General features: G+C 43.3%; 1 protein-coding gene across 1 annotated transcript; it reads left to right on the top strand.

Moving 5' to 3' along the window:
- Nucleotides 1-212070: 212070 nt before the first annotated feature.
- On the top strand, nt 212071-568006 carry SLC17A6 (solute carrier family 17 member 6). Its single transcript, XM_078684218.1, has 12 exons — nt 212071-212849; nt 216557-216809; nt 218854-218972; nt 389575-389689; nt 430897-430984; nt 431099-431185; nt 453025-453167; nt 493740-493889; nt 528577-528709; nt 529914-530024; nt 558083-558210; nt 564981-568006. The coding sequence occupies exons 1-12, from the start codon at nt 212764-212766 to the stop codon at nt 565317-565319; spliced, it is 1752 nt and encodes a 583-aa protein (XP_078540344.1). The 5' UTR covers nt 212071-212763; the 3' UTR covers nt 565320-568006.
- The last annotated feature ends 8710 nt before the right edge of the window (nt 568007-576716 follow it).

Below are 576716 nucleotides of genomic sequence, written 5' to 3'. Positions count from 1 at the left end.
CCTTTGTAAATCGGGCCCTCAGTGTTTAAGCTTCTAGCTTGAAAACAACACAGCTCTAGCACCTACCTGAAGAAAATCACCCATTGCGACAGTGTATTGGTCAGTTTACCACATATCATTGCCATCCTCTGTACCAATCGAAAGACTGAGCAGGGGCTCCAACACCCTGGAACTATAAACTCTTATGTCACCGTAGGGTACGACTGTGCGATCTCATATGTAAGCCAATACCAACTGCAACAATAGATGTGATGTATGTACTCTTAATCAAATGCTAATAAAAATGTTTTACAAAAAAAAAATCATTGCTATCCTCTGCAGGCAGCAGCTCTCAGTCCTGCTGTCATGCTCAAGCCATTCCCAGTATGGCATGCCTAACATGTCTGATGCTCCATTTTCATCTCTTAAGGCAGATTCTTCTGCTGGGGAGTATATGCTTGTGTACCATACAAAAGGGCATGCTTGAACCCACTGTAGAATACTGACCACACTAACCCAAATAATCTCTGAGATTCACACATCCCTTGATAATTTAAAGAACTCATCTACTATAACCTCAGAATGACAGTCTGTCAGTGAAAGAACTAGGGGGCATATTATCAACGGCCAGCGATAATTATCGCTGGCCGTGCTTAGCGATAATTTTATTATCCCAGGTTTTCTCTGGAATTTATCGCCCTGGTAGCGCGTTATTCTCTAGGGCGATAAAAATACCAGAGATAGCGAGGTTATCACTGTTTTGCAGGGAACATCGCTGGTTTTCCAGCGATGTTCCCTGCAAAACGGCGATAACTTTGCTGATACGACCCACAGGGTCGTATCAGCATAATCCACCCCAATGTTAGGGATAGGTAAGTGTGCTTTTTAGCAGACGTTAGTTTTTGGAGAAAACAGCGGTTTTCTCCAAAAACTAACATGTGCTAAAATGCTGGGGCAGTCTTGTAAATATCGCGATGTGAACATCAGCGATATTTGCAAGGTTGTCCATCCGGGGTACGCCCAGTGATGCCCACTTTGCATCTCATTAGAGATGCAAAGGGAGGCATTGGGAAAAAGGGTGCTAACATGCGATTATGCATGTTAGCACCCTCTTGTAAATAGGGTTATAGTTTTATCTCAGCTTTTTTGGCTTTCAAGACAAAAAAGCAGAGATAAAGCCCTTGTAACTATGCCCCTAAGTAAGAGAAAGTGTGAAGCTAGGGGGCATATTTACAAGGGCTTTATCTCCGCTTTTTTGGCTTACAAAGCCAAAAAAGCGCCCTTATTACAAGAGGGTGCTAACTTGCATAATCGCATGTTAGCACTCTTTTTTCAAACGCCTACCTTTGCTGCTCCAATGAGATGCAATGTGAGCGTTACTTGGCGTACCCCAGATGGGCTACCTTGCAAATATCGCTGATGTTTACATCGCGATATTTACAAGGCAGCCCACATGATTTTGGGACACATTAGATTTTGGCAAATAACGTCCGTTTTCGCCAAAATCTAATGTCTGCTAAAATCCTGACTTAGCCATCGCTAACATTGGGATGGGTTGTGCTGATACGACCCTGTGGTTCGGATCAGCAAGATTATCTCCGTTTTGCAGGGAACATCGCTGGAAAACCAGTGATGTTCCCTGCAAAAGGGAGATAACCTCACTATCTCTGGGTTTTTATCGCGGATAATTACCAGAGATAGATGGCGAAAATATAATTATTGCTAAGCACGGCCAGCGACGATTATCGCTGGCCATTGTTAATATGCTGCAAAATCTTTAGGCTGTCGCACCTTTTTACTAGCATCTCAAAGTTTCCACATACTTGGAACTAAACGGAGGGGGGGTGAAAACGTAATCGATCCAGATTTCGGGGCATATTCTCAAGCACGGCGTTAACATTATCGCCGCTTTAGCGGCAGAAAAACTGCGCCGTAGAGAATGCCCATAGAAGCCCATGTTCGCACCAGAACATGGGCTTCTATGAGAATTCACAAGGGCGTATTATCAAGCGCATTATCGCCACTTCAGCTGCAGTTTTCTGCCGCTAAAGCGGCGATAATGTTAACGCTGTTTCTTGATAATATGCCCCTTGTTTTCTTATCCAAGCTCCAAAGAAAGGCAAGAAGGGGACTTGCTAGAAGATATGGTGAACTACAAAGCTTTCAAGGTCCACATAAACCTATCCCATAAATGTACAAATGTGAGTAGCTGGGTGAATGAAAAATGAACACATACATGTGCGCGCGCACACGTGCACCTGCAGAGCGGCATGCAGACACAACAAATACATGCGTGCACACCCAGGCGAGGGCATGCACACTCAACAACACACGCCCCCTGGCCACAAAGAAAAATGAGAAGGTTTGCAATTAGCAGAAACGCCTTAAAGAAGATTGATAAAGAAAATAGAAGGCTTGGCCTGACTTGAATGTAACCATGGGTAAGCCTACTGCATACCCTGCTGGCACCTGACCACATGCAGAAAGCAGTAGGCGTCCTGAGTTAAGCCAATAATCATAAACAGTGAAGGACAGCCGCTCGAGATGTCCGATTTACATAGCGTTATTGTGTAATAATGAGTGGAAATCACAAAAATAGAATTATTCGACCAGCCCTGTGCAGTTTTACAGGTACAGGTGTGTTTTATAATCTGTGCTTACACCTCCTTGAAACCAATCTAGAGACCGCATTTTAGTACTTTAGGCTTATTTTTCCAATGTTTGCAATATTGGCTGTATTATCTGTTGTTGAAAGCTAATGGCCTCTTTCGCGGTGCACGCACTGTGCCCTAGAGGACTTTTCCATTAGAGTAAACTAATATTACACGCCCTCCTTGTTACTGATTAGAGGAATACCTGCCATTTCCACCATCCACACAAAGGAAGGAATAGTTTCATTACTAAGAACAAGACTCCTTCAACCAAGTGCTCAACAGAGTTGCATTCACCGGTTGTTAAGAACATTTTTTCAGCAGAAACAACAAGGTTGTCAGGTTTTACACAGTCTCTTACACAAATCATTACAGATCGGGCAGTACCATTTCATTAGTAAAATGCATCCATTCCCTACAATTAAACAGAAATAATAAAATACTGAATTTTGAACAAACTTTATTTCATGGACAATATACCATATATAAGTGGACATGCGAATTACATCTATCAATTTTTTAAAACTGACGCTAGAATGTTCTCTGAAAGACGGTGACTGGCAGTGCTCACAAAAAAGGGGTCAACACGCCATGTAAATTGGAAATGATAATGTCATGGATGCATAACCATAATACTGTCACAAAATGTCGTTGCACACTTATATCATGTAAAAAATATCGTGATGTCAAAAATATTGTGAAACAAAATAACCCAGGCAAGAATATAATTTTTTAATGTGTAAAGTGTTTATTATCTTTTTTAGTAAATATGTATAAAATATAGTTTTTCAAATATTTTGTTACGTTTTATAACTTTTTGTGTAATACGTTATTATCAGATTTTATTTTCATGTATTTATTTAACTGCGGGTTGTTATGTTTGTATCCCTTTTATAATATTTTAGTTAGGCTATAAATTTAGATTTCTTAATTAATTTAATTGACATTTAATTATTAATTGGCCAAATAACATTTTTATAATTTATTCAATTTAATAGATAATGTTAGATAAAATAATCAATTGTTCTAAGTGTTAACTGATTAATTATATTAATTGTTTTGAATTATTTTATTTTCATTGAATTTATTTTGTTTTAGTATTTTTATAATTATGAATTTTAACATATATATGTATTTATGTATATATATTTATCTCTCACGCTCTACACACACACTCAGACACACACACACACATATATATATATACGTATATAAAACGCAAGGTAAAGTGGCACTAGAATTAGGTGAAAATGCCAAATGTTACATTGGCCGTGCTCAGCGCGTGGGATCCTACACCCAAACCCCCTATGGTGGCAAAGAAACCTTTGCTGGCTAACAGGTCTTGCAGTGAGCCAAGAACCTCCCTTTTTTGTGACAGTGAGGACCTAACCTGTAGTGTAGGGAAGAGGTTATCCTTCAGTACACAATTTGGCAGTATATTTCATTGTATATTTGGCTGCACTATTGTGCAGCAGCTTTTTCTCCTTGCTTCCTGAACTGCAATAGTAATGTCTGGGCGTTTGACAATGTTTGATCCCTGGTAATACAGAGGACCTTGCTTACTGACACGTTTCAGAATACTGTCTCTATCATGATAAGTGCATGAAAACAGTGCACACTGTTGAAAAGGAAAGCAAGAATAGAAAAATGAACCTTCAGCGCCATCCTCTGGCCCTTTTTTTATACATCTGCCAGATAAACAATTCTAAACCAAGTTAAACGTGATAGATAGAGCCTCCTTCTTGCCCCCTGCTCATAAATATAACAGAAAACATTTCTCAGTGAAGCTACATGAAGGCAATTGTGATAGAGAGAATGTATCCTATTTTAACTGAATTGTTCCTCAGAACTCCTTAATTACTGATCAGATCTCGATCAAGGATCCTCAGGTTAACCCCTGTATTGACAACGTCTCCTCGATGTGAAGACTTACCCTTTCTGAGATTTAGTGACCTGCTCCGACACTAAAGTTTCCCGACCTAGCCAGAATGTCAGGACCTGGCCTGACCGCAACTGAGGAAAACTCTTATTCCCTGGTTTATCCTCCCAACCTTTCCAAATCCGCCGCTAAATCCTTCAAACATTCCAACCGAAAAGTCACCCTGAGACCCTGATCTCTGACCTACGATATAACGCGGACAAGGGCACAGTAATTAATTACCTAATTTTCTACTCCAGAAGAACATCCCCAAGGCGCATAACCATATTGCACCTTTTTTATGTACACAGAACCAGGAACATTCCGAGACCCCAAGAACCTTGATCACGAGGAATTGGTGGCTCGCTGCAAGTCTGACATCCACCCCCCTTATTTCACTATGGTCAATGACATCAACAATCATTACTCCACAACTATAACTAACATAACTAACATTCTTGAGGATCTTGCCCCACTTAAATTAAAAAGAACCAAAATCAAAGACAGAAACCCCTGGTTTAATTGGTCCCTCAACAGCGAGAGGAGATCCCTCCGGAAGACAGAAAGAAATTGGAGACATCACCCTTCAGCCACTCATTAAACACTTTTCTTCCAGTCCAGAAATGCCTAGAATAGGCACGTCCTCAACTCAAAAAAAAAAATCTTCCGATCGGAACTGGGGAACGCCAAGAACAGACCTCGCAAGCTTTTCGAAATGGTCAAACACCAATCTTACAAACTGGCCAAAATCTCTAATGAAACCCCCAATCCCTAATATCATTGGAGGAATTCTCCTCCTTCTCCTCTGACAAAATCATAGCTCTTGGAAACAAACTTAGATCTGCCACCTACTCCCAAACCCTTCCGGATCTGCCTCCTCCCTCCGCACTGCACCCCCAGGCATCACCCAAAAACCAAGCGCACTGGAACCACTTCAAAGTGTGTGACAAACACTCCGTATCGAAAATTCTATCCTCCTTAAAACATTGAACAACCACTTTAATGACTCACTCCCCTCTAACTGCCTAGCTGCCACCGCTCAATCCATCATTCCTAGTTGGACGGCAATATTTAATGCCTCCCTTCTACAGGGGTCGATACCTGACTCTCTGAAAGCCGGCCAAGTCCTCCCCATCCTAAAAAAAAGTCACTAGATCCTGCTTCCCCTGACAACTTTAGACCTATAACTAATATCCCACTCTTAGGTAAAGTTCTGGAGAAATGTGTTCAACAACAGCTGAGTCAACTCATCACCAACTTCCACCTACTAGATGACTACCAATCCGGATTCAGGCCTGGGCACAGCACTGAAACCACAATTCTCCCCATCTAGGATGATGCCCTCCAAGCTCTTGACAAAGATCCTCCTAGATCCTCCTAGATCTATCCTCGGCTTTCGATACGGTCAACCATGAAAGACTACTTGAACGCCTCAAACTCAGGATATGACTGGATGGCCCTGTCCTTGATCGGTTTAGGTCGTTCCTCCAAAACCAGTCACAGAGATTCCTAGTCAACTGTAATCTGTCCGCTCCCTCTCCAATCATGGTTGGAGTCCACTAAGGATCAACCCTGTACTCCACCATCTTCAACCTTCACCTTGAACCTCTAGCCGAAGTACTATGCACTGCAAATATCTCCTACCACATGTATGCCGACGACACCCAGATCTACATCAAAATCTCGTCTCCTGAATGAGGCCTTGAAATTGAGGCCTGAATTTCTCCAAATCCCAGCCCCCCCCCCAAAACCAACCCTGACATTCAAGAATGGTTTAAGGCGATCACAGCTTTAAACTGCCCACCAACCATAGCGGACTCTGCGAAATACCTTGAAATAACCCTTGACTGTAGCCTGAACATGCGTGACCACATCAACACGATGGCCAAATCAGCCAGATTTCACCTGAGCTACCTTAGGAAACAGAAACCTTTCCTCGACACTCCAGACGTAAATTTGGCAGTCTAGGCACTACTCATCTCTAGACTGGAATATGGTTGCTCTACCCTCTCGGGTTTACCCAAGACCTCCCTGGCCCCATTAAAAGCCTGCTTCAACACGGCCGCTAGACTTCTGACAGGCTCAAGGAAATTCAACCACATTCACCGCACCTGAAAGCTCTGAACTGGCTTCCTCTTGAGGCCAGAATCCAACTTAAATTGCCATGTATTATGCACAAGGCTCTATACTCAAACTCCCCTGCATTTCTTGCCCAGAAACTCGTGGTATCCGCACGAGCCAGGAACTCCCATTCAGCCAGAGACCTCTTGCTCCGACCAGCACGCTTGCGAAAATAAAACATACAATCTGGCCTTCTCTGGGCCGCACCAAGAATATGGAACTCACTCCCGCCCGCTATTAGAAGAATGCCTTCTTTGGCACGCTTTAAAAGGATGCCAAAACCTACCTAATGGGCAAATTCCTCTCCTAAATGTTGCCCTGAAATTACCTCAGCGACCTTGTCCTACTAACGTTTACTGCTTCCGATTGGTCAATCCTGATGCTATTAACCCGGGACCTCTGGGCATCCCACCCTGGGATCTGGGACCTCCTGTTTCTCGTAAATGGTTTTACTTGTGTTTATCCCAAATGTATCCACCCCCGCTAAGTCTCTTGTATACAACTTGTGAATCCTGTAAAGCGCTCTGATACCCTAACGTGTCAAGTCTGCACTCTATAAAACACAAATAAATAAATAAAATAATTAAAAAATAAGTATGTAGGTGGCCAATAATTTGGTGCAGAGGTAACAGGGCACCAGTCTTAGGGCTGAGAAGTGGAGGGCCCACTCCACTGCAAATGTGCCTGTGGAATTGTCTTAGCCAAACATCTTCAAAACCATGTATTAATTCAAACAGTTCTTTTTTTTTCATGTGTGTAGCCTCTGCTAGACCCAAAATGTTAACATGAAAAAACCACTCCACAAGGTCTTCATTCTTAAAGCTACCACCACCAGAGTCCTTGTCACTGATGGCCTCTTGGCTATCAGTCCTTATACATTGTCTTCTAAGTACAATATACGGTGCTCCACTTAGTCTAATCACACTGTGTGTCTCTCCAGGCTTCTCTCAGTGAGAGATTATCAGTCAGGCAGACATGCTGTGTAGTTTGCCATCAATTGCTGCCAGACCTGCTTTGAAGTCATAAAGCAGTACTTTGGTATCGTTCCTCTCACTACAATTTTCATCATCCAAGTCCACATTGCCTACGCGCACACTCTAATGCTTTTACACTGTTTAAAAGACAGCTTGCTCTGCCTCTGATCAGTATTACTCATGTCAGCGAGGCTTATTGTATTGGTATTATATACAGCTTATATTTCCAACCCAGTATTGTCAAATACGAGTCAAAGAAAGTATATTCTAGTAGGGTAGGAATCGTAACGTTGAATCATAAATACACATACAGTCACCTAGTATATTCCTCTGGATTCCAGTACATCTCAGTTACAGGGGAGGCCAGACATTGTGACATTTAGGGCCTTATTACAAGTTTGTCTGCCCTCCTGCAGCATCACCACCGCTGATCTGGCAGTAGGACCGCCAAGCCTGTGGTGTTCCTGCCTGCTGGATTCTGAGTTGAATCCAGGGCGGGCAGGCAGGCAGGTTGTGCTTTGCGTTCTCACGTCTGTGGCTGTGTTAGGCTCACAGGAGAGCCTTAACAGCAGACCGCAGCCATGATAGTGCCTGCAGCATGTTCCTGCACCTTGTGGCATGCACCATGTCATGAATGCCACACTGTGTAGGAATAGGGGTGCAAGTCCAGGGGGGCGCACAACTGTACGCACCCCCAAGCCCAGAAACAGCAAGTGACCCTGTTTGGTGCCTCTTAGTTGCATCTCCACCACCATGCAATGGTCAGTGAAAATGCAACTCTGAATATGTTTGATGGGGATCACTGAAATAACCTCGACAGACAGAATATCGACTGCACAAAATATCGATGCCAAATTATCGAGCACAAAAATATCGATTGCCTATACTTAAACAACAAAACACCAAAATATCGAACCCACATTATCGATTAAAAAAAAACACGACTACAAAAATATCGACTAACAACATTATCGATGTTTAAAAAATCGAATATCACATCTTTACATGAAATACAGTCAAAATATCGAATACAAAAATATAGAATGCAAATATATCGTTTTTTTAAAATATCGAATTTACAACATACTTAAATAAATCACTTTATTTTTTTTAAAAGTTGTCATATTCATCACAAATAATCACAAAGTGTTTCTAAAAATAAATAAAACATACTATATTTTTAACAAACATTTAAAACACAAAATAACATCAAAAATATATTTTATAATACATAAACAACGTTACTAACAACTAAACATTTCTCACTTCAAATTATATATATTCCTCTACTTTAAAAACAGAAATATAATATTACCTATACAAAATAAGGCCTTACACATAAAAAAGCGTTAATTGGCGTCACCCATATAAGGAAAGCAATTAGCATAACATGTAAAAAAATTCAAATCCACAAATAAGATAAGACTATCAATTTAAACAACCAATCCTATTTCAGAAACTATTACACTAATGCTATATAAACAAGATTTAAACAAACTAAAAATGCAGACTAAATCTCCAAACTAAAGGAAGACGAAACTCTGCTGGATTTCTGAAAGAAAACTAATTGACTTCAACATAAAGAAAGCTACACCTATCTAAAGTAAGTACTACTACCTGAATATCCATCGAAAATATAACTCTCAAACCTCACACCTGTATTTAAAAGCCAAATACCTAAAACATATCTTTTATTTCTACTCTTTATCCTACAGACAAAAAGAATATACAGAAGACCTACACAACACCTGGACATCAAACTTCAAATATAAATAAGTAAGTATATAATTTAAATGTAACTTAGAAGTGTAATAGATAGGTAACTAAATAGAAACGAGCTAAAAACCCACTACCAAAAAATCATAAATACTTGTAAAATATTAGCTCACATTTTGTCTATTTCTACAGATACAAAAAGATATACACAGAAAATAACAGTTTCAAGAACATCAACACCTGACAAGAACAGCTTGAAATCATAAAAAGATACACAGGTAAATCAGAAATGTGTTAAACTGTGTGATTAGAATACAACTTTCATTCTTTAAACAATTTATTGATATTTTCTTTTAATTACCTCATAGCACTAAAATACAAGCATGACTGAAGAAGCTAAATTAATTTATTCTCAAAAAGGGAAAATGCTTCTTTGTTACATGGGATATGTCTACACTCAAGAGAAACAAAAGGATTTGAAAGTTTTTTGGAAGTGTACAAAATATTATGCCAACAAATGTTATGGTAGAGCTATAACTCAGGAAACCACTGTTACTTATACTAAGGAACATAATCACCCTCCCAATGTAACAGAAATAGAGATTAGACAAATGCTTGATTCCCTGAAAGAAGCTAGTACTAGTACTGATCAACCAACCACTGCTATTTTGAAATATCATTTAAGTGTACTTCCCCAACATGCTTCTAGCCAACTACCATCTATAGAATCCCTTACAAGAACTGTAGCTAGACAAAAAAGAGCAACATGCACTACTCCTCCCACACCTACAACTTTTGAAGAAGTGCAAATTCCCCCTGAACTCTCTGTAACTCACAGTAAAGATCAATTTATACTATATGACAACAAATCTAAAGATAAAAGAATTATACTGTTTGCCACAGCGCAAACAACATGACTAAACTTACCCAATGCCAAACTTGGATGATGGACGGTACTTTTTCTGTATGTCCAAAACCTTTTTATCAATTATACACTATCCACGGTCATTTCCAAAATGCTAATATTCCATTCCTATATGCCCTCCTACCAAACAAACAGCAAGCAACCTATCAAGAAATACTAACTGAAGTCAAACAACATACTAACGACTATTTCCCACAAAGAATAATCATTGACTTTGAGAAAGCAATGAAAAATAGCATCCTTAAAACATACCCACACACAGCAATACAAGGTTGCTATTACCATTTTAACCAATGTATATGGCGACATCTACAAAAATCTACCTTGAGTGTCCAATACGCCACAGATAGCACATTTGCTTATCAAATAAAAAAACTCATCGCCCTAGCCTATGTTCCATTGACAGATGTAACTGAACACTATAACTTGTTAATAGACAGCCCCTACTATAAAAGAAACGAAGAAAGACTAAGCCCTATGTGTGACTACTTCAAAGACACATGGGTAGGAAGGCTACACAGATCAGACCATAGAAGACAACCCAAATACCAAATAGCTTGGTGGAATGTCTACCTTAGCACACTCAATAAGGAAGCAAGAACCAACAATGCAGTTGAAGGATGGCACAATGCCTTCCAATCAACTACAGGCAGAGGAACGCCTACCCTTCACAAATTAATACAATCCTTACAAAAAGAACAGAGTTACCAGGAGCTCCGAATGGAGCAATCAGTAACCCTAATTGGACCTAAACTCACCAAAGAAACCAAAAAAATGTATAACACACTCCAAAGCCAAGTTACCCTCTATCCAACTAGCAAAGGACTAGAATATCTATCAATGATTGCAAAAACTATTCTATAAAACATTACGTAACTATACATGGTACATTAAGCATTTATTTTCTTCGCAATTCCTTCATTTTTATATGTAACAATTTGCAATTAAACTATCAAATACATATTAATAACACATTTTAAATGTATTTTGATAATGTATTTACAAAATGTTACATACAACGTAACTAAAGCAAACATTAAAGCAGTTTCCCCACCCACAAAATGTGTTGCAAATACTTACATTTCTGTTGCACCTTCAAACGTGATCCAATTGCAAGCAGTCCATACGAAACCGTGGCAAAAACCTATGCAATCCAAGGAAGCCAAAAAAAAAATGTAAAAATACAAGCAAATCCATCGCGACTCCTCTCCAATGTAATCCACACGATATACCATTCAAAACCCGAAAATAGTAATTTAAAAAAAGAAACGCTCCTGGAAAACCCGAAAACCAAAGTATGTGTGTAAAAATAAGAGTATATAATACTCGTCACACAACTCTGAGAAAAAAAAGGACCTCCTCCAAAACAGTAAAACGCGACGATAACCTGAAAAAGATAAAATACATACCCACCCACACAAATACACCCATACATACATAAAAACACATATTTATACAGCAAACATATTGATTTTGAAACATTTACACATATTAGCTAACCTCACAAACTTACAAGTAAAACGCGGTAAAAAGCAAATATTTTACACTCTACCTGACACCCAACGCACAATCTTCTCTCAATAACACTATCTAAATAAACCTAAACACGCCACACATACACTTACAATAACTTCATTAACTTATAAAATTCAATTCAAACAAACTTACCCTCTCCAACGCGAAGCAGCATCCAATCGCGATCTGTTGAAGCACCAAATAAGCCTAAATACCATTACGCGGTTAAAAAGTAGTCCCTGTATATCCCAAAAAGCTATTTAATTTCTATATTCCAACTCTTTAAAAATATAAACTCATTATTATATTATATGTAATTAATGTAAACAAATGTAGAAAATGATTTCTTAAATGTTCTTTACTTTCAAATAATTATTGAACTGTTATCTAAGTTACTTTACTAAATATATTACTATTTATATATACATTTTGAAAATAATTTATATGTTAAACAAATTTGCACGTATAACCTTGTACCAAATAATCTGTTTATAAAAATGCTAATATTATTTCCTTACTTATGTATGTATATAAAAATTTATTTGTGTGTTTATCTTTGTACAAATTAATATTATTAATATTTTCTATATTCATAATATTAATTTCCAAAACAAACTATTACTGCTTTGTAACCCACAAAAATGTTACTGTAATAAAAAATGTATACATATGTTTCTATAATTTGCCTGTAATTTACAAAATGTAAAAATGAATGTACAACAAATATAACAATATTTTTCAACATGTTTATTCTGACAATTTATTCAATGTCTATGTGATTAAAATAATTGTTATTAAATGAAAAGTACATATAATACATTTTTTGCTTTAACTATTTATGTTACAATATATGTGATTAAACCAAAAATGTATTTACAAGTCATGTTTTTTTTAAAAACATATATATACACTTAGTATATTTTTTGTGATAATAAAAACTATTTACTTACTAATTTACAATACAATACAAATGAAAAAAATAGCTCTACTTAAAAAAATTGTTTACATTTTAATAAATTGTTTTTGATTTGTTTCATTTAACCCTGTGTATGTTGCCTTCTTTAATATGCAATATAAATATTAACTAAATATTAAATGTTCTAATTAAAGATGCATTTTAGATTGTAATAATTATAAAAATGTATATATCTTTTTACTACTACAATAACAATAATTATAATTAGTACTAACGTTTTTATATTTTATTGTAAAACTTTATTATAGTAGCCTACCAATAATATTTAATATTTTTTAATTCTTTTTTTATTACCACTGCACCAATTATAAAGTCACAAAAACTACTACAAAGTAAACCCATACAAATTACAATTCCCACTCCACAAAGTATAAAGTCATGGAAGTTGCTGGACACTGAACTCATACATATTACTTTTCCCACTCCACCAAGTATAAAGTCAGAGAAGGTGCTGCACACTTAACCCATACAAATTACTATTCCCACTCCACCAAGTGTAAACTCAAGGAAGGTGCTGGACACTGAGCACATACAAATTACTATTCACACTCCACCAAGTGTAAACTCAAGGAAGGTGTTGGACACTGAACCCATACACATTACTATTCCCACTCCACCAAGTAAATAGTCATGGAAGGTGCTGGACACTAAACCCATTTAAATTACTATTCCCACTCCACCAAGTGTAAACTCAAGGAAGGTGCTGGACACTAAACCCATACAAATTACTATTCCCACTCCACCAAGTGTAAACTCAAGGAAGGTGCTGGACACTAAACCCATACAAATTACTATTCCCACTCCACCAAGTAAATACTCAGGGAAGGTGCTGGACACTAAACCCATATCAATTACTATTCCCACTCCACCAAGTATAAAATCAGGGAAGGTGCTGGACACTGAGCCCATCCAAATTACTATTCCCACTCCACCAAGTGTAAACTCAAGGAAGGTGTTGGACACTGAACCCATACAAATTACTATTCCCACTCCACCAAGTATTAAATCAGGGAAGGTGCTGGACACTGAGCCCATCCAAATTACTATTCCCACTCCACCAAGTGTAAACTCAAGGAAGGTGTTGGACACTGAGCCCATCCAAATTACCATTCCCACTCCACCAAGTGTAAACTCAAGGAAGGTGTTGGACACTGAACCCATGCAAATTACTATTCCCACTCCACCAAGTAGAAACTCAAGGAAGGTGCTGGACTCTAAACCCATACTAATTACTATTCCCACTCCACCAAGTGTAAACTCAAGGAAGGTGCTGGATACTAAACCCATACAAATTACTATTCCCACTCCACCAAGTATAAAATCAGGGAAGGTGTTGGACAGTAAACCCATCCAAATTAATATTCCCACTCCACCAAGTGTAAACTCAAAGAAGGTGTTGGACACTGAACACATACAAATTACTATTCCCACTCCACCAAGTGTAATCTCAAGGAAGGTGCTGGACACTAAAGCCATACAAATTACTATTCCCACTTCATTAAGTATTAAATCAGGGAAGGTGCTGGACACTGAGCACATACAAATTACTATTCTCACTCCACCAAGTGTAAACTCAAGGAAGGTGTTGGACACAGAACCCATACACATTACTATTCCCACTCCACCAAGTAAATAGTGTGGGAAGGGGCTGGACACTAAACCCATTTAAATTACTATTCCCACTTCACCAAGTGTAAACTCAAGGAAGGTGCTGGACACTAAACCCATACAAATTACTATTCCCACTCCACCAAGTGTAAACTCAAGGAAGGTGGTGGACACTAAACACATACAAATTACTATTCCCACTCCACCAAGTAAATACTCAGGGAAGGTGCTGGACACTAAACCCATATCAATTACTATTCCCACTTCACCAAGTATAAAATCAGGGAAGGTGCTGGACACTGAGCCCATCCAAATTACTATTCCCACTCCACCAAGTGTAAACTCAAGGAAGGTGTTGGACACTAAACCCATACTAATTACTATTCCCACTCCACCAAGTGTAAACTCAAGGAAGGTGCTGGACACTAAACCCATACAAATTACTATTCCCACTCCACCAAGTGTAAACTCAAGGAAGGTGCTGGACACTAAACCCATACAAATTACTATTCCCACTCCACCAAGTATAAAATCAGGGAAGGTGTTGGACACTGAACCCATCCAAATTAATATTCCCACTCCACCAAGTGTAAACTCAAGGAAGGTGTTGGACACTGAACACATACAAATTACTATTCCCACTCCACCAAGTGTAAACTCAAGGAAGGTGCTGGACACTAAACACATACTAATTACTATTCCCACTCCAGCAAGTAAATACTCAGGGAAGGTGCTGGACACTAAACCCATATCATTTACTATTCCCACTCCACCAAGTATAAAATCATGGTAGGTGCTGGAAACTGAGCCCATCCAAATTACTATTCCCACCCCACCAAGTAAATAGTCAGGGAAGGAGCTGGACACTAAACCCATGTTAATTACTATTCCCACTCCACCAAGTATAAACTCAGTCATAGTTTTGGACATTAAACCCATATAAAAACTATTTCTTAATCACAAAATATAAACTCTAAATAAACGCTGTACATAGAAACGATTTGATAATTAATTTCCAATGCACTATATATAAATATGTTATGGTAATAAACATTTTAATTTGAGAAAAATAATTAGTAATTAATAATAATAACTACATCTAAATTGTTATTTAATACTTAACTATTTATATCAATTTTTACATAAAACTCATAAAAATGTAGTTTACAAATCCTATAGAAATAACAAAATGTTAGAAAATAAATAATAATATAAAAAAAATATTTAATTAATAAACATTTGTTTATTCGTAAAAAATGTTATATCTTTAAACTATAAATCTTAAACTATCATACTAATAACAATAGATTATTTTTAATTCAAATTTACATGTTTTTAACAATATTATTTATAATTTTATCTAAAATGTTCTATATTGGAAAGAAAATTGTATAACAAACAATCACACACTAATCATTATTAGCACACAATACTACATTAATCTAATGATGCCATATTTTAATGTTTAAATCTTTATTAAATATTTAATTACATACATTTAAACACTTACTTTAATACACAATTAGAACAATTTTAAAAATAAAATGTTCTAATATTTGATTTTTTTAAAATTTCTTAAAAATTTTTCTAATTATTATTAAATTATAATGTAAAATTTTCGAAAATTTTTCAAATTTTAAAATCTAATTTCAAAATTAGAAATTTGATTTTATATAATTTCATAATATAAGATTTACATAATAAATTCATATTAGTTATAAAAATAATAATTTTATACCCTAAAATTACATAAATATATATTTTATTATTATACAATAATGTTAAATTTACTCCCATAAATTTTGTTATTTAATGTAAAATATAAATAATTTTTTATAAAATTATAATAATTTATTGAATATAAAGATAATTTTATATAATTTCTTTAAAATGTAATTTTGATTTTTACTTATATTTATAATAAATTTACATTATTTTTTTTTATTTATATTTTATACAGTTCAAACACTATTATTGAAAATAAAGAGAATTTTGTTTTCATTTTTTAAAATTTTAATTTTAATATTTAATTGTTTTTTTTTATTTAAAAATATTTTAATTTTATTTATATTTTGTACAGTTCAAACACTATTCCCATTAAAACAAACACTATTCCCATTTAAAAACACAACTCACTCATTTAAATTTTGATACATTTAATTTTTTTTTTTTCTTAAATTTAAATTTTTTTACAAAAGAGTACATTTTTTTAAAATATTGTACAACATTTTATTAAATATTTTAAAACACTTCCCACCCTATTCCCCTAAAAACCCACTACCCGCTCCTAGAAAATATGTTACATTTTAAAAAAAAATATTGATTTTTTTATACATATTTTTCATGTATTTGTCAATTTTGTATTATATTTTTAAGCTATTGAACATATATTTTAAAACACTTCCCACCCTATTCCCCTAAAAACCCACTACCCGCTCCTAGAAATTATTATACTATTTTAAATATATTTTATAAATATTTAATATTTTTTATTATTATTTCTAAATAAATAATGAACTAAAATACATATATATTTTAACAACAAAATTACTATTAATACATTAAATTCAGTGTACATTTAAATATTCGATATTATTAATATCGATATTATGACAGTCGATATTATGACAGTCGATATCATGACAGTCGATAACATGACTTTCGATATTCTTACAATCTATATTTTGACTTTCGATATTTTTCAATAACACGAACAAACGATATTTTACTATCGATATTACTTACTCGATATTTTTACATTCGATATTTTTTAACAGACATAAAAATCGATAATAAATACATCAATATTACTTACCTCGATATTACTGCCATCTCGATTATCTGGAGTCGATATTATGTCCATTCGAAAATAAAAACTCGATATTTAGACTGCATAACGTTTGATGGTGCCGCAGCAGCAGCACCAGCAAATACCTGCGAATAACCGCTGCACCACTGCATCGGGATCCTTGATCCTGGCCGAGGTGGCAGCAGTCCTGTGGCGGTCCAACCACCACATTCAAAATAAGTCGGACGGACCCCAGTGGTGGTTGTACCGCCACCACGAGTATGGAGCTACTCGTAACAAGGCCCTTAGACTCAGATGTCTCTTAAAACACTGAACAGAATCTCATAAGCAGGTCACAAATCAGGGGGGGGGGCACACGGGCAGATGATGTCCAGCCACTATTTTGACACAGTGACACCGTCCAGCCTGCCAAGAAGTTGGGCCCCACTCAAATGTGCTGAATTTGTCCCGGTGTAGGTTTCAGACGTCATGACACTTTGAGCAGCATCTGCACCAAGTCTGCTTTTGTTCCAAGCAGTAACATGCAAACGGTGAGGGGGCTTTCTAATTTTAAATTCCAACAGTCCCAAAAAAAAGGTAGAAATAAAGAGGCCAATGGACTTCCTTTGTTCGAGTACACTGGATTTGAGCAATGTGGAGCCTCACACCTAAATGCAATGGAGGGGAAACAAAGTCATACAGCTTTTCACTTCACAGGTATTTAAGAATTTGTTCAGCCCCTGTATATAAGAGATATCCATGCACTGTAAGAATGTCAGATGTGTTGGTCTGTCCCAGAATTGACACAAATAACAATTTAAATACCACTATTTATTTATTTTATAGTGCTGCTATCCCATTGCAGGGTGTCAGAGCCCTTCACATTACATGTAAACTTTATACATTAACAATAAATAACATGTGTATAGTTTAGTTCACAGGATGTGTGACATAAGACAGTGACAGTGAGAATTACAAAGTATAGGAATCACATATCTTTCATAACTTATTGTGCTATATTAGAAAGATTAAAATTTATGAACTACAAGTAACAAAATATTTTTGTGTTTAAAGCAATTACCCCCTTATCTAGCTACATAAAATAAATATCTGTCATCTGAATGTCACATGAAGTGCTTTGCAGGAGACATATTAACCCTCTATGCTACTTTGATTCAAAACTGAGATTAGACAAAGCACATACCTCTATCAGCAAATGCATTAACATCTAGAGTTGTCTTAACATTATTATTATTCCTTCAGATTTACTGGGCACACAAAGAGGCAGCAGGTTCCATACCTGTGAAGATATTTTGAAACGCAAACTTTGGAACCAATTAAGCAGGACAGAATTATTTACTAATTTCTCCTTGCTGCAAATTCTTTGTGGCAGGGTTTCCTCACATTTATGGCACAACCCAATGCAAAATCTTACTGTTAAATCTTGTAATGCACTCTGATATACTCATGATAGAACTGCTAAACATATGTCAGAGGTGTTAAAGATCTGATGTAATTTCTTGTCACTTCCTGTGAGGTTAGGGGTAGCGATGCCACTTCATGAGATGTCACTTCCTGTGATGCCACGTGTCATGTGCTGTGATTCTTGTGCTGTGATGTCATTTGCAAACTGCCAAACTTGGCAGGTCCCCCCACTTCTTTTTTTAAGTCTTATGCCCTGCTCATAAGTTGCAGATAACTTCATATTATAATACTTTTATTTCAAAGAAGTAAAATGAGGCAGTGCAGTAACATTTCTCAAAACATATTTTATGCATAAACATTATGAATAAAGTATGTCAAAATAAAGCTATTACTTAAATAAACATGTTTCCAAGTATCTCATTCCTGCAGTAGGTCTTGCTTTATTATAATCGCATGAGTGCAGCTTGTTCCAAATTGAAATGGCTGTCTTTGTATGTGAGGAAGGCGAATCAAAGTCATTTTTTACCAAGAGTCATAAAAATACATTCGGTAAAATTCAAACCCACGTTTAAAAATCCATTCCACGGTTGGACCGCCACCATCTTTCACGGCGGTCAGAAGATCGCACGATAAGCAGGTGGTGTTCCGACCACCCAATCACAATGGGACCGCTGTACTGGCATTCGGAAAGTGCACTTTAACACTGCAGCTTGTGCTGCGACCCAGGGAAAGGGCCGCATCACAAGCTGAAGTGTTAAAATGCTCTTTCTGCACATCCATGCACCGTGTGCCAGGCACCATGTGGTGCCTGGCACATGGTGCACCGATGTTGTGGGGGAACTACATGTGCCCTTGGGGGCCACTTTGTAATGGCCCATAGGTGAAGAGGGCCCTACTTGGGGCCCCCACCGTCCGTTTACGATAGCCTTCACATGGCAGTCAGACCATTATGAAAGACTGTCGGAAAGGTACTTTGTTAACCCTGCGGTGTTACCTGCTCAGGCACCGCCAACATGCAAGGAATGCAATTTTGGCTGCCGCTCCTATGGGATCTTAGATCCTGCCAGAAGCAGCGTTCTTTCGCCCCAACCTCTGCGGCCTGACCACCTGCATTGTAATGCGGCGGTCCGACTGATGGCCATCCACTATTTTGTCGTCAGTGATAGGCTGACTTTGAACATGGCCCCATGCTTCTGCGAGACTCGGTGAGCCACTACAATTAGCTGTTGAGAGACTGCCATCTATCAGTCCAAGTAAGTACATCATTTAAATAAAATGCCATTACTATTAACCAATTAAATGCTATAAAGATATATAAAAAAACATTGAATTCATTGACTAATACAGATTAAATCCCAAAACTATTTCTGGTCCATTTACTGGAATCCAATTAAGGTAAATCAGCATATAAAAAGAAATTGAGTATTTTAATTCATTTTTAGCAGAACTTTTTAATATTTACTTTTTTTTCCAATAAATAGCTAATTGGAATTTTTTTCTTAATTATATACTTTCCTCAGGGCAGGTGCTGGAAAGTGAGTTAAGGAGCAAAATTACTATTCTAACCCCGCTAGGGACATACCACAGGGCAGGTACTGGACAGTGACTTGATGACTTGAGGGGAAAAATTTCTCTTCTTACTTCAACAGGAGCATACCTCAGGGAAGGTGCTGGGCAGGGACTGGGGCTAAATTGCTATTCTAACTCCTAAAGGAACATACCTCAGGACAGGTGCTGGATAGCAACCGTGGGCAAAATTACTATTCTAACACTGCCAAGGGAATACCTCAGAGCATATCTGGAAAGTGACTGAGGACAAATTGCTATTCTCATTCCACTGGGGGCATTGTTCAGGGAAGATGCCTGACAGTGATTGAGGGAAAAACTAATATTCTAACCACACCGAGAGCATAACTCAGGGCAGATGCTGGACAGTGACTGGGGCAAAATTACAATTCTAACTCTGCCAATGGCATACCTCAAGGCAGGTGCTGGGCAGTGACAGGGGGCAAAATAAGTATTCTTACTCCATTAGTATATACCCCAGGAAAGGTGCTGTACAGTAACTAGGGGAAAAATTGTAATTTTAACTCCACAGGGGACATACCTCTGGGCAGGCGCTGGACAGTAACAGGGAGGGTGAATTAAATCCAGAAATCTAAGACCTTATCTACCTGTGTTTTTTACACAGTTAAACAGATACATCCACCAACGGAAACACTGGAAATTCATTGAATTACAGAACCCCAATCATCATAAGAATCACTTTTGTTTAAGAAAGTAAAATAAAAAAACATTGCAAAAACAAGTAAATCACAACAACTTCAAATAGTAATGAGATAAATCACATATTTCATCTTTTTCTCCATAAACAGATAACGTAACAGAATTCTACATCAACTAAGAAACACCAATTGCAGGGCCAAAAGTCCAAATGCTAGACTATTCCCTGCAAAAACACAACAGACCAATCTACTGATATAGAAATTAGACATTACATTACTCTTAACTTAACAATAATCATATTTTTATGTGAAATATGTAACAAACAAAAAAAAGGTTGCATTTCAATAGAGCATCTTAACCGTTTTCTTTCTCCACAGAGAACCAAAAATAAAAATACATATTTCCTTTCTCTTAGCAGGCAAAATATCAAAGGACAGAAAATTAAAACAATACTGTACATATACAATCATACTTTTTTTTAAGTTTCTTTTTCTTAACAGAACCAAAAAAAATTGCATCAGCTCAGCAAGCAAGTTTTGTCAAGTCCAGGAGACGCAATAGGTTCCTATAGTATGGTGGCTCCCTTTATTGTAAATATAGGTTAACTGAGCGCAGAAGTCAGGTAGGGTCACAGTAGGAATCCATTGACTGGTGGTACTGTTACGCGACTTGCTCAGAGGGAGTTGCACAGACACCATTGAGGGATGGCACAAAATCTTCAATAAATCTATTGGCAGGCCTCATACAAACCTTTATCATTTCTTTAACATTTTGAAGAAGAAGCAAGGTTTTCAAGGAATGATAATCGCACAGTCTTTGACAGGTAGTCTGATCCCCTGGGTAAAGAGATGTCAGAGAGACTATTGGCTACAAACAATGATTTTTCATTGATGGGTTCATTAGACTACCTGGACAACAATGCTTACATCCTACACTTCTATCGCACACTAGCAACCTCTAGTATTACTTGCCTGTTTTAAGTACACTCTAGTTAAAGTGGCTTTTGTTAAAATATTTTCTACAAATGAATATATTTACAGGGTTCCTACCTATAAATGTTTTCTTTCTTCAACTCTTCCTCACTTTTTCAATCCACCTGTCACCAAGAGTCTTCTGTACTCCAATAATCCAAACAGGATATCTGACAACCAAGTAAAAGCCAAATTCCCAAATATTTCTGTTAATTTTTTTTACATTTTATTGTAAAAAAAAAAAATACAATGCAAACTGCAAAAAGTTTAAGCCAAACTCCTGTTACGAAATTTATAGGAAAAAAGGTTGTCTCCATCCTCATTGAGAAATAATAGGTCCCAAAACAAACTTGATAAAATAAAACAATCTTTAGTACAACTCTCAAATATAAAAATGTTAACCTTCACTCACCTGAAATCCAGGTTGTTCAACTTGAGAGACGAGACGCTAATTCTCTTCCGCCCCTAAAAGCACATACTAGCCCAACTGGATGTACAACTCAGTTTGGCAAGAATTGTTTGCCAGGGGAAGGGGAAAAATGGGACAAAATAATAAACGAAAAAGAAACACTCCTCTGGTTACGGCTCACGTTGATAAGACGTCACTCCAGCTTAAAAGCCTTCAGAAAGTATTACTTCTGGGAGTTGACAAGTACATCTAAAACTTAAGCGAATATGTTATCACACTTCTCTCATAAAAACCATGTCTTGTATTTTTCTCTGTATGTTTATAACATTAGTCAAGAAGAAACCTTTGTATAAAACGTGATTCTGATTCACCATAAGGAGTTTTTATGACAAAATGCTATTATCGTTATCTATAAATCTGTGGTAATAAAATGAAAACAATCACTGACCTACACTGTTATTCCAGAACACTATATAGTATGACCTTCGCACTAACTTACTAAGTAATAACTTTCAAAAACATACAAATAGTATTCACAATGTTCACTAATATGCTCTCAATACAGTTATTTTTCTCCTCTTGTGATTTCTTTTTATGCTCAGATTTGTGATCGTGGTGACAGAAGAGTCCCGGATTATGCACAGGGATTCAAAGGTAAGTCATCGGAAGTTTCAATAAACACAAATATCTGTTCTTTCATTTTTGTAGCTCCTTCATTATTACCAAAGTCTTGTTTTCTGTAAACAATATTTTGAAAATCAAAGAATACACACTCACAAAAACAAATGGAGTTGGTAATTACCTTTTTTCCTTTATGCGTATTTCTCTCTATGCAAGCGTTTTTAAAGATCTTACTTGATTTATGATTTTTATTTCTTTTGTTGCAGATTAGACAGTTTTCCCCTCAGGACCGGAAAGGAAGATACGCCGCATTGGTGTCACCATGGAAACCCTGCTGAAGCTGGATCAGCGCCGAAACGCTTCTTGCGCTGGGAAGGTGCCTTGTAGCCTGCAGAGGAACACACAGAACTGGAGATGCTCTGGAAATCAGATGAGGAAGAGGATTCAATGAGCACAAGCGAGTTCTGTTGTAATGTGGGGCCTTTTATACTGTTTCTTTGGGTGAGGTTCTCCAGGTAGGGTGTGGTTTGAAAAACATGGGAAGCATGCTTCAACTGCCATTAAGGTAATGTGCTGGGTATGCAAATGAGCCCCTTAGCTCAAACTGAATATCCAGTTTATTCCTGCATCAGGTTGTACAAAAAAATTCACTTTGGCCTATCCTTGTGTAAAAGGAGCCAACTTGAAAACCCCTCATAGTAAAATATAAAACAAGGAACATTATTCATGACAAAGTAAAAACAAAAGACACACAGGGCCAATCCACATTACACAGTATGTTATATATTTCTTGTAACGCGCACTAATAGTCAAGACTGTCCTGGCGCGAGAGAAGATTCAAGTATCGGAAAAACAGAAAGCATGTGGTCTACATGACTTGCCTGAATAGGAAAGTTTTTAGATGTTTTTTAAAATATGCGAGGCTTGTCGTGTGTCTAAGATGGTCGGGGAGGTTGTTCCATAACTGGGCGGCTCTAACCACCAGGGATTTTCCCCCGAGACGAGCTCTCTTGAATCTGGGGGTGACCAAATGTCAGAGGGAGGCAGATCTCAATTGTAGCGGGGGATGGTAGAAAGCAAACCTATGACTTAGGTAGGGCGGGCATGGGCCGTGTAAGGCTTTAAAAGCCAGTGTCAAGATCTTAATGCGCACTCTGAGAGCTACTGGGAGCCAGTGAAGCTCAGAGATTTGCCTTCGTACGCTAAGACATCTGGGAATGTTAAACAGGAGCCTCACTGTCGCGTTCTGGACTACTTGCAGTTTGTGCAGCAGGAAGTCGGGAGCGCCCACATAAAGCGCGTTGGCGTAGTCCAGACGCGAAAGGATAAGTGCTCTGGCCACTGTTTCTTTAGCTTCCTGGGGGAGAAGGGGAAAGAACTTCCGGAGGGTGGTAAGGGTCCCATAGCAGGTCCCCGCCAATCGCATGATCTGATCTCGGAAGCATAGGTCAGCGCCGAACCAGATACCTAGGTTCTTTGCAGCCTCGCAATTCCCAGTGGGGCACGGCAGTCCTATGGGCCAAATGGATTCTTTGAATCCCGCTGGAAATTGGCCATACAGGAGAATCTCCGACTTGTCCTCATTGCATTTGAGAGCCGCCTTAGCCAGCCAGGCAAATACTGAGGACAAGCACTGTTGGACTCTCTCTGTATCGAGATTATTCTTGTCCCACGTGAAAAGGAGTTGGGTGTCGTCGGCATAAGCCATTATTTTCGCACCCAAACTCTCCGCAAGATATACAAGGGGAGTCAAATACACATTGAAAAGTAGGGGACTCAAAGTCGACCCTTGAGGGACTCCAGTATCTACCCTGCTAATCGATGAATGGTAAGGGGGGAGCCAAATTTGTTGTGATCGGTCAGTGAGAAAGGATTCGACCCATTTGAGAGCCGCGACAGTGATGCATATGTCCTCTAACCTAGAGAGCAACTGGGCATGTGGAACCGTGTCGAACTCGGCAGAGAGGTCCAATCAAATTAGGGCCGCTCTGCCGCCCCCGTCCAGGCAATCCCTGATGGCCTCGGTGACCTCCACTAGCGCGGTCTCAGTGCTGAAGGAGGAGCGGAATCCGGATTGGGCAGGATGTAGTGCCCCCGTAGATTCCACAAACTTCTCCAGTTGACGAAACACCACCTTCTCACAGACCTTGGCTAAGGCTGGGAGCAGGGAAATGGACCTATAATTAGAAGTAACCAGGGGGTCCGCTGAGGGTTTTTTAATCAGTGGGAGGAGTTTTGCTTGTTTCCACTGAGGTGGTACATTACTTGTTAGTAAAGACTCATTAACCAAGTCTGTAACTGTAGATGCAATAACCTCCGCCACACCGCTCAGGACTCTGGCTGGACAGGGATCCGCCGGGGATCCAGATTTCAGCGCTTTAAGGATAGCCAAGACGTCCTTCTCCTCAACCTTTATAAAAGAGCACATTGCCTCTTTAGGCTTCATGCCGATAGATGGAATAAAGAGTTGACGAGAGTCGTCTTGTTCTTGTCTTGCCTGAGCTGGCAGAGGGTGGTCAGAGCTAATGTATGGGGCTGGGCTATGTTCTTAGTACAAACCCTAACTAAAAAATAAAACATTTTCAAGAATCCCATAATAAAAATTCCGGTTGTAATTCATCCATGAATTTCATGTTTGTCCTCCAAATTAACCCTGTGCAAAGCACTACGCTATGCTCACGTAGTTTGCGAAGTTTGCGCTACTTCGCACTATGCGAATTGCACGTAGCACAGTGCAAACACGCATAGCGTAGCGTAGTGCATCAGTCATTTTTCGCTTGCTCGCGGTCTTCAACGTCAAGTTGGCGGCCGCGAGCAAACAAAATGACATTCCGGTGAGACTTTTTCCTTGTACGCGATCAGCAACAGCAGGTTTTCGATCGCGAGCGTGGAAAATAAACCCCCCAGCGAGATTCTCAATGCGGGGAGGTCAGGTTTCTCATTGCGATGAGAAACTATCAGTCCGCGTTGAGAAAGCTGCAGCTCGAGTAGAAATCTACTTGAGCGGCAGAAAACAACTGCTTGCACTGTGCAAGATGCAGTGTGCAGACAAGCATCTGCCACTGTGCAATCAGTGCAAACAGCATTTTGCACAGTGCACTACGCAGTTCGCGTAGCTAAGCGTAGTTCACATAGTGCGAAGTGCAATTCGCGTAGCTACGCGTAGCGCTACTTCGTGAACTACGCCCAGGGTTACTCAAAATATGTGTGGTATCTCCTGATTCAATTTCCAAAGTGGTTAAAAAACACAAAAACATTTTTGTTATAAAGGTTGGTTTAATTTCAAATAGGTTTAAAAATGTAAAACCTTCTTTTAAAAAACTTTTTTAAATCTACTATGAAAAAAAACAACTGTCCTGACGTGGGCATATGAACACAACCTGCATGGGTACTTAAAAGTGGTAAAAACAGCACAAATATACGATGCTGTACTGTCTAACATCTAACTACCTCCCACTCTCTCCTTACAGTAATATCAGTGACTTTTATGTTTAAAAATGTAAAGAAATATGTTCTTACCGGACTGCAGCTCTTCCTTGCTTCCAATCTTGACCTTGACACTCCACGGAGTGTAGAAACAGACGCACAACCATGAATGTCGTCGGCTGAAAATAAAAATGTTCTCCATTAAAGTCAGTGGGAAATCTTGGGGGATTTTTTTTTTTTAAATATGTAGAAAATACGTTAAGTTTCTTGTAAAAATGTTATTATATTTTCACATTTTTTATTGTATATTACAGTATTACTTTTATTTTTTCAGATTGTTAAATACTTTTTTTATAAAGTTTTTATTTAAAAATGCGTGGTTAATTATCAAACCTAATAAAATGATTAAAAATGTTGTTTTGTTTTTAAACTATTTTTTTGATGGTGTCTTAAATGTTTACAAATTTTACAAATTTCAGGAGTTAAATCTATCCATTAAATAATTTATTTAGTTATACAATTTGCAGTTCAATTAATTTAAAACATTAATGCTCAGGTATTAAAATCAATACCTGAGTGTTAATACACTTCCCCACCCAGTACCTCAATATCCCTTGCACACCATTACTAAAAGTTACAGTTCTATTTAAAAAAAAAATGTAATATAGTAATATTACTGTTTTGTACTGCTTAAATATTATTACTCCAGTTTTACAACTAATAACTGAGCATTATTTCACTTCCCCTCCCAATACCCCTCTAATCCGTGCCTCCCATGGCTAACAGTTTGTTTTACAATTATTTAAGAACTTTAAAAAATTATGTGAATGTATTATCATGTTAAAATATTAATACTCTGGCATTACCATTAATACCTGAGTATTAATACACTTCCCAACCAAATACCCCTGTATCCTTTACAACCTTCCATAATAAGTTAGCGTATCAACTTTAATTAATTTTATCTACACTATATACTTACCAATATACTTACACATATAATGCATGGTAATGGCATGCGTGGTAATGACATTTGTGGTTAAGGCATGTGTGCGGTAGTGACATGCTTGGTAAAGTTGCATGCTTTGTTAAGAATGCATGGTAAAGGCATATTGTGGTTGAGGCTTTGTTGTAAAGGATGTTTCCCCCATGTCCAGGCCACATGAACAACCCTGCTAGCTTCTGTGTTGTGGAAATCTACACAGGACCTTAACAGGCATAGCGAACATCAGCAAGATCCTCTGTGCACATAAATATCTTCAGTTTGATGGATGGTGTTACATCTGGGGGATTCAGTGGTTATTCAGCTCCCAACGTCGAGTTCTCTACTTAGGCGGCCATATTTCAGAACAGCAGGCCACATCCCCCAAAGATGTTATTTTACATCTATAGGTGGAAGTAATATGCTAGACTTTAGTATATCACTTTGTCTTTTTAACTCCTAGTGCATGCTCTCTTTTTATCAGTGCATACCAGTGCTGCGTCAATCGAGGGTACCTATCCAGGGCCGGACTGGCCGTTGCGGGCACCGGGCAATCTCCCGGTGCGCCGCAATGGTGGGGGACAGTTTTGGGCCCCTCTGGGCCGTTTTTGTTACAGGGCCGTTTTTGCAGCATAGCTGCAAAATCTGCCCTGAAACAAAATTGGCCAAAAACCCTCCCCGGCAAAGAGCTCGGTCACACCCCCAACCACCAACCGGGGGGCCGGACGAGCACTTTGCCAGGGCCTGTTTTAGTTCCCAGTACGGCCTTGTACCTATCGTTCACATAGATTCTGTTTGCTGTACTTGTGCAGCTCCTACAAATCAAGATAAGGATCTCATCTTAATTTTTAGTTTCCAATGTAAGCTCCTTCAAGTTTATATAGCATTTCAGAACTTTCAATTTTTAATTTCATTTTTTTACGTGTATGTACTTTATTAATCTATTCATATTATTTATTTTCAAATAGTCGCAGAACTCCTGAATAGGAATCACTGTGCTAGATCATTTTGACAAAACAGGCATACAAATGTACATTTGTTGCCAGGCAAAAACACAGAAAAGCCCAAGCTACCTAGGGGCAACAGCCGGCGATAATTATTGCTAAGCGCGCTTAGCGTGAGGATAATTATCGCCGGCTATCGCTGGATTTTATCTCTGAGATAGCATGCTATCAGCAACGCTTATCCTAAAAGTGATAACAATTCCAGAGTTAGCTGCAAATCGTGCGATTATCGCTGGAAATCCAGCGATAATGGCAAGGCGAAAGGGTGTTGATAGGGCAGGGCAGACTTAGCCAGAATATCCACCTTACATTGGATATAATGGATAAGTCAGATTGTAAGCAGGCATAAACGAATAGCGCTACTTTTATAATCGCTAAGCAGGTTAGCGATTACCTTGATAATTGGAGAAAAGTCGGTAAGCGACATTCTCCAGATTAGTTTGGCAAGGTACGCCCACTTTGCATCTCATTGGCAATGCAAAGGTGGGCGTTAGGGAAACCGGCGCTGAGGCATGGGAACAGGCGTTAGCGTGTCCATGCTGATAGTGCAATAAAATTATCGCCGCTTTTCGCCCGAAAGCGGATGCTAAAGCGGCGATAATTTTATTGCGGGACCGTAATGATATGCCCCATTGACTTTTCATAGGTAAGTATTCATGACACATACCCGGACTAAGTAAAACAAGTACCACACGGGAACTAAGGAGAGGATTTAATTTCTGCTTAAGTGCTATCAATAAACAGATACATACCCATTAAGCCCCTTAAGCCAAATTAGTTTCAGCTCATTATATCCCTAACATTGGCTTGCTCATATTCCTACATCTAGCCAGCTCATGCATGGGAGCCCTTCAAAGCAATTCAGCAACTCCAGTTCCTTAGTACTCACACCAAGATATAACCTATGATCTATTTTATACCTGACCGTCCAATCCGGTGAGCTTTCTGCTCTCCTATAATCTGTTCTCATAGAGTCAAAGTGCCTTAAAACTACCCAACATATCTCATTTTTGGACGCTCAAATGTGTTTACCACCTACAAATTGAAAAATAATCTTGAATAAGTTTCATCACTGTCCATGCTGTACTGTATTAGGTAGCTCAACAATGTTAAAGTTAATACATTTATATAGTATTATATAGCACCGCTACTTTCCATCACGAAACAGCTGCTGTGTCACTCTAACAACAAGCATCATTTATATCTCACCCCACTAGGTGGCAGCCATCGCATTAAAATGCACATTGCACCAATGGTGTGTAAGGCTCTTCGTAGTCCATTTTAAAATATATCCAGGTTACCATTTGTTCTTGAGCGACTCCATACAAATTACTGTACTGTTTTGTGAATTCAGCTGTATGTATTTTAAATAATTAATCAGTATACAAATGTTAACGTTTATTTTAAGTATTTTTATTATTTATGAAGCATTGATAAACCACTCATTGTGATCAAATTGGGCATGTAATCACTTTATCGCTACATAATGCATAATAACAGATATTTACAATTTTTAATATGGATTTGCATCTTAAATGTATCTCATATACCATCGATCATGTTTTTGAACAACAAAGTACAGAATATTATACTGTTTAATAGTATGGTATAATATGCTAAAAATAGACCAGACTAAAACATTTGTTAATAACTCGCAGAAATGATAATGGTGCCACAAAATGAATTGTTTCTCATGGTTCATGGCGTTTCATTTTTAACCATATTCCTTCTTAGATGTAAATGTTGTTTTCCATTTCGCACACATTGTAATTCAATTCTTTAATATATTACTTCTTCAATATTTGAAATACTTTCAGTTTACCTCATCTCCCCCAATAGCTTTTTAGTGGCAGGCTGTTGCATCTTTTGCCGCTTTTACTTTACAATCGGCAAGGCTCCGGTTTTTGTTCGTGGCTTGTAGACGTTTCAAATGCTTTCGCTTTACCAGCAGCAGCCATTGTAGCAAGTTCACTCATGCTACGGTCCTGGTTGGTGTTCAACTGTCTGTGGCTCTTACCTACTTATATGCAGCATTTTACAAACTATCAGCACAATTAGCATTTAAGTACATCTTGAAAAAATAATTTCATATTTCGCATACCTGGTATATGCTTCCTTTATCATTGACCCTACTTGTTATGTATTCTGGATCGGTGTTTCTCTTAAGTGAAATAAAGTACATTGGGCCTCATTTATGAGGCTGTGCGTCACTTCTACGCCGCTGGTGCGACACTTTTTGTGACGCACCAGTGGCGTAAAAAATGCGCCATGTTGCGCCATATTTACAAAGTGATGCATCTAGGTTGATGCGTCACTTTGTAAACCCCTGCGCCACATTATACCTGCGCCAGGTATAATGTATGCAAGGGGGGCGTATTGACACAAGAAAGGGTCATGGAAGTGATGTAGTGAAATCTATGAGATTTCACTGCGCCACTTCTTGGACTCAAATGCGTCAAAATCTTACGCCAGCCTCATAGGAGGCGTAAGACTGACGCAAGCCCTTTCAAATGGGGCTTGCCCCATGTGAAAGGACACATTGCTGGAGTTGCGTCACTTTTGTGACACACTCCAGCAATGCGTCACTTTTGCGCCGACAGATATGTCAGAAATACTGACGTATCTGTAACTCCTTGCACAATGATGCGTCATACTATAAATATGACGCATCATTGGTGTCGAAAGGAGGGCGCAATGAAAAGTGACGCATCGCTGTTTTCACGCAGCGATGCGTCACTTTTCATAAATGAGGCCCATTATGCGGCGTACGTTGCATCTCTCTACTGCATGTATGCGTCTATTCCGCTACAGCCTAACATAAAGTACCAGTCATATGGCTAAATACTAAAAATACATTTAGGGAGGTGGGGGAGCAGCGTGCACACTGAATCCTTACGCGGTAGCATTTACAAACAATGTTGCTACGGGCACATAAGATGCACTTACGAAGGGATATGCAAGTTTTTATGTATGCAGAAGTTGTAACACATCCTTAACGCATCCTCAGGAGGTTGTTAATATCAAAGCTAGCATCTGTTTACAGTGTCCAGACTAGATACTTCACACTGGTCAGACACATATGCCCTTTAGCACTTTGTTTGCTGTCTGGGAGGCAAGCCTCTGAATCTAATCTATAACACCATCTATTGTTCCTGATAAATTAGCCTGTGAAAGCAAAGTTCTTTCAGTTTGTAGACCATATGCTGCGACTTTTTTATGTTTCTGAAACCTTTACTTTAAGATTAGCAGACAAGGAAACCCCAGACTTAAAGGAGCCTCCAACGGCTAGTCACCTGTGGTTACAAACTATTGCATTGTGGAAACATAATAAAGGCATGCATTAAAATGTAATATGTTGTAACTGGTATTTGGCGCATTGCAAAGCAGACCCACGAGGAGTAGTGTTATACAAATGCAATGGCATTTGTTAGAAAACACTGTAAATATTAACTAATGCCCGTGTACAACCATTCCTTGGGTTGCCATGTCACCTCCTTCACACTTAGCATTTGGGCGATGGCTAAAGGAAGGAGGGAAAGCGGCACGCACCATCAGGAAAATGTAGTACGTCGGTGCCTTCCAAAAACACAGAAAGGGTCACCTAAAAGGTGTAGGTGACTTAAAAGACAGTGGGGCATATTATCAAGGGCTTTATCTCCGCTTTTTGGCTTTAAAAGCCAAACAAGTGGAGATACAAATATTGCCCTATCAACAACAGGGTGCTAACATGCAAAATCGCATGTTTGTGCCATTTTCCACTATGCTTCGCTTTGCATCTCTAATGAGATGCAAAGTGGGCGTTCCGAAGCAAAATAATAGGAGAAATGTCGATTATCAAGCTTCATGTTAACCCTGTTAGAGACAAAAAAAATCAGCGCTAACCACGGTTAGCGCTGCTTTTTTACATCTGCTAATTTTCAGATTTAGCCATGTAATCCAATGGGAGGTGGATTACATGGCTAAAATAACCCTGCCCTATCAGCAAGGTTTCGCTGGTTGCAGTGTGATTATTGCTGGATTTCCAGCGATAATCACACTGTTTACCAGCTAACGCATGGATTCCTATCGCTATCTCCGCGATGGAATCCAGCGTTAGCCTGGGATAATTATCCTCAAGCTAAAAGCGTTGAGCGATAATTATCGCATGACCTTGCTAATTGCCCCATTGTAATTTGCAACAACCTGCAAATAAAGTAAGGGGCAAAGAAACAGCAGCACGCAATCTACGCACTTTTCAATCTAGTGGGTGCTTTCGTACATTTTTATTGAAGTTCCATGTTACCACATGTGACATTCTTTTTTATTACTGCATGCATTTGCAGAACTTTTTGCTGCATTCAGTTTAACCTGTGGTACCTTTAGTTGTGTGAGTTTTACACCTATGGAATACTTTTGTAATACTGTTAATGTGTATGTGATTTCAGCACTATTTATGCTTCCAGTTTCCTGGACACTAACAGCTACGCTTTTTTACGGCGCTTTTGCTCACTAGGCGGCGGAGTCCATTATTGCCCCCTCACCCCGGTGCCGGCCGCAACTTGCCAACTTTGCTTCTGGCTGCGACCTGCTGGGTGCCCGAGGCAAGAGGACAAAGAGGGCTTCTCCCTCGTGTTCTGTGCTCTAATCCTTTCCCCTGGAGGGGTCGCCTGCGCACCTAGGTCTTTCCTACATATATACCACATTTTACAAAATATCAGTACAAGTAGCATTTAGTTAAAAAAAAGAGTCCAAACACCAAAAGTGCAGATGGGAAGGAGCCTTAACGTTTCACTAACCTGACGCTATACACCATTGGATCATAGTACCTCATTTTTTACCAACATGTAACACAATGCAATCTGTTGGTTTGTCCACAATTATGCTTTTTGCAGCACCCACCAGAAGAGTGCTATGCTCTTGTCTTCAGTGTCATGTGACATTAACATGTTTGACAAACCCCACCAATGAAAATGAGTGAATGGCTTGTGTAGCGCAGCGTGGCCTCTTTTAGTGGGGTGTGTGGCTTTAGTGAGGATTCTCTTTTTCTTCAAGCGAGGTGTGTTATCTCCCTGTGCAATTTCACACAGAGGTGCATTTTAAAGCAATAGTTTCAAACATATTAACAGATTAAACAGTCATGGTTTTTTTTAAGGCTCTTCCGAAGTGTGACATCATCTAGCAGTTCTTCAAAGTGTTTCCAGAGGTGTCATCACTTCCGCCTGCCACTTTCTATCATTTCCCCAGTTTGCACCTACCGAATGCTTCCCCCAGGCCATGACAGAGGATGTACTTCAGGTACAGCGTAGGAAAACAAAACGTTACACAGATCCCATAATCACAGTCAGTGGGAGTGGGTCTGTACATCAGGTTACAAAGCTCCCCTTGGCCCAGACACGAAGGTCCCCAAATTTATTACACCGTGCAAGAAGTTTGCATCACAAAAGTGACACAACCCGAGCAAAGTGTTTAATTGGTATTTACTTTTGCGCTGAATAGCAGTCATAAACTAACGGAAAGTAGTGTAACATTGCATCAAGGGAGACACTAAGGGTGGTGCATGGGTATTCCTATTCAACCACTTATACTTTTGATGCAGAGTTGTATCTTCTAAACTAGCATTTGCAATACAATAGGTGTCAGTTTTAGAAATGTTACCTATTGGTATTGTAAATGACAATGCCTTTTAATATTGCAGGTTTGTTTAAACAAATACATAAAATGCATTCTAATTTACAATGCCAGTAGGTCAAAATCTCACAAACGCGAGACCTATTGCACTGCAAATGCTTGTTACATGTGTCACTTGAGTGAGTCCTACAGTCTCACTCATTTAAAGTTATACTGCTGTGTACTGAACTCCCCTTGGCTTAAAACGGTTTGGTGTGTAGCGCTGCGCAGTGCAAGTGTGATGTATATGTGCTGGTTGTATGTCTGCCTGTGAATAGTACAATACAGGGATAATGCAGTACTGTACAGAGCATGTTTGGTTTTATTTTTTGATAAACAAATTTTTATTGCTTTTAAGCCGCGCAGAGTTAAAACAATTGGCAAAACCCAATTCCAATACAGGAGAAGAGTTAGCAGTATATCAATGGTTCTCAAGTCATATATCACATTTGAAAAAAAAACAAAGTAGATTACTCTGCACCAACAAATTAAAACAGATTGACTCAACCATTTACCCCACAGTCATCCATGTTTGTGGCGGCATCCCCTTGCCTCATAGACCACAAGCTCCTGTTGCATTTACCAGTCCACACCACGTCGCCAGGGAGGAGTGGGTGACATACAGTTGGCGGCAATATCACACTTAGCAACCAGGAGAGCTGTATCCAGAAATGAGCACTCAGCTCTTGTGCTTCCAGTGCCCTCAAACACCCCCCAACAAGATAATCAAAGGGTAAAGGTGAACTTCCCATCACAGGATATCTGATAAATCTCGGCTCAGCCTCAGCCAGAAGTTGGCAATAAATGAGCAGGGCCAAACCATATAGAAGAAATCCACCAGATATACCCCACAGCAGGGGCAGGAGGCCTGCTCAGTTCATTCAGTTCAGAGAGAGATACGTTTAGTAAATGGTAGGTATAAATTAACCGTAAATGGGTGGAAATAGTGAGCTCCCTGAGGGGTATTGGGGCATCTCGCCAATCCTCATCATCAATAGGGCACAACCAGCCATCCCACCAGAGCCTAAGATGTTGCAGCGATCCAGGGTAATTGATTATCAGGATGCCGTAGATTTGGGAAATTCCACCCCAGGCTAGGTTACTGTTAGATCTGGGTGTCTCTAGTTGGCAATGGTTATCACCTTTGTCCAGATAGGGACCCTTACTTCTAAGCCAGGACAAGGGGATTACTCTCCTTAATAACCACTGCTCACCCACTTGGGAGCTTGGCACGAGCAGACAGGCTTATCTCAGAGGCAGTGTGGCAGAGGGGCAGTCCAAACTCCTGCAGCTCCCTTGGTTCTTCTCCTTGGAAGAAAGGTTTCTTGTTCCAGAAGTGATCTAAAGTCTGGGTCCCAATATTTATACCAAAAAATCCTTTGTTCTCTGAAGGCAGAGAGGCCTCTGCCTAGTTTAAACCAGTTCCTGAGCACTGTGTTTACATGACTCTTCTCTTCCTTTCACTGTGCAGGGCAGAGACATCAGACGCCCCACAGGAGGTGGAGCCAGCACAGGGGAGGGAAGATGCAGCTCTGGAGTACTCTGTTGACAGGATTCTCCTTCTCCTTTCACTGTGCAGGGCAGAGACATCAGACAAGCCACAGGGGGTGGAGCCAGCATTGTGGAGGGAAGGCCCAGCCCTATTCAGGTCCCAGGTGCACTCTCCCCCTCCCATCTGGAGGTAAATCTCCCTATTCACCACTGGGCTGTCCCAGACTGTCTCCTGGAATTTCCCCAGCCCTGTCACACACAAACCCAGACAAGGAATACACAAGTCAGCAGAGGCGGGCTCAAATGGTTAGGCAAGCAAATACCTGCTTTCTAAAAGTGGTATTTGTAAACACAGAATATTAAAATAAACTTTACTAAAAGATGTATTTTATTATTCTGAGTTCAGGCATATTAAACTCGAATTTCTACCATCTTCCCTGAGTCAGTTAGGATTGTAGGGATGTAACAATCTTCACTGCCCAGTCTAATCTATGAGATCAGGTAGCCTTCAATAGTGAAAAACGAAAATGGCTGTAAGTCACTACTAGAACATGCTACACACATCAGAGCATGTTCTACCATATACTTACAATGCACCCTGCCCTCGGGCCTACCATAGGGGTGTCTAATATGAAGCAAAGGGAAGGTTTTGTGACTGGCAAGTGGGTGCACTTGGCCAAGTCGACATGGTAGTCACAGACTACACACAGGCCTTGCAATGGCAGGCCTGAGACACACTTTACAAGCTGCTTCTGTGGGTGGCACAACCAGTGCTGCACGCCCACCAGCAGCATTTGCTCTACAAGCCCTGGGCACACATGGTGCACTGTACTAGGGGCTGACAGTAGATCAAATAAGCCAATCATGGAATCCAATCAGTATATCAATTTAACATAGGGAGCACTTGCACTGTGTCACTGATTAGCAGTGGCACAGGGCCCAAAACATACAACCAGCAAAAATATGTCAAAACAGATGAGGCAATCCGTCAAAAAAATGGAAGGGAGACTCACGCCAATGATGTCAGGTCTAACAGTTACCCATTAGGAGTTTGGGCTCAAGAGGGTTGAATTCAGGTAAGTAATCAAAACCCAAGGTATGAACCTGTAGGGCGTGTCTGAGTGGAAATATTTGTAGAATTAGGTGTTTGCCAAGGTGTGTGTAGCCTGAAGTTCCTGAAAGGAACATATGCATTTCCCAGACCACACATCCCCCTATTGCGAGACCCAATGAGATCCCAAGTTTTAAAGCTCTGGAGTTTTTCCGCCTCCCGCAACATGTGCCATGCCAGAGAGGAGTCTGTTGCATAAGTTTGCCATCCCATTACACATGTCTAAGTGCAGCTCTCCAGGCTAGGAACACCACTTTAGTTACTCGAGGCATACTAGAAGGAAGTGGAGAGCCAAACAGCAGGTCCTACAGACTTGAAAAGCTCTACAGGGATAATTCTAACTCATAGGCAGGGTCAGACCATTCCCCATTAAACCAATTCTGAATAACAAGAAGGTGGGATGCTAAGTAATAAAGGTACAACTGAGTCATCCCTAGACCACCGTCATGGGGACCGCGCTGACAATGTGCAAAAGAGAGGTGAGGTTGAGACCCATGCCACAGAAACATTGTGGCCATTCCATCGAGAGGCCGGAACCACACCCATGATAAGTTGATTGGTACAATTTGAAAGAGGTACACATGAAGTCAACAGAGGCAACAGAGGCAATGCTGTGTTCCACGAGCAGGCATGAAGCCACACTGGTCCAGATGAAACAACGTAGCCAGAACACGCTTGAGCGGGTTAGCCAACAGGGAGGTGAAGATTGTAATGTCGCTGTTGAGGTGTTGGAAATGGCCCTTTTTGCAGGGTTATCCCTAAACCTTTTGCTTCTTCCTCCCTTATTATAGTGTTAAAGTGCATATGCTCTCTGTGTACATTTTAAGTGTAATTGGTTATCCATGATTGGCATATTTGTGTTACCAGGAAGTCCCTAGTAAAGTGCACTCAGAGTGCCAGGGCAGGTGATTCAAATGTTACAATGGGGCCTGCAGCACTGGTTGTGCCACCCGCACAAGTAACTCTTAAATGGTGTCTCAGGCCTGCCACAGCAGTGCCTGTGTGCAGTCTGTGAACTGCCATGTCAACCTGGCCAGTGTCCCCACTGACCAGGCCTAACCCTTTCCTTTCTGTGCACATTGGTCACCCCAATGGAAGGCCCAAGGTATCCCCTTGGGCAGGGTGCAGTGTATGTGAAAGGTAGAGCATGAACTGGTGCAGATGACATGCTCTGGTAGTGAATTACAGCCATTTTAGTTTTTTCACTATTGTAAGGCTATCTTGCCCATAGGCTATCATGGGGAATGCTGGCTGCAGTGGTTACCAGCATATCTTCCCATAGGAGGAAGACAGGACATAAATGTCTGGTATCCCTGAACTCGGAATTTAATAACACATCTTTTATGAAAGGTGGTTTTTAAATCCTGTGTTTAAGAACAGCACTTTTTAGAAAGTGGCTGTTCTCTTGTCTGACCTTTCTGTGTGCTTTGGCTCTTTGTGAATTAACTGTCTGGTTTGTGAGTGACAGGGCTCGGGGATTCCAGGAGACAGAATGAGTCCACCCAGTGGTGAATAGAGAGATCTGCATCTAGATGGGAGGGTGATGTTGCACCTGGAGCCTGAAAAGGTCTGTGCCCGCCCCCCACAGTGCTGGCTCCACCCACGTGGTGCATCTGATGTCTCTGCTCTTCACTGTGAAAAGAGAGAAGGAATCATGTCAACAATGTGCTCCAGGGTTGTGCTTTCCCTCCACAATGCTGGCTCCACCTCCTGCTGGGCGGCTGATGACCCTGCCCCTCTATCTGAAGGGAAAGGAGAGGCCAGGAAAACAAAGTGTTCAAGGAACACCCAGAACTGGTTCAGACCGGGCTCAGAGCCTTCCTGCACAAAGGGAACAAAGACTTTTAGGGGTATAAGTACAGGACCCCAGACTACAGAAAATTAGATCTTCCTGGAATCAAGAAGGAACCTTTGCCAAGGAGGAAGCTGGAAGACTGAAGAAGGAAGACTGTCCTGCTGTTGCTTTGCTGGACTTACCTACAGTTGCTTTGCTGCCAAGGAGAGGGGAAGGACTTTGCTTTGTGCTGTGTCCCCTTGCTTGAAGGAATCTTCAAGGGCCTGAAGAAGAGCTGGCTCCCTGTTAAGAAGTCCCAGGAACAAAAGGACTTCACCCTCAGCTTCCCTGATCTCTACTGAGAGAGTTCTGTCCTTCCTAGAGTGCTTGGCCCTGGTTTGGTGCCTCTGGTAGTTGTACCTGTGTTGGGAAGCTGGAAACCAAGATTTTAAAGACTTTCTGCAAAGTTTCACGCATCGCTCACTTCCGGAACGCATCCCCGACAGTGCGAGGAAATTCCTGCCACCGCGAAAGCCGAGATCATCGCAGCACCTGTTGTCGCTGCCAGAGTCGTCGCATCCTTCGCTTGCGGAACGCAACAGTCCGGTGTGGGAAGATTACCATCGCTGCGAGTATCGTCGCAGAGCCTATCATCGCTGGGTGAGATCGCTGCACCGCTTGTTTGCGGACCACATCACGACGCTGCGAGAGCCGTCGCAGAGCCATCGCATCAAGGGGCTGTCAGAGGAGAATTTTGACGCTGCACCGCACATCGTCGCCGCACCGGCGATTGTCCCCGTCCCGAAGAGTGTCGCATCGTACCTTTTGCGAGCCGCTTTCACCGAAACCTGCGCACCGGAATCCATGTAAAGTATCGCATCCCTCCCCATACATATGGGAGTCACAGCAACACGCCTGCTACGTCCAGTGGGGTCGTCGCATCTCCTCCCCATGGTCTCAAGAGTGACGCATCACTTGCTTTTCAATGCTGCAGCTTTCACTTGGTAATTTTGTCACATCTAAAGGTACTGTTGGCTAAAACGTGATGCAACTGTGGATTATTTTAACACAACCTTAAGAACACTTTTGAACTGGGTATGTTAGATTTTTGTTGTTTTGGTCTTGCTTAGTTTAGATTAAATATCTTTATTTTTCTAAATTGTTGTGGAGTCCGTTTGTGGTGTTTCCACTGTGTTACTGTGAATGTTGGTACAAATACTTTACACATTGCCTTTGATAAGCCTGACTGCTCGTGCCAAGCTACTAAGGGGGTGAGCAGGGGTAATCTAAAGAGTGTATCCTTCTTACCCTGACTAGAATCAAGGGTCCCATTTTGGACAGGGGTACCTACCTCTGCCAACTAGAGACCCCCAGTTCTAACATGAGGAGTGAAATTGGATGGTAGTCTTTTCATGATGTAGAAGGGGATGTACCTTAGGGATCAGCACTGTGGTGGGTTAGTCCAGTTCCTCATACAAAAACTGCAGGTGGAGGGATCAAGATATCATGAAATGCCGTGCAGTATTTTGTGGGTAAGCAGTGTGCTCCAGGGGTTTTTACTGATGCTAGCCCATATAAGGCCTCTACAATCTCCTTGTGCATAAAAGGTTCAGCCGGCATTTGTACTGAAGAAGAAGCAGAGAATGATCTGCCCCAGTATAGCCTGGGATACTATTTGAATTTGTGAGAGCGCCTGGCAATCAGTGGAAGGTAAAAAAGATGACGTCTATGCAGGAATGGGTGTGATGGGCTGTGTTGGTGTGCATAAATTGGCAAAGTCTTACCCCCCAGCCATTGGAGAGACCAAGGGCGGTGGTCCAACTCACAATTTCATGTGCCCCAGAACGCCTTAAGTCAGTAAGAGGTCCAGTAGTGTCACTATCTAGATTGGGCACTGCATTTAAGTCACCCCCTATCAGTGTAAGACCCTGCGGTAGGTCGAGGAGGAACCCGGAAAGGCCCCGGAGGCAACTATTAGGAACTGTGGGTGGTAAGTAGACATATATGTAGGTGATCACCTGACCCTCCAAGGCCCCTCACAGTGCAAGAAAGTGGCCCTGTGGGTCATGTATGGCATGGTTGACCACAAGGGGAAACAGGAGTCACAAAATGATAGTAACTCCACGAGACCCACAAGTACATCCTGCTTGGAAAACCCAGTCATATACCTTCCACCCTAAGAAGGGGCAGCAATCCCCCAGCAAATGATTTTCTTGAAGCAGGAGAACTTCAGGAAGGTGGTGGTGGGCAGAGGGGAGGACCGCTGCATGTTTCTCTCAGACCATGAAACCATTAACATTCCAAGACTATGTTCGAAACTTCACCATTATGGGGTGGAGGATAATCAGGTACGGTGGACATTATGGGGGGCCTGTCAGGGCCCAAAGGTGGAGCAGAAAGCAAGCCGACAGGGTGTCATGTGATGTCAAAATGAGAAACTCACCACTGGAAGTATTGTGGGAGTGTATACCAAAACCTAAAAAGTAATATAGAAAATAAACATACAAGCAATGCATATATATAAATTGTTAGAAACAGTAACATTTTGCATTGAATTACCCACCTCCCAACTCCCACCTCACCCCACACTTCTACCCCAGAAGTATCTGTTACCCTAGGAAAAACCCCTATCAAGAAAAACAATATACACAACATATTAGAATCATCAAAGGAGAGAACTCCATATTTAAAAGGAGAAAACTGTAACTGCCATTCTGCCCAGTGAAAGCAACAATGGACAGAGGAATGTGATTAGCTCGACAGTTGCTCAGGAACCTAAGCTACTGGACAAACAACAAGGAAGCCATTTTACCAATGGAACCCAAAACCAGTCAAATCGCAGGGCTGAGAGAGAGATCAGTACCTGAATGTGAGCCGCTGGTGCGAATGATGGCATGGTCAGAGGACCTAAGGATATGTGGGTCTCCATCCTCTCCCTCAGATGTGGGATGTGAGACAGGAAAAGATAGGATTGGCAGCTGCATCTGAGGGGACCGCCGAGGTGACTCCTCTTGGGCTGCTCTCCTTAGCCTCTGGGATTGAGTGTACTGCCTGTAGGGCATGGATAGCAGTGCCGGATCCCGCCGGTCAGCAAAGTGTGGACGGCACAACCTGGAGCAGCAGAGCCAACAATAAAGATGTCTTCTTTAAACCATTGCCAAGCTGACTCACAATCTTCCTAAAAGTATGACTGATTAGCATGGATGACATGGAGTCGGGCCGGAAATAACAAGTGATATTGGAGTCCCATGGCCCTGAGTTTCTGTTTCACTAATGTATAGGAATGGTGGTGCTGCTGTACCTCCCGTGTGTAGTCCACAAATAGGAGAACTTTGGTGTTGCCACATCAAAGTTCCGATTGTATCCGAGCCTCTCTAAGGATAGCATCTCTATCCCTATGCAGTGATCGGTCAGGGGGGCTCTAAGAGGAGCTGTAGGCGTAAGCACTTGACTTGCCCTCTCTATGATGAACCATGTGGATAGATGTGTGAATGGCATCCGGGATTTAATCCATTGCTCAAAGAAGTCTGCTATAATTTGGAGTGCACTGTCCTCTGTTACCTCTGGAACCCCGACTAGGAGCACATTATTCCACTGGGAGTGGTTTTCTGCATCTTCTACGCATCTATGGAAATCCACTGTTCAAAAGAGCAGGGTCAAGACCTGGTCCTTGAGAGCGGAGATGCCATCTTCTACTGTGGGGTTGCGTGCGTCAGCTTCTGTAATGCATGCAGTAGCATTCTGCAGATCCTGGTGTAGCAATGCCACGTCCATTTGCACTTCTCCAATTTTTGTCTTCATTGCGACCTGTGAAATTTGGATAGCTTGAATAATAATGGTAAGGTCACTTGGTGGAAAAGTGGATTTATCTCCGTCATACTCGCCTGACGGTACGTTGGCAGGGCTGATAGTTTATTGGTACATGAAAGTCTGTGATGTAGTAGATATAGTAGGTCTATCTTTGCCCATTGTGGCAGGATCGCAAATCACAGAGGGTCTGCATTGAAAAAGGATCGGCCCGCTGGCCACAGAAGCGCAGCAGGATGAGCAGCCATCCCCTGGGTGAAGAGTCCTCCCTCCTCCACGGCTGATGACGCTGTACATTGTCAGTGGTCAAGCGTCTCCTCGGTGCTTCTTGACCGGGGGCACCATCTCAGAACAGGACCCTAAGACCCAGTAAACAACAATGGCAAAAGAGTGCAGCTCACCAGGACAGTGATCTAGGAAGCGGCAGGCGGGTACAGCACAGCCAACAGATCTTCCCGGTTGTGAGAAGTTGGCCTGGTACATGAAGTTTCCAATTCTGGAACCACCCTGTATCAGTCCAAATATCCCCTTATGGTGTCAGGTTGTAAGTCAACCTTACAGACAAGCTATCTTAAGGGTAGCATAGACTAAGCAGCCTTAAAGGCTTAACTCAAGAGGTCGTGTTAAGCGAGCTGTTTTACCAATCACAATCCTGTAATATCAAATGAAAGGACCCCACACAAGTATATATTGTAAAAATATATGTATTTATTACTCACAATAATCCCCAGTACTCTTTATGAATAAAGGGGCACAAGCGTTAAATCAAAAGCACAGTATAACATACAAAGTTGCACAAATATGGATGAGGGCGAGGGACCACTCAGACCATATACTAAACAAGTGGTATAAGAGATACCAATCAAACAGTGGTTAGGCCTAGGGCCTAGGGAATCGCTGGGAGCAGTCGGGACAAGCAATGCTGAAGTCTGGAAAAGCCCGCGGGATTCGGGTGCAGCGCTGAAAGCGCACGCATGCACCAATGTTAGTCAATGGTGCGTAAAAGTTACACAAAGATAGTTTAAGGACACTTCCGCTGAACCTAGAGGGACAAAACTTAAGACACAGACCCTAGAGGTGTGTACCAGTGTGGGAACACCGGCGTTGCAATGTTACCTCACCCACAGGAAGCGGGTGCACAGGGTCGAAGTAGTGTCGGGTTTCGTCACGCTGATTCTTGGTGCTTGGAGCTGAAGAGGCTGCAGGCGCTGTGAAGGAGAAGTGTCTGGTGGGATCCAAGAGTGGATCGTAGTCGAAAAGTACCTGGAAGCAGAGGGGACAGAGTCTGGGTCACTCAGCAGTGACCAGGGTGGAACCAGGACGGAACCAGGCAATGTCGGGCGCAATCAGGTGGTTGTCGAGGAGCTTCTCTCCGCTGTCACGTGGGCTCTGGGGTATCTACGAAGTCCAGGAGCAGGTCACGATCTGTCCCACGCAGGCTCTCGCCGTCGGCGCTGTCGGCTTCAAGATTGGAGCAAACAACACTTGGCAAAAGCAATCCACGCGGAACCGGAAGATTGCTTCTCACTCGGACCAGGAGGTCAGAGTGGGGGCTCCTTTTCAGGGGAGCTGGTGCAAATCTAGAGCAACCAGAATCGCAAGTCGTATTTCAAGTTTCGTCGGCACAGGGGCCGCAAGCCGGCTGGCAAGTGACCGGGCCAACGCGTTGAGCCAAAAGAAGCAGAAGGGCCCCACGCAGCACTCGTCGAGTGTAGAGGGGTGAACTTCGGTGCAAGAGTGGCTCAGGGTTAGGGCTTCTCAAACCCCGGTGTACAGCTTCGAGGGTCACTCGTGGGCTGCACGGTCAGCGTCTCGTGGTCTTTCCAAGATGGCGTGCCCCACGCTTCCGGTCGCCTCCACGGGTCTCAGCTCTGCAGGGACTGTGGATCGGGCTGTTAGAAGGCAGGCAAGCTTGATCTCGTTGATCTCTGTCGCTCGAGTTCCGGCAGGAACTGCAACAAAGCAGACGTCGTGGTGCTGGATGGTGCCTGTTTGCACAGGGTGGTCACTCCTTGACCACAAGGGAGATTCTTCAGTCTTCTACGTTGAGTAGGATGACGAAGGGTCCAGAGTTTCGTTTCTTATGTTTCATCAGGATAATCTGAAGTGCATTGGCACTGCTCCCAGTCTTATACTAATTTAGGGGGCTGGATTACCTGCTAGGTCCCCTCCTATGGGTGGGACCCAGGAAGTGGGTGGATACACCCCCTTCCTTTGATCCAGGCCGCCCTGGCACGAGGGCTGGAGTGCCCCAGAATCGGTTTGGCCGGATTATGCAAGGGGCAGCCTTCTGCTCCCCATGCAGTGTCTGGTTTCTTTCAAAACTCCCTGCTACAATCCACTATCTCCTGTCTGGGGGGGTGTAATACCTCCCTGCGACAGGAAACCCTTTGTCCAGGCCCCTTTGGCTGAGTTTCGGTCAGCTTCAGGGGGTCAGACTTGTGTCTGTGGCAGAAGCATCCATTTTGTGGATCCAAGGTCATTTTAGAAATTAACCGCATTTAAGTAAAGTAACATGTCTTATCCCTCTAGAGGGGTGGAATGCTATCCCCGTCGCCAGAACTGGCGAGGGGATAGTATTCCAAATCGTATGACACCTTACACGACATGTTTTGATAAAGCCAAATCAAAGTTGCTATATAACCGCGAGGATTATGATGCACTTAAGAGTATTTGGTATGGCATTATCCTGAAACAGCTTAGGGATTTGTTCCCGACGGCTGCAGACAGGCTCAGCTCATGCTAGAGCTCCATCTCACATTAAACCACGCACTCTGCCTCCAGGATTGATAAGGCCTTCCATAGGAGTGGCTCACAGGTTTATATGTGTCGAGATATAGGTTTAGATATAGGTATACTATATCTAAGCAAGGGGTGATTACACCACCTTACCCCAGCTGAGTGATCAGCCAGTTTTGTCAATTTAAGAACCAGCCAGGGATGGCAAAAGATATGCTGCAGTCCCTGGTAGGCTTTGGTGGCACCTATGCCCTGGGCACCTATAGTGCATGGTACAGGGAATGTCTGACATAATATCGACAGACAGAATATCTACATACAAAAATATCGACACAAAAATATCGAAATCAAAAATATTGAAATTATATCTACATAATGGTAAGTACAAAAATATAGAAAAAATAATATCGTAGTACAAAAATATCGAAATTAAAAATATCGTTTTTTTAAATGTATTAATAATAATGTAAAAATAATTTTAAAATACATATAATTTAACAAATATTAAATAAAAACATTAAAACATAATTAAAAAATTACAAGTAATACATATACATTTAAAATAAATTAAAAACTTAATAATTTAATGTAATTTTTTTTTTTATTTCATTTAATTGATTTAAAATAAATTTAAATTTATTTTATTTTTACCCTGTACGCCTGTACCCCAAAAACCCAAAACTGACCCTGAACCCTAAAAATACCCCTATACCCCAAAAACCCAAAACTGACCCTGAACCCTAAAAATACCCCTTTACCCAAGAACTGAAAACTGACCCTGAACCCTAAAAATACCCCTTTACCCAAAAACTGAAAACTGACCCTGAACCCTAAAAATACCCCTTTACCCAAAAACTGAAAACTGACCCTGAACCCAAAAAATACCCCTTTACCCAAGACAGAGAACTGAAAATATCGACACATACAAAAATATCGACACGATATTCTGTCTGTCGATATTATGGCACATCGATATACTATTCCATCGATATTAAAACATCGATATTATTGTATTTCGATATATTATTTTCGATATTTTGTCTGCCTACCTGGTACAGGGGCTGACAAGGAGTCCATTTCCAATTGTGGTATGTACCTAGGGTACATGGAATCCATTTTACAGAGAGAGCAGATAGCCTGGGGCCCTGATTAGCAGGGAACCAGGCCAACTAAGTAAAAAACCAGCTAAACACAAGGCAAAAAATCTGGGGTAACCATAGTCAGGTAGCCACCTTCCTACACCGGTAGGTACAGGAGTGCAGTGGCGAATGGACGACTTGGGCATCTCTTCTCCATGGAACCACTTAACAACAGCTCCCAGTTGAGGATGAGAACGAGGCAGAGAATGCGGAAGCTCACTGAGGCTATGGAAAGGCCCCTGGCAACAGCAGCTGAAAGGGGCATGCAATAGGTGGTTAGCACATGAATGTCAAGAGTAAGTACCACTCTGAAGTAATCAGGAGCACCAGATTGTCTACCATTCACACTTGGAGATGGAGGAAATCAAGGCAGGGTAAATCACAATCTCCTGGTATCAGGCACAACATCGGACAAACAAGGCAAGATCCAGAGGCAAGGCCCAGTCCCCCCTCCACAGGCCACTCACCTCAGACACCAAGAGGAAGGGGGCCACTCTAGTGAGGCATCCCACACTGCCTTTATCTGCCAGAGAAGACCCACTATAAGTCTGATACATCACTTACCTCCAAGGCAGGACCCAGTCAGGCATCACGGGCCATGGCTGCAAGGCTCACTATGGAAACAGGCCGGCCCAAGTAGCAGGAGCCCTGGCACCATACGAGCACAGGGAGAGAGATAGTCATAGATTAATGGTGCAGGGATTCTGATGCTCTCTGTGGCACTCTAATAAAAGAGAGAGGGACCCCAGGACCAAATGTTTGATTTATTTTGTATATAATGTCTGTTTTGTGTATGTTTCCCATTTTTTAACTAATTATATTGTATGGTAATAAACTGTGCAGATCTACTTTTTATTGTGCTTTTCTTAAAATTTTTGAATATTTTGTACATTGCTTCCATGCTAAAAGTTCATGTTGTTTATTGTTGAATGTATGCATACTGGCAATAATTTGCTTGTTTGTGATAATTCGCCCAAAGGGAATTATATACTTTGACTTGTGCTCTCTGTGGCACACCTTGCACTGAGGGAAAGGAAGCAGGAGGTCCCACAGGATCATGGCCTCTCCGTACCTCTGGGGCCTAGCAGCCTCCGGGCTCACCATGCCAGTCCTCCATCCATCTGGTGCTATAGGCGCGGTGGCTCGGGTGGACGTCTGCTCATCGCCAATGGGCCCCAGGAGGAGGGGTATCACCAACAACTTGGCAGGAGTCAAGCCACTACAGGCATGTGGTCCCACAAGTCTAGTTAGGATTGGGGCAGTCTCTCCAAGACTTCAGGGGTAAGGACCATGCCCCCACCATCCACAAGGCCGAATTTGTAGCAGAGTGAAGCTCGAGGGCAGCCATCAATCCGGATTATAGGTCGAATTCCAATAAATTGCAGTCACCATGTTGGCCGTCCAAGCCATGCCCCCAGTGCATGTATGTTATATACATGTGCTGGATGTATGTGTACCTGTGAGTGGTACAGAAGGATGAAGTGATGTGCTTTGCATGCATGCTGTGTACATACGCTGGGTGTAAATGTGCCTGTCAATTGTTTATTACAGGAATAATGCAGCATTGTGTAGTGTGTGCATGTTATATGCCTGTGCATTTGTGCCTGTGAGTGGTACTATGCATGAAGGATGTAGTGCTGTGCAGTGCATGTATGCTACATGCCTGTGTGTATGTGTGCTTGAAGTAGGTACAATATATGGCTGACTCAGTGTTCGATTGTGGGCTGCATGGTGAAGCATTATGAGAGGAGTTTGAGGAAGCCCCAGACAGTTTTGTGTATTGCTGCATTACTATAAGCTGGGTGGTAGACATTGAAGAGAGGGAAGACCAGCCTCCCCTAGTACACTTCAAAGGGTGCTCTTTGATTCAGAGAGAGGTCACAAGGAAGGGGCCCGGTCACATCTCCAGGCAGAATAGAGAATCATTAAAAGTATGACTGAGATAACCTTTTGAAACACATATCACTGTGGCTGACATCCAGGTGTGAACTTCTCATCATTCTCATGGCCTATGTAGCCATGGAGCTATCAGTCATTACTGCTGTGAGAGACTGCTTTCTGGAGGAAGAGAGGGCAAAGTAGTGGGCACTTCAAAAGAAAGCAGCCCCACAACATAAACTTCATAGACTCAGGTTCTTATTACGACTGCCAAATCTGCAGTATTAGGACTACAGCGGTCAGACCGCCAAGAGACCAACGGCACTTCCAGGATCAAGAATCCTGCTGCCCCTGTGGTTTGCAATAGGCTGTAATATGCTGGTGGTGCTGCTTCCGGCACTGCTGGGCATATTACAAGTTGCATTTTCATCTCCCTTTTCATGGCTGTGATCCCGCCATTAAAAGAGTGGCAGAAAGTCAACAAAGGGTGCCCTAACAGCGCTCCTTGCTGGAGTTGGGACAGAGGTGCATGCGGTGGGAGGGCACATTTAGTGCCCCCCTTTATTTGCGCCCCCATTTTCTGCACGGTGTGGCATGTATGCATGATAAGGCATGGTGCAGTTGACGGTGTGACTGTAGCAGCCTGTATTATTGGCTCTTCTATGATCCCTTTAGAGTGCCACGGTCTGACCACCCTAACACCACCTGCCAGACCAGGATTTAACTCTTGATCTGGCGGGCGGTCGCACCACGGGTTTGGTGTTCCTACAGCGGATGGTGGAGGACTGCCGACGCCTTAGGAACACCAAACTTGTAATAAGGCCCTCAAACTCTAAATCACATTTCGTCCCTAGTATGGACTATTAGAAGTGAAGCTTGAGACCCCAATACTATGTCCTTAATTGATTGTTAAGAAAATGAGTAACAACATATAATTTTTTCTTTATGTTGTTCTGCACCTGTGAAAAGAATGAAAAATGTCTTTATGAAGAATAATTGATGTCTCAAATAGATGTCATATGTAATTGTGGTGTGCCGTGGTATGTTTTTATAAATATTTAGACACAAAGATTTTTTACTTTGTGCAATCACATCTTAGGTGGTAAGGCGTGGCATTACCCTGAGTGGCACCATTACGGACCTATTCTCTGTATACTTTGTGTTTCTATACTACGTGCCCACTAAATAGCTCATTTTACAAGGTGCGACATCTTGTTCCACTACCACCCTATGTTTTTTTTCTAAATTGTAGTGGCTGCTTCTCACTGACAGAAATAATACCACCTGCTAACTTGTCTTAAAGTGTCATAGTAGCTCTACTGCTATACTGGTGGAGGCCAGATAGGCAGGGGACAATTGCTGTACTCTCACCTCCAGCAGTCAGATAGCAGACACTCTTTCATTAAACACCTTGGGCCGCCCCCTTTCCTGCTACAGAAGTCTCTTTGGCACTGCTCTGGTACTCCCTGAGTACCCATCAATCTATTACTTATCATTCGAGCAAGTAGAAGAAGGTTGCAAATACAGATTCCCTCTTAAAGAGCACTATTTTTGTAATAGATGGTAAGCTTTCCATGTTTACAATGTAAAGGTACGTGCAACTTTATGGTGAATTTACAAGCGCCTAAAATAACAAATTACGTTAAATTTGCACCAGTACAGCCAGATCTATGTTTATATTTGCACAAAATCACCACTGTTGTACAAATAACATTTGCGGGTTTCATGCTGATGCAAATAATAATGTTTTTCTTGTTCGTCTGTGCAAATGCAATTCGCACAATTGCACCGCCTTATTGTACATGTATGTAATCTGACCATTGGGATCTCTCCTAGTTTACGGGAGACATTCACATAGGAATGCGTCTTAGAATGCGATAAACACCAACAATATTATAAACACATAAAAAACTAAAGTAAATAGTACCGTACTAACAGCCCCACCGGCACAGAAGGAAACAAAGGAATCATTGAGCAATATCTTCCACACCAAACTTCAAATAGCAAAATATGCCTTATTGTATTTTGGTCCAATAAACCACCATATCTTCCTCAGCAGGACTAGTATTTATTTGTAGGTTTTGAAAGGAGGCACAGGTGTCTGTGACTGCGGATTGTTTCATTTATTTTCCACCTCGGTCTTAGAGCCATTATCCTGTTGGTATCAGTCTCTATTTTAGTGGCATTGATTGTTAGGTTTTCTGCCACTGCTACAGCAAGACCTGAACGGCTCCTTCCTCCAGGGGATTTCATGACATTTACTTGAAGGACAATACATCTCAGGCGTCCAGTCTTGTTTTCCATTCACGTTCCTTGTAAATAAATAATACGATATGTTGCTTTGTAATTTATTCCTTATAAATCCCCCTGGCCCCGCGGCAGCCTGCCAATAAATATAGTATCTTTAAATGACAAATAATACTTTTTTCGAGAACTGATTCCTAGTACTTCTACCTCTCTCGAGCCTGTGTCTTGCAAAGCTGTAATAATACCTTTGGAAAATTCTTCGTTTCCCCCAAATGGGACTTTGTGAGAAAGCTCATTCATACTTTGCTCAAATGTTTACACGTATTCCTTCATTAGAAATTGTACAAATAAACCCATCATTTTACAGAAACAGTTGCTTAATGAATTGGAGTGTATGTAATTACACATCAGGAGCTGTAAACTATGAAAGGCTGCACTGCTATTACAAAATGTGATATAAGAACAGACATTTTGCTTCTTAGGCCCTCGGGCATCATTGAATGCCTGTTATTTTGACTGCACCCAGGAAATTCCTACCCTATAACGAGGAGTATGTACCAGGGCCCAGATTTACCGAGCCCTTACGCTGCCGATGCGTCACGCAAAGAGGCGCATTTCAACGCAAGGACTGCAGTGAGTATTTCTACACAAGGCCACCTTGCATGGCTCTGTGTGGATTAGTAAACCTGGAGTAACCCCAGGCAGCGCAAGTCCCCGCCTTGCATGGCTCTGTGTGGTTTAGTAAACCTGGAGTAACGCCAGGCAGCGCAAGTCGCCGCCTTGCATGGCTCTGTGTGGATTAGTAAACCTGGAGTAACGCCAGGCAGCGCAAGTCGCCGCCTTGCATGGCTCTGTGTGGCTTAGTAAATCTAGAGTAATGCAGGGCAGCGCAAGTCGCCGCCTTGCATGGCTCTGTGTGGATTAGTAAACCTGGAGTAACGGCAGGCAGCGCAAGTCGCCGCCTTGCATGGCTCTGTGTGGATTAGTAAACCTGGAGTAACCCCAGGCAGCGCAAGTCGCCGCCTTGCATGGCTCTGTGTGGCTTAGTAAATCTAGAGTAATGCAGGGTGCGCAAGTCGCCGCCTTGCATGGCTCTGTGTGGATTAGTAAACCTGGAGTAACGCCAGGCAGCGCAAGTCTCTGCCTTGCGTGGCTCTGTGTGGCTTAGTAAATCTAGAGTAATGAAGGGCAGCGCAAGTCGCCGCCTTGCATGGCTCTGTGTGGATTAGTAAACCTGGAGTAACGCCAGGCAGCGCAAGTCGCCGCCTTGCATGGCTCTGTGTGGCTTAGTTAATCTAGAGTAATGCAGGGCAGCGCAAGTCGCCGCCTTGCATGGCTCTGTGTGGATTAGTAAACCTGGAGTAACGCCAGGCAGCGCAAGTCTCCGCCTTGCATGGCTCTGTATGGCTTAGTAAATCTAGAGTAATGCAGGGCAGCACAAGTCGCCGCCTTGCATGGCTCTGTGTGGCTTAGTAAATCTAGAGTAATGCATGGCAGCACAAGTCACCGCCTTGCATGGCTCTGTGTGGCTTAGTAAATCTAGAGTAATGCAGGGCAGCGCAAGTCGCCGCCTTGCATGGCTCTGTGTGGCTTAGTAAATCTAGAGTAATGCAGGGCAGCACAAGTCGCTGCCTTGCATGGCTCTGTGTGGCTTAGTAAATCTAGAGTAATGCAGGGCAGCGCAAGTCGCCGCCTTGCATGGCTCTGTGTGGCTTAGTAAATCTAGAGTAATGCAGGGCAGCGCAAGTCGCCGCCTTGCATGGCTCTGTGTGGCTTAGTAAATCTAGAGTGATGCAGGGCAGCGCAAGTCGCCGCCTTGCACTGCTGTGCCCTGAGAAGGCGATCCACGGGTGGAGCGAGGGTGTTCTCACACATCCAGCCGTGGAATTTGGCACAGTCTAAGAGTTACTAAGACTAGTAAACCTGGGAATGCGTCAAAGTACTACACCCATCCTAGGTGAGGCGTGATGAGTAGAAATACGTTTATTGCTCTTTGTTTTTCCCCCCTCTTTCTATGTGTGCGGCATTCTGCAGCACACATAGAAAGAGGAACAAGTCTCGTAGCTCTCCCTTCTTGCAGAAACACAATCATGGCTGAAACCCATGCACGCTAGCACCATGGTGCAAAGGTGCTTGCACTGGTGCTAGGCGGCACTCAGTGCACCAGCAGGGGGATGGAAGGAATGTGCCATATCATAGATATGGCACATTCCTTCCATCTCCCTGTTATCTAACGCAGTGCAGCAAGTTATCTTGCTGCACTACAGTGCATGACATGTTAGTAAATTAGCAACAAACTCTACCAGGAATCACCACCCAAATCCTGAAAAGACTGCAGATTATTCAGATCTTAGCTGCCTAGCGCCAACGCAGGCCCCCCTGCACCGTAGTGCAAGGGTGCCTGTGTTGAGGAGAAGATTGTTCATGTGCAGGAAGGTCCCCCTTCCTGCACATAAACAATTTTCATATGCTATTGTGTAACTTCTATGTGTTCTGCTTAATGCAACACTCATAGAAGTTACAAAGCAGCATTTTTTTAAATGATTGCTTATGTGCAGGAAGAGACACATTCCTGCACATAAACAATCATTGGCATATTACTGTTTCTAAGTGTGCTGCCCAAGGCAGCACACATGGACAAACACAAAGACGAGGAGAAATAAAGTATTTCTTCTTGTTTCGATGGGGAAAGGCCACCTTGTCCTGATCTTTATTTTGGCACTGCCTCTTATTTACTTTGCTCTTGTAAATTGGGGGCAGTGTTAAAACTAATGGGTGTTGCGATGGAACGCCCACCACAACACCCAATGCCCACCCCTTTCACACTCAATGTAGCGTGAAACGGGGGCCTTATTGACAAAGCAGCGTTAAGCCACGTTAAGTAGCTTAATGCTTCCTTGTAAATAAGGCAAGATCCTATTGCCATCACAACACCACTAAAAGTGACATTGTAGTAGCGATAGGGGCTTGTAAATATGCCCCCAAGTTAAATTTTCTTCCGGATATTGTTCATTCTTCATTGGATAATCTCTCCCGTTCTAATGCAGTTCTCAAAACACCACTGGACAAGTCGTTAAATAATACAGTGTATCTCAAAAATTCAATTATATATAAATTGACGGGTTCATTGGGAACCACGAGCACTAAATTTAATATTGAACTATTGTGGGAAGCTGATTTTGTTTGTACTTTACTTGAAAGTGTTTGTAACAAAAATTGGTTAAAATTGCACTTTGTAGCTTGCTCCCAGCTCAGTTCAAACTTTGTTTTTCTTTTACAGTAGCATCTGTTTTACCCCAGACAAATTATCCAGTTATTTTCTGGATGAAGGACAGACATGCTGAAGATGTGATACTTCTGAAGGTTCAAATATATATATATATATTTTATTTATTTTTCTTGTCTTTCTTTGCAAGCACAATTTTTAGGTGGAATACATAATGTTTGGTCTTGTAATACTTTGCTTTGCAAAATTGGTTGATATGCTAATTGCTATTGCTTTACAGGTTATTGCCTTAAATTCTAAAACAAGACTCCAACTCTGGTGGAATCTAATGTGTCACAATCATAGATTAAATATTTATAATTTAAAGTAGCAATCCATAGCTATGAAACGTGAACAAATGTGGTTACAAGTTATTAATTATTTGTCAGATAAATCTATGAAATGTGCTTATTTCATTTCAGTTAAATTGTATGGACCGTATGTTTATCTGATTGTTTTTTTTTCTAGCTTATTTATTGCCTTAAAATCAATAAAATATGTTACTTTCATCTCTGTTATACCTATAACTCTATCTTTCTTTCTTCCTCTCTTTCTTTTTCTTTCCTTTTGCTTTCCTCCTTTCCACAGCGAAATGGACATCTAAAAATGATTAGATTATAATTATGCGCATTGTGCTGGAATATGTGACAGTTATGTCCTATGAAATGTATAATTACAGTTTGTATTGTAATTGTGATAGTAATAAGACAATGATATGTATAGCAATTCATTTGTTGACTTTTCTGCACTAAGAAAACTATTTAAACAAAATAAATTAATTCAGGATCTAAAAATCATTGATAGTAAGATAATGATCCATGTTTGCTGGTGGGGTGGGTTTGAAGCATAGACAGAGAGATATTTTGTGTGGGGTGAACAGGTTTCATGTTTTTGAGCTATTTAGAAACAGTAAATACAAATCACAAAATAAGTGCATTTCATGTCACAAATAAATAAAATCAACATATTGATTTGAGGTGCCCTGATCAGATGTTCCAAAGGCAACTCCAAGCTATCGGGCCGTAATTGTGTCAACAGAGCTCTTTTACATATGGTTCCTGTAAGAAACTGGGTTATTAGTTGAGGGATGGAAACCCAGCCCAAATAATAAACACATTCTTTGTCATGGTTAACAGCCTAAGTCAATTACCCTGTGCTTAACACTCTGGTAGCTTAGCAGAAAGCAGTCAGGTTTAACGAAGAGACAATGTGTATTTATGTAGCACTCAAACAGTAATAAAGTGAAAACACAACATAAGAAATATCCCACACCAATTTAGAGAATAGACCTAAATTAAATAAATAAAATGACACCAAAATGACGCAAATCCAATTAGTAGAATTGGATATATTCGTTTTTTAAGTTTTAGGTGAAATAACCCCAGGAGTACGTGGCGGCCTGCTAGGAAGTCCAGTCTGGAGCTCCGCCTAGTGAGGTTTGCAATGTGAGCGTAAAAGCCCAGGAATGTGGAGATATTGCTGAAAAAAAGGATTACAATTTTTAAACCACTGTGCATATACCCCGTATCTGGCATAACTTTCGAATTAAGCCTGTATGAGAAAAACGCCGGAGGAACGGCTTCCTCGTCGAGACTACGTCGGAGCAGAGGCGGATGTGAGACCCGGTGGAAAGCAGAGTATTTGCCTGCCGAAGGTGATTGGATGAAGGGGAGGCGTTTGGGCGGAAGCAGCAGCCGGATTGCAATCATGTCGGAGAGCCTCAGCAAAGTGATCTTCCGGGCCCACCCAGCGGCTGCCTTGCATGCTTTACACGCAATGCTGGTTTAGGGGAATGCGGTAAAGAGAAAAAAAAATGAAAAAGAAGAACGGAGGCACTTAGAGTGTGTGAATTCGGTAAGGAGGCGGGGAAGAGGAAATAGAGGGGGATTGACTGTTTTAGACCCTGCAACTAAGTCACTACTAGTAGATTCCCTACAAATAACACAAGCTGCAGTTCAAGCCCTGGGCTTCATAAAAGAGGGAGTAATAGACTCAAAAAACATCACCAGTAAAGATTCCACTAAACATTCCATACAAGATGTAAGCTACGCCCTAAGAAAGTGACTTCTGGTTCTGGACTCTTTAGATGAGATCTGTCAAACCACCACTGGGAAAATACATGCAACCACTCCAACCAATCCAAGAGGAGATATAGCAAAACACACTAATAAGAAGCAAAGGAGTCAGAAAACAAAGGGCGGAATTGCGGTTGTGGTGTCAACTAGAGCGGCTAAGGCTGCAAAAAAAGAACAATTTAAGAAAGGACCCAATTTAAACATAAAACGCTCCCTCTGCACTTTCTTTAAAGTACAAGAGAAACCTGTAACTAAACACATAAGACAAAAAAAAGGGAACGATAACAGAGGGGCTAAAAAATGTAAAAAATTAATACACCCCTTCTGTGACAGAACCGTGGAGTCCCCAAACCGCTTTCAAGTTCTCATGTTGAGAGACTGTATAGAGGAAAACCGTCTATATGCTGAGATAGGCTAGGAGTCAGAAGAAAATATACATATAAATATTTCTTCCAGCAACCAGGGAAGAGGCATGCAGCCACCTTTTCAGGGTGGTATAGGTGACTTGATGGGGGCATTAATGAAGGAAATGAAACTGAGCTTTGCCAAATCCGAAAAAAATCAGGAAAAAATACAAGCAACTTGTAAGGCATTAGAGTCTAAAGTTAACGCTTTAATGGATTGGGTATCGGCCATGGAAAACAAGGTAGAACAAACCAGGGAAGAGGTAAAACTTTGTCAGAGTGAAATCAACTAGTGAAAAAATTGCAAAAAAAGAGCTTAGAGAAAAGGTAGAGACTTTGGGGAATAAGTCAAGAAGTAGTAACATACGAATACTAAATATTCCGGAAGGTCTAGAAGGGCAGAATATAAAGAATTTTGCAGTAAACCTGTTAAAAAATTCTACCCAGAATTAGAAGAGAAGTAACTGGTCGAAGACATTCAACGAGTACATAGAGACCCATTTAGACTGAATAAACTAAGGAAAAATGCATGGAAAATACTTGTAAACTTTAAAACATACACTCTGAAAGAAGAGATTCTAAGCAAAGCTTTAAAAGTAGGTACTTTTTCCAGGGGGGACTATAACTGTAAAATCCGATCCGACATATCTAGAGTTACACTAGACAGACAGTGGGCGCTTGGGAACTATATGCAAAATCTGAGATCACTAGGAGCCACAGTCCAAATGAATTTCCTAGCTCAACTAAGGATTATGTTGAATAATCAAATATAAAACATCAGGGAACCAAAAGAAGTCGAGATTTTACTAGAACAGAATAAAGCAAAAAAGTAAGGGCCAGTTATGGTATAATATAAAGCCTCACGAAAACGGAGCGCAATTAGGGCAATTGGATTTGTCCAATGACAGCAGGGAGGGTTCTCCAGGGGAAGGTGAGAGGTGTAGGTTTATTTCTTCTCTTGAACACAACTTTACGTTTTTTTTCCGGTGGGTAGCATTAGGGGAAATACATTTTGTCAGATATGCAAGACTCAAGGTAGCCAGGGTCCTGATATAGAATATAACAGTGTTAACACCACTAAGCAAAGATGAGTGTACCTAAGGGTAAAAACAAAATGAAGATAATAACTTGGAATGTGAACAGGCTTAGAGTAAGGAGAAGACATCAAATAAATCTTTGAATACCTTAAATTAATAAAATGTGATGTTATAATTCTACAGGAAACCCACCTGTTAAAGTCTGAATGGCCCGAAATAATAAAACATAAAAAATGGGTGGAAAATTATGTTTGTACAAACCAGACGTGCTGCATCAAGGGAGTGGTAATAATTGTTAAAAAAGCATCCAAAATAACGAAGGGTAGATGAGCTGCTGCTAAGATTAATATAGAGGATAAGTCCTTTTTTGTAGTTGGGTGTTATGACCCAAATACAGACGACCCAGCCCCGCTTCAATCTCTATATGCTCAATTAATCAACATTTCAATTCCAATAATTCTGGGAGGAGATTTTAACCTAATATTGGACCCTAAAAACAACAGACACCTGCTAGGGAGGGCTTTGAATCTTCCTAAAATGACGAAATAGATGAACAGATTTAAAGAAGATCTGGGTCTAGTCAACATTTGGAAGAGCAAAGGCGATCAAAACAATAGATTTAATGATAAGAATCAAAAATACGGTCATTCATCAAGAATTGACTTTTTCCTGATAGATAAAATACTAAGTAAAAATGTAATTAAGGTAGAACACGTACCCACTCATTTATCCGATCAATCTTTAGTTCAAATAGAAATAATTCAAGGTCACCCCCAAGGTGAGGTAAGGTGGACGTTAGACCGCACACTTCTGTTGGAGGAACACGTTACTGAGAATTTCAAGGCTACAACAGAGGACTACTTTCAAATAAATGCCAATGATTAAGTTTCCATGCAAATAGTCTGGGACGCTTATAAAGCAGTACTTAGAGGAACTCTGATTGGCTTAGCAGCAAAAAGGAACAAGGAAACTAGACACAAAATAACTCAATTAGAGTTAGATATATTAGATCAACTCAGGATCCACGAGTTAGCAACCTCTAAAGCAAAGAGGAAATCCTTAAAAAGAAGTGTGACATATCAAACTATTTCGAAGGAAGAGTAAGGAAGAGATGGAAAGCTAGCAGCTTGTCAAATTACGAATATTGTGAAAATAGAAGGAAACTCTTGGCATGGAAAATTAAAACCGACTCCAACAGGCAATAGATGGTGGCGGAAAGGTAGAGAAAGGTAGAGAACAGGATTGAAATAGAAGTAGCTTTTGAAGGCTTTTTCCAATCCCTATACGAGGAGGACCAAGTATTTTTAGGCCACGTAGAAGACTCGTACTTAAGGTAATCCCAAATATCAAAGTTGGTGGTTTGAGTTTTCCGACATATTAAATGCAGGAATTACTATTGAAGAAGTATTGAGTGCCCTTAAAAGATTAACAAAAGGGAAAGCAGCAGGCCCAATGCCATTCCTAACGAGGTTTACGTAGTCTTAAAGGAAACATTGTCTCAGAGACTAATGGACCTTTTAAATACTATTTACCTAGAAGGTCTTGCACTACCTAAACCCTGGGATGATGCTACTATTAGCCTGATCTTGAAACCAGAAAATGATCCCCTAAAATGTGAGTTGTATAGACCCATATCCCTCTTAAATAGCGACTATAAAATGTTCACGCTACAAGACTGGGAAATATAATAGACAAACCTATACATATCGACCAAAAAGGATTTATTAGGGGGAGACAACTACATGATCTCACTCACCAATTTATTGGAGCAATTGATATTGCTACTAAAGAAAAGATTCCACTTGCAGTTCTGACCTTCGATGCTCTTACAGCATTAGACCAAGTGAATTGGTCATTTTTACAGAATGCAATATCACACTAAGGCTTAGGAGAGAATTTCTTGATAGCAATAAGGAATATGTGTACAGCCCCGGTAGCAAAAATACTAATAAACTGTAACTTATCAAAAGAAATTTAGATCAAAAGGGGGACGAGACAGGGCTTCCCTCTTTCTCCCCACCTTTTCAACTTATATATTGAACCTTTAGCCAATATGATAAGGAGATCTCAGGAAATGATTTCTTTTAAATTTAAAACTTATACCCTGATGATTTATTGGTGTATACAACTGACCTAAACAATTCTCTTTCCAGTATCACAATGCTGCTAACAGATTTTGGAAAAATATCAGGCTATCAAATTAATCTTCAGAAAACAGAAATAATGTACTGGAACTTAGAATCATCATTAGTGGGAACAAAAAAACAGGATCAAATACTCGGGGATAGAGGTCTTAAAAAACATCGATGATATCGCTCAAGTAAATTGGAACATAAAATATAAAGGAAAGGAGGAAGATATTAACATCATGGAGCTGTCTATCTCTCTCGTTTCTGGGGAGATCCAACATCATTAAAGTGTCCATCCTCCCAAAGTTTACTTTCCTATTTAATGCCATACCACTAGATTTCAAGATTCAATGGTTAAAAAAGATCCAAAGTGAAATCAATGGGTTCATATGGGCCTCTAAAGGCGTGAGAGTAGCATGGTACTCGCCCGAGGAAACATCGAGGTGGCATAGCAAGTCCAGAGCTTTCCAATTTCAGAACATAAGAATTATTTTCAGACCTCACACCTCCTATCCCTCTTATTGGAAAGCAGCTACAGAAGAAGATTATTCTCTAGACAAATTTGGACACGCAAAATACTTAAAAAAACTCAGATTAAAAGTATTGAGCTCAGCATACAAGCTTTGGTATGAAATAGGAAGAGCATGGTAGATTCCATACTACAGTCATCTAGCACCTATATGGAGGTCACCAGGAACCCGAGAATGTTTAAAGGATTCTATATCAGCTTCGTTGCAGGAAGCAGGAATAATAAAATGGGGACACTTGATTGAAGCTAGCACCTTACAAAGTAGGAACTCACTGCTGGAAGGAACAATGGGGAAAATATCCAGATTTAACTACTACCAGTTGCTGAGTTGGTCAAGCGATCAAGAGAAAAGCTTAGAAACCACTGAAAAATTGGAGAATGAAATACAATGTGATCAAGCAAGAAAGGAAGTATCAAAGTGGTATTGGCACTTGATACAGACAGGAGATGACGAATTTACAACTCCAGATGATGTATGGAAAAGATCTACCAAGCTCAAGACTTGCAACAGCATTGGCAAGTATCCTGCACTTTTTTATGGCATATTACAGTTTCTGCACCTCTTAGGAGAAATCATATTTTTACTTTACACAGGTCATATTGGACACTGGAAAATTTATCCAAAATGAATTACCAACTGGTGAAAAAATGTCCAAAATATGGGGAACCAAATGCGTACGACATTCATATGTTCCACCTGTGTTCTCAACTTGATATTTTCTGAGAAGAAGTGGGTAAGATTATCAATAAAGTTTTAGAAACAAACATCGAGGTAAGCACATTTATTATTATCTTTGGCATTTTGGACAGTAATGTTTCTACAATTGTTTTAAGTAAAAAAAAAAAATATTTGTTATTTACATTAATTTTATTAGCCAGACGCGAGATATGTGTAAATTGGATTTTCGCAATCCCTCCTAAGGTTGTAGAATGGTATTGCTCTGTAGAGAAAGTAGGGATTTTAGACAGATCGAGAGGGAAGAGCAATAGAACTAGATACTGGGAACTTTGGGATAAGAACACAAGGTAGGGTAGGGAGGAACATCAAATGATTTTATCCTATGCAACCTAACAAATTTAAAAAAGTCATCACGGTGGATCGGTGACCAATTAACTTAACAAATTTGAAGGTTCCTAAGAAATGATATGATTGTGACACAAAAGAGCGGTCTCCACTCACTCAGAATAACTCACTATAAGGCGATCTTGTCTACCATAACCTTAATTATCGCATAAATGAGGACAAAAAAAATAAAAAATAATATAGCCCCACAAATTGCTCCCTGTGGTATTTTATCGCATTTGACTGTGGGTAGTCACATGGTCAGACCAACCACAACGGAGTGCAGATCAGATACAAGGACCAGGTTAGTCCCTCTGAAGAGTTACCTTCTCAAGTCTAGCATGAAGGGTGCCATGCGCATTGGCTGGGGCTGAGAAGAAGGTATTGTTTGTTTGAAGAGTTGGTCATCACTGGAGCTTTGCCGTGGCAATTGCTCGGGCTGTCCCTATTGGAGCAAAGTGCGGTCTTGCATAGTTGGTCATCATGGATGACTACTGTCGGTGTTAAGAGCAGGTCTTGCTGCAGCTTTGTTTTGTGGGTTGATTTGTGGTACTAAGAGGTCACTTTGTGGTTGCAAAAAGCTGAAAACTTGTGTATCGTCACCTTTTATTCAGCATGAGTTCACTCTGATGTCAGCCAAGGGTCCAGTACCTGGGGGCACTTCTTGAGGATCAGCACTCACTCCAGCACAGTCTAGCAACAGGGCTCAGGCAGGTTAAGTTGGTGATGGTCAGCTAGACCGATGCGGTGAAGCCTCTGCAAGCATATTCTGTCTCTGCAGCTCAAACAGGTCAGGGAAGTGACCCTTAGAGCCACTCTGGAGACTTTGGGTTCAAGGCAAGTAGGTCTAATTTTCCTTCTTCAGGCAGCAAGGCAATCATTATTTTGAATCTTCCACAAGTCCAGGAGTGTTCTTATGTGGGGTTATGAGGTCCTACTTTTCTACCTGGTTCCAGGCTTTGTGTGGATAATTCCCTGCCCTACCTCCAAAATTGGCTTTGGTCAGTTCCTCCCCTTCCCCCTGGACTTGGCTTCAAATTGTCTAGGGTGATAATGGCAAGGGCAGGCCTGGTGACAAGTTCCTTTGTGTGTGCTGCATGCAGGGTTCTTTGAAGGATAATCAGGGCAGGGCCCAACTCCGCCTTATACATCCAGTCAGGAAGACCCTCTCCCTCAACAACTAGACCTCTTTGTTCCTAATAGCAATTAACAAAACACCACAGAATACAAAGAATACAAAAAAGGATGGATGGAATGCTTGAATTAATCTTAGCCATTGCTAATTACTTAGATTGCATCCCAGTCCAACATTATTTTGCACACAATACCACATCTGTTAGTACTGAGCCATATTCAAATCAGTCATGACCCTGCTCAAATGAAAACAGTTCTGCGTGAACTGCCAGGCCAGTTTATTTTATTTATTTTATTTATAGCATTTATAGAGCGTACTGTTACCCATGGGTGTCCTGGCGCTGTGTGAAATCTTTCCAGAGGGTCCAGCTGGTAACATGATACTTAGTAAACTATTCCTTAAACAGCCAAGTTTTTAAAAGAAAGAACACAAGCAACCTAGGACCAGGTTTGCCGTACTTAACAACCAGATATAGCTTGGTTTCAGTGATATGGTGTGCACAGGATAGTACCCACTTGTAGGCATACCCATTCCACTTAGGGTGACTCACTAAAGTATAAAAAAAAATATGATGGATAGAATGCTAGAATTAATCTCATGAATGGTAATCAGGACTGCATCCCAGTCCATAATTATTTTGCACATGATAAGTCGGTTTGGACCCAGCCTGATAGAAATTGGGTCTCTAGTTCACCCTGTCCAAGTAGGGACCAAAATCCTACTCAGGGTAAGTCAGATACACATCCTAAATTAACTTGCGCTCAGCCTCTGGTTACTTGGCACAAAGCAGTCATGCTTCACTTAAAAGGCAATGTGTAAAGTATTTGTGCAACACTTAAATTACAGTAACACAGTGTAAACTCCACAAAACTACTCCACACCAGTTTACAAAAAATTGAGAATAACTATCTGAGTAAAACAAGATCAAAACAACAAAAATCAAACTTTAGATATGAATTTTAAAGATTAAATCCTAAAACAGTGCTTAAAAGTCAATAGCACAAAAAGGTTATATGAGGTCATGCTAGAACAGGATAATCCAAAGTTCCAGGCTGACCGCGATGGAGGGCAGGCCGGCAACAGGACCCATACAGTGTCAACTAAACAAGTACCTTTGGATGGAGCAAGCGTGGGCGTGTCAAAAATTCAAGACATCTATTCCGATTCACACAATTGGGCCGATGCATTCAAGTCGAGCCTCACAGCAGTGTCTTTGGATCAGAACTGCATCGTCTTCGAGCCTAATATTTGGGACCTTGGGTCGGCACTGAGTTGTTATCAAACCTTGATGTCAGGTCAGTGTATCGTCCTTGAGCCACCCAGGGATGTCCTCTTAATGGCATTGCATTGGTGTTGGAGGGTACTGCGTCAGTTCCGATTGGAACAATGGTGACGATTTTCGTTTAAAAAAAAAAAGTTTTATAAAGCGCTAACAAGACCCATAGGGGTATCAGAGAGCTGTACAGAATTGTCAAAAACAGTGGTTACAAAACACAATGGGACAGTGGGAAAAATTACAACTAGGGGGAAACAGATCAGGTCGTGGGTTGGGGGTAACAGCGGTGCCCTAGAGCACATAAACAATTTAACATAAAAGCATACAATTAATCGCACCTGTGTAGTACAATAAGAATCAGCATATTGACAAAGCATGAGCATGCAAACAAGTTGATGCTGTTAAAGTTTGTTCAAGAGTAGCTGTATGACAAGTTTTTTGAAAGATGAAGTGGAAGGATTGGATCTGATCTTGGGAGGCAGGGCATTCAGATTGTTGGAGCAAGACCGGTGAAAGCCCGATTGTAAGATCTTTTCTTTTTGAATCTCTGCGGTTTCAAGGGAAGGGTGGACATACTTCTAAGGTTCCGGACAGAGCCCGAAATTTCAAGCTTATTTGCCAGATAGATCGGGGTGTTGTAATCTAAGGCTTTATGGATCAGGCAGGCTATCTTGAATTGGATTTTGACTTCGATAGATAGCCAAATTAGTTGCAGGAGGTCAGGGGAGATGTGGTCATGCTTTCTAGTGCCTGTGATGAGTCTAGCCGATGCATTCAGGGTGGCTCTGAGCGGGACCAAGCTAGCTATTGGAAGTCCAGCAAGGGTCACCAGACCATATTCCAGTCTAGAGATAACCAAGGATTTTTCAGCCGGCCTGATGTCTTCAGGGGGAAGGAAAGGCTTGATATTCCTAAGGGTGTTAAGTTAAAAGTTAGGGCCCCTAAGAGCTGCACTGAAGTGTTGCTTGCATGTCTTGATCCAAGGGGATGCTAAAGATTTTGCGGAGTCTACCACGAGGGGTGCAGTTCAGAGCAGTGAGTTGTTTAAGCTAGTCCAGGGTAGGAGCTGAGTGATTGGGGGGGGGGGATCAGAAGAAATTCCATTTTGAGAGTCTTTAACAGCAGATGGTTCTGAGCTAACCATTGTTGGGTTTCCGCAAGGTCAATATTTAGCGTTTTTATGGCCTCTTGAGAGGAGATCTTCAGGTACAGTTGCGTGTCATCTGCATACATGTGATACTGAATGTTAGCAAGGTTCAGAATAACAGAAAGTGGTTCCATAAAAAAGGTAAAAAGAGTGGGCAAGAGCGCCAATCCTTGAGGCACTCTGATCATGACAGGGGTACTGGATGCAAGTGAATGGTAAACTTTGATCCTTTTGTGTGGGTATGCAGGCCAGAGGCAAACCAGTTTAGGACCGGACCCAAGAGACCCATCCTTTTGTACAGAATATCAATCAGGTTTTCATGTTTGATCGTATCAAAGGCTGAGGACAAGTCCAGAAGGATCAGGAGACAAGGGACATTTTGGTCAAGGGATCTCAAGGTGTCATCTACATTGTGAGTTAGTGCAGTTTCTGTACTGTGCCCTGTTCTGAAACCTGACTGATGGGGGTCAAGGAGTTGATATTTCTGCAGGTGGTTGCATAACTGTGAGTGGACACATTTTGTTAGCAATATAGCTAGTGTCATAATGCTGGTGATAGGTCGGTAGTTGTTAGGGTCCGACAGATCCGCGCTGGGCTTCTTAGGAATGGGAGTCAATTGCCCCACCTTGAGGCAGTCAGGTATCTTTCCCTGTAAGAGGGATTTATGAATGATCCTGGACCAAAGAGGGAGAATGGCTGAATTGAGCTTTTTAGAAAACTTAGCAGGTAAAGGATCACTGAAATGGTTAGAAAGGTTTAAGGGACGCCATTTTGTGTAGAAGCTCCGTGACATCTGGGAGGAGAAAGCAGTTACAAGAGGCGTTATTTTTGAGAGAACTGTCAAAGGGCGAGGATATTCTCAAGGATTCAGCCAGCTCAACTGATAATGTGGACGGATAGTTTCAGAGGCCTCTGAGTTGGGGTGACAGGTAGTAGCTCCAGCTCACTTTGTCTTATTTTTTCAGAGAAGTGAACTGTGAAATCATCCCCACTAGGAAGCAAGGATACCGGAGTATAGATCCGGTTGGAAGAATGGTTAGCTTGTTCCTTGATGATTTCAAAGACTTTCCTTGGTCTATTTTTGGCTCAATCCAGCTGAGTCCTGAAGTGGTCATTTTAGCCAATTGGATGTGTTTGTTGTACTTACTTCTCACTTTCCTTAGTTGAGAGAGACTTGTGGTGGAGGGCGTGTTTCTCCAGAGCCTCTCTGGGAGTCTAAGATTTTGCCACTCATCATTTAGGGCACCATTAAACCAAGGTTTGGATTGTTTGACTGGCATTCTTTTGAGTTGCTTTGGTGCAATAGTATCAAGAATGTTAGACACCTTGTTAATGTAGTGATCAGAGAGATTGTTAAGGTTGGTCATGTTGGGAGGGGGCTGTTGTCTATTTTTGGTGATTGAAGTTAGCAAATTGATGTTCAGGTCTCTCATATTGCACGCCAGTTGTTTAGCTTTAAGGGGTTGGCTCTGTCTACCCAAGCCCTTTTCCAAGATGAGGAAGGGATTTTGATGATGATCCGACCAGTCACAGGGTAGGATGTTGCCTATTTGTATGCTATTGTCTTTAGCAATGATAAGATTGAGAGTGGCGCCCTTATTGTGGGTTGGACCCTTACAGAGCTGTGAGAGGTTAAGGTCAGAGAGGAAAGCCTAAAAGGCACAGGCTTAGGACCATATGTCTCAACATATCGATGGCTGCACCCAAACTGTGGAACTCCCTCCCAGAAGCACTTTCTAGTCAGGTGTCCCTCCAACTTTTTCCGTAAAGCCTTAAAGATCTGGCTTTTCTTGGATACGTCATTTTGAGCATGGTCTTTTTCTCACCGCAGCCTGATGCCTTGCAGGCAGCACATTGATGCCCTTGGGCTAAGTCAGCACTCTACAAATCATTATTCATTCATTCATTCACAGTTCCCCATTGACACAAAATGGACAAAACCCTTTGATACATCTGGCCCTATAGGATCATTTGAGTCATTCCAATGTAGGTTAAAGTCTCCGAGGAAGATGTAGCAGAGTTGCTCCGAGCTCGAGCTAATGACCTCCATGATTTGCTCTATGAAGACCAGATTGTCACCCAGTGGATGATAAATCGAGTGCAGCACACACACCTTCTTGACTTTATTCCAGATTTCAGTGACCAGCTGTTCACAGGAGGATAACACAGAACACAGTGATTGCTTTACAGTGAGGTGTGAGCGATGACTGCATGCAATGCCACCCTCCCCCCTGGTTTTAACAAGTCGGTCGCTACTGATAATGGCATAGTTAGGGGGGTTAACATGCCGAGGACAGGGGAGGGGTATCATTCAGCCAGGTTTCAGTAAGATGCGATGACATTTGCAGAAACAGCTGCAGAACCCACTTCTGAGGCCCATGAATGGAGGGGGCACCTCAGGCACATATGGTAGAGACCAGCTGCACCAGTAGTAGTGCAAGAAGGCTATTATGACCCAGAGACTTCGTAGACCAGGAATCAGCAAGCCGGTAGAAAACTTGAGTTCAAGAATGTAGAGAGCTGATCCAGTCCCTCTTACTCCCAGGCAAGAAGCAGCAGGCCAATGCAGCAGATCAGGTAGCAAAGTGGCAGTCCCTCCTGCAGCACTGCAGCTCATCTGCCAGGAAGAATGTCCTTTGTTCCAGCAAAGTTCAGATGTGGTGTCTAGAACTTATACACAGTTGTGTCTTTGAAGTGGGGGAGGCTTCAAAGAGGCTGTGGGAGAGAGCCTGACACTGAATCTCTCGGAGCCCACTACTTACCAGGTGTAGATCCATCATCCCACAGGAACCCTCTGAGGACCCAGAGAACGTTGTGAACCTTGCAAAAGGAGGACAAGGAAAGGGTTAAATCTTTTCTCCCAACCTTTCCAATGCAGGAAGTAGGAGCCCACCCGGAGAAAACCAATCCGAGAGCCTACAAGTAGGAGAAAAGGGCCTCACCCCAGAGCAGAAAGTGTTGGAGTCCGAGGTCGAGAGACCAGGAGGTGGCGGAGAACGCCAATGAGGAAAACCCTTGAGAGACGCCAATGAGCAGAGATGGTGAACCGGAAGGAGATTCCGGGGATGAAGAGAAGTCGCTCGAAGGAGGAGCGTGATGGCTACAGTGAGAGTTGCGGCACAGGCGGTGAGTGACTGGGGACATACTTCTGTTTAAAAATGGGACTCACATGGAGAGGAAAGGAGCAGGGCTGGGAAAGGGTACTGTGGGAGTGGGATCGGGATTGGGCAATGGGGGTTCTGGGTGGGATACCCTGTGATACTACACAAACCTTCCCATTTACCCAGATGGCCTAATAGAAAGGGGCAGATTATGTTTGGTAGTGCAAGCAGGCACATTACTTCATTACCTGGCACAATTTTCCTCCCTCACTGGACTCATCCAAAATAGAAACCCTCTGGCCAAAAGTCCAGGAAACGGGAGGATAATTAAAAGAAAGCAGACAGAAGGGCTTAGAGAAAGGCCTTAGAGAATCAGCTCAACTGGATTAATTAGGAAAAGTTTCTTTCATTTTCTTTTTATCTTTTGTGTTTTCCTGGGCCTGTGTTTGGAGACACTCACTGCTAACTATTTTAAGTACTACAGTGTGAGTGAGAGTGTGGAAAATGACCAGGATAAGACAAATCTCCCTTCAGTACTATTCACCTCTCACCCATCCCTAGAGAGTGTGTGCATTCACATTTGTGACACCTTTGGGCATGGTGAAGGGTACTAATTTAGTCCGAAACAGATCTTATAATCCCCAAGTTGCTCACTGCCCCTTTATTGTTTTCTTCCAAGCCTCCTGGGGTTTCCGCCTGGAAAAGTGGGACCAGGAAAAGAGAAGAAAATGGAAAAGAGTGATCAAGCTGAGGAAAACAGCTCCTTTTTTAAAATCGTCCTGTGAAGAAAGAATCAAAATTAAGAAACATATCAAGCCTCCTAACTTCTAATTCTCCTCATCCCTCCGACAGAGGCCTTTGAAGATCACAATGACCCTGCCTTACTGGCCCTGGCTCCAGACTCACTACAGGGGGGGTATGCAGCTGTTTTGGGGGCAGGCACGGTCCTGTTCAGGTGCAAATGTCAGCTCCTCCCTCCCAATCTAACTCAGGAAGGCCCATTAGCCTGGTGATGGGCCAACAGGATGCAAATATCATACACCAGCTACCTTTGTGTGACTGTCTAGAGGGAATGCACAAAGAGGAGGCACAGAATGGTTGAAGTAAGAAAATGCCACTTTATAAAATTGCCACTCTCAGACTTACAATTTAAAATTCAATTTCACCATAAGTTGTGATTTTAATTTGGAGTCCAGAGAAACCAAACTCCAAATTTCTATCTTTTCCCAATTGGAAATTACACTTACAAACAGTTTTAAGGCAATCCAAATATCAACCTATGGAAGAGATAGGCCTTGTAGTAGCCAAAAAGCGTATTTAACAGCTTTTCAATACCAAGACATGAAAAATTCAGAAGTACTTGCCTTACTTTGCAAATACACTGTACCGTCCCCATAATGCTGCCAAGTGTCTGCCATAGGGGTGACTTATTAGTAGTAAAATGGAAGATTTGGACCTGCCAAGTAAGTTAACTTAAAGATAATAAAGAAAGTGGTTGTGACCCTTGACCCCACCAGGTAGGTCTCTCCCCCTTCGCACAGCACCGCCTGTGTCTCCCTGACCCAGCTGCCGCTGCTGAGGAAATTCGAGGCCCTCTACTACCCGCAGGCTACTACCTGCACCTCATCTCTGGTGGCCAGTGGTACGCCATAGGTAGGTTTTTTCATCCTCCGCTTTATTGCTTTTATTGTATTGCCTGTATTTTCATTGTTGTGTCTGTGACTGCTGTTGTCTGTCTTCCCCCGCTGCCTGGACGTGGTCCGTGCCCCTTTTTCTTCCCTCTGATCTCCTCACTATCCCCGTGTCTCTGCCCGGTTTTCCCTTCTGTTCCCCTCGCTGCCACCGTGTCTCTGCCCGGTTTTCCCTTCTGTTCCCCTCACTGCCCCAGTGCCTCTCTGCCCGTTCTGCCCTCTGTTCCACTCATTTTTCCCACATTTTTTTGTGCCTTTCCGCCCTCTGTTCCATTCGTTTTTCCCTCGTTTATTGTGTCTTTCTGCCCTGTTCCACTCGTTTTTTCCTCGGTTTTTGTGCCTTTCTGCCCTCTGCTTTACTCTTTTTTCACTTGTTTTTTGTGCCTTTCTGCCCTCTGTTCCACTCGTTTTTCCGTAGTTTCTGTTCCACTAGTTTTTTGGGCCTTTCTGACCTCTGTTCCACTCATTTTTCCCTAGTTTTTTGTGCCTTTCTGCCCTCTGTTCCACTCTTTTTCCCCTCATTTTTTGTGCCCTACTGCCCTCTGTTCCACTGTTTTTTTTGCCCTTCTGCCCTCTTCGCCACTCGTTTTCCCTCATTTTTTTGTGCCTTTCTGCCCTGTTCCACTCATTTTTCCTTCGTTTTTTGTGCCTTTCTGCCCTCTGTTCCACTTGTTTTTCCCTCGTTTTTGTGCCTTTCTGCCCTCTGTTCCACTTGTTTTTCCCTCGTTTTTTGTGCCTTTCTGCCCTCTGTTCCACTCATTCTTCCCCCATTTTTTGTGCCCTTCTGCCCTCCATTCCACACTTTTCTTTGTGCCCTTCTGCCCTCTGTGCCACTCATTTTCCCCTCGTTTCTGTGCCCCTTTTGCCTTCTGTTCCACTCGTTTTTGTGCCCTTTTGCCTTCTGTGCCACTCGTTTTAATCTTGGTTTTTGTGCCCCTTTTCCTTCTGTTACCTTCGTTGTCCTTCACCGCCCTCGCCACTGCGTCCCCTGCGGCCCCGCCCCCCTGACTGCCCACTGCCCATTCGCTGCCCCCGCCTTCCACCTCCCAGCTACTCCTCCCTCCCACCTCCCCATATATGCCAGCCGCTGCGCGGCCACGCCTCTGGCGCGCAGAAGGCGTGCCTAAGGTGAGCCCATCTGCGCCTGTCCGTGCCCGGACTGCGACCAGTGCCAGAACCCCTGGTCCTGCACCCGCCACGACGACCACCGCCACGACGACGCCAGTACTCTACACGCTTTCAATTCTATACGGAGCCACACCTGCTACAAGGCTGCTCCTAAACGCACACACGGCCCCTTCACCTGCCGGAACTGCAGCTACACCAGCCTCAGAGCCAACGAACCACCCACCAAGAAAGACCCCAACCACCTCCGATGCATACTATTGAACACCCGCTCCGCATGCAAGCATGCTGTCGAGCTCTGGGACCTGCACAACACAACATCCCCAGACGTCGCCTTCCTAACAGAGAACTGGTTTAATGACTCCTCCGCACCCGACATTGCCATAGCCATCCCAGATGGCTACAAGATCATCCGCAGAGACCGCACCAACAGAGTCGGAGGAGGAATCGCCATCATCCACAAGAATAGCATCAGGGTCTCGACTAGCACTGACAACATACTCAGTACTGCCGAACACATGCATTTCCAGATCCAAACAGACCCTAATTCCACCCTCAGAGGCACCCTCGTCTACCGATCCTCCGGACCCTGCCTCCAGTTCAGCAACTCCATCGCCGAATTGATCAGCACGCACGCCCTGTCTTCCACAGACTACATCCTCCTCGAAGACCTGAACTTACACCTTGAGAACAATAACGACAGCAACTCCATAACCCTGAACGATAACCTCGCCAACCTTGGACTGAAGCAACTCGTTGCAACTCCCACCCACTCCGCCAGCCACACGCTCGACCCAGTCTTCTCCTCTAGCCCGTACATCTCCATCAGCCACACCACCAAACTTCTCTGGAACGACCACCGCTGCATCCACTTCACCTTCCAGAAACCCATCACACACCACTGCACCCAACAGATCCCCCATCTCTGCTGGAGCAAAATCACCGAAGACCAACTACACGCAAACCTTGCTCTCAGCCCACCCACCGAACCCTCCAACACTGATGATGCTGCCCACAGCCTCAGACGCTTGAAACGATGAGGGCCAGCTGGTTCACCCCAGAACTCCTAGCCTCCAAGCAAGCCTGCTGGAAACTAGAGAAGAAATGGCACAGTGAACAAACTCCGGGCAGCCACGCAGCACACAAGGATGCCATCCGCAACCTCCACCACCTCATTAGGGCTGCCAAGAGGACCTCCTCCAGAGACCGTCTCGACAACAACGCACACAATAGCAAGGAGCTCTTTAACATCGTGAAGGAACTCTCCAACCCAAGCACCAACACCAATGACATCCCGCCGTCGCAAGCCCTGTGCGACTCCCTCGCTATCTTCTTCCACCGAATGATAGCAGACATCACGACAACTTCAACACCCAGACAGCCCCACCAGACAGCAACACAACAGACCCTCCGTACACCATCGACCATGACCCCCTGCTAGCCTGGGCCAGCGTGAGCATCGATGACACCATCAAGTCCATGCACTCAATCCACTCCGGCTCTCTGTTGGACCCATTCCCGCACCGCATCTTCAACAGAGCAAGCAGCACCATCACACCCCACCTGCGCAATGTCATCAATCTCTCCCTCGAGACTGCGACCTTCCCAGATATCTGGAAACACGCTGAGATCAACGCCCTACTCAAAAAACTAAAGGCAGACCCAAGAGACCTCAAAAACTTCCGGCCCATCTCTCTGCTCCCCTTCCCGGCCAAGGTCATCGAGAAAACCGTCAACAGACATCTCACCTGATACCTCGAAGAAAACAGAATCCTGGACTCTTCCCAGTCAGGATTCCGCAGAAACCACAGCACCGAGACTGCCCTCATCGCCGCCACCGACGACATGAGGACCCTGCTAGACAACGGCGAGACCGCAGCACTCATCCTCCTAGACCTCTCTGCCACCGCACACTACGTGCACGCCTCAATGCCGCAGGGATCTGAGACAAGGCTCTGGACTGGACCACCTCCTCCCTTTTCAACAGAACCCTGAGCGTCCGCCTTCTCCCATTCTTTCCAAAGCTTCCGAGATCATCTGCTGCATACCACAGGGATCCTCCTTCCTGTTCAACATTTACATGGCCCCGCTCACACAAGTAGCCCGACAGCACGACCTCAACATAATCTCCTACGCCGACGACACTCAGCTGATACTCTCCCTCACCAAGGACCCCATCAAAGCCAAAGCCAACCTCCACGAAGGAATCAAGGCCGTCGCCGACTGGATGAAGACCAGCTGTCTGCAGCTGAACTCGGACAAGACGGAAGTCCTCATCCTTGACTCCAACCCTTCAGCCTGGGACAACTTCTGGTGGCTGATGGCACTGGGGACAGCCCCGACACTCATCGACCACCCACGCAACCTGGGAATCATCCTCGACTCAACACTCTCAATGAGCAAGCAAGTCATCGCCGTCTCCTTCTCCTGCTTCAACACCCTCCGTATGCTTCGTAAGATCTACAGATGGATACTGACAGATACAAGAAAGACAGTCACCCAGGCCCCCGTCAGCGGCAGACTCGACTACAGAAACACCCTCTACACGGTATCCCCGACCAATCTCATCAATTGACTATAACGCATCCAAAAGGCCTCGGCACAACTGATCCTTGACCTACCACGCCACCGCCACACCACCCCCCACCTGAGAAACCTGCACTTGCTCCCCGTCAACAAGAGGATATCCTGCATGCTCCTCACCCACGCACATAAGGCACTCGACAAGACTGGCCCAGCCTACCTCAACAGACGGCTCTCCTTCTACAGCCCCAACCCCCAGCTATGCTCCACCGACCTCTCACTCGCCACCCTCTTGGTCATCCAAAAAACAACCACCGGTGGAAGATGCTTCTCCCACCTCCCCGCCAAGAAATGGAACACTCTCCCACTAAGCCTACGATAGACCCAAGACCTGCCGACCTTCAGGAGGATACTCAAGACCTTCGACCTGTTCGATCATTAGCGCCCCCCCAGCGCCTTGAGACCCTTGCGGGTATGTAGTGCGTGTTACAAATGATTGATTGATTGATGTACTGTTTTATCTGAGTTCAAAACAATTATTGTTTAACGCTGTTGCAAGTAACAATCTAAATATCTTAAAATGAACTTTGTGTGTGAGCTGTGGAAAGGGCTCCACCCTACCCCAATGCCGTATGAATGTAGGTTAACTTACCAGGTTGAAAGGGTATTTCAAAACTGCACACAAATGCTCTGTAGCGTCAGACCTGAGACATGTTTAAAGGGTTACTGAAGTGGGTGGCACAATCAGTGCTACAGTTCCACTAGTGCAAAAGAAACAGTTGATGGAGGGAATGCTGGAAAATGCAAACAATCCCCCCCAGTCACAAGGATCTGGGTTTAATCCATCATTCTTTTGCTCATCACACTACCCCAGTTTGTACCCAGCCATATGAAAATCAGTGATGACCCTGTTCGTTGTGGGAACAGTACAGCCCGAACTGCCAAGCCAGGTCCTCTCTGGAACAGAAACAGAAACAAGCATCCTGGCACCGGTTACAGGGCATCACCCTTCATCAGCCAGGCTAGCTTGAATTCAGTGGTGTAGTGAGCACGGGACCCACATCTTGTCATACCCTTTTCACTTAGGCCCATATATGCAAAAGAAACTATTGATGGACAGAATGCTGGACAATGCAAACATTCACCCCCAGTCACAAGGATCTGGGACTGATCCATCATTCTTTTGCTCACTACACTACCCCAGTTTGGACCAAGCCATATGCAAATAAGTCTTGACCCTGTCCCTTGTGGGGACAGTCCTGCCCGAATTGCCAAGCCAAGTCCTCCCTGGTCCAGAAACATGCATCCTGGGACCGGTTTTAGGGCATCACCCTTCGTCAGCTGTGCTAACTTGAATCCAGTGGTGTAGTGAGCACTTAATGTACAAGCCCTGGACACATATAGTGCACTTTACTGTGCACTGTACTAATTGACACTCAATCTCACATAAGTTAATGTAATATGCCAAAACAAAGTGTAAACCAAGTATACAATTTTTTAGGGAGGGAGCACATGCGCTTTAGCACTGGTTAGCAGTTGTAAAGTGCCCAGAAGCCTAAAGCCAACAAACACAAACTCAGCAAAAAGGAAAGGAGGAAAGCAAAAAGTGTGGAGGGGAACCTGTAGTAAGGGCCATTTCTAACATAACCATATTCAAATCAGTCTTGATCTGGATTTAATTAAAATAACCCAGCCTGAACTGCCAGGCTAGGTTCTCCCTGAACCAGAACACAAGCAACCTAGGACCAGATTCACTCTAGTTATTGTTTGAAAGCCAGATATAGCCTGGTTCCTGAGACACAAGGTAGATGGGGCCCATGTCTGGGGATATTCATCCCACTTTTGTATATTGATGAGTCCAAACTGAAGTGGCATAGTTGGTGAAAAATGATGGATTGAGATGCTTCTTGAGTGATTGCCAGTGGCTGTGATTAATCTAAGCACTCCATCCATCACTCTGTTTGTGATGCCCTAAGCCTGACGGGTATGCCCAGACATGTGTCACTGATACCATGCTATAACTGGCTGATGAGCCCTAATAATGGTGAAACCGGTCCTGACTTGCTTGTGTAGTGGTTAAAGAAAAACCTGGCCTGGCAGTTAGGGCTTGGCTGTTCCCTTTGGTACAGGGTTAAGAATGATTTGCATATAGATGGGTCAAAACTGAGGTGGTGAGGTGGGTGAAAAATGATGGATTGGGATGCATCTTCAAGTGACTGCCAGTTGTTGAGAATAATTCACTTTGTTTTTTGATGCTCTAAATTAAAAGTGTCTCCTCTGTCCCATAGTTATGAAGGGTCAATCTCGGGTTAATTTAGTGATTTAAGTGAGTAACCCTAATTGAGATTGTGGTTATTACTTCTACCCCCTCAATATCCTAAAGTGAGTTTCCTACAAAGTACTAATTGACGCTCAATTTCACATAAATATCGAAGAACCTTGGATTGCTCGGCTCTCCCATGTATATTATTGAAGTAAATGATATCTGTTATGTTCTATGTTGTGATATGTCTGGCTACCAGGTGCTGTTCCTAGCAACAGAATGATTCCACTACTAGATTCCGGTATGTTATCGAAAGAAGCTGGAGACAGACGGGCCAGGGGTCATTGTCAGAAGCTCAATAAATCCTTTCCTATTCTACCACTACAGTGTTCTGTCTTTCCAAAATTGACAACAAGGATGGGATACTGTTCAAGAGGACACTGTTGTGGCAAGCACCTTGGTGAGATTCAGTGTCAATTGAGCCATCTGCTGTATGATAGAATGATACTACCTTTGGTTGGAGAGGGAAACGTCCCTGCCCTTTTAACACTGTCTGAGTGTACCTCTTCCATAATCAGGGCTGCTATGGGTGCAGTCAGCGCTCTACACCAAATGGGGTCAATTTGGGCCTGGCAAGAAGATTTCGCTTATTAACACGTAAGCAGTGAGTGTTGCATGCATAGCCATTTCGGCAAATGTGTCATACAGTGCAGCTACCATACTGTGGATTTTGGGAAAAGTGATTCAACTCTTCAGGAGCTACACAAAGCATTGGAGAGAGCCACGTACTGGTGTTGGTGTCTTTCAAAATGGTGAAAGCGTACTTCTCGTGACATCTTTTAAAGAGCTTGATCCATGCCCATGCTGTGGAAGAGGCTCATGGGGTAGCTAAGAAACCCAGCTGCTGTGATGTTGACATGTCTTCCTGGAGACAGTCTGCGCAGTGGAGAAGCTGTGCAGCGCTGTTCCATTGTTACTTTGGCCTACGTTTCCAGGGTAACTGCTTGCTAGAGGTGCACTACATCCTGATGACAGTCTGCACAGTGGTGAAGCTGTGGGGTGTTGTTCCATGGTGACGTTGGCCATCGTTTCCAGATTAATACCCGGGTTACTTACCTGTAATCTTCAGCTCCACGCCAGAATCGTCCAATACAATGCCTCCCATCCTTTCCCAATATGGCCGACCCATATCACCCTTGACCTCTATAAGAGGCGGGCCGGCCCAACCCTTAAGCCTGAAACTACCAAGCATAACCAGGGCCAGGGTTCTCCAATAACAGGTAAGACTTGCTCCGCCCCTCTTAGCAGCTGGATTAACTCGACCTGCCTCAGATTAGAAAGGGAAACTAAACTGTAACTACAACAGACAGAGGACTTCCATTCTTGTCTCCCCTTCTCCTTCTTGGAGGCCATCTTAGACTAGCTAGTCTTCCACTCTGCTGATACTATTATTACTAGTTTATTTTATCCCCACAGCACAGCACTACACCCACCCCCTACTTCCAACATGGAACCCATGGGAAAACACACTTATAAAATAAATTACCCCACCGGGCTCACCAAAAAAAACGCAAAACAGTTTAAGCACAACTTCTTGAAGTCCCACCCTGAAACCCCCTTTGTAGACACCTACTTCTCCCTCAACAATGGAACGAAGAGCACAGATATCATCCTATACACTACACGCAGAGCACAATGGAGAAAAGCACTCCTTACCCTACTCACCGTCTCGACCACTAGGAAAACTGCCTATGGTGTAACACTCTCAATCACACCATCACAACGCTATCCTGCTAGAGCAACCATCACCATCTACAACAAAGGCACCATCTTAATTCAATCCACAGACAGAAACCTAGACCTATTTCACATCCTGTTCCCCACCTTCAAAGAATACCTCTCTAAACCTCAGAGCCCACGCCCTCCAGCTTTCACTCCCAACACCCTGGACTCATCAGCACCTCCTAACACTAACACTCACCCACTCCCTCCCCCCATTACTCTTCTTTATCACCCTCCGTCTACAGACACCTCACACCCTTCAACCTTAGAAGCCGAACCCGCCACCTCTTGCGTCCCACACACCGCCACAGCCTCGTCCCCTCCCCCACATATCCCGCCAATCACACCTCCGACTAGCCTCTCAGAACACCCCCCTCCCCTAACTGCACCCAACGCAACATGAATCGCGCTCTTCCCATATCCCCCTACACTTTGCACTCCCGTCCCGCCCCGCACACCAATCTTCTCAGAACACCCCTCCTCCCCCAACTGCAACCCACACAACATGACGCTCTCTCCTACTATCTCCCCCCCACACTTGGCCCTCCCGCCACGCCTAGCCTTCACCCCTCCCTCAACCTCTCACCCCACATTCTCACTCCCCACTATCCCACCTCCACCCCCGCAACCCCCAGCCTCCACACCTCCCCCACTTACCCTTTCCCTCTTAGCACTGTTGCCCTGCCCAATAACACCAACACCCACCCTAACACCAACCCTCTCTCTAACTTTCCCAACCCCTTCCCCAGCACCGCCTCTCCACCCAGTCTCCCCCCCTCTCCAGTAACCTATACTCCTGTTCACCGCCAGTACCCTTCCCCAACTCCGTACCCAACACCAAGCTGGACATGATTATGTCCACCCTCCTCCAAATGAAAGAAGAACTACACACCGTCAAAGAGTTGCTCATCACACACCTCAGACACCCCCCCACCACCACCAGGATCATACCTAACAACACTCTCCCCTCACTTCCTACTCGCCTTACCACACAACAACTTACTAGCAACACTCTCCCCTCACTTCCTACTCGCCTTACCACACAACACGCCCCACTCTGGACCTCTATCCCCTCCCTCAATACCACCAATCGCCCCAGACGCACTACCAATACGCTCTCAGACCATGACATACACGCCCTTCACCACTCTTACGTCTCGGCTCCCCAAAATCGCCTAGCCTCCAACCACCTGTACATCCCAACGATTCTCTCTAACCCCCTCAGGCACCACACGCATAACACCAGAGGATCCGTCCCCAACAACCTCACAAATGTACCCCTCACTATAAAACCTTCCTCCACCCTCTGCGCCCCCAGACTCAAATGCATACTTCTCAATTGCAGATCGGCCCAAAGGCATTCCGCGGGGGTCGCCGATCTCATCATGTCTCTGGAACCGGATCTAGCCATTCTGACTGAAACATGGTTGTCTGATTCTTCTACACCTATCATGGATATCCTAGTCCCCCCCAACTACAGTATCAGTAGACTTGACAGGTCCAAAAAGACAGGCGGTGGAATTGCATGTATTTATAGAAGCAACCTCTCAGTTATTAAAGCGTCCGTACCCTCTCTTACCTCTTGTGAATACCTTTGCCTTGATGTCATCAGCGAAAGCAAACCGATATGCTCACTACACATCATATACCACCCACCTGGGGACAAGCTCTCCTTCTCCCAACAACTCATGGACTTAATCTCAACCAACTCAGGACGGCAAAACACCCAAATTTTCCTTGGCGACTACAATCTCCATTGGAATGATCGCTGTGACACAGTGGTGAATAGCCTCAAAAATTTCCTCAACGCTCTTGATCTCAACCCAAATATGCAATAGCCCGACCCATGAGAAAGGCTCTATCCTTAACCTCATCATTTCCAAAGAGGACTCTATTCAACTTGAGTCAATCCAACCCTGTGACTGGTCAGATCATCATATTGTCTCCTTCGTCATCAATGAAAAAGTTAAATTTAACCCAGCTCAACCCTCAAAGCCCAAAGTTTGGAAAAGAGACATGAAGAAACTCAACCCAAACTCCTTACAGCCTAACAGCTGTAATCTCTTACTTCCTCCGTCCGGTGTTACGGACGTTCAACTGCTGACTGACCATTATTTCAATGCTATGACCACAATAATCGATGAGGCTGCACCCATGCAACTGAAAAGAGTCGCGTCCAAGATCTCCAACCCATGGTATGACGGGAGCCTCAATGAAGATAGACGGGCCATGCGAATGGCAGAGCGCACCTGGAGATCAGCCCCCTCTGCACTGCACCTAAAAACTCTGAAAAAACTGAGAAACGCCTACTTCAGGAAAATAAAACGCTCAAAGAGAGATTTCTTCAGCCTCCAGCTCGCCCAAGCAAAAAACCGCCCAAGAAAACTGTTTGAGCTAATCAGAACACAATCCAAAGAACAACCCCAGACACTCAGCACCAGGGGCGCTACACCTTCCTGTGAAGACTTCTCTGCTTTCTTTAACCAAAAAACAGACAACATAAGAAGCGATCTCCTCAATGACGCTATCCTTTACTCCAACCCCCAACACACAGCACCGTCTGAACCAAAGAACAATGCTACATGGTCATCCTTTGGCACCTACTCCGAAGAAGAAATTGGCAGACTGCTCAGCACCCTGAAACCATCCAATCACCTCTCTGACCCCCTTCCTGCTAACGCTTTAAAAGTCTTTACCCCGTCGCTCCTCCCACTTTGGACTAAGATCATCAATAGCTCTCTTCAACAAGGATCCATCCCTAACGCCCTCAAAGTCGGACAAGTCACACCGTTACTAAAAAAAACAACAGCAGATCCCACTGATCTAAGCAATTACCGTCCTATTACAAATATTCCCACGCTCGCTAAACTGTTGGAAAAATGCGTACAGCTACAACTGGCTAATCACATAAATAATTTTGATCTCCTCAACCCTCATCAATCAGGCTTCCGAGCAGGGCACAGTACCGAAACTGCTATGACTCACATAGTTGACGACGCCCTCCAAATCCTAGACCAAAATGATACCTGCCTCCTCATCCTTCTTGATCTCTCTTCAGCATTCGACACAGTTAAACATGAGAACCTACTCGAACTATTAAAAACAAGAATGGGTATATCTGGGACTGTTCTCAAGTGGTTCACTTCCTTTCTACACAACCGGTCTCAGCGATTCAAAAGGAACAACCTGATGTCCTCCTCGGTACCTGTATCGTTAGGTGTCCCTCAAGGTTCCTCCCTCTCCCCTACACTGTTCAACTTAGTCATGGAACCTCTCACTACTCTGTTACAAGCATCCAATGTTCACTTTCACATGTATGCCGACTACACCCAACTTTATCTCAAAATACAATCCCCCAAGGACATCTTGCTTCTGAACTCCACGATCAGAAACACCCAATCCTGGCTGGCAGAGAATCACCTCAAACTCAATGCGATGAAGACTGAGTTCCTCCTGATCTCACCGCCCGCAAAAATCTCTACCGCTCAAACTTGGCTCAAGCACCTAACGACTCTCAATGTACAACCTACCATCGTTGACTCAGCAAAATCTTTAGGCATAACACTTGACGCCAATCTCAACATGCAACAGCACATCAGCAAGGCAACCAAAGGAGCGAACTTCCAAATCATTACCAAACCCTTCCTTCCAGCCAAAGACTTTCAAACTGCAGTACAATCTATAGTCATCCCGCACATAGAATACGGCAGCATCGCCCTCTGTGGGCTCCCCCTAACCACAACGGCACCCCTAAGAGCATCCCTTAACGCTGCAGCAAGACTCATCACTGGCTCAAAAAAACACTTGCATATCTCCCCTGACTTTAAATCCCTGAACTGGCTGCCTTTTGAAGCCAGAATACATCTGAAAATCGCCTGCATGACCGACAAGGCTATACACACAAACTCACCCGCCTACCTCTCTCAAAAGCTGACAATTTCGGGCGGCTCTAGAACTTCTAGAAGCACAAACAATCTTCTGCTGAAGCCTCGAAGATTTCGGAAGGTAAAAACCTATAAACGCTTCTTCTCAGGATTGGCGCCCAGGATCTGGAACTCACTCCCTCCTGAAACCAGGCTCATCTCCTCCAACAAACTTTTTAAGAAAGAAGTAAAAGCGATCTTCATGGCGAAATACACAAGAGCTATTATTCTGTACCTCCAGGACTCCGCGTTGTACTACCTTCCTGACCCCTTGGTCTATTTGTATTACTTGTATTATCAACTCACTTGACTGTATACGTTCCCTCTCTGCATATCTTATTTTATATTATTGACGTGCCTATCTGACTTTGCACCCTTTACCTACACCACCTCAAACATTACCTACTGTTATACTACTGATACTCCTGCGTGACTATGCACCCTGTACTCTCCTACCTCAAATATGCCTACCTCTATGCTATTTACAAAAGTAGTTTAAGCACACTTAAACAAGTTTATGCTCCCTCTTTATGTATTTTCATATTATTGGCGTACCTGTTTGACTATGCACCGTGTACCTCTAAGCTATTTACAAAAGTAGTTTAAGCACGCTTAAACAAGTATATGCTCCCTCTTTATGTACTTTCATATTATTGGCGTACCTGTTTGACTATGCACCGTGTACCTACACTACCTCAACTATGACCTACCTCTTATTTTGACCTACCTATGTAACTATGCATATCGTACCTAACTACCTCAACTATTACCTACTATTATGCTATCACCCCATGTCCTTGTAAAGCGCTCTGATATCTGCAAAGATCTTGTTCGCGCTATATAAAACTTTGAAATAAATAAATAAATAAATAACCATCAAGCTGATACCCAGACAGGGAGGGAGGGATGGGAATTCATGTGGCGAGGAAGACTATTCTCAGAGTAACGAAGATTCCCGGTAAGTAACCGGGACATTACCTCCTCTTTAATCTTCCTCGCCACTTGATTAACGAAGTGAGCACATACCAAGCCAAGTGGCTTCAAGGAAACTCACAAGAAACCAACCGAAAAGAAGGGGATGTCCAAGCAACAAGGCAAACCCACAAAAAGTAAAAGAAAACACAGATGAGTGGAAAAAACCACCCAAGCGACAGGCAACCACGAGCAGGAAGAACTAGGAGACAGCAAGACACAGGGAGGGCTGAAAACCCAGACCCCCGGATCAAGAAGCAAGCCAGAACCAACGACAGAAGGCGGACAGAGAAGGCACGGGAACAGACTGTATGGAGTCAATAACAACAACAAACAGGCCCCAGAACTGAAAATAGCAAGCCAGACTAAACACACCAAGACCACCCATCGGTCAGCCAAAAGTGAGAGGGAAGCCAAAAAAAAAAACTCGGAACCGAAGACAGAGAGGGCACCCCCACCACAGTGATGCAACAAGAAGCCATAGTAGTAAAGAGACGCAGTCCGATTGAAACACAGCAACACAGCACGGCGGACTACCAACAGTGAGAGATCCGAAACCATCCCATCTCCAATGACTGGAGGGAAAGAAGTAAACAAGACACGGCAGATCCGGAAGCAAATGAGGACTGAAGCAGTGTTACTAGACTCAATCGAGAGTGCAGAAAGGATTCCTGCACCCTAACCGAACAACAAAAAATGAAGGGCACCAAAACCCCACCAGAAAGTAGAAAAACAGGTGGGATACGGACCACAGCCCCACAAAGGACCCCCGGAAGGGAGAGTGACACCAATGAGAGAACCAAGGCAGGCAAAAGGCAAAACAGCCCCAGAACACAGCAGGGAACGACACTGAAGCGACCCGGCCACCATGCAAACTCCAACAATGAAAGGTAGAAAGCCCACAAGGCTGCCCACAGAGCCCTAAGAGTGGAAGGGACCAGGACCAAGGCCAAGCCACCAGAAAGGAAAGCGTACGCTCACCAGGGGCCATCAAGCACAAGAAAGCATATAGAACCCAGCAGAGAGGGGAATGCAGCACAAATGAACGAGACAGCCTTGTCTCATGTCCCACATGTAACAAACAAGCAGCCGAAGCGAGCACCCTTGGTGGCAATACAGCCAGCCAACAACCAGGCCCAACCCAGAAGAACAACAGAGAGCCATGAGGAAAGTGAGAGTACAGGGAGGGAAGGCCACAGGCAGAAACATACCAAAAGCGAGAAGTACTGTTGAGCCGGGCGAAACAAGCCACAGCAATACCAACGCCATCAGGGAAAAAACTCAAGCCAGCAGACCCCAGCACCCCAAAACCAGGGACAAAGAAAAAGAAGATGCAAAATCTCCAGAGGAAGCGCAGGGCCCCACCACGGGTATGGGGAACCGGGAAACCCAGCACACCCGGAAAAATAAAAGCAGTGCTCGAACATACACCACCACGGGGTATAACGGAAGCCGTGACAGCAGTCAAACCGATGTCCCGTGCGAGCCTGAGTGGAAGATAAACCACCCTGAGTGACAGCACAATCTCCCCTGACCCAGACAGATACACCTGCGGAAGGAGCCAATGGGAGCAAACCCAGCAACCCCCACAGAAAATGAGATAGCCCAACACCAAAAACCGACAGCACCAAGGAAACATAGGCCGAACCTAACCCAGGTGCCAACCAGATACGACACCACAGAATAGCAGAGAGCAGGTGCAGACAGGGTGGGATGGAAGGAGTCCCAGAATAACCGACCAGAACATGAAGAACCAGAAGAGCAGGGCAAAAAATCCTAGATGAGCCAAGCAATGGCACACAATACCTGAAAAAGCAGGTACCCATGTGCTGGTGACACCACCGACCCAGAACAGACCGTGGACTGGCAAAAAACAACCAATACATTGTATGAATAAAAACCACTGTGGGACACTCTGAAAAGAGTGGCAGGATAAGAACCCTTGAGGCACAAGACACACCATAGAGCTAAAGCTCTATGGCAGCACCCCCAACCACTCAAGGACTGGGCCAAGGAAAACATCCCCAGACAAAGCGCACCCATTGCCACAAAAAGTGCCCAGGGAATCACAACAAAAATCCACGGACCAGGAGCCCACGGGGACAAGGGAAGGATCACCAAAGGTGAAGAAAAGTACACCCGGCCGGCCCAGACAGAAACACCATCCAGGACGAAGGGTCCCTCATTCAACAGGGTCAAGGAGTCCATGAATATGCCATGCAGCCGAGAGTGACACCCCGATACAAGAAATGCCAATGAAACAGACGAGGAAATAAGGCAAAATCCCAGTCCGCCAGAGCACCCGAGCCACAGTCAGAATACCAACACCAAAGGAAGTAGGCATAGAAAGGAATGAGGCAGCATCCCAGAGGAGACACGCCCCCACAACCCAGTCTGAGAAGGCCAGAGCCAAACATAAGGCCACTGAAGCCAACAAAGCCAAGAAAAGCACATGCACGTTAGCCTCGGAATACACGAGACAATGTTCGGCTTAGAGGGAAATAACGCACTCGCCCACCCATTTAAGCTGAAAAATGAAGTAATCTAGGTCCTATCGACAGAACATGTAGGATACGAACCCTAGTCAGGCAAAAGCCCGTGGCACCAGAGGCCCAGGATACACCAATGAGCCACAGCTCCACAGGGTATACAACCTTTACAACAAAACTTTTACAACGAACTACCATTACAACGCAACTTTTACAACGCAAACTATTACAACGCATTGCTCTGGGGGGCGCTCTTGGATAGGGAATAGGTTAATTTACTATCCAATAACCTTCCCTAGTGTCCACGGGGACTGGAGTTGGAATAGTAACTTAAACTATTCACTATCCAACACCCAAAAGCGCTATGCGTTGTAATGGTATGCGATGTAAAAACCGCGTTGTAAAGGTATGCGTGGTAAAAGTATGCGTTGTAACGTCATACATCCCTCCAGAGACCAAATATCACTCACGGCCATGCCAAGGTAAAAGCAAACACAAAGGGCCTAAACCAAACCCGGACAACTTACCAGCCAGAAGAAAACCAATTCCCGCAAACGGGACGGTGGGCAAAAAAGACACGACAGGCACCCAAAACCCAAAAGCGACTAGGAGGAGGAATCAGAGGGAGGAGAAAAAGAAAAAAAGGCGGACAATCACAGCCGCAAAGGGCCGACACCATCCACTAGACATCTGAGAACACCTATCCCAACCGGTGCAACACCAGGAATAGAACCCAGATCCCCTGGCGGAAGCAACCGGGGCAAACACCACCACTAGGGACAGATCCACAACCCTCGACCAGAGGCACACCCGCATAAAAGGAAAGTAAAATAGCGTCTGCAGCCCAGCCCAAACAAAAGTAACCCCACATGAGGAGGAGGGGTTACCCCATAGGCCAGATGAAATAAAAATAAAAAAAGGGCACAGCAACCACAAGACCGACCCTGCACCTGGTAGCCAAGACTAGGTGGCACAATCGCCTAGAGAGACCCAGAAACGAGGAAACGTGCATCCATGCCTGACAACACCTCCTCACAATCTGCCACCAGAAGCACATAATGCGACGGGTGCCGATGGGCAGAACCGGATGCACCCACCAACACACACCAAGGATGGTGCAGGCATAGGGAGCAGTACATGCGGTCAGTGAGAGGAAAGGAGGGCAAGCCTGGCATCACCGACATGAGACTGGGAGAACAAATACCAGAAGGAAAGCCGCCAGGAACAGAGCCAACGAAAAACAATTGCACCCAAGTCCGACTGCCTACGCCACAGGGAAGCCACACCGCGTCTCCGCACCCGCCAACCTGAATCAGCCGCTCACCGGGGGCAAAAGGTCAAAAAGAACTTCCCCACGGAACCAGCACCCCAATGAGAAGTGGGAGGAGGGAGCGGGCGTGGAGGCTGCAGAAGCGGATCGGCACCTTAGCGGAAAGAGAAGGAACCAAGCTACTGTCGGCTGGGACAACATACGACCCGACCCAGCGCCGACCATTGCACATGCCTACGACACCCCCTGTGAAGCAGACACAGCTGCCAGGAGGCCGTCAGCGAGTCACCAGCGCCTGCACTCATAGAGGAGCCCCGCAGGCACAGGTACCTGCCGAGCGGCAGAGAGAAGCTTTTCGCAAAATCAAGTGCCAGTAGGGAGCAGGGAACAGCTGAAAGCCCCACATGCCTGGCAATCCTAACCAAGCGGGTACCCGGACACAAGCGGGAGCCGCCCACCAAGACTGGAGAACGAAACCTCTGAGCGCCACTGAAAAAAAGCAGCGTGGGAGAGTATACGTGCCCCGCTTCTAACACAATGCGGAGCAGAAAAAACAGCCGCCACCCGGGGCCCAACTTCGGGGGTGGAAAGAAAACAGGTGAGCCCACTAGTGCAGGGCCTAACTAACACCAAAGGGCCCGCAATCACCAAACAAAACAAATAGGCTGCCCCCACCGCAAAGCAGCTCCCCTCCACACAGCCAGAGACTGGGAGTAAAAAAAAGGGAACACAAATCCCAGATGAAAGGAGCAAACGCTTGACTGTAGCACGGTTATGCATTGCTACAGAATGGCTACAACCAGAGGCCCCAGCATTTGAATTTTGGAGAGCTAAGTTATATAATTTATATGAACTAAAATGGAGTTTGTATTCTTTAAAGGGGGCAAAAAAACGACGTGTGGGTATGTTAATTTGGGGGCAATTAAATTTCACCTAGAGATGTAATAACTGTGTAATTTTCTGATGTAAAATGTCAAGAACAATGTAAATATTAATAACTTTATATATGATTGGTGTTGTTCACTTGGACCAATTGTGGAAATTAAATTAAAAAAAGGAGCAAACGCCCGGGCAGAAGCAACGTCCCAGTGAATTGTTAACACAGCAGGGGGGTCAGAAAGTGCCGTCAGGCAGAGCCCCAGACCACCCCTGCTGCCCCCTGTAAACACTTGGCTCGCTAGGGCAGAGCCTAACCGGCCCTGACAAGAAACGGGGAAAGAAAAAGGGTAGGGTCCTATATCCCCAGAGCCCGCTAGAGCAGGACCACCAACCATGGACCCACACACCTGCTACAGCAGGAACCACTTACCTGAAAGCGCCTCTGGAGAGTCAGTGCAGAACCAAAAAAACAGGCTGAAGGGTTTGGCAGGCCCCGCCTCTTATAGAGGTCAAGGGTGATATGGGTCGGCCATATTGGGAAGGAATGGGAGGCATGGGTGGTTAACTTTTTGCTTTGGAGGATTCTGGTGTGGAGCTAAAGCTCACTTTGTAATCATGTGGCGAGGAAGACTGAGGGGGAGGTAATGGCTTGCTCAAGGTGAAAGGGCGAAGCTACATATTATTGGCTGAAGCACAGTCAACTGAAGCTTCACTGGGACGTTGCTGATGTGCACAGCTGTTTGCAGAGTTGACTTGGTATTTAAGCGGGCAATGACATGAGGGTGAGGAGCCTCGTGGGGTCCGTCTGGGTAATTTGAAAAGACGCCTCCAACAAGTGCACTGACAGGCATTAGGTGAAAGCAGCCTCGCTGATGCACACAACATCTTCAACAACATGGTCTTGCACGTGGTATGAGCATTATTTTCCTGTGTGAGTCTAAATGTATTAAGGTCCAGTTTTTGACAAATTTTAAAAGATGATGATAGCTCGTGCACAAGCGAAATTCCTCCAATAGTGAATGTAACTGCAGTGACTATGATGGTCTGGTTTGGGTAGACAGAAAAAACTTTTTGGGGGTGTGCACAATTTATTTACTACGGAGTAACTGCCAGTTATTCATGGTACTTATACATATAGATTTGTGTACCAACCAAGTCATCCCAATCTATAACTGTCCCCCAATATCTTTTATAGGATCCTGGTCTGCCCTGCATGATGTGGAAAGAATGGAAGGAGACTTTTCACACCTTTTTGAAAGCTATATGGAGAGATAAGTACATTGCCAAGAGGAAGTTGGCTATTCTCAAACGTAGTTTGGGTGTTGCAGGAAGAAAGGTCCTGAAAGTGTGGCTGTGGGGTCAGATGATGAGGAGGAAGATGAGTATGTGAATGCTCTCAAGCGCTAGAAGAAAAGGACGGGGAAAAATGTAGCACTGCTGTCGAAAGACGCACATTTTTTTCTTGTGCACAAGAGCTGTACAAACTACAGGTGGTACAGAATACAGCAGCCAGCCTGGTTTGCAATCTTCCATTTAGATCCTCTTCTGCTCTAATCCTGAACTCCTTGCACTGGTTTGTGTAGCACCTGAGCTTGGCTACTCAGAACACCTTGTATGTCATCAGGCTTCCTTCAAAAGGAACCCTGTGTGTGTCATTAGCTATGCCATGGAAGGGCTGAAGAAGGATTGTTGGGACTGCGACAGCTGCCTTCAGTATTTATGTGTGATGGGTGACAGCTTGTAAGTAGAATGAACTTAGATCTTCTAACCAAATATATGTATCCTGTGCAGTGCTTTTTATGAATACCTCACTGGGCTAGTCGGCAGGATGCAAACCTTAATAGGGAAACCCCAATGGATACCCTCTCACGACTTGCTCCTAAAGAGGACCCTACTATGATGGATGATGATCGGTTGGAGAATGAGTCTGAGTGGGGAGTTTATATGAAAGATTATGTGACAATGGTGTTCATTTTGTTTATAAGGAAATTGAAGAATTCCGGTGAAAAAGAGGCATATAGCATAAAAGATTTGCACTTACTAACTCAGAGACCAATGGCATGTTCGAAAGGTTTAATAAAGTGCTCAGAGAAACAATAGGCATGGGCAAGTCCAACTCACTGAACTGGAGAAAAGAGGTACTTAGAAAATTGACATGTACAGGTTTGACACCTCACAGCACAACTGGAAAAACTCATTTTTAGTTTTTATTTTGGGGCGGCTTTCCAACATTTCTGTTGAACCTTCATGGATAAGCAACTATGAAATGTTACGAGGAAAAATGCGTAGTGAGGGTGATTTACAAACTAGACATGCGTCATGGATAATAAGCATAAAAATATGTTAATTAAAAAAAAAAAGCAGTGAAAAATGCAGAAGTCATGGTTGGGGACTTAGTAATGACAAAATGTCCCGTAATGTGTGAGAGTCGTTTTAAGTTTTCCAAGCATACAGATGTGATTAAGATTTTTAATAATGCTGTTAAAACCAAAGTGTATCACATTTGGAATCTTAGCCGAGTTACAGTTTCATAAAGGAAAACAGACTTTCCTGATGTTTTAACCAAGTTGGGTCATTTATCTAGTGATTTGGAGAAATTTTTTGGCACAGAGATATCTGATTGAGATATAGGAAAAAATGTTGTAACAAGAAAATCTGAAAGGGCTATGAGACAACCATTTTATCTGAAAGATTCTGTTTAACCTTTCTTTCATGTTATGTAAATAGTTTACACTGTATTGCTTTGAAGGATGCGTAGTGAGTGGCATCTGAGATTGGCTTCTCAGAACACCTTGTATGTCCTCAGGCTTCCTTCAAATGGGACTCGATGTTTGTAATTAGCTATGTAGCAGGAGGACTGAAGAGGGATTGTTGGGACTGTGTCAGTGGTGGGTAAGATCATGTATGTAGAAGAAACTTGGATCTTCAAATAAACTATATGTATCATGTGAAGTGATTTTTGCTGGTGCCTCAGGTACCTACCAGGAAAAGGGTAATCTTTAAGTTATTATTGCCTTACACATGAGTCATTGAATGGGAATGCTCCATCCCACCTGTAAAACAGGCTCAGACAGCATGACCTGACCGGACTGCTGAGATCTAAAGTCAAAGCTTTTTTGCAAATTCAGCAAATTCTCTCAGCCAGATATGGCGGGAGATATTTCTTCTATCTCACTTCCCTACACTGGAATAAACTATCTTTGCATATCCGTTTATGCTCGGAACTTGGAAAGTTCAAAAAGCTGTTAAAACATCCCCATTCTAGTTGATTGGTCTAGCTCAAATATTGCTGCTTTTCTATATTTAGTCTAGAGCCAAGATACTCCTATGGGTGTGATTCATTTTGAACTATATCAAATGCAGTTAACATAACATATGTGGTCACACTAAGAACACTGGCAGTCACATGCAAATGTAGGGATCTCAGGGATGAGATTATAAGAAAACAATTAATAAACAGGATAATTAATTTGAAGATCTACATAATTGTTGGATCTGAAGGATACCACCTTGGACAAGACTATTGATGTAGCCAGATGCATGGAGAACAACACATGTTATGTGAAGGAGTTGGGTAGACCCGGGTCAAAGCGTATTGTAGTGTCTGAAAAAGTGTGCGAGGTGACTACAGAAAAGAAATATACACAAAGTGTAGATGATAAGAAAAATAGTGAAAGCCACGAGTTGAAAAGAAAACAATGTTTTTAGGTGTGGGTGCATGAGGCATACTGCTGAAACTAGATATTATCCAGCTACTAAGAGTAAACGCTCTAAACGTAAGGAAACAGGCCATTTTTTAAGTGGGTGTAGAATTGTAGACTCAGTGTTTACAAGAAATCAGTGAATTGGATAAAGGACTCAGAAACATGAAATGTGTAAGAGGAGTCTGACATGAGTGATGGAGACAATGTAGAGATGTTAGCTGTGAACAATGTGAATGCTCTCCCAAGCGATATCTCTGCAAAGGATTGTGATGTGTATCGTCCTCCACAGTGCACAACCCCTGTGAATAAGAAAGTAGTGGAAATTTTGGCAGAATCATATTCACCTTTAATCTCATTGACAAATCCATCTGGCATGTTTTAAATACAGGTGAATTGAGTGCCACGGACATGGAGCCAGAGGTAATCTGGCAACAAATTACCTATGTTGGGCTATTTTGTAGTGAGTTTAGAATTTCAGGAAATAAAGTCAAGAGGAAATGTTTATGTTGTAAAAAGAGAAAGGTCTCTCCCTGGTTTTAAGGAACAACATGCTTTAGAGATGATTCTCAAACCCAATCATCTGGAGCATGTATTAACAGAGAACCAGGATGTGGAAGATTGGGATGCTAGGTTTGCTAAGATGTTCATGAATGAATTAGGGTGTATAAAATTATTTGAGCACTGAATCATTTTCAAAAAGGAAGCTGAAACTAAGGTGCACAAAGTGCGGACTATACCGCTTGTTCTGAGGAATTCTCTGACGAATGAGCTATAAAGAATATGCAAAGAAGGGGTGCTAGAGCCCATAGAAGCTTTGAAATGGCTAAGTCCCATTGTTATCAGAAGGAAATCAAACGGCAACAACCACATGTGTGTTGACTTAAGGGACTTGAATGAATGCCTCTGGATAGACTGACATCCTCTTCTCTGTAGTAATGAGATGCCTGCAGTGTGTCTGTAGGAAAGTGATTTACCATTCTGGACCTGTAAAGTGCCTACCCCTTGGTGTGGGGAGTGGATAAGGTTCAGCATGATGTGATACCATTGGAAGTACTGAGTAGGTTGGAAAAAGCAGGACTCACCATGAGCCTGCAAAAATGCAAATCCTGTAGGTCAGAAGTAGAGTACCTGGGACACACCTGAACATTGAAGGTGTCAAGCCAAAACACAACTTAGCCATACAAAAGGATGAGGATGGTTGGGTATTAATTGTGCGAAGTTAAGGTGAAGTCAGTTCACAATATCTGTTTGCTCTAAGGATACAGTAATTGCCACCAACCAATTACCAAAGACGTAGACACTTCTACAGCACGATGCACAAAAAATGGGTTGTATCCTGAGCATGTTCCTCAAAGTACAGTTCATAATAAACTTTGACACCATTAATCTTCTTTTTTCCTCTTTATTTCTTTATGATTCTACACAAAAAAAGGGAAGGTCCTAGCCGCCAACACATGTGTCGTCTCTATGTCGTGTAAGCCACCGACTTCCTCAGGGCCAATATCACACAAAAGTCCAAGGTAAATATCAATATTCAAATTTAAAAAGAGTAATCATGTGTCGTTTTTCAAAGTACTATTAGCGTCCTAGTCCACGGGACAGTAGTAAAGTAAATCCAGCTTTTATGTCAATTCATCTAAAGACTGTATTATAAAGGCAGCGTGTTCCCTGTATAGGACGGCGTCTACATGCTGGGGGTGAGAAACCTCAATGTAGATTGCTTGTCTAGATTTTGGACAGTGAGGAGATGTGTGCAGAAGAATGGGCAGTGGCAGAGTTATCTGAGGTGTGCCAAGCAATAGGAGAATCTAATGGAAGGATGCCATTAGGTTGAAAAGGTTGTGGAAATGTTACCAAAAATTCAAGGTTAGAAATTGGATGAAGATGTGATGTCCTACTAAAATGAAGGGGGAGGAGCAGTCACTGGTGGATGGAATTGTGAGTAGGTGTAGAAAACTAGTTGTGCCAACCTCCATCGTGATAAGGTCCTTAGTACCAATCATGGCTATCTCGTTGCACTGTATCAGGACTAAGCCAAAACTGTTGGCTACCGCAATAGAGTGCTGGTCAAATAAAAGGACTAGGTTTGTCCTAGTGGAAACTTTACCATACAACTTAGTCCAGTTTTCATACAAGAAGCATCAGCAATGAGGTTGTCGATGGTCGAGTTGCAGGCTGAATCCAGAGGAGGGCTCGTAGACAGCGAGTTGCTAAAGTTGGTTGGAACCTTGCAATGCTGGTGCCGTAATCGGCAGCATGAAGAGCTGGTCGACAATTGGAACTTGGTGGAAGTTACATATAAATGCAGAATGTCAGTGTTCTTTAGTTTTTTTAAACAGTAGTATTTTCTCAGTAATCTTTTGGTGAATTTTTAAGGATTTTTAATGTAAGTTAAAATATTACCGCCTACCTCATGTATAACTCCTTTGATTTTTTTCAGTGACTTTCTATGCGTTTTTCATGCAAAGTAATATATATCTTATTATGATGTGTATGTGGCAGTAGCCACTCTGTAGTTATAGTTCCCATTGACATAGGTGTATGGGGTGCAAAGAAAAAAGAGGAACCCAAAGCAATTTTGGAAACAAATACATTTTCAAGTGACTTTGTACTCATGCATAACGTTACATTGCCTCAACAGATTGTAGTGAAATTTGCCATGAACATAGATTAGAAAGCGTAGATGATCCTATCTGGTGTTTGACTTGCATGCCTTCAGTAGTAACTAAGGGGCTTATTATGATGTCGGTCAGAGTTGCCTCAGACTGACACTGTCTCTGAGTCAGGACTGATTGCCTGATTAAGAAGCGAGCAAACACTGTTCGGTCGGATACTCCCATTTCTTCATTGGAGCTTGTATTATGGCAATAAACTAGCTGTAACACACAGGCTCCCATGAAGGAATGAGGGTGTGTGTAAACCCCTATACCCTCTGGCAGGCACTCCATGTTGCCTGCCACAGAGTGCATGGATTTACAGGAAGGGTACCCTAGGTACCCTCTAGTCTGCCAACCGTAGGCTGCGGAGGCAAGGGGGCACAGCTGGAGGTCCCCAGAGTTGTTTTTTTGACAGGCCGGTATGGAAAGGCTGTGGAAAACTGACATCATAATTCTGACTGCAGAAACTTCATCTATAGGGGAAAACAGTCCGGTTCCAACTGGCAGGTAGACTCAGCTAGCCAGTCGGAACTGTATCGGAATGACCAGACGTTTTTGTTCCGACTGCCGACATCATAATTGGGCGGTGGGAGCATTAACCGACCGTGTCGGTCAGAAATCCTCCAACTCCGGTTAGAAAGCTTCCAACTAGTGGTCAGAGGCTTTCTGACCAACATCAAAATTGGCCCCTAAGTTATAAGGCAAAGTAAGTTTTATTTATCTGTAGATGTGGTAGTAGCGCTGTAGTACGATGACAAAAGAAAATAAACCAAACTATTCAACAATAAAAGGAAAATCATGTTGATAACAGGACACTTTGTATGTGTTCTTTAAAAACTATTCAACATCTCTTATGGTGCACTCTACAGAAACACATGAGGTGATGTAATACACAGTGTAGTGATAGCTCTAATTCATTTTACATGTTAATGCCTTTTAAAAATATATTTAGAAGTACCACAGTACTATTGCAGTAGTATCTAGAAAAAACAGCTGTATCAAAAAAAATGAATACAATTTGACAGTAATTGAAAATATTTTATGTAATATAGGGTGGCTCTTAAAAGAGCCATTGTTTTTTTTTGGAAACATTACATTTCCTCAAATTTTTGGATAAGCCAACATTTAAGGTTTGAAAGAATAAATGTTTCATACTTGGTGAAATGTACTCCACCTGCCTGATGTAGTGCTGTGTAAGAAGAGCAAATATTTAATAAAAATAGAGGAAATTCTGTGATCTCACAGGAATAAAGACACTGTCTTGTTTGCACGTAGTAATAATTGTCCAAGTCAATCAGGATTCAACCTTTTACCTCCAGGTTAACATCAATAGTGGCTCAACACAAATAAACAACTTTAGTTTCATTCTAGCCTTATGATGAAGCACTTGGTAAACATTCTCTGTTAGTACCACAATGTTAGCCATCACATTTGTCAAAGTCAAAGTTAAAGACCAGCTTTATTCGGTTGTTGTACAACACAATCATAAAAGCATTACAAAAACATAATTACAATAGACATCTCATATTTACAAATGTAATTCATTATTAATGCCCATCATAATTAAAAACTTAGGTAAAAACAAAATAAAATTGCAGCACGTGAGACGGATTTAAAAAATGACAAGAAGATGCTGCGTAAGTCAGTAAATTAACAATAGATTTTCTGAAGCATACCACTTTTTTTTAAAAAACATTTTAACTCTCCATATCACATGCGAGTTAACCAAAGTCTGTAGAGCAATGTACGCTGGGTGGCACTGTCTGATGCCCATAGATTTCAAAATAGGGAGACTCCACACTTTCCTTATGTGACAACAAAATCTACAGAAAAAAATAACATAGTAGATTGTTTGGAGGAAATGTCACAGGGACATGAAGTCATTGTTCTTGACATTCATAGTGGGAAAGCTTACAATTCTATGCAATATTCCCAACCTGAATCTTGTTAATATAAATCTATCATAACCTCCAAGTAAAATTGTTAAATATGGTTGAATGCTAAAAACGCTTAAAATAAGTAGATTTTCTTGTACAGTGGGTTTCAGAATTAGGCCTTCCTTTTTTAGATCTTTCCTACGTACCTCGCGCATGCTAGTAGGTTCAGGAAAATAATCTGTGTGGCCTAGATTCTGCATAAAATCACAGACATATCTGTCCCAAGGAATCATTAAGACCTTTCCCATCTTCAAAATATCAGTTAAGATATCCCTATTTAATTTAGCCTCCTCCTTGGTCCACACCTGATGCCATAAGAGACCCGGCTTAAGTTTTATAAGATCTGACAAATGTGAATGGCCCAGTTCTGCATGGCAAACAAATGATGAGGTGCTTCTGGGTACTGATACATTATATCTAAAAAAAAAATTCAACGATCTGAAGTGGTTGAGTATTTGCCAGACCCCACACCCCTGCTCCATACATTGCTGTTGGGATACTTCTGGCTTGATAAATACGCAAAAGCTCTACAGGGGGTTTTCTCCCTAGTTTTTTCAAGAACTGGACAAGTGCAGTAGTGGTTCTTAGAAAGTCTAAATTTTTTGATAAGACAGCCTGAGTCCACAGGTCATCCTTATGGAATAATATTCCTAGATACGAAAATGTCTTGGTTACCTCTATTTTTTTGCCATCCATGAACAAATCCCGACAGTTTCGACTCCCTCTGCCACATCTCATTACGAACGTCTTAGAGGTATTCACCAAGTGTCCTAAATTACTCATAAAATCTGTAAAACCATTTAAAACCTTTTGTAAACCTGTTTGTGTCTGTGCCATCGGCATAGAGAAGGGCAGGTATCGGGCATCCATTTACCCGAGGGTAATCGTTCTGTTCCTTAATCAATGTCACTTCCAGACCATTTATGTAAAGATGAAAAAGAAAGGGGGCCAAGACACAACCTTGCCTGGCCCCCCCTTGAATTGGAATCAGAGCGGTACAACCACTGCTAATGCCAAATCGTACTCTCATCCTAGCATTACAATAAAAGTAGTAGTGTGGATCTACATCAATCTCATCTAAAATCTCCCAGAGTTTGGCGTGTCTACCTGAATCAAATGCAGAGGTGAGATCCACAAAAGCTAAAAACAATCTTCCTTCTTTTACCCGTGTGTATTTACCCCCCAATAGGGCTAAATTTAAGCCCTTTCAGTGGTTTCCACACCTTCTCTGAACCCAAATTGAAGATCTGAAAGAACATTGGTGTCCTGTGCCCTCACATTTAAATGTGCTAAAATTATGCGACCCACTACTTTGGTCAGTGAGTCCAACAGCGAAATTGGTCTAAAGCAGCCAGGATCCTGACGGTTATCCTTTTTAAAAATGGGGACTATAATTGCCTCTACCCAGGTAGGCAAAAAACATACAGAACAACTTGCATTAACTACCTGTGTCACCACTGGTCACCATACATCCATATTTGATTTGAATAGATCTGCTGGGACACCGTAAGGTCCTGGGACTTTTCCTCCTAGTGCAACCGAAATGGTCCTTATCACCTCCTCCAGTGTAAACTGGAGGTCGGGTATTGTTTTTTTTTTTTTTAAACATACTTTTATGGTTTTTTCCTACCATAGGTCTACATGTCATTCCGTTGTCTTACATTTGCACATATTTATCCGCATTGTAACAAATATTCATATCTTTCCTTACTCTGTTGGTCACATCACATTTCTATTACATTCTGTGCTATATTATTCACCCATTACCACCAGAACACAGCCGCTATATTCCAGGAAAGCGATACAAAAGAGGATGATGGACGGAGCGTTTGAACAAATCAAACACTCACCCCCAGTCAACTGATCTGGGTTTAATCCATCACCATTCTTTAGTTCACACAGCCACCCCAGTTCAGACATGGCTATATGCAAATCAGTCTGACCCTGTGCCTTATGGGAACAGTCCAGCCCGAACTGCCAAGCCATGTCTTCCCTGGACCGGAAACAAGCATCCTGGGTATCGCTATATTCCAGGAAAGACATAAAACCAAACTTCCCAACAATGCCCCCCTCCCCCACCCCAGGTCCTGTGCAAGTTTAGGTATACAGTAAAATTGTCACCTCCATTCTCCTCTGCTCCTATGAAGACTATACTCTTGTGAGTAAATACAGAAGTATTTGTGTAGTTGTCTTGCCCGATAGGTGCTCTGCGAGTTATGTGGTTCATTGTGTGCAGTCAGGGGTAGGATATTGCTCCACCTCCATCGCCTTAAGAGCCTCCAACATAACATCCCACTCCAGCGCTATTGGGACTCTACGTAGTCCTCTCAGTTCTTCTTGGTGCAGGGCAGCGCTCTCCGCTCTTCCCCATCTGAAGAAGTCAGAAGTCAGAAGATCCTGTATAGCGCAAACATATCACCGTTAGGTCTCAAGGCGCTTGCGGACACAGTCAGACTCACCAGATGGCTTTAATTGGGGAACAGCAAGGTCTTTAATTCCTTGTGGAAGGACAAATGGTCTGAGATGGACTGGATATGTGGGGCGAGCTTATTCCAGAGATGGGGGGCGAGATAAGAAATGGATCGACCGCCATACCTTGCGGTATATATCCTTCGCGGAGTTAAAAGAAATCTAGGACTAGATCTGAGAGTTCTAGTAGGCTGATATTTTCATCGCTATTTGCCAAAATACCCTGGACCGGTGTGATAGAGACTCTTGTGTGTTATGCAAAGAGTCTTAGATTTGCCTTTCAACCTAATTGGTAGCCATCTGAGTAGTTCAGAATGCAATGTGTGCCGTGGGTGGCCTACGTGACTTCCAGCGCATTGTGATGGTGCGTATCACTAAAATATGCACCAGATCTACAAAACGGAATTGTACTTTATGTTTCGATACATGTGCATGTGCACCGTAGGTTGTAATTCACGCCGTGAAGTCTCACAAACTATTTACCTAACCGTATCCCAGAACCCCGTTATTTTGGGACAAGCCCATACATATGCAAAAAACCAGCCTCTGTGGAAACATTTTATCCAGTTTATGGGGAGTAAGATATACCCTATGAAGGATCATGGTATGAATACATTTAAATATTACGTTCCGCGATATCTTCTTGGGGCGTTCCACAATGACCTCCCATTCCTTGTCTTTCAAGGCTCGCCCGATATCCTCTGCCCATGCCACTTGCAATGGGTTTATACTAACCTCTGTGTGGGAACAGATTCCTACATACAGCCATTTAACAAGGTGCGAAACCCCTGCTCATATAGTAGAGCATTTTAACCAGTTCGTGCGTGGGGTGCTACTGCCTCTGCGGGGTCTATTGTATTTTCACATATTGAAACAGCACAGCATGTAATAAATACAAATGCCCCGGCGCTCCCGTTTCATTCACAAAGGTATCATGGTCCAAGAGCATCCCATCCCCAAACAAATCAGCTACTGTACTGATCCCCAAATCCAGCCATGGCATTATCCTACGCTGAGTTACTTGGCCATCCATCAACGGAATTCCCAGTAATGGGATATTACCTGCATAGCAATATGGGTACTGGTATAGTGTAATGCCGCTTTCTCACATTGAAGTGTAGTGTGCAGTAGCGTAGGGAGACATCTCGGGAGCTTGCTATTGGGCAGCAGCAGAGTATGCATGGTGCTGCATTCTATATCATGGCCCGTAAACCCTATCTCGTGCAGGTTACACCCAGCAGTCCAATAGGACAACCATTGTAGTTGGCATGCGTAGTAATATGCTCTCAAGTCAGGGACACCCCGACCCCCCTACTCGTGCCCAGTTGTAGTTTCTTAAGGCTGATACGACATCTGCCCATTCCCCATATGAGGTCTGTGAGCAGGGTATTCAACGCTTTGAACATGGTATGTGGTATCAAAAGAGGTAAATGAGTAAAATAATAGATCAAACGGGGAGCACCACCATTTTCGCCAGGGCCGTCCTCCCCATAACCGACAATGGCAACGTAGTAAAAAATAGCCACACTAGAAAGCAAGGCCCTAATCGCCCTATTCAAGTTACCATCCAGCATATCTTTATGAGTCCGATATATCTGGATACGCAGATATTTGAAAGTGTGTTGTGCAACTTGCAGACTGCCATCTCTGAACTCACCAGTGCGGGTATCCTCATGTTTTGTGAAGTAAAAAACATGTGATTTTGTTGCATTTGTGGCAAGGCCTGAGATCGCCTCAAATTGTCTAAACACCTCGTATAGTGGGACCAGGGGGAGGTGAAGATCCCGGAGATACAGAATAATATCATCTGCATACACAGAAAAAAGGTATGCCGTACCCCTTATGTAATGCCCATATCGTGCAGTTCCTTACGTACGTTGATTACCAGGGGCTCTAGGGCCAATATAAATATAAGAGGCGACAATGGACATCCCAGCCTGGTCCCTCTGTTTATTAGATATTCATCCATGATTTTGTCACCAGTACGAGAACGCACAGTAGGTGCAGAATATAACAGACGTAGCCAGGCTATGTAATCCGCTGGGATCCCAAAGTGCTCCAGTACACAGAACATATAGTCCCAATGAAGAGAATCAAACGCCTGATGTAGGTTGAAGGATATACAGCCTGCATGTTCATAGTGGCTCGTGGCTTCTGTTAGGAGGTAGTGTAGCTTCCTGATTTTCAGGGACGTACTGCGGGCGGGGAGAAAACCAGTCTGATCTACATGAACTACTGTACTCAGAGGAGGGCAGCAATCTATTGGCCAATACCTTACTTGATATGTTATCCTCTGTGGTCAATAAGGATAGCGGGCGATAGCTGGTCATGTCTGCAGGGTCCCTGTCTGCCTTCGGGAGCGAAACCACTAACGATTTTGCCATTGTGTGGGGTAAAGCACCTTTCTCTAGTGCTGTATTGTATAATATTACCAATTGGGGCACCAGTGCATCGGCATATGTAAAATAAAATTCAACTGGAAGGCCATCCTTTTTGATTATGTCGAAGACCCTTCATAGCGGCTCTGATTTCGGACTGTGTAATAGTTCCCACCATGGCTCTCTGGGCCTCAGCCGTTAACTGGGGGTATGTGAGGGAGGAAAAAAAGTCCTCCATGTGGGCTGCCTTGCTGCTATTAGGCTTGCTATACAATGTTGCTTAGTATTGGCAAAATGCAACATTAATATCCCCCTGAGTAGTGACTCTGTCCCTTCCCACGGTAGCAACCTCATTTATAACAATCATAGGGGAAGTGTCCCTTATGAGTCTAGCAAGCAATGTCCCGGATTTATCTGCTTCAGTGTGATTCAGCTGTGAGTACCTGTGGTAGTCTATTACTCGGAGATCTTCTAGCAGTTCCGCATGTCTGATTCTTGCCTCTTGTAACGCAGCGCCCTTATCAGTGTTGGTTATAGCTTCCTGCTCCAATCTACCCATGTTGTGCTCTACCTCTGTAAGTGATTTATGGAGTTCCTGTCGGGCACCAACTGTTGTACTAATTGCCTGCCCCCTGACCACCGTCTTAAAGGCGTCCCATTCAATTAATTTATTCACTGCAGTGTTACTATTTTCAGCAAAATAATGTTCAATGGTGTCTGACATCGTTGCCTTGAATACCGAATCCTCCAACATCTGCGGCCACAGGCGACAGGTGGGTACCGGGGTAGGTATTCATCCCCAGTTGAGAACAATCTCCAGTGGATTGTGGTCCAAAAAGGTCTTTGCCAGATATGTTGCCTGGGACATCTGCATTGCTATCCGGTTGGAACAATATATCTTGTCTATTCTCATGTACGGTACATGAACATTGGAATAGAATGAGTACTGCCTATTTGTGGGGTGTCGCATCCTCCATACATCACACATCTCCAATCCCCCAGCCCATGTACCCAATGCTTCCGCCTGTTTAATCACCCCTGCCTCATTCAATCAATCTATCAATCAATCAAACAAATTTGTAGAGCGGCTTCCTCACGCAATAGGGTCTCAAGGCGCTGGGAGGAGGGGAAGACACTACTGCTCGAACAGTCTTGAGTTGTTTCCTGAAGGAGAGATGGTCCTGTGTCAGCCATAGGTGGGTGGGGAGGGAGTTCCATGTCTTGGCCGCCAGGTAGGAGAAGGATCTTCCTCCGGCGGTAGCTCTGCGAATTCGTGGGATGGTGGCGAGGGTGAGGCTGGCAGATCGGAGCTGGCGGGTGGGTGTGTAGAATGTGAGGCGTCCGTTGAGGTTTTGGGGCCCATGTCATGGAGAGCCTTGTGTGCGTGGGTGAGGAGTCTGAACGTGATCCTCTTGCTGACGGGTAGCCAGTGCAGGTCTCTCAGATGGGCAGAGATGTGGCTGTGACGGGGGATGTCCAGGATGAGTCATGCAGAAGCGTTCTATATGCGCTGGAGTCTTTTCTGGAATATAGCTGTGGTTCCCGCGTAGAGGGTGTTCCCGTAGTCCAGTCGGCTGGTGACGAGGGCCTGGGTGACCTTCTTCCTGGTTTCGGTGGGGATCCACCGGAAGATCTTTCGGAGCATGCGCAGGGTGTTGAAACAGGATGACGAGACGGCGTTGACTTGCTTGGTTATCGTGAGGGAGGAGTCCAGGATGAAGCCCAAGTTGTGTGCATGGTCCGTGGGCTTGGGGGTGGTGCCCAGTGCAGGGGGCCACCAGGAGTCACCAGGAGTCGTCCCAGTCAGAGGGGGATGGGCCCAGGATGTCAGAGGTGGATGGGCCCAGGATGAGGGCTTCTGTCTTGTCTGAGTTCAGTTTCAGACGGCTGAGCTTCATCCATTCCGCAACGTCTTTCATTCCTTCCTGGAGGCTGGCTCTGGCGGTGGCGGGGTCGTTGGTGAGGGAGAGGATCAGCTGGGTGTCGTCAGCGTAGGAGATGATGTTAAGGAAGTGTTGGCGTGCGATGGCTGCGAGGGGGCTCATGTGGATGTTGAAGAGGGTGGGGCTGAGCGAGGATCCTTGAGGAACGCCGCAGATGACTTCGGTGGCTGCGGATCGGAAGGGGGTGAGGCGGACTCTCTGGGTTCTTCCGTCGAGGAACGAGATGATCCACTCCAAGGCCGTCCCTAGGATTCCGGTGTTGCTGAGGCGCTGTATCAGTGTGCGGTGGCATACGGTGTCGAAGGCTGCTGAGAGGTCCAGGAGGATGAGGGCAGCTATTTCCCCGTTGTCAAGCAGGGACCTGATGTTGTCGGTAGCTGCGATGAGGGCGGTCTCGGTGCTGTGGTCTGCTCGGAAACCGGACTGCGAGGGGTTGAGGGATCGGTTTGTCTCGAGGAAGGCGGAGAGTTGTTTGTTGACGGTCTTCTCGATGATTTTGGCAGGGAAAGGGAGAAGCGAGATGGAGCGGATGTTCTTGAGATCCGTGGGGTCCGCGGTGGGTTTCTTCAGGAGGGCGCTGGGCTCGGCATGTTTCCAGCTCTCCGGGAATGTGGCGAATGCGAAGGAGCTGTTAATGTTGTCCCAGAGTTGGGGTGCGATGATGGAGTCGGCTTTGTTAAAGATGTGGTGTGGACAGGGGTCGATTGGAGAGCCGGAGTGGATGGTGGTCATCATGCGGGTGGTGTCTTCGGTGCTGACCGAGGTCCAGGTGCAGAGGGTGGTGGTGGGGGGGCTGGTTCGGTGGTTGGGTGCGTGGTCTGTGCGCTGAAGCTGTTGTGTATGTCGGCGATCTTGCGGTGGAAGAACGTGGCGAGTGAGTCACAGAGGTCTTGCGAGGGTGTGATGTCATTATTGCAGGCGCTGGGATTGGAGAGCTCTTTAACGATGCTGAAGAGTTCCTTGCTGTTGTGGGTGTTGTTGTCCAGTCGTTCTCTGAATGTTGTCCTTTTGGTGGTTCGGATCAGCTGGTGGTGTTCGCGGACAGCGTTCTTGAGGGCTGTCATGTTTTCTGTTGACTGGTCGTGGCGCCAGGCTATCTCGAGAGTGCGGCAGTTTTTCTTGGAGTCTTTGAGGTTGTTGGTGAACCACGAGGCTTTCTTCCTGCCGGGTCTGCTGGGAGGATTCTTCAGCGGTGCAAGGTCGTTGGCGCAGTTGGTGAGCCACTGTGTGAGGTTCCGTGCTGCTTCGTTGGGGTCCATCATGTTGGTGGGAGGGTTCTGTCTAAGGGAGGTGGTGAGCTGGTCGGCGGTGATCTTGCTCCAGCTTCTCCGGGGAACCTGTTGCGGGTGGTGGTGGGTCGTGGTTCTTGTGAGAAGTTGGCTTGGTATATGATGCTCACTAGTTCTAGTGATCACCTTGTACCCTGCCAAGCAACCCTTATGATGATTGGTTGTAAGTCAACCTTATAGACCAGCTATCCTAGTAGCGTGGACAAAGCAGTCTTAGGCTAAACTCTGTAAAGGCATGTGAAGCAAGCTGTTTTACCATACACAATCCCCTTGAATACCAAATGAAAGGACACCACACAGCTATATATTGAAAATATATATATATTTATTTACTACAAATATCCTCTATACTCTTTATGAGCACAGAAGCAAATGCGTTAAAACAAAACACAGTTTAAATATACAAAAGTTGCACAATATGGATGAGCCCTAGGGGCCACTAAAACCATATACTAAAATAGTGGTATAAGAACCACCAATTGGAAAGGAAATAGGCCTAGGGCCTGGGGAATCGCTGGAGCTATTCGGGACTAACAGTGAAGAAGTCTGGAAAGGCCCGCGGGACTCGGGTGCAGTGCTAAAAGTGCACGCATGCACCAATGCAATGTCAATGGTGCGTAAAAGTTATAAAGTTACTGTTTTAGGAACATCCGACTGACCTAGAAGGACAAAACTTTAGACCTAGGCACTAGAGGTGTGTACCAGTGTAGGAACACCGGCGTTGCTGAGTTACCTCACCCACAGGAAGCGGGTGCACAGGTGCCAAGTAGTGTCGGGTTTCGCTACGCAGGTCGATGGTGCCTGGAGATGAAGATGCTGCAGGCGGGTCGTCGAGGAGAGTTCCGGTGGATCCAAGAGTGGATCTGAAGATGTGAAGACCTGAAAGCAGAGGGGACAATGTTCAAAGTCACTAGCCAGTGACTACTGTGGAACCAGGATGGAACCAGGCGATGTCGGGTGCAAACAGGTGAAGAGGTGCAGCTTGTCTCCGCAGCTACGTGGACACGAAGAGGTCGAGGACGTCCAGGAGTCGATCACAAGCTGTCCTACAAAGGCTCTAGCTGATGGCGGTGTCGGCAACTTGATTGGAGCAAACATGCCTTGGCTAATGCAAGCCATGCAGGAAGTGAAGAAAGCTTAGTTCTCGGACCAGCAAGGTCAGAGGGGCTGCTCCTTTTCAGGGAAGCAAGGGCCAGTCTGGAGGAACCAGACCAGCGGTTTAGATTGTAGATTTCATCGCCAAGATGGCCGCTAGCCACGTGGCAAGTGGCCAGGATGGCGCGTCGAGTGGCAAAGTGCAAAAGGGCCCCACGCAGATCGTGGAGATGCTGGGGGGCTGATCTTCGGTGCCAATGCTGCGCGGTGGTGAGGCTTCTCAAACCCCAAAGCACAGCATTGAGGGAGCCTCGGGTGCTGCGCAGTCAGCATCTCGGGGGTCTTTTAAGATGGCCGGTTTCACGTCTCTCAATGCCTCCACGGGTCTCTTCTTTTCAGGGACTGTGGATCGGGCACTGAGATGTCTGGGAATCCAAGTCTTGTTGGGCTCTGGGCTCGGGCTCCGGCGGGAGGCGGCGGCAAAGCAGACGTTGAGTTGCTGGTTGGTGCCTGTATTCACAGGGTGGTCACTCCTTGGCCACAAGGGAGGTTCTCTTCAGTCTTCTGTGCAGCAGAATGTCGAAGTCCAGTTTTCTTCTTAATTTCAAGTCGAGTTCAGGATGATCTGAAGTCTTGGGACACAGCTCCTACTCTTATTCCAAATCTAGGGGCCGGATTATCTGCTAGGTCCCTCCTCTGGGTGTGACCAGGAAGGGGGGTGGCTACACCCCCCTTCCTTTGTCCATCTCCGTGCCTTGACTGGGGCTGTGAAGCCCCAGCACCGGTTTGGACTGGCTTATGCACAGGGACACCTTGTGTGCCCCAGGCATGTCTCATTCTATTCAGCCCTGTCCTACCCAATACACAAAATCCTGTCTGGGGTGGTACTAGCACCTCCCAAGGCAGGAAACCCTTTGTCCAAGCCTCCCTCGCTTGAAGGACTCCCAGCAGCAGGTGGTCAGACTTGTGTCTGTGGTGGCAGCATCCATTTTGTGATGCTGAGGCTTATGTTTAACTTTAACCGGGGTTCAGGTTATGTACATGTCGTGTCCCTCTAGAAGTGTGGAATGGTACCCCCGTCGCCAGAACTGGCGAGGGGGTAGTATTCCAATTCGTATGACACCTTATTCGACATGTTTTGATAAAGCCAAACCAAAGATAGCATTTAAACACAAGGTTCGTAATGCACTTAAGAGTATATGGTATGGCAGTATCATGGAACAGCTAAAGGACGTGGTTCCGAAAGCTGCAGACAGGCTCAACTCATGCTAGAGCACCATCTCACATATTTCTAAGCACTCTGCCTCCAGGATTGATGAGGCCTTCCATAGGAGTGGCTGATAGGAACATATGTGTCCATTTTAAGTTAGATATAGATATACTATACCTAATTAAGAGGTGATTACACCGACTTACCGCAGCTGATTAATCAGCCAGTTGTGTCAAATATGGAGGCCAGGCCAGGGGTGGCATAATACATGCTGCAGCCCCTGGTAGGCCTTGGAAACACCTATGCCCTGGGTACCTTGGGTACACTGTTAGAGGGGCCTATAAGGTGAACCAGTTCCAATTGTGTATGTACCTAAGGTACATGGAGTCCATTTTAAGGAGAGAGCAATTAGCCTGGGGCCCTGAATAGCAGGATCCCAGGCCAACTAAAGTCAAAAACCAGCTAAACACCAGGCAAAAAGTTTGGGGTTAACCATAGTCAGATATCCAAACTTCCTACACAACCCCCCCCCCCAAACGAAAGGAGATAAGGCTATCCTTGACCAGGTAAGCCTATATTGCCTAAGTGGCCATATAAGGAAGTACCAGATCTGGCTTGGTTACCCCCTGTTTCATGGTCCACTAAGCAATCCCTCACCCTAAGGGTATCTGAGGGTCTCCACCATAGGGAATCTCTACCTGTGGTGTGTTTTGGCAAAGTTAAAGGCTGGTGTTGAGATGGAGTACTGAAGTGAGATTCCCCTGTAGGACTCAGCTTCCTCCAATCACTCTCCACCATGTAGGCCTTTCTTTCCTTGACTGAGTTGCACTGTGCTCTCGGGGTCAACCTCTGGCTACCTAAAGCTGGAGGCTGGGTCCCTTCTGTTGGCTTACTGGAGGGACTGGTCAGGTTTGGGGCCTTGGGGTCCCAGGTTTGGCTGTGCCCAACAGTGTCCATTTGGGGGAGGTCCCTAACTAGTTGTAAGGGGGATCCCTCAGAAGTTTTTAAAGTTTTCACCTTGCTAGGGCTGCTAGCTTTGGTGCCCCTAATCTGCTGATGGGGGTGCTTTATTTGACAGGGGGCCCTTTGGGGCTCACTGACCTTCTTGTCCTCTGCAGTCCTGGGCTGGCTGAGGCAAGGTAGAGAGGGGCAGGTTACCTACTCCAGACTGGGTCCCACCTTGGAAGGGTCCACTGACATCAGGGGCTCTGCCAGGCTAGGCCTGACTACCTCTGGGGCAGTTTCTTCACAAGGGGTAAGATCGGTTCCCTGAGGAGGCTGATCCTTTCCTAATGTCTGGTGGGAGGGAGATTTCTCTTCCTCCTCAATGCTCTCTGTTTGTGTGGAGTGATCCATAGTTTCAGGCTTCACAACGCATGAATCAGGATGAGTTTGGGCTGTGGCCATCACAGCCCCACCAACCTTTTCAGGAAGGGACTCAGTTTGGGTATGGGCTGTTACCATAACAGCTCTGCTAACTTTCTCAGTAAGAATTTCTACTGAAGATGGGGATGAGATTTGCTCAGCCCTACCAACCTTTTCAGGAAGGACATCTTGTATTGGGGCGGTGGCCAGCACAGCCCCACTAACCTTTCCATGGAGATTTATCATTTTAGAATGGGTTTGTTGTTCAACCTCAGCCCAGGCTGAGACTTCCAAATCATTCCCCAGTAGACAATCTACAGGCAAGTTTGGGGACACTGCCACTCTCTTTGGGCCAGTGACTCCTCCCCAGCTGAGATTTACCACTGCTATGGGATGGTTTTTCTGAACTCCATCAATGTTTGTCACCTGGTATGTGGCACCAGGTAAAGGTTGCCTAGAGGGGACTAGATTCTCAGTCACCATGGTGATACTAGCCCCTGTGTCTCTGTAGGCCTCAACTTTCAAACCATTGATGAGGGGTTCCTGTCTATACTTGCTCAAAGTGTTTGGGCAAACCCCATGCCAGTTTCATAGGCAAGATCAGTTGGGGACCTGGTTAGGCCAGAGTCCACCTGTGTTCCAAAGGTAAACCCACCCAAAATCTTGGGGGTGCTCCCACCACCTGGGGGACCACTGCTAACAGTGACAGGAGGTGTTGGAACTTTACCTGGAGGTATGTTTTCCTTATTACTATTCTTTGGACAACAGCTGTCTGTTTTCCAATGGCCAACCTGTTTACAGGCATGGCAGTAAGGCTTTTTCTGTGTAGAGGAAGTGTCTTGGGACCCACCCCCATCCTTGGAGTTTTGGGGCCCTGGGGTAGTCTTCTCTTTGGTTTTATCCCCACCTTTCTCTTGAGGCTTGGTAGTCTCTTTCTTTTGGTCACCACCCTGGTTATTAGGCCTGATCCTGGTTCTGACCCATTTGTCTGCCCTCTTACCCAATTCTTGTGGAGAGGTCAGATCAGAGTCCACCAGGTGCTGATGTAGAAGCTGGTTTTGACAATTATTTAAGATTTCCTCTCTCATCATCAAATTATACAATCCTGTATAGTCTGTAACCTTAATTCCCAGCAACCAGCCCTCAAGAGCCTTAGTGGCACATTCAACAAATTCAGACCAGTCCTGAGTCCGTGTCTTCTGGGTTTCTCTGAACATTAACCTGTACTGTTCAGTGGTTAAGCCTAACCCATCTATCAGAGCACTCTTCAGGACCAGGTAGTTTCTAGAATCCCCATCACTAACTGTGAGGAGTCTGTCTCTGCCTCTACCTTCAAAGGAGAGCCACAGGATTGCTGCCCACTGCTCCTGAGGGATGATCTGCTGTACTCTGCAGGCCCTCTCAAGTGCAGTTATCCATTTGTGGATGTCATCCCCAGCTTTGTAGGGGGGCACAATCTTACTCAGGTTTCTATTGTCATAGGACCTGTCTTTATCCTTAGGGATAGTGCTGCCACCAGTGGATCCTAATACACTCTCTCTAGGCTGTCTTGCTTTAGCAAGCTTCTCTTGGATCAGGGCTACTTCCAGCTCTCTCTTCTGGATCCTAAGCTCAGCCTCTCTCATGTTGGCCTCATGTTCCCTTCTCTGAGGGCTTGTCATCCCCCTTCTGGAGTGACCATGAGAACCTCTAGAAGCATGGGAAGCATTGGATTCACCTGAGTGATTCCTTCTCCTCCTAGACTCCTGGTTAAGTCCACTTGGGGGTCTGAGTGGGTTGGACCCTGACTCAGTCCCAAATTGGCTTAAGTTAGCCTGGCTAAGTCTCCTGACTGGCACCTGACTAAGTCTCTCATCATCAGAATCACTTTCTTCCTCCTCCTCTTCCTCTTCCTCATCCTCAGGCTGAGTATCTCCAGTGTTCTGGTCTTCCTCATCTATCTGTACAACATGGACAGGTGTGTCAGTATTATCATCTTCAGTGGGAGAGCCTCCTTCAACATTCCCTGTGGGGTCTGTTTTAGAGGTCTTTAGAGCTTCAGACTGGTCTAAAAGCTCTCTGAGGTGTGCTGTGGTAGGGGCTGGACCCGTCGTGAGACCTCTTAAGTTACACAGCTGCCTCATTTCTTTAAAGTTTAACATAGCAAATTTGGATGGTGCCCTTGGAGGGTCACTCTCAACAGGGACAGGTCCAGTGGACCCCTCTGCTCCAGACATTGCTCTAGTGTGGGTGGATATGTTGCAATCTACCTACACTGGTAATTACCTACTAAACCTATCTAGTAGTTGTAGTCAGGGTGTGCTACTCCCTATCCTCTACAACAACTAAGTGCAGTAGAACTTAAGTATACTTGTCTTGTTTTATATGTACCTAACAGGTACCTGTCTGATCTTTCAAATGATACTCTCAAAGATTGTAATGGTAAAACAACAGCAAGCTCAAATCCCAACCGCTGCTCACCAATGTGAGAAGTTGGCCTGGTATATGATGCTCACTAGTTCTAGTGATCACCTTGTACCCTGCCAAGCAACACTTATGATGATTGGTTGTAAGTCAACCTTATAGACCAGCTATCCTAGTAGCGTGGACAAAGCAGTCTTAGGCTAAACTCTGTAAAGGCATGTGAAGCAAGCTGTTTTACCATACACAATCCCCTTGAATACCAAATGAAAGGACACCACACAGCTATATATTGAATATATATATTTTTTTTACTACAAATATCCCCTATACTCTTTATGAGCACAGAAGCAAATGCGTTAAAACAAAACACAGTTTAAATATACAAAAGTTGCACAATATGGATGAGCCCTAGGGGCCACTTAAACCATATACTAAAATAGTGGTATAAGAACCACCAATTGGAAAGGAAATAGGCCTAGGGCCTGGGGAATCGCTGGAGCTGTTCGGGACTAACAGTGAAGAAGTCGGGAAAGGCCCGCGGGACTTGGGTGCAGTGCTAAAAGTGCACGCATGCACCAATGCAATGTCAATGGTGCGTAAAAGTTATAAAGTTGTGAAGCCCCAGCACCGGTTTGGACTGGCTTATGCACAGGGACACCTTGTGTGCCCCAGGCATGTCTCATTCTATTCAGCCCTGTCCTACCCAATACACAAAATCCTGTCTGGGGTGGTGCTAGCACCTCCCAAGGCAGGAACCCCTTTGTCCAAGCCTCCCTCGCTGGAAGGACTCCCAGCAGCAGGGGGTCAGACTTGTGTCTGTGGTGGCAGCATCCATTTTGTGATGCTGAGGCTCATGTTTAACTTTAACCGGGGTTCAGGTTATGTACATGTCGTGTCCCTCTGGAAGGGTGGAATGCTACCCCCGTCACAAGAACTGGCGAAGGGGTAGTATTCCAATTCGTATGACACCTTACTCGACATGTTTTGATAAAGCCAAACCAAAGATAGCATTTAACCACGAGGTTCATAATGCACTTAAGAGTATATGGTATGGCAGTATCATGGAACAGCTAAAGGACGTGGTTCCGAAAGCTGCAGACAGGCTCAGCTCATGCTAGAGCACCATCTCACATATTTCCAAGCACTCTGCCTCCAGGATTGATGAGGCCTTCCATAGGAGTGGCTGATAGGAACATATGTGTCCATTTTAAGTTAGATATAGATATACTATACCTAAGTAAGAGGTGATTACACCGACTTACCCCAGCTGATTGATCAGCCGGTTGTGTCAAATATGGAGGCCAGACCAGGGGTTGCATAATACATGCTGCAGCCCATGGTAGGCCTTGGAAACACCTATGCTCTGGGTACCTTGGGCACACTGTTACAGGGGCCTATAACGTGAAGTTGAAGTGGATGCAGCTGTGATCTGTCCAGTGTAGTCCGGTGGAGTGGCTGAAGGAGATGTGCTTGCTGGAGGAGAAGACGGGGTCTAGCGTGTGGCCGGCGTAGTGGGTGGGGGTGTTCACCAGTTGCTTGAGTCCAAGGTTTGCGAGGTTGTCCAGCAAGGTGGTGGTGTTGTTGTCATTGATGTTCTCCAGGTGGAAGTTGAGGTCCCCAAGGAGGATGTAGTCTGAGGAGGTGAGGGCGTGCGGGCTGACGAAGTATGCGATGGCTTCGCTGAATTGTGTGCGTGGCCCCGGGGTTCTGTAGATGAGAATGCCTCTGAGGGTGGTCTTGGGTCGGTGTGTATCTGGAAGTGAAGTTGTATGCAAGAATTGTCGTTGTGAGTAAGTGTGGAGTGAAGTAAGCAATGTTTTAAATTATGTGAATCTTTTCTAAATATGTTCTGATAAAATATGAGATAAAAATAATTGATTTATTCTGGACTGAAAAATTTGTCTCGAGACTTACTGTTTAGATCAGTAGGTTGAGTGGTCATTCCAGGCCCCCGTAGAAATTAGGTGGCAATATTGGTGCTCGTTTTGGTTTTTGTTGATCCCAGGAAGGAGGCAGAGCTGGAAGAGCGGTCAGGGCAGGCAGAGCTGCAGCGGTGGGGGAGCGACCTACCCAAGGCATGTGGGACCTGTCCAGGGTAACATCCATCACTGTGTTACAATCACCCCATATGATCTATGGGTGGTGTTCCCAGCCTGTTAGCGCAATATTTAATATGCCCCAGTATTTGTCTTGTTCAATGTTGGGTGCATATATATTGCCCAAAACTACATGCTGTCCATCCAACGTCCCCTGTACAAAGATAAATCTCCCTTGCTTATCTATCCGCTGCTCCAGCACCGGAAATGGTACTTCATGCCTAACCCAAATGGTGACCCTCCTCGCAAAACTAGAATATGTGGTGGAGAAGAGCTGACCTCTCACTTTCCTACGTAACTTCATCACTTCACCATCCGCTATATGGGATTCTTGCAAACACACCATCTGCGATTCGTGGCGCTGTAGCTTCGTATATATTCTGTGGCGCTTCTGCACAGAGCCTAGTCCCCGAACGTTCCAAGTTAAGATAGTGTACCCACACAGTGTATGCATTGCAATGTAATTAGCGCCCGCCTACCTGCAGGCAGTGTCTTTAGACATTCAAACCTAACCAAGCCAATCTCCGCAATCGGACCGTTTACCCCCCAAAACTCCCCAATACTCGGTCCGATCGAAGATCTTTACCGGACTACATAACGTAAATGCATACAAAAGACTGTAGCTAAAATCATAACTTACAGAAACATTTTACATTTCAGAAATGCAATCAAGTATAGCGTTCAATTTAACCAAATAAACCGTTAGTTGTCTGCAGAGTCACAGTAGGGAACAGGGCAACCCTCCTCTCCGAGTCTGTGTACCGTCTCACAGCTCCTCTCTGTTTTCCCCGGCTCACCAATTGCAGCCAGTACCTGATTCTGCCCTCCGCCACGTTGCAACGTCCCAATGTGCAGGCCAGAGGAAGCAGGATACAGTTAGGCCTCACTCATGGCATCTTCCCTGGCCGGAATCCCGCCCTGTGGCGCGCAGCGCTTCACAGGCTCCTCAGCCGTGGTGCAGATATCCCACACGCCTCAGGAGTCTACCGCTGAGTCACACCCCATGCATGGACCATCTTCCAGCACCTCCGCTAGTTTTTCCAATGGGCCGCCAAGTCCGTCATTGAGGTAGGCCGCGTCGCATCCCCGGGCTCTCATAGCTGCAGTGCCCCAGTCCCACAGTCACCTCTGATCTCCTCCCTTGTTTCGGAAGACAGATCACTGCTGGCTTCACCTTCTGGGGTTCTTTGCAGTGGCAGGTCGTCTGCACCCCAGGCCAGGACAGGTTCCAAGCCGCCCGGTAGTCGTCTGGGTCCTCACACGCTGTCCACGCTTCCACACTACCTCGCGTCGCCTCGTCTGAGCGCATGGCAATCTGCTCTCTCCACCGAAAGATCACAGCTGAAAAGTGGTTCTGATTATCGGCCCAGCCTCAGGCAGTCTGCTCCCTCTTCCGCAGACTCCAAAATTCAGCGTGCCTCAGGATAATAGTAGGATAATGTAGCCCAGGTCTGGAGCTCATCTAAAAGACGACCGCCATGCTCGGCCTGAAGCCACGTCCCACAAAGGGTATTGGTAATTATAGGCTGACAAAGTTTCATCTAAGTTATTAGTTGCCCTTCCCATTAAAGATCATTGTAAAATGTTGGATCCACTGTTCCTCAGTAATAGTAATCTCTAATGACGGACCGCCTTCCGACTTTAGAAAAGGAGCTCGAACCGCTTTCCAGAAAGTACTGCTATCACGGTTTAAAGCCGCCATATGAAGCTAGTCCCACGCTTTGTTTCTCAGGGTTATTTTCCTTTCTATATTTGCTGATTTATACATCCCTCTAGCATGTCTTTTTTGGGATAGTGTGGAGAGTGTCTTTTAAGTTAGAATAAGCTTTGGGCACTTCGAGTTGAACCATCCAGATGAATTACCTTTACTTGATTTCTGTACATGCAATACCTCCCGCACCAAACTGGATACAAATGAAACAGAATCCAGGTTCTTCATAGGAATTGATGTCTCAATCAAACAGACTACAAGTGCATTTTTGCAGTTATCTACCACCTGTTTGATAACACATTTAGCATGAACCATAGACCATTTCAACGTTTAACCATTGTGCTTATCAAGGACAACCGAATATAAAATCTGGTCACATTTATTACTATTAGTTGGGTGATTCAACCACAAAGCGACTGTCAGACATAGTGGAAAATGGTCACTCAAGGAAATATCATCAATGGGAAAAGAACGGGTTATTGAAGCATAGTTATTTGACATAAGTATAAAATCTATAGTAGAGCACAAGCCCCTGTCATTAAAAGTATGGCCCATAGTAACAGAATTTGGGCACATGTCATTTAAAAAACCTTTAATCTAAAAGACATTACATCTTATTAAATATCTCCCCCTGATTAGAATGACAGAAATGGGTAGTGTTAAACTCCTCTTCAGCTTCACGGCCACAGATATTACTTTCAGAATGCGAACATAAAACACAATTAAAATTCCCACCCAAAATAACAACTGTTTCTTTGGCAGAGTTTCCCCATACGGATTGTACATCACTGCATACCTTTTTAATAACATGATCAATGCTAAGTGCTGGGATATTATTATAAAAGTTAATCAAAATCAAATGTTGCTTACAGTCTAGTACAATCTTGATTAGCTGATAGTAAGTGTCCTCAATATAAAGATCAGCCTGAACATTTAAACTATTGGATATATAAGTACGGAGCCCATCTTTAGGTCTTCCTCTGTGTCCTTCAATAGCCCTAGTATGTAAGGTTTTAAACCCATTAATGTGGTTTGCATCTCTAGCCCATGTCTCCTGGAGACAAAAGAAATCTTGATTTAATAGGAACTCACACCAAATGGGCTCACGCAACTTTGAGCGCAGGCCAGCAACGTTCCAAGACACCAAATTGCAAAGGACTTTCTTGTTAATGACGTTTGGACAGTTGTACTTTGTGAATGCCATTTCCGTGGTATCAGCAGTATCCGATACTTGTACTGAAATTATGTAAGGAGTTTTCACTCTAGAGTCTTCCTTGTTCTCGATAGTAAATCTCGTACATTCTTTCTACGGTGATGGCTTGGTATTAAGCATTTCTATGGTAGGGTAAACTGGAATAACATTATCAAATAAGGACAATTTTGGGTCAAGAAGTCAATCGATATCTTCCAAGGAATTAAGGAGTACATAACGATTGTCTGTTAGTACCGCATAGGAATTTCACCTATTCTTTAGGGGTAACCTTCCTCCCTGATCGCAATCTAAACCAATGTTGAGTTGATAAAAGATCCCCTGGGGTAAGATGTTAATACCATTTGGGTCAACCTGCCAGTTCCCTGCCCTGTCAAAAATAAGCAAAACCAGTCTAGGAGACCCAAAGGTTAAGATCACGCAGTCACCTTGTGAGCGCCTTATGGACCTGCCTATCCATGATACTCTGCGGACCATTTTAAACTCTGAGAAGAGCTCACTAAATTGACTGCTTTATTACGTAATGTTGACCAGTGTTCAGGGTCATTTGAAGCTAGGAGTGGAACATTCGCTAAAACAACAGTATATGGCATGGCTTCTGGAGGGAGATTTAAACTAAAATTATTAGAAAGATCGTTAGCCACCCTTTATTTTGCTACCTGCATGTGTGACTCTACAGTGTCCCTTATCGCAGCCCCATCCCTAGGACTCAGCCTATGATTTGTTAGAGATGGATACTGAATGTGTGATGTGGGACGAAGCCTCCCTTCTGAATGTAGGGAGCTGGTGTGCGCTAAATCAGTTGTCGTGGAAAGGACAGGTTGAATATTTGGGCAGGGCTCATTTATTATAAGATCGTCCCTTACTTTACTCAAAGTATTCATCAGCGAAGGCATGAGACGAGTAGTTACGCCCCCACAATTACATGTATTGGTATTCACTGCCCGTACTTCGGAGCCAATTTGCTCTAACTTATTCAACCTGTCTTCTATTTGGCACAATTTCTGCAGTAATGGGTCTAGTAGAGTAGATATCATTAACTGAAGTCTTTTACATATATCGGCCTCACACATCCTAGTGTGCTCGTATTAATATTAGCGGTAATAACCGTGGGTACTGATGTGCTTCTAGGTATGTCACTAATATCGGAAGTATTAACTTGTGCTTCAGGTTTACGACTTACCCATTTTGGTTTCTGAGCCAATGTTTTTTTCCTCCTGGTAACAGGGTCCTGCCCTTTAATTAAACTTGCCTTCTGCCCTCTCGTACTGACTCCATGCTTACATACTATAGGTAGATGTTCATTAGTAGGCTTCACTATGGGGTTTGTTTCATCAATTTGCAAATCATTAGGCGTAGAACCTGAAGAATTTGAGGACCACTTTTCTAAGTCAATGACTGGAGGAGCTGGAATTGAGGCTCCAGAGACAACCAGTGAGCTCTATCTCATGCATAAGGGCAGATTCTGCTCGAACAAGAAAAGCATCAAGGTGCATACTACCCCTGCACCCACCCCTGACTTACGCCTACTCATCTTCAACTGATTACAAGACAACAAATTAAAGAACAAATATCTAATCACACAGTACCTCCTAGCCCACACATACACGTATACAGGTTAAACTGTCCGATACCAGTCCACCGGTGTCCACAGCTGTCAATAACTTGGCCCAGCCCGGCCTCCTACGAGCTCTGATGGGTACAGACGAGTCTGCCCTTTGCCCATGCTGCGGGAGCCCAGTTGGCTATTTAAGCGCTGCCTGGCATGTCCTGATGTCCGGTACTCTGTGCGTGCCTCTAGGGCAGAGGTCTTCAAACTTTTGTAGGCTGAGCCCCCCAGCTGAATTTTTTTAGATGTTGGGGCCCCCCCACCACCTGATGGAAATGTCTGGAATCGATCCCCACACGCATATTCCGGGCATATCCAGCATATAATGTTCAATACAATGCAGGTTTGTGAGTGGGTGTGGTAAAATGACAGAGGCTTATTGCACAGCTCAAAACATCACTTTCCATGATAAAATGTGCTCAAATTGTTTTTACAAGAATGCTTTTTTTTACACAGAACATAGATTGATAATAACACCACCAACATAACTGTGACAGGTGTGCCTGTTTTCCAGAGACTGTCAATCTTTGGATGGATTTTTGCTACTGCCATCCTCAGGTTGTGCTCCACATCCAGTCTTGAACCGTACTTAGCCTTTAATATTGCAAGTGCTGAGAACCCAATCTCACATAAATAAGACGAGCTGAAAGGCAAGACAGTTTCGATAGCAGTTTCTCCCCAAGCTTAATATTCTGCAGACATTTTCAGCCAAGACAGGGACCATAAGGGAAACAGTGTTGTCAGACTTTTCAAGCACTCCCTTGCTCAGAGCTGATACACCAGAAACAAATCTTCTCTAGAAATCATTTACAAACGTCTTAGGCAGCATTATAATGGGATTATTGCCCACCAACCAGTTATGGATTCTAAGACAGTTGAAAGTCCGCAGAGAGGGCGCTGAACGAATACCTAATTGAGAATTCCTTAGTGGTACAATAAGTTGCTTGCCTGAAGTAATGGGGTTTCAGGACACGTCAGGCTTATGTTATGTGTGACTACAGGGTAAGCTACAGGGTGAACAGTACAAGTGCATTGTGAGTGCAGAGTGATCACTGTGAGTGGAGGGTAAGTGGGTAAATGGTGTGAGTATATCAGAATCAGTGTGAGTGCAGGGTGAGGGTGAAAGTGAAGGGCGAGAATGAGGAGCGAGTTATCTGAATGCAAGGTGCAATCCCAGACACTTGAAATAACTCAGCATGTTATTGACGGCATTGTAGGGTTTCAAATGAACTATTGCTATTATGGCAGTGATCAGGGTGGTGGAACGAAATAATGTGCTCATACCTCAACAAACTTCCAATCTTATGATTAGAGTTGCCAGCTTATTATTTTGATGTCACAGATGGTATAAAAATAAACAGTCACCTACAGATAAATTTTCAGCACTTGCCTGTGCATACTTTGAACAGCAAATATAAATAGAAAGAACTTTTAATTGTTGTCTAGAGCTGCCTGAAGGATCCATGACTGATAATAACAGGGAACAAAGACAGAAAAGTCACATTACAAATGAATACGTACAGGCCGGTTTAAGGGCAGCGCAACAGGTGCGGCCGCACTGGGCGCTGACCTATGGAGGGGGCGCCGACCTCATGGGGAGGCGCTGTGTTTAGCAATAAGTTATGAATGGCATATATGTCTGGTGGTAGTGAGAGGATCCGAGGAGGCAGTCATGGGGTGTGGGGGCACCAGAAACGATTCTCGCACCAGGCGCCACCAGCGCTAAAGCCAGCCATGAATACATACTTTTTAGTGTCAAGACAGGCAATTTGCAGGCTGTTTAAACAACACATGGCTGGTTGGTATTTTGCGAGCCTGCCTGTGTAATTTTCAAAGAAACTTTCAGGGACGTTTTAAGGATTTTGGGGGCCCTAGGCCAAATGTATTTTGGTGTGAAGGATTCTGGTCTCCTGCCTAGGCTGAAGCACAGAAGATAGGCAGAGGAAAAAGGCAAAAAGAGCATCACATTTGTAGTTTCCTCACTGTTAGTACATTCACAACTGTAGTTAATGAGCAACAGTAGTTATATCACTGTTAGTAATGTACATTGTTCGACAAATGGATTTATTTCAGTCTCTTTTTGCCTCTACAGGTTTGCACACAAGTAATATGGTGAGTCTACCAAATTCTACTGTGCAATTTACTGCGTGTGAAACCTGGCGTATTACCACCAAAGATAAGTTAGTCTTTCAGTTGTTGTAATAGGATTCATTTCTCATTTCCACATGTTGAAGACAGGTTGGAGAGGGAGCATGGAGTGGAGGAATGGAACAAGCTCCCTCTTCTGTGAGTTTCCACACCAGCAAGCGGTTTCTAGAAACAAGCATGGCCTTAAATAGCGGCAACCCCCTCATTGGCCACCAAATCTCATAAGACCTCCAGTCTTGTGAGTAGTTAAATAAGTTCTCTTTTGGCTGTATTTCCTTTATTTAAGCAGCTGGTTAGGCTTTTCACTGTGAGCAGGGGCAGTAGGGGAGCATCCAGGTTCTTAGCATTCCGGGCATGAGCCCTAGTCAAGTCAGTGGTGGGCTTGCTGCTCTGACAGCAATATCTTCGCTTGTCACATGAAAATTATCATCATTATGCACTTTTTTGCATTCTCTTTAGCCCAATAAAAAAAACTTATGTCCAACAACCCAAACACAAATTATCTTGCACATACATTCATATACAAGAATAACAAGTAGTCACCAACAGAAAGTAAAATATGCTGCTTAGCATCATTGGCTAATAATAAACAAGATTACTATTACGACTTCTGAAAGGGGGCTGCTGATTGGGTGACAAACCTGTTGGGTTGCATTTGAAGGACAATACTTCTAAATTGGACAGTTATTTGCTATGTAAACCATACTGCTAAGCTAGAAATATATATGTAGTACAATATCTAAAATTCTAACAAAACACATTTATAAACAAATTATACTAACAATGAATATTGCAGTACATTACAAGTGCAAATAATACATTACGCAATCTCCGTCTTATATTAAGATGCTTATTAAGCAGCCTAGTGATACTTACAACTCACTTCAGATCAAATGACTATGAAAATTAGAAAAAAATTAGACTGCATCTCATTGCTTCATATTTGTGATTGGGCTATCAACACAGCCCAATAATACCAAATTATACTAAAACCCATTGCCATATGCTGACTGCGCCAAAGCTATACATCTGACCTTATTCCTGATACATATTACTAGGATGTTTGATTACAAACTAGATTGATTACATCAGACATTTTGATGCATAATATAGGTAAGTGCATTGGTTTTATATTGTTTTTCAAATACATTAGTACAGTTACAGTAACGTTGCACTATACTGTTTTACTACTACGACTAAATGCATCAAATTTTCCATATGTTTTTCTGGCTGAAATACTACCTTCAACAAAATAGTGCCTGATAAAGAAAATAGGAACATAAAATAACATGTGTATTTGTAAAGCGCAAGTTCACCCGTAGATATCTTGGCCCTGAATAGCAATGTTTATTGTTACCCAACTCAATGGAATCTTGGACAACAGGGAGAGAAAGTTAAAAAACATTTTAAAAGGTAGAAGAAAGACACCAATTGAAACACAATACTAATTGTAAGAAAACTAATGTCTAATCTAATAATTGTTGAAATAGTGTTTGGAGTACAAAACAAACATGTGCTAGACAATTGCCACATAAACATGTAGTCTCTGGTAAGAATTTAAAACAATCTTCTGTAACATGGTCACGAATTTAAAACTATCTTCTGTAACATGGTCACTAAATAAAATTCACTTTTACAGGAAGAGACAACATTTGGAAAATAACATCAAAGCACTACAAAAACTGTGCTCAATAATCTCCTTCAAACACTTCCATTTTTAAGGAAAAAGAAGGAGAAATTAAAATACAAAGAACACATTTTGGGTTATTGTGGATTACAATTATTAATCAAATGAAAAGCCTACATTGTTTGATTGCAACTTATAAAATACATAAACTATGAAGAACTAAACTGAGTAAACTGAACTTATACAACATTTTTTAAAGCACAAGGAGACACTTATCAAGCACTGAATCATACTTTCAAGAGGAATGTTACCATCAACACACACTTTGTGTCCTCTCTGTCACATGAAGGACAATGTAATGAATTTCCATGTGGAAATGTTTTAAGAACAGAAAACAAATTAAAAAAGTAGAAAATGGGGGGCGTGGCTAACCACCAGCCAAGATGGCCGCACTCTGAGAGAGCTCTGTGACTGACGAGCCCTCCTCTCGAAATCCGACAATTCATCCGCACCTTTAGCAGTTGCTAAACTGCGGGATCGGAAGCCTCTCACCTTCCGGTGCACTTTGCTGTTACCCGCATCTCTGTCCGAGGTTCCCCGGTGACACTACGTCGTGCGGAAAACTGCGGCCTATTCTGGCGCCAAGAGCCGGGGACTCGCGTACGGACCGGACCCGAAGGGCCTCACACACAGCGGCACCTGCCGTCTCCTGCTTGTCGTCGGCCACCTGAGACGAACGGACGATCCCGCTCACACACTACCCGCAGGTATTGCCGAATTCCCAGACGGAGACTATCCTCCACGCAGGCTCCGAGGATAACGCAGCAGGCAAGTGTAATTACCGGCGTACCCGGGGGGCGGGGAGGACTGCTGAGGAGGGAAGACGCAGCCCGCTCCTGCTACTCAGCGCGAAGGACTGATTGATCTATTGCAACGAGCCCACGCCGGAAGCTCCTTCTCCGGCTTCTCGCTAGACATGCAGCGGCTCATGCCTGATCCTGCGGCCCCGATCCCGCCCTTGCTCACCCGGGCGCTATTTCACAGGACTGTTACCGATACACCCCGGAGGTGGAAGAGAACACAAGGAAGGGGACTGCCCTGACACTGCGCAGCCAGCCCACGCCAGCAGCTCATTCTCCAGATCCCCACTAGCCGCGGCGCGGCTCGGCCCCGACTGTGGGACCTCCGATCCAAACCTTGCTCACCCGGGTGTATTCGCAGCCACCACCCCACAGGCCTAGTTGGGAGATAGAAGCCACAGACTGGCATAGATTGCGACAGCATCACGCAACACCGCCGACAACAGTGAAGCTCACCTCTCGCCAGACCTAATTAAGAGGACACTGCACTAGACAACCCGAACACTTTCTTGCGCCCTACAAACGACGACTGCTGCGATGAGTGGAAGGGGGACAAGGGGCCAACAGGCCTTGAAACTGGAGAAGTACGCATATAATAGGGACCCACCGGACAATGCGAAGGGGGACCCTACTCGGACGCCACCCCAATCAGTGGGGGACGCGAACAAAACAGACAAGATCACTGTCCACGACATCATGGCGACCCTAAAGACAATGCAATCCTCGATGAGCACGATCTCAACAGACGTCTCCCTGATTAGAGCTGACCTCAAAAAAATGTCTGACCGCCTTGTGGAGGTCGAGAAGACAACTACCGACCTCGTGGGGGACACATCGGCTCTAAAGCGTAGAGTCCAAAGGTTGGAAGATGACAATCTCCTGCTGAAGGCAAAGCTGGATGACCAGGAAGGCCGCTCGAGGCGTAATAATGTGCGCCTGATTGGCGTACCAGAATCTGAACACGGCCCGGCCCTGGACCTCTACGTTGAGGACCTCGTCACTAAGCAGCTCAAACCCAAAGGACTGTCGAATTATTTCTCGGTGGGACGTGCCCATCGAGTACCTGGAGGACAGCCAAAGCCCGGGGCACCACCTCGGCCCATCCTGGCTCGAATTTTTTACTCAGGGACCGGGACGCCATTTTACAAGCAGCGCGCACTCGACCTCCGATCAAAATCGATAACTCAGAAATCCACTTCTATCCTGATTACACAGCGGCAGTGGCTCAACAATGCCGAGGCTTCACGGAGGTCAAGAAAGAACTGCGTGCTCGGGAGCTAAAATACTCGATGATCTTTCCGGCGAAGTTACTTGTGGAGTCCGAAGGAAAAACATGGTTCTTCGACACGCCGCAAGCGACTCAGGAGTGGCTGGAGGGATGGCGACCGGCGAGAGGTACGAAGAACCGCGATATGCAACGGAACCACGGAGATAGAAGCCCTCGGCTAACCAACGATGCAGACTGAACATGGATCGTCGCACTACAAACTCCGTCACTGTCACCGGTCCCTTTCAACCTTTTAGTTTTGAATAAGACATCCATCCACTCTTCAACAGGATGAAGGTTGCTGGATATCCAGAGAGAGGGTGAGACGGCGGGCCATTTACGGCTGCCCAATTATGGTGAGACTTTGGTCCTGCACGACGAGACCCATGCAGGTAGGACTAAATAGTTAAGACTGGCACTGCACGAGTACTCAGAGAGGGGAGGGAACGGCAACGGACACAGAAGTCTCACTCCCACCAACAATCTTCATGTGTTGGGACTGTCAGCACTCTGCTCAGTTGGGGAGGTGGAAGGTTTATTGTCCGCCGGGCAGGGAGGCGGGGGGGGGGGGTGTAGGGGTTTCTACGTTTTGACTTTGTTTAGTTTCTGTTTTAGTTGTAAGTTTCTAACATGGTTGGCTCTTTACATGCACACGCGACACACGCACCGATTCTTCTTTACGCACTCAGACACGATGACCCGGCCGCGGCGACCCTGTGGGAGCTGTCGGTCACGGTCTACACGACATGACACCCACCTTAAAGACACACTACTAGACGCACGGGAGCACACTCTGGGCTCTCGCGCACCCCGGACCTTGGTCCGCGTCTTAAATCCGATGACACTGATGCACTTGCTCACCAGTGACCATGGCTAGTCACGATGTTTCGACACTGGACCCCCAGTCCCAACCACTGGTCTCCCCCTCGCTAACAATTATTTCGTGGAATGTAAACGGACTAGGTCATAAAATTAAACGGGGGCTGGTCCTCCAATATCTCAAGAGAAAAGCACCCACACTGGCTCTGCTCCAAGAAACACATCTGGTGGGGACGGCCTGCAATGCTCTTAATCGCTGGGGTTTCAAGATGGTCACGCACGCAGAGTTCTCGGCTGGTTCCCGTGGGGTGGGAATCCTCGGCCAAAAAAACGCTCCACTGCTAATCAAACGCACTTGGACTGATGACCAAGGGCGCTTTGCTGCGCTCCATTGTCAATGGGAGGGTCGGCCATACAATGTACTATCAGTATACATCCCCCCCGACGCTACACCAAGGGGCTTTCCAAGACCTGGGTAAACTACTGCTTGAACTCCAGGAGGGTGAACTAATCATTGGAGGCGACTTCAACGCAGTATTGAACGCAGCAGTTGATCGGCAGCCTCCTCGTGAGACTACTAGATCTAACCAAATGTTTAACTACTTCCTGGAGGCAGTGGGACTGGTGGATATGTGGAGACTTACACATCCCCATGACCGTCACTACACATTTCACTTGGGGGCCCACAATAGTCTCTCCAGAACATGCTGACATTGGCGATCCCCCCGGAAAAAATCACGGCCCTGGATCTCCTCCCAAGACGGATATCAGATCATTCCCCGGTGCACCTCACCTACACAGCACAACCTACCAGACGACAAAGAATATTTCCGATTTATCCCGGCTATCTTAAAAATATATCTATTATGAAAGCACTGACGACCTCCATCACGCACTACTTTTACGAAAATCCAGACTCTGTAGATTCGCCCTCGGTTCTATGGGAGGCGTACAAGGTTGTACTTAGAGGACAGGCTATCTCCACCATTACCAGGCACAAAAAAGAGCAGCGGGCGACAGTTGACGCACTTGAAACAGCAGTGCAGACCGCAGAATTGGCCCACGCCTCAGATCATACGGAAGACACGGCCCACACACTAACACTGGCGTCACAGGAATACAAGGCGTATGTGGAGGACATAACTAAGACAAGACTGACTGACACACTGCATAGAGTCTACGAATTAGGTGACAAGACTGGGAAAATGCTCGCATGGATTGAACGGAAGGACAGGGCCAATAGATGGATTGCCACGTTAGCGCTCCCAGATGGTACACGCACGACTGCTCCCCCACAAATAGTGGAAGAATTGGCCACATATTATGAAACCGTATACACTGCATGGGGTGGGAGGTCGGAAGACGATAGCATCCAGTTCCTGAAAGACATACCCCTGCCCACGCTATCCCAGGAGGACGCACAAACGCTTGAGGACGACTGAACAGGAGAGGAGTTGGGAAAGGCCCTAGCAGCACTACATACTGGAAAAGCGGTGGGGCCGAACGGCCTACCCGTAGAACTTTATAAAACACTGGCACGACAGATAATCCCCTACATGCTTCCAATGTATAACGACTGCCTGTCAAGAGGCGAGCTCACGGCTGACCAAAGACTAGCCACCATTGTCGTAGTACACAAACCTGGTTAACCACCTGACCAAACGTCTTCATATAGGCCGATCTCCCTAATGAATGTGGATGCTAAAGTCCTGGCGAAACTCCTGGCGCTACGAGTACAGCCCCACCTTACAGACCTAATACACCAGGCCAATCGGGCTTTATGCCCGGTAGAAACACATCACTTAACCTATGACGCATTAATGGAGTCCTACATCGTGTTCCCATGCTGCGGGAAGACGCGGACGATGTATTGGTTTATCTGGTGTCACCTACCCCATCCCTGACAGCTTTGATGGACATACTTAAGACCTACGGCGAGGTGTCGGGATACACCATTAACTGAGCCAAAACGCTTCTCTATGTCCTACGGGGCCAAACACCCACGTTGCCCCCGGACTGCACCCTACAAACGGTCACCAGGGGCTTCAAATACCTGGGAATCTATGTCACACCACAGGAATCCCTATTCGTAGAAGAAAACTTGATGAAACCTCTAGAGAGGCTAAAATCAGATGTAACACATTGGCGCTCTTTACCGCTCGCGCTGCTGGGGAGGGCCGCACTATTTAAGATGCTATCACTTCCAAGATTCCTTTATGCATTGCACAACACACCCTTTCCGGTCCCTCTCACCTATTTTAAGTCAATAGACGCAGAAATCTCTGCACTCTTATGGGACGGAAAACCGGCCCGTATAGCACACTCCAAATTAATCCGATCCTGGTATGACGGTGGAATCGCCCTACCCAGTGTTAAATTGTATTACTGGGCAGCACAACTAATAGCAGTAAATCAATGGCTACATGCTCCACAACTAGACCCAGCCTTGACCGGACTGTCCTACCACCTGACCAACTCATGAGGGTGCTCTACACGAACAAACGACGCAACACCTTCACAGGCCCAACAGCTCACACCATTAAGATTTGGCACGCGACACAGAGAGCCCTGGGATGGGAAGGAGTGCTCACACTCGCTACGCCACTTTGGGACACGCGGCGTCTGGGTACCCTATCGAATACAAAGGGTTTCAGGCAGTGGGACCTAATTGGTATTTCCAAAGTCGGTGACCTATGGATAAGGGGTCAAGTTATCAAATTCCCAGCCCTGAAAGAAAAATACGGGATGGCAGATACCGAGCACTATCGCTATGCACAAATCAAACATGCTTTACAGGGGGCCATTCCGACAGGCACGCAGCTAGCTGCATCCTCCCCCCTGGAGGATAGACTCCTCACCGAATGCATAGATAAAAAAGCGATCTCACTCACATATCGCAAACTTCTCAACAATCTTCCAGACCCCACGGCTGTCCTCCGAAGCAAATGGGAAATAGAGCTAGGGGACATAGTGGATGAAGATTGGTTACATGCTCTAGCATCTGCTAGGGAAGCCTTCATACCATCACGACTTAAGCTAGTGCAATTAAAAATATTACACAGAATATACTATTCCCGCACACTCCTACACCGGCTGGGCTGCATCCCGGAGCCTACCTGCCTGCGAGGGTGCGGACTCCCGGGCACATTCTTTCACACAATATGGGACTGTCCCAGGATACAATCGTATTGGGTCCAAGTTCTCTCCGAAATATCAGAGGCAAGTGGTGTTGAATTGCTAAGAGAACCTAGATGTTGTTTGCTAAATATCTGGTTGCCCACTGACATGAATCGGGGATTACAGACATGGACAACGCTGGGTCTGGCCCTTGCAAAACGGAACATTGCCAGGAACTGGGGCTCTGGTCTGGCGCCCTCATGCACAAAAAAAGGGGAAAAGACATGGACGCAGCTATGTTGGCAGAAAAGGCGCTATATGTTCATCGGGGCTGCCCCAAGAAATGGACCCGGATATGGGGGAAATGGAATGAATACAGAGGACAACTGTGCGACCCACCACAAGAAATATCTGACCTTGAAAATAGTCTATGACGTAGGGAACGTGAAATGCTAATGCTACTATGACCATGTGGTTTGTTGGCTGGGGGGGGATGGAAATTCCTTGTAACTCTTACTGTCGGGACGGTGGGGGGGGGCCGGGTGCCGGCTGTACGAGGGTACCAGTATTCTCAGAGGGATAGAACTTTAGGAGTGCCCACGGCTCACTATTGTGAAGACAGCCTAGTTTTGCACAGAATATGACGAACATTGCTTGATGTATGAACCAGAAATGTATATCACGACGAACTAAGTGTATGTATCCAAGAATTGAACTTCGAATGACAAAGTATTGTGTGTAACATGTTAAAAAGCCAATAAAATATAAAATAAGAAAAAATAAAAAAGTAGAAAATATTACATAATGAAGATAAGACTTAAGGAAAAATGCAAAAACCCGTATATGAATGGAATTGCACTTCTATTTTCAACATACAAGAAAACTCCACAGAGAAGCTTAGAATATTTCGGATCACATTTAGAAAATCAAGACTACTTAATAAAATAAAAATGCTACAGAACATAGACGTTTTACCATTTAGACCAATTATTAACATACAAGGGCATTCCTTATCTTGTCTGAGAAATCACGCGTGGCACCATCATCACATTAAGATGCTTTCTACACATCATTTAGCAAATAGTAAAGTGTCATTATTAGATTATGTACAATTACTGTGTAGGAATAGACCATAAATGGATGCCTCCATGTGGGATTCAAAACAATATGGAAATCTATCCAATTCCATCAGAACTAAGTCAATGTAATTTATTTGAAAACATTCAAACTGTATATCCTTTCCTCACTATTCTTATATTGCAACCTAAATCAGGACTAATCCAGCCATTAGAATTAGTACATGCACTAAAAGGTAAAGTTACTTTTCTTCCAATAGATTTCCCAAAAAACATCAACACACTTGCATTCAACAGAAAACAGAGCAGCCTTCAGTGGTTTTGGATAATGGAGTTACTACAAAGGACAAATCAATTCGACAACAGTAAATTAGCATAGACTAAGTTCAGAAAGCTATAGTTGACCTTCTACATAACAACACACACTGCAAAGATTTGAATATCTGTAACCTGATCTTTTCCAAAACGTAACCCTTTCAGAAAGAACATGAAAGTGGACAATGTCAACAATTTGTTCTTGAAAAAGCAGAACAACTATATGAACATTATATTAAGCACCCGCTTCACTCAACAGGAAGGATGGGTGATGCTTTAGAGCTTTATCAGGAAAGACAAACTACAGGAGCAACTATTTAAGTGTGGGGAGAACAACTATAGAGGCAAGATGTTATCCTGAATTATTCTCTGATGGAAAAGTTGGTCAATATGAAGATTGTCCTGTAAGAAATTATGCATCGGAGTACACAGCAGCTCGATTATTTCTGAGGATGCGCATTTTGGTTAAGACATTCCTTATATTTTCACACTCCTGTGTGAAAGTGAATTTTCAGTCACTTTTTATGCCGTTGCACATGTTCTATGCACTGGAACTGGTTTTAACAAAATACCAGCACCAGATTTAATTTCAAAGTTGAACAAGAAAGATGAGAATGTGGAGTATAATTTTATTAATAATATGGCATGTCAGCCGAAAACTAATGAGCATTGGTTTAGAAGACTTGAAGAGTTAAAATGTATGCTGAGAAACTTAGAACCACCAACATGGGTTATTACTTTGAACTGTGCAGAATATGCATGGAACGACTTGTATCTATTTCTACTTTTGGCAAATACTAACATTGAAGATATTGACTCAAATATCCTGATGAGTTTTGTTCCTTGAATCCTGCTAATGTCTGTAGATATTTTAACCACATTTCACACAATGCATCAATTTTTGACCAACAAAAATAAAACTCCCCTTGGAGAAGTATTTTATTTCTTTTGTAGAAAAAAAGCATCAAGCAAGAGTAGCACCTCATATTCATATGTGTTTATGAAGAAAATATGCACCCAAGTTTGGTTACGACTCTGATGACTATACTTTACATTTCTTTGAATGTTATATCACTTGCGATATACCATGAGCACAATTAAATTCTCTTTAATAAACTGTTATGCTATCAATCTCACAAGTGTGGTAAATACTACATAAGGAAAAATTAGAAAATATCAAAAAATTACTTTAAGTGTCACTTTGGATTTTCTACACCAATTCTACAAAAAGGAACAGTTTACTATTTCGTGTCATTTGTCAGCAATGCAATTACTGGAAAAACACCAAAGAATGGTTACGATCTTAGCAGATCACAATGCATCAACTACTACAGCCCTTTAATACAACATATGTGGGATGCTAACATGAGTATACAATTTTTTGCAGATAACTCTACAGTTGTTGCACATTATGGTACTTCCTATATTACAAAAGTTGAAAAGACAGATATAAAGGAAGCATGGGGAGAAATATCAGCAGACCAATCTATAAATAAATAACTATATCAATCAATCAATCAAGTATGTATAAAGCCTAGTAAATTACCTGTAGAGTTTTAAGGTGCTGGAGATGTTGGCTGCTGTATTTAGCATTAAAATGTCATCTCACCAAGAGGTCAGTGGCTATGAGGCAACTGTTTGAGTTCTTCAAGCGTATACAGTAAATCCTGTGCTAATATGTTTCTTAGTCTAGGGTTATCTTCAGGATGTCACAGAGTTCTCAAAAGCCTACCTGAAACTGAGTACCTTGCAAGTTTTGATCCAGCGAACACAGACATTGTAGAAACAAATATATTGAACACATACTACCCAAACAGAAGTCCTTCGTTAAAAAAGTAATCACTATATGAAGTTTCTCAATTCTACACTGTGAGAAATTGGGTTGTCTTTTTGACGGGGGTATGAGTCTTGGTTAAGCAACAGCCACAATCTCTTGCAGGGTGTACCACAAAAAGTTGCCAAATTAACCTGTGCTTAACCCTGGCTAGGTTGGCACAAAAAGCAATCAGGCGTAACTTAGAGGCAATGTGTAAATTATTTATGCAGTACGCAAACAGTAATAAAGTGAAAACATTAAACACAAGAAAAATCCCACACCAATTCAGAAAAAGAAAGCAGTTTTTAATAAATTATTTGGCAGCTAAATGACAAAGGTCCAAACAGTAGAACCTTCCTCCCGGACCTTGAGACCCTCACGGGTAAGTAGTGCGCTATATAAACCCCCTGACTGATTGATTTAGTTATAATTTTTTTAGTTTTTAGTAAAAAATGAGCACCTAAAAGATTAAAGCATCCTCTGTGGACATCTAGCCGCGTGAGCCTGGGTAAAAGTTGAAAGATATGGCCAACTGTGATGGAGTGTGGTTTGAATACAAGAACTGGATTGGGCCCGGTCAGCCCTTACCTTTGGACGTAGAAGACATTTTGAGTCAAATTTTCTGAGAAGTTAAAGTTTATTTTGGCAAGGCTGCAGGTGGTGTCTGATGAGAGAACATCATCCTCTGTGAGCCTGGGGTCGAAGCCATTGTGAAAATTTTTACTTTTGGACTAAGTCTCTTTTTTGGCAGAACAAAATCTCCAGCAAGACCCTTTTGGTGAAGGAACCCAGAACAGGATTTGCTACTGTGAAGATGAAGATAGTGGAGGCAGCGGCAAAGTCAAATTGACTGGCGATGGACCTTGGGTGGATAGCTGAGCAGATTGGTCCTGGTCTCCTCCTGGTTCTCAAAGCAGTTTCTAGCCAAATATTTTAAGTATTACGTTTTTTTTTGGCTATCTGAGCACCTTCATCACCACAACCAAGGGTTCAGGACTGATGAAACACAACGTGGGGAGTCAGGGCTCACTCAGGCTAGGTCCAGGTGCTGGTTCAAGAGGTGGGAGCTTCTTGTGTCGCTGTGGCTCTGAACCTCCATTGGAGTCCCTCTAGTAGTACTGGATGCAGATGAAGATGCATGGCTTAGCAGCAGGGCTGGCTTTTGAGGGTTCATGGCAGACTGCAGGAAGCAAAGCAGGCCTTCCAGGTACAGCAAAGCAATATTTCAGAGTCACAGCAGCCAACAGCAGCATCAGTCCTCTGAGAGTCCTTCTATAGGTCCAGGAGTAAACTGAAGAATAGATCCTAAGCTACGATTTTTGTACCCGGTGTCCTTCCTCTGGAGGGTGGGGATGCTTCTCGAACGTTTCTTTGAAGTTCATGGAATTTCCTCAAATTCTTGCCCTGGCTGCAGCTGGCTGAAGTTACAATATGGAGGAGATATGTATCAAGGCAAAGCACAGCCTATTCAGTTGCAAGTGGGGCAGTGCTCTGCTCCACCCCCATCCTGCCAGCAGATGGCCCATTCAGGCACACCTAATCCCTGTATTGCGTGACTACCCAGGAGAAATTCACACATTCTAACTGTCAGTTACACCCAGTCATGTGACCCAAGACAGGCTGCAGGCACAAATGCTAAAGGAAGGAAAATGCCAAGTTCTGTGTGAATTGGGGGGTTTGGCCCTTACCTACAACCCCCTTGGGCCTTAGACAATTGTATACACAAAATAACATCAGGTGGTTGTGAGATTTAAATACATCTTTACTTATGCATGAGGTACATATTACTTAATAATCATGACCTCTTATTTGTTTTAGTAATGATTAGACACAAACGTTTTTTTAACTTTCACATTTGGTGCGATAAAAGAAAGGCAACCAAATGGTATCCTATGGGACATGTAAGCCTCACAGTCCAAACTTTTAATTATAATTCACCCTGCCATATGGGCTACTTACGGGCAGTTGTATTGCCAAATTGAATTGGCAATTTAAAACTATATTCATGCTGCAATGGCAGGCCCGAGACATGTTTTGAGGTGCTGCTTAAATAAGTAGAACAATAATAGCTACATGGCCAGTAGTAGCATTTCATTTAGACGCCTTGAGTATTTTGCGCACCTCTCTAAAAGAGGCTTATTAGTAAATTAAATATGCCAATCAGGTGTAAGCCAAGCAGACAATGTTTAGATAAGTGGGCACAGCCACTTTAGCAATGGTTAGTGGTGGTAAAATCTAAGGACCAACAAAAACAATTGTCAGCACAGAAATGGAGGTAAGTAGGCAAACTATTTGAGAGAAGACCACCCTAATGCTAACAGCTCTAACATACACATATAGAAATATGTACCTGAAGATACCAACACTGGTAATGTCTGAGTTCAAGGGACTAATGGATGTTTAATATGTCATAGCTCAGTTGTGACACAGCAGAAAAAAATAATTCTACTATTTAGCACTTCCATAACTATTTAAACCATGGCGCAAAGAAGAAAACATTGTCATTGGCAGTCTTACAGAAAAAGCAAACATAATACTAAACAAATGAAGACTAAGTATACTGTTTCCTAAACGTAATACTCCTGCTCAGATAATACGTTCTCCTATTCCACAATCAGAATCTGTGATTTGCTTAATGCCAATGGTTTTTGGATGTACTGAAATTAATAACGCTATGCTACTTCTGAAAAACCAAAATATTTTACATTTAGCTTGCAAGGATAAAGTTGAAAGTCACGGTCTAAATATGGAGTTCACCAAAAGATTTGCTTCTAAATTACAAAATATGGAAAAATAATTTTCACAAACAGCAGGATTGAAAAAAGATTTATATTTGTGTAAAACTTGCTGTGTTATTTTGCGCCACAATTTACATGTAAAAGAGGTACTTGTAAACAGAGCAATCGAAATTGCGGTGGACTTTACAACGGTGGGAACAATTGAAAAAATAGAATTTATTGTGGTAAAGTTTGATCATATTGAGGACCAAAATAAAATGGTTTAAAGTACAGCTAGATTCTTCCTTGTAAAAGATTTATATGTTGAACAGAGCAGTATCATCTTTATTTAGTTTACGCGGTTCAAATTCACAAATTACAAGAACTTAGCTTGGATTAGGCAATAGTTAACATTGGATCTACAGTATTCAAAGAGTGAATGAATTGCATATGTGGCTCAGTCTTGAAATAAAAAACTTGTCAGGAATGTATATTATTTATTTAGATGAAACAAGAACTAATGCAGACAGTAACTGCCTGAGCAAATACAACTGTTTATGAGAAATATAGTTTCTTCATCGTAGTGAATGTCCAATTTTTACAAACCCCAAATTTTCTTTTGAATGAAAAAATACATCAACATACAATCATGAAGAGGATGTGGAAGAATTAATAAAGAAAAAAATAAACCAGAAAATATAGACATTACGGGGCTTCCTTTTGAGAATCAAAATGGAAATCATTGCTATAGCAATGTTATTGTTAATGTGCTTCTCTACTCAACATTAATGAAAAAGTAATTAAGCAACATATGAATAAAGCAAATATTTAATGTCCCTTTATTAACTGATGCTCTCACTCAACTTCACACTTTTTATTTACCTTACAATTACCTTTTTGTTAGTATTTAGTCTTCTATTAGTACAAAATCTTCTATTGTATAATGTAGTAACCTGAAGAAAAAATTACTCAAATAAACAATAGCTCTTTATTTTTTGAAATACGTGGGTAGTTTATATAGGAAACGTTTTTTCCTTTTTTTGTTGTTTTGAATTTTTTTAACTTATTGTAATTCAAACAGAAAAACAGCTTCAATAACAAAATAAGAAATTTCAAACAGCACGATCCATGAAGAGAAAGAAAACATGGTTAAAAAAATACCTAAGGATGTTGGGGAGACATTGGTTTGACATCACCACTTGCGGGTGTATGTTAAAATAATTTTCAACAGCCACAACAACTATATGGCACAGAAGGCAATACACAAATGTATTAGAATACTGGTCACATATAAAGCGATCCTGGTGTAGATGCTGTGCAGGAACAATTCTACAAGGAGCTGGTATTGATGCTATACCCAAAGGAGTGGATGAGGCTGCAGAGGGAGTTGATACTCCTGAAGCTGACACTCTGTCTGATTCAGAAGTGGTAGCCACTACAGATGGTCCAGTAGCGGCCTCCTCCAACTACACCTCTTGCCTTCGCTCTGCAAGCGCAAACCTGCTGGAGTGCATTGACTGAAATTGCTTTCACATACCAGAGGTACCAAATGAGTACTGTTGTCTAGTACCCCTTGAAATTACCTTTGTGCAAAGGTGGCATGTTACAACGGGTGTGTTCCCCTTCTTCTCTCCTGCAGGTATACTAAAGCCTGTCACACAACAGATTCTTTTAATTTCTTGCACCACAAACCCTCTTCCTTTATCTACTGTAATGCCTGCACCTCCTATACGTTCTCCTGCTCCACATCAGGATGTTCCTGTTCAGCCACTGGAAAAACAAGAGCACAGTGGAAAGGTCCACAAAACACAAGCCTCCCTCTTCAATCTTTCACTAGAAATACTGAGAAAGAGGTGCCAACTTCCTGTTTGGTTGAATCACCACCCTCTACAATCTATCAGAATATGTTTTCAATAGCGGCAAGTACCACAGTACTTCTGTAACAGTATGTAGGAGGTACTGTGGTACTGACAAAATAAAAACAAATGAAAAAACCTACACCCTTCCATAAGACATATTATTACAAAAGTATTACAGATAAAACATACACTTTCATATACACTATGCACATAATACATATATGTTATTAAAATTAAAATGGAATAGCCTAAATATAGCACAAACACTACTACTGTAGCCAATTACCAAAATGACAGGGGAATGAAAAGCAATATGTAAAAAAACATCACATTAACAAAACCATTCAAATTTTCAGGAAAAACCTATATGACCTGGCGTCTCTCGTGGTCAGTGCTAAATTGCTTCTAGGTCCTGTACTATCAAAAGAATTGACTATTATTGGCACTTTTTACACCTTAGTGCTATTTTCACTTATCATAACTTTAGTTCCTCCTATTGGATTTTTGTCATATTCTTCATATTTTTATAATTTGCTTTGAAAATGTTATTGTTTTGCATTCTGAATTTATTTGTGTTTTTATGCTGCATAAATACTTTACACATTGCCTCTAAGTTAAGTCTATGCTATGTCTCAAGCTAACAGCGGGTAAGCACAAAAAAATTTAGAGACATTTGAGGTCCACCCTGACAAGTTTTGTGATTCGCATGTAGGTCGGTTAATACCCCCTCGCTCTCCATTCAATCCAAGTACTTTGCATGATTTAGAATGTGCATGTATGGTTACTGGATTAAGGGTGACTTGGAGGTATGTTTATGACAGGCAGACAGACCGATAGGCTGATAGGCTGATACAGACATGGATAACAGATCAATGTACTGATAAAAAAAATGCATTGAGAGTGTAAATTTCTCTTTTTGTATGGTCACTCCCAAGTTTCTGGACTAATTCTACTAGATTTTTGACTCATTGGGCCCGATTCACAAAAGTAATCTGAGACAAAATCCTAACTTTACGACTTTCGGTATACACAAAAGGCATTTAGGAGTAGAAAAGTTAAGATTTTGTCTTAAGTTTGTCTTAAGTTTGTCATAAATTTTGGTCTTTAGACAAAATCCTAACTTAAATTAAACTGTAATTTTAGAAGTTCTGATAGAAAATGCTAAACTGTTGCTTTTACTGTGTAAAAGCTTGGTCGCCCAATTGGCAAGTTCAAAGTTACGCGATGACCCCTTAGCTGTGCTAACTCTGGAACAATGTGACCAAAGTGGTTCATCCAAGGTATCAAATTACTCATTATATTTAGCCCGACTTGTATTAGGTCAAAATTATTGTAACAAATAGCAGTGTGCAACTTTAGCAAGGTTACCACTTTGTTGCCTTTTGTTCCCTGTGCCTACACTGGTTGCACACAGGGTCCTGTCACTGAGACAGCTTTCTGCCATCCTGTGAAGACATGCTAATGACTCCCAGGAAACAATAGCGGACTGCTCTGGAAGGCAGGAATCCATTTGGGAGTTGCCTCAAAAGGTGAGCTTCAAAGGAGAAGCACCCACTGAAGGGCAAATAGGTAACACTTGGCAGAGGGGGTGCTCTATTATTCAGGCACAGTGGCTGTCACTTGGGACAAGAGAGTGGAAGAGGCTAGTGCAGAAGGGTGGATTACATCTAGAGAAGCTCAGTTCCTTGTTACTGCACATCCCATAACACCATATTTTTATACTTTGCCGAAAATCCACAAACCTGTGAGACCACCCCCTGGACGACCTATAATTTCAGGTATTGGGTCCCTCCTGGAACCTTTGTCATCTTTCGTTGACTTCTTCCTGAGACCATTGGTGCGGACTATGCCCACCTATCTTCAGGATACGAAGGACGTATTACGCCTTTTGCCTGATACAGAGTTCAACACCGAGACTGACTTGCTTGTGAGTTTCGATGACGAATCTCTGTATACCTGCATTCCGCAGGAAGAAACCTTACAAACCATAAGGGACCTCCTTGAGGGACAAAATCATGAAAGTATCACACCGATCAGCTTTATCATGGAGTTGGCAAGGCTTGCGATGATGGAAAACTTTTTTCAGTTTGAGGACTCCCTGTACCTACAAACATCGGGTACTTCAATGGGGAGTATTTTTGCCCCAAGTTTGGCAAATCTGTACGTCCACCATTTTGAGACACGGTACGTCCTCGACCACAATAATCCATATTACCACCAAATGGTGTTGTGGAAGAGGTATATCGATGACGTACTAGTGGTGTGGCGTGGCGATAGTGCCTCTATAATTGCCTTAAACACTCGAAACCAATTTTTGAGATTCACGGTGGAGCACAGCGCCACTGAACTCCCTTTTCTTGATTTACTGATTTTTCCAAAAGATGGACATTTGGCCAGCAAACTGTACCGAAAGCCAATGTCGAGAAATTCTCTTCTCCGCTTCGACAGTTACCACCCACACTCTCTCCGAGAGAATTTGCCCTTTGGCCAATTCTTGAGGGTACAAAGGAACTGTTCAGAGAAATCTGATTTCAAAGAACAATCTGAAGAACTTTGTTCTAAATTTAACCAATGATTATATCCCAAAACGTTGGTAAGAAGATGCTGTAAAAGGGCTTCAAATAACCATTGAGAGGCCTTACTTGCTCCTCCTGTTGTTAAAGCTCCTTTGGAAAGGTTAACCTTTGTAACCACGTTCAGTACGGTGTCCACGCAGGTGCAAAAGATCATCAGGAAAAACTGGCGTATTCTCAACACTGCGGGCAATGAGATCGTGACACCTAGGTTCTCGTTCAAGAGAAGCTCTAATTTGAAAGATGAGTTGGTACACACCAGACCACGGTCTGAACCACAGGAGTCTCTGACAACGCTCTGGAACATGCCACCGGTTCAAGGCCACTATCCGTGTGTAGCGATTACAAGGGGTACTAGGTTCAGAAAGGGACACACAGTGTTGGTCAGACGATGTATTACCCGCATATCGCCACTGGAGGGAGCCTGGCGGTTGCGGAACTACAGTCCCCAGAGGCCCAGCAGACACGGAAGCGGAAGCGTTGTGTCGACAAAAGCCTTCCGAGGTAACGGCTCGGGGCTTGTCAATCAGGACCTTGAGTGAGAACGGGACGGAGCCCTTGCCTGCTCCTTTGAGTGGATTTCCAGGTACTTTGTTTGCCTTAAGCAGAATGATTTCTGCTTTTTTGTACATCTAGAGACTGCCTTCTGCATCCAGTTACGTGAGCGAGTCCCCCGCATCTATAAGACGGGCGGCCTCGCTATTCTTTGAGTGACGTTTGTGAGACCCGCGCAGGAGCGCGTTGTCGTCTCCGTCACTGGTGTTTTTTCATGGGACATTTCCTTTAGTGAATCCTGGCGTGCCGGTACCGGTACGTGCTGCACAACGAGACTCCTTGCTGATTTTATTTCTTCTTTGTTTTTCATTTCCTTGCTGATTTTGCCTACGTTGAGAAACCCTTGCTGATTTTGTACTGCCACCAATTGTCCAGCTGCTTCGGAGGAGGCTATTGTTTCCACTCGGATATTCTGCTGTTCGTGGTTTGCTTCCCTGAGGGTCTTACAGGCGCTCCAGTCCACCACATCATATACCACCGGGGGTTCTTAGAGACCGGCGAGAGAGTGGGTGGACGGCATACTGACGTACCTTCAGAAGCCCCTCTGGACAACCTTTATTATTTTATCCACTCCCCTTTTCCCCGGGAGGCATACATACATAGTTGTGTTCCCCTTACACTGTGTGTTGTGCATTCTGGAGAGGAGGGGGGATATTCATCTATCCATCGTTCCTGCTGACATCTCTCAGAGGTTAGTGGTATATCGCCATTGACGTCGTGACAGATTGACAAGCCCACGTATTTCTTCAGCCTGAGCGATGGATACGAATACTGTGTTGGCTTCCTTGTTGGAGAGCTTATCTGCTCTCCAGCAGGAAGTACATGCCACACGACAGGAGAACCATGACCTTAGAAATTAAGTGGGTTCACTTAGACGTGAGGTGGCTGGCATCGCTCGGAAAGGGAAGAGTTATATCAGAGAGGGAACGCTTCCCCCCCCCAACACAAAACCCGGATGGGGCGTCTATGGGGGGTGGGTTCTTTGCTTCTCAACCCACTATTCCCTCTCCTTTAGGTCCCGTTCCCACCGTCCATGTCATCCAAAATCCTGGTATACCATTAGCGCCTCCTGAGCGATTCTATGGGGACACCAAGAAGTTTGAAACATTTCTAAATCAGTGTAGGCTCCATTTCCTCTGTAAACCTACCGTTTTCGTGGACGATGCATCAAAAACATCGTTCATGATGTCATACATGGGGGGCAATGCTGCCAGTTGGACTATTCTGTTGATGGAAAGGAATGACCCAGTGCTACACAACTTCCAGGATTTTTGTGGTGAGATGAGGAAGCTGTTTGATAGGAAAACACACATGCTGTCTCTAGACCGTGAATTGATGACTCTTCGTCAAGGATCACAGGATTTGTTGACTTATATCACCACCTTTAATCGGCTAATAGTGGAAACGGAATGGCCTCCTGAGAAACGAACCTCTTTGTTTTATCAAGGATTACGTGGGGAGTTGAAAGACATGCTCTCCCAAGTTGTACAATTGCCCAAGACATGTGATGAGATGATAGACCTTGCTGTTCAGCTTGACCACAGAGTGCAAGACAGAAAAGGTGACAAGAATAGAGGGGAAATACGTTCTTATTTTCCGAAGTCTCGCCCTCCTCCAGAGGACTATTCCAAACCTGGGATTGGAGTAGAATCCATGCAAATCGGAGGGGTTAGGGGTCCTTTGACTCCTGAAGAAAGAGAGAAAAGACGCCTACAAAAGCTGTGTCACTATTGTGGGAAAAGCGGCCATTTCATCAGAGAATGTCGAGCTCGAGGAAAAACGTCAAACCCTAGTATGGGTCCCCGGAAACAAGTCGCCGTAACAAAGGAGTCGGAAAACTGAAGAGCCCAAGTACGGACGGGGTCTCCGTCTTGGGTTTGGAAGAAGAGGAAAAGATCCCATTATACCTTGCAAATACCATGCAAACTTCAGTGGCTCATATGAACATTACCGTTTCTCTGAGAATTACTGAGGATAATTCGCTTACAGTGTCTGCCTTATTGGATTCAGGGGCCACAGGGAATTTTATTGATCAACAGTATGCCTGGAGGATGGGCATTCCCTATGAGAAGAAAAAAATTCCTGAAATGGTGAAAGCCGTGGATGGAAAGGCACTGACCTCTGGGCCTGTTCGATATCACACAGTACCCCTTGTAATGTACGTGGGTACGAACCATCAGGAGATCATACAATTCGACATCATTGACGCTCCCCAGTTCCGCCTGATCCTCGGCATGCCCTGGTTAACCTTACATGATCCAGTTGTGAAATGGGCTGCACGTTCAGTGTCTTTGACATCCCAGTACTGTCGGGAACATTGCTGCCCTCTCGAGGTGTCCGATAAAACCAATGAAACACAGGCAACTCTTCTCGCCCAGGGATGCATAGAAGGAGGTACTGCTGTGCTACCTTTCTTCCTGGAGAGTACTCGAATTATCAAGATGTCTTCGACAAAAGGAAAGCAACTCAGCTACCGCCTCACAGACCTTATGATTGTCGGATAGATCTTGTTCCAGGGGCGGATATACCCTGCAGTCGAGTGTATGCCCTCACTGAGCCTGAAACACGTTACTTGAAGACTTATTTGGAGGAACACCTTGCTACGGGGTTTATTCGTCATTCCACCTCCCCGGCATCTTCTCCACTCTTCTTCATATCGAAAAAAGACTGTGATGAACTCCGAACGTGTATAGACTACAGGTCTATAAACAAAGTGACCATCAAGAATAGATACCCGTTGCCCCTCATACCCGTACTCTTGGACCAGCTTCGAGGGGCACAGGTGTTCACCAAATTGGATCTTCGTGGCGCCTATCACTTGGTACGAGAGAGGCCAGGTGATGAATGGAAAACCGCCTTTCGTACAAAGTTTGGTTTATTCGAGTACCAAGTGATGCCTTTTGAGCTATGCAACGCCCCTGCCGCTTTTCAGTACTTCATGGATGAAGTATTGAGAGGACTATTGGAAACAATTTGCATCGTTTATATCGATGATATTTTGGTCTATTCTCGTAACATCCCAGAACACATCTGCCATGTTAAGACAGTTCTGGATCGCCTTCGGGTCCATTCCCTGTTCGCCAAGCTGGACAAGTGCCTATTCCATGTCAGCGAGGTGGATTTTTTGGGATATGTCATCAACGCCCAGGGATTCCAAATGGACATGAGCAAAGTAGAAGCAATTACACAGTGGGCAGCCCCTACTCATGTTAAATCTGTACAGAGTTTCCTTGGGTTTGCTAATTATTACAGACGATTTATCAAAGATTTCTCTCGCATTATCACTCCAATATCCAGACTACTGAGAAAGAATGTACCCTTTGAGTGGACTCCAGAAGCAGATCAAGCATTTGAAACGTTAAAAAGGCGGTTCACTCAAGCTCCTATCCTGCGGCATCCAGATCCCAATCTGCCGTTTGTGGTGGAAACGGACGCCTCACAGTATGCATTGGGTGGGGTATTGTCCCAGCGACATCCAGATACGGGACAACTACATCCGGTGGCCTTTTATTCCAGCAAGCTTACACCATGTGAGGTGAACTATTCTATCACAGACAAAGAACTGCTGGCTATTAAACGGGCCTGTGAGGAATGGAGGCATCACTTGTTAGGGGCTCTGCATACTGTCGAGATGTATACGGATCATCGGAATCTGTTATTTCTGAAAACAGCAAGAGCACTGACGCCAAGGCAGTTAAGGTGGTCGCTCTTTTTCTCGGACTATGATTTTATCATTAAATACAGACCTGGACCCCAGAATGGTAAGGCAGACACTCTCTCCCGTAGGGTCGACCTCACAGGACCCCCTCAGGATGACGATACAGTACCTCCTACCATCCTTTCTCCCTCGGCTTTTCCAGAATCGACGCTGGCTTTTGTGATGTCACATGACTTCTTGGAAGATGTTAAAGTAGCGGTGTCTGGGATTGATGGCGCTTCATGGATACAGGAAGATCCGGTACATAGAAGCACCAAGGATGATCTGTTGTACCATTATCATGCATTATACATTCCATTGAGCACGCTCCAGGAAAAGATCATGCCTTGGTGTCATGATTCTACGTTGGGAGGTCATCTGGGAGAATACAAGACCATCGCCAGTATAGAACGATCCTTTTGGTGGCCCTCCCTGCGAAAAGATGTTAAAGACTATGTACAGAAATGTGCTGTTTGTGCTCAGAGTAAATCCAGCCATTCCAAACCTGTGGGGTTGCTACGTCCCATCCCAATTCCTCCTTCTCCTTGGCATACAGTATCGATGGATTTTATAGTGGAATTGCCCCCTTGTGAGACCTATACCACGATTCTAGTCTTGATTGATCATTTGACGAAAATTGGTCATTTCATTCCCCTGAAAAAACTGCCTACCTCTTCCGAATTGGCCTTGGTGTTTCTCCAGCATGTAGTGAGAGCTCATGGTATACCTAGAGTCCTAATCACTGACAGGGGATCCCAATTTACCTCTCGCTTTTGGAAAGCGCTCTGTCAGGCTTTACATATTGAAGCTCGGTTATCGACCAGTTTCCATCCCCAGACAGATGGTAAAACCGAGCGACTTAACCAGTCCCTGGAACAATACTTACATTGCTTCACACTGCAGAACTCGGATGACTGGTTCCCTCTGGTATGGATGGCGGAATTCGCCTACAATAACGCGGAACACTCCACATTAGGGTGCTCACCTTTCTTTTGTTTATACGGGTTCCATCCTGATATGCTCCCCTTTGAATGGCCAGTCACCTCCACTCATCCTTCCATTCAGGAGCATCATGCTCACCTCCGGGCTGTATTGATTGATGCTCGAAGCCAATTGGCTCTATCTCAGGCAGCCCAAAAGCGATGTGTGCGATGAGTCTGCCAAGAGTATGTTATGGTTCTAGTTATCAGTCCAGTCCTCCTTCCCTGCATTCCTAAGCTACTGAATCGCATCAATAGTTTTCGTCATTGTCTAGCCTTTACGTCTCCATGTAAGAGAAATACTGCATTTAATGGTCATTTAATATTCTTCATCACGCACTACATGTAGAATAATGCATGCACCAGTCTTAGAGTCTGTTAGCCCTTACCCCGATAACTTTTGGATTCTATCAACATGTTCTCTAAACATCAGATACTAGATATTGTTTAGGTACATGTCGCCCTGACTCTCCAGACTTCAGTCTCTGCTCCTAGCACAGAGTTCATAGCCCCCAGCTTCTCCTAGTAATACGTCATTGCCAGTTTACGCGCACCATTAGGTTAGAGGTCCCGGCTCCTTAGGTAGCCCCCTCCATGTTTCCGCCCCATTTGTGACATATTACGTTACGTTTGCATCACATGTCTATGTATACGCCTCCTGTTACACCTACTTTCATCCTTATCTTTCGCGACCGCTATTGATCACACCCACTGCTCCGCCTACTGTAATTCACTGTAATGCAACTGTTTTAGTATATATATGTTGTACATTGTTATTAAAGTTAGCGCGCTCATTCCCTGTCCCCCCTGCAGGGCCCTGCTATCCTGTTCCTGTGCAGGTTGTCCTGTTCCTGTCCTTTATGCTGTATTAAACCTGCAAACTCCTACTACCTCGAATCTTGACTCTTATTTATTGAGCTATCTGTTATTGCTATGTCCAGTAAAACCTAGATCCGGTATTATTTATTTATATACCACATAATGGCGCCCGAACAGGGACTTGCCCTTTCCCCACGCGCCGGTGAAGCCACGCGTGCCCCCTGACCCTCTGCAGCCGTGACGGAACCATACCGTGCACGTGCAGATATTTCTGCTTCAAGTATCCCTCAGGCCCACGGAGGAGACGGAGGTTGCGGTCCAGCATCCAGACGAGGCGGTGGAGGAACGCGGCGAGTCCCGACCAGAGCCCAAGCCGAGAGTACAAGGTCCGAGGTATCCGGAGGCCCACCCGTAACAGAAGTCCGAAGTTCGTCCGTCCGGCGTCGAAGCAGTCCAGTCCAGTCCGAGGCTTTCCGTTCTTGCTGCCCGGTGAGTACCGTTGCTGGGGTAGTATCTAGACAGGGTCAATCTAATTGTCTCTGGTCCGTGGGGTTTTGGTGGTACACAGATCCCAAAACGAAGTGTCCACCTCGGTGGATGCGGGTCCTGACGTGTCTCTTTATGAGACCGGTGAGTTTCGTACTGTTTCAGCAGTGCATCTAGTTTCTGTTCTAAGTCAGTTCTGTTCTCGAGAAAATTCATGTATTCTGTTTTCAGTATTCCAGGTAGTATTCTGTTCGAACTGTTATTCTAAATGTTCTTCATGTATTTTAATGTCGTGGTATGAATGTGGAGTAATTATCGTGTTCATTGTGTATTGTAATTACGTATTGTGTCTAAATTACAGTTCAGTCATGCCGTTATTTTCTAAACTACGTCAGCTAAATACCAGAAAAGGTCTGCTAGAAGCAGCAGTTCCTGTCCCGCCTAGGGACAGTCCAGGTCATTTTATGTATCAGAAGCATGGCATAAGCGCCATAGTGTATCTAGATTTATGGGTAGAGTATACCAAACAGTTAGAAGAAAAGTATAGATGGCCCGTATCAGGTACGTGGGATGCCGAGTGCATCATGCGAGTAGAAGAAGCATTATGGAAAAAGAAAGCAAGACAGTCACAGAAAGATGCCATCGAGTTATGGCGCAAAGAATCTCATAAAAGAACCGAAAAAGAAATCAGAAAGTCAGAATTAAGTAGAGAATCCTTAGAACGAGCCCAAGAAAGGGAATTAATCGAGATAGGTGAACGAGTTAAAACCGAACAGTCAGACAGACAGAGGAATGCCCTTATTAAGGGTATGTATCCTCTTCTTGCCGAGGGCTTGCCAAAAGCGACCCCGGAGGCATCCAGTAATTTTCCGCCACCATTAGTTCCGACCAAGCTACGTCACAAACCGACCGCAGCTGATATTTTCATCTCGTCCTATTTGGACGACACAGTCCCTGAATACGCAAATCCTGTTCTGCCAGTCCCTGTGAATCAGGCAATTCCTGCTCCTCCAGACACCGGAGTACCTGTTACGGTACCCCCGGTCCAGCCTACGTTTCAATTTCCCGCCGCGCCAGTACGAAGAGTATCAGTCGACGATTCCAGTTTAGGGGCCGCAGGAGGAGGTCCTCCTGGTACCCCGCCACCACACCAACGTAGAACGTTGGCCGAATTACATGAATGTGCGCTACAGCGTACGCCCAGATATCAGTCCGTTGCAGATATCCGACGAGCTCTCACTTAATGCCGCTATGATCCAGTTACAGGTGATGATAGTACGGTTATATATTCCGTACGTGTCAGACGGGTGACCGGGTATTTGGACACCCTACCAGATATGAAAGAAGATCTAGACAGAATATATCGTTTCATCCGTACAGGGAATGATCCAGAAAGTATTGGCGAAGCCATGTCTCAACGGAAAGCTGAGATCCAGCTCATGATATTAAAGTTTCTGATTAATTGTTTAATAAGAGAACAAGATTACCCGACTAAAGATCCAGCCGAAATGAGAATCCTGACAAGGTGGAGTGATAAAATAGCCGAGGGTAAGCACAAGACTATCAGTAGTATAGAGAGTATGTACAAGAAAATTCGTAAAGAAATACTAAAGTTACACGACCAACGTAAAGCAGCACAAGTAAGCGAGAAGGAAAATGACTCTACGGAAGAGGTAGAGGACGAGAATCCCGCCAGAATAGCGTATGTAGGAAAATCTAGATTTCCAGACAGTCATTCACGCCTAGAACACAAGTCAGTTTTTCATCATCCAGCACCAGAACAAGGTTCTCTAGAACAAGTGTTTCAAGCTACCGATCACATTCTGAAATCACGAATCGGTTATAGTGAATTAAGTACTATGCATGAACAAGAACTAGTCCGATCAGCAGTCCGATGGATTACTGATTCTACCACTTTTCCAGACGAAATAGTGGCACAAATGTTTCTGAAACTGCCCCCAGCCGAGCAACGACTGGTGGGTATGTATATGATCCAGCACCTCATTACTCTGTATGAGGGTCAACATTCTGATCCAGGTCCGTTACACGATGTCCTGAACGAGTTACTCCAGTATAGATGGAAAGGTTTAGGTACCGATTTAATTAGTGTCATTCTAGAACAGCGCCACAAATATAGTATGTTTTTGAACCCGCATTTTGTTCATGTCTCACCCCCAGAGAGTAAACCCTTTTACATAGACAGACAGAATCCGTTACGAGAAGTACACCCAGTTAGGACAACAACTGGTGAAATGCAACGAGTGTTTGTTTACACCCCGATTACAAAGATGGAACTCTTAGAGATGAAAAAGTTAATTCCTTGTCATGATAAAGATCCAGCAGGGTTCCACCGAGAATTAAAAGACATGCTCCGTATGGGAGAATACACGTATCCAGACATAATTAAAATGCTAAAAGTCCTATTGCCCGCAGGGGTATACGAGAAACTCAAGGAAAAAGAATGGGAGGTGGGAGAGAAAAAGATCGATTGGGCAGTCCTAGAAGCTGAAGATAAGGCACGAGTACCAGGTACCGGTCTTGGAGATAAATGTAAAGAATTACCAGAACTATTAATACAAGTTTTGCCCAGATTATTAGCAACTAAAAAGGAAGACTGGGATGCAATCTCAGCCTGTAAACAGAAACAAGACGAAGACACTAGTGATTTTTATTCTAGATTTGAGAAATGCTTTAGTATCAACAGTGGCCTCAAGACAAGTAGTGAGTCATACCCTCATCTTTTTGTTACTAAATTAGTCGAGAATTCAAGTCCACAAGTTAAAAATCGAGTTTTGAAAGTCGAAAGTACCTGGCAAGCTAATACCCCGTCCCAGATGTTACAGATGCTTCAGTACCACCAGAATAGAATCAGAGAAGAGCAAGAACATGAGAGAAAACGTATGAAAGACACGAAAATGAAAGTACTAGTTGCACAATCTGTTCCACAAGACAGTCAGAAGAGGGGTCCGAATCAAGCCAGTCATCCTGCAGCTCCCATTAAAGGGAACTGCAATTATTGTAAACAGCCAGGTCATTTTATAAACGAGTGTGCAGTTCTGAAACACAACATAGCTACTGGTAAGACTAAAGAAAGACCACGTCCGCCTAGACAAGAACAAGTTTCACAGACTCCTCAGCCACAGAATGCACAACAGACAGCTACAGCACCGCAGCCTATTGCTGCAACACAGCATGTTACACAGCAGATGTACCAGTATGCACAGTCCGAGTATCCAGAATATCAGCCATATTCATGAAACAGCCTAGAGAGGGAGGTAGGCTTGCCTCTCATCGAGATACCTGTAGATCAAGAGGGTCCCTATGTTCATAGTCAAGTATTAGGGAAAGACAGAAAGTTTCTGATTGATACAGGGGCAAGTATCATCAGTCACGCCGAAGTTCCAGGGGCTCCGCTCTCAGGCTCTAGAAATATTTCCCTTGGATTTTCAGGAAAGCCTATTGTAAACGAGATATCAAAGCCAGTTACCCTAGAAGTAGGTCCACTGTCCCGCACTACTGATCTGTTACTTACAAAGTCCTGCCCAGAAAATTTATTAGGCATTAAAACACTGAAAGAATTAGGTGCAGTTATTTGCTGCTCCCCAGAGGGAATACGATTGTTCCTACGTGACTTCAAGGGTCACTATGTATTACGAGATTTTGATCCGAGATTGTCTAATGTTCCGCAGCATCTATGGGCGCAAGGTCCAACTGATGTTGGCTATATGCAAATCACACCCCATCGTGTGACTCTCAAGCCAGGTGTAGTGTTACCACGAATCAGACAGTACAGATTGCCACCTGAGGCTGTAGCAGCCTTATCCAAAATTATTGACGAGCTCATCGCTCAAGGAGTAGTTGTAGAAACTGACTCCAATGTATGTAATTCTCCGATCATTCCAGTCATGAAACGTACTGATCCAAATGCACCCCCAGTATATCGATTAGTGATTGACCTTCGAGAACTCAATAAATGTATTATTCCCCAGTACCCAGTTGTCCCAGATATTTCATCCCTATTGACAGCCATTGATTCTGAAGCCTCATTTTTCACAGTCATAGACCTCAAGAACGCGTTTTTCAGTGTCCCCATTCATCCAGACAGCCAGTTTCTTTTCGGATTTTGTTTAAATGGAAGGAGCTATATGTTCACACGAGCTCCTCAAGGTTTCACAGAAAGTCCTAGTATTTATAGTCAAGCACTCAAGAGACAACTAGACAATATTCACATGCCAACTGACACTGCCCTGCTCCAATATGTCGATGATCTACTGATCACAGCCCGTTCTGAACGTGCTTGCGAGCGAGCATCCCTTACAGTCTTGTATTTCCTAGCCGAGATGGGGCACAAGGTGTCCCCTTCTAAGCTTCAATTCTGTGTCCAGCAAGTGATCTATTTAGGCCACTTACTGTCCAAGAGGGGTAGGCAGTTGACACCAGACCGTATCCAGTTAATAGCGAGTCTTCCTCAGCCCAAGACACAGAAGGAGGTACGTGCTTTTATCGGCCTTACTTCTTATTGCAGACAATGGATTCCTCAGTATGCATTTCTAGCCAAACCACTGATACAGTTAACGACACAGGAGGCAGACGTATCGACTGTCCTCCCTTGGACATCTGAACATACACTTAGTTTTAATGAGTTAAAGAAAGCTCTATGCCAAGATCCAGTTCTAGCAACACCGAACTACAGTAAGCCTTTTACACTTTTTGGCACTGAACGTGAAGGCACAGCATTATCTGTTCTCACACAAGATCAAGCAGGACAATACAAGCCCTGTGCTTATTTTTCAAGCACATTAGATCCTGTAGCCCAGGCTCTGCCTGCGTGCCTCAAGTCAGTTGCAGCCACAGCACTAGCTATCAGACAAAGTGATTCCATAGTGTTAGGACACTCCCTGACAGTACAAGTTCCACACTCCGTGGAAGTTCTTTTAAACCGAACCCAGACTCAGCACTTGACAATTGCACGTTTAACAGGTTATGAATTGACACTGTTCCAGCCACACATAGAAATCAGACGCTGCAACGTTCTAAATCCTGCTACACTGTTACCATCAGTTACTTTGAATCCTGCCACACACGACTGTGTGGAAGTAGTTAATACCATGACTAAGCCAAGACAAGACCTGACAGATATTCCATTACCAGATCCGGACCTGACACTTTATGTGGATGGTTCATGTATGAGAACAAGTACAGGAGAACTAGTAGCCGCGTATGCAGTGACTACTGACACTGAAGTTATAGAGACACACCGTATTGACACCCTGTCTGCTCAAGCAGCGGAGCTAGTTGCTCTGACTCAAGCCTGCATACACGCCAAGAACCTGAAAGTTAATGTTTACACAGATTCACGTTACGCATTTGGAGTCGTACACGACTTCGGAGTGCTCTGGCAGGAGAGAGGTTTCATGACTTCTCATGGAACCAAGATTCAGCATGGTCTCCTTATTCAGGCTCTGTTAGATGCCATACACTTACCGACATCCATTGCTATCATGAAATGCAAAGCACATACGAAAGTTACTGACACTATTTCCCAAGGTAATGATCTAGCAGATCGCACAGCCAAGCTTACAGCACAGACTCCAGACATTTCAGTTAACCCGACACAGACACTTACTCCAGATCAGACTACCTGTATGACAGTCAAGGACCCTACTCAAGATGTCATAGATATCCAGTTACATGCTACTCCTGATGAAATCAAGAAATTGTCCGAACAAGGAGGGGTCCAGACAGATCAGGGATGGGTAACGAAGGGTAGAGCCACATGGTTTCTCCCCGACTCTATGGTTCAAGTCATTATCAATACCGCACATAGTCCAGCACATTTAGGAGACAAAGCTATGTTAGACAGTATCCAGAACATTTGGTTCAATAAGCACTTACGAGCTGCAGCCAAGCAGAAAGTCCGTACCTGTATGATATGTTGTCAGTTTAATCCAGGTAAAAGTGTCCCGGTGGAACAAGGTGGATTCCAGCCCCCTGACCACCCTTTTGAAGTCCTCCAGATGGATTATATTCAGATGGAGCGATGTCGAGGTTTCAAGTATGTCCTTGTAGTTGTATGCGCTTTGTCCAGGTGGACAGAGGCATATCCAGTCCCAGATTACACAGCAGCGACCACTGCCAAGCAGTTGGTTCGTGAGTTCTTCCCCCGTTATGGACTCCCTAGAGTCGTATATTCTGATAACGGCCAGCCATTCTCATCTGAGTTGATGAAGCACGTTTCCCTGTTGTTAGGGTACCAGTGGAGGTTCCATTGTGTACGCCATCCAGAAGCAGCTGGTCTCGTAGAGAGACATAATCAGACCCTGAAAATCCGCGTTGAAAAAGTATGTCAAGAGAAAGGTGTAGACTGGATAGTAGCTCTGCCAGTTGCCTTGTTCTATATGCGCATGGTCACACATTCCAGATCAGGTCTGTCCCCGTACGAGGTCGTATTCGGCCGCCCCCCTAACATGTGGGGTACACCTAGACCCCGAAGTATTACCGATGTTTCAAGTAATATGCTGACAGATTACCTAGCTTCCTTGATGTCTGCCCTACACTCTTGTCGTTCACAGGTTGCCGCCGCATTTCCAGACAATACCGAGGTGGCACCGCATGAAATCGTTCCCGGATGCATGGTTCTTGTCCGGAATTTTGATCGTTCAAGTCCGCTGGAGCCTCGCTGGAAAGAACCCCGACAGGTCCTCCTCACCACCCGTACAGCCGTGAAGTTGGAGGGGAGAAAAGGCTGGGTGCATCTATCGCATATAAAGAAGTTTTATGGACTGAAACCTGTTTCAAAGAACATTTCCGAGGATTCTAAAAATTGCCAAAGTACTATTCTTAAGGACTGTCCCGCAAAAGACAATGTTACTGAACCCTCCCTGTTAGAGAACACTCCGCAACAGGAGTATAAGCAAAAATTAAGGTCTAGTAAAATAAGTCAGCCAGTTTGATTGTCTAAGTCCTCCCCTAGGTGAAACGGTTAGACCGGTTTCTGACATGTATAAAATAGACCCCCATAGTGAGAGAGTTAGTCAAAACTCAATCCGATGTATCGTTTTTCTAAGTTTCATATTGGTTTTCAGCCTTATGTTTACCTGCACCAGTTATGCATTTTATTTGTATTTTCCAGTTTCTCATGTAAATAAGTCTGCTAATGCTACAGTAGAGCACACGTTTAGTGATCTGCCTCCTCATGAACTTTCTTATCGTCTCGCTATGCGTAATAATTCCTTTATCCGCATGTTACATTATTCACACCAGACCAGCAATGCCACTAATTGTTGGGTGTGTGGTCGACTCCCCCCTTTCCAGACACCGAAGGGAGTTCTGCCACTTTTTCCTTATCCATTTTCACATAATGGTTCGTGTGGAGCATGGTCCACGTTAACGTCATCCTCAACAGATATGTCTTTTCTTAACAGTACATGTTTTCCAGACAAGCAAGGTCTTCCCCACAGAACAGGGTTAGATCTAGAAAATGAAGTTTATAATTTAGGTAATTATTCTTGGAATTTCATGGTCCTGAATGTTCAGTCTGATACTACTCCATACTTACCTGCTATTTCCGTATTACCAGTCAAAGGCGAATTATGTGTCAGAAATTATGGTTCCGTACATGTAGGACATAGTGATTGTACTACTATTATCAAGTATAGTGACAGTGGGAAATCTATTTTCAAAGCTTCACGTCATTCTTATTTTGTTTGTGGTCAGACCGCATATGTTCGTTTGCCCCTCGATTGGGAGGGTACCTGTTACATTGCCTTCCTACTGCCACCTGTTTTCCTAGCCCCATCCGATTATCATAGAAACACACATCTAGTACACTTTAGACATAAAAGGGAGATCGAGTCCCCAATTGTCGATTATACTGAAACTGCTCTAGAACAGTATACAGATTTCAATAGAGGTTTCTTCTTCTTTATAGGACCTATCCAGAATAGTAAGTTAATCCGTAGGTTAACAAGAACCCTCGAAGCAGTAGTGAATGAGACTGCCTCTGCCCTAGGTAACTTAACCGAAGAACAATCTGCTATGAGATTTGTCGTGCTCCAGAATCGTCTCGTCCTTGACGTCATACTGGCCGATAGGGGCGGGGCCTGTAGAGTCATCGGATCTAGTTGCTACATTTTCATTCCTAATAACGCGCCGTCTGTTTATTCAGCTATAACCAGACTCCATAAAATTGCCCATATGCTACACCAAGATCCAGGCACCTGGACATGGTCCGGTTGGTTCTGGAATATAATTTCCGCCTGGGGATGGAAAGTCTTGTCCTTTCTAGGTATTGCAGTAGCGATCATATTCAGTTGCTGCCTCTGTATACAATGTGGCCCCGCGATTTGCGGCATTTGTGCTACCTCTTGTATTCCTAGTCCCAAGTCCCGTTCTAAATCCCGTTCCAAGACAATTCGAGACGTATGAAATGATAGATGGTATCATGAATATTGATGTTTCCTGATGGAAACGTAGTGACAAGGAGGGAATGTGGAAAAGTAAATTTTGCCATGTTCTGTGTCCCTACGTGTCCTCCATCTTATGCTATGTGTGCATGATTAATATGCATATGTATTCCCCATGTTCGATTAAAGACGCACTTACAGTTGTGTCCACCTCTAGTATGCCAGTTCCCAGTCCTCGTGAATACTACGAATATCAGCCCTATGTAAAGCTACGTTGCCACGTTTCTCAGTGTGCACGTTATTTCATTGTAAAGTCCCCGTTTCTAGGCCTCAAAAGGGCCCGGACACCAGATTCAGCTTCTGTCTCCTGAGCCCTCGCTGAGGAGCGATACAGCCCCCACCTGTATTCCTGACCCTTCACTTACTTCCTGCCTCACAGTGCCCGGTTCAGCCTGGCTCTGCCTCTGAGTCTGCCAAGAGTATGTTATGGTTCTAGTTATCAGTCCAGTCCTCCTTCCCTGCATTCCTAAGCTACTGAATCGCATCAATAGTTTTCGTCATTGTCTAGCCTTTACGTCTCCATGTAAGAGAAATACTGCATTTAATGGTCATATAATATTCTTCATCACGCACTACATGTAGAATAATGCATGCACCAGTCTTAGAGTCTGTTAGCCCTTACCCCGATAACTTTTGGATTCTATCAACATGTTCTCTAAACATCAGATACTAGATATTGTTTAGGTACATGTCGCCCTGACTCTCCAGACTTCAGTCTCTGCTCCTAGCACAGAGTTCATAGCCCCCAGCTTCTCCTAGTAATACGTCATTGCCAGTTTACGCGCACCATTAGGTTAGAGGTCCCGGCTCCTTAGGTAGCCCCCTCCATGTTTCCGCCCCATTTGTGACATATTACGTTACGTTTGCATCACATGTCTATGTATACGCCTCCTGTTACACCTACTTTCATCCTTATCTTTCGCGACCGCTATTGATCACACCCACTGCTCCGCCTACTGTAATTCACTGTAATGCAACTGTTTTAGTATATATATGTTGTACATTGTTATTAAAGTTAGCGCGCTCATTCCCTGTCCCCCCTGCAGGGCCCTGCTATCCTGTTCCTGTGCAGGTTGTCCTGTTCCTGTCCTTTATGCTGTATTAAACCTGCAAACTCCTACTACCTCGAATCTTGACTCTTATTTATTGAGCTATCTGTTATTGCTATGTCCAGTAAAACCTAGATCCGGTATTATTTATTTATATACCACAGATGTGCAGATCGGAAGCGGGTCCCTGAACCCGAGTACAAGGTTGGGGATTAGGTTTGGTTATCAACTAAGAACCTGCGTCTGAAAGGGAGGGGTAAGTTGGCGCCTAAGTACATAGGGCCCTATGGTATTGAGGGGCTGGTTAACCCTGTGGCGGTCCGTTTGTCTCTCCCCCGTTCTTGGCGTATCCACCCGGTGTTTCACGTGTCTCTACTTCGTCCCTGTCGGGTGGGTATGCGTCTTCCCTCGCGTCCTGGCCCCGTTGAGGTGGACGGTGATGAGGAGTACGAGGTGGAGGAGATCCTTGATTCCCGTCTGACCCGTGGGAGGCTGCAGTACCTTGTAGCATGGAAAGGGTACGGGGTGGAGGATAGGACCTGGGAACCTTCCGCCAATGTGCATGGTCCCTTGTTGGTGGAACGGTTTCATGCAGCGAATCCTGGCAGGCCTGGTCGACCGCCGGGACGTCGGTCCTCGAGAGGGGGCTCTGTAGCGATTACAAGGGGTACTAGGTTCAGAAAGGGACACACAGTGTTGGTCAGACGATGTATTACCCGCATATCGCCACTGGAGGGAGCCTGGCGGTTGCGGAACTACAGTCCCCAGAGGCCCAGCAGACACGGAAGCGGAAGCGTTGTGTCGACAAAAGCCTTCCGAGGTAACGGCTCGGGGCTTGTCAATCAGGACCTTGAGTGAGAACGGGACGGAGCCCTTGCCTGCTCCTTTGAGTGGATTTCCAGGTACTTTGTTTGCCTTAAGCAGAATGATTTCTGCTTTTTTGTACATCTAGAAACTGCCTTCTGCATCCAGTTACGTGAGCGAGTCCCCCGCATCTATAAGACGGGCGGCCTCGCTATTCTTTGAGTGACGTTTGTGAGACCCGCGCAGGAGCGCGTTGTCGTCTCCGTCACTGGTGTTTTTTCATGGGACATTTCCTTTAGTGAATCCTGGCGTGCCGGTACCGGTACGTGCTGCACAACGAGACTCCTTGCTGATTTTGTTTCTTCTTTGTTTTTCATTTCCTTGCTGATTTTGCCTACGTTGAGAAACCCTTGCTGATTTTGTACTGCCACCAATTGTCCGGCTGCTTCGGAGGAGGCTATTGTTTCCACTCGGATATTCTGCTGTTCGTGGTTTGCTTCCCTGAGGGTCTTACAGGCGCTCCATTCCACCACATCATATACCACCGGGGGTTCTTAGAGACCGGCGAGAGAGTGGGTGGACGGCATACTGACGTACCTTCAGAAGCCCCTCTGGACAACCTTTATTATTTTATCCACTCCCCTTTTCCCCGGGAGGCATACATACATAGTTGTGTTCCCCTTACACTGTGTGTTGTGCGTTCTGGAGAGGAGGGGGGATATTCATCTATCCATCGTTCCTGCTGACATCTCTCAGAGGTTAGTGGTATATCGCCATTGACGTCGTGACACCGTGTGGCAATTGCTCAGTATGCCCACAAACTAAAAAGATTCTGACAGTAGATATTGGCACCTCACGTCCTTGGGTACTAAAACGGCATACAAATTGCAATAGTGAAAGGGTGATATATTTGATCACCTGCCCCTGTTCACTACGCTACATTGGTATGACATCCAGGAGAGTTAAACTCAGAATTCAGGAACATAAAAGCACCATTAGGTGCAACAAACAGGCAACACGACTCACAACCCACTTTCTAACTATGCGACACTCTGTTGAGGATATGCAATGGTTAGTTCTGGAACAACCTTTTATTCCGCCACATGTGAGGGATATTTCTAAATATCTTTTTGTGAGAGAGCAAAGATGGATTTTCAAACTTAAGTGTGACATAACCGGATTGAATGACGAAATTCCCTGGACTCAACTTTGATGTCCCTCACAGCATCACTGGCATCTGTGCCCTATTTGTATGACAACACATGAGATGTTTTCAATACTGATAGAGAAGCCACGGCTTCTTTGCAGTTTTTTATCGGCTGTATTTTTACCCACTATGTTCCACCAATATGTAGTGTCTGACCACGAGGGAATACCGTTATCTCTCTTGGTCTGATCTGTAGCTTTAAAATACATGGGTAACATGAAGCTGCTATCCCCTGTTTGGTTTATATACTAACTTCATGTGAACAACAGGGGTTGTTATAATCTACACGTAAGTGTGCGCTTTCTCTCCGTGACCGATAAACATTGACCACGGAGATAGGATTGCTACATTCTCGACTGAATTCTTTGGTCGCATTTCAACTTATCATTGATCTGAAGTGGGTTCGTGACAGTCAAACTCGTGCAAAACAATCTCTCACCGTGTAATGTTGTGCATTTTTCCCATGTCTGTTATAACTTGTCGTTGATTGGGATTAAGTTTGTCAAAGTTCTACGCGTGTGTGACAATCTATTACGGTGCATGATTGTGCATTTTCCTCAGGTCCGCCACAAACATTCTAACGTATCAGGCGTACCTATACGTAGAAGGCTCGACTCTTTTGATGTATTTCCGGTTGCATTCCCTTCCGGTTTTTCACAAACCAATCATAGTCCACCATGCCCCTCTACGACAACCTATCACGGTATATTCGTGTATGTCTCCTTCAGGTCCGCCACATTATTCCAACGCGTTAGGCGTGACTTATTAAAGAAGGCTCTATCTTTTCATTGCCGGGTGCTTTTTCTTGCTTTTTCTTACGGTTTCTGGTAGAGGTTAAAACCAATCATAGCCAAACATGCCTATCCATCACGGCACACTATTATTGGGTTCCCTTCAGGCCCGCGACAATACGGTGGGCGTGTAAGCTGAGTTAAGTTCATTTCCGGTTCCTTTCGACATAACAGCCAATCAAGGAACAATAATATGTGTTCCCCTCAGGTCCGCAACGCGGAAATAAAGCAAGTCGGAATAGAATGCCCCTCACCTTCCCCTCGGCTCAGATGATAGCCGGAGGTACCGACAGAGAGGTGGGTTTTCGTTTCTTTTCTTCCTCTACATGAGAACTCGAGGTTAATGGGCATTATGTCCACTAGACTGCTTGCAATTAATATAGACTGTGCTTCAATTAATATAGACTGTGCCACTGTTCCTTAAACTGAATCTTTGGTATTTTTATATATATATATTAAGATAAGTCAGCAGTCTTATTTTAATAGTTATAATGGTTTTAGAAGATTTTTTCATCACCATTTAGGCTCCTAGAGGTCTCCTCTCTCTTTTTTGTTTATCTAAAACCCCAGAGTGAGTTCATTCAGTTGAAAATAATAGGGAGAGATATAAGGATAGTAGATTACTGCCTTCAACCAACAATATTTATCTCCTCCTTTTCTTTCCTTCTCCCCCCCCCTTCTTTAGAGCGGGCCTCATTTAACCTGAGCGAGCGCCAGGCGAGGTGAGGTAATCTCCCTAGAATTTTTAGGTGAGTTTTTTCCAAATCTCATAATTGCAGATCTTTGGATTTGGATACACACAGACATCTTTGCAGTTAATGTCCAAATAATTGTTATAGTCTGTGTCATAATTGTTTTGTTTTTTAGGAGAGTTTCTTTAATCACAGAGATGCAAGACCACCTTATAGCAAACTACAAATGGTAGGTCATTTCTTATTTCTTCATGTTGCAGTAGTGTAATTAGACAGGTCCTGACGAAAGCCTTGGTAAGGCTGAAACATGTTGACCAGATAAATTCCAAAAATTGATAGTGATATTTGTTTTGTACACTATCTTCACGCTGCTTTTAACCTTGCCACTATGATGGTCTCCCCCAATAAAGTATTTTTTTGACATCATATTAGGCAATTTTAACACTTTCTCTTTCACTACTTTATACACATTTCCTCGCACTGCAACTTTCTTGTTCCCTCAGACCCTCAAAAAAACGTATCCTGTTGACTTTCTCGCACTGGTGGATCTAAGGCTAGTATTCCTCTACACATCAGAGAGGTACCTAGCAGATACCAGTCTCAAAACAACCCAGAGGATGAGATTCCGCCAATAGGTGGGCTGATGGGTATCTTTTTTCAAATCTTTTTGTCTCTCCTTAAAAACACTAGCTACTCACCTATATTATTGAGTATACACTATTGAGTGTACATAATTTTTAGACCCTTCGCATCCCCGTATGTTTGTAGACAAGAGAGTGGAAAGCAGTTGTTGAAGTGATTTTCCAGGGGCATGCAGCTCCGTTGGTAGCCACATTTCTGGGTAGGGCTAGGGAGCACCGTACACTGGGAGAGGGGTCCTACTATATTAGAAGTGGGCATCCTGGGATGGCCAGATGCCACACTTTAAAGGAAGTGGTCATCATGTTGGAGGGAACCTGGTAAGACTTGGACTACCAACCGCATCCTGTCCTGAGGGCATTTTCTGAGCATAAGGAGGGCACTCTTGGCACCTCAAACTTAGGTATTGACTATACTGGAAGATGGACCAACGAAGAGATGCCCTGCTCTTCTGTGGAACTGGCAAACAGACGCTGTACCGGCATGGACTGCACCTGCTGAACCTGGTGGCTAGCAAAGAGAGAGTCTTTGCACGCTGTGTCCTGCTATGGAACAGTTGTCTCCAGGACCCAGCTAAAGCCAAGTGACTCCAATGGTGAGTCAGATGGCCTCCTGTTCATTGCACGGAGGCACACCTGCTGAGGAGTCTGTGGGGTCAAGTTGGTAGCCAAAGTCTTCAAATCGGCGTAAACCACCGCCGTGAAAGACCAGGGACCAGGACACAAGGCACAAAGTTGCAACTGAATTAACTGAGCCCAGGACCGTTGTTGGAATGCCTCGATGACCTGCTGGGGATAGGTTATCAGCCCAGGAAGGATTGGCCTGTGACCACGATACTGGCAACCGGTAGCTCAGTGGCAGCTAGACTTCTGCCAACACCAAGATGACTTCGAGGAATACCAACTTTTGACCTGGAAAGCTTCACCTCTTTTTTTGACCAAAGAGTAGGCATTTGCCACACCCTGAATATACCTCTTAGGAGGGGTGGAGGTTTGGCAGTCATCTTTTACAACTCCCTTATGACTACCTTCACCACTGTTCCTGCTACCACTTAAGAAGCTCTTTCTTTTAGCTTTAAATATTCTAAACACTTCTTCTGTAAGGGAATTCTACTTTATAGACCTCTGGGCCCAAAAGCACCTTTGTTTTAAATTTGAGAACTTTAGTAGAAGATGGCCTTTGTACAAATAATTTCACCATGCTTTGTGATTTTAATTTCCTTTTAGAGTCTTCCATGGACTCGTAAATGGTAGGCCTCATGGATATCATGAACAGTACTGGGCTATCACTATTAGTGCAAGGCCCTACCCACAAAGCAGGTCATACATTGGAAGGCATTTTTTCTAACCATCCTCATCCTCATCCTCATCCTCATCAAGTACATACGCATTGGAAGATATCATAATTCCACGGGCCTTAAAATATTCTAGATATCTCCTTTTGGGGGATTTCAATATTCATGTTGACAACTCGGACCTCTCGGAGACGGCCCGCCTAAACGAAGCCCTTGCAATGGCTCAGTTAAAACAATGGGTTGAGACACCCACTCATTCAGGCGGACATGTCCTTGATTTGGTCTGTACTAATTTTAACATTGACATGGCCCGCCCTGAGATAGTGACATGGTCAGACCACAGGCTGATTAGGTTCGCCTGGACTCTGACCCGCTCAGCTGACAACAACCCCCAAGCCGTTCATGCACAAAAAATTAATGTAGATACTCTGTCTGATTGTTTATCCACTTCCCGCCCAGCTCTTTCCCATGAAATTGAGTCGGCTGTCAGCTCATTCAATTCATGGATTAAGCTGGGGACTGCTGCATCTATAAAAAAAAGCCGGGTCTGTAGACTTTGTTCTACTCCCTCTAAACCCTGGTTCTCCCATTCTCTTCGCGACCTTAAATCAGGCTGTAAAACACTTGAACGGACTTGGAGACAAGCATACCTTCCTGAGGCAAAGAAAGAACTGAGGGTGGCACAAAAAAAGTACTACGCGGCTATTAGATATGCAAAAAGCCACTACTTTGCAGGGCGAATCAACAAAGCCAATAATAACAGCAAGGAAATCTTTGCTGTTGTAAAAAGCTTTGTTTCACCCTGTGCAGCTCAACCTCTGTTGGCCTCTTCAGAGAAATGGTGTGAAGAACTCTCTGTGTTCTTTGTTGATAAAATCAAAAAAATTCAGAATGATCTGCTAACTGTCTGTAACAGTTTTCCATCTCAATTGGCCACTCCCTCCCCTATAATGCCTGATCCCATAGAGCAGTTTACTAACTTTGTCCCGGTAGAGAAACTGGACATTGTTAATGTCCTTGATACCTTAAAGTCAGGATCCCCCTCTGACCCTTGCCCAGCTAGAGTTTTTGCGGAACTGGCAGATTTAGTCGGAAATGAGGTGACTCATATTATTAACTGCTCTTTGCTTACCTCAACTGTCCCGGCCTGCTGGAAGCAGGCGAAACTGCTCCCACTTTTAAAAAAAAACGGGCTAGACCCCGCTGTCCCTTCTAACTTCCGGCCTATATCACTACTGCCAGCTCTTGCCAAAATATGTGAAAAGGTCGTATTCAATCAACTGGACACATTTGTTGAAACATTTGTTGAGCTCAATCAGGTTTCAGAGCGGCCTACAGCACTGAGACTGCACTAGTTGAAATATCAGAGGCTATTCGGGAATGTTCGGACGGAGGTGGCAGAGCGGCTCTGATTTTACTAGACCTCTCTGCCGCCTTCGATACGGTACCACATTCCCTCCTGCTCACCAGACTAGCTGCCATAGGCATTTCAGGCCCCGCACTCGACTGGCTGACATCTTTTCTAGAAAAAAAAACGCAACAAGTCTGGATGCCCCCCTTTGCCTCCTCTCCTAAGAAACTTACTACAGGTGTCCCTCAGGGCTCCACTCTTAGCCCCCTGCTTTTTAATATTTATCTTACTCCCCTTATCTACCTTGCTGAACAGTTGGGAGAAAAAATTATGGCTTACGCTGACGACACCCAACTCCTGTTCACATGGCCGAAAAACAACTTGGATACGTCGGCGGCCCAATCCTGCCTAACATCTGTGTTTCGTTGGCTAGCCCTCGCCCAGCTAAAATGCAACAAAGGTAAATCAGAGATTCTGTTATATGGTACCTTTCCAGATAATTTTAGCGACTCTCTCTGGCCTGCTGATCTGCCATGTCCCAAATCTATTGGCGGCCCTGCTAGAAATGTAGGAGTTTGGTTCAATAATGATCTGAAATTTGAAGATCATTTAAAAAAACTTACAGGGGTCTGTTTTTCTACCCTGAAGACACTACGTAGATTTTTTCCACTCCTTCCTAGAGAGGCTAAAGAGACCATCATCCGTGCTCTTATACTCTCTAGATTAGACTATGCAAACGGCCTATTCTGTGGTCTACCGACTTATCTTATACATCGCCTCCAGGTTATTCAAAATGCCGCTGTTCGACTTTTGTTTAACATACCCAGAAGCTCCAGTGTCCGCCACCATCTTCGTGCCCTTCACTGGCTTCCAGTCGCTCACAGGATTATGTTTAAACTCCTCGTTCGCTCCTACCGCGCTGTCCATCAGATTGGTCCAGTGTACTTGAGAAAAAGATTCTCCCTTTATGTTCCCAACCGGCACCTTAGGTCGGCCAATTTATGCCAAATGACAATCCCTAAATTTAAATACAGCAGACTAGGCGGCCAATCCATCACAGTTAGAGCTGCGAAAGCTTGGAATCTACTCCCTCTTCATCTAAAAACAGCTCCTACCATCACTGTTTTTAAGAAAGGACTGAAGACCTACCTTTTTAATATCAGTCTGTAGGGTCCCCCTTTCTCCCCATATTACCATCTCTGGATCCCTTCTACTCTGCCTTCTCTCTTTTCGCGCCAGGATACTATTTTCTTAGTAATTGAGCGCGCTACAAAAGCCTTTATAATAATAATAATATAATATAATACAGGCTCCTGTCCAATTACTTGGTTGGGTCATTCAGAGATCCTATTTGAACTATGTTTTCCATCTATGCATCAAGGCTGCTCTATTCCCAATAGTCCACTAACCACTTGTGCCAGGGATAAAATCGATCGGCCATACTAGAAAAAAAGCTTTCTACCTCCCTTTCACCATTACCCAATAACATTGAATTGGCCAGAATATTGTACACTGATTGGATTCACTCAGAGTGCAGCTTCTTGGCACCTGAAAAACCGCCCAACTCAAACGCCCATATACTACCGCACCTTGGTACTTGGAGGAACTCAAGGAGCAAAAACTCATCGGAATGCACCAGGAGTGCAGCTGGAGAAAGAGGTACAATAGCTCAGAGAAGGAGAAATACAAACATTTTCTCTCCTCAAATAAAGCACTGATAATTAAAACTAAGACAGATTATTCTAGTCAAATTACCGCTGCAAAACAGTCCACCAAAGAATTTTTTAGGACTGTATCTAAACTTGCCTCTCCCTGCACACTGAATCAGCCAAATTGTATGTAATGAGATTACCTCTTTTTTTTAAACAAAGTGGAACAATTCTCCATACTTTTAATTGCTCAAAGGGTTGTGATAAATAAGGCCCCCCTATGCTAGATGATGAAAGCACACAATCAATATCTTGCCCACTGGTGTTCCGAACTGCCTTTACCAAATTAGCCCCGCTCTCATCAAAACAAAGCATAGACTTATTCCAACTCATTAAATCAGGTTCCCCCTTGATCCTTGTCATGTAGCAGTGATCAAAGTGGCCCCAGAACCAATAGCTGAAAGACTTACTTCACTGTTCAACTTTATGTTCAAATCTGGGCTCTTTCCCAAAATGTGGAAGGATTCAACTATTAGATCCCACACCATATGGCTTCAGAGGAGGCCATAGTACAGAATCATTTTTTATCATGTCCTCCGAAGAAACCAGAGAGGCTGGGGACACTGCTGCTTTGATAATGTGAGACTTTGTGGCGGCTTTCAATATGGTCCGTCAGGATCTTTTGCTGGACCGTTTGACAGAAATAGGCGTGCAAGGTACTTCCTGGCTCCATCCTCTCTGAGAGGAAACAATCAGTGGGTCTGGACTCCTTTGTCTCAAAATCTTGCTCTCTTCCGTGCCTTGTCCCTCTGGGGTAATTGCTTATTAATGTGTATGTATCATCCTTGATGCAATTAATCAGATAGTTTGGTTTGCATCTGACGTCTTATGCTGATGACACAAAATAGTTGTGTCTTTGTAGTCAAATCAGGAAAGAGAAAGAGGTGACAAATGTCACGATTTCCTGCGGGCAGTAAGCAGGACCGTAGCCGGGAGTATTTGTTTGGGGGTGCTTGGCCTCCTATAATGACAAGAGGAGGTTCAGGAAGGTAAAGTAATAGTTTTCTATCTACAGAATTTGTTTGAAAAAAAATATTAAAATTTTGATGACAATTTAAAATAGGCAATATATATTATTGCATATTTTTTAATATGATATGATTCTCAAGTGTTGTGGAGAAAATGGGAGACAAATAATTAATTTTAAAACAAGCTATTCAATTTTTTTTAAAGTAAAGACACTCCAGCTGTCATGGAGTACCTATAAAACCTATACAGGAACTAAGCGTTTAGACAACATACACTGTAGGATTGGTACCAGACTTATTCTGAGCACCCCCACCGGTATGTTAGCCTGTGTACCAACTAGCTCACAGTGCCACTAGAAATTCTTCTTTACCAAGGAAAGAATGGTTATTGGCAAATATATAACATGACAACCCTGATCCCTCAGGACCGTGGAAATAGTGTACTACTTTTCGCTCAGTCACTCATGCTCACTTAGTCTCAGAGAGATACACGGAGTAAACAGTAGGGACGTTTTCAATAAGTATTTATGGAACAGTTGTTATTCTGGTGTAAAATATGTGTGCTGAAACAATCATTAGAGAGTAACAGATATAGATGATTAAAAGCACTATTTATTTGAAAAGTTTTATATAGCGCTTCAAGACGTAGCGGAGCGCTTTACATGAGCATTAAGATTCCAGTTGGTACAGTAGATTCAGCGGGATCAAAAAAAAATATTCAGACATTACACATTTAACAAAAAACATTTCTTAAATAAGCAAAATAGACTAACAGATATGGCCAGGAGTAGAACGAAAATACGGGACAAGACTTTCGTATATGCAGTTAAATAGGCTAGGTCTTATCAAATATACATTGTCCGAAACATGCAGCACAGCTCAAATTAGGAAAGAGGGAGAGGAAGAGATCGGGTCTGTTGTGAGGAAGCGAAGAAAAATCGAGTGATATAGGGTGGGAGGGAGCAATAGAGAGGAGAAGAGAGAAACGAGTTAGGGGGAGAATTGAGGAGGAGTTAGAGGTAAGTGTTAAAAGGAGGGAGGGTAGCATTAGAGTGGAGAAAAAAGTCAAGGAGGGAGAGAGAGGGGAGAAGAGTCGGACAAGAAAAAGAGTGTCAGAGGGCATAAATAACAGGGGATGAATAAAGGGTTGAATGCAGCGATTACAGACCCCTGTAATTGCTGAGAAGGTGGAATTTGAGGTCTTTTTGAAAGCTGTGGTATGAAGGGTTGCAGCGCAGGTCTCTGGGGATGGCATTCCAGATGATCCGGGTGTTTCCCGAGAAGGAGCGGGATTGTGTGGAGCTCTTATTTGATAGGGGGGACGAGAAGTAGAGCATTAGGGCTTCCCGTCTGCCGGGCACAGCCCGCTTTTTCAAGTTTGTCAGAGAGATATAGCGGGGTTTGTTGGTGGAGGGCTTTGTATGTAATGCAAGCAGTCTTGTATGCAGATCTTCTCTCAACGGGTAGCCAGTTTAGGGCCTTGATGGCTGGGAAGATGTGGTTGAAGCATTTGCAGTTGGTGATTAGCCTGGCGGCAGAGTTAAGTACAGATCTCAGGGGGGCAAGGTGTGTTTTGAGGATTCCAGTGAGGATAGCATTACCATAGTCTATTTTGGAGAGGACTAGGGATTAGACAACCCATTTAAAGTCATCAGAAGGAATTAATGGTTTGAGTTTTTTGAGATGCCGAGGGTGCAGATAGCTCCTTTTACCGCATCCTTAATGTGGTTGTTAAGAGTGAGTTTATTGTCGATATTGAAGCAAAGTGATTTTCTTGAGTTAGATATGGAGAGCGAGCAGTTCAGGGCATTGAGGTCAGAGAGCCAGCCTTGGATGGGGAGCTTGTTGTTTTTGGGTGAGAAGAGAATGATTTTGGTTTTATTAGGGTTAAGTTTGAGGTGATTGTAGAAGAACCAGGATTGGATCATACTCAGGGCATTGTTAAGGTGGAGAATATCAGAGTGAGATTTGATCTTGTAGTACAGTTGGGTGTCTTCCGCGTAGAGATTCCTGCTGGTTTCAGAATGAGGGTAAGGGATTCCATATAAATGTTGAAGAGGGTGGGAGAGAGAACAGAGCCCTGGGGTACGCCTAGGGAGACCGGCTTGGGGTTGTAGAGGCAGTCCTTGTTTTTAATTTGTTGTGTTCTGTGATGAGAACCATTTGATGGATGGTATAGTTCTACCATTTTGCTCTGACCATGAATGTGGGCAAGTATATAAAATACATGACAATAAAATGTGTACTCCTATGATGCAATCCTAACTAGATGTTCCTAAGTGTACCTAGCATATATGTAGGTGTTAAGCTAAGAAACCCTATAGGATAAAGTCAACCCTCATTACCTGAAGTGAGAAACTGTGGGACCCCGTCCTGGTCTTGGGTTGGATGTCCCACAAGGGATGTCAGACTGCTGCGAGCTGGAGTGCAGGGGCTTCAGCGTCTCACTGAAGTGTGTCGGCATGGAAGTTCTGATCCCCGCTCTCTAAGCAAGATGTGATGTTTATATACACGAAAGCATGCCTACACGAAAGCATGCCCTGCTATTCTATCTTGCTGGGCCGCTGTCGGACTTAGTATGACCTCTGGAATGAACCTTTTACATAGTTATTATGCAGGAGATGGTAGCCCTGCTGATTTTCCAAGAATCCAAGGATCCTCATTCATAATGTATGTGGCTAGTATTCATGGAAAACACCAGGTTCTGTGTGCAGTACTGTAACTAGGTAAAGGATCAGTCGTAGCAGCCCGTTATGTATGTAAAGTAGGGATGAATATAGGTGATAGGTTGGGATGTTACCCTAGCCTGTATTTGGGTACCTATATGGAATATAACACAGCTGGTTGAGACTATTAAGAATGATTTTTGAAATATTTGCACCCAGTGTTGCAACTTAAAGATATTATGCCAATTGCTGTGCACAAAACCGAAAAAGAGTTAAAGCCAGCTGTACAGGAGGATTGGGGATTACTCCTAAGGACTCTTTATGATAGTTTGTGTGCATATTGCATAATAAAACATACTGTAGCAAACACATTGATCAAAGTTACATATAATTTAGATATCACTTCACAATGGATTTGGGGTTTCTTGCCCAAACCTTTTCAGCAAAATGGTGGGCAAACAACACATGGTTCAATAATACACGTAAAAACAGGATTTTATTAAAGAAGGTTTCATAGGTGGGATGGCTGTTGGATCACAAAGAATAGGTAGAGTAAATATATGTCACTACTACATTTTAAAGCACATCTGGTCAAAAGAAGCAGTGCACTGTAGTTTAATTTTAAAATGAATGCAATAAAACAAATTAGCTCAATAAACATAAAGGTGTCTGCTCACCCCTGTGTGACCCAGAACATATGCTTGTCATATACTTGTACCCACTTGGTGTCTAAAAATAATGATGCGAACATCTGACCCTGACAAATTATTTCCAGTTCAGGATCAGCCCTACAAATTTTTGCCAATATGTACAAATGACCAAAACTATAAGTAGTGTCCCAGTTTTGTGGTGTTTATATTTTTGGCATTTCCATCTGTATTTATCCATATTTCTTTTTTGCTAATTTTACCTGTATTTATCCATATCTATTTTAGGTTTTGTGAAAAAATGAAGCTGAAATGTGTATATTTCTGCAGTTATTGAACCAGTTAATGTGCACTTGTGTCTGAACGCCTGTCAGACTTCAATGCTATATACACACTCAGATGGTAAAATATGCACTTGTAAGAAAAAATGCAAATTTTAGTATCAAGGTTCTGCAAACTACTGCTGTTTAAGGCTCTTTACTAAAATCCCTATATTTTTTTAGTCCCCTTGCCTGTTAATCTGCACAGCTATTCTCCTGGCAGTCAGGATTGACAGTATTTGGAATCAATCAATCAATCAATCAGTACACTTGTAGAGTGAGCTACATACCTGTGAGGGTCTCTGCGCGCTGGGTGGGGGAGGGCGCTGCTACTTATCGCAGAGCCAGGTCTTGAGGAGTCTTCTGAAGGTCAGTAGGTCTTGGTTCTGCCATAGGTTGGTAGGAAGGGTGTTCCAGGTCTTGGCTTCGTGGTGGGAGGATCTGCCACCGGTGGTCATTCTACGGAAGCGGGGGACTGTGGCGAAGGAGAGGCCGGTGGAGCGCAGCTGGCTGGTGGGGATGTAGAAGCTGTCGTCTTTTGAGGTATGCTGCGCTGGTGTTGTGGAGAGCTTTGTGTGCGTGGATGAGGAGCTTAAGGCTTATCCTCTTGTTGATGAGGTGCTAGTGCAGGTCTCTCAGGTGGGGGGAGAAGTGGCTGCGGCGGGGAATGTCGAGGATTAGACGTGCCGAGGCTTTCTGGATGCGTTGCAGTCATCTCAGGAGCTTGGCCGAAGTTCCTGCGTAGAGGGCGTTTGCGTAGTCCAGCCTGCTGGTGAGAAGGGCCTGTGTCACTGTTCTTCTTGTTTCAATGGGGATCCACTTGACGATCCTGCGGAGCATTCGGAGGGTGTTGAAGCAGGAAGAGGAGACGGCGTTGACCTGCTTGGTCATGGAGAGGGTGGAGTCGAGGATGACCCCCAGGTTGCGTGTGTGGTCGGTGGGTGTCGGGGCTGTTCCTAGAGTTGTCAGCCACCAGCAGTCGTCCCATGCTGAAGGGTTGGAGCCGAGGATGAGGACCTCCGTCTTGTCCGAGTTCAGCTTCAGTTGGCAGTTCCTCATCCATTCGGCGACAGCCTTTATTCCTTTGTGGAGGTTAGTTTTGGTAGTGTGAGGGTTTTTGTTGGGGGAGAGGATTAGTTGAGTGTTGTCGGTGTAGGAGATGTTGTTGAGGTCATGCTGTCGGGCGACGCGGGTGAGGGGTGCCATGTAGATATTGAACAGCTTCGGGCTGAGGGAAGAGCCCTGGGGTACGCCGCACATGATCTCAGTGGCTTGGAGCGGAAGGGGGGGAGGCGGACGCTCTGAGTTCTGCCAGAGAGGAAGGATGTGGTCCAGTCCAGGGCCTTCTCTTGGATCCCGCTGTCATGTAAGCGTGTTTGTAGTGTGCGATGGCAGACCGTGTCGTAGGCGGCTGACAGGTACAGGAGGATGAGGTCTGCTGTTTCTCTATTGTCAAGTAGGGTCCTGATGTCATCGGTGGCGGCAATGAGGGCGGTTTCGGTGCTGTGATTGCTGCAGAATCCGGACTGGGATGGGTCCATGATACTGTTTTCCTCGAGGTAGTGTGTCAGTTGTTTGTTGACGCTTTTCTCGGTGACCTTCGCCGGGAATGGAAGCAGGGAGATGGGAAGGAAGTTCTTGAGGTCCTTGGGGTCCGCTTTGGGCTTCTCTGCGTGCTTCCTGCTTTCCGGGAAGGTTGCTGTCTCAAAGGAGATGTTGATTATTTTCCGGAAATGGGGTGTGATGGATGTACAAGCTTTGTTGAAGAAGTGGTGAGGGCATGGGTCTAACGGAGATCCAGAGTGGATGGTGTACATGATCTCTCTGGTGTCCTCCCCATTGATGCTGGTCCAGGAGAGCAGGCAGTTGGTGCAGGTGGTGGTCGTGAGGGGTGGTGGGTGTCGAGGCGGGCGTGGCGTTGAAGCTGTTGTGGATGTCGGTGATCTTGCGTTGGAAGAAGGTGGCCAGCAATTCGCACAGATCTTGCAAGGGCTGGATGTCATTGGTGTTAGAGCTGGGGTTGGAGAGTTCCTACACGATGTTGAAGAGGTCTGTGCTGTTGTGTGCGTTGTTATCTAGGTGGTGTTTGAATGAGGCCCTCTTGGTGGCTCTGATGAGTTGGTGGTGTCTGTGGGTTGCGTTATTGTGGGCTGCGTAGCTGTTATTATTAATCGGGTTTTATAGAGCGCAAACAACCCGGAGGCCTCGTAGCGCTAAGTACCGTCATACTAAAAGGAAAGAGAGGTTAACTGAACAGGTGGGTTTTCAAATCCTTCCGGAATTTTAAAAGGTTAGGTTCACTGCGAAGGGAGGAGGGCAGGGAGTTCCATTCTTTTGCGGCGTTCCAGGAGAAGGAACGTCCGCCCCATCTGGTCCGTCTGATTTTGTTGACAGTGGCCAGGAAGGCAGTACTGGATCTTAGGGGCCTGTGAGGAAGGTAGGGTTTTGCCAGGGAACAGATCATAGTTGGGGCATTCTTCCACATGGCTTTGTGCATAAAGCAGAGAGATTTAAACAGCACTCTGGCCTTAACCGGAAGCCAGTGCAGCTTCCTTAAGGCAATGGTGGCTGAGTCTCGTTTATTGAGGCCTAACAGGAGGCGAGCTGCAGCATTTTGAGTCACCTGTAGCTTTTTGATTGTAAAAGCGGGGGCACCTAAGTATAAGGAGTTCCCGTAATCTAGGCGGGACAAAATGATGGCTTGAACCATTATTCTGCGGGCTTCAAAAGGGAGAAGAGGCAACACTTTTCTCAGCATACGCATTAGCCCAAAGCATGTGGCAGAAAGAGTGGTAGCTTGCTGCATGAAGCTGAGGTTGGAGTCCAGCCAAATGCCTAAGCTCTTTATATGGCATTTTGGTTGAGGCGTAGGGCCCATGCATGGTGGCCAATCTAACAAAGGAGTGGGAATGGTTGAGTTACCTAACACCATGAGCTCAGTTTTCTCGCCATTTAATTTTAAATGCGAGGTTGCCATCCACTGAGCCACTGCTACCAGGCAGTTACTTAGATTGGAAGGGGAAGAGTCTGCCTGATTCATAGATACGACTAATTGCGTATCATCGGCGTAGGTTATTATATCCAGACCGAAAGAGTGCACTATATCAGCTAACGGCTGCATATAAATGTTAAAAAGAGTAGGGCTCAATGAAGAGCCCTGAGGTACACCTTGATCCAGGGGCCAGACTTTTGAATAGGTAGTACCCTCAACTACCCTAAAGGAGCGATTCTCCAGGAATGACTGGAGCCAGAGCATGGCCTTCCCCGAGATTCCCATCTTGTTGAGGCGATGAAGGAGAATGCTGGTGTTGACGGTATCGAAGGCGGCACTAAGGTCAAGCAACATAATTGCTGTGGTGCCGCCTTGATCCATTTGCTTCCTGGCCAGCTCAGTTACCGCCAGGAGGGCTGCCTCGGTTCCCAATTTTGGACGAAAGCCAGCTTGGGAATCATGAAGAAGATAGTTGTTCTCTAAAAATTGAGTAATAGTCGAGTTGACATGTTTTTCTAGAAGTTTGCTGATCCACGGAAGGAGGGAAATAGGCTGGTAGTTGGCCATGTTTTCCGGGTCCAGTGTGGGTTTTTTCAGCAAAGCCTTAACCTGTGCACATTTCCATGCAGTGGGTACTGAGCTAGTGGAAATGGAAGTGTTTAGTATGTTGAGGATAACAGGTTTGACTGTATTCTCAATTTTTACTATCTGACAGGGAGGGGCAGGGTCTATAGGAGATCCTGATTTTATTTTCGTCATGATAGCCACAAGTGAGTTCTCATCCAGCAATGGAAACTCATCTAATTTTGGAGTTGTGACGTTAGGTGGACTGGTTCCCATGTCCTGGGATAAATTAGGTGATTGAAAGGCGGAGGCAATTTTTGGTATTTTCCTGAAAAAGTACTCAGCTTGACTCTCACATCGAGCCTGAGCTTTACTAGGGTCAGCGGGAACCAGGGGGATATCAATCAGGGATTTTACTATTTGAAAGATTTCTCTAGAGGAGTTGGAGGCAGTTAAAAAATTTTCCTCGAAGTATAAAGTTTTGGTTCGTCTAATTTCTAACTTATACTTTTTGATGGCTTCGAGATGTGTAGTTTTATCTACCTTACTACAAGAGATCCTCCAATTTCTTTCAAATTTTCTGCACGCCCTTTTTAGTTCTTTAAGATGAGGGGTGTACCAGGGGGAGTCCTTGGATTTAGTTTTCTCTTTAAGGGCCTTAATAGGTGCAATAGCGTCCAAGGCTGAACACAGCCATGTAATATAATTCTCATATTGCAGTGCTGGGTCTGTCGCCTTTTGGGGGGGGGCAGCCGAAAGCAGGTTAGCCCATTGGTCTGGGGAGACTTTGGACCACTCTCTGCCAATTAGGGTGATGCGAGGAAGGGGCTGCAATGGCGTCACTGGAGTCCACTGAATGGGTAATAAATAGTGGTCAGTCCAGGTAAGAGGTAATGGGGTCCCTACTTCCAGTCTGTTGTCGTTACTGAAAACACCATCGAGGAGATGTCCCTTTTCATGCGTGGGCTCAAAGCCTTTCTGTATAATCTGGAGAGCTGCCATACCATCCAAAAGTGCCTTGGCCGTGGCGTTGTTAGGGTCCTCTAGGTGGATGTTTATATCTCCTAGTGTAGAGAAATAGGATTTACTAACCACCAAGTTGGCTATTTTGGATTGGAGTGATTCAATGAAGTCTCCTATTTGATTGGGGGGACGGTAGATAAGTACGCCAGAAAATGAATCTATAGGTGAGAATTCAAGAGTAAATAGCATACTTTCACAGTTAGAGATATCAGCCGATGAAGTTCTACAGCGGTAGTGGTTTTTATGAAGGATGCCTAGGCCGCCTCCTCTACCTTCTGGTCTATCTAATCTCTGCAAGGTGTACCCTGTTTGCAGGATGGAAGTAATATCCGAGTCAGAGGCGTCTTTTAACCACGTCTCCGTCAAGAATACTACATCTGGCTCGTTTTCCTCCAGCAAGAGAGTCATTTGCGTGGCATGTTTGGTCAATGACCGGCAGTTTAAAAGGAACATTTTGTAGTATTTGCCAGAGGGAGACTTATCTTGATGGCTGGTCAATGAGAATGTACAATGAGAGCAGATCCCAGAGTGAGAGTCAGGGAGAATGGAGTGCCGACAGGTGTAAGTAATCGGAGGCATTAAGTTTTTTAGTGTGGTAAAATCATACCTCATCGGTCTACTACATTCTGGTCTGCTTTGCACAGGGGGTATGGCCCCTGGTCCCGTCCGGTCGTGGACGGGCGCAGACGGGCTCGCCTTTGGCGCGCCTTCGGCGCGCCGCCGGCGCGCCCGCTGCGCCCGCCCGCTGCGCCCGCCCGCTGCGCCCGCCCGCTGCGCGGACGGGGGACTTTGAAGTTTATATCCACTGTAGGGGGCGTGAGGAGGGTGGGATCGTCGATCATCTAGACCGCGATCCTACCCCTACCCAAGATGGCGCCCAAAATGAGTTAAGCGCCGAGCGCCTGAACTAGCGACGCTTGTCAGCTGGAGAGGGGGTAAGAGGCCGCCCTGGGCAACGTAAATCTTGCACCAGAGGTAGGACCAACAGGAAGATTAAAATCTATCCAATAAAATATTTTACAAGTTTTAAAAGTTCAGCTTGAGTTCGAAAATTCCTGTTCGTATTTTGTAAGTTCAAAGGAGCAAGAGTGCTCAAGGGCCCCCGGCTTCCGCCTCAGGGGTGAAAAGGAGTATAACAAATACCTCGTTGCAGTGAAGAGGGACTCCTTTTGTATCCTGGGAGGGCGGGATCGTCGATCATCTAGACCGCGATCCTACCCCTACCCAAGATGGCGCCCAAAATGAGTTAAGCGCCGAGCGCCTGAACTAGCGACGCTTGTCAGCTGGAGAGGGGGTAAGAGGCCGCCCTGGGCAACGTAAATCTTGCACCAGAGGTAGGACCAACAGGAAGATTAAAATCTATCCAATAAAATATTTTACAAGTTTTAAAAGTTCAGCTTGAGTTCGAAAATTCCTGTTCGTATTTTGTAAGTTCAAAGGAGCAAGAGTGCTCAAGGGCCCCCGGCTTCCGCCTCAGGGGTGAAAAGGAGTATAACAAATACCTCGTTGCAGTGAAGAGGGACTCCTTTTGTATCCTGGGAGGGCGGGATCGTCGATCATCTAGACCGCGATCCTACCCCTACCCAAGATGGCGCCCAAAATGAGTTAAGCGCCGAGCGCCTGAACTAGCGACGCTTGTCAGCTGGAGAGGGGGTAAGAGGCCGCCCTGGGCAACGTAAATCTTGCACCAGAGGTAGGACCAACAGGAAGATTAAAATCTATCCAATAAAATATTTTACAAGTTTTAAAAGTTCAGCTTGAGTTCGAAAATTCCTGTTCGTATTTTGTAAGTTCAAAGGAGCAAGAGTGCTCAAGGGCCCCCGGCTTCCGCCTCAGGGGTGAAAAGGAGTATAACAAATACCTCGTTGCAGTGAAGAGGGACTCCTTTTGTATCCTGGGAGGGCAGGATCGTCGATCATCTAGACCGCGATCCTACCCCTACCCAAGATGGCGCCCAAAATGAGTTAAGCGCCGAGCGCCTGAACTAGCGACGCTTGTCAGCTGGAGAGGGGGTAAGAGGCCGCCCTGGGCAACGTAAATCTTGCACCAGAGGTAGGACCAACAGGAAGATTAAAATCTATCCAATAAAATATTTTACAAGTTTTAAAAGTTCAGCTTGAGTTCGAAAATTCCTGTTCGTATTTTGTAAGTTCAAAGGAGCAAGAGTGCTCAAGGGCCCCCGGCTTCCGCCTCAGGGGTGAAAAGGAGTATAACAAATACCTCGTTGCAGTGAAGAGGGACTCCTTTTGTATCCTGGGAGGGCGGGATCGTCGATCATCTAGACCGCGATCCTACCCCTACCCAAGATGGCGCCCAAAATGAGTTAAGCGCCGAGCGCCTGAACTAGCGACGCTTGTCAGCTGGAGAGGGGGTAAGAGGCCGCCCTGGGCAACGTAAATCTTGCACCAGAGGTAGGACCAACAGGAAGATTAAAATCTATCCAATAAAATATTTTACAAGTTTTAAAAGTTCAGCTTGAGTTCGAAAATTCCTGTTCGTATTTTGTAAGTTCAAAGGAGCAAGAGTGCTCAAGGGCCCCCGGCTTCCGCCTCAGGGGTGAAAAGGAGTATAACAAATACCTCGTTGCAGTGAAGAGGAACTCCTTTTGTATCCTGGGAGGGCGGGATCGTCGATCATCTAGACCGCGATCCTACCCCTACCCAAGATGGCGCCCAAAATGAGTTAAGCGCTGAGCGCCTGAACTAGCGACGCTTGTCAGCTGGAGAGGGGGTAAGAGGCCGCCCTGGGCAACGTAAATCTTGCACCAGAGGTAGGACCAACTGGAAGATTAAAATCTATCCAATAAAATATTTTACAAGTTTTAAAAGTTCAGCTTGAGTTCGAAAATTCCTGTTCGTATTTTGTAAGTTCAAAGGAGCAAGAGTGCTCAAGGGCCCCCGGCTTCCGCCTCAGGGGTGAAAAGGAGTATAACAAATACCAGCTGTCTGGTGTTCGTTCATGGAGGCAGTTCTTCTCCAGTTTTTGGCATGTTCTTTTGGAGGCCTGGAGGTCTTTGGTGAACCAGGTGGCTTTCTTTCTGGTGTGGCTGTTGGAGGGTGACTTGAGTGAGGCGAGAGTGTTGGCGCAGTTGTCGATCCATTGTCTGAAGTTGCGGGCGGCGGTGTTTGGGTCGGTGGAATCGGCGGGTGGGCTCTGGGCGAGGATGGTGGTTAGCTGGTCTTCGGTGACTTTGCTCCAGCAGCGTTGAGGCATCTGTTGACTGTGGTGGTGCGTGGTGGGCTTCCTGAAGGTGAAGTGGATGCAGTGGTGGTCGGTTCAGTGGGGTTCTGTGATGTGGTTGAAGGAGATGTGGGGGGCTTGCAGTGAAGATGGGGTCGAGCGTGTGGCCGGTGGCATGGGTGGGTGTTGTCACGAGCTGTCTGAGCCCGAGGTTGGCGAGGTTGTCGATCAGGGTCTTGGTGTTGGTGTCGTTGTTGTTCTCGAGGTGGAAGATCAGGTCCCAAGGAGGATGTAGTCCATGGAGGCGAGGGCGTGTGCACTGATGAAGTTGTTGTTGGGGTCCGGGTGGTCTGTAGATGAGGGTTCCTCTGAGGGTGGTGTTAGGATCAGTGTGGATCTAGAAGTGTAGGTGTTCGGCGGTGCTGAGGGTGTCGTCGGTGTTGGTCGAGACTCTGAGGGTGTTCCTGTGGACGATGGTGATTCCTCCTCCTATGCCATTGGTACGGTCCCTGCGGGTGATTTTGTGGCCGTCCGGGATGGCTATGGCGATCTCGGACCTGAGGTGGGGTTCAACCTGGTCTCCGTCAGGAAGGCGACGTCTGGGGAGGTACAGTCGAGAAGGTCCCAGAGTTTGATGGCGTGTTTCCGGGTGTAGCCGGTGTTGAGGAGGATGCATCAGAGGTAGTGGGGTTCTTCGGATGGTGGCTTGGAGGGCCGTGTGCTGGTGAAGCTGCAGTTCCAGCAGGTGAAGTTTCCTTGGGTGCGCTTTGGGGTGGCTCTGTAGCAGGTGTGTTCTCGTCCGCAGTTGAGTGTGTGGGGGATGCTGGCTGCGTAGCGGATTCGGGTGTTGTGGTGTTAGTGGGGGCCTGGTACTCTGACACTGGTCACGGTCCAGTCGCGGACAGGCACAGACGGGCTTGCCATAGGCGCGCCATATATGGGAGGGAGGTGGGAGGGAGGTGCAGCTGGGAGGCAGGAGCGGGGAAGCCAAAGGGAGACGAGGGGTTAGGAGCCACAGGGGACGCAGCGGCGGGAACCGGGAATGTGCAGAAGCGGCGAGGTAATACTAGAAGGCAAAAGGGTAGACAAATGTAGAACGCTACAAGAGTAGGGCAGCAGAAACAAAAACCGGGCACAAGAGAAACATGGCAATTAACACAGGCACAATTATCGCAGGCACAATTATCACAGTTGACTAAAAATTTGCAGATCCTACGGCGGGCTAAGAACCCTGTTCACCGCGGCAGCAGCAGGGCTGGGGGCACTGGCACAGACAGGTGGAGCTGCGCGGTGTGAGGAGCGACCTGCCTGGAAGCAGGATTACGGGTCGCTCTCACTGCCGCACAGCGGCCGCCATATATGGGAGGTGGGAGGGAGGTGCAGCTGGGAGGCGCGAGTGGGTAGGCCAATAGGAGACGAAAGGGGCGGTGCCGCAGGGGACGCAGCGGCGGGAACAGGGAATGTGCAGCAGCGGCAAGGTGAAACTGGAAGGCAATAGGGGAGACAAAAGAAGAAAGCTACAAGAGTAGGGCAGCAGAAACAAAAACCAGGCACAAGAGAAACACAGCAATTAACACAGGCACAATTATCACAAGCACAATTATCACAGTTGACAAAAAATTAGCAGAGCCTATGGCGGGCTAAGAACCCTGGTCACCGCGGCAGCAGCAGGGCTGGGGGCACTGGCACAGACAGGTGGAGCAGCGCGGTGTGAGGAGCGAACTGCCTGGAGGCAGGGTTATGGGTTACTCAAAAACAACCCAATTTCCGCTTTTATGCACATTTAAAAGTAAATGCAGACAGGAAAATAAATGGCTTTCTGTCTGTATTTATCAGTAAAAATAAGTAAAAACGGAAAACAGGGAGCCTTAATTATAAGCCTGGCCCCTAAATAAATGACAACTTTGAGTGTACTTACACAAGTTTGTACTTAATTGCACACTCTTTATAGATTGAATATTTCTATGCATTCAGAGCTTTGTGTCCCTAATTTTGGCTCACATATGCCCTTGAGAATTTGAAGGACGTCAACAAAATGTACTGCCTCCCAAACACACACTCTATTTTCTCAGGATATAGCAGACATCAATGCATGATATACAAGATAGGGGACCAGCAAGGGACTTTGTTCTGTTATTATTTATCAGCGTAATAGGACTCTGTTGTAAAAAATCAGAATACCTAAGACTGTTCTTAGTCAGTAGCTGTAATGAGTCAATAACTTCAGGCAATTAGTCACATAGGATCTAATAAATACAGTGTTACCACACTAACACAGTAAATAATGCGAAGAAACCAGGGTTTTATGTTGTCTGAAGATTATTATTTTTTTCTTTTTCAAGACAGAAAGTATATTTTTATAAAAAAGAAGAAATCAAACTTTTACTAAATAGGGTACATACAAAAGTTGTCATTAGATATACAAGGTACAGGTTATTTCGTCCTTTGATATATCTAAAAAAAAGGTCCAGACTGCTAAACACAAGATAACACTATGATTCCAACAAAAAAACAGAAGAAAATCAAAGATGATACGATGAATTACATGCAGACTTGGACTGAATAGTCGACGTTTCGGTCTTGTAAGGAATTGTTCATAAGACCATCATCAGGACAAAGAATTTCTACATACAGTAGATGACCCTCTGTTGAAAAAACAAGATTATATTAACATATATTTAAACCTGGTTAAAAAAGTTTTAATAAAATTTCATTCCAAAACTGAACTTTTGTTTTAATTGGAAAAATATGTTACACTTTTATGCAGTCGGTGTGGCGGCTGCACAAAACATATTGTTTATCTATATTTAAATCAAAACCATCATTTATCATTCAATTTAAACAACAGTAAATAACTCACTTTGACACGAATAGAGATAGTTCTTTTCTCCATGCAAACAAAGCTAACCGCAATTCCAATTATTTTGACGGTGTGAGACACAGAAATTGATTCTTTTGTATCCGGATTACTGAAAAAATAAAGAAGGAGCTGCTAATTACAGTTTTCAAGGAAAGGCATTCCCATTATTAACCTCCAGGAAAGGGCCCAACTATATTTACCTCGTGTTCTAAACTGCAGTTATTTCAGTTATTCAACAAGCTGCTTTATGGTTGCTGATTGATGAGGGGACAACCATTCGGTTCTATTTAAAAGAATTGAAAGAAAAACCATAGTAACCATTCCTTGTATTAGGCTTAATTCAACATGCAGATTTTATGGGAATCATTTTGTTTTCAACTCCATTTCTATCGAGTTGGACCGCATATTTATAAGTATTTAATCAAAACTTGCAATATGACAAAGCGTAATCTAATCACGTAGCTTTTCAGTTTGAAACAGCATGTCTACACCCTGAAAGGTAAGGAATTACCAGACCTAAGGCGCTGTATGTTTAACATGAAATGGCTGCTACAGGATTTAGATGTATTCAGAGTTAAAAAATGCTTTGTGTAATTAAAACATTATCACCGCAGTTATATATCGAGTTTTACTACATGCTGAATTTAGTTTAGTTGACTTGCAGGCATTTATTTCAAACTAGGTGAAAAAATGGGATTGGCGCTAAGTTTTTTATATATTCAAAATTTAGTAAAGGAAAAAGGGGGGGGTTTCTTTTAAGAGACAACCCTCTCAAAGACAATCATACATGTTACTTACTTTGCGAAAGGTGAAAAAGCGGCAATCTCGCTCTTGCGCTCGTCGGACCACAAAGCAATTTCGGTTCCGGCTTGCAAACTAGGCGAAAAAAATGGGATTGGCGCTAAGTTTTTTATATTCAAAATTTAGTAAAGGAAAAAGGGGGTTTCTTTTAGGAGGCAACCCTCTCAAAGACAATCATACATGTTACTTACTTTATGAAAGATGAAAAAGCGGCAATCTCGCTCTTGCGCTCGTCGGACCACAAAGCAATATCGGTTCCGGCTTGCAACAATGTTACTGAACTAGAATTTGTTTTTAAATACGATATTACCCGCCACGTTACCACGTGGTGTTACGGGATTACGTGGTGACAAAGGCTCGCCACCGTGTTTGTTATTGCGTAATATCGCGGTATGTTACTGCGTGCTGTCAGAAGCTACTACAATGACATGAGCTCGCCGCAAAGACGGCGGCCATCTTAGCCCATGTTGCTTCTATATAGAAAATAGTCACGTTTTTAAAAAATAGATTACAAGACAGGCATCAGCAAAGCTTGTTCAAAAATTAAAACGATATCTAAACGTTGGAAATCAATTCCTGTATTCACAAAGTTCGACAAATATATTTTCTAGAAAAATTGGATTGTATTATTATTAGGCATAATGATGTTATTCTCAAGGTTAAAGGTGTATCTCAAGACGTAATACATTTAGAAACCTGTATTAATTTCAAAAGTGAAGGTCTTTGGGTCTATCTGTAAGCCAGTCTGCACTCATAACACAAAACCTGTCGCCTGAGCAAGGGCGCTCACAATCTACATAATACATATGAAAAACATGATAGATTTAGTAAAGAAGCACAAATCCACTTTACAGTCATATGGCATTGTCCAGTCACATTGGCTAATATAAATCACTTAATGGAATATGCATATATATATTTACCACTTCTGATACATCACTATCATAGCTTATTAGAAAAATTAGAGACATAGCCTATCCTCAAGACATAGAGCTTAGGGGACCCAGTGGGAAAGATGTTATGTTAAACATGCTAGGGTGTGCCATTCTGTGCAGGAGTTCATTCCATTCTTGACACTATCTGCGATTTCCATCCAGCGATTTTCTTTGATAGTTAGAATTTTATCACCATTTTTATGTCTGATAGAGGGTTTTTCAACATCAATAACCCACCAGATCATATCTCTGTCAGAGTGTTTAGCAAGAGAATAATGTTCAACCAATGGGGCATTTTCGATAGTGCGTCGAATGCGAGATTGATGTTGAAGGATTCTCTGCTTGATCATTTGGGTGGTTTTACCAATGTAAAGTTGTCCACATGGACATTTAATACAGTAAATTACATTGCTCGTTCTGCAGTTAGAAAAGTGCTTGATGGTAATTGTCCGGCCATTGATCTCGAAGCTTTTGATGTTTGTTGTGGTATTGCAAGCAATACAATTGTTACACTTATAGTGACCTTGTATTGGGGACAGTTGTTTCATATTGTCCACCATATTTAGATCCGGACGGTCATAGGCATGTACCAACCGGTCTCTAAGATTAGGGCCTCGTTTGAATGCAAACATTGGTCTTTCTTTTAGTTCAGGTAATTCTTTTAAAAGAGGCCAGCTCTTTGTTACAATTCTTTTAACTTGTTGGCTGTATGTTCCAAATGTCGTTACACATACCAATGGCACCTGGTTATTCCTTGATTTTGTTTGGAGTAGTGCTTCTCGGTTATTATACCATGCACGTTTCATGGAATTCTTGAGGAGCTTATTTGGGTATCCTCTGTCACGAAACTTTACTTGTAGAATTTTTGCTTCATGAAAATAATCAGTCCGTTTGAAACAATTTCTGCGCAGTCTCAGAAACTGTCCAAAGGGTAACCCATCGCGTAGAGATTTAGGGTGATGACTGTTGTATTTCAACAACGTATTGCGTGTGGTTGGTTTTGTATACAAAGTTGTATAAATAGTATTGTCATCATTAGCTTTAATGGTTAGATCTAAAAAGTTTATTTCATGTGCATTGTATTCAAGAGTGAATTGTAGATGCGGATTTCTTTTGTTCAACCAATCATGAAATTGTGCCAATAGGTCTTTATTTCCTTTCCATATGAGGAACACGTTATCTATATATCTCAGCCAACGTGATATGTTGGCTGAGAACGGATTTAGATTATCATAGATGAATTGTCTTTCGAAGTTGGTGACATAGATGTTCGCTAAATTGGGGGCATAAACTGCCCCCATTGCCACACCATTCAATTGCTGGTAAAAAGTCTTCTCAAAGAGGAAGAAATTTTGACACATAGAAATTTCAATACATTTCACTATGAATTCGCTAGGGACAGAGTGTGGTCTTTCACGGCTGTCTAAAAGATCTTTGAGTAAAAGAACCTCATCTTGCGGAATATTCGTGTACAGACTGGTAATGTCCATAGTTACTAAATATTCCTGATCTGGGTCGTAGTCATGATTCTCTAGTCTGGTTATCACAGAGGTGGTATCTCTGATATACGTGTCTGCCTCCGTTACAAATGGTCTAATAAAAAAGTCTGCGTATTGCGCCAACGGCTTTAGAATAGAATTACAGCCGGCAACAATTGGTCTCCCCGGTGGTTCAGTGGCATGTTTATGAATCTTGGGGAGGATGTATATGGCTGGTACTGTTGGGGATTTGTTGATAAGAAAGGCAGCCTCTTTAGTACTGAGCCAACCTTCCTTAAGTCCATGTTCACTTAAACTCTTAATTTCGGCTTCTAATTTGGGGGTGGGATCTGTTCTTAGCTGTTTATAGTTGTCAGCCACTGATAGTTGTTTCAGCATTTCGCTTTTGTAGGCTTCACGGTCCCATAGTACCAAACCACCGCCCTTATCGGCAGGTTTAATTACTGTTTCTGTCAACGATTCAAGATTTGTAAGTGCAACGTGTTCCTCTTTGTTCAAATTGTTCCTGCAAAAAATCTGTTGTTTAAACAATGTTTCAATTTCAATTAAGACCGCATTTTCAAAAGTTAAGATGTTCTTTGAGACCATATTATATGAAGGAAAGAATACTGAGGGTGGACGAAGACCCGTCAGATTTCTTTCTTGTGTGTCCACTTTGGATGCAAAAAAGTTTTTCAGCCTTATTGCTCGAAAAAATTTATATAATTCACATTTAGTTTGAAATGAGTTGTTCCTATATGTTGGAACAAATGATAAGCCGGAGGTCAAAACAGATATTTCAGTTTGGCTCAAGATGTGTTTCGATAAATTAAAGATCGGAATAGTTGACATGTTGTTTACCATTGGTAAAATTGGTTGCGGGTCTGACGTTGGCCGGGGGTGTATTGATTCCTGTACCAACCGCGTCTCCCTCCCCTCGATCTCCGTGGAGGGCCTCTTCCCCTCCTGTTGTCCTGACCTAAAAAAGCCTGCCGTGAAGTTGATGGCTGTTGGTCAAAGGCTGATGTAAACTGTCCTGTAGATAATTGTTCACCTTCTGATTCAGAACCTGTATCAGAAAATGTTGTACGTTTATATTGTTGATGATTAGAAGTTGGTCCTCTAGAATTATTATGGGCCTGATAGAAATCTTTCTGTAAATATGGATAAGTAATCTCTTTGTTATATTTTCGGATGTCTTTCTGAAGTTTGTCAGTTTTTTTTGAGGAATTGAAATCCTCGAAGTCTTTAATTGTTTGTGCAATTTTCTCCAACAGAGTTTTTGCGTTGGTAATACTTGAGTCACTGTTGATTTTATTTCGCAAGGGTATATTGGGTCGCTCACCATAATATTTTGTCTTGATCAATGCATGATGGCATAAAGATTCAACAAAGCGAGGCAGTCTTTGGAGAGCAGTGAAAATAGAAATTGTGTAAACCCAGAATGTCGGAGCAGTGGTGACTGGTCATGTTTTAAAGACCTGGGGCATAAATGCTCACCCCAAACTGCACTGAGCAATCAAGCACAGTTCGTAAACTTCACTGCCTCCAAACTATTTGGAGGGCTGAGTGGTTATACCCGATAATCTTTTCAAATAGTGGGAAAATAAAAATGTTAGGAAGCCTACAATCTTATGTACACACTGCAAAGCCACATATTTTTCATAGTGGTATTCCCTAGGTCATAGATCTCTTACAAGTTTGAAGAAAGCACTACCAACAAAATAAAGATCGACTGGGACAAGCTCTTGATCCAAAGGAAAGGGAAACTGTTTATTTCAGAAAGTGACTTTTATAACTGCTGTTCAAGCATTTGCATTGTTGCATCTCAATGGTGGAAACTCCCTGTATCATCGCCTAGCAGACTTCACACTGGAACTCCTTAAGGCTTCCTACATGCCACAGCCAGTATAATCCAGGGCCTGAAGAAATAAGCAGCAGTAGTCGCTGAAGGTAAGGGCCGAGGGTCCGGCTTGGGGGGATTTCGAGAAACGACCACAAGGGAAAAATAAATAAATAATTAGTTTTCCCTCATGGTCTTCTCTCAAAACCCCCCCTCCCCCAGCCAGCCCCACCGCCCTACCACTCTTACCTGCAGCAGACGCAGCTGGAAATAAGATCACATCACTCCCATCCTGAGGGCACTTCATTGCCTCCTCTTGAAGCTGGCCTCATCTCTAAAACTAGCAGCATCATGTACAAAGTCATCACGACCAACGCTCCACTTATCTTACAGACCTGTTCAAAATTTCTGATGGGTGTGTTGAGTCCCAGACATGACACCATCAGAATGCAGACTAGGAAGTGTAGAAAAGTAAAGACAAGGCAGCATGCATTTCCCCTCTATGCACCCAGGATCTGGAGTAGCATCCATTAGAACATCACCAACTCTGATCCAATTTAAGAAAGAGTTAAAGACTTTCCTTTTAAAAGAACACTGCATCACATTGTATTACCCATCCACAACCCTGCTACCTCCACTATAACTATGACTTTATGATTATCTTTGATCCTAGCCAGCGCACTACTAAAACTGTCTTGGTTTGTGCTATAGAAGTACAATGTACAGACATGCATACATACAGTTTACACCAATCATTCAACCTGCATTCTCAGACTACAGTAGTAATTGTCATTTAAATATCAACTTTAAATTGATTGTCAATATTTTTTTAAGTTTGTCCAAAATCCTCAGTTTTATAGTTTCTAATGAATATGCACTCTTTTGTTATTGAATGTATGCTTTTCATTGTATGCGAATATACGCAATCCCCTGAAACAAAAGCTTATCAGTGTTATGAAATGTCAGCCTTAAACAAAGTCATGCACACTCATATCCACCACAATCCTCACACATGCCCCCAACACACACACTGCCCCCGCACACACATTCCCACAAACAACACACACACACAGACATACACAGACCATTGAAGACATATATATATATATATATATTTACTGAAAAAACCATAGGTTTCAGCCACGTTAAGTTTGGAATTAGCATTTAAAAAAACTTAGAAATTTACTTAAAAAAACATAGGTTTCACACATGTTATAGTTAGCTGGACATTTCACTCATACAAAACCATTGAAATTCCCCCGTTATAGTCAGTTCAGCTAACTATAACTGGCGCGCCCGCAATCCACTGCTGATGACGTCACATATTACATCACTCATGACATGGTCAGTGACATCACTCATTACAACACTGACAACAACCCCCTGGCGCGTTTGCAGAGGGGGAAGTAATTCCCCTTGAATACTGCTTTCTTGTGCCTCGGTTCTACCGAGGCACAAGATGGCTGCCAACACTTCCTGGTTTGGAGAGTTGACAGCCAATTAGAATAAAGCTCGTGCTCGGGAGGGTACGCGTACAGGAGTTCGTCTATAGATATATCTATGATTTTCTCAGGAACTACTGAATGGATTTACACCATTTAACAAAAAGCATGTGCTGCTAACCGAACTCTACCTTTTTGCCAAATTTGGTGTAATTCCATTCAGCAGTGTGGGCTGTAGCCATGTCTGAAGGTCCCTATGGAAAATTGCATGGGGAAAACACGTTTTGGGACCCCCCTTTTTTCTCGGCCCCCGCTTCACGAATCACTCCGAAACTTTCAGGGTAGTAGCGGAGCGGAGCGTCCCATCTTCTTTGAGAATTTCGCGAAGATTTTTCAACTGGCGCCAAAGTTATTCCAAATCAAATGTTGCGGATTGTTTATGGAAACTAGGTCCTAATTATAACTACCTACTGGCGACCGCCAGTAGGTATAATATATATATATATATATATTGAAAATATTTTACAGTTCTCTGAGAAATATAGTTTTTAACATCATAATAACAGGCCCCAAACCAATGCAGAGCTTTAACATTGTCAGGACTACTAGGGTTAGGTGACAAAGTGGTGCATTCACGACACACCTGAAAAATAAGATTGATGCACCCTTAGTGGTTAGTGGCTTCATAAATCTTGAATAAATTAACGCAGTGCAAATCGCTGCAATTTCTAACTCTGCTCTAGGGATTTGTACCGTGGGCATTGTGTGGGTGTTCCCATGCAACTACCATTGTTTTTGGCACATTCACAGATTTATCGGAACTAGTAAATCTGGGAATGTGCTAAAAAGATACACCTTCCAAAGAGAGGTGTTACGAGGAGAAATGTCTGTTCCTGTGCTTCTGAAAGACTTGTTGAGAGTGCACTCTAAAAAGGCAACTTGTGAAACGGTATTAAAGACGGCCTGCCAGGTCGGGGAGAGCACCTTTGCAGGAATCTGTGCAAATCCTGTACAATAACTTTCCGTGACTGTGCAAGTAATGCTAAATAAAAGAAAAGTATGCTGTTTAAATATTTCATGTTCTGTGTTTCCGGACCCACGAGGGTTAAATAGGGACTCCAACTCCCGTGATTCATTTCATTCAGGCCCAGCTGGGCAGGATATAAATCAAAGGGGATATGTCAGTTGGAGTGATTACGGAAAAGAACAAGGTTTTGCATGCTGCCTCTGAAGAAAGGGTTGTTTACTCTGAAACGCGTCAGGCAAGGCATGCTACTATTATTTTATTTGTGCTTCACGAAGGCTGTTCCTGTGCTTCTGAAAGACTTGTTGAGAGTGCACTCTAAAAAGGCAACTTGTGAAACGGTATATATATATATATATATATATATATATATATATATTAAGTGATTGGAAAGCAAGGGGGTTAATAGAGAATGATGAATACAATTACCTCCATGTAAAATATCCGAAATTATCTGCACTTTATTTATTACCTAAGTTGCAAAAAACCTTCAGACACCCCCCGGCAGACCAATTGTTTCATCTGTGGGGAGCCTCTATGAAAACACGTCTAGATACATAGACCACTTTTTGCAGCCTTTTGTCGCTAGTTTGCCCTCATATGTGAGGGACTCACCAGATTTTCTGAGAATTATAAAAGATACCACATGGAATCCTGAGTACTGGTTGGTGAGTTTTGACGTCACTAGCTTGTATATCAGTATTCCCCAAGAGCTAGGTGTAGAAGCATGTAAATATTACTTAAAGGAGAGATCCATCTCTCATCTGTCACATACCAACATGCTTCTGGATATGATGTGGGAATGCCTGACTAATAATTTCTTCGTCTTCAACAAACAATTGTTTAAACAAACCAGGGGGGTGGCGATGGGTACTTGCTTCGCCCCCAGCCTGGCATATCTGTATCTGGGGTGGTGGGAGGAGTTGGTGGTGAACAAGATCTCCCACTTCAGTACCCACGTCATCCTCTGGAAAAGATATATCGATGACATTTTCTGTATTTGGAATGGCACCCTCCACCAGGTACATGAATTTGAATCCATCCTGAACCAAAATTCCCTTAACCTGAGGTTTACCAGTGTGATCAGTAATGAACAGTTGGAATTCCTGGCCATAAAACTTGAGGTCATTGAGGGAACTTTAAAAAGTTCCTTATTTCGGAAATCTACAGCTGGAAATAGTCTTCTTCATGCGGGTAGTTGTCATCCCCCCAGCCTAATACGCAGTATACCAGTAGGCGAGTTGATCAGAGCCAAAAGAAACTGTAGCTCGGCTGAAAGCTTTTCCAGAGAGAGCAAGATAATGGTGGAACGGTTCTCAGAGAGGGGCTACAGTCAAAAGGTGATCCACCAGGCCTTAGCAAGGGTCAATACCATGGACAGAAATGAGCTGCTAGTCCCCAAACAACAGAAAACAGACGAAAAAATATGTTATACATATAATAGCCAATCTTGGAAACTGCGTAAATGTTTAGGAAAATATTGGGATACACTTAAACTTGATAAGGACGTTAAAGAAGTTATTCATGACATTCCCTCATTGACCTTCAGGAAAGCTAAATCCTTAAAAGATGTATTGAGCACCGCATTGGTAAAAGAGAATCAAAGGACAAACACAATACAAGGATTTCATCCATGTCGCAGGTGCAAGGCGTGTAAATACAGTAATAATTGCAAAACAATACAACTGTCTAAAGAACGTTGTGCGCACAAGATCACTAAACATCTCAGTTGTACTACTGAATATGTAATCTACGCACTGGAATGTCCTGGCAATAAATTTTATATAGGGTGCACCACTAAACAGGCCAAGTTGAAAATTTTGGAACATCAGAGAGCCATCAGGAATGTGAATCAACAATATCCTGTAGCCAGGCATTTTGCCAAGGAACACAATAGGAACCCCAACTTGATGAAATTCTGTGTCCTGGACGGCGTAGAGAGCAATGAGAGGGGGGGGTAACAGGTGGTTGGAGTTGAGGAAATTGGAATCGAAGTACATTATAATGTACAACACAATGCAGCCTGTAGGACATAATTTGGGGGAAGAGTTAGCAATTCACCTCCAGAACTGAAATGAGTTATACTTGGTGTATTGAGAAGCTGCTGCCTCTTAGGTAACTGAATTCTGGTACTTTAATAATGTTTTTAATGGTACACGGATCTGTAAAGAAATAACTGGTATATATAGCATTGTCCTCTTCTCTTTTCTTGCAGGAAGTGGAACACTATTGTGATTTTGCCCACTCGGGCTGAATTTGGGAAGTCGCTGTAATGGTGAAATCGAGCCATGCGGCATAAGCCCACTGGGGCGGTATTGTTAATCAAGGACTATTTACATGCTCACTGTTTGTGTGCCTTAACACAAATATAGCAAACTGTTGCCGGGAAATAATTAACACGAGCAGGATTGCATTGTGAAATTTACATGGCTACAATATGAATCTTAGTTGAACACTTAATTTACCTTGAGGTTACTTGATGCCTTGAAAATACGGCTACCAAATGAAATGTGACTTCCATTGTATGTTTTTCCTTTCCTGGATAAAGACATGATATGAATATTTAAACGAAACGTTTATTTAAACAATTTTGGGGACACTGCATTAACTCAATGTTTTCTTTGTGTCTATGATCAAGTGGTGTAATTCAAAACAAAGTATGTTACTTTAAATGAAGGATGGTACTGGTAAGCTCCACCCGTGAGCAAGAGATCGGCTGATCTCAAAACGCGTTGGGTGTGTTTTTTTCTGCTGATTAAATCTGAAAGCACCGTACTACATTTGGGCTCCGACTCTGGTTTTTTCACGAAGGTAGGATTGTAAACCAGGAGTGTGTGCATATATATATATATATATATATATATATATATATATATACTAGCAGCCCGTCCCGACCTTGTCCGGGAGCAATCAGGCTTCCCGGACCCCCGCCCGCCCCGACATTGTGCAGCAGCCCGGCCCCCCGCCCGCCCCGACATTGTCAAGCAGCCCGGGCCCCGCCCGCCCAATCCCCCGCCTGCCCCGACCCCTGCCTGCCCTGATCCCCGCCTGACCGGAGCCTTACCTCAGCCGCCGCTCCTCCCCCGCGCTCCTCATTTCACCGCTCCGCCGCTCCTCGCCGCTTACCGCTCCTCCCGCCTGTCCGCTGGTCCTCACCGCCATTCCGCCGTTCGTCACCGCTCCTCCCCCGCGCCATGTCCGCCGCTCCTCTTCCGCTCCTGCACGCCGCTCCTCCCCACGCTCCTGATGTCACCACGCAGGTCGCGGCCGGCGCTGCTTGCAAGGGACCACTTTTTTTTATCGAGAATTTTTTAAATAACGTATTTTTTTTGTATTTATATAGCCTATGGCTATATGCACACCCTGACGATTACAATGATGTATCTGGTATGTGGATTGGCGCTGTGGTTCCCGAGTTTACCTGCCTCAAAGGTGCAAAGAAGTTCTTCCTTTATTATAGTAGTATATATATATATATATATATATATATATATATATATATATATATATATATATATATATATATATATGTATATATATATATCCTTGCCTCGAAATTATGCACCAGTTTATCTAAATTACGCTTCATAAAATCCAATTTTTGTAGCATGTTCTTTGACAGCATTTTCATTCAGCTGTGCTAGGAATGTTTTTTTAATCTATCTGTATATTAGGAACATTATAGGGCAAATTATATAGCAAGTACTGTAATTTCATATTTATGTTGTAAAATCTGTAGTCACAGAAGTGCTTAAATAACGAAAATAGAACTCAAGCAGCTGTTCTTTGTGTTTTTGACTTTTTTACTTATACACTCTTGCATTCAAAATGGACGCAGGGACTCATTCCATGCTCAATAAAGAGCAAAAAGCTTTAGATCTGCATTTTACATAATTTCCACAAAGTAAATTAAGCAAATTCCACACAGGCCTAATAAAAGTTTGAATTGAGCACCCACTTGGAGTTTAACCGCAGAGCTAAACAGAGGCAACTAAAGTGGCAACATTACTGCACTGAACTACCGCACTAGGACCCACTCCAAGATAATAACTTATCATTCTATTGGCCCTAATATCACTGCTTAGTAGTTTAGAAAGAGTGTGAAAAAGAAGCGTTACTATTAGCAACCCAGAAAACAGAAAGGTTGGAATGGCCTTCTTAAAGATTCAACACTATGACCAGAAAAACACAAAGCACTTGAGATGCTTGAGAAATACTGCTTTACAGAAAGGACAATAAAAACACAGAAAGCAAAAAGTAAACAAAACTCATAAAACTAAGCTAGTGACCCATCAGTCTCAGAAATGTATACTTATTCTAATTCTTCATAGATTTACAGGTTATTCAAGAGAGTGTAGTGCCTAAGATCAGGGTTCACCTGAACCACTGAAAATGAGTTAATTATTGGCACTGACTGGCCTATTCTCCCTCCAGCAGTGATTGAAATGCAGTGTTAAAAGCAGTTTGCTCTTAAATTATGTTGTTAAGTAGCTTCATTGCAGGCAGAGGCAGATTGCGGAAATCACTCCCAATTGGACTGAAGACAGAAAGCAAACTCCTGGCCTACCGTAAAACCTTAAAAACCTTGCTGTTTAACAACTAGCTGTCCGGTCTCCTCATACTCTCTGTGCAGACTCACACATCAGGATGAGCCCCTGTATTGTTTGTTATAAATTCAAATTTAATTTAATTCATTCATTCATTTCTAAATTCTGGTCTACAATGCCACACCAGCATTGTGTGGGAGGGAGTTTGGATGCCCCATGGATGCCTTATAATCAGTCCTGCTAAGATTCCAAGGTACATGCCTGGTGTACTTTTCCAATCCAGTTTTTGTCTTTGAATTCTGAGACTTATAGTTGTGTTTATTCCATTATAAAACAGTCCTACAAGTTCCAGAATTCAAAGAAAAAACTTTGGCTGGAGCAGGACATCACATATGGTCCCGGGAATCCTGCCAGCTGTGCATATTAATGGCAGACGATGCAAAATACCCATACCAGAAAGTGTGTAAGTGCCGAACTAATGGTTGATGATCATGTACACAAATATCTAGCAACATTACTGTTCAGACTTACTATGGGGAGGGCCCCTCTGTTCTTATTTACTAAACACAAGTGCTCAGATGTTTTCTAGTTTCTTGCATGAGGACCTCGTTCAGTAACTGTTTTCCCTTGTATTCTGGAACTTTTAGTCCCAATATTATGTTGAATTACACTTCACCTACAAAAATGCAAAGGCATCTCATGTATGGAACTTGTTAACTTGATATTTTTAAAACAGTGATCTGTTCTCTCCATACAACCTACATGCGATCTCCTGGGACAGGTTAAATTATATTTAGGACAGAGAAAGCAGCATATCTGTGGGGGACTCACCTAAAGCCGTGAGGTGAACGGCCAGCGTGACCAGGCTCTAGCACCGCCGTGAGGGAAACGGCCAGCGCTCCCGGGGAACTACAATACCCAGGTGCCCCGGCGGCGGGAGTGACGCCGCACAAGCGGCCGGAGGCGCCTTAAAGCACGGAGCGCCCAGAGCTCCTTGGGGGACTCACCTAAAGCCGTGAGGTGAACGGCCAGCGTGACCAGGCTCTAGCACCGCCGTGAGGGAAACGGCTAGCGCTCCCGGGGAACTACAATACCCAGGTGCCCCGGCGGCGGGAGTGACGCCGCACAGGCGCCCGGAGGCGCCTTAAAGAACGGAGCGCCCAGAGCTCCTTGGGGGACTCACCTAAAGCCGTGAGGTGAACGGCCAGCGTGACCAGGCTCTAGCACCGCCGTGAGGGAAACGGCCAGCGCTCCCGGGGAACTACAATACCGAGGTGCCCCGGCGGCGGGAGTGACGCCGCACGAGCGCCCGGAGGCGCCTTAAAGCACGGAACGCCCCTCGCACCCGCGAGTCGCGCGCGGGAGAAGCCCGGGACAAGGGCGGGGCCGTCTGTGGCCGTCAGGGGCTGACAGAGGCTGGGCTGGGCCAGGTCCCCAACACCTTCTATACCGGCCCTAAAAGGTACTGTGACACTGTTAGAGGGCAAAACACCAACCATGTCCACTCGCTCTGGGAAACCGCTCAGAGCTGTAGGAGAAGGGGTTGGGGGGAACCCAATGATAGGCACTATGGATAGGTTCATAACTAGAGTAGCGGCAGTCATAGAGAAGGAGATAGCGATGACGGAACGTCGCCTCTCCGGGGATCTCTTACCACCTAGACGATCCTCTCTTGGTCCTGCGGCTCAAGCCTTGTTACCCCCCACAGTTAGGGCTCCATCTCCACCTATTGTGGAAGTGCCTGAGCATCCCCGACTATCTGAAATAGGCGGAAGCATTGACAGGCTAGAGAACTTATTAGTACAGCTAACACCAGTGGTTGCTAGTGATGATATTGAGGGAGGGTGTGTCTTACCTCTACTTTCCCCTGTTACTAGCCAAAACTTCCCGTTGCCAGACCCTGTTCCTCCTGTGGGCACCTCATTGCCTTGCGTGTTTCAGGGTGCTTTTAAACGTGCCAAGAGGAAAAGAGTTGTGAGTACACGAAAAGGCAGTCACCCTATATTGTATAAGCGTTTTAGGAAACAAGGGGCAAGGGCCACGGGGGAAAAAACAGGTAATGGCCAGAGTGCAGAGCACTTGGATGTGTCGTTCCAGGCAAGGGGTCTTGATACTAATAACAAGCATTCCTCAATTCAAGTCCCAGTTTGCCTGGACCAATTCATTAACGTGCTCAATCGCTCTTTGATACCACTCATAGACCAAGTTAAGAGGGTGGAGGCCAGAGTAAATAGTCTCGAGCAGTCGACTCTTGACAACTTTTACTCACTCAAAACTCTGATCAAACAACAGATTAGAAATAGTCAGGACCCCACATGTGGCAAGTTGGGACATGGAGCAGCTGTTGCAGGTGCTCCGCTACAGGATCCAGTCAAGCCAAAGACGGTGTCTTTAATAGCATCAAGTGTAGCACCAACTTTAACTAATATTGCCCCACCTACGTCCAACCCAGGTCCCGCCCCGCAATCTAATCCACAGCAAGGGAACTCTACTAACGTCCCTAAAGCTCATAAGACAGCAACGAAACCAAAGGCCTCACTGGGTGTGCAATATCCTAATTCCAAACTTAAGCAATTACCCTCAAATAGTACTAAGACCAAGGGAGATGGGGCAGCTTTGTTAGCTAACTCTGCCGAAACCCACTCGGCAGCACATGCTCCAGCTGCACCCGCCCTGAAGAAATATCCCCGCACCCCATGTACTGACCTTCCTCCGGATTGCCACCCCTATGTAGTTGTACTGGTTAAAGCCCCACCCCTGAAAGATAATCAACCAGAGACCCACCAGGCCTTAAAAAATAATTGCCTCCACTGGCTAAAAACAAATAGACCACTCCCTGCGGGCGTCGATGGACTAATCCTCGGTGTCCGCAGGGTGAGCTGGGTTGGCAAGAGCAAGAAGCAGCTGGAAGGGGACTGCGTTATTATTAACTTCCAGGATAATAGAGTGGCCAGATTGATATGTAGTCAAGATCAAACGGTGGGGGGCACTGGAATTAGTGCAGTGGACCTGACCTACTTTTACCCGCGGCATTCAAATCCTACAATTCTAAGGCCTGTGTTGGGGGAAACAAGCAGGGGTGCCATTGGTGGAATGTATAGTATCCCTGTACCCCTTTTATATCCACAGACTAGGTGGCTCGGTCAAAACGGTGGCCCTACGAGCCACTGACTTGAAGTAATGGGAGATCTAGATAGGGGGAAATGGGCGAGTCCCTACATGATATAGCACTGTCACCTACCTCCTCCTCCCTTGATGAAACCAAAATTGTACCACTGGTAACTTTGGATCCTTCGGGGGACTCAGTTTCTAGTGATCATTGGGGAGCATTGCTAGGTAGAGATAGGCACGACTTCATGCCAAGAAATAGTTTCCCGTTGCGCTCCTGCTGTGACGGACCAAGTCTTTAAGGTCTTCAGCTGGAACGTTGCAGGAATAACTAGAAAACTGGCACTGCCGGACTGGAATGCATTAGTGGAAGAATATTCCATATGCATCTTCCAGGAGACGTGGAGTAGGGAGCCAGTACACAGGGTGGGGTACTCTGCTTGTGCCATTCCTGCTGTCTGCCCAGAATCGGGCAGAGGACGACCCTCGGGGGACTCCTTATCTGGGTAGCTTCATCCCTAAATTGTAGGGTAGTGGAAATTAAGACCAATAGCCCAGATCTACTTAATATCATATTGAAGGATGTCAGGGGCCGTGTTGTTTTGAATATATTTAATGTTTATGCCCGTGGCACTAAGGGAGGGAGGCAGTCTCCCACAATTGCTTTGCTGGAGGACTTGTTAGGGGCTACGCCACACAGAGCCTGCAGCTTTGTTGCAGGTGATGTAAATTGTACGTTCTAGCCTTTGGACTCGGAAGTTACTCAGGACCAGGATGAGGAGGATGGCAGGAGGGGGATACCTGTCTTAGAGCTGCCCCCGATCAAAAAATGGTCAGAGGTGGCACTGCAGCTAAACGCCCTTAGTACAGAGTACGGCCTGAGGGCCCTAAATGGAAGGACAAGCTCGGACAGGGGGGGTGCCCATACATATAATAGGCCCAACCACACATCAAGAATCGATTACATCTTGCTTGATGTGTGCTTGTGGAGCTCAGTGAGGGATATGGTAATATTACCTACAGTTGAAAGTGATCATAATCTGTTGTCCCTCACTCTGGCTTCGTGGTGGTCTGTCATTAGTGGGGGTCCCGTATCTAGCGCCATAGTTGACTTGGGTGAGGCGGAGGTATCCCTTTGCGGTAGACGCTTGAAGTGGTCAAAACTTCTCCTGTCTGCCGGAAAACTTGAGGCTGTGTCCCAATTATTGGCCTTAGCCCACCAGAATTTAGGCGTAGTTGAAGGGGGCTCGGGGGAGGCATGTGAAGTATTTTGTGGACTAACTGGGGCCTTGACAAATTTGTTTACTGTGCGTAAGAGGCATGGTGGGGCAAAAGAAAGGGCCAACAAAAGAGACGGCTGGTACAACCATAACTGTAGGGAGGCGAAAAAAAACCTAGTTGAGGCAGTCAAAGCAAAATCTCAAGTTAGGACAAAGGAGGCTAGGAAGGTCTACTCCAAATTGATCCAGTTAGCAAAGAAGGAATGGGAGGAGAAATTCTGGGCAGAGCTGTTGGTTGCTAGTAAGGATAAAGATGCTAGGGGGTTCTGGAAATTGATAGGCTCCCGTAATAGACCCGATGACACTCTGAGCACTTGTACCATCCCACCCCAGAACTGGTTCCGTCATTTCGGGGCCTTATATTCAGCGATAGAAGGGCCACTAAACGAGCCAGCTCTACTTTCCTTTTCAATGGAGGATAGCTCTTTTGGCTTGTTCACATCCCGGGAGGTTGAGAATGCCATCAAAACCGTGGTCCCACTGAAAGCTGCAGGCCTGGATGGGCTCCCAGGGGATTTACTGCGGGCCTACCCATCGGATTGGGGTCAAATAATTTCGGCCCTCTTGAATGCTATCTTGGAGGGCGGCCCGATCCCTGAGTCGTGGAGAGGGGCAGTGGTAGTCCCCATATACAAAAAGGGAAGTAGAAACATTCCAGGGAACTATAGGCCAATAAGCCTGATTGACTCTACACAAAAAGTAGCTGGAAAAGTCATTCTGGGGAGAATTCTTCAATGGGTGGATGAGAACCAAGTCCTATCGGACTTTCAAGCAGGCTTCTGCCCAGGAACTGGTACAATTGAGCAGGTCTTTAGGCCAACATTACTGCACTGGAAGGTGGTGGAACTGGGCAAGGGCAGTCTTTATTTGGCCTTCATTGACTTGAAGACTGCCTTTGACCTAGTTCCCAGGGAAGAACTCTGGAGGGTTCTCCAACACCTGGGCCTGCCCCCGTACATTCTTTTCCTTCTAATGAAACTCCACACGAGCAATTTTGCTCAGGTTCGCTGGGGGAGAAATGGCGAAACAACAGATAGGATTCCTGTCTGTAGGGGTGTCAGACAGGGTTGCGTATTAGCTCCCACACTTTTTTCCCTCTATGTAAATGGTGTGGTGGAGCATCTGCTACAGGAACCTGCGGACGCACCCTGTTTGGGGGTGTGCGGATCCCAACATTATTGTTCGCGGATGACACTCTGCTCATTTCAAAGACCCCTCAGGGGCTCCAGAAGTTGTTGACCCGCTTTCAGGACTTTTGTGAATCCAGAGGGCTGGTGATAAACGTAGAAAAAATGAAATATCTTATACTACGCCCACCAAGGAAATTAGGTCGCCCTCCTATTCTGAACTCAGTCCCTTTGGAGAAGGTGACCGAATTTGACTATTTGGGCTTACGCCTGAATGATAAAATGAGTTGGCCTTCACACATCGACAAGATGGTCCTCTGTCACAAAAGGGTAGGAGGTGCTTTACTCAAAGAATATCATGCATCTCCTAGATCATCAGTGGCGCCTGCAATTGAGATTTACAAGGCAAGGGGGGTCACATCTGCCCTGTACGGTGCGGAGTTATGGGGTCACTGCAATTTGGAACCCTTATCCAAGACTGAAAACAAGTTCCTGAAGGACCTCCTAGCTCTCCCCTTGAGCACCCCAACAGTTCCAGTGCTCTTGGACTTGGGCTGCAAAAGCATTAAAGACCAGGCCCGTCTTCGTCCATTGCTCCTATGGTCCCGCATATGGAGGGTCCCGGAATTAAAATCCTATGCCGACGGCCTATTGGAAATATTGAACATGGGGGGCTGGAACAAGATCAAGTGGCTGAGGGACACAAAAACTATTTTCGGGGAACTGGGCCTAGGAGATTGCTGGACTTCAAGATCTGCCCCTCCTAAGGCAGTCCTCAAAAAATTATATTGGGATTGGGTCTCGTGTCAACTAATTGGGAATCCACATCATTGTAATTCGACGGTAGCGTTTCTTAAAATAAAGGATGTGGTATTATACGAACCCTACATGGACCTAATTACTATGCCACTGGATAGGGCCCTTTACTTCAAATTTAGAGTTGGCACCCTTCCGCTAAAAGCAACTATATCAAAGTGGAAGTCCTATGCCCATTTATCCCCCTTTTGCGCTTGTTGTCCAACTAGGCCTGAGACGGTGGCACATGTGCTCTTCGAGTGCCCAGACTATATCCATCCAAGGAGATACTGGTTGAAACCCATTTTCAAACGCTTGGGAACACGTATGCATTCGGTGGCTCTTCGAATTTTATTGACTGATACCTCTCCACCTATAGTCTGTGGTGTCTCTAAATTTTTAAAACGTTCCTGGTTGATTCGTTGCAATAGATTGACTATATCGGTTTAATTCTTTTTTAGCTAATTTATCTTGGGGAGCTCCCTAAAATGTTTATATATTTTAAGAAATGTATGACATACTTGTATTTTTTTTTTTTAAATGTTGTTTTTAATGTATGTTATGCTTGTAAGATATCTTTTGCATATCGAATAAAGCTTTCAACCAGCATATCTGTGCATGTATTAAGTTTTTGACCAACATCAAGGGAGTAGCCCAAAATTTTAAATACCCCCATTTTGAACTAAAGCTCTTATGGCACCAAGGAAGTGAAGCAAGTCAAGTCAAGTCAAAAAATATGTTTATTTAGACCATTTGATCTATAAACCACAGTTCATCCTTTATCATTTAAAATCACATAACACAAATTCATATTCTGAACAGTAAAAATTATCCAAAAAACAACCTTTATACAATTTAAAGCCAGAGTTCATTTGGATTATAGGGCTATTGGCTATTTTGGGCCTCCAGTCAGATCGGGAACTTATATACCCCCTGCATAAATTTCCCGATGGCTATCGCAATGTCAAGATTTTCCATATCAACTAGAAGCTCCCGTGCTTTAGTGCGATCCTCAACCTCATATTTTAAAAATATCGGACGAAGAAACTGTTTACGTAAATTTAAAAACATATAACAATCCAGTAAGATGTGCAAAATATCACATTTCATTCCTAGTTTACACACACATTTACCATCAGGATACATTACGGCAGTTTGTATTGCACTATTTGTAAATAACGGATTAATACCTATTCGTAATTTAAGAACTTCTGCTCTTATCCAACGGTTTGGTAGCAAGTCTATATATGGGAAGTTTGAGTCTTTCTCCCAACCTGAGCTCATAAACTTTACAGAGTCTTTCTCTCTCAGATACATTTGGTCTGTCGCCCTAGAGATTTCTTTACCCTGCACTTTAAGAACATTCTTTATTACATTAGTTTGGAGTGTCATAGGGTCGATGTTCACATTCAGGTAATCGCAAATGGCCAGGAGTTTCCTTCTTGTTGCCTTCGCCTACTTTAACTCACTGGTCTGAATTTCTTTCATTCACCATTGTGATACCTTAGTGACTTCCCCTTGACCCAAGCGGTTCCAGAATCTAAGGAGACTCATCTGCACCTGGACATTCCATGCGGTTAGGCCCAATTCTACTCTAACTGCCTGGATCATGGCCGACCCCGGGAGGGACAGCAAGGCTTTTAAACATTTTCCCTCCTTTTTATCCCAGGTGCTTTTTCCATCAATGCAGAGAACTACAGCCCCATATTGGAATTGTGGCGGGACCATAGCTTTAAAGGCAGTCAGGAGAGGTTTATGTGACATATCGCCATAGCTATGGTTGAATCTTTTCAGCCTGCATACCGCTAAATGCGCTTTTAATTTCTGCGCTTCCAAATGGGTATCCCACTTCAGAGACCTTGTAAACCATATTCCGAGGTAATTATATTCACTTAGTGTTTCTAGCTTGGTTTGGCCCAAGTACCAGCTAAATTTCGTACTCTTCTTCCCAAGGCATAGAATTTTTGTCTTATCCATGTTTACTGTAAGTCGCTTTGCGATAGAATATTCATTGAATACATTTAACTTCCTCTGAAGCCCTACCTCTGTTTGATCCATTATTACAAGGTCATCTGCGTACAACAGACAGGACAGATGCTTACCATTTATTTTAGGGCTCGCTCCTCTGGCTGTACCCAGGAGAAGGGGCAAGTCTGCTAAAAATATGGCAAAAAGTAACGGGGCCAGAACACAGCCTTGCCTCAACCCATTATCTATCGGTATTTCCATTGTAAGGCCGCCAGAGGTATCTTTAATTACCCATGCCCAGTTATGGCTATGCAGTTCTTGGATAATCAGCAAAAGATCAGCAGGAACATCATACTTTCTCAATGTCTCCCACAAACAGTCCCTATCCGCCAAGTCAGAGGCTGCGCGAAAGTTCACGAAGCAACAAAACAATTTGCCCTGTTGCTCTATGGACTTCCTCGCTACAGCCCACAGTGCGAAGCAGTGATCAATAGTGGAGTGCCCCTCCTTGAAGCCACCTTGCTCTATTGGAACTATTGACCGCCGCTCCATCCATTCCTTCAATTTTCCAAGGACTATTTTAGAAAAGACCTTTTCCCCAATATCTAATAGGTTAATCAACTTATAGTTCTTAGGGTCTTTCTTTTCCCCTTTTTTATGCAAGGGTCTAATTATGGCACCTCTCCAGGATTTGGGGAAATGACCTGAAGCCAGGATTGCCACAAACATGTGGGATAAAAATCCAGCCCACCAATCTGTCTGGGTTTCAATTAGGACGGCGGGAAGATTATCTGGGCCTGCTGCACGTGATAGGTTTAATTTTTTAATAATTTCTTTCACTTTCTCTATAGAGAAGTCTGGTATTAAACCTTCTACACCCCTTATCCACGTTGATCTATTCTTCTCGCTTTCCGGGGACCTTTTAGTATTATAAAGGTTACTTAAGTAGTCTACCCATGCTGCCTCCTCCACAACGCAGCTCATAGTACCTGGTACCCTTCCTGCAGCATCCTGTATCAACTTCCAGAACCCTTTTATATTTTTATTTTCAATTGTTTCTATAAGGGTTGCCCAGCATTCCTCTTTAAAAATCCCTTACTGCTTCTTTACTAGGGATTTATACAACTTCTTCAACCCAAGCAAGAGCTCCACTTTCCCAAGGTCATAGCTGATCCTCTGGCGTCGCTCTAATTTTCGTATCACACTTTTTTTTCTCTGACATTCCTGATTAAACCACTTGGACTTTCCTTTCTTGGGTTGTGCAATTACCTTGACTTGTTTCTTATCATTTAGGTACACTCTTATGCACTGCACCGCCTGTACTATTATATCCTCGTACCATGCTACCTGGTGCCCTCCGATCCTTTCCTTTGATAAGTTTTGTTGAAAACGTGCCAGTTTCTCAACATACTCATCCGTCAGTCTTGTGGACATGCGTTTGGGATACTCCACATTTTGGGGGATTATCCCACCTACAATTTCACAAAACAAAGCATTATGATCGCTATACCTGCGCTTAACTACGTGGAATTTTTTTACCAATACATAGTTCCACGCCTGGATCAAGATATAGTCTATAGGGCAATGTTGGTTTCCCACTCTAAAGGTCTGTGTAGCTGGTCGATCGGTATCCTTCCTGCCATTAGGCATATTAAACCCTTTGAACCCAAGAACTTTCCAAGAGCTTCATCCTGGCTAGAGGTTGGACATAATGGGAAATTTGCTGGATCTATGTTATAGGCATCAGCATATCCTCGAACCAACGATCAAACCTTCCAAAATTTAATTTATGAATAAAATCGCCCATTATTACCAAGGTTTCCTTCTCATACTTTTCTGTCAAGTCAATTATTTCCTCTTTAAAGAGGCTTAATTCTCTCTCATATTCTTTTTGAGACCCCCATTGAATATATACGTTTATGATAATCAGATGGGCATCCTTCCCATTGGTCCCTAGATGACATACATTACAAACCAACAGCCATTTACATAGTGAGCCGATGAGTTTGGACTCTTTTACAAAACTGGTTGAAGCAAGTGTTACCATACCCCCTGAGGGACGTCCAAATTTTTTATTTTTGCTAGCTGGTTTGTGAAAATGAACGAAACCTTCCGCTACCTGGGTGTTGCCGCATAGCCATGTCTCCTGTAGACAAATGACATCAACATAATTTGCAAGCTGGTTTAAATTATCCGCCTTTGTTGTTCCTCCCAGCCTGTTTATGTTCCATGAAATTAATTTCAGGCTATGCGGCAACTCAGTAACCTAATCGATCTCGCTGAGACACCCTGACTCGTTCAGACCCCATGAACAAACACTACTATCCATGTCCCAGCTACCCCCAACTGTACTAGGCTTCAGATTTTCTACCGCTATGGTAATATTAGCCGTCTCCCCCCGTCCCCTGGTTACCCACCTCACCTGCCTTTCCCCTAGTCCTGCATGGAATCTCAAGAAGCCTCCCTTTCGCTGTTTCCCTGCATCCACTTCTTCTTCCGAGATCATCCTTATACCCACTTTTAAGATTTCTTTTTCGGCTTTCTGAATTGCCGCTTTAACAAGGCCTGAGTAGACTAACACCTTTGTGTATTCTGCGCCATTGTTATCACTGCAGAACCCTATCTGTCTCAGGTCCTTCGTCCCAATTTCTTTTAGGGATGGGCATTTTGCAAATGAAAATAGGAGCTGGAAACGATTCAGTGGGACTAACTTTCTTTGTATTTTCCCTCCAGACACTTTTTCATTGGGTTTAAAGTAAATCCACATTTTATTATCATTGCTTTTATCTGAGGTTTTTGCATCCCAGTCACCTCTTCTTGTGGGTACTTTCCCTCCTAACTTGTTATTAATGTTTTTTGGGCTCACCACCTCCATAAAGGGGTTATGCGTAGTTTTCCGTGGTGCCCTTTTCCTTTCAGCTTTCGACTACTGCTCCTACAAAGGCTGATTGCCTCCCTATATTGCTACTTTCTCTTATCTTATTTTTCCGCAAGGCATTTCCTTTAGATATTTCCCTATCATGCATTCGTTTGCCACTCACTTTATTTTGAGCCTTCAGCCTCCCCTGGACCTGACAAGGCCTTTTATGCGAGTACCTATTGTTCTGATGCCTTAAAGTCTCTCCTCGCCTCCTTACCAACATAGGCCATCTAGAAATGTAAACATTATTCTGTGGGCCGCCTTCCACTATTGATTCGATGTTCTCTTCAATCTGGTCATCTGTCTCTGGGGCTTGTACTGTTCTAACCATTGTTGGCATCAGTTCCCTTATCCCCTGCAGTTCTTCAATCATTTTCTTAAACTGTAATTCATGATTGTTTAACAGGGTATTATTTAACACAGAAACCTCTAATAAGCCTTGCAGCATTTTTTATAGCATCAGCATAATGTCCAACATCGAGGCAGAGGATGAAGTTGTAATATCATATCCAATGTACCATTCCGTAATATTTCATTTAGGGAGTCTAGGGGTTTCGGGCTTTGAAATTCGACTTGATCCAAAATTCTGTCAAAAATAGTTCTTGCCGAGGGATTTGACATATTGGAGCAGTCCCCCTTATCTATGGACCCGCGACCTGCCAAACCTTCCTCCTCTTCCCTTGGCGAAGAGAAAATCCGTGGCGAAGAAGAGAGTCTTGGTTCTATGGGTAACATCCTACGATTTAGGTCACTCTGTGTGTAAGGGAGGGGTCCACAATCTCCACAACCTCTTCTACGATTGGTAGCTCTTTATTAAACTCTTGGACTTCGACTTGGGCTTGAACTAGGGCTTGACCTTTGCCTGGAGTAAGTGTTCTCTTGAACCGAAGCTTACCCCAAAAATCTTTTATTGATTTAGACACTAGGCTACCATCTTTCTCGCTGCCTTGTAATGTATTCTCCACGGTGGGCTTCTTGGCAGTCTTTTTCCTCTCCTTTTTATCATTTATTTCGGGGGGTTTCATTATAGCAGCTTCAGGCCCTTCTGCGACTGTTGTAGCGTCGTACTCATCGGCTTTTACCAATGGCTCTAGGCATGTTTCCTTTTGTTTTACCCTTCTTGGTGCCATATTCGAGCTTCTCGTCTGTTCCGTGGATTTTACCTAAGCCACGTAGATCACACAGGGTAACCTTTCCTTGCCCCCCAACAAGTTCTACCGCCCTCGATTTTATAACACCCACTAATCCAAATACTTAAAACAAATTTAAAATATGATTTAAAAACACTTACCTTCCCTGTGAGCTAGTTTGCTGACCGTGGCAGACCTTGGATCCTCTTAGTTCCTCTTAATGCTATCTTGACCCTGCCTGGACCTCACGGGGGGCCCTAGTCGGGCGTCTCCCCGGGGCTTTAGGCCACAGGCTATAAGCGACTTTTGCCAATACCGGCAAATAGCAAACTTCTCCGTGAACTCCACAACTCCAAAACTCCTCCGCGCCATGTTCCGAGGGCTCTGTGCACACCAGCGACCCCGTCTGCACCTGCAAACAATGAAACGGGCTCAGGGCAGGCGGCGGAGCCCTCGGTCGTGGCAATTGCAGTGGCTGCGTTCTCAGCCGTTTTCAGCCGGGCAGCCCTCCGTCTTCAACACTCCCGGGCCAGCGCTTTCCTCCACAAACCCCCCGGGGGGGGGGATTATAGCCCGGTGTGATGGCGGTGTAAGTCGGGATTTCGCACCTCGATCCTCGATCTGGCTTGCGCTTTCTCTCCGTCTCCCCATCTCTCCAATGGGCGTAGCACGTCCCCACATCCGCTCGTCAGCACGACCTGGCCAGGTCAGCTCGCTACACAGGGAAGGTCGAGTAATCTAGCCAAGTCATCAAGACCCTCCCAGAAGGAATTGCTTGTCTCTTCCTTCCTAGCATCTGTCTATTCATCTTTTTATCTTTCCATCCAACTGCTGATAATCACCACTTCACCTTTACATTATGTCATCCATTCAGCCTTTCAACCAACATTAAGTTTGTCACCATTCCGTCCATCCATCTACACATCTATATCCAAACCTATGCATCTATCGTCAAACCTATCCATACAACATATCCATCCTTTCAGTCATTCATGCTTTCACTTATTCATCCCCTTTCCCTTTAATTCATTCATATATGCTTTTGCTCATCCATCCACCATTTTGTTCCTCCATCTATCCTTTCAATCAATCAACCATCCTCCCTTTCGTTCATCATCAATATTTTTACTTGATCCAACCATCCATCCTCCCTTTCACTTATCCATCCATCCTTTCACTCGGCCATTTATCCTTTCACACATCAACCCACAGTTTGACTCACCAATACTCTCATCCATCCATTCAGTTACCCTTTCACTTATTCATCCATCATTTCACTCATTCTTCCATCCTTTCATTCATCCATACATCCTCACTTTCACTCATCTATCCTTTGTTTATTCATCCATCCTTACATCCATCCTTACATTTATCCATCCTTTCACTCAGCCTTCCATCCACCCATCGATCCACCCAATTTCCCTATCAGTCATCTAGCCATTGTTTCACTCACTCATCCATCTTTTCTCTCACCAATCGAACCATCCTTTCACTCATCCATCCATTCACACTTTTACTCTTCTATATTTCCTCCCTTTCACTCATGCATCCTTACATCCATACTTTCACTCATTCATCCTTGCACCTGTCCACTCATCCTTTCATTCACCCATCCAGGATTTCACTCACTCACTCATCCATCCATTTACCTTTTCACTCATCCCCTCTTTCACTAATCCTTCCATCCATTCCCCCTTTCATTCAGCCAGCCATCTATCCTCCCTTTCACTCACCACTTGTCTGTCCTTCCATCCATCCTTTCACTTATCCATTTATCTGCTCACTCCGTCCCTCTATAAGCATTTCCTTCTACCATTCATTAATCAATTTGCCCTTTCACTCATCAGCCATTGTTTCACTCACTCACTCATCCATCCATCCATCCTTTCTCTCATCATCCTTCCATCCACTCTTTCACACATCCATCCATTCATACACCCTCCCTGCCTTTCACTCATCCACCCTTCCATTCATCCTTTCGCGGATGTATCCATGTAGCTATCCATCCACTTTCACTCACCCACCCAGCCTTCATTTTACTTGCATATCAACCCTTTCACTCACTCACCTTCCCACTCTTGTTGCAGACAGGTGAAGCCAATCAATACCCCCACTCTGCTTTAGCTGGAAAAGAGGGAGGGCTACTAGCTCTTTACTCCCCTTTAAGCCTTTGGCATGATAGTAAAATAATGCTATTCTTTGTAAGACACACAAAGAACGTTATGAATGAGCTGCTTTACAATAGTGCCTACTAGAAAGCAGCCATATTGAGCAAAATGAGTAGTAAGTTGTTTTTGGGTTAGAGAGTTAAAATAGACAGCACTTAAGAAACAAAAACACTCCATTTGTAGTGGGAAAGAAAAACAGGTCACGGTTGCTGTTCACCTCACAACGGCTGGATCATTTGCCGTCTGCCCACTTTCTGTGTAAGACAGGTCACATGGAGCAGCCACCGTCATGTGCTGGTGGTGTTGGTAGTTGTTAGAATTGGGGGTTTCTAGTTGGAACAGGTAGGTACTTGTGACAAATAGGGACCCTCTCCTCTAGTCAGAGTAAGGTGGATTACACTCCTAAAATAACCCCTGCTCACCCACTGGTAGCTTGGCACGAGCAGCAAAGCTTTATTTCAGAGGCGTTGTCAGTTAAGCATTTGTGACCACATACAGTAACCCAGTGACAACACTACAAATGGACAACACACAAGGTTTTATATCAAGTTCCAGAATTCAAAGAAAAAACTCTGGCTGGAGCAGCACATCACATATGGTCCCAGGAATCCTGCCAGCTGTGCATATTAATGGCAGACGATGCAAAATACCCATACCAGAAAGTGTGTGACTGCCGGACTAATGGTTGATGATCATGTATACAGATATCTATTTTATATAGAGTTACCACAAGACCAATAAACGACAAAAAGAATCCACAGTACTACTAGATTTCACGGGTTCTTGTAAAAAGGCTTAAATCAAGGTTCTGTGCGGGTCGGTAGCCCGGACGGGCTACAGCGTTGTTGAAAATAACACAGAGTCTAACAAATCCAGCGGACCGCGTTGGTACGGGCCCACTCAAATGTCGACAGACTCAGTCACAGTACCTTTTACTTGAGGCGGCCAGCACGGATGTGCGCGGGTTCTGGTGTTCATCGCGGTGCAGAAAGGAAGCGTTGCAAGACACGGTGTCCCTCGATGCGGTGCAGGCAGCGGCCCGTTGACAGTGTTGGTGGATCCAAGGCTTGCATTGCAGGACGAGGCGAGGCGGTGCTTCGATGCGGTGCTTGCAGCTTGCGGTTCGGCGATAGAGCCGGAGTTCGGGAGCTGGCGTTGATCAGTCCGGAAAAGCTGTGCGAGTCAGGCGGTGCATCTCAAAGCGTGCGAGGCGGTGCCCAACTCCGGTGCGGTCACAGGACTCGGGGTCAGCAGCAGGGACCTCTTTGTTCAGACCAGTACGAGTCGGTGTAGCGAGGCATTGCACCTCGCGGTGTCCACCAGTTGCGATGCAGGCAACGGCTCAGTGACGGCGTCAGGACAGAGTCGGGGAGCGCAGAGCCTGGTTGTTTGAGGTGGATGTTGCTTGATGCAGTGCCTACAGGACACTGGGCCAGTCGTGAGAGTCGGTCACGGCTCCCTGCCTCTGTCGCCACTGAAACAGCGTTTCCAGCAACAATTCACAAAGGCTGGTGAAATCCACTTGGCCTGGGACTTCAGTCAAGGGGCAAGCTCTCTTCCAAGCCCTTGGAGATCTTTTGCACAAGTTGAAAGAAAAGTACACAGAGTTCTTTCTCCTCTCTTTGGCAGTCAGGCAACCACTGCAGGCCAATCCCCCAAGCAGCACTTCAGCTTGGGAATAGTCTCTCCTCAGTTTGTTCAGGTTCCTTCTCCTCAGAGGAGGTTTCGTCCTGTAAGTACAGAAGTGATCTGATTTCATGGGATCAGGATCCCAATTCTTATACCCCAAAATCCTTTGTTCTCTGAGGGGAGAGGGGCCTGTGCCCAGTTCAAGCCAGTTCTGTTTACCAGACTTCTCCTTTCCTTTCACTGCGCAGGGCAGGCACATCAGACGCCCCACAGGAGGTGGAAGGCAAGTACAGTCCTGGAGCACTTTGTTGACAGTCTTCCTTCTCTTCTTTCAGTGTGCAGGGCAGAGACATCAGATGCACCACAGTAGGGGGAGCAAGCATTGTAGAGGAAAGGCCCAGCACTATTCAGGTCTCAGGTGCAACTCCTCCCTCTCATCTAGATGCAGATCTCGCAATTCACCACCGGGCTGCCCCAGCCTGTCTCTTGGGATCCCCCAGCCCTGTCACTCACAAAACCAGACAAAGGAATACACAACCTCGCAGAAGCAGGCTCAAATAGTTAGGCAAGCAAATACCTACTTTCTAAAAGTGGTATTTGCAAACACAGAATATTAAAATCAACTTCACTAAAAGATGTATTTTATTATTCTGAGTCCAGGCATGCTAAACTCGAATTTCTACCATGTTCTCTCAGTCTTCTAGGAATATAAACATGTAATAATCTAGTAGCCCATTCTGGCCTATGGAGAACAGGTAGCCTTGCAATAGTGAAAAACGAAAATGTCTGTAATTCACTATTAGGACATGCCACACTCATCAGGGCTTGTCCTACCTTATACTTACAACGCACCCTGCCCTTGGTCCTACCATAGGGGTGACTCATATGAAGACAAGGGAAGGTTTAGGGACTGGCAAGTGGGTGCACTTGCCCAGTCAGCATGACAGTACCAGACTGCACACAGGCTCTGCAATGGCAGACCTTAGACACGTTTTACAAGGCCGCTTCTGTGGGTGGCACAACCAGTGCTGCAAGCCCACTAGCAGCATTTGGATTTACACGCCCTGGGCACACTCAGTACACTGTACTAGGGCCTGACAAGTAACCCAAACACCCAATCATGGAACCAATAATCAATACCTCAATTTACAGTAGGGAGCACTCGCACTGTGACACTGGACAGCAGTGGCACAGTGCCCAAAGCATCTAACACCAGCAAAAACACCTGAGGCAACAGCAAAAATGGAAGGGAGACCCACGCCAATGGTGCCAGGTCTAACAGTAGTCAATTATACAAACGCAGAGCAAGATCAAAATGCTGCTGTACTGCGCACTGCTATGCCTACACATGCAGTGCAATACAGGCATCAAAATGTGTGCTAGGTAGAGGCCTAGCATTGCCAGCACTCACCTTGCATATGTTTCCTTGCAGATACTAGTTAAGTACTGGGCAGACAGGCTCTGAGACACAGGAGAAGTGTATTTATTCTGCATGTCACACTGCTGCAGTGCCCTCATTTGTGGATGTGAGACTTCAGCTATCAATAATAGTTGTATCAATCAGTACACCTGTGAAGAACTGCCTTGGGCCCATTTCCCGTGCCTCTGCCTCCCTCTCTCTCTCTCTGCCTGGTTGTCTTACTTTAGGTAGTCTGAGCTCCTTTCAGTTTCAGTATAAGTATGCTGTCAGGACAGAGGCCATGGTCCCTATGCACTGTCAAACTTAACTACATTTTAAAGCAACAGAAACTCTGTTTCTGGCCTTTCAAGTGGGGGAGGACTGGAAAAAGGAAGGCGCTCGCTGCCCCCCCCCCGTGGCTACAGCCCGGGCAGTTACCACTTGGATGAGAGAAATATGCTTAAAGTTACACTTGGGTAAGATCGAGGTGATCAATTTTGGTTTCCTAGAAGGTGGCCAGATGAATTGGTGTCCAATCCGATGATAGTCAAAAAACTTAGGAGTACTAATTGACAACAGACTCACTTTTGAGGATCAGGTGAATGCAGTGACATCATCCACTTTTTTGACACAAAGGATGATTAAAAATATATTACACCTACTACCCCACGAATGTTAAAAAATAGTATTAAACTCCCTCATCCTGTCAAAACCTGACTATTGTAATGGTTTATATGTCAATATGCAGCAACAACATCTGAATAAATTGCAACTCTTGCAAAATTCAGCAACCAGACTACTAACAGACATACCTAAGATTAAGTATGTACAAAATTTAATCAGAAAGCTCCACTGGCTTCCGATTAGTCAGTGCATTAGATTTAAAGCTCTTTGCACTGTCTTGAATGGCCCATGTCATCTCAGGCAGCGTTTCAGATGATATATTGTTGTGTGTCGATTTAGATACTGTATATAGATTTCCCGATGTATGCCCTTATATAGGTACAATTCACATTGCTCTTATTTAGGCCATAGAAATCCAGCCCTTATTTAGGCATTGCCCATGCCAACCAAAGACAGGCATGGTCAACTACATTCGTTCATCTACCTTCACTTGCCATGGCAAACAACGGTTCGGCTGCCTACTTGCACGACGCAGCTTGCCGCGGCAAGTTCGGAAGGAAGTCAAGTCCCCGCTTGATGCACTGTCATCATCCTCGCAGAGAATCCAGCGCCAGTGTTTCTGACTACCATTGCGGGGTGTTAGAGATCGAGACCCGGAAAGAGATTCCAACCTCACTCATTCTAAGGTATGGAGCTGACTAGATCCTAGAGAAACTTTTGCCAACTCTTGGCTACACTAGACTAGAGCTAAACAGCACCTACTTCTTCCCTCATACTACACTTAGGTTAGGTACACTGGGGTAGGATTCTTTTAGAAGCACCAGATGAGTATTTTAGCCTGTGTTATTTATGTATGTATTTTTATGCATATGTCATAGCTACACACCATGCTCTTGCAGTATTAATTTATCTTACTGCTAACACTGTACGTATTATACTTCGCATTCTGTCTTACGATTGTAGCAGTTCATATCTCTTGCATGAGAAATAAGACTGTTCAATAAACCCTTTTTTATTGAAACACCCATCTCTCTGTTTCTGTGCAACTCTGTAGAAACGAAGCATACACGATTGACTGAGTGAAACTGTTATCTATTGTTGCCTCGATTCTAAGATTGTTCCGATTCTAAGGGAAACAAAGTTTTCATGTTTATGCGGTTGTCAGAAAAGTATCCCTTCTTGTTTATTCGAAAAGTTTCTAGTGACCTCTTAGTTATCTGGCACACACAAGTAATTAAGTTTAATGTACTCGATACAGACATACTGACCTCAGTCCTATGTCAAATCTATAGTGTATATTTATTATTCCAATGTGCAGAGCCTAACAGGAATATAGGAACTACACTTCAATATTCCTAACAGAACTCTTTGCCCCTTATCAGCGAAGATGGTGGTTGGCCCTACATTTAAACCAGCTACCTGGGGCAGCAGAAGCATTGTCATCTGTATCGCCAAGGCTTGGAATCAACTTCCTCTTCACAGTCATTCCTCTCCAGATTTGATGTCTTTCAGGAAAGCATTGAAAACTTGGCTTTTTTACAACTAGAACAATCTTAGTCAAATCCTTCATTTTGTCATTAGATATTTTGACCTCACGCCAGGACAGCCTTCCGTAACTGTTGTGCTTAATAAGTTCATTTAACATAGCACACACACACATATCGAGGGTAACGTAGTAGGAAAAGTCACCAAAAGATTAACACAATTAAGTAACAAGACCAATGTTTCGATCGGCATAAAAATGGATGCAGTAACAAAGCAAAAAGAGAAATGCCAAAACAAGGCATAAATAAGGCGGCCAGAATGGGTCTGGGGTAGTGGGGCGAGGGGGTAAAGAGATATAATGGTAAAATAAAAAATCACTTACATCCTCGCCGATCTGTCCCACGTTGTCCCTCCTCCCCGAACAGGTAGAAACCAGGCTCTCCTGAGCCAGTTGTGATTGGCTCCTCTAAACCAATCACATCCTGCAATGCAGCGCTGTGATTGGTCGACGTCTCTCCTCCACAGAACAGGAAGCAGCCAGGCTCCCCTGAACGCCTCTTCCCTGAGCCATTCACAATGCTGCAATTCAATGTTGTGATTTGTTCCCCTAAACCAAACACAATGCTGCAATGCAGCACTGTAATTGGCCTAAGCGCCCTGGTTCAGCACTCTGATGGGAACTGGGGGCCTGGGCATGTGGTCAATGCAGGCTGTAATGCAGCCTGCATGGACAACATGCTTAAGTGTGCATGACTGTTTGGCCCCCTGAGAAGGCCGGTCAAAACATCATGTGCACTTAAGTGGGCCCACCACTCCTTCCAAGCCCGGTTCTAGGATTCTTGCTCAGGGAGGGCCATGAACATCGATGGGTGGACCACAAAGATGAATGGGGCATTGACAGTGGTACAAAGTATTGCATAGATTTGATATATTAGGTACTTACATTGTCTACTTTTGACCTTTCAACATCATAAGTCTCAACCAACGATGTGCTACTTCGCTTTCCCTGCTTTACTTATGGCTTTGTGAAAAGGAAGGGATGAGGCATACAGACAGGCTGGAGCCTGCTCCTAGCCATGTTCAGCAGCAAAACATTCCTGCTGCCACACATCTCTTTGAAGCTTTTCACGTTTTTTTTGTGTTAAATGTCCACTTGGTAGTTTGCAAAGCACTGAAGTTTAAAAGAGTGGTGCAGTAAGCCCTCTGACAACTTTGCACACCCCTGCCTAATAAAATAATTAAGACTTTACAATTATTTATCCTCCCTTTCTATGCACGTGGTCAATCAAAAAAAACAGTTAAAGACTGAGTTACGGTTTTGCTAAAAGTGCAAAACCAATGTAACTCACTAGTTATGTCAACCAACACACACATACCTCACATTCCCCGTCATGCTCAAAACCCTTTGTCAACTGGGCCTTCCTCCCATCTCTTTTGAGGGCATCCAAGTTTTGTGTTTCCGTTTTATGGTAGAAAATCACTATTTGTAAGACAACTGAGTAAGTGCATCTGGAATAATATGATCTTCAGAAGGTAGTGTTACATTTTTAATGAGATCTTAAAAAAATGTTTAAAGTGTGTACGCGCATGTACTGGTGTGTCCTTGTTGGGGTTTGAGTGCTCTTGTGTATGTGTGACCCCATCTGTGATTTTGCATATACGTGTCTCATTTAGTTCAGTGTGCGCATCTGAAGTATTGCACCGTTCTGAGTGTTTCCTTCCGCCAACCACAGGAAAGAGATTAATGTTAAGCTTCATACGTTGCAGTTCGCGAGGCAGCCACCTGCAGACTCCTTGGAATTTTCACTAGGTGGCACCCTTCACAAGATGTTATCTCTAAATGTCGGCTGTGCACTGTTAAGCGAGACAGAGTAGTCCATCCCACGGGTCAACCAAGCTTGCTTGCATTTGGTTTGTAGTGAATTCGAACGGGTTTTAGATTCATAGGTTAGCTCTGAGATTAATCCATATCTGTTTTCAGCATCATTGGAACAAGGTGATTTACGAATTTGTAGTAGAAGATGGCCTGCGCCTGTTTCCATTTCAATATCAATACCTCTTTCCTGTGTGTCCTGTGTGCTAGGCAGGGCTTTAAGAGGGCCGAAACGGGTATCTATCGGCTCTTCAATTTTGCTCGTTGAGGTAACTTCAAAGAGACTCGTTATAGTTCTTTTACAGTCTCATCTTTTCAGAATGGAAGTATTGTCAATATTATATGCAACAAAGCCATAGTTATTGCTTGTGTATCTTATGCAACTAACAGCCATTGGTAAAGCCAATAGCCCTAGCTTGGTTTAGGTAATCTTACTTATTGTATTATATATCTGGATGCAATTCCAGAAGCAGAAAAATGCCAGTCAGGCGGCACACTGTGCTAAGCACAGAATTTTAGCTTACGCATTTTAAGCCATGCCCCTTTGAGAGATCCCTAGGTGTTTTTCATCTCTCTGAAAGCCTTGGTGTTAGGTGACACTGGACGATGGAGGCCATCACGCCTCCGTTTTTGTGCGACTAGCCCAAAAGACTTGGGGGCATATTAGCAAGGGCGATATCGCCGCTTTAGCGGGACTTTTTTCTGCTAAAGCGGCTATATTTTCATTGCCCTATTAGCAAGCTGCCGCTTACAGCAGTTAGCAACAGCTTATAGGTGATAGCTACAGGTTTGGGGCCCGCTTTGCATGTCAGCGATATTTATCGCTAATGATATGCAAAGTGAGCGTACCCAACCTGTTATCGACTGAAAGCAGTTGCTAACACAGCTATCGCCTATTAGCAAGGCAGGCGTAGCGATAAAAAAATTCACGCTAAGAGCGAATATCGCCAGAACGACTGCTCGGGTCCAGGACTTAACCTGTATATCCAATGGGAGGTGGATATTCAGGTTAAGTCCCCACTAGCATTAATGCCTGAATATCGCTGGATTCACGTACTGAGCCGCTATCGCCGGATATTTTATCGCTTTAGAGATAAACGTTGCTCATAGCAGATTATCTCTGAGATAATATCTGGGGATAGGCGGCGATAAAAAAATGCGCTAAGCGCATTTAGCGATAATTATCGCTATTTGTTGCTAATATGCCCCTTGGTGTAGTTGAGAAGTGACCCTCAGAGATTTCACAGCTGGACAAAACATATGAGATGCTTAAGCCAAGCAGAGCTCGTTACGATGGGGCCCAAAGGTGGCCCGTAAAAGTTCTATTCGCAGGGGACCCTTGCACATATTGAATCGATTGGCTCCTTGCATAATGACATACCTTGTTTAAACAAACAATTGACGCAAACCTTGTTGAATGTCTTTTTGAGCAATGCCATAGGTGCACATGCCCAAATGCAGCAACACACTTAAGTTTAAATTGTACGTGACTGATTATTGCTGAACTGATAACAAAACAGCCGCTGCCTGCATTTGGTAGTTTGATTCCCCCGCATGTCTACCTTAAAATACTCTGAGGCTTATGTACAAGTCCCTTGCGCCACAGGTGCGTCGATTTTTGAATAGAAAAAAATGATTTACTGGCGGCGAAAGGGTTTTGTAAATAAGTACCATTATATAGTTATTTAATCTTCAGTGTTCCCATCCGACATTTCTGCTGTTCTGCACCTTTGCGGCAACGGGGAAGCTGTTTCCCCAATGCGGCAAAACGTGAGAGTAATGTACTCTGCACCCTCTTCTGTAAGAACAAGGTCAGTGCTTGCGTCAGAGCTGGAGGGGGGGATAGAAGGAGGCAGACCAAAACGTGTCAATTTTTAATAACTCCAGCGTTTGCCACTTTGCAAGCTCAGGGAAATCTGGGAGGGGCGATGCCTTCCTTCCTCTGGTTGCCATAGCACCCACGCGCGGGAGCTGATCAACCTTTTCCGTGCAAGGCGAACCGCCCAAATCCCAGAGAAAGTTGTGCGTGGAAACCAGGGCAGGTGAAGAACTCTCCAGGTGGTGGATGGCGCACGCTGCTTCGGCACAGGCTGGGAATTATCTGAGCTGTGAACAAGAAAGGGCACCAGGTCGCTGGTTTAGACAGGCTCCAGCGATGCAAACAGGCTCCTTTTCAGAGAACTTCTCTGTCCAAATAAAGGGAAAGCCCGATGAGGACCGCGCATTGAGCTACCAGTGGTTCTGATATATTTTTTCCAGTGACACGATGTTCTTTTAATGTACAGTCCTATGTGCACAGTTCAAACACTCAGCCTGTGGCATGTGGTTGAGCCCCAGCTTGTCGGTGCGCAGTCCACAGTGCCGAAACACAGCTTAGTGTCCAGCCCGTGACGCGCTGAAGAGCCCAACCCTATAGTACGCAGTCCATAGTGCCTTAACATGTCCCAGTGCCCTGTCTGAGATGCGCGAGGAGCGCAAGCCAACTAGTGCCTAGTATATAGTGGCGAAACACGGCCGAATGCCCACCCTGTAAGGCCATGAGGAACCTCAGCCTCAGCCTCTCAGTGCCCATACCATGGTGCCGAAACACGGCCCAAAGCCCAATCTGTGAAGCGCGGACAAGCCCAGCCCCTCAGTGCACAGTCCATGGTGTCGAACCGGGCCTCTGACGCGCTTAGGAGCAGCTTCTTCTCTCTGTGTGGTAGTGAAGCAACAGAGCCCGGTACCCTGCCTGTGACGCGCGGCGAAGTCCCAGTCTCTCGGTGCACAGTCCATAGTGAATAAATAGGGCCCTGTGCCTTGCCTGTGACGCGCGGAAGAGCCCCAGCCAACCAGTGCGAAGTAGACGGTTCCGGAGCACGGCCCATTAATCTCCCTGTAAAGCCCCGAGGCTCCCATGCCTCTCAGTGCGCAGTCCATATGGCCGAAACACAGCCTACTACCTAACCTGCAACGGGCTGAGGAGCGCAGACTTCCTGAGCTGTCCATAGTAAAGAAACACTGCCCAATACCCGACCTGTGACGCTGGAGGAGCCCCAGCGTCTCAGTGCAGAGTCCATAGAGCCGAAACATTACCCAGTGCCTTGCTGGGAAGCGCTGTGAAGCCCAAGCCTATAGTAGTTCGTGATGTAGTGTCAATATACACAGTCGAATGCCCTGCCAGTGAGGCGCTGAGGAGCCTCTCGCGGAGCGCTGTCCGTGGTGCTGAATGACCCGCTTCAATCCACTGCCCAGTAAGCGTAAAGGAATCTACGCCTGTCTCGAGGTGCGCTGTCCGTGGTGCTGAATGACCTGCTTCAATTCTCTGCCCAGCAAGCGCAACGGAATCTACGCCTGTCTCGAGGTGCGCTGTCCGTGGTGCTGAACTGCTGCGCGGCTGCCTTGCTAAGTAGTGTTTGCAGTGAGCTGCTGTTCATTACTCCTGGATTTCCCAAGCGTGCGACCCACCCACCCAAGGATTATTAAACTAATGAATTCATAACAGGCAGTGCCATTTCCGGTCTGCTGCAGCCTTTGCTTCTGTGAATGCATTTCTGTCTGGAAAGAACCGATTTACACGGAGCTCGAGTATACTTTTTTGGCAGTATTCTTTTCCAACCCTTACTTGTCTTTGCAGTCACGATTGACGCCATTTCCACGGAGAAATAAGGATCTCTCTAAACCGGATGTGTAAATGCGCAGCTGTCTGACAAGCAGTGGTCTGGCAGGGATGAGCCTACCTGCGCCTGCAGTGGGAGCCGCCTGCGCTGCGCGCACCTCTTTCTAACTGGCGCCTCTGAACTGCCTTTTGCGAGCAGGGAATCCGTGGGCTGCATGCAGACGGGCAGGTCTCTCTCGCCACACTCCCCCTGCCTGTCTGCCTCTGGAGGTGCTCGGCGGCGGACCCCTGCAAGGAGCTCACGCTTACAACCAACATGAGCACCTGTGCCTGTTTGTAGCGTCTCAAACCTGAATCATTTTTAAAAACACAAGCAGCTGCACAGACCGCAACAGACAGACCCGCCAGCCGCAAAGATGAAGGCTGTGACGCATCGGATTTTGGAAACCGGGAAGACTGAGATGAAGAATTTAGCAGGAAAATCGCTCGGCAAGCTCTACAGGTAAGGGGGCAGCCCACTTTCTTTATGCAGGGGACGGCGATGCTGCAAGCCTGTGTGTGTGGTGCATGCACGCGAATGTCTGGAGGCTTCGTGCACGGACTCTGTGCACACCTTGCTTTCCAAATCTAAGAAAAAAATACGGCATGCGCAGAGACGGGTTGCATTTCGCCCACCGCGCTCATTAGTATAAATATTCTAGCCACCAGATAGGTGCAAAAACACAGATTTATTGTGTAGCAATTCAAATATATCAGGGAACATTGGAAACAGTGTTTTTTTTATAACTGAGTACTAAAACACAAAGAGAGAGAGTTAATTTCAGAAAGATCGTCCTTTGTGGCGCTGTACGGTTTTAAAATATCCTGGCACACTTCGAGGTACTCACAGTAGCTCACTCGTGCACTCTCTAACTCGCTCAGTCAGAGTCACCCATTCTGCTTTTGTAAGACCGCAACGCATTCAGTCCTTGTGAATAATTAATCACTTTCCAAGAGGACGTTTTACATTCCCATAATGCCCCGGCGCACACGGGGGAGATGAATGTTAAACAGATGCTCTGGAACGTCTGAATCACGGACACACCTGTGTGGCACGGGCTCTATATGGGCGGCCATATTGCTTTTATTAATAAACCATGGCCTTCAATGTGCAGACTCGACTTAATTATAGCTCTTACAATATATATAGCCCCCTTGAGATGCCTGGGTGCTTGGATACTTGTGATACGTTTTGAAGCCTGGTAATCCGTTAAGTAGCATGTATTTAAGAGTAGTGTGACGTAGGTGAGTAGACATGGCGGACTCGTGCCATTTGCCCTAAGCAGCCGTACTACACCAGAACGAACCGTCTTGTGTGGACTTGAGGTGGATTGCACGGAGTAATGCGCAGTACAGGATTTTAGAGTTAAAATGACGTTTAAAAGTTACCGAAACATCATTTACTGCTGCCCCTGGCAGTATTTATTGCTCATTATGATATATCTTCATCATTATTCGGTAATGATGGGTCTTTATAGTGGCAAACTCTGCATTTATTGTTTGTTTTATTTTTTTAAGTGCTTGTAATATTTTTGAAGCATGCTGTCAGTTTATAAGAGTACTCATTTTGGGATAATACATGCAAGGGTTTGCAAACGTAAAGGCCCCATGTTCTATCTACCCTTGTCAATGAAACGTGAAGGCGCTAGTGGAGAGTGTGGGCTCTCATGGTGCGGTGACGCTGACGGCCTCATACGACATTTTACCGAACCTTACACTCGGTTTATATTTCGTGTTATCACACCTCACTGTACTAACAATACATCAAACCGTGTTCCATATCCACGTACATCCTCATTCGATTTATTTGAGTATTATAAACCTAAAAGCAGCATGGATGAATTCAGCGTCATAAAATTATATCTACAAATTGATTATTTTGGATCGAACTGTATACAACATAGGACCTTGTGTGTATACATTTTCGAAATCATGTATTATTGAATTATGGACCCAGAGTCATATGCAATATAAACGTGGATTGCAACATGTGACATATATGGGCATACATGTGTGTATAAGCGCGCGCACACACACACACACACACACACACACACATATATATATATATATATATATATATACACATATATGTATATATATATATATATATATATATATATATATATATATATATATATATATATATATATGTATAATCATGACCCCAAAAATTAATACTTATATTACACATGCCATATTCCTCTATGTCAACATTTTCGACGATTTATATATTCTGCATCTTCTTCCGCACATAAGACGACATTAAACAGTTGTTGGCAACTATTAGGCAGGAATCTTCTAATACTTAATTTGTTAGAAAGGCAAACGAATACTAGTAATAATAATAGGTTCTTAAGCACAGCCTGCCTTCCTTAATCATATTTAGTGTGTAAAATATTGTAGGTTTCTTGTAAAGTTAAGCTACATTGACTTAGTCTTTCATAAATATTTCCAAAATGCCAATAATTCTTTTATTTCACGAATCGACATGTAAAAGGGCTCAGAATGCAATACCCCTTTCCTGCATTACAGGTAATCGACGGATCACCTTATAATATAATATTGTTTTGAGGAGAGGCCGTTGCAGCTCACGTCGTTTGGTTTCTTTACAATCCATTTGCTGCTGTGTGCATCTATAAAGAAGACATTTAAATGGATATATATTCGAGAAGTGCCGACATATTATCTTCGGAAAGTACATTATAGTAATAATGCTATACAAGAACAGAACGCTAGTCTTCGAATTAATATTCGAATAATATCGACGGTAATTTTACTTATGAGAACTAACCAACATTAGGAATATGTTCTGTTGGTGGCAAAAAACACATTTCTAAAACATCAAATAAAAGTACATTATTGACACTAGTCAGTGAGCGCGAATAAAAGCTTTTCTTCCTCCGTGTATTTCGTTTGAGCCATATGAACCCTTTTTTAATGTGAATTTATTTGTAGAATCTGGTAAACATATGTAATGACACCTGCTGTAATGTGGGGCAGTCTGGGCTTTGGGATTAGCATATTAGCCAAGAATGCCACCCATCGTCTCAGGTGCGCTGAATCTCTGTCGGAATTAGAGGAACTCAAACATTATCTGTAGGCACACAAGGGTCCCGCCATACTATGCTATGGTATGTTGTGATATGTCGTGACATGGTAATAAAATATAAAGGAACTGGTACAAGCAGCGGTGCTTATGAGATCAGGACAGTTGGTGATGGGTGGTGATGCAAGGATTTCACATGGCTTAATTTCTGCTTAAACATTCCCACATGTCAGATACTGTCATGCCATATCACATGCCATTTAATGTTATAGCACGTGTGTGATGTTATAGAGATATGAACACAGTGGTAGACGCAACAGGGTGCAAAGGGTGGCAGGAAGGGTGGTAATGAGCAGGGGTGCCATGTTCTCATGTGGAGTGAATTTCTGCACCTGTAACTACATGTTATGTTGCCATGTCATGTAACATGTGGATATGTTGTGTGGAAGAGTCATGGACGTAGGGGCGGACACAGCAGATGACACAAGGTGACACGACAGGGTTTCTTGAGCATGGATGGCGTGAACACATGGTCCTGGGTGTTATGTTGGTTTGTTATAGCACCTTATCTTGTGTTATTTTATTTTATAGCTCTAAGAAAGAGCTATGAGGAAGTGACAGTTGCAGCAGGGGCACACGAAATATTGCGCAGGGGTGGCAGGATCTAATAGCCCTTTATGTTATGTTGTTAAGTTATGTTACGTCATTTGATGATGTTATGTCGCAGTATGTGGCGCAAGTAGGTGTTATACAGGGGGGAGGAAGTTGAGGAAGCAGGAAGGGGCACGTGGTGACAGGACTGGTGGCAGTGGGCAGGGATGCCATGCTTGCCACTGTGTGAAGACTATTTCACGAACGTGTTGCCCCATAAAGGAGTGAAGTGTTGTAATAAATGTGCCTGTTCGGCTTCGTAGAGGTACATGTGAATGAATGTGCTGGTTGTTCCTCCTGTGACGGCCTCGCGGCCTTCTGTTGGAATAACTCTGCCAAGATAGCGGCGCGCACAGGTGTCCGGGCCCGGGAGGCCTGACCTTGAGGTTAGCGCCAGGCTCGCGGGGGATCTCGCGCAGGGCCCCCCGGTTGCAGACGTTGATTTTGCCTTGTTGTCTTTTTGGTCACAGGGTGCTGGAGAAGAAGCCGAAGGCCGGGGAGACCATCGAGCTGACGGAGGATGGGAAGCCCCTGGAGGTGCCCGAGAAGAAGCCCCCCATGTGCGACTGCTCGTGCTTCGGGCTGCCCCGCAGGTACATCATCGCCATGATGAGCGGCCTGGGGTTCTGCATCTCCTTCGGCATCCGCTGCAACCTGGGCGTGGCCATTGTGGACATGGTGAACAACAGCACCAGACATGACGGGGACAGGATCATTAAAGAGGTGAGCGCCTCGAGGCTGTCCGTGGCGCTACAGAGAGTTCCGCTCCCCTCATACACGAGACCAGGCGCTCGCCCGGTCATAGCGTCGCGAATAAGATGACTGCGCGCTGTATGGGACCAGACAGACGACAGCTGTGAATCAATTTGTCCATTCATTCATTCATCCAGTTATCTACCCACATACTCATAAACACTCATCCACCGCGCCACCCATTAACCATATATCTATCATAATTCCCTGCACCACGGTGTGTAACTTCCTACCTCTCTCCGCAGCAATATATTTCCTTCTCTTAAAAGGCGGCCTCTTTCCGGCCCCTGCTCTGTCTGCCTCCCGTTCACATGCTACTGTTATTGCAGTCCCGCCTCTCACCTGTCTTCTTTTACCTGCTGCTCTCAATGTCGGTTCGTTGCTGCTTCTGATCTCCCACTACCCACACGTCCTTGTCTGTCTTTTTTTACGCTTCTCTTCTAGCCTCACTGTGCATTTCTGTACTGAGTGCCTGCTGTCTTGCACCCTGAAGGTTTACACCTTTCGTCTGTCTTACATCTCTCTTGATGGCAGATAGCGATCGGTCTACCTGACAGTCTCTATGTCGGTCTCTTTGCCTGGCTATCTGTACATCTATCTAGCTGTCTGTTTATCCAGCTCTCTATCCATCTATTGGTCTTTGTTAATCAATCAATCAATCTATCTATCTATCTATCTATCTATCTATCTATCTATCTATCTATCTATCTATCTATCTAACCTCAGACATATTATTGAGAGAGATTCACAGACAGCAAGACAAGACAAATAAATGGTGCAAGCGCATGGGTGGGTGAATGAGACAGACATGTTCTTTCAAGCTGGTGGTCACAGTTCTTTCTTCAATCGATTATCTCAATACGTAGGTTTCAAACTAAGTGACGGTTTACGATAAACATAATCATATAAGAATTGTGTGTTGGTGGAAGCAGCCCGTGTGTGTTCAGTTGATGAATGGTTGTGGTTGTGCTGCGGAGTTTGAGCTCACATCATCCCGAGAGGCTCCGGGGATAAGACTCTGCGCTGTCAGAGCTGGTGCCGCCAGGGGGCGTGTCTCGTCCAATGAGGTGACCGTGCCTCTCTCCGATTGGTCAGGGGCCTGGATTTCCCATCGAATACACCGAACCTCTGGAGACTGACTGCACGGGGAGCCCACACGTGCGCGTGTTAATTCACTCTGAATGGTCTTCCTGACCTGGGCCCGGGTTCAACGCGTCCTTCACGCGGGGCCGAGTCCGGGCTTCTCCTCTCACACACGCACACAGCTGTCTTTGAGTCAAGGGATCCGAGGTCGGGGTTATTTGAGAGTGAATTTTGTGTGCGGGCTGTTGCGATCTGATGTGCTTCAATGTATACTCGCGTCTCTGAGACATGGAGGGATGCCTCCATGTTCTTGAGCGTTGATCCAGCGGGTTGAAAGGTTTGGAGCGCTCGGTGAATCACACATCCTACATTGTTACCTCAATATTTGAAAAACGACCACAGACAAACACACAGTTAAAAACAAGACACCCGTCGCACCTTTGGTTATGACAGCAATGTATAAGTCAAGGAAAAACATACAGTCTTCACATCTCTGTCGCCATTGCCTCGTGTTTGTCGAGCACAACACAGGAGGCATGACTGCAGTCGTATAATTAAATAAATACGACGACGTTGTGTATTAATATGATGAGATATTTATAGTTTAAGTAGTGGAGTTTGTAAAACAAGCCTCTTTCAACTGGAAGGCACGTACATTATCGCATCCGTGAAGCGAGCCATAATTCTTATAAAATAAACGGGTGTTTGTGACTTAAAAACGTTGCATTTTTCCGTTGTATTTGATCTGGTTTATTTCTACCCCGCCCTCTAATGCTGTCCTGCATTCTATGCAACATTCTCTCCCACCCCCTCGTTACATTATCTGAGATTTAAAATACCAGTTGTTATTCGTTATTTGTTTATTTTTTCCTTCTCCATTCGTTATTTCTAACGTTGTTTTCTTGCTTGTCTCCCTTCCTCACACACAAAGAAAGCCAAGTTTAACTGGGACCCGGAGACGGTGGGGATGATTCACGGATCCTTCTTTTGGGGTTACATCGTCACCCAGATCCCCGGAGGGTACATTTCATCCCGGCTGGCGGCGAACAGGTAAGGGCGGCTTCCTCAAACGTGCCCTGAAGCCAACGAAGTGTCACCACGGAGCTATGAACAGAGTCCTCGGCTCAGAAGTGAGAGGAGGCCGCTCGTCAGGTGGGGCCGGGCCTGTGCATGTATGGGGTTTGTGTATAGCGCTGGGCCTCCTGCAAAGGCTGCGGAGCGCTGCACCGGGAGTCCTCTATAATTATCCATGACTTGTTAATGGCAGCACACGCTGCCCCACCCTTTGAATTATAGATGCGTCGAAAAAATGTAGAAACACGAAGGCGAATCCTGTAACAGACATCGGGCACAAAAAAAAAAACCTCATACACACCGACTGTTGTTTCTGAGCGCCTATCTACGGAAGTGGAATCAGGAAACAAGATTGACTGAGGCAAATGATGTGTGCTAGTCCAACTAAAGGCCTAAAATATTAATAACGTGTGTACAGTTTTAGGTTATTTTTTTTACATTTGAAATAGTGAAGTACTCTAGTGCATATTTCAAAATATGATTATATGACTATATAGATATTCGTATTTCCCGTTGCTATTTCGTGTGCGCTCTCTCTCTCTCTCTCTCTCTCTATATATATATATATATACACACACACACACACACATATAAATATATTTATCACGTTATCGTATATTACAATGATTTATCTATCTATCTATCTATCTATCTGTCTATCTATCTATCTATCTATCTATCTATCTATCTATCTATCTATCTATCTATCTATCTAATATAAATAGACCTACGTACGTTTATATTTATTTTTTATAGCAATATTGCATGTAATATTATTATTGTACTTCAGACACGCTTATGGGCCTATAAACATACAAGCGTTAATTAAACGTTTTAAACCGTGAGTTTCAGACAGTATAAATTGTACATATAAGAAGAGAGGTGTCATTTTAAGTCATGCACGTTTTAAAAGTGCAGTTCGCGTGTTTTCAATCCCGTGGTGTTCTTTCTGTGGCAGTCCGCCTTCCTCGCCGGGTCTCGGGGAGTGCACGAGCCGCAGTTGACACGGGGATGTTCCTTGAGGACTGGGCTCCATTTTGTTCCTCATTAGCGCTCTTTCAATGGAGCCCACGGATCGTAGGCCGTGACTCGCTCACCTACGGATGCGCCTGTGCGCGAGCCTCGCTTTAGTTCAGACGGAGCCTTCCTGGCACGCTCTTCCGCTAATGAGCGTCCGGGCGCAGATGGGGCCCAGACTCGGCACGCGCCTCCGTTTCTATGGTTTTGGGTGATATTTCCAGCGCCGGGGTGTGATTCCACCTGTTAATTAGATCCGCCGGGGATTGGGCACGGATAGAGCCCTCTGATCCTCCCTAGATGCTGGAAGCTGCGCGCGTGCAGGAGGAGGGGCGTCTTAGCGCCTCCTGCTGCGGGCTGCGGCTCGAGGCTCTGGGGCTGCAAGCACGATGACAAAGAGGCACAGGGAGGAGACTCTGTTTGGGGGACAATTTGTATGTATTTACGTGATTTTATACTGCTCGAGGTAAGTCAAAATGAGCCTCAGAGCGCCATGCAACGTTGAAACATACAACTATATAACACATACTAGCAGTCCCATTACTATCAATACAAAATCAACAAATTGTGTAATAACAAGTCCAATAATCAAATACAAAATTATCAAGAAATACTCTCAGTTACATCTAAGACGTATAGTTACCATGCTATATTAGCTGTCAGAAGGGCGCTGCTTTTAATGGAAACGGGAGTCCGGAAATATGCTAATTAACCGACAGTCACGGGTACGTCGCAGAAGGGTTTCTTATGAGCCACACTTATTTTAAGGAAAGTGGAGAGTATTGAGAGACGGAAGAGGCTGAGGGAGGGGCGGGATTCCCAGTGCCCCCCTCACCTTACCTCAGCTGCATAACGCAGCCCCAGGTTTGCCGAGCCAGAGTCTACAAAGGGGCCCAAGGAGGGGCGGGGGCCGCACTGCCCCCATGTACTGCAGAATGCAGCTTCAGGCGTTTAGAGACAGGCAAGTCCCATGAGTGTGGACTCGGGGCCCTCATTCCAGGACCAAGGTCCTGCATCTGTAGGCATTGGCAACAGGAACACACGTGGAACATTGGGAGGTCCTGGGGCCTCATTTATGAGAAATGACGCATCGCTGCGTGAAAGCAGCGATGCGTCACTTCTCAGTGCACACTCCTTGCGACATACCTGAGGCGTCATATTTAATGTATGACGCATCATGGCGCAAGGAGTTACAGATTTCTGACGTATCTGTGAGCGCAAAAGTGACACATTGCTAGAGTGTGTCGCAAAAGTGGCGCAACTCCAGCAATGCTTCCTTTCACATGGGGCAAGCCCCATGTAAAACGGCTTGCGTCAGTCTTACGCCTGCTGTGAGGCAGGCGCAAGATTTTGACGCAACGGTGTCCTAGAAGTGACGCAGTGAAATCTCATAGATTTCACTGCGTCACTTCTACGACTCTTTCTTGTGTCAATACGCCCCCTTTGCATACATTATACCTGGCGCAGGTATAATGTGGCGCAGGGGTATACAAAGTGACGCATCTACCTAGATGCGTCACTTTGTAAATATGGCGCAACAAGGCGCATTGTTTAAGCCACTGGTGCGTCACAAAAAGTGACGCACCGTCGGCGTTAAAGTGACGCAAGGGCTCATAAATGAGGCCCCTGGTGTCACCTACTGCACGATTCACGGCCACTCTTCTAGGGGTGGCAGAGCAAGATTACACGAGGGCAGAGTCCCAGTGCCCCCCGCCCCCCCCCACTTCAGACTGGAGCTCATGTTTGGAATTAGACAGCACACTAAGAAAGCTGCCCTGGTGCCACTAACTGGTGCTATTTGTAAAGGACCAATCTGTGTAGAGAAGGTTTCTAGGGGTGGGTGGAACTCGCTAAGTTTCATTCACGTAAACTCAATAGGAATCCGCAGAGTTCCATGAACAGTCAGAAATAGGCACCTATTGCTGCTCGCACTGATTTTGAGCTCCAGGAGAACATTCAGCACTGAAAAATCAGCACAAACAGCACTAGATGGCACTGCTTCTCGAGTTGGTTTTGCTAACAGTTGAGTAGATTTTCTACTCGAGCGGCAGCTTTCTGACCTCGAACGGTTGAGAACACCCGCGACTGCCTCTGCTGTAGAAATCTCACCGGGTGCTCTCCTAGCAACCGAAAATCGCCCAAATCCTGCTTGTGCTTATCAACATACTGTTGGTGAGCTGCAAGTGAGAAAAAACTCCACCATGTGGCAGTTGGCAGAATTTGGGTAGAATGTTGCGTTACAAACGTAACATTGAATGGCAAAAATTCCGCAAACTCTGCCAGCGGTTGATAAACCAACACAAAGGCAGCAGTACTCAAAAAGAGGCTGGGCTTTAAATCATATTAAAAAAACATGTTGTTCGTTTCTAACAATTCACTGTGCACTTAAATAAATAAAAGCACAATGGCAAAATACAGAACATGATAGAAGGTGGTCAGGGAAGAATTAACACCAGAACTTGTGCAGGGGGCCCCCGAAGTGAAGACCGCCTGCCAGGCATCTGTTACAGCCCATACTAATATGGCTGGCGGTGTCTGATAGATACCGCCACCATATTAAACCTTTTCCACCCCGGTGGCAAAGCAACCGGGTGGAAAAGCGGCAGACGGACGGCAGACGGTCTTTCCGTCTGCCGCGGACCCCCCAGCCATGCTAATATGGCGGGGGTCATTCTGGTTAGGATGGCGGGCGGATTGCCCCCGCCAGGCCGGCGGTGGCAATCCGCCTGCCATCCTAATGGGCCCCTAAGTATTTTTTAAATAATTTTTTTATGTTCTTCTCACTAGGTGTCCCTCACACTTTTTAGTCCTGATGAGACTCCATATTCCATAGTGGGTTGCAACATCATCGACAATACCAAACGAACTATAATATCTAGTCCTTTGGTTGGTAGGATTGCTGTGAGACTTCTATGTAAATTAATGTGAGGCCATTTGTTTTTTAGTGTTGGAAACCCTTGTTCTTCTGTTTGTATTGTATTATTGTACATCATGGAGGTTTTGTATGTAATTCTTGGGTTCTTTTTATGGATAATTCATATTGCTTGTTTTGTTATTGGATAATACAAATCTGAATATCATTACAACGGATTGTTTGTGTTTGAATCACCAATTGGGCAAGTTCTCAGTGTTAAGTCTTCCCTGACCACCTCCTACCATGTTCTGAATTTTGCCATTGTGCTCTTATTTATTGAAGTACACAGTGAATTTTTTATGAGATTTTGCATTCTTAAATAGTCCTTTGTTTGAAAATGTCTGGTTAGGGTATGGATTCATAAGTGACCTTTGATAGATAATAACTATTTAAGTTAGGGTTTAGAATGTCCTATGTTTCATGCTGTTTGGTTAGGTTTTGGATTTCAAAGTGAGCTTTTTAGATAAAGTTTGGATTTAGAATGTCCTATGTTTCATGATGTGTGGTTAGATTTTAGATTCCAAAGTGAGCTTTGTTAAATAATTATTATTTAGTTTGCGCTCCAGAGTATCTCGCGCTTAATGATATCTGGTTAGGTTTTGGATTCTTAGAATGACTTTTCTTTGATGACGATAACTGGCCTGGTTTTGGATTACAAAGTGATGTTTGCTAGATAATATCTGTTTAAGGTTTGGGATCCAAGATGTGCCTTTGTTTGACAATGCTTTTTGGGTTTTCTGTTCCAGAATGTCCTATGTTTCTTGATGTCTGGTTAAGTTCGGCTTCTTCAAATGTCCTTTCTTTGGTGATGCTTGGTTAGGTTTTAAAAATAACGAGGAGTACCACGGCTCTGGTACTCAAAATCTTGACAGATGTAACATTATTACTAATGGTCTATATTTTTAGCTCTATAGCTTCTTTGACAACTGACACAAGATAGTAAATAGGACACAAAGCCCCTTTCATAACCTAGTCAATTATATTAAACACAGACGTGTACCTGTCAGGATCCGCCTGAAGACCCTCGCTGGTAAGATTACTCTGTGCATGACTGAACACGAACATTCATTTATTCAGAGGAATACATTTCTACTTAAAAATAAGTTGAGAGAAAGAAGGCTCACATGCATCATTTGATGAATGATATATTGTATCGTATTGTAATTGCATTTATACAGCGCTTACTACCCCTGACGAGGCGTCAAAGCGCTTTTTTGGTGAGCAGCACCCTACTCCGGAACCCATAAAGGATTATTGTTGAATTAGAATAGTGAAATATGAAAGTAATTTAAGTGGTGGAAAGTTATTCAGTTATTTGGATAGGGAAGGATAGTGGAGGGATAGAAGAGGGAAAAAGGTTTGCATTCATATAGAGTTTGTTACCCCTGATGGGGTGTTGAGGCACTTTTTTTGGCAATTAGCACCCTACTCCGGAACCCATAAAGGATTGGTGGTAAATTAGTACAGTGAAATTTGAAAGTAGTTTGAGTGGTGGATATTAGTCCGTTATGTGGATTGAGAAGGATAGCAGAAGGATAAAGAGGGATAAAAGGTTTGCATTTAAGTAGTGCTTGTTACCCCCGATGGGGTGTTGAAGCATTTTTTTGGCGAGTAGCCCGCTAATCCAGAACCCATGGAGGATTAGTGTTGAATTAGTAAAGTGAAATATGAAAGTATTTTGAGAACTAGATATATTAATCAGGTATTTAGATTGAGAAGGGTAGCAGAGGGATAGAAGAGGGGGAACAAGTTTTGCCTTTATATAGCACTGGTTACCTCTGATGGGGTGTTGAAGCACTTTTTTGGTGAGTAACAGGCTACTCCGGCATCCATAAAGTATTAGTGGTGAATTAGTATAGTGAAATATGAACGTAATTTAAGTGGTGGATATTAGCCGGTTATTTGGATTGAGAAGGATAGCGGATGGATAAAAGTGGGAAAAAGGGTTGGATTTATATAGTACTTGTTGCCCCTGATGGGGTGTTGAAGTGCTTTTTTGGCAAGTAGCACACTACTCTGGGACCCCTAGAGGATTAGTGGGGAATTAGTATAGTAAAATATGAAATTTGAGAAGTGGACATTTTAGTCTGTTATTTTGATTGAAAGGATAAAGGAGGGATAGAAGAGTTAAATATTTTTTTATTTTTTTTGTTTTGGAGGTCATAGCAGTAGGAGGAGGCTTGGGATGAGTAAAAAGGGATGTGGAGGGGAAGAGTCAGAGGGAAGAGTTTAGAAAGGCATATTTTGGGGATCAGTATAGTAAAGAGGTGTCAGATGATGCAGGGTGGGTAGAGTAGGGGAGAGTCTAGAAAGGGTTATTTTGGGGATCATAGTAGTGGTATGGGGTTTGGGTTGAATGAGAGAGTGGATGTAGAGGATATATTGATAGAGGTTTAGGGTGAGAGATAGGGTAGTGCATTGGAAAGAGTTGTATATAGAGGTTTGAGATGAGTCAGAGAGTTGAGGTAGAGGCTACATTGAGAGAGGTATAGGGTGAGAAATAGGGTATTGCATTGTATGCTTTTTTAGGAGAAAAGTAATAAATATGTGGATCAAGTACATGGAATGTATATAGATGCATAAAGTAGGTAAGGATTACAAAAATCGAACTCTCACTGGCCGATTTCAACACGCAGCACGCAAAGAGCAATGCGGCTGGGTCACCAGACCTTTCACCTGTTCTCTCTCCTGGTCCCTCCCCCAATTCCTGGCTCAGTTTCCATCCTATCCAAGAAACTGAGATAATCACGCTGATCTCCACCTCCAAACCCTCAGCCCATGTCCTTGATCCCATTCCTCCCCTACTGACCAAAAAAATGAAGCACGCTCTAGCCCCGCTCTGGAGCACAATCATAAATAGCTCCCTGAAAAGCGGAGTGGTTCCTGACTGCCTCAAAATGGGCCAAGTCACACCCCTGCTGAAAAAACCCGGACTAGATGTGACAGATCTAAACAACTATAGACCTGTGTCGAACCTCCCCCTTCTCTCAAAAACACTTGAAAGATGCGTCCTACATCAACTGACCCAGCACCTGGACAACATCAGCCTCCTGGACCCCCACCAGTCTGGCTTCAGAAAAGGCTGCAGCACAGAAACCGCGATCCTCAATATCATCGACGATATACATGGATCTTTAGACTCTGACCAATGCTGCCTCCTCATTCTCCTTGACCTCTCGGCAGCATTTGATACTGTTGATCACAAACTCCTCTTAAGGACTCTCCAAGAAAGAGCCGGCCTTGGCGAGGTTGTCCTCAAATGGTTCTCCTCCTTCCTCCACAACCGCACACAAAAAATAAAAATAAAAAACTTTACCTCCGACCTCCAGCAAGTCAACAGGGGAGTCCCTCAAGGCTCGGTGCTTTCACTGCAACTCTTTAATATCTACATGGAACCTCTTTCCAAACTACTCAGAAAAGCCAACATTCACTTCCATCTCTATGCAGATGATACCCAGATCTATCTGGAAACAACCTCTCTCAAAGACATACAAAGACTCAATGATGTCTTGAAAGATGTCCAACGTTGGCTCACAAGCAATCACTTAAAACTTAACCCTGACAAGACAGAGACACTCCTCATCTCAAATAAGGAAGACAACCCACAAATTGCCGAGTGGTTAAAAGCCATTGATGCACTTAATGGAAATCTGATTCTAGCAGACTCTGCCAAATCCCTAGGCATTACTCTCGATCCAAAACTGAATATGACGAGGCACATCAAGAATTCGGCCAAAAACGCGTTCCTTAGCCTAAGACTACTGAACAAATTAAAACCCTACATTCCGGCCAATGACCTCAAACAGGCCACCCAATCTCTGGTTCTGTCAAGACTGGACTATGGGAACGCAGTCCTCTCAGGAATTCCAAAATCACACTTGGCTCCCATCAAAACAACGCTACATGCGGCGGCTAGAATGATCACCGGTATCAAGAAATATGATCATATCTACCCCGCACTCAAGGAACTGAAATGACTCCCAGCAGAAATGCGGATTAGCTTCAGAACAGCTTGCCTCACCCATAAAGCCCTTCACACCGGCAAACCAGATTACCTGGCAAAAAAACTCATAAAAGCAGGTCAGTCCAGGAACCTAAGAAGCTCAAACTCCCTTCTACTCATCCCAGCTAAGACCAGAAAGAAAAAAACTGCTGACCGATCTTTCACTGGAAGCGCTCCCAGAATCTGGAATGCCATCCCCCCGCATATCAGAATCATTCCCTCTTATGTAGAATTCAAACGCCAACTCAAAGACCTGTTCCTCAACCGCTCCTTTGGAAATGGATAGTGGGGAGCAATTAACAATGATCGAGCTCCGCTCCAGCTCTAAGACTCTGAAGTTCCCTGAAAATGTAATTTACCTCAATGTGTTGCTCTTTCACTACTTTTTTCGCTGCTCTGTGGATATGTCTCCCCTCTATTCTTTATCTGTTGATAATCTGTGCTGTACCGACTGTAAAGCGCTCTGATACCCTGGGGTCTGGCTAGCGCTATAGAAAACTTCTTAAATTAAATTAAATTAAATTAAATTAGATTAAAGATGCATTATATAAACTGGTTTTTAAATGTACTTAAAAAATATTTATTTATTAAAAAAAACAATTATTTTTCATGTTTATTCAAAGCAATACACATATATAGGTACATATTTATACAACAAATAACTGCTTATATATAGAGTGATATGCTGTGTGTTTCTGTTTGTGTATGGTGCTTATGTGGAGAAGTGCCAATTCTTGAGTAGTTTTCTGAAGATAAGTTGGTTGTCCGTGGGTCTTATGTTAGGGGGTAAAGAGTTCCATAGTTTGGCTGCTTGAACAGAGGATGAACCACCCATAGTTTTTTTCTTGTATCTTGGGATTTTGATGCGAGGTGCCATTCTAGCATGGAGGTTCCTTTCTTGAATGTGTTTTGTGATTTTATTCCTGATGAAGAGCGGTCCCATTCAATGTATCGCTTTGTTTGTGATACAAAGCAGCTTGAACGTTGATCTTTTGGCAATCGGCAACCAATGAAGGGCTTTCTAGGCAGGGGAGAAGTGGTCTCACAGTGCAATATGCAATAGAAGTCTGGCAGCCGAATTCTGAATCTGTTGTAGTCTTTTCATGGTCATTAAAGGTGATCCGTGGTAGAGGCTATTGGCGTAATAGAGTTTGGACAGAACAAGGGAGATGATAGCTTGGACCTTGTGTGGAAATCCCAAAGGCCTTTTGTGCCTGGGACTTTAGAAACAGGAGGCCAGCTTTTCTGAAGCCCTTGGAGACTTTTCTACGGAGGGACACAGCACACAGCAAAGTATTTCTTCAAGCAGAGGAAACAGCACACAGCAAAGTCCTTTAGTTCTCTTCTCAGTAGAAACAGCAAACTGTTGGCCAACCCCAGACATACAGCAAGGGCAGTACAACATCACATTCTCTTCAGCTGATCTTTTTTGGCAGTCACTCCTCTTGATCACAAAGTAGTTTTGTAAACTATTATATACATGTGTTTCCACAACAGGAAGCCAGATCTTCTCAGGTCCTTGGAGACTTTCCATTCAGGGCAAAGCACACAGCACAGTCCTCTCTTCAAGCAGGGGACACAGCACACAGCAAAGTTATTCTCCTCCCTTTGGCAGAATTACAACTGCAGGCCAACCCCAGACACACAGCAAGGGCAGTTTTCGCCTTCAGCCCTTCAGCTTTTCTCCTCAGCAAAGGTTCCTCCTTGACTCAAAAAGTAGTCTAACTTTCTGGGGTTTCAGCTCGCATATTTATACCCCAAAAGTCTTTGTTTTATATGTCTGAGGGGTCCTGGACCCAGTCCAAACCAGATCGGGTTGCATTCTGCCCGTGCCCAACTTCTTCCTTTGTCAGTGTGGCCCAGGGTCATCAGACGCACCACAGAAGGTGAAGCCAGCATCGTGGAAGGCAGGCACAGCCCTATTCAGACCCTGGTGCTATGCCTCCCACCAATCTATATGCATATAGGTCTATTCAGCCTAGTGCTGACTCACCCAGACTCCTGGAGCCACCCCAGCACCTGTCACTCTCAAACCAGACAGTCAATCCCCAACCAGACACACAGAAAGGTTGAACAAGAAAATAGCCACTTTCTAAAAGTGTTTTTTTCAAACACTGAATTTAAAAACCATCTCTCCTAAAATATGTGTTATTAAATTCTGAGTTCAGGGGTGCCAGATTTCAATATTCTATCTTGCTTCTACGGGAAGATATGCAGGTAAACATGTTACACATCATTCCCCATTCTGTACCATGGGCAAGATAGCCTTTCAATAGTGAAAAACGGAACTTGCACTATTTCACTATCAGGACATGTTATCCACACTAGTACATGTCCTACCTTTTACATACACTGCACCCTGCCCAGGGGTGTACCTTGGGCATACTATAGGGGTGTCCTAGGTGTAAGGAAAGAGAAGGGTAAGGCCTGGCAAGTGAGTACACTGGCCAGGTCGACATGGCAGTTAGCAAACTGTGCACAGGTACTGCGATGGCAGGCCTGAAACCTCTTTTCAGCGCTACGTATGTGGGTGGCACAATCAGTGCTGCAAGCCCACTAGTAGCATTTGAATTACCAGCCCTGGCACACTCAGTACACTTTACTAGGGACCTTCTGGTAAAACAAATGAGCCAATCGTGGATAACCAATCACAATTACAATTTACACAGCAATAATATTACCTTTAGCACTGATCAGCAGTGGTAAAGTTCCAAGAGGCCTATAGCCAACAACCACAGGTCAGGAATAACAAAGGAGGAAGAAGCAAAACGTTTGGGGATAACCTTACAAAAAGGGCCATTTCCAACACCTACTACCAATAGCAAACCTAACCCTAGTCCCTAGTCTCATCTCTATATTAACTGAATCACTGACCCAGGAACCAATCAGAATCCTCGAATACCCAATCAATGAGAACACTAACCCTAATCCAATAGGTCCCAGCGACCTCAGACAAGGTTTGCTGGCCAGGGAGTTGGAAGCTGCTCCTCTATTCAGAATCTCCTAGGAGACAGACAGGCTCAATCCACACTTTGAACTTCTGCACGTAATAGCTCAATACTACTGTTTGTATAAAACATTACTCACTAGCCAAAAAGTGAGTGGACAATCCCTACAAACACAGCTTAAACAGCTCACAACAGATTACTGCTGTCTCAGAGCATCCTCTGTTCACATTCCGATTTGGAAAAATCCTTGTTGCTAGGGGAGGTAAAAGGGGGGGTTGGTTTCACTCACTTGCTAACACAAAATGGGAGCTGGGGGTGGAGGTCTGAGCACAGAGAAAGGAAGAAATTATGAGGGAAAAATAGATAGTCACAGGGAATGAAAGGAAAAAAGCTACATATTTTGGACTACACATCCCTCAATTCAACAGGTTAAATAAAAACAGGGCCCAGTAAAAACCACAATTTTCAACAGAAAACAGATGGGAAATTGTGCAATCACAGGCAAGTTAAAATTACAATTTTTAATCTGTTACGACCACAATCAAAACAGCAAAAAAAAAGGCACTCATAGGTAAGAAAAATCATTTTTTAAACTTTTTTTTAGGAAAGAGACAGCACTAGTCTGCCGCTTTACCACCTCCTGATCGTAGGAGCACTGTTATCTGGGCACAGGGAAACTGCAGCTCACACAAAATGGAGGTGAATGTTTTTGGGGTTCACCCAGCAAACCCTTAAGCGGCCTGGGCAGGGGTTCAGGGTTGCTTGGTAGCTGGGGAGCCAATCATCAAGATTAGGTTTGCTGGCCAGGGGCACTTGAGTATATTATGCCACATCAAGTGTAAAAATGTATGCAAGAAGTCATAAAGACTAAATATGACACAATAAGACAAGGCAGTGTCTAATGACTAGGCCAAATATCTAAAACATTTGATTTCACCAATATTCCAAGATTTAGAACCCACTCTTACCATGCCATGATCAAATGTAAAAACCGCAACATCTCGTCCATGATGAATGTGATTCCGTCTGGTAATTGGATTTCCATGATTCTTCACCCAAATCCCAGCTAATGTATTATTGGAGATTTTATTGTCTTCATAAACCCCCTGTGCATGATCAGTATATGAAACTGACACCATTAATTTGCCACGTTAATTTTGCAGTATTTGTGAAATGTATGCATTTATATATGTATCTATGCATGTATATATGTGGTATTTGTGCAACCCAGACCTTAGTGAATGGCAGAGGGTCCTATTTAAGGTCACACAAATGGTACAGTCAATGAGTGCAGTGGTTACAGGTTTTGGAGAGAGGTATATCGAGGTCAAACCTCTCACAGTCACAAAATAAATACTCCCATACTTTTATATGAACTAGGATTGGATGTTTTGTATAAGAACAGATAATTTGTGAATGAATAATTTTGTGCTTTTGCGTTTTACTTGCTACTGCTTGTATTGCTCATTTATAGCCCTGCACATACATAACGTATGGTGGTCTTCCCCCAAACGTTTTGCCTCTCCTCTTCCATTTTGCTGAAATAATTTTTGTTGGCCTTAGGATTCTGTGCACTCTATCACCGGTATCCAGTACTAAAGTGTTTGTGCTCTCTCCTCTAAAACATGGTAACATTGTCTTATATTCTCTCCTCTAAAACATGGTAACATTGGCTTATACCCTAATGACATATTTAATTTACTCATAAGTCCTTAGGAAAGTGGCACTACCTGTGTTCAGGGCCTGTAAATGAAATGCTACTAGCGGGTCTGCAGCACTGAGTGTGCCTCCCACTTAAGTAGCCCTTAAAACATGTCTAAGGCCTGCCAATGCAGAGCCAGTGTATGCAGTTTTAAACTGCCCTTTTACCCTGGCATAATAATCATTTTGTCAGGCCCAAACCTCCCTATTTAATACATATTAGTCATCCCTAGGATAGGCCCTGAACGGTCCAAAGGGCAAGATGCAATGTATTTCACAAGCAGGACATGTACTTTAACATTTTATAAGTCCTGGTAGTAAAAAACTCTTAAGTTCATTTTCATTACTGAAAGGCCTATCTCCCCAATAGGATAACATAGGAGTTGCCTTATTCTATTTTTATAAATGTAAATACCAAGTGGGAAAAGATAAGCAGTTCATGTTTGGTGTCACTGGAATCACAGTTTACAATCCTAACTTATGCTTAATTTAGATTTTAAATTGCAATTCTGAACATGCCATGTTTAGAAAGTTGTCCTGTTGTGGGTCACATGACTAGGTGTAGCTGACAGCTAAACTTTGTGGATTCATCCCGGATAGTCAAGTCAGGGACATTTGTATAGTGCACAAATCACATCCGGAGAGTCTCATGGCGCTTGCAGACGACTCTGACAGGAGGGGCAGGACAGTTAGTTTGCAAAAAGCCAGGTTTTTAGCTTCTTACAGAAACAGCTGTGTTCTGGGATAATACAGAGGTGGAGGGGCATTTTATTCCACGAAGCAGGAACTGAAAAAGAAAATGCACGGCCGCTGTTTCTGGGGGTTTATATTCATAAAGGTGTCAGTTGGAATTCATTGCTGGATCTGAGTTTTCTTTGAGGCTGATACCATCTTAGTTTTTTTGACCAGTATCTAGGGACTCTTTCATACATGTGTCTATGGGCCAGGCATGGAGTTTTAAAAAGGATACGCATTTTCACCGGATGCCAATGAAGGCTTCTCAGGCAAGTGGCTGATGAAGTTCTTCACGGGAGGTTTTGTACCAGCCGAGCTGCAGTGTTCTGAAGAACCTGGAGCCTGCTCAGATGGTGTTTCTTTAATGGTGGCTAAGAGCGCGTTCCCGTAGTCCATTCTATTTATAATTAGACCCTGAACTAAGGGTTTCCGGGCCTGAACGGGAATCCACTTGAAAATCTTCCTCAAGCTACGCATTAGTCTGAAGCAGGTACCTATGATGTGGTTGATTTGGTTTTCCATGGACAATATATTGTTCATGTAGAAGTCCAAATTTCGAACTGATTCCTTAGGCACTGGACAGTTGCCTGAATTATTTGGCCACCAGTAATGAGTCCAGTGTTCTGCCGCTTTGCCGAAGAGCATGATTTCTGATTTGCTGCCATTTAACTGGAGGTGATTGATATTCATCCATTCCTCGACATGAGTCAGGCAGTTTTTGAAACGTTGTTTGGTTTCATTTGGATCAGGGCCCAGTGTGACTAAGATCTGGGTATCGTCGGCATAGGACAGAACATCATAGCCATAAGTTCTAATCACTTTAACCAATGGGGTCATATAGACATTCAAAAGCGTTGGGCTCAAAATAGAGCCTTGTGGAACGCCCATCTTAACAGGTCTTTCGTCTGCTCTGTTTTTATCGATCTGGACCGCTGTTGTGCGATCGGATAGGTAGCTGGATAACCATTTTAGGGCGTTTCCTCTGACACCAATCTCCCACAGCCATTGAATTAAGATGCGGTAGGAGATGGTGTCAAAGGCCGCAGATGGGTCGAGCAGGATGAGGATGGTTGACTGGCGTTTATCCAATGCCAGTCTGATATTGTCAGCAACCTCGACCAGCGCAGTTTCCGTGCTCTGTAGTGCCCTAAAATCAGATTGCGAAGGGTCCAGGAGTCCATGATTTTCGAGGTGGCTCACAAGCTGATTATTGACAAAGGATTCGAGCATTTTTCCAAAATATGGAAGTAATGAGATGGGCCAAAAATTTAAAAGAACGTTGAGGTCGGCCGCAGGCTTTTTCAAAATAGGTCTAATTTTTGCTGCTTTCCATATTGTGGGGAAGTCTGCATCCGTGAATGATTTGTTGAAAAGGTTTGTGAGATGTTCCACTAGTGCCAGCGCAAGTTTTGAAAAAAGTTTGGGGGAAATGTGATCAGAAGGAGACCCAGACTTTATTTTCAGCCCCACAGACATGGTCACATCGCAATCAAATTTTGCAAATTCATCCATTATGTAGGAGGGATCAGGTAGCGATGTTGCCAGGGCATCGGACTGAATTGGGTTTTGATGGGAAGGAAAAGAGACGTGAATAGTAGTGATTTTGTCCTCAAAGAATTTAGACAGCGCGTTGGCCCACTCTATGGAATTCGGAGTTACTAACGGACTACTGGAGATGGTAAATACTTTCATGATTTGAAAGAGTTCTTTAGAGGAATTTTGAGCTTTATTTATCCGCTCCGTAAGGATTGCTCTCTTTGTTGACTTTATGTCACTCATATAGCTAGAGAGCAATAATTTGTATGTTTTCCGGTCTGCCTGATCTTTACTTTTCCGCCATTTTTTCTCCGCAGTTCTGCATTTAGATTTCATGATTTTCAATTGCTCTGTGAACCAGGGGGCAGTTCTAATCTTGCGCTTGACTTTGCTCAGAGGAGCAATTTTATCCAATGCTGTCTCTATGGCTTTGTCAAATTGAAGTGCTGCAATACTAGCACTTGAAGTAGAAAATTGTGTGTCTAGATGAAAAATTTTTAAGAACATGGGCAGGTGATTTTTATCAGGGGTCTGCATAATGTGAATTCATTTTCTAATGCTGTTTTTGTTATGGTCATGGGAAAAGAAAATTTAAATAAATAGTGGTCTGTCCAGAGTAATGGGATGGGAGGGTCTGCTATTATATCAGGGGAATTCGAAAAGAGGAGGCCCAACGCGTGGCCAGCTATATGTGTGGGGCCTGTGACCTTCTGATCAAGGCCCAGAGTGTTCATGTTGGTTAGCTTTCCGGTGTCCGAATCAGATTGTATTTCCGCATGATAGTTGAAATCGCCTACTAGAAGAAATCTATCAGAGGCTAGAACATGTGGTGCAATTATTTTAAGTAGCTTATTTGCAAAGTCTCCTTTGGCACCAGGGGGTCAGTACATTAAGGCTCCTTTCCAAACATTGTTCGGTTGTCCCTCAATCTTAAATATGATAATTTCTAGATAGTTGAAGACAAAGTTTTCCAAACTAACCACATTTACATTTATTTTAGTTGCAGTCAATAATCCCCCCCCCTAGTTTCTTTCCTGTCGAGTCGTGTTATTTTGTACTCTGGCTGGAAAGAGCTATGTATATCGGAAGTAAGCATGGGCGGATTTTACGAATTGGCAATCCGCGAACTTGCGTATTTACGGATTCGCAATCCGCAAAATCCGCGAATTTGCGGATTTTCTTTTGTGTTTGCAAGGATTTCTGCCAGTTCGCGAGGGTTCTGTACCAGTTCGCAATTGCGAACTTACTTGTCGGCTCGCAACGGCCGCGACTATGTTGTTTCTACATCTGGTTCATCATCACAGGTTCACAGCACCCTCTGTTTCACCACTGCCACCCTCTGGTACACCCATGCCACCCTCTGGTACATCACTGCCACCCTCTGGTTGGTTTATCACTGTAGATTATGGGGGTGAAAAAAAGCAAGCACACCTGCCCTGCTTCAACTGACATGAATTAATTTGGGGTTGATTAATGTGTCACTGAATTTAAACTTCCAGTCTGGCTGGCACCTGCTTCCTTATCTGTAATTTGCTGAACTCTGAAGGGGCCCCTCAGGAAGCACTACAGGGAATGGTTACTAATGATAAGATTGAACTTTTGCACCTGCTGAGTTCTTTCAGTTTTGTCTGTAATTGCTTTCTGTTGCAGTGCAATTTTTTTTATCAGGACCTTTGTTGTATACTTGTAGCTATTCTCTGAGCCTGCTGTGAGGGTCAGAGCAGGGTCATAGAATAGTTGCAAGTAGGCAAATGAACTCTGAAGGGGCCCCTCAGGAAGCACTACAGGGAATGGTTACTAATGATAAGATTGAACTTTTGCACCTGCTGAGTGCTTTCAGTTTTGCAAAAATCCAAATATCCAGCAGCATCCACAAAAGTAATCCTTCCAGGTCAAGATCCAAATCATAGTAACCAGCACATGAAGAAAGCACTGGGAGGAGCCTGGTGGACAGGAACAGGAAGTTGGAGACTGTGGGGCACTTCCTTCCTCCCACCCCCACCCCCCAAAATGGACTCCTTGCAAAGAAAAAGTGCAGGCAAATGTCAACCTGAGGAGTTATTCTGATAAAAATCATAATTTTCAAGGTTTATGCTGCCTGCTGGTGGATTTCTTGTGTGAAATTGCAAATTTTGCAATTTCGCAATTGCGAGATTGTCGCTGTCCGCCGCATCTACGTGTTCGCAAGTATTTACTATCACGAAATTGTATAGTTTTCTAGTGGGCAAGTGCGACCAAGCAAAAAATCCGCTTCGCACGGATTTTACGAATTTTCGGCAAGCTCGCGAGAGTTCACGGATTGCGAATTTACCGAAAATCCGCAAAATCCGCGAGCGGAACGGATTTTACGCCCATGCTTAATCGGAAGTGGCATATTCGTGCAACCAAGTCTCAGCGAGAAAACAGATGTCTGGGGCTGTTAAGTCAAGAAGAGACCAGATTTCCAGTGCATGTTTGGGGATAGAGCGGGCGATTAAAATATATGGCATTCAGTTTTTCCGCGGGATAGCCACACAATAGGGGGTTTAGGTGTGCCAGCCAGGGTCATCTACTGGCAGGATGGGGGCAGAGCTGAGCACAGCCATATTGCAACTGAATAGCTTGCACTCTGCCTTCACACAAAGGGTCTAACAACCCTGCACTTCATCCAGCTTGGAGCCACGGCAAAGGAGGCAGGAATTCCATACACATCAAAGCAACTGTCTAGAAGGTTCTCCTTCCTTCCAGAATAAAGGCACCAGGGTATAAAAGGAATACCCCAGACAGCAGCTCTTCAGTACACTTCTGGACTTGTGGATACTCTGCCAGGAGAAAGAGTGCTGTGTGGCTACAAAGAACTGCCACTCTCCTAGACAGCGGCTCAAAAGCTTGCTGCCCTCTTGCCCGGGAAACATCCTGAACCCAGGAACCCAGAGTGACTCAAAGGGCTAGTCTGTTAGCCTCCAGATCTGAGCCTCATGGACATAAATGGCTCTTCCATCAGTTCCAAGGCCTGGCTGCTGTAAGTTCCTGACCCCAAAAGGGTGCCTCTCATGCCCTGGACCCTTTGTGCACAAAACATGAGCAGGTAAACCCACAACAGGGCTAATCTGGGACTGTATCTGACCCTCACTCTAACGCGGTCGGCCTAAACTATTGACTTTGACCTGGTTCAGCATGACCAGATAGCCACACTTTCTGCTTTTAGGCACAATTTTAGAGTTTATTCTTCAAAACCTCATTTACTCCAGTTCTACTGATTGGATTTTTGTCATTTTGGTCTTATTTTAATTATTAAACTCAGCTCTATTGTTCTAACCTGGGTTTTTTATGTTTTCACAGTTTTACTGTTTGAAGTGTTACACAAATACTTAACACATTGCCTCTAAGTTAAGCCTGACCGCTCTGTGCCAAGCTACCAGAGGGTTGAGCACACACTAATTTGGGTCCCTGACTAGGATTGTGGATGCTGCTTGACTATGGCTCACACACCCGTCAACCAGTAACCCAATTTCTTACATTGGTGGCAGCGGTGGGATAGTACTTTTGTTTGTGCAGCGCAATACAGTGATTTGGTGTACACCACAGTCCCATATATAAGAACAATTAACACTTTAAATTCTGCCTGATTAGCCTTTATATTGTTTTCAAATGTGTTCCTGCTCTACATGATTGTGTCTGTGGCCCCACCAGCAAAGATGGATTTTGACCGTATCAACATGGAGAGCTATACTCTGGCTGAGCTCCAGGAGTTTTGCCACCTTCCCAAAAGGAGCACTGGGAAGGTGGAGCTCCAGAAGGCATTGAGGGCATTGATAGAGGCCCACCAGTCACCAACAGATAAGGAGAAGGGAGAATATGACGAGGAAAGATCGGAGCAGGACCTACAGTAGGGTCTTGGAGTGAAGCCTGTTAAGGAGGAGGGAAACCTACTCCCAGAATTAGAAATCCCTGTCCATCCAGGAAAATGTGTCTTCCAGGGGCTTGGCCTCAAATGGAGTTAGAGGACAGAATGGAGGAAAGGAAGCTCAAGCTAGAGCTGGCTAGGCTAAAGCAGTAGAAGGAGGAAAAGAAACTGGCCATGGAGGCGAAAAAGGATGAGAGAGCATCGGAAAAAGGAATTTGGATGATTTTACTGGGCTGTACTACCTAATTCTGAGAGAGCACATGTTCAGTACTTGTTTTCAATTGCTGCAGCAACATTCAGTAAGTAGCAGGCTTACTGATCCCAGTAAGCTTGCCGAGGAGACATGTATGCTACTTCAGCGTCTCTCCACCCTCGTGTCTCTGTGAAATGGCAACCGTACGGGTTGGATTTTGTCTCTGCATGATTCATTTCCAGTAAATATTTGTGAGTCTTGTTTGTCGGTGAGTAATTGTTGGGTCCCGACCTTTAGAATACTAAGTCCCAATTTCATTAACTTTTGACAGATTGAACACATATTGGGGACACACACCTTGTCTTCTCCTAAGTCAGGTAGTTAATGTGCATGTTTACTTTTTGCATGGTACCCCATGCTGGTGCTTCACAACCTTTGCCACCTGGATGTATATAATATTAAATTCATTGATACTATATAGATCCTGTTCCGCTCCTTTTTCCCAGCGTCCATGAACTTTCATTCTAGTTGATCACCCGGATTCGCTCATTTGATCTATGGTACGCAATCTCTACCTCCATCTAGGTCAGTTGTTGAGCTTTTCCTTGGGCTCTTAGTACCAAATGTAATTACTTTTACATTAATTTTAACCCTTTTTATCGAAGGTTGAGCCTTGGTTGGATTTCCTATATAGTGATAGCTTGGCACCATTTTGCCTTCTGCAACATGGTCAGTTTACCCAACTATTAGCCTTGGTCTGGCTGTCTTCCATTTACTTTGATTGTTTTACTGGCCCCTAGTATAGATCTTTGTAACTCACAAGAGGAACCTATTAGCATGTATCCACAAAGGAGGGAGTTAGAAGGGCAATATTTTACGGGGTCCAGTGTATACGCCCTTGAACCATAAAAACAAACATAAGAAATACACTGTTCCCCAGGAGGAGGTACTGAAACGGCGTAACCAAGCGGAACAAAGGCAGCGTGCAGGGGGAAGAGAAAACAAGAACCAAGGAACAGTCTGAGATCATTATCAGTGTGACATTCTTCACTAGAAACTCCACATACCATAAGAATACCATAATCATTCATTGGTACATCATTAACTCGGGTGTTCTTTCACTTCCCCGCCCCAGGTTAGCATTCAAGCGTACAGCTAATCTTAAAGATCAACTAATACACACCAGACCTAGGAATAAGGAAGCGGTGACTCAGAGAACCCATTGGAATCTGCCCCCAGTGACAGGTCACTTTCCCTGTGGCGGGTGCGCCATCTGCAATCAAACTAGCCCTAGCAAGGAGCTAAAACTCACTGAGACCTTCACGTGGAAACAGAAGCGACACACAAACTGTAAAACGCCCAGGTGTATCTACCTCTTTACCTGCCCCTGTGGGAAGAGATATGTAGGCATGACCATGAGACAGGTCAAGCTGCGTATCAATGAACATAGGAGCAATATCCGATGCCACAAAACACACACAAGACTTTACCCAGCGGACAGCCTGCGGTGGACAATTCTGGAAGAACATCAGCAGATTACTCATCAGGCGCTCTTCAGGATACAGCAGAGGTGGGTCCACCGTCTAGGTACTGATTCCAATGGGCTTAATGACTCCATTCCTTGGGGTTGTCTAACTAGGGCCTAAAACCCTATGTCTCATTTTAACCACACTGTCATGTATCTACCTTACTCCTTAGTCTCCTCATGGAGGGTGATGCAGTCCTTTGATACCATACTGGAGGTCACCTTTAGGGGGGTTGGATAACGCATGGGAATCGTTTCCCGATATCTTTAACACCCCTCCACGCCTATTCCATGAGTGAGTTGTGACATAGCGCAACCAGGCGGGTTGCAGTGATCAGCATTCACACACACTACAACATGGCTGCCACTGTGACAGGGGCATCCACGAGCCTTGCTTAGGAGCGACGCCCCCTTGGGCCACGCCTTGACATAACCCCCGTTGGCCCCGCCCCCACGTGATACAGGGTCACGAGAGTTCCGGTACAATGAGCTAAAAAGTAACGTTCCAGTGTGCCACAGTGCCCCGGCTTCTCTCTGACACCGATGTATGGGTAGGTGATTCGGCGTGTTCTGTACTTCGGACAGGTAAGAGGCCCCTCAGGGCCGATCTAATGCAATGACCTTCTTTGCCGCCAGCCCGCAGCCTCCCAGTATTGAGGGTGACTCTGTGGTTGCCTCGTGCGTGCGGGATGCTTTATCTCCTTGATACCGCATGGACCAGGGAGCAATTGTCTACTGTGTTGTGCTGTGGGTATGCGTCTTCTACGGTGGTCCGGCATCTCCTCTTCGTTGACCCCTCTTGGTTGATGGGGGTGTGCGGCGCGGGTCCTCCAAGGTGGTGTGCTGCCTTTCTGCCCACATGGTCTACCAACGGTCCCTGCTGTCTCACCGCGAGCAGCTTGTTAGAGTGGTATGTCCACCTTTCTGGCTTCCGCGGTGTACCCCCGGTGTGTGGGTCTGTTTATAACTACGTTTAGCGGGGCCCATTACCTTTTTCCCTGAAGATGTCTCCCATTTCCCTCCAAGGTACCAACCACTCTGGTGCCATGCTTTACAGAGAAGACTGGAGACGCCCATGTCGGTCTTAGTAGGGTGAGACATCCGAACAATGGGTGACACTTTTTATTGTTCACAATTGAGTCATTGTATCATTCACAATTGAGGCATAGTAATCCATAGTCTCACTGATTTTTACTGCTGATGTCTCCCTTTTATTAGATTGTTTAATACAATCACTGTGTACTTTAAACCTCATGGTACAGGATGGGTAACCCCATGCTCCTTACTCACTGGCCATAAACACTGTAACTGAGCTGTTGCGACCTGCACCAACTATAGAGCCTATTGAGGGTTAATTCTTTTCCCCTTATGTCGCCCTTTCTTAGGTCCCACTTAGACTGAGCAGGACCATCTGGCCTGCAGTCCAACTTCTAGAGGAAGGTAGTATTTCCCCTTCCTGTTTGTGTAGCACTTTTTTATTTTATATTGTAGGTCCTGACGAATTGCTCTCAAAGCATGAAACATGTCCATGTCGACCTTTAGGTAAGATAGACACTACTGTATCTTTGCACCAGCTGTCGCCTCACTGTTTAATTTAAGAAGGTGGTGTACCACACCAATAAAGATTGCCGTGGATTCAATAACCTTTTTTAATCTTCACCACTCTCACTCACGTCTACACTTTTCCTGCAGCCCTCATACCCATATGCACCAACTGGCAGGAACAAAAGATCTCCGATAAAGAGCCCCTTTATGGGTGCCCATCAAACATTGCAGCTCCAGTCTGACGAGGAGCAAAACCCATATGATGAAGCATGACACCTAGCTTGCTGGGTGTGTGAGGGTTTCAGTTCCGAAAGGGGAATATCCCCCCTTTTTTCTCTTCCCCCTGCACGCTGCCTTTTTTCCGCTTGGTTACGCCGTTTCAGTACCTCCTCCTGGGGAACAGTGTATTTCTTATGTTTGTTGAACCTATTAACATGCCTGAACAATGTCATTAGTCACCTAGGCTACTTCTGCATGGTTCATTATTCATGTACAGCATCTTAGATACTTCTACATGTGTAAAACCTTTCCTTTTTTTCTTACTTTCCTTTCTTCTTCTTCCAGCAGGCATTTTCCTCAGGCCTTACTTGTGTCCTGATGATGATCCCATTATTATGTTATGGGATTGAAACATCGTCGACCTCAGTACCTTGACACTAATTATTGATTGTATTTCAGCCATACGTTGCTATGCCTGAGTTTGGAAACTTGCGCTGAATACTGCCCCACTTTTCATGGTTTCTTTGTTTTTGATTAAATACAATTACAATTTCCATTGGGAGTTCTATAACATAGACATCATTGTATATCTGTGTACACAAGAGTCTATAACTTATGTTTTGAGCGACCAATGTTCCTTTATAATAACTAGCGGATCTACAGCAGTAATTCTGCCACTCATATAAGTAGTCCTTAAAATATGTCTAATGCCTGCCATTGCAGAGCCTGTGCATACAGTTTTAGCTGCTCTTTCGACCTGGAAAATACACTTTGCAAGGCCAACACCTTTATTTTTTAATACATATAAGTCACCCCTAGAGTAGGCCCTGGACAGTCCAAAAGTCAGGGTGCAATATATTTAAACACTAGGATGTGTCCTTTTACGTTTTACATGTCCTGGTAGTGAAAAGCTCTTACATTTTTTTTAAACTACTGCAATAATAATCTCACCCTTATGTAAACATTGGTGTTGCCTTATTACATTTTATAAGCGTAACTTCCAAAAGAGGTAAGCAATTCAAGTTTTAAGTTTCTGGTAACACAGTTTAAAATGCTTCCTTATGGTGAAGTGGGATTTTAAACTGCAATTCTAAAAATGATACTTTTAGGAAGTTGGCTGCTGTAAATGGGGGTCTGTAGTTGACAATGGCATGCACCCTGTCCAAGCAGAGACCCTTCTTTATAGTCAGGATAAGTTAAGTACACATCTGAGTTTGCCTGTGCTCACCCTCTGGTAGCTTGGCACAGAGCAGTCAGGCTAAACTACAGAGGCAACGTGTAAACCATTTATATATAACCCACAGTAACACAGTGAAGACAACACAAATGGACAACACACCAATTTAGAAAAATAAAATATTCTTATATAAACCAAACAAGAGCAAAACAACATAAATCCAACACACAGAACTCAAAATATCACTTGTGAAAGGTTTCTGGTAAACATGTAGCTCTTAGAAGACAATAGGTAAAGGAGTGTGGCTTAATGGTTAGAGTGGCAGACCCTGATGCAGAGTTCTGGCCAGGGGACCAGGGTTCGATTCCCGCCTCGGCGGGGTCTTGGGCTCAATTTCCTCAGACCTGTTAATTCTCGCCTCGGTGGCTGTTCTAATCACGGGCCCCACGCTGCAACTCTAGGCAATAGCTTGCTTAGCCTCCACACCGGCCCCAACAGCGCTAAGGATGCCTGGCTTCACCCTGGGGGTGCCCAGGAGTTGACACTTCACAGGGAAAGCCAGGAGGGGTTCCACAGCGGTATGAGTATCAGCGCCAGGAAGCCGAATAGGCGACACCGCATGGTGACCGTCTGGTGACAGTGCGCTCTATAAATACCATGACATTTACATTTAGCTCCAATTGATGCCATCTCAAGGTGTGTGGACCGGCCATGGAGTCACATCGACCCCCAGAGAAACAGTAACTTTTGTGATGATCCAAACAATGGTGTTGCACGGTGTCTGGGAGGTGATACAGTGCCAGGCAGCATCAGTGCCTTACTGCTATGGGGATGAGGGGTCAGATAATTACTGATACGCAGGGAGGTAGAGGTGTCGGTTCCTTACTGTTGTGGGGGGGGGGGTGAGGCATCGGTTCCTTGAGGTGATGTGCCTCGGCGTGTCAATTCCTTACGACATGCCGTGTTGGGCAGTCACTCACATCAGTTATCGGCTCCGCGATGGTGTGTGGGAGGCATCAGTCGGGGTCGGTCAGTGCTTTGTGTGCTCCACGTTAGCACCCTTGGCCCAGGTGCAGGAAACAGCATCGATGACTGGGTCAGAGTCAATGCGGGGACGACTTCTTTTGGTAGGCCCAGGAGGGGCAAAGGTGCCACCAATGCATTTGTTCAGTTTTTAAGGAACTGTCAGGAGCAGTATAGCCCCCCAGATTGTTCCCCACCAAAAACATTCTAGGTCTCCCAGATCACAATAGTTGGTCTGGGGAGGTAACTGTTCATTTTTAATCTCTCCATGAGTCTCTACTTTTGTACTTGTATTGTACTTGTAGTTTTCCACGTTTGTACATGTGTAGGGAGCATAGGGGCCTCACATGACTGGTCCTAAAATAGCAATAGCAGTGAATACAATTAAAAGAAAGACTCTGAGACACATTTTTCAAGATAATGCTTTATTGATAATGTGAAGGTTACAATGCAAGGTTGAACAGAATAATGAATTTTGTTGAATATTTGTACTACCTCCAATGACTTCAATTGAGGGTCATAACATGTATAACGGGTTGGTACTTTCCACTGCATCTTCAATGCTCTTGAATTTGTGACCCATAAGATGTGACTGCTTTTGAACATTTGATGAGGTTATACCCTGACAAAGGAAGAACTCCTACCAAATTGGTAATAACACACCCTTATATTGTGATATTGCATTTAGAATAGGTGAGGTTTTTGTGGTTATTGGATTCAGGACCCATTACGGGTGTAACATGATATGAGGGTGTCACCAAAGGTATGTCCAGCAACCTGATTGTCTATAAATGTAATTTAATGTATACTTTTTTGTAGTGTTTTGTAGTGTTTGTGTAATAAAAGTACTTTACATTTTTTAAAAGAAAGAGCATGAACTGGATAATAATTCATTGATTGAAATTAAGGAAATAATATGCATTGTGATCTATGTTTTTTACTGTGATACAGGTACCACTGATTGCTTAGTATGCATTTAGTTGGTATTAATGAATTCCTATGGGTAATTTAAAATTTGTGTACAGTCAATTCCCTAGGGCTTTGTATTAATTCAACGTACAATTTTAAAGAGTGAAAAATATTTTAGCTTAAATTTGATACCATTACGTTTTTATTGAAGTATGGATTCTCTGTATACGTTGTTTATTGTGCTTTTACGGTCAATTGACCAAATTAAGATAAATATGATATTAATTCATTGAACTGGGGTTACCAGCCCACACCACCTTCCCTTAGGAGACTTTAGATTTCTCTGCTTCGTTACCCTGAGATAGCCTAATGTTACAATGGGTACTTGGTCCCTAGTACTAGACTGCAGTCATATTGCTTGTGAAGGACTCACATCCATTGTAACTAATAACCCAATTACTTACACTGTGGATCTGTGATACATTTTACAGTGAACAGCGCCTTCAGAGTAGTTTTATGCCAGAAATGGGATGTAGTTACTTAACATGGCATATTAGCATAATTTAGTGAATTTCACAAATTTAGGAACAAGGGTAATGTCAAATTCTACTAAACACACGACTTCTGCCGACATAACACACATTTCACCTGAGCCTAATACTGGCTTGTCTGTTAAAGCACAGCAACAGTTATATTTTGCTGGCATGACTAAAGAGCAGACATTAAAGGTTGTTTTTGTTTTATCTCCTGTATGACGCATATTGAGTTCATGCACACACACAAAGTCTTTTATCTTACTGAGAAGGGATCGGTTGCTGCACTCACTCAGCTTACACTTGAGGCTGAAGGTGTAGTTAGCATGACGGAAAAGGAGTTGTCTCTCTCCTGGGGGCCCATAAACCTGCTACGAGCACTATTCCTGAGGATCAAATATAGGGTAGTAAATAAATTAGCGTTGTTACCGAAGACTGCAGCATCAAAATGTTACCAAAACTTCTGTGATTTGATTGCATCAGCCTTTAAATTGGAAGTAATGGAAATCTATGACGCTTTCATAGCCACTTCCAATCACAGTACTACTAAATCTCCCTTATGTCCCGAATCCTAGGGGAACTACTTTTGTTTGTTCTCCCCAATTTCCTCTGATGTAGTAAAACAAATATTAGAAGCTAAATCCGGGTCGCCAACTGACCCCTGCCCACCTGCAGTCCCTAAAGAGACAGTGGAGGTGGTAAGCTCTGAACTAACACAGATATTTAAACCATGTTCAGCTTAGGCAACTTTCCATCCATTTGGAAAGATTGCTCCATTCTCCCCTTATTAAAGAAGCCCAATTTAGATGTGTCTAATCCAACTAACTATCGTTCTATTGCCCGTCTACCACTCCATGCCAAAATAGTTGTAAAAAGTATGAATAAACAACTATCTCAATTTATTCAGGACAATGATTTCCTCGATCACTCTCAGTACGGATTTCGACAGGAGCACAGTACTGAAACTGCTCTGACCAATGCCATTAAGGAAATCAGAATGGTGACGGACAGAGGGGGGGACAGCCGCCCTGGTCCTCCTCACATTTGACACTGTGAACCATAATATTTTGCAACAGCGGCTAGAATCGATGGTGGTCTAGGGAATGGCATTGACCTTACTGGCCTCCTTTCTGAAGGAAAGGAGATTAACAGTCACAGTGGACAGTTACCAATCAGAGCCATATGTTTTACCTTGTGGAGTCCCTCAGGGATTATCGACTATCTGGGTGTCATCCGCATAGGACGTCAGACTGAAACCAAATTTTCGAATCAAAGGGGCGAGTTCCGCAACATATATATTGAAAAGAGTTGGACTCAAGGAATTGAGCTTGGAACTAGCCATGCCGTAACGCCGTAATCGAACAGCTTTCCGACACAGTACCTCAATCAACCTTGAGCCAATACGACAAGTGGAATACCCAAATCGATCTATGGGCAGGAGACAACAAGTCCTAGAAAACGTGACAAGATAAGGGGAGATAAAAACCACAGATTTTTAAGAATTATGTCGGAGTGAACAAAAGGAAGGGTATAGAAAAAAGACAACATTAACGTGATAATTGTGGAAACTGCTGAACATAAGACATCAAAAAGAATTGCAGTGCCCTGAAGAAACTCCTTGGTAGGGAGTGAAACGCGTTGGCTGAATTCGTGGTATATTTTATTGATGATGTGTATTTTACTGGATAAAGATAAATAAAGAACATTTTCTACGTATTCTTCTCTGGACTTCTATTTTTGGTGCGCCCCCATGAACAAGAAAAAAATGGTCTAACTGATCTGGAGAACACAGCGACGCCAAACAGCAGCTGGTGTCGGGGTTGGCAGCACAGAGGAAAAAAAAAAAAAAAAAAAAAAAAAAAGATATATTGAAATATTGACTTATTGGAACTGGAGTTTAGGTGCGGCACTCTAAGGTCCGCTGCTGCTTTTTTGTATAAACACAGAACTGCACTGCAGCTTGGAGAAAATGTAATACAAATGTGCCAAGTTTTATTCTCACAATCTCTATTTTATTTTTGCATTCCCTACTTTAATTGTATATTGAGATGTTTATATAATAGAAGAAAACATGAGCACATTTAGAGTCTTGTCTTTTCGTACTTTCAATTTCCATTAATCTTTTAAGGAAATGGGACAGAATGGTTTGCCACCTTATGCTTTTGGATAAGCATTTGGGGCCTTATTTATGAGCCCTTGCGTCTCTTTTAAGCTGCCGGTGCGTCACTTTATGTGACTCACCAGTGGCGTAAAAAATGTGCCTTATTGCACCATATTTACAAAGTGACGCATCTAGGTAGATGCGTCACTTTGTAAACCCCTGTCTCACATTACACCTGCGCCAGGTATAATGTATGAAGGGGGGGCGTTCTGACGCAAGAAAGGGTCATAGAAGTGACGCAGTGAAATCTATAAGATTTCACTGCGCCACTTCTAGGATGCAAATGCGTCAATATCTAACGCCTGCCTCACAGCAGGCGTAAGACTGACGCAGGCCCTTTCACATGGGGCTTGTCCCATATGAAAGGACATATTGTTGGAGTTGCGCCACTTTTGTGACACACTCCAGCAATGCGTCACTTTTGCGCCATACAGACAAGTCAGAAATACTGACGTATCTGTAGGTCCTTGCGACATGATGTGTCATATTAAAAATATGACGCATCAATCATGTCGCAAGGAGGGCGCACTGAGAAGTGACGCATCGCTGCTTTCACGCAGCGATGCATCACTTCTCATAAATGAGGCCCTTGGTTTTTAAAGCACATAACTATCAGAGATAGTGCTTTTGTCATTGCCATTTTCCTTACGTTACTTTAATGTTCAGTATTTTCAGATGAGATACCCACATAACAATTCTCCTTACAGCAGGCTTAATGCTAAATCTATCACGGGGAGCATTGTTTAAAAAAAAAAAAATAGCAATGCAATAGGGCTGGCTTTTTAGGGAATGCTGCATAGTAATACGAATCATTAAAAGTAGATAACATGGAATGGATATGTATATATGTGGAAGCAAAGAACAGTAGAATAATATTGGTGTATGTTAAATGGTTAAGCGATAGTTGCACTGTTAAGCAAGACCTAAAAATACTTGTAGGTTAATGACTGCCCTCCTCCGAATAGTGCTGCTGCTAAAGAAAAGAAAAAACTCCATAAATGATCTAGTTATGCAGGACACTTTAAATAGCAGTACAATGTCATGTGTGTGCCCCTGAAAGCTCAAGCACCTGCAGCTGAATAAATAAACAAATAGTCACAGCTGTGTGGAGGACAATCACTTTTTCGTGGAAGCAAACAACTTTCTAAAGAGAACTTGTTCTCCTGGCTCCCAACATGTGGGTGGAGCCAAACCCCTCTCCTGGTGATGCTCACGTAATTGTTTGGCTGTAACAGCACTGTCGAGATAGACCATCACATCAGACATATGTTCACCATTTAGAGCAGATGGGCTTGTTTCCTCGCTGATATCACATTCTCTCACACTTTTCAACATTTTGATGGTGGTATTCTCTGCTAACATAAAATAAACCAGGTTACATTGTGCAAATCTGATCTATTGCAGATTTGTACTAATATTTACTATGCACACAAACGACATTGTCATGTAGTGACTAATGCAATGTTTGCACCGGCCAGTCTATTCGTGGTACTGTTGGAGTCAGAGGTCTTTATGTCGCATGCAACACATTACATGACAAAACTGTTACATTCACGACCTCAACTACCATTCAGCAGTCAAGGTAAGTACGTGTCCATTTTATGATTAGTAAATATACCCTTACCTTGACTACATAGTTTTAGGAGATAAAGTGATGCAAACTTTAGTATGTCGATATTCTTGACCTACACATTGTGAAATATAATATAACTCTGTTAGATGGTGAAAAAGTGGGGATATATTGATTAGTAATACTTCCCACTATGTAATGGAGCCCATCACATATCCTTGTCTCTTCATTCTGTGATGTATTCCTATAGGTTCTGTATCGATCCCCCTATTCCTGACCCTATTCTGGTTAACAAGTTAACTAGCAGCCATCCCATGAGGCAGAAAACCCCCATGATGCAGGAACCGTTATCTGATAAAGCCACACTACGGCACAGGAACGTGTTATCTGATTAGGTCATAACGCTTGCCATCTAATTAGACAAGCGATATTCCTCCAGCCCCTGATAAGGCATACGGAGTTCTCAAAACAAATCAAACCTATGACAGACCTGGGAAAAACCCTGCAGCCATTGTTTTGATTTCACCGAGAACTTCAGCAAAAGAATGTGCTAACGACCAGGTCGTATGACATCCTTATTGACGTATCTATGTCCATCCTTACGTCAATCTCGGCACCTTAAAGGTATAAATATTACCGATATTGCCCTATGCAAACACACGCGGTGGTGACGAGATCGGAGCAGCCAGACTTGCCGAAGCCCAGAGCAGAGCAGACCCCGCTGGCGCAGCCCCGCCTTCCTGACGCGCTGAGAACGAGACGCTGCTTTCTCCTGCCGAGAAATCGCTCCGGCGCTTCCGGGTAGCCCTCGCAGGCAGCCTGGAATATCGAGACCAGAGACGAGAGATACCATCCCTCATTCATCCTAGATTCCAGGTACAGAACTGAATAACCCCTTGCAGAGAATTCTTTAGTCAGTCACTTGGCAAAACAAACTTAACTTAAACTGTAACTTTTTATTCCCGCCCACGTATTAGGCTTAGGTCAGGTACACGGGGTAGGCGTAGTTAGAAACACCAGTTGAGTACGATTAGTCAAATGTAAATGTGTATGTATTCATTTTATTCATTTTAAACGTTCATATGGCTTAGAAACCATATCAATGTTTTTACAGTATTATTTTATACTTCTGCTTTTATTGTATGCACTTTACTGAACCATAAGTATTGCAATAATATCGATCCATTTCTCTTGTATGAGAAAAGAGACTGATCAATAAATAACATCTTTTATTGAACACGCCCGTCTCTTCCTTTTCTCTACAATCTGGTGAGACTAAGAATGCACGTACTGACTGAGTAAAATAAGTCGTCTTTTGTTTTCACACGACTCTAGAGATACACTCTTGATTAGGGGAGAGCAAAGTTGTCATGTTCTATGGTTGTCAGAAACTAAATCCCTTCTTGTCTATCCAGGGAGGTTCAACTCCTCCTTGCCTATTCGAGAAAGTTTCTAGTGAACTCTGAGCTAGCTGGCAAAACCCAAAACTTTAAGTCTAATATCGACAGTAGTAGACCTAGTTAACGTCTGGTCTAGGCCTATACTATTGAAGGTATTATTCCAATGCGCAGAGCCTATTGGGATAATAGGAACTACACTACATGGCGCCCAACGCGTTTGGAAGGGCGATAAAACTAACGTAAGACATTTAGAGTAACTCAGTCGTGCTTTTTCACTCAGACCCCTTTTTTTCCCATAATACTCCAAAGACGTCTGGAGTGGGTAAAAGGTAATATCCGCCAGACCTCGCAGGAGGAAACTCCTATGTATGGTCCTTGGTTTAGTCAACGTTGAAGGATACACTGTTCCAAAATATTGTGCATCTAATCTTTGTTTCCATAAGAAACCTGATCTGCAAACAAACTAAATAACCTTCCTGTCGGTAAAATGGTAGACAGTGATGAAGAAAGAGAGACAGTTAGGATAGCAACTGAACTCGCAGCAGCTGACAATGCACTGCTAGACACAGACCCGGATATAATACTCATCCCGGTCATCAAGAGGAAATCTATAACTTTAAAACTTATAGAAAATGGACTGACACCTAGAGGTGGCACAGTCATATTCGTGATTGAGGCACACGAATATCGGCAGACAGAGGTATATTATTCATGGATACATTTTCCAGCAGCAAATGCTGTAACAAAGTACTTCCACTATTACAAAACAGAGGACCCTCCTAATGAGTACACTCCTTTCGAGGAGGTGGAAGTACCACTTAAATTTCAAGAGCATCTGCTCTTATTTAATGGCGCCCTAAAACATAATAATCACATCACCAGGCTCGGTCCATTAGGTAGACCAGGAGCAACGTGGCCGGTTCTAGCCGGATACACACCACATCCAGACATCGATGGGATGTCTGCAGCAAACCTTTTAACACAGCTAAAACAATTAATAAAATTACATAGACAATTAGTCCAATATGTGATGCGGACTTCAACAATTCAACCAGCAATTAAAATTCCACAGCTGACCCCTCACCAGGGGAACACAAATAAAATTACACCACAGAACATACAATCCTGCCTAGGTAAGGTACCAGCTAAACGGGAACAAATACCATTCTGGTTAGCACAAAAAATCACCCAACCTTAGAAATAGGGATAATATAAAGAAGCCTGATAGATATCAAGACATTGATACACGTCCCTCTCAATCTTTTCAGACTTCCTCGCAGAAATCGGAAAGAAGAGGACGATCAGAACAAAGAGAAGAGCACGCCAAGTCCAAAGCCAAGGAACCTGCTCATCTAAAAAAGAAATTACAATTTCCAAAAAAGAAGGTAGCCAGTATCAAGGTAGTTAACAATGCCGAGAATACTGAGGACACAACTGAAAAACGGAGAATGGGCTCAGACAATGCTAGACAGCGCAGCAGAAGTGAGCATAGCTCGCAAAGTCCTTATGAATCTTCTGGAGACAGTGGACACGAATGAATATCTTCAAGTGGAAACTGCAGACACCAGAGTTAGCAAACCTCACAAAATATATGAAATAACTTTACGTATAGAAGGGGATAAGACTAGAAAAATAAGGGGACTATTTTGGGATAATCTCTCCAAGGGCTATGACATCCTTCTAGCTGAAAAAGACTGGCCACCAGAGTTTGTCAGGGAGTGCCCTCATTGCGAAGAAATAATTATGCCTGCCTTCTCAAATCATATCCCAATTCATAAAAAATACACACTTGCAAGAAAGTGGGCAGTAGCTCAAGCTCCTGCTTTATATAAAAATCATGTAGGATGGGATGAGGACTCTCCTCCTCACAAAATCCAGTTAAAATCACAACCTACTGCACAAAGACAGTACCCAATTAAGCAAGAAGCTAAAAAACAGGTAAATGAAATCCTAGATCAACTAGAATACCAGGGGGTGATTGAAACTTGCACCTCACAAATGAACAACCCTTTGTTTCCGGTCTCCAAACCAGACAATTCATATCGTCTAGTTTTGGATTACCGACACCTCAACTCATGTTGCAAAACTTTTGCAGTGCAAAACTCGCATAGTGCTGCACTAATGAATAACATAGTGCGCAAAAAATACAAAACAACATTAGACATCTCTAATGGATTTTTTTGTCAAAACATAGCACCAGAGAGCAGATATTTGTCTGCATTCTCAATAAATGGCACTCAAAAACAATTCTGTCGGTTAGCCCAGGGGTACAAGAATAGCCCAGGGGTATTCTCAGCTAGAGTAACAGAATTACTACAAACATATGATGACGAAGCATTATCTTATGTCGACGACATATACTTAACAGATGATGACTTGGATACTCACTTGAAGGGAGTGAACACCATAATACTTGGGTTCGCAGCAGAGGGTTACAAATTCAACTTTAAAAAATCCAGAATTGCCCATCTAACAGTCCTGTTCTTAGGATACGAATTATCAAGTGAAGGCAAAAGCCTGGCTGACAATTTCCTAGAGAAATGTGCCGTACTCCAAGCACCTAGAACACTAAAAAACCTACAGTCAATTCTAGGCTTCCTAAATTTCGGAAGAACATACATTGCAAATTACGCAGAAAGGGTCAAACCCCTTTATGATCTAATAAAACCAGATTTTAAAAGAACCAATTAGACTCAAATACACACAGAAATTCTGAGATCCTTACAAACAGACATGTTAATTAAAACAAAATTAGAAACACGTGATAACACACGCAATCTTGTGATTCGAGTCATCCCAGGAAGATGCGGATTCACATACCTGACCTCTAATGAGGGAGAAAAGGTACCAATTGCATTCAAATCACACTTGTACACTAAGGCTGAAATGAAATTTAGCCCAACGGAAAAAATTCTTACTGCAACACAGACAGCTATAGCAAAAGAACGAGCCCTGGCACAAGGTAAACGAATAATAATCGTGACACCAATACCAGCCCTAGAGGCTGTAACAAAAGCAAGCATTCCAAATGCTAAAGCGCTCCATCCTAGATGGATACAATGGGCTAATTCTCTTGCTGCAACAGACGTGGCATACGAATTTGATCCTAACTTAAAAACACAAGAATTTCTCCAATATGAATTTGAATGTCCTCCGCCGACCGAAATTCTGCCTCTAGAACATTACGGCTGTATAATATATACAGACGGATCAGCACAACCCGCAGTAGGGGGTAAACAAGCTTACAGTGCTGCGTGCGCGATTGTTAAAGGTCGCTGGCACGAAGGAAAATTCAAACCGACTATCACTAAGACACAATCTCTAGGAGATTGTACAGCTCAGCGAGCTGTATCTACTAGCGTTTAAGATGGCGCTTGAAAATACCGATCGAGAATTCCCCACACTCATAGTGTGCAATTCGTATTACTGCGTTCAGTCTTACAATGAATACTTGCAGATCTGGCTTCAGAATGGCTTTAAGGATGCAAAAGGAGGCACAATCAAGCATAAGATGCTCTGGGAACAAGTAGTTCTATTACAAAAAGAACTACCAAAGACTCACGTGATACATACGCTGAGTCATCAACGTGATGGCGTTCACGTTGCAGGGAATTCATTGGCTGATGAGGCCGCGAAGGCAGCTGTGCAAACGGCTTCTGTAGCTGCCATCACACGGTCAAAAACAAAAATAGACAGCGAAATATTACAGGCTGTCAGCGCTACAGAAAAGGATTCGATAGAAACACTCCCGAAAGGCTTTCCAGTAAAATACTCATACATAACTGATGCAAACAATGTTCCTTTTGCTCGAATCCCTGGAGTGGGGGATAGGGCAATTCCAAACATGGAACATAGGTTAGGACTGATAATAGCGGCACACGAAGGGCTTGCTTCTATACATGCTGGCGTCTCAGCCACAGTATCATTATTAAAACAGAGATACTGGTGGCCACAAATGAGAAGACAAACAAGGAACTATGTTTTAGAATGTGAAATATGTCAAAGAATGAAAGTATCAACGGTGAGACGTCCAGCGCAGACGCCCCTTCTAATCTCGGATAAACCATTAGCCTGTGTTTACCTAGACCACTGTGGTCCCTTACAAAGGGATGGTAACTATAAGTACATCTTGGTTGCAGTGGACTCATGCACGAGATTCATATGGATGTGGCCCCATCGAACGGCTGACGCCAGAACTGTTATAAAAGATTTGCGAGTCTTTATCGGCACATACGCAATTGGCATGCTGCATTCGGACCATGGTCCTGCCTTTAGCTCTAGGGCTTATAAGGAGGCCATGGTCGGCATGGGCGTTACATTGCGGTACTCTTGTCCATTTCACCCTGAGGGGAACGGAATTGTTGAAAGAAAAAACCGTGACATAAAGCAATCTATTACGGCAAAGGTATTAGGTTCGGGAGCTGGGTGGATCAAACATCTAATAAGTGTCCATCGTAGTCTAAATAACTTGCCAAGAAATTCTCTGAAGGGATTCAGTCCGTACGAATTATTATTTGGAACTAGGATGTTAGTCTTAGACCTCGACAGTCAGACTTCAGTGGTGAAGGAAAAATGCTCTGATATCAAAGATCGTTTGGCTGTTTTGCAGGACTTAAACGAAACAAGAAAAGACCTGAGCAACATAAAGTTGAAACAGCAGCCAACAACCACTGAAGAACCACCACCTGTCCCAGCAAGACCTGTCTGGATTCCAAAAGTCGGGGATCTAGTCAGTGAAAAGATCGCGGTAAAGAAGGAATTTGGGCCTTCTTACAGAAAAGCAGTTCCTGTCTTGTCTGTCAACGGGACAAGATCAGTTGTACTACCGCCGCTTGCTGGTAAAAAGGAGAACCGAGTTGTATCCATCGACCTGGTAAAACCACAACATGTGGCCGATAACAAATAGTAGGCCAAGTGGACTCCCGAGAAGTAGTAGAACACCAAGATTTGCTACTAACACAGAGGTTCAATCTAAGAGGCTAATCACATTCGAAACGCCTACAGAACTACAACAAGGACTATGCATTAATGCAATGGAACTTAGACCTCTGAAAACCCAAATAAAAACATTTAGCAGAGACACACCAATCTATAATGAAGTAACAAACGACTATGCAAGAAACAGTAATCCTGAAGCAATTGGAACAATTGACAGAACTGCATCCGGCTACTTCATAAACTTCGATGATTCCTCTGAAGGCTTCACTGAATCAAAAACACAGCCATCAACAAAAACCTTTAAAGATAAAGTTAAAGTACTTTTGAAACAACTGAAAGAAACATATCTAATTTCTCCATGGATTGAATTTTGGGTGGGTTTTGGTGCATTTATCCTCATACTTTGGCTCATCATGGTACTAACTTTGGGACGCTTCATTGAGGGAAAATATGCTAAAATGGACACAGCAAGTCAGAAAATCAACTTGATCCTCAAACCACACACATCTTCACACGTCGAGAAAAGAGAACTTTCTTCAGTCAACTTCACAGCCAATCCTATACCGGGTGGGGTAGCATGGGACAAAACTGACTACGAAATTTATGGGCCGGTTGAAATCCTGAAATATCCACACCAAATTAAGATCTTGTTGAGTGACTTTGTAAAACCAAGCTCATTTGCTGATGATTGGGACTTTAAAAGTATAAATAATATGATGTCTGACTTAGTGATGTCTGCTAAATTTACCAAACATGATTATTTGCAGGGGTCGACAAATTATGATAGTATGTACTGTTATAACCACTATGGTAACCATTTTCTACATAGATCTGCACAACCTAGAAATGTTTTAAATTATAATCAATGGGAACATTGTGCAACCCCTCCAAAAGGAAGCTCAAGAACCGTTTATGACAAATATTCATACTTTTCAGGTTTTAACACAAGTAATGCCGAAACATTTTATTTCAAATTGTCAAATAAGACAGGGACAAAGACCATGATAACAAACACGAAATTGATATATTCAGACTCATTCTTTGAACAAATGAATACTTTTGGTTTTGATTATTGGGACAAAAATGTTGAAGTAAAAAGTGTTTGGGGTACAAAAGAATGGCAAGTACAGGGTATAGAATCTTTGTTTAGAGCCTGCATGATCCCAGAACAAATTATATTTTTAAATGACACTGTTCAACAAACTACCTGTCTTGGCTTAGCCAAAATCAAAGACTTAAATAAACCGTCTATTCCAAAACCAACAATGAACAGCAATAGCTCCACAGATGAAGAGATAGACGTAAATTATGTATTAAACCAAAACAGAACACATCCTGATTGGAAACAGTGGTTGATCTGGCCCACAGATACTAATAACTGTCAAAACAGATTCCTGAACAAAACACAGGGGTTCCAAATGACCAGGCCAGACCCTAGATATTCCCAAAGACAACACCCAGGAATAATAACCACCTACAGTGTGGGCAAATTATGCCTTCAGTGGCTACAGACTTCCACACTGGCAGAAATTAAGCAACACCTAACTTTACTTACTGATGGTGCTGACTTGCGTGATTTCATTATGGGACCGCGCAAACAGCGTCAGAAACGTTTCATAGCAGCCTCTGTATATGCAGCATACAACGAGGCCTGGAAGGTGACTCAAATTGAGACAGCAGAAAGAATACGGGAAATTGACCGTATTAATTTGGAAAAATCACTTTCTGTAGTGGACAATGGGTTAATGACTCTGTCCTCCAGAATTTTTTCTCTGGACAGCATTGTATCTTCAGCAATCGAGGTAATATCGCAAGACTTGCTGTTGTTACAACACGGTCAGTCTCAATTGCGTTCTAAAGTGCAGCTTGGCTGGACGTTACAAAATCTGCGTTCAGGCTATGTGCCTTGGCGTTTAATCAACACAACGTCACTATTCAATATCTTTAACCTTACTGATAAACAAATCAGTATGGCACAAAAGGGTGCTGATTATACAATTCTGAGCATTGAGAAACTCGAGAGATTACCAGTGACAATGTCAGAACGACCTGTCAGTGAATGGATAATACATGGGATAATTAATATTCCAATATCAACCTTCAGGTTTCAATACTGCCAAAAATATATACAGGCTGGCATGTACGAAAAATTGGGAAAGGGGTACATTAAAACAACATGGAACTTGCCCTATTCACATGCATGTGTCAGTAATAAAGGACAGAAAGTGTTTCTTAGTGGCAATAATTGTGCAATGTCACTGAGGGGTACACTTCTGTGTAATGGAATTAGTTTGCATGGAGCCTGTGAAGGGAACTCAAATAACCTTTCATGTCACCAGCTAGGCGCACCTGCAACAGAGATAGAACCATTCTTTCAAAGACTCTATAATGGGAGTTACATTCTAATTGTAGATCGCAGATGCTGTAGTCTTATGCCCGGGACTCCTTATCTCGTAACTACGACTGCGAAGGTCAAGTGCTGTGGATGCTTATTGTTCCCCAGCTCCCTTCCAGACAGGGAGGCAAGGGCATGGCCCAACTTGAAAATTACTTCTATTCGAATAGATACTTTAAGCAGAATGAAAACAGTGCTTCTTCAGACGCCGACCAGACTCACGTCATCAAAAGAAACGTATGATCTCCTAGTCGCAAGGACGACTGCAGAGATTCACTCCTTATTATCAACTAATTCCCCCATACATTTCGCAGAAATCCTGAATGAAATCTTAAATATTTCTGATACCAGTGGAGTCTCAAAAGTATTTAAGACAGTATTTTCGATGGCATTAACACCATTCAAAGCCATACTGGGTATTTTTCCAGATTTCGTCCATTCGATTTTTGGCGGACTTCCCCTCATTTTAGGACTAATTGCAGGAATCCTATTCCTAGTCCTTATATTTCGTTATGGCAAACCATGTCACAGACAAAACACCTGCGACAAGGGAAGAAACAATCCTAGCCATTGGATACCGGGACCGGATATCAAAAATCCTGGGACTATCCCGGCTTAGAGACCTGAACATGACTTGGTTTCTTTCATTTCGACCAATGTGGCATCGATGTGTTTTACCTGTATTAAGGTGCTTGCTATGCGGAGAAGAATGCGTGTTAGACACCTGTCTGACTCTACAATCAGATGCGCCAATGGATGCAGAAACATTGTTGAGTCCAATAAAGGCTCATGCTTTGTGCTGCCCTCAACGGCTACCAATCCTGATGACGGCATTCGTGGAAGCTTCACCACTACGATTAAGGGGTAGTGAAGTTCAAGATGAAAGCAGCATTGATCAGGTACGACCTTCTGTCAGCAATACTAATCAAAACGTCAATGGAAACAATCATGCGCACGAATGCATGGTTACATCTTTTTCCGAGTTGGTGGAACTCTCCCAGGAAGCTGTTGACAGCTTTTTTGACAGTCTAAATGATATGATGTTCTCACCAGAGCAGAAATAGAGACTTTTGAGCAAGCTCGCACACGGCGTTCCCTGAATTTGGCCTTCAACTAGAATAGCAAAATACCATGAACAATTTTCCCTCCAGTTCACGGACAGCAATTTTTTTTTTCAGCAGCCCCCAAATATTTTTACGAAGTTTTCTCGACACTTATTTTCTGCTTAAAGTAAGAACTATTCTTAGAGAACTAAACTTTCTATTTTTAGATACTTTGTAGACATTAGCTGCCCGCTGGTATGTTCATAATTATTTTCTTCTGTGATGGAATGGTCTCGAACCTTTTTTCTGTATTAAGAGCCATTTCATGTGTAAATTCTCGTATACAAATTAGTGATAATGTACAGATATGCGTGATTACTTTAGCGTTATTCTACAGCTTGAGTGCATATATTACATGTGACTGTTTTTTCCGTATATTTGATAATTTCAAAATGCATTTATGTATTTTGGGGTGGTAAGGTATACACGATACTCTACAGTATGTTTTACTATGCATAGATTCGTAAATATGTCCATAGTTAGCGTGGAGTGGGTGTGATGTATTCCTATAGGTTCTGTATCGATCCCCCTATTCCTGACCCTATTCTGGTTAACAAGTTAACTAGCAGCCATCCCATGAGGCAGAAAACCCCCATGATGCAGGAACCGTTATCTGATAAAGCCACACTACGGCACGTGAACGTGTTATCTGATTAGGTCATAACGCTTGCCATCTAATTAGACAAGCGATATTCCTCCAGCCCCTGATAAGGCATACGGAGTTCTCAAAACAAATCAAACCTATGACAGACCTGGGAAAAACCCTGCAGCCATTGTTTTGATTTCACCGAGAACTTCAGCAAAAGAATGTGCTAACGACCAGGTCGTATGACATCCTTATTGACGTATCTATGTCCATCCTTACGTCAATCTCGGCACCTTAAAGGTATAAATATTACCGATATTGCCCTATGCAAACACACGCGGTGGTGACGAGATCGGAGCAGCCAGACTTGCCGAAGCCCAGAGCAGAGCAGACCCCGCTGGCGCAGCCCCGCCTTCCTGACGCGCTGAGAACGAGACGCTGCTTTCTCCTGCCGAGAAATCCAGCTCCGGCGCTTCCGGGTAGCCCTCGCAGGTAGCCTGGAATATCGAGACCAGAGACGAGAGATACCATCCCTCATTCATCCTAGATTCCAGGTACAGAACTGAATAACCCCTTGCAGAGAATTCTTTAGTCAGTCACTTGGCAAAACAAACTTAACTTAAACTGTAACTTTCTATTCCCGCCCACGTATTAGGCTTAGGTCAGGTACACGGGGTAGGCGTAGTTAGAAACACCAGTTGAGTACGATTAGTCAAATGTAAATGTGTATGTATTCATTTTATTCATTTTAAACCTTCATATGGCTTAGAAACCATATCAATATTTTTACAGTATTATTTTATACTTCTGCTTTTATTGTATGCACTTTACTTAACCATAAGTATTGCAATATTATCGATCCATTTCTCTTGTATGAGAAAAGAGACTGATCAATAAATAACATCTTTTATTGAACACGCCCGTCTCTTCCTTTTCTCTACAATCTGGTGAGACTAAGAATGCACGTACTGACTGAGTAAAATAAGTCGTCTTTTGTTTTCACACGACTCTAGAGATACACTCTTGATTAGGGGAGAGCAAAGTTGTCATGTTCTATGGTTGTCAGAAACGAAATCCCTTCTTGTCTATCCAGGGAGGTTCAACTCCTCCTTGCCTATTCGAGAAAGTTTCTAGTGAACTCTGAGCTAGCTGGCAAAACCCAAAACTTTAAGTCTAATATCGACAGTAGTAGACCTAGTTAACGTCTGGTCTAGGCCTATACTATTGAAGGTATTATTCCAATGCGCAGAGCCTATTGGGATAATAGGAACTACACTACAATTCGAGGTGAAGTTCTTTCAGCATCCATGGGGCACATGCATCATTGGTTTTTGCATTTGCAAACGGTGCGAATCGCAAAAATCGGCCGTAGGCGAATGCAAAAATCATTTTTGGGATGCATCATTTTTTTCGTTTTTCGCAATTTAAGAAATCGCAATTTTTAGCGATTTCTTAAATTGCTAAAGCATTTAAGAAATCGCAAATTATGCGATTTCTTAAATACTATGCATGATTTTTTTTTTATTTCGAATTCGAAATTAGGAAGGGGAAAATTACCATGAAGTCAACCTTCATGGTAATTTGCAAAAAGTTTTAAAAGTGCACAAAAGTGCATTTTTGAAACTTCTATTTCACACACACACATGCCCTTGGGACATGTGTGTGAGTAAAATGTACTTACGTGACATTTCAGGGGTGCAGGGGGGGGGTCCTTTGGACACCCCCCCCTGCACCCTTGAAATTGCATTCTCATTTTGCGATTCCTTAATTGCGAATTCGCAAAATGAGAATGCCTTGCCATTGATTCCTATGGGCCTCTAGGCCCATAGGAATCAATATAATGCGATACCTTAATTGCGATTCGCAATTAAGGAATCGCAAATACAGAAAATTAAGGAATCGCTAAAACTTTTGAAATATATTGATGCATAGGATTTTGCAATTCCTAAATTGCGATTCCTTAATTTTCGCAATTTAGGAATCGCAAATTCCTACAATGATGCATGTGCCCCCTAGTCTCCCTATTTTTAAAAGATGTATTTATTTATTTAGTACTTATGAAGAGCAGGCTATTACCTGATCTAGAGCATCTTGGTGCTAAAAAGAACCTTATAATTCGGTGCACTCCGAAATTCCCAAAAAACACAAGATCATATGAAAGGATAGTGTTACACAATCAATAATATTATTGGAGCGAGAAAAGATGTTTTAAAGCTTTCCCCCCAAATGCATTGTCATCTTGTTCCTTGTACATTCCAACATTTTGAAATAGGAAAGAGGAGAATTTTGGGAAAAAAGGGAGGACTGCATTTTCGACATAGATTTTAATTGAAGCAGACGCAATTTGAGATGGGAGACAAGGAAAATGTAAGCCGCGTCTTACAACATCGGGAGTCTCCCGCCGGGATCTGTCAGTTGGCATGTATGCATGTGCTGGCTGCAGCAGCAGAGAAGGTTGGCCTTCCAGTTTGGGACGTTGAAACCTTAGCATAGTAAATGAGGCGATATTTCCAAACCTGTATTATGCACAGTCCTAACAATGTAAAGATGATGCCACTGGTAACCGATGGAAAACAATGTGATCTCTGCCTAACATGAGCCTGCATTAATTGAACCTGCCTGTAACCTGTTGTTTAGATAATCTAGGAACCCTGGGTAATAGGTATTTACAATAATATGGTCTGCAAGTACGTAAGCGTTTATAATAGCTCCTTTTGCGATAAGGAGATCAGCTGGAAAAGTAAGGCTGAAATTAGCATGCCTTGACGACTGAAAACCCCTGAGGTGTAGAATTAAAGCTGACTCTAGTCTTGACTGCCAGATTTTTCACTAGAGAGACAGGTGCTGGTTCGGGCTCTAATGAGTCTAGCCAAAAACAGAGGCTCCAGTATGAGATATTCTCTTAGGACATAGAATCTTAATTGTATTTTCACTTAGGCAGGGCTTTAAGTGGGATGAAAAAAATGGGGGGTCTCTCAAAGGGGCGTGACCAATGCAATTAAGGGCGTGGCTTAAAACACATAAGCTAAACAGCTGTGCTTAGCAGTGTGCCGCCCGACTTGCATTTTGCTGTTTCTGTCTCTGCATCCAGCTCTATGATACAACAAGTAACATCAAAACTACAACAAGTCAGGACAATTGGCTTTGCCAATGGTTTTTAGTTGCATAAGATAAATAAGCAGCAACTATGGTTTATATACAATATTGAAAATGCTTCCACTTAAAGCCCTGGTGACACCACGACAATGTTGCTGCTCCTGAGTATCAAAAAGAGAAGTGGCAATTTGCAGTGTGCGCTATACAATAGGGCCCCCTGCTCGAAACAGCGCTCAGAGTCTTGTGTTTTAAAAAGCAAACACATGGGAGAAGCAAGGATTTCCCTTTCCCTACAATGCTCACTTGGCATTACATCATGCCGTTCTTCTCCACAAGTGAGCAGTGTACATCGCTGTGCCTGCTGTTGCTGCAGTCTGGACAACAATGGACCACTTCTGCCAGGGCAAAAAACAGAGCCCGACAGAGACCCGTTTCGCGGCCCCTTTAAAAAACTGCCGGTGCTCAGACCCGGTGAGACCCGGCCCACTTAAAGCCCTGCACTTAGGGTTAAATGGTGCTTGAACATGCACTACTCAACTTGGCACAGGCATTTCTAGAGAATGTCTGATGCCTCTCTCAGATCTTCAGAGATTTGCAAAATATTTATAAGCTTACATATACAGATCAAAGTGGAAGAGGTGTGGCGCCGCGGCCAGGGCGACTGACTCCGGAATCTGGGGATCATGGTTCGATCCCCGGCACCGGCGGCAGGTTAGCCCAGCACCATGTGACTCTGGGCAATAGCTTGCTTAATCTTCCCGACGGCCCCCAGCGCCTAGAGACCCTAACGGGTGATTGTGCGCTTTACAAATGTGGATAATAATAATAATAAAGCCCTGAACTTGAATTAGATTAGTAAGTGGGGTCATATAAGGAAAAAAATATACAGGCAATGATATACAGACCTGTGGGATTACACAGTGTGGCACCCCGACTTCAGGGAGTGCACACATATAATGCCTTAAAAAGCTTTGTCCAAGAGGGAGCTTTTGACCATTCCCATTCCAATCCCAGGATACCAATCTCACTGAAAAGATGCAATCAGGTGATTGACACTATAGAAGGCTATGGATACAGCTGGTGTAATTTAGGGGCATATTTATAAGGGCTTATTACCACAGGAACGCCACTTAAAATGGCTTAACGCTGCCTTCTAAATAAGGCCCTCTTTCAAGCTACACTTAGTGTGAAAGGTGCGGGCAATGAGTGTTATGGTAGGCACTCCATTGTGACACCCATTGAATTTGACACTGTCCCCTATTTCCAAGGGAGGAGTAAATGTGGTGAACGTCAACATTAAGACAAAAAATAACCTGGTTTTAACATAATAAAATGAGGAGAATTTATTCATTTCTCCAGTTTTTGCTGTTTCTATATGTGCTGCAATGTGCAGCACACCTAGAAACAGCTAATCACCATGAATGATTGTTTTTGTGCAGGAAGGTGTCCATTTCTGCACGTAAACAATCATTAAAAATGACAATGTGCAACTTCTATGTTTGCTTCTCTTTGCAGCACACATAGGAGCTACAAATCACCATTAGTGATTGTTAATGTGCAGGAAGAGACACCTTCCTGCACACAAACAGTAATTTCCTGAATGCAGGCACCCTTGCACTATGGTGCAAGGGTGCCTGCGGTGGCTTTAGGCAGCTAAATTTAGCGCCAGAGCTAAGGAAAATGCAGGGGTGCACCGTATCATTGTAAATACAGTGCATCCCTGCGTTTTCATAATGGCGGAGGGCGGCGTTAGCCATTTTTGCTTAACGCTGCACTTTATCCATTCTATTGTAAATGTGCCTCTTGGTTTTTACACTGGTAATAATTGCCCAGCACATCTACTACTGTGTCCATGCTCCGAACTACACTGAAAGCAAATTGTGCTGAGTGGAGTGCGTTCTTTTGCTCCACAATGACTTCTGTCTGGAGAAATATCTCTTGCTCAAATATCTTACAAAAAATGGTAGTTGTGAGATAGCTATCCAGATCTTTGGAATTTAAGGAGGATTTTTTAGAAGCAATAATACAGTTCTAATTTAAACTTCAGGAAAGTGCCCCTTTGTGACATGGTCACCCCCACGTTTTGCCTGGTATTTATTGTAACTTTGACTGAAGTGCACTGGATTCCTGCAAAACCAGGTACCCAGTCCTAGTGCTCTTTCCGCAAAACAAGGTAACTGCTCAATTGTTTCTCAATTGGTAAGACCTGTAGCACCTCCCTAGTAAATGGTTCTTCTGCTAACTAAGGCATGGATACTAAAGAGGGTCCTAAGGGCTAAAGAATGTTGATGCTATAAGAACAAGGTTTTAGTTTGTAGGAAGAATGGCACTCAGTTTATCAACGCCAGTGTCTATGATTGAAAAAAGTGAAGTATGGTGCTAACTGGGAAGGGGAAACCTTTCTAACCCTTTATTCTGTGTAGAAAGAACCTACAACATATTCATTTACCAATCTCCCGTGCACACATATATTACAACATGACGTAAAAGTGTTAGTTAGAGCAAAATAGATCAGTATTCTTTGTTTATGTCTTTGGTTCTTTAATACAAGTTGAATAGCACAGCAAGCCGACACGTGTTTTGTCAGGGAAACAGGTAGTTTCCTGACTCTTCAGGGCTGTATGGAAATACCAAGTCTTGGGGTAGCTCCTAGACCAGTGAAAATTCCAACCTGGTAGGGTGCAAGCGGAGCTGTGGAAACTTGGTGGTGGTGCTGTTTGATGACTGTCAGGTGAGTTAACGAAAGGTGTAATCGTAATGCCGGTGATAATTCCAACCCAGCACCACTGTGCTGGGTTCCAATGTGACTGGAGAAATGGAATCAATCTTATATTTAGAATGTGGGTGTACAAAAATCATAGCAGTAATATCGCAGTTGAGAGCTAATATTGAAACAGAGTTAAGAGCGGTAGTTGGTGCGTACGTAACAATCAGACACAAATGTGTGTCTATCTGGTCAATTTTTAGGGTGAAGGTTGCTGGCGTCCTGGTGGCTCCATGGAAGCTGTGTTACTGGCGTGATTTTTGTACACCCACATTGTAGACATAGCAACTTGTTTTAAAGAACCAAAGACATCAACAAAGAGTACTGTTCTATTTTGCTCTAAGTAACACTTTTACGTTGTGTTGTAATAATATATGTGTGCACGGGAGATTGGTAAAGGGCTAAAGAATGTATTGTGCCCCCCTAAGGGACCCACCACTAAAATCATGCAGACTTTGATTGCAGTGTGCATGCCATAGCGCAAACAAATGTGAAAAAACAATGTGCCATGCCCACAGACACTCCATGCAATATATATATCACCACTAGAGCATGACTCATAGCCCTAAGACAGGGTGCATTATATTACATTTCAGGACATATCCACATGAGCAAATATTACCCTGTGCTGTCTAGTTCAATTGCTAGATAGTACTAGTGAACAGGGATGCCATCTTAAGTCCATGCCCTGGGCACTGGCCATTATGAGTTTCAGCTACATGATAGATTTAGTGAAACGTAGGGTGTTTGGTGTCAAACAATTTGTCTTAATAAACCATACTGATGCCATTAGTGGATTTATTAAAATATGCACCGAGAGGGCACCGTAGAGGTGCCCCTGAACACCTACCAATCTCTTTGTGTGCTGGCTGACTGATATCTTCCAGCATGTCACCACAGGTGGTTTCCTGAACGCCGGGAGGTGAAGGACAGCGCTCTTGGAGATCATAAACAATGCATGCTCTGGCAGGAGGTGTTTACACCTCCTTTAGCAGGCTAGCTAGTGAATCTGCATGCAAAGGCCAGATGCTTTAAAACCTCTGCCACTTTTGATATGCGACCCCCAGACTTGGGCAATGCTACCTCTTGCCTTAAGGCCTATTTGGCACCAGGGCAGGCAGGAAATTACATATTCAAGTAGGCGCATTGCGCCACCAGGCTAGTACCACTCCTAAGCCACCTTAGAAGTGGTGGTGTGCTCCACAAAAGAAGGATTCCACCATCTTGATTTTGGTGGAATTAAGAACTCTGAGACAGGGTTATGCCCACTCTCACAGGAAATGGTCATATAGGTGTAAGTAGCCTAATGCCTACTACCCTACATTCTCCTTATACACCTAAATTCAGTATTTAGGTGGCTCTCTGACACCAGAAACTCAGATTCACCTGACAAAAGAAGAAGAAGGACAACGAAGAGCCAAAGAAGCAAGAACTGTAGACTACTGGTTGACTTTGGCACAAACCCTGCCTGACTGCTCCTGTCCGGACAATCCCAACAACCCGAATTGTGCTACAGCTGCCGATCCTCCAAAAACCTCATAGGGCCATCAGCACTCCACCAAGCCATCAGACTCTTCTTTGAAGTGGAAGAGCCACTTCTCTGCAACCTGCAGGCACTGACCACAATGCCTGGTTCACCTTTCTGCTGACCACCGGGTCCACTGATTAAGCAGCCAACCATGAGGAGGTCATTTTTCTTCCAGAGGTCATATCCATCTCTCCACCAAGATTAGAGACTCCCAGGGTCCACACTGCACCAATACCTGGACTACCAGAACCCTCGCAGAAACCAATGCTTGTTTGAAGTCCATTCCAGACTCCAACACTGCAAAAACTGCCCAGCTAACAAGAGAAATTAGCCTTGCTGTGGCCGGACCTGAGAGTGGCCCAGCTGTCCTGTTTTGTTTGAGGACCCTGAGCACCTACGCAAACAGCCCAAAAAAAACCACTGCACCTGTTCTCCCCAGCATGGGTCTATGAAGTCCGATGGTGCCCTCTTGCTCCCAAGACCCTCATGAACCGAGCCCCCAATTGAGAGATCCCGGGCTTATCACCAAGTCCCCCTCTGCAGCCTGTTTCTTGGGGGCCCTCCTCTTTACCTACAGTGCAGCAAGCAATGCTACCAACCTGTCTAGCACCTCTGCACCCAGCCTACCCAGGGCAGGTAACCCTAAACTGCTGGTGGATGTTGTATCCTTGACCCTAGCACCTTAAGTCCTAAAAAAGTCTCCCAAAATATGACTAAAAGTACTTATATGCAGTATATATATTTTTTCCTCCAAAGAAAAAACCACCACGTAAAATCACATCCGTGTGCCATTTTTGTTTACCTGTAAAAATTGACACCACAAAAAGTACTGACCCATTACGAAGTTCTTGGTGTTCAAAAATACATAGAAATTGGTCTCAAGTTTCTTCTTCGGTGAGGGTCTCATTTATTGACCTCCCTTCCCCACCTTAATGCCTTGAGTCCCTCCCGGGTGAGTAGCCTCGCTCTATAAATCCCTCAGTGGAGTGACTGATTGACTCTATATGTTCAACAAATACTTAACACTGCCCTCTGATAAGCCTTAACTGCTTGCCCATACTACCACAAAGAGATCGTCTTGATTATTAATTTTAGCATTGTAAGCCAATAAGGGTCGTCTGGACTTTGTACACACTACATGTTGGAAAGGGGTTTATTAGTAGGGATAATTAGGGACTTACCACTAGGTTCAGTCAAGGAATCAATACATTATTCCCTTACTCAACCCTTGATGGCTGGCAACAAGCAGGCAAGCCTGACTTAGAAGACAGGTGTGTAAAGCATTTAAAACACCAATACATTGAATTAGTAAGACACAATACACAATAAAGATCCAACACCAATGTATAACAATAGTATATATTTTTATGATTAAAATGACACCAAAATGTCAAAAATCCAGTGTAGGGAGCCAGAGATATGAATTAATTTTAAAAAAAAGTAAAACTAGCGCATAGAAGCAGATTGGGCTCATATCAATCAATCAATCAGGGGTTTATAGAGGCGTGCTTCTCACCTGAGAGTGTCTCAAGGCGCAAGTGGGGGGGAGAGGGTCTCAGCTCCGGATCAGTCGAAGAGCCAGGTCTTGAGGTCCTTCCTGAACTTGTGTAGGGTCAGGGAGCATTTGATGTTCACAAAGAGCTCGTACCAGGTCCTGGCTGCGATGTAGGAGAAGGCTCTCCCATCAGTTTTGTTTATGCGGATGTGCGGGACCTCCAATAGGGCGAGGTCGGCGGAGCGGAGGTTCCTCTTGGGTACATGGGGGAATACTCTCTCGTTGAGGTATTTGGGTCCGATGTTGTGGAGGGCTTTGTAGGTGTAGCTGAGGAGTTTGAAGGTGACCCTCTTCTCGACGGGGAGCCAGTGGAGGTCCCCTAGGTGTTGGGTCATGTGTCCGCGATGTAGTGTCCCAAGGAAGAGTCTGGCTGCAGTGGTCTGGATGGTTTGGAGTCTGTGTAGAAGAGGTCTGTTGATTCCGGTGTATAGGCATTGCCATAATCCAGTCTACTGGTTATGAGCTCGTGGGTGATGATCCTTCTACAGTCAAAAGGGATCCATTTGAATGTCTTAGGGAGGATGCGCAGGCAGTTGAAGCTAGTGGAAGCTACGGCGTTTATCTGGCAGTTCATGTAGAGGGAGCAGTCCAGTATGATGCAGAGGTTATGTCCGTGATCTGTAGAGGTGGGTGGATTCCCGAGGGCAGAGAGCCACCAGGTGTTGTTCTAGGCGGAGATGCAGGGTCTGAGGAGGAGTATCTCGTTCTTCTCTAAGTTGAGCTTAAAGCAGCTGTCCTTCATCCAAGCTGCCACGTTCTTCATTCCTTCCTGGAAGCAGAGTCTGGTGTCTTCTAGTTTCTTCATGAGTGAGAGGATGAGCTGGGTGTCGTTGGCGTAGGATACAATGCTAAGCCCATGCTGTCTGACGATGGCGGTGAGGGGGGCCATGTAGATGTTGAAGAGCCTGAGGTCGAGCGATGATCCTTGAGGTACTCCGCAGTTGATATCTGTTGGTTGGGAGAGAAAGGGAGGGAGTCTGATCCTCTGGGTTCTGCCGGAGAGAAAGGATAGGATCCAGTTGGGTAGTAATACCGCACTACAGGTCCCAGAATCCTGTGAGGACTAAGGATCACCTGTTTATTTTCGATAGCCTATCAGAAGTCAGTATTGATTCAAATAAAGGGTGTGGTGGAAACGCTCTGTGTTTGGTGAACTATGCCTATGAGGAAGGGTGCAATATATATATATGCCAAGTTCTTGTGGGGTGCAGCGCCAGAGAAAGCCAGACCAAGCGTATTATGGGGCCCATCCGAGGCCAAGCATTGGGGACACCATGGACACGGCACCCATTTGTGTAGCAATACCCCACTACAGGTCCCAGAATCCTGTGAGGGACTATGGATCACCTGTTTATTTTCGATAGCCTATCAGAAGGCAGTATTGATTCGAATAAAGGGTGTGGTGGAAACGCTGAGTGTTTGGTAAACTAAGGATCACCTGTTTATTTTCGATAGCCTATCAGAAGGCAGTATTGATTCAAATAAAGGGTGTGGTGGAAACGCTCTGTGTTTGGTGAACTATGCCAATGAGAAATCACCTGTTTATTTTCGATAGCCTATCAGAAGGCAGTATTGATTCAAATAAAGGGTGTGGTGGAATCGCTCTGTGTTTGGTGAACTATGCCTATGAGGAAGGGTGCAATATATATATATATATATATATACCAAGTTCTTGTGGGGTGCAGCGCCAGAGAAAGCCAGACCAAGCGTACTACGGGGCCCCTTCAGGGCCAAGCATTGGGGACACCATGGACACGGCACCCATTTGTGTAGCAATACCCCACTACAGGTCCCAGAATCCTGTGAGGGACTATGGATCACCTGTTTATTTTCGATAGCCTATCAGAAGGCAGTATTGATTCGAATAAAGGGTGTGGTGGAAACGCTGTGTGTTTGGTGTACTATACCTATGAGGAAGGGTGCAAACCCGAAATGCCTGGTCTACTGGAGATTCGCTGCAGCTTGAGTGCTCCCTCGCATGTGGGTGACTTTGGAGCTTTCATATATATATATATATATATATATATATATATAATATATATATACGTATGTATATACAGGTGTATATATTTATATACATCACTGCTGGCATATATAATTATTAGTCCTTTCCTTCTATTGTTTATTGTATTTCTCAACATACCCTTCTCCACAATTCTCTCATTCTCTCTCTTGGCTAACCCACACTACGTCTGGCTTTTATTCATGTTGTCTATCTGTGTTTTTGCTTGTGGTTAAATCCATCTTTTTGCTTATCCACATCAATCTGTATCTATCAGGCTGGCAAGCTGCTGTCTGGCAATATGCCTGTCTGCCTGCTTGCATAAAGCTGTCAGCTTGTCTGACTTTCAGACGGTCTCCCACTCTGTCTGCTACTCTCTCTTTCTCTTTCTCATTTGCTAATTCCGCTAACTCTATATGTCTCTCACCTTTCACCCTCTTTGGCTTTCACCCTCACCTTTGGTTTGTCTATTTAAGAAGTGTTTATCTCTTTCTTTCTTATTTTGTATTTCTCTCTCCTCTCTCTCTTTCTGTATATATATCTATCTATATCTATATATATATTCACTGAAAAAACCATAGGTTATAGACCATATATAGTTAGGAATTAGCATTTACAAAACCTTGAAAATTCACTGAAAAAACCATAGGTTATAGACCATATATAGTTAGGAATTAGCATTTAAAAAACCTTATTTTACTCACACAAAACCATTGAAATTCCATATATAGTTAGTTGCACTAACTATATATTGCGCACCCGCAATCCACTGCTGATGATGTCACATATTACATCATTCATGACATGGTCAGTGACATCACTGATGACATCACTGATGACATCTCAAATGACATCACTGATGACATCACTGATGACAACATCCAGTGACTATGTTTCTGTAAAGTTAAAATATGTCTTACATATTGAAGAATGAGTGGATGTATAAGTGTCTGGACGAAGGATTTAGTAGGTGCATGACTGAATGTATGAGTGAGTGATTAAATGTGTCTCACTGAGTGCATGGGTTAGTGACTAAACTGTCTTAATTTGTGCATCATTATGTCTGTTGTTCTGTAAACTGCTGCATGTGTTGATCAGTAGCTATATGAGTAACTATATGGGTTATTGATTGATTGCCCAAGTATTTGCATGGGAGACTGAGTGTGTGTGTGGCTGGATGGGAGGTGTGTGACTCTGTACAGATCAATGTGTACTTGTATCAATGATTGTATAAGAGAGTAAGTATGTGTTAGTATATGGTTGAAAACGTAAGGTGCTCTATGTTTAACTGTATAGAGTAGAAAATGGAAGTGTGATTGATTCTTTACAGGACTGACTAGGTGTGTGAGTAACTCCATGGATGAGTGGCAGAGTGTGAGTGTCTGTATAGGTGTATGAGTGCATATGATTGTGTTGTAAACATGAGTGATTGTATGTATGAATGATTGTATGGGTGAATGAGTGAATGTGTGTGTAGACGTAGGAATCAGTGAGTACGTATGTAGTAACTAGTATTGGTGTGTCAATGGTTTCAAAAATTATACTCTGTTTTTAACACTGGGTGAAACAGAGGTTATATTAAAATGTGAGGAGATGCATTGTATTGTCACATGAATGATATCATCAGTGATGTGGTCATTGATGTCAAATGAGATGTCATCAGTGATGTCATCAGTGATGTCATTTGAGATGTCATCAGTGATGTCATCAGTGATGTCACTGACCATGTCATGAATGATGTAATATGTGACATCATCAGCAGTGGATTGCGGGTGCGCAATATATAGTTAGTGCAACTAACTATATATGGAATTTCAATGGTTTTGTGTGAGTAAAATAAGGTTTTTTAAATGCTAATTCCTAACTATATATGGTCTATAACCTATGGTTTTTTCAGTGAATTTTCAAGGTTTTGTAAATGCTAATTCCTAACTATATATGGTCTATAACCTATGGTTTTTTCAGTGAATTTCAATGGTTTTTTAATAGCAAATATCATAAGCTGTCGAATGTCAAGTACGTGGTAAGAATTTTTTTTTTCGTGTTTATGCACACTGATCTGCTTTGATTGCTGCCCCCCACCCCTCATTTCTATTAGGAGTACTCTCTCTTTGCAGATAGTGAAGGGTAGTTAATGCAGCCCTTTCCCCCTTTGTAATCCGTCGTGCCTGCTTCTCTCTCCATTTGATTGATTGTTCTCTTTGGTTCATTCTCTATTTACAAACAAGCACAGAGTCGCAATACTCCGTTTAGTCTTTGCAGATAGCGAAAAATCGTGTAAAAAAACAAAAGGAATCGAGCAAAATCAGTAGGCCACTAATGGGATCTCTTTTGACCTCGCTAAAATAGAAACATTAGGAACAACCTGTTGAAAATAGCAATGCGTATGTATATAAGCGGCGTTCATTTGTGTTCACAGTACCCCTTGTTGATTGTTTCAATCGAGCATTGAATTGTTCGAAGTTAATTCTCTTAACGATCTTCTCTACCTGCAAACGAGGAAGAATAGGAATATTCTATCTCCCTTTGCAGATAGTGAAGGGTAGGTAACGCAAGCCTTTAACACGTCGTACCTATTTCATTCCTCATTGATTGATTGATTGTCCGAACATTGACTGTTTGGGAATTAGTTCTTTTTGGAGGTATTCCCTGTTTGCAAATAAACGTAGGAAAATCTTTGCAAGTAGTGAAAGGGTACGTAATGCGGACCGTTCTCCCCCGTTGTAATCTGTCATGCCTATCTACTCCCCACTGATTGATGCACCTTTTTCACCCGGACCATTTACTAGAGATACGTCATCTGGCCCGACCAGAGAGCACCCCTAGTGAAAAGGACATATGCAATAATAACGAAGTGATCACTGTATCCTGTTAACAGAAACTTTACCATGAAACAACCTGGAAAGAAAAAAATAGGAAAACGAAAATCAGTAGGCCACTGATGAACATGAACTTTTATTAAACAACGAACAAAGAAACGATAACATAACGTAATGATAAAACCTATTAATGTCCTAGAAACAAGAAAACGTTAAAATATGCCAGTGGTGAGAGACCAGAAAAACAGTAAGAGAAACCAAATCACCCCTCGCTGTCCCACCGCCTGCCACGCCAAAAAAATCGATAGACTAGGGAAAATGCAAGTCAGTAGAACATCCACCCCCACTCTGGAAACTTCCAAGGTGGGGCAGGGTTCCGGCTACGCCCAGCCGGGAGCAGCCCATATAAGGCAGGTTCTGCTGCCACGCCTCGGCCAGGAGATCCTAACGTAGGGTGTAGCCGGAGGAGAGGCCGAGACCAGCGGGACCCGGCCAGGGGATTGCCTTTACAACGCTGAACAGTTGCAGGGGGGGGGAATGTCTCCTCGACCCTCCCCTCTCTCTCCCAGTCCGGCCGCGGTGGCCCTTGAGAGTTGCAGGTAGTCCCGCCACATGCTCTTCCGGTCCGACCACCAACGGTCGGGGGGCCGAGGCCGACGGGATCCGGCTGCAGCCGATAAACCAAGAAACCCGTTCATGGGGCCAGAGCCAGGGGCGTCCGGCCGACATCCACCGGAAGCCCGGCCCGAAGACGGACGGGACACTTCTTTCTTTTATAATGGCTGCGACAACACTGGAGGGGGATGTCTTGCACATGCCTCCGACCCCCCCTCGTCCTCATCGCCTGGTCCGGCCATAACAAATCTCAAGCGAGACGCCGTGGGGTGCACTGGGAGGGAGAGACGGTGCGAACAGGCCTCTCCCGCCTCCCCAGGTGGAGGCTTCCCAGCTGCACCCTCAGCGCTCCAGGCGGTGGCATCCTAACAACTCCAGTGCTGCACAGTTTCGGAACGACCTAGATAACGGTTCTTCCACTGTGGCCATGCTGCAACGTCTCGCCCGGCAGGGTGGAGCCCGTCCGCTCATGTGACCCCGCGATCGCCGGTAGCTGCCGAACTCTCAAAATGGCGGTCGACCTGGCAAGAGCGGGCCCAACATAAAGAAATGGCCCGGTCACTGGTTGACTCCACCACCGTAGTCCTCCACGACCTTGAAGATTCTAGAGGAGCCGCGGGAGTCTCCAACCCCCGATGGGGAATGACTGCCATGATCGCCCGTGGAGTGACGAAACTGTATCCGCGGGACGTCGGCGCTCCCATGCTGGCGCCAGCCTCACTTTGAATTACTACAATCCTGCAGACCTCACTTCCGGTGAAAGCACAGTGTGACCCGGTAGGAAAAATTATTGCACCCCCTCCCCTTTTTGACTGATAGTTCAAACCACCGATCCTTTCCTTTGCCCTTTTAACGGAACTTTGGACTGCCTCCCCCTCTTTTACATTTTCTAGAGAAAACAAAACATTAACCACTACATTAGCATAGCAGTTGACACCAGAACTGTTTTCAAATTGAAAACCAACAACATCTTCAACAGAATCCTTTTTGTTTCTGCTGTGACCCTGCTACAGCACAGGCATTGTCCCCAGCAGTAATTCTGCAATGCCGGTAAGAATAGCTGTGGTGCCTACTGGACTCACTCACCCCCGCGGCGCCCCACGCCGTTATTTGCTGGGCGGCAACTTGCTAGACATCACTTTCGTGCCATCTAGATTTCAGCGCGTTCTGCTGCCTTGGAACTATTCGCACAACAGACCGCTACTGACAAGAATATTTCATTATTGGTGCTGTCAATTTCAATAAATCTATTGGATAATTAAAAAGAAATTGCCACGGTCTCTTCGTTGTTTAAATGTTTTTACTGTTTTTGTTTTGTTGTATATATTTATATGTTATTAAAGTTTTATATTCCTACTACTTTGTTGGAGTGCTATATATTTTTAATGTGACACATAATTGTAAAAACTTTGATGTACAAAGAGTCATTCCTGGAATCTTCCGCTTCAGGCTCGGTCCTCTCCCCAATCACAATACAGGATGGTTTTCAGATAGTAGGAACGCGTGTGCTGTGACGGATCACATCGGGTGTGGGCCTTGATCTACTATAACTCCTTTGAAGAGGGGTGATTCTTTACAGCTGGGGCCATAAACTACATCTGCAGGGCTAGCTGATAGCCTAGGACCGGCCTGGACATTCGGACACAGAGGAAGAGGAGTGTCAGAGGGTGCGGTAGTGAATAGGGCGAAAGGGAGGTGTCGGGCGGGCACAGAGTGTGATTCTCAGGGAAGAGCAGCGCAGATGGGGGAAGGTTTATTGCCCATGCATAAGACAGAGAGCGGTGGTGACCAGTGCCTGGGGGAGATGCTTACGAGGGTGAGGAGCCATGCTACGAATCGACAGCGTGCAGAGAGTGGGTCTGGTCAAGACATCTAAAATGGCTGCCGTGCACGACAAAAGTGTGGCATTTCAAAAAAGGCAAGATGGCGCAGACAATGTTTTTCAACACTTCCTCATTTCCTTCGAATCGAACGTTAACAGACGTTGGGGCATATTACCAAAGTTAAGCGATATTTATCGCTAACGATGCTTACCAACCAATTTTTTACCACTAAGCATCGTCAGAAATTATCGAAGATAAACCTTACTATTATCAAGGTTTATCGCAAATGCGATAATAAACGGCCGCAATGCATGAATATCGCTAAAAACTCAGCGATATTCATGCATTACCGAGCTAATACTCTTAGCCATGTTATCCACCTCCCATTGGATAACATGGCTAAGAACTGCTCAGGGCAGGTGTTACTTTTTGGAGATATTCGCGCTTAGCGCGAATATCTCCAAAAGTTGGTAATAGGAGATAGATATCTTGCATGTTGTAATGCAAGTTATTGTGGTATATGGAACTCATACCATAATCTCTCAGGAAAGCAGAAACTGATCCTTTTGGGACCGCCTAAAAAGGCCTAGGGGGTGAGGAGTACTCTACTTTGCCCCCTTTTCACGTTCCGAACTATTTTATTTTACTCTCTTCTGTAATTACACAAAATACCAGCGATAAGATGCATCGGAGACACACAGTGAGAGAAAGGAGGCCGGAGATGAAGAAGACATGTCAAATACACATTGGAGATAATATAGTGGCAGAAGGGAAGTAAATATGAGTAAACTTACCATGTAACATAAAAATGTTGCACTCTATACTATAAGTCTCATTTTATACTACAATCACTTCGCTACAACCTCATAAATTAAAAATAAAAATAAATAATGTCTCAAACAATTTTTGATTTCTAAATATAAATTTATTCTTCAGAATTTTCTAAATTTGAAACAACTACTAACATGTCCTCATCAGTAATTTCCTCTTCAATCATCTCATCTGGAATCTCCTCATTAAAAGTCTGCAATGATGATTCTTGTAACTCTATGGTCTCCAAACACTCGATAAATTCGCCATCAAGAGATTGATCAAAAAAATCATTCAAGTCATCTCCTCCTTCTGACAATATTTCATTATTGGTGCTGTCAATTTCAATCAATGTAGTGGAATCATTCAAGTCATCTCCTCGTGACAATATTTCATTATTGGTGCTCTCAATTTCAATCAATGTAGTGGAATCATTCAAGTCATCTCCTCCTTGTGACAATATTTCATTATTGGTGCTGTCCATTTCAATCAATCTAATGGAATCATACAAGCCATCTCCTCCTTGTGACAATATTTCATTATTGGTGCTCTCAATTTCAATCAATGTAGTGGAATCATTCAAGTCATCTCCTTGTGACAATATTTCATTCTTGGTGCTGTCCATTTCAATCAATCTAATGGAATCATACAAGTCATGTCCTCCTTGTGACAATATTTCATTATTGGTGCTCTCAATTTCAATCAATGTAGTGGACAATTCAAAAGAAATTGCCACGGTCTCTTCATTGTGAGCCATTTTATTTTGAAATTGCTTGCTGTAAATTGCAGAAAAAAATAATCACTTTCATTTATCGTTTTTAGTAATACATAATATAAAACTAACTTCATCAAGTATTTAGTATAACAGAAGGACAGCAAATAAATAACAGAAAACATTTTTCAAATTATCTTCAAGTGTACAACATAGTTCCCCTTACAAATTAACAACTCACCTTTTTAAAAGTAGCAGAAGTGTTAGTACTGTGTAAATCAAACACCAGAAATTCACCACCAAAAATTCCTCACAAATGTACCTCAGACAGTAGTATCACAAAATGGCTGTGGTTTCCTCTCATTTGACATATATACATAACCAATTAACTTTCATCACACACAAATACAAAACCAAAGTAACATTTTAATTGGTTCTAAATTTCAACACTTTCAAATGTGTTTTCCCCATGCAATTTTCCATAGGACATTTACATACGTCTACAGCCTGAATGGCTGAACGGAATTACACCAAACTTGGCAAAATGGTACATCAAACCTAAGAGGTCAGGAAGGATCTACTATGCCCCCTTATGGTCATTTCCCCCTTCGCTTTGGCCTCCTCTTGTCTCTCAATCCTACCGAGGGACAAGATGGCGGCCGCTACGGACTGTTTGGAATGTTGACAGACGCCGGAGAACCAATCAGCTTCGCAAAGCTCCGTAACGCGAAAAGTACGCGAAGCGGAGCGCTGTTACAGATATATATCTTTTTTTCAACGTTAATTTCTCAAAATCCACTGGAGCACATATATTGAGACCTAGCAAAGGCACATCGGGCTACCAGTCCCTAATATTTTGCCAAGTTTCGTGCAAATCCATTCAGCCGTTCGATTATTATTATTTTGGTTTTTTTTTGCCCCGCGGGGCCCTTTTAAAACCTCCACATCAAACCTAGGGGGTCAGCGAGGATCTACTATGCCCCCTTATAGTTATTTCCCCCTTTGTTTTGACCTCCTCTTGTCTCTCGATCCTACCGAGAGACAAGATGGCGGCCGCTACGGACTGTTTGGAATGTTGACAGACGCCGGAGAACCAATCAGCTTCGCTTCACAAAGCTCCGTTGCGCGAAAAGTCCGCGAACCAGAGCGCTAACCGGTCCGCTGTTACAGATATATATCTTTTTTTAAACGTTAATTTCTCAAAATCCACTGGAGCACATATATTGAGACCTACAAAAGGCACATCGGGCTACCAGTCCCTACAATTTTGCCAAGTTTCGTGCAAATCCATTCAGCCGTTCGGGCTAAAAGTGAGGCCAACCGCCCTATGGAAAACTCAATGTTAAAAACACGTTTTGGGACCCCCCTTTTTTCTCGGCCCCCACTGGACGAACCCCCCCCAAATTTTCAAGGGCTGCTCAGAAACAAAATGTGCCATTTTCCTGACAATTTCAGCCGATTCCGTCCACAAACGCCAAAGTTATTAGACATAGAATTTTCAAAAAACCCATAGAGAAAAAATCCTAACTATATATACCTACTGGCGACCGCCAGTAGGTAATATATATATATATATATATATATATATATGTATATATATATATATATATATATATATATATATATAGATATATATATATCTTTATCTATATATATATATATATATATATATATATATATATATATATATATATATATATATATATATATATATATATAACGCTGAGCCTCTCCTCGGCAGAGCAATATGAGCATAGTAGTGTCTATCGCACAATATCCCTGCTGGCAAAAGTTACAAGCCCCCAGATGGGCCTCGATGTGCTGGTGTGTGCTCAATCCATTACTGCTCCACTATAGAGGCCTGTTAAATAACAAAGCACGTGGCCCCCATCGATGTCGGGAGGTGCTCCTTCACCTTCAAGACCTACATACGCTGACTGGTCTCCTGAGAATTACAGTGACGCTCATCCCTACCGCATACCTACCTCAGACCCTCCCTGTGGAATCCACTGTTTCCTTGCCCAAGCATGCTATGCTGCACCCTGTCGCTCGCCTCCTTCTTCCTTCAGCACCCCTTACTTGACCACCCAGTTCTGAAGATGATCCTGAATAACTAGGATCGAAATGCTGTCGACATTTCAGCGCAATCCACTGCGCAAATTCAACTTTCATTCTCACACAAAATGTCTATGTAACTATGACCAACTACTGAAAATAATCCATTGTGAAACATATATTCTTGTACATATCAGTCACTTTTTCACATTGCGCCTACGGCTATATTCTCTCAATTGTCACTTGCACCGTCACCTTCGTGCATCACGTGAACAATTGTGCACAAAGGTTTTGGATTGCTAGTGCATTCATTGCCTACAGTGCTGATACAACTGTTTAGTATGCCCTTTACCATTTTGTCTTACTTCAATTATATGATGCCATGAGCACATTTTACAATGAACCAGGAGTCTCCTATCTTCTTCTCCTTGTAATGTCTTGTACATACAAGTATAATTGCCTTTCTCAATAATACCGTTTGAAACATTGTTGTTAGTCTTTGCAGGTGCACTAGTAGCATTAAATCTACAGACTCTGAGAATATGGTATAAAATGTTACTACGGACATCTAAGTACATTCAATAAGCCAATTAGATGTAGGCCAATTTTACCAGGTTTTAGGGAGAGAGCACAAGCACTGTAGTACTGATTAGCAGTGGTAAAGTGCACAAAGTCCTAAGGCTAACAAAATGAATTAAGTAAATAGGAGTGTGAAAGCAAAAGGTTTGGGAGAAGACCACCCAAAAGCTGACAGGTCTAACATATCTTAATAGGGCCTGATATTAAAGTACCTTTGGCAGATGTCTTTGCTGCAAGTGTGGTGGAGTAGTTGTCTGTGACACAATGGAGGAAGAAGTGGTGGCTCCTCCTCTAAGGCAGAGGAGCGTCGCCCTACTGCTTTGATAGCAGTCCAGAGTAAAAATAAAATGATAATAACTGAACGTTATTATCATTTAATGTTTCCATTCCTAGGTGCAAGGATGGGCAGGGCTGGCCAAAGCAGGGGCCAGGGGAAGGAGTTGTTTTCACGCCCTCAGTGAGCATGTACTGTTTGGCCGGCACTCTTGGGTCGACCACACAGTTCATGTGCACCTTTTATCTTCCCCACCACCTTTCAATGCACAGCCTGGTGAGGAACGTTCCAAGGCTCCCTGGCCCCATTGAGCGCCGAACTACGACGGTCAGACCAATGACAGTGCTGCATTACAGCGTTGTGATTGGCTTAGGCGTACCAATCACAATGCTGCATTCCAGCATTGTGATTAGCTTAGGGGAGCCCGGGTGCTTCCTGCAATGGAGGAGAGGTGGCGGCTCCGACCTGACCACAAGTATGTTTTCTTTTTTTTTTTTTCTTTTCTATACCTCCCACCTCCCCCCTTTCCCAATCAGCCACCAATGGGAGGAAGAAAGTTTTCTGTATTTCAAAATGGCCACCATAGTATTGAGGTTTTCTTCCACAAAAAGACTTTCATGATGGCAGATCTAGTGGAAGATTTACCATCAAGAAGAGTGCTTTTCACTAACCTTATAAAAATGTGACAGATTGCTGGATAGGACACACAGGACTTCTGCCATTCTTCTCGCATACATCCTTTTATAGCACTCTTTTAAATCGGCCCCTTGTTTCATTGTCTGCTTTCTGTCTTACTGGCCATCATATTTCTTATACAGGTTCTTCTATATTTCTCTTCTTCCCCTTTTAATATCATTCTTTATCTGCCCATTTTTCTGCCTTAATATCCATGTATAATTTTTCATTTTAAGTTACTTATTTTTGGTCAATTGGCTGACTCATTGAATAGACGGCCATTTTGCCTATTCTGTTCATTTTTCTTTTGGACTATGCTCATACCTTCTATTTTCCTCCATCTATTTTTCTGTCTTTCTGTTTCTGTCTGCCTGTCTCTACTTTGGATTTGTTAGTCTCACATTTTATGCGTCGCTTAAAGACCGTTGTTAGCTATTTGTTGTTGAAAGCCTATTGTGCGAAATACCAGTGCTTAGAGTGTGCTTTGAGTAAGCCCATTGCTTATCATTTGGTGACTTCCTTGTCAATCTAATTTTTTTGCTTCTTATTTACTGGTTTTACCTCCTGTGCTTGCCCTTCCCTGGAACATAGCTGTTTTTTTATGCTTTGGATAGAATAACTTACATACTTCCATGTGTCCACATCAGGGATCTAATGCTTTACTTTTTCTTTCAGCATTCCATGGTTCCTTCCCCCCTGTGCTCTCTGTGGTGTTCCCCTCCAAGCTCATCTGTTGTTTCCCTCCCGATACAGGTCCACTTTTTTGCTGCTACTTTAAAAGTTAAATCCACCCAGCTTCTCTGTTGCTCCTGTGCCCTTTCCCTATGCCATTGTCACCCACTAGTCCGCAGCATTTACTAGCACCCCCTAGTCTCTACCTGCTCCACCACTGGTCACCTGCTCCTCCTAATCACATTCCATTTTAACACTTATTTTCTTTTTTGATAGACCTGTCAGCTGCAGTTAGCTAATATGTTTTTCTTTTCTAAATAAGGTACTGTCACTTTATATATTTTTGGTTTGCCATTTCAAGATGGGTGTCTGCCATTTTGGAAGGGATGACTAAAAAGAACAAGCATTTGCAAAACAATAGGTCTCGCATTTACGCGAGTTTAAGCTGTTGGCATTGTAAATGTCAATTGGTTTTATTTATGTTTTAAAAACCAAAATATAAATAAAACGCATCATCATTTACAGTGCCAATATGTCAAATTTGCGTAAATGCGAGACCTATTGCATTTCAAATGCAAGGCATCACGGACAATGGGAGGGCGGGCTGTCTGGGACTGGAAGGGAGAAGGCATGGACAGCGTGCAGGCAGTCGGGCAGGGGAGACTGGGGGGAAGAAGGCACGGTAGAGAGGGAGGGTGAGGGGATAAACAAGGCATGACAATGGGAGGGATGGAGGTGGGGAGTAAAGAAGGCAGCAAAGCATGGCGTGCCTGCAGTAAAAGAAAGTGAATAAAGAAAATAGTGCTCACAGTCTAAATAACACGTACCATGTAACAACCAAATTAAAGGGGCCAGTCGTCATGGGAGGTGACAAATGAAGAGAGGCGGTACTAAGGAGGGATTAACAGGCCTATTTTCGAATCAGAAGCCAGCATTTAGGACAGACAATGACACAAGCCAATGGCAAATATGGGCGGAAAGGGAGGAGCTTCTATTTGCTACTCCACCACAAAAAGTATCACAGAGCAGAGCATACACGCTGGCTCTAGGCTCGACCTAAAAAAAGGTACTCTAAAGCTTCATAATCAGGCACGGCCCGTGACGGGCATGTCACCGGGCGGTGACGTGGGGCGGGGGAGTGGTAGGGTAGGGCGTTGTAAAATGCGGGAAACAGACGATTTAAGGTAAGTACTGAAAAAACCCCCAAAAACGAATTTTGTTGCGCGCGCTGCATCGCCAAATGTGATGCAGCGCGCGCAACAAAATTTGTTTTTGTTTTTTCTGGTACTTACTTTAAATCGTCCGTATCCCGCATTTTACAATGCCCCACCCTGGCCCTCCCCTGCCCTACGTCACTGCCCGGTGGCACGCCTGTCACATGCCGTGCCTGATTATGATGCATTAGAGTCCCTTTTTTATAGGTCGAGCCTGATCATAATACACACATGCATGCATTGTTAATCCTGTCCACATATGTCATCCTACTGAGATATAAATAACAAAGGTTTAGAAGAGGGTACAAGGGCAAAAATGTAACGACCTACACAAAGACACAAGCCCCAATCATACAACATAACAACAAAGAGTGTCTGGGGGTCAAGCAAAGAAAAACAGGGGTTCCTACGTGTCTATAACTATGTGGCGCAACAAAAGGTGACTAGGAAAAAATGGTAGTGTAAATGTATAAACGAAAACACTACATTCCTTGAATTAGGAAAAAAGTACCCATCAGTTTTCTACTCGGTACCGCCCTATTCATCATTTGGGTTCTCCGTAACCCAGGAGAGTGTCTGTCACCAGATGTTTGTATGACATACAAATAATACAGAATAAATATGTGTATTTTTAAGGGGTGATACCGGAAGTATTAATAATGAATAAGGGTAACTTAGTTGCAGTGTGAAAATTAGTTATAGTGAACAGTAGTGACAATATAAAAATGGGTAGAGATGAGTAGAATTTTTTTTTAATGGTTTTCCTCAATTCTCCCAATGTTAAAAACAAGATAAAGTGACAACAGATTTAACAGAATATCTGTTAGCAGGAGGGGTCAACATGTTTCAGCATTAGTGGCAAAAATCCGCCACTGCTTTCATCAGGACCAGAATGGAACAACTACTGAAATAAATATGAAGATTATATCACCTGTATGCTTTAAGTCATACTTGGTATTCTCCAATACGCTGAAGAGAAGCGTTGCGCCCAGAAACAGGAAACATGAAAGACCACACAGAAAGAAAAAGAAAAGAGACACACATTACTGCGTTGTCAAACCATATAATACAATTTGTACCACATGTCATGTAAGTGTGGTAAACTATGCCATCACTCACATCTCAAGGTTCGCTTACCAATTCGGTAGGAGAACAAAACATCACCCCACCTGGCTGTCTCTCAGGCGAGTGGAGCAGCGCTCTAAACAAACAAAACAAAACAAAACAAACACATTCACAATCACAGGCATAAGACGCCAAAAGTCAGTTGAAAGCGATCTCAATTCCATTAGATTGCGTCCTTATTCTTAATAATGCTTCTTTGTATGAATCGTACTTTGCGCTCTATTGTGTGCGCATATCTTTAATGCCATAGTATCAAAGTGTAGTTGTATAAACCTTACAGAGCACACTGCAGTTTAATGTTACTCAATCGTTTTTAGGGCAAAAATGGTGGCATTCTCAATGTCAAATTGTGTCTCCTAACTGCCATAGTATAATTAGACCTTATTATACACCTCGTAGTTTACGCCTTCCTCGATGCTACTTGATCGTTTCTGTGGCCAATAAAGTAGCATTCTCATTATTAAGTCGTCCCGGTTATTAATAAATGGCAGCCGTGTAAACCCTACCCGATTTTGGTCAACTCCAATATATATTGAACAAGTGAGAAAATGAGCGTGATCACCGACATGCTACAGGAAGGTGAGCGCTGCATGCACTTGAGATCCTAAACTACAGCGTCACTCACCTTTCTGTCGGTACATCCCACTGAGATAGCCATCATGCCATGATACATACGTGCCGGTGTGCGAAGATGTATGTTTGCATATAATTCTTTGTGCTTTGATTTTTGGTGCTGCTCTTCAGCATCTTCAAAACCCATTTTATTTCTTTATTTTTCCGATCCTGAATGGCATTCAAGGTGAGACCTTTTGCCTTTGCCAAGGCTTTTTGGTCTAATTCTATTTCTTTATCTTTTCCTCTGTTTTCAACTTTTCTTTTTATCGTCTTATCTTATTTAATCTTTGTCAGCACATATTTAAATTTGTTTATCAGTGTGTTTAATTGTAGTGCATATTAACTTAACATGGTACTATCATTTTATTTCAATGATAAATTGAAAAATGTACTATCAAAGAAAAATAGTGTGTTTAGTATGTTGACTTCATATTACTGCACATGTACCAAATATTCGGAAAACCTAACAGTTCTGACTTCATGTTCACGAGTTATGTCGTTTGGTGCTCTGAATTGACACCCAATGAGCCCAGAGACCACCTCAGCGGTGTAGTGCTCCTTAGCAGTGATGCCATCAAATAAGACCTATTCTGCGAGTTACAGCTGTTTAGATGACTTAAAATAATTATATTTTGGGAGGTCATGGCCACATGGATCCAACAACATGCTGATGTGCCAGGTAGCCAGTGCATATGTACAGTTTAGTGCACAGCAGGTGTTCTGTGCATTAGGGTGTTCAATAGTATTTCTGTTCCTCACAATGGGGTGTAGTGGGTAAATGATGTGTTCAGTGCTAACTACCCACGGTGCAGGGGGTTGCTGTGTCTTTGAATCGTTTTGTGTGCCATAAAACTATTAGGACTTGGGTACATCGAGGTAGACATGGGAGTGACCTGCTCATCACAAATCGTATGAATAATATGAAAAGAATTAAAATTCAACATTTGCTTTTTATGGGCACCTGCTACCAAAACGCTTGAGACCAACTGGACTTGTATAAAAACCGTGTATAATATTTGCAACCTCATTTATCATTATTCCTTATTGGATAAAATCAAAACCTTTGGAAGCATTTCAATTTAGATGTTTCCCACATAACCGTACCATGACCAACTCCCTGATTCTGAATAATTTGACAAAGTCCCCTTCATCCCGTCCCTATTGTGATTTAATTGGCCAGGAGTTTGCATTTGATGCCACCACTACAAATAGAACAAATGTATGTCTAAAGCTCGTGAAATTGGCAACAAAACATTGTTTTAATCAAAAAGGAAGGCTGCTAATTAAATAGCCATCATATCTACATAAAGAAGGGTCAAACGGAGTTTCCTTGCTGGTCACCTCCTGAACGTTTTAGCTGATTTACACTTTAAAGTGACAATTGGCGGGATTTATCTCAAAAGTGTGGGCACTTTAAGAACTAGCACTTTTCATGATGCTGTCATGGATCTTGAAGGAAAGAGTTATCGTTTAAGCACCTTAGAAATATGAAGTAAAGACAATCTCTTCACAATGAGATTGCAGAATTAGAAAACGATGATGTTTAGATACTCCAGGTCAAACGCGGTTTGATCTCTGGGAGATGGTACATTACTAGTTGTTTCAGAGGTTTGCTAAGGTTGGGTCACCTTTTTTTTAACAATATTCTATGTTGTATTATCTTATGTTACATGGGGTCCCATCTCAAAGATGTCTCTTGGCACGAAGGATAGACTTATTACAAACGCATAGAATGAAAGGAATTACATTTGTAAGTGAAAGGCATTCCATAAATTGGGGGCTTGGACAGAGAAGGTTGTGCTGCTTAGTCTAGAGATTTTACCGCAGGGTATCGAGAAGTTTATTCGAAAGACAAGGGTTCTAAAGGGATTATTCCATAACATATTTCGGCAAAGAAAAGCGGGAAGATTGCCATAGGTGGACCTGTGCATCAGGCATAGAATCTTTCAGGAGATGTGCTGCAGAATTGGCAGCAATGCAGAGAGCATCAATTACTATCAGTATTTCTTCTAATGAAACCTCCCAGAACCATGTGGGCTGCTAGTACTGGGCAATTTGGAAGCCGTGCAGCAAGGAGACTTTATGCCTAGATAGAATCAGCTGCAGTTGTCAAGTCTTGAACTTAAGTGGAAACAACTATTTTTCTACTGACCAGTGGAATCATCTTAGATAAGGGAAGGATATCGTGTCTTGGAAAAAACAAGGGGCCAGTTGAGCGAAGTTTTTAACAGCTGGCATATGGCCCAATTGGCCATTTGTGACAAGTAAAATACTTTTTGCCATGTGCCATCCCTGTTTTGCATGGTGGTAACCTATTACCGACTCGCAAAATACAGTTTGCGAGTCATTATTAGGAAAAGGGACTTGTTAAGGACATCCCTTCCTAATAGTTAGACGCACTGGTATGTAGGAATGTTGTGCGACCTGCAATGTGGTTGCAAAACATTTGCAGTTGGTGCCAACTTCAAGTTGATAATAGCCCATTTGCAAACTGGTAGTGGTCCCTAAGGGACCTTTTCTCCTTTGTGGATGTTGGCATCAGCATTTCTTAAGAGCAGGCAGTGGTCCCATTGAAGGTAGCTTTTCATTTTTCTTTTTGTAATGCAGCCTGTTTTCGTTTTAGGAAAACAGGCTGCATTACAAAAAAATACTAGCTTTATTTAAAAAGCAATCATAGACATGGTGGTCTGCTTACCCCGGCAGGCTTCCATCCCTGTGAGTGCAGGACATTCCCAATGGGTCGTAAAGCAAGACTTACATCATGACATTAATGCTGAAGGTCTATTTATAACCCACTGGGAATCACAAAATGTGTCCAAGACACATTTGTACATAGATGTTAGCGATTTCCAAATTGAGAATTGCTAAATTTTGAAATTAGGAAAATGCAAACTGACTTGTTCGCACATCTGGCCTCAGGATGAGGCAACAGGGAGGGCCTGGGATGTAATTTGAAGAGTCAATTTTAATACCAAGGCTCTTTACCGCATTAACTGATGAGGAGCAGTTATCCATAGATGATGTCCCTGAGGATCGTTCCAAAGTGAACAGCGGTCACCTGTAACTAATATTTACATCTTTTCAAGGTATAATTTCAAATAATAGTTATCCATACCTGCAGTGCAGTTCTTTCAAAGTGCAATCGTCATTTTCAGAAATAAGTCAAATTTTAATATTACAAACTATGAGCCTTATTCTCGACAATCCTGAAGTCAGTAAGCTCATAACTAGTCTTAGTTTAATCGGTCTCTCCCAAAAGGTGTTGGGCTCCACTCATCGTGCAGGCCACGCTCTTAATCTAATTTTTACGAACATGGCACCCCTTAGTAGCTACCCCCCATCTCCCTTAACTTGGACCGACCATTTTATGGTCATGTTCACCTATCAACCCCGTCTACCCTGATTTCTATCCAAATTAGGGAACGGTAAAAGAAGGCATTATGAAGACCCTGGAATAAACTATCTTTGGAATCTTTCAGTGAGGGCTTCAATCCTTGGCCACAAGAGTTTGGGTCTGATGACCTGGATGTATCTAAAATGTTGGAAGGCTTCAATTCCGATCTAGGGACTGCCTTGGATTGTACAATTCCCCAATACCAATATAACCCTGTTCAGCAACAACACTCTGCGCCTTGGTTCACACCTGAGCTAAAAACTGATAAATCAAAATGTAAAACTCTGGAGAGACAGCAAAGATTCACTGGACAGACAAGCTTATAAAATAGCCCTGGCCGGCTATCATCAGAATATAAAAACTGCCGTACGTACTTACATCACGGGTCAAATTGATCAGGCCAATAATTCCGCCAAAGCCCTCTTTAATATAGTTAAAGACTTCTTATCACCTCAAGCTTGCAGACAAACTCCAGATGAATCACAAGAACTTTGCTATGCTCTAGCCAGTTACTTTCAAGAAAAAAATGATGTCAATCTAAGTGAATTTTCCTACTAGCGAACCCCAGGAATTGGCTTTTTTATACAGAGGAGATGTACTTGAAACTCCATTAGTGAACACGCTGGACCATTTCAAAATAACTACACTTGACGAAGTGTCTAAATTATTATATACATCAAAATCTGGCTCCCCAGGTGACCTATGCCCTCCAAAAACTATGGCGCTTCTATTTCCTAGTTGTGCCCCAGAAATCCTCAAAATTGTTAACAGCTCGATTAGATCCGGTACTATTCTTACTGCCTGGAAAGAAGCGTATGTCCTTCCCATACTGAAGAAACCTACAGCCGACCCTCAGGCACTTGGCAACTATTGACCCATATCTCTTCTACCTTTGTTGGCTAAGCACCTGGAAACTATCATAAACAGGCAGCTGAGTTCATTTCTCGAGTCTTATAAAACAATCTTGGACTCCTCTCAGTCGGGATTTTGGCCAGGCTTCAGTACTGAGATGGCCATTCATGCAGTTACTGACTCTCTGAAGCAGGAAATAGATGGTGGGGGATCTGTCGTTTTGATCCTCCTAGATCTCTCAGCGGCATTCGATACCATCTCTCACACTTTGCTTGCGGAGAGACTATATCTATGTGGTATTCGAGGCTCTGCCTTGAAATGGCTGAGAAACTTCCTGTCCGATAGATGCCAAGGACCATGCTAGGACCCTACCTTTCGCAGATATATAGCTTGGACAAGGGTGTCCGACAGGTTTCCGGCCTAAGTCCTACATTAGTTAATATTTATATGGCCCCTATATTCGAACCGTTTGGATTTGAAATTATCTCTTATGCTGATGATACTCAGCTGATGTTTCCAATCGGTTCTGATTTGGAGGATGAGAAAACCCAATTTGCAATAGGCATGCTTGCAATTTCTTATTGGATGACAGAGAACTGCCTCCAATTGAATCGCAGTAAGACTGAGATTATGCTCATGGGCAAAGCGTCAACCATCTGGACACAAGAGTGGTGGCCCGACCAGCTGGGAATTGCTCTCATTCCAGCTCAAGCTGTGAAAAACCTCGGACTGAAACTGGATCCAACACTAACCATGAAGGATCATGTGGCGGCCACTATTAGTTCCTGCTATTACAGCCTTCGCCTCTTACGCAGGACACTTCCTTACTTTTGAACTGAATATCGGAGAACCCTGGTTCAGATGATGGTGATGAGTCGCCTGGATTACGTGAATGCAATGCTGGCGGAAGTAGGTGAGACATTGCTTGCCAAATTGCAGGTAATCCAAAACACTGCGGCTAGGATGATTTTAAACTGTCCCCCAGGCTCTTCCTCGGCTCCTTTGCTGAAACAGCTACACTGGCTGCCAATAAAGAAGCGTACCTTCTTTAAGATCTGCTGTCTCACTTTTAATGCCGTGAATGGCAAAGGCCCCCTTTGCCTGCAGAAGATATGTATTAAGCAGGTTTTGGGCTGCAACCTAAGATCCAACTCTTTGGCTTTGTTAAAGGTTCCTCGTATCCATTTCAGCCGCACGGGGGGAGACCCTTTTCATATCTTGCCCCGCGATACTGGAACCAGCTTCCCGTTGCCCTGCAAAAATGTACTTCGTACATTGCTTTTAGGAAACAACTGAAAACTTTCATTTTTAACATACCCATTTAATGTGACCGGACTTCACCCTCATTTCGCTAGGTAAGCGCCGAGATGCCCCCCGGTGATTCGCGCGCTATAGAAAATGAAATAACATAACATAACATTATGATGATGGCGGTCGGACCGCAAAAAGCTATCATGGCCGATAGGAGACATCCTGACAAGCAGTCAGCTGGCAGAATGCCGAATCATGATGAGTCCTTTGTGCTGGAAGTTGGAAAGTGCACTTTAACCCTGTGACTTGTGCTGTGGCCTAAGAATAGGGACGCAGCACAAGTGTTAAATAGCACTTCCTGCACATAGTGCCAGGAATACAGTGCTTGGATGTGTGTGGGGGCACTACATGTGGCCCAAGGGCACTTTAAAGTGGCCCACTGGGGACAGGACTCTGTCATAGGTCCCCAAAAGTAAGATTGCCATGAAAAGCTGTCGGAAAGCAACAACGTAATTCCGATGGCAGTGCCTGCCTCGGTACCTCCGTCATTGGGAGTTGCGATTCCGACTACTTACCCGTTCGCATCAGTTGATCCTGTCGAATGCGGTCTGTTCCCATCTGACAATGGTCTGACTGCCTGCATCATTATGTGGAGGTCGAACTGAAGGGCTGTCTGTTGGTGGAACGGAACCGACGGCCTATTGGTTGGGGTCGCACCAACATCATAATAAGGCCTTATGTATTTAATGGCCTTGAAGAATTGAAAATTTTAACCTTACAGTGTTTTATCCCCCAGATGCATCAAGCATCCTTTTTGTGATTCCTTATTAGAGAAAAAGAAGGAATCGCTAATAAGGAATAGCAAAATGCAATGCAAGAAGAAATCACTTTAAAAATAGCGATTTCTTAAAATTCCTTAATTGCGACTCGCAAATTGCGAGTCGCAATTAAGGAAAACCTCCCCATTCATTCGGAATGAATGGGAAGACATTCTCAATTTGCGAATCGCAATTAGCGAATCTCAAAATGAGAATGCGATTTCAAGGGTGCAGAGGTTTCCAAAGGACACCCTGTTGCACCCCTGAAATTGATCTGTGCACATATGCTGCGCACACACATGCACTTAAGGCATGTGTGTGCACAACATGAAACTTTGAAAAATGCACTTTAGTGCATTTTTCAAAGTGTTTTGCAAATTACCATGAAGTTGAACTTCATGGTAATTTGCGAGCCCTATTAGCAAAATCGCTATTTTTTAAAACTTTAATGCATTGCATTTAAGGAATCTCAATTTGAGATTCCTTAAATGCAAATAATCGCAATTTAGCAAATTCTTTAATTTGCGATTTTTGCATTTGGGATGATGCATCCCAAATGCAAAATAACTGGTCGCAAAGGGGCATAGTATGAGAATCTGCCCCTTTGCGAGCGGTTTTTAGCTTTTTGCATCTGGGCCTTGTGGAAAAGTAAATTTTGCCATGTTATATGTGCCTACGTGTTCCCCATGTTATGTCCTATGTGCATGATCGATATGCATATATTCCCCTATGATCGATTAAAGACGCAATTACAGTTGTGTCCATCTCTAGTATGCCAGTTTCCAGTTTTCGTGAATACAACGAATATTAGGCCTATGTAAAGCTACGTTGCCACGTTTTACAGTGTGCACGTTAATTCATTGAATTATCCCCGTTTCTAGGCCTCAAAAGGGCCCGGACTCAGATTCAGCTCCTGTTTCCTGAACCCTCTCCGAGGAGCGATACAGCCCCCACCTGTATCCCTGACCCTTAGCTTACTTTCATGCCTCGCAGTGCCCGGCTCGGCCTGGCTCTGCCTCCTAGTCTGCCAAGAGTATGTTATGTTTCTAGTTATCAGTCCAGCCCTCCTTCTCTGCATTCCTAAGCTACTGAATCGCATCAATAGTTTCCGTCATGGTCTAGCCTTTATGTCTCCATGTAAGAGAAATACTGTATTAATATTCATAGAATATTCCCCGCACACGAACTACATGTAGGATTATGTATGCCCCAGTCTTAATGTCTGTTAGCCTTTACTCTGATAACTTTTGGATTCTATCAACATGTACTCTAAACACGAGATACTAGATATGCCTGGGTACATGTCGCTCTGACACTCCAGACTTTAGTCTCCTCTTCTAGCGCAGAAGTCATAGCCCCCCAGTTCTCCCTAGTAACACGTCATTGTCAGTTTGCGCGCACCACTAGGTTAGAGGTCCCAGCTGCTCAGGTAGCCCCCTCCATGTTTCCGCCCCGTTTATGACATATTCTGTTACGTTTGCATCACATATCTATGTATACGCCCTGTACACGCCTTCTTGTTACTTCATTTCACCCTTATCTTTCGCGACTGCTACGAACTCCGCCTACTGCTACGCCTACTGTATTGAATGCAATGTATTTTGTTTAACTATAAATATTGTGCACTGTTATTAAAAGTTACGCCAATTGCCTATTCCTGCCCCCAGATGCGCATCATTCCCAGATCCCGTACAGGCTGTCCTGTTCTTGTCCTTTATGCTTAATTAAAGCCTGTCAACTCTAGCTACCTCGTATCTTGACTCTTATTTATTGAGCTATCTATTTGTATGAGTATCCCGAAAAATAGAACCGGTAATTAATTATTTATTTACCACATAATGGCGCCCGAACAGGGACTTGCCCTTTCCCCACGCGCCGGAGAAGCCACACAGGCCCCCTGATCCTCTGCAGCCGTGACGGAACCATACCGTGCACGTGCAGATATTTCTGCTTCAAGTATCCCTCAGGCCCACGGAGGAGACGGAGGTTGCGGTCCAGCGTCCAGACGAGGCGGTGGAGGAACGCGGCGAGTCCCGACCAGAGCCCAAGCCGAGAGTCCAAGGTCCGAGGTATCCGGAGGCCCACCTGTAACTGAAGTCCGAAGTTCGTCCGTCCGTCGTCGTAGCAGTCCAGTCCAGTCCGAGGCCTTCCGTTCTTGCTGCCCGGTGAGTACCGTTGCTGGGGTAGTATCTAGACAGGGTTAATTGATTTGTCTCTGGTCCGTGGGTTTGGGTACACAGATCCAACACGAAGTGTCCACTTAGGTGGATGCGGGTCCTGACGTGTCTCTTTATGGGACCGGTAAGTTTCGTACTGTTTTAGCAGTGCATCTAGTCATTCTAGTAAGTTCTGTTCTCGAGAAATTCATGTGTTCTGTTCTCAGTATTTCAGGTAGTATTCTGTCCGAACTGTCATTTTAAATGTTATTTCATGTGTCTTTAATGTCGTGGTATGAATGATTCGTTTTTCAGTTATTATTGTGTTTATCGTGTATTGTATTGTGTCTAGACTTCAGCCTAGTTATGCCTCTGTTCTCAAAGTTACGTCAGTTAAAAACTAGAAAAGGTCTGCTCGAGGAAGCAGTTCCTGTCCCGCCTAGGGACAGTCCAGGTCATTTTATGTATCAAAAGCATGGCATAAGTGCCATATTATATCTAGATTTATGGGTGGAGTACACCAAACAATTAGAGGAAAAGTATAGATGGCCCGTATCAGGTACGTGGGATGCCGAGTGCATCATGCGAGTAGAAGAAGCATTATGGAAAAAGAAAGCCAGACAGTCCCAGAAAGATGCCATCGAGTTATGGCGCAAAGAATCTCATAAAAGAACAGAAAAAGAAATCAGAAAGTCAGAACTAAGTAGAGAATCCTCAGAAAGAGCCCAAGAAAGGGAATTAATCGAAGTAGGTGAACGAGTTAAAGCCGAACAGTCAGACAGACAGAGAAATGCCCTCATTAAGGGTATGTATCCTCTTCTTGCCGAGGGCTTGCCAAAAGCAACCCCGGAAGCACCATGTAATTTTCCGCCACCATTAGTTCCGATTAAGCTACGTCACAAACCGACCGCAGCTGATATTTTTCTCTCGTCCTATTTGGACGACACAGTCCCAGAATATGCAAATCCTGCTCCGCCAGCTCCAGTAAATAATGTAGTTCCTGTTCCTCCAGTCACCGGGGCACCTGTTACAGCACCTGTTACGGTACCCCCGGTTCAGCCCATAGTACAAGTTCCCGCTACATCGGTCACTCTGCCAGCACGAAGATTATCAGTTGACGATTCTAGTTTAGGGGCCGCGGGAGGAGGTCCCCCTGGTACCCCGCCGCCAAACAAACGTATAACGTTAGTCGAGTTACATGAACGTGCGTTACAGCGTACGCCCAAACATCAGTCCGTTGCAGATATCAGACGAGCTCTTACTGAATGCCGTTATGATCCAGTCCCAGGCGATGATAATATGGTTTTATATTCATTGCGTGTAAGACGGGTGACCGAGTATTTGGACACCCTACCGAATATGAAAGAAGATCTAGACAGAATATATCGTTTCATCCGTACAGGGGATGATCCAGAAAGTATTGGCGAAATCATGTCTCTAAGGAAAGCTGAGACCCAGCTCATACTATTAAAGTTTCGAATCAATTGTTTAATAAGGCAACAAGATTATCCAGAGAAAGATCCGGTTGAAATGAAAGTTCTGACAAAGTGGAGTGATCATATAGTCGAGGGAAGACACAGGACACTCAGTAGTATAGAGAGTATGTACAAGAAAATTCGTAAGGAAATAATAAGGTTACACGAGAAACGCAAAACAGCACAAGTAAGCGAGAAAGAAGATAACACTGATACTGAAGAAGTAGAAGACGAGAATACCGCCAGAATAGCGTATGTAGGTAAATCTAGATTTCCAGACCGACATTCACGCCTAGAACACAAGAAAGTTTTTCACCTTCCAGCACCAGAACAAGGTTCTCTAGAACAAGTATTTCAAGCTACCGATCACATTCTGAAATCACGAATCGGTTATAGTGAACTTAGTACCATGCATGAACAAGAACTAGCACGATCAGCAGTCCGATGGATTACTGATTCTACCACTTTTCCAGACGAAATAGTGGCACAAATGTTTCTGAAACTGCCCCCAGTCGAGCAGCGACTGGTGGGTATGTATATAATCCAGCACCTCATTACACTGTATGAGGGTCAACATTCTGATCCAGGTCCGTTACATGATATCCTGAACGAGTTACTCCAGTATAAATGGAAAGGTTTAGGTACCGATTTAATTAGTGTCATTCTAGAACAGCGCCACAAATATAGAACGTTTCTGAACCCGCATTTTGTTCACGTCTCACCTCCAGAAAGTAAACCATTTTACATAGACAGACAGCATCCGTTACGAGAAGTACATCCAGTTAGGACAACGGGTGGTGAAATGCAACGAGTATTTGTTTACACCCCTGTCACAAAGATGGAACTCTTAGAGATGAAGAAATTAATTCCCTGTCACGACAAAGATCCAGCAGGGTTCCATCGAGAATTAAAAGACATGCTCCGTATGGGAGAATACACGTATCCAGATATCATTAAAATGTTAAAGGTCCTGTTGCCCGCAGGGGTATATGAAAAACTCAAGGAAAAGGAATGGGAGGTGGGAGAGAAAAAGATTGATTGGACAGCTCTAGAAGCTGAAGATAAAATACGAGTACCAGGTACCGGTCTTGGGGAGAAATGTAAAGAATTGCCCGAGTTATTGATTCAAGTTTTGCCAAGATTACTAGCCACGAAAAAGGAAGATTGGGATGCAATCTCAGTATGCAAACAGAAACAGGATGAAGATACTAGTGATTTTTATTCTAGATTTGAAAAATGTTTCATTATCAACAGTGGTTTGAAGACAGGTAGCGAGTCATACCCTCATCTTTTTGTTACTAAACTAGTCGAGAATTCCAGCCCACAAGTTAAAAATCGAGTTTTGAAAGTCGAAAGTACTTGGCAAGCTAGTACCCCGTCACAAATGTTACAGATGCTCCAGTACCACCAGAATAGAATCAGGGAAGAGCAAGAACACGAAAGGAGACGTATGAAAGACACGAAAATGAAAGTACTAGTTGCACAATCTGTTCCACAAGACAGTCAGAAGAGGGATCCGAATCAAGCCAGTCATCCTGCAGCTCCCGTTAAAGGGACATGCAATTATTGTAAACAGCCAGGTCATTTTATAAACGAGTGTGCAGTTCTGAAACACAACATAGCTACTGGTAAGACTAAAGAAAGACCACGTCCGCCTAGACAAGAACAAGTTTCACAGACTTCTCAGCCACAGAATGCACAACAGACAGTTCCAGCACCGCAGCCTATCGCTGCCACACAGCATGTTACACAGCAGATGTACCAGTATGCCCAGACAGAGTATCCAGAGTATCAACCGTATTCATGAAACAGCCTAGAGAGGGAGGTAGGCTTGCCTCTCATCGAGATACCTGTAGATCAAGAGGGTCCCTATGTACATAGTCAAGTATTAGGGAAAGACAGAAAGTTTCTGATTGATACAGGGGCAAGTAGGACTACTATCAGTCATGACGAGGTTCCAGGGGCTCCGCTCTCAGGCTCTAGAAATGTTTCCCTTGGATTTTCAGGAAAGCCTATTGTAAACGAGATGTCAAAGCCAGTTACTCTAGAAGTTGGTCCATTGTCCCGAACTACTGATTTGTTACTTACGAAATCGTGTCCAGAAAATTTGTTAGGCATTAAAACATTAAAAGAATTAGGTGCAGTTATTTGCTGTTCCCCAGAAGGAATACGATTTTTTTTAAGAGATTTTAAAGGTCACTATGTATTACGTGATTTTGATCCAAGATTGTCAAATGTACCACAGCATTTATGGGCGCAAGGTCCAACAGATGTAGGTTTTATGCGAATCACACCCCATCGTGTGACCCTCAAGCAAGGTATAGTCCTGCCACGAATCAGACAGTACAGATTGCCACCTGAGGCTGTAGCAGCCTTATCCAAAATTATTGACGAGCTCATTGCTCAAGGAGTGGTTGTAGAAACTGACTCCAATGTATGTAATTCTCCTATCATTCCAGTCATGAAACGTACTGATCCAAATGCACCTCCAGTATATCGATTAGTGATTGACCTTCGAGAACTTAATAAATGTATCATACCCCAGTATCCAGTAGTCCCAGATATTTCATCTCTATTGACAGCTATTGATTCTGAAGCTATATTTTTTACTGTAATAGACCTCAAGAATGCATTTTTCAGTGTCCCGATTCATCCAGACAGCCAATACCTTTTCGGTTTTTGTTTAAATGGAAGGAGCTATAAATTCACACGAGCTCCTCAAGGTTTCACAGAAAGTCCTAGCATTTACAGTCAAGCACTTAAACGACAACTAGACAATATTCACATGCCAACTGACTCTGCCCTGCTCCAGTATGTAGATGATCTACTGATCACAGCCCGTTCTGAACGTGATTGCGAGCGAGCGTCACTTACAGTTCTGTATTTTCTAGCCGAGATGGGGCACAAGGTGTCCCCTTCGAAGCTCCAGTTCTGTGTCCAGCAAGTGATCTACTTAGGCCACTTACTGTCCAAGTGGGGTCGGCAGTTGACACCAGACCGTATCCAGTTAATAGCGAGTCTTCCACAGCCCAAGACACAGAAGGAGGTACGTGCTTTTATTGGCCTTACTTCTTACTGCAGACAATGGATTCCTCAGTATGCATTTCTAGCAAAGCCACTGATACAGTTAACGACACAGGAGGCAGCCGTATCGACTGTCCTCCCTTGGACATCTGAACATACACTTAGTTTTAATGAGTTAAAGAAAGCCTTATGCCAAGCACCTGTTCTAGCTACACCGAACTACAGTAAGCCTTTTACACTTTTTGTCACAGAACGTGATGGTACTGCATTATCTGTTCTCACACAAGATCAAGCCGGACAGTACAAGCCTTGTGCTTATTTTTCGAGCACATTAGATCCAGTAGTCCAGGCTTTGCCTGCGTGCCTCAAGTCAGTTGCAGCCACAGCTCTAGCAATCAGACAAAGTGATTCCATAGTATTAGGACACTCCCTGACAGTACAAGTTCCACACTCCGTGGAAGTTCTTTTAAACCGAACACAGACTCAGCACTTGACAATTGCACGTTTAACAGGTTATGAACTGACACTGTTCCAGCCACACATAGAGATCAGACGCTGCAACGTTCTAAATCCTGCTACTCTGTTACCGTCAGTTACTTCAAATCCCGCCACACATGACTGTGTGGAAGTCATTAACACTATGACTAAGCCAAGACAAGACCTGACAGACATTGCATTACCTAATCCCGACCTGACACTTTATGTGGATGGTTCATGTATGAGAACTAGTACAGGAGAACTAGTAGCCGCGTATGCAGTGACTACTGACACTGAAGTTATTGAAACACACCGTATTGACACCCTGTCTGCTCAAGCAGCAGAGCTAGTTGCTCTGACCCAAGCCTGCATACGCGCCAAGAACCTGAAAGTAAACATATATACAGATTCACGTTACGCATTTGGAGTTGTACACGACTTCGGAGTGCTCTGGCAGGAGAGAGGTTTCATGACTTCTCATGGAACCAAGATTCAGCATGGTCTCCTCATTCAAGCTCTGTTAGATGCAATACATTTACCGACAGCTATCGCTATCATGAAGTGCAAGGCATACACGAAAGTTACAGACATTATTTCCCAAGGTAATGATCTAGCAGATCGAACAGCCAAGCTTACAGCTCAGACACCAGACATTCCAGTTAACAAGACACAGACATCCACTCCAGAACAGACTACTTGTATGACAGTTAAGGACCCTACACAAGATGTCATAGACATACAGTTACATGCTACTCCTGAAGAAATCAAGAAATGGTCCGAACAAGGAGGGGTCTAGACAGATCAGGGATGGTTGACGAAGGGAAAAGCCACATGGTTTCTCCCCGACTCTATGGTTCAAGTCATTATCAATACCGCACATAGTCCAGCACACCTAGGAGAAAAAGCCATGTTAGACAGTATTCAGAACCTTTGGTTTAACAAGCATTTACGAGCTGCAGCCAAGCAGAAAGTCCGTACTTGTATGATATGTTGTCAATTCAATCCAGGTAAAAGTGTCCCGGTGGAACAAGGTGGATTCCAACCTCCTGACCACCCTTTTGAAGTTCTCCAGATGGATTATATTCAGATGGAGCGATGTCGAGGTTTCAAGTATGTCCTTGTAGTAGTATGCGCTTTGTCCAGGTGGACAGAAGCATATCCAGTTCCAGATTACACAGCAGCGACCACTGCCAAGCAGTTGGTTCGTGAATTCTTCCCCCGTTATGGACTCCCTAGGGTCGTGTATTCTGATAACGGCCAGCCATTCTCATCCGAGTTAATGAAACATGTTTCCCTTCTGTTAGGGTACCAGTGGAAGTTCCATTGTGTGCGCCATCCTGAAGCAGCCGGTCTCGTAGAGAGACATAATCAGACCCTAAAAATCCGTATTGCCAAGACATGTAAAGAGAAAGGTGTAGACTGGCTAGTTGCCCTGCCAGTTGCTTTATTCTTCATGCGAATGGTCGCACACTCCAGATCAGGTCTGTCCCCTTATGAGGTCGTATTCGGCCGCCCCCCAAATATGTGGGGTACACCTAGACCCCGCAGTATTACAGATGTTTCCAGTAATATGTTGACAGATTACCTAGCTTCCTTGATGTCTGCCCTACACTCTTGTCGTTCACAGGTTGCCGCTGCATTTCCAGGCAATACTGAAGTGAAACCGCACGAGGTCATTCCAGGGGACCTTGTTCTCGTAAGGAACTTTGATCGTTCAAGTCCGCTGGAACCTCGTTGGAAGGAGCCGAGACTTGTCCTTCTGACCACCCGTACGGCCGTGAAGTTGGAAGGCCGCAAGGGTTGGGTCCATCTGTCCCATATCAAGAAATTCCATGGAGTCCGGAAAAAGACATTTTTAAAGGACATTTCTAAAGACTGTTCCATTTCTAAAGACTGCCTGAAACCAGACATTGATTTGAATCCCGAACTGAAAGTTCCTCTGTTAGAGAAAACTCCGCAGCAGGAGTATAAGTTGAAGCTACGGTCTAGTAAAATAAGTCAGCCAGTTTAATTGTCTAAGTCCCTCTCGGGTGAAACGGTTAGACAGGTATCTGACATGTATGAGATAGACCCCCATAGTGAGAGAGTTAGTCAAAACTCTATCCGATGTATCGTTTTTCTAAGTTTTCTATTGTTCCTAAGTTTGATGGTTACCTGCACAAGTTATGCATTGCATTTATGTTTTCCAATTTCTCATGTAAATAAGTTTTCTAATGTTACAGTAGAGCACACATTTAGTGATTTGCCTCCTCACGAGTTATCCTATCGTCTTGCTATGCGCAATAATACATTCATCAGAATGATACATTATTCACACCAGACCAGCAATGCTACTAATTGTTGGGTGTGTGGTCGACTCCCCCCTTTCCAGACACCGAAGGGAGTTCTGCCACTCTTTCCTTATCCGTTTTCACATAATGGGTCGTGTGGAGCATGGTCCATGTTAACGTCATCTTCAAATGATATGTCCCTTCTGAATAGAACATGTTTTCCAGACAAGCAAGGTCTCCCCCATAGAACAGGGTTAGATCTAGAAAATGAAGTTTATAATTTAGGTAATTATTCTTCGAATGTTATGGTCCTGAATGTTCAGTCTGATACTACTCCAGACTTACCTGCTATTTCAGTACTACCAGTCAAAGGCGAATTATGTGTCAGAAATAATGGTTCCGCACATGTAGGACATAGTGATTGTACTACTACTGTCGAGTATAGTGACAGTGGGAAATCTATTTTCAAAGCTTCACGTCATTCTTATTTTGTTTGTGGTCAGACCGCATATGTTCGTCTGCCCCTCGATTGGGATGGAACATGTTACATTGCCTTCCTACTGCCACCAGTTTTTCTAGCCCCATCTGATTATCACAGAAACACACATCTAGTACACGTCAGACATAGACGGGAGATTGAGTCCCCAATTGTCGATCAAACTGAAACTGCTCTAGAACAATATACAGACTTCAATAGAGGTTTCTTCTTCTTTATAGGCCCTGTCCAGAATAGTAAGTCCATCCGTAGGTTAACAAGAACCCTTGAAGCAGTAGTGAATGAGACTACTTCTGCTCTAGGTAACTTAACCGAAGAGCAATCTGCTATGAGATTTGTCGTGCTCCAAAATCGTCTCGTTCTTGACGTCATACTGGCCGATAGAGGAGGAGCATGTAGAGTCATCGGATCTAGTTGCTGCATTTTCATTCCTAATAACGCGCCGTCTGTTTATTCAGCTATAACCAGACTTCATAAAATTGCCCATCAGTTACACCAGAATCCAGGCACCTGGACATGGTCCGGTTGGCTCTGGAGTATTATATCTGCCTGGGGATGGAAAGTATTGTCATTTCTAGGTATTGCAGTAATGATCATATTCAGTTGCTGCCTCTGTATACAATGTGGCCCTGCGATTTGCGGCATTTGTGCTACCTCTTGTATTCCTAGTCCTAAGTCCCGTTCCAAGACAATTCGAGACGAGCAAATGATGCTGTATGAAATGATAGATGGTATCATGAATATAGATGTTTCCTGATGGAAACGTAGGGCACAAGGAGGGAATGTGGAAAAGTAAATTTTGCCATGTTATATGTGCCTACGTGTTCCCCATGTTATGTCCTATGTGCATGATCGATATGCATATATTCCCCTATGATCGATTAAAGACGCAATTACAGTTGTGTCCATCTCTAGTATGCCAGTTTCCAGTTTTCGTGAATACAACGAATATTAGGCCTATGTAAAGCTACGTTGCCACGTTTTACAGTGTGCACGTTAATTCATTGAATTATCCCCGTTTCTAGGCCTCAAAAGGGCTCGGACTCAGATTCAGCTCCTGTTTCCTGAACCCTCTCCGAGGAGCGATACAGCCCCCACCTGTATCCCTGACCCTTAGCTTACTTTCATGCCTCGCAGTGCCCGGCTCGGCCTGGCTCTGCCTCCTAGTCTGCCAAGAGTATGTTATGTTTCTAGTTATCAGTCCAGCCCTCCTTCTCTGCATTCCTAAGCTACTGAATCGCATCAATAGTTTCCGTCATGGTCTAGCCTTTATGTCTCCATGTAAGAGAAATACTGTATTAATATTCATAGAATATTCCCCGCACACGCACTACATGTAGGATTATGTATGCCCCAGTCTTAATGTCTGTTAGCCTTTACTCTGATAACTTTTGGATTCTATCAACATGTACTCTAAACACGAGATACTAGATATGCCTGGGTACATGTCGCTCTGACACTCCAGACTTTAGTCTCCTCTTCTAGCGCAGAAGTCATAGCCCCCCAGTTCTCCCTAGTAACACGTCATTGTCAGTTTGCGCGCACCACTAGGTTAGAGGTCCCAGCTGCTCAGGTAGCCCCCTCCATGTTTCCGCCCCGTTTATGACATATTCTGTTACGTTTGCATCACATGTCTATGTATACGCCCTGTACACGCCTTCTTGTTACTTCATTTCACCCTTATCTTTCGCGACTGCTACAAACTCCGCCTACTGCTACGCCTACTGTATTGAATGCAATGTATTTTGTTTAACTATAAATATTGTGCACTGTTATTAAAAGTTACGCCAATTGCCTATTCCTGCCCCCAGATGCGCATCATTCCCAGATCCCGTACAGGCTGTCCTGTTCTTGTCCTTTATGCTTAATTAAAGCCTGTCAACTCTAGCTACCTCGTATCTTGACTCTTATTTATTGAGCTATCTATTTGTATGAGTATCCCGAAAAATAGAACCGGTAATTAATTATTTATTTACCACAGCCTAAATGTTTTATTCTAATAAGTTTCAATATTTCATACTACACCCAGTCTTTTCAAATGAATTCCTACCTTTTTGTTTTTCCCTGCTCCGTGCTACATTGTTACTTGCCTACCACATCTTGGTGATCGGCTACGATTTAATGCAGAAAAAATAGACCTGAGAAAGAAAGCAAAATGTATGCCTTTTACTTGAGGCTCTGGACTGCTGTTTGGGGCTTCTTATGGTTGCAGTGTCCCACTGATTAGTATTGAACCTTTTTATATGTTATAATCTGGATGCATGTATATGTATGATAATGTTTTAGTCCGATTATGGTAATGATTTTAATTAATTGTGCTAAATAAAATCTATCTATCTATCTATCTATCTATCTATCTATCTATCTATCTATCTATCTATCTATCTATCTATCTATCTATCTATCTATCTATCTATCTATCTATCTATCCATCTATCCATCTATCTATCTATCTATCCATCTAACTATCTATCTGATTCCTTTGGACAATTGTATAAGATAAGTGTACTTACACATTATTTAGCTCTGTTACAAGCTTCAGTGGCATTCCTAACAGACATAACTTTGCTTCTGAAGCATAAAGAAATTGTCCCATAGAAACCATGCAAGTGACGGAGCAGGGATCAGTAGGGTTGTTTTTAGACTTTGCTATTCTAGTAGAAATTAAGCGTCCGATTCGCAAAGGGCCTCTGCACTCATGGCGGAGGCCCCGCACTCGTGGCTGGGGGCCTGCACTCAAGGCGGGACCTCCTCAATGTGAAACTGCAATGCAGAAGTCCCCCCATGAGTGGAGGCCCTCTGCCACAACTGCAGGGTCTCCACCACGAGTGCGGAGGCTCTATGTGAATCGGGCCCTAATTCTATTTGGTACAGAATAGAGGAGTGATTCCCAAACGTTTTAGAACCACAACCCAATTTTTTGTACAATAATTCTTTGTGATCCACCTAGCTTTAATGGACAGGAGGCAGGCGATATTTTAATGAAACTAAAGCATCATGTGGTAGTGAATTGTCATTAACAATCAGCACATTTTCCATTGAAATAGTCACTAGATTTTGAACAGACATACAGTTTTACTGATAAAAATTGTGAGAAAGTCATAATTTTTGCCCCAATCACCCGCATGATTTGACTGATACTGGTGGTTTCTGATTCTTATTGTTCCCGGGGTGCTACTAGGCCCGACCCAGGTCCAGTGCTCTGTTAACAGGTATATAGTAATTAGGTCCAATTACAATAGGCATGATTACCTTAGCTGTAGGCCGCTAGTATTTGGTAGGGCATGTAGGTCGAGAGCCCCAGTAGATTTAATGCACTTAAATACTTAAGACAGCAGGCACTACTGTTGTGCCTGCTGTCATTTTAAAAGCCACCCCATTAAACTTAAATTATATGCAAATTCGACAATGGAATTAAAGGTACTTCCAAAGTCTCAAACTACCTTATTGTTACATATAAGGCACCCTAAAGGTCTCCCATAGGTGCCCCAGTGGTAGGGTGCCTTGTAACTTTAAGCAGGAACATTATAAAAGGTTCTTTTATAAGTCCTTGTGAGGAACAAACTGACAACTTCGTTTTCCCCCATTGCAGCACAATGCCTCTTTAGGCTAACATAGGATTACTTTCTAAAGCATAACTGTTAGAAATGGGGGTCTTTGGTTGGCAATGGTTTACACCTATGTCCAAGTAGGGACCCTTCTTCTTAGTCAGGGTAAGGGTGATACACTTCTAAAATAACCCTCTTTCAAGACAAAGTCCCTTGGATGCGTCACAATCATAAACAAAAACATCCTCAGGTAAGGTGATGCATTGGTTCCTTACATCTGGAGAGGTGATGCATCTGTTCCTTACTGCCAGGCAGGGGGGGTGATGCGTTGGTTTCTTACAGTGCCCGAAGGTAATGCGTTGGTTTCTGACTTTGGTCCCGGTGCTGCTGTCGACTTGGCGCCCCGGTGCGATGCATGGGCATAGGGGATGCATTCGTTCTCGATGCGGCGGCAGCTACGGCACTGCATTGGTTTCTCCAGCCGCAGTTCCACGATGCGTTGGTTCTTGCAGCCGCACAGCAGGACTTGCGTCGTAATCAGTGCAGTGACCTCATACTTTGGAGATCGGTGTATGCGATTTGGTGTGCAGCAATTTCTCTAGCAACGGGCAGGCGCTGCATCGGTTTCTTCAGCTGCACATCGGAAACGAGTGTGGATAAGTCGCGCTTATCTTCGTAGTGTCACTTTTCCAGCTGCAAACAGCAGAAACAACTTCCAGAGGCCCTACACAGGACAGGAACAGGCACCTCTTGGCAGGTCAGAACTCCAAGTAAGGAAGTATTTGCATACCTGAGACTTCAGAACAGGAGGCAAGCTCTACTTCAAGCCATTGGACATCTTCTACAAGCAGGATATAGAGCACAGAGCAACGTCTTCATCATCTCCTGTGCAGAAACAACCACTGCAGGCCAACTCCAGACAGCACATAGCGAAGAGGCAGTACTACTCCTTCAGCTTTCCCAGCTCTTTTCCGTTGTAGAGTCCAGAAGCATTCTAAAGTTCTGGGCCCAAACATTTGTACCGTATTTTCCTTTGCTCTCTGGTGGCAGAGAGTCTCGGTGCTCAGTCAAAACCAGTTCTGTCCTCTCTGGTCCAGGTTCCCAGCATGAGGTGGAGACAGCATTGTGTAAGGCAGACCAGGCCCATTCAGGTGAAAGGAAATGTCCTCCCCCTACTCTAATTGCAGCTCAGGTCTATTCAGCCCAGCCCTGACTCATCCAGGAAAGGCAGACACACCTCAAACCTTCCAGTGGCTGTCTAATGAATGCACATCCCCAGCCCGGTCCCTCTGAATCCAGCCAGACAATCCCCAAACTAGTAGAGGCACATAGGATGGCTAAGCAAGAAAATACTCACTTTTTAAAAGTGTCATTTTCAAACACACAATATAAAAATCATCTTTACTAAAAGATGCATTTTTATACTCTGAGTTCACGCATACTAAACTCCACCTTTCTATCTTGTCCCAATGGAAATTTATACTTATAAGATGTTATAAATAAACTCCCATTCTATCCTAAGGGACAGATAGCCTTTCAATAGAGAAAAACTAAATTCACTGTAGTTCACTATCAGGACATGTTACACACATCAGGACATGTACTACCTTTCACATACACTGAACTCTGCCACTGGGGTACCTTGGGCCTACCTTAGGGGTGACTCACATGTAAGAAAAGGGAAGATTAGAGCCTGGCAAGTGGGTACACTTATCATGTCGGCATAGCAGTACCAAACTGCGCAGAGACACTGTAGTGGCAGGTCTGAGAACCTTTTGCATGGCTGCTTGTGTGGGTGGCACAATCAGTACTACAGGCCCACTAGCAGTATTTGTCTTACGGGCCCTGGGCACACTGTACTAGGAACTTAGTAGTAAGTCAAACAAGCCAATCATGGAAACACCAATCCATATTCACAATTTACATGGGAGCACTTGCACTTTGGCACTGATCAGCAGTGGCAAAGTGCCCAAAGCATCTACACCAGCAAAAACGAAGTCCAGGACACAGCAAAAACGTAGGAGACAGAGACAAAAAATACAGGGGGAAACAACACCAGATATGCCAGGTTTAACAATAACTATCAAAAGAAAGGAGCTAACAATATACTTTAAAGTATCAAAATGATAGAATAAATCAAACAACTTGCCACTGAGTTATTATAACTGTCACAGAAAAGGAGTTATAGAACTAACTTTTCTGAAGAGCCAAATCCAGCTTACAACAGCCCTTCTATGATTGGCCAGTCTCTGCCAGGGTGAACCAAGCTGTCTTAATTTGGTGTGAAGTGGCCTTAGATGGGACGAAGGAAGCCTCCAGAGGAGGAGGTCTGCAAGCTGCTGAGCAAAAGGCAGGAAGGGGGCTGGGTAGCCAAACTGATCTTTAAAGAGGGAATGACAGTTGAAACAGGACACAGGCTCGCCCCCACATTCTGTCTCTCCAGCCAGCCAGGAGCCCCAATAATTAGATAAGCAGTGGAGCTTGAAGGAGAGTATTAGGGAAGCTTAGCCACACCAGTGGGATGGCATAGCCAGAGTTTAACCTCCAGGAGAGAGTTTATCCAGTTTGGATATTGGAAGAATAATGCTTTCTGGGTCAAGAATGTGCCGCACTTGGAGGAAGTTGGCATACCTGAGCATGGCACCCTGCTCCAGATTGGTCTGGGGTGCTCCTCTGCTTGTTTACCCATGAACACTGGATAAAATTAGAAGAGCTGCCTAGCAACTCAGATCCCTGCCTGAAACTACAAGGTGAAGAAGGACTGCCCTGCTGGAACCCTGGTCTTCACTCCAAAGGACTACACTCTGAATGCACACTGTGGAACTACAGCCCTAAGTACTTTGGGGCAGATTTATGTTAACTGGCGCATCCCCAGGGATGCACCAGTTAATGTGCGCCACAGTGCGCCACTGCTCCGCCACCCATCTTGTGATAGTGGCCATTTGGCTAGAGGTAGGTCTCTACCTACAACTACTAATAAACTACTTTCGAACGAAATTAAATTGCACATGTTGGACATAGCCCTCTCTGCAGGGTCACCCCTAAAGGTTTTGCTTTCACCCTACTGTTCTCTGTTGACTTTTAGGACATTGTGCACTGTACCATGGCTAACCAGTGTTATAGTGCTTGAGCTTCAGCTTAGACCAGATTGGCATATGTTATGTGGTACTACATGTACCCAGGACATGTACATTAAATGCCACTAGTGAAGTAGCGGCACCTTTTGTGCCACCCACTTAAGTAGCCTTTCCAAACAAGTCTGAGGCCTGCTATTTCAGCCTATATGCAGTTTAAACTGCCATTTTGACCTAGCAAAATAAACCTTTTGCCAGGCCTAACACTTCCTGTTTAATACAAGGTAGGCCTTAAACAGCCCATAGGGTAGGGTGTGTTGTACTTGAAAAGTTGTTCATGTAATTTCACGCTTTACATGTCCTGGTAGCAAAAACTACCAAATGTGTTTTTCACTACAGGGAGGCCTACCTCTACCATAGAATACCATTGTGTTACCTTTTACATTTAATCAGCAATAACCTTTGTTTGGGAGCCGGTCAAAATGTGATGTTTGGTGTCTGAAGAATTGCAATCTAAACCCTCTTTAATGGGAACATTGTATTTTAAATCACAATTCTGATTAGGCCACTTTTAGAAAGTTAGCATTTTCTTTTCCTAACTATTTGTTTCCTGCTCCCTGTTTCCTGGGTCATATTACTAGGTGTAGTTAGCAGTTGGCCTTTGTGTATTTCTTGCACACAGCCACACAATGGAGAGCCTGGGTGTTGGCAGGATGGGCGATCCTTTCTTGATGAGAGTGGTAGAGATGTCACTTGGCACACTTGTACTTCAAATACACTTCCTCAGGTCACACGCATAGCATTTCACACTACCTTATTGTGACACCAAACAGTCTGGGAGGCAGGAAATTCCAGAGAAATCTGTAAGGGGAAAACTCCAGAAACTGTTCCCACTTCAAAGGGGACACCAGTTATAAAAATAGACCCTAAGACCCACGTTTCAGTAGACTACTGGTCCTGTGGATACTCCAGAAAAAGGACAGCTTTGCTGCCAAAGGACTAGCCTACAGAATGAGAAGGAAGACTAGATCTGCAACCTTCATTCTAGACTACATGAGTGACTCCAACTGCTAGTTAGCTGGCCTCCTGTTCTGAGTTACAGGGACACAACAAGCTCTAGAGGTCTCCCTGCATATGTCCAGCTGCCCTGTTGCAACTGGACTTGCCTGAGCCCTGCTGGCCTCTGCTGTAGTGAGTTTCTGATCCCAAAGAGGTATCTCCTAGGTCCTGGATGCTTGGTGTGGCTATGGTAGTACTCCTCCTAGAAGAAAAGGAGAAATCATTTAGTTTTGGACTGTTCAAACTTCTAACGGGCGTACTCACTCCAAGATCTTCCCATGCTGACTACAAAATCAAAGCTCCTGTTAACCTGACTCTTCACTCTACTGCACCCACCAGCAGTGTCCAGCAATGCAAGATCAGCGCTTTGTGCTTAAGCATCCACCACCCGCGGTGGCTGCCAATGCAAAGCCTCAGCAATGACTGTCCATGTTGTCCAACAGGATCTTTGCACTACATCAAACGGCCATCTACAGCAACTGGCTTGCTTTTCACGCTACTGCCACGACCATCTGTGAAATGACATCACAGTATCCTGCACTACTCTCCCCTCCCAGGACTTACTTAATGGCAGCTGCAACACAGACATACCTTTGGTGCACCAAAGGCGTGCCAAAGCTTGTCTGTGCCCATCTGTTCTAGGACCGTGCCCAGTGATGGAACCCTGGTCTGGGAACTGCCCAGCATTACTCCACATCATTACCTGGGACACTAGACCCAAGAAGCCATTCCCCCAACTGCTATTGAGTCATGCCTCACACCATAGTAGGAACTTTCACCTGCACCCAGTGCCGGTTCTTCACTAGTCACCCACCAATAACCCCCACACAAATGCTAACAATGCCCTCAACACCCCCTCCTAACACACAAGCACCAACAACGCAATTTCCCCACTGCACTACACATGCAACAGCAAACCCACACGTCAACACCCCCTCGTATGCATGCTTCTCAATACATGTTCACTCAGAAAACATACAACCAAAATATATGACCTGATGAGCAGCAATGCAACTCACATCCTCTTCATGACAGAGACCTGGCTCAACCCCTCATTGGCTCTTGATGTTGCCATGGCAATCCCACCAGGCTACAAGATCACTCAATAGGACCGACTTCTCAAGCCAGGATGAGGACTTGCTATCATCCACACAGAATCCATCAAATACATACATCCATGACACTTTATTCATAGAACACCTGCACTTTAAACTGCACATCTCTGAAAATTCACCTTGAACAGAACCCTTGCCTACCAACCACGTAGATGACAAGCTACCTTTACCAGCCTCATCACCAACTTCGTCACTCTGCTCACCTTCGACTCCATAACCTACTTTCTCCTCGGTGACTTCAACTTTCACCTGGAAGACCAAAACGATCCCGGCTCCACAACACTCCTCGAAAGCTTGAGCAACATTGGACTCACCAAGCCCATCCTAGAACCAACACACACCCCAGGACACGTACTGGACCCCCATCTTCACCACAAGCAACAGCATCAAATACAACTTCCCCACAGCACTCACATGGACTGACAACTTCATCATCCACTTCCAAATCAACACACCTCAAGTCACCACCCTGCCCTGGTTCAATGTTCCAAGTGCAGCCGGGGGTAACTCACAGAAGCAGACTGGTTCCGTTATTTCAGCATAGATCAACCTAACTCACAGACAACCTCAACAAAGATGTCAACAACTATGTCAACTCATCAACCCATCAAGCTCAACAAGCATAGTAGATCAAACAAGCAGCCCAGCCGGTACACAGAAGATCCCCAAGACACCAAATAACACCGTAAACAGCTATAAAGGAAATGGAGAGCTACCTACAAGGCTGCATTTAGAAACTATCGCTAGCAAATAAGAGATACCAAGAAAAAGGAACTAGTGTACCACATCAGAGGTAGCTCTAACAGCTACAAGGAGATTTTCTTGATAAGGAATTCACCTTGCCCTTAGCCACTGTCAACAACATTGCTGCCTACCAACAACGCTGTGACCTTATCCAACTTCTTGCACAGCAAAATTGCCAACATGTACAGCAACTTTACACACAAGTCCTACCTCAGAGAATTTGTTGCTGACCTATTCATCACCAACCAAGATAGCCACATGACCAAATGAACAACCCTCACCAGAAACGGCATTGTGGCAATCATGAAGATCATCTTCTCAGATACCCCAATGGACCTATGCCCCCACTACATCTACAACCTAGGAGTATGATCAATCAGCACCACCCTGACTCACATCATCAATACCTCCGTCATGTCTGCAACTTTTCTGGATGAATGGAAACTTGCAGAAAGCAACACCCTCCTCAAGAAGCCTACAGCTGACCCAAATCAACTGAGCAACTTCCGACCCATCTCCCTACCCCCTTACCAGCCAAAGTGATAGAGAAGGCCAGTAACAAGCAACTCACAATCCACCTCAAACTTCATCCTCTTCTAGACTGCACTGAATCAGGATTCATAAAGAACCGCAGCACAGAAACAGCACTCATTACGGCCACCGACAACATTCAAATCGCCCTGGACTGAGAAGAAACAGCAGCCCTCATCCTGCTCAACCTCTCTGCAGCCTTGGACACTGTCTCCCATGACACCCTCATTAGAAGACTTCACGTGATTGGCATACAAAGATCTGTTCTGAAATAGATTGGTAACCCCGTCACGGGTACAACCCTAGTGGTCAGGATACCACCCTTCACATCAGAGACCAAGAGATTGATATGCGGAGGGCCACAGGAATGATCCCACAGTCCCACCCATTTCATACATATACATGACACCGCTCATCAACTTCATCCGTTCACAAGACATCACCAATGACACTCAACTCATCCTCTTCCTGAGGGACAAGACAATCACTACCAGTACCAACTTCACGTACTGCATAACCAAGGTAGCAGACTGGATGTGAACCAACTGCCTGTAACTCAAGTCCAACAAGATGGAGTACTAGTCTTTGACAACAAGACCTCCCCGTGGGCCTCGTGGCTATCTGAGCTAGCACAAATATTCACACCCACAGACACCGCAAGAATCTAGGGATCATCCTAGGCAACCAGCTCAACATGATGGCTCAAGTCAATGCAGTGTGCACCTTCTGCTTCCACAACCTATGCATGCTATGAAATATCTTCAAAAAGTTGCCTCAGAACACCAGACAGACCGTAACACAAGCACTAATCACCATCAGGCAGGACTATGGCAACACTCTTTATGCTGGAATCTCCAAACAACTCCTACACAGACTTTAGACCATTCAGAATGCCACTGCAATACTCAGTCAGTCAGTCAGTCAAGATTTCTTTATTTCGGTTAATAAAAACCATAAAAGCAATGCAAAATTCATAGTTACAGATGTTAAAATTATAAAGATTGTGCACATGATTACAATTCAATGTTTACAAAATAAAATAATTAAAATCTTTGATACAAAGACAGAGTAAAATGGGTATCATAAATTCATTAACCAACCGCAAATTCAGACAGTCCACGGTGCTTTATTAAATAAATACATTTGCTTTTTAGGGGATTTCACCCTACAAATGAATTCAGCTAGGGGAGTCTCATTTTGTTTAGGTGCGCTGCCGCTACCAAAAAGCTGGCTACACTGTAGGTGACCTGGACAGAATCAAGCATTTGTAGGTGTAGGAGGGCAGGCCTCACCTGGACAAATTTTAATTCCTTCAGGATTGGATTTTAAAAAAAATTACGGGCCACCGAGTAATGCTCACAGGACATCACTAGATGGAGCGTGTCCTGTATGGAAAAATTATCACAGGTACCTGGTGGAGTATCTTCTGGAGTCCCGCTTTTAGGATAAATGCCCAATGTAAGGTGAATGAGATTGAACCTAAATCTAACCAGAAGGAAGCGATGGTAGGGCTTAGTCACATACTTCAAGTACGGTTCCATAACTGGGGAGATTGCCAGACCATAAATTGATCTCACTGTGGGTTTCCTGAGTTCAACCTCCTCCCTCTCTAACTCCAACAAATTGCGAAAGTTATGCTTGATCCACCCTACATCCTCATTCCTTAGGCCCTGTGGTGATAGATATATTTCCGGACGCCCTAGCCTATCGCATGCCACTCTAACATACGAGAGCCTGGGTATTCTATCCGCTTTGTCTAGGGCCACACAGTCCTTGAGTATCAGGTGGTTTAATGTAATCTCCTCATTCAACCATGTTTTGACCCATCGTAACAGCGGGACCATTTTCAGATGGTCAGAAACATACCCCAGGCCCACTTCACAGTGAATCGAAAATGTGGGGGGATGATTGAGGGAGTGACAAGAGTGATCTGATAAACTTATTTTCTACGATATCGATCCCGGGTGATGGCACATAACCCCAGATGACAGACCCGTATGAGGCAATTGCCATACACTTTGACTTATAGATCCTAATCATAGCCTCCATGGGTCTTGCTCCCAGTCTCTTGGAGAAGTTCAAGAGAGCTGTGGTAGATCTAGCAACCACATTGCTCTTAAGCTTCAACTGGAGACCCCAGTTTCCCCTTTCATCAAATACAACTCCCAAGTAACAAAAAAAAGGCACCCTTGAAATTTCTATACTGTTACATGTGAAGGTTTTAACCTTCATGTTCTTTTTGTGTGTTCCGGTCACCATTACATGGGATTTTGAGGTATTAATTTTTAAGTCCAGGGCTTCCATAAAAGTACCAAAGTGGTCTAACAATCTCTGCAGCCCCATGCCTGTACGTGCAAGTAGGACGGCATCGCCAGCGTACAGGAGGACCGGGATGCCCGACCCGCCCATACGCGGAACGTCCAAGGAGGCCAAGTCCAATGATTTGTCCAGGGCGTTGATGTAGATCGTAAATAGAAGAGGGGCCAGAATGCAGCCTTGTCTTACCCCTCTTCCCGATCTGAATTGCTCAGTACACCTGCCATCCCTTGTTACCCTAACAGAAGCCGACAGGTTCTGATGGAGATCACTTAAAAAATTAACCAAGGAGGCATCTAGACCCATATCCCGCAAAATAAACCAACGGGACGGGGGTGTTTATGGTGACAATAGTAGGTTCCAATGGAATGCACTGTGCATGTTCAGGGATGAGTCCGTGGTCTATACCAGAGATATTTTTAGTAGGTTCGAGGCCAAGTTCCTTTTCAGCATGAGCTATTTCCTTTGTCAAACCCCCCACCGCAGAAGTCAAATATGATATAATGGATTCAGATTTCCGTGGAATCTTGCCACCCTTACCTTCCTGGTCGCCTGACATGTCTGTTTTCCCTTCCCCATGGCAGGTGTTGGAGGGGTGGCCCGACCCGACATCTGCTGGCCCCTGATGGCCACAGATGGCCCGCCCTCTGCCCGGGCTCAGCCCGGCGCCGCCCGCGCGCGTCTGCGACGCGGAGGGAGCCTGCTGTGTTTAAGCACCTCGGGGCGCCAAAAGTGCCAAGAAGTGGGCGGGGACGCCGCTGAGCATCCTGGGGGCTGTAGTTCTCCCCGTGCCCCTGCCACGGGCTGGAAGCGTCTGTGATGCGGCATCGATGGGGTGCTAGCCCCTACCCCTGCAGCAATCAGGTAGGGCGTAGAGCGTTTGTAACTTCCCTGCAATACTCAAACTCGACCTCCCACAGTGCACCAACATTACTCTGCACCTCAAGAAGCTTCACTGGCTCCACATTCACAAGCGCAGCCACTTCAAACTTCTCACGCACACATACAAAGCCCTACACAATGCAGTTCCAGAATAACTGAAGTACCAGAATACCTGAACAGCAGCAACTCACCAGACACCTATGCTGTGTCTCACTCTCACTTGCACACATTGCCTGTATCCACAAAAGCAAAACTGGAGGTTGCTAATTTAATTACATCGTAGCAAAGACATGGAATGACCTCTCCCAACACAGTTCTGCAAGTAACTGAAGACCTGGCTCTTTGTATAGGCACTTTGGGGACCACACACCTACACACCTGCCAAAGGTCCTAGATACCCTCAATGGTAATTAATGTGCTATAAAAATCGAAATAACATGACATGTCATCTGCTATGCTCTCACTACTCCTTCACTGCGAACACAACTCTTTGTGCTGGAATTTAGAAGGTAACTTTTTGGTAGGACTAATCTGGCCCCTGTATCTGACTCAAACTGCATCGCGGTTGGCATGATCTTGTGACTTTCACTCAGTCTCGCACGACCAGATAAAGTGGCACTTTGTGCTGCTAGTTCTAGGCTATACTTACCTTAAATCTTTGAAATTGCATATCTCCGGTTCTGCGGAGCAGACTCAATAAATGTATTAAAATGTACTCTATTTTTTTTAATTTGTGTGGGATTTTTCGTATTTGGTTTTTTACTTTATTGCTGTTTGAGTACTGTATAAATACTTTACATATTGCCTCTAAATTAGGTCTGACTGCTTTTGTGCCAAGCTACCTGACGATTTCGCACAGGTTATGATAGCGACTTTTGTGATTCACCATGTCAAGGATTGTGGCTGTTGCTGGAGAAGGGCTCACCCAACAACGCAATTTCTCACAGCATACAAATGATAATGTGAGGAAAATGGGTGTTAATGTATTTTTCTTATTTCTACATCGCCAAGTAAAATCTCTTGATTTGTTCTGATGCTATTAAAATCTTTGTTTCCATCGCATTTCAGAATTACAAAAAATGTGAATATGTACAGGTAATTTACAAGTATTTATATTTTGTTCTATGTTATGAAAAAATAACAACATGCAACCTTTCATTTCACACTTCATGTACTCCAGAAAGTTTGGCACATGGCACATAATTAATTGTATTTCTATTTCTCTGACTGTGAAGTGAGAGTTTGCAAACACCAATCCTCATATTAATAAATAAGCAGCAGAAGACTTTAGCTTACATTTGACCTCTGTATTTGAAGCACCGTAAATGTAATAGGATAAATACAGAATTTAAAGGCATGATTATTTTATTGCTTGGACATTTGCGACTAACCAACAATCGGCTCTTGGTCCATTGGTAAGTAAAGACCCACAATTTGGGAAACACTGGAATCGAGCATGAGTAGCACTTTCCACTTTTCAGCACCATCACTCCATATTTTTCACCTTTTTTGTACCCCTTTTTGCTGGTATTAGGACTCTGTCCCCTGTGACTGGCATTATGTTCCAAAGTGTGTGTGTTCCGGCACTAAAATAATGCTGGTAATTTGTTTTCCTAATCTGTCTATTTAACTGATCTTTAAAGACATGGTAGATGCTGCAGAAAATGCATCAATGGCATAGCAGTTATTGTCATATGTGTGCTTCAGTGTCTCTTTTTGCCACCCATAGGAGCACCCTTTTTGTGCTGGCTGTGTGCAGCTGCCACAGTAACACATACAAGGATATTTTATATATATTAATAAGATACCCCCATATTATGCCATGTAATCCCAAAATGCAGATTGCCTAGCATATAAAAAAAAGTGTTACTGTATATATTTAGAAACTGTCTCATAGCGACTGAAGGCCAAAAGCTATGTTCAGTGTTGAGCTTCTGTTACATTTAAAAAACAAAAACAGGCTTAGATCCGATAAAAATATTTAATTCTACTTTGTCACCTAAAAAAGTTTAGAAAAATCATTTACATTTATTTTCTACTAAATTCTCGAAATCTGATTTATCGGTGAAGTCAGAATATGATAACTTTAGTGGAAAAGTAACTATAAAAATATAATTTAGGGTCCATGAGCCAAAACTTGTGAATGACCCTTGCTCAGAAGACAATTGCCTGCCTCTGAGCCCAGGAAGGACAGGAAGGTGATAATTACTAGACACTCAGAAGGGATTAGATATCAGATAGTGCTGTGGTACAGCTAAGAAAACAAGGAGCGGCTAACTGCTTTTACAGTTGGAGATGTCAGAAAGAGCCTCTCTTATTCATGCCCAGAACCCACCTAGAGAACCTGGCTCCAGTCAAAGTGAGGAGGATAACCATTTGGCAGCCCATCATTGTCCAAATAGAGAAGTGACTAAGGAGCTGAAGAAAGGCTTGCCTTGCGCCAGATGGCTTGTATTTTTCAGAAAGGAGAGGAGGAAGTGTTGCAAAGGTGGTGAATATAAGGTGAGAATGTAGACATTATAGCACAGGTAACCTTCTACAATTATTGTCTAGTGAACAGTATAAGACTGTCACATCACCACCACCTCTTCAGAATATTTTGGACGTAGGAAACTGGGTGTTTTTTTATTGTGTGTTGTTTTCTTGACTTTAAAATTGTTGGTACTGCTTGAACGTTGCCTCAAGGTCTATCGGGGATGGAATAGAAATTCTCTAAGAAGAATGTTTTACCTTACCATGGTGTGTTATTAAGTTGGTAGGGGTCGTCTACTCCCAAATTAGTCTTTTCAATTTCTGACGACATGGTAAACAGTAAGAGAAGAGTTTTAAATAAAGACGCCTGTTGGTGTTCTGCCTTTTTCTTGTTTTTTGTAGATGTTGAAGTTTCTCATTAAACCAGGGAGCAAGCTTAGACAACATTTTTGTATTTATGTGTGTCAGAGGATCAATCTTTTCTAACACTGCTACAAAAAGTGTACATTAGTATATATAATCCAAGATAGCAATAGGCAATCAATTCAATAAAAGACTTGGTGGAGGCAGGAAACCCGTGGAAAAAAGCGAGTCCAGTGGTAAAAGGGGAGAGAATTGGCCCTCCAATTGAAAATGTGGATGCCCTTCACCATGTTTTTTAACTAGGTGGCTCAACAGTCGGCCCAGTATCTTTTGTGGGTAGTATTAGTTACAGCCAGACTACCCCAATCTTTAAACTGTGTTTGTCTGGTCACAAGTACGTCCAAATCTAAGTCACTAATCAATTCAATAATGCAATGAGAGTGACAGGATAGTGAAAATAAAATTAATAGAACTAATTTTAATTGGTACTGTTTCCTAAAATGAGTAGATTTGTTGGCTTCAGAGGAATAATGAGTGGATTTAGCTATATTCTTGTCAGAGGTTTTGTATTTGAGATTTTAGTTTCATGTGTTGTAATTCTTTTAGCCATCAGAATATTAAGCTCTAATGTTATTTTATTAGTAGAAGGCTGCAACAAAAAGTCATCACTTTAGAAGGTGACTAAAAATCTACAAAATATTTGATAGTTATTGACAGATAACTTAACTAGGCAGTGTGACTCTAAACTGGTAACACTCCTGGGCTCTAGCCACCCTCAGGTGCATACAGGAGCAGGATGGTTGTCTTTGGCATGGCTTTGGCCCACTGTCAGTGCCCCAGCTGTGCAGATGTGCTGAAGGGTGCATTAGATAGCCCACCATGAGTAAGTAATGGGTGGGGCAGCATGAAGCCTAGTGAGCACAGGAAGTCAGGTACCCAGGCACAAGCTGGGAATGAGAAATACGAGTAATTGAAATATTATATCATGTTGTTCCTGCAGAGGATTCAAATAATCAGTGCCGAGCACCTCCCAAATAAGGTGAGATAATGATGCTTACAAGCTGGCATCTGAGTGCAGATGTGCTGGAGTGTGCATTTATTAGCCCATCATGAAGAAAAATGGGCAAGGCTGCAGGAAGCGAGGTGAGCCATGAAGTCAGGCACCCAGGCACAAGAGGCTAAAGATAGAAAAGAGACTGTGCAAAGCAAACCAGCTTGTGAACGAGGGCCTGGTTTAAAGCCTTAAGAAATGGCTTCCTTAAATGTCATCAATATTTCCACGACTCGGGGAGACCACTCTTGCGAGCATATAAAACATATATTGTACCACTAATATTCTATCATACTCCATTATAGTGGATCTCAAGGGGGCGTGAAATGCAGAGCCCCCTGTTTTAATAACACAGCACTTGGATGTTGATCAGCTATTCGAAAACAGGCCATATTGCTTGAGTTCCAGCTTGTGCTAAATATTAAAATCACCTTTGTGATTTTCCTATTTGATCAAAAACTCTGAAAAAAACTCAGTGATTAGGTAATTGCTCAATGGTCTGATGCAATCGTCATTTTACAGGTGTCTCACTCATGACTCGACAGGTTTTGTATCTGTAACATTTGATAGAAGGGTAAATTATTGCAACATTTATGCAGTTGGTCTAAATTAGAGTCACATTGTGTTTCTAGAAGGACCTAAAGTACTCACCGACTAACATCTGTAAGAATGCTATCTTGGTTGCGCACCAGTATGGTACCAGAATATTGACACCAAAATATTGCCTCAGAGAAATGTAGTGCTCTATATATTGTTTACAAAATATCAACCGCATGGAGATAATATTAATCTTCACCCAGTGCGGTGATTGATTCTTTAGTAAATAGTAAACAATACTTAAAACACTACTTATCTGATCTTGTTGCTAATTATATTCTGACTTCCAACTCTACCTACATCTATTCATGCTCAGGCATAATGTGCTGAGCACTGTCCTCTGATTTACGGAAAATGTGTATGTGAAAATAAATAGGTTGACTTAGTTACTTTATTTAATCTTTCTGGAGATCACTGTGAGTTAAATTATTGACTCTTTGTCTGACTAATGAAGCTGCAGTTGAAATACTATTAACTTTCAAGATGGAAGAATCCTCCAAATCGGCTACTCAAGAGTGGGCCAGTCTACTTAATTAAACTGTCCTACTGTTCCTGCTATGATGTCTATATTAAAATCAGGAATCAATTGGTATATATCAGCACTCTGGCAATTGTTATATCTCAGCACTGTGGGCACTATAGCAAACAAGGCCCATATTTAGGAAGCCTTTGCATTGTCCGGCTGCAATAATATCGACAAAGCCACACAAGGCCTGATTTGTGTCCCCTTGCATGGCTTTGTAAAGGAATACAAGGCAGCTGCTTGTGCTGTGTTATGTTACATTTCAACTCGGAAGGCATTCCATGGGTGTTACATGGCCGTACCCATGCATCCATCCATAGATTGTGGAGCATTCTTAGATTTACAAAAACCTGTAAACCTGGTAATGTGCTAAAATGCTACTCCTTCCCAAGTGATGTGTAATGAGGAGAAATATCTTCATTTTTCCCTTGTTATTCCTCTTTTCATGTGTGCTGCATTTTGCAGAGAAAAACACCTATAAGGAGTGATATATGCAGGAAGGTGCCCAATCCTGTAGAAAACAAATTCTGGCTGTCACGCAAGGGTGCCTGCCTGGGCACTAGGCAATACACGGTGCACCAATGCAAGGGGAGAGCAGAAATGCTCAATATCTTTATAAACATGGAGCATTTCCTTTTCCGCTCTCTCCCTTTCACACAACACAGTGCAGCAACTTTGCTAACTGCTCTGCATTACATGTAAGTTTAGTAAATGTGCCCCTTAATCATGTAGCCAATGAGACTGCTGTGATCTAACATGCGCTTCCTAAGCTAGCTGAGTTAATATAGACTACTGTATCTAAAAAAAAAAAAATATTTCCCATACTTGGTAGACAATTGACTAATCTCCCACTTAACAGCAGAATTCTTATTGTCTAATAAACAATGCTCACAATTAATAAAATAGTTTATATTGCCAAAGTATGTATATATTCACTGCATACCTATACCATTTCCCAGTATGCAACTCGCCATTGCTGTACTAGTTTTACACAATTCCAGTGTGTAGAGTTTTATTTCTTTACCTCAATCTAGAAGGCACAATTGCCAAGCCAAATATCACACAGACTTTGCATTCAAAGAAGCACCAGCTATCATGATTACCTCCTCCTCATTCTCTCTGTTAGACCTGGCATCCTTAAGGTTGTCTTCCATCCTACTTTTTGCCTACCCCCTCCACTTTCCTGACCTAGATTTTGGCAGCCTTTAATTTTTTTTATTTATTAAGTTTTATATAGCGCATCTCAGGCAAGATGGCGCCGGAGTGAGTGGTCGCAGCAGCAGCGCTCTGTGAGCCTGGGCAGGCTCGTCAAAAACTCTAACCTTGACCTCAACCCTTCCGTGGTACAGATGGCCTAAGAAAAGCCAGATGTAATGAAAGGCATAAAGGTTGAGCCTTCTCAGAGAGACACTGAAAAAGAAACCCGTGACAGTCTACAATCTTTGCAGCCGCCTTGTTACTTGTATCCCGTCACCTGATACTGGAGCTCGGAGCTGGGAATCTGGAACTTGCGCAGTGTTTGGGACTGAGATGCCTTCTCTCCTTTTTTGGTGCTCGTAGCTGTGACTGTGATCCTGTGCCTGTGTCTCAAATAAAGGGAAAGAAAGGCAGATGGTCTTGGCTGTGAAAACCGTGAGTTACCCGTGCAAAACCCTCCCGTGCATATACACATATATACTTTCAATGTTCTCTCTAACTCTGACTCTTAGACGATTGGTGGGTTTCTATGACCCTAAAAATTTAACTTGTGCTCAACTTGTACTTTGCCTTTTCACCCCCAAGGCTGGAGTGTGTTTGAATTATGGAAAAGCGCACTGCCTGTAAAGCTGGAGTGGAGCTGGCGTTTTTTTGATCGCGTAAGCGAGGGGAGAAATGGAGAATAAAGGGTAACAGAGGCTCCTGCTTTTCTGCTGAATTTTCTATTTTCCCTGGCTTTCTTCAACCTTCTCTGCCTGCCTGTCCACCGGCCCGTCCTGCTCTTTGCCCGCTCAGATTGCTCATGCATCGGCCTCATTCACTCTTCATCTCACCTGGTGTTTCTCGGCGTCTGACTCGGCCGACTTGCCCGACTCGAACTCTGTCATCTGCTCACAGGTCGACAGGCGCCATAAATCTCACGCACAGCGCGTATCCTGTGCATCTCGGTGCCGTGGAAAACGTGAGAGCCTATGCCTATTAATGCAAGGAGAGAGGGGCAAACAGAAAAGAAAAGAAGCAGAATAAAAGGGGGCGAAAATAAGGGGCGAATGCAATTTAAAAGGCAATCCAAAAGGCCGGTGTGGCAGGAAAAGCCTCCAGATTATTTCGGAGAAACTAAAAAACATTTTGAAACAGCAAATAAAGACAGTGTTACAATAATAGTGAAAATCCATGTTTTCAACACAGACTGGCATTTTGCAGGTGTCCTGAGCAAGCAAATTAGCACATTTAAAGGAGGAGCTTGGAAAACCGTGAAAGCAGCGCCAAAAGTGCCCGGAAAGCTGATTTATTGGTGTACCAAAAGGGGCAGAGAAGGTAGAAAACTACCAAAACAACCTCAAAACTGGTGGCAATTACGGGCACAGTACCAGACAAAGAAAGAGGCTTCATTTCTGAAAACTACACAGGATATGGAGAGAAGGGAGAAAAGAGATGCTGCTGCCGGAGATGTCGGAACGGCAGCGGAGGCACAAATAACTGTGAAGCATACTACAGCACTTACCGGAGATAAGGGGGGAAAGGAAGCAACAGCTTTGCAGAGCACAAGTGAGGTCCAGACACGAACCCTAGAGGATCTAGAGTTCTTGAGAAACTCACAGATTCTGGAAAACAATCAACCCCCACAAAACGCTGAAATGGAAACGGTATATGCTTCGCAAATAACTAATGATAGACAGAGAGGCCCTGAAACAAGAGGATCCAAAGCAAAGGAAAAGGAAAAAGATGTGGAAAGGCAAGAACCTCATGAGAGTGGAAGAAATAAAAATGCGGAAAAAAAACTAGAGAAGGAGAAAGAAAAAGCAAGACAGAAAGCCAAAGAGAAAGAGCGTGAGAATGAGAATGAGAAGGAGAAGGTGAGCGATATAGAGGATACGCAAAATTGGAGTTAATGGCCAAGAAAGCACAGAGGCTTCAAACAATAAAAAATCTAAAGGCCGCCGCAAAAACCACAGGCTCCCAGGCTACCTCCCAGCCCAGAATCTCTAATATCTTTAGTCCCCTACCCAAGGATGATCCGACCAATGCTTTAAAAAATGAAAAATCACAGATCAAACATCCAAGCGATCTGAGCGTGGATGTCCAAGGTGTGCCCCTAGAGAACCTCGATGTAGGGGAAAATAACACTTTAGATCCAGAGCTAGGAAACCAAATCGCAGATCCTAGTGTGGACATGGAAGGGAATAGGGCTCCCATAGGGGTAAAACCAGTGAAAACTAAGCAAAGGGAGCAAACAGACAAAAGCAAGAGGTACCCTATGGGCATTCTAAATATCGAACATCCCTCTTCTTCTCTTAGTACCCAAATGCTTCCACGGGGGAGAGATCTACATCTAGGAAATAAATCATTCTCCAAGGAAGATTCTGATTCGGACATCTACGAAACAGGGATGTCCATCTCAAGTGAGTCAAGCGAATTAAGTGACACATGTAAAGCAAGCCCAGGCCTACAAATGGGGACCTTATCCTCGGAGGTCTCCGGCTCTTACGAATCGGGAAAACCCAGCGAAACAAATTCCAGGAAAAAACGGGGAAAAAAGAGGACGAGATGCAAAAGAGAATGTAATCCTCCTAACAAAGAGACAACAGATCCAGGCACTAATACGGATCACGCCAAAGCCAGAACGAACTCCGCACGAAGAAGCCAGATTTCAAAATCATTGGGAGAAACACCACGTCAAAACCACAGCTTGGATGAGATAGAAGAGGGAAGTCAAAAAACAACGGGAAACAGAGGCGGCCTTGGAATAACAGCAGAGCCCTCATTGAGTGAGGTGTTGAGCTAAATAAAGAATTTTCATATGGATGTCAAAAAAGATAGCCAAAGGAGCCGGGCTGCCATTGAAAAATTGCAAGGCACCGTTAAAAAAGTCGGCAACATATGTACTGAGATCTCAGAGAGAATGGCTGCAGTAGAAACTCGCACGGAAAATTTGGAAACTGATGTCGCCAAACTACAAAAAACAGAAAAGGAGCACGATGGAATAATAAAAGACCTCATGGCAAAAGTCGAAGATCACGAGAACAGATCCAGACGAAATAATCTAAGGTTTCTTGGTATCCCAGAAAATTTTGAAGGAAATGACGCAAGAGGGACAATGATTAATTTACTCAAAACAGTGTTCCCGGAATTGGAGGCCTGGGATATGGACAGAGAGACACAGCGTGCCCATCGCTTTCCTTTGACGCTACCAAAACACGCTCATAAGGAACGCCAATATCACAGGGCCATGCTGGTTCATTTTGGGAACTTCCTTCTTCGTGAAGCAATCTATAATCTTGCCAGACCTACAAGCCAAAGGGAATACAAAGGGTTTAAGTTTTTTGTAAGACCAGATTTTGCCCATACCACCGTAGAGCGAAGATGGAAAATGCGCCAACTTTTCGCGCCTGTTGAAAAAATTGGAGCGACAGTTTTTTTACAAAACCCGGCACGGCTGAAAATTATATTCAAGGGCTCAACAAGAAGCTTTACTAGCGAAGTGCAGGCCGAGGACTACTTAAGAGAAATTTCAGAAACTGGGAGACGAAACTCAGGGAAATAATAAAATAAAAAAAACACACTTAAAGGAACTATAGAAAGAGATGGTCATTGAAGTTAGGTGTCCTAAATAGCCTTAGAAAGCGTTAAGGTTTGGAAGTATGGGGAATCACTAGAAGGGTACAGTGGGGTGGAGAAGAATATAAGCTAATAAAGCAAAATTTTGTAATGTTATCTGAACAAGTATAAAGACTCTGGGAAACACTATAATCCATTAACCTGCCCAGGCCACGGGGTCCGCTGTGGCGATCTGAACATACGGACGCCCACAACTAGGGCCCGGGACCTAGGATGCCTCATAGGATGGTAAGTGGGGGTGGTGGGGGGAATCAGGGGTGGGATGAGGGAGTAGAGGGGGGAAGTATAGGACCAAGAAATTCCAAGCATATGAAGGATAGAAAAGACTTTGTTACTGTGGCGCCAGATAATTCTGTAATGACCAGGAAATAGGACATGGATATGATGCAAGGCAAATGATAATAATATTCATGATATTATGGCTCAGTTGAAAATTGCTTCACTAAATATATGTGGCCTCATTGATATTAAAAAAAAGGCAGAAGGTAGCAGCGGGGCTGCAATTAATGGAAGCTAATATCGTTTGTTTACAAGAGACTCATATTGAAGGTTCTCAGCATTTCTTATTGAAATCATTGGGGTATAACCTTATCACCGCCTCGACACAGGGAGTCCGAACTAAGGGGGTGGTAATTTTAGCAAAAGGTGTGGGGCTCCAATTTGACAGAGTACTTTCTGATAAATTTGGTAGATGGGGAATCGCCGAATGCAAGTATAATAATGGACTGAATAAAATGACAATCTGTACCATTTATGGGAGTGTCTGTGATGAACCCGAGACGCTTATACATGTTTATAATGAGTTAACTCACTGGCCCCTACCTCTCATAGTTTGCGGGGATCCTAATTTACATCTCCCCGGTGACTGGACAATGGGGTCGGAATTTAAATATCACGGTAGGAAACCTAGAGTTTTTCGGGCACTTAAAGACTTGTGTATGGTACATGGCCTAATAGATGGGTGGCAACATAATCATAGTGGAGATCCTGGCTTCACGTTCTATTCATATCCACACTCGCGACATGCTAGATTAGATTACATGTTTATGTCAAATTCATTGAAAGCTGCATGTACGGTAGATAAACTTCCGCGCTTATTATCGGACCATAATCCTCTAATTCTGAACCTATCTTATACTTTGAATAAACGTCAAATTACTACCTGGATGTGTGAACGGGCTCTGTTAAAGAATGTCAATTATTGTCAACACATGAGGGGGTGGATCCCGGGTTTTATAGCAGATAATCTTGGAAGTGCTCCCGTAGCAATAGTTTGGGATGCTCTAAAAGCTGGCATAAGAGGGGAGACACTGCAATTCTCGCTTAGGTCTAATAAGGAAGGGAAACTCCGCCTAGCTGTACTACAATATAACCTGGGTAAAGCCGAGGAGGATCTGATCACTGCAGCCCAACAGGGCCAAGTGCTGGATAATGCATTGGCTCAGGTAGCCATCGCGAGAAATCTTATCACAGAAATAATAGTAGAAAAGGCCATCATCAAAGCATCAGTTAATAAGGAGAAAGTGTATGAGCTGAGCGAACTGGTTGGGCATCAGCTGGCGGTGTGAAGTGGAAGTGGCATCAGCAAGCACTATTAAAGAAATTCAGGACCCCAGATTAGGCTTAAAAGCTGAACCAAACGAAGTAAGGGCCGCATTTCAGAGATTCTATCAAGAACTCTATACAGAACCCATAGTGGGGCTTGGGGACCCAGATCTATATTTGGATGTAAATCCAGGGCCTATTCTCGAGAAGGAAGATCAGGAAATGCTGGATGAGTTACCTAACTGGGATGAGATCCTGCTCTCTTTAAATGCGCTAAATAGTGGGAAAGCCGCAGGACTGGACGGGATTCCATCAGAGTTCTATCTGAAATTTGCCGATCAATTAAAAACAATAATGATGGCCTTATTTGCTCATATTTTTCAGGGAGGGACCCCCCCCTCCTCATGGTCTGAAGCTAAGATTTTGGTCTTCCTGAAAAAAACTAAAATCCACTCGATTTAGGTTCATATCGCCCAATTACTCTGATTAATGGGGATTCAAAAATTTACTCGAAACTTCTAGCAGCTAGACTGGCACCACTAATTAATAAAATAGTCTCCAAATATAAACATGGGTTTATACCAGGACGGTCAACAACTGACCATGTTCAACGGGTGATCTCGCTATTTGATTATACAGAGTCAACAGGAGACCCTATGGCGCTTATCCTCCTTGACGCGGAGAAAGCGTTTGATAGGGTCTCCTGGAGATTTTTATGGGTGGCAATGTTTCATTGTGGAATTAATAACAGATTCATCATGGCTACCCAAGGGCTATATAATAAGCCAAGTGCTAGAGTATTGGTTAATGGGCTCCTGTCAGAGAACTTTGCGATCACGAGAGGAACCAGACAGGGTTGCCCATGCTCACCTCTGTTGTTCGCGATCTATATTGATCCTTTTATTCGGTGGTTAGACAATTGTGTATCTATACCACAGATTCAAATACGTACTTATAACACTAAAATTTTGGCATACGCCGATGATATCGCGCTTGTCACTAGAGATCCTAATTTAGCCATGCCAGTTATTGAAGAAGAGGCACACCTATAATGATTAGTATCTGGATATAAATTGAACTCCAACAAAACCCAGATTGTACTCAAAAATAAGATTGTGATGGTAGATTCAAGAGTGACGGAGGAGGCCGTATACCTAGGTGTTACAATAAGTGTAAAAATTCAAAATATTGTGGATATCAACTTAAACCCATTGATCTCTCGTACTGAGAAGGAGTTGGCCCAACAGTATAACCTACATTTGACCATAGGGGGCCGCTGTAATCTGATGAAGATGCTTTTTTTCCCCGTTTTTTATATTTCTTCAGGACCATTTGCCTTGAGTTCTACCCCAGAATGTTTAGGATTATTGAGTCCATGCTTTCAAGCTTTATTTGGGGATATAGGAAACCCCGAAGGGCCCTTAAACAGCTGGTACTACCAAAGGAAAGAGGAGGTTTATCTCTACCTAACTTTCAGCTGTATTATTGGGCCAATGTCCTGAAATATTGCGATAAACTGATTTCACATGATGGTATTAACCTAGAGATCCCGTCGCCTCAAGAACTTATACTAGGAGAAGATTGCGCCGGTTGTTTTTGGCGACATACCAACGATAGCTACTTTAAGAAAGTCAAGTTTAAAACTATTGTAGGGGTTTATAAAGTATGGTGTAGTGTCCGTAAGATTTTGGGGTTGGGGCGATTTTCATTTTATACGCCAGTGAACAGCAATAACGATCTACCCCCAATATTTCACGATAGCTGTATGAACAGATGGGCCTCGGTAGGGGTGGTGCAGCTGGGCTGTTTTTATAAACAAGGCTGTCTCAAGATGTTTGAAGACCTACATGAGGAATATAATATTAGCCATAGGGACTTCTTTAAGTTTCTGCAGGTCAGAGATTTCTTAATAAAGAAAACTGGCGGGCGGGAGAATTTTCAGAATAATCAACTGATTGATAATTTATGCAAAAAATTACCCCCAGGATTGGGGACATTTATGAAATATTTGAATCTAGCCTCCCCAGATGATATGGATAAACAATGCACTGTTTGGCAGGCTCTGCTGGGATTCTATATTACAATCCCCCGCATGGCCTATGATTTAGCCCTAAACTCGTTAATGTCGATAAAGCTACAAGCACAATTTTATAAAACATTTTTTTTCCTGTATTACACACCTAAGAAAATTGCCAAATGGGGAACAGGGAAGGGAACTACGTGTCCTCGCTGTGCACTCTATGGGGCTGATATTGTTCATATGTTTGCCACTTGTAACACGCTCTCCGGCCTGATTGCAGATATGTCAGAATTTCTTTCTGAAGTATGCCAAAGAAGAGTAGAAGTTTCAACAGAGGAAATCATGCTGGGGATAGCGAATGGTGAACAGCAGATAAACACACAGGGATTGATATTTGTGGCTATGGCAATATTCCGACTTAGTATCGCCTCCGCCGGGCTAGATCCTAACCCACCAGTATTCCATCAATGGAGGGCTAGACTATTAGCGACCTGCAGTCTGGAAATGGCAATCTATAGGAACAAAGGAGCTAAAAAAAGATTAAGGGGCATGCAGATCTGGGTACCGCCCTTGCTGTGGATTCAGAGACATACATGATTGTATTCTGTTTGTTTATTTCTTTTTCTCTTTCTATGCTCAGGAAATGCGAATCATAATGGATTAATTTCAGATTTATGAATGTAATAAGTCGTTTCTCTATGACATGGACTTGGTTAGGGTGTCGGGGGAGGGGTGGGTGGAAATGCATTTATTAAAAAAGATTTATATAGTGCAAATAAGATCCCAAAGGGTATCAGAGCGCTTTACAAAGGAAGGTGGGAAAGACATAAATCTAATATTGGCAACAGTAAGAATAGACAACAGGAATTCTTGCCTAAATCCCAGACAAATAAATGCCTTAATCCCAGAACAAAGAAATAAAGGAGAATAGTACAATAAACTAGTAAGTAGTGTACTGAGAAAGGAGGTAAACAATGTGGAAAAGGAGCATAGATCCAATATCGACATCAAGTAGGAATATACCAAAGGAATACTTGCCTGTTTTCCAGAACACATGATTCACAAAGAGTAATAAGAAAAACAAGAATATAAAGGGCTGCGAAGGGGGACGTAGAATGCGGTAAAGTGAAGCTGTATCACATGCGGGTACAATCATTGTAGGAACAGAGATTTCGAGCAAGTGATCCGAGCACAAATTAAGGTAAAAATGTGTTCATTAGGGAACTTTTGGCTTCCAGTTCGGAAGCAGTCGTTGAATAAATTATGCCTACTTCCGGTGGGAGAGAGTTCCAAATCCTTGGGGCCGTGCCAGAGAAGGCTCGGAGACCGGTTCTCTTTTTCCTAAAGATGGTGGTTTCAGGAGGAGAGTGATAGCCCTTCTTGATGCTCTTCCACCGCAGGATAATTCAAGCTTTTGCACTAGGTACCTGGGAGTTTTGAAATACAGGGCTTTGTGTGCTTGAACGGCAACCTTTAACTAAATTGGAGCTTCATAAGGCAACTATTTAAGAGATTTTAGGATTCGGGATATATGCTCACTTCGTTTGGTACCAGTGACCAGTCTGGCGGCCGCCTTCAGTTAAGGCTTCACTGCCACTTTACCACTGTTAATCAGTGCTAAAGGGATGGTGCTCTCTTCCCTATGCGTGGTAATATTGGCTCATCCCAAATTGGCAAATTTGATTTTCTTCTAGGTCCCTGGTAAAGTGCACTACAAGTGCCCAGGGCCTGTAAAATAAATGGTTCTATTGGGCCTGCAGCATTGATTGTGCCCCCAACTTAACCCCTTTGCCGCGGGGCTAATCCCCCCGCGGCGCTGGGGAGTGGGGGGCGAGCGCAGCGCCGTGGTGCTTGTGAAGAGCTCGGCTTATCACACTGCATGGTGGCGCTGTGCTCATGACGAGCTGAGCACGTCATGACCACGCCCGTTTGCACAGAATGTTCAGCACAGCAGGTGACTTATCCCCGCGTGTGAGCGCCGTGGTGGTCATGACGAGCTTAGCTCATCATGAGCACAGCGCCACCATGCCTCATGACGAGCTGAGCTCGTAATGAGCATGTAAGGTGTTAATTTTCCCTCTAACCATGTCTGAGACCTGTAATTGCAGAGCCTGAAAGTGTGCAGTTTTAAACTGCCATGTCGACATGGCAAAATAACCCTTTTGCCAGGTCCATACCATCCCTTTTTATACATATGTCACCTCTAAGGGAGGCCTTGGACAACCTATAGGGCAAGGTGTAGTGTATTTGAAAGGCAAGATATGTACTTTTAAATCATACATGTCCTGGTAGTGAAAAATTCCCAAGTAGAATTTCACTACTGCCAGGCCTATGTCTCCCATAGGATAACATTGGGATTACCTTATTTCATCTTATAAGTGTACTTCACAATCTGGAAGAGATACACTTTTCAAGATTTGTGTCTTCAGAATGGTGAAGTCAGATTTAAAGTTTTAGTTCTGAAAATGACACTTTAGGAAAGATGGCATTTTCTTACATTGAGCTAATTGGTGCCTACTACCTGTCTCTTATCATGTCTGGGCTGGGTGATGGTTGGGCTTTGTGTATTCCCACTAGACAGACACACACAAAGGGAGCATAGGTGTGATTTGATGGGCCATCCTAGCCAAATGGAAGAGGGGAGCTTGACACAGCCTCATTTACACCTGAATAGGCTGTGTTCTGTTCCCACACGAAGGGCTGCATACCCCCCTGTAATGAGTCTGGAGCCAGGGCAAGAAGGGCAGAGAAAGACATGTATTTGAATTCTTCTCCACTTCAAAGGCACCACTGGGTATAAGTATTGGACCTCAGACACCACCTCTTAAGTGCACTTCTGGACATGTGCTTACTTTTCCAGAAAGAAGGACTGCTGTACTGCTGAAGGACTGTGACTCTGCTAGACTGCTGCTCTGCTGCACCCCTGCTTTGCTTTGCTGCCCTGATACCTGCAGTTCACCTGCTTGAGTGGGAAGGACTGGGCCTGCATCATTTAAACCCAGAGTGACTTCAAGGGCTAGCTGACGGGCCTCCTGATCTGAAGTTTCAGGGACATAAAATCATTCCAACCACCCTACTTCTGCACCTGGACTCTGCTATCTCTGAGTCTGCCCTGGTAAGTGGTGCCACCCTAGTACTGATCCCTTGGAAGTGGACCTAAGGTGTTTACTCCAGCGGAACCTACGCACCCACTGTTGAACCAACACATCTCTGTCAAAGCCTGGATCAAAACCAGTAATTTGCAGCTACTGTGTGGATCGGCAAAGACAAATCACCACTGCTGCTTTTTCTGACTCAGTGCATCGCCTTTGGAACCACAATCGCTCCACGCTTTTCCTGGGGCATGGTCCTCACATCCCCGTCAACGGCTGCCGGTACTATGATACCAATACTCTGCATTGCAGCTTTCCCGCTCCTTGGTACCGACACATTACCTCAATTGCACAATGCACCCTTGACACCGGAATTCGCATTGCAAGTCCCGTCAAGAGGATCCTTGACGTTGATGCATCAGAATTCCACACCGCAGCCTCGGCGCAGCTCAGAACCATAGCATTGCCTCTGCTGTGTTTTGCATCCTTGACCCGACCTCACTCAATGCTCTGCAACAAAGAATTAAGGTACTTTTGTTCAGCTGGTGCAACTGGGTCCCTGAATCTGGCCTGTGGTACATCATGGTCAGCCTGAACTTTTGACTTTTGACCTGGTCCGGTGTGACCGGATATCCCATTTTAGCACTTTGCTCTTCTTAGCTCTGATTTTACTTAAAACCTTTAAAAATCAATATTGCAAGCTCTTCATATTGGATTTTAATATTTTGGTCTTGTTTTGTTTATTAAAGACAGATACATTTTTTAACTTGGTGTAGTATCTTTTTGGGTGGTGCATTTACTGCTTTATTATTTGAAGTGTTGCACAAATACTTTAGACATTGCCACTAAGTTAAGCATGACTGCTCTGTGCCAGGCTACCAGGGGTCAGGAAAAGGTTAGTTTAGGGTTTTCCTGACACTTACCCTGACTAGGATTGTGGTTGCTATTTGATTAAGGTTTACACCCTAGTCAACCAACAACCCAATTTCTAACACTCTCCATTCGGACTTCTCATTGCCATTTGTCCCAAATGGGTGTTGGGGTTGTGGGATCTGTGACACTGATCAGTAGGGGAAATGTAGGGGCTGCTGTAGGATTTGAAATACTATCAAGAACAGGTGCTGATGCAGGATCGAGTATTGGATGATCAGGTCCATCAAGGAGAGGGAAGATTTTGTATTCTTGCTCGTTTCATTTGAAATAATTCTCAGCAGGTTCCATCATACCATTTGGTCCCACTCTTTCAGAGAAACATCAACAGAGGAAAAAGAAAGAATGCTTGGACAGTAAATTCAGAATGATCGGAGGTAAATTTGAGAGACCAGGACTGTGGCCCAGCTCATTCAGGGCCAGGTCACAAACGTTTTTCAATAACTAATTGTGTTTTGGCTCAGACGAGATTTACTCATGTATTTCCAAGCTTAAAATATGTTTACAATTAAATTACTCCTAAATAACTAGGCTTTATACTAAAAATCTTTATTCTGAGTTGCTGTGTCTTAGTCCAGCATTGTGTGAGATTTATTTTCTCATGAATTTGTATCCTTAGGACATGCTTATATATGGGAAACTGGTTTGTGATTCACGCAGCTTATCTCTGTGAGTAAATATGTTGTACCCTGCTAATACATGAGTACCTCACACTTGACTCTAAAGACAGACAAAACTTCTCACAGAAGGTACTTTGCATGGTTCGGATATTCACAAATAACACATGTGAATAATTGGACACCACCTGGAAGCTTTGTTGGAGATGAGTAATCTTTTCATTCAGGTGTCAACATAAGACAAACACTGAGGCAGTAACAACGAGGAACATAAAGTAGTATTAATTTACAAAGCTTAGAAACTGTAAAAGTAGTTTATGAGCACTCTCTATTCCCTTTGTAAAAGGTTGTTTGGATTTCTAATGGTTAAGAGCCCACGGCATGGGGTACCTTTCAGAGGTGGCTAGGTTGAATTGGGATCCTAGACATTTGGGTCTTATTTATGAGAGCCCCCCCGCCCATCAGATTTGCACTATGTAAAGTGGTACTTGTGTGACTCAGGGCTCTTAATCCAATTTATGAAGCAACACAAAGCCACCAAGCTCATGATAAGACCACCACTTGCCACATATCTTGTCATGTTTCACCAGACAAGCCCTAGCAAGATACATTGGTTGTTCCTTTTTGCCACACATGTGTACTCCCCATGCACCACTCAACGTGGGTGGGGGGATAGAACATTTTCACTTGGGGGCAATGTTGCCTTTGGCCAGCATTGTGGTAACCCCTACCATGCTCCATTCATAAAGCGGGCCACCGATAGCCTCCATTATTCCAACAATTCCCACAGGGTTAGATCCCACCATTCTGTCCAAAACTCTGAGATAATACCTTCCATGTACCCTACCAAAAACCCACTAGCTGGGTAAAGGCCAACCATGCAGCTGTTTATGTGCACCGAAAACAGGTAGGCTACCACAAAGTCTCAGACTTCCATAAGCATCGGAATGTAAAGTATGCAGTGTGCAAATAATATAGTTGAAGCAGTCACATTCTAGGGGAGATAGCTATTTCACAGGGAGCTGTATGGGTGTCTCACCAGTCCTCATTCTCCAGTTATCCCAGCCAAGCCTCTGGTTTCTATCAGACAGCAAGGGCCCGATTCACAGAACTAACTTAGGACAAAATCCTAAACTTACTACCATTTTTGTATTGACAGAAGGCACTTACTCATTTTGGTATTCACAGAAGGCACTTACTCATTTCGGTATTCACAGAAGTTAGGAGTCCTAACTTTAGGACTCCTAAATGCTTTCTGTGAATAGCGAAAGTCTTAAAGTTAGGCTTTTTCTCAGTTTAGGAGTACTAAAGTTAGGAGTCCTAACTTTACTACTCCCAAACTGAGAAAAATCCTAACTTTAGGTAGTGCCTTCTGTGAATACCAAAATGAGTAAGTGCCTTCTGTGAATACCAAAATGGTAGTAAGTTTAGGATTTTGTCTTAAGTTAGTTCTGTGAATCGGGCCCCAGGAGTGTCTCTGGGGCATTGTTAAAAAGCATGCAATATATCAACAATATTGCTCCCTTGCATAGGCACCCCTTCAGTAGTTTTTCCCTACATGTGGGAGGTGGATATATGACGTTACAACGCGTTCTTTTACCACGCAGACCATTACCACGCATTTTTTACAACGCAGGGCCCTTTACCACGCATACCATTACAACGCTGGTATTTTCAACGCAGGTACTATTACAACGCATACCATTACAACGTAAGTATAGGTAAGTAAATAATATGGTAAAATAATTATTAATAATATTTTTTTAATTAATAAATTATTATTTTAATATTTAATATTTTAATTATTTATATTAATATTTATTTATAAATTTTTTAATATATATGTTAAAAATACCCCTGTACCCCAAAACCCAAACCCAGCCCTAAAACCTAAAAATACCCCTGAACCCCAAAACCCAAACCCAGCTCTGAACCCTAAAAATACCCCTGTACCCCAAAAACTGAAAACTGACCCTGAACCCTAAAAATACCCCTGTACCCCAAAAACTGAAAACTGACCCTGAACCCTAAAAATACCCCTGTACCCAAAAACTGAAAACTGACCCTGAACCCTAAAAATACCCCTGTACCCAAAAACTGAAAACTGACCCTGAACCCTAAGAATACCCCTGTACCCCAAAAACTGAAAACTGACCCTGAACCCTAAAAATACCCCTGTACCCAAAAACTGAAAACTGACCCTGAACCCTAAAAATACCCCTTTACCCAAAAACTGAAAACTGACCCTGAGCCCTAAAAATACCCCTTTACCCAAAAACTGAAAACTGACCCTGAACCCTAAAAATATCCCTTTACCCAAAAACTGAAAACTGACCCTGAACCCTAAAAATACCCCTTTACCCAAAACCTGAAAACTGACCCTGAACCCTAAAAATACCCATTTACCCAAAACCCAAACCTAAAATATTTTAAATAAAATTATATACTTACCAATACTTACGTTGTAATGGTATGCGTTGTAAAAGTACCTGCGTTGTAAATACCAGCGTTGTAATGGTATGCGTGGTAAAGGGTCCTGCGTTGTAAAAGTTGCGTGGTAAAGGTAGGTCGTGGTAAAAGTTGCGTGGGAAAGGTTGTATACCGTGGGAGGTATTCCAGTAGGGTGGTCTGGATTTGTATGTGTTGGGATAGGGCATGTCATAGTTGTAGAAATTGTGTATGTGTTAACGAGAACTGTTGTTGTAGTACCTGGAAGGAGTGTAGGTAGTGCCCATCCAAGGCATGTCCCAACATGGTGATTCCGATATGGTCCCATTGCCTAAAGTCTTCAAGGTGAGCAGTGTGCTATGGACTCTCTCACTCCCACAGCAGAATTAGTTGTGTGAGCTTCTTATCCCATCCCATGAAGTTCAGGGCCACTTGCTAGATCTACCGCTACAGTCAGGCACAGGTGTAAAAGTCCCAGCCCGCTTGCTTCAGCCCCAGCCCCTGGAGGCAGAGATGTATGTGGATGGAGGCAGCACGAGCACCTGAGCTTGTGACCTGGATAATCAAACTGCTTCCCAGCGTAGATTACCTCTCACCTCTCGTTCCTCGTTCAGGAGCAGGATCTTGGGGGCCTTGTGGCTGTCTCCCAGGTGTACATTTGAAATTATTTTTACAAGTTATCACATCATTCGTATGCTTTACTTCCTCTCTTGCATGTCTAAATGTACTTGCTGTGCATTTTTGTGGTGTGCAAGGCTAGCAACGCCACATATTTCTGTTTAAACCAAAGCATTCCCACTGCTGCCTGGGGCCACTAAAGACAATGGAATAACTGGCGATTCTAGGCAGCTTCTCAAAGTGTTCCCTGCTATAGGGGCCATTCATTTATGCACAAAGTTTCACTGCTGGCCCATCTGCCCGAGACCCCATACACCTCGTGTGACTCTTCCCACACCTTTGATGGACCATTGACACCCAGCGTGGTCTTGTCCCCATACATTGCCCTTAATGCCAGGAGGGTGCAGCCTTAACGAGAAGCATTTTCTAGTCCGAGATATCCCACTCAGTTGCAGGAAATATTTATAGAATGGAGTAGAGGCTAACTATGTATTGGAAAACTCTGCTTACAACGCATAGGCTGAAATTTTCCAATTTGGTTTGGCTCCCCCAGATTTAAAAAAAACGTGCATAGATATCCTTAGTAATTTTATACTTTTTACATATGGCACAAACATCCTGTTCTACTTTAAAAATTTTCTCTTTAATGACCAAAAACATTTTTCCACATGGAAAACCCTCACCCCCTATTTGTTTGGCAGTATCCCTACTTGTTGCCCCCCTAATAATAGCCTTACTTATGTTCTTGGCCAGAGTAAATCTGGAATCGCATGCTGGGTAGGAATGTGCTTTGTAAATGATGGTGAATACCCCAAAGCTCAGTATTATGTCGGTGTCAATCAAGTTAGCAAGTCTTGTTTACCTTGCCATGCTCACTCGCCACCCTATATCCTCACACGTAACATTGCACCACGCTGGTGTAATATTGCATATAAGCACATTTCCCTGTGAGATCGGTCATGTTTTATGCATCCGCTGTCCATTTTCACGCGTAATAAAAGACAGTTCACCCAAGTTGTGCAAATGAGTTTGTGAATGTGATTGGAATGAATATTATTAGATTTAACATTAACATAATGAACCGCTGGCTCATTCGATCTATATCGAACATCTATTTAGAAGTGGGAAACATAACTAACTATCGATGTACCAGGATTGCAGTTGCTACAATAGTTAATCAATCTGATTCTTAGAATTTGCTTTTTTGTCTTATACGCAACTGCTTTGCACTTCTAGCCGATTTCTGTATTTAAAGCAGAATGTCAAAATGCAATCTAAAATAAAAAAAAATACAGAATGGAAAAAATGCTGTAAAATACAACCGTATTGTTTTGAGAATGCAACATTCTTGCAAGCCGTGTTCAAAACAGAGTACTGTTCAAGGTGACATTGACAAATCTCACCTCCATGATTAATCTCAATGCAAGATGAAAAATCCAGCAAGCGGGCAAATTTGGAGAGGGAAAATGTTAGCCTGCCAATACAAGGAAAAACAAAACACTCCCTGCATATTAAAAAAACACAACCACCTCCTCTCTCCATTTAACCTGTAAAACGCCGGACACCGTTTGTGGAATACTGAATTACTTCAGGCAATGTCTGATGAGGAAAAAGTCGGGTTGTGTCTGTTTTCCCCTAAACTAATGATTTTGCTGGCCCCAATGAAATCCCTGGTGGTTTCCATGCACCAGCAAAGAGCAACCTGCAAACGGCAATTGATGGCTTACAACTGCAAATTATATTTTGGTCTGACATGCTGAGAGTTGTAGCTTGCCATATGCTCACTCGGCTTCTAATTTTTACTGCCAATAATGAAGTCATCGTCTGCAGCTTAATAACTCGCTCTGGGATTCGCTTTAATAAACGTGGGCCTCAGGTGTGTGACAATAATGAGTGGCAGCCTAGCTTTATTAGGTTAGACGTCTGTGGATCTTTTATACAATTCACGCTCCATGATCGAACAAAAGGACACAATATATTCATTTTTAGACAAAGCTCGTGTGATTGCACGAAGAATGCATCACTCTGGAAATGCATGCGTAGTAAAAAGGCATAGGTTACCCAGAAATAATTTGTGGGGAGAACATACAACATGTCAACAGCTTTATCTGTTAGCCACAACACTGGGTGCCCCCCATTTAAAGCTTTTATTTGTTTTACTTTGCAGGGGATGCTTTGCTTGCAATTTTGGATTGGGAGATACTTTAGTTTCTCATTGACAGTTATGCACCACACCACCTTAAATCAGTTTCACTGAAATGTGCAAACTACTAATTACGTTCATTTTTATTTCACTTGTGTTCAATAATTTTCTTCATCCTGCCTGCGGAACAGACTATAATTTGATATGAAAGGGAGATCTCAATTGTTGGCATTAGTTGACACGAATACGCTCTATTAGATATTTTAACCACACAGAAAAATCTTAATTTAAGCGCCCATATGGTGCAAATTCATAATATAGACTCCTATATATTGGTTTTTATAGTTGTCAATCAAGGGTAAACGCAAAATTAAGATAACTCATTAAGACAATAAAAATGAAACTAAAGATGAAATTTATTGGAATTTGTAGCATCAGAATCCCTGTAGTGCTGTTCTTTTTAGGGTGCACAGTGAGTAACCAGATTCTGGTTAAATTTAATTCGTTCTTAAGAAAAAGACCAAATCCAGGGAAGAAATCGAGCTGTAGCCGAAGGTCATCGTGAATGTTTTAAGCTTTTGTTAACTAATAGTTTTTTACATGTTTTAATGTTTCCTAGTCAATGGGAGCAACGTATATTTTTGGCGCTTCGCTGTAAAACAAGTCTTATACAATCGCCTTAAGAGCAATATTTTGACATAACTAAATATTATTGAATAGGCTGGTCATTCGGTGACTCCCTATGGATGGTGATTTTGCCAATCGACTTTATAGGACATAGGTCAGTTCTCAAAAATCAGATAACATCACAAGGAGCCGGTGGAGAATTTAAGACCACTTTTTGTGATCGGTATCTTAGCACATCAGGCTGTTAGTCGCTTTTCTATTGCGCCAAATCCTGCAGTAATGCAAAACTGAAAGCAATTCCTGAGCAGCAGCCTACAAAGTTGGATACAATTACTGAGAGCGCCCTTTGAACCAGAGGGCTGTGAGCAGGACAAATCTGTTTTAATTAACCGACAACGGTACATCTTCCTGGGGCAAGACTTGTCCTGATTCTCCAAAGGTGTAAACATTTCAAGAATGTACATTTTTTTGGGAATGTTAGGAATGTTCCTTCTTCTCAGTCCTTCAACTCCCAGGTCCTCTGGACAGGCACCAGCTATCTCTCCAGTCAGGGTTCAGAAATCAATGACCCGGCAAAAAGGAGGACAACCACGTGGGCCCTGGAGAGCAGTTCCAATTCCCGGATGCCATCAGAAGTCATTATTTCATGATTCTTTGAGCGAGTCCTTCTTCTAGCATGAGTAAGAAGTTAGGAGTGAGGACTTCTTTTCCAGCAGGGTCTCCTTTTGCAGGTAAAGTCTTCCTTGGAATGTTACTGGCTACCCCTCTAAATGTATGATCTACCCTCCAATCTCATGGGTCCAACCTGAATTTCTGTTTCACTTCGATTGGAGCCTGGCAGTCTAGGATAGTACTGTGGATGAACAGAAAAATTCCTATCTGGCATTTTCATGTCAAAAGAGTCAGTGCTAAGGTTGTTCTTTGTTCTGCTAACTGTTCCTGTCCACTTCCAAATAGCTAATGCCTACTAAGGGGCCTTTTACGTTGTTGGTCAGAAAGGCTCTGAACGGGATTCAGAGATTCCGATTCGGAACCTGTTTCCGACTGAATCGGATTCATTTCTGATTGACCGATTACAATGCAAGGAAACTGTTACTGGCTGTCCGATTCAATCGGCATTTGGATAGCCCAAGTCATAAAGAGCTGAATTGTAGAGCTCTATGGACACGGTTTCTGACCGATTGATTATGATGTCTGATACTGACAGCTGTTCCGAATCGATTTGTCCGACACAAAAAGCCTGTCAGAATCTGACTTTGGGGGCCCATAGTAGGCCACCCTTCACCCAAAGGCCTCCGGTTGGGGACTGTGGGGGTACCCATGGGACCACTCTTTACCACCATGCACAGTGTGGCAGGCACCATGAGGTACCCGTCACAGGGTGCAGGGGTTACTTCAACCACCCCTTTTTTAAATGTGAGCGTATGTTCTTGTTTGAAACACAGGCTACCTCTGAAGTCAATGCAATTCCGACCGAATGATGCAGAACCCAATTCAGTCGGGGTGGTAATATACATTTTAATTATACATTTCTGCTGGTAAAAATTCTGAAAAAGTCATTCAAAGGTATCCCCCATTTAATTTTCAAAATATGATTTAATGGTGCAATCATATTTTTTATAACTTAAGTCGAGTGGAAAGTAACTTTATAAAATGTGCTTTAGTCTGGAATACTGTTTTGACAGTCACCATTAAATCATATTTTGAAAATTAAAAAGGGGATACCTTTGAATTACTTTTCCACCATTTTTACCTGCAGAAATGTATAATTACATTTTATATCAACCAACCTCCAGACCTGTCATAAGTAAAATTTAACTGGACCTACACATTGAAATGGCCTCTAGCTCTTCAGTCACTGCGATTCGTTTTTCCTTGCTGTGTTTTACTGCGGTGGCTTTAAATTGCAGTCCATCCAGAACACATTGGTGCTCCTGGAAGACACATGTCATATGTCTGGGTGATATAAATGTTAAACACTGTCAACATATGACATTTTACATGCCATTAGGCACATTTTTAGCACTATATACAATGGATTCAAATGAATGTTAAATAGACCCCACAGGGAGTTCCATTTCACAGCTTATTGTTTTACGGGAAACATAGGTGCTTCACCATTGTTTTGCACTGGGGAATGGGCACCAGCAAAATCAGAAAAGAAAATTTGGAGGACAACAACAAAAATAAGTTATTTATGTAAGAGTTTGTGATCTAATTTAATATTTCTCATGAGGTGAATTGCTTCTGGCAGCTCAGCCTGGGATTAAAGCATCTTTACATGCACAATGACATACATGAAGACTTTGATTTGCTCACTTTATTGATCACCCTGTATTTAATCAGCTTTGAATGGCACTTTAGTTCATGTTTGAAAGCAAGAAACTGATTAGCTAATAGCCTTTACACATCAGGGATTTCTTTGAGAGGTTGGTTTTTATTAGTGAACAGCTGATTAGTTGGCGTGGCAGTGGCATATGTGTGGGATAGAACACAGTTTCCAGGGCTTCAAATTCCTCTGGATCCGGTTCTCAAATAGGGCTGATTCTTATTTTGTTTCCTGGACTATCAATTCCAATTAACGTCTCTACTTAATCTGACTTTTGTGGCCATTGTTTTTAGGCATAATTTTAGTTGAAAATGTCAACTGCTAAGAATGTAGAGGGTAGTGAGTCATAATTATGGTAAAGGAAATATTTATTTAAGCATTCATCATGAAAAAGTAATTCAATGTGATATAGTCCATATCTTAAATCGATGTGCATGCGATCAATCCACGTAATTTGGCAGTCAGTCTAAGTTCCCTCCTGAGTTATCTCATCTTATTGTAAATTTGTTTTAAAGCCTTCTCTTCAGAAACTGATAGCCAAAAGCATAAATACATTTTGGCACAGCTGCTTTGAATGCACATGTATGTGGATTTTGATTACAGGCTTTTTCTGATCTTGAATCATACTAGCAATGTTTATGATATACAAATGTCCATACCTATTTACAAACAAACACCTAAATCTTTGCTGGGGTCTAAAGAAGAACAGGGTTCTCTTATCTGCTGCATTAGGAGCACCTGCACACCTACCATAGTATTGGAAAAGGTAATTTCCAGCATTTTCCACAAGGACTTGTTGCACCAATCATTTGCTATCCGCCAGGCTAAAGAAGGTTGGTTCCTGCCAGAGAGGCCCTCTGTAGAACTTCCCTTCATTAAATGGAGGGTGCAGTAGTCTTGGGAAATGTTCAGTGGACAAGAAGGAACTAAACTTTTCTTCTAAACCCGAATTCAGGGTTGCACACAAGCAGTCAGGCTTAACTTGGAGGTACGGTGTTAAGTATTTATGCAGCAACCAGAGAGTAATAAAGTGAAAACACCACACCAGAAAATTCCATACCAATATTGAAAAATAGAGAAAAGCTTAGTAAATAATTTGACGCAGTACGACAAAAATCCAATTAGTAGAACTGTAATCGGGAAATGTTTGCGTTTTTAGTAAAAACTAGCGCCTAAGCAACAAAGCAACAACCCTGTACATCTAGGCAAGTGACACCTGGAAACAGTCGAAAGTTATGGCTGTCCACGATGGTGCACGATTCGGAGACACAAGGTGGATTAGACCCAGTCTCTGCTTAACCTCAGACTTAGAAGAATTTTGGAAGAAACTTTTCTGAGGAGGTACATATCAGGGGCAAGGCAGCCGGCGGAGTCTAAGAAAGAGGCTTCAGCAACACGAAGCCGCTGGACAAAGTTGTGGTGAAGATTCCTGCATTTTTAGCAGGCAAAAATCTCCAGCAGGACAAGGCTGCAGGCTTTAGCCAATGAGGGCTCCAGGAGGCCAGATACCCTTCTGAAGAGAAGCAGCTGAACATGATTTGCTGCTGCGGAGAAGATAAAGGAGCAAATCAGGCCGATCGGCTATGCACCTTGGGCAGATCGGCAAGCAGGTCTAACCAGGTCTCCGTCAGTTCTCAGAGTACTTTTTGATCGAAAAGTCCCAAGATTTGGTTCTTGGCTGTGTGGGCACCTTTAGCACCATTCCCCCAGGTACAGGGCTGGGTGGGACCCACTTGGAGGACAGGCAGAACTCATTTCAGGTAGGGTTCCTGTGCAGGTTCAAGGTTGTTGGAGCTGTTTATTGCCATAAAGTTCAGAACAGGAGGCAAGCCAACTACCCAATCGGAGTAACTCTGAAAGTTCTATAATGCCTCAAGAAGCATGGCAGAGCTCTGAGGGTACAAGGCAGGCATCAAGTAGCAGGACAATCCTGTGGTAGCAGCAATGCAGTCATCTGAAGTACAAAGCAGACATCAAGCAACATAGCAGTCCACTGAAGTACAGGGAGTCCTTCTGTGGGTCCTCCACAGGTCCAGGAGTGAATGGAAGAATTGGTCTGAGGGTCTTATTTTTATACGTGGTGCCAGCTTTGAAGTGGAAGAAACCTCTAGAGGTTTATCCACACAGATGGTTCTAGAATTTCCTTTCTCCCTGACCAGGCTCCAAGAGATCTAGGATGCTAAAAGACTAGTGTGAAGTTCTTTGTGAGTGTCCTTTGTGTGGGAGGGAACAGCTCTGTCCCACTCATCCTGGCACCATGGCCCATCCTGCTAACACCTAGTCACCCTTTGTCTCACTGTTTGGGAGACATAAACAAAGGCCAGCTGTCATGCTAATCACAGTCATGTTACCCAGGACACAAGCTGCAGGCACCAAATAGTTTGGACAAGGAAATTAAAAGCTTCTAAAAATGGCATTTTGATAATTGTGAATTAAAATCGAACTTTTCCATTAAAGAGGGTTTTAAAATCCTTTAGACAACAAACACAACATTCCCACCTGCTCCTAAACGAAAGTTAGTGCTTCTTAAATGTAATATGGTAACACAGTGTTATCCTATGGTAAAAGTAGGCATCACAGTATTGAAAAACAAATGTAACAGTTTTTCACTACCAGCACATGTATCACTTAAAGGTACATGCCCAACTTTTTAAAATATAATGCACCCTGCCCTGTGGGCTATTTAGGGTCTACACTAGGAGTGACATATGTATTAAAATGGGATGATATGGCCTGGCAAATGGTTTATTTTGCCAGGTCGAATTGGCAGTTTAAAACTTCACACACGCTATAGTGGCAGGGCTGAGATGTGATTTAAAAGGGTACTTAAGTGGTTGGCACAATAAGTGCTGCAGCCACACTAGTATTATTCATTTACAGGCCCTGGGTAGATGATATACCACTTTTCTAGGGTCTCATAAGTAAATTAAATGTGCCAATTGGGTGTAAGTCAATTTTACTATATATAAAGGAGAGAGCATAAGCACTTTATCACTGGTTATACAAGTAAACAAAAATCTGGTTCCGAAACCAGGAAGGGAGACATTTTTGGAGGAAGACCACACTAAGGGCTATCACATATAACAGTGAATAATTATACATTTTGGCAAAGCGAGCTGGAATCTAAGTTGACAGCCTTGCGGATTTAAGTACCTTTCCTCAAGCTATCATTGGTAGCTTAAGTTAGAAACTTTGGACTTAGAAAACAACCTTCCAAACCATTTGGTAATTGGGCCCCATTTTACACCTGCAAGGTGTGTTAATGGATTTACAGTAAAGCAAACACACTACACTGCAATTCACCTGAGGTACGAAAGAGGTACCCCATTGTGATAAATAAACTGCAATGGAAGTGGTTTAAGTAGTGTAAGCTTTTACAGTATTTAATGAAAATTGTGTTATATATAAAATATATTTTGGAATTACATTAAGATAGAGCTATTGAATATTCACATAAATATTGTTACAGTTAAAATCGAATACAAATAAACTAAATTGTCTGTCAAAACACCTGTCCATCCACTGCTCCATCAGTGTGTACAGCATGCTTATTGAACCTTAGGAAGACTGATGATTGCCAGAAAGGTGGGTCAGCACCTGGTTGCACTCACTTTTTGGTGGACCGATCTTCCATCAGTGAATAAGACATCAGTGAATGAGAGTAGGGGTTTTATGCACAGAGCAAGGTTATTTAGCTGTGCTTCCTGTCGATGAGCTATGGAATGCTTTATTTGGTCTGAATGAGAACTGTGAATCCCCATATGTTGGAAACTGGATTACTGGTTGAGGGGAGTGAAACCCTACTCAGGCAGTAACCACAATCTCTGTCAGGGTGAAATACAAGCAAACCCCAAATTAACCTACGCTTAATCCCCAGGTAGCTTGGCATGAAAGCAGATAGGCATAACTTAGAGGCAACGTGTAAAGTATTTATGCAGCACTTAAAACAGTAATATAGTGGGAACATAGAACAAGAAAATCCCACACCAACTTAGAAAAATAGAGTAAATATAATACATTATTTGATACTAAAACAACAAAAATCCAATTAAGACAATCAGAGATATGCAATTTCAATGTTTTAAGTAAAAACAGTGCCTAAAAGCACAGAGTGCCAACTGTGGGTATTTGGTCGCACCAGACCGGGACGATATCACAAGTACAGGCTGTTGGAGCATGGGCTGCATACAGGGACCAAGTTAGGCCTACTGAGCAAGAGTACCAATTGCCAAAAATTCTGCAATCCGCGGCTACGTGAATTTTTTTGCTTGTTCACGCTTTAAAAATGCGCGTTAGCTAGATATTTCTCTACGAGCACGCAAACAGCGTTCGCGATCAGGAAAAAAGCATTGCGAACAGGCAGAAAAAGCAATTCAGTGTGTTTGCGTAACTCTGCACGAGCTCGCAGAGATTTTCTACCATTTCACGGAGCTCTGAATAGCTCAACTACGCAAATTCCACCCACTCCTATTTATGATACTAAGCGATCAAAATAAAGTTCTTTGATTGATTTACAGCCACAACCATATGTTATTTGTTTACGTTTTCTGAAACGAGTTGATGTGGCACAAGTGCGCTACTAGAAGCATACCCTGCTCCAAATGAGATACAGAATTAGTATCAGCCACACCCCTTTGAAAGAAAGAAAAGGCTTCTCTTGAATATTGGCACTTCAATATTGCCTGTGTTTTGCCATTAAAGAAGAAGCCATTTACACAGGTTCTGCCAGTGCTATGAAATAATCCAAGCCTGTAAATATCTGCGAGGTTCCAGGCCATAGCACTAACAAACCTAGTTTAACACAAACCATCAGACAGGTACCTTACATGTCACCATACTCTCTTCCCCTTTGAGGCAAAATATTTTGTATCCTACATCAGAAAGATCAATCCTTGTTGACTGGAGATCTGTATAGTGTAAATTTCTCCCTGCTTCCATGAGTACTATGCAAATATTGAGATCTTTCCTTGATTAATGCTCTATTCTTTGCTTGACTGTTCCTTATTTTTTTTTACATATTTGATTTAATTTTAATAATACTGTTAAATATCCTGAAATACTTTCAAATTGGAATATGTTAGCTTATTTTCAAATAATAAAAAAATATACATGCTGTTAATCTTCATGGTGCGTTTACCTTCAGAGCTTCCTATTTACATAGTACAGTTGTCTTTAGAGCACTGGAATGGACTTCATGGCACCCTGCACTCCTCCACCCTCCCAGGAGTTACTTAATGGGCACTGCAAAATAGAGGGGCAGCGGATGCACACAGCAGGTGAGCCACTGGCTTCCTTTTGACGCATCAAAGACACGCCTGATTTAGCCCGTCTGTGCCTGGACATGCTTGCTATCAGGAACCCTGGTCTGATCACCACACAGCGATATCCACTGTACTCCTCAGGTCACTAGACGACAGACGCAGTTCCCCCAAATAGTACTATGCTCCACACCATGGTAGAAGCTTTCACCTTCACCCACTGCTGGTTCTCAAGCAGCCACAACCCCACACCCTGCGCGAATACTAACTACACCACCTCCCAGCACTCATGCCACACAAGCCCCAACAACACCTTCACCTCCACCCTACACCACGTGCCACAGAAAACCTGCACATCAAAACCCACTTGCATGCATCCTTCTCAACACACAATCATTCAGCAAACACACAACCAAAATATGGGACCTACTGAGTTGCAATGCACCTGACATCCTCGGGCCATTAAGAAGCAACTCATAACTGTACCTAACCATCTTCTAGACAACACTCAATAAAGATTCAAAAAGAATCACTGAATCATCCTAGACTGAGGAGAAACAGCGACCCTCATCCTGCTTGGCCGCTTTTTGGCAACACTGTCTCCCATAACACCCTCAACAGAAGACTCCACAAGATTGACATACAAGGATGCGCTCTCAAATAGGTCTGTTCCCTTTCCACGTGAAGAACCCAAAGGATCAGACTGCCACCCTTCACATCAGAGACCAAGAAATTGATATGCTGACTCCCACAAGTATAATCCCTCTGCCTCATCCTTTTCAACATATACATGACACCACTCACCAACATCATTCGGTCGCAATACATCACTGTCTTCTCCTGCACCGATGACACCCAACTCATCCTCTCCCTGATGTAAAAAACAAATACTGCCAGAACCACCTTCACCAACTGCATGACCATGGTAGCAGACTGGATGCAAACCAACTTCCTACAATGCAACCCATAAGAGACTGGAGTACTGGTGTTCAGCAACAAGACCACCCAATGGGCATAGAACCTAGAACAAAAAACCAAACCACAGATCATGCAAGAAATCTAGGAATCATCATAGATAGGAAGCTGAACATGATAGCTCAAGTCAACACAGTGTACACTTTCTGCTTCCACGCTGCAAAAAATCTTCCAAATGGATGCCTCAGAACACCAGATGGTCCGTCATGCAAGCATTCATCAGCAATAGGCTGGACTACAGCAACATCCTGGTAGTGTGCTGGTAGTGAAAACCCCTTAAACACGTCTTCACTACCTTGAGGCCTACCTCTCCCATATGATAACATTGAGTTGCCGTATTAAATGTTATTAGTACTAACCTTTTTTTTTTTTATTATTATTTATTTTTGCTAAATACATGAATCGGTTGGTATGAGTCATTCAAATACAATATAAATTTCACAGAGCTAATCATAACATGTCGAAATACTACAAAAATCAAAAATCAAAACAAAACATTTAACACCAAGCGAACTTAACACTGTGTATTGTGAGCAATCAAAGAAAAAAAAGCACACCGTAATAATCTACGGAACAATAAGAATTAAGACATTTAACTTGATTCTACCAGATGACACAGGAGAAAAAATGAAACCCTATTTTTAAGACTCAAGATAATGTGTGACTAAGCCCCATATTTGTTCTCCAAGTTTCTTTTTCCGTATACCCTTAAGAGCATATAGACTATGTTCCATGTTATGAATTACGAAAAACCTAGACCGCCATTCCTCGAATGAGGGTGGTTCCTGTTGTAACCAGAACGATGTAATACATAGTCTGTAAACAGCTGTCGCTACAAATATTAGTTTAGCATGCTGTTTCGAAGATCCGATATCCAATAAACCCATTTCTACCCCATGAAGAATCTGTGTTGCAGACAACTGAATTAGGTTACCTACAATTTCCGATAAACATCTTTCTATCTTCACCAAGAGGGGTACCAAAGATGGGCACGCAAACAAGATATGTACATCATCTGCGGAAATATAACCGCAGCGAAAACATTTCCCTATCGCATCACCAGGCCATTTTGACACCTTATCAGGTGTGTAATATAAATTAAAAAGTGATTTAAAGTGCTGCGCAGAGAGCTTTGCAGACAGGAATAAATCTTTCGCCATTCCCAGAGAAGTTTCAATTTGAATATCCTCTCTGTCTAATTTAGCCCCCCATTTAAGATTCTGCTGCTCGATATCATTAGCTTTAGTGCTTAACATAAGGTTATATAGCATGCCAATCTTTGCCCCTCTTGATCAGGGGATTTGGTTGAAAAATGAAACCACTGTTCTCCAAATATTCCCTGATGTGCAGATATTTAGAAAAATTCTCTCTGGGAAGCTGATGTTGTATCCGTAGTTGTTCAAAAGATTTGAGAGAACCAACAGAATACAGATCTCCCACCACTCTTATTCCTCTCCTCCTCCAGTTATACACCACTCTATCCCATAAATCAACTGGTAGGAATATTGGCGATACCAACGGTGTGTAATATGAAATTTTCTCAAAGCCAAACATATCCCTGACTGCTCGCCAGACCTTGTGTGCTGCTACCAGGGTCTTGAACCGCGTTCGCTTGTAATAGCTCCTTTCCAGATACAGGAATAAGCAATTTTTTGCTTTTGTCCCCAATAACATTTGATATATCGAGGGGCGTTCCGCGAGCTGCACCGGTGCTGCCCCTATCAGCAAAATGCCCAACCCTTGTAACCTACATGCATAATAGTATAGTACAAAATCCGGTACCGACCATCCTCCTAGCTCTTTTGGCAATTTCATAAAATGCCTAGCCCGTCGTGCTTTGCGCCCTGACCACATGAAACTCATACAGGTTGCTTGCAGTTGTGCCAAGCTAACCTTAGGGACATCCAAGGGTATACTACGAAAATTATATAGAATTTGTGGGAGTATCATCATTTTTAATAAATTACATCACCCCACTAGGAAGAGGTGCAAACATTTGGCACGATCTAATTGTTTCTTTACTCCGACCAAAAGCGGATCCCAATTTGCTTTGACCAAAGTGGTTGTATTTGTTCGTAATTTAACCCCCAAATATACAACCTCTTGACACAACCTTGGATCAGAATAATTCGGAATATTTGCACTTAGTAACTGAGTCTTGGCAGAATTCAGCTTATAGCCAGATGACTTACCAAAAACTGTGGCCAATTGTTCGATTGCCTGCATCACTACAACTGGATTCGGTGTGACCACAGCCACATCATCTGCATATGCTAGTACCTTAAATTGGTAGGACTGTATAAGTAAAGGAGGTATACGCCAACTGGATTCTAGCATCCTTAAAAAAGGTTCGATGTATAAAGAGAATAAGAGAGGGGAGCAAGGGCAATCCTGCCTAGTACCTCTGTAAATTTCTACCTCATCCGACTCAAGTCCCATAGCGTTAATACAAGCGACAGGTCGATGATAAAGTGTCTGCAATGATTTAATGAACTGTGGTCCAAAGCCTAGACTTCTCATAACGTCCCATAAAAAGCACCATGTAACGTGGTTAAAAACCTTCTCGGCATCTAATAAAATTAAACAAAATGGTTCCCAAGTAACTTTCACATAATCAAAAAAAGTAATCACACGATTTATGTGGTTTGTTGTACCGCATTGAGGAATAAACCCATGCTGTGTTGTCGATACTAATCCTGAAATAACTAGGGAGAGTCTATTGGCTAAAATCTTTGAATATATTTTCCCATCTGCATTTAAAAGCGAGATGGGCCTATATGATCCAGGCATATTCGCCGGCTTGCCCTTTTTGTGGAACACTACTATAGATGCCTCATTCCATGTTTTAGGGGCTGCACCTTTCTGTGCCTCTAACATTGTTGACAAAAGATCTGTCTTTAGAGCAGGGAAAAAGATTTTATATATTTCCAATGGTAGCTTATCTGGCCCCGCCGCCTTCCCTAGCGCTAGCCCATTTACTGCTTTTTCGAGTTCTTCTGATGAAATTGGAGCCTCTAATAGTTTGCTCTCATCTGCCAAAAGATCCCGCATACAATGTTGAGTGATCAAAGTGGCAGCGCCTACCTCATCGTATGCGTCAATTTGATACAAAATATCATAAAACTGTCTAAATACCTCCAAGATTCCCTGATCATCCTTAACAGAGTCACCATTCACATCTAGCACTTCGTCTATACGCTGGGCTGTCTCCCTTGATCTAACTTTTTTGGCGAGACATCTGCCACTTGCCTCGCCATATTCATAATGAATTTGCTTCTTAATAAAAACTTTTTTGCTGCCTCTTTAGACCAACTCAAATTTAGACTTGCTTTAAGCCGTGCCACTGCCATAACCTGGTCCGTTGGGTCTGTCCCGGCCTGTATACTTTGCATGAGAGCTTCCTCGGCTGTTATCAGCTCCTGATATAATTCTTTTGTTTTGGCTGCCTGCTTTTTTTTGGTTATATAAACCGCAACTTAGCGCCTCTCCACGGAAGGCGGCCTTAAAGCAGTCCCACACTCCACCCACACTGCTACTCCCTCGGTTAGTATTAAAAAAAAATATTATCCATTGTTTCATATGGTCAATAAATTGCTGTTCCAATAATAGTTTACGATCAAAAGAGAAGTTGGCCGCATCATTGATGCTATACTTGCATTGGACAGAACTACTGGCCCATGGTCCGAGGTGATTCTCGGATATACCTGAATCTTTGCCTGATTTAACAATGATTGAGAAATAAAAAAATAGTCTAAGCGGACAAGCATCCGATGGGGAAAAGAAAAAAAAGTATATCCAGGTGCCCCCCCCGCTTAAAAAGGCCCAAGCATCCACTCGCCCATGATCACCCGTTAATGCCTGTAATGCTTTGAACACACGTGGTTTCCTGCCAGTATACCTCAGCTGTTCATTGTTTAGGATATTAGGTGCTAAGTTTATATTAAAGTCCCCACATAGGATCAGTGGTGTGGGCCAAGTTGCTAATTCAACATTCAAAAACTCAAGGATAGTTGCTTCATCTAAGTTTGCCCCATATACTACACAAATCGTAAATTTAATGTGGCCCACCAGACATTCTGCGATTGCCCATCGACCTAACCCATCAGATAATATCCTACCAGTATTGGCTATGTGTTTTTTGGCAAGAATTGCTACTCCTCTCATGGCGCCGGAGTATTTAGTACAGGTAATTAAGTTAAATCCTAGTTCTTCTAACATTTGTCTCTTTGACCATACTATGTGCGTCTCTTGCAGACATACTATATCACATTGAAGAGCTCGTAATTCCTGTGCGACCCGTCGTAGTTTCTTCAGTGAGTTCAACCCCCTCACATTCAGCGTGCCTAACCTAATCCCCCTGACTGCCATCTAGCCGTGTCTGATTTTTTTCCATTTGTCCGCAATTTAAACAGAAAAACATTACTGACTGCTCTATCAAAAAGACTCTTTCCCAACCTAGCTTCATGTATTATTTTCTTTTTCCTGCCCAATTCCCTCCCACTACCCCCCACTCTCCTGCCCACCCTGCCCTTCACCTTCCCCCCACCCCTCCACCACCCACAACGAGGCTTAAGGACCATGTCCTCTGCGATGTGGACGTGCCTACACCCATGCCCCCCTGTTTGACTCCCCAGGCCCCCACCCTCTGTCTCTCTCCCACCTCCTCCCAATCATAAGCCTAACATCAGGCACTCTATCAATTAGAAACTCTGTTCCCCTTTGCATTTCTTTGCATATATCAGCATCAAATATTCTCCCTTAAGTAAAAAAAAAAAAAAAAAGCACACCAAAAAAAAATCAGATAACGAGAATACATTTTGGAAAACAGAAAAATAAGTCCTATGGGAAAGAGAGAGAGCCCCTATAATATATTTGTATCATCACATTACATTCCCGGTGCGTATAGAACCCAACAATCAAACAATCCATTTCAAATGTTAATACAGCCACTTCTGTTTTAACGCCATTTCCATTAACTATTCTTTGTAGTACTCAAGTTTGGACTTTTTGATTGTTTATCCATTTCTTTTAAATACGCCTGTGCCTCTGAGCAAGAAGTGAAATATCGGGTTTGGCCTTTACAAATCGTCTTCAATTTTGCCGGATTGAGCTAGAAGCATTGAGCCCACTTTGCTTGAAAAGGTGCAATTAACTTCCGCAATTGCCATCGCTCATGCACCGTCGTAGGGCAGAAGTCAGGGCGCACAAAGAATTTGCATCCAGCACCTTTCCATTTTCGCTCAGGCCGGGCCAAGTCTTATAATGCCTCTCCCAGTAGATAGTTATTGAGGCAGATTAAGATTGCCCTAGGGTATGCGTTTTGATCCTTACCACGTTGCCGTATCACAAATGGGAACCTATGCACCCTAATGACTTCAATATCCCAGTATCAGGCATTAAGTTCGGGAAAGGCTTCTTTGAATAACTGAATAATAAATTTGCGTGAGTCTGAGCCTTCCTTTCCTTCGGCAATTCCTAATACGTGCAAATTATTGCGCCTTGCCCGGTTCTCTAAGTCTGTGAGCTTCCAGTCCACATCTGACTTGGATTTTTGCAGGTGCTCAATATCTGTCTGTTGTTTAGCCAAGGTGTCTTCTGCTGAGGAAATGCGGTCTTCAACTTCTACCACCTGTGTAGTAACCTCCGCACAAGTTTTCACCAAAGGTCTAACTGTATTCTGGAGCTTTCTCACTGCTCCTTGTGTACGCAAGCCCTCGGCTCTGGTCTCATTCCGATGCGCCATTATACTTTTGTAGACCATTCCTAGAGTTATTGAGTCCTCCTCAAAATCCTCCTTATCCTAGTTAAGCTGGGCCACTGATGGTACTTGATCATGCCCTGAGTTTTCTATAATCTCTTCCGTCTCTGCAACTCTCCTTACTGTTCCATGAGACAATGTATATCCAAGCAACTCCTGATCCTCCCGGTCTTCTTCCCAGGCGTGTCCCCCCAATCGCCTGGATTGCTAAGGCTGTCTTCATCGTTTTCTTTATCAGATGCCATTGTTAAGTCTGACATGGAATTAAACTTACCGTCTGAGCCATTATACTCAGACTCACTACCAATCTCGGTTGCAGGACAGTTAGTGGATTCTATATTACCGGCCTCTCCCGTTATAACTCCATTATTTTCCACTGGAGGTTCGCTTAGAGAGTCCTCTCCCCCTGATCCCCCTGCTTGGTCCACTGGAGCCACCTGCATTGAAGAGGGGTTCGCACTCTCAACTATTGACGGCACATGCTGAACAACCGCCGTCACTTGAGCGTTTTGCGACTCCGCACTTACTCTGGGTTTGGCTTTACTTCCTTTTTTATTAAATATTGCTGGTACAACCCGTTGTTTCAATGTAGCATCTTGAGGTAGTTGAATTTGGCCCCCCTTATGAGCCTGATAGTCGCTCTGCCCTCTGGAATTCAGCGTGTCAACTGGTTGCAATACTTTGCAGCTCCTGTCGCCACTTACAGTACTGTCCGGGCGGAAATTATTGCCTTCACCACCCCCCGCACTCTCCCGCTCCACTACCACAGTCATTGCCATCCCCTCAGTGGGAGTACTCACGGAGGCGGGCACAGCTGTTCGTCCACGATTTCTCGAAGCTCCTCTCCCCCTTGCCAGTGTCAAAATTCTAACGGCTGCAAATGTTCAATTCCGACCGCGGACCACAGAAAACAATCGCGTCCAATCGCGTCCAAACACCTCTCGAGGTCCCCTCCGGACACTCCATGAACCTCCACAGCCAAGTCCCGATACTGCTCAACGTGCCGAACCAGGCTCTCTCCGTGCGAAACACAGCCATGCCTCAATGAGCCTGAGCCGCCACAGCTGCAGCCCGCTGCAGACTTCCGACGAACCGGTCAGTGTGGGGAGCCAGCCGGCCAACCAACCGCCACAGAACGCCACTGCTGAAGACTGCCAGGAACCAAACCGCACGGTAAGCACCCGTGCTCTCTCCCGGTGTATTACTATCACCTCAGGAACACTTCACTCCGGGAATGGGAAAAGCCAGAGGGGTTGTTGAGGGTCCATTGAGGAGTCAAACGGAGCATAGCTTTGAGCACCTCACACGGCCACTGCTGCGGCCGCCATCTTGCCTCATCTCGCGCACTTACTAACCTTTTATGAGGAACAGATGAGCATTTCATGTTAAGTGTCTAAAATGGAATCCTCTTTAATGGTAAAGTGGGATTTTAAGTTATCATTTTGAAAATGACACTTTTGTACCAATTTTGGCCGCCATAAGTGTGGCAGGGTATGCTCAGACGTGAGTCCCTTGCTCACTTTGCCACTGGATTCAAGCAAGCCAGGCTGAAGACGGCTGTAATGCCAGAAACCGGTCCTCGGAAGCTTGTTTACGGTCCAGGGAAGGCATGGCTTGGCAGTTCGGGCTGGACTGTTCCCATGAGGCACAGGGTCAGACTGATTTGCATATAGCCAAGTCTGAACTGGGGTGGCAGAGTGGGCTAAAGAACAGTGATGGATTAAACCCAGATCTTTTGACTAGGTGTGAGTGTTTGATTGGTTTGGATGCTCCGTCCATCACCACCCCCTTTTGTACCGCTTTTGGCCGCCATAAGTGTGGCAGGGTATGCTCCGACGTGAGTCCCTTGCTCACTTTGCCACTGGAGTCAAGCAAGCCGGGCTGAAGACGGTTGTAATGCCAGAAACCGGTCCTCGGAAGCTTGTTTCCGGTCCAGGGAAGGCATGGCTTGACAGTTCGGGCTGGACTGTTCCCATGAGGCACAGGGTCAGCCTGATTTGCATATATCCATGTCTGAACTGGGGTGGCAGAGTGGGCTAAAGAACGGTGGTGGATTAAACCCAGATCTTTTTTTTTTTTTTTATATTATTTATTGAGACCAGATTTTAAACAATACAGATAAACAATTAGACTACAGAATCGGCTATACAAAATTCTTAAGCAGAACAATTAAAGTAAAAAAAAAAAAAAAAAGAACAAAAACATATACATACAGCAAACATTGTTTCCCCATATGAGAGGGATAATACACCAAAAATATACAACCCAAAAGGCACTTTTCAGGAACATATGAATAGAGTAAACATAGAAACATATTATCCGACTATCAAGGACAATTTAACCAATCCATTCGGTGATAGGTGCCCAGACTTGAGTTGCCAGTTGCCTGCGTCTCCCCCCTCTGCAAGAAAATACTGAGAATTCTAAACAATGTATGGCAAGTAATCTTGCCCGCCACTTTACAAAAGTTGGTGCATCCGGGGAAAGCCACTGTGAGGTAATACATAACCGGGCCTGTGACATAGCAATAAATATTAAGGCTAATTCATTGTAGGTGTTTCTGCTTATTGAGATATTTCCCACATCTACACCAAACATCACCAAAGCAGGTGTTATTACACACTGAATCTTAAGCATAACATTAATAAACTGCTCAATGTCATCTAGGAAGGTCCGGAGCGATAAACAGGAGTAGAACATGTGAACTGAATCAGCTGCATACAGCCCACATCGCGGGCATGTATTACCTCTTGTGGCCCCCCATTTTGCTATCTTGGCAGGCGTATAGTATAAGTCTAACATTGCCATATAGCTCTGAGTTTTTAAAGAACCGGATACTATAACCTGATTGGCAAGTTCTATCACCAAACTTAAATCAATACCTGTTAAACCCAATTTCAATTCCCACTTAGCATTTTGAACAATTAAATCATCAGGAGATGTTGATAGAACATAATGATATATATATATATTTTTTTTAATTTGAATTTTTTTTATTTGCATCAAGTGGGCACACAAAACAAATCGACCAAAAAACATTTCGATTTACAAGAAATATAAAGCAACTCTCAATAGCTACAGTAAGCAATTATAAAACATAACATAGGCCATAGCAAGTAAAAAGGTCGTACAAACATAAATTTGAAAGAGAAAATTATTAAGACATAAATAAGCCCCAAATTCTATCAATTTTTCTTTTGGCCTGTAGACCCCTTGAATCCGCAATAGCAGTCTCCATATTATATGTTTCCTTAACTAGGCTCCACCATTCCAAAACTATTGGTGGTTTTTTTTTAATCCAGGCTCTAGCAATAATTAATCTTGCACATGTAATTAGAATATTCAACAAATCTCTGACCGCACTGTTACCCGCATTAATGCCCACCAACACATCAATACATGAAAATGAAATGGATTGCTCAAGTCTATCAGCAATCACCTTAATTATTCCTTCCCAATATTCACTAAGACGTGGGCAAGAGAAAAACATGTGGGTAATATCCGCGCCACTCAGGTCACATTTAGGGCATTTCGTGCGATCAGAATAATTATTATTCGTTGCCCATTTAAGGATCCTCTCAGGAGTATGGTATAGTTGACAAACAGTTTTAAACATTTGCAGTTTTAAACTAGAAGATTGAACAGATAAATTTAGACTTTTAAGAGATGTAGTAATTAGATCAGTTGGTACAGTCAAAGCCACTTTTCTATTCCATTTCTCTGTTAAATTTAAGACATCACTAATCCTGAGGTCAGAAAGAAGCTTGTATCCTAAACTAATCATGGATTTGTCTACATCTCTGTAAATACAATCCCATAACTCGGAATCTAATACCGTAGTGAGTTCTAGTTTCTTCACAAAAAAGTCTTTAATCTGATAACATTTAAACCTGGCCAGTTCGGATAAATTATAGCAGTGTTTCATTTTATCAAATGCCATAAAACCCTGATGATCATATAAATCTCCCAAAAATCTAATACCAGAATCTGACAATAATCGACAGGTTGAATCATGAAAAATTGAAGGAAAACCCGGATTGCCCCATAGAGGTGTTTTACAATGTAAAGAAGAAGTATTGCATTTAGCCATAATAGACCGCCAAATACTCACGGTATCACGTATAGTCTTAAATTTAACCCTTTTGAAGTAATTAGGGTCATTCAGCCTATAAAGAAACATATTAGCATCCGGTCCTAGTAGAAACCTATGAAAATACAAACATTTATCAATGACTGTCAAGCTACGTAGCCGAATCAGAAACGCTGACCAATAATAGAATTTGAAGTCCGGGAGCGCCAGTCCCCCTTGACTAAAGGGGAGTTTAAGTGATGATACGGCGCGTCGGGCTTTTTTATATCCCCATACAAAGCTGCTAATAATACCTTCTAATCTAAGAAAAAGAGAATTGTTAACCCGTAAGGGAATCGCTCGGAACAAATATAAAAACTTAGGCAACATTTTCATCTTAATTAAATTTATTCGGCCAATCATGCTAATTGGCAATTTATGCCATTTCTTAAGTTGCATAGCGGTCTCTTTTAATAGAGGTTCGTAGTTTAATGCTGTAATAGAGTCAATATCAGAAGAGATTTTGACGCCTAGATAGGATGCGGCGCAACTCGTTCCAGAGATAGGGGCGGCTGACTGATAATTCATAACAACTTGAGTTTTTGTAGTATTAAGTCTGTAGCCAGAAACAGAACCATATATACCTGCTTCTATTATAATGCCTTTCATAGTTTTAGAAACATCTGGTGAAAAAACTGCAATGTCGTCAGCGTATACAGTGATATCTAATTTATTTGAGCCATTAATAAAAGGACAAATTAGAGCTTGGCGTTGAAGTGCGATTAAGAAAGGTTCTATCCCTAAAGCAAAAAGCAGGGGTGATAAAGGACACCCCTGTCTTGTCCCCCTTTTAATTGGAAACATAGTAGAGCATTTCCCCATATGCGAGATCTTACCCATGGGGTTATCGTATATCGATTGAATCCATCGTAAAAGTTGACCATTGATGCCAAATGCCTGTAAAACTGCCCACAAGAAACCCCACCCCACCCGGTCCAATGCTTTTTCTGCATCTAACAAGATCATACCGAGTGGGGCGGGTTTAGTCCGTGCAGCATCAAAGGCGGATATGGCCATATTGATATGCGCTGTAGTGTCTCGCTTTGGAATAAAACCGTGTTGTTGGGGAGCGACAAGCTGGGACATGAGTGGCGCTAACCTGGTAGCCAGTATTTTGGCAAACATTTTTGCATCACTGTTAATAAGTGAGATTGGCCTATATGATCCTCTCTCTTGGGATGCCTTACCTTTTTTTAAAAAGAAAATAATTTGTGTTAAATTCCAAGATCTGGGTGCTTGTTGCCCTTTACCTATAGCACAGATCACGTCAGTAAATAATGGTATCAGTTCCTCAATACAGTGTTTATAAAGTTCCAAAAGAATAAGATCTTCCCCTACAGCTTTGCCCATCCCTAAAGATTTGATGGCGTCCCTAATTTCTATCACTGTAATGTCGGCCGCTAATTGAGCAGATTGTTCCGGCTTTAAGTTTTTGACTTTATTTAAGTTTATATAATTATTAATGCTATCATCTGCGATAGCAGCTTCTGGTGTATATAAAACTTGATAGAAGGAAGCAAATTGTTGTAAAATCGATTTTGAGTCACAAAATAATTGATTATTATCCCCTTTAATTTCTTTGACCATATTTTGAGATCGATCTTCAGCAACTTTGTAAGCCAGTAGTTTACCACTTTTATCACCATTTTCATACTGATCTAGTTGATATTTTTTTAATTTATTAATACTTTTACCCCTAAGAAGATCTTTCAGTGCAGCTTTAAGCTCAATTAGTTTGAAATTTAGTACATCTAAGTTTAAAGCGCCATTACAGATGGCATCAGATATTTGAAGTTCGATATCACGAATTTCAGTAAGCCTTCGCTCATTTAAATTTCGAAGTTCTTTATTTTGTCGCCAAATGTATTGTTGAGTGAATCCACGTATACTTGCTTTGCAAGAGTCCCATACTATCCAGGGTAAGCTGGATTGTATGTTTATATCAATAAACACTTTTATATGCTCTTTAAGTTGAGTTACAAACACCATGTCAGAAAACAAATATCGAGGAAATGAGAAGAGACGAGGGGCAAACTCTTCAGTTGCTAGTACAAATGTTAAAGAAATTGGGTTATGATCCGAGGTTACTCTTGGGTGTATAGCCATTGAGCAGTTGCCAAGAATCAAGTCTGAAGCCCATATCATATCTATGCGTGAGCATACCTTATGCGCAGCAGAGTAAAAGAACATAATGATATAAAATACCAATTCTAGATCTCTTGCTTATAAGCTCAATTATGGGCACTTCCTCCAAAATACAAGAATTTGACCTAAGAGTTTTTTGTACAAAGCTTTGGATTTGGAGGTACTTAAAAAAATCGCGTGGTGATAACTGAAATTTATCCCTTATCTCACTATATGATAGAACACAGCCGTTCTCTGTAATATCACCGAGCACAGCAATACCCTTATTTTGCCATCGGTACATGACATTATCCTGAAATATAATAGGAAATATTCGTGTAGCACTAAACGATGTGTATACATTCACATTTGGGATGTTTAATTTCCGCCTAATCTTCTGCCAAACATAATATGCTGCTAACAAAACCTTAAATCGGGTCCTCTTATAATAGCTAGGCTCCAGTACTTCAAGTAATATACCTTGTGCAGCTGAGCCTAACCCAATCTCATATATAGTGGGAGAATTGCATATTGGTATAGTTGCTTTATCGCCACATAGCAATAGACCCATTCCCTGCAGCATTGCAGCCCAATAATAGTAAATGATATTCGGGACCGCCCAACCCCCTCGATCCCTAGGAAGGTACATCCATTTGGCTGCCCTTCGTGAGCGTTTATACCCCCATAAAAATCTATAGCAAGCTCTATCCACTTTTGCCAAGGAAGTTTGAGAAAATAAGAGAGGAACAGTCCTAAATAAATATAGAAACTTAGGTAGTATTAGCATTTTAATGACACTACACCGCCCATACAAGGAAAGGTGAAGACTATCTAATCTTTCCAATTTTTTATTGACTTCATCTATAACAGGTATAATATTTAGATCCGATATTTTCTCCACTGCAGAGGTTATACACACCCCTAAATATATAGCTTCCGTGACCACTGGGGCATCAGAAATAGCCATACTTGGTGTCTGAATCACCTGTGTCTTTAAAACATTGAGCTTATAGCCCGACAGTCCCCCAAACTGCTACACCAGTAACTGAATTTCCCTGAAAGCTGAAGACACTTCCGAAGTTATAACTACAATGTCATCTGCGTATGCTAATAAACTGTACAACATATTATTAACATTTATCGGTTTAATACGCCGATTGACCATGATCTTAGAAAGAAAGGGATCTATATAAAGAGCAAATAATAAGGGGGAGCATGGGCACCCCTGTCGCGTACCTCTAAAAATAGGAAAAGAGCAAGTCAGCTGACCAGAGATGCGAAGTTGGGCCCTAGGAGAGCTATACATTGTGTCAATTGCCTGTATGAATTCTTTAGGGAAACCTTTCCATCTCAAGACGGCCCACAAAAACCCCCAGGAGACCCTGTCGAACGCCTTTTCGGCGTCCAACAGGATCAGCCCTAGAGGAGATCTAGTAACCTGGGCCCAATCATCAATACACCGTTTGACATGATCAGCAGTATCTCGGCCAGGTATGAACCCATGCTGAAATATTGAAACCAGAGGGATAATCACCTGTACCAGTCTACTGGCCATTATTTTTGAGTAAATTTTTGAATCGCTATTGATTAAAGAAATAGGTCGGAATGACGATGGTAACAGCTCCGCTTTGCCTTTTTTTTTTAAACAAAACTATAGTTGTGTTTTGCCATGATTCTGGTATCCTACCCCTCTGGGCCGCTCTTAAAACCTCCAAAAAAACTGACCAATTTCAGGTAAAAAAGACTTATAGAACTCAAGAGGTACAGCATCTGGTCCACAGGCCTTACCATTAGCCAATGACTTTAACGCCATCTCAACCTCCTCCAATTGGATGGGTAGGGACAAAAATTCTGCCTGTTCAGAGGTGATAACAGCAGTCCGTAAATCTGTCAAATAAGCTTCAGCAGCTCTCTCAATATTAAACCTAGTGATATCCTCTCTATATAAAGAAGAGTAGAATCTTAAGAAAACCTCATTAATCTTTTCCTGTGATTCATGTGTTACCCCATATTCATCTTGAATTCTTACTACCTGACTCTGAATATTCCGCTGGTGAAGTCTCTTAGCCAAGACCCTACCGGAATTCTCCCCAAATTCAAATATTTCTGTACGATACTGTAGAAATTTTAACGCAAGATCTTCCCCCAATGGCTTCAACAGAGCAGCCCTAAGAATTGCTATCTTTTGTAAACAGGGATCTGTATCATTCCCATTCCTGACATTTCCGGCCAATTCTGTTTCAGCATCTCTGAGCGCATCGACTCCCTTACGCATCCGCTCTTGCTCTCCTTTCCACCTAAATGAAGACCAACTTTTGGTCTCCCCACGTAATGCAGCCTTCAAGGTGTCCCAAACCACTTGGTCTCTAGTAGATCCTCTATTAATACTCAAAAAGTGAATTAACCATTTCCTAATATGTACGCGATACCCCTCATCAAATAGAAGCTTCCTATTAAAAGTCCAATCTCTTGGTGGTTTTCGAACATAAGACCAGGGGCACTGAGCGATCAAAGGGTTATGATCTGAAAGAAAACGTGGTAAACATGAAACATTGCTGGACGCTGCTAATTGTTTAGATAAAAAAACAAAATGTAACCTAAATTTTTTTTATGAGGCATAGAATAAAACGTATATCCATCTTCAGTTTTCCTATGAAGATACCATAAGTCTATAAGACCATGCTCTTGAAGAAGAGATTGAAGAGCCCTAAAGACTTTTGGTTTTCTCCCAACATAAGTATTAGTATTAGAAAAATTAATACCACTTGGCATATTTATATTCATATCACCACACAAGAATAATGGATTAGGCCATGCTGCCAACTCAACATCTAGAAATTGAAACACTTCGGGATCATCTACATTCGATCCATATATATTACAAATTGTTAACCACTTCCCCCCAATGCACAGTTCCGCTATGGCCCACCTACCCATTTTATCGGCTAATGATCTTTTGCATTTAGATAGGCCACACCTTACATATATTGCGACCCCTCTAACCATAAATGTCTGTTTAGAACAGACTACTAACTCAAAACCAGGGACTTTCAGACAATCCCTCTTCCCCCACGGAATATGTGTCTCCTGTATACATAGTATATTAACATGCATAAAATCAACCATTCTACGAAAAAGAGCCCTCTTTTTAGCATCATTCAGGCCGCATATGTTCCAAGTCCCAATAATAATTTTATCCTCCCTCATCTAAACAGTGAAACAGATAGCAAAGAATTTGTCCAGCCAATTCTACAAGATGGGTCTCAGTTTTTATTTTTTTTCCCCACCCTACCCTAACCCCCCCATTCCCTCCCCCTGCTTCCATCACCATCCTACCTCCACCTACCCCTCCCCAACCCCTCCCACACCACCCAAAAAAAGGCTTAAGGACATAGTCCTCTGTGATGTTGAGATGCGTCAACCGTTTCCCCACTTGTCGAGTTCCCAGCTCAAAATATATAATACTCTCTTACAGTTGTTGTCAAATACTATCAACTTTTAAACGTTAAATAAAAGTATTAAATCATTATTTACTAGACAAAAGAGTCTCTACAGACCCATCTATTTATAAAGAGAGATATAATGTAAAAAAAAAAAAAAAAAAAAAAAAAAAAAGGGGGGGACATTAATCCTGCCCATCAAATTAAACAATACTTACTAACAATTGTCTGTTCTGTCTCAGATTATTAAAACATCATATCTGATCGAATCGGCTTCTCCTATTAATACATTTTTAGCCAAAATCTAATTCAACCTTCCTTCTTTTTAATACTAGACAGATATTCCTGTGCCAGTCGACTAGACATAAAAAACTTTGTCTGCCCATTAAAGATAACTTTCAATTTGGAAGGATTAAGCAAAAAAACTTGGGCACCTGCAGCTTGAAAGGGAGTAAATAACTTCTGCATATGCCATCGTTCATTTACCGTAGACGGACAAAAGTCCAGGCGCACAAAAAACTCACAGCCCATAGCATTGCGCTTTTTTCCAGGCCGGGCAAGATCATAGAGGGCTTCATGCAACAAATAATTATTCACACAAATCAATATAGCCCTTGGATATATATTTTGGGCAGTCTGTCTATCCCTCGCACGCTGTCGTGCCACAAAAGGAAATCTGTGCGCCCGGATCACCTCCCTTTCAAAATCCCAACTAGATAATTCGGGAAAAGCCTCTTTAAACAATTTCACAACAAACTTGCGAGGGTCTGTCCCCTCACTTGTTTCTGCTACACCCAAAATTCGCAGGTTATTGCGTCTTGAACGATTTTCTAAGTCTGTGAGCTTCCAGTCTATGTCAGTTTTTGCATTTTGTAAAGTTTCAACAATAACTTGTTGCTTCCCCACAGTATCTTCTACAGAGGAGACTCTCTCTTCCACTTCCACCACACGAGATGTAACTTCTGCACAGGTTTTAATTAAGCGCCGAACATTATTCTGTAATTTCTTCACTGCACCTTGCGTTCGCATACCCTCTGTTTTTGTCTCGTTACGATGAGTCATTATGGTCTTGTATATAAGTCCAAGTGTAACAGCCTCATCCTCCAACTCTTCATCCAAGTTAATCTGGGCAAATAATTGTTCTTGGGCTACTTGTAATAATTCGCCAGTATCTTTCCCCTTTCTTACTGTAACCTGGGTCTGAAATGACTCTGGGTCTTCTCCATCCTCGTATTCAGGTAGATCTGCCCAATCCCCAAGATTACTGGCACTATCCATTTCTTGCTCTTTATCAGAGAAGTTAGTTAAATCTGACATTGAGTAGAATTTCCCTTCTACCTCAGATTCCATATCTTTATCCGATGCAGTTTTTGCGCTAATCTGAGCAGTCACACCTCCTGCGGACTCAACAGTGTCTTCCTCAATTCCATCCTCTACTGCAGCCTTCCCCGTATTAATCTGACTGGTGGGTTCAGTATCAATGTCCATAGTTTATTTTGGACGACCCCCCCGTCTTTTATCAAAGATTGCTGCTACAGCGGTAGTCTTTTGTTTAACTGGTGTTCCTTGCAACTGCGGCTGATAGGCTGCCGAATCTCTATAATTTACCTGTAAATCCCCTAAGGCTCCTTGCCCATTTTGTGCAGATGGCTGAACAGTAGAATGAGGTTTTACATTTCTTGCGTTAATCTTTCCACCTATTACCTCATCTGTAACTGTCAGGTTCTGTCGCTTTTCTGCCTCAGCAACCTTAGATTTACAGGTGGCTCCTCTCGATTTTACTCCTCCACCATTCACCTCAGGTTGCTCATTCCTTACAGGTGTTCCAGCCGGAGTATCAACCACTCCTCCACCTTTGTTTTTTGAGTTTCCCCTTCCCTTTGGTGCCATTGCAAAAGTCTATGTAGCAAAAAAAAGCCTTTTTTTCCCGTTTTATGTGCAAACCAGTGTTTTTTTTTTTTAAAGCTTTTTTTAAAGTCTCACTGAAGTTTAGCTTAAATTGTCAATGGCTTGGTAATGTTTTTTCTTTACACGGTAATGACTTTTAAATGTCTTTACACACTCGATACAATGTTTCTCCTACCAAACCGAGTTGCAGCCCAGCGCTTCAATTCCACCAGGCACCGTTCGTGTCAGCGATAGCAATGGCTCAGGAGCAAGGCGCCGGCTCCTACCTCCGTCCGTCGGTTCAGCTCCACACACAGGTGAGCACTTCAGCTGCGACCTCCAACCTCAGAGACCAAATGCGGGAAGCCAGAATCTAGTCCCCCGTCACGTAGCTCTGCAGCTCGGCTCTCGGGAAAACACAGCTGAACAGCACTTCAGCTCCGACCTCAGGTACCAAACCTCGGCAGCTCCGCTGAAAGCCCGCGAATCTCACGCCACGTCCAGCTGCCGTCAAGCAGACCGATAAACTCAGCTGAGGCCGGTGAAGACAGGAGAAAGCCCTATAGACTGGGAGCTCGACTGAGGAACGACGCAGCACCTCACACGGCCGCAGTGACGGCCGCCATCTTGCCCCAAACCCAGATCTTTTGACTGGGTGTGAGTGTTTGATTGGTTCGGATGCTCCGTCCATCACCACCCCCTTTTGTACCGCTTTTGACCGCTATAAGTGTGGCAGGGTATGCTGAGATGCGAGTCCCTTGCTCACTTTGCCACTGGATTCAAGAAAGCCGGGCTGAAGACGGCTGTAATGCCAGAAACTGGTCCTCGGAAGCTTGTTTCCGGTCCAGGGAAGGCATGGCTTGGCAGTTTGGGCTGGACTGTTCCCATCAGGCACAGGGTCAGACTGATTTGCATACAGCCATGTCTGAACTGGGGTGGCAGAGTGGGCTAAAGAACGGTGATGGATTAAACCCAGATCTTTTGACTGGGTGTGAGTGTTTGATTGGCTAGGTTGCTCCGTCCATCACCACCCCCTTTTGTACCGCTTTTGGCCGCCATAAGTGTGGCAGGGTATTGTGGAAAATTGAATTTTGCCTTGTTATATGTGCCTACGTGTTCCCCATCCTATGTTACATGTGCATGATCGATATGCATATATCCCCCTATGATCGATTAAAGACGCAATTATAGTTGTGTCCAACTCTAGTATGCCAGTGTTTAGTTCTCGTGAAAGCAACAAGTATTAGGCCTATGTTGCCACGTTTTACAGTGTGCACGTTAATTCACCGCATTGTCCCCGTTCCTAGGCCTCAAAGGGCCCGGACACCAGATTCAAGCTCCAGTCTCCTGAACCTACTCCGAGGAGCGATGCAGCCCCCACCTGCATCCCTGACCCTTCACTCACTTCCTGCCAAGCAGCGCGGTGCCCGGCCTGGCTCTGCCTGCCTGTCTGCCAAGAACATGTTATGCTTCTAGTTATCGGTCCAGCTTTCCTTCTTCACATTCCTAAGCTACTGAACCGCATCAGCAGTTCAGCTATAGTCTAGTCTTTCTGTCTCCATGTAAGAATTTCTGTATTAATATTCATGGAAGAATCATAGCACACGCAATACATGTAGAATATATGCATGCACCAGCCTTAGTGTCAAGTAGCCTTTGCCCTGATAACTTTTAGATTCTATCAACATGTACTCCAAACACCAGATACCAGATATGCTATAGGTACATGTCGTCCTGACACCGCAGACTTTAGTCTCCTCTTCTAGTGCAGAAGTCATAGCCCCCAGTTCTCCCTAGTAACACGTCATTGCCCGTTTGCGCGCACCACTAGGTTAAAGGTCCCAGCTGCTCAGGTAGCCCCCTCCATGTTTCCGCCCATTCATGACACTTCAGTGACGTTCTCATCACATGTCTACGTGCACGCCCTGTGCACGCCTTTTTTCACGCCCATGTCTTCTTATCTTACGCTTGTCACTAGTTACGCCTACTGTATGTAATGTAATAGAAATGTCTTACTATATATATGTTGAATTGTGATGAAACGGGTGCAGCTGCCTTCCTCAGCATTTTATTTCAGGCTGTCCCGTTCCAGTCCCTTCCCTTTTGCCTGAATAAAGCCTGTTCAACTCGGACACATCGGATCCTGCCTCTTATTTATTGAGCTATCTGTTATTGTTAATATATTCAAAAATAGTACCGGTAATTAATTATTTATTTACCACATAATGGCGCCCGAATAGGGACGAGCCCCTTCCTCACGCGCTGGCGATGCAACGCCGGTCCCCTGACCCTCTGCAGCCGTGACGGAACAATACCGTGCACGTGCAGATATTTCTGCTTCAAGTCTCCCTCAGGCCCACGGAGGAGACGGAGACTGCGGTCCGACATCCAGACGAAGCGGTGTGGAATGCGGTTCGTCCCGACCAGAGCCCAAGCCGAGAGAGCAAGGTCCGAAGTATCCGGAGGCCCACCTGTTTCTGAAGTCCGAAGTTCGTAGTCCGACGTCGTAGCAGTCCAGTCCAGTCCGAGGCCTTCCAGTTTCTGCTTCCCGGTGAGTACCGTCGCGGGGGAAGTATCTAGACAGGATCATTAGTTTGTTCCTGGTCCATTGGGTTTGGGTACACAGATCCAGTCCGAAGTATTCACCTAGGTGGATACGGTCCGACGTGTCTCTTTATGGGACCGGTATGTTCTGTACTGTTTTAGCAGTGCATCCAGTAATTCTAGTAAGTTTCGTTCTCGAGAAATTCATGTGTTCTGTTTTCAGTGTATCAGGTAGTATTCTGTTCGAACTGTTATCAATGTATTTTTATGTCGTAGTATGAGAGATTTGTTTGCTATTCTATTACTGTGATTATTGTGTATTGTGTTCCAAGAGTATTACCGAAATGCCTCTGTTCTCGAAATTACGTCAGTTAAAGACCAGAAAAGGGTTACTCGAAGAAGCAGTTCCTGTCCCTCCTAGGGACAGTCCAGGACATTTTATGTATCACAAGCATGGCTTAGATGCCATAATATATCTAGACATATGGGCGGACTATACTAAGGAACTAGAAGAGAAATATAGATGGCCCGTATCAGGTACATGGGATGCCGAGTGCATCATGCGAGTAGAAGAAGCATTATGGAAAAAGAAAGCCAGACAGTCCCAGAAGGATGCCATCGAGTTATGGCGCAAAGAATCTCATAAAAGAACCGAAAAAGAATTCAGAAAAATAGAATTAAGTAGGGAATCCGCAGAAAAAGCCCAAGAAAGGGAATTAATAGAAGAAGGTGAACGAGTTAAAGCAGAACAGTCAGACAGACAGACAGCTTATTAAAGGCATGTATCCTCTTCTTGCCGAGGGCTTGCCAAAAGCAACCCCGGAAGCACTCTGTAATTTACCGCCGCCATTAGTCCCGATTAAGCTACGTCACAAACAGACCGCAGCTGACATATTTCTTTCGTCCTATTTGGACGACACGGTCCCAGCCTATGCAAATCCTGTTCCGCCTGCTCCCGTTAATAATGCAATTCCTGTCCCGCCAACTACTGTTCCCGGGGGCCAAGTTCATGTTCCAGCACCCCCGGACCAGCCCACAGTACATGCACCCGTTATGCCAGTCACTCTACCAGCACGTACAGTATTCACCGACGATTCTAGTTTAGGAGCCGCGGGGGGAGGTTCTCCTCGTACCCCGCCTCAACCAAGACATCTGACGCTACATGACCTAGCGTTACAGCGTACGCCAAAAGTGTCTACATATGTAGATATCATGCGAGGTCTTACTGACTGTCGTTATGATCCAGTTCCAGGCGAGGATCACATGGTCATATATTCATTACGTTTGAGACGGGTTGCCAGCTATCTGGTCACCCTGCCCGATATGGGAGAACATCTAGACAGAATATATCGTTTCATCCGTACAGGAGAGAATCCAGGAAGTATTCACGAAGCCATGGTTCAAAGAAAAGTCGAGACTCAGCTCATGATTTTAAAGTTCCTGATTAACTGTTTAGTAAGAGAGCAAGATTATCCAGAAAAAGATCAAGAGGAACTGAAAGTCCTGACTAGGTGGAGTGACAATATAGCCGATGGAAAACACAAAACACAAGGTTGTATAGAGAGTATGTACAAGAAAATTCGTAAGGAAATCATAAGTATACACGAGAAACGAGAAGCAAAAAGAGCAACCGAGAAAGAGTATGACTCTTCTAGTGAAGAGGTAGATAGCGAGAATCCCGACAGAATAGCGTATGTAGGTAAAACTAGACTTTCCGACCGACATTCACGCCCAGATTACAAGAAAGTTTTTCCTCCTTCAGTACCAGAACAGTGTTCTCTTGAGCAAGTATTCCAAGCTACCGATCACATTCTGAAATCACGAATAGGGTATAGCGAGCTTAGTACAATGCATGAGCAAGAACTAGCCCGATCAGCAGTCCGATGGACTAGTGATTCTATCACTTTTCCTGACGAAATAGTGGCTCAAACTTTTCTGAAACTGCCCCCAGCCGAGCAACGTCTGGTGGGCACATATATGATTCAGCACCTCATTACACTGTATGAGGAACAACATTCTGACCCAGGTCCTCTACATGATGTATTGAACGAGTTACTCCAGTACAGATGGAAAGGTCTAGGTACCGATTTAATTAGTGTCATATTAGAACAGCGCCACAAATACCGAACGTTTCTGAATCCACATTTTGTTCACGTCTCACCCCCAGAAAGTAAATCATTCTACATAGACAGACAGAATCCGTTACGGGAAGTACATCCAGTCAAGAAAGAGGGTGGTGGTCTAGAACGAGTATTTGTTTACACTCCTATCACGAAAATAGAACTCTTAGAAATGAAAAAGTTAATTCCCTGTCATGATAAAGATCCAGCAGGGTTTCACCGTGAATTAAAGGACATGCTCCGTATGGGAGTATACACGTATCCTGATATCATTAAAATGTTAAAGGTCCTGTTGCCTGCGGGCATATATGAAAAACTCAAAGAAAAAGAATGGGAGGTGGGAGAGAAAAAGATAGATTGGACAGCATTAGAAACTGAAGATAATACACGAGTACCAGGTACCGGTCTTGGGGATAAAGCTAAAGCTTTGCCCGAATTGTTAATCCAAGTTTTGCCAAGATTACTAGCCACGAAAAAGGAAGATTGGGATGCCATCTCAGCCTGTAAACAGAAACAAGACGAAGATACTAGTGATTTTTATTCTAGATTTGAGAAATGTTTCATTATTAATAGTGGTCTGAAAACAAGTAGTGAGTCGTATCCCCATCTTTTTGTTACCAAACTAGTCGAGAATTCAAGTCCACAAGTTAAAAATCGAGTACTGAAAGTCGAAAGTACCTGGCAAGCTAATACTCCGTCACAGATGCTCCAGATGCTCCAGTATCACCAGGACAGAATCAGGGAGGAGCAGGAACACGAAAGGAGACGTATGAAAGACACGAAAATGAAAGTACTAGTTGCACAGTCTGTTCCGCAAGACAGTCAGAAGAGGGGTCCGAATCAAGCCAGTCATCCTGCAGCTCCCGTTAAAGGGACATGCAATTACTGTAAACAGCCAGGTCATTTTATAAACGAATGTGCAGTTCTGAAACACAACATAGCTACTGGTAAGACTAAAGAAAGACCACGTCCGCCTAGACAAGAACAAGTCCCACAGACTTCCCAGCCACCACAGAATGCACAACAGTCAGTCACAGTACCGCAGCCTATAGCTGCAACACAACACGTTACACAGCAGATGTACCAGTACGCACAGTCAGAGTATCCAGATTATCAGCCATATTCATGAAACGGCCTAGAGAGGGAGGTAGGCTTGCCTCTCATCGAGATACCTGTAGATCAAGAGGGTCCCTATGTACACAGTCAAGCATTGGGGAAAGACAGAAAGTTTCTGATTGATACAGGGGCAAGTAGGACTACCATCAGTCATGACGAGGTTCCAGGGGCTCCACTCTCAGGCTCTAGAAATGTTTCCCTTGGATTTTCAGGAAAGCCTATTGTTAATGAAATATCGAACCAGTTACTCTAGAAGTTGGTCCATTGTCCCGAACTACAGACTTGTTACTCACGAACTCTTGCCCAGAGAATCTATTAGGCATTAAAACTCTGAAAGAATTAGGAGCAGTCATATGCTGCTCCCCAGAAGGGGTCCGTTTGTTTCTCCGTGATTTTAAAGGTCATTATGTATTACGTGATTTTGATCCAAGATTATTGAATGTACCACAGCATTTATGGGCGCAAGGTCCAACTGATGTAGGTTGTATGCATATCACACCCCATCGTGTCACTCTGAAGAAAGGTGCTGTATTACCACGAATCAGACAGTACAGATTGCCACCTGAGGCTGTAGCAGCCTTATCCAAAATTATTGACGAACTTATTGTTCAAGGAGTGGTTGTAGAAACTGACTCCAATGTATGTAATTCTCCTATCATTCCGATCCTGAAACGTACTGATCCAAATGCACCTCCAGTTTATCGATTAGTGATTGACCTTCGAGAACTTAATAAATGTATCATACCCCAGTACCCAGTGGTCCCTGATATTTCCTCACTCTTGACAACCATTGATTCTGAAGCTACGTTCTTTACAGTTATCGATCTCAAGAACGCATTCTTTAGTGTCCCTATTCATCCAGACAGCCAGTTCCTTTTCGGATTCTGTTTAAATGGAAGAAGCTATAAATTCACACGAGCTCCTCAAGGTTTTACAGAAAGTCCTAGCATTTATAGTCAAGCACTTAAAAGACAACTAGACAGTATTCACATGCCAACTGACAATGCCCTGCTCCAGTATGTCGATGATCTACTGATCACAGCCCGTTCTGAACGTGACTGCGAGCGTGCGTCACTTACAGTCCTGTATTTTCTGGCCGAGATGGGGCACAAGGTGTCCCCTTCCAAATTGCAATTCTGTGTCCAGCAAGTGGTCTACTTAGGACACTTACTGTCCAAGAGGGGTAGGCAGTTGACACCTGACCGTATCCAGTTAATAGCACGTCTTCCACAACCCAAGACACAGAAGGAGGTACGAGCTTTTATCGGCCTCACTTCTTACTGCAGACAATGGATTCCGCAGTACGCATTTCTAGCCAAGCCACTGATACAGTTAACGACACAGGAGGCAGCCGTATCGACTGTCCTCCCTTGGACCCAGGAACATACACTTGTTTTCAATGAGTTAAAGAAAGCTTTATGTAATGCACCTGTTCTAGCAACACCAAACTACAGTAACCCTTTTACACTTTTTGTCACTGAACGTGATGGTACTGCATTATCTGTTCTCACACAAGATCAAGCAGGACAATACAAGCCCTGTGCGTATTTTTCTAGCACATTAGATCCAGTAGCCCAGGCTCTGCCTGCGTGCCTCAAGTCAGTTGCAGCCACAGCTCTAGCTATCAGACAAAGTGATTCCATAGTGTTAGGACACTCCTTGACAGTACAAGTTCCACACTCCGTGGAAGTTCTTTTAAACCGAACACAGACTCAGCACTTGACAATTGCACGTTTAACAGGTTATGAATTGACACTGTTCCAGCCACACATAGAAATCAGACGCTGCAACATTTTAAATCCAGCTACACTGTTACCGTCAGTTACTATAAATCCTGCCACACATGACTGTGTGGAAGTTGTTAACACCATGACAAAGCCAAGACAAGACTTGACAGACATTGCATTACCCGATCCCGACCTGACACTTTATGTGGATGGTTCATGTATGAGAACAAGTACAGGAGAACTAGTAGCCGCGTATGCAGTGACTACTGAAACCGAAGTTATAGAAACACATCGTATAGACACCCTGTCTGCTCAAGCAGCAGAGCTTGTCGCTCTGACCCAAGCCTGCATACGTGCCAAGAACCTGAAAGTTAACATATACACAGATTCACGTTATGCATTCGGAGTCGTACACGACTTTGGAGTGCTCTGGCAAGAAAGAGGTTTTATGACTTCTCATGGAACCAAGATTCAGCATGGCCCCCTCATTCAAGCTCTGTTAGATGCAATACATTTACCGACAGCTATCGCCATCATGAAGTGCAAGGCACATACGAAAGCCACTGACATAATTTCCCAGGGTAACGATCTAGCAGATCGAACAGCCAAGCTTACAGCTCAGACTCCAGATATTTCAGTTAACACGACACAGACACACATTCCAGATCAGACTACTTGTATGACAGTTAAGGACCCAACACAAGATGTAATAGATATACAGTTACATGCTACTCCCGATGAAATCAAGAAATGGTCCGAACAAGGAGGGGTCCAGACAGATCAAGGATGGTTGACGAAGGGAAAAGCCACATGGTTTCTCCCCGACTCTATGGTTCAAGTCATTATTAATACCGCACATAGTCCAGCACACTTAGGAGAAAAAGCCATGTTAGACAGTATTCAGAACCTCTGGTTCAACAAGCATTTACGAGCAGCAGCCAAACAGAAAGTGCGTACCTGCATGATCTGTTGTCAGTTCAATCCAGGTAAAGGTGTCCCAGTGGAACAAGGTGGATTCCATCCTCCTGACCACCCTTTTGAAGTCCTCCAGATGGATTATATTCAGATGGAGCGATGTCGAGGTTTCAAGTACGTCCTTGTAGTCGTATGCGCTTTGTCCAGGTGGACAGAAGCATATCCAGTTCCAGATTACACAGCTGCGACCACTGCCAGGCAGTTGGTTCGTGAGTTCTTTCCCCGCTATGGATTACCTAGGGTCGTGTATTCAGATAACGGCCAGCCATTCTCATCCGAGCTCATGAAACAAGTTTCCCTTCTGTTAGGGTACCAGTGGAAGTTCCATTGTGTACGCCATCCTGAAGCAGCCGGTCTCGTAGAGAGACATAACCAGACTCTGAAAATCCGCATTGCTAAAGTGTGTGCAGAGAAAGGTATAGATTGGATAGTAGCACTGCCAGTCGCCCTTTTTTACATGAGAATGGTCGCTCACTCCCGTTCAGGTCTGTCCCCCTATGAGGTAGTGTTTGGACGTCCCCCCAATATGTGGGGTACACCTAGACCCCGTACCATTACCGATGTTGACAGTAATATGCTGACAGATTACCTTGCCTCCTTGATGTCTGCACTACAATCTTGTCGTTCACAGGTTGCCGCTGCATTTCCAGACAACACCGAAGTGAAACCGCACGAGGTCGTTCCGGGGGATTTCGTGCTGATCCGAAATTTTGATCGTTCAAGTCCGCTGGAGCCCCGCTGGAAGGAGCCCCGCCTCGTTCTCCTCACCACCCGGACAGCAGTGAAGATTGAAAACCGAAAAGGGTGGCTACACGCCAGCCATGTGAAAAAGTTCCATGGACTTAAAGCTAAAACTTTTCTCAAGGACTGCCCAGATAATGAATGTAAACTTCCCCTGATAGAGAAAACTCCGCAGCAGGAGTATAAACAGAAATTAAGGTCTAGTAAGTCAGCCAGTTTAATTGTCTAAGTCCCTCTCGGGTGAAACGGTTAGACAGGTTCCTGACATGTATAAGACAGACCCACACAGTGAGAGAGTTAGTCAAAACTCTAAGAGATGTATCATTACTCTGTTCTTTTTATTATTTTTGAGCCTTATGGTTACATGCATAAGTTATGCGTTACATTTATGTTTTCCTATTTCACATGTACATATGTTTTCTAATGTTACAGTAGAGCACACATTTAGTGACCTGCCTCCTCACGAGTTATCCTATCGTCTTGCTATGCGTGATAATACTTGTATCCGAATGCTGCACTATTCACACCAGACCAGCAATGCCACTAATTGTTGGGTGTGTGGTCGACTCCCCCCTTTCCAGACACCGAAGGGAGTTCTGCCACTCTTTCCTTATCCTTTTTCACATAATGGTTCGTGTGGAGCATGGTCCACGTTAACGTCATCCTCCACTGATATGTCCCTTCTGAATCGAACATGTTTCCCAGACAAGGAAGGTCTTTCCCATAGAACAGGGTTAGATCTAGAAAATGAAGTATATGATCTAGGTAATTATTCCTCGAATTTCATGGTTCTGAATGTTCAGTCCGATACTACTCCAGATTTGCCTGCTATTTCAGTTCTACCAGTTAAAGGCGAATTATGTGTCAGAAAGAATGGTTCCGTACATGTAGGACGCAGTGATTGTACTACTATGGTCGAGTATAGTGACAGTGGGAAATCTATTTTTAAAGCCTCACGTCATTCTTATTTTGTGTGTGGTCAGACCGCATATGTTCGTCTGCCCCTCGATTGGGATGGAACATGTTATATTGCCTTCCTACTGCCACCAGTTTTTCTAGCCCCATCCGATTATCACAGAAACACACATCTAGTACACGTTAGACATAGAAGGGAGACTGAGTCCCCAATTGTCGATCAAACTGAAACTGCCCTAGAACAATATCAAGACTTCAATAAAGGTTTCTTTTTCTTTATAGGTCCTGTCCTGAATAGTAAGTTAATACGTAGGCTAACCAGAACCCTTGAAGCAGTAGTGAATGAGACTACTTCCGCTCTAGGTAACTTAACTGAAGAGCAATCTGCTATGCGTTTTGTCGTGCTCCAAAATCGTCTCGTTCTTGACGTCATACTGGCCGATAGAGGAGGAGCATGTAGAGTCATCGGATCTAGTTGCTGCATTTTCATTCCTAATAACGCGCCGTCTGTTTATTCAGCTATAACCAGACTTCATAAAATTGCCCATCAGTTACACCAGAATCCAGGCACCTGGACATGGTCCGGTTGGCTCTGGAGTATCATATCTGCCTGGGGATGGAAAGTATTGTCATTCCTAGGTATAGCAGTAATGGTCATATTCAGTTGCTGCCTCTGTTTACAATGTGGCCCTGCGATTTGCGGCATGTGTGCTACCTCTTGTATTCCTAGTCCTAAGTCCCGTTCCAAGACAATTCGAGACGAGCAAATGATGCTATATGAACAGATAGATAGTATCATGAATATTGATGTTTCCTGATGGAAACGTAGGGCACAAGGAGGGAATGTGGAAAATTGAATTTTGCCTTGTTATATGTGCCTACGTGTTCCCCATCCTATGTTACATGTGCATGATCGATATGCATATATCCCCCTATGATCGATTAAAGACGCAATTATAGTTGTGTCCAACTCTAGTATGCCAGTGTTTAGTTCTCGTGAAAGCAACAAGTATTAGGCCTATGTTGCCACGTTTTACAGTGTGCACGTTAATTCACCGCATTGTCCCCGTTCCTAGGCCTCAAAGGGCCCGGACACCAGATTCAAGCTCCAGTCTCCTGAACCTACTCCGAGGAGCGATGCAGCCCCCACCTGCATCCCTGACCCTTCACTCACTTCCTGCCAAGCAGCGCGGTGCCCGGCCTGGCTCTGCCTGCCTGTCTGCCAAGAATATGTTATGCTTCTAGTTATCGGTCCAGCTTTCCTTCTTCACATTCCTAAGCTACTGAACCGCATCAGCAGTTCAGCTATAGTCTAGTCTTTCTGTCTCCATGTAAGAATTTCTGTATTAATATTCATGGAAGATTCATAGCACACGCAATACATGTAGAATATATGCATGCACCAGCCTTAGTGTCAAGTAGCCTTTGCCCTGATAACTTTTAGATTCTATCAACATGTACTCCAAACACCAGATACCAGATATGCTATAGGTACATGTCGTCCTGACACCGCAGACTTTAGTCTCCTCTTCTAGTGCAGAAGTCATAGCCCCCAGTTCTCCCTAGTAACACGTCATTGCCCGTTTGCGCGCACCACTAGGTTAAAGGTCCCAGCTGCTCAGGTAGCCCCCTCCATGTTTCCGCCCATTCATGACACTTCAGTGACGTTCTCATCACATGTCTACGTGCACGCCCTGTGCACGCCTTTTTTCACGCCCATGTCTTCTTATCTTACGCTTGTCACTAGTTACGCCTACTGTATGTAATGTAATAGAAATGTCTTACTATATATATGTTGAATTGTGATGAAACGGGTGCAGCTGCCTTCCTCTCCATTTTATTTCAGGCTGTCCCGTTCCAGTCCCTTCCCTTTTGCCTGAATAAAGCCTGTTCAACTCGGACACATCGGATCCTGCCTCTTATTTATTGAGCTATCTGTTATTGTTAATATATTCAAAAATAGTACCGATAATTAATTATTTATTTACCACAGTATGCTCAGACGTGAGTCCCTTGCTCACTTTGCCACTGGATTCAAGCAAGGCGGGCTGAAGACGGCTGTAATGCCAGGAACCGGTCCTCGGAAGCTTGTTTCCGGTCCAGGGAAGGCATGGCTTGGCAGTTCGGCCTGGACTGTTCCCATGAGGCACAGGGTCAGACTGATTTGCATATAGCCATGTCTGAACTGGGGTGGCAGAGTGGGCTAAAGAACGGTGATGGATTAAACCCAGATCTTTTGACTGGGTTTGAGTGTTTGATTGGTTCGGATGCTCCGTCCATCACCACCCCCTTTTGTACCACTTTTTGAAAGCTGGCATTTTCCTGACCTAAACTATTTGTCACGTGTAGCTTGCCTTAGGTCAAATGACTTGGTGTCGTTTACAGTTGAATTTATATAGGGACTTATAAATAAATTAAATATGCCAATCTGGTGTAAGTCAATTTTACAATGTTTGAAAGAGACAGCTCAAGCATTTTAGCACTGGTTACCCAGGGTAAATTGCACAGAGTCCTAAGTCTAACAAAAAAAAAATCATCAAAAAGCATAGGGAAAATGCAAAAAGTCTGGGGGAAGACCACCCTAAGGCTGAAGGTCTAACAGTAACAAAGCAGTGAGAGAAAACAGACTTAGAATTGAGTGCAACAATGCCTTTCAGTAGGAAAAGAATGTCAGAGTCCGATCAACCCAAAAAAACTTACTTATAACTTGCTGCCTAAATAGAACCATGAAAAACACATTATATCACAAACTGTTTTGTGAGTGGCACCACAAATGTATGGGTATGAATTGCAATAGCAAGATTATCACAAGGAGTAAGGCAATCACAGATAGTAATTGACAGAGGTCGAGAAGAATCCTCAGCATTACCTCAGACCCTCTTATTCCACACAATTCAATACCTACCTGAGAGTGCCCACATCCTTGGACAATATTGCTTAGAAATGTGATGATCTAAAAATATAAAGAAAATTGCTCTCCTAATTATTTGTGACTTCTATGCCTGTGTCACAAAAGTAGTGTAATTAAAGTATGTGCATAATGAATTGACATGTTATGTTAAGTTAAAAAAATGTGTTAAGCGCACGTTCACCAAACGGTTTCTTGGTGCTAAGCGGGATCAGTTGCACTTACAGTAGCAGGGAGTTTAATTGAAAGCTTGGGCGAATTACCATGTTTTAAGTAGTTTCCTTAATTGGATATAGGAAGTGGCTAAGCGCAATTCAGAGTGAAGGGAGATCCAGAATTGAGGTGCCAGGGTAGAGAATCTTAGACCTCCATGTTTTTTGCTTTTAAATACACAAGGGGTCAGCAGGTTCATGTTTGAAGAATGAAGGTCGTGGGAGGGGACATACTGCTGAATTTTGGAGGCAATGTAGGCCGGGCTGCGATCAGAAAGGGCTTTGTAGATCGTACAGCCTAGTTTGAAAAGGCAACGTTAGGTCACAGGGAGCCAATATAGGCTCTTCAACGGAAGTTTCACATGGTGAGACTTAGCTTGACCATAGACTAGCCTGGCGGCTTGGTTCCGCACCAATTGCAGCCGGAGTAGTTGGTAGGTTAGAATGAGTTAGCGTAGTCAATACGCGACATAACCAGGTCTAGGATGACTTGGATCAGGGCCTCAGTGGTTAAATATCTGCTTATTTTCTGAATTCTTCACAGGTAGAAAAAGCAAGCAGAGACCACTGAGCTTATCTGGACCTTCATGGTGAGATCATCGCTGATCACAATTCCCAGGCTTTTGACCGAGCTGACTGGGGGTGGGGGGGCACGCCAATGGTGGAGGCAAAAAACTGGAGTTTAAGGGATTTTCTGGGCCGCCTGTGAGAATCAACTCGGTTTTATCGGGGTTTAAATTTGAGTTGATTGATGTTCATCCAGTTGCTAATGAATTTCATTGTAGAATGAAAACTCTCCATAGACGAAGGGGATGAGTCAATGTTAAAGTCCAGCTGGAGGTCGTCAGCATAATTAAAGGTTCTGACTTCTCTCTTGCGAAGGGCCTTAATCAGGGGAAAAATATACAGATTGAAAAGAAGGGGCGATAGGGATGAACCTTGTAGAACCCCACAAGTTATTCTTCTTTTTGCAGCCAAAAAGCTGGCAAGGCGGACAGCTTGAAAACGATCACCAAGGAAAGAGGGGATGCACCTCAGCGAGGGGTCCCGGATCCCGGCGCATCCGACACGGTCGACCAGCAAATGGTGGTCGACCTTGTCGAATGCGGCCAAAAGATCCAGGAGCACCAGGGCTTGCGTGGTGTTCTGGTCAGCCCCCCTGCTTAGTTCGTCATGAGCTGTAAAAATGACAGATTCTGGTCTAAAGCCTGCTTGATGTGAGTCCGGGTAGTGATATTGCTCTACAAAGATGCTGAGGCAGTTGGCAACATGGGCTTCTAGGATTTTTGTCAAAAAAGGGCTACAGCGATATGGGGCAAAATTTACTAGGAGTTAAAGGACCGGTGTCTGTTTTTTTCAGAATTCGAACAACTTCAGCGCTCTTAAATAGATTTGGAACAATGCCTTTGGTAAGGGAGTTATGCAGGAGCAATATTGGGGGTTCTGGGCCATTTTGGAAAACTTCCTGATGGATGTGAGGAGGACAACAGTCCATTGGGATCCAGAGCAGACTTTTTTAGTAGGGAAAAAAGGCATCTTCAGTAGTAAGGGGAATTTGATCAAGCTAATGAGAATTTATGTGTAAGTCATGAGGATCTAACAGTGCGGTAGCCTTAGAAATACTAGATTTAATGGTGGCATTTTTGTCAATAACATTTTTATTAAGAGAATCGCATAGGGATTGTGACGGTGTGGGAGTTGCAGTGACAGGGTCTGGTTTGACAAGTTCATCTACTATAGTGAAGATGTCCTTGGCTTTATTAGTAGATTCTAAAATTCTGGTAGAAAAGTATTCAGATTTAGTCTTAAGGATGGCGCTTTTATATCCTTTGAGTGCGGATATAAAAGTGGCTTTTTTGTTGTAGCAGTAATCCAGTCTCCACTTGCGTTCAGTATGTCGCAAGGCCAGTTTCTCCGCCATCAAAATGTCCGAGAACCAAGGTTGAGGGTTGTGAGGCCTCTTAGTTTTAATTTTCTTCAGGGGAGCAATGTTGTCCCTGGCAGATTCCAGCCAGCCGTTGATATTTCCTGCCTCGGTGTGAGGAGATGCCGACTGACCAGAGGGTGCAATAGCGGCTAGTAAGGCGAGAGTTCTGTGTGTCTACCCGGCTCCAGTTTCTGGCCATGATATGGCCTGGGGGCAAAAGCTATCGAGGAGGAGTATTCGGGATGGAGAAGGTAATAAAATAATGATCCAATCATGTGCAAGGGGAAATTCGTAGATCAGTAATCTCTAAGTTAGAAGTCCAGACCTGGTCTAGGGTAAGTTCCCTTAATGTGGGTGGCTACCTTAATATGCTGGGTGTAGTTCATTCCCATTAGCAGGTTGATAAGTTCAACCGAGCAGGGGCTTTCCCGTACATCATTAGGCCACTAGTTAAAATCACCAATTATCAACACTCTAGCGTAATTTATAACCAATTCGGCAATTGCATTGCCCAGTACTTGCGGGAATGTAGGCATGTGGAGCGGAGGCCAGTAGAGTAAAGCACAAATGAAGGGGGAACGATTGGATTCAAACTTGAGTAAAAGGCTATCAACTGATGGAATACCAAGTGAGACTAGAGAGGTGAAATTGTGTTTCTGTGATATTACAGCTGCAACCCGTCCTCTGGCTTTATTCTCTGATCTATTAGTCTGGAGGATATAATAATTATCTGAGATAGCTGCTAGAATATCAGGACTGGACTCGGCCATCAGCCAAGTTTCCGACAGGAGAAGATATCAGGTTTGTCAGTATCTAGAAGATAGAAGTTCTCAATTCAATTCAATTTTTATTATGATTTGGAATTCCATGGAATTCCACATAAAATACAGAATAAAAACAGCTTTTTCATACAAAGCAAAAAGATAAAAAACAATTTCACAATTACACCTATCGATACAATATAATTAGCCTCGTAAATCTGGTTTACTGAAAAACATCAGTTGTTCAGATACATAAATTAAAACCTCATTTTCACTAAATTTCAACTGCGAGGGTAAGTAATCTAATACGTCACATTGAAGGGCAAAAGTATCATATCAATCGGCTTTTAGTTTAAAAATCATCGGTTATCAGCAAAGACAAACATTTCAAAAGACAATGGGTGTTAAAAAAGTTTTTTTGTTAGGAGATGAACTTGTCAAGAAGAGAATCAAAAAAAAAAGCAGCAATTATTTTCAACAGTACTAACTAAAGTGCTAATGCGTTAATTAAAGTGCAAATGTTTTACTAATACTTTGTAATGCAACACACATAGTTAATTAACATTCCCACAAAGATGATCTGAAGCAGTAAGGGTTGAATGGTGTTATTATTTTTAACGGTCTAACAAAGTGCCAATAGTGCTTCAATAAAATACTGATACAAAAAATGATTACACACAATATTTTTTAAAATATCTACAATTCACCCATACCCATTCATTTTTCTTTTAATAAACATTTAAAAATTCTTTAAAAAAGCAGAACATTTTAAAACACATCAGTTCAGATGGGGGGAACATAAGAAAATTGCGGGCCTGTTCTGCCGTTGCAATATTATACTGTAAAAAACCATGCCTTAAATATTTACGGCGAATTAGGTGGAGTGCCGGACACACTATCAGGACATGATTAAGGTCTTGTACACCGCCATTGCATAGATTACAGCGTCTTTCATTTTTGGGGATACCCTCCCAAGCACCTGTCACAATCCTCAAAGGAAGCATGTTCAATTTCAATAATAAGAGCACGCGGCGTGCTCCATGATACAGGTTCCAAAATACATATGGCTGAGGTTTTTTGACAATAAAGCTCCCCATAATGCAATCTAGCCTTCCATTCGCATTACATGTTTGCTGATCTCTTCTACTTGAGATCATATATATAGATTTTTAATAATAAGCTTTAGAGCTGATTTATCTAAACGGAGTACTTCTTCAAAATCAAGATCAAAAATACTTAAAGATTTTAAATAATTTCTAAAAATTACACTTTTCTTTAGCAGATTAACACAAATTTCCTTAAACAATGCAGCCCTTAATAGATTCTCCTGCCCATTCTGCAGAGCCTTACACCACCGCAAACACGCTGCCATTGAAAGCACATATGTAGAAGGGAGGCCAAATTCAAGTCTAAGAGCTGCAATGGGCGCAGAATAATTTAGATTACATATTTGGCGCCAGATTTTTCCTTCCACCTTCTCAAACATTGCCCACTCACCTTCATCTATTGTTTCAATTGCATAGTTTAGAGTCGGAGAAATCTTTATTTTATATACTGCAATAGTGTGAGAAAAATGTCTTTTTCCACATTGCAAGTAAAGGCGATTATTACCAGATGCTTGCGAGATGGCTTTACTTTTGCAATGGTCCAAATGTCTCTTAGCAGAGCACCTATTTGTAAAAAAAATTCCTAAGTACTGATAACATTTTACTATTTCCATTCTTTCATCTCCTAAAAACCATTTCAAGTTTGGTCTAACCTTACAGCCACTATGACTAAAAATCATCACTTTGCTCTTCGAAATGTTTATCTTTAAAAAATAATCCTTAGTATACCTGACCAATTCCGTTAATCGCCTCTGGAGTCCAATTGGGGTTAGATCCATTAATATTGCATCGTCCGCATATAGCAGACAGCTTATTTTTAGATCACCCACTTGTGGAGGATCCCCCTTACATTCCCCTAACCGGCTTGGTAGATCATTTATATAAATTGAAAAAAGCAATGGGGCTAATAGGCACCCTTGCTTCAGGCCATTATTAGTGGGAATTTTCTTTGAAAGGCCCTGAGTCCCTCCTAACAAGACTTGAGTACATGTTGATGAGTGGAGTGCTATTATTACTCTTAACAAGTCTCCAGGTATTCCCATAGCAAGCAATTTCCTCCACAGCGTCCCTCGGTCCACCCTATCGAACGCTGTGGAGAAATCAATAAATGCAGTATACAATGGGGACCTCCGACCCACAGGATATTTATCTATCAGGGTCTGCAGGACAGATATATTGTCTAATGCACCACTGTTCTTTCGGAACCCTGATTGTTCAAGAGGAATTAGATTATTTCCAAAAACCCACTCTTGTAGGTGTACCAAGATGCTTTTTGCAAATAGTTTTCCAGTTGCATCTAGAAGCGAAATTTGCCTGAAACTTGCCGGAGTGTTTTTTGGGCCCTTTTTATATAGCGGAACTATAATGCTTCCCTTCCAAGAGTAAGGGATGACCCCAAGATTGTAACAATGGGCAAACAGAGGTTGTAATAATTTTGCCCAATCGCCACTGTCATTCTTTATGATGGCCACGGGGACATCATCTGGCCCCATTGCCCCAGAATATCTTGCCCCCTTAATATATCCTTCAATTTCCTTCGTTGATGGGGCTTCGACATCACCTACCAATTGAGAGATTTTAGTAAACCCGTCATCATCTTCAGCCCCTGTATTTGTGGCATACAATAGAGATATATAAGTTGACCATTCTACTTCTGGAATTACCATGGGTTGGGATTTTAATACACTATCGCAATATTTGGCTATTAACGCCCAATATTTCCTGCTGTCCCCTGAAAGCGCCACTTCCCGGAGTTTAACCCATTTTTCACCTTCAGCAGCCCTACGATCTGCTGCTACTTTCCTTTTCCTGACCTGTTTTAATCTATATATCTCTTTTTGTCTTAGTGCTATAGGGTCTTTAAATTGGACTCTAATCAGCTCATTTATCTTTCTATTTAATATTTTAATGTCACTCGGCAGAGTTACTGAGGGGGTGCCTCTTCCGCTATGCTGCTTTTTGCCCAGCGCTTTTATTGCAATCATAACTTTTTCATATCCCACAATCACGTTCTCCCGATCAAGACCAGGTACAATATTTTTAAAAACCCACTGAAAATTCGGAAGGTTCTTGTATGACCAAAAAGTGCGACCATTATTTCGAGAATAGGATATATTATCATTCCTCTGATTCCAGAGTTCAGGCTTCTCGATACATATGGCTAGATTTACCGCCAAATGCCAAAACTTCGTTGGAACCACTTTGTATTACGAGCATGCCCCAAACAATTATAAAGACACAGCCATGTAATCAAGAAGGGAGTGGCCAAAAGCCCCATGAAAAGTAAGTGCTGCTGGTAGATCTTCTGCAAATCTACCATTTAATAAAACGAGGCCAAGCTCCCTGAGATTTTGCAAAAGTGAGAGGCCCCGTTTATTGGCTTTTAAATTGGGCGGGAATACAGAATCTGGTACACCAAACCTCCTCCAAATCCTCATTAGAAAACGCCAAAATAGAACTATTACTTATTTTAGCGTTAAAGTCACCGACCATTATTATACACACTCTGTCTTCTGAAGTTCTTGAGTTGATGCTTTACCATTGATCAGGTGTTTAAATAACAAATCGACGGTCCCTCCTGTCCCAGACATACAGGAGTATTAGGAGCTTTATGATGCTCACCATTATGGCAAAGGTAAGGCAATTAAAATAGTGACATGCACCAATAATAGAAATTATTGTTGATGATTCTTTAGGTTTTGAAGTACCACTGGTTTATCCTAGCTTTAATCGGGAATTTGATTTTTTTTTATATATAACTTAATGAAAAAAGTTCACTCTTCTTTTTTACCTTCACTCGTCTATATGTATTTCCCTGATTTGTGGCATTTACATGCGGCGCTAATGAGCTTCATGACAATTTTTGAATATTTTACAGGAATCTTAAGGAAATGCATGTGAAATGTCAAAAACCCAATCGCTTATCAGTGTATTATTTTCACTTAGTACTTTGCTCAATATTTTGAATCGTTTTTAGACATTATTTTGCCTATTTAATAACCTTGACTATGTAGGTCTTATAAAAGCCATCACATTCGTTGAGAAAACATGGGGCAGTTGTGAAATCATTTGCTTGACTCCAAAATGTTGTCTACTCATGGCTTGCGCCTCTGAATGTGGTCCTTCAGCCTCAAAGGTATCCACAATTAGATGATTTATTGCACGATCACAGCTCTGAAATCACCACTTTATCTAATAAAGACAAAATACTAGGTTATTCTTATTGAGAGAGTGGCATGTCCTTCACTGTCATTATCCGTGCAAAGTAGCAATTGTTTATGAATGTTGCAATAGGGAAACTGTATATCCAGGACAGAGTTAACAGTGGTTTGTTGAATGACAAAAGGGGTCATTAGAAGTTTAGCGATTAGGAGCACTTCTGTAAATCGTCAGTGCTTTACCCAGCAAACTATTTAGAGTAGGGTAACACTGTTTTCACACCCGGGCCAGTAAAACACTAATAATTTACAGAACTCTGATTCACTTCATTTTCTCTTTCATTACCTTAACTCTCTGCTGCTCTGTCTCATTTCTTTGTACCCGCTTATCTATTTTCTCTTACTCACTCCACCTCACCTCTCTCTCTCTCTACCACTCTATCTTTTATGTTTCTATGACTTTCCGCCTCTCTCTTACTCTCCACTCTTTCTGTAACTAACCTTCTCTTTCTAACTCTTTATCAGCCTCCCATCTCCTTCTCTACCTCACCTCTGTCGCTCTACGTCCTCTATGTCCTGTCTACACCTCATATATCTTCTACTCTACATACACCTCATTTCTATCTTTCACTCTGCTCCACTACTGTTTTGCCTGCATTACCTCACCTTTCTAACTGATTACCTTTACTACTCTCTTCTCCTACTGAATCAATTCTCTTTCTACCTAACTTCTCTTAATATATCACCCTTCTGTGCACCACACACCTATCCCTTTCTCTACATTTAGTTCTCACTGGCTTTCACTATGCACTCCACTCTAAAATCTTACCTCTCTTCCTGGATTTCTCTACCTATATACTCAAAAATCTTTATAGCTTGTTACTTGCTACCTCACTTATCCCTACGACAACTGTTTCTCTACTTCATCACTCTCACTCTACCCCCTCTCCTCTCCCATTATGTCACCTGTCTAACTATACTGTTCTCTTCACTAATCTGTCATTCTCTTATCGCCAGACTTCTACCATTTCCCTTACTCAACAGAGCAGGCAAGCCACATCATTTTGCAAATAGAAAGAAGTGACCGGACAAAACAGGGGTAAGGAATTCAGAAGAAAAATAGGAAATTTCACCAAGGGGATTGCGAAAATCCTCAGAGAAGAGCTTTGATTTTTACTGTTGCTTTGAGAATGGCAATCTCAAATGCTGATTTATTTATGATTACATATATATGAAAATGAAAGCTACAGTCAAAAGTGCTATGCGTATATCTCTTTGGCATGTATTTGTGACTCCAAATTTCAGACAATTTAAACTACGAATTCAAGGGCTAGGTACATATCCTATGCGTTAATAATGCACAATAGTCCACTAACCATCTTCCAAGTCATACTTATTTGTTCCATTACTGAAATGGGAGAAGGATGCTTGTTGGATACAGAATTGCACAAAAAATATTGTGCTCAAAATGTTTCAAGACTGACAACATTGAGATCCAAGAACAAAAAGAAATGAACTCATCAATGTTTGCTCACATTTTCTCTTATTATTTAACTGGTAGAATCCTGTTTTTTGTTAGATGCCTTGTCTTTTTTTTGCATGTCCAGTTTCTGGAAGTTTAATTTATACGCCAATATTACTTGGCCTTAAGTGGTTTGGAATTATGAGTAATAAATGTAAAGTTGTTCTGAACAAGCGCCCTCAAAATATGTCTTGCAGAGTAACTCAAAAATCCTTAAGATGCCACTGCCTTGTGTGTATTTTACACTATCATTTTCACTGCAGCTAAATGAGGCACTTGCCCTGTATGTTGTCAACCGTTGACAGCTACTGCCTGTGCTGCAATTCCACAAACCTAACAGACTTCTTTGCTCAGCCGTACACCTATTCTCAACCCCCCATACGCAGAACCAGATCCAGCAGCCTTCTCCTACCTTGCCCCTAAGGCCTGTCATGACCTGCCCCTGCACATCGGAGTCTCTCCTCAGTTCTTGAATGCCCTATTACTTACAGGTAATCTTCATTACTTCGGGTCCTATTGTCCTCGTCCCCTGAAGGAAGTCCGACCCCAAAGTCACCCCACACCCCAACGCACTGGCATCTGTCATGAGGACCACCGGGGGGGGGGGACTGCAGAGGCAGACCTCTGGTGAGATTGTCCGACAACGTCCACCAGCGCAGAGCAGGGAGGATCGAGAGAGACACAGGATCCTAGAGGACTTGGAATGAGGAGCACCCCCTATCTGCAGCAAGGTCTCTTTAATGAGCCTCTTAATCTGGGCATTTCCAACCCTTCTTACGCTGCCTGTAGCGTTCAGGAGAAGGCGAAGAAGAAGAAGCAGAGGAAGAGGAGGAGGACACATCAACATGCCTGCTCTTCTTGGCATGTTTATCCATGGCGACCAGGAGCTGGACCACAGGGAACAGGAAGCACAGCAAGCCAGAAAGACGACTGGCTGTAGAGGGTCACAGCCAAATAAGCCCACCAGAAGGACACTGCGCAGGAACCACAGGTCTCCAATAGTAGGCAGACTCCACAGTGGAAGGAGGCAGGAGAGAAAGCGAACCGACCCAAGCAGGTTTCGCCCAACAGCCCAACACACCGTAACACCAATGTGTACTACAGAGCAACAGCAGTCCCCAAGAAGAAACACAGCCACCAAAGAGCATAAACAGCCATCACAGGGAACTTGCACCGATATATATAGGAAAAAACTTCTATGTGGTACTTACAAGAGGGCCGGCAAGCACCCCAAGCCACCGCCGCCAGCTGCAAGTGCAGAAATGCCTGACTTCCTGTCCCAAACAAAGGAAGGCAGGCATCCCCTGGAAGGTAGCGCCCCGCCACACGGGGGCTGCCGCACTCCGCAGAGACCAGAGCAGGAACCGCCGTGCCCCCTACGTGCCCAGCAACCCAGGAGGCAAGGCAAAATACGCCAACAGCGGCAGAGATCCTCGACCAACACAGAAACCGCCGGATGTGTCAACAGGACTCCCCCCCAAGCCCGGCAGGGGGGAGACCAGGAAAACCAAATCAAATCCGGTGCCCTGGAGCAGGTAAGCCCCAGGAGCCTCCTGGCTCCTGGTGCTCTTCATGCTGTTGGAAGACAGAAAAAATGAACAGGAGGAATGCTGGGTAGAGTACGGTCATGTACTCCCAGTAGGGGGGGAGGGGTGTACCAGCATTCCTTCTTTTCTTTTTTCTGTTCGTGAGATAGATTATCTCACTTGCTAAGTATGAAGGAGATGAGGACAGGAGGGACCTGGAGGTAATTCAGGTAGAAACTGATGACCTGGCTCTTCACCTAACCGCAACCCTCGCTCAGCCCATACAGCTCCTACTTCAGCGTCCGAGTATCCTCCTCATGAGTTGTGTGTTATACAAATGCACAAGACACAACAGCAAAAGATAGAGACAATCTAATATGAAGGAAAAAGAGAAAACAGAGAATTCTCCCTAGAAATATCATTCCCAACCAAGAGGACATAGAAAAATAAATTAGTCACACGGAAATATTGATCCCCAAGTACGAGAAAGCCTTAGATAGCCCCTGTCCCCTTCAATTTTCAGTGCAGCAGATTTCAACTTGAAGTAGTAGTGCAAGTAACAAGCCAGGAGTCAACAGTAGGTGAAAACTCACTTCTCTTTTCTTGTGCAATACAAATCCTGGTGCTAATAATGGAGAAAAGAAAAAACTGAACATTTCTGTAAGATATGCTTAAAGTTATGGAAAACATAATATTCAAGATATCTGTTTCTACCTTAAACCATAATTTGTTAGAAAGCCAGCAGCAAATTTCATCCCATTAAGCTTGAATACAGGGGCATATCGCAAATATATGGACACTATTTGCAGCAAATACTGCCTGAATCCTCCCCTGCCCACATTACCAGACACTGTGGTGTACAATAGAGCATTCCAATAGTGTTATATTGTTGTTACTTCAACCTAGAGGATCTTACGTACGTGGACGATATAGCAAAAGCCAAGATGAGCATTGAGCAATCCACCACTTGCCCTACTTTAGGACACCATTTTGCAGCCAAATGTCTCCTGATCTCTTTTCCTGAACTCATTAAAGCAACTGTATAATCTCTGAATGTGAATCAGGTCTTCTGCTTTAAAGATTAAATCCAATAATTTATGCCCGCCCTCTATACTGATAGAATGGCAACATAGGAAATGAAGCATCTGGAGAGTTTGAAAAAACTTTTAGCAGGGAGTTAAAATTCACCTTGTAAATTAGAGAAGGAGTGGATAGTTTCAGATGAAAAGAATTGGCTGACAGTTTTTAAAACCAGATTATGTGATAAATTAAATCACGGAAAATAAGCAGAAAGAGATTCTTTTTGTAAAGTAATGTATAAGGGTGAGTTTGCCGTAGTTGCATTTTTTGTCCCAATCCATTCAAATGGATTAGGCATCCCGCACCATCTCAAATAGGACCCTCTTGAATTAATTACGATAAAATCCGGAAATGCACGTTCCCGCTTCTGTCCCAAACTTCCCTAATAAATGTGGCGCATTTTATTTTCACACTTCTCTGATACCAAGCAGTGGATACATTCCCCGAAGGCAGCCCACAAATATGGCTGGACATCCAGGAGGGCCCATTCACCCTCTTCTTTTGGTGTTTTTCGCCATTTAAAGACTTGTGTGACCAGTGCTTAGTTTGAGATGGTGGTTTCCGGTACTCGTCACCGGTACTTAACTGGAAGCCCCAGCACTTATGACATTCTGCCACATGGTAGGCTCTTTGCCTGATTTAGAGTGAGCTCAACAACATTTGTTTACTAATTGAATATATGTAAAAAAATACTAATACCTGCCGCCCTTGCTAATATTATTGCTGTGGCCCCGAAATAGTCTGAATTGCCACACTTGTAGGAGTGTAATGGTTAGTAGCTGGTTGGGTGCTGTCATTGGTAGCGCTGGCAAGGGCAATGGGTGGTGCAGCCTGCAGTGGCCTCCTAATGAGGGCCTTGGCACTTAATTTTTCTTTTTTTTACAAATTAAGCACTTTGTTTAATTTCTCTTTTTTTTTTTTCTTAAGCACTGTGTGTGCCTCTCCGATACCACCACAGCAAGCTACCAATTACAGAGTACAACCTCTTAAAACAGGAATTGGGAATGTATAACACAGAACAAATGGAGAAACTTCGGGGACATCCGTTTTAGTAATAATACATCTATGGATGAGAGATGTGGGCAGCTGACGATACAGTTTCATCAGTGCAATAGGTGTAGAGAGCAAAGCCTGAAGCGTAAAGACTTCTTGCATATTGCAAGAAATGTCGATTCAGAGATAAGTTTTAGGAGTAGTCACAGGGGATTCTGGAGCAGTGATAGGATAGTTCAATAAATAATTTGTGTTTTAGTCTTATATATCCTGATATCTTGCCAAACTCTAATCCCTCCTGCTCAATGATGTTTTCTCGGTAGTGTTCTGTCTCTATTCTGCTACAAATACTAAAGATGTGCAAGTTATGTCATCCTTTTTAAAAACAATTTCTCCCACTTTTTTGCTTCATTATTCTTTATAGCTCTAATGCTTATTAAACATAACATAACGTAACGTAACTAAACGTAACATTACATTCACAGCCAGGCAGTTTACTTTCATTGTTTCGCTGACTGAACTAGGCACATACATCACTGAACATTGTCATGGCAGCGCCATGTATGAGTTCAGCCCCCCCATGCAGCACCCCTTACTTCTGAATGGACCAAAATATTTTGTTCAAGCGGAGCCCAGTTTTAAATATTTGGAGACCGCTATTCTACTATGATGATGGGACGATCCTTATAAAATACGTATACCTTAATCCCTACAGGGATAATGAGATGGACAGAGGCCATGCAAATAGTGATGGAGGAAGAGAGACAATTGGAGAGTGTAGCCGACAGACAGACAGAAAAACAGGCTGACCTGCACCACAACGCACATACACACAGAAACAAAGTTATTGGAACAGTTTGCTTACAAGTGTCTAATGCTTTCTGATCTTGCTTGGATCTTACTTTTTAAAACTAATTTCAGTTTATATGAGATTTCATTGTGATCCATAGATGTGCTGTCCAAGACACAGTCAAGAAAATCAAATGTTTTTAAATTAGTTCTTGTGACTGCTTATGGTAATGTAGCAATAACACAAATCTGGTTTTCATTACAGGGTGTTTGGTGCTGCGATATTACTCACTGCCACACTCAATATGCTGATCCCCTCTGCAGCTAAGGTGCATTTTGGCTGTGTCATCTTTGTCAGAATCTTACAAGGACTTGTGGAGGTAAAGTACTGAAATGAATCTAATTAAAAATTGAAAAATATAGTAATGTAATTTGCGTTCCACGTGAAATAGACATTCATGCTTGTGACTAAATCCAGAAGTGAGTCGAGCGAGTCTTCATCGCTTTATAAGTCCACTGAAGGGGTATATGAGTGCATTTATGAAAGTGTAGGTGAAAATATGCTGTGAAGTTAAAATGAATACATTTTAGTTGTATGACAGAGCTATCGGCATAATAATCGCAACACCTACAGCTTGCGAGATGTATGCCTTAATGATGGCACTAAGCACAGAAATGCACGCAGATAGTTTATTTTAATTCAGATTCTTCTGACAGTTCTTACAACGAACCCCCGTGGATTTGGTCTTTCTGACAGAAAACCTTCATTAGGTCTCGTTTTTCACAGCGCATGCGCTGCATGCGCTGTCTCAGCGAGACTAAAGTAATCTCTATATTGGCTTCACCTCCATGTAATTTCTCCTGCCCCTCGTGATTGGTTTAAGTTAGGCATTGCTGTTGTTTTCTTGATTTCTATTGGCTGTTGGCCCTGTGGTCACTTCTGTGTAGTCCCGAGGCAGCGGCACCTAACTACAGTTTCACTCCGCTGGCACTTAATTGCCTGCAGTGTGCCATCTGGTTGGGGGCGTGGCCCCCTCCTCCCCTTCGTTCCGTGCGATCGCTTGTTTTTTTTCTTCCATGTTCTGTAGCTGAGAGGGTTGAAATGTGCGCTCCTGCTCAACAGATTGCTCTGCCCTGTCTGCCCTTTGACCCCTCCTTCACAAGGCAGCTGGTCTGATCCAAGATCAGTGAGTAACTTTGCACTTAGCACCTCGTAATGCAACAATGCAGAATTGCTTAAGAGTTTAAAAATTCTACACTCTCCTCCTAAACACAGAAAGATTCATAATTAATAGCGTTTTTCTTCTCGGCGCTGTGGTGTTGTGTCAATAGTTGCTATGAGTTGACTTGCTAATGTCTCTGTGAGTTCTAAATTGTAACACATTGGTTTCTCGATACTCCGCTGCCTGTCTTGGGCCGGACCCTCCGGATGGTTTCCTGCCGGTAAAGAACTCACTTGATTTCCCGAGACCGGCTTTGGAGACTGAGCGAGGCATTTATTCTGCGATGTGCTATCAGGAAGGCTCATATGCACCTCAGCTGCACATATTAATATAAACCTCCCCTGCTCTGAGATTTTATGCTGACTTTAGAAATGGAGCGCAGTTTATTCCAGGCGCTGTTGAGAATTTCCTGTGGTTTCCGCGTCCCTGGTTTTCCATCTCTCTGGCTTGGATGTGAAGCAGGTTGAAAGAAAAATACAATTTTGTTTTTTATTGACATTTTCAGTGCTCTGAGCATGGGTAATAATATCGCTCCATAGCTAAGGTAGGTAGAGAGCACAGAGCTGTGAATCTGGTTGACAGGGAGTATTAGGGGGTGTTTGGAGGGGTGCGGACGAGGCGACTGCTAAATGAACGTAAAACCTAAGAGGCAGTCCGCCTACAAATTATACTAACTATGCAAAGGCTTGTGTTTGCAAGGGGGTTTCACTTCTTTTTGTTTTTCGTTCTGTTTGTCTTTATGTGCTATAGATGTGACTGCCTGCTTGCAAGGCCAATAAAGACTCAATGCTAGTGATGTTAGTGCTGGGAGCCTCGCCTTAGCTAGGCCCCAGCCTAGATCAACTACTTACACTCTCTGCTTCTCATTGAAGCCCTGCTCCTCTTAGGCACCAGGCTGGTATCTTCTGCTTAAACTAGGCCCACTCTAGGCTACCACACTGAGAACACTGCAGGCTCTGACTGACCCATAGCGGGAACACACTTACAACTATATATAGGGTGTAGGTGGTTCCCCTGAACTGCATCTGCGCTAGGTGGACGAGCCCTGTGAGTGCGTTGTCCTGGAAGTGATCCCAAGGCCCCCGAATATATTAAGTTCATTTTATGTTTACATCGTGTATCTGATTCCAGTGCGAGTCACCTTTCGGAAGAAGCAAGTTAATATCAAGCACATTTGCAGTGACGCTTACATAAGGCAAAAAACTTCTGAATGATGGTGTTTACAGAATTAGCGCTAAAGCTTTAATATTTTTCTACATAGCACCCAATAGTCTGCTTCGAAGCGCTGTCAACTTCTGTCAGATAAGAGTAAGTAACTTTCCGAAAGGACTTTGGGGCCATGTCTACAGCTTTATTCTGAAGTTTGGGCGCTAGGAAAAGTTGGTGCTACTTCAGTCAATTCAATTATATATTTCGTGACTATTGTAGTGAAATATCTTCATTTATGTTTTAAACAAAAATACATCATTGTAATGCCAGACCGCCAAAGAAACGACTCATGGCCATTACTAACCCCCACCCTGCCCCCCCTCCTCCCCACGTCACCGCCCAGCCGGTACTCCCACTACCGGCTGCGGCTGTGTAAACATCCGACGACCATGCTGCACTGCTTTGAACCCTCGTCACGGGCGCCCTCTCGTCCCTTTAGCATAGTGCACCAATGGAGAGCCAGCATGAAGTCTGGCTGAACTTCACTGGTCGGCTCACTCTAACTCGTAGCTTGGGCCTGTCCGGAGAAGCCACCCACCTCAGGGACCAGCTGTGGCCAGTGAACGAGCAGCTGGCCTGTGGGGCCATCGATATCGGCTCTAACACCAGCTCTCTGTCTTGGTGAAAACTGTGAAATGCTAAATTCACTTCCTCGCTCCATTCTTCCGGCCATAACCGTAACGAGGAAGAATGCACTCGAGGAATGTAATTGTTGCCCATTCTGAATCCACCCCAGAAGGATGAATGGCGTAGACGGTTTATTCTCCACGCTCTCTCGCAGAAGCGCATGGTGCAGAACACGTCAACCAGGAAACATGCAGGCTCGCCTTACACTCCCCCCTCAGCCCAGCCCTCTAAACTCCACCATAGCCAATAGGTCGCGCTTGTGGGACCGTCTAAGCATTTAGTTATGCAGCACAATTTTCGTGGTTTTATAGTAGTTCCTTCCCCTAGCGTCAGCAATAATTGTTAAATATTGCATCCCCCTAATTAACAGATACCCAGGTATTTAGGGGCTATAAAGGAGAGAATCGGGACTAAGTGGGTATTCTCATCGGGATTCTTAGCAAAGTCAGCACACAAGGCTACTTTGCAAACCTCTGCAAATTAGGGAAAAACACAGTACTTGACAAACTCCCACTGTCTAATTTTTTTAAGGCGATGTCCTAATAAACCCCGGATTTTTTATTTATTTTAAATCCAACACCCTTTGGAGTGCATGTGTCTTCTCACTCTATCCTCTGTATGCTACTCACAGTTCAGGTCTTCCCCCTACCCTCTACATGTGACACCCTGACTCCCCAAAGTTTATAGCTTCCTGTGTCCCTACTATGTGTTATTTATTTATTTTACACGCAGCTAAGTCAGGTCCTACCTCGCTGCTCTCCAAGATGGGTGTCTTACCATCTGAAAATGGTAAACTAACATAGGGGACACCATGTCCTGGTGCATTTGCACACACATATAAGTTTGCAGGTTCCATATTCTATGTCTTTGCTTTTAAATGTGTATATTTATTAAATAATAGGTAGTCCCTGTCACCTGCTACACATTGCACCTAGCATTTTGTGGAAAATTATATTTTGCCTTGTTATATGTGCCTACGTGTTCCCCATCCTATGTTATATGTGCATGATCGATATGCATATATCCCCCTATGATCGATTAAAGACGCAATTATAGTTGTGTCCAACTCTAGTATGTCAGTTTCCAGTTCTCGTGAAAGCAACGAGTATTAGGCCTATGTTGCCACGTTTCACAGTGTGCACGTTAATTCACCGCATTGTCCCCGTTTTCCAGGCCTCAAAAGGGCCCGGACACCAGATTCAAGCTCCAGTCGCCTGAACCTACTCCGAGGAGCGATGCAGCCCCCACCTGCATCCCTGACCCTTCACTTACTTCCTGCCAAGCAGCGCGGTGCCCGGCCTGGCTCTGCCTGCCTGTCTGCCAAGAATATGTTATGCTTCTAGTTATCAGTCCAGCTTTCCTTCTTCGCATTCCTAAGCTACTGAACCGCATAAACAGTTTCAGCTATAGTCTAGTCTTTCTGTCTCCATGTAAGAGAAATACTGTATTAATATTCATAGAATATTCCTAGCACAGGCAATACATGTAGAATATATGCATGCACCAGCCTTAGTGTCAAGTAGCCTTTGCCCTGATAACTTTTAGATTCTATCAACATGTACTCCAAACACCAGATACCAGATATGCTATAGGTACATGTCGTCCTGACACCGCAGACTTTAGTCTCCTCTTCCAGTGCAGAAGTCATAGCCCCCAGTTTTCCCTAGTAACACGTCATTGCCCGTTTGCGCGCACCACTAGGTTAAAGGTCCCAGCTACTCTCAGGTAGCCCCCTCCATGTTTCCGCCCATTCATGACACTTCTATGACGTTTCTCATCACATGTCTACGTGCACGCCCTGTGCACGCCTTCTTCTTCCACCCATGTGTTCTTATCTTACGTTTGTCACAAGTTACGCCTACTGTATGTAATGTAATTGAAATGTCTTACTATATATACACTGCACTGTTAATGAAATGGTGCAGCTGCCTTCCTTCCTACTTTATTTCAGGCTGTCCCGTTCCAGTCCCTTCCCTTTTGCCTGAATAAAGCCTGTTCAACTCGGACACATCGGATCCTGCCTCTTATTTATTGAGCTATCTGTTATTGTTAATATATTCAAAAATAGTACCGGTATTTAATTATTTATTTACCACATAATGGCGCCCGAATAGGGACGAGCCCCTTCCTCACGCACTGGCGATGTACGCAGGTCCCCTGACCCTCTGCAGCCGTGACGGAACTCTACTGCGCACCGGCAGATATTTCTGCTTCAAGTCTCCCTCAGGCCCACGGAGGAGACGGAGACTGCGGTCCGGCATCCAGACAAAGCGGTGTGGAATGCGGTTCGTCCCGACCAGAGCCCAAGCCGAGAGAGCAAGGTCCGAAGTATCCGGAGGCCCACCTGTTTCCGAAGTCCGAAGGTCGTAGTCCGACGTCGTAGCAGTCCAGTCCAGTCCGAGGCCTTCCAGTTTCTGCTTCCCGGTGAGTACCGTCGCGGGGGAAGTATCTAGACAGGATCATTAGTTTGTTCCTGGTCCGTTGGGTTTGGGTACACAGATCCAGTCTGAAGTGTTCACCTAGGTGGATACGGTCCGACGTGTCTCTTTATGGGACCGGTATGTTCTGTACTTTTTTAGCAGTGCATCCAGTAATTCTAGTAAGTTTCGTTCTCGAGAAATTCATGTGTTCTGTTTTCAGTGTATCAGGTAGTATTCTGTTCGAACTGTTATCAATGTATTTTTATGTTGTGGTATGAGAGATTTGTTTGCTATTCTATTACTGTGATTATTGTGTATTGTGTTCCAAGTGTATTACCGAAATGCCTCTGTTCTCGAAATTACGTCAGTTAAAGACCAGAAAAGGGTTACTCGAAGAAGCAGTTCCTGTCCCTCCTAGGGACAGTCCAGGACATTTTATGTATCACAAGCATGGCTTAGATGCCATAATATATCTAGACTTATGGGCGGACTATACTAAGGAACTAGAAGAGAAATATAGATGGCCCGTAGCAGGTACATGGGATGCCGAGTGCATCATGCGAGTAGAAGAAGCATTATGGAAAAAGAAAGCCAGACAGTCCCAGAAAGATGCCATCGAGTTATGGCGCGAAGAATCTCATAAAAGAACCGTAAAAGAATTCAGAAAAACAGAATTAAGTAGGGAATCCTCAGAAAAAGCCCAAGAAAGGGAATTATTAGAAGAAGGTGAACGAGTTAGAGCGGAACAGTCAGACAGACAGAGAAATGCCCTTATTAAAGGTATGTATCCTCTTCTTGCCGAGGGCTTGCCAAAAGCAACCCCGGAAGCACCCTGTAATTTTCCGCCGCCATTAGTCCTGATTAAGCTACGTCACAAACCGACCGCAGCTGACATACTTCTTTCGTCCTATTTGGACGACACAGTCCCAGCCTATGCAAATCCTGTTCCGCCTGCTCCCGTTAATAATGTAATTCCTGTCCCGCCAACTACTGTTCCCGGGGGTCAAGTTCATGTTCCAGTACCCCCGGACCAGCCCACAGTACATGCACCCGTTATGCCAGTCACTCTACCAGCACGTACAGTATTCACCGACGATTCTAGTTTAGGAGTCGTGGGGGGAGGTTCTCCTCGTACCCCGCCTCAACCGAAACGTCTGACGCTACATGACCTAGCGTTACAGCGTACGCCAAAAGTGTCTACATATGTAGATATCATGCGAGTTCTTACTGACTGTCGTTATGATCCAGTTCCAGGCGAGGATCACATGGTCATATATTCATTACGTTTAAGACGGGTTGCCAGCTATCTGGTCACCCTGCCCGATATGGGAGAACATCTAGACAGAATATATCGTTTTATCCGTACAGGAGAGAATCCAGGAAGGATTCACGAAGCCATGGTTCAAAGAAAAGTCGAGACTCAGCTCATGATTTTAAAGTTCCTGATTAACTGTTTAGTAAGAGAGCAAGATTATCCAGAAAAAGATCAAGAAGAACTGAAAGTCCTGACTAGGTGGAGTGACAATATAGCCGATGGAAAACACAAGACACAAGGTTGTATAGAGAGTATGTACAAGAAAATTCGTAAGGAAATCATAAGTATACATGAGAAACGAGAAGCAAAAAGAGCAATCGAGAAAGAGTATGACTCTTCTACTGAAGAGGTAGACAACGAGAATCCCGACAGAATAGCGTATGTAGGTAGAACTAGACTTTCCGACCGACATTCACGCCTAGATTACAAGAAAACTTTTCCTCCTCCAGCACCAGAACAGTGTTCTCTTGAGCAGGTATTCCAAGCTACCGATCACATTCTGAAATCACGAATAGGGTATAGCGAGCTTAGTACAATGCATGAGCAAGAACTAGCCCGATCAGCAGTCCGATGGACTAGTGATTCTACCACGTTTCCAGATCAAATAGTGGCACAAATGTTTCTGAAACTGCCCCCAGCCGAGCAACGTCTGGTGGGCACATATATGATTCAGTACCTCATTACACTGTATGAGGAACAACATTCTGATCCAGGTCCGCTACACGATGTATTGAACGAGTTACTCCAATACAGATGGAAAGGTCTAGGTACCGATTTAATTAGTATCATTCTAGAACAGCGCCACAAATACCGAACGTTTCTGAATCCACATTTTGTTCATGTCTCACCCCCAGAAAGTAAATCATTCTACATAGACAGACAGAATCCGTTACGAGAAGTACATCCAGTCAAGAAAGAGGGTGGTGGTCTAGAACGAGTATTTGTTTACACCCCTATCACGAAAATAGAACTCTTGGAAATGAAAAAGTTAATTCCCAGTCATGATAAAGATCCAGCAGGGTTTCACCGTGAATTAAAGGACATGCTCCGTATGGGAGAATACACGTATCCTGATATCATTAAAATGTTAAAGGTCCTGTTGCCTGCGGGCATATATGAAAAACTCAAAGAAAAAGAATGGGAGGTGGGAGAGAAAAAGATAGATTGGACAGCATTAGAAGCTGAAGATAATACACGAGTACCAGGTACCGGTCTTGGGGATAAAGCTAAAGCTTTGCCCGAATTGTTAATACAAGTTTTGCCAAGATTACTAGCCACGAAAAAGGAAGATTGGGATGCCATCTCAGCCTGTAAACAGAAACAAGACGAAGATACTAGTGATTTTTATTCTAGATTTGAGAAATGTTTCATTATTAATAGTGGTCTGAAAACAAGTAGTGAGTCGTATCCTCATCTTTTTGTTACCAAACTAGTCGAGAATTCAAGTCCACAAGTTAAAAATCGAGTACTGAAAGTCGAAAGTACCTGGCAAGCTAATACTCCGTCACAGATGCTCCAGATGATCCAGTATCACCAGAACAGAATCAGGGAAGAGCAGGAACACGAAAGGAGACGTATGAAAGACACGAAAATGAAAGTATTAGTTGCACAATCTGTTCCACAAGACAGTCAGAAGAGGGGTCCGAATCAAGCCAGTCATCCTGCAGCTCCCGTTAAAGGGACATGCAATTACTGTAAACAGCCAGGTCATTTTATAAACGAATGTGCAGTTCTGAAACACAACATAGCTACTGGTGAGACTAAAGAAAGACCACGTCCGCCTAGACAAGAACAAGTTTCACAGACTTCCCAGCCACCACAGAATGCACAACAGACAGTTACAGTACCGCAGCCTATAGCTGCAACACAGCATGTTACACAGCAGATGTACCAGTATGCACGGTGCTGTATTACCACGAATCCGACAGTACAAATTGCCACCTGAGGCTGTAGCAGCCTTATCCAAAATTATTGACAAACTTATTGCTCAAGGAGTGGTTGTAGAAACTGACTCCAATGTATGTAATTCTCCTATCATTCCAGTCCTGAAACATGCTGATCCAAATGCACCTCCAGTTTATCGATTAGTGATTGACCTTCGAGAACTTAATAAGTGTATTATACCCCAGTACCCAGTGGTCCCAGACATTTCATCACTCTTGACAGCCATTGATTCTGAAGCCACATTCTTTACAGTTATCGATCTCAAGAACGCATTCTTTAGTGTCCCCATTCATCCAGACAGCCAGTTCCTTTTCGGATTCTGTTTAAATGGAAGAAGCTATAAATTCACACAAGCTCCTCAAGGTTTCACAGAAAGTCCTAGCATTTACAGTCAAGCACTTAAAAGACAACTAGACAATATTCACATGCCAACTGACACTGCCCTGCTCCAGTATGTCAATGATCTATTGATCACAGCCCGTTCTGAACGTGATTGCGAACGTGCGTCACTTACAGTCCTGTATTTTCTGGCCGAGATGGGGCACAAGGTGTCCCCTTCCAAATTGCAATTCTATGTCCAGCAAGTGGTCTACGTAGGACACTTACTGTCCAAGAGGGGTAGGCAGTTGACACCAGACCGTATCCAGTTAATAGCACGTCTTCCACAGCCCAAGACACAGAAGGAGGTACGAGCTTTTATCGGCCTCACTTCTTACTGCAGACAATGGATCCCTCAGTACGCATTTCTAGCCAAGCCACTGATACAGTTAACGACACAGGAGGCAGCCGTATCGACTGTCCTCCCTTGGACCCAGGAACATACACTTGTTTTCAATGAGTTAAAGAAAGCCTTATGTAATGCACCTGTTCTAGCAACACCGAACTACAGTAAGCCTTTTACACTTTTTGTCACTGAACGTGATGGTACTGCATTATCTGTTCTCACACAAGATCAAGCAGGACAATACAAGCCTTGTGCTTATTTTTCTAGCACATTAGATCCAGTAGCCCAGGCTCTGCCTGCGTGCCTCAAGTCAGTTGCAGCCACAGCTCTAGCTATTAGACAAAGTGATTCCATAGTGTTAGGACACTCCCTGACAGTACAAGTTCCACACTCCGTGGAAGTTCTTTTAAACAGAACCCAGACTCAGCACTTGACAATTGCACGCTTAACAGGTTACGAACTGACACTGTTCCAGCCACACATAGAAATCAGACGCTGCAACATTTTAAATCCAGCTACACTGTTACCGTCAGTTACTTCAAATCCTGCCACACATGACTGTGTGGAAGTTGTTAACACCATGACAAAGCCAAGACAAGACTTGACAGACATTGCATTACCTGATCCCGACCTGACACTTTATGTGGATGGTTCATGTATGAGAACAAGTACAGGAGAACTAGTAGCCGCGTATGCAGTGACTACTGAAACCGAAGTTATAGAAACACATCGTATAGACACCCTGTCTGCTCAAGCAGCAGAGCTTGTCGCTCTGACCCAAGCCTGCATACGTGCCAAGAACTTGAAAGTAAACATATACACAGATTCACGTTATGCATTCGGAGTCGTACACGACTTTGGAGTGCTCTGGCAAGAAAGAGGTTTTATGACTTCTCATGGAACCAAGATTCAGCATGGCCCCCTCATTCAAGCTCTGTTAGAAGCAATACATTTACCGACAGCTATCGCCATCATGAAGTGCAAGGCACATACGAAAGCCACTGATATCATTTCCCAGGGTAACGATCTAGCAGATCGAACAGCCAAGCTTACAGCTCAGACTCCAGACATTCCAGTTAACACGACACAGACACACATTCCGGATCAGACTACTTGTATGACAGTTAAGGACCCAACACAAAATGTAATAGATATACAGTTACATGCTACTCCCGAAGAAATCAAGAGATGGTCTGAACAAGGAGGGGTCCAGACAGATCAAGGATGGTTGACGAAGGGAAAAGCCACATGGTTTCTCCCCGACTCTATGGTTCAAGTCATTATTAACACCGCACATAGCCCAGCACACTTAGGAGAAAAAGCCATGTTAGACAGTATCCAGAACATCTGGTTCAACAAGCATTTACGAGCAGCAGCCAAACAGAAAGTGCGTACCTGCATGATCTGTTGTCAGTTCAATCCAGGTAAAGGTGTCCCGGTGGAACAAGGTGGATTCCATCCTCCTGACCACCCTTTTGAAGTCCTCCAGATGGATTATATTCAGATGGAGCGATGTCGAGGTTTCAAGTATGTTCTCGTAGTCGTATGCGCTTTGTCCAGGTGGACAGAAGCATATCCAGTCCCAGATTACACAGCTGCGACCACTGCCAGGCAGTTGGTTCGTGAGTTCTTTCCCCGCTATGGATTACCTAGGGTCGTGTATTCAGATAACGGCCAGCCATTCTCATCCGAGCTCATGAAACAAGTTTCCCTACTGTTAGGGTACCAGTGGAAGTTCCATTGTGTACGCCATCCTGAAGCAGCCGGTCTCGTAGAGAGACATAACCAGACTCTGAAAATCCGAATTTCTAAAGTGTGTGCAGAGAAAGGTGTAGATTGGATAGTAGCATTGCCAGTCGCCCTTTTTTATATGAGAATGGTCGCTCACTCCCGTTCAGGTCTATCTCCCTATGAGATAGTGTTTGGTCGTCCCCCCAATATGTGGGGTACACCTAGACCCCGTACCATTACCGATGTTGACAGTAATATGCTGACAGATTACCTTGCCTCCTTGATGTCTGCACTACAATCTTGTCGTTCACAGGTTGCCGCTGCATTTCCAGACAACACCGACGTGAAACCGCATGAAGTCGTCCCGGGTGACTTTGTACTTATAAGGAATTTTGATCGTTCAAGTCCGCTGGAGCCCCGTTGGAAGGAGCCCCGTCTTGTTCTTCTCACCACCCGGACAGCAGTGAAGATTGAAAACCGAAAAGGGTGGCTACACGCCAGCCATGTGAAAAAGTTCCATGGACTTAAAGCTAAAACTTTTCTCAAGGACTGCCCCGTTCTCAAGGACTGCCCAGAAACTGAATCTAAACTTCCCCTGATAGAGAAAACTCCGCAGCAAGAGTATAAATCCAAGTTGAGGTCTAGTAAGTCAGCCAGTTTAATTGTCTAAGTCCCTCTCGGGTGAAACGGTTAGACAGGTTCCTGACATGTATAAGACAGACCCACACAGTGAGAGAGTTAGTCAAAACTCTAAGAGAATACGCTATCGAAAGAATCTTTGCAGCCGATGTATAGTTACTCTGTTCTTTTTATTATTTTTGAGTCTTATGGTTACATGCATAAGTTATGCTTTACATTTATGTTTTCCTATTTCACATGTACATATGTTTTCTAATGCTACAGTAGAGCACACATTTAGTGACCTGCCTCCTCACGAGTTATCCTATCGTCTTGCTATGCGTAATAATACTTTTATCCGAATGCTGCACTATTCACACCAGACCAGCAATGCCACTAATTGTTGGGTGTGTGGTCGACTCCCCCCTTTCCAGACACCGAAGGGAGTTCTGCCACTTTTTCCTTGTCCGTTTTCACATAATGGTTCGTGTGGAGCATGGTCCACGTTAACGTCATCCTCAACTGATATGTCCCTTCTGAATAGAACATGTTTCCCAGACAAGGAAGGTCTTTCCCATAGAACAGGGTTAGATCTAGAAAATGAAGTATATGATTTAGGTAATTATTCCTCGAATTTCATGGTTCTGAATGTTCAGTCCGATACTACTCCAGATTTGCCTGCTATTTCAGTTCTACCAGTCAAAGGCGAATTATGTGTCAGAAAGAATGGTTCAGTACATGTAGGACACAGTGATTGTACTACTATGGTCGAGTATAGTGACAGTGGGAAATCTATTTTTAAAGCCTCACGTCATTCTTATTTTGTGTGTGGTCAGACCGCATATGTTCGTCTGCCCCTCGATTGGTATGGAACATGTTACATTGCCTTCCTACTGCCACCGGTTTTTCTAGCCCCATCCGATTATCACAGAAACACACATCTAGTACACGTTAGACATAGAAGGGAGACTGAGTCCCCAATTGTCGATCAAACTGAAACTGCCCTAGAACAATATCAAGATTTCAATAAAGGTTTCTTTTTCTTTATAGGTCCTGTCCAGAATAGTACGTTAATACGTAGGTTAACCAGAACCCTTGAAGCAGTAGTGAATGAGACTACTTCTGCTCTAGGTAATTTAACTGAAGAGCAATCTGCTATTAGATTTGTCGTGCTCCAAAATCGTCTCGTTCTTGACGTCATACTGGCCGATAGAGGAGGAGCATGTAGAGTCATCGGATCTAGTTGCTGCATTTTCATTCCTAATAACCCACCGTCTGTTTATTCAGCTATAACCAGACTTCATAAAATTGCCCATCAGTTACACCAGAATCCAGGCACCTGGACATGGTCCGGTTGGCTCTGGAGTATCATATCTGCCTGGGGATGGAAAGTATTGTCATTCCTAGGTATAGCAGTAATGATCATATTCAGTTGCTGCCTTTGTTTACAATGTGGCCCTGCGATTTGCGGCATGTGTGCTACCTCTTGTATTCCTAGTCCTAAGTCCCGTTCCAAGACAATTCGAGACGAGCAAATGATGCTATATGAACAGATAGATGGTATCATGAATATTGATGTTTCCTGATGGAAACGTAGGGCACAAGGAGGGAATGTGGAAAATTATATTTTGCCTTGTTATATGTGCCTACGTGTTCCCCATCCTATGTTATATGTGCATGATCGATATGCATATATCCCCCTATGATCGATTAAAGACGCAATTATAGTTGTGTCCAACTCTAGTAAGTCAGTTTCCAGTTCTCGTGAAAGCAACGAGTATTAGGCCTATGTTGCCACGTTTCACAGTGTGTACGTTAATTCACCGCATTGTCCCCGTTTTCCAGTCCTCAAAAGGGCCCGGACACCAGATTCAAGCTCCAGTCTCCTGATCCTACTCCGAGGAGCGATGCAGCCCCCACCTGCATCCCTGACCCTTCACTTACTTCCTGCCAAGCAGCGCGGTGCCCGGCCTGGCTCTGCCTGCCTGTCTGCCAAGAATATGTTATGCTTCTAGTTATCAGTCCAGCTTTCCTTCTTCGCATTCCTAAGCTACTGAACCGCATAAACAGTTTCAGCTATAGTCTAGTCTTTCTGTCTCCATGTAAGAGAAATACTGTATTAATATTCATAGAATATTCCTAGCACACGCAATACATGTAGAATATATGCATGCACCAGCCTTAGTGTCAGGTAGCCTTTGCCCTGATAACTTTTAGATTCTATCAACATGTACTCCAAACACCAGATACCAGATATGCTATAGGTACATGTCGTCCTGACACCGCAGACTTTAGTCTCCTCTTCCAGTGCAGAAGTCATAGCCCCCAGTTTTCCCTAGTAACACGTCATTGCCCGTTTGCGCGCACCACTAGGTTAAAGGTCCCAGCTGCTCTCAGGTAGCCCCCTCCATGTTTCCGCCCATTCATGACACTTCTATGACGTTTCTCATCACATGTCTACGTGCACGCCCTGTGCACGCCTTCTTCTTCCACCCATGTGTTCTTATCTTACGTTTGTCACAAGTTACGCCTACTGTATGTAATGTAATTGAAATGTCTTACTATATATACACTGCACTGTTAATGAAATGGTGCAGCTGCCTTCCTTCCTACTTTATTTCAGGCTGTCCCGTTCCAGTCCCTTCCCTTTTGCCTGAATAAAGCCTGTTCAACTCGGTCACATCGGATCCTGCCTCTTATTTATTGAGCTATCTGTTATTGTTAATATATTCAAAAATAGTACCGGTATTTAATTATTTATTTACCACAATTTTGAGAATCTTTTTTTGTATTTGTATTAATCCATTCACACCCTTTACGTTAATGTAGCCATAGCTTTACTGTATATTTGCTATAAAAGCACACATTATGATATACTGTGCACTCTTTTCCTTTAAATAATCACTCCAGTGCAACAGAAACAAAATTGCCATTTACAATGCTAATGGCTCCAACTCCAACAAATGCGAGACCTATTGCATTGCAAATGCTTGTTTTGGGATTTTTTCATCACCACCTAAGCTGAGAGCCCTTTTCCTCAAAACCTCCACGAATCTGATACTTTCTTGCCGTTGGGTGTTTTTTTTCTTGGTGGGAAATGTAAAATATTTGGATGATGCACCAAACATTTGGACTTTATAGGTGTTTCTTGCATTTGGCATGGCCACAGTCACGTCACACTTTCTTACCCATTTATCAGCCTAATGTAGTACCCCAATGCAGTGCAGAGGTAGAGCAACATGTAACATACACAATAATGTGCATAATGTTTGTAAACGAGGGCTTGAATAAACAAAAGGTACCTATTTGTGGTTTGAAGAAAACAACAAACACACACAGCGTTGCTTCTTGCACAGACAGGGGTCAAGCCTCTCACCACACAGCTGTGTCATCTGTCTACTTTGCATACATGCCTATGTTAGAGTTAATTATTTCTATTTGCTTATTTGCATTTGATGTAGCGCAGACAAGACCTGAGTGAATGTCACACCCCTTTATATCATATCAGTTACACATATAATCCCTTTAATTTTGTCACACTATATTTTGCTGGGGTCTCAGGTTACTACCAAGCAGAAGTAGATTGTGGATTTGTGCTAAAAATTCTTTTTAGTCCAACGCGTGACAAAAACTGTATGAGGCATTTGTCTAGTGAGATCCCCTGCCTCTCCAAGCCATTTACCACCGAAGGCCTTGGAGTTTCATCGATCCTACCTAGTCTCACCTATTGCTCGCGTTGTCAGGGGCGAGGAAATCCATGTAGTGCTCAAATGACGTATCTTCTCAGCATCTCATCAGTTAGAGGCAAACTCTTGAAATAGATTCAAATGTTTGTTAAGGTTTTAGACTTCCTCGTAGATCAGGAGAATAGAAAGGTGTGAGGTGGTAAGCTCAAACACTGATTGGCTCCTGTTTTGGCATACTATGCAAGCTAAAAAAAAATTCTCCCCTTGTTGTCATCGGACACTAGGAAGATCGTGGTTCAGGCTTTAGTGACTTCAAAATTGGATTAAGCAAATGGCCTTTACTTAGGCCTACCTGACTATCTCATTCAGTGTCTACAAGTGGTGAGGAACGCAGCGGCCAGAGCGATCCTTAGACCAAAGCCTAGATCTCACATGACTCCTATTCTCAAATCTCTGCACTGGCTCCAAATGAAAGAAAGAATTAAGTTTAAAGCCATGGTGATATTCTTTAAAGCATTCCACGGCCTAGGCGCTAAGTACCTTAAGAAGTGTGTTATCCGCTACATTCCAAATAGGACCTTAAGATCCTCTACTGTAGACCTTGCACGCTTCCCCAAAATACGCTAAGCGTGCTTAGGATGGAGATCCTTTGGTTTCTCAATGCACAAACATGGAACAGCCTACCCGCCTCATTCAGAGCCTCAGCTGACCTGGCAATGTTCAGAAAACATCTTAAAACCTGGCTTTTCAAGAATTAGTCTTAGCTTAGTATTCTGCCACTATGTCCACCTTAGCACTGATGTCCATCTTAGCTCCAGGAAAGAAAATGAGTAATACATTTTCTTTTTTTATTTATTAGCAGGCAAATAAAGAAAAACTAAAATATATTAAAACAGCAAAAACATAAACTTATACTTTCGAGTTCTCTTTCTTCACAGAACCAACATCAATGGCATTACCTAATAAAGCAAACTATATGAAATTCCAGAGAGGCAAGAATGCTAAAGCATGCTGACTACCTTTATTGTAAGGATAGGTTATGTGAGCACAGGAGCCATTGGAGGTGCATCGAGTACTTTTCATCCCATTGCACAGACAGAGCGGTTACTCTGGAAGACACTGTAGGTAGGACAACTGAGCATGACTACTCTGCCTCTGCAATGGAGATCGTAGTACGTGAAAACATTCAAACAATTACTTCCATCCACCTCCAAGGAACCATGTGGCTCCATTTTGAGACAGGTATCTGAAACCATTCCCATGCATATAGCCAGTAGTATTCCCAAAATTCCCAATATTAGGAGAATGGTACAAAGACAAAAACAGGCATGTAATACCCAGCGAATAGCACCACATACTTATTCTGACATTAATATCCCCCTGAATAAACTATCACTTTCTCTGAAGAACCTTTTTAACTGCATGACAATGAAAACCCTCAAAAAGAATTCTAATAGTTAGCACAAACCATAAACTTTTAACACTTGAAAATAGTGACATTTGGATAATGGATATTACGTTTAAATCAACACCCCATACATTTGCCCACTTTTACTCTATTCATGCTAACATAAATAACCCAACTGTTCCATTAGTCCATAGTTTACTCCCTGATAAGCAATCCTCTATATACATTGAATTATTAAAAGTTGTAAAATCAAAACAATGATTAAAAGTCCTAGAAAAGTAAACATTTATCAATGACAAATACTATTACCAAAATGTAAAACTCCACTCAAATTCAAGTATGTTGTTTTCAATTTTCTCAGGCATATTGGTGTAAAATCCCAAAATCATCTTTAGTTGAGGATTACTTATCAAACAGTAAACTTCATTTTGAATTAAGAAAAAACTACTTGCCTTATGCTTTGTACCTCCTCACAGTGTAGACAATTGCTACACAGCAGTTTCTGAATCACAATATTTTACAAAAAATGAAGAGAAATTTGGTGCCACCACTAAATTATTCTAAATATACGTTGATTGGCCATCTAAGCATGTCAGGTACAGGAGGAAGCCAAGATTTCCCATTGAATGGTGGAAATGTTGCATGACCTGCTCAGAGGGAGGTAAAAAGATATAACCTGTATAATTTTTTGGGGCAAATTCTGAAGAAGGAACAAAGGGCAGTCAGACTGTCCCCAACAGGTCATCGGTTGCGGTCTGACTGCCGACAGCTCTTCAGTCAGACTGCTGGATTACAATCCAGGTGGTTGCACCCACTGTGGTTGGGGAAGACCGCTCCTTCCACCAGGATCACTGATCCTGACGGGGTGGTGGTCAGAATCATATTCCAGAATGGCAGCAGTACCAAGGCAGACCCCACTGTCTGGATTACGATATATCTTTCTGACAGCCTTTTCATGTTGGGAGCACTACCATGAAAATGCTGTTGGAAACAGAATTTGGGGTACCCCAAACACGGTCCGTCTGTCATGGGCCACTGCAAAGTGGTTTTTAGGGCACATGTAGTGGCTCCAATCACGTTGGTGGACAACATGGTGCATAGCACACAGTGCATGAAAGTGCAATATTTCCCTAAATTACTTGCCTGTTTTAACAATTGTGTACAATTCAATTGCCATTTTTCATTTTTTTACCAAATTAAAATGATTGTGAGTTCCTACCTGTAGTTGTCTTTTTTCTTGGCGACTTTTTCAAACAACGTGTCACCAAGAGTCAACAGTACTCCAATAATCTATATATGTACAAATTAGCATCGACAGACAAAAAAGAATCTAAAAAAGCATTGTTTTAAAAGCAAAACCATCACCTGCAACTCAATTATTAGAAATATATGGATTTTGAGTCTAAAAATGCAGTTTGAAAATGCAAAAGCAGTAAAAAAATATTTTTATGTAACAATAGCCAAAAAAAAATCCATATTCCAAAACCAAAATGATTACCCAAAAAAATCAGTAGGAATACAGAAATGTGGATGGAAAAATAGCAAAAAGCAACATCCATATTGGAAACTCTGTTAATAAAAACAAAACCTTAAAAAATTGACACTGTTTCCAAATCGATACATATCCCAAAAATAACGCTCTAGAACTGGATTAAATACATCCATCTTCCTTCTGCAGCCACATGATCTGCATTCCAAGAAGACTCCAAATATTCTAAAAACAAGTAGCCCAAAAAGTTGCTTTTATTTCATATAAGTTTTTAAAAGATTGCAATGCTATCTTTTAACTTTTCTAAACTTACTTACTTTGGAAAAAAACAACCATCGCTATGTAAGCAGGTGAACACAACCTACATAGGATTAGAAAATAGATAAAAACGACTAAAGGATACAACGTATCTCTATATACCATCTAACTATTTCCTCTGTACCTTGAAAATAAACTTTGTCATCTATATACTTAGTAATGTAAAGTTTTGTTCTTACCTGACCGCAGCTCTTCCTTGCTTCCGATCTTGACCAAGACAGGCCACTGTCTGTAGAAACATATGTTCAACCGCGAGTATCAAGCACAAAACTAAAAACTAAAAATGGACAATATTTTCCATTGAACTTAATGGTAAATCCTGGGAATTTTTTTTATAAAATGTAAAAAAAAAATGTTACAGGTTAGAAACTAATGTTTTTTATATTTATGTAAAATGTTATTGAATAACTATTTATTTGTTTTGATTTTCATACTATGTCTAAATAAATATTATACCTTTTTATTAATTACATTTTTCCATATAATGTATTAAAATGTAACATGCCATTTAATATTTTTTAAATTAATAAATAATATTTTAATATTTAGATAATATAGATTTGTATTTCATTAAAATTAATATTTAATAGACTTCTATTTCCACTTACATAATTTAACTTTACTTATTAATATTCAGCTACTACAATTAATACCTGAGTATAAATACACATCCCTAGCCAATACCCCTATATCCCTTGTATACCATCCCTAATTACTAATGTTGCAATTGTATAAAATAATGTAAAATTATTATTAATTTACAACAATTACCATTCATAAATGTTAATACTAAAGTACTAAATTGAATACCCGAGTATTAATACACTTCCCCACCCAATACCCCTATATCCCTTGCATTCCATCTCTATAAATGAAGGGCCTGATTATGATTGGTGGTCTGGCGGTGAACCGCCACACCGGGGCCTTGCTGCAAGACTGCCAAAGCCATACACACCACACCACCAAACTGTGAGTTTAATCTTGGTCTGGTTGGCGGTGCTTTGGTTGTCCCACAGCGGTGCCGTTCTAAGGCTCATATCTGACTCTTAGAAAGGCACAGCAATGTGTTAAAGCATGTTCCTGAATGGCATGGACTGTGCAGTTCATGCCATGCAAGAACAGGGGGTGCATAGGGTGGATACTGACATGGCACACCATGGACCAAAGGCAATAAGGAGCCCTTTACGGCCCCCTTTGTTTCACACCACCACCCTTTTCTTCATAGCAGGCTCACCACAATGAAAAGGATCACAGTGAAGAAACTCATAATATGCTTGGCGGTGCAGCAGTGGGACTGCCGGCATGTTGCAGCGTCACACGATTGCAACATTGCAGTGGAATCACAGATCCCTGGCAGTTGCAGCTGTCCTTTGTTGGTCCGACTCTCAAACTTATGAGAGGGTGGTCGGACTGCCAGTGCGGCAGTGCCCACCCGCCACCAATCCACAGCAGTCTGTAGGACCACCATAGTCATAATTAAGCCCTAATTTTGCGACTTTATAAAATAATGTAAAATTATTATTAATTTACAATAATCACAATTTATAAATATTAATACAAAGTACTCAAATTAACCATAGAGTATTAATACATTTCCCTACCCAATACCCGTATATCCCTTGCATCCTATGCCTAAATATTAATTTTGCAATTTAATAAAACAATGTCAAATGTAAAATTAATAAATAGTTTACAATTACAATTCAGAGAAATTAATACAAATGTATTACAATTGATACCTGAGTATTAATAAACTTCTCCACCAAATACCACATATCCCTTGCATCCCATCCCCAAATACAAATTTTACAATTTTATAAAATAATGAAAAATTGTACATTATTATTAATTTAACAATTACAATTCATAAATAATAATGCTGAAGTATTACAATTAATGCCTGACTTCCCACCCAATATTCCTATATCCTTCGCATCCCGTACCTAAATACTAATATTTCATTTTTATAAAATATTGGAAAGTTTAAAATTATTATTAATTTACAACAATTACAATTCATAAAAATAAATACTAAAGTATTAACACCAACACCTGAGTATTAATATACTTCAACACCAAATACCCCTATACCCCTTGCATGCCATCCCTAAATACGAATTTTGTAATTTAATAAGGTAATTTCCAATTTATAAGAATTATTAATATACAACATTTACAATTCATAAATTAGAATACTAAAGTATTATAAAATACCCAAGTATTAATACACTTCCCCATGTAATACCCTATATCGCTTGCCTTTATTCTCTAAACCTGATTATAATTTCAAAAATATATATACATAAATATCTGAGTATTACTACATTTCCCCACCTAATAACCAAATATCACTTACATCACGTCCCTAAAAGTTATCATTAAAAAAAATACAAAAATAATTATAAAATGTATATTTGCCAAATACCTATAATATATACTTACTAATATACTTACCCATATAATTATGTATTGATGCTTTGTAAAGATACTTGTGGTAATGCCACTAGTAGTAAAACACATAAGTAGTAATGACACTAGTGGTAAATAAATGGGTAGTAATGAGAGTAGTGGTACATACATGCATGCTAAATATCTAAATCTAAACATTTGTGAAAACTCATGAGTGTTAATAACACTATTGGTAAATACATAGGGCCTGATTATGACTTTTTGCTGGGCGGGGACGGCTCGCCCGCCACCGCCGCATCCCACACCACCAAGAGTCGCTGTCACTCCCCATATTATAAGTAATTGCGTGGTCGGGCAGGGGGCATGGCGTTTACTGTGAGAGTGCCTCTTTCAAAGGTGTAGGTGCCTTTGAAAAAGCCACCACAATGCGAATCCCACACAGGTTCCTGCATAGCAAGGACTGTGAAGTCCATGCCATGCAGATACTGGAGCTATAGCACACCGAGGGGTAAATGTTGTGCCCTCCTGCACCCATCCGCAGGCTGAGGGGGCACAGAGGGCCCTGTAGGGCCCCCTTTGTTTCAGCACCACTATCCTTTTCGTGGAGGATAATGCTGGTGGTCCTGAAACTTGCAATTTGCACGGCATTGCAGCAGTAGCACCACCTGCATCTTTCAATGACCTTGACCGCTGTGCCACCACCAGGAAACGGCCAATTACGGTCCGATCGCCAAACTCATAATAGGGCGGTCGGACTGCTCGTGCAGCGGTGGCTGGATTGCCACCGCCACACCACCATGGTCTGGTGGTCCCAGACTACCAGACTCGTCATAATTAGGCCCTTAGTAGCTGTAAAACCTTGAGTGGTATAGACTAAAGCATGTTTACAACTTTATTGTAGAAGTGCATCCTGTTATGAACTGCGTTTTAAATGCTGTTCCCCCCCTGATGTTGTGTGATGTTGACCATCCTGGAATAAAGCCAGCTTGATCTGGAAGGGCCTGTTGGGGAATTTATAGTATTAATCTATTAGCTAGTATTTGCCGAAACATTTTCGGATTGGTGTTTATTAAGGAAAGTGGTCTGTAGTGGTCATGCTGTGTGGGTGACCTACTGTGTTTTAGGAGCATGACAGTTGTGGATAGGTATAGGTAAGGACCCCACTGTGGAAATTAGAAACCAATTGTTTGAAGTCATCCAAAAAGGCTTTGACGAAGGATTTGTTGGACCCAAGGAATTATCATTCCTACAGAACAAGAACCCTCGAACTCCGGTATTCTATGCCCTTCCAAAACTGCACAAAGATGAGCATAATCCACCAGGCCGCCCCATAATATCGGGTTGCGATTCTCTCTTTGAACCGGTGGCTAAATATATCGATTTTTTCCTAAAACCTTTCATCGATATGATTCCAGCCCATTTGCAAGACACCACCTCATTTCTAAATCGACTAGCCAACACTACCTTCGACCGTAGAACCCAGTTATTGGTTACCCTTGATGTAGTGTCGTTGTACACACAAATCCCACAAGATCAGGCTCTGGAAACCATGACTTTTTTCTTGAATAGTCGAGAAAGACCAGTAAGGGTCCCCACTGAATTCATACTGGATTTATCCCGATTTGCACTGCAGAAGAATTTTTTCACATTCGACTGTGAGTTTTTCTTCCAAACAAAAGGGGTAGCTATGGGCTGCCCCTTTGCTCCAGAGCTGGCCATAATGTTTATGGGATTATATGAAGAGAAATTCATATACAACAACAATCCTTACAGTTCTCGCATCACCAATTATATGCGGTATATTGACGACGTTTTCCTGACCTGGACTGGCAACCAGGAAGAATTGAGCCAATTCATCGAATGGCTGAACTCAAGATCCATTGATATTCAATTTTCAGCTACAGCTTCCAATGAGTCCTTAACATTTTTGGACGTTAAAGTGGAATCCACAACACAGGGACTTACTACTACCCTATTTCGAAAACCATCTGATAGAAATAAGGCGTTACATTATACCAGCAACCATCCGCGCAATTTGAAACAAAAGCTTCCTTATGGACAATTTTTACGAATTCGTCGTAACTGTTCAAATAAGGAAGAATACTTCAAACATGCTGGCGAGCTGAAAGAACGTCTCATGCAAAGGGGTTACCCCAAAAAACTTTTAAGGAACTCCCTTAAAAGAGCCTGGTGGACTCCTAGAGAAACCCTATTGGAAAAGAAAGTCAAAAAAGATCTCAAAAGACTTGTATGCGTTACCACATTCTGCCCAGCAGCTAATCCATACAAAAAACTGATCCTTTCCAATTGGCATTTACTCAAAGATCTCCATGAGGACTTCGTGTCCCCCCCTCTGTTTGCTTACAAAAAAGAAAAGAGCATAGCCAATCATGTAATCAGAGCTGCCCTCCCTACAACTAAGGCACCAACTTTGCAAAGCCTATTCGGACTCCCACCAACCAAGGGCCACCACAAGTGCGGAACTTGCACTTGTTGCAATGAAACTATTGAAGAATCTGTTTTTAGTATTAATAACATCTATTGGAAACATGAAACGTTTACAAATTGCAAAAGCAAAAATGTAGTTTATGCCATTGTTTGCCCGTGCCCTTTGGTGTATATTGGTAAAACTACACAGGAAGTCCGACACAGGATCACCCAGCACAAATCTAGGATCAGGAAAGGGGTTGAAAATGCCCCACTGGTCAACCATTGGTCCAGGATGAAACATGAGCAATCTGACCTGAAATGGACAGTACTCTCAAAAATCGAGAAGGATCCGAGAGGAGGAGACGTGGACGCGAGATTGTCCCAACGTGAGGCTTTGCTCATCATGAAATTTAACACAGCGTCCAAAGGCCTTAATGAGATTGCTGAAATTTACAGAAATTCCAGCTAAATCTTTTTGCCAAATTTCGGCTCAGTGCAGATACCTTTAGGTATCCTTCAAATTTGTAGTTTCTGGCGGAATCTAAAAACTACAAGTCCCATACTGCCATGGGGCTATTTAACAGGAAGTTGCCCTTCCAACCGGCAGCGTTTTCTCCGCCACTCGCATTTTGGAAACAAGGACAGACGCCTGTTCTCCATCGGTACGTCCCCAGACTCACGTCACAGCTAGATAACCCCGCAAGTGTTATTCACCACTTAGACTTATGCCCCCCTTCGTTCTTTTTTCAGAAAATTGTACACCGTCCCCCAGAACGAAGGACAAGCAGGGACCCTCCGGCAAGCTTTAAGCCGGATGAAGCGCAGGTAAGAACCCCGCTCAGGGAAACAAAGTTTGGATGAGTTATAGTGAATGCTTGATATTAAAACCGCACACGTATTTCTTTTTGATTCTAGCCACTGTCAGCATTCTACTTTTTACCATCTTGATCTGCCGCTTTTTGAATATTGATGACTCTTTGGTCCATTGGCTAAGGTAGGATGTGGTTCCCACTGGGTTTTTGAGTCTCTCATTCTTAATCGTGTCTGAACACTCCCCCCTAAGTTCGTTTCTTTTTATTTTTGCAGAACCCTTTGGTCCTGAGGAGAACCCCCCTAACAAGTGGGGTTCAAAACGCGTCGACCACTCTACCCCCGTATTTGGTCCTTATTTGCTGTTTTAAAGATAGAACATCTTTAAGTTTGTTGTGAGAATGACTCTCCCCGTGTAAATATACTTAAAGGACTGTAAAAACTGCATTATCCCAAGGGATTCTCTCCAATTTATGTTTGACCAATACGTGGTTCCATTTGGATTTTCTTGTTTCTTTTTGTTCACTGATTACGGTGTTTTATGTATGAATGTTTGTGTATGACTGGACGGCCATGATTGATTGAATGTCTGAAATATTCATGTTTTGTATTTACTGTATATATGAAACTGTTTGCTTCTCCTTGCACTCATAAAAAACTAAGTAAAAAATAATTTGAAAGAGAATAAATCTTGATACATTGCTAAAGAAATCAAACCCCTATTGTTCCCCCCAGTTTTGTGGGCTAACTTTGTCTCAGCATTGGCGCTCGTGTTGTTTTTCTACTGTGTTTTAGGAGCATGACAGTTGTGGTCTCCCTGAGGCATGGAAGGAGGAGTCCCTGTAGGGCTTCCTAAAAGACCTCAAGGAACCCCAGTGTCAACATGGGGGCAAAACTCTTGTAAAATTCAGAAGGAAATTCATATTTGCCATGAATTTTGCAAGTGGGGATAGCAGAAACAGCTAAAGTGATGTTGTCTAATATGATGAGTTCTGCCAGAAATTTTCTTTGGGGTACCTTGAACCAGGCTAGGGCCACACGGTCTAGGTACACTCTACATTCTGCTTACGTCGACGGCATGTTGTCTAAGTGATAGAGAGAGCTTCATGAGTCCTCCTTCAGGTCTGTAATGGTCTGGTTGGATAGTGGAGGGTGCATCATGAATGCAAGCATTCAGCTTGGCCGATCTGCTCCTCTATATGATCTTGTGCTGGCATGTTCATGTAGATGCTTAAGTGCCAGCTCAACCTCTTTAAATTCAGAGAGTATGGTGCAAATGTCCACCAATGTTATTGTATTTAGCCCATTCATGTACTCTCGTTCAAGGATGCAGATATCTTGCTCCAAATTATTTAAACTGTCCCAGAATTCTGTTTTGATATTCACCCCCCCACTCATCTATGCTTTATATTTTGTCCGGAGGAGGCCCAGGAATTGGACTAATGTTTCATTGATCCAGAAAAAGATCTGGATCTCTTCTTATATATACCTCCCTTTAAAAGGTACGATCTAGCAGTGCTAATGGGGGAAGGCACCAGTTAAATGCCATATGCTTGGACGCAGGTGTTTTGATTGTTCAGATCTACGGGGAGTGATCTGAGAGTGTACATGGGTGATGTGCTGTACATTTTCTCCAACTGCAATTGTCTAGTGAGCCAAGCCAGTAGTCAAACCTAGCCCAGGAATCGTTGTCTATCAAGAAACTGGTGCCCTTCCTAATGTCCGGGTGGTGGTGCTGCCATAGGTCCAGTAGATTATGTGTATTCATAATATGATGTAGGGTAATTGCTGCAGCACGGTGTGTGGTATGTGTGTATCTGCATGCGTGAACAGTCAGTGTATTTGTACACAATATCAAGCTGCGCTAGAGGGCCATACATGTTTGCCAAACCAACTTAAAGAAATCGGGATGATCAATTTTGGGACCATAAGTGTTGATGTTGGTCACATCTACATTGCCCACCCAGGCTTGCACCAAATTGTACCTGCACCGCATTTTATTCTTCTCCTGCGGTTAGGTGAAGGGGAGCTGTAATGCACCAAGAAGGCTTTGCTTCGTGTATAGGTTTAGTAGTTAGCTCAGGAAGTATGGCTACTACATCATGAGGCGAATGTCAAGGGTCTTTGCGCACTCATGTGTGTCTCCTGCAGGAGGGCTGTGCCAATTTTGAGGCGCTCAAGATATGCCAGCAAAGCTCTGGCCTTCCTAGGGATGTAGAAGTTGCGGACAATACATTTTAGGAACTAAATAGTCTGAGGCATATTAAGTTGTGGGCCCATGCATGGCAGATAGAATCAAGTGAGAAATGTAAAACCACTTCCCATTTCCAGGAACGTAATGCCTTTCAAGTGTGTTTTGCAAGTACTAGGCTAAATGTTGCTAGTGTTTCAATGTTAGCTATGAATTTATTTGACACTGTTACCGTGGTCCCTCCCCACCACCAACACCAGCCACTGAATACCCATACTTGTTGGACTAAACAACCAAAACAAAGTATCACATATACTTTACACAATCTCATTGGTATCAGTCAGTATCTCTTGGTATCAAAAATATTACAACCATCAAGTTGGTACCCTCCTACGGTCCTATGTCCACCATCTGGGCATGGTCAGATCTTGTACCCTTAATTGAAAAATCTTACATGAACGGTAACCTTTTTGTGACTGTCCCAGCTTTCTGGTCCTTTCTTTTACAGTGGCATTATTGAAGAGTTTATTTGAGTAATTTTCAACTGGCTGACTGTCCATGAGTCATAAATGGCTTAGATTTCTAAATTGACCAGACATTTAATAATTTAATGGGGTCAACCACATTCAGAACAATACTTCATTATTTCTGGAAACCAAATTTTTGTTGTAAGCAGACCCTAACTGTTGCTTGATACTACTGGTACGTGCACCGTGGCCATGTAATGTCATGTTTTGTTTGGGTTGAGATTAGAAGTGGGCAACACAGCAATGTTGTTTTTTCCTAAATTTTGTGAATCATATGCAAAATGATGTGAACCTTATGGAAATGTACTTGCTGTCATCTCACATCAGAGCTGAACACAAGCAATACTTTTCCTTCAAAAGCCATAAGAGATAATGGCTGGAGACTAGTTCAAGGAGACCATGTTTCCAATGTTCTTTCAAGACACTATCTACTTGAACCAGTCTCCCATGGGTCAAAATCATGTGAAATTTCTCACTCAGAAACTTATATACAATGTAATGAAATTAGAGTAACATAAAATTATTAAATCTCTGAAGCTTTTATTCAAACACACATTTGGCTTAGTCTTGATCATAATCCACAGATGCATGTCTCTCTTCATTTTATTTTAATTCCAGTTGCTCACGTTTTTGGGGTGAGGTTCCATGTTTCCTTTAAGGAATGCTCAATTTCACCTCCAACGGTTGAAAATTGGTCAGTAAGTTTACTGCGAGGTTCGTCCTATATTGAGAGGTAAGTACCTCTTCGTAAACCCTGGCGGAGAGGAAACTATTGACATGCTTGGTGCTATTGTGGCAGTCCCGCCAAGCATATTGCTGCCTCTTGACCACCATGCCACTACCAGAGAGTGGCGGTTCCCTGGCTGCATCAGCGGTCCGAGGGCGATCCAACCGCCCAACTCATAATGGGGTGGTTGGACGGAGCCCCATTGCGGTGTTGGCTGGAATGCCACGGCCGTGGCCCCGAGAGTCTGGTTGTCCCCGGCACACAAGACTTGTAGTTAGGGCCTAATAGTTCACATTTATTGGCATAATGAGGGTACCTTAAAAATGATTGTGGCTATATTTGGCATCATGGTATCTCAGCCATAATGGTTCACATTCAAGGTATATCATGGGCATTCCTGGCATACCATTGGTTATCCTTGCTAAAATGGTTGACATAGAATAATTGTGCTCTTCTCTGAGATACTGTGGTAATTCTTGACATGATTGTATATTTCATAGCATGACAGTGTATGTGGCCTAATTGTGCTCATTCTTAATATGTTGTGGGCATTCTTTAATTAATTATGGATATCTGTGGACCTGCCATAATGGTAACCATTCTTGACATATTGTGGGCCTTGTTATAGTTAGTTTAAGGGACCCATGGTGCATACCACTGTTTGAATCCCATAATGGAGCTGCAACCCCATCGTTTGCCAACCCAAACCAGCACAAAAAATTAGGATAACGAGTTAATAGAAAATTGGTTTTAAGTAATTCTGACAAGAGATCGAAAGAGCATAGGTTTAAAAATATTTACAAAACCCAGTGACCATTGAGCAAAACAAAACAATGTCCAGTCCTTAAGTCGTGAATTTTATAAATAAAAAACTGAATTACATATATTCCTGGGTCAATATAATAACAGCATTCCCGCCTGTAGCACCATTGTTGAATATAAAGTTAATACTAAATAGAGAGATGTGATTTAATGGCATGGAACAGACACTCAATACCCTAGCGCAGACCACAAACATTTATAGCAGATTCACATCCAATATTTGTATAATTCTACATCTAATACAGGACTTCCTGGCAATGTAATGCAGGTCTAGACTCACACAAAATAGTAAATGGATAAATTGACTTGAATGATCTATCTGCAATTAAAAGCCGCAACCTGCAGTCTTAATGGAAGGAAAGTATTTACTGCTGCTGGTTGGGCAGTCAATATTTCTGTTTTTCGCTTCCATATACCACACAGTGAATATTACACAGATGTTTTGATATAAAATTCGATTTCGAACTACTACTGAGTTTCCTATTTCAGGGACTCGAGACAACAAAAGGGGCTGACATTTAAATATTTATATCCATTTAAATATATCATTAGGAGAATGCGATCAAATCAAAGATGGGCATTCATTTTGTTTGTTAAAGAAATGGAAAATAATGTACTTATCGAATTATTTTATTAAACCGTTTCCTGATACAAACAGACTGTTGAACTTCTGCAGACTAGTAGGTTAATTTACCTGGGTGTGGTCTAAAAATGGACACATATGTTTGACCGGAGGTCATTTAGACAGCTACCGAAATAAGGAAACCATAGTCACATTTTTACCTTCCATGTCACAAATAAAATTACTGTGGCTATTGCATAATACACTGTGCTCTTAAAAACTTCTAGGATTGTATGTTTATCAGATGCATTGACTACAGGTGCACGGTTCTCCGTACAGATCAGAACATCTGATTGACTTACTATATTTTGGCATATTATTCCAGAGGACTTCTTCAGGCGAAAATAATGTTACAACACTCGTTATTTAGCGACGAAATAGGAGTTTAGATCTGTCACTGTCAGAAGGGAAGGCAGCTTAGCCATCATATTTTAAAAAAAAACAAATCTCACCAAAGCTGAGAATGTTTCTTTACAAGGTTGTAAGACTATCTTTGTCTAATGCAGCTGTAGACCAACATTTTCATGTTACTTTTTCATTCCTTACAGACTACCACCTAGTAATACAACATTCCCAGACATATTGCTAGAGACTGGGCCTAAATACAAATTTGGTGGTCCGACCACCCAACGACCGGGGCCACATTCTCTAGAAGACCGCAGTGCTGGCACATATTATGACTTGACTGCAGTATCCGCGGTGTCTGTGGTGTGGCAGTCTTGCAGCAGTAGTTACTAGTTTCCCATACATATCGATGCCTGTAAGAGCAATTCAACTGCATCTGTGTCGAATGCACAAATATGCATGATACTGGAAAAATACCACCTACCCATTGCTGGAGTACGATCCCTATGTGGTCAGTCCAGGCAATAGGTATATGGTACAAGGAGCATTATGGTACAAAGAGCAATTAACCTGTGTATAGCAGTGAAGGGGGGACCTGGAGAAAGGGATCATCGTTTAACTCTGATGGGAAGAACAGGAAAGGGGTGAGTATGCACTGCAAATATTTTGTTTCCACCAACTTTTAGACGGCAGTCCCACTGCTGTGATTAGTTTATCGGAAAGCCAACTCATTATATGGACAGTGGTGAGACTACTCTGTACTGCCCTCTGGCAGCTGAATTTCCCCAACCGCAACTGCAGCGGTCTGCCAATGGCTGGCTGTGTTGGCTGTTACACCAAGGTCTTTACAAAAACGATTCCACATATTTGTAATAACGAGGTCATACTGCTGAGTTATCAGTGGTCGGACCGCGACCGTGGCCACAGCGGTTCACAAACTGCTGAACTCATAATAAGACCCACAATTTCTAACCTTCTTACAATATACTCAAACCTTTGCATCCTTGGTGACCCCAACATATGTTTTGAAAGAACTAATATGCCACACCCAAGAACCATCCTCATTGAAATAGATATACACAAACTACAGAAACTCATTCCTTATCCCACACACATCACTCAACACACATTAGACATGACCTTTGCCATTCAAGAATCACTCGAAAGAATTACTCCTCTCATGTGGTCAGACCAATTCCTTGTTGCCTTCCAACACAAGACACCAAAACCCCTCATAACTAAAATTATCATACCAACAACCTCAACCTGACCATAAAACAAGCTGGATTTGGAGGAACTAGAAAATCTGCTTAGCTCCAAAACAGATCTGGTCACCTACAAATCTGTACAAAAAGAGAACTTTTAAACTCCAAAGTCCTCTGAAGAACTTAAGCATAACAAAAGAAATGATGCCTCTTGGATGAATGCAGAATTAAAAGACAAAAGTCTGAACTTCAACTCAACCGGCTTAAACCAAACAACCCTTAAGATGAGGTATTCCTTACATTCCTTAGAGACACAACAGAATGTTCAAGTCAACAATCAAAAAAGCAAACAAAATCTATATTTTTCAAACCAAGCCCACAAGTTTCAAGTTTCAAGTTTATTTTTATTTGCTTTGGTACTCCACTGAGGACCACAAATATTATACAGATAAGATTCAATTACTAACCCACAATGTAAAGGTACCAATGAAGACTCTATAAAATAATCACTGAATTCCACAAGGCAAAGCACACAGGATTTACCCATCCAGTTGCTCACATTTTTTGTGACACACTGGCTAACCAGTACACATCTAATTAAGTATGTTGGGCGCCTACTTAAACAACAAAAAAACTAATAGCTGTAACCCATTTCCAATAATACTTTCGAGCAAAAGGCAAAGACAAGTCACAAAAAAGACAGTGCATGTGCTTCCTACTAGAGAAGACCTAAACATATTGGGCATTGCCCCAATGTGCTAGAATCTCACCAGGTGTAATTTTACAGATGTACAATAAAAGGCAGAAACGCAAACTTAAAATGATATACAAGAATTCATCAAACACAGCTTACCAGGTGCAAACTTAAACAGATATGTGAATTGCAGAAAGTAAACCTGCATCCGTTTGAGTCAGTAAACTTGCAAGTGTAGATGTACTAATTTCTTCATGAATCTAACACTACATGTTTGACATGATGTAACATTCACTGCACAGTTCATTCATCCTTTGATATTTGAAAAGTGTAGTAAAGAAAGTCGTGCTCATTTCATTCACCTAGATTTCTTACTTTTGAAAACCTGGTTTTTAGCTGTTTACTGTGGGTGAGTCTCACCCAGGGTAAATTCAATCACATACTAGTTGGACTGCACATGTTTACCGCCAGTGTTCGCTATTTAAGATAAGGCACTATGATGCAGCTAGTGTAGGAGGCACTGGGCTGGTCGCCCAAGCACATGTGCTCATACAGGTTTGTGGATTGCACATGTGAGACTACCATCGTTGGTGCCCAGTAAATGCACACAGGTATCCTGGCACTGAGGGGACTCTATTGGTGTTGATCTGAGGGTATACCTTATAATATTAGAAAGAACACAAAGATAATGTCAGTATTACTGGATTATCTGGATAACTGGATTAAGGCATATTCCCCCATGTACGTACATGGGGGAATATGCCTTGAATTGCAGTTGAGCTTCCCTTAGGTTGTCACAGTTAGGTATCAAACTGGGGTGAAAAATACACACTGAATTTGAATATGCAAGTCCCAAGAACATACATGGACACGTTATGGGTCATCCAGAGTTGTCATATTTGCAGGCTCAGCCCAGGATCAGATTCCAGGTATTCTGGCACCCTGCTGGGCTAAGTTAATTACTCTGCTCCATTGCAATGGGAACGACAGTCTCCCCACATAAAAGGACCGATTATCAGTGCTTCACTCAGCTTCTATGGAAGATGGGGTGAGAAAGAAAATCTGCAGCTGGCAATCAGCTGTCACATTGTACCAGGGTTGAGACAGTACAGGCTCACTAAACAAAGGAAGAAGCGCAGACATCTGGTATCAACACAGGTGGGGCTTTGGTTTTTGGTGAGAAATTTCCTGGCGGTGATGTCAACTAGGGGTGGAGCTGAGGTCCCCAGAGGAGATGTGCACATAGACCAGTTGACAGAGCAATATTGAATTGTACCATCATGTGGTGCAGGAATGTTGGGACCGAGTGGAGGGCTTATGTGGCAGCCTAATATAAGCCAGAAGGGCTTGACATCTAGAACTTCCCACCTGCACATATAAACTCTTTCTCAAGAGAGAGACAGGAACTTGAACAGTGGTAACACTATGCGCATCTGGAAGGACAAGACCTCTGAAGTGCTGGCCAGGTGGGAAGCTGGCTAAGCTTTTGGGGGCCTTGGGGCTCTTCTTGCGGCCTTCACTGCAAAACCTGCCTCAAGGGTGTTACAGGTAGCCCCAGGCACCACTGTTTCAAAATGAAAACTAAGAAAAGCTGCTTGGTGCCACACAGAATGCAAATACACAAATCAGTCGAAGCTGCTATTTAAATTTTCAGTGCTTCCTTCCTGGGAAGCATGGCACAGCTTCTTTTGCCCATGATATTGTTCTTGAGATGTCCCCAGGAGAACAGGGGCACCACCAATGCTATTTTAGATGTGTTTAGGGACCGCAGGAGCACCTCATCCCCCCACCACCAGGTGATTGTGTAACATTAACCCTAAGTCTATCAGGTCACAGGAAGTGTGACCTGGGGAGATTTTCCATCATTTTGTAGTGTACTCCTATGGTTGGAACATTTGTTCAGGGACCTCTAGCGGTTGGTTCTATGGCTGAATTTTATGTGGAATATGTGGCCTAAAGTTTTCAAGAAAGACACAGACACAAGATATGTTGTTTAAAAATGCTTTATTTAAAAATGTATTGCTGAAAATGTTTTTGAAAACATCATTGCATGTAAAACAAGGTCACTGCTTTCAGTGATGGAATGGTGATTTTCAGCATGTGGTTATTGGTCTTTCTATGTGGTTACTCCCTTCCCAAAGCCAATAGGCCCACTGCATTTTAAGTGACACCCCCAATATTGTAAGTGCTGTCTGGTATCGGTGGGCATGAGGGGGTCTGTGATGTTGGTGGTCATGATCCATTAGAGGTCAAAAGTGATTCCAAAATGTCACTAAAGGTACTTGCAACAACCAGTCCATAGTCAGTGCGCTTTATTGCACAGCAGGTGCTAAGATGTAAAGGTTGGACCTAACCTCGCAAATCCCTTTTTTCGCCAAAAAACTGTACCGCACTCCAGGAATCTCTATTTTTTAGTAGCAGTAGTAATTAGCTTTATTTCGATATAGTTCATATCATAAAAAGCAATACATATACATAAAAACAGTAAAAGCCAGTGCGTGAGTAATAAACATACAATTCGTACAGCAAATTACATAAGAAGTTACATAAAAACAATCTAAGATACATATCAGACAAGGTACAAAAACCTATTGGATCTAATACGCCATGCCCAGCCTAATAATTTCGCCAATCCACTTGCAAACAGGGGCCGAGGGTCCGTTTTTAAAATTCTTAAGGCCTCCTTATGGGATCTAGTCCCAAGTTCTCTGCAGAGTGGCTTCAGCCATCTGCGGCGAGGGACTGCGTAGGCCGGGCATTCGAACAATAGATGCGGAACTGACTCAATTCTGTTCAGGCAGCAAGGGCAAAAGGGAGTTGTCTGCGCCGGGACCTTCCAACTGGCAGTGAGTTTCCCCACTAGAAGTAAGCCTACCCTAAATTTAAAATATAGAGCCCTGTCCCAGGTGATTAGGATAGTATCCAGATAAGGCTCGCAGAAATGCACCTCCTTGACCAAAAGAAATTCCACCGTGGACCTGCACAAGTTGGCATTACTATTTCTGCCATCAATCACCCAACTCCAAAATAGCTTCTTCAGGATTGACTTGGGCGGGGCAGTTCTAGTAATCCAGGCATCTTCAAAGCCCAGGTCTATAAGAAGGCGCTTGACTTCCCTTAGCCAATGGACCTTAGCCCAGCCAGGCATTAGGAGGATCTCTTTTAAACCTTCTGCGTAGCTGGACATTTCTGGGACTCTCCAAATACGTGCCCACAAAAGGAGTGGGCGCAACCTCGCCTGATCACTAATGGGGCGGGTGCCCATGTCTAAAAGAAGAGGAAGAGTTGGTGTGCTGTGGGGAAGGCCAATTAGATCCTTATGAAATTTGCTTTCAGAGCGGGCCAACTGGTCCACGTTCTGAACACCCCAGAGTTCTGCCCCATAAAGAGCTGCACTGGCACCTCGTGCCCTGTAGATATCGAGAACCGGTGCAATGGGTTTGAGGGAAGAGGCACATTGTTCCTTAAGGAGGGCCCCCACCACCCTCTTGTGGGTCAGCAGCATCTTTTGGTGATGGGGTTTCCAACTCATAGAGTCGCAGAGACGAATGCCGAGGTAATCGAACTCCTTGACCCTCTTGAGTGGAACTGAATCTGGGGTTGGTGGTTTAACAGACTTCTTCGGGGGATTTAAAACCAGGAACTTAGTCTTCCCTGTGTTTATAACTAGTCCCCTTGAGTCACAGAAGGTCTTAAAGCTGGTTAGGAGGCTCTGCAGACCCGCTGGTGTTTTGGAGATCAGGAGGGTATCATATGCAAATAAGAGGGTAGGTATTCTCCTGCCAGCCAGGGATGGTGCGTCTGATGGATGTTCCAGCAAGTGCTCCACCACTCCGTTAACATACAGTGAAAACAGAGTGGGGGCTAGCACACAACCCTGGCGGACGCCTCTATTTACAGGTATTCGTGAAGTTTTTTGTCCCTGATTACCCCACCTGATCTGTGAAAAGTTGTCTGCATGAAACTTTATCAGCATATTTAGTAAGTATGGGGGGATACCTAATGCATCGAGTACACTCCAGAGGTGGTTACGTGGGACCAGGTCAAAGGCAGTCCTTAGATCTATAAATGCAAGGTACAGGCTGCCTTTGCCCAGTACAACCACTTTCCAGAAAAGCATCATTAACCGAAATGCTTGCTCGATCGTCCCCATACCAGTTCTAAAGACAGCCTGAAAGTCTGAAAGAATATGGTTCTCCTCAACCCACTGCAAGACCCTTCCTAGAACCACTTTGCCTGCCACCTTCTGCGTGGAATCCAAGAGGCTTATAGGGCGGTAATTAGCAGGGTCATCCCGACTCCCTTTCTTAAAGATCGGGACGACCTCTGCGCCCTTCCATGAATCCGGGAGAGTCGCACCAGCCAAGCCGGCATTCATTAAGGAGGCAATAAGTCTCCCCCACTCGACTGGGTTAACGCGGAGCAGGTCTCCCGGAATGCCGTCAGGGCCCGCTGCCTTGTTGGGGACAAGGAACTTAATCGCCCCTTCTACTTCCTTGGGTGTGAATAGGAATTCCTCATTAAGCTCTGGGCGAACTATGGGGTGCTGTTCCATCAGGGTAGCCTCGGAGCCCGCAACCATTGTATAAAGCTGGGAGAAGTGATCAAACCACACTCCCTCAGTTATATTGCATGTTATAAGAGAGTCCACGGGTTTGTCCCTAGCTCTTATTAGGTCCCAAAAACCCTTGGAGTCCTTCCTTGAGCTGGCCACCTTCAGATCGTACCAAAACTGGTTCTCATGCTCAGCCCTTGCCTTAGATAAAGTCCTTCTATAGTTACTCCTTGCGATACTAATCTGGCCCCCATCCTTTGCTTTCACCGCTTTAATTAACTCTCTTTTGGCAACACGACAGGCAGAGGAGAACCAGCCCACATTACCCATGGGTCTACCTCTTGCATTGCCCCTTGTGCCTGGAGAACGAACCATAAACAGTTCGCCTAACGCATTTATGGTTTCGGCAAACAAAATTGGAACCTCATGCATGCTAACTCCGAAGGAGTCTAAACGCAACGCAGTATTAGACATTATGGATTTTACACCCAGGATCTTTCCCTCATTTGCAGCAATGGTATTCCATTATAGACGCCTGCCACAATTAGAGGGGTATACCTCATGCGTTGTTTTCCACATGTGTGGGGTTTGGGCTGAGGTCACACCCGTCCATATAGAGGACAGGGACAAAAATAGAGGGTTGTGGTCGCTGACAGTAGACTGTAAAACCACCATGTCTATCAGGTGAGCCCAAAGACTATAGTTCTGAGTTTGATCTACCGTTGGTTGCCCTGAGGCCATATTCCAAACAGAGGGCATTAAGGTCAATGGCACTTGTGTCCAGCTTCTGATAGGGGCTAGTGTAAGGGGAGGGATACCTCTCCTAGCATCATCCTCCCTAGTGCCCAATATATCCTCCCTAGCCAGGGGTTCAAATGTACAATTGAAGTCCCCAGCCAGTATGACAAGGGAGTCAGAAACACAGGAACTAAGACCCTCCTCAATGCCCGTAAGGGACAGTGTGGAGGTCCCACCCCTTGTTCCTCTGACATAGATGTTAAAGAATTCGAGCTTCCTCCCCCCAGATGGCCCTCTAACTGAGATTCTCTGTAGGTCAGGCGATTTGGTGGCTATAGGCCTGATGGAGAAACCCAGGGAGATACTCGCCCAAATTAGAAGGCCGCCGGAGGGGCGGCCCTTCCCTCCAGGCGATTGTAACGCAGGCACAAAGTAGGTGGTATAGCCCACCTTATGGCGTGGTTCCAAGCACCAGGTTTCCTGGAATAAACAGATCCCGAAGGATTCAACAAATGAATTCCAATCGGGTATGCCGATATTCCGTGCAAGGCCCGCTATATTCCAACTAAGCACCTTCAGGGCTTCGCCACCAACTCCTCCCAGACCTAACATATGATCACTCGCATGAGGGTCAGAAACAGTGCTAGGGGCCTCATCCGGGATCAAAGATAGGGCTTCCCCCTCAGGGACCTCCGAGGGGGACCGGGCAAGCTCCCCCCCCATAATCAACAACAATAGCGGGTCGGGACTGCTGCCAGGAGATCCTTCATTTGGGGTGGCTACATCCGATAAAGGTGGCACCGGAAAAGTCAACACATCGTAGGGCAACCTACATATTTCATGCACCTCCCTTTGAGAGAGATTACCCTTCACACCATGTTCGACTGGTACCACCAGGCCTATCTTATCGCTGGAGAGCTTGGGGACTGTATCAATATCTATACCGTTGGATGCTCCCCCCCCTGTAATCAATTCCATACTAACAGGTGGATTACTATTTTCATGGTTACATGGAATTATCGTGGGCTTAGGGCAAAATGTAGAAAATGTGCCATCAAAACAAGTTGAACAAGCTATCTTTGGGGTGAGTCAATCTACTTCTTCAAGGCAGCTAAATCTGTTGTAGGTTGGTGCCCCATTCCACCAACTTTGATTGCCCTGCCAGCCGTCTCCAGTCCCACCCCGAACATGATTTCTAGCCGATGCCCAATTCCCCCCGTAGTTAGAGCGTATTCGCGGGAGATAAAAGAAAGTAAGTGGTCTAGCTTCAATGGGCGAGTTCCCCCCATAGTTGTTCCATGAGCATATTTGATGTACCGTGTTTGGGTCCTCAAATGAGACAATAATACAATCACCTGGAATAGATTTATGTGAAGTGCCTATCCATGGTACCCTTCGCACCATTAGAATTTTGCTTCTCAGATGATTGGGTAGCGGCCTGTTTTCATCCAGCCAATGTGTTACCTTATTCCTAAGTGACCAAATGTTTTCCTGATAGTGGTTGCCAATTTCCGGTACTCCTGTTAGCACCACTACGTACGGCCTTGCATCTGGGGGAAGATCTATAAAACCCCCACGCTGTTTCTCACTAAATTTGACCCCCTGCAGATTAGGTTGGTGTGTCTTAGATTCTTTAACCTTCAGGGCAGCGGTATCTTTCTGAGCTAATACAGATTGTGCAGGCAACTGTTTAGATACCTCCGTTACTGTGTTATTAACTTTGGTTTCGTAAGCCTTAGACCGGGGTTTAGGTATGGGTTTGATCAAAGGTATTGTGGATGAAATGACAGTGGGTGCTGGTGTGGTTTTATTTACACCGGGTGTGCTGTTAGTTTTATTTTCCACTATACTAAGGGTTGCTAAGGTTAGAATGCTCTTTTCTGCCTCGAGCAGCTGATTTTCTATGCGTGATAATCTAACTTCCAGAGGGGTTAGGAGTTTTTTTAACATTTCCCAAACGATTTTCAAGAATTCCACATCTCTTCCCTCTACCACACACACTGGTACCCCGTCATTCTCACCTACAATTACTAAGTCTTGCTCCCCTTCTGCTGCAACCAGGCTATACTCATCGGCATTCGGACTATTTATTTCAGTAACTGGGGGTACATGAAGGAGTATACCACCCCCCCTTCTGCAGTAGGCTTCCCTCCATTGAAATACTGGGTCTTTGCTACTTTAGCCTTCTTCCTAGAGTAGGCAGATGTAGTGTTACGCTTTCTTTTTTGAATAGCACCCTCTTTAATAACACACAAATTCCTCCCACATGCCCCCTTTCCCTTAGGAGTTATCTCTATGGGTGCCCCCATTGCCGGATCCACCCCACCCACGGATGGACTTAGATTGATAGAAGGATGGAGTAACCCCAAATTAGGGACTGGCAAGGGGGAAGTTATGTTCAAGGTGTGATGGACATCCGCCTGCGTCATAATTGATACTGGGCCAGTCCGACGCTCGGGGGTTTTAACAGATGCAATATGACCTAAAGATGATTTCTTAGGCATTGCCAACTCCTGGGACATTCTTCTAGCCGCATCTAGTTCCATAGAAACTTTCTGTTGCATTTTATTGATCTCTACATCTATAGCTGTATTAGTCCTGGTTATAAAGTCGTCGAGGGTCCCATTTAACTGCTTCCCTTTAGCTGCCCTGCGTCTGCTTTCACGCATGGACATTGTTCCTTGGTTCCCGCGAAGAACTAATTAGGTCAGGACGATGATAATATTACAGAGCTAAAAGCCAAGAGGGGTGGCCCGGTCCGGTCTCACTTGGTCTCTAACGGCCTCAAACGGCCCGCCCTTTGCCCGGGCTTAGCCCCGGGCTGGGTCCCGCACGCGTCCCGCGACGCGCGTTGGGAGTTTCAGTTAAGTACAAGATGGAGATAGGGGCGGAGCACGCCCGGGAAGAGGCACCAGCTGTGGGTGGAATGGAGAATGCTGGTCCTCGCAGTCCCGGGTGGCCGCTCGGTCTCCTTACAATCAGGAACTTTTCCCCCGTGCAGTTCCGGCCTCACAGCACCCAATGTCAGCAACACAGCAGGAGTTAAAAGTGTCTCCAGGCAGGGGAGAACAAAATTCCAAGGGTCCAGCAACTGCTACGAGCGGCACCCCGCTGATTTCCTAGCACAATTATCTCCACCACTGACATTTCAACCAAGAAATGGTTTTGTTCACGGTAACCGTGAACAAGACCATTCCTTGGTCGAAAAGTCGGTGATGGTGGTGATAATTGTGCAATGTAATAAATGAAATCATAGAGAATCCTGGAGTGATGTGCAGTTTTTTAGTGAAAATAAATAAATACCTAAATATATATCTATAAATATATAATCTGTAAGTTAGTGTGTCGTACTGAGTACTGCGTGTGTAATAAATGTACATTTCCTTTTTTTTTTTAAATAAAAGCATAGACTAGGCAAACCTTTATTGAGAGTTATTATAGCATGCCACAAATGGTGATTACTAGCTGTCACCAACTCCCGTGAATAGGCCTTGGACTGCTCTGCTATGCTACCCTAAGATAGTCAAGCATTACATTGGGGTGCTTCTCTCCCACCTAAGTGATCATTGTGGACATATTACCTGTGCAGGCCTTGTGCAGGCCTCCCATTTGTGAAGGTTTTTTCAATATGTTTGCCAGATGAATAGGAGTCTTGCTTTATAATTTAAATTCATGTATTATCCACATAGAAAATAATTAAGATCAAAAGGTAAACATACCAAATGAATGAACACAATGAATTTATTTGCATTAAATATTCAGATCCAAATTGATATGTATCTGTTGTCTTTTAGCAGATACAGAATTTCATTACACATAGTATGTAATACTGAAGTTTTAATTAAGTCAGATTCCCAAAATGTATGTAAGTATATTTGCAAGTGACATTTGTATAATGCAGACTAAGGGCCTGATTATGACTTTGGCGGTCTGGGAGTGGGCCGCAAGGCCAGCAGCCCGCTTCCAGACCACCAAAGTCGACCACCGGCTGCTTTCTAGATTATGAGTTGTTTTATAGTCTGCCAGGCGTGCGGCATGGCGGTCCCACAGTGATACCTTTCAAAGGGCCGTGCAATGGGAGCGCCATAGCCCGTACATGCTCGGCATGGACTGGCCAGTACATGCCGTGCAGATATAAGGGGGTGCATGCATATAGGGGAGCACAAATGTGCCCCCTGCATGCATCCCCTTTCATAGGGGCAACAGGGGGGCCTGTAGGGCCCCCTTTCTTTTCCCACGCCACACTTTTCATGGCGGACCCACAGCCATGAAAAGGCTTGCAGTGGGGAAAGTCGTAGTAGGCTGCAGGGTCACTACCAAGCATATTGTTTCCCCTGATTGCCACGCACCCACCAGGGGTCCAACCACCGAACTTGTAATTCAGCCGCCAGGCAGACTGGTGTGGTGGTCCCCGACCAGCACAACACCTCCACTGTTAGTCCTATGGACCACTATACTCTTTACCAAAAGGTTTGTTGAACTGTTCAAGGTCAATTAGTGATCAGAGATGTAGCTAGTTTGTGAGCTGCTAGCACAGGGTGATATTCTCTGTAGACCAGAGTAATCTGTATCACTTTGTCCACACCTTAAGTCATTTTTAAATGCTGCATGTACATTTCAATGGAGTTATTGTTTATTGTTGTTGCTCCTCAAAGCATTCTTTGTGAATTATTATATAATTTAATACACTTTAGCTTCAACTATTCCTCTGTGTTTATTTCATGTAAAAGACTAACAGAAAAATGGTTCGTTTGTGTGTTTCAGCTTGTCAAAGTACTTTCATTTGTTCATTCATTGTAGGGTGTCACCTATCCTGCGTGCCACGGAATGTGGAGTAAATGGGCTCCTCCTTTAGAGCGGAGTCGTTTAGTAACTACATCTTTTTGTGGTGAGTAGTCATACAATAGTATTTTGCCATTTTTTTTTTTTTAAGAATGACATTATATGATTTTTTTTTTCTTCAAAAAAATGCATTAACTCACGTTTTTTGTATCTTCTTCAGGCTCTTATGCAGGAGCTGTTATTGCAATGCCATTAGCTGGAATTTTAGTGCAATATACCGGGTGGTCGTCTGTTTTTTACCTCTATGGTAAGAATTGTTTTTTAGCACTCCAGTGTGTATAAGCTTACCTTGATAATAAAGGTATTGTTGCTTCTCTTCTCATTTGCGATGAATTGGTTGTGCTTTGCTAGCTACTGAAAATTGACCTTTTCATTAAATAGTTTATACAATCTATAATAATGAAGTAATGCCATTGGGGAAAATGTTTATGAATATCAGTCAATTTAAATTAAAGTGATATTGAAGGGACGAGTGCACACTGAAGTAAAATGCAAATGTCGAATCTCTCTTGGGGATAAATATTAATGATCAAAAGCATCTTAAGGGGAAGCCAGAGCAATACAAAAATCGATGCTAATTTATTGTTTTATTGGTAGTTTGACCTACCGAGGGCATCATATAATGAAAAGAGTAAGAATATGTAGACCGAGCTCATGCTATATTTATGTAGGTTCAGTTTTGGGGTATGTGACAAACCTTGTGATGGAGCGTCATACTGTACAGAACTAGGTGCTGATTTTTCTATGGATTTTACAGTTCCCAAAATCACAGCTTGTGCGACTCCAAAATAAAATAATCAAAGGCAGTTTGTGACTCATTATGAATCACAATTCGGAGGGGATGTGAAAGTGGTATACTTTCCTAATTGTGATTCTTAATGAGGAAATGTATCAAGGGTATTTTTTTTACTCATTATGAATCGCAATTAGGAAGGGAAAGTGTCCCCTACTAATTGCAGTTCTTAATTAAATGTATCAATGGTTTATGACTGCATTGAAATGTTTCTGACTACAAAGGTAGAGTGGTAATGAAATGGAAAGGTGAAACTTTGTCCATAGTGCAGCTTATCCTTTGGGAATTGTGTTGAGCTGCCACACAGTAGTGGCAGTAGTCCGGGAGACGTAGGCTGCTTAAAAAAATCCCATTCGGGAAAAGTTCCTTGCAGTCCACTATCTCTGCGTTTGCACGCAACTGTGCTGGCAAATAGTTAACGTTAATTAGGCAGATGCTTTTGTGAACACCTGCAAAGAGGAAACATATCTGTTTGTGTATCTCTCTCTCTAGCCATCTGTCCCTCATTTACCTATACCTCTGTCTACTGATTTCTGTGAAATGTAGGCTTTGAAACCACTGGTAGACATTCAGTAAAAACGCTTATACATATTTGAAATGAGTAAGCCTTCTTACTGACTATTTCTCAGTGATGTCAAAGTTCATGTTTTTCATAACATTGGTCTAATTGTGAAATATTTCCCATATTACATTGTGATGAATTAAGTTGCGGCATATGTAGCTTTCCTAAGCACATAAAAAGTTAAACACACAATTTCCTATTTCTTTCAGTGCTGGTAAAAACAAAAACACATTCACAATGACAGTGCTGGGGTCGTCCGATTTGCGCAAGCGTAGAATTCACCCGCACAGTGGGGAAATGTGTGCCGCATGGAAGCGGTTAAAAAGAATGTGAGATTGTATGGTGTGAGGCATAAAATCAAGGATTTGAGCTCATTGAAAAAAAAATCATTCATGCGATACCCTTGAAACCTTTTGACACATGAGATGAAACCATAATCTTGATGGATGCAAGCCAGATGGGTCTAGGTGCTGTTCTTATTCAACACAGAGATGGCAGAGATGAAGTGGTAGCTTTTGCCTTTGGTAGTTTGAAGGGTGCAGAGTCATCTTATTCAGTAATTGAGAGAGAGTCCGAAGCATGTTGGTGGGGCATTGTTGATTTCAAAATGTACCTATGGGGTTCACATTTCACTCTTTGTGTTGATCACAAGGCCTATGTTCAACCTTTTACCACCAAAGGTATGGAACGTATCACACCCAGTATTGCCAAATGGCAGTATAGGCTTCTGGAATGCGAATATAGATTGGAATATTTACCCAGAGCTAAAAATGTGTTGGCAGAGTGCATGTTTCGTCTTTCTGGTTGTGAGCAGAGTGATAATGGTGAAATCGTGAAGATTGAAGATGTGTCTTCATGTAATGCAACTGGTGCTATGTAAAGCGCTCTGATACCCAATTCTGGTCAAGTTTGCGCTATATAAAACTCTGTAAAATAAAATAAATAAATAAATACAGGCGGATCTAGGGTGTACTATTGAATGTCACTAGATCCACCATGGTGACAGTGTCATATCGGAGAGTGAATGGCTCACTGCAAGTGATTTGGTTGAGCAAATGAAGCAAGCTAGAGAGAGTATTCTCCATGGTTGGTCACAATGGAAATCTGATGGAGTAAAAAGTGATGTTTCCAAGCACATTTTGAAGAATTGTCAATTATCAATGGGCAAATGTGTTCGTAGTGCCTGTAGAAATGAGAAACAGAATTATGGTTTTAGCTCATGAGGGGCACCTAGGAATGCGAGCGATGAAAAGATGGATAAAGGAGAACTTTGGTGGCGAGGGCTGGACAGGAGTGTAGCGCACTATGTGATGGATTGTATCAGTTGTGAAAGTAGTGACACATCTCAAGTCACAGTTCCTAGTCCTGTGGATACCATAGGAGTGCCCCAAAAAGCTTAGAGCAAATTGGCCCTAGATATAATTGGTCCCATGGTTCTTTCTGGTGTGTTGGAGTATGGTAATGTTGTTGTGTATTTTTACAGCCGTTGGGCGGAAGTCAAATTGGTGCAATCGTTATAAGTCATTGAGTTTTTGGAATACATTTTAGACAAGTAAGGTATTCCTGAGGAAATTATGTTGGATAATGGCTGTTAGTTTACAACTTCAAAGGGTGGGCAGAGTTGGCGGAGACGCCAGAGCAGGTAAGTGTTTATTTCCTACTCTTTTCTGGGCATGGGTGCAGGTGATAACTCTGCTCCGCCGCGGAGTCTGAGTTTTTGCCTGAACTCTGCTTTTCTTAGGGAGCGCAGAGTTGGAAAAACTCTGCAAACTCCACTGTCGGAGCGGAGTTCATCACCCGAACTTAACATCTTCATAATTTTCAGAGTTTTTGAGTTTTTCCAGAATCAAGCACACTAAGACTTCTTTATACCATTCAATGAGTAATGGTCTAGTTGAACGTTTCAACAGAGTTCAAAATTACAACATACAGTTAGCGAGAGCTAATGGATTTAACTGTAAGAAAGAATTAAGGAAATTATAATGGGATGTACGCACTACTCCCATCACAGAAACATGCATTTTGTGCTATTTAGGGGTAGAGATCCTGCGTCTAAAATGATAAGACAGTGGATGGGGGGGGGTTTACTATTTCTAAGCATTGTTGGAAAATGTGAGTAGGAAAAGAGAACAAGCCCAGGACGGAGCAGAGGCTGACTCTGCTCTGTGCACTCCCTCAGAGGTCTAAATTCCTTGTCTACTTGGTACACTCTCTCACAGGTCTCTGTGCACCCTCCTCTCTGTGCACTCTCAGAGGTCTCTATTCACCCCCCACTCTGTGCACTCTCTCTCAGGGGTCTATCTTTATCCTCTGTGCACTCTCTCCGAGGTATTTTTTCATCCTCTGCTCTGAGCACTTTCTCGGACGTCTCTGTGCAACCTTTGCTCTGTGCACTCTTGCAGAAGATTCTGTTCATCCTCTGCTCTGTACACTCTCTCAGAGGTATGTATATGTGGATGTGGGTTATTATCCCCACATCCACATATACATACATGAACTCAATAAACCCACAGAAATTCACTGGTTGTAATTAGCAGAGCTAACAATAGTTTGCACCCCCACCATGCACTGCTAATTACCTCACGCATTACATCACTCATGACACGTTCTATGACATCATTGCTAACATTACTGATGACACTGATGGGGCCACCATTTTTCCCCAGGGACCCCATCCCCAGGATTATTTCTTTAAAAAGAGATGGAGGTGTGGGGCTTCTCTCCAAAAAAACACCTTTGGGCCCCAGGATCCCCATCCCATGAGACTAAATTCCTTATAGAAGGGCAGTGGGGCCATGCAACCCCACTCTGTGCTGGTATTTTTTAGGGGGGTCCATATCCCAGGACGTGATACTACACAGAGTCCAAGGTAACATACCCTCAGGACACTGTTGGCATACTCGACCCACCATCTACCAGGCAGGAAACTCTTTTGTGCTCCCACCTGGTGGGTGCAGTGAAAAAATGCTACTCCTGCCTGGGTGGGAGCATAGCCCCCCTTCCCTAGGCCGATTTTGGCCCTGAAGACCCCATCCCCCAGGGCCTGGCCTTTTTTATTTTCATTTTGAAAAAGGTAGGGGGCTTTGTGCCCTCCCTCCGGGCCAATTTCGACCCGGGGACCCCATTCCTGGGGCCATACCTTTATTTATGTTATTTTTTAAAAAGGGATGTGGTCCAGGTCTATTTCGGTCCTGGGGTACCCATCACCCGTGGCCAGGCCTTCATCCTTTTCCAAAATAAATTGTGGAGGGGGGTCAGCGTGCTAATATTGCCCCAGTGACCTCATCCCCTGGGACATTGCCACCATGTTGTTGACGGTGGGGGGAGCTTCAAGGCTCTTGCAGTCCCTGCCGGCTCCCCACTTCCTGTGGGATCCAGCATTGCTTTTGGCAGAGGCATCTCCACACATGCTGCTCCCTCTCTCCAAAAGCATTTCTGCTCAGCTTCATGGAAGCAAGAGCATTTCCAATGCTTTCTCTTCCATGAAGCAGAGCAGTGTTTGCTATGGCTCGGAAGCCACAGCAAACTGCAATGTCCCTGGGGGGTGGTGGTCCAGAGTGCCATCTACAACTCCATGAGGGAGGCCCCCTACAATAAAAATGAATTCCAGAGGAGGTGGTGGACACCTGGTCTGTGGGAGCCACGTGGACCTTTATTTAATTTAGCAGTTCTAGTTGCCCCTGGGAGGTGCCTGTCCCTGGGGCAGTGTGGGGGGGCTTGTGGCTCCCACATTTATGTCAATTAGCCCCAGGAGGTGGCAGGCACTGGGACTGTGTGGGGGGGCTGGAGCCCCCCAAGCACTATGATTTATTAATAATGCCCGGGTGTGGCCATCCCAGCATTCCTTTTTGTTTAGCACCGGGAAGGTGATGGTCTCCGGGGCAGCGGGGGCCCGTGCCGGGCCCACAATCATTTTTTTATGTGCCCTGGCAACCTGGGGGGGTCTTCCTTATTTGTTTAACGTTTTTTCATGTGACTCAGTTCAACCGAGTCACAAGATAGCTGCCAACACTTCCTTATTTGAAGTGTTGGCAGCCAATCAGATCTCAGGCACAAGCTCGGGAGGGGTTGCAGATCTACAGCAACCACAGTTGTATACCTGAGAAATCTTTACATTTCTTAGCAACTACTGAATAAATTTACACCATTTAACAAAAAGAGTACTTTCTGGACAAAGAGCTAACCTTTTGCCAATTGTGGTGTAATTCGGTTCAGCAGTTTAGGCTGTAGCCGTGTCTAAAATTTCCTATGGAAATAAACATGGTGAAAAAGGGGTTTGGGACCCCCCTTTTACCCAGCCTCTGCTTTACGGACCATCCCGATATTTTCAAGACAGCAGCTGCAGTAAGCATCAAACTAGTTTCGAAAATTTCACTAAGATTTGACAAACGATGCCAAAGTCATTGGCAAAATGAAAAAAACTTTCTTCCTGTGGAAAGTGCATCCAAACTATAACGACCTACTGGTGACCACCAGTAGGTATAATTTATATATTTATGTATATAATATAATATAGTCCTGCATTGATGAGGGAGAATTATTGCAAAGAGTTATACTCCCTATAAATGTATTTCTTGCTGCTACTGAATAAATGTTAGTTCAGGAAATTATGACCTTATTTGGTTGTCTTGAGAATTCAGCAATAAGCAGCACCTTATTTGGTTGTCTGGAAAAATATGCTCTCAAGTGGAAGTTGTCAACTCACCGAATGTATTCTTTTTTCTCTGAAGAACTCTTCATCATGTCTTCATTAAGGTGAACGTACGGTCTGAAAGATTGAAAGGTAAAAAAATACCCTCTGAGAAATTAGGTGTGTAGTCGAAACACTGTTCTCCAGGCAAAGAATTCAGTTAAAGTGTGCCACATGAGCTTCATGCAGGTGCTATGATATTTAAAAGTTTATTGAGGGCCATGGAAGACATGGCTTGGCAGTTCGGGCTGAACTGTTCCCATGAGGCACAGAGTCAGACTGATTTGCATATAGCCATGTCTGAAATGGGGTGGCTGAGTGGGCTAAAGAATGGTGATGGATTAAACCCAGATCAGTTGACTGGGGGTGAGTGTTTGATTTGCTCAAATGCTCTGTCCATCATCCCCTTTTGTATCGCTTTGTTCGCCCTAAGTGTGGCAGAGTATGCTCAGACGTGAGTCCCTTGCTCACTTGGCCACTGGATTCAAGATAGCCTGGCTGATGAGGATTATGAATCCGAAACCAGTCCCAGGATGCTTGTTTCTGGTCCATGGAAGACATGGCTTGGCATTTCAGGCTGGACTGTTCCCGCGAGGCACAGGGTCAGACTGATTTGCATATAGCCATGTCTGAAATGGGGTGGCTGAGTGGGCTAAATAATGGTGATGGATTAAACCCAGATCAGTTGACTGGGGGTGAGTGTTTGATTTGCTCAAACGCTCCGTCCATCATCCCCTTTTGTATCGCTTTGCAGGTTGAGTAGAGCACAGATCCGATTGAAGTTTGCAGAGACCAAATTGGAATTCCGCTAGGCATCTGGAAATCAAAATCTTCAGGAGAAGGCATAACAGAAACCAGGAGAAAGGTAACTGAAATCTCCAATGGGGGTACCTATTAGTCACGAGACTTTTTCTGTTACTTTTTTTTACTAGAAATCGAATTTACTTTCCTGACAGAAGCTATCCCCTTACCGCCATTTGCAGCAAGGGGCTGGCAGTCTGCAAGTTGTTGGGCTGTAGGCCAGGCCCTACGGCCAACCTCATGTTGTACATTACATGGTGGGGGACAGATATAGTTATTTATGGAAATAAACGTTGACTTCACATTGTTGAAATCAAAATGCCCTAGAAGTTTTCCTAAAAAGCAAAACTTTAAGTGATGTTATAGTTAAGTATGGTATTAATATCTTCCTTCACAAATCAAAAACCTTAAAAATGCACTACTATTCCAAAGGTAAAGGGGAAGGTATAGTTAGCTGAAAATGTCAGTTTCAGCATTTTAAACTAATACAATCCACTGTAATTCACAAGTTGTAGTCAACTCAATAAACTATTACTTCCACCCTTGCCAGGCACTGCCTTTGCCTCACATATTGCAACACTCATGACATACTGTATGCTATCATTGATAATATTGCTGATGACAACTGAATTTACATCATTGTTGACAACACTGTGGAATACAGGAAGATTGTAGTATACTCATGTGTAGTGGAGTCAAAGCGCAGCTGCAAACACCATATGTGGCTCATTCTTTTTGTTAGAGTGACAGAAATGAATTCTGTCATTGTACATTCTCACCCAAAAAATCTTAATTTAATTAATATGGATCAATGCCGTTTCATCAACGTTGACCAATATTTTTCTGATCCCACTCAAAAGTAGCTGTAAAACGTCATTTCCTTTTTCAAAGACTGTAAACATAATTGCTGCTGGGAGCTCATTGTACGTTCATATTTATGCATACATGCAGTTCGGGTGGGCATACAAATAAGCTGCAAATGTATTCACCTCGCTGTTTAGATCAGCTACTCGGCTGAAAACTTCACCTTGGAAGAAGCTAGCTGAAGATAAAAACATGTTTGCCCTTGGAGAATTACATACTCTGTACTTTGTTCTTTTGTCGATCTCTTTGGTCCTTGGTCTGGCTAAACCGCAGATAACACATTGAATATTCTTTATTTATTTATTTATTTATTTATTTATTAAATTTATAGAGCGCAACAAATACCAGGAATGGTGTCTCGGCGCTAAGCAGGCAGAGCAGACAGAGAGGCACCTCTTATGCATTATTGGATAAATAGCCAAGTCTTTACTTGCTTTCTGAAAATCATCAGTGATGAGCTGTTTTTTATATAGAGGGGCAAGGAGTTCCAAGGCTTCGAGGCGGCCACCAAGAAGCGTCTGTCTCCCCATGTGACTGTTCTCACCCGTTGAATGCATAGAGATGCGGATGAGGCCGATCTTAAAGTTCTATTAGGGGCATACATCGGCAGTGATTCCCTAAAAAAATCAGGTCCTAGGCTGTTCAAAGCCTTGTAAATGATACATAAAGCCTTAAATTTAGTTCTCTTTTTTACTGGAAGCCAGTGTAGTTGATAAACGATGGGAGAGATGGATGAGAACTTGGGGGTTTTGGTCAGAATTCGAGCTGCAGCATTTTGCACCATTTGTAGTTTTTTAAAAACCTGCTCCTGGGCATTCAGTAGAAGCCCATTACAGTACTCCACCTTGGATAACACCAAGGAGGACATAAGGGTTTTCCCGGCAGATAGAGGAAGGAAAGGTAGCAACTTTTTCACTCTTCGTAGCATAAAAAATGAGGAGGAAACTACTGCATTGGCATGATTAATGAAGCTTAGTTTATTATCAAACATTACTCCTAGGTTTCTGACCTTTTCGACTGGGGTGGGTGGATTCCCCATTTCTGGCGGCCACCAGACCGGGGACCAAGCTGGTTTTAGGTCTCCGAACACCATTACCTCGGTCTTATCGGTGTTCAGTTTTAGACAGTTACTGTCCATCCAACGGCTAATGGCTCTCATGCCTGTTTGAAAGTTGGCTGCCACCTCACTCCCATTTTTATGCACTGCTAATACCAACTGAGTGTCGTCGGCGTACGAAGTCACTCCCACTCCATGGATTTTAATGACCCTCGCCAAGTCCGACACATAGATGTTGAAAAGTGTCGGACTTAGCGAGGATCCCTGGGGGACTCCGCAAGGCAGTGAAAACGTTGGTGAATAATAATTCCCCATCTTTACCATCTGTTCTCTATTATACAGAAAGGAAGCCAGAAGCTTCACAGCTTTGCCCTGTATGCCCATCGCTGTGACACGGTCGATCAGAGTCTTATGATCGACCGTGTCAAACGCCGCTGAGAGATCCAGCAAGATCAGGACTGCCGTGCCACCCTGGTCCATGATCTGTCTGATTTCTTCTGACGCCTTTATAAGAGCCGTCTCCGTTCCGTGGCCTCTCCTAAACCCGAACTGAGTACTGTCTAACAGGTTGTTATGCTCAATGTAGCCGGCCAGCTGTTTGTTTATAACTTTTTCAAGTATTTTCGACGGGAATGGGAGGGCTGCTATAGGGCGATAACTTTTCACTTCCAAGATGTTAAGGGTGGGTTTCTTTAGGAGTGGTTTTATTATTGCTGTCTTCCATATTTGAGGAAAATTTCCTGATTCGCAGATAGTTCTGCAGATGTTCTCCAGAATTGGGGCTACCACGTCAGATATTGATTTAATTACTGTCGGTGGACAGGGATCCAGAGGGGAACCCGACATTGTGACTTTGATAAGATCCTTTATTTCTGACAGTGATGGAGGGAGGATTTCGTTCAAAGAGGATGTGAGCTGTGCAGTCTTAAGGCTTTCTGATGATTCTCCTATCGTATTGATGTTAAATTTGTCAAAGATTTCTGTGACTTTGGCCCTGAAAAAATCAGCCATTTGATCACAGAAATCTTGGGTAATGTCTGTATTATTAGCTGTAGGTAAGGTTGTTAATGTTGCCACTACCTGATATAATTGTTTGCTGGAGTTGTGTGCTTTTTCTATCTGTTCACAGAAATATTTGCTCTTTTCCAGTCTTAACAGCTTCCTATAGCCCGACAGTGCATTTTTATATCTATCTTTATCGTTGTTATCATATTTAACTCGCCAGCACCTTTCTAAATTACGGCATTTCTGTCTTTCTAACCTTAAAGGTTCAGAGAACCAAGGGGCTGACGGTGTTACACGATTTGGGCGCACTTTCTTTATAGGCGCTGCTTGATTGAAGGTGTCTGTGAGCCATTGGTTGTAGTTATTAGCTGCTAATTGAGAATCTAACACCTTGGGTGGTTTATTATTTTCTAGTTTTTCAGATAATATTTTGACATCTATATTTCTCCAGTCCCTGCATGTCCTGAGTGGTTTTTTTGCCACATGATGATTTTTGTGTTTTCTAACAAGGACATAAAAAACCACCGCTGCGTGATCTGACCATATGATAGGAACAACCGTAGGGGGGGTAATAGCCGGATTGTTCGTAAATAAGCCATCAAGAACATGACCTGCTTTGTGCGTGGCTGAAGTAACTAACTGCATTAGGCCGACGGCCTTAAAATCCTCAATAAGGCTCTGTGTATCTTTGTCCGTAGTTTTTTCTAAATGAAAATTAAAATCTCCAAGTATTGTAAAATCGGAGACTTCCGGCACTGTTTCTAATAAAGTGCCGATGGATTGGAGAAAGGGCGCTCGAGCCGCTGGGGGGCGATAGAGCAAAACTCCATTAAACGTTTGAGTAGGAGACAAAATAATAGAAAAGGCTAGTGTTTCTGCAGGAATGCTATCAGGTGTTCCTTTTTTTAGTGTTAATTCTAGCCGTAAAATTATGGCAAGGCCACCTCCTTTTTTCCCTGCAGGTCTATCTTGTCTGACGATGTAATAGCCCTCAGGGGTGGCTGATACAAGGTCGGGATCAGAAGCTAAGTCGGCCCAGGTCTCTGTTATAAACAAGATACCCAGATTATGTGCCGAGATTAGTTCTGCCACTTCTTCACTGTGTTTACACATTGATCTGGCATTTACCAATGCGCATTTAATGCGTGTGGCCTCTTCACAAGACGCCCTTGGGATATTCCTAAGAGAAAAGGTGGTTTTAAAAGTACACTTTGGGCAAACTATCGAAGGCATGTTAGTGCATTCTTCCAAGTCAAAGTGTGGACAATCGGCCAAAAACATAGTGTTTTTTATATCTAATAGGTCGGAGAATGTATATTTTATTAACTTACTGGGATGACATGGTGACCGGCAAGGAAATGGGGCACTGAGCGCGGGTCCAGCGCGGACTGGCGCAGACTGGCACCCCTTTGGCGCGGCTTCGGCGCGATGACGGCGCTCCCGCTGCGCTCGACCGCTGCGCTTCCGTGTAGCCATTTTATGCTCTAAGCCCCGCCCCCAGCTAGAACGCTAACTCCGTTCTGGACGGGGAGCCGGCTCTGAACAATGGAGCTCACCCTGCCCTCCACACAAATGGCACGAAGCCGCGATGGAACGGGGCTGAGGGTCCACAAAATTATTAATGGTGAGTTAAAATGAATCACAATTCGTACATCAATTGTAACCAATTTAAATGAAGTTCACAAATACAGTTATTAAAAACCGCGTTAAGCGTTGTCAACTGGGCTAAGCAGCGTGCAGAGGAGGAGCCCCTCGCAGTCTGCACGTACTCTTTAGCAAAATCACCCAAGGAGCTGCCACCACCTTGTTAGCTTTCTGCTCAGTTGTTGGAGATGGATAAGGGGTAGCCATCGGTCTTCTAAGAGGATCGGCATTGTGTTTGGTTATTGTCACTTTCTCAGAAGGCTAGGTTTATTTTTGTGATTTACTGGTTTCTGCTTTTTTTGGACAATTTTTTTCCAGACATTTTCAATTGTATATGACTTGTAGCACTTGTCATTACAATGAGAAAATATTTGATCCTCTTCACCCATCAGTTTCAATCCTTAGTGCACTTCCTCTTGACATATTTCTGCATCATCCCAAACTCTGAGCCGCAGTTCATGTTTAGTTTGGCATATGATACATTTTACTCTGTTGAAGGAGTCCTCGGATTTTGTAGTAAACAAGACTCTGTCAGGTGGTAAAAGTTCCTCTACTACCACTTGCTTTATAAACTAACAATATGATGACTAAAACACATCATTACAGAGTTGCCATTTCTGAAAATGGCAGACGGGTTGCTCTGAGGAGTTTTTTTCTGTCTCTATAAGACTACTAGACCACCAAATCCTATGTTTTGACACCAAAATGAAATATATAAGTCTCATGGTTCCTGAGAAATTACATCATCACTGCAACACATCTAACATTTTAAAAAATGACAGCCTGAAAGTTTTGGCCCGAATTCACAGTGTCTACTCAAGCTAGATCACTTCTCTAATGACACAAAAACACATATCAAAAATGAAAGTCTCTGGCCAACAATTTTTTTTTACGAAGGCAGATCGAGGGGCAGAGACTAGACCTGGACTTTCGCCCATTGGAAAAAGACTGAGAGCCTGTTTTGGAGTTTGACAGGTTTGTCTGGCCAACAATTTTTTTTTACGAAGGCAGATCGAGGGGCAGAGACTAGACCTGGACTTTCCCCCATTGGAAAAAGACTAAGAGCCTGTTTTGGAGTTTGACAGGTCTGTAGTCGCTCATGTTTGTGATGGAGCACCCATCTGTCAAATTCTAAATCTGGTCCTAAGTCTGAAAGTAGAAATTTTGACGGGCGAAAACGTTAAAATTATCTGACTGATCTCATACTTGACGACTTAACCATTTAACTTGTGCAATCTATGAGAACATATGTCCATGAGTTCATGTAAATCTGAGAATGGCATTTAACGGAACTACTGCAGTGTTTTATTGATATACTTTTCAACTTAAATTGCTGGCTAAAATATTCTCCAGGTACATGAAAGTTTTTCTAAAGAGAGGTACTAGAAAGAGATTTGTTTAAGAAGAATTTTGGTGACACAAGGATGTACATTGAAAAATTCTAGATTACAGAAAGTTAGGAGCAGAACCAAGTAAACATTTCTGTATCTGACAAAGGAATTATAAAAGGACCCACTTCAGATTATGCAGAATCTGTTTTGCGGAAGTATTGTGGGAGGTTTTTAAAAAAGCACATGCAGCTTCATTCTGCACAGTTTATTTCTGTGTATCCTGGTATTTAGAAATTTCAAGGTACATAGAGTTGCAATAATTAAGCTGAGATCCAACAGTAGCTTCAACAATTGTCGTGCTGGCACTTAATCACAAAAGAGAAAGTATAGGATATAACATAGGAAAAATAGGAAACAATAAGAGACAAATGAAGTATCTTTACAATAAAGTCTCAACTTGGAATCAAGTTTCAAACGATGACTTTTTGCATAGGTTTGAGGTTGAGGTTGTAGTTGAGCAAGAGGACCTAAGATAGTGGGCCATGAGACTGCATGCCAGGAAGGAAGAGCTATACCTACAATACGATCTCAGTTTTATTCATATTTATTTAAATGCAAAAGCTGTCATTAAATATTATAAATTCCTGCAAGGATTTTATAGGAAATGTGTATTTATACTTGAAGCCGGGCAAAGGTTTGTTTACCAGGTACTACCTCTCAGTACTTTGTACTTCCTCTCCCTCCCAGCATCCAAGTGATTTGTATGCTGGATATGCTGCATCTATGGTGTCACTCCTGACTTCTGCTTTTACGTTGCAATCACCATGCTTATCCTTATTTGTCCCTGGCCCAGGTACCACCTTTAGGCCTTTCAATCCCATTTCCTGCATACTGGAGCTATTGTTTTACATCTGCAGTCACACTTTTATTCTATTTGACTGCCTCTCTTTCTCTGCTGTCACCCGCCAGTATACCTCTCAGCTTCCTATTCATAGGCCATGCTTACCATTTGCCTGTTCCTGCACAATGCATCCACCATGAGGTGACATGGGTCGCTCATTGTTAATTTCTGTACTCCTGTTTTTCCACTTCCCTTTATGTTGGCAATCAAAATGCATAAACTTCAGCTGTCCCTTACATTTCCTGCACATGACAAACCTGATGCAATGTCACCACTGATGGTTTGCAGTTAGTATGTGTCCTGTCCTCACTCCTGTCTTCATTTGGCATCTGCTACTTTGCAGGATTTCCATATTTATTTCTTGCCCCTATGGTATAGGTAGTAGTTGATGGTTATGTGCAGTTATTTATCCCACTTTGCAGTCATCCCCTACAGTTTTCTTCATTCCCTTAATGTCTCTTTATCGTTATTCTCCCCTCTGTCACGGTAATCAGGAGTTCTTACTCAAGTGATAAGCAGTGAATTGGCTGATGGCATTGTTACACACACTTTATAAACAGACAATGCACAGTTATGCTTGGATTACCTCCAGAAGAATTGTCTTTAAAAAATTGAGTTCTAGCTCTTTACCAGCTTGGCTCCCCCCACACCATAAGTAAACACATTACCACCTTGACCCTGAGAAACAACTCAACAGAGGCCTCAAGCCAAGAGTCCACAGGAGTAAGATCTGAGTGGTTTTGAATCAAATTCCTTGATGCATGATGCACAATTAGGTAGGTCAGTTAAGGTCAATGGGACGTTTGAGAATGTGGAAGACTCAGGTGGTGCTCCTACACACATGAGTCAAACCTTGTTAGTAAAATAATATTCTCACTAAAAGATTGAGATTGTGCACCAATGTTTATAACCTGCACCCTGAGAATCAAACTGTGCATGTAAGGGTGGCACTCATAGCCAGTGAGAGACACAGTTCTTTAAGGTGTGGATCATACACCAACATAGTGACAGTACAGTTGTGTGTGAGATCCAAATCTAATATGTGAGATTTTTCCCCATGGCTTGGGACTTGCAGCAAATAAATCAAGTATTCTACAAGAAATAAGACATACAAATTATTAGTGAGACTGCTTCAAGAAATGATGTCTACAAATAAAAAGTGAAAATGTACTCCAAAAAGTGAAACTTGCATGCAGTTAGTGAGACTGTAGTTATTTCTCCAGTCAAACACTGCCAAACTTTAAAGATGTTACTCACTTAGACCGGAATCCCCAAATGACATTAGTCACGTAAATAGTTTGCATGCTGCTGACCCTCCCCTCAAGGTATGTAACACATACTTGAAAAGTGTGCAATTTGCCTGGGAAGGTTTCCTGGTACTGAAAAATCAATAGCAGCCTGGACGGAGATGAGCCTGGCCTAAGTGAAGAGCATTATCTTCAGTTTCTTGCAGAATTCAGGAACTGAGGAGGTGGCTCTGATTTGCATGGACAGATTGTTCTAGGCTCTGAGAACAAGATAAGAGAAAGACTGTAAGCCAACAATAGGCATTTAAAAAAGATGTCCCACTTCCGTCTCAAGGGCATTGACAGACCCATGATCACGCCTTTGAGGGACTTATTGAACCTTTTAACAAGCCCATTGACCTGGGATGGTTGGGTGTGGAGAACTTGTAGGTTACCCCACATTATTACCACATTGCCTTCATGTTCATGGAGATAAAGTTGGTAGTTCTTGAGGGAAACCCACCCAGGGAAAGATCCCCGTCAGTGCCCTGGATAATGCAGGTGCAGTCGCTGTTGTCAGTAGTATTGTCTAAACATACTGAGTGGCATGGTCCATCAACAGCAGGATTTATCTGCTACTTAGGGCTGTCTTGGGTTCTAGGGGCCAACAGGGTTGATGCCCAACTTTTCAAAGAGGGTGCTTATGACAGGAAGGGGAATTAGAGGAGCCTTTCACCATTCTCTCGGTCCTCCCACTGGTCTGACCGATTCAGAAAAGGGGGTGGTGATGAACAGAGTGCCTGAATTAAGCAGACCACTCTTACCCAGTCCAAAGATCAGGGCTTGATCCGTCACCGTTTTTTATCTCACTGCACCATCCCAGCTCAGAACTTGGCTATATGCAAATTAGTCTGTTCCTGTCCCAGTGCATGATGGGAAAAGGGCAAACCAAACTACCAAGCCAATTCTTGTACTGGGAAGGAAACAAGCTTCCGAGGACCGGTTTCTGCCATTTCAGGCGGCGTCGGCCCGGCTTGCTTGAATCCTGATGGTGCAATGAGCAAGGGACTCACATCTGAGTATACCCTTCCACGCTTATGGTGGACAAAATGATTCAGAAAAGGGGGTGGTGATGAACAGAGTGCCTGAATTAAGCAGACCACTCTTACCCAGTCCAAAGATCAGGGCTTGATCCATCACCGTTTTTTAGCTCACTGCACCATTCCAGCTCAGAACTTGGCTATATGCAAATTAGTCTGTTCCTGTCCCAGTGCATGATGGGAACAGGGCAAACCAAACTACCAAGCCAATTCTTGTACTGGGAAGGAAACAAGCTCCCGAGGACCGGTTTCTGCCATTTCAGGCGTCGTCGGCCCGGCTTGCTTGAATCCTGATGGTGCAATGAGCAAGGGACTCACATCTGAGTATACCCTTCCACGCTTATGGTGGACAAAATGATTCAGAAAAGGGGGTGGTGATGAACAGAGTGCCTGAATTAAGCAGACCACTCTTACCCAGTCCAAAGATCAGGGCTTGATCCATCACCGTTTTTTAGCTCACTGCACCATCCCAGCTCAGTACTTGGCTATATGCAAATTAGTCTGTTCCTGTCCCAGTGCATGATGGGAACAGGGCAAACCAAACTACCAAGCCAATTCTTGTACTGGGAAGGAAACAAGCTTCCGAGGACCGGTTTCTGCCATTTCAGGCGTCGTCGGCCCGGCTTGCTTGAATCCTGATGGTGCAATGAGCAAGGGACTCACATCTGAGTATACCCTTCCACGCTTATGGTGGACAAAATGATTCAGAAAAGGGGGTGGTGATGAACATAGTGCCTGAATTAAGCAGACCACTCTTACCCAGTCCAAAGATCAGGGCTTGATCCATCACCGTTTTTTAGCTCACTGCACCATCCCAGCTCATGCACTGGGCCAGGGACAGACTAATTTGCATATAGCCAGGTTCTGAGCTGGGATGGGGCAGTGAGCTAAATAACGGTGATGGATCAAGCCCTGATCTTTGGACTGGGTAAGAGTGGTCTGCTTCATTCAGACACTCTGTTCATCACCACCCTCTTTTTTGAATCAGGTAGGACAAGACCAGCAGAATCTATCTGATGTCAACCACATATAGAAGTGGATGACAAGCCTTGCAAAGGTCTTGTCTTACTCCAGTGGTCCTGCCATGGGTACATCATGAGCTAGTCACTGTAGGAATGCTCAGTGGCACTGGGTTGTGTCAGGTTTAGGAACTTGAGACTTGCTATACTGGAGATCATTCTCACAATATTTATGGTGATCACCAAAGTTATACACTACATACTACCCACTCTGAACCCCCAAAACCCCTTTCTACCTCTATAAACTAACCACACCATAACATATCTATATTTATTCCGTGTGGTCTACACAAATGATCCATTGCTGACATAATTTTTTTCTCTTTTTAGAAGTTTGTTCGTTTGTCAATGTGTTATACACCTGTTTAACTGCGAACTACAAGTTGGTAGAAACCATGAGAAAATGCAAAAATTCTAAATAAAAATGATTTCTCAGCCTGTTCCTGATAGATTGAAGGATGGTGATCTTTGCACAGCAAACATTTTGTTGATGCTACTTTAAGAAAAATATATTCTTTCTTGCACAACAACTTTTTTCCATTTTTAAAAAAAATATATTTTTTAATATGTTGTGTTTTTACTATTTTCTTGATTTCCTCCAGGATAATCCACAAATCGTCTTTATCTTAAGAATTCCCAACATGGGGGCAATAAGGGGCACACATTTGACTAGGATGCCTTTTGTAGAAAGGAAGTAATGAAGGCTTAAACAGAAATTGCCCCAAACATAAAACAATAAGATCAACATTTGAGGGGCTTGCGATCTTGCCTCCATTGCGAAAGGATTAGGTCAACAGATCCTTAGACTCAGCCTATTTCATAAGCTATGAATTAAACATCAAATTCAGTGTTTATTTAGTAATGGTATTTTTTATAAGGAGGCATGTCTATCTATCAGTTAATCAACTCAAAAGCATAAGAGTCAGAGTAGTACCAAATCAAATATAAATTGTGATAACTAGATCTGATGGTCAAGGTTATAATCAATGAATATCGACAGTATAAATATGTACATGTTATACTTCATTTATGTTTATGATTTGAACAATATTTATGTATTTCTCATGTATTTTCTATGTGTGGCAGCAGCCCACATGGAGAGAGGAAAAAGAGACTTGTGATTATTTTTGTGCAGGAAGTTTTCCCTTCCTGCACAGAAACAATCATCCCTGCAATGCAGGCACCCTAGAACTATGATATTGTGACCAATATAATGAACACATTGTGACTGTAATCAATATATTTTTAACTGACAAAAAAGATAAAACAAAATATATATATATATATATATATCAAACAACAGTTGCCTGTCAAAGAAGCAAACCTCAAAAAGGATAATGTTTTCGCCGTTATTTAATCAGGAGGCAAACAGCGTAGGGAAATTCACAGCATGCACAACAGTGTCAGTCCTGCCTGACGCGTTTCGTGACAGAGCACTTCCTCAGAGGCACAGGACTTCGAGGTAAATGGCACGTCGATTTTCGGAACCTCTATACCAGTGTTAGTCCCGCCCGTATGGGCGCGGCCACCCCGTGGCCTTATGGTACTTGTGGTGTCCATATTTCACTTGTGTGACCTCCGTGCAAATTCTCCTTATACAAGTTCATACCCAAGTGGGTTGCATTTCCATGTTCTCACCGCCGCTGTTTCACTCGTTCCGCCCAACCTGGCTCCTCTCCCAAACGCAAGGTTGTTTGTTTGACGTCCTCTCTGTTTGCCTCCTGATTAAATAACGGCGAAAACATTATCCTTTTTGAGGTTTGCTTCATTGACAGGCAACTGTTGTTTGGATATATATATATCAGTATACGATTTTGTTTTATGTTCCAAATTTTCTTGATTTACATTGCTGCATGTATATGATCACTTGTTTTCTAACAGGATTGGTTATTATTTGTTCCGTTTTTTTCGGCCCCTTTTATTATGAAAAACTATATATATATATATATACGTGCGCGTACCCTTACATGCGAGTTTCTGATTGGCTGGCAGTCGACTGTCAACATTCTAAACTGTCCAAACCAGGAAGTGTTGGCCACCATCTTGTTTTTCAGGAGAACTGAGGCACAAGAGAGCCCAAAACAAGAGTGGAAAACACAAAAAGGGGGTAGGGTAGAGACCCCCCAACCCTCTAGCCCTTCTCAGGGGGTCCCAAAAGGACCCCCAAGGGCAAAAAAAACAAAAAACAAATTTCGAAAAAATCACGGGGTACGCGCACCTTCTGGGACCCCCTGAGAAGGGCTAGGGGGTCAGGGGGTCTCTACCCTGCCCCCTTTTTGCGTTTTTCACATGACATATGTTGAAACAAACAAGGGTCTTAAGTACTCTCACTAGTGGGCGCGGCATATCATACTTGTATTTAAAGTGACAAGTGCCTATCTGTTAATTCCAGTCCGGATTGCGGGCAAGTGCCCATTCATTTCAATCCTAAACACTTCAACATTTCTATTGATGATTATGACAACATTTTTCCACTTTGATGTACACAATTAATTTCATCTGTACATAAGCCATAAAATCAATCATCTATATACACATTTCCATATCAGAATATAAAACATTTCCTCTATTTTACAAAAAAAAATATATATATACCTCTCAATATCTATATACAAAAAGCACTACCTTTATATACAAATATAAACATTACAATTTCTCATGTATACATTTGCTGTGGAAATTTGATATTCTGCTTGTTTCATCTTGTCTGTCTAGTATATAATAATCAGACTTTTTGTACAATGGTTAATCTTCCATCATTATCCAAAAGGTGATTTAACCAGATTTTGCTGATACGCCATTAGTTTCTCAATTAATTCATGTTAATGACAGGACCCTTGAAAAGCAGCTGTGAAATATATAAAATCCAAAAATACTATAAAGTGCTCGTGCTATTTAGTTACATTCTCTTTAAGATAAAAGAAAAGAAGAAAAAAGGAAATTCTTCACAGTGTGGACAGAAGTTGCGGATTCCAGAGTATTTTACTAATCCATGTGGTTATGTAATGGTTGTGTAAGGATCAATCTAACACATTAACCAGGGTATACTCAGCCAACCCATGTATATATATATATCCTGACCAATCCTGAGCAATCAATCACAAATGCCAGGCGCTGACGCCGTGGAAGTTTGACACTGTAGTTTATTGTTTTCACAACAAAAACCTTTGCGCACTTCGGTGTTGAGCCGCCTTGTTCATATATGTATAGTATATTTTGAGGAAGGAAAAGGGAATTTCGGTTGTGTTACCTTTCAGTTAATTTATCATAAAGTAAAGGAGCCAATCGATGTTCAATAGGCAGAGGTGGGACAAATGTTCTTCCTACAGCAGGGCTTTTTTTTTACCCTTTTTAAGTATATTTATCAGTTTTTGTATTGCTAATGCCTAGATTGCTATAAAGTATTTGTCTTGTGATGTATTGATTTAGAAAGAAACAAGCAGAAATCGGTAGTCCGGGCCAGATGCACAAAGAAGTGGTCATAACATTATGGCCACAATTTGTTACTATCGTTTTTGTGACCATAAATAATTTCATGAACCGATCTATGTAATAATATATTAGTTCATAAAAAATCTATATGGAATGGGTCACAATCCAACCTACCTTTTGAATATTAATGAGGTAGGCGGCAAATCACAACTAACTTTGATTGAAGGCTATGACAGGGATGGGATGGTAGCCTTTCAATATGGAAATTTGTATTAAATATACCCCTTTTTTTTTTTTTAAAGCAAAGATCAAAGATTTGTTTGTCTTTTAATAAATTTGTTTGTCAAGTCCCCCTGGACCACTGCACAATCCCAAACATATTTTCTTTTAACATTTAGAAAGGAGGTGTGCAGTACCACTCCAACTTGAAGATCGGCAATTTTTCAATGTTTTGTGTAACATGGTATGGTAGCAATACATTGACAGATTTGACACCAATCCAGTATTTGGAAGGGATGCATCCATCGCATCCCTTCCACATACCAAAATGGTATTTGAACAATCTCATGTTCGAGTCTGTAAATATTTATTCAGTTCTAAAATAGGAATAGTAGATTCAAAAATCAATTTAAATGGTTGTAAATCCCAAATCTGAGTTAAAATTTTTATAATTCTTACTAGAAACAAAATGGCTGCTTTTGATTTTAACCCAGACTTAGGGTGTTATTACAAGTACCATGGTCCTTAAGGACAACCGTATTCATGGTGTTGGTCTGACCACCACTACCTTGGCAGTCTATATTAGGATGGTGGTAGTGGGACCCCCACAAGACTGCTTCTACTGCCGTGATAAGGGTTCCCACAGCGGTGGAATTACCACCGAGCATATTACGACTTGCCTTTCCATCGCCCATTTCACAGTCGGGACCCCGCCATGAAAACTGTGGTGGAAAAACAGGTACGGGTGTTCTAACAGGGCCCCTGGGTGAATCTACCTATGTGGGTGTGCGTGCGGGGGCACATGTTGTGCCCCCCCCTACAATTGTACTTTCATGCATGCACTGTGTGGCTTGCATGACATGGTGCATGCCACCCAGTGCACATACTTGTAGTAGGCTCGCCTATGTGCCTAACATACCAGCCATTGTGACACCACCGCAGCACTGCCTGGCCACCTGCCCTGGATTAAACTCATAATCCAGTTGGGTGGTGCACCACAGGCTTGGTGGTTTTCCTGTGACTGCCATGTTGGCGGTCCCAAAGAAAGACTGCCAACCTTATAATAAGCCCCCATAGTAACATCCTAACTTTCTATAATTCATAGTAAAGGATACCCAAAGTTAATTTGAATTTGGCTGCTGATTACGTATTGACCTGTGCTTTTGGTTCTGACCACAGACAGCTTTTTTTCAATATTAAAATGATATGCACACCGAAAGTTAGACTCTTGACCCATTGAATAGTATAATTCACAGACCAAAAAATGTAAAACAGGTATCCACTAAAGTTCATTATCACTCCATATGGGTAACACAACGTCAATGTAAATATCATGAAGCCTGACTGGGTGGTATTCTTCAGTGAGAGGATTGGCCTGACCCTACTCTTGCTGTACTCCAATTGGCTCTTTGCAAAGTTTCCTTTTTCCCTTTTTTGTATAGGAAGCTTTGGAATGGTCTGGTACATGTTCTGGCTGTTGGTGTCCTATGAGAGTCCAGCAAAGCATCCCACTATCTCAGATGAAGAGCGTTTATACATAGAAGAAAGCATCGGGGAGAGTGCAAGCCTTTCGGGCGCTTTAGAAGTAAGACTTTTACTTATGAGCATGTTTCCACATTTAAAAACTGCTGCTTCCACAAGTGACAGTCTATTTATGGATGTGTTTTTACAATGAAATAATAGTTAAGTGTGTCATTTAATACAAGTGACAGTCTGTTTATGGATGAGTTTTACAATCAAATAATAGTTAAGTGAGTCAGTAAATACAAATGACAGTCTGTTTATGGATTAATGCTACAATGAAATAATAGTCAAGTGTGTCAGTAAATATGCAATAATAATTAATGTGCCACTATGTGTTTCATTAATCTATACACTCATTATTGTAATTTAGCTCATCTAAATTGTCTTATTTTCTGGTAAAGCTTTCTTCTTTCCCTGATAACTTGGTACTTTCATAAATGTCTTTCTTCTTTAATAATCTCTTCAGCACAGCCAACTGGATCAAGGTCCACCATGGGAAAGGGGGTGGAAATGTATCGAAAGTTTAGGAGAACTGCACTCACATGCCAGGAAACACTAGAGATTGATTGTAGCACTAGACATGCTGGTGCTGACAATGCACTTGCACGTACATTTAAATGACCCTGAATGATGGCGCTAAAATTCCCCTTATCATAGGAATTAGTAGTATTTCCACCATGGATTTCACTGCCCAGCAACTCTACACATGATGGAGTCAGGTACTTTGGTGAAGAAACCTCAGACGCACCTGGATAGAACTCAAAATCTGGCAGATTGTCCATATCACTAATGTGGATGCAGTAACTCCACCACAATGGTAGTGAAACATTTTGACAGCAAAACGATGTCAACTTTCAGTTAGTGAGCTTTGTCTCATAAGAATATTGTGAATAACACAGAAGAGCAACATTATGGAATAGTCATACTTTAATTAATTCATTTAATTTGAAGTTTATTGTCGAATGCACGCATAACCCAGCTCAGGTAGTCTGGCAATAATAATAATGAGCATAGTAGGAAGATGATGTTACAATTTTCTATTGACATTTTGAGAAAATTACATCATAAGTACAATAAAGTTCATAATAACCTACCATTTGAATATGAATAAATATACGAAATATATGGAAAAGAAAAGAAAAAAAGGCATATGACATTTACTAAGCACCACTAAATAACACAACTATAAAGATAAATAGCAAGGTATACAGTTGAATTAATATGGTGTGAGAGACGTTAAATATTTAAATAATGCAAGCAACATATATAAGAATTATAAAAGTCTTAAAGAATGATTCCTATGTTAACTCAATAGATATATAAATTGAATATATAAATTAAGCATTATATATAACTACAAATATAGAAAATAGTACCATAACAAATCTCCTCAGTCCTTGGAGTAATTCATCTGGAAAGTCGAAAATTGCAAAATATATCAAGAAAAATGTATTGAATAGAATATAGAAAAATAGTTGATATAAGAACTAACAAAGCGTATCAATAGAAGTTATATGAAGAGAAATGAGAAATGAGATGTCAATACAATATATTATGAATAAAAGAAAATTAGAAAAGATAGAATAATAAAATAATAATACAACACAACTACAAGTTAATATAATATTAGGAAAACATGAAAATCAGGGGTGAAAGGAGGGAAGGAAAAGAGAAAGAGGGGTATATTGTCAAATATCAGATCAAGGGGTATTGGTATCCACTCCTGGAATGTTACCATCAATATCCATGCCACTATTCAGGTTCAGGAAAGGTGACCAAACACGAAGAAATACGTCAGTTTGATTTTGAAGATTATAAATTATTCTCTCATGAGAAGCTGTTTGGAACATAGTTTTCAACCATTCTTCTTGCGAAGGAGGAGATGGAGATTTCCAATGGCGTAAAATACATATTTTTGCTGTGGCCATTGCTGTGTGAAAAAGACGACATTGAGGTTTGTTGAGTTTTGGAGATAACTGAAGGCCATGAAGAATAATAACAGCAGGTGTGAAAGGAAGGTGTAAAGGCATTGTAGAAGATAAGATTTTTCCCACATATGCCCAGAAAGGTTGAATCAACAGACAATCACATATAATGTGTGCTGAGTCACAGTTAGTGTTATCACATCTCCAGCAATTGGCATGGGAAATTAAACCAGCTTTCTTTAATCTTGCAGGAGACCAATGCCAATCATGAAGAATCTTAAATAGGCAAAATTTAAGTCGAGCTTCACGGGTTCCTTTATCTAGATTCTCCATTATTATCTCCCATGCATCAGTTGTGTAAGAAATTGAAAGTCGTGACTGCCATTTAAATTGTAGTGTCTGTGTTAGAGGTTGAGAAAAAAGATGTGATGTAAAAACTCTGTATAAACCAGATATCACTCCTTTATGCTTACCCCAAGTATTTAGGTAGGATACTATCTGTGAATTTAACAGCACCGGTGAATGTGAACCTAATTGTTTTTCCAAACATTGCTTGAGCTGATTATATTGTAGGGATTGATGCGATGGAAGACCGAATTCTTCTTGTATTTGTGTGAATGTTTTAAAGTCACTATTATAAAAAATGTGATCTAATGTTTGAATACCTGCTGCTTCCCATACTGGCCATGATAATACCTTCTTATTAATACGAATACCGGAATTATTCCATAAGGGTGCCTTTTCATGAATATGGGAGTTTAAAGCTAATAAACGGTGTGCTCTTTGCCACAATTTGGACATAGCCAATAAGATTGGGTTTGTGGGTTTTTGACGTGCAATTTTAGTGCCATAAAGTGCAGAAATATCAGAACCCGAAGAAAGAAGATGGCGTTCTAAATCGACCCATTGCGGAACATCAGAGACTCCCGGTAACATATATGATAATTGAGAAATCTGCAATGCTAGGTTATAATGTTCAATGGATGGAAGACTCATAACTCCAGAAGAATGGTGAGCCTTTAATTTTGTCACAGCCAAACGAGGTTACATTGAGCCCCAAATAAAAGTTTTTATTTTGGAATCTATGAGTCTCAAAGTAGACAAGGGAATATGAAGAGGGAGCATACCTAAGGTATATAGAAAACGAGGAAGTGTAACCATTTTAACAGCTTGAACTCTACTCCACATGGAAAGATTCAAAATTTTCCACTTGTCAAAGTCATGTTGCATTTGAACAATTAGTGGGTTTAGGTTATCTGTATTCATACCTTCCATACCCTTATTCACTAAAATACCGTGAGGGTTGCCAATGAAAGGGGAAGTTGTGTATAGCCGCTTTAGTGGTGCCATCAGAAATAGGTAAAGCTTCACTCTTATCCCAATTTATTTTATAACCCGAGAATGAAGAAAAAGTGTCTATAATTTGAAGCAAAGATGGCAATGAGTTAGGGAGGTCTGTTAAGGTGAGTAAAATGTAATCTGCGTATAGATAAAGTTTTGATTCACTTATAGGGAGGGATATACCTGTAACTGCTTCTGATTGACGAATCATGGCTGCTAAAGGCTCCATTGCTAAAAGAAAAAGAAGTGGGGATAGAGGACATCCCTGACGTGTTCCTCTTCGGATCGGAAATGATTCTGATATGAAACCTCCACAATTAACTTGTGCGGAAGGATTATAATATAATAGTCGTACTTTCTGAATAAACTGGTTTCCAAATCCGAAACGCTCGAGCACTTTAAAAAGATAGTCCCATTCTATGCGGTCAAATGCCTTTTCAGCATCTAGTGATAAAGCTAATGCGTCTTGAGGGAGATTTTTAGCATAACATAGGGTATGTGCCAATGTACGTAAGTGATTCCTGGAGGAACGTCCTGGAACGAATCCTACTTGAGTTGAGTGAATTAAGGAAGGTAATACCTTTTTAAGACGAGAAGCCAAAATGCTAGCAAATATTTTAATATCGCAATTCAGGAGTGAAATGGGACGGTAACTGGTACAAAGCAAAGGGTCCTTTCCAGGTTTAGGGAGTACTGCAATTATTGCCTTGTTAGAAAGAGGATTTAAGGAGGTATCCCGCTCTGCTTCTTCAAAAGCAGCATAAAGGGATTCAATTATATTATGTCCAGCCCAACAATAGAATTCAGCCAGAAACCCATCCTCCCCAGGAGCTTTATGGTATGGCAATTTTGATATCGCTTGCGGAATTTCTTCCCTGCTAATATCTCCCTCAAGAAAATCCCTTCCATCATTGGAAAGGTATGGAAGATCTACTTTTGAAGGAAAGTCGTTTAGTCTATCTGTGTTTACTTGTGTGTCTGGTGTGTAGAGGGATGAATAAAAGGAAGCAAACTCAATCACTATGTCATGTGGTCTTGTAAAGATTGGACCGTGAGATGATTTAATAGCTGGGATTGCCATGGCTGCTTCTCTATGCCTTAGTTGTGCCGCTAATAATCTACCTGCCTTTTCACCTTGTTCATAATGTCTTGTTTTCATTGTTTGAAGGGCAAATTCCGCCTTAGATGTGTTAAGCTCATTTAGCGCCATTCAAGCTTGCTCTAGAGATTTACGATTTTGCAGTGTTGGTGCTATGGTATAGTGACGGGTATAAGACTGAATGTTCAGTTCTAATTCTTGTTGACGTGCAGCATTTAGTTTGTTGGCTAATGCTGCCTCGCGCATCAATTGACCTCTGATAGTAGCTTTAGCCACAGCCCATATCACTTTACTTGAGGTTACCGAGCCCTGATTCATAGAAATATAGTCTTGAAAAAATGTTTGTAATTGGTGTTTACCCTCTGGAGACTTGTGTCGTTGTATGTTCATGCGCCAGGGTTTACGCCCTGGTCTGGGCATGCCTACTTCAATGGCTAAGAGGACCGGGGAATGGTCAAATAGTGCTGCTTCCAAAATACAAGATTCTTGAATGGATTGAACTAATCTTTGCGATACTAAAAAATAATCCAAACGAGAGAGGGTACCATGTGTTGGAGATGAAAATGTGTACTCAGTATCTGACGGATGTGAAAGACGCCAGTGATCAATTAATCCAGTATCAGATAAGATGTCGTCCATTAGTGCCCTGTCAGCAATATTATTTTTATCTAAGGGTCCTGTTCTATCTAATATTGGTTCCCTTACAATGTTCCAGTCGCCGCCTATGAGATATTGTGGTGCACCTATCTCAACTAACAAACGATTTAAATGAAGAAAAAATGATTTTTTTGATCCAGTTGGAGCATAAACAGAGCCAACACAAATGTAGGTATCTCCAAGACGTAACTTGGCAAATACATAATGTCCTTCAGGATCTGTCCATGTTTTTGATATTGTGGCTTGGAGAGATTTACGGATTAGAATTGCTACTCCACATTTGCGTGTGGGGCCTGCAGTTGCATGTTCATCCCTTTGTATACTACTGTGAATTACTTTGCCTACCCAATCTCTACAAAGTTTCTCTGCTTCCAATGTATCCAAATGTGTCTCTTGAAGTAATGCCACATCTGTCCTTTTGGATTGAAGATATGACAGTACTTTCTTTCTTTTGATGTAGTGAGTAAGTCCATGCACATTCCATGTAATTACAGAAAGAGGGCGTGTGGTGGGCGTGTTGGACATATTTACGAGGTGCCAATGGGTTTAAATAAAAGTAAAAAATAAAATAAAAAAAGGGATTAGAAAGGAGGAGAGAGGGTAGAAAATAGGAAGAGAAACTCCTTTATCAGAGATAGACACAAAGGGAGGAGAAGTTGTGAGAGTAGGAAATTTCAAGAGACAGAAAAATTAAGAAAAATAAGGCAAATATAACTTAGATATTGGTAGAAAATAATGTAAGTACCAGAAATACTAAACTGTGAACCGCGGGTCTATCTCCCGAAGCTCCACCACGGAGATGAGCCCCGAAGGGACAATAAATACTGCCAATCCATATATTATACACATCATTGCAGAACATGGATTATCATAATATGCTGAATCTATAGGAAAGCGCATAGTGCAAATACCTATATAAAATCATATAACTAGGTCAATTGAGCTTGCTGTATGTTTCATCTCAAACATTCAATAGATATAATATATATTAGATATGAAAACACTCATTGCTATATATAAATGCACACAAATGAAACATTACTTGATCTAATATAAAAAATATACAAAATAGAACAGATAAGAAAGTAAAAAGCTGATGTAACTATTATTAAATATTATAGTACGGTAAAATGGATCATGCTAATGAAACAGTATAAGTCAATACATATTATAAAACATGGTGAATAGATAGCATTCTAGTATGCAAAACTTGAATTATTTCCATCTATATCCATCTATATCGCATAGATTTACACTCTCTAATCAATTCAACTCTTACAATAAAAATATATGTACTGCAGTACCTATCTTATTTTAAATTAAATTTCAACAATATGAATACTTATTTAAAAACTAAATTTGTCATATTACAGTTGTCAGTCGTCTTCTGAGGCAGGTTTCAAAGGGGAACAAGACTTATTTCTTCTCTATCATACGTACAAACTAGTGGAAAAGGAAGGGGAAGAGGTTTGAGAGAGAGGAATATAATATAATATAGTATAATATAAGACACTATAATATAATCCGATACAATATATTAAACTATACTACGTAATGAACATAATATTATGAGTAATACAAAACAGAAAAAATAAATATACAGATACTCATCAGGTCGAAGTTTAGTAGATAGCGAAGTAAGTGACTTCTAACTGCTCTACAGTGATAATAAAAATAGAGAATAAGCCAAAGTTCAGGAAACACCGTCTTCCGATGATGGAAGAGATTTTAGAGGAGATCGCGATTTGTCTCTATCTCTTTCCTGTGTCAGAGAAGCTACTTCTTGTAGGACTTGAGCTCGGTCTCCAAAAGAGCGCATGTGTTGATCTAGGTCTCTTCCTCTGCTTTGAGAGCGATTTGTATTGTGCTGACGTTCGTCAGGAGTTTTCTTAGATATCAGGGAAGAAAGTAGAGATTGAAGTTCTGGTATGAGCAAATTACATTCCATATTTTGAGGAATAAGAGTGTCTAAAAAGAGACAGAGATCTTCTGGGTTAAAGAAGTCTTTGGAGATGCCTTCCTTAGTGATCCTTATACGCGCTGGTTCAAAGAGGCCATATTTAATGTCTAGTTGACGTAAACGGGGTCTGAGAGAAAGAAAGGCTTTACGGCGCTCATTTGTTTCTTTTGAGAAATCTGCTGTTATTCGGATCTGATGACCCTCGAATTCATATGGACCATGCGTACGAGCTGCAGTAATTAGTTGACGAGTCTGTTCATGTCTTAGGAAGCAGACAATAAGTGTACGTGGGTGTAAGTTTTTCCCATTTTTGAAAGGTCCGATGCGTTGTGCTCTCTGCATTTCTAATGGTTGATCAAAAGCAAGTCATGTAATTTTTGAGAGGGCTGTTGTAAGAAAGGATTTGGCGTCTGAACCTTCCATTCCTTCTGGAAAAACAGAGAAGCGTACATTGTCACGACGATTTCTGTCTTCCAAATCTATCATTTTACTTCTGAGGAAGAGAAATTCTTGATCTCAGTCTGGTATGGTAGGAATACGACTCTCAACTGCGGTTACTCGTTCATTAAGTCAATCTAGCTTATTCTGAAATCCAGCTATATCTATGCGTATCGATTTGGTCTCAGTAGTTAGGGCAGATATGGACGCCTCCATTCCCTCTAAACGTCGTCCAACTGCAGTGATTTCCTGTAAAATCTTTTCCATGATGGGGTCTAGTACAGTTGACATCAAAGAGTTGGATGGTTTTCGGGCTGGGAGAGTGGTTTTCCAGGTTTCTGAAGTAGAACGGCTCTGATTTGGGATTTCGGAGTATGAGTGATTTTTAATGGATTTAGCAGGCGCTTTACCAGAAGGCATTCCCAATTGCTCACTTGACAGTAGGCAGAGTCTAATCAGCACTGTTGCAGTAATAAGTATTTTCACTGCGCCAATAATTAAATAAATTGAAAAGATATTTCTCAGAGAAAATATGTAGCTTACTGCGGAGTTATTAATATTTGTTGCAGAAAGCTAAGATCGTTAGCAGTGAGTCTCCTCAGGCAGCTTTAAGATTCAGAAGCTGCGCACTGTGTATCAAGGAGGCGCAAAGTCGGTCAGATGTGTTCTGTCAGCCCTAAAGAATCTCAGCTGGTAGTGTTTCCCCATAACACCGGGCACATAGGCGGCAAGACAAATGTATGTAGAACCACCAACCTTCACTTCACCTTATCAGCAACACCTAGAAAGACCGAGAAGACTGCGCAGAGCAAAGATTTGTGAGGTACACAGGATAGTGGGTTGTGTCCAGTCAACAGTGCCCCAATCACAAGCACCGTCACTCTGCCGAGAATGACATGAGGCGTAAAAACACTCCAGAGAAAGAATGTAGCTTAGTACAAAGAAAACATTTCTATTGAAGAGAACAAACCTCACCAGTAGCAAAATCTCCTCAGGTGACTTTAGGATTCAGAAGTCTGCATGCCACTATCCAAGGAGCCACAAGATCTGACACCTATATCTTGTGAACGTTGATATGTTGCAGCTGATAACAGTTCCCTTTGACACCTGACACATTGGGCGGCTCCAAGGCAATTCAGTTGAGTCAGTCTTGTCTTTATTGCCAGAACATCACAACATAGCAAGATGTCTGATGTGAGGGATACCAGACAGGACCATGTTCTGTCAATTAGGCAAACAAAGCGGGACTTGGGCAGAACGACCATAGTGTTACAGCTCAACACTATACCTGTATTCTGAGGGACATGAGATAAGGCAGCTGACCCCTACCAAGACCTCACAGGATTGCAGTAAATAACTAAAGCCTCCTTGCCTCCCCTGTCAATATGAAAGTCAGAGCTGCGCAGCACACTCCAAGAGGCATAAGTTCAGCTGTCCCCCACATTACTGAAAGTAGCGCCGTAAAAAATGAAATTGTGGCATACCATGTGTTCAGGACAGTAGTCAGGCACTTTCATATCAGGAAGTCTTCGTCGAGGAAGTCCGCATAGGCGTCTGTAAAGCAGCGCCACTCATTGCATTCCTGAGAGCACGAGCACGGACAGCTGGTTTCTGTCATTAGTATCACCGTAAATAATGTAATGGTGGCATACTATGTGCTCGGGACAGCAGACAGGCGATTTTAAATCCAAAAATCTTCATCCGAGGAAACCAGCATGAATAAACATCGAAGCATTCCTGGAGGCGCAGTGACAGACATCTGGTTTCTGTCAGAATTGAAAGGCTGCAGCTGAAAATGGAAACATCCACTTAACTTGGAGAAGAATTGATGTATTGCACTGAAACTTTCACAACAGCGAGCGCGGCTGTTGAGACGACCTTTGATTTGAAAATACATTTAAGTCCATGATGAAAAATGCTGCTCAGTGCCATCCGGGGCTCCCCTCAGCACGGAGCTCCGGTATTAAGCGGCCATCTTGCATCGTGGCCAGACCACGCACCCCATAGTAGGAAGATTAACCACCATAAGCGGGAACTAAACACCATGCTGAAGAAGTAATCTTAGATGAGCCAGGTCCTTATGGCATGACTGAAAACAAGTGGGTTACAAATTAGGTGATTATGACTAGGAGAGAGATAAAAACTTAGCAATAGAAAATGCAAAGGATGGCCCACCAATCCTATATTGACAGATACTAGGTAGAACCAAAATGCAAGAAGATGCTGGCCGTCAAGGACTCTGCTGAATAATATTGAGTGATAGCATGGCCAAAAATACGGGGGTGGTGTCACAAATGACCTTACGATAAAAGTCTTATACACTTAAATTTAGTGTCCTTAGCCAGACAGCCAGCGTAGTTGCTTAAGATAAAGAAAAATATATGAGCGGTGAAGTTCACCTCAAAAGCAACCTGTGAGATTTAGAATTATTATTATTATTATTATTATTATTATAGAATTTCTGGAATGTGGAAAATACCCGGAAGGATTCCTGGTGATGAGGAAAGGGGTTGAAAGCTAAACAGACCGAAGTAACTGGAGTCCAATTGATGACATATGGATTTTAGGGCTAGAGGCTAAAAATGCCTACGCTTGGATACACGGTGGGAGGTTGAGGAGCCTCCTAAGTGAGATTTCTTAAAAGAAGTGATCACAGTGAGGTTAGCTGGGGAGGAGCAGAGACTGCGAGCAGCAAGGTAAGGTCAAAAGGTTTTGCTTATATAAATAGGATTGTTTCACAGATAGGTCTATGGATGAGGCCTAGGACTTTGAAGTTAGAACATCGTCTGGTAGGTAGGATAGGCAAACAATGAAGATCCTTAATATAGGACGAGTGTTGTACTTGATAGGATTGGATGTGATGTTGAATGCCGCAGAAATGTTAAGCAATATGAGCGTGGCAGAGTTTCTGTGCTGTGGAATGGGTGAAAGCTGTGGAAAGGTTGAAAGATGGATTGGGTGTAGTCAACCTGTCAACTGACTTCTAAAAAAGAGAACATCAATTGTCTTAAGTTTCTGCAATCTGATATTCAACCAAGAACTGATTAAGTACATTGGCAATAGTCAAGCAACAGTGTGAAGGCAGTACTAGTAGGATTTATTTAGAACCCTCAGCTGAAAGAAAAGAGCGTCCCAGACTGGAAGGAGCGCCGGGGTAGGCTACAGGCTATCCTGAGTTGGTGTCATACTTTATCCTCAATGAGGCCATGACCACCACCAAAAAGTGTATGTAGGTCCATTTTTATTCATTGGTCCTGAAGAATTGCCAACAACTGTATCAAGACAAGAAACATGTCGACCTTTTTCACCAGCACACGTCCCCACACACCTTAGAGTGGGAGGCTGCGTCTTTGTATTTTGAACCAGGGCAGTGGCCACATTTCATTAAAATAATTCTGAGTGGACCCCTGTTCCCTGGTTTAACTCACACTACACTGAAATCATCACCTACACCCGCCTTTAAATCTAGGGCCCTTACACGCACTGCTCCCAACGGCTTGAAAGAAGATCTCCGCCAAGTAGGCCCCTTACAGGGCGCCTGATCGGGTATTGCACCGCCGACCCGAGTAGAAGCAGGCCCGATGATGAAGCAAGACACCCGCTTGTTGGGTGTGTGAGGGTCTTTTTCAGTATAGGAGGAACCCTTCCTCCTGATTTGAGTTTTTGTCTGACATTGGGGTTTATTTGTCCTCACACTACTGACCTAGTTTTCACCTGCTCTCTTTACAATTTCAATAGTTTTCCCCCAGGAACTATATTTGTTACACTAGCCTGTGGGCCTGTATGTTGGACCTTCAAAGCCTGCTGTTCCCTTCCATTGATACGACAAAAGAGACAGACCTGCCTTTGATCAAAACTACTGTCATATGAGAGTTGAGCTTCTGACTGTTGTCATTATCCATCAGCAACTAAGGTAAGGTAGGACTAAAAGTTAGAGTGTGCAGCCAATAATTCCTCATCCAGCTTTAGGACGAACATGGTATCTTCAGCATAAGCCATGACCTAAAGTACAATGGACCTTATGTATGAAAAACGCGTTTTGCGATTTTCAAATTGCGATTTTTAGGGAATCGCAATTTGAGAATCGCAAAATGCAATGTATGTGGGATTTGCAAATAAATTAGCAAATCCCACATATGCCTTATTTGCGAATCGCAAATTGAGATTCGCAAATAAGGTATACCTTCCCATTCATTCCTATGGGCTAGGAGGCCCATAGGAATGAATGGGAAGGTATTCCTTATTTGCGATTCTCAATTAGAGAATCGCAAATTGAGAATGCAATTTCAAAGGTGCCAGGGTGTCAAAAGGACACCCTGTTGCACCCCTGAAATGTGCATGTGTACACATGTGGCACACATACATGCCATAAGGGCACGTATATTTGCCACATGGCACCTGAAAAAATGCAAAAAAGTGAATTTTTTAAAGAAATCGCTAATTTCCCCCAACTTGAGTTGGTGGTAATTTACGATTTCTTTAGGAGAAATCGCACAACGTGGGTGCTTTTTACATCACATTTAAGGAATCTCAATTTGTGATTCCTTAAATGCTTTCGCAAAATAAGGAATCGAACATTTTGCTATTTCCTAATTTGCGAGGACCTTTTGGGATGATACATCCCAAAAAGCTTTTTCCCATGCTCAAACGGGACGATTCAAAGAATTGGCCCATTTGCCAACGGGAAATGAACTTCATACATATGCCCCAATGTGCCTTATCAGCTTAGTAAGTAGAGCTACACATATATTAGTGAGGTATTATGGAACTCTACAGGAAAGATCACGAAAAGGGGCCTCGTAGATAGGAATGGTGATGGCTTAAAATTAGCCAGATAAAAACATTCTAATCTATTCAAGTACCTTATGAATCACCATGACCTCATGCAGTCGCGTAATCAAGACTAAGTGAGACCCTGTGTCATAAGGAGCCTTGGCGGAGTCCAGAATGGCATTAGATTTTAGGAAATCTATTCATTGTCGTTTGACTTTCACTTTACAACTTTCCCCATCAATGGAGTTATAAACATTAGGCAAAGGTTGATGGCAACCATAGGATTTACAGTCTCTTGTGGCACCACAAAAGCCTGCTTCCAACAAGCAGGAACACTAGCACAAGTTAAATATGAATTAATGATAGAATAAATAGAGGGGTAAAAGTATCACTTGCCAGTTGAACAATACAAGGAGGACAATGATCAAGGAGAGTGTCAAATTTGGTAGCTAATTTTTGCAAGCATTCTCTGTACTGATAGGAAAGAACTGCCTAACGATATAGACTGAAATATCAATATCGACTTGGTTTTTAAAAGATGAATAGATGGCCGAACATGGCGTCCGCGTCTCTGTAGAGCTCCGCTGTTCGCTCCCTCTATGGGGCTTTATCCGACACGATCCTGAGCCTGACTTTGGAGGGTCCTTAGTTGCGGTGCCTGTTGTGTCCCAGCAGAAGAGTTCTGGCAGCTGCGGTGGGTCAGATTCACTGTGGGCGGCTACCCGACTGGTGACCGCCGTGCCTGTGATGGAAGGCGGGGCACTCGAGGCCATGCCTGGGGTGGGCCATGTGGTCAGAAAGGTGGCTGCCTATCCTGCCTCCATCGGAGTCTGAAGCTGAGTGGTGTCTCTGCTTCAGCGCGGCCCCGCACGCAACCAGCCATAGGTTGAGGAGCCTGGGGTTCCTCCCCCACTTCCTGCATCACAGCCTGGTGTGGCCTTGCGTAGCTCCTGCGACCCCGGATTGGGCACGAGGGAGTCCTTAAGTGTGCTGTGGATCTCCATTTTAGTGGCGCACCCCTCTTGAAGACTCTACTGAGATTACCCTAACTGGAGGCACAGCTGTGATGGTACGGTGCCGCCGGAGAGCCATCACTGGTGCTGTGAGGAACCCCGCGCTCACTTGACTCAGGTGAGGGGTGCCCGGTAACTGGCATTTTTTCATTTTTTTTTCATTTTTCATTACCGGCTTGCGATCTCATGAGCAGCCCCGGCTCAAATGACTGCCTGGTTTCTGGCACCTTGGTGTGACACTGTGCTGTGACATCGGGGAGGCCTCTGTCCCTCTCTGGGAACTACCATATAGGGCCTGGCTGCTCCTGGGAAATGTCCCCCTATATAGAGAGCGCTACTGCTGGTGGTCCCTGTGAAATTGTCTGCAGTGCGTGTGTTGGGCTGCAGCAACGCCCTGCACTGGAGTCTGGCCCGGACTGCCCCTTGCTTATATCTGCTGCCTCTCACTGTTGCCTACTACATTGGTCGCCAGGCTGTCCCCGGTTGCCATGGGCAAAGATAAACAGGGTGCGGCGGCCCCCAAGCAGCATACTATTGACCGCTATACCACTACTGCTAACCCTCACGGGGGGAATCTGCAGAAGGCTTATCATCGGATGCGGCAAAGTTGTTGGAAGCGATCAAACAATCGCGGACGGCCCTCAAGGCTCAGATCGGGGCCGTGGGTGCAGAGGTGACTTTCCTTCGCCAAGATCTGCGGAAAGCGGTCAACCGCATCACGGAAGCAGAGACCAGGGTCTCCACTGTCGAGGACCCTGTCACGGGACTACAGCAGGAAGTGGACAAATTGACCGAGCAATCGCAGGAGCTGGCGGCACGGGTCGAAGATGCGGAGGGGTGGGCCCTTCTCAATAATCTGCGCTTGGTGGGCTCCCCGAAGGGTTTGCCAGGTGGCCTCCATGGACAAGTTCATCTCAGACTGGCTAAAGGCACTGTTGCCCCTAGAAGACAGGTCCTCCTATTTCGTGGTAGAGAGGGCCCATCGTGCTCTGGCTAAGAAACCGCCACCAGGGGTACGTCCGAGGCCAGTGATAGCCTGACTCCTTAATTACGAGGATCGGGACGTGTACTTCGAAATGCCCGCCTTCATAAAGATAAAATGGTCTTCGACTGACACCTCATCATGGTTTTTCCTGATTACACCAAATTAGTGCAGCAACAGCATCAGTCTTTTGTGGCTGCCAAGAGAAAGCTACGTAAACTGAATTTATCCTATGCCTTGCTGTTTCCGGTACGGATGAAGGTGATGTTCAATGCACAAACATTTTTCTGTGATACCCTAGAGGGAGTCTTTGAGTGGACTGATGAGAGACATATCCTTAAACCCAACACGCTGCCTCCGGTGGACTCTGATTCCTCCCAGGGCTCGCTTAGGAGTGGTCGACAGGGCAGAGATGCAAGATCTAGGCGACATCGATCCCACTCCGATTGGCGTGCCCCAGAGCCGCCGGGCCTGGAGACTGAACTGAATTGGGACCTATTACTTTGTTTTTCTTATGTTCCCTTCCTGGGGTGGGTCATGACTACAGGCTAGGGCCACACGCTAATTTGACTAGGCCATAAAGATGGGGTCTTTACTACAGGCCCTGGAGGGTTCAGAACTTGGCTTGCCCCTAGACATTTTGGGTGATGTTGGGTAAGTTGGGTGGGAGGGACCGCTTGGGTCATCCTGTTGGTGCCCAGGGTGGGTCTCCACCACGACAGATACTCCTTGTTGCAGGAAGTATGGGGGTTGGGGGCAAGGAGGACAGGGGACAGTTTCTCAGTTGTTTTTTTATTTCTTGAATGTTTCCGCAACTTGCACACACCACATTGCTACACCTTACATGCACCAGCTGCTGCTATCTTGTTGGACACCTAGGGATGGCTCACACGACTGGTAATACACCTATGGGGGAGCTCAATAGTCTCACCTGGAATGTGTGTGGCTTGCTTAATAAAGTTAAACGAGGAGCAGGGCTCCACCTGGCAAAGCGTTATGCAGCAGATGTCCTATTGCTCCAGGAAACACACCTCCAGGGCACGAAGGCCCCGTGCCTAGCACGTTACAGTTACTCCACAGTATATTGTTCCGGCTTGACACGGGGCAAGGTGTACTGCCATTCTCATTCACCGTAAGGTGCCACTCCAAATCACAAAACATTGGCAAGATCCAGGGGGTCGATACACAGTGGTGTCGGGTACCTTGTCCGGGGAACACATTACACTGGGTATTGTATACACCCTCCGCCTCTTGGCTATACGTTTATAGATAAAATAACGCAGATTTGGGGGGACCTCCCAGGTGGCCTTATGTTATTGGGGGGTGATTGCAATGATATTTTGGGTCCATTGAATAGGTGGTGAGCCCGACAGCCTGATACACCCCCCACATCCAAATTAAATGTTCTCGACACATACTCTGGGCTGGGTGGACACGTGGCGTGCCTTACTCCAGATGAACGCTGGATTTTCGTATGTATCATCGGTTCACCCCACACTTTCACGTCTAGATTATTTATTCCTTCCACAGAGCTATATGCACAGGGTGACACATACATTCATTCTGCCCCGTGGCCTACCGGACCACTCGCCAATCCACCTTAAATTGCGACTGCTAACTTACAGGGCCCTTATAGGTGGCATATGTCCCCCTGGCTGCTCCGTGATGAGGCATACAGGGAGATGCTAAGTCAGGCAATCATCGATTACTTCCTATACAATGCCGGCACATGCCAGTCCCCAGTTATTTTATGGGAAGTGTTTTAGCCCACAATTTGAGGTGCAGATATAAGTTACCGCACCGGGGAAAAGCGTCGCCGATTGTCCCAGGTACATGACATGGAGAGCAGGCAGGAAGAACTTCAATCCCTTGTGGTAGGAGGCTCTGACCCCGTGGCCTGCCGGAACCTGCTGCACATGCAACAAATGCTCTATCAAGCTCACACAGACTGTGCCAAAGACGCCTGGCTGGCCAACCAGCATAGTGTCTACCAGTGGGGCGATAAGTCCAGCCAAATTCTTTACAGGCTCTGCCAGGATAGGGTGGCCCCGATGCAGGTACCTCTTCTGCGGTCCCCAGCAGGAGTTGCCTGTGCATCCCCCGAGGTGGTTGCTCAGGCCTTCGCGGATTTTTGTTCAGCATTGTATGAAAAATGGGAGGTTATCTCAGAATCCCATACAGATGCCTTTTTAGTGAATATCCCTTCCCGCCGCCTATTGGACGAGCAGCGCGATGCCCTAGAGGAGCCTGCGGTCGGTTCTCTCCAACATCCATTCTGGTCTTGCGCCAGGCCCAAACGGGTTCCCATGTGACTTCCTGAGACCTCATCTGGAGACTCTGGTGCCTCATTTGTTCGAGGTGATCATTGACGCCTCGGAGAAGCATATTCTCCCTCTAGATTGGAGACACGCAGAGGTCATAGTGTTTCTAAAACCGGGCCACCCACCTGCTGACCCAGGTTCTTATCACCCCATTACATTACTAAATTTTGAGCCCAAACTGCTAGGGAAAATCCTGGAGGACCGCCTCTGTACCTGTATACAGGAGCTGGTACACCTGGATCAGTCGGGCTTCATGCCAGAGCGCTCTACCAGACATAATATCAGACGAGCTCACATCCCGATGGCGGAGGATCACCGTCTGGGACGTCCAGCAGCAGTCCTGTTGGCCGACATCGAGAAGGCTTTCGATTCATTAGGCTGGATGTACCTTTTTAAGCTCTTGGAGGCGGTTAACTTGGACCCCCATTTCCGGGTCTTCGCGAAATTGCTTTACACGGACCTCACTGCATCGGTCAGAGTGGCTGGCCATTGCTCTGCTCCCTTCCCCATTCGGTGGGGCACACAGCAGGGTTGTCCGCTCTCCCAAATGATGTTCACACTGGCTATTGATCCCCTGGCGGCATGGGTGCACCTGGACTCTAGCCTACGGAGTTTGGATTGGTCTCCGGAGTGCTCTGATAGGATTGCGCTTCATGCTGACGATGCCCTGTTTTTTATGTCAGACCCATGGGTCTCCGGACCCCGGGTGATGCAGATTCTGAGGGTCTTCGGGGTGAGCTCCTGCCTCTGTGCTAACCCATCCAAATCCACTGTGTTTCCGATTTGCGGGGACCAGTGGTACAAAGCTTGGTCCTCGCAGTTGGTGGGTGCTGAGACAGGCTTCTGGTAACTTGGGTGGTTATTACACGATGCCCAACTGAAGATTGGTCACAGAATATTGCTCCATTACTGCCTACAGTTCGGGATGAGATGACGGTGTGGTCCCAACTCCCTCTCTCTGTCAGGATTAGACGATAGAGACGCTGCTCGGTATCAGCGTAAGCCAAGAACTACAGTTCCCAGCATGCTTGGGCCGTTCATTGCGTGCCTGACGTGATGTACGCAAAACATTCAGGAAGTAAAAGCGGCTCCCGAGGAGATGGCGGGGCCGATAATTCTTGGAGTTCTCAGAGGCTGTGGGTTACGTCTTTGAATACCGGTAAGATCGTTTAATGGTTCTAGGAGCAGAGATTGGAGAACCCCATATTGGATTTGGTTACCGGATTAATGTGCACTTGAGGTAACGTGACTCGTGGGTTTGGTTTTCCCGGTTTGTGTTCTTTCGGCTGAAAGAACAGGTACATCACGATTCCCCGAGGGTGGAAACCAATCCCCTTGATGTGCTTTTGCAGAAAATGAATCAGTGCCTATTTCTGAGGGAAAAAAACAACTAATGACACACGAGTGCATCTGTGAGTAAATAGCATATATTTGGTCGGGGATCCGGCCAGCGTGATATTCGTACAAACGAATAACTTTGGACTCACTGTAAGGTTTTTCACTTCAAGACATTTTGGAACCAAATACATTAAGCAAGCGATATTAAGAAGTGATTAATTATTGCCTGCTGTGCTTATTTTCCTTCTAACACTATTGATGCACATCTTTATTTACGAGCACAGGAGTGTTGGACTGAGGGAGATATAGAGGGATTCATCGTCATTCAAGCTGTGAACCTTTGTATATATAGGTATGTTGTGGGTGCTTTAATAAGATAGAAACAGTATTCATGGTATAGGAGTTCTTTCACCTATTGTGTGTTCTTTATTTACAATCAATGAATCTATGGTCTCACCTCATTCTACACCCCTGATTTACAGCATTCACCTGTTTCTTTACAGGTAGGGAATAGGAGACTTCAGGGTTGGTTAGAAGTATCCTTACTTGGTGTATGAATAACACTCATAGAAGAACAGGGTGTAAAGTGTTGGTTCTTGTCGTTTCAGGTCTCCTTCCCTGCCATCCCCTTCCTTTCCTTCCCTCGTGTGACTAACCTAACAGTCTGTGTTTCATCTTCAGACTCTTGGGGACGTCGTGAGGGGGATGGTATAGGTATTTCAGCACAATCCCGAAGGAATTAGAAGGTGGAGCCTGACACTCTCGTTATACGGAGATTGGCCATTTTTTAAATGGAATCTTCACCTCGCATGCTTTATAGGCTGCAAATCCTCGTCATGGTTTTATCAAATTAATGCATTACTCAATAGGTTTCTCTGGTGGGTCGGAACAGTTTGGGTGGCGCTCCCGGCCTGTATCCAATCTACCTATTGTGGGGGGGTAGCGGCAGCAGATGTACAGGCGTATTACCGGGCATCGCATCTCCTTGTGATAAATGACGGGTGATACTGCTCACAATCGGACCCTGCTTATGCTGTGGAATGACTCTTCATTGCCGAAACCCTGTTACTTAACTTTTTGTATAGCTCCTCGTCTCTGACGGAACTTCCCCCGGTGTGTAGGACGACCATTCAGTTCTGGAGGCGAGCTGCCCGACTGATGGTATGGTGGGGCAAACTCACTGGTGCTATGCCTCTTTGGCGCGGCACACACCTCCGGCCAGTCGCAGCTCTGGTGGGTTTCCGTAGGTCAGTTGACATTGGGATTTCTGTGTTGGGAGACGTAATGCGGGGGTCCACATTCAAATCCTTTCAGCAGCTTCAGGCTGACTTCAGCCTCCGTAAAACGCAATTTCACAGATATTTGCAACTCAGACTCGCTAGATACCCTTTGATAAGGGGCCTCAGAAGTCTCCCTGAGTTCCACCCGTTAGAGGGCGAGTTGCTCATGGGGGATCTAGGTGCCCACAAGATTCGTCAAATCTATCATACACTAACCACACACTTCACGACCACTATACACCAGACTCAGGTGGCGTGAGAAGCAGATGTTCCCACATTGACGGATGACGACTGGGCAGAAGCACTGGCTAGCCCCCGGTGCTCTGCGGTCTCCGACCGATATCGACTGATCCAGTTCAAATATCTTCACAGGACTTACTTTACATGTTTACGCCTTTACAAGATGGGCTCTATTCAGTCCCCTATGTGCCTCCATTGTGATTCAGAGGAGGGGGATGTTTCTCCATACTGTGTGGACCTGTGTGCACTGCAACATTTCTGGTCGGGCATACGGTCCTGCTTGGTGCAGGTGTTGGCATGGTGCATTCCGGCAGATCCTCGATTGATACTCCTACACAGTACTGAGGACATTGGGGGAACAGATATAAAAGGCATTAATTGTTTTAGGGCTTTCACTAGCTGAACACGACATTGCACAACACTGGACGGCAACAATCCCACCTAGTATAGGTACCTGGAACAAAGCAATGGATAGGTGCCTGTCTGCTGAAGTTGCAGTATTTCAGGCTCGGGGATGTCCGCAAAAACACAAGAGGGTCTGGGCCAGATGGGCTACGTACCATGGCATGGACCTGTCACTTCTGAAGTCAGTGGCTTCCTGAGATCCAATTGGTAGGTTGGTTGTGAGCAATTCACCGATATAGGATAATGGTGTTGTGTAGAGGTAAAGAAGCACGTTTAGACTACGTTTGTATAATGTTGTATAAATGATGTATGGTGTGTGGGGGAGGAGGTTTAGGGTCTGCTGTTCTACAGACTTCATTGGGGATGATATATGGTGCCTTGCTAGTGTATATTATAGCTATACATGCTTCACTGCTCTCTGGGCTTTGCCCATATGGTAAATCAATAAAATGTGTTATTAAAAAGAAAGTTGGATAGATTAGTTTCAATTTACTATACAAAATATGATGTAAGAGATTTATAGATGTCCTTAGATGAGCTCTGCTTATCTTTGTTATATCCAAGAGTAAAATCTGGCTGACTTGGATTTAAAATTGGAAGTTTTATTAATTGGAAAAAATCTGTCCTATTCCCATATAATACCTGATCTGGTTAATAAAATATTTAAAATCCGTAGGCTGGGAGACTGGAAGTCAATGCAACCTGCGTACACTGTATTTATGTTTGCAGTATTATATAGCACAATCTAGGTCCATAAGGGCACCAGAGTGCTTTCTATTGCTACAGTTTATCAAATGTAATACATAAAATAATACGTTATACTTAGAATTAACATTTAGACAAGGAAATATTCAACATAGTTTCTTGAACTTAACCAAAATAAACAGCCACCTGAGCAACAAATTGCCTGATATCATTTGGAGATGCACATTCAGTATATAAAGAAATATACTATGTATAGTTTTACAGCAAGCATAATAGACTACATAGAGTTTAGACTCACAAATTGTATATTTGACCACTAGACACCTACTCAAGTGTAATTCCATATTTCTTTCTGATTAATCTAAGCTTTATAGCCCATACCATCAGAATTGCGACAGGTCACAGTTGAAAGTAACGATGGAAAAGTCGTTTTTTAAGCTCTCTATTCCAAATTAAGTAAGTGGAGTCTCATTATTACAGCATGATGGATGGACTCCTTGAGGAAGCCTGCTTTGAAAGGGATGTATGACGATACATTGCAAAATAAAAACAGCGCATGCCTTTACATCGGAGTTGTTAGTTAGCATGTACTGTCACAACGCAAGTCATAACATCGCAAACCATTACTACGCATTTCCTTTGAAATGCATATAAACCCCTTTGCAATGCACACCAATCCCCTGCATGCTCTTACATCGCAATTGTTTTGCTGAGTTAACCCCCAACACTAATACACTACCCTACATTACACACACTCCACAACACTACTCTAAAGTACCAAACAATACAGTACCCTAAAGCCTAACACCTAAACCCTTAATCACTACCCTGCACTATGACCCCCTGACATGACCCTAAACCCTAAAGCCTAAAACAGTACCCTACACAACACTAAACCATAAACCTTAAGCCCTAAAGCCTAAAACAGTACCGTATCCAACACTAAATCCTAAGCCCTAAAGTCTAAAACAGTACCCTACACTACATTAAACCCTAAGCCCTAAAGCCTAAAACAGTACCCTACACAACACTTTTGCATTTCAGTATGTAAACGATGCAGTGCTTGGATGGCAAGAGTCAGAGTCCCATTGTTCATGTAATTGCCTGGGATGAACGTGCAACTGGATGCACTAGTCTTAGCACACACCCCGCGCTCCATTGGGGTCATCAAGTCCAACACATACCGATGTTGCAACACTATGAGGAGGATGACTATTATTTCTTTGTTGATTGTGTTAAGCCAAGCTCAGTACTATTCATCCTTTTCATCCTCTCCCATCTGGTTATTTGCAACCAGCGGCCATTTGATTTTACCCACACTGTTGAGAGGTGTATGGACCCTCCTCCATTGATGTGTGTGTTAGAAAACAGTCTGAGTTCTTCTGAAATGTCCTTAAACTGAGCCCAGTCAACATAATCAGCAGTTCTTTTTTCTTCAGCCTGATGTAAAAGAGCAGTTTTCCACTGTAGCAGATGTTGGTACTACTCTGACAGAACTTCTCTAGAAATGACAAGGGTAGAGGTGTGTATGGTGATCAGGGAGCCATCCGGGGACAAGCTGGGTGTAGACAAATTCACTGCATTGCCAGTAAGTATTCATTAAGGTGGAGGTGCCCAATTGCATGTCTGATACGTACAGTATTGAGCCACAGTTCTCTTTAGTGTTGAGTAAATTAATTCCTTTATCTCTGATACTCAAGGAATACAGTGTAAGTTTCCATACAATTAGGGGTTACCCCTTCCCTTACAACTATGTGAACCTATCCATCTCAGTGTCCCATATTTCCTTACATGGGTTATCTATGCTGGTATTTAATACTCACATTTGAGATTCATTTCCCACTTGCATTGCTGAGGTGGATGGCCCTACACTAAAACTGCATGTCTGGCATATATTTGCCAGATTGTTTGGTACAGTAGGACAGTACCAGACATGCTAAGGGCCACACAGGGACCACAGGCAGAAGCGGAGGTGTCTGTGCACTGGTGCAGTGGCTTTGCTACCTCCAAAAGTCTTTTTTCTGTAAAATTTCAGGGCCAAACATTATCCTTCCCCATCGTGCCCCGCCTCCACATCATATCTAGCTCTGTTTGAATCTCACTTGGATCGGTGAAGCAGTGGTGTGGATTGGTCTTCTTATGGGTTACGGTCACTACTGCTCTATGGGGTTCTACTCGGTTGGGTTGTAACTTGGTGCTAATCCCACATAGGTACAGGTGGAGAAGGCATTTCTCTTTTTCGGGGACTATATCTTGGGATAAGTAAAGCCTGTCTGTGCCTACTGCATGTGGTATCAATGAACAGACATAGCGCAACCTAGCTGACGTCTGTGTGCCCATGACAGTTATGTGCTAATTAGATGTGTTGTGTAAGTATGCGCTGTATAGTGCGTGTTGAATAATAGTGTTGTGTTCAGTGTAATTATAGGTGACATGGGAGTGGTCCCTATGCAAGCACTCTGCAAATGTCGGGGTGGACTGCATTTGACTAGGCAGATCTTTGGCAACATATGGTTGCAGCTACACTCACAGTAAACAGAGGGTATACAAATGTACAACAATATATAACTTGTGGAACATTGCAGAACTTGGGAATGGATCTATGAAAGATGTCTATGGTCCTCATGTGATTGGAAGATTTCTTTACTTCGGAGAAGTTTGAAAGAGTTCGGTGAAAAAGTTTGATAAAAGATCGAAGTCTTGGACTTGCATGCTTGCGTCTTTGTTAGGATTATTAGAGTGGTTGCGGGAGAAATGGTGGGTCGCTCTATGGGTGGTGCACTTATATGGCTCAATTGCAGATCCTTTGGCCCAGAGCTGTTGCTTGTTGGCTAAGTTTTAGAAAATATTTGCATCCTTATACATCTCAAATCAGGTGGGGAAGGATCACTTATCCTGCATAACCTGGGTATGTAGGTCGCGTACCGATTTGTCCCAAAATTAAAAACCCTCATACACGTGTTTGGTCTTACGTTTGAGTGGTATATCTTGATTCTCCGCTGCTTATTCACATGTTTGCATAATCACAGGGTTAGCAGTTATGCATCCTCCAGCCGGAGGTTTACCCCTGGTTAAAACAGTAGTGATCAGTGATGTGTGGGGTATGTCTATTAAAAGTACTCCTACAGCCAAATAATTGTCTTTAATGGGTCTGGATTCAAGTTTGTATCAAAAAGTTCGTTGGTGTGTGATGGAGAGTGATTAGGGTTCTCACACACTGTGATTAGTGATTAAAAAGGTCGACATATTTCAGCCCTTGGTTGCCTGGTGGGGTCAAGGGGGCTTTCTGCAGGACCAAGTGAAAGGTGTAAAGCGATCGAGGGCGTCTCAGTGAATGTAATCTCCTATAAAGAGGTTTGGCTGTTCATGTGGAAAAGTGGGAAGATGGATATATTAATCCTTCTCCTGAATAGGTCTCAAGGTACCTGAAAGACAGAGTGACAGACATACAGAGGGTGGGGTAGTGGGGAATTATTTTAAGACTTGTATACAGATATTACTGTTTGTGTCAAACTTATCTGTACAAATGGCAATACTTCAAAAGAACACACATCCCCATCGTCAAGAATCATTCACTCATTCCATGGTTCTATACTTGGATATTTATAAATTCATCGTAAACTTATAGCAACATTTCTCTACTCATTCTGTTAACGGAAATCAGGCATTCTTAATTTTATCGGGCGTCTTATGTTTAAAATATCTCATTCAGGTAATTATTAGAAAACGCGGTATTGCACGTCAACTCGCGAACTTTCCCCAAATGTGCCGAGTATCCACATTCGCACTTGAGATTATAATTAGGTCATGCGTGGTGCTTTTTTACCTCGATGTTTCCGCAAGGTCAACGCTATTGATAAGCATGAATAAAATCTCACGTTTTTTTTGTTTTAACTCACAGCCATCCATCAAGTGTTACAAGCGATCACATAATCATACAAGGTCTTAATTTAAAAATGCGCGGTGCCCCCATCACCCGATGATTCACTGCGGGCTTTGCTATGTAGGGACAAAAGTGTGTTCTCAGTCTTAATGTGAACTTGTTATATTTGAGAAATGTCCAAGCGCTCAATGCGGCAGTATTTTGCACGTACATTAGTGGATTTAAACACGTGCCTCAACGGGTCCCTCAGTAGGCCGAGAAGGCCTACAGGGATAATTATAGAAATTTTAGAGAGGATTCAATAATAAGTTACGGTTTTTCGGCGTTTTATGACTCGTCGTCCTGCTACCTGAGGTCTTTCCTCATACACGACTTGTGCTGATTCTGCCACTTAGGGCCCGGGAGAAGGGAATCACTCCCGGGTCCCATTATATCATGCTTGTGAGGTTGTCGGAGTCTGAAGAAAGACTTGAAGTGTTAAGTCTGTTTTTAATTTAGGTGCTTAAACCTATGTGTGATTAGATTTGAAAATCAAAAACTCCTATAAAGTTAATTCATTGCTTAGATATTAGTCAATTTGTTGGAGTATCGTCTGGGTTTGAGGCAAGGAAGACCTAAAATCTCGGGTCAGTGATCCCTCGTTATGAGCTTGCTGAGCTGCTTGTCTTGTGTTCCAGAGGGAGCGATTTGGAGGGTCAATAGTATTATTCCTGTAAATCTTTATGGTCACCGCGCAGCACTTATCATCCATTTTTTAGACGTAGTTCTGTTAAAAAAGGTGGGGTGACAACTTGGAAAAAATGTTGATATTGTAATGTCTAATTGCTCAGTCTCAGCCAAGGGATGTTATCATTCAATCCCTCAGAGTCCGTTTTAAGTCTGTGCACCCATCTTTGTTCTTTTTCGAAGAGGATTTTCTCAGCATTATGTTTTTTTTTGGTCAGGGTTTCAAGTATACTCCAATTAATGTCTCCTATTGTGTGGCCTGCCTCAATGTAGCGAGTAGACATTTTTGTGGTACCCTTCTTGCATTTCACATTGCTGCGATGTTCGCAAATGCGTTGTTTCACCTTTCTGTAAGTCATGCCAATATAGCGCTTCTTGCAAGAACATGTGATCATATAGATGACATGACTGGTATTACAATTAGTATGGTTTCTTATTGTCCACTTGAAGTCTATTAGTAATTGAATTTCTTTCACTGGTTTCATCAGTGCACAGACAGAACAAGAACCGCAGGGGAAATGTCCAGTCTCTGGCTGGTAATCACGTAGTCCGGGGACTTCAGACTTCTGTTTTCTAGGTGGTGGTCTTGTATGGACCAATATGTCATGAGATTACGAGTTCTTTTATTCGCGAATCTTGGGTTTGGCCATTTGATATTTACAGATGTTAGGATTCTCCAATTTTTGTTAATTATCTTCTTTATATTGTTTGAAGCAGTACTGTTTGTAGTTACACATGTCATTAGGTCTAGTTCCGTCTTTGTGCTGATTCCAACAGGCTGTCCCTATTCTGGTTTCTTGCTCTTTTCTTGCATTTATTGATGACTCTTTGGGGGTAGTCATGATCCTTTAGTTTCTCACAGAGTTCGGATGCTTGCTTTTTGTATTCCTGGGTCTTATTACAATTCCTACGTAACCTGAGGAATTGGCTGTATGGAAGATTTTCCTTGAGGGGACGAGGATGGAACCTCTGGTATGAGAGAAGGCTATTTTTCGTAGTTGGTTTAAAATATGTTTTTGTCTGTAATGCGTGATTTTCTGCGTAGATGTTGCTCTTCGAAGTTGCTGACATAGAGCCCTGCTACGCTTTCTGTCAGCAACTTCGAAGAGCAACATGTCAACAACCCCAACAATCCCTACCAACAAAGGATATTGTTCTGGCGGCGATATATTGATGATATCATCCTCATCTGGGAAGGAGACATAGAAAGGTTTCAAGCCTTCTGGGAATGGATCAACACAAGAGATGAATGGTTGAAGTTCCCGTACACAGCAGACAAACGACAACTCGACTTTCTGGACATCACCATCTACGCCGAAAATCACGCATTACAGACAAAAACATATGTTTTTGATTTTGAAATTTAATCACACATAGGTTTTAGCACCTAAATAAAAAACATACCTAACACTTCAAGTCTTTCTTCGGACTCCGACCACCTCACAAGCATGATATAACGGGACCCGGAAGTGAATCCCTTCTCCCGGGCCCTAAGTGGCAGAATCAGCACAAGTCGTGCACGAGGAAAGACCACAGGTAGCAGGAGGACGAGTCATAAAACGCTGAAAAAACGTAACGTATTATCGAATCCTCTCTAAAAATTTTATAATTATCCCAGTAGGCCTTCTTGACCCACTGAGGGACCCGTTGAGGCACGTGTTTAAATCCACTAAGGTACGTGCAAAATACCGCCGCATTGAGCGCTTGGGCATTTCTCAAATATAACGAGTTCAAATTAAGACTGAGAACACACTTTTGTCCCCACATAGAAAAGCCCGCAGTGAATCATCGGGTGATGGGGGCACCATGCATTATTAAATTAAGACCTTGTTTGATTATGTGATCGCTTGTAACACTTGATGAATGGCTGTGAGTTGAAACAAAAAAAACGTGAGATTGTATTCATGCTTATCAATAGCGTTGACCTTGCGGAAACATCGAGGTACAAAACACCACGCATGACCTAATTATAATCTCAAGTGAGGATGTGATTACTCTGCACATTTGGGGAAAGTTCGCGAGTTGACGCGCAATACCGCATTTTCAAATAATGACCTGAATGAGATATTTTAAACATAAGACGCCCGATAAACTTAAGAATGACTGATTTCCGCCAACAGAATGAGTAGAGACATTTTGCCATAAGTTTTCGATGAATTTATAAATATCCAAGTATTGAACCATGGAATGAGTGAATGATTCTTGACCATGGGCATGTGTGTTCTTTTGCAGTATTGCCATTTTCCAGTTGCTGTACAGATAAGTTTGACACAAACAGTAATATCTGTATACAAGTCCTAAAATAATTCCCCACTACCCCACCCTCTGTATTTCTGTCACTTTGTCTTTCAGGTACCTTGAGACCTATTCAGGAGAAGGATTAATATATCCGTCTTCCCACTTTTTCACATGAACAGCCAAATCTGTTTATAGGAGATTATACTCACTGAGACGCCCTCGGTCTCTTTACACCTTTCACTTGGTCCTGAAGAAAGCCCCCTTGACTCCACCAGGCAACCAAGGGCTGAAACATGTCGACCTTTTTAATCACTAATCATAGTGTGTGAGAACCCTAATCACTCTCCAACACACACCAACAAACTTTTTAATACAAACTCGAATCCAGACCCATTAAAGATAATTATCTGGCTGTACGAGTACTTCTAATAGACATACCCCACACATCACTGATCACTACTGTTTTAACCAGGGGTAAACCTCTGGCTGGAGGATGCATAACTACTAACCCTGTGATTATGCAAGCATGTGATTAAGCAGCGGAGAATCAAGATATACCGCTCAAACGTAAGACCAATCACGTCTATGAGGGTTTTTAATTTTGGGACAAATCGGTATGCGACTTACATACCCAGGTTATGCAGGACTAGTGATCCTTCCCCACCTGATTTTGAGATATTGAATAATCAGGAAGCTGAATGGATCACGCCTTCCTTCTCCCTCCACAATTGATTTTTTGTCATCCTTATACATTATCACCAGTCATTCTTGAAAATTTCTGTGCCTTTCTTTTTTAGGAGAATACTATTACATTCATGTGTCTTCTTTTTGGTGGGGCACCGGAAAGTGGCCCACAATCAGGGTGTCTACTTTTTTGGAGACAACAAGTGTTTATATTTGGGTCAACCTAATTCTTGCTCACAGGTCATCACCCACCCTCAACAATATACGAAAGGATATAGTTTTGCGGGTGCCGCTCGAGGCTGAGGGAAATCACTGACTGCGGAGTATTAAGGACTTACCAACGGGAGTGTGCTGAACGGGCTTCCAGGGGTGCGGAAAGAGGCAGAGTCACCAGCTACAGCGGCGCAGCGGGACTGCGAGTCCCAGGTTTCCAAGCGGCTGCTGAGACGCCGCACCTGGAGACTCTTCCCAGCTGGCCGCGCCTCCTCCTCTGGGCGTCTACTTGCCTTGCCTGGGCTGCTAAAACCGCGCCTCGCGGCCCCCGCTCCGCGGGAGCCGCTCGAGGCTGAGGGAAATCACTGACTGCGGAGTATTAAGGACTTACCAACGGGAGTGTGCTGAACGGGCTTCCAGGGGTGCGGAAAGAGGCAGAGTCACCAGCTACAGCGGCGCAGCGGGACTGCGAGTCCCAGGTTTCCAAGCGGCTGCTGAGACGCCGCACCTGGAGACTCTTCCCAGCTGGCCGTGCCTCCTCCTCTGGGCGTCTCCTTGCCTTGCCTGGGCTGCTAAAACCGCGGGAGCCGCTCGAGGCTGAGGGAAATCACTGACTGCGGAGTATTAAGGACTTACCAACGGGAGTGTGCTGAACGGGCTTCCAGGGGTGCGGAAAGAGGCAGAGTCACCAGCTACAGCGGCGCAGCGGGACTGCGAGTCCCAGGTTTCCAAGCGGCTGCTGAGACGCCGCACCTGGAGACTCTTCCCAGCTGGCCGCGCCTCCTCCTCTGGGCGTCTCCTTGCCTTGCCTGGGCTGCTAAAACCGCGCCTCGCGGCCCCCGCTCCGCGGGAGCCGCTCGAGGCTGAGGGAAATCACTGACTGCGGAGTATTAAGGACTTACCAACGGGAGTGTGCTGAACGGGCTTCCAGGGGTGCGGAAAGAGGCAGAGTCACCAGCTACAGCGGCGCAGCGGGACTGCGAGTCCCAGGTTTCCAAGCGGCTGCTGAGACGCCGCACCTGGAGACTCTTCCCAGCTGGCCGCGCCTCCTCCTCTGGGCGTCTCCTTGCCTTGCCTGGGCTGCTAAAACCGCGCCTCGCGGCCCCCGCACCGCGGGTGCCGCTCGAGGCTGAGGGAAATCACTGACTGCCGAGTATTAAGGACTTACCAACGGGAGTGTGCTGAACGGGCTTCCAGGGGTGCGGAAAGAGGCAGAGTCACCAGCTACAGCGGCGCAGCGGGACTGCGAGTCCCAGGTTTCCAAGCGGCTGCTGAGACGCCGCACCTGGAGACTCTTCCCAGCTGGCTGCGCCTCCTCCTCTGGGCGTCTCCTTGCCTTGGCTGCTAAAACCGCGCCTCGCGGCCCCCGCTCCGCGGGAGCCGCTCGAGGCTGAGGGAAATCACTGACTGCGGAGTATTAAGGACTTACCAACGGGAGTGTGCTGAACGGGCTTCCAGGGGTGCGGAAAGAGGCAGAGTCACCAGCTACAGCGGCGCAGCGGGACTGCGAGTCCCAGGTTTCCAAGCGGCTGCTGAGACGCCGCACCTGGAGACTCTTCCCAGCTGGCCACGCCTCCAGGGCCTGACTAGCTATATCCTAACCTCCCCAGCCGCGCATCGCGGGACGCGCGCGGGCGGGCGCCGGGCTAAGCCCGGGCAAAGGGCGGGCCGTTTTAGGCCGTTAGAGGCCGGAAGAGACCGGACCGGGCCATCCCTCTGACTCTTGGCCTCTTCGGATATCTGCCCTTGCTTTGCTAAGTTTGCCCTTCCTGTTTGATTCATCTTCATGGCTTCCAGAGGATCCCGGAGTAAGTCTGCCCAACAGCATGCTAACACTCTTGAAAACTTCTTCCCCAAGGCTAGCGCTGCGGCCAGGAAAAATTCCATAGTGACAGAGACATTGCTTGAGGCGAATACCGAAAATCTGTCTCAGGAAATTCTGGTTTCTCCGTCAAATGAAGCCAGTACTCCAATAATTCTTCATAACACTCATATGTCACTCCTGGATAGCATTGATGAGACAATTGAGTCAGTGCTCCAACAACTTAGGACCCCGACAACTCTACCAAGGGACAGTCAGTCCTTGTGTCCTTCCGGGGTAGTGGAAACCACTCCGTATGTGAACTATGTGGAATCAATCGAGACAATGGAGGAGGGCCAGGCCCTACTGGCAACAGACTCTGTAGGTCGTGGAAGGTCCCATCCACCGAAAAGGAAAAGGTCAAGAGAGATAACAGGCTCAAAAAGGGCTAAAGTGGATACGACTACTCTAACACTGGATGCCAGCACGGACATGTCGGCATCTTCTGATAGTATTGGTTTGGGCTTTGAGTCTGATCATCCAGATTCACCTTATGTTGCAGCTGAACCAGGGTGCTTGGGGCCATTCATATTTGGGGGGCCCCCACTCAACCCTGCAGATGATCTAATTAGTTCACTCACGGTCATTTTTAAGAATTTGTTGGAACCGCTATCTATAAAATTAGACTCTATAGACGCTAGACTCACAGCTATAGAAAATGCGCATATGCGAAACACTTCTGGTGGAGGGTTGGATGTAAGCGCACAGCTGGTTCCTCGAGAATCTGGGGGGAATGGTCATCCTACTGTTGAAACATCTACACAGGCCCAGACGAGGGTACCAATTAGCACTATAATTAACCATGCCCCCCCACTCCCTCCTTCACAAACCTGTAGGCCCCCTATTCCCGCACCAAGAAGATCCAAGCCACCAGTAGCACCTGAGTCAAGGAGTGTGGGGCGCGACACTAATGCACCTTCTGGTCACATTTCCAGTCCTAATACCAGGCGTAGGGTGGTTAATCTGCCCCCAAAGGCAGTGCCCTATACGGCAATAATGGTGGGAGTTCCTGAGCTCACTGGTGGTACCAGAGAGCCACAGGACTCACTTCGCAATAAGGTAATTAGTTGGCTTAATATCAACAGACCCCTCCCCCCAACATCAAAGGAGATGTCCTAATGGTTAGAAGGATTCCATGGATTGGAGTCACTCCCAAGAATAGGGCTGGGGACTGTGTCATAATTAGCTTTAAAAGCCCACTAGTTGCTCCCTACATCTGCAACTGGCTGGTAAGGCCGGATAAGTCTAATATAGAACTAGTGCCCCTCTCAGATTTCTATCCATATGTGACCAACCTACCCACGGGGAGGGAGCAGAGCTGGACTAGAGTGGGCTTTGCAATTGATGGTTCACGGTACAGACCCAAGTATAACCCAATCCCCGCTCTTGGTAACTTTGTTCATCAGAACAGATTTTCTTGCCTGGACCATGTTGATTGACCACAAAGGGGAGTTATACCAAAACACTCTGTAAAATCTCCCCATGCGATCTCAGTTAGAGGGGCGGACCTTCTCCACCCAGTAGCTGAGGTAATGATCCAGGCTCTTCCCAATGAGGGGGGGATCTCTGAGGGATGTACCCAAGTGCAAGTGCAGGAACCACTCTACTCATTCTCTGTCCCCATATCGCAACAGGAGGAGCGTGCTGTATCATCCATCTTGCAGCCTACTACACCTGGGCCGGGCGCTTTGGCAATGCACACATGCGATATTGTGTCCGCATCAAGCGAAGTCGCCCCCCAACCCCAAGGCTCGGCACTAAGTGACGTTTCCCCGCAATCCCGAGGCTCAGGGCTGGTTATTCTGTCATGGAACGTGGCGGGTATTATGAATAAGGTGGGTACTCCGGAGTGGGAGACCCTGGTTGATGGGAGTGACATTCTTCTCCTACAGGAGACGTGGGCAAGGGAACCGCAGTATATGAGGGGGTATGATATTTATGAAATCCCGGCAAAATGGAATGGTAGGGGGAGACCTTCGGGCGGGCTGGCAATTTGGGTGGCGAGCCACATTGGGTGTCAGGTGGAAAGTATGGATACTCTCTCCCAGGACATCCAGTGTGTTCGCCTCAACTGGCCTGGTAAAGGGTCCTGGGCAATTGTAAATGTCTACTCTCGACCAGTTGCTGTGGGCAATGAATCTTCCACCTTAGTCGAACTCTCATCCTTTCTAGGTCAACTACCAGCTGACCTGAAATTAGTGATGGGAGGGGACTTCAATTGCCACTTTGAACCACTCGAGGGTCTAATGGAGGGACCATTTACAGCTGAGGATGATTATTGGGGAGTTCCCCCCTCCTCCTCGCCTCACCCTAAAGCATGGTCCCCGCTGGCAATACAACTCACTTCCCTTACCTTGAACTTTGCACTGAGGGCATGCAATGGGCGCACTCCCTCCGATACTCCATCGGTGTGCACATTTAATAGAAAGGGGCACGAGTCCAGGCTGGATTATATATTTATTGATATATCCTTATGGCCTAAAGTGCAAGATTTCAAAGTGGCATTAAGAACAGATAGCGATCACAATTCTCTCCTCTTGGAAATTCAGCACCCAACCTCCGCTGTAGGGCTAGCAACCACTGACGCCGGAAGTGATCAGGGGGACATACTCCTCACCACAAGTAGACGACGGGTGAAATGGGGGAAGCTGGTCAATAATGAAAATGCCATGAATAAGTTATACGGCATAGCACTCCCCATGTTTCAGGAGGTGGATGCTCTCATTAGTCAACCCAGACTCTCTGACTATAATGAGAGACTTTCCGGTATCCATCAGACTTGGTCAGGGACCTTGCAGATGTTTTTAACCCGGTGGTGCCCTCAAGAAGGAAAGTTACCCGTACTGCGACTTGGTACACTCCTACCTGTAGGAAAATCAAATCCGATCTACTTTCAGCCATCAAAGAAGGTAGTGATAGGGAGAGGGTTGCAACCCTGAGGAGGGACTACAAATCAGCAGTGGCCAGCGCTAGGGCGGAGTGGGATTGGAACCACTGGCAGGAACTGTTTGAAGCCCTGAAGTGCAGAGACTCTAGGAAGTTCTGGGCTCTGGTTAATAACGGTACTGGGGTGCTCACGCCTGCTGTAGAGCCTAATATTGCCCCCTCTGTTTGGGGGGCCCACTTCGGAGCATTATACCATGCAACCACACTATGGCCCGATGGGTTGGCGCTGGATTTTCCCTGTCCCTCAGATATGTCCCTGGAATTCTCTCTAGGTGAGGTGAAGACCGCACTGGAATGTCTGGCCTTGGGGAAGGCACCGGGGTTGGACAAGCTACCCGGTGATCTGTTTAGGTACCATCCCGATATCTGGGCTCCGTACCTTCTAATTTTATTCAACGCTATACTAGGAGGTATGGTGGTTCCTTCCTCTTGGTTAGGGGCCGAAATTGTGCCAATCCATAAGAAAGGCTCCCCTCTGAACCCAACTAACTATAGGCCAATCAGCCTTATAGACGTCCCCCAAAAGCTCTTTGCGCGTCTTATTCTGAACCATCTATTAGACTGGGTAGAGGACAACGACATCTTGAGTCCTCTGCAGGCTGGCTTCAGGAAGAACACGTCGACCATGGACCAGATCTTCCGCCTTGTCCTCCTTTACTGGAAGACCGTGATCATCGAGGGGGGAAGACTGTACATGGTCTTCGTGGACCTGAGGTCAGCCTTTGACCTAGTCCCGCGCGGGAAGCTGTGGGAGGTGCTGGAAAAGCTAGGAGTTCCCCCCCAGCTACTTAACATCTTAGTCAGGCTGCATGAGAACAACTATGCGCAGGTCAGGTGTGGGAAAGATGGCAAATTGTCATCTAGGTTCCCCGTTTCTCGAGGGGTGAGGCAGGGTTGTGTCCTGGCACCAACCCTGTTTTGTTTGTACATCAACCATGTCATCTTCCACCTGGAAAATGTCAATAACAACGACGCCCCTTGCCTGGCAGGAAGGAGGGTACCGGCAATTATGTTTGCCGACGATACCCTCCTTCTTTCCAAATCCCCCATGGGGATTCAGAGGATCCTGGATGGATTTGGACTTTTCTGTGCTCAGCACGGGTTGGAGATAAACACAGAGAAGACAAAGTACATGATTTTTAATCCACCCACTAAAACAAGACCTAATCCCACCCTGGGGACGTCCAGCCTCGAGAGGGTGTCCACCTTCATATACCTGGGGGTAACATTACAGGAACACTTATCTTGGGACCACCAGATAGCACGCTCAAGGGTAAAACTGTCTCAACTGTCCGGTGCAATCCTGAAGGTGGCCAATTCTTCGTCCTTTAAGCCTGTGAGTCCGGCCCTTGAAACCTATAGGTCCCAGGCCAAGGCAGCGGCCACTTATGGCTGTGAACTTTGGGGGCATAAAGCGGCGAAGGACTTGTCTACAGTTGAAAATAGTTTTTTAAGGCGCTTATTGACTCTTCCGCGTGCAACGCCACTTTTGCCCTTGAGAATGGACTTGGGGCTCCCCCCTATTGCAGAGGAGCTTGTGTCCAAACCAGTGAAGTTCTGGCACAGGCTCTGGTCCACGAATGAACTGCACCATTATAGGGAGGACCTAACCCACGTCATGAGCCTTAATTGTGGTGGAAAAATTCCGTGGCTTGTCTCTGTGAAAAATGAACTGACTACAATGAATCTCCGTGACCTTTGGGAGGACCCAGCGCGAGGCTGCCAAGCAATCTCGCGCAAAGCCCTGTCAACATTTTTTAAGGACAGGTCTCTTGCACTCTTGGTAAATGCGCAACACAGTGGCACCCTATCTTTGCGATTTTTAGAATCCAAAAATTCATATATTTTCGAATCTTTTATGGATTTTATTTTTCCCATCCTGGCGAGAAAACTTTTTGTCCAATGGAGGCTTGGCACACTGCCTACTAAAACTTTCACATCCAAGTGGTCTAACACGGCCGATAAATCTTGTCCATGCTGTAAAACCCACTTGGAAGATGACCTTCACATCTTGTTTGTGTGCCTCGCCTACCAAAGGCCTAGGAAACGCTGGATAGCACCACTTTGTAAAAATCTAGGGTTCAGAGAGTATGCACAGGCATACAGGATTTTGAAAACCAGTACCTTGGGTCACATTGTGTTTGCTGTCTCGAAATTTCTTATGGCTATATGGTTGATCAGGAAAAAAAAATATTTGCTGAACCCTCTTGAACTTTTAGTCTCTTAATTATTCCCACGCCGGGATGGAGTATTTTATAATATGTATTTCTCTTAAATATAATGTGTATTTTATTGTATGTGCTGTTTTTTATTGTCTCTTTTATGGTCTATATGACCGAAATAAAGAATTTTTGGATTGGATTGGATATAGTTTGTTAGGGGTGGTTTTCGTGAGCTTGCGGATGATCTGTATTCTTTAACATTCATGGGGTGTTGCTGGATTTCTAATAACCTTTCTTCACTTGAGAGGGAACATGCCGTAATTAGATATTGTGAGTGATCGCAGTGTGCTCTTGGGTCATGTGTATATCCCTCTAATCCCAGCATGTGGCTTCTAGTAGGACCCTCCCTAACCTGCTGGTCACTTTGGGGTTTCCCTGTCTGACCTCACTGGGCTAAGCGTACGGTGCATTCAGGTTACTTTGGGCTTGGTTTGGAGGATGGGGATTATTGCTGGGACTGATCCAGATTTATTTTTCTCTGCTTGTGATGAGCTTTTAAGCGGTATTGGCCTGCCATGTGGCCCATTCGGTGGCAGTAATAACATTCTCTGAGGTTCGGCTGCTGCCAACCTCCCTGACCTTTGCTGTTGTAACTGGGTTGGAACCCTCTGGGGTTTTGTGGTGGAGCCCCCCTCAAGGCAGGAGCCACTTGTATGCTACCGGCCAGCACTCCCTTCTCAAGGGTGTTCTTTTTTAATTTGTGCTGGACCAATTTGACAGTGGGCTTGCTCCTGCTTTTCCCTGTCCTTTTCCTGTTGCGTTCCGTAATAGTTTAATATGTGGGCCTTCATTTCCCACCGAGGTTAGGTGTCTAGCTCTACTATTCTGTCCAATCCACTTTGTATTTCGGTGGGCAGCCTCTTTTTGAGGATATTGTGGAAAAACACAACCTAGGGGACCATATTGGTTCATGGCAGGGCTGCCTCTTGTCCCCGTTGTTCCCTCATTCTGTCTAGAAAGTCCGTTAAGATCTCCCCAGGCTTAATACTTTCTGCCTTTAGTCCTCCTACATCTGGACAATCAGGGCCGTCCATATTGGGTGTCTGTATAAATTAAATGCAGCCCCGTTATGCTCGGTGTTTGTCAGCATGACTGCTAGGATGCGAGTTCAGGTCTTGGTCTGCTCTATGATGAGACTGCTTAGCAGTCATTTGACATAGCCTATTGCTAGGTTTATCCCCTCTACGTTCTCCCAAAAAATGAGACCCACTTCCCTGCCCCATCAGTCAATAGCAGCAGTTTGGTTCTGAACCCTTCTTTACCCATCTCAGCCCAAGGCACAGAGATGGTACCTGATGTGCTCCTCTGCAGTAACTAACCCATTTCCTTAGGCAATTCTTCATGTAGGGGAAGTTTCACTTGGGGTCTCCCCCTATGTGCCAGATACAGTGCTCCGCAATAGCCATGTCATCAGGTTCATAAGGAAACTTCCTTTGGTCAGAGTCTATCACACTGGCCATCCCTTTCAGTCCAGGTGGTGGCAAAATGATTACGTGAAGCTCTCGCCATCCTCTCTGGTCACTATCTCCCTTGGGGTCAGTTTGTCTATACTGACCATGCAGGGGGAGCAGTGGGCGTTGATGCTCTCCTCGTGCGCACATAAAGGTGCCATGTTGCTTCTCCTACATCTTAATGTCTGAGTCTGTGCCAGGCCACCTTTATCCCTGTTCACCTGGTTGGTCCCTCGCTTACACTGATGATCTGGTGAGGCTCAAGCCCCAGGGAGAAGCCTTCCTTCTAGTTCTGCCTCGGACTCCTCTCAGAGCAATGCTCTATTCCTACTCCATACTCCTCAAGTGGAGGGCTTGATGCTCTAGTCTCTCGTTGAGTTCCCAGGATGAGAGCTCTCTTTCTCTCCAGTCTTAATTCATGCCTCACCTCTAACTCTCCTTCTTTCTGAGCTGTCCACTGTTTTTTCTGGGTAGGAATTTGCCCACAAACGCACTTTCTGTTGTCCCTTCAGCTACCTGAACATACCCTGCAACACCCCCCTCATTGTCTAATATCAGACTACTGGGGCCCCTCTCTTCACCCCTACTGGTTGTATCGCTAACCAGTAGTGCTTTGTATCTTCCGGTCACCCAAGAGCATTCACCCAGATGAGTGGGAGTTAATGTTCTCTGTGTCACTGTGGTTTGATAGGCCAAGTGCAATGGACAGGGGGTTGGGCTTCAGGGAGCTCTAGCACAGGACTGTGTTGATGCTGGGATTACCTGGACCTAATTGCCTGTTGGTCTCCCTCGTCTAGATCTAGTAGTTTGTGGTTCAGTGAGGCATTACAGCTCCCTCCACTTGTGGACTGGCATAACCTAATGCAGAGACTTCAGGCATCGAAGAGAGCACCTCCATCCCTATATATGGCGGTGGAGGTGCGGATACCTTACGTGCAGGTTCTGGGATTCAATTGTCAGTGTTGGCCTCCTTAAGGATAGCTCCTAGTACTAACAGTGCCTTTCTCCTGGTCTTCTTTTGTCCTACATATTTTGTCTGAATGTGTGTTCTCGTGTATTTGATTATGTTAGTGTAGAGGGTTCCCCCTCTGGCGAGGGGAACACATGTACCTTGGTGTGTGTTTCAATTAATATTAGCATCTACTCTGACTGCTGGAGAAATAAATACACTGGGAAACTTGGTTTCAACTACTACTATGAGCTCAATACTATTTACATAAATGCATCAGGATAGACATTAAACACAAGCAAAAAATGCATATGAAGGATCACAACTTAGAAGCTAGTGTAATGGATAGTACAAAATTTGTGAATTCAGCAGAAAAACAGCAGATATGGAGAGCGATTGTAAGAATTACGGGCGCCTTCATAAGCACATTATGCCATAAACAAAACACAACAATCAAGACAAGGCGTGTAATTGCAACAATTTACCAGCACCACAACATCAAGAATACAGCAATTAATAACCCGAATGGAGAAAGAGAGTAGAGGAAAAAATGACTGACATAAAAAGATGATCTCGTCAACATAAAAAAACTTAGCCCGCTCCTTAACGCATGCCACCTGATGACGCGGGGAGGGTTTGTGCAGTACATAGGACTAAGTGAGCCTGATAGTCTGTCAATCTCGGCTCCAAGACAAAGATAACAACAATTTACGTGGAAACAAGGAACAACTTGACAACTACAGGCTCCCCTTGACCAATGCATAAGCAACACCTAAAATCCAAGGTCCACATTTTACCCTAATATCCAAATTACAACCTTTATCACACCCAGAGGTCATGCATACTATTTGTATCATGCCCAGCATTCCAAGCAAATAACACCTCTCTCTTCTTTCAGAAACCAGCAGTGTCAGGAAATAGGTAGCACTGAGAAAACCCATCAGACTAAAAAGCAAGTTCAAGGTGCTGACCCTACATCACATCCATGGCATATGCGTATCATCTGTATCACACTCAGCAGTCCAATCAGTGAAGCCTGGCCCTTGTATCACACCCAGGGTATAAGTGTATCTACTGTGTTATGCCCAGTGCTTCAAGCGACAAACAACCTTCACTCTTCCTAGAGTGTTGACTATCAAAACAGGTGACCTCATAGGAATCGTCTCCGATGCCGCCTTGTGACTACTCAGTTAGGACACATGAAGTGTGCAATATGTCCGATTTCTGTCTGCGGCAAGGCCCTCAGGTTACATTTTTGTGCTTCTTCCTAGTTTGCCATATGCCAAATGCTGGGACTAAGGATCAGATGTAGTCTTTTACCCAATTGATGGCGGCTTCAGGCTGAAACTTCGCCTTGTTGATTCAGGAGAACTTTCAATCAGTTGCAGCGTCTGCTCACCTTCCTTGCTGGTCCATTGTGAATTTGTCAGAGGTTGGTCCTTTCCTTTAGCTTCAGTCAGGTTTGAAGCACCAATCTCTTCTATCTGGCTCACCAAAATGTTGCTCGAAGATCAATCTTGAAGAAACAAAGACAAGAGGTGTTTGACAAAACAGAAAGAGATGGTTTAATCAAACACTACGGCCAGGAGCACTGTTACAGAGGTGGGGTCTGAGGCCTGTCTCACATTACAAAAGTTTTTGATGTCTGTTATGCATTTCCCAAAGATTCATAAAATAATTTGTGGTTTCTGTTTTGGGAGTGGAATGTGATCCTAGTCATGAAGCCATAAATTCCTCCCACCAGATGACAAATGCAGGTGGATCTCGACCTTGCGTAGGCACAATGGGAGCCAGTGGGCAACATGTCCAGATGTCCAGCACGAGGAGCGCATGATCACTGATTTGGTTGTGTGAGCTGTATCCTGATTGGCTGAATGTTTCTTACTTCATGTGACATCTAACTTTATGGTGTTTTGAGAACACTCTCCCCTTCAGCCATGCGGATTTTATTGGGGCCAATTGCCCAGGACCATTGTGGTTTTTATGCCTATCTGTGGGTCTAATACGGATTTTTCCTGTTCCTGCGTTTGCCCTGCTGGTTACCTGCCAACCCTACCTGTAACCTGTCGATCAGTAGCCTTAGGCCTAGGGTGCACAGTCTGACTGACCAAGTATTTCATATTTGCAGAAGAGGTCATATTGGGACAGTATCATTGCCTACATTGACATCAATATTAACATTACATTAAAAGCAGAATTTAAATTTATCATAGAGTCGTCAGTAAAAAGAAGTGATGAAGTGATAGGTTCATACCACTGCAATGTAACATGAAATGTATACTGTGTAATCGTGTCTAATCTCTTCTCAATATATGATCCAGGGCCTGGTGCCTCTGAATGTACGTGCAGTGACCAACTGATCAAGAATAAGGCCTCCTAATTAGTAAGGAAATATTAGGCCCAATTCACGAAGGTTAGTTTATAAGTACAGGCAATTTACCCTTGTTGTGCTTGCTTTAATCCTATCTTACTCATGCATTTTGTGAGAATACGAAGGAACACTCCTGGCTTACTCCTGGAACTCAGGAGTACTATAAGAGTAAGTCAAACAATCGTGATACTGGCCCATTGTGTTGAATCCAAGACAATTGAATTAATTAATATAATTACATCTACAACAATTGTTAGATAATGTGTGCACGTGAGTCATGTAGAAATTCAGTAATAGATTGAGTAGTTTTCGCATTATATGAATTTGCATCCTCTGATAGATTTGTAAGGAGTGTATATGCAACCAAAAAGTCTTGATAAAAAAACTAGAAAAATAATAATTTAGTACCCACCGAGAACATGGCCAGAAGCACTCGTGACATCAGTTTGGTGCTTAGCAGATAAGCAGGGTTTTTTTAGAAGACCTTGGAGAGAAAGTAAATTTCCATTCTGTTCTGTTGGTGCTGATTCATTGATAATAAGAGGTGTGCAGATGTGTTTTGAGTCTTAAAGGGTGTGAAAATGTTCAGATTTAATTTGTTTTGCCTTACAGAAATACAAGACTCCATGGAGGAAATTTTTTACTTCAATGCCAGTCTATGCAATAATAGTTGCAAATTTCTGCAGAAGTTGGACGTTTTACCTCCTGCTAATTAGCCAGCCTGCATATTTTGAAGAGGTGTTTGGATTTGAAATCAGCAAGGTGGGTAGGATTTCTTTTAAATACCAGCAACTCATTGTATTTAAACCTAAGAAAATGCGTAGCACTGCCATAATAAAGCCATAATCCACGTTGCCATATTTAAGCTGCAGTCTTCTTATTTTCTTATATTTAAAGTGTTAACTATATATTTTTGTGCCATTTTGTAAGATTGTATAGTTTCTCAAACTGCTATGAATCATTACATACTCAACTGAAGCACAGCTTTATCCAGAGCATAATGTAGTCCCACTGCCCACAATAATAATCTTTGGAAATCCTAATGGGAGGCAAGCCTGCATCTCCTGAAAGCAGCTCCATCAAGCAAGTCGTGAAACAGAGAAGCAATGAGTTTGATTGTGATTAAGCACTGCAGAAGTAAACACGTGAATGTACATTCGAGACAGTGTCTCAATTTTCAACATTCTTCGGTGTTGGCAGAGGTTTGAGAAGGACACTTTAGGGTTTGATGGATAGGAGATTCGCCATAAATTGGTAGATCTTCCAGGAAACGACCCTGTTTCCATTGGAGGAGCCTCAGCCGGCATCACTGTCACGTACCTTGAGCCGCCCGGCCATCTGCCAAGAGCTGCTGTTTAATTCATCTCGGAAGGTCTGCCTTGTATTTGGCATCAAGGTAAGCAGTCCTAGGCAGAAAAAAGCTGAATATCTCTGATGGATTGGGTAAAATGTCCCGCTTGTCAAGACTTTTTTGTGTGTTTTCAGAAATAAACATCGACTTAGAGCTCTTGCTTCTAAAAACATAAACATTGGATGAGAGCGCTGCAATGACATCAAGGCTCCCACAATGATTCTTCATCTAAAGCACCCCACAATTTGGTTGTTGGTCTGCAGCATTGAAGGCGGCTGCAGGGCTCGCTAGTGTCCAAATAACGGCATATGTCCAGTGCTTAATTTTAGCCGGTGATTGCCTTTAGGTGCCACTGCCACCTATTTCTGCAGGCCGGCACTTATTGTTGCTCCTCAAACATTACCGAGCCATGAGGGAAACTCACACAGACCAACTGGATGGGGGAAGGTAAGGGACAGCGAAACAATCACGGAGGATAAAAGCAGGAACCTGCAAGAGTGAAAGGTAGGGGCTAGAGATGTCTGACAGTGGATAATAGAGACATGAGGTGGATTTCAAACTACCAGCATTGGCATTTGGTGTGCTGACGTTTAGTTGCACTGGCATGAGGGCTACTGAGCAGAGCTGCAGGCAAGGGCACTCTTTTTTTGCAAATAAAGCACTGCCTAAGTCTGCTGAACATAGGGCTAGGAAATAAGTGGGGGACTGTCCTAATAATACCTGTTGACATGTCGAATGTGGATGTGGCCTGAAGTCGATTCCGTTTCTGCATGTAGCTCCCTACTGATTCCGTGGTAAGATTGACATGCGTTAGTTATTTCCCTCATAGAGAATATTACATGGAGGAATTACTCTCTATATAGGACTTCAGTTTTAGTGTCACTGTAGTGTGTGGAGGGGTACTTGAACAGAAATACAGACTCCCTATAATGGGTGATGTAAGAAACAGGACAGAATGATCACAGGACAGTGGAGAGCCACGTCTGTCTCTCTCAGGTTGTCTGACTCTCCTGGGAGAAAGACCAGACTGCACTCCAGCGCCTGTCAGCAGTGCCTGGCACCTTGTATGGAGATATCCCGAAAAATGCAAGATGAATTCCCAAAATAAGAGCACAGGTTCATATCATTCTATGAGCGCATAGTTAACCAATTTGACAGCAAATCTAAATTTGGACAGTGTGCTGCTTTTAACTGTTATGCAAGCGCAACTCTGTTGGGATGGTGGAATGGAACAAGTTTTCTAGGAGTTTAAAAGTGCATTCTATATAATTGCTGTTCCTGCGTATGTTGATCTAAAAGTCAAATTCGTGTACAAGGTGCCCCCGTTTATACCAACGAGGCACTCCTGTTTAAGCCAAATGTAGTTATTCTCTCCTGTGTCACTTGATCGTATTTTTTAAATCGTTCTTGCAACCTAACTCTGGTTTCTACTGAAACTTGATGCTTGACTGAGTCTAAACAGATTGAGTCCGATCTGCCTTCTCACTCAGTCTTTGCTATATCTCTAGCCACATCTGAAAAGTTGCTGCCAAGTGGTATGGTGCAGTTATCTTTCTTCCAAATTCACATTCAAGAGGCCTAAAGCAAGGCAAGCTCAAGTGTACAATGCCCTCCCATACTGTTTTCCATATACTTGTCTATGTGACATTTGTTGCAGAAAACATCATGTTCTGAATAATCTGCTGATTTCAGCAACAAACGCTTGTTTCTATGTCACATTGACCAATTGTCACTAAGAATTCTGCACAAAGAATACCGTGTAGTTTTTCTTAATATGCAAAAAAGGTTAGCTGATCTCATTTTAACTTTTGAATAAGATGTTGAGAATTTAATGTGGCCTCAGAGTGCGTTGTTGACCTTAGTGCATCGATTGAAGGAATGATTTATCTTTACCTACAATGAGGAGTACAAACCTTACAAATCAGTATCTTTCAAACAGAGTGGAAATATTTTCTCATGAACATATTTTGTTTCACAATGGATGCTATGTATACAGTGTCCTTAAAACTGCCAATGTTTCAAGAAAACACTGCAATTAGGAACTGAAGAAATATTATTCTCCTCTGTTAAACATCTGAGGTGTTGAATCATAAATGTCTGGTGTGAGACACTTCCATTAGCAAAGTCCAACACTGGTTATTTTTAGACAAATTATTCTCTATTGAAGATAATAAAAATGCTAGTAGTAAAAGGGCGTTATATGATTTCTTAAAGAAAGACAAAACCAGATTGGGAGTAACGTTATTATTAACAATAATATCTCTGTAATTTGTATAGTTTTGTTTCGAAGGAACTGTTTGTATTTTCTAAAGCAATAGGATCTGTTTTGCTACAATCAGAATGCATCAAGAATAGGTCAGGGGCACGGATTGGGGTTCCATATTGGAATGGTGCCAAACCCCTGGGATGAGTGGATGATTTACTTGGGAGATTCTGAATGTGGTGGTGAGACAAAAATGTGGCAGAAATGAGGTAATGTGCATAGCTCAGCACTCACGAGGTAGGGTGCCCTGGCATTGAAGTAGGCGCTGTGTGGGCTGAGCCAGGACCAGGGCTATGTGAAGAGTCAGGTCTTCAGTTTCTTCTGGAATTCAAGAACTGAGGAGGTGAGTCTGTGGGACTGGAGCTCTGGGAGTGTGAATGTAAAAGTTTGGACCTCCTAAAGATTTAGCACTCAGGTATCGAAATGGAAGGAACTGGATTAGGATCAAGTGGCAAAATAAATTACTTTGTTATTCCTAATGATTTTGGTGAAGTTTAGACTTCCCAAGAGTGGTAGGGTACTTTGCAGAAAATTTTGTTACAGCAACTGGATCTTTGCAGACTTAAGGTTGTTGCGTAGAATAGTATCGCAGGAAGATCAAGTTGTTACTAAATTACAGTAATAGAATAAATGAATCAATTAAAGCAATTGTGGCTTTTATGTACATATAGTTGTAAGCCTGCTACTAATAAGTAAAAGCAGTGGCATGTGTATATTTATTTATATAACTTAATTACAGTTATTCAAAACCATAAAAAATTTACCACAACATAAATGTGGACAGCAAATCATTTAAATATTGCCTCTTCACTGTACATATGGGTATTTATATAGAGGGGTGTAATCAAGCAACCATAATTTTACCAAATACCATGTTTATATTTATGTATGTATACCCTATTTACATTTTGCTAAATAAAAACTAAGGAAACTTCCTCCCTCTGTGTCATCACAAACCTTCTTGACTGCTATGAACTGTCAAACATATTTTCTAAACTTTCACCCTCCCCTTCTTAGCCATGACACCCAACTAACAAGCACACAAGACCACTATCTACAGAACACTTACCACTTCCCTGTTTCAATTCTATTCCTAACATTCTATCCCTACTGCAAACATCCCCTTTTCAAATCCATTATTATCATTGTATCCCTACTCCAAACTCTACTAAACACGGATGAAATCAAGAGCACACGCCTAACATTACTAATGCATAAGAAACAAAATTGTACTAACCTACTAACTACTAATCTTACTACTCACCGAAAAAAGTGCTTCAATTAACGCCAGAGTTGGCGAGAACTATATAAATACATTTACAATTTACAACAAGGAAAACAAGACACACATTGCAGCATTGTTTACTACATGAGTGGCAGGAGTGGACATATGTTGCCCCCCCAACCAAAAATGGGATCTATCTGGGAAGTTATAGGTCTGTCAAAGGGGATGGTAATGTTTATCGTTTACTAAAAGTTTGATATAATCAGGGACATTTATGTTCAAACAATATTACAGTAACCCGCTCTAACCATACATGAGGTGGCTCTGATGTCATAAAGATAAGTAATATGGATAGAATATTTTATAGTAGCTAAGGGTACCCCCGTATTTGACGTGAATATGGATAGAATATTAAAAGCAATTAAAAAATATATAACTCCACGAAAGTCCAGATATTAATTTGCAGAGCTCAATTCCCATGAAGAATACCGCATCCTTCTGATCAGGTCTGGCCAAGTGTTCCCACGCCTGGATTTTCTGGTCGATTAAATTGTTTTGAAAACTTGTTCAGCAGTCCCTATAGGACCTTCTGCTAAGGGAATGCTCCCCCTGCAAGGCCAAGTCGTTCATCCCTAACCCACCCTCTTCATTCCCCTCCCTCCACTTATTCTGCACGGAAATCTGTGCACACATATACCAACAGCTCAGTGTAGGAGTAGATGTGGGTGTTAAAACCTACAGAATTAGGAACACCATGCTGAATTTCGTCTGGTAAGGCATGTTCCTGCTCACTTAGGGAAAGATGTATCAAAATATCTATTTGCGATTCTCAAATAGCGCTTTTTTGAGAATCGCTATTTGAGAATTGCAAAGTGGTATGTATCTAAAAAAATCGCATTTTTTAGTGATTTCTTAATATTCCTTATTTGCGTATTCGCAATTAAGGAATAATTTCCCAGTCATTTCTATGGGCCAGGAGGCCCATAGGAATGAATGTGAAGTTATTCTCAATTTGCGATTCGCAATTTGAGAATCGCAAATTGAGAATAATTTCAAGGGTGCAAGGGTGTCATATGGACACCCTGATGCACCCCTTAAATTTACATGTGTGTGCATATGGCGCACATACATGCCCTAAGGGCATGTATGTGCGCCACATGCCACCTTCACAAATGTAAAAAAGTGCATTTGTGAAAGAATTCACAAATTACCACCAACTTCAAGTTGGTGGTAATTTGCGATTTCTTAATGAGGATTCGCAAAAATAAAATGCTTGATGCATAGCATTTAAGGAATCGCAAAATTGCGATTCGTTAAATGCTTGAGCAAAATAAGGAATCGCAATTTTTGCGATACCTTATTTTGCGATTTGGCTCATACATACCAAAACACCGTTTGCGATTCGCAAACGCCGGAATTCTGCTTATTCCGGCGTTTGCGAATCGCAAACGGCTTCTTGCATCTGGCCCTTATTCTCTAATCCGTGGGGCTGACTCGTACTCATTCTCATGGGTGTTGGTGTGCACTCTGCCAGTGCTGGGCATCTTGTAAACTGGCCTATGAGGAAGCCACTGTGCATCTAATTGCAAACTTCAGATTAAGTAAGTCTACTTTTGGATAGCTTACTCACTGCTTACTGTTAACATATAGGAACTCAGTCAAGCTACACCTCACTAACAAAGATATTGAGGCAGAAACTCGCCTCTGGTAGTTTGTTAATCTGTGCCCAGTGTACAGTGCTGAGCAATTTAAGCTGCCTCCTTTCCACTTGCATAGAGCAGTTCCATATCCCTGGTGGCACACCGAAGATTCTAAATTATGAAATGCTGGTCGAAGGGCACTTGAGAGGTGTGCTGACTCAAGCATTTGTGTTGCATTTAAGTGTTGCCATACATAAATGCATTAATGCCAAGATGCCTGTCAGGTGATAGTGCGCTATAGAAATTAAATAAATAAAATGTCATCAAATATGGGAAACACCCATTACAGCGGTAGCACTGCATCGCGTTGCTATCGCATCGCGACTATTACATCGCAGATGGCATTACACCGCATGCTACCGCGCCGCATGCTAAGACGCCGCAATGACTTTTAGAGCGCAAGGCATTACATCGCATTACAGGGCAAAGCCATGACATCGCCACAAAACGGAAAACGTATAAGAAATATACCCAGGAAAGCATAAACGACCCACAAAACGGAAAACGTACACCAAATAAGAAATATACCCAGCAAAGCATAAACGACCCGAAAAGCAGAAACGAAAGCTAATAATAGGAAAACACCGAAGTTGTTACGAAAAATGAAATGTACACCAGTTATTACGAAAATAAATAAGAAATATACCCAGGAAAGCATAAAGGGCAACGTGGGAAAGATTTACGAGCACAGCGATGGAAAATTAAGAAATATACCCACCTAAGTTATTACGGAATATGTACACCTTAGTTATTACGATGGTAAATTAAGAAATATACCCACCTAAGTTATTACGAAATATGTACACCAAAGTTATTACGGGAAATGTACACCAAATAAGAAATATACCCAGGAAAGCATAAACGAGCCGAAAGCATAAACGGCCAGATGGTCTGAGGGCAAGGGCAACGTGGCAAAATTTACACCAAAGTTATTACGAAAATTAAGAAATATACCCACATAAGTTATTACGGAATATGTACACCAAAGTTATTACGGGAAATGTACACCAAATAAGAAATATACCCAGGAAAGCATAAACGAGCAGAAAAGCATAAACGACCAGATGGTCTGAGGGCAAGGGCAACGTGGCAAAGATTTACGAGCACAGCGATGGTCTGAGGGCAAGGTCAACGTGGCAAAATGTACACCAAAGTTATTACGAAAATTAAGAAATATACCCACCTAACTTATTACGGAATACGTACACCAAAGTGATTACGAAAATTAAGAAATATGTGGCAAAATGTACACCAAAGTTATTACGAAAATTAAGAAATATACCCACCTAACTTATTAAAGATAAACAAGACGTGAATTAAACAAGCAATTCAAGCATAAACAAGCATCATTAACACATCATATTTAATTAATGCTAACATTTACATATACATATATATATATATATATATATATATATATATATATATATATATTTTAATTACCAAAACGTTATATGTTATAATTACCCCATCATATATGTTTACGTTTATTACGATGCAAACAAGACGCGAATTAAACAAGCAATTCAAGCATAAACAAGCATCATTAACACATCATATTTAATTAATGCTAACATTTACATATATATATATATATATATATATATATATAATATATAATATATATATATATATATATATATATATATATATATATAATATATATATATATATTCACAGAAAAAACCATAGGTTATAGACCATATATAGTTAGGAATTAGCATTTACAAAACCTTGAAAATTCACTGAAAAAACCATAGGTTATAGACCATATATAGTTAGGAATTAGCATTTAGAAAACCTTATTTTACTCACACAAAACCATTGAAATTCCATATATAGTTAGTTGCACTAACTATATATCGCGCACCCGCAATCCACTGCTGATGATGTCACATATTACATCATTCATGACATGGTCAGTGACATCACTGATGACATCACTGATGACATCTCAAATGACATCACTGATGACATCACTGATGACATCTCAAATGACATCACTGATGACATCATGACACACCAATACCAGTTACTACATACGCACTCACTGATTCCTACGTCTACACACACATTCACTCATTCACCCATACAATCACTCATACATACAGTCACTCATTATTACAACACTATCATATGCACTCATACACCTATGCAGACAGTCACACACTGCCACTCATCCATGGAGTTACTCACACACCAAGTCAGTCCTGTAAAGAATCAATCACACTTCCATTTCTTCATCTATACAGTTAAACACAGAACACCATACTTCAGTGACATCACTGATGACATCACTAATGACATCTGAAATGACATCACTGATGACATCTCAAATGACATCACTGATGACATCATGACACACCAATACCAGTTACTACATACGCACTCACTGATTCGTACGTCTACACACACATTCACTCATTCACCCATACAATTACTCATACATACAGTCAGTTATTATTAGAACACTATCATATGCACTCATACACCTAGTCAGTCCTGTGAAGAATCAATCACACTTCGATTTCCTCATCTATAGTTAAACACAGAACACCATACTTTTCACACATATACTAACACATACTTACTCTCTTATACAATCACTGATACAAGTACACATTGATATGCACAGAGTCACACACCTCCCAGCCAGCCACACACACACTCAGTCTTCCATACATCCACTCATTCTTCAATATGTAAAACGTATTTAAACTTTACAAAAACACACAGACACTAGATGATGTCATCAGTGATGTCATTTGAGATGTCATCAGTGATGTCATCAGTGATGTCACTGACCATGTCATGAATGATGTAATATGTGACATCATCAGCAGTGGATTGCGGGTGCGCGATATATAGTTAGTGCAACTAACTATATATGGAATTTCAATGGTTTTGTGTGAGTAAAATAAGGTTTTCTAAATGCTAATTCCTAACTATATATGGTCTATAACCTATGGTTTTTTCAGTGAATTTTCAAGGTTTTGTAAATGCTAATTCCTAACTATATATGGTCTATAACCTATGGTTTTTTCTGTGAATTTCATTGGTTTTTTAACAGCTAATATCTGTAGCTGTAAAATGTATTCTTCTTTAAATCCAAAAATATATTTTATATGTTTATGAATAATTTTTTTTTAAAATATTTTTTTTTCTTCGTTCCCGCTTCGCGAATCGGGAAGCTTCCCGTTAGCTGACCTTGATGCCGCGAAATAGACCGCGAGCCGGTAAACGTTTCTTTACCGCAAGTGCCGCGTTAGAAAACAACATCGTGACGCCTCCCGTCCGCATGACGTTTCACGTTGTCGCGTGATACGTCATATGACGTACAACGTTAGCGAACTGGTACGCGAAGCGAGTCGCAAAGCGCAGGTTTCTGGAAGCAAACCGGGAGGCCCTGCAAAGCGCTTAACGTAAACACAGCAAGTCATGTGACTTGGTAATAACACTTTTCATTGGTTCATTTCACTTTTGGTTTCCTAATGATGTAAGACTAGGTCATATAATCTAAAATGAACACTTTTGATTGGTTGAGAACTCTTGTTTTTCCCAAATGATGAAAATCCCTCCTTCTTTCCTCACTCTGACTTTCATCATTGTGAGAGAAAGACCCTTTGTGATCACTGAGCAATGGCTTCTTTAGTAGCTTCAGCTGGTGCTTCCCCACCACCTCCACCACATCCAAGGAAGAGTGGACCACCTGCTCAAGTTATAATTCAACAAGAAGAGGAAGAAGAGGAACAGGAGGACGAGCACGAAGAGAGGCAGTTTTTGCCTGAGCAGCCCAGGACGTCTCACCGGAAAGAAAACTTCATTTGGCAATTTTTTAAAATTCCCAAAGGTCAGAAAAAAGTAAATGCAAGATACGTAACTTGCCTTATATGTCAAGATAGACTGTCCAGAGGGACCGACAAAAAATACAGTTTCGGAAACTACACAATGCATCGCCATATGACTAGGTGGCATCCTAACAACTACAGTGCTGCACAGTTTCGGAACGACCTAGATAATCTCCCTATTATGGCCAGAAGATCTGTTGTACCGGAAGTAACGGGACCAGAGGGCAGGGAGATGGTGCCAAATATACAAATGAGATTTGGTGATGTAAAACACATCTGCGTATTTTGCGATGGATTCATTTCCTACGGAGAAAAAAGCATCACTCTGATCAACAGAGCTATTGACTATCATATGCAAGTTTGTACGAAACGCCCAAAATAATAAATACTTCTTTTTTTTGTTTTGTTGCTCCTGTTGAGCCCTTTACAATGAATCGTTTTCATTGCCCCCTCCAAGAAAAACCCCAAAAAATATAAAACTGTTCAGAAAAATTCAAAAAAAGTAAAACAATGTACTGAAAAAAAAAAAAAAAAGTTCTTTTCAGAACTACCTCCCCGTTATTAAAAAATTGGTACAATATTTGGAACTGTGCCAACCTCTATTTCTCTTAGTTCGCTTCCCAGTTCGCTCCCCGGTACGCGAACCGGAAGCGAACCAAAAACAGTAAGTATAAGGGAAGGAAACAGACACTTATGTTAAAAGAAAGACAGCTATAGGGGAGTAAACTAGAGATACTATTACCCGTAATCCACTGCTGATGATGTCACATATTACATCATTCATGACATGCTCAGTGACATCATCAGCAGAGGATTGCGGGTTTTTTGGCAACGTGCCTTATCCACGGTTTAATAACGCTGCCTTTTGCTTTATATAAGTTTTCAAATTGTATGAAATATATACCAATAGGTCGTTATGAACCTTTAGGTAGTGCTTTTCTTCATGAGGTCTGGTCGCTTCCATACACATACAGATGTTTCAAAGATGATCAAGAAGTTTATCTGAATGGAGAGGAATGCACTGAGACGCCAGATCATTCACTAATGTGTAGGCACATACAGTTACACGGTTCATGCAACAAACACCGACCAAATATGGCTTGCGTGTTGCAAGGCACGCCAGTTCCTGCTATCATCCCCACGTTCAAGTTGTTGGAAAATGGTAGTTATTTGATGCTCAATAATGAAGATTGTTCTGAGTTAATTAAAAGTATTCCTTTTATCGTAACAGTAAGTGAACGGGTTATTTGCTGCAGAAATGTTCTATTTCCTCCCACACATGAACATAGGGAGTTTTCAATCTGGCCACAAATACCAACCTTGGGACAGATTTCAACGGCATGGCAAGAATAAGAGCTCTTTTGTCTCAGAGAGAGGTGGCCTTGAGTTCGGCCCGTGAAACTTTCGTGCTTCACATAGCGAACACCCGTACAGAGGTGCACACACTTTTCAATTCAGATTTGCCTTTCAAATTCAGCAAGATGGTTCCGACTATCTTTAACGCATCCTCCGCAAAGTCCCTGGCGCACTTTTTTAAAGTTGTTACCAGTGGTCTCGTGACTTCATTTGAGAAAATCTTTGGACTCATCCCTGCTTCCTTTCATTCTATTTTCTCCACTCTGGTTCGTGGATTGGCATTTTTACTTGCATTACCAGCGGACGCTCTTGTGCTTTTTTACATTTTTAAATATGGATGTCCCTCCTATGCAACCTCCCACCCTGCAGCTGCTGACACTGTTCCGCAATCGCATGCTAGAATATTATGGCACAATGCCGTTGGCGATATTAAGCACGGCATATGGATTATCTTTTCGATTCTCCTACTTCACCTGTGTCCAGCCTGTATTTCACTGCCTGACCTGTGATTTCGATTGGGCCATTGATTTGTGTCTCTGCGGACCGGTTTCTCCTGACGTCGACTTTAATCAGCTGATGACTCCTATCATTACTCACGAGTTGGTTTGTCCTGGCGAAAGGATTATGGCTGTGGCATTGATGCATGGACTACTTGGTCCCTGGAATTTACTGGCGGCAGCACAGTCTTTCTTGGAACAGAGCTTTCTTGAAAACCCACCGAGCTGTCCTCTGATGGTGATAGAGGATCCGGTGCTGGGAGAGCACGTATGTTCTTTTCCGCTTTTAAATTGGATGGCTGAACTGTTTTCGGATGAAGACGGTGACTTCCTATTGGAGGCTGTTGCAGCTTATTTTGCATACACAGTTATGTCATAGACCTTTTTCATGTTTGATATGCTGAGTACTAGCATTTCATTGACAATTCATTGACTTATTTGTCAAGTTTTTATTATTTACCTTGCCTATTGGCTTAAGACTCGATAAAGTACTTGGCTGTTTTATTTTTCTTTAGCATTAAATTTTCCTAGTTTTTAATGCTTTACCTTGCGGACCGTCCACATATAAACTTGCAATCTGCTCTCATGAGATGGCACTTCTATTATCTTATTCAGTTCGTTTCCGGATCATGGGGAGGTGTCATCTAGGTCCTGGATATCTTTACACCGTGTTAAGTTAGCATGGGCTCATTACCGGTTTAAACGCCATTTTTCCTTTTTTGCAACTTCTGCACACGACACTTAGTTGTTGCTTTAGCTTTCCACCTAGTAGTTCATCGTGGTTTACATGAGAATAATATGTTATTGCTCTACTATCTGCTTTGCTTGTTAAACTATATCTGTACAGCGAGTGCTAAAGTTTCAAGAACAACACGATACAGAATTGTTATGAGGTCTGATCTCCACGACTTCATACTCATAACATAAGTGCAACTTCTGCCAATTCTGGGCATGAGGCGGGTTTTATATTGCTTTGCCGAACACACATACACAACACTTGATGCGGCTCACATGAAGAGAGAGCTGGTGTATGCTGATGTGATTCCTTCAAATCTAAGACACTAAAGTATGGGCACGCCCTAAACCAACACAAAGAGACCTTCTTAGCAAATAATATAATATGTGTATTAGGGAGGGTGAGATATAAGCAGCCGCGGGCCGTGGAGGGAGTTACGGTGAGGCAGGGAGGCGGGGAGGGGGAGAAGCAGGGTGGAGCCCTCTCTACCTTGCCCCTCCCCCTCCCCGCCTCCCTGCCCCACCGTAACTCCATCCACGGCCCGCGGCTGCTTATAAGTGTTGCTAACTCTTATTCATTTACAGCATGTTAACATACTATCACCATTCGCTTTTTATGTACTAGTAACTATGCTGGTAATTTTGCTACTGATAATATGTGTACTTGTATTATCTAAGATACTACGCCTGTGAAGACGGCATTAGTAAATAAACATTTCAAATACACATGTGTTCTTCTTAACTCCATGTTCTGGTTTCTAAGAAATATATAACGACCGACTGTTCATGAGTTCCACGTATCCTGAGGTACTATAAGTTCATATTCTGGATTGTCTAAACATTGAGAGTTTGTTATATCCAATGTGACACTGTACCTAGCTTGCTAAGGAGTTTTTGATTACTAACGTGAGTTTTGGGACACCCTAATTCGCCGAGGTTCCAATCCTCTGTCCACAGTTCTGTGTGAGAACAGAAACCCTGCGACAGGGGCACCCCCTAGCCTTGCTGGAGCTTCATCACACTTGCGATACAACTCCAGCAATGCGCCACCTTTACGGCACAGATACATCACGCATCTGTGCTGTTTTTGCCCCATGATGCGCCGCATTGTAAATGCAGCACACCATAGGTGACGGAACAGCGGCACAGAATGACTAACACATCCCTGGTGATGCGCCAGTCATCATAAATGTATCCCTATGCTTCTTATCTTGTTAGAGATGAACCGCCATATGTATCATCAAAGTTTTTTGCATTTCCTAAATAGCGAACTTTAAGGAATAAATAGCGATTCTTTACCATTCCTAGTTTGCGATGAGCTATTTGCTAATTACAAATTACCCATTCATTTCCTTCATTTCCATAGGGCGGTTGGACTCACTTTTAGCTCGAACGGCTGAATGGATTTGCACGAAACTTGGCAAAATTGTAGGGACTGGTAGCCCGATGTGCCTTTGCTATGTCTCAAGATATATGCTCCAGTGGTTTTTACGAAAATTAACTTTGAAAAATATATATTGGGCTACATTGGCCTATATATATGTTGGAGCCCAAATGTAGCCCAATGTAGCCCAATGTAGCCCAAAGATGGCCGCCAGACACACAAAAAAACAAATGTAGCCCAAATATCAGCCAGATGTAGCCCAACTATAGCCCAGTGACAGAATGACCAATCAGCTTCGCAAACCTCCGTTACGCGAAGCGGAGCGCTGTTACAGATATATATCTTTTTTTGAACGTTAATTTCTTAAAATCCACTGGAGCACATATATTGAGACCTAGCAAAGGCATATCGGGCTACCAGTCCCTAATATTTTGCCAAGTGCAAATCCATTCAGCCGTTCGATTATTATTATTATCATTTTTTTTTGCCCCGCGGGGCCCTTTTAAAACCTCCACATCAAACCTAGGGGGTCAGCGAGGATCTACTATGCCCCCTTATAGTTATTTCCCCCTTTGTTTTGACCTCCTCTTGTCTCTCGATCCTACCGAGAGACAAGATGGCGGCCGCTATGGACTGTTTGGAATGTTGACAGACGCCGGAGAACCAATCAGCTTCGCTTCACAAAGCTCCGTTGCGCGACAAGTACGCGTCCTGGGCCGCTGCCCAGTCCGCTGTTACAGATATATATCTTTTTTTAAACGTTAATTTCTCAAAATCCACTGGAGCACATATATTGAGACCTACAAAAGGCACATCGGGCTACCAGTCCCTACAATTTTGCCAATTTTCGTGCAAATCCATTCAGCCGTTCGGGCTAAAAGTGAGGCCAACCGCCCTATGGAAATTAACATGGGAAAAACGCGTTTTGGGACCCCCCTTTTTTCTCGGCCCCCCCTTGACGAACCCCCCCAAAATTTTCAGGGGCTGCTCAGAAACAAAATGTGCCATTTTCCTGAAAATTTCAGCCAATTCCGTCCACAAACGCCAAAGTTATTAGACATAGAATTTTCAAAAATCCCATAGAGAAAAAATCCTAACTATATATACCTACTGGCGACCGCCAGTAGGTAATATTTTAATTACCAAAACGTTATATGTTATAATTACCCCATCATATATGTTTACGTTTATTACGATGCAAACAAGACGCAAATTAAACAAGCAATTCAAGCATAAACAAGCATCATTAACACATCATATTTAATAAATGCTAACATTTACATATATATATATATATTTTTAATTACCCTAACGTTACATATATATGTTATAATTACCCCATCATATATGTTTACATTAGCGCGTCAATAACAGGGACAGGATGTGCTCTGTATATTATAATAACCACATAATATATGTTGCAATTACAGCGTCAATAGCTGTAACAAGATGTGGTCTGACGGATAGCACAGCAGACTTTCGTGCTGTCAGACAAGGTTCGAGCCTCATATCAAGAGCAGATACGAACATTTACAGAAATTGGTTATCATTAACACATCATATTTAATAAACAAATACGAACATTAACAGAAATGTGTTATTTAAAGTTATGGGAAACGTATAGCAATGTGCAACCGTAAACGGTACAGTTGTAAAACCCTAGAAGAAGAGAGCACAAACAAAGCGCACCAAGTAATGTGCCTATGACGATACCATCCCACGTTCTGAAAAGAACTGATCAGCAATATTGGAACTGCTAAGAGACAGCGTGACTGTATGTGTCTGTAGTACTGGTATCAAAATATGTTTTCAGCCAGTCAGCTCTTGAATTTAGAATCCGTCTTTATTATTATTATTCTTTTTTATAGTTTTATATAGCGGGAACTCGCCCCGAAGATATTGGGGCTTTGAACACCAATTTTGTTACACAAGGACAATTTCTGTTAATGTCCGTATTTGTTTATTAAATATGATGTGTTAATGATAACCAATTTCAGTAAATGTTCGTATCTGCTCTTAATATGAGGCCCACATAATATATGTTGCAATTACAGCGTCAATAACTGTAACAATATGTGGTCTGACGGATAGCACAGCAGACTTTCGTGCTGTCAGACAAGGTTCGCGCCTCATAGTAAATACACACCACCCAAAAAATGTAATAGAAGTTTTAATGTGGGGGGGTGGGGGGTAGAGGCGGGTTCACGCGGCAAACACAACAAACCGCGTTGTTTTGACCTGCGACGTAATGTACTGCGGGGCAAGGTTCGGGCCAATGACAAGCAATGCAATCGCGTTGCAAAGGGATACGTTGTCTTGGAACGCGATGTAATGGAGGAAGCGATGTAAAATACGCGATGTTAGAGCGTGCGATCTAGCTGATCGCGATGTAGCGTCATACATCCATCAAATATAGGTCACAAAACTCCTAGATGCGAATCCCATGTACCCTGGTCATTGGATGTATTTTTTCACCTGGTTTACATCTAGAAGAGATAAGTGTCTTTATCCTTGATGCATGGAAGGTGCCACTTTCAATCTGCATGTCTTTGGTCACTCAGACCGGAAGCAAAGAGACCGGTAGAGGCAGTGAGTGCTCCAACAAGCTGCATTTCCGAAGCGCAATCAGAGCTCTGCTGCCTGGCATTGGTGAAGAAGAAAAGGGATATTTATTAATGTTTTGTACAGGTGCTCTAATGCGGAAAGGTGTTGCAAAATGACATAACAATTGCATAGATTTACATATAATTAAAACAATCTATGAATGCAGTACCAAACTCAGTAGTGGCACGAGAGTTCCTGCACAACCCTCAGTAAATTACTGCCAATGTTTCAAGAAGGCAAGTGCTGTGCTGCAATCTAGGTTATACATAGTAATAAGTGGAGTCAACCATTCCCTGCTTTCTACAAATGCGTGCAAATATATTTTCAGCCTGTTTATGGTGTATTTTTTCATTGTTGCCCTCTTTATGTGTGCTGTTAATACCAGCACTGTCAAAAAGTCATTTAGCGCAATTTGTGTTCAGTTCACAACAGGCGCTCTGCCAAAGAACAGTTGTAAAAACATATTAATCCTGTTTCTGAATTGCTGCAGTGTGAGAAAGTGCCACTCTGCGTCATCACCACAATTTTCTAATGACTGGTATTGCTGTGTTTTTAAACTCTGCACACTTGGGTACTGCTGTATGACCCTTAAAGCATAGTAAGGCTGGCTACCTCTCACGTGTCCTTCTCTAACTTATTGTAAGACCATTGTATATGGTGTAGGAACAGGAAATCGGACAGAATATTGGCACAACAAATATCGTGCTACACAAATGTGCAGACAAAAATATTGATGACAAAAATACTGTCTACCTATACTTAGATGGTAAGTTCAAAAATATCAGAAGTAAATATAGTTGATACTAATATAATTAAATAGAACACAAAAACATTTATTTTTAAGTATATATGTAGTATAAAATATTAAATCTAATTTATTTTAACATATAACATTAATATAATGTAAAATAAATAATTTTAAATATTTTAAAATAAGTATAAATATATACTCATAAAAAACGCACACACATATGAACATGTTTATATATACATATATAATGTAATGGTATTAATAAGAAGATATATTTTATTTTGTATTACATTTTTCAAATTATTGTTTTTCTAATCTACTATTATAAAAAGCATAAATATATAAATATATACTTAAATAAACATAAAAGATATGAAAACAAAAGAACAAAACACAAAAATAAATTACCAAATAATTAAATATAAAAGACTATCAGCTAAAAACAATTATTACAATTATTACAAAAATTAAAAAATCTATATATAAATAGACAATATAAAATTAAACAAAAAAGCGCTAGACTTGAGAGGGGTTAAATGTACTATTCCACCTGCAGTCTATGCAACCGAATGAAAAGCTTTGGGCTTGAGAGGGGTAAAATTCCCTATTGCCACTCAAGTATTTGAAACAGTAGGGAAAGCGGTCGAGTTTGGAGAAGTAACATTTACTATTGTAACCGCAGTCTGTACAACAGTAGGGATAAAATTGGACTTCGAAGGGGTTACATTTACTATTCCCACTTCAGTCTGTGCAACAGTAGGAAACGCGTTGGACTACAGAGAGGTACAATTTACTGTTCCTACTCCAATCTGTGCAATAATAGGGAAAGTACTTCAACTTCATGACATATTTTAATAACCCTATTAGTTGATCAAAAATATAAAAAGCTTAATGTAACATATACTTATATAAAATTAAAATACAGATTAAACAATTTACATGATTGAAAACTGTAATAATTAATTTTGCTTTTTTTATTAAAGTATTATTTATTAAAGTTCACACACTATACTCTCTCAAACCTAGCAGCCCACACTTAGAATATATTTAAAATAAATAATTATAACACAATTAACCTATTTAACAATCAGTTAAGTAATAAAGAAGAAATTAATAATTATTTATTAATCAATTATTGCTTAAACAATGTCCCACAATCTACCCCTATGAACCCACCAACCTGCACTTAGAATATAATTTGAAAAATATAATAATTACACAATTTAAATTGTTGACAATCAAATAAATAATATTAAATTAATAATTAATTAATAATCAAGTATTGCTCAATTAACTTACCACCCTATACCCTTACAAACCCAAAAACCTGCAACTAAAATACACATTTAAAGCAATAAAACGTACACAGTTTACATAATTAATTAGGAATTAAATAATGATTAGTTAATGTAATAATGAATGATAATTAATTATAGTGAATCATACTTAATTAACTACCCATCCTGCTCTATAGAATTCCAATAGAATCCCAGGTTAGATGCCCTTCTAACCTGGGCTTCTATTGGAATTCTATAGAGCATATTATCTAGCCCATTATCGCCGCTTTAGCTGCAATTTTATGCCGCTAAAGTGGCGATAATGTTATCTCCATTCTTGATAATATGCCCCAATGTTTCTGTAGCCCAACATTTCTAAATCGATACTATGTCCAAATACCATAGAAAAACACACCACTGGCATGGGAATGTTAAAAGTCACCTGTGGACTACAGCACTTTAAAAAGTTAAACGTTGTCTGACTTAACCTCCAGTATGCTAATAATCATTAGCCTGGCAGCAGTTTGCCTGCCAAACTCTTCCTTAACGAGATGAGAAAACTGCTTGCAGAGCATAAATAATGCCTTCGGCCTTTGGTGAGGCCTACCCATAAATAGTTAAGTGTAAAAGAGAAAAGAAACCTTTTGCTTCCTAGGCTGTCGGAGCCATCTTGGCATCAATCAACTAAGAAGGAGACTTTTCTCAGAACCAGTAAGGTGTCGCTGAGGTGGAGTAGACATCTTATTTCCCACGACATGCCCTTTGCTGTACACAAGCAATCTCCAAGGACAGAAAAGCAGTGCCACCTTGTATTTCACTTAAAATTGTGCACAGTGAAATCATTTGTGGCAAGACAAACAGGATGTGCTGCAAAAATGGGAAGGTTAGCTCTTGGGAACCTTTTTCATTAGTTAAGGAGGATCAGGGTGTCACTCCACCCTACGGCTTGGGAATACTACAGAAGTGGCACCTCCGACATAGCTCATCAGTATCCTCTCCGTCCCTGTGGATGAATAGAAGAAGATTGTACTTGCTCTTTGAAACCTCTATGGAGATGTAAAGGGCTGGACCTGCTCCAACTTCTACACATGATCAAGAAGTGGTTTCCAAGGGACAGTTAGCTGCGCCCCTGTGTTCAGTGCTTAACTTGTTAAAGAAAGAGAGACAGTGCTCAGAACTCTGCTCAGAAGCCTGCAGTTGATGCAGCTGTATGTGGACACACTGTACACCAATGCTACATAGTCCTAATTCTACTAGGTGTCTATTTAATCCACTACCAGACACTTTCTGCCTTTACATCTCAATGCATTCTCCCGCTGTGACAGTTTTTGGACCTTTCTCTTCCTCCGTTTTTCAGTTTTGTGGGTGTTCTCCCTCTCTTACTCTTGGATGTGGCAAATAAATGCCAGTCCCCAAAAATGAGAGCCAGTGGCTCCCACCAGCTACCACTTCCTCAAAGTAAGCACTGTCTGTGTGGCTACAGGGCCAAAACAAGCTGGATGAAGCATTTTTCCTAAATTGCTTGCCGACCAGTAGCTCCTGAACCTGAATTGGCTGATGCTGGGTTGAATCCTGGCCTCCACTTGCTATCCCTGAGAATCAACCATGAGGAGCTGCTCTATAAACTCTAAAAAAAAGTTGGAAATTCTTTGGACTTCCAATGCCACCGGATTGTCAGCAGAACCTTGCAGAAAATGTGCCTGATTTTGAGTAGATTTCATCAGATTCAGCTTCTGGCTTGCACTGCTGGATAATTTAAAGCTCAATCAAAAACGACTTGGAGTCTGATTTCTATTATTTCATATGCAACAGTGGTTCTCATTGGTGTCATTCAGACAAATCTCAAGCAATGAACATTTTAGTGACACTGAACTCACAAAAGTACACCACAATGTAAATGAAAACAGTTTTTTGCATCAGTTTATACTAAAAACAAAATACATTTTTGCAGTAAAACAGAATACCAAAGTAGTGCAATGTGACTAAAGTGTAAAGCCAGTCACAACACAATCTACAGCAAACATATAAGAATCAAAAGTACAAAAAGGGGCCTATGAGCAGATAACTACCTACCAGTTGAATTTCTCAAATAGCCCGCGAACCACTAATTACATGATTAGTTCGATTTTTACACCTCTTTGTTGACAACGTTTCAATCCATACTCGATATTAGGGTCTTATCAGGACTATTATAATGTGGGCACGTCTATAATAAGGATCAAAACCAGATAAAAGTGGTGGTGGTCCATGAGGAGCCAGAATTCAGTGTATAGGAAAGGATGTTGCCTGAATGATCTGTAATTGACTTGCAAACTCTTGTTAGTTCTGTATACCCATTTCCCTAAATTTAGCCTGTCTGCTTTGTGTCATAGCTACCATGAGTTTGAGCTAGGCTCACATTATTGAAACTGTCTTTTGACAGTGGAGAAGTGTGGCTCACCGGTTAGAGGAGGCAGACCCTGATGCAGAGGTCATACCGGGAACAGGGTTCAATTCCCGAGGCGGCAGGGACCTGAGCTCAAAATGTCCACGGACTCGATAATTCTCGCTTCGGTGCCTACTCAAATCAGGGGCTCACACTCTGCAACTCTGGGCAATAGCTTGCTCAATCTCCACTACGGCCCCCGCAGCGGGATGCCTGGCTTTCACCTTGGGGGTGCCCAGTAGGGGCTATCTCACAGGGAAAAACCAGGACGGGTTCCCACAGCAAGCGCTTTGGGGTGATTAGTGCGCTATATAAGAAGCCAACATTACATTACATTCTTTTACCTTGTAGTGCACTCCCATCCACACCAATTAATTATCCACTCCCTTACATGCTGGGTTTCAATGACCAGGCAGGTATTATTCTTTGCTTCCAATCAGTTTTAATTACAAACAGTCCCTGCCATTATCATAACTCGATGTAAGGACTGAGACAGTGCAATGCCGGAGATATGGTACCCATTTGCATTTGGAGGCTGACAGTGCTCGTTTGCCACAGTAGCTCTGCGCATATGCTCTCCTCCGATGAAACACTTAGCAGCTTGAAGCGCATATTGTGTTTTCCCGGGCGCGCTCTTTGTGTGCAGTCAGTCGCATGTGGCTTTGAACAGTAACAGCGCTGCCTCATTCCGCGGCCAGCGACGGCGGAGCCATCTCCCGCGCCACGGATCTGAAGTGGGAAAAAGCAAATGAATTCTATGCAGCAAAGATGCGAGGACACATCTTTCACCATGTCAGCCACAGAGAAACATAATGAAAAGGTTGCAGCCAACAATGACTGAGGCGCAGGCAGCCTTCGAGAATGTTCCCTGATATTCTTTTAATGAATTGCATTTAGAAGGGGCTGTGTAGCCCTGAGAGACGCAGCCCATCCGTACTCCAGCTTTGTTTCTTTCAGCTTTCTCAAGTGTTTACATTAAACCGAGCCAGGAAAAAAAAATGATTTTTCTTCCCGCAGCTGGTTTATATTTTGTGCACCACAGATGGTGTCACAAATATTACACCCATTTCATACAGGCATTTTACATTTGTAATGTTTTGACTTCACTCATTTCGCAATTCATTTGACAGTACAACATGGTAACAAAGGTTATACCTTCACTGGATGATAACAAAGGCACGTTCTTTGTTAATAGCCGTTTGGAAAGCAACAGATTTTTGTTAACAGGTGAGTGAGTGTTCACCTAACACAACATTCTAATATAATTAATTTACAGTGGGTATAGTCTATAAAAACGTGTCACTACTTTTAGAAGGTAGGCAACACGCGAACACATAATACTGAGAAAAAAGAACTCATTGTAAAAGGTGGGCAGTGGGACACACTGCTACTGTTTTTGATACTACTGCTAGACCTTCCAGTGCTACTTACTACTACCCATCAGCACTGGTACGATTCTATAATTCTTATCAGCGTTATTATCTATAGTAGTGCGGGCAGAGAAGCGGGCCATCTATTCCTCTTCAAATATGTCCCTGTCACACACCTTGACTGAAGTTAAACTCAGAAAGCAGACAACTCTAGTTAGTGAGAGTTTTCTACACAAGATGCTGAGGGCAATACAACTATCAGCAACCTGCCAGTGCTACAGGACAAAAATGACTACATGCTGCAGGTGATCTTTGTGGAAATTTGTATGGGATTGTGAAGTCTATGAGCAGACCTTTCTTTTGTCATGGAGGACATGAAGGCAGAGGGAGGAAAAATGAAGAGAGAGGGGGAAAATGTTTGCGGTGCAGGAAGGAGCACCCAATGGAAAGGGATCAGTGGAATCAGCACGTTTTCAATAGGATGTCATTTCCACAAGAAATAGCACAAACCTGTATTGCGCACACATCAAGTGGCCTAGCTAGACCTATGACCACCTCTGAATTTGCCGCCCTGCAGCCGTCTGTAAGAGCGGGGATGGGTGCTGTTGATTTCTTCGGTGACCAACTGTGACTGCAGCAGGTAAGAGAAGGGGGGCGCTGCCCAAGGTGGACCGCACCCCCACCACCCCTTGCTGCACCATTAAACCCGTCATACAGACAGAGACGTTTTAAGGCATGGCCAAAGTGGGTACTAGCCCGGGGACCTAGCCTTTCAGTGGCAATGGTAGAGTCAGCTCTGTTCTGCAGAGAGTCTTGCCCTGCTGTCGTAGAAGAGTTCCAAAACAGATTATTTAAATAACAGTTTTCCCTTTATTTATTTTAATGTGGGTGATGTGTGAAAGTTTATTACAGACATTTTGCAGAGAAATGTTATGTCTATGTTTAATGCAGCATCCATAGAGGACCTCACATTAGAGAAATGGGGTGTGTGACAGATTATTTGCAGTTATATTAGTGAGCTGCTGATGTTACAATATTCACAACACATATTTAGAATTAGGACCACTGTGCCTGTGCATTGTCTGTGGCCTGGCATGAAATAGTTGAAATTGGATCATAAATTAAAAACTGTTCCAAGCGGGGGCCTACAAAGTCCTTAAGATGCCCCTGCGTACAGAGACATGTATATTGACTCTGCCCCACTTAGACAAAATGAGAAAGAAGAAAGAGATACTTTCAACCTCCTATCCATGTCCTGGGTGATCATTTTGTTCATGTTGATTTCATTGACCCGTCAACACGTTCTACAGACATCACGCTCACCGCTCACGGTTTCTTCGCTCCAGGAGGAGCATCCTTGGTTTTGGAGACAAATATATATAATACATGGTTTGTCATGTGATCAAGGCTTGTCTGAGCCGAAACGTGTAATGGCTGCATAGCAATAAAATAATGTATGCACCAATCTGGTGGTCCATGCCCGTGTATAGGAGGAATCAGGGGAAGACAATTGAATCTATGATATATATATATATATATATAAATATATATATATTTTACCTACTGGCGGTTGCCAGTAGGTAGTTATAGTTAGGACCGAGTTTACATAGGAAAAGCGATTTTTGTATTCTCCTCGAGCCCTTGATGGCCCTTGGGACCACCACCCTCCAGGGCCGGCATCTGCAGTGTCCCGTAATGCCCACCCTGGGACACTCCTGTTTGCTATGACTGGCCGGGCGCCATGCTGCACCCGCCCTGTCATAGCAAGCGGCTTTGCTTCATTGAAGCGAGAGCAGGGAAACCTGCTCTTGCTTCAATAAAGCAAAGCAGGATTGCTTTTCCACAAGGGGACCAGCATGTCAGCAGCTCCCCTTGTGGAAAAGCAATGCGGGTTCATGCAGGACATGGGGAGCCGGCGGGACAGTTGGGGAATTGGGCCTCCCCCACGGTCCCCAACAGAAAGGGACGGCCCCGGTGGACGGGGTCCCTGGGGCCAGAAGTGGCAGGGGAGGGGGCCATGTGGCTACCATCCCCGATTAAAAAATACCCCCAAAAAACTATATATAGAGGCACAGCCCCAAGGGAAGGGGTCCTCGGGGGCAATAAAGGCCTAAGGAGGGGGGTCACGCCACCCCCTCCTTAAATATATTAAACATGTGGCTATGCCCCAGGGGATAGGGTCCCTGGAACCAGAAGTGGCCCGGGAGGGGGGCAACGCGGCCCCCCTCCCCAAATATTAAAAAAAACGAGGAAAGGCCAGCTCCAGGGCATGGAGTCCCCTAAAAAAAAAAACAATGACATTTATTTTATAAAAGGCCTTGCCCCTGGGGAAGGGGTCCCCAGGGCCTAAATTGGCCTCAGGAGGGGCGCCATATGGGCCCCTTCCTGATGTATTTAAAAACAGTGATTTAGGGGGTCAGGACTTGGGGGATGGGGTCCCCGTGGCCATAAATATTGTAAAAGAAGGGAGGCCACACAGCCCCCCTTAAAAAAAAAGAAAGAAGCCGGCATCACACGTTAGGCCCCGCCCCCTCCCTGCAGCACTCTGCAAACGTGCGTTCTAAGTTGGGATATTACGTCCCCTTGAATACTGAGGGTTCCTGGGGGTCAACTAGCCCACCAGGTACGTCCAGTATGTACCACGGAGCTGTGTTGCAGAGAGGTGGTCCAAGGCATGCCCTTTTTACACCTCTCTGCAACGCAGCTATGTGGAGCTTACTGGAGGTACCTGGTAGGCTAGTTGTCCCCCAGGGACCCTCAGGATTAAAGGGGACTTAAACGCCCAACTTACAACATGCCAGGGGGTGCGTTTCCACAGTGGCGCAGGGAGGGGGCGGTGCCTGATATGACAAGTGAGCAAACACACACCCTGGCACACTGCAAATTAGGGGGATTAAGTCCCCTTCAAACCTGAGGGTCCCTGGGGTCAAACTAACCCGCCAGGAACCTCCAGTAAGCACCACAGAGCTGCTTTGCAGAGAGGTGGTCCGAGGCCACACCCCTTCTTACACCACTCTGAAAACGCGGCTTCTGGTGCACTGCTGGTGGAGCGATGAGGTCCTCATGTGTCCTGAGTACCTCAGGACACATGAGGAGGATGAGTCCACTTGTGTCCTGAGTGCCTCAGGACACAAGTGGACTCATCCTCTGAGCAGTAGTGCACCAGAAGCCGTATTTGCAGCTTGGTGAATAAAGGGCCGTGGCCTCGGAACACCTCTTTGCAACTCAGCTCTGTGGCGCTGACTGGAGGTACCTCATGGGTTAGTTGGGCCCCAGGGACCCTCAGGATTCAAGGGGACTTAAACACCCAACTTACAACATGCCAGGGGGTGCGTTTCCACAGTGGCGCAGGGAGGGGGCGGTGCCTGACATGACAAGTGAGCAAACACACACCCTGGCACACTGCAAATTAGGGGGATTAAGTCCCCTTCAAACCTGAGGGTCCCTGGGGTCAAACTAACCCGCCAGGTACCTCCAGTAAGCACCACAGAGCTGCTTTGCAGAGAGGTGGTCCGAGGCCACACCCCTTCTTACACCACTCTGAAAACGCGGCTTCTGGTGCACTGCTGGTGGAGCGATGAGGTCCTCATGTGTCCTGAGTACCTCAGGACACATGAGGAGGATGAGTCCACTTGTGTCCAGAGTACCTCAGGACACAAGTGGACTCATCCTTTGAGCAGTAGTGCACCAGAAGCCGTATTTGCAGCTTGGTGAATAAAGGGCCGTGGCCTCGGAACACCTCTTTGCAACTCAGCTCTGTGGCGCTGACTGGAGGTACCTCATGGGTTAGTTGGGCCCCAGGGACCCTCAGGATTCAAGGGACTTAATCCCCAACTTACAATCCGGCAGGGGGCGTGTTTGAACACCTGTCATATCAGGCCCCACCCCCTCCCAGCCCCATTGTGGAAACGCACCCCCTGGCGCATTGTAAGTTGAGCGATTAAGTCCCCTTGATTCCTGAGGGTCCCTGGGGGCCACGTCATGATGGGCGTGTGATTAGAACAGCCGGGGGCCGTCCAAATCCTTCGCGCTCATTAATTCTCCCACACAGCTGGCAAATTATTGCAGCGCGCAAGGGGTTAAAAAGGTTAAGAAATTGGAAGCCTAAAACACCTTGCAAACCAGCCTGTTCCAGTAGACAATGCTAAAAAATCAAGCTTTCTGATTGTATAGTCAGCCATTAATATCGCATTCTTGATGAAAAATTATAATAATACTAATAATAATATCAACAATAACTTGTTATTATTATAAACATTATAATTACAAATAGTGTAATGACGATTGTACTACTACAACTACTACTACTTATATTATTATTAATAACAAACATCACAATAATTGACAAATGTACTTCCCCATGATCACAGCAACAAAACTGCACAGAGCCACATCAACCCCTGCACACCACCTAGTAAATCTAGGACCTAGTGTGTACTCTGACGGAGATCCGACAGGCTGGTCTGAGAAATCTCACAGAGGTAAGCCAGTCTAAGACATACCACACTAAGAGGTCTAAAGCAAGCTTTAAAAAAATGGGCAGAAACCACAAACCGAACCAAAAACAACAAACCGAAACATATCCACCATTTAATCAGAAATGAATAGGGATGGTAAAGATCACATTGGAATCCTAGTGTTGTCAAGTGCCTGCAGCTGAACAGAGCAAGTAACTTGAGCCTCCTAGAGGATTTACCTTGAGACTCAGAGCTTCATCTAACATTCACTGCTCATACACTCAAGACAAGTCCAGCTAATTTGTGCAACCATTTTTGCACCAACGTTGTTTAAGAATGGAAAGCGACTAGCTCTTACTCTGGGATAATATTCCACATTTGTCGCACTGATGAATAAAGCAACATTCAATGCCATTGCAATTGTTTTGGTGCAAAGTTACACCTCCACCTCAGTGTACTATTTTTTGTATTCACAAACATGCTCATTTGAGGGGAACGTTGTTTTCCATGTGGAGAACGGTCTTCCCTTACATCCCAAGCAAATCTGGGGATGGCGTATTCCAATTCCCATTCTGGAAGGGGAGTTACTCTCCATTGCCATTGTGAGATGTAAAGTGGCATGCATAGGATGTAGCTAATTGGTACCTGCAGTGCCGGACTAGAGAGCAGTCCTCCAATTGGCCAACGTTATGTGCCAGACTGCTTCGAGCATTCCATTTCTGTTCAGCTGGTGATGACTTGCATAGGTGCTCATAGAGCACTGACTAATGGATAAGAGCCATAGCGGATAGGTCTTGTATGAGGGTATGAGCATTAGGCAGGAAAAGGGAGCGATTAACCAGCCTGCATAAGCTATTAGTGGCTGCACACTGCTGAGCGTTATGGTATTATTGTGGGTCAGAGTGGTTAGATAGGAGTTGACATTACTATATAATTACCTGGCTAGTGGCTAGCAATATATCGGCCCTCCTTGTTTTACCTGTATATTGGAAATAGTATACTGCTTGGGCTGTTTAATTCTGTTAGCTGTAAACTGCAGAATCTCATTGATGCACAGAAGTGTGCTACAGACTTGAAACTGTATACACTGTTAAGGCATAATTGTAGGGTTGACGGAGGCACTGTCTTTGACATACAGAACATTTTCTATTGACTGGAAGCAAAATGCCAACATGCAGTTTTACTGATAAAACTATTTAGCGCACAAATACTAATGTGTGGAAATGTGGTTTAGGCAAATATGTTATCATTTGAACATCACCAAGTAAAGTGTCTTCATTGTTTTGATCCTATTAAAATTCTGTTTCCAGTACATTTCTGAATTACAAACAAGTGGTCCATTTAAGGTTTCCTAACTGCTGATATGTTTTTGAAACATTTGCGCAGTTTATTAGCAGATATTTAAAAGTTGTGTGCTACAAACAGACAGCTTATAGCCTTTGTTTTTGCACCCCAAGACAATTTGGGAAACATGGTGGATTCTACAACACAATTCTCCTTAAATATCATTGTATTAGTTTCTAAATCATAGTATATGATGACTTTACTGTGCACCAGGATTCGACAATCTTTGATGGGGCTCTTCAATGATTCTCCCACTTTCACCAACAGTGTCTCTCTCTCACATGTGTTTAATTTGTTTTATAGCTCCTCTCATACCATTGTAGGGTGCCATAGCCCCTTACATCACACACACATACAGAGACAGCAAATCATCTGTTTGTAAATCAGTGTATAGAAAATATTACATAAGACAGAGGGGACTACAAGGTGTAGGATGCACGTCACCCATACAGGTTGGCATTTTTTAAGAGTGCTTGGTTAGAAGAAGAACAAACTCAGGATTCAGAACATAACACAGTAGTTAGCATTGTCTTTAATAATACAAATGTATTACTACCCAAACAAACCTTTTTTTAGAAAAATCAGGAAACTTCGAAGAAAACATAACTTTGTAACCTGTCCCATGCAGTTTGTATGCACTCTTTGAAAGCAGCTCATAGCTCACTGTGCTAGATTATATATGTAAATTATGAACTGCACAGTAACAAAAGAATCTCAGTGACAAAAGCAGTAACCCCGTGAACTCTGCAAATAAAATTCTGGTCTTTGATATGCATGGTACACATTCTTTGCAGCAGGCATATTAACCCTTTGTGCTACCTTAGATGATTTAAAACTGCCACTAACCAAAACTCTCATCTCTCTCCAGCAGGCACTTTAGTCACCAGAGTCATCGTAACACTTTTATTGTTGCCTGAAAACTGCTAGATATACGAGGAACTTTTGAGTGCCAGCCCCCAGTAACAAAACCTCCCCCCACTCTTCCAGCCTTGCAGGGAAATGTCTAATACTGGGTACAGCCAGGACCGCCTTGCTACCACCCCTCAATGGTGCCCCTCATCTTCATATAGACCTTCTCTCATTTGTATTTAATTTCTTTTATAGTGCTATTAATCCGAAGTATGTACAGCAGGGTATCAGAGTGTATTACATTACACACATAAGATATAGAGATAATGACTCATAAATGTGAAAGACAATGTATAGGAAATGTTACTTAAGACAATGAGGACTACAAGGTGAAAGGGTCAGATGTCATCCATAATGGTAGGCAATGGCGGAGCATGGAAGGGGCCATGGGGCAGTTGCCCCGGGTGCAATTTTCTTAACCATTTACCCTTTCACCCTACCAGCCATCCTTTCACTTACTCATTCATCCAGTCACTGATCCGTCCATTCGTCCATCCATTCAACATTTCACTCATCCATCCATCCTTTCTTTCAGCATTTCACCCTCCCTTTTACTTGTCTATGCATCCTTTGACTCATCCATCCTTATATCCTTCTTTTCACTCATCCATACACCTATTTAACCATCCATCCTAGCAATCATCGATCCAACCTTTCACTCATCCATCCATCCATGCTCCCTTTCTCTCTCTTTTCCCCCTTCACTTAGCCATTCTGCCACCCATCCATCCATCCATCCACCCACCCATCCATTCAGTCATCCACTCATGAATATGGCTTTGTTGTACATAATATTGAAAATGCTTCAGTTCTAAAATGATGAGATTATGAAAGACCCATGACCCCTTCTTTTTAACTTCTTTTGCTGGTTACTATACATGAACTGGACTTTGCACATGTCTTTCATTTTGTGAGGTGCAACATTTTTCTTAATGTACTGTTAAAACAGAATGCCCTGCCCTAGACGGAGGCAGGAGGTGGCCCACCACATGCAAAATTCCAGACAACAGGCATCTGTGAAAGGGATCATCAAGGGCAACAGACGTGAGATACAAATTATGGATGGTCCGTGAAATTTACGGACAATTGGTCACCCTAGGACTGAATTGTAAGCTCCCCTCTGCTTCGGAGGGAGTCAGGGAGTCGCCACTGGATGAGGCTTCTCTGCAGTTGCAGTACAAGCCTAAACTATCCTCATTAGCATCTGCTTGTTTCAGGTGCAGGGGTGTCGCCCTTGTTTTTTTCTGAATTATTGCACAATGTATTGTATTGCCATCTTTAACTTTCATTTTAGAAGTAGTATGTTTAAAATTAGTGTTGAAGTTGGCAATACATTGCCGTAATTTAATTTTGTTTGGCTGTCGTTCTCGGACACTCACTTTAGCGAGGGACAGGCAGTCAAGTACCCTTTAACAGGCATATTTATTGGTGTGCATGAGCTTGTCTTAGAGTGCAGCATTTATAGTAGGATAAGGGTTTACCGTTTTCCAGCACAGGCCAAACTGGTGGGTCTTCAGATCCTCCCCTTTATGGCACACAGTAGGGTGATTTTAAAAGGCAGCCCTGGGCACCTTGGCAATAGGACTCTGGGCACTTTACCACTGCTGACCAGTGCTAAAGTGCATATGCTCTCTAGGTAAATTGTTATTGTGATTGGTTATCCATGATTGGCATATTTGTATTACCAAGAAGTCCCTAGTAAAGTGCCCTGAGTGTGCCAGGGCTGGTGATTCAAATGCTACTAGTGGGCCTGCAGCACTAATTGTGCCACCCACATGAGTAGCCCTAAAATGGTGTCTCAGGCCTGCCACCACAGTGCCTGTGTGCAGTCTGTGAACTTCCATGTCAACCTGGCCAGTAGCCCACTGACCAGGCCTACCCTTCCCTTTCTGTACACATTGGACACCCCTATGGAAGGCCCAAGTTACCCCCCTTTCAGGGTGCAGTGTATGTGAAAGGTAGAGCATGTACTAGTGCAGGTGACATACTCTGGTAGTGAATTACAGCCATTTTCGTTTTTCACTACTGTAAGGCTATCTTGCCCATAGGCTATGATGGGGGAATGCTGTGTACAGTGATTACATGCATATCTTCCCATAGGAGCAAGAAAGGACATAAAAGTCTGGTATTCCTGAACTCAGAATTTAATAACACATATTTTAGGAAAGGTGGTTTTTAAATCCTGTGTTTGAGAACAGCACTTTTAGAAAGTGGCTGTTCTCTTGTCTGACCTTTCTGTGTGCCTTGGCCTGTTTGTGAATTGACTGTCTGGTTTCTGAGTGACAGGGACCGGGTGGCTCCCAGAGGCTGAGTGGGATATCCCTGGGCTGAATAGCTCCATCTGCATCTAGAGTGGTGGGAGGGGGTAGCACTTGGGCCTGAATGGGAACGTGGCTGCCTTTCACAATGCTGGCTACACCTCCTGCTGGGCGGCTGACAACCCTGCCCCTCTCTCTGAAAGGAGAGGAGAAGCCAGGAAAACAAAGTGCTCAGGAAACACCCAGAACTGGTTCAGACCGGGTTCAGAGCCCTCCTGCACAAAGGGAACAAGGACTTTTAGGGGTATAAGTGGACGCAAGACTACAGAAAATAAGATCCTCCTGGAATCAAGAAGTAATCTCTGCCAAGGAGAAAGCTGGAAGACTGAAGAGGAAGGAATGTCCTGCTGTGTGTTTGTGGGCTGACCTGCAGTTGCTTTGCAGCCAAGGAGAGGGGAAGGACTTGGCTTTGTGCTGTGTCCCCTTGCTTGCAGCGATCACCGAAGGCCTGAGTAGAGCTGGCTCCCTGTTAAGCAGTCTCCGAACAAAAGGACTTCATCCCCAGCTTCCCCCCTCAACTCTACTGAGAGAGTTCTGTCCTTCCTAGAGTACTTGGGCCAGTTGTGGGTGCCTCTGGAAGTTGTACCTGTTGTTTGGGAAGCTAGACAAGAAGAAACGAAGTCTTTCTGCAAGTTTCACGCATCGCTCGCTTGCGGAGCACATCCCCGTCAGTGCGAGGAAATTTCCGCTACCGCAAAAAGATCAAGATCGTCGCAGCGCCTGTTGCTGCTGCAAGAACCGACGCATTCTTCACTTTTGGAACGCATCGCTCCGGTGCGGGAAGTACCATCGCTGCGAGTATCGTCACAGAGCCTGTCGTCACTGGGTGAGATCGTCACACCGCTTGCTTGTGTACTGCATGTTGTCGCAGAGCCATCGCATCGAGGGGCCGCGAGAGGAGAAGATCGACGCTGCGCTGCACATCGCCTCCGCACCTGAGAATGTCGCCGCCCCAAGATCGTCGCATCGTACTTTTTGCGAGACGCTTCCTATGAAACCTGCTCACCGGAATCCACACAAGGTATTGAATCCCTCCCCATACATACCGGAGTCACCGCAACATGCCCGCTGCGTCCAGCGGGGTTGTTGCATCACCTCCCCAGGGTCTCAGGAGTGACGCATAGCTTGTTTTTCATCGCTGGAGCTTTCACTTGGAACTTTTGTCGCATCTAAAGGTACTGTTGGCTAAAATATGACGCAACTGTGGATTATTTTAACACAACCTTAAGAACTCTTTTGAAACCATATTCTTGAACTGTGTATGTTGGATTTTTGTTGTTTTGGTCTTGTTTATTCTAGATTAAATACGTTTATTTTTCTATACTGGTGTGGAGTCCATTTGTGGTGTTTTCACGGTGTTCCTGTGAGTGTTGGTACAAAAACTTTACACATTGCATTTGATAAGCCTGTCTGCTCGTGCGGGGATGAGCAGGGGGATAAAGAGTGTATCCCCCTTACCCTGACTAGAGGCCAGGGTCCCTATTTCTCACAAGTACCTACCTGTGCCAACTAGGGACCCCGAATTCTAACATCAATCATCCCTGTCTCTGATGTTGGGGTCACGTGCAGTTAACACTGCCTCACTGCGCATGATCCAGCACAGGATGCAACCTCTTGGCCCTCGCTCATGCATGCATCCTGCCCACAGGTAAGCCCTTCTTTCTTTATCATGCGGTACTGTTTCAGTTAATTTCATTAAATTATTACACTGAAGCCACTGCTAGAGTAACAATTTAATGCATTAAACTGAAACACTTTTGCATGTTAAAGAAATGCAGTATTTCTTTAACATACTGAAGCAAATAAGTGTAGTGCTTTAAATGATTACATTGCTGCCGCTACCAATGTAACAAGTTAATATACTAAAATAAAATGCTTCGGCTTGATAAAGAAATACTGCATTTCTTGAACATGCAAAGCATTTCAGTTTAGTGCATTAGATTGTATTTTTATCAGAATTGGTAGCCTCTGACGGCACCAACTTGTTGGCGATGCCAGTAACCACAGAAGGACAAATTATTACCATGTGCTCCTTACATTTGGCTTGGGTTGCGATGCTAGATGGTGCAATATTGTAGTCTGTTAGGTTTCAGCCTAGAACCCATACTGAAGTATTTTAAGATAATCTATTAGTCATCGCTTCCCACTCGGCCAGATTGTGTGACCCTAGGCAAGTTCCTTTCTTTCACTGTGCCTCTTTGTCCTTTATCATCACATTTGGTGCATAAAATGAATTGCCTAGGATCACACAGTGTGATGATAAAGGACAAAGAAGCCTAGTGAAATAAGGCAATTGCCTTGGATCCCACAATTTGGTCTGGGGAGGCTTGGATTATTGACAGGTGGTTTCTTGCTTTAACAAAACCCAATTATCCAATTTAGCTACCAGAATGATATTTTTAAACAGTGTGCTCGAAAGTGCTCCATTGCTCCCAAAGGTATAACATATTTTCCAGAAGAGAACCTCCTAAAACCCCAGTGAAAAAACCCAGCTTGTTTGCTATGCTTACTCACCAAATTTCATTTATTTGACTTACGCCCATCCACTTTTTTTCACCAGCCGCCACTGCCTATCAGGTCTAGATCCATTGATCCTGGACCCCAGGAAAAACAGGCAAGGAAACAATAGACCAGTTATGGTCGTATGAAGGCAGTATTCCAGACAGGAATTGTACACCACCCAACTCGTAACTTGTGACTAAGTAATCAAGGAAACAGTCACTATCTTACAGCCTACAATACACTCTACAATGAGAATAACAGCCATAAAAACAGACAGTCCTTAAAAAACTCCCAACCTTGACTTCACCAAAGAGAGGGTAGGCAAAATATTGTCATAGTTACGGTTTTTAAAAATTACAGCTACCCATGGGAGTGTTATTCTGCCTCATATAAAGGCTTGCATAAGTAGTGAACTGTAGGTACAATTTAAGGCCGAATCACAATCTTTATTGAGAAAAAATCAGTTTCCATTCAAACGCTCCAGCAATTTTGTGTAATATCCAAAATTGGAAATTGCTGATAATGCATACTCGTTACATGTGTGAGTACTCCTAACTTGCATATATTACAAAGGATTCATGGATTGTATGAAAATTACACATAAGTGAGAAATGTGAAAGAGGTTGAGCCGGATTCATACTGAGCGCTGCAAAATTGTAAGTTGTGTAGAAAGCACCCTGATGGACATTTTGTAAATGTAATATACAAATATAATTGATAATACATTTATATAATAATTAAGTATTGTATATGTCTATGTTTATGTGCGCCGGTGCTATGTGTAGTACAGAAAGGCTGCATAAGTGTCTGTGACCACTTCTGTAATACAAAGTACTCAGGGGGCGCACAAACCAGGCCCACATGGCCATTGCGCCCCTTGGGATACTTTCTATAATACCGACCCGGATGTCCTACCCTAATACTGGCCTACTGGCAAGCAGTTATTGATTTTGGACCTGCAGTTGAATTCTGATTAAGCCAAACCTATCCCTTTAATTATTTTTCCTAAAATGTTACCTTCAATGTTATGTACATGCTCATCCGACAAAACAAATACTTTTCAGTATTAGTCTTAGATGAGTTCTCACATTCTCGTTTGTCAAGCCATGTATCTGCCATTTTTCTTTCATTAGGTGGGCCTTTTATCTGCCTTGCCACATTTAGTGATGACAATTATTGTGCCTATTGGGGGACAAATTGCAGACTTCCTGCGAAGAAAAGAAATCCTTTCAACCACCACTGTGAGAAAAATGATGAACTGTGGAGGTAAGCCAATCTTTGCCTTGTATGTGTTTAATGAAAGTTATACCATAGTTTCAGTATCTTATCTTGTCTTATCTTCTAGTGAAGATTATCACTGATGCACAGTAAAGAAGTCAGTAAATCAAGGGTATCAAATATTTGTCAACGAGGATCAGAGTCCAGAAAGATTAGGACTGTGGAGAAAAATAATATAAACATAATTCTTCAAATTGCTTTGGAAAAATGAGGCCAGACTCAAATAACATTAGCTGTCTTACCATTAAAGGTGACACCGGGATTGCTGAGGTAAAAGAACAACTTTATTGTCCAAAGGGATTTTACTTTAGAGGATCCAACCTATTGCTGAACTGTTTAAAACGAACTGCAGTCCACTTTACTGGAAGGCAACCTTTTCTCTCCTAAACTATGACCGGGGTCTGGTGCGTGTACAGTAGATCAACATGGAATGTCCATTCACTTCCAAAGACATCCTCAAGTATCTGATAACAGTAGCTAAGCATGACCCAGACCGGTGTTAGAGCACGGCCCAAAGACATGTCAGCATTTCGGGATTATCACCAAATATCTATATTATCATTTAGATTCACAGCGTATTCATTTTTTTATGAAGATCTATGTGACACTACCACCTATTCACCAAGGTGTAATATACTTAGACTATCTCAATAATTCCAGTTAGAACACACTGTATATGAATTTAACATGTGATTATCGGACATTACTCCACTAGTTGTCAGACCTTTAGTAATAAATGTTGTGCACAGTAGATGTTATCAATCAATCAATCAATACACTTGTAGAGCGCGCCACTCACCCGTGAGGGTCTCAAGGTGCTGGGGGGTGCTACTGCTCGAAGAGCCAGGTCATGAGGTGTTTCCTGAATGTGAGGTGGTCCTGGGTCAGTCATAGGTGGGCGGGGAGGGAGTTCCACGTTATCCAAATGTATGTGAAAGTAAATGTCACATTTACATTTTTTTTAGAGGACCCATGGTTTGATCTGGCATTATTGTTGCTAGTGCAGTTGCGTGCTACAGCCATGCACGCATATAATGTAATCATAAGTGTACGGTAGAGATTTTGTCATTCAATTAGAGTCTAATTATAGATATTAGACAGGGCCCTGTTCAAAAATGGCATTGTATGCATGGTACATTCATGTGTTATAAATGTAGTTGCTGCCCTCAGTTTTCTTTTCTCTGTCTTTTAGGGTTTGGGATGGAAGCAACTCTTCTCCTGGTCGTAGGGTACTCTCACAGTAGAGGAGTAGCTATTTCGTTCTTGGTTCTTGCTGTGGGTTTCAGTGGATTTGCCATATCAGGTAAAACAGTAGTGCTGGCCATTAGTGTATTCCACCCTGTGTGTAACTTATATCATGTGATGTGTTATTATAATAGTATAACATATGAGCCTGCCATCAAGCAAAACAAAGAATACCTGTTGCATGACGGCAGATGGTGGATCAAAACCTAAGCAGATACAACTGTAATATAACTTATGTTTTCTAACACTTTGTAAGACTGGAGATTTATTTATTGTCACAATTCGAGTTGAATCTTATTCCACAGGGTAACTCCTTCCAAGGCAAGCAGAAGACCACCTGCTCTGCACTTATCATTTTGTAGGGATTCAGACCACAGAGCCTATTATTTGTCATCACTACTAATGAAGGCATTTTTGACCACAGTATTGTAGATCCTGAACCCAGTAGCATTCAGAGATAAGGCATGTTATAAACTGGAGATAAGGCATATCATAAACTGGCTCATCTTGGTCATAGATACAAATGAAGGTATTTAAGCATCATCCTTGTATTCAGAGCGAATGTTAGGTTCCATAAATTTTGAAGTAGTTTGAAGTATACCTCTGAAAGTTGATTATAAAGAATTGCAATAATTTATATAGGATCGCCACTCGCCAATGATTTACGTTAGTTTGTTTAGGATCTACAAATACGTTAATCACACACCAAACAGCTTAGAAAAACACTTGTTTTTAAAGTTGTGCATAATATATATCAGTCAGCACCTAAAGACATTTCTGGGAATCCAAACGCATTTGGGGATGAAGAAATCAGGGACCAGGAAAAAGGGAAGCGTACAATGCTTATCCCTGTTGGGAAAAAGTCCTCTTCCCTTCTCTACTGCCAGCCGCGGCCCGTGGAGAAAGTTGCGGTGGGGCAGAAAGGCGGGGCGGAGGAGAGGCAGGGTGGGGGTGCTAAAAACCAGAATATGTATAATAGGAGGTAAGTAAACAATTTAATAAATAAAACGAATTTCTTAGCGCGGCCTGCATCGCAAAATGCGATGCCGCCCGTGCTATGAAATAAGTTTTATTAATTAAATTGTTTACTAACCTCCAATTATCCATATTCCATTTTTTAGCACCCCCCACCCTGTCCCTCCCCCGCCCCGCCTTTCTGCCCCACCGCAACTCCCTCCACGGGCCGCGGCTGTCTACTGCCCCCAACCCATCTCCCCGCCCCACCCCATTCACCGCCTACTGAATACTTTTACCACTAGTACAGAGCAATTGGTAAATGTATGTGTAAAAACCCCATGAAATGGCAAAATATGGAAGGTGTTGTGTTCGGAAAATCAGACCCACATGGTAACTCTCCATTACATGGGGAATTACCCATAATTATACAGTGCTAGTCGATTGACCAAACAGTAACAGTACATTTGCATGACAATTTACCATGCAGTCACATCACCCCACTATTGTCTCAACCCAAATTAGGCCTAAGTAGAATTTTGTAGCACTGTAAGGTCCCATGCATATTAGTTCATCATAACATTGACAAAAATCAGTCTAAAGTACAATTTATAAAATTCTCAGCAGTTTTTATTTGATCATATTTAAAATCAAATGACCACAGCTAACATATATAATTAGACAAGCATGATTTTCAAGTATCTTATTCACAAATCAATGGAACTCCACAGTTATGCCCATAAGTTTCACTTTTGAATCTATTCATATTAAATTAAAAGTTGTATTATGTACATATTGTAAACTACGATTCTGAATCACTATCAGCTCCTTCACTCAATACATATCTTCATTATTTTCATGTTTGCAGTGACAACAATAAAAATGTTACTGAGCTATGTAAACATTTATTCATTCAGCATTATTACTGATATTCCCCAATGTAATTGTCACTTGAGGATATGAAGGGGCAGATTTAGCAACATTTTGCAAGGGTGCTAAGTAACAAAAGGTGACGGAAAGAAGGTTCAAAGCTCTGATTAGTTATTTACTTTCAGTGCACATCTTTGCCTATAAGAGGGGTTTGTACCACTTTAAATGAAGAGGGCGTCCCATAGTTGGTACATGCTACCACCCATGATTTCTGATCCAAAGCCTTATCAACTAATATTTGCATGAGGGGCTTTACGCCCAAAAACGTAACACCTCTTCGAGGCAAGTCTTAATTTGGAGAAATGTTTTTATGTCTCGAAACTTTTCAAAATTTGCAATTGTGTTGCACTGTACACACATATACAATGTTTGAAAGTTATGGGCCTGGTTACGAGTTTGCCAGATGGCATATTCCATCACAAACGTGATGGTTATCCTGTCTGCCGTATTACTAGTTCCATATGATATACGGTAAACTCGTAATCAGGCCCTATGTCTTAGAAAAGTTTTTTTGACCATGAAGAGCAGGTAACCACTAAAAGACCCATGCTACACCACTCACGCACCTTTGTATAATAGTGCAATGGTATGTGCACAGCTATAGGCTACTTGAGCGACAACAGCAGCTCCACATCTTTATAGATATTGGTCTGTACTGATTTTCCCCATTGCACAATTTCTTACACAACTGCAAACACCAGTGTGCGTCCTCCGTGTATGATAAAACATATCTTAGGGTTAAACTACAAGATGGGCTTTGGGTACCTGCTCATGGCATAGAAGCCATAGCAGGATTGTGCTTTTTCTTCTGGTATATTAATGCTAGCCTGGTCATCGTGGAACCATTGCTTGGCATATTATGGGCATATATTCACATGCACTGCCACTTGGATGTATGACGTTAAAATGCATACTTTTACAACGCTTACCTTTACAACACATTTTTTACAACGCAACATCCATTACAACGCAGTCCATACAACGCATGCCATTACAACAAATTTTTAAAACTACCTTTACAACGCATTCCATTACAACGCATACTACCTTTACAACGCATACCATTACAACGCATAACATTACATTGCATGTATGGTAAGTATTGGATAGTATAGGGGTAAAAATTACTATTCTAACTCCAGGGGGTGCAACAGTAGGGTAAGTGTTGGATAGTGTGGGGGTAAAAATTACTATTCTAACTCCAGGGGGTGCAACAGTAGGGTAAGTGTTGGATGGTAATGTTATGCGTTGTAATGGTATGCATTGTAATGACTGCGTTGTAATGACATGAGTTGTAGTGGTATGCGTTGTAGTGTCATGCGTTGTAATGGTTGCGTTGTAATGGCATGCGATGTAATGGATGTTGCGTTGTAAAAGTTACGTTGTAATGGTAGTGCATTGTAAAGGTTGTTTCCCCTGCCACTTATGTGCAAGAAACTCTATGGTGAATTGAAATAATTTTTCAGGGCTTGTGAAATTGCTTTTCCTACTTATTCTGCTAATGGAAAGCCACACCTCAATGCTGTGTAAAAAAAACTGCACAAATCATTAATTTTTTCATTTAGTTCAACTATATTGCCCATTCATTCACACATAAAAACACTCATTCATTAATCAATGCATTCACTCACTGATCCTTTCCTTCACTTACTCTTTCCCTTTTGCACCCATAAGTCACCAATTTTACATTCCTACCCCTGATACAATCTTTGCTTGTCAAAATGCTATCTTCCTTGTCTCAGATGCCACACCCTACCCTGTACCAGACACTGTCTGTGTGCCACAAACTGCACATGCTCCATTCATACAGTCATGCACTCACCCACCATTCTGTCCTTCAATAGTTCTTTTTGCATTTGTCACCCCGAGTGGGACAGGTATGCCCAGACGTGGGTCCCCTGCTACCCATGCCACTGGAGTCAAGCTATCCTGGCTGATTAGGGCTGGAAGCCCAAAACCGGTCCTAGGATGCTTCTTTCCAATCCAGGGGAGGACCTGGGTTGGCAATTCGGGCTGGACCGTTCCCACTGGGCGCCGGGTCAACACTGATTTGCATATGGCTGGGTCCAAACTGGAATGGCATGGTGAGCAAAAAAACAATAGATTTAGGCCTAGATATCTGTACTGGGGGTCAATGTATGACATTGTTGTGCATTCTGTCCTTCAATTGTTCTTTTTGCATTTGTCACCCCAGAGTGGGACGGGTATGCACAGACGTGGGTCCTGTGCTCCTCATGCCACTGGAGTCAAGCTATCATGGCTGATGAGGGATGAAAGCCCGAAACCAGTCCTAGGATGCTTATTTGTAGTCCAGGGAGGACCTGGCCTGGCAGTTCGGGCTGGACTGTTCCCATTGAGCACAGGGTCAAGACTGATTTGCATATGGCTGGGTCTAAACTGGAATGGCATGGTGAGCAAAAAAACGAAGGATTTAGGCCCAGATCTCTGTACTGGGGTGAATGTATGGTATTGTTTTGCATTCTGTCCATCAATTGGTCTTTTTGCATTTGTCACACAGAGTGGGACGGGTATGCCCAGACGTGGGTCCCGTGCTCCTCATTCCACTAGAGTCAAGCTATCCTGGCTGATGAGGGCTGAAAGCCTGAAACCAGTGCTAGGATGCTTGTTTCCAGTGCAGGCAGTTTGTGCTGGACTGTTCCCAGTGGGCGCGAGGTCAAGACTGATTTGCTTATGGCTGGGTCCAAACTGGAATGGCATGGTAAGCAAAAATACGATGGATTTAGGCCCAGATCTCTGTACTGAGGTGAATTTGGACACAGTTCTGCATTCTGTCCATTAATTGTTCTTTTTGCATTTGTCACCCTGAGTGGGACGGGTATGCACAGACGTGGGTCCTGTGCTCCTCATGCCACTGGAGTCAAGCTATCATGGCTGATGAGGGATGAAAGCCCGAAACCAGTCCTAGGATGCTTATTTGTAGTCCAGGGAGGACCTGGCCTGGCCATCCAGTCAGAACTGTTCCCATTGGGCGCAGGGTCAAGACTGATTTGCATATGGCTGGGTCCAAACTAGAATGGCATGGTGAGCAAAAAAATGATGGATTTAGGCCCAGATCTCTATACTGGGGTGAATGTATGACATTGTTCTGCATTCTGTCCATCAATTGTTCGTTTTGCATTTGTTACCCTGGGTGGGACGGGTGTGCCCAGAAGTGGGTACCGTGCTCCCCATCCCACTGGAGTCAATCTATCCTGGCTGATGAGGGCTGAAAGCCCGAAACCGGTCCTAGCATGCTTGTTTCCAGTCCAGGGAGGACCTGGCCTGGCAGTTCGGGCTGGACTGTTCCCATTGGGGGCAGGGTCAAGACTGATTTGCTAATGGCGGGGTCCAAACTGGAATGGCATGGTGAGCAAAAAAACAATGGGTTTAGGCCCAGATCTCTGTACTGGGGTGAATATATGACCGTGTTCTGCATTCTGTCCATCAATTGTTCTTTTTGCAGTTATTTTGACCAGGCATAATACACTTTCTAATACATATAAGTTAGCATGGTTGGAGTTCACAGAGTCCGCCTACGCTGAATGCAAAACAAACTCCACCAGGTTACGTGGAGCTCCGCGAGCAGCGGAGAGCGTTAGATAAATGCTGTTTACTTTTATATTCGTGTCAGGTGCTTGTCTGCACTGTGCAGTCATAGCGAACGGCACCATGCACAGTGCAAGCGGGCACTGCTTCCTTTCTGCCACTCAAGTAGATTTTTACTCACGTAGCAGCTTTCTTAACACGAACGGACGGTTTCTCAGCAAAAGCGGTTGCGAGCATACGCGACCACTCGTAATGATAAATCTGATTGCCCACGTTGAGAAATCTCTCCAAGAGGTAGATTTTCCACGCTCGCAAACTTGATGTTGACGATCGCGAACAAGGAAAAATATTGCTGGGAGGTAGATTTTCCTCGCTCGCGATCTCCAACATGACGTTGACGATTGCGAGCGAGGAAAAAACCTCAGACCCGCGGAGCGCAGTTTTCGGAACTCCGTGAGCTCTGCGTAATGCAGAGTGCGGAAAACTCCGCAACCTCTGCCAGCAGAGCGGAGTACACTGCCCAGACTTACATATATGTAAACTTTAGGGCTGGCTTTTATAAGAATTGTGGTTTCTGGTTGACTAGGGTATGAGTCCTGGTCCAGCAGCAACCACAATCCTTGTCAGGGTAAGGCACAAACTGGAAATTAACCTGTGTTCAACCCCATGTAATTTGGCACAGAGTTGTCAGGCTTAACTTAGAGGCATTATGTAAAGTATTTGTGCAACACTTCAAACAGTAAAATAGTGAAAACAGCACACAAAAAGACCACACACTAGTTTAGAAAAGTAGAGCAAAATTTAAGAAATAAAACAAGACAAAAAACAACTAAAATCCAATCAGAAGAACTGGAGTTAATAATTTTTATAGAATAATAAGTCAAAATAGCACCTAAGGGCATTAAGCGACAACCTTGCTATCTGGTCGCGCTGCACCAGGTCAAATTCAAAAGTTCAGGCCGGCTGCTATGGAGCACAGGTTGTATACAGTCCTAGATTAGTCCCACCAAAGTTTTATCTTCTCCATTTTTTTGCCAAGAGTCTTGTTTGTGTTGAAGTGGTAAATGAGGAGCAGAGACAGCATCGCGGGAGGCGGATGATGTGACACATAGAGCAGGCCTGGCGTTGTGGATGCTGATGGTCCTCCACAAGCACTAGATGCTGCAGTGTGAAGAGACATGCTGGTGGAGGTTTGTACTGGTTTTCAGTGCAAGTGAGTGCTGCAGTCTTGGTGCGTACAGGCCTGTTCACAGTCATGAAGAACCCAAAAGCTTGGTTTAAGCTCACTGAGCCACACAAAGGGTCGAGAACCTCAGAGACACAACTTGGAGGTCAGGAACCTGGTGCAACTGGGTCTAGGCCTTTTAGGTCCCTGCAGCTCAAATGAGGAGGTCATCAGTCTAGTCCTTGGAGTCACTCAGGGGTCCTGGGTTCAAGATGACGATGCAGGTCTACTTCTTCTTATGCAGGCAAGAGGGCATCAGGCATCTGGCAACAGGTCAGCTGAGCAGGGCAGCAGTCCAGCAGAGTGGTAGCCTTTGAGCCGCACAGCAGTCTTTCTTCCTAGCAGAGTATCCACAGGTCCAGAATGCACTGAAGAATTGGTGTCTGAGGTCCTGATTCAGGATGGTGGGAGAAGATTCTAGACAGTGGCTGTGAAGTGCATGAAGTTTCCGTTCTCCCCTGCCCTGGCTCCAAGCTGGTTGAAGCGACAATGTAGGGTCAATAGGCTTTTTGTGTGGAGATAGGATACAGGTAATTGAGGTGTAATTGGGGCTGTGCTCAGCTCCGACCTTCCCATCCTGGCATTGGATGGCCCAGGCAGCCACACCTAACCTATCAATTTTGTGACTGGGAGGAATTCTCAAAGTCTAACTGTTAGCTGCTCCCAGTCATGTGACCCAAGACAGGCTACAGGCACAAAAAGGCTAAGAACAGGAAAATGCCAACTTTCTAAATGTATATCAAAAAGAATCAGTAGTTCTTGTAGATAATGCAAAATATACTTGGTAATAACTATGCACAATGGCAAATAATTCTGGCACAAGAATGCTGAAAGAGAAACAATCATATAGAACTCAATTAAGAGACCAAATACTGTTTACACAAAAATTGCAACTGTATTGACAAACGACTACAGTGTGCTCAGTGTCCCAAGTGAAAATAGAACCAACACATTTTAAATGACAAAATGTGACATGCAACAAGATTTCTTAAAGCATAGAAACAACCATTATGAAACGCACCGTGATTTGTAATGCCTTCTTGTTATTTTACAGAGGAAGGAAATGGTTTTAAGATATTTCACCCCACAAATAATAGGGGGGTCTCATCAAGACCTAAAAATGGGGGAAATTTGAAGCATTTCAATTATTTAGAGCCAGAATGGTGAAGTGCACACCAACCAAGTGAGGAAACTAAAATGAAGGGTACTTTACTCACATGGGGCCCAGCCAGGTGCTCAGTGAGGCGGAAGAACGGTGATTCTCTTGGGCAAGAGTAGGAAGAATGTCAAAGGACGGCACGTCAAGTATAAAGATAAACTGTGTTGAGGACATGGGAGTGTGTGTCTATTCGCACTGTCGGGAGTGGATTTGCTAGGCTATCGTAGATTGAAGCATCTGGTAATGAGACGTTTCCAGATCAATGGGAGAGGGCGTGTAGGCCACAGAAGTCAGCCACATGCTGCCATTGTCAAATTATGTACAACTCATATCTATGTGTGCTGTAGAATGCAGCACATAAAGAAAGAGGGAGAAAGGGAATAAATAATAGTATTTCTTCTTGTTGCACAAATCTAACGCCTGCTATTTAGTAGTACTAGTTTTTGGCATTGCCTCAGATTTACACATCCTTGTACATCTGGGGCAGCCTCAAAAAGCAATGGGTGTTGCAGTTGAACGCCCACAGCTACACCCATTGCACGCCCTTTTCGCACAGATACCTGTGTGAACGGAACAATATTTACAAAGTGGGGTTTGTAAATATGGAGCATGGCACTGCACCACCAGTACGTCCGAAAAAGTGATGTTCGGATGGTGCATTTGCCTTGTTAGTATGCCCCCAAGTAAGTACAAGGCGATTATGTGACAGAAAACACTGAAACATTAATAACTGTAAAACTATGTTAACATGGGCAGTCTTTAAAATACTCTTGAGATCAGTTGTGCTGGCTCTACATTATGTTGCAAGGCGTTCTGGTAACTAGTCCCAGGTAAAATTAGAAAGTGCATGGCAGTGTCATAACTGATAATTCTGATTCAGCATTTTACAGCGAGAACCAGGTCACACAATTAGCAGGCAACATGACAACAGGGGAGGGCTCATGAAGAGTCCTCGTCCACGTATATAATGCACCTGCTCGCCCTTAGCACTTACTGCAAAGATTGACAGGTGCTACAAAAATACTAACACAGGCTCCCTCACCGCCCCCTCAAATCTAGCAACACTGCCAACGTTCTGGGACTAACAAGAGTTATGATTTGTTAGGTTTCAAAATTAGTCATTTGCACATCAATGACAACCCTTAAAATTTACATCGTATAACCTTTGTGCTGTGGCCGCAGCAAGGAAACTGCCCGCAGACTGCACCGCTATACCTCAGGCTTCAAGGGTTTTAAGATATTAGATGCCAAACTGCAAACCGCAGCTTCCTTATAAAACAGATATCAGAGCTTCTTCTTGGGCTTGAGTTGATGCACAAAAACAGCTGAGCTATTCCTATGCTGTGACCTCCGACAGCAACCCCAACAGGAGGGAAATTAAAACACTCATTTGCTTCAGGATATGGATACTGCAATAAATAGACATTTGAGCTCTGCCTGCTTCACAGAAACGTTGTCACTCATAATAGCAGCAGGGATTTGGTGTTATTGGACATGAACAGAAATAAGCTCGGGCTGATCACCTTCGCTTGCTGCCTCTGCAATCTCTTTCTTCATTCCTCATTGTATTTCTACCTCTTCGTCTGCTATTTACTCTACTTGCAGTCCCAGTTCTACCTTCCATTTCCCCACACTCAGTCCCTTTTTACCCTGTATTTTCTGCTCCTCTGCACAGTCTCTAGACATTTCTGCTGTAAGGAGTTCATCCGCCCACTATTTCCTGTGCTTGGTACTTGTAGTTTGATATTATAGCTCAAAATAGACAACTACAAATACCAGAATGCAAAGTGAAAGTAGGCTGACTCTCTCACATCTGATTTGCAAAAATTACATATATGTATCTGTCTGCTGTCTTTCAGCCTCTTTATCTCGTCGTTTCATTTCCCTCTTTGACATCCTTTCCTTTTTTCCTCCCTTCTTTGACCATGCTTTCCTAACCCATTTCTACTCCTCAGCTCCCTTCTCCCCCTGCCTCACTATTATCACTCACTGCCTGCCGGCAGCCTTCAGGATTCAGGGAAAGAGATGCATGTTTGAAAATACTGAAAGCACCGACGCATAAAACGAACACTAGCTGCTTATAGAACACCTTTCTGTACATATTTTGTAATCATTTATCTTTTCAGATTTATCTGGCTGAGATATTGAAAATTGCCATTGCCCTGTTGAGAAGACAATTGATGTAATGTGGTGGTACAATCCATGCACTAATTAGCTGGGATCTAAGCCATAAAGTGGCCCCAACAGCTAAATCCTGCGGTTTTTAGTCTCCAAGGGGCATATTTATGAGAGCTTTGCATCATAGTTGCACCACGTAACATGGTACATGCATGACTCAAACCGCTAAATCATATTTTTGAAGCAACGCAAAGCTTCTTTATGGAGTAATGCAACGCATCACAAATTTCTGCGTTGCATTGCTCTGCGCAAGAAAGGCGCTCCATGGCAACTGCGGCAACTGCGGTGGGTGTTACCAAGCCACTCCCATGGTTTTTCATCCTTTCCAAGATCTAACAAACCACGTAAACCTTGGAATGCGCCAAAAAGATGCACCTCCCCAGGGGACGCGTACCGAGGATAAATATGTTTTTATCGCCTCTTTTTTTCCTCTTTCTATGAGGAAAAAAGCCTCACAAGATTGTTTTTTGTGCAGTAAGGTGCCCCTTCCTGCACAAAAACAATCCTGCCTACAGCACAGGTACCCTTGAACCATGGTGCAAGGATGGCTGCATTGGCATTAAATTGAGGCAAGGATTGGGATAGGACAGGAATGCGCCATATTGGATAAATACAGCACATTCCTGCCCTTTCCCTGTAATGCATGGCAGCGCCACTAATGTCATAAATATACCCTATGGTTTCATTTAGATTGCATTGTAAAAAATACATTAGGGGAAAAATGTATGTAGAAGTCATGTAGCTCAGTGCATCAAGTCACCTTGCTGCACTAAGAAGCGTGACAGGGAATGGGCAGAAATTCACTGCATTTAACACAATACAGCACATTCCTGCCTTTCCCCAACTTAGGCACTCTTGCACCATGGTGGAAGGGTTCCTACATTGTAAGCAGGATTGTTTTTGTGCAGGAAGGGACACCAACCTGCAGATAACAATCTACTGAGGCATTTTTCTCTTTCTATTGTGATGTATTCCTATAGGTTCTGTATCGATCCCCCTATTCCTGACCCTGTTCTGGTTAACAAGTTAACTAGCAGCCATCCCATGATGCAGAAACCGTTATCTGATTAAGCCACACCACGGCACAGGAACGTGTTATCTGATTATGTCATAACGCTTGCCATCTAATTAGACAAGCGATATTCCTCCAGCCCCTGATAAGGCATACGGAGTTCTCAAAACCAATCAAACCTATGACAACCTGGGAAAAACCCTGCGGCCATTGTTTTGATTTCATCGAGAACTTCAGCAAAAGAATGTGCTAACGACCAAGTCGTATGACATCCTTATTAACGTATCTATGTCCATCCTTACGTCAATCTCGGCACCTTACAGGTATAAATATTACCGGTATTGCCTTAAGCAAACACACGCGGTGGTGACGAGATCGGAGCAGCCAGACTTGCCGAAGCCCAGAGCAGAGCAGACCCCGCTGGCGCAGCCCCGCCTTCCTGACGCGCTGAGAACGAGACGCTGCTTTCTCCTGCCGAGAAATCCAGCTCCGGCGCTTCCGGGTAGCCCTCGCAGGCAGCCTGGAATATCAAGACGAGAGATACCATCCCTCATTCATCCTAAATTCCAGGTACAGAACTGAATAACCCCTCGCAGAGAATTCTTGAGTCAGTCACTTGGCAAAACAAACTTAACTTAAACTACTACTTTCTATTCCCGCCCACGTATTAGGCTTAGGTCAGGTACACCGGGGTAGGCGTAGTTAGAAACACCAGTTGAGTACGATTAGTCAAATGTATATGTATATATATATTTTATCCATTTTAAACCTGCATATGGCTTAGAAACCATATAAATGTTTTTACAGTATTATTTTATACTTCTGCTTTTATTGTATGCACTTTACTTAACCATAAGTATTGCGATAATATCGATCCATTTCTCTTGTATGAGAAAAGAGACTGATCAATAAATACCATCTTTTATTGAACACGCCCGTCTCTTCCTTTTCTCTACAATCTGGTGAGACTAAGAATGCACGTACTGACTGAGTAAAATAAGTTGTCTTTTGTTTTCACACAACTCTGGAGATACACTCTTGATTAGGGGAGAGCAAAGTTGTCATGTTCTATGGTTGTCAGAAACTAAATCCCTTCTTGTCTATCCAGGGAGGTTCAACTCCTCCTTGCCTATTCGAGAAAGTTTCTAGTGAACTCTGAGCTAGCTGGCAAACCCAAAACTTTAAGTCTAATATCGACAATAGAAGACCTAGTTAACGTCTGGTCTAGGCCTATACTATTGTAGGTATTATTCCAATGCGCAGAGCCTATTGGGATAATAGGAACTACACTACATGGCGCCCAAACGTTTGGAAAGGCGATAAAACTAACGCAAGACATTAGAGTAACTCAGTCGTGCTTTTTCACTCAGACCCCTTTTTTCCCATAATACTCCAAAGACGTCTGGAGTGGGTGAAAGGTCATATCCGCCAAACCTCGCAGGAGGAAACTCCTATGTATGGTTCTTGGTTTAGTCAACGTTGAAGGATACACTGTTCCAAAATATTGTGCATCTAAATCTTTGTTTCCATAAGAAACCTGATCTGCAAACAAACAAAATAACCTTCCTGACAGTAGAATGTCAGATACTGAAGAAGAAAGAGAGATAGCTAGAGTAGCAGCTGAACTCGTAGCAGCTGATAATACTATGCAAGAAGCAGACCCGGATTTAATACTCATCGCGGTCAACATAAGGAAATCTATAACTTTAAAACTTATAGAAAATGGACTGACACCTAGAGGTGGCACAGTCATATTCGTAATAGAGGCACACGAATATCGGCAGACAGAGGTATTCTATTCATGGATAAACTTTCCAGCAGCAAACGCTGTAACAAAGGTCTTCCACCATTACAAAACAGAGGAACCTCCTGAAGAATACACTCCTTTCGAGGAGGTGGAAGTACCACTTAAATTTCAAGAGCACCTGCTCTTGTTTAATGGCGCCCTAAAACACAACAATCACATCACCAGGCTCGGTCCATTAGGTAGACCAGGAGCAACTTGGCCGGTCCTAGCCGGATACACACCACATCCAGACATCGATGGGATGTCTGCAGCAAATCTTTTAATACAACTAAAACAATTAATAAAAATACATAGACAATTAGTCCAATATGTAATGCGGACTTCAACAATCCAACCAGCAATCAAAATTCCACAGCTGACCCCTCATCAGGGGAACACAAATAAAATTACACCACAGAACATACAGTCCTGCCTAGGTAAGGTACCAGCTAAAAGGGAACAAATACCATTCTGGTTAGCACAAAAAATCACCCAAATAGAGGCGGTGTTTCCAGACACCACTCCTGTGGATAAACACAGGATTCTGACTATCTGTCTTCCAATGGGAATCACACCACACGTGGAGGACTGTGACACTTGGGGTACAGTCTTTGCTTCCATCTACACAAAAACGCATGGTGTTCCATCCATCTCGGTAATACCAGATGTGCTAAAACAAATTCAAGACGAATACGGTCCAGAACCCGCTTTAACTCTTGGTATGAAATTACTGAAAGACTTCAAGCAGGTCTCGGCTATATTACTGGCCAATATAAAGGGAGAAGCAGCAAACGTGGCGATCCGCCAGAGGTTAAAAGAAACAGATATAGCAGACCAACCAGCTGAAATTGCCAGAATCATAGAAAAATCCTATGAGGAACTAGGTAGAGATAGTTTAGGTGAAATACCAGTAAAACCCCAACTGATTGAAAGTCCTGAAAAAATATTTATTAAAAATAATTTAACATCACAAAAGAAGAACTGGGATGGAAACAAACAATCCAATCCGAAAGAAAAGAGATTCCAATCCAGAGGAAGGTCTCCTCGGCGGAGAGAAAAATCTCCAAACCAAGGACACAGGTCTCCCCAAAGTGAGCCCTCTGGGAAAAAATACAACCTTAGAAATAGGGATAATATAAAGAAACCGGATAGATATCAAGATTTTGATACACGTCCCTCTCAATCTTTTCAGACTTCCTCGCAGAAATCGGAAAGAAGAGGACGATCGGAACCCAGGGAAGGGCATGTCAAGTCCAAAGACAAGGAACCTGCTCATCCAAATAAGAAATTACAATTTCCAAAAAAGAAGGTAGCCAGTATTAAAGTATTCAACAATGCCGAGAATACTGAGGACACAGCTGAAAAACGGAGAGTGGGCTCAGACAATGCTAGACAGCGCAGCAGAAGTGAGCATAGCTCGCAAAGTCCTTATGAATCATCTGGAGACAGTGGACACGAATGAATACCTTCAAGTGGAAACTGCAGACACCAGAGTTAGCAAACCTCACAAAATACATGAAATAACATTACGTATAGAGGGGGATAAGACTAGAAAAATAAGGGGACTATTTTGGGATAATCTCTCCAAGGGCTATGATATCCTTCTAGCTGAAAAAGACTGGACACCAGAATTTGTCAGGGACTGCCCTCATGGCGAAGAAATAATTATGCCTGCCTTCTCAAATCACATCCCAATTCATAAAAAATACACACTTGCTAGAAAGTGGGCAGTAGCTCAAGCTCCTGCTTTATATAAAAATCACGTAGGATGGGATGAGGATTCTCCTCCTCACAAAATCCAGTTAAAAACACAACCTACTGCACAAAGACAGTACCCAATTAAGCAAGAAGCTAAAAAACAGGTAAAAGAAATCCTAGACCAATTAGAATACCAGGGGGTGATTGAAACTTGCACCTCACAAATGAACAACCCTTTGTTTCCTGTCTCCAAACCAGACAATTCATATCGTCTAGTTTTGGATTACAGACACCTTAACTCATGTTGCAAAACTTTTGCAGTACAAAACTCGCATAGTGCAGCACTAATGAATAACATAGTGCGCAAAAAATACAAAACAACATTAGACATCTCTAATGGATTCTTCTGTCAAAATATAGCACCAGAGAGCAGATACTTGTCTGCGTTCTCAATAAATGGCGCTCAAAAACAATTCTGTCGGTTACCCCAAGGGTTCAAGAACAGCCCAGGATTATTCTCAGCGAGAGTAACAGAATTATTACAAACATATGACGAAGAGGCATTATCTTATGTCGACGACATATACCTAACAGATGATGACTTGGATACTCACTTGAAGAGAGTGAACACCATAATACTTGGGTTCGCAGCAGAGGGTTACAAATTCAACTTCAAAAAATCCAGATTTGCCCATCTAACAGTCCTGTTCTTAGGATATGAATTATCAAGTGAAGGCAAAAGCCTGGCTGACAATTTCCTAGAGAAATGTGCCGTACTCCAAGCACCTAGAACACTAAAAAACCTACAGTCAATTCTAGGCTTCCTAAATTTCGGAAGAACATACATTGCAAATTACGCAGAAAGGGTCAAACCTCTTTATGATCTAATAAAACCAGATTTTAAAAGAACCAATTGGACTGAAATACACACAGAAATTCTGAGATCCTTACAAACAGATATGTTAATTAAAACAAAATTAGAAACACGTGATAACACACGCAATCTTGTGATTCGAGTCATCCCAGGAAGATGCGGATTCACATACCTGACCTCTAACGAGGGAGAAAAGGTACCAATTGCATTCAAATCACACTTGTACACAGAAGCTGAAAAGAAATTCAGCATTAAAGAAAACATTGTTCATGCAGTTCAAACCGCAATAGCTAAAGAAAAAGATAAAGCTGACGGTAGACACATCACAGTCATAACAGCAGAATCAGCCTTTGAGGCATTAACAACCCCGTGTAATTTACCAACCACAGCATTGAATCCAAAGTGGATACAATGGGTGAATTCAATTACAACGGACAAAGTATACTACTACTTTGATCCAGAACTAAAGGAATTAAAAAATCTAGAATATGAAAGAATATTCCCTCTGCCGGCCGACATTCTGCCATTACGACAGTACGCTTGTGTAATCTATACAGACGGACATGCTCAACCCTCCGTTTGGGGAGTACAAGCATACAACCCCACATGTGAGATTACAAAAGAAGTGTGGCGCGGAGGTAAACTAAGACCTCTATTAACAGAAACACACTCAGTAGAAACTAATTCAGAACAACAGACTGAAATAATAGCATTGAAAATGGCGCTAGATAATGCAGATCGCGAATTCGCGACACTTAAAGTGTCCGATTCATATTACTGCGTCAAATCATATAACAACGATTTGCAGAAATGGATTCAAAACGGTTACAAAGATGACACAGGTGCAACAATAAAGCAAAAACTGCTTTGGGAACACATAGTTCTGTTACAAAAAGAACTACCAAAGACTCACGTGATACATACACTGAGTCATCGTGATGGCGTTCACGTTGCAGGGAATTCATTGGCTGAGACAGCCACAGCGGTAGCAACTAAATCGGCTTCCGTAGCTAGGAAAAAGCGTACAATGAAAAACATTGACGGTGAAACAGTGCTGGCGGTGAAAACGTCATCAAAAGGCGACTGCTCAGCGCTACCGATCAACTATCCACTCAATTATACATACATAATCGATGCAAACTCCGTCTCTTTTGCTCGAATCCCTGGAGTGGGGGATAGAGTAATTCCAAACATGGACAGGAGAACTTTGTTAATTGCAGACGCACATATGGGCGAGGGTCTCAGACACCTCAAACTAAAAGATTCTCTGGAAGAACTACAATCAGTGTACTGGTGGCCAGGCATGAGCCTGCAGCATGACATTTTTGTAAAAAAATGCCCGGACTGCAACAGAGATCGCAGTGGCGAGAGAAACGGTATACTACCTTGGCGTTTCACTCCAGAAAGAATCGAAAGTAAAAAGTAAAGCGTCCGATTAACATATACAGGCTAGTTTCCACTTATAATGTAGATCTGGACTGTTATACAAAGATTTGCGAGTCTAAATGGCATATACGCTAGGAGCATGCTACGTTTGACCAATGTTTTCACTTGAGACCTCAAGCTTGGGGGAAAGCTCGGCCAAATGAGCATAGCACAGCGGGATTCTTCTCACTTCCTTCCTGAGGGATACGGGATGGTGTAAAGAAAAAACCAAGGCATAAAGCTATCTATAACGGAAAGGGTATTAGGTTCGGGAGCTGGGTGGGTCAAACATCTAATAAGCGTCCAACGTAGTCTAAATAACTTGCCAAGAAATTCTCTGAAGGGATTCAGTCCGTACGAATTATTGTTTGGAACTAGGATGTTAGTCTTAGATCTTGACAGTCAGACTTCAGTGGTGAAGGAAAAAAGCTTTGATATCAAAGATCGTTTGGCTATTTTACAGGACTTAAACAAAACAAGAAAAGACCTGAGCAACATAAAGTTGAAACAGCAGCCAACAACCACTGAAGAACCACCACCTGTCCCAGCAAGACCTGTCTGGATTCCAAAAGTCGGGGATCTAGTCAGAGAAAAGATCGCGGTAAAGAAGGAATTTGGGCCTTCTTACAGAAAAGCAGTTGCTGTCTTGTCTATCAACGGGACAAGATCAGTTGTACTCCCGCCGCTTGCTGGTAAAAAGGAGAACCGAGTTGTATCCATCGACTTGGTAAAACCACAATCATGTGGCCGATAACAAACAGTAGGCCAAGTGGACTCCCGATAAGTAGCAGAACACCAAGGTTTGCTACAAATACAGAGGTCCAAACTAAGAGGCTAATCACATTCGAAACGCCTACAGAAAAACAACAAGGACTATGCAACAATGCATTGGAACTCAGACCTCTAACAACCCAAATAAAAACATTTAGTAGAGACACACCGACCTACAATGAAGTAACAAACGAATATGCAAGAAACAGTAATCCTGAAGCAATTGGAACAATTGACAGAACTGCATCCGGCTACTTCATAAACTTCGATGATTCCTCTAAAGACCTAAGTGAATCAAAAACACAGCCATCATCAAAAACCTTTAAAGATAAAGCTAAAGAACTTTTGAAACAACTGAAAGAAACATATCTGATTTCTCCATGGATTGAATTTTGGGTGGGCTTCGGTGCATTTATCCTCATACTTTGGCTCATCATGATACTAACTTTGGGACGCTTCATTGAGGGAAAATATGCTAAAATGGACACAGCAAGTCAGAAAATCAACTTGATCCTCAAGCCACACACATCTTCACACGTCGAGAAAAGAGAACTTTCTTCAGTCAACTTCACAGCCAATCCTATACCAGGTGGGGTAGCATGGGACAATACTTACTACGAAATTTATGGTCCGGTTGAAATCCTGAAATATCCACACCAAATCAAGATCTCGTTAAGTGACTTTGTAAAACCAAGCTCATTTGCTGATGATTGGGACTTTGAAAACATAAATGATATGATGTCTGACTTAGTGATGTCTGCTAAATTTACCAAACATGATTATTTGCAGAGTTCGACTAATTATGATAGTATGTACTGTTACAACCACTATGGTAACCATTTTCTACATAAATCGGCACAACCTAGAAATGTTTTAAATTATAATCAATGGGAACATTGTGCGACCCCTCCAAAAGGAAGCTCAAGAACCTTTTACGACAAATATTCATACTTTTCAGGGTTCAACACAAGTAATGCTGAAACATTTTATTTCAAATTGTCAAATAAGACAGGGACAAAGATCATGCTAACAAACACGAAATTGATATATTCAGACTCATTTTTTGAACAAATGAATACTTTTGGTTTTGATTATTGGGACAAAAATGTTGAAGTAAAAAGTGTTTGGGGTACAAAAGAATGGCAAGTACAAGGTATAGAATCATTGTTTAGAGCCTGCATGATCCCAGAACAAATTATATTTTTGAATGACACTGTTCAACAAACCACCTGTCTTGGCTTAGCCAAAATCAAAGACTTAAATAAACCGTCTATTCCAAAGCCAACAATGGACAGCAATAGCTCTACAGATGAAGAGATAGACGTAAACTATGTATTAAACCAAAACAGAACACATCCTGATTGGAAACAATGGTTGATCTGGCCCACAGATACTAATAACTGTCAAGATAGATTCCTGAACAAAACACAGGGGTTCACATTGACCAGGCCAGACCCTAGATATTCCCAAAGACAACACCCAGGGATAATAACCACCTACAGTGTGGGCAAATTATGCCTTCAATGGCTACAAACTTCCACACTGACAGAAATTAAGCAACACCTAACTTTACTTACTGATGGTGCTGACTTGCGTGATTTCATTATGGGACCGCGCAAACAGAGTCAGAAACGTTTCATTGCAGCCTCTGTATATGCAGCTTATATATATATATTATGTATATGTATATGCAGGCCTGGAAGGTGACTCAAATTGAGACAGCAGAAAGAATACGGGAAATTGACCGTATTAATTTGGAAAAATCACTTTCTGTAGTGGACAATGGGTTAATGACTCTGTCCTCCAGAATTTTTTCTTTGGACAGCATTGTGTCTTCAGCAATCGACATTTTATCGCAAGACTTACTGTTTTTACAACACGGTCAGTCTCAATTGCGTTCTATTGTACAGCTTGGCTGGACGTTACAAAATCTGCGTTCAGGCTATGTGCCTTGGCGTTTAATCAACACAACGTCACTATTCAATATCTTTAACCTTACTGATAAACAAATCAGTATGGCACAAAAGGGTGCTGATTATACAATCCTGAGCATTGAGAAACTCGAGAGATTACCAGTGACAATGTCAGAACGACCTGTCAGTGAATGGATAATACATGGGATAATTAATATTCCAACATCAACCTTCAGGTTTCAATACTGCCAAAAATATATACAGGCTGGCATGTACGAAAAATTGGGAAAAGGGTACATTAAGACAACATGGAACTTGCCCTATTCACATGCATGTGTCAGTAATAAAGGACAGAAAGTGTTTCTTAGTGGCAATAATTGTGCGATGTCACTAAGCGGTACACTTCTGTGTAATGGAATTAGTTTGCATGGAGCCTGTGAAGGGAACTCGAATAACCTTTCATGTCACCAGCTAGGCACACCTGCAATAGAGATAGAACCATTTTTTCAAAGACTCTATAATGGGAGTTACATTCTAATTGTAGACCGCAGATGCTGTAGTCTTATGCCCGGGACTCCTTATCTCATAACTACGACTGCGAAGGTCAAGTGCTGTGGACGCTTATTGTTCCCCAGCTCCTTTCCAGACAGGGAGGCAAGGGCATGGCCCAACTTGAAAATTACTTCTATTCGAATAGACACTTTAAGCAGAATGAAAACAGTGCTTCTTCAGACGCCAACCAGGCTCACGTCATCAAAAGAAACGTATGATCTCCTAGTCGCAAGGACGACTGCAGAGATTCACTCATTGTTATCAACTAATTCCCCCATACATTTCGCAGAAATCCTGAATGAAATCTTAAATATTTCTGATACCAGTGGAATCTCAAAAGTATTTAAGACAGTATTTTCGATGGCATTAACACCATTCAAAGCCATACTGGGTATTTTTCCAGACTTCGTCCATTCGATTTTTGGCGGACTTCCCCTCATTTTGGGACTAATTGCAGGAATTTTATTCTTAGTCCTTATATTTCGTTATGGCAAACCGTGTCACAGACAAAACACCTGCGACAAGGGAAGAAACAATCCGAGCCATTGGATACCGGGACCGGATATCAAAATCCTGGGACTAACCCGGCTTAGAGACCTGAACATGACTTGGTTTCTTTCATTTCGACCAATGTGGCATCGATGTGTTTTACCTGTATTAAGGTACATGCTGTGCGGAGAAGAATGCGTGTTAGACACCTGTCTGACGCTACAATCGGATGCGCCAATGGATGCAGAAACATTGTTGAGCCCAATAAAGGCTCATGCTTTGTGCTGCCCTCAACGGCTGCCAATCCTGATGACGGCATTCGTGGAGACTTCACCGCTACGATTAAGGGGTAGTGAAGTTCAAGATGAAAGCAGCATCGATCAGGTACGACCTTCTGTCAGCAATACTAATCAAAACGTCAATGGAGACAATCATGCACATGAATGCATGCTTACATCCTTTTCCGAGTTAGTGGAACTCTCCCAGGAAGCTGTTGACAGCTTTTTCGACAGTCTAAATGATATGATGTTCTCTCCAGAGCAGAAATAGAGACTTTTGAGCAAGCTAGCACACGGCGTTCCCTGAATTTGGCCTTCAACTCTAATAACAGAATACCATGAACAATTTTCCCTCCAGTTCACGGACAGCAATTTTTTCAACAGCCCCAATATATTTTTACGATTTTTCGGGACACTTATCTTCTGCTTAAAGTAAGAACTATTCTTAGAGAACTAAAATTTCTATTTTTAGATACTCTATAGACATTAGCTGCCCGCTGGTATGTTCATAATTATTTTATTCTGTGATGGAATGGTCTCGAACTTTTTCTTCTGTCTTAAGAGCCATTTCATGTGTAATTCTCATATTCGATTAGTAATAATGTATACATATGCTTGATTACTTTGGCATTATTCTACAGCTTGAGTGCATATAATACATGTGACTATTTTTTCGTATATTAGATAAATTCGAAATGCATAATATGTATTTTGGGGTGGTAAGGTATACACAATACTCTACAGTATGTTTTACTATGCCTAGATTCGTAAATATGGCCATAGTTAGCGTGGAGTGGGTGTGATGTATTCCTATAGGTTCTGTATCGATCCCCCTATTCCTGACCCTGTTCTGGTTAACAAGTTAACTAGCAGCCATCCCATGATGCAGAAACCGTTATCTGATTAAGCCACACCACGGCACAGGAACGTGTTATCTGATTATGTCATAACGCTTGCCATCTAATTAGACAAGCGATATTCCTCCAGCCCCTGATAAGGCATACGGAGTTCTCAAAACAAATCAAACCTATGACAACCTGGGAAAAACCCTGGGGCCATTATTTTGATTTCATCGAGAACTTCAGCAAAAGAATGTGCTAACGACCAAGTCGTATGACATCCTTATTGACGTATCTATGTCCATCCTTACGTCAATCTCGGCACCTTACAGGTATAAATATTACCGGTATTGCCTTAAGCAAACACACGCGGTGGTGACGAGATCGGAGCAGCCAGACTTGCCGAAGCCCAGAGCAGAGCAGACCCCGCTGGCGCATCCCCGCCTTCCTGACGCACTGAGAACGAGACGCTGCTTTCTCCTGCCGAGAAATCCAGCTCCGGCGCTTCCGGGTAGCCCTCGCAGGCAGCCTGGAATATCGAGACCAGAGACGAGAGATACCATCCCTCATTCATCCTAAATTCCAGGTACAGAACTGAATAACCCCTCGCAGAGAATTCTTGAGTCAGTCACTTGGCAAAACAAACTTAACTTAAACTACTACTTTCTATTCCCGCCCACGTATTAGGCTTAGGTCAGGTACACCGGGGTAGGCGTAGTTAGAAACACCAGTTGAGTACGATTAGTCAAATGTATATGTATATATATATTTTATCCATTTTAAACCTGCATATGGCTTAGAAACCATATAAATGTTTTTACAGTATTATTTTATACTTCTGCTTTTATTGTATGCACTTTACTTAACCATAAGTATTGCGATAATATCGATCCATTTCTCTTGTATGAGAAAAGAGACTGATCAATAAATACCATCTTTTATTGAACACGCCCGTCTCTTCCTTTTCTCTACAATCTGGTGAGACTAAGAATGCATGTACTGACTGAGTAAAATAAGTTGTCTTTTGTTTTCACACGACTCTGGAGATACACTCTTGATTAGGGGAGAGCAAAGTTGTCATGTTCTATGGTTGTCAGAAACTAAATCCCTTCTTGTCTATCCAGGGAGGTTCAACTCCTCCTTGCCTATTCGAGAAAGTTTCTAGTGAACTCTGAGCTAGCTGGCAAAACCCAAAACTTTAAGTCTAATATCGACAATAGAAGACCTAGTTAACGTCTGGTCTAGGCCTATACTATTGAAGGTATTATTCCAATGCGCAGAGCCTATTGGGATAATAGGAACTACACTACACTATATGTGCTGCAGAAGGCAGTACATAAAGAAATAAGAACAAATGAGGTGATATAAAGATATTTCACATTCTCTGGGAATGCAAAGCATTTTGGCGCACTCCCAGGTCTACCAGCAATGGTAAATATGGGAATGCACCAAAATCCATGGGTGTTGTACCACCCATGGAAATACCCCTGGGGCAGGGTAACACAACCGCTGTGATTTGCACTGCATTGCCTTACACTGGATTTATCAAACCACTCAGGGCCATGGAAGGCAGTCCTGTGTTGCTTGATCAATTGCATTTATTTTAGGGTTGCATCGAGCATGCAGTCTGATGTGTGATGCAAAAGCGACGCAACATGTACATAAATATGGCGCTAGGTGATTATTAGTCAATGCACAATCATTTCCGTGGCTAATAATGATGTAAATTACTTGTCAATCAAAATGGCGCTCCCCTTTCTGGTGCATAGTCTGAGACACGCTCACTGTCTGGATGTGGCCTTGAGCGATCCACCTCCCATTTATTATTACCTTTCAGCTGTGCTCAACCTTCGGGGTGTGTGACTAATCCTTTCATTGGTAGAGGCCAGGTGGAAGTCTACATCGTTCCCCACATTAGTCCTTAGCCATGTCTCTGGCTCTTGATTGCGCCACACATAGTCTTTGAGGAACCTGCTTGGTTTCGTGTTTATCCTAAAGTGGCACAATGGTGTGGAACTGCTCTGGGCCTTCTGAGTGCCCTCCAAAACCTTGCTTCCCTCCATCTGAAGTGATTGGCTCCTGGCAGGGCATGGGGAAGCATTCTGCGAGTACCTTGTTCTACCTTCTGTGTTTGTGGTTGAACCAGGAAGCTCACCTTCTTTCATACTACAGTCCACTTCGGAGGGGGGCTGACAAGGGTAAGTAATGTCTGGCCATGCTGCTCAGTGGGCTTTTTTGAAGCAGGACACGTTCCTGGTCATGGTTTTCAATTTATCATTGCTTGTGACCATGTTCCCTTGTATCACGTACTGCTTCATACAAAGATCTTAGCTTCGGGGTCTCCCAACTGAGGACATTTCATGTACTGTTTATGGTCCATGATATGTCATTCAGGGCAGGTACCACCAAATTTCCATCCATGATCGTGTACATGGGGGCCGGCTTCTTGTACTCGTTGTCCGGGTGGCCGGTGAAGACGTTGAAGACGTCTTCACCTTCACTTTTGGGGTCACCCGAGATGCAGTGGGTCCCACTGCTGCTCACGTGGGATATGTTATTGTCCAGCATGAGGTACTACAATGTGGCCGGCCTCTTGCGCTGGGAATTGGGGCCTTTGGCTTTGTCCAGTACTCCTGCAGATGCCGGTGAATTAACTAGTCCTCCCACACTTGAAGCAGAATCGAGTTGGTGTTTGTCTATGCCACAGTTTCTGCACTTGAGCAGGGTAGCTGCCCATGTGGGCATCGCCGGGGGTCTGCCGGCACCTTTATATACTGCATGGATCCTCTTCATCTTGACCCTCAGGGACCCTGGTTCTAATGTGCCAGGTCATGGGGAGACTAGTTGAAGGTCAGTTCCATCTCCTCTGCCTGACTGATGGAGAACTCGCATGAGCAGGCCAGGACTAGGATGATGTCCAGCGATATGCCAGTTTGGCATATAATGAGTTCCCACAGGATGGCGCTCCTGCAGCCTTGGATGAGCTGGGCGCGCGCTACATTGGATTGAATATCAATGACACATGCTGGTGTTGTGTTGCAATCTGGGTTGAGCTGTGGGTCAAAGTATGCATCAAGGGCCTGTACAGCTGTGTCATAATTGTCCTCGGTTGACCGTGGGTGGCAGGGTCTCAAACGGTTTGTAGACTTTATTTCCCCCAAAGTGTAGGAGGTGGGAACTCTTCACTGTGCCATCCGTTTCACACCTGCATGGAAATAGTTGTTAAACCTGCCCACCCATATGTCCTTCTGGGTACGACTGTGGCCGTGTACGCCAGGATGCTTAACAGCTGCAAATTATGCAGTAACATGAGGGGACGGTGACCATGTGGCACTGGGGGACCAGCCATGCCTGTATGCTGGTTATCTGCCCTGGCGTAGAACCATCTGCTGGTTGTGGAGAGGTGGTGCACTCACGTATTCCCCTGTGGCAGAAGATGCTGCAAAGTTGGTGCTCAAGTCAGCTGCTAGGAGTTGGGACGCTTGTCAGAATATCACACTAGATAGTCTCTGCTGAGGGCTGTGTAGGCAGCTTACTCCTCTGGATGCAGGTCGCAGTGAGACCCAGTAGCTAGCAGGTGTAGTGTGGGCCTGGAAGGATGAGGTCCTGGATCAGGCTTACCAGGTACTCAAACCTCTGCAGGTGGCAGCTGAAGTTATTGAGGGAGTGCAGGTATGACAATGGATCTGTACTAGATGAACCCGCGCATTCGGGCTGCAGAAGGACCAGTGGGTAGAAGTGGGGGATGTTGTGCTCTGCTAGCAGCATCCCAGTTAGCTAATTGGGCCTGGGGAGATGGGTGGGAGTCAAAGGCACTCAGCTGGGAGACGGACCGGCGACTATGAGGCAGTAGAGTGACACAAATGACCCTCCTTGTTACCATTGTAATGAACCGAGGCCTTGGGTCAAGTTGGCCATGAACTGGAGAATACAAACTCAAACAAGGCACTCATGTTCACTGTCCAGGTGTGTCCTCAAGCAGACCACTACATGTTCATTTATCCCTTTCAGCTGCGCCCTGCCACAAGGTGTGTGCTTACCCCTTTCATCAGTAGGGGCCGGTGGCACTCTACAGTGCATATAACCACTTGGCAGCATTGAATACCTTACCAGAAGCAAGGACTATGTCAGCTTACCATTTTGTTATGGCCAGCAGCAACATGTGTTATTTTCAGACTTTTCCTTACTCTACGTAAACTGGTTAGGTGCATAGGGAGGAAAATAAAAGCACTCTCCGCCTCTAGATCTTCAGCAGGAAATAGGTGGCTGTCAAGGGACTAGGTGACAAGTCGGGGATTGGAAGGTCAGTCCTTTTGCTGACCTTTATTCCCTCAACATCCTCTGATATTACCTCTAAAGGGCTAAGGTAGAGGGTGTGGTAACTATAGATTGGAAACACTGCTCTTGGGGAGCAGTATGTGCTTTTTGCTCTTGATGAAAGCTGGTGACCCATGCAACACAGCTCACTAGGTTGCTAGGTCAGTACAGGGGTCACAAAGATTAAGCTGCTACTTCTGGTGACCCCTAATTGGTGTCCATGGCGATTATACAGTCTGAAATGTATGCAGGTTTTTCACTGAGCAATAGCACCATTTTGCTAAGCAACTGCAGTTGAACGAGAAAAAGGACTAATAGACTTCCACCATCAAGGACCCCATCTAGGGCCAGATTTGCAATGATTTTGTGTTGGGGTTGAATCTCTTTTTTGATGCATACTTTTTGATTATTAGAAAGCAACACAAATGTTGATTCTGCAGCACACATACAAAGAGAAAAAAAGACACAAAGGGCATTTTGTATGCAGAAGGTGCCTGTTTCCTGCACAAAAACTATCTTGATCATTAACGCAAGCACCCTTAGACTTTGACCAGAACTTCACCATTTCTTTAAAAATATTCCACAGTTCTACTCTCTCCCTTTCACCCAACACAGAGCAGCTACTTTGCTTGCTGCACTGTGTTGAGTTCAATGATTGTGAATCTGGATCCTTGACTTGAGCAGAAATATCATGTAGTGCAACAAACACCTACTCTTACAAATGTACTAATTTCTGTCTCAGACTAACCTATCTTTAGTCGAGTTATGTATTTTTAGATGGCCCCCATGCTCCATGAATGTATGAAGTAGAGCTATGTCCATCCTAGTATCAATCTGAATATATTCAGCACTGTTTACGGCTAAAGCGAAATATCAAAATAATTGAAATAGATGGGCAACTGTCTGCAGGCATACATTGAAGACATACAAACACAGAAAGGGGTCAAAGCTTAAAAATCCATCACCAGACGTCGCTATGTATCATGGCCTATTAATTCTTCACTATAACTTGGTGCATCGGGTCTAGGATGTGACCCACATACATCCGAAAAGGGTCGTATAAAAACCACCACTAATTAACCCTGCACAGACGGTCGTATTTCTTGATTGTAGAAAATATTATCCTTTTTAATCTAAACACTTCCTTCCTTAAAAAAATTAAAAAAAAAAATTGCTTGCCAACGCGTTTCATCCCACATGGGACTTCTTCAGGGAAAAAATGATGTTCATGTTGTCGGCATTGTATCTGCATGGGCGACAGGAATCAACAAGGTGTCATATAAACCGGTATTTCAGTGTAATAATTTGGGAATATGTAAATCCCTCTGCATGTATGTAGTCGTCCAGTTCCCTCAAAGTAGAAATAGATGGGCAAGTGCCTGCAGGCATACATTGAAAACATGGGGTTTATGGGTGTGCCAGCTGTGGTCCGTGCAGGTAACATCTATGGGTGGTGGGGCCACGTGGGGGGAATTTCAAGGGACGATGCTGAGGGAAATTAAATAAATAATACATTTTCCATCTGCATCGTCCCTCGAAATCCCCCCCACGCAGGCACGCAGCCCCGCCTCTGTTACCTGGACGGACCGCGGCTGGGGTGTACCTTGTGGAACTCCCATCGGAAATCTTCGGCGGTCGAGGTAAATGAAGAGGAGATGAAGTGTAGGAGAGACCATCTTGAAAATAAAAAGACAATTTGAGGCCAACCCCAAAGAAGAATACTTCTGTCAATCAAAGGAACAGCATTAATGAATGTGTTGAATGTAAAGGAAAGGTCAAGATTTTAACTATCTGCATGCACAGCCATGGAATATTTAATCAAACATATTTTTGCAATTTGGTCATTTAGTGTTTTAGGATAACAGCATGTTAGAATCGCTTTTCCAAACATGTAGCTATTTTATTGAGTTATATTGACACCTACGTTTTTAAGGTCATCAGAGCTGATATTTTTTCTTTGTAATTTTGTTATTCTAAAATAGCAATATTTTCTATTCATATGATAGTTTATTCATTTATAATTGTGATTAACTTATTGACGAATAGCCCGTGTTATTTATGGGAAAGCACACAAAATTCAAAAACAGTTGTATTGTGCCATAACATGCTTTTACTAGATTCGAATTGGTGTAATATTTCTAACCTAAGCTATTTATTGCTTTAATTGTAGGATTCAATGTCAATCACTTGGATATTGCACCGAGATATGCCAGCATTCTAATGGGAATTTCTAATGGAGTTGGGACATTATCTGGGATGGTGTGCCCGATAATTGTTGGAGCTATGACAAAACACAAGGTAGGTGTTGGGGATATGCAATCTCTAAATACTGTATAATAAGTTATTCTTCTGTCACTCTTGAAATATCCCAGAAATCTGTCACCTCATTGAAAGCACCACGCTAGTCATGTGACTAATGTTGTGCTGCATTCCTCAGCAGCTTATTGCAGGAAGTCTTCTTACTGAAAACAAGGATCAAGCAGATTACAATTCATCAACATATACCTATCTCTTGGGGGAATTCACTAAGGATCTGAAGGCTGGACATGCTGCCAAGCTAGAAACTTTTTAACTCATTGCCATAATTTCTAGGGAGCATATTATCAAGGAACGGCATTAAAAGTATCGCCGCATTAGCAGCAGTAAACCGCCGCTAAAGCAGCGATAATGGGCTTGATAATATGCCCTTGAGAATTACAATAGAAGCGCATGTTCTGGTGTTAACATGGGCTTCTATTGGAATTCTCTACAGCATATTATCAAGCCCATTAGCGCCATTTTAGCAGCAGTTTCCTGCCGCTAAAGCGGCGATAATTTTAACGCCGTTCCTTGATAATATGCCCCAGTGTCCTTCATTAAAGGCACTTTATATTGTATTATTTTTTAACAGTTCGGATGTTTCGCACTTCACAGCATTAATGGTTATGGTGAGGCTGTGCTTGTAATAGCTAAATTATTTTAAAGTCAATTGGAGATCTGTTATCCTTTATGTGGTGGATCACAGAGCTAATGATGTAAGCCCAACTGCTCGTCTTGGTGAGGACCAGCTGTACTCTTTGATGTCCTGTCTTTTATGATGGGGGTTTAGTACCAGAGGTATCTTGGCGGGTGGAAAAGTCTCAATTCATTTTCTATTTATTGCCTCCATGAATTTTCTAATTATTGAAAACTGCCGGATTTCTGAGATATAGGTACAAAAGTTACACCTGAATTGACCTTCAATCAATCAATCAATCATAGCATTTGTATAGCGCGTGGGTCTCAAGGCGCTGGGGGGAGGGGTCCGTTTACTGCTCGAAAAGCCAGGTCTTGAGTTGCTTCCTGAAGGCGAGATGGTCCTGGGTTCGCCGAAGGTTGGTGGGGAGGGAGTTCCATGACTTGGCTGCCAGGTAGGAGAAGGATCTACCTCCGGCGGTGGCTCTGCGGATGCGCGGAACGGTGGCGAGGGCGAGGTTGGTCGATCGTAGCAGGCGGGTGGGCATGTAGAAGGTCAGTCGGTTGTTGAGGTACTTGGGGCCCAGGTCGTGTAGAGCTTTGTGTGCGTGGGTGAGGAGTCTGAACGTGATCCTCTTGCTGATGGGGAGCCAGTGCAGGTCTCTCAGGTGGTCGGAGATGTGGCTGCGTCGGGGGATGTCCAGGATGAGACGTGTTGAGGCGTTTTGGATGTGTTGGAGTATTTTCTGAAGTTTGGCTGTGGTTCCGGCGTAGAGGGTGTTTCCGTAGTCGAGTCGGCTGGTGACGAGTGCCTGGGTGACCGTCTTCCTGGTATCGGTGGGGATCCATCGGAAGATCTTGCGGAGCATGCGCAGGGTATTGAAGCATGATGATGTTACGGCGTTGACTTGTCTGGTCATCGAGATGGAGGAGTCCAGGATGAAGCCCAGGTTGCGTGCGTGGTACGTTGGCTTGGGAGTAGTGCCCAGGGCGTGGGGCCACCAGGAGTCGTCCCAGGCAGTGGGTGATGATCCCAGGATGAGGAATTCCGTCTGGTCTGAGTTCAGTTTCAGGCAGCTGTTCTTCATCCAGTTGGCGACATCTTTCATCCCTTCGTGTAGGCTGGTTCTGGCGGTGGCGGGGTCGTTGGTGAGGGAGAGGATCAGCTGGGTGTCGTCGGCGTAGGAGATGATGTTGAGGCTGTGTTGGCGTGCGATGGCTGCGAGGGGGCTCATGTAGATGTTGAAGAGAGTGGGGCTGAGTGATAATCCTTGTGGTACGCCGCAGATGACTTCTGTGGCCTCTGATCTGAACGGGGGGAGGTGGACTCTCTGGGTTCTTCCGGTGAGAAATGAGATGATCCATTCCAGTGCCTTGTCTTGGATTCCGGTGTTGCTGAGGCCCTGCACTAGGGTGCGGTGGCAGATGGTGTCGAATGCTGCGGAGAGGTCCAGGAGGATGAGGGCCGCCGTTTCCCCGTTGTCGAGCATGGATCTGATGTCGTCTGTGGCTGCGATGAGGGCGGTCTCGGTGCTGTGGTTGGCTCGGCAGCGGTGGAAGAATGAGGCGAGCGAGTCGCAGAGGTCTTGCGAGGGAGCGATGTCGTTGTTTCCAGCGCTGGGATTAGAGAGCTCTTTGACGATGCTGAAGAGTTCCTTGCTGTTGTGGGCATTGTTGTCCAGTCATTCTTTGAGTGCTGACTTCTTGGTGGTGCGGATCAGCTGGTGGTGATTGCGGGTGGCGTTCTTGAGGGCAGTCATGTTGTCTGTGGTCTAGTCAATGCGCCAGGCTTTCTCGAGGGTGCGGTAGTTCTTCTTGGAGTTCTTGAGTTCGTCGGTGAACCATGATGCTTTCTTGCTGCCGGGTCTGCTGGGAGGGGTCTTTAGTGGTGCGAGTTCATCTGCGTAGTCGGTGATCCACTGTGTGAGGTTGTTGGCTGCTTCGTTGGGGTCCGTTGTGCTGGCGGGGGAGTTCCGGCTGAGGGAGGTGGTGAGCTGGTCAGCGGTGATCTTGCTCCAGTTTCTGCGAGGGACCTGTTTGGGGTGGTGGTGGGTCATGGTTCTTCTGAAGCTGAAGTGGACGCAGCTGTGGTCAGTCCAATGGAGTCCGGTGGAGTGGCTGAAGGAGACGTGTTTGCTGGAGGAGAAGACTGGGTCAAGCGTGTGGCCAGCGTAGTGGGTGGGGGTGTACACCAGTTGCTTGATTCCGAGGTTGGCGAGGTTGTCCAGCAAGGCGGCGGTGTTGCAGTCCTTGTTGTTCTCCAGGTGAGATTTGCAGTTAAATCTAAACAGAGGAATCAAAGCACCGTCTTGATTTGTAATAAGTCGAACCTCCTTTAAAACCTTTAGCTCAGTTGCTTACCTGAATATCTACGTTTCTGAGTTTAGTATGTGGCTTATCTCTTTCTGTTAATGAGATCCTAGTAAAACCAAAAAAAATTCTATTCATTGGAAGGTTTGGGATGTGGAGTGAGACGTGTGCATTGGTAAGAATATGAAATTACTACCACAACAGCTTTTAGACACTGAATTTGAATTGAAAAACAAACTGTTCTCTGAAGTTGAACTGACTTGCCTCCTACTGACAAAGTTACTTGTTGGTTGGAATGAATAAAGGGAGCCTGACCTGCCTGCCTTTGCTGAAAAAATAACAGGACTTTGCTTACTGAAATTCGAGGTGGAAGCCAGCTGCAAGATGCAAGTGTTCCACTGGAACGTTACACTTGGGTAAAGCACAAATGCGGAGAAGTAAAATCAGGTATAGCAAGTTTGTGAACTGAGAAATGTGCGCATTGGTAAGACTGGGAAATAGTTACTATGACAGCAGCTTTTAGACACTGAAGTTGAATGGAAAAAAAAAGCTGTTCACTGAAGTTGAAATTAAAGAAGAAATACTGCTGAGTCAATTATAAAATACAGAGCTTACCCATGATCAAGGCTCAGGGAAATACAAACGCGTTGGGTTAGTGAGCAACTTACAGCATATCTCCGATGTGAATAAAGCACTTCAAAGCTGTCTAACTGGGATTTGGCGTACTTCATTTCTGGTGCAGAGAGAGGTATATGTGGTTATGTATACAGGGTGGCTTTGTTCCAGTGTCTGCCACGACTTTGTTAATTTAATTTATTATAGCATGCTTAAAGAGAAATTGGGGCTCGGCGCAATCTTTTCAAGTAAGGATTGATCGGTTCTGGATTAAGAAGGTTAGCAACCTTGCTGGTAGCCCGCCACCACAAAGAGGCAGAGGGTAACACGAAGTAGGGTTTGGAGAAATACCTATCTTGATTATATGCCCGAAGAGTACTATATATATATAGTTGCAGTTATACCAGCGTGCTGCCAAAGTGCTTGTTAATGCATACAAAAACATCTACCCACTACAGTAAAAGAGGCGGCACTCCGGGGCAGAAATAAATCAAATCTGTTTAATGGTCACTCTGGACAAACAGGACGAGTTTTGGCAGCAGCTTGACCACCAGCCAAAACGCGTCCTGTTTATCCGAAGTGACCATCAAACAGATTTGATTTACTTTTACCCCTGATATGTATATATATATATATATATATATATATATATATATATATATATATATATATATATATATATATATATATATATATATATATATATATATATATATATATGTGTATTGGAAGAGGGCATTAGTATTGGCATAACTTTGGAGCCATTTACCAATTTTCACAAAACTTTCCCCCCAAAAAGTTAATTTACTTCAGCTCCTTCCTCGAACGTTTTGGGATGATCTTCGAGTGAGGCTGAAAAAAGTGCGAGGTATCAAAACATATTTTCCCCATGCAAATTCTTTACTCCATAAAACGGTGCTAAAGATAAGATAAAGATTCAATAGAAATTGTTTATTTGCTCACTTATTGTAACTAATATCAATACATGTCACCAGCACTTTTCTTTAGGTGTCATTTCTCTTGCAATGATGGGTGTCTGAAGTAGGGTGTGTAGAGGAACTGGTCTCTCCTTTCAGACATCTATCTCAAATGACAGGTGTGCATAGTACGTGTGGGGATGGACTGCCCTCTACTTTCAAACCTCTCATTCAGATGACATGTGTGCATAGCAGAGTGTGTGGTAGGACTGGCCTGTCTGCTGAGACCTCCCTCTGTAATGATAACTGTGCATAGTAGGGTGTGAAACTTCGATCTCAGATGATGGATGAGCATAGTAGGGTATGTGATTATCCTTAACTCTACTCACAGCTCTTCTCATAGCATTGACGATAAATAGTAGTGTCTCATAAACACCATCTCCAGTAAAAAGTGTGCATAGCAGAGTGTATTTAAACATCTCCTACTCCTTCCTACTTTTCATGTTCCTGTAAGAGTCTCAGGAGATAGTAACATAAAACAAAAACAGATTTAACCTTTTAATCTTCACAGTGCTTATCTTACAAACGTTCTCTCAAAAACAAGGACCATATGATGTGTTTTTCTACGAGTAGAGTGTATTGAGAACTCACCTACTTCTTTTTACCATTCACGATCCCACGAGAGTCCTGCGAGATTGTAAAAATTAGCCAAAACAAAAACATTTATTATCTTCACAGTAGACACTTAGTATCCCTTAGACACCTCCTTTCTAGATCTAGAGGAACAGCATGCCTTTCGGCTGCCCCTATATAGACTTTTGCTACTTAATTTCCACAACATCTCCAATTCTTCACAGTAATGGTGGCCATTTCATTTCTAACTGTCCTACAGGCGCCAATCAAAGCACTCACTCTTGCGAGACTTGCAGGAGGGAGCATGAAGGCCTATGGGAAAAATTGGCTCTCAACCAATCACAGGCCTTCATTTATAATTTTTTCTCTCACGGGACACCTGCGAGACTCTTGTGAGCCCAACTGCCAGAATACACAATTATTTTTTCCCCCTTAATATAAAAAAAGACTCAATTGATCTACACCAAATCACAAAATGCACAATCTGCGGACCAAGATCTAGCTTCCTGCCGAATTTGGTGTAATTGCGTTTAGCAGTTCTTGCTTTAACATGGTTTAAAGAAGTCTATGGAAAATGCAAGGATATTTTACATTTGTGACATCCCTTTTTCTGGGCCCCATTGTGACATGTCTAGTAGGGAGCTTGGGAAGGGTAAAAAGAGCAAATTGGTTGCAGAGAGTGTGAATAAATGAGGCTTTAGAGTTTACTGATAGATTAAATGCTTGGATGCTCCCTCGATATATTCTGGTGAACGATCCTTTTTTCAGATGTTTCATGCTTTGATTTTGAGGTTTCCAGTGTTGAGAATGAAAATGTCACATGGAGATTTTGCGATTGTTTTTAAAACTCTCTTTTAATTCATAAGCTAAAAAAATATAAAGTGTGTTGCGGTGATGACGTACTACTTATGCACTCAAGAAGATCAAACACAGTCAAAGCAATCATTGATTAAAAAATTGTGCTGTTCAAGCGTGTATTTCTAAGAAGTTACAAATGTGTTGTAAGATATATAATGATGTATTAACTCTTTTATTTTGGAATATTACTTTTTTTAAACATAATATTAGAAACTCGGATAACCAACATTTTCTCACCTCATCACCCTGTCTGTGGGGTCTATATAGCTTACTCTGTGATGGAGAATTATAACAATAAGTCTGTTTGCAAGTTAGATATTTATGTTATCAATATCTAAAAAAACATGTGTTAGCTTTGCATGAAACTATATACTATGACTATCCTAATATTAATATTAACAGTAAAATATGATGTCTATGTGCAACGTATCACATGGGTTCATGAATTTGATAGAAAATGTTGAGTGTCAATTGCATGAGATATGTAGACACTACACCTTATGAAAGAGACAATGAAACATTGTATTAGACTAATAATCCTGTATCCAACATATCCTGGACTGTTTTGCCACTGACAAAGTCAAGAGCACAGTTTTATGATGTTTCACTGTGGAAATTAATTTAGATAATCTCAACTGCTATTCATTCCAAAGGTTAAGGTGTAAGGTTGGTGAATAATTTATATTCTTCACTAAGATATATACAGTCTCATTAGATCTCTGTAGTACACAAATAGTGTGACTAAACCAGAGCCACCTACAGTCTGTTTTAATGCTCCATTGTGATTGTTTTCTTTTTCAGACTCGTGAAGAGTGGCAGTACGTCTTCCTGATTGCTGCACTAGTTCATTATGGAGGTGTTATATTCTATGGAATATTTGCCTCTGGTGATAAGCAGCCCTGGGCTGATCCAGAACAAACAAGTGATGAAAAGTGTGGGTTCATACATGAGGATGAACTTGCTGAAGAGACAGGGGACATTTCTCAAAGTTATATAAATTATGGTACCACAAAGTCTTATGGTGCTACTACAAACCAAGCCAATGGGGGATGGCCTAGTGGATGGGACAAACGAGAAGAATTTGTACAAGAAGAAGCACAAGAACCATACCATTATAGGGAAGGCGAAGACTATTCTTAACAAAGCGAAATAGTATATATATATCTATATTTTGTAGTGTTTGTGATTAAACCCATTGTGACTGTTTGCACAAAAATGTGGAGTAAACATTAAACACATTAAGAACCAGAGTATACTATCAAAAATTGAATCAGAAAATGTGAACATTAAGTGCAATCTGTACAATTTGTGAAACATTCCCATGTCCAATCAAGTATATTCTTTGAAACATTAGCTATTTCAAAGCTTCCTGATTAAACTTTTAGTACGGAATGGCTGCCTACATTTATACAAGCAGCTAAAACAATGAAAGCACAATGAACAAAATGTCATTATGCTACCAGTGGTAGCCAAATGAAACTACTTAACAATTGATATTGCACTTATTCGTTTGTTACACTGTTTTCAAAACTATGGACAGCTGGTTGTGGTCAATGTAAGCGTTTATTTTAAAAGGGATTTAAACAGTAGATTTAGCATCAAGTCAACACTTCATTCAGGGAGTAATATTTCCTCCTCATTTATGGAAGAATATTATAATAACCTCAATGCGAATTTTGATGACTATATTGGGGTAAAGGTAAAAATATGTCATACAGCACAAAGAAGATGTTTATTTTAAATTGTATTTGACTCTAAGTGTTCTTTTCCTTTCATCAAGTGCTCTGTAGTCATCATGGCACAATATATATACACTTAAATAGTACATGTGGCAAAAACATACAATTGGATTTGGTTCCATTTTTATAAAAGCAAACACTAATGTAACATATGTTTGAAAAATGTACCTAGATTCTCACTGATATCAGCTGATTAAGAACAAATATCAATAAGGGGATTTGCCAATACAACAATGCTCCAACAGTATATAAAAGGCATCTCAGCAATATATCACTTTTTATTATGCATTTGTTGTGCATTCCAGTATGAAAGTCACTGTAAGTAATAGCAAAGCTTAAATTATCTTTTGTTTGATAACATTTTAAATGATGACAGATTTTTATTGACAGTACAATTGAAACATAAGTGACTGTAGAGCTAGAAAACTTAATTTGATTGGCCCACTTTCAAAGCTGTTTATGCACTAAAGGGGCATCAAATCAACACTTTGGTGATCAAATAGCACCATGTACATTTGCAACTTCAGCTTGAATTTGTACTCATATATGTATTTTCTCTTTTAAAATACCACCACTATAGTGCATTTTTGTGTCTTCACACATCCCAGCAGTGTGGGTTTCCAAGTTCCAGTATAAACCTGTAAAATTTTAGTTTGAACCACAAACACAAATATTTGTGGAAATTCATTGCCTGAACCGCATATTGTTTCTAACATTGAAAATTATATTGATATTTTCTTCTGTTTATGACTGGTAAAGCAGATGGGAATCGGTGGGCCCGTAGACAAAAGAGTTTCTCCGCAAAAAAGTGTTTGCCTCCTGGAATAAAGAAATTGATGGGAATTAATTTGTTATTTCTTTGTGTCGAGAGCTGGTAGTAGTAAATTATAGGATCAAGAAAAATTATATTAACAGAAATTTACCACCAAATATTAGGTTCAAATAATATTAATATCTTCCTACAAATCATATTTTATTAATTTCCGTCTAGCTTTACCAAAATGGATTTTAGTAATATAAACATGCTCACATAATTCTGTGTGATAGTAGTGAAAATGTATCATAAAGCTATTACCAGACATTTTAAACATTTATACACACGTAGGTACGTTTGCTATATCCGGCATCTTGCACCTCTCAAAAGGATGGAAGAAACAGCATGCAAATCAATAAAGAAAAATATGAGTCATGCTGCATTCTTTGCACTGTAATTTTAAATCCAAGGGTAATATCATGTCAGACTATTTTTACCACCTCAGGCTCCTGACCGAATATGTTGAACAGCTTACTGGACAATTCCCTAGCAAATGAATATATGGTGAAATGACGACAAATTTAGGTTTTTCAGTGCATTATTATTGTAAACAACGGAATTTTTGAATTAGTGCAATACCAAAATCTCACAAAGTACGAATTCTTGTACCTTCCTTGTAGAATCCCTTGATAATTAAATATTTTGGATTTCTGTAAAACGTATAGCAAATTATAATAAATGTACAGCGTAAATGGTCTCCATTGCAGATGCCGAATAAGTTCCTGAGACCCTCACAATAATTCAGTGGTCAATATATGTTGATTAAGGAATCTTATTACTTCTATTTTGCATTCTCCATCAGGGGCTGAAACAACTCAATAAAAATTGCAACATTTGTGTATCAAGCAATAAGTTCATGCATTGTTACATTATTTTCATTTAGCTTGTTGTAGATGTTTACGAATGCTGGGACAAAAAAAACGTTATCCATAGTGGACATATTTTCTTAATATGAACAGTTCTCTGATACAACGCATATCACAACGAAAATTGGATCATTATCAATGTATGTATGTGATTCCTTCTGGATTTCTAAGCAGTTCTTTGTACTGTGCTGGGCGACAAATGCCCTGCCAATGCAATACACAACCTGAGGACTGAAAATCAAATGTAAATCATATATGACCTTAAGGAAAACCATTAAAATATTTGCTTTGTGCCTCAAAGTGATGTCAAATGTGATCATAGCTTTTGCTGTGTTTAATGAAAAGATGTGGACTGTGTCACTTTGTTTCTGCAAAAAGTGTTAATAAAATGCTATATTTATCCTTTTATAAAAACAAGGTTCTTTATTTGATCATTTATTTTACAACTACCTAGGAGTCTTGTGTGCCCATCAGTGAAAGAGCATTTTTGTTTCTAAAAGAACTTTCAGTATTTAGTTATTTACCTTAACAAATCAAAACAATGTACACACAGGTGTCTCATGATATTCACCACATGCCTTATGACAAATTGTGTTTCATTGCTTCTCTGTGAATGGGAGCTGTTTGTCAGAAGTTTAGACTCCCTTCGCCAATACATAATCACATTGAACACATATATTGTTTCAACAGGGTTCCGGCAACGCAAAAGTATAAAATGGACATTAAAATGAAATTGTTAGCTTAGATAGTTAGTAACTACTACGAATTAATTGCAATGGATCTCATTTGTTACTACAAGGTGAATACAAATTAGATTAAACATTGGGAGGAACAAGAGCCAGCAGGGAGTTAAAAACCATAGGGCAAAACTAGCTGCTTACTTTCAAATATTTTACTTTTGAATGGATTTTCCGTATACCATAAATCTGTACACATTTCACTCACTCTTTCTTTTAGTCACAAGAATGAAGACAGTAATTCTAGAGCATATTCTATTTGTGTTTATACTTGTTAGCAATGGGGTCTCGATGTGGGAAGAGGTATGCATACTGTCGCTAGGAGCATGGTGAGCATCACTGGTGATTGGGCGCGAAGAGCCACTGGGCGTAGTGGACAGATGGGCTAGGGCCTCACAGTCACGAGCGGTGATGCTGCAGTGCAAAGAGAAGGACTCGACCCTGCTCATGCTGATCCTTCAGGCACAAGTGACCCGTTCCGGAGTGAATGGGTCTGTTCCTGGTCAGGAAGAGCCCAAAGGTTTAATTTTAAGGTGTTGTAGTGCAGGCAACCCACTTCTGGGATCTCTGGGATCCAGGTCTTGAGGGGGTAGCTCACGCAAGGGTAACACTCACAGATGGCAGAGTCCAGCAGCACCAGTAGAGTAGCAAGAACACTTTTGTCACCCTGAGAGCCAGCAAGCCCTTGAAAAATCTTGGGTTCAAGGATGTAGAGAGCAGGACCAGTCCCTCTCATTCCCAGGCAAGGAGCAGTAGCCAGCAAGCCAACACAGCATAACAAGTTGCAAGCACAGCAGCTCTGCTTCCTGGCAGAATGACCTTTCTTGCAGTCGAGTTCTGATTTTGTGGTGTCAGAGCACCAGTACATATACCCATTTGTGACCTTGAAGCGGTGGAGACCTCACACAGGCCTTTGAAGATCACAAGGTCCTTGCCTGTCCTGCCCTAGTTCCAGATACACTATGGAGGCCACAGTTTTTTGTGTGGAGACAGTCAGAGCTCTATTCATGCGGCCAGTGTCAGCCCTCCCTCCTAATCTACCACAGGAAGGCACATCAGGCTGGTGATGGGCGATTAGGATCCTAGTGTCATAACCTAGCTCTCCTTTTTGTGATTGTCTAGAGCAAAAGCACAAGGTCCATCTGTCACCCTAACCAAGATGTGTATTCAGAGACAGTCAGAGCACAGGATGGTTACGGTAAGAAAGTGCCACCTTCCTAAAAATGGCATTTGCAGACCTGCAATTTAAAAACCAACTTTACTAAAATATATGTTTTTAAATTGGGACTTTGGAGACACCAAACTCCAAATTTTTTTCTGCTCCCAAATGTGAATTACACTTAAAATATGTTTAAGGCAATCCCAATGTTAACCTATGTGAGACATAGCCTTGCAGCAGTTACAAATGAATGTAAGAGGGTTTCACTACCAGGACATGTAAAACCTAAAAGTGCATGTCCTACTTTTCAAATACACTGCACCCTGCCCTTGGGGCTACATAGGGCCTACCTCAGGGGTGACTTGCATGGATAAAAGGAAGGTTTAGACCCAAAATGTAGGTTAACTTGCCAGGTCAAAATGGTAGTCTAAACTGCACACCAGGCTCTGCAATTGTAGGCCTGAGCAATGTTTAAAGGGATACTGAGTGTGTGGCACAATCAGTGCTGTAGGCCCACTAGTAGAATTCAATTTATAGGCCCTGGGCACATATAATGCACTTTACTAGGGACTTACACTGGAATTAAATATGCCAATCATGGAAAAGCTAATGTTACTATGTGTTAAGGAGAGACTGTATGCCCTTCAGCACTTGCATTGGTTAAGTATCCAGAATCCTAAAGCCAACAAAAACAAAGTCAGCAAAACAGGAGGTCAGGTGGCAAAAGTTGGAGGAAACCACACCAAGGATTCCATGTCAACAATACTGAAGCAGCTATTTTCATATTATACAGATCAGTGAGACTTCATTACATTTTTCTTACTGGTTTCACAGCAGCATAAAATGAATAAATACATTAAGTTGGTGCTTTGACCAAAATGCCAATGGGTCTTTTTACTTGCATGCTGTTACTTTTAGCATGTCTTCCTAAGATCACTGTCTGTCTGATATGTAGAAACATCCAGTCAGGTGGATGTACGTCTCTGTGAAGATGCAAACTGTTCTTGTCAATTTTATTTTTGGCAGTATGTTACCATTACAGATATTTAGGGCTATTAGTACTAGGAGTTTTGCTTGGATGAGATCATGTTTACTTTCACTAATGAGAAGTTTTAATAATTCATTCTACAGAGCAGTTACAAAGATGTTGATCTTGAGCAGAAAGCACTACCTTCAGCAAGAATATTCTCAGATTTAGGCATGCATATTACCTTTAATAGGAAATACTCTGTAGTATAGTGCATTGTCCTGAGAATATAAACAGAACCAGTATATGATAACTTGTTATATTGGTATTGTGGTAATAGTAATACTTTGCTGTAAAATGTTGTTTTTCTGGGTATAGCAACGACATATAACCATTTGTTATTCAGGTCTATCTTTAGTCATGCGTGTAATTGTAGAATAGTTTAGTGCATTTAGAATGTTGGAAACTTGGTGGATCTTCCGCCATTCTATACTTAGGGCTACAATTAGGGGTGTGCGGAAGTCGCGTATGGGACTATCGCAGAGAGGCACAGAGATTGAACCAATCTCCGTGCCCCTCCGCGATATTTCTGTTATGCGCCGCTCGCCCGTCTGCCGCCCACCTCCCGCCCGCCTTAATAAATTATATGTAAAAGCCAAATTAAACTTAAATAAAACTTACCTTACTGCGGCCGCATCCTCCTTGCCCATCGCGGCTTCATCTGGAAACTGCGCGTGCTCGGGAGCCTACACATGCGCAGTCTGCACCAGGACTGCGCATGCGCAGGCTCCCGCACAGTTTCCAGATGAAGCCGCGCAGTTTCCGGATGAAGCCGCGACGGGCAAGGATGCGGCTGCAGTAAGGTAAGTTTTATTTAAGATTAACTTTAGGCTTTTACATATAATTCCATAAGGTGGGCGGGACGTGGGCAGGAGGCAGGCGGGCGGGTAATTTCTGCTCCGCCCCCGAATGTGTGGAGATTTGCCGCAAATTTCCGCCTTCTTTGTGCAAGGGCAAATCTCCGCACATTCCGTGGGCAGAACGGAGATGTCCGCCCACCCCTAGCTACAATGGCAAACTTAGGAGCTTCTGAGTACATACACTCTGTACAGCAATTTCAACCCTGGAATGGGTAGGAGTAACCAGGAAAATTGCAAAGGGATGTGTAGCAATGAACTCCATCAAATGTATAAAAAGAGAAAAACCTTTAATATGCAAATTCATATTTTTCTTCACTTGCTAATACTTGTTTCCACCTAAAATCTCATAGAAGTCTGTAACTATAACTGTTGTAGATCTTAACAATAACTTGTGTTGCTCTTTGTGAATCAATAAAAACTCAGAAATCGTTTCAAATGTAGAAGGAGGCCTATTAAAGCACATTTCTAAATTTCCTTTATTTTTTACTTTTATGATTAACCAACTTAGTTTCAGCCCTATGAATGGGTTATACCAGAAGAGGTAAGTTTATTTATGACCAATGTGCATCAGGTGACCAAAATGATGTTGTTAAATTTACAAAGCAAAACAGGAACAGTTTGTTCAATTATACAGAGCGGTTGGGAGAACGGTTACAGGCGCAGGGACTGAGGACTGTCTCAATATACAATCTGCCTGCGGTCTCTTTCTATAGAGAGTGGATTGGAAACTATAATGTATTTCTGGAGGTCAATGTATGGTAAGGAATGTAACTTGATGCCTTTGGAGTCATAAATGAATTGCCTAATGAAAAGTACAAGGGGGCCTGGACTTTGCGTGGACAAAAATGTAGTCATTGAGTAATATGTCCAGATGTCCTGCATAGGGAGTGTGTGATCACTGCACTTGCCGTGTCATCAATGTCAATATATTCCTAACCCATGTGGCATCTGAATTTATGGTGTTTTTGTGAACATACGTACCCGTTGGGCCATGTGTGCTTTATTCGGGCCAAACTCCCTGGACCATTGTAGTGTGGCACACCTATCTGTGGGATTGATCTAGGGATTCCTGTTCTTGTATTTGTCTGCCGTCTATGTGCAACCCCACCGGTGACCTATCAATCAGTGACATCAGGCCTTGGTTTCAGTGCCTGTCTGACTACATATTTATGAGTTGGAGTTGATGTAGAGTTCACAACAGGTGCATTCATTAATAAAGATGAGATTTTGTTCTCATACATGAATGTAACTCTTTTCATATTAGCATAGACTTTTTCCATATTACCATTCCTCATCTAGTTGATATGTCAACTACACTATCCAACTCATACCTCTTGACAGTTAGTTTATTGTGTACATGTTGCTTCTTATGACTGCTCTGGACAATTACTACTGTGCTAGTTGTTTGTATTTTTCCCATTTTGGGCACTGCAGTGTTACAGTAGGTAATCTCCAAATGAACAGACCTGCACACATACAGAAGCACAATGAAAACTGGCAACGGCGATTTGCACAACCTGGAGATCCACTGGGGGAGCCAGAAGAACCAATTTGAAAAACCACTCCTGCATAGGGGGACCTCCCTCCTCAAGCATGTCTCTCTGTAAGTGGTACAATGCTTGGATGGCTAGTGTCCATGTACCATTGTCTGCGTCATTCCCTGGAATGAGGGTGCAGCAGGCTGCACAGATTTTGGCACACACCCCTTTCTCCATCGCCGTCATCAAGCCTAATACATATCGGTGCTGCACTTCCATGAGGCGGATCACTCGCCATCCATCCTTGATTGAATTGAGGCCGAGCTTAGTGCTGTTGATTATTTTAAGCATTTCCCACCTGGTTATATCTGCAACCAGCGGGCATTGCCTTTTGTCTGCAGGGTGAAGAATGGTGTCGACCTTCCCGCTGATGCTTGTGTATCAGTAAACAGTGTGAATTCTTCAGGAATGTCCTTGTACTGAGCCAGGCCAAAACAGTATGCAGTTCTCTTTTTGTAAGCCTGGTGCAGCAAGGTTATCTTTTTCCTTAATGGGTGCTGGTATAAGTCAGATCACTCTTCTCCAGGAACTACCAGTGTCAGGTGTGTAAGGTGATCAGGGAATAGAGTCAGCATCATCTAGGGATGAGCTGAGCATAGGCAAACTCACTGCACTGCCAGTAGAAATCCATCAGCTTGGAGGTGCCCCATTGCATATCCGAAATGTACATGCGTGTGCCGCAGTTATAATTTGTGCCCTTTGGAACCGTTCCTTTACTTCTAAAACATAAGGATTACAGTGTTGGTTTCCGTGCAATTAGGGGTTGGCCACTCTCTGAAAGGTTCTAGTGTATCCACCTCGGTGTTCCAGATTTCCTGACAGGGGAGTGACATGCTCTCATTCAACACCCCCCCCCCCCCCGTGACTAATACCACTACCAATCCTCGACGTGGGCTGCCCTACACAAGAACTCCATGTCAGGGACCAATCATTGTTAAAGAAGGCTGCCCCAGATACAATAATGGCCACCCTCGGTCCACAGATGGATGCAGGAGCTGATGTGTTTGTGGGTTGAGTTGGGAGTTTTGCTACCCCCCCAAGAATCTCTTCTCTGGGAAGTCTTCAGGCCAAACAGTATCCTCCAACATGGATGTCACTAGGCTCACTGAAGAGGGATAATGCAGTTGGGTTGGTTTCGTATCAGGTCAAATTTACTACTACTCTGTCTGTTTCCACCTTGTTTTGTTAGATCTTAGCCCTTATCCTGTATAAATATAGGTGAATAAGTCATTTTACTTTCTCTGGGGCTACCAGTTGGGATTAGTAAAGCCTGTCTGTGCCTACTGCATGCAGGATGAGCGAAGAGACATAACGTGGGAGCCAACAGTGGTAATGTGCAGGTACCATGTGTTGTGCAAGAGGGAACTGTGCAGTGTGTGTGGGATGCTGGTGTTCTGCATAGTGTAAACGTAGGTAACATGGGAGGGGTCCCTATGCAAGCAATGTTATAACTATTTTAATGGACTCCAGTTCCTTGACACTGAATAGGTGTAGTAGCATCCATAATAGTCAGGGGGTGTATAACAATACAAAAATACATACCTTTTTATTGGACATTGGAGGTCTTGGTATGGGTCATCTGGGCAGAATCTGTGTTCCTCCGGTGCCTGTGGTTTCCCTTAGTTCAAAGACAAAATGTGTGGTGTTAGTTTCAAGTTGTCAAATGCAATGGGCTATGGTGTTAGCTGTGGCATCTGGATGTTGATACACTTGAAGATTCAGTGGTTAAACTGTTTGGATAATAATGTGGTTCATTGTTAACTCAGAAAACATTACAGGTTTGCAGTAGTTGATGGTTTCCCTGGGTTCATGTTGTTTTCCCTAGGGGTGGTCTTCCACACTCAACTAGTTGCTATTTTGTGAGGCACTGAATAGTTCTGGGAGAAACGGGGAGGTTATTTGTTATACAGGCAGTTTAGTCTCATTTATGAACCATATAGCCCCTCCTTCCTTTTTCTATCCCCATATGGATGCCTCAATTAGTGCAATATATTTGTGAGGTGGTCTTCAGAGGTTTAGGGACGGATAACACCAGGCTTCTGGGAATTCTGTGGGCATTACTAGTTCTTCCAGGGACGTGTTACTTTTGGTATGTGCACGGATGCACTGTTGGTGTTAATTTCGTCTTTTTGGTCTACATGCGTGCTGGTGGTTGCAACGTGCCCCGTGATTCATTTGTGTGTGTATCTCTCTGTTCCCGGTATGTGGCATGCTACATGACACTCCGTTGTTGGTGCCAGGTATCTCAGCCACCCTTTTCCCTGGAAACCTCTTTTTGGTCTAACTATGGGCTGTTTTTCATTTAGTTTTGGGTGTTTGCCTAAGTTTTGCATGATCTACTGTCTCCTTTGTCACATGTGTGAAGGGATTGTGGGCCCCTTTTTACCCCTATATATGTCATCTTGCGGTGTCCATGGTTGGGCCGACTGCTTTCCCTGAATGGTGCATGCAAGGTTTGGAGCATTTATAAGTCACTACACTGGATACGGGAGTGAGTGCATTCAGTATCCTACCTTCATCGGGAGCTGCAGTGGACATTTGGGACCCCTCTACCAGGGCACCCCACTCTCCCTCGGACCACACCCTGCTTCCTCTCATTTCACTTGGGCATGCTGTCCCTAGCTGGTGACAAAGATCACTATGGTCGTGCGTTATTAGGGCATGGCATGGTGACTGAACCTCCGAAGGAAGGATAGTTAAAAAAACATAGGAGAAGGCTGGCTGAGTCATTATTTGCCTTGTGTCTACAAAAACGTGGAACTCTGGGGTTTGATCAAAAATTTCAAAATGTCTGCTGGGTGATGACCAAAAGCAACATTCAGCTATACAGGGATGCATGGTCACCCTGGTGAACCCCCCATAACTGGAGGCTTGGACTTGGCATCATATGGATGCCTTTCAGCCTAGTGAATATATGTGCGTGCCTTGTGGAGTTTTGGGGGGTTTTACCATCCCCAGCACACAGGAATCCTGGCCCCTGTCATTAAGGACAGCTTTGTTTTAGAACAGAAAGGGGGCCTCCATTGGGCAGAGGATACTATCTCTTTGAAGGTGCTGTTGAATCTACAGGCTGTATAGGAGACATTGGTCCCAAGCTGAGTGCTCAAGAAAGGGGAGCTTTTGACCTTGTGAGAGGATCCCATCCCTATTGACTTTCAACACAGGCTTCTGAGTATCTGCTTTCTAAATACTTTCTCTGACAGCTACCCCGCCTGCCCTTCAGCCTGCCCACCCCCTAGGGATTGGCCAGCAAACCCTGTCCTGTGGGATCTGCAGCATAGTAGATGCCTTGCTCCCGGAGGCACCTCTGATGTCGAACACTAGTGAGGAATGATCGACAGAACACATATGGCAGCCCAAAGCTCCTGAAATATAAGATAAAATCCATGGATCACTATTGCTGTACGGTTTTCTATCTTTTTTTCAAAAGAAGGGGGCTATTGGTTGTCTGCTAGGGTTTTGTTGCTGGTATTGTTAGTACATATCTAGTCTATTGTGAGTTTTGGTTCTGATGTTTTGTGAGGTTGTTAATCCCCATACCCTTACCCCTCCCTGCAGGGGCTGTTGCCCGGATGTGCTCAGTTCTCTGCCTTTGGTTGTTGCTGTCACATGTTTGTCCAACTATGTGTTCCTTACTGCGGGGGTGCAGCGGATGGTGAACCTCTGTGAGGGTTGCCAATTTCCCTGGTCTCTACTGCCATAGCTGGGTTGGAACCCTGTGGGGTTCTGCTGTGGAGTTTCCCTGTAGACTGGTGCCATTTGCATGGTGGCAGACAATGCAGCCCCGTCGATGGTGG

The sequence above is a fragment of the Lissotriton helveticus genome, chromosome 3_2 (assembly GCF_964261635.1).
Source record: "Lissotriton helveticus chromosome 3_2, aLisHel1.1, whole genome shotgun sequence".
NCBI classification, from domain to species: Eukaryota; Metazoa; Chordata; class Amphibia; order Caudata; family Salamandridae; genus Lissotriton; species Lissotriton helveticus.
This window is presented reverse-complemented; position numbering and strand designations above follow the sequence as displayed.

What these genes read in the sequence shown, in the direction of transcription:
- SLC17A6 (XM_078684218.1), top strand. Translation starts at nt 212,764, where the DNA reads ATGAAGGCTGTGACGCATCGGATTTTGGAAACCGGGAAGACTGAGATG. An exon ending in TCGCTCGGCAAGCTCTACAG is followed by an intron (nt 212,850 to 216,556) that starts GTAAGGGGGCAG and finishes TTTTGGTCACAG; the next exon opens with GGTGCTGGAGAAGAAGCCGA. An exon ending in CAGTGGATTTGCCATATCAG is followed by an intron (nt 530,025 to 558,082) that starts GTAAAACAGTAG and finishes CTTTAATTGTAG; the next exon opens with GATTCAATGTCAATCACTTG.